General features: G+C 34.0%; 2 protein-coding genes across 33 annotated transcripts; both read right to left on the bottom strand.

Moving 5' to 3' along the window:
- Positions 1-60,939: 60,939 nt before the first annotated feature.
- ZBTB14 (zinc finger and BTB domain containing 14) lies at positions 60,940-72,628 on the bottom strand. 2 transcript variants are annotated; one of them, XM_074275676.1, is made up of 3 exons: positions 72,372-72,628; positions 65,968-66,052; positions 60,940-64,219 (listed from the first exon to the last, which is right to left on the bottom strand). In XM_074275676.1, exons 2-3 carry the CDS (start codon positions 65,968-65,970, stop codon positions 62,876-62,878), a joined length of 1,347 nt encoding a protein of 448 aa, XP_074131777.1. In that variant the 5' UTR covers positions 65,971-66,052; positions 72,372-72,628; the 3' UTR covers positions 60,940-62,875. The 2 variants fall into 2 exon arrangements, with proteins under 2 accessions (XP_074131777.1, XP_074131786.1); XM_074275685.1 differs by lacking the exon at positions 72,372-72,628 and adding an exon at positions 71,137-71,655.
- Positions 72,629-100,609: 27,981 nt separating this feature from the next.
- Positions 100,610-449,737, bottom strand: EPB41L3 (erythrocyte membrane protein band 4.1 like 3). 31 transcript variants are annotated; one of them, XM_074275428.1, is made up of 25 exons: positions 341,557-341,684; positions 276,632-276,834; positions 264,357-264,554; positions 212,588-212,692; positions 211,304-211,346; positions 206,822-206,897; positions 204,105-204,323; positions 203,640-203,727; positions 194,557-194,709; positions 190,709-190,806; positions 189,823-189,998; positions 186,773-186,993; positions 177,221-177,274; positions 174,618-174,653; positions 174,392-174,457; positions 173,713-173,904; positions 168,189-168,263; positions 165,419-165,538; positions 164,312-164,704; positions 163,180-163,311; positions 161,632-161,730; positions 160,968-161,048; positions 132,637-132,744; positions 117,515-117,573; positions 100,610-100,926 (listed from the first exon to the last, which is right to left on the bottom strand). In XM_074275428.1, exons 1-25 carry the CDS (start codon positions 341,582-341,584, stop codon positions 100,881-100,883), a joined length of 3,069 nt encoding a protein of 1,022 aa, XP_074131529.1. In that variant the 5' UTR covers positions 341,585-341,684; the 3' UTR covers positions 100,610-100,880. The 31 variants fall into 31 exon arrangements, with proteins under 31 accessions (XP_074131529.1, XP_074131682.1, XP_074131670.1 ...); XM_074275499.1 differs by lacking the exons at positions 100,610-100,926; positions 117,515-117,573; positions 132,637-132,744 and adding exons at positions 158,197-159,277; positions 160,562-160,678 and having other exon boundaries at positions 164,312-164,404; positions 164,627-164,704; positions 341,557-341,683; XM_074275433.1 differs by lacking the exons at positions 100,610-100,926; positions 117,515-117,573 and adding an exon at positions 129,483-129,779.
- Positions 449,738-527,300: the final 77,563 nt, after the last annotated feature.

Genomic DNA, 527,300 nt, shown 5'->3' with positions numbered 1-527,300 from the left:
GTCCCCAAAGTTCCTGCAATTTACCGAACTAACCATATCACCTCTCTCACAATCCAATTCCATCTACCAGGAATAAAAAAAAAAAAAAAAAAAAAAAAAAAAAAAAAAAAAAAAAGAAGGGATAAGATGGATAACTTTCAGAGCAAGGAAGGAAAGAATTCATAGTATGTAACAAAAGTGCAAATCTAACCCCAGAGAAAATTCCATTTCTCAAGACAAAAATCATATTACATTAATATGACACTTTGTTCACAGCAACTTTCTCAAGTAGGTAGTACACTCATTGAAAATCAACTACATGAGCCATCAAAGTGGTCCAAGGTCATGTTCTGATCATTCAAAACCAAGTCTGCTACTGTCAAGACAAGTCATGTTTATATTACCTGCCTGTAGATTATCATCCCAGAATACAAAGGACTTTTTTCCTTGTCTTTCTTTCTCAGAATATATTTAAAATGAATGGATTAAAAGCTTCATATTCCTGTCTGAGATATATAGTTACTTTCTCTTGATCTTGATAAGTATACTTTGAGGTTATTTAAATTGTCTGACTTTAGAGACACTTATTTAAATCTACCTATTGATCATCAAATAGCCATTTTAAGGAGTCCATATAGTTCTATCTTGAGTAGTGTGTGTATATATATGTATGTATATGTGTGTGTATATATATATATATATATATACATATGTGCATATATATATATATCCCAAAAATAAACTATCATAATATTGAATCATTCAATTCTTCACATAGTTCAACAGTCACACAACAGAGAGCAAAAATATCAAAGTACAGAGACACGGTTCACATTAAAGGTATCTATCCAGTGCAGACCCGAATAATATTATCTCTCCATTTATGTGATTGCATATAATTTTTATTTATAGCTTTTGTTTTTGCATACTTAAATTTCCCCTGAAATCCTCACTTCAAAACGACTATAATTTCAATTATAATGTTTCTTAGGTGCTTCTTATGTGAATGGCCTGATCATAGGTTATAGAGGTACAAAGATAATGGGGAAAAGCTTTGTCCTCAAAGAGCTTGAAATCCTGACAGATTTTATTTTATTATATTTGATGGAAGCAAACACAGACTGGTGTTTTGAGAATTGGATCTGTAGTTAGGAAAGAGCTTGGTTTGAATCATATCTCTGACACTAGACTATGACATTAAACAGAATTCTTAATCTTTTTGAATTTTGGTTTCTTCTTTTATACACTCACAGGAAAAAAATAATACTCATCGTATCTATCTCATAGAGTTGTTGTGAAATTAAACTGAGATGATATATAGAAAGCATTTTGGTAACTTTCAAGTGCCATATAAATGTCTCTAAATAATTTTATTTTCTTCTAATTCTCTTGAAAGGCTTATAGCCCTAAAGTTGGAAAAGTTCTCAAAAGTAATCTAGTCTGATCTACTCATACGATAAGGAAATTTAGGTTCAGGAAAGTTGTGACTTGCCCAAGCTCATACAAGAAGCCCACTTAGAAATTATAAATTTCTCAATGATTCATATGTTGAAAGAGATGCTATTCCATTTAGAAAATATGAAATTTATAAAATTTTGTAGAACTCAAATATACGTTGGGGGTCTTTTGGCCCAATTTAGTTATTTTGCAGACAGAAAATGTGAAAGAGGTCACCCACACATGTAGGTCCTATTGTAGTGGACTGACAAAAGTTTCTTGAGAACACAGTAGTGCTGATCTCATTTATTTGGACTGAAGCAAGCAATGATTTTAATACCTCAATCTTTACCTTCATCACTTGGAGAAAAGCCAAGTTATTTTTTTAAAGATCTTTGAGTTATTTTAAAAATTTCTTCATTAAATCTAACACATTCTGTGAAGAAATATACACTGAGAAACTTAAGAAGTTTTGAAAATCAAGCCCCAAAGTCCCTTCTCCAAATTATTTTTTTACTCTCCCTCACTGCCACCACCTAAGCTATGAGGAAATGTGAATATTCCCCCTGTGTCTCAGAGTTGGTGTTACAAACTCTACTTTCCCCAATTCAACTAAGACTAGGCTAGTATTTTTTAAATTTTCAATGAGATATTAAGGGGAAAAATAAATGGAAGCAAAATGAGATAAAGAAATTTGGAATTTTAAATTTTCAATCTTTCATTGATAATTTTCCATTTATTTTTTGTCTGAAAAGTTCTGTTGTCTACCTTGACCCACCTCTATGACCAAACCAGTACATAAGATATAAGAATGATATATAAGAATGATTTTCCCATTAAAATTAAGCAAGGTTCCTTCACCTCTAATTTATATCAGTGTTTACTTACTCTGGTTTCTACCTAAGGTTAAAAAATGGTTATTTTTAAAATTTATTTTTATTTATTTTGTTAAATATTTCCCAATTATATGTACAAAGTTTTGATAATATTTTAATAATAGCAATATATTTTTAAAATGCATACAAAGATAGTTTTCAACATTCACTCTTGCAAAATTTTGTGTTTCAATTTTTTTCTCCTTCCTTTCCCCTCACCTCTTCACTAAACAGCAAGTAATCCAATATATTTAATCATCTTTTTTAAAATTTTGAGTTCCAAATCTTTCCCATTCCTCCTCCTTGAGAAGGCAAGAAACTTTATATTAATTATTCATGTAAGTCATGTAAAATAAATTTCCATATCAGCCACATCGTGAAAGAAAACATAAGCAAAATAAAACAACAAAAAAAGTCTACATACTTTTGTATGTTTCAATCTGCATTCAAAGTTCATCAGTTCCCTTTCTAGAGATATATAGAATTTTTTCATTATGAGTTCTTCGTTATAAAAGTCATCTCTAATAATTGGAGCTACCTTGCCCTTCTCTTTTAAGCACTCAAAACAAAGTGATTTTCTTTATATTCTTCAAGTCCCTACTTCCTGCTGTACTTATAATAATGTTCTGATTCTAAATCTGATGATGCTTCCACTCTATATTAGTTATCAAAAGATTTGCAGACAATTCCAATAGATTTGTGAGGGAAAGAGCCATCTGCATCCAGAAAGAGGACTGTGTGATTTGAATGTGTATCAATATAGTATTTTAATCTTTGTGTTGTTGTTTGCCTGATTTTTTTCTCATTTTTTTTCTTTTTGATCTGAGTTTTTGTGCGGTATGATAAATGTGGAAATATGTATAAAGTAATTACACATGTTTGATATATATTGATTATTTGCTGTCTAAGTGAAAGGGGTGAGAGGGAAGAAGGGAGAAAAAAATAGAACACAAAGTTCTGCAAGGGTAAATGTTGAAAACTATCGTTGCATCTATTTTGAAGATAAAAAGCTATTATTTAAAAAGATTAAATAAAAATTTACAACATCAAAAAAAAAAAAAGATTTGCAGAGCTAGGAATGCTGACATTTACTCATAACAAATATCATTTCCTACCTTTCTTTGCCTAGTTAATTGGCTTCATGCAATTTTCTATTATTTAGAACAATGATTCTCAAACTTTGGTATGAGGATCTTTGAAGGTGCTCAGAAACTTTCAGAAGGTTGTCAAGATCAAAATCATTTTCATAGTAATATTAAGATGTGATTTAACTATGAAAATATTCCTTCCTTTTCCAACTATGTAGCTGTATAAAATCAGATTTTTTTTCATATACTTAAACCAAAACAACAGATTGCCACAGATTGAATGTGGAAGCAGATATGAGAATACAACTGTCTTCTATTATGCCATATAATAAAGAGATTGTTAAAAATGTGAAACAATGTCAGTCTTCTCACAAATTTTTTTGCTTTGGAAAATAGTTATTTTCATAAAAATGTATTATTTATATTAGCATGTAATAAGGTTGTTATTCTAAATGAATTAATAAATATTTAAATTGTTCTGCTTTAATTTCTAATAAGGTAAATATCATCACATATAACCCACATAAATTAAAGATTTTTGGCATCCTCAAAAGCTTTTAGGAGTTTTTAGGGGTTTCTGAGACCAAAAAGATTGAGAATTGCTGATCAAGAAAATAATTCATAGCCTTTTCATTCATAATAAAACTTCAGAAACTTTTCATTTATAATAAAGGGAACACTTTATCCTAAATTCTATTGCATTATCCTTCTATTTTAGTGAATATATTTGCATGGTATTAATCAGTCTGCAGTAATTCTGTAAAGGTAATAATTATAAGGTACACATATTAGGCCCCAGAGCTGCAAGCTGTTAATTGTAAGTTCACTTGCTTAATCATAGAAAGAAAGCTAAGTAGTGTCCCTCCACCCTTGTTTTTCATTGCCTTGGTGACCAAGCCCAGCATGACAGAGATGATTCAATTACATGGGAAATCCCCCAATTAATTTTTGTACCTCTGGACTACTTTGTCTTTTCCAACATGAGCAGGTGACCACTTCTGATACCTCTACATGGCTCACTTTTGGATGATGTCTAAGAAAATGGACTAAAAGTAGAGCTTGTAATGGGTGGGGAGGAATCATTGCTATTCCCAGGCCTTTGAGCTTACCTGAACATACAAGTCTTCTGAAGGGGTTATTTACATATGCGATGGATATAAGACCCAGCTGGAAAGAGAACAGGTAGCCTACGGATTCCTGTTATTCCCAGGGCTGTTGACTTCAAAACTCTGGGATCCCCCATCGGAGTCTGAAGGGTGATAGTAATCATAGTGGTAATAGTTGTTCAATCCCTGAAGTAGATTTCTTTCTCTTACTGAATCCCTTCTCTTATTATTTTCATCACACCTTTGTATCTAGTCATAAAATTCTTTCTTCTTCCTTCTTTTACTCTACAAGGTAGATAATTTAGGATTATCCTTATGCCACTGGCTATATTTAGATTTTTTTCTTTGCATTCGAATGGATATTTTTAATGTATTAAAGATTAGTATTTTTATCTCATAAGTGCTAAATAAACATTAGCTATTATTATTGTCATCATGATGTATCAGAACATAATGATTCCAAGTTGCATTGTTTCATTTTATAGATTTTTGAAAATTATAATGAAGATTAAAATGGAAAGATAATTTTTTCTCATTTAAGGGCTGTATAAAAACTAAAATTGAGACAAAAGAACAATGTCAGAGTCTATAAAATATAATGGAAAATAAGGGAAATGTAGAAAGAAAAATTAAAAAGTAAAATTAAAAGAAGCAAAGATTACATTATATATGTGTGTATATATGCAAACACATATACATATGTACATATATAAAATCCATGTGTGTGTAGGTGTATAAAAGAAAATGAGGAGAGAGCAAATGAAAGTAGTACAGATGGGAAAGAATGAAAAAATAAGTATATTAAAAGGCAAAGGACCACAGTAACAACTTTGCATGAAAGAAGAAAAGAGGAAATTTAAAAAGAATTTCAAGAACTTAAAGACAATATCCTAAGAATTCTGCCAGGTTTGATAGTTGATAAACTGCATTGCTGAATTTGTAAGAACCCTGAAGGAAATTAGAAAAGAGATGATGAAATATTAATATTTTCAAAAGGAGAAATAACTAAAATTTTACCAACAAAAATGCATTTTCTTTTTTAAAAAAACCTAACTAGGAAAATGTCAAAGTGAAAATTATATTCTAAAAGAACATATAGCTCTCTTTAACACAAAAATAAAGAACTTTTTTCAGACTATTGACTCAAAGGGAAATCAAATTCAAATTCAAATATCGTACACAAGCCAAATAGCATTTTTGTGTTTTCAAGAGAAAATAAAAAGCATAAAATTCATATGATTTTAAATTTTTGAAAAGGCAATATAAAATGCTGTTTTAAAAATACTAAAAAAATATATCTCTTCCATGTGGGCCAGTTAAGATACCAAGATAGAAATGGAAAAAAGACAAGTTAAAAGAAATGTTTTTAAATTGCAGGAAGAGAGAAGGGCATACAGGAAAGAAAGTTTTTACTTTTTAAAAAACTTGAACTTTTAAAAAGTGAAGGGAGTAGAAAGAAAAACAAAATAAGCAATGAACCCAAACATGGAGGAAATAATCATGTGAAGAGAGACAAAGAGAAAAACTGCATTTAAAGGAGTGCATTAAGTGAATTGAAGAGGGAGTTTCTGATAGAGAAAAGATTTACTGGGTTCTCAGGTTAGTGCCCCTTTTATAGCATATTTCCTACTGGAGCCAAAAACACCAAAATATTTTTTATTACTACTCTGAAATACTGATCAATTAATCAACTAATTTTCAGAAGTCTTAATGGCTCTTTACTCATATATCTAGAAGTTCTGTTCCTCAGGGAAAATCTCCAATTCTGGTCTTCATCAAATGATCCCAATACCCTGATAGATGGGGATTTAGTGTCCAGACTTTTATCACAGCTACACCAAAGCAGCAGCCTCTGTTTGAATATTTGTAGAGTCAATAAAATTAATCTGAGAATCAGCCCTGTTTTAAATAACAAACATTTTCTTTATATAATTATATCAAATTTTCATAAAACTATTGAGTACACATATCCTAAATAAAATTTTGTTTGGACCAAAGTGAACTACAGAGCTTTGGTATCTTACCAGATTTAAGGAATCAGGGGTGGGTGAGGAGATTTTTTTTTAATTTTTGGAGATATAAAATAATTGCATTTTTCTTAATACTTGTATTGTCATTTTAACTGGAAAAAGATTCAGGCTTTAAATCTTTACTATATCCAAAAGTCTGGGTTTTTGCTGATTTGGGTATACTCTGTCACTACAATCAAACCCCTTCATGGTTTCATGACTTGTTCCATTCTACTAATCACACCTTGTAGTGGCTAACTGACTTGTTATTAGTCACACCCTGACAGCTAACATGCCTGAGTCCCCTCCAAACTGAGATGAGAATCCATAAAATGATTATCAGTCTCCTAAAATTAACTTGAAATAGGGGTGTGTTGGAGTCAACTTTTACTGGCAGAGAGCCAACTGATAAATTTTCTGTGTGGATTTTAAACTTTAGAATTCTTTAATCAGTATAAATCAGGGATTTGTTTATTGCTTTCAGGACTTTAATTAACCTTATAAATGTGTCCAGAGTACATTTCCACCACCACTACTCAGATCCTGTTGTTAAATATTTACCAGCACAGCCCTAACTTTTTTAACCTTGCTTTTTTAATTCTTTATAGTCTGACCACAGCTTCCCCTCTGCTGAAATCAGATTTCAAGAACACACAGACCTTCATGACATTAGGAAACATCAAAGTATAATCTAAGTGTAGGATATTATCTTTATAATGATCTTAGAAAAAATCTAAGAATTTCATCAATCTAAAATCCTGCATTTTAAGGAATCAAAACTCTTGTTAATGTGAAGAATTACAAGCAGTTCTTCTAAATGCTAACCACAGAATCCTCCTGGGAGGCAGAGTCTAGCAATAGTAAACACTCAGAAAATCTGGATCCAAAAGGGAAATGCTTCCAAGTGTACGTCATTATGAATTGCAAGGCAGTATGCCACTTGCTTTTCATGAAAGTCAGGAGCATGCTAAGTCTCGGAATACCCTCATTCCGCACCCATATCCTGATTTGTATTAGAAGAAACCAAAGAATGGATACATGTAGCTTGTACTTAACCCAAGAGTAAGATACTATTTTACCTGGTAAATTTATTCTGACATTACCTAGATAAAATTATACTTGTTCAGTTGTTTCAGTCATATCTTATTCTTCATGACCACATTTAGGGTTTTTCTTGGCAAAGATATTGGAGTAGTTTGCCATTTCCTTCTCCAGCTTATTTTACAGATGAGGAAATTGAGGCAAACAGGGTTAGTGACTTGCCCACACAGATAGAAATATCTGAGGCCACATTTGAATTCACAAATATGAGCCTTCCAGACTCTATACCCAATAATCTAGTATCTCCTAGATGCCTCTCTCATGAAGGCCCAAAATCTAATCCTTTAAATTTCTACTTACTTGATTGAGAAAACCACTAAACATTACTTTACCAAATATTTTCAAGTTTGTACGTTGACACAAATTATGCTATTTTCAGCTATTTCTGGGTAGCATACCACTAACCAAACAAAAATTATAATTTGCTTAAGTCCAAACCTGGCTAATATGCTTTAATACTTTAATGACTTCAAAGCAAACTTTATGTGGTTATCGTACACTTAAGATTTGTCCTCACAAGTACACATAGAGAAAGTAAGCTGTATCTTTTATAGCAGGATTGATGAGAAAAATAGTGCAATAGTTCTGAGCCTTAGATCTCACTAATTTTATAAACTCCTGGGGGCATTAGCTCTTGTAAAAGGAACAAACTATCTTAATTTCAAGACAAGCTTTTGCCTTTTACTACTTCACGGAGCCTCTTAGATCTTTTAGGGCTTTGAACACATATAGTTTCCTAAACTCAAATGACATCATATGCTAAAAACCACACCCAGATGATTGATTCTATCATTCTCTTCCTAGTTTCCTTTTATCCCTGTCTGCCACACACTTCAAATTCCAAAACCTTCATATTCTTCATATTATTTACAAGGAAAGATAAGATATATGACCAGAAATAATGCAAAGAATAACAATAATTCAAAAAGTATGTGAGAGAAAACTATCCAATTCCAGTCTAGGTGGTAGTTAACCTCTAAGCTAGGTGTTGGGGTGATACAAAAAAATGCAATTTTTGCCTCAAAGATTATTAAAATCTATATGAGGTACCAGGACACTGATCTGATACAATTAAAGAATTTTGTTTCCAAAATGATACATAAATAAGTAAAATATAGTTCAAATGGAAAATCAATACCAAAGAATGATCAAAGTAGGTCAATCATGAAAGATTTTCTAGTCAAAAGTGACTTTAAGTTATGCTTTGAAGAAGTAGAGGGATGAGATTGATGAAGAATAAGAGAAAGGAACTACTAGAAAACAAGACTGAAATGTCAAAATGAAGAGAGGACGAGAGAGTAAAAGGGTGAGCATAAATTTATCTCAATTGGTCAGAATAGGATGTAACAAGAAAGAGATGGATCTTAAACAATGAAAACTTTAAATGTTATGCTGAAGATTTTGAAGTTGATATTATTAATGTTAGGTTATTTTATTCAAAAATTCAAGTATTTATACCAGTTAGATTGTTGTCAAACAATTGGCTATTCTTCTATTCATCCCTGTCAAGTGGATCTGAATTATGTAGAAGATGAGAAACTAAAGCTCATGCAGTTTTTGCACTTACCATAATCATAAATATTATCAATAAGACACAATTAAAATTAAATTAGCTTCTAAGCTAAAATGGAGTTTGTTGAATGCCTCCACTAATTCCCTAGACAACTCACATGAGATCTTACATAGAACCTCACATTTAACTGGCTCTCTTTTCCCTAGAAAGCAGTTGCTTTCTATATATTTCTTTACTGAACAAAATCAATAAACATCCATTAAATGCTAGGTGCTTCTGGGGAGACAAGCTTTAGCTAAAACAATGTCCTTGTCATCATTCTTCTATGCTATTTATGACAGCAACTGCTATAACTCTGAGTGGTGATGTTCAGGATTCCCCATACTTATCTCCATCTCTTTTTGACATGAAGAATTATAGGCAAAGGAAGCATAAATATCATATTGATTTGTAAATGCCTCATATAGCTCATTATATCTAGGCTGGCTCCAGCTGTGCTTTACTTTACTCCCTAGCCATATTCTCAATAGCCCCCTTGCTGCCTAAACCAGAGACCATGTCCTGGAGGATTTAACTATTTCAGCTCCGAAATTTATACTTAGCAGTGAAAGGATCCAATATTAATTAGTGAGTGCCTGATGTGACCCACTCTAAGTAGATAGCTTCATTTTTGCTTTGCCTCATACTCCAGCCTTCTTTTTTTAAATCTTACATCCCAGCCACCTTCTTGATCCTCTACCTTTGCTGGAACCATTTATGATGCAGCTACCTCTACTAGGTGTGTTATGATTGGTGAGTCACTGCTTGGTGCTTCAGTTTCCTCACCTGAAATTAGGGTGAATAGTAGAACCTATCTCCCAGAATTATGAGAATAAAATGAGATGATATCTGTAAAGTGCTTTATAAACAATAAATATCATTACTAGCTATTATCATTATCAGCATTGTTCAGTGGTTGTTGTTAATAATCTGCTCTGCTCTTATTCTATTCATTATCCCTTGTAATCTTCCAAATCAAAATATAAATAAAGTTACCAGAATATAAGTTCCTTGATGAGAAATATTATCTTCATTTTTGAGGAATATTTGTAAAAATTGGTGCTCTGCATATACTCAATGCATGATACTTGATTGTTTTTTGTCATTATTTCATTTATTCATTCATAAATGAGCTGGGAAAATTAAGACAAAATTTCAGTAAAATAATATTGCTTGGATCAAATGCTTCTTGCTATTATCCTTTTTTTGGATATTTTGCTCTTATATCTGAGAAAGCTGGTATAGTGTAGGAAGCATATAGTTTGAAATCAAAAGGCCAGTATTTAGATTTATATTCTACCTTTTTCAATTGTCCAATATTATGTCTTAGAACCTCAAGTTGAATTATCTTTCCACTATACCATGTTGTCTCACCATGCCATGGAATTGCAAGTCTATTTGGATTTCTGTATCTCCCTGCTTATCCCCCACATGAATGCAGGCCATAGATTCAGAACCCATAGATTCTGACTATTGTTGTTCAGTCATTTTTCAATCATGTCTGATTTTGTGACATTTGGGGTTTCCTTGGCAAAAATACTGAAGTGGTTTGCCATTTCCTTCTCCATTTTATAGATGAAAAATCGAGGCAAAAAGGATTGAGTAACTTACCCAGAAACACACGGCTAGCAAGTGTCTAAGGCCAGATTTGAAATCAAGAAGATCCTGACTCCAGACCTAGCATTCTAACCTTTATGGCCCTACCTAGCTTCCTCTCTATTTGTCCATCTGGATTTATAATGCCTTCGTACTTGTTCCTATACCAATTGAACTGGTGAGGATTTTTAGCTAAAATGATAGGATAGGATAGGATAGGATAGGATAGGATAGGATAGGATAGGATAGGATAGGATAGGATAGGATAGGATAGGATAGGATAGGATAGGATAGGATAGGATAGGATAGGATAGGATAGGATAGGATAGGATAGGATAGGATAAAAATCCCATCCAGGTATTTATGAAAGAAATTAATTTAGAAAATCTAAGTTTGAATCCCAACTCCATTATTTGTCATTTATATTGCTTTGGACAAGTCACTTTAATTCCCTGAGCCTCAGTTTTCTATAAAATAAGTGGGTAGGATTAAATAATTTTTAAGGTTTCTTCTAGCATCTATGATGCTAGGATCACAAGACTTCAGGCTAGTTTTTAAATTTTTCAACCTCATAATTTCAAAGTGAAATTAATACAAATGCTATCAAGATAATAGAATTGCTGTAAAGATATTGGTTAATGTATTTATAATTTTAATGCACTATATAAATGGGAATTGCTATTATGATGAAAAGAAAAATGTTAGGGTCTTGAAAACCAAATTATATTTGTTTGCATAATAATGATGGTGATGATGATGAAATTGTTGGTGGTCATTTTTTCCATCTATAAGGATTAACATGGCTAATTTCCAGTGAAATACAATGATTTTCCCACATCATATTATCATTAATTTCATTGAGAAACTTGAGAAACTGGATAGATTTTGTTTGGACTAACTTCTAAGCAAACACAATGCTGCTTTGCAGCTATTTCTGCAGAAAAGAGAAAAAAGGAAATAAATGCCTGAGCAATGAATGCATCATTTATCCAAATGGCACTGAAAAGCTCCCACATTTCTAAAAGTGGTTATTTAAATAAATCAAAGTCAGCTAGAGCATTAGAGAGACTACTTGATCATGATGCAGAATTTTAAGAGATGAAAAGGAGTCTAATAATAATGATAACGGATGCTATATAGAGTTTTAAGGTTTTCAAAGCACTTTAGAAACATTTTAACCTTTACCAAGAAAGATTTTTAGGGAAATCTGCATTCCCAAAAATTTTAATGGCATTAGTGATTCTAAATTAGCATATTGTAGATTTGATTTCCAAATATAGATAAATAAATCACAAAAACCCAGGAAAATTCAAGGTGAGGAAGGCCAAGTCAAATAGCCAAGATCGTATAAATGATAATTTATCATATCAAGATATCATATCATATCAAGATCATAAGAAATCATAGAGTTAAAAATTTACATTCAGATTTCTTTATCCCCAGTCCAATCTAGTTTCAGTACTAAATGCTATATAAAGTTATAGGATCTCTATAACATATATAGTGAATAGGATGCTAGAACTAGGGTCAGGAAGAACTGGATTAAAATCCTGCCTCAGTTACTAGCTGTGGGCCCTAGGCAAGTCTTTTTAAGGTCAAATTTCACAGTGCTAAGCACTTTACATATATCACTTTATTTGATCCTCACAACAACACTATTAAGTAGGTGCTCTCATGATTCCCATTTTACAGATGAAAAAACTAAGGCAGACATAGTTTAAGTGATTTGTCTAGGGCCACATGATGCTAAGATGCTAAGTATCTGAGGACAGTTTTCAACTCAGATCTTTAGGCAAGGGAAAGTAGATAAAAGTGAGCCAGTACATCAATCAAAATGCATGTATTAGGTCCCTACTATGCATCAGGTACTGTTTTGGGCACTGAAAATACAAAAGACAAAAAGGTTTATCTTTACAAAAATAAAACAAGTGCCTGTCCTCAATTATGACACCTCAAACTAAGAGGTGTTTATGGATGTGAAAAATTGAATTCAGCAGGAACAGTGAATTCTAAAACTATCTCTTCTTTATTTCTGGAAGTTTAATGTAGTCTAAGATCTCATTAGCTCATGCTTTTAATGGTTTTTATGAATGAGAGACATGTGATTAGAGAGAAAATATATCCCTGGAATCCAATCCAATTCCTGACAACATTTAGTAAATGCTTATTAATTGTTCATTACAAGAATGAATGAATGTATGGAAGAATGAATGGAAAAAGTTTTAAGTATTCAGAGTGTACAAAATGCTGGGGATACAAATAAAAATGCAAAACAATCTCTGTTTTCAAAAAGTTCACATTCTTATATAGAGAGGATGGGGTTGCAAAGGAGCAACATGTTTAAGAAGTTTCAGCTGCAAATCAGAAGGCCCTGTTGTTCCTAGGGCACAATGACAGCAAATGGTAATCTATCTTTTTAAATGTCATTTTTACCAATAATATCATATCTATTGCTATTGCTGAACTCTTTGAAGATGACAAGGATAATTAAAATTTTCCTGGCCCCTAGACTTTAGCAGCTGAAGAAGAAAGTTTGTAGAACCTATAGAAAGAGATGAAAAACAACTTAATAATAATAATGACAATAATAACAACTGATATTTTCCAGAGCTTTGGTGTTTTCCAAGCACTTTGGGGATATTTTGATAGATACAAATAATGTTTTTTAAGAAATTCATATTCCAAAAAAATATTTCTGAGAGGGAAGGGAAAGTAAGAATACCTATTCAATCCTGGAGGATGGCTGAGGAAATCAGGACTGCAGGTCTGTGGAGGATTTGGAATCATTAGGGTAGTGGAGAAAGTGATGAATTCACTCTCAACAGAGGTTTTTGCTTTGGGAGACAGGTTAGAACTAGGAATGATGATCTGGGGCTAGGATTCACAAGGGGATACTGCTATTCTTAGGACACAGAGGTGAAAGTAAAGATATCCTTACATTATAACAAATAGAAAAGATTACATTAGGCCCTACTAGTTTCATAGAGAACTATAGATATGATCTAGAGATGGAAGGACCCTTTAAGATATTTAGTCTAATGTATACATATATTGTATTTAATTTATACTTTAACATATGTAATATGTGTTGGTCAACCTGCCACCTAGGGAAGGGAGTGGAGGAAAGGAGGGGAAAAATTGGAACAAAAGGCTTGGCAGTGGTCAATGCTGTAAAATTACCCATGCATATATCTTTTTTTTTAATTTAATTTTTATTTTATTTTATAATTATAACTGTTTTTGACAGTACATATGCATGGGTAATTTTTTACAACATTATCCCTTGCACTTACTTCTATTCAGATTTTTTTCCCTTCCTCCCCCAACCCCCTCCCCCAGATGGCAGGCAGTCTTATACATGTTAAATATATTACAGTATATTCAAGATACAATATATGTGTGTAGAACCGAATTTTTTTGTTGCACAGGAAGAATTGGATTCAGAAGGTAAAAATAACAGTTTACATTCATTTCCCAGTGTTCCTTTTCTGGATGTAGCTGGTTCTGTCCATCATTAATCAATTGGAATTGGATTAGCTCTTCTCTATTTTGAAGATATCCACTTCCATCAGCATACATCCTCGTACAGTATCATTGTTGAAGTGTATAATGATCTTCTGGTTCTGCTCATTTCACTCAGCATCAGTTGATGTAAGTCTCTCCAAGTCTCTCTGTATTTCTCCTGTTGGTCATTTCTTATAGAACAATAATATTTCATAACCTTCATATACCATAGTTTACCCAACCATTCTCCAATTGATGGACATCCATTCATCTTCCAGCTTCTAGCCACTATGAAAAGGGCTGCCACAAACATTTTGGCACATACAGGTCCCTTTCCCTTCTTTAGTATTTCCTTGGGATATAAGCCCAGTATTACTATGGCTGGGTCAAAGGGTATGCACATTTTGATAACTTTTTGGGCATAATTCCAGATTACTCTCGAGAATGGTTTGATTCTTTCTTTTTTTTATATTTTTTAATTCATTTTTCCAAATTATCCCCTCCTTCCCTCCACTCCCTCCCCCCGATGGCAGGTAATCCCATACATTTTACATGTGTTACAATATAACCTAGATACAATATATGTATGTAAATACCATTTTCTTGTTGCACATTAAGTATTAGCTTCCGAAGGTATAAGTAACCTGGGTAGATAGACAGTAGTGCTAACAATTTACATTCACTTCCCAGTGTTCCTTCTCTGGGTATAGTTATTTCTGTCCATCATTGATCAACTGGAAGTGAGTTGGATCTTCTTTATGTTGAAGATTTCCACTTCCATCAGAATACATCCTCATACAGTATTGTTGTTGAAGTGTACAGTGATCTTCTGGTTCTGCTCATTTCACTCAGCAACAGTTGATGTAAGTCTCTCCAAGCCTCTCTGTATTCCTCCTGCTGGTCATTTCTTACAGAGCAATAATATTCCATAACCTTCATATACCACAATTTACCCAACCATTCTCCAATTGATGGACATCCATTCAACTTCCAGTTTCTAGCTACAACAAAAAGAGCTGCCACAAACATTTTGGCACATAGAGGTCCCTTTCTGCTCTTTAGTATTTCTTTGGGATATAATCCCAATAGCAGCAATGCTGTGTCAAAGGGTATGCACAGTTTGACAACTTTTTGGGCATAGTTCCAAATTGCTCTCCAGAATGGCTGGATTCTTTCACAACTCCACCAACAATGCATCAGTGTCCCAGTTTTTCCACAGCCCCTCCAACATTCATCGTTATTTGTTCCTGTCATCTTAGCCAATCTGACAGGTATGTAGTGGTATCTCAGAGTGGTCTTAATTTGCATTTCTCTGATCAATAGTGATTTGGAACACTCTTTCATATGAGTGGATATAGTTTCAATTTCATCATATGAAAATTGTCTGTTCATATCCTTTGACCATTTATCAATTGGAGAATGGCTTGATTTCTTATAAATTAAAGTCAATTCTCTGTATATTTTGGAGATGAGGCCTTTATCAGAACCTTTAATTGTAAAAATGTTTTCCCAATTTGTTACTTCCCTTCTAATCTTGTTTGCATTAGTTTTGTTTGTGCAGAAACTTTTTAATTTGGTGTAATCAAAATGTTCTATTTTGTGATCAATAATGGTCTCTAGTTCTCCCTTGGACACAAACTCCTTCCTCCTCCACAAGTCTGAGAGGTAAACCATCCCATGTTCCTCCAATTTATTTATGATTTCGTTCTTTGTGCCTAAATATTAGACCCATTTTGATCTAATCTTAGTATGTGGCATTAAATGTGGGTCCATGCCTAGTTTCTGCCATACTAATTTCCAGTTTTCCCAGCAGTTTTTGTCAAATAATGAATTCTTATCCCAAAATTTGGGATCTTTGGGTTTGTCAAACACTAGATTGCTATTTTTATTCACTATCTTGCCCTGTGACCCTAACCTATGCCACTGATCAACTAGTCTATTTCTTAGCCAATACCAAATGGTTTTGGTGACTGTTGCTTTATAATATAGCTTTAAATCAGGTACACTTAGACCACCTTCCTCTGACTTTTTTTTCATTAGTTCCCTTGCAATTCTCGACCTTTTATTCTTCTATATGAATTTTGTTGTTATTTTTTCTAGGTCATTAAAATAGTTTCTTGGGAGTCTGATTGGTATAGCACTAAATAAATAGATTAGTTTGGGGAGTATTGTCATCTCAATTATATTCGCTCGGCCTATCCAAGAGCACTCAATGTCTTTCCAATTATTTAAATCTGACTTTATTTTTGTAGCAAGTGTTTTGTAATTTTTCTCATATAATTCCTGACTCTCCTTTGGTAGATATATTCCCAAATATTTTATACTATCGACTGTTATTTTGAATGTAATTTCTCTTTGTATCTCTTGCTGTTGGATTGTGTTGGTAATGTATAAAAATGCTGAGGATTTATGTGGATTTATTTTGTACCCTGCAACTTTGCTAAAATTCTGAATTATTTCTAATAGCTTTTTAGCAGAGTCTTTGGGGTTCTCTAAGTATACCATCATGTCATCTGCGAAAAGTGATAATTCGATTTCCTCATTTCCTACTCTAATTCCTTGAATCTCTTTCTCAGCTCTTATTGCCGAGGCTAGAGTTTCTAGTACTATATTGAATAGTAATGGTGATAGTGGGCAACCTTGTTTCACTCCTGATCTTACAGGGAAAGGTTCTAGTTTATCACCATTACATATGATGTTTACTGAAGGTTTTAAATATATGCTCCTTATTATTTTAAGGAATAGTCCATTTATTCCTATACTCTCAAGCGTTTTTAGTAGGAATGGATGTTGGATTTTATCAAATGCTTTTTCTGCATCTATTGAGATGATCATATGGTTTTTATTAATTTGATTATTAATATGGTCAATTATACTAATAGTTTTCCTAATATTAAACCAGCCCTGCATTCCTGGTATAAATCCCACTTGGTCATAGTGTATTATCCTGGGGATGATTTTCTGAAGTCTATTTGCTAATATCTTATTTAAGATTTTAGCATCAATATTCATTAAGGAAATTGGTCTACAGTTTTCTTTCTCAGTTTTCGATCTACCTGGTTTAGGTATCAGTACCATGTCTGTGTCATAGAAGGAATTTGGTAGGACTCCTTCAATCCCTATTTTTTCAAATAGTTTACGTAGCATTGGAGTTAGTTGTTCTTTAAATGTTTGGTAGAATTCACCTGTAAATCCATTTGGTCCTGGGGGCTTTTTCTTAGGAAGTTGGTTAATAGCTTGGTCTATTTCTTTTTCTGAGATGGGACTATTTAGACTACTTACTTCTTCCTCTGTTAATCTGGGCAAGCTATATTTTTGAAGGTATTCTTCCATTTCATTTAAGTTATCTAATTTATCGGCATAAAGTTGAGCGAAGTAGCTCCTAACTATTGTTCTAATTTCCTCTTCATTAGTGGTGAGTTCACCCTTTTCATTTTCAAGACTAACAATTTGCTTTTTCTCTTTCCTTTTTTTAATCAGGTTTACTAAGGGTTTGTCTATTTTGTTGTTTTTTCATAAAACCAACTCTTAGTTTTATTAATTAATTCAATAGTTTTTTTATTTTCAATTTTATTAATCTCACCTTTTATTTTTTGAATTTCAAGTTTTGTGTTTGTCTGGGGGTTTTTAATTTGCTCCTTTTCTAGCAATTTTAGTTGTAAGCCCAATTCGTTGGCCCTCTCTTTCTCTATTTTATGGAAGTAGGCCTGTAGAGATATAAAACTTCCCCTTATTACTGCTTTGGCTGTATCCCACACATTTTGGTATGATGTCTCATGATTGTCATTTTCTTGGGTGAAGTTATTAATTATGTCTATGATTTGCTGTTTTACCCAATCATTCTTTAGTATAAGATTATTTAGTTTCCAATTATTTTTTGGTCTATTTTCCCCTGTCTTTTTATTAAATGTTATTTTGATTGCATTATGGTCTGAAAAGGATGTATTTACTATTTCTGCCTTACTGCATTTGATTTTGAGGTTTTTAATGCCCTAGTATATGATCAATTTTTGTATAAGTTCCATGAACTGCTGAGAAGAAAGTATATTCCTTTCTGTCTCCATTTAGCTTTCGCCAAAGATCTATCATATCAAACTTTTCTAGTATTCTATTTATTTCTTTGACTTCTTTCTTATTTATTTTGTGGTTTGATTTATCTAATTCTGAGAGTGCAAGGTTGAGATTTCCCACTATTATAGTTTTGCTATCTATTTCCTCTTGCAGCTCTCTTAATTTCTCTTTTAAGAATTTAGATGCTGCACCACTTGGTGCATATATGTTTAATATTGATACTGCTTCATTATTGATGCTGCCCTTTAGCAGGATATAATGCCCTTCCTTATCTCTTTTAATTAGATCAATTTTTGTTTTTGCTTGATCTGAGATGAGGATGGCTACTCCTGCTTTTTTGGTTTTGCCTGAAGCATAATAGATTCTGCTCCACCCTTTTATTTTTAGTTTGAATGTCTCACCCTGTTTCCAACAGGGTGTGTTTCCTGTAAACAACATATAGTAGGATTCTGACTTTTAATCCAGTCTGCTAACTGCTTCCTCTTTATGAGGCAGTTTGCCCCATTCACATTTATGGTTAGAAGGACTAATTCTATATTGCTTGCCATCCTATTAACCCCTGCTTATGCTTTCCCCTTTCCTTCCCTCTTACCCCCCTACCCAGTGTTAAGCTTGTGAACACCACTTGCTTTTCACAGCCCTCCCTTTTTAGGATCCCTCCCCCACCTTAAAGATCCTCCCCTTATTTTACCCCTTTTCCTCGAAATTTCTGTATTCCCTTCCCCTTAGCTTACTCCTTCCCTTTCACTTTTCAATGAAGTGGAAGAAGTTTCACCATAAATCGAATGTGTCTATTGATACACACTATGTTTATGAATTCCCTCCTTTCTTTCTCTCAGATATAATAGGTTACCTTTGCCTCTTCATGAGATGTAGTACCACCACTTTACACTTTTTTATGATATAATTTCCTTTCCACCTCTAGTTTCTAAGACAAATTGTACATATGTTCTTTACATATTTTTTTGGCAGAAGTATAGTTCTCAAGGTAAAGAGAAACCTTTTTAGAAATCTCTTGAGTTCTGTATTTGAAGATCAAACCTTTTATGTAGGTCTGGCTTTTTCATCAAAAATAGATGGAATTCATTTATTTCGTTAAATGTCCATCTTCTTCCCTGGAAAATGATGCTCATTCTTGCTGGGTACATTATTCTTGGCTGCATACCAAGTTGCTTAGCCTTTCGGAATATCATGTTCCAAGCCCTGCATTCTTTTAATGTGGATGCTGCTAGATCCTGGGTTATCCTTATTGTGGATCCTCCAAATCTGAATTGCTTTTTTCTAGCAGCTTCCAATATCTTTTCCTTTGTCTGATGGTTCTTGAACTTGGCCACTATATTTCTTGGTGTTTTGATTTTAGGGTCCCTTTCAGTAGGTGATCGATGAATTTTTTCAATGTCTATTTTACCCTCTGTTTCCAGAATGTCTGGGCAGTTCTCTTTGATAATTTCCTCGAAAATGGTGTCCACGCTCTTTTTTTCCTCACATTTTTCAGGGAGTCTAATTATTCTCAAATTGTCTCTCCTAGATCTGTTTTCCAGGTCTGTTGTCTTTCTAGTAAGGTACTTGACATTCTTTTCAATTGTTTCATTTCTCTGGTTTTGCTTGACTCCCTCTTGGTTTCTCCTTGAGTCATTCATTTCTACTTGTTCCAGTCTAATTTTCAATGATGTATTTTCTTCACTCACTTTTTTTATATCTCTTTGTAATTGTCCAATTGAGTTTTTATCTTCTATGGAATTTTTTTCCATTTTATCCATTTTATTTTTTAGAGAGCTGATTTCTTTTTCCAGCTCTCTAATCCTGTTTTCCTTGGAGTTGTTTACCTTTTCCAGCTCACTAATCCTGTTTTCCTTGGAGTTGTTTACCTTTTCCAGCTCACTAATCTTGTTTCTCAATGATTTGATTTCTTTATCCACTCTGTCTTTGAATGCATGGGATGACTTCTCCAGGCTCTCTTGCCAAGCTTCCCTTTCCTTTTCCCATTTCTCTTCCAGCTCTCTTGTGAGAGCCTTTTTGATTTCCTCTATGAGGTTCTTTTGTGTTGAGGAGCAGCTTATATCCCTCCCAGGGGATACATCTGGGGACAGTCTGTTCCTAGTCTCCTCAGCATTTGAAGTCTGCTCCCTCTCCACACAGAAGCTGTCAATGGTTAGAGCCCTTTTGAATTTTTTGTTCATTTTGTCAGAGTAGGAATCAAAGAAAACAAACTGACACGAGAAACAATTGGTCTCTTTTGGGGGGGATTGGGCTGGATGGTATTTATGGGCTTCCTCTACAGACTGGGGGTAGGGCAGCAGAGAGCCACTAACAGAACAGCAATGACTGTACTGAGTCTGGGCTCTGAGGCTCCAAGAACACACGGAGTCAGTCCAGGTGGGGGTTGGGGGTGGCCGGGTTCTGAGAGAAGCTGGCTTTCTGGGGTTTTAATCTTCACCTCCGGTGTTTACACCCTCTCCGCTGCTCCAGGCTTGCTGCCAAGATGGAGTATCCACACTGGGGTAAAAGCCCTTTCACAGAAACGGCAGAGATCGTACCCCTCCCCCTCCGGTCTGAGCTGGGTGAGCTGCCTGTCTCGCTCTGGCTTGCCTGCCCTCAGTCTGCGCCCAGTCTGATTGACCCTCCCCCGAGCAAACACAGACCTTTTCTGGCGACTTTCAAGGATGTCTTCTCTTGGTGAGTATTTGTGGTTTTCTTTCTGGGTCAAAGCATTAAGTCTGAGGCTTGTCATGAAGTAAGTTCTGAGAGAAAATGAGGAGCTCAAGCAGCTGTCTGCCTCCACGCTGCCATCTTGGCCAGAAGCCCCCCATGCATATATCTTGTAAATAAAAAGCTATAATAAAAAAATGTTTTTAAAAGATATTTAGTCTACCTCCTTATCTTACAGATGAAGAAACTAAGCTCCAAAGAAGATAAATGTCTCTTCAAGGTCTCACAGATAAGAAGTAACAGATCTGCCATAATTTGAATCCAAGTCTCCTGACTTCAAGTTTTGTAACATTTTCCCTCTATCATACTACCTTATCCTTAGTCATAACCAACCCCTTTGTTTCTCTACTTCAGTATTTCATGATAATCTTAACCATATTTCTTTTGGATAAATGTGTCATGTCACTCAATGGATAGAGGATGTCCCTATATATCATTGTGAATGTCTTTGACTAATTGACATTATGGAAGGTCATGGTACCCATTTAAGGACATGAAAAAGTAGAGAAAAAAGTGGAAGTAAAAAGGGTTATGGGGAGAGGTTTAAAAAAAAAAAGGAAAACTTTTATATTCTGGAAATGCTTGAGGAATTGTTATATTCTAGAAATATGCTCTTTCTTCTATATATAATCCTTTCCTTTTTTGAGATAACATTTATTATCATTAGCATTTTTATGCATCACTAACAAAATCCAACAGCAAGAAGTACAAAGAGAAATTCTATTTAAAATAACTATTGATAGTATAAAGTAATTGGGAATCTATCTGCCAAGGGAAAGTCAGGAATTATATGAACAAAACTACAAAACACTTTCCACACAAATAAAGTCAGATCTAAACTACTGGGAAAATATCAATTGCTCTTGGATAGGTCGAGCAAATATAATAAAAATGACAATACTTCCGAAACTAATCTACTTATTTAGTGCTATGCCCAAGAAACCATTTTACTTACTTAGAAATAATAACAACAAAATTCATCTGGAAGAACAAAAGTTCAAGAATTTCAAGAGAGTTAATGAAAAAAAAAAGCAAATGAAGGTGGCCTAATTGTACCCAATCTATATAAAGTAGTGGTCATCAAAACCATTTGGTACTGACTAAGAAACAGAGAAGTTGATCAGTAGAATAGGTTAGGTTCACAGAACAAAACAGTCAATGACTATAGCAATCTAGTATTTGACAACCCAAATACCCCAACTTTTGGGATAAGAATTCACAATTTGACAAAAACTTCTGGGAAAATTGGAAACTAGTATAGCAGAAACTAGGCATGGACCCACACATAACACAGTATACTAAGATAAGGTCAAACTGGGTTCATGATCTAGACATGAAGAATGATACTATAAACAGACTAGAAGAACATAGGATAGTTGACCTCTCAGATCTATGGAGGAGGAAGAGATTTGTGACCAAAGAAGATTGATATTGACCACAAAATAGACAATTTTGATTATATTAAGTTAAAAAGTTTTTGTACAAACAAAACTAATGCAAACAAAATTAGAAGGGAAGCAATAAACTGGGAAAACCTTTTTTTCAAAGGTTATGATAAGGGCCTCATTTCTAAAATATATAGAGAATTGACTCAACTTTATAAGAATTCAAGCCATTATCCAATTGATAAATGGTCAAAAGATATGAACAGACAATTTTCAGATGAAGAAATTGAAACTATTAGTAGCTACATGAAAAGGTGCTCCAAATCACTACTGATCACAGAAATGCAAATTAAGACAACTCTGGGATACCACTACACATCTCCCAGATTGGCTAAAATGACAGGAAAAAATAATGATGAATGTTAGGGGGAATGTGGGAAAACACTGACACATTGCTGGTGGAGTTGTGAACGGATCCAACCATTCTGGAAAGCAATCTGGAATTATGCCCAAAAAGCTATCAATCTGTGACCAACAGTGCTTCTACTGGGCCTATATCCCAAAGAGATCTTAAAGGAGGGAAAGCAACCCACATGTGTCCTTTATATAGTGGCAAGAAACTGGAAATTGAATGGATGCCCATCAGTTGGAGAATGGCAGAATAAATTATGATAAATGAATGTTATGGAATATTATTGTTCTGTAAGAAATGACCAGTAGGATGAATACAGAGAGGCCTGGAGAGACTGACATAAACTGATGCTGAGTGAAATGAGCAGAACCAGGAGATCATTATACATGGCAATAACAAGACTATATGATGACCAATTCTGATGGACATGGTTCTCTTCAACAATGAGATGATTCAAACTAATTCCAATTGTTCAGTGATGAAGAGAGCCATCTCTAACCAAAGAGAGGACCATGGGAGCTAAGTGTGGACCACAACATAGCATTCTCACTCTTTCTGTTGTTGTTTGCTTGAATTTTGTTTTCTTTCCCAGTTTTTTTTCCTTATTGATCTGATTATTCTTGTGCAGCAAGATAGCTGTATATATATATATATTGGATTTAACATATATTTTAACACATTTAACATGCATTGGATTACCTGCCATCCAGGGGAGGGGGTAGGGGAAGGAGGGGATAATTTGGAACAGAAGACTTTGCAAGGATCAATGTTGAAAAATTACCCATGTATAGGTTTTGTAAATAAAAAGCTTTAATAAAAAAATTTAAAAAGAAAGGACCTCGGAAAAAGAGATAGCACTTATTATTTTGTTAGCCTATTTTACTATGTTTTAGACTCACTTAACTCCATATCTTTCATTGAAAGAAAAAAGATATATTAAGTAAAATAATATCTGAAGTGTTTCTGGAACTATAAAATAAACTTGTGGCCTTCGATACTTTTGTATTAAAAGTTCTTGAAAGATATTAGAATGATAGTTTTGACTTCTTAGGTTCATTTACTTTACAAAGATAACTGGCTACTTCTGAAAGTCACAATTTATATCTGCATTTATAGTATAAATCTAGATAGTTAATATTCATTTTTGTCATGTTGAAAAGTAAGCACCGACAACTCTGAAAGAACAAAAATTCTCTTGTCATCCATGATACCAAGAAATTTATACAAATGTATCATATATTTATCCAAATGTAATCATACATTATCTAAATGTAAGACATATCCTCCAAGTTGTGAGGAAAGTGGTTTGCAATCTTTATATCTTTATATGCATTTGAGTTGTTTTTCTTGTTTTGTACAAAATGAGTTTTCCATCAAGATAAGGAATCATATCTCCTTGATGAAGTGAGAACAGATTGACAAATTAATTTGGAAAAGTTAAAAGATGAAATCTTTGAGTTTTCTTTGAAGACATTTCTCCATAGAATGTGTAGAAAGAGGGAGAAATTATAGAGTGATTTTTAATCATTGTTTAATCCTGCCACATGACTATTGTCTGTGTCAAATGCATAAATTGATCTTCCTCATAGAGAAAAAGATGCAAGAACTTGAAGTATACCTCTCGCCATTTTGTATTGACATAGAGAAAAGAGTGTTTCTAATGGAAGCAGAGTGAGACAACTAGAAGACTCAATGGATAGAGTACAGGACCTAGAATCAAAAAGACCTGAATTCAAATGTGACCTCAGGCTCTTACTAGCTGTGTGATCCTGGGCAACCTTTGCCTCAAGCCTTCCCATGCATGTGGTCCACAGAGTCATGAAGAATCAGACATGACTGAATAATTGAACAACACAAAGAGCAGAAATAAGATTTCAATTGAAAAGTGTCAGGGCAGGGGCAGGGAGAGTAAGGGGGAAAGAAAGATATCTGCAACAGAGCTAGGGGAGATTGGTCCCTAGGAGAGAGGATTGAAGATTTACGAGTGTTACACAGAGGAAAAAGATAAGAAAAGGATGAATTGGTACAACTTGAATCTAAAAACAGATTTGAAATTTGCCCCAATGTGGAGGGAGATGGGTGCTCCAAAAAAACACAAAAGCTTCCTATTCTCCACAGAATGATATTCAAAGAATATCAAAAGTTAGAGATCATTCAGTAAAGGTCATCAGAAAAAAATAAAAAACTGCTTTCTTGCTAATGAGTACTGAGACAGTTTTGGGAGAATACATAATAATGTCTGTTGTCTTCCTTGAGTTTATACCCAATAAATAACATAGAAATTCCAAAGACTTATCAAAACAAATGAAAACTACCTACTTCTGGGGATCTACATATTACTAACCTGGCAAAAACATGAGAAAGAGTAGTGATCAGAAATTTGAATCATCCAAGCATTTGATGTAGCTCTCTGCCAAAAACAAAGAAGCTACTAATGTCTTGACTTGCCTTAGTGATAATTTCATCCTTCAAAATGTAGTAGAAATAAAAGGGGGAAATCTATTCCATGTTTGATTCTAACTGAGAAAAATAAACTAGCTCCTGGTTTGGAAATGCTAAAAACACCAATAAAAAGCAACTATTCCCTCCTAGAGTTGAAGAAATAGATTTCATCCAAGCATGTGTGACATGCACCCTAGATTAAAAAAAAACAGATTAGTAAGGTTTCAGAAGAGAGACATATTCTAGGTACTAAAATGCTACAGAGGAAGGCATCCCGAGAATGAATGGAGATGCTCAAGAATGAAATTTTAAGAGAAACAGTTCCAAAGAGGAAAACATTGGGTTTTGTCTAAAGATAATGATGTGGAAACATAAAGAACTCTTTAAGTAACTTAACTATTTAAAAGAGATGTGCACAAGATAGAAGACCAGCAATCAGAATAGCTAAGAGTATGGTATGTAAACATTTTGTCAGAAACACAGAATGGACTGAGGCTTATAAGAGAAGCTAATGACAACAAACATGAGAACTTTAAGTGGTACTGGGGAAAGGGTAGGAACAAAGAAGGAAGAGGACCTTTGCTTGGGCAAATGGGACAATGATAATAACAAAGAGGAGGCCAAACTTCTCAATTCTTATTTTCTTTGCCAAAGACAATGACCTTGACATTGGAAATAAGAAACAAAAAAATAATTAGTGGAGTTAATATTCCTGGTAAGAAAGGAAATAGTAGCCCTTAGTGATTTCAAGTCAGCTGGACCAGATAAATTATATTCTTGAGGGACTGAGAGAACTAGCAGATTCAATCCCTAAGGAACAATGAGTAATATTTGAAATATCAGGGGAAATTAGAGAAGTACCATGTGACTGGGAAAATGTAAATGTCTTGAATTTCAAAAAAGGAAAAGAACAGAGTCTACAAACTATACAACAGTGAGTTATATTTTCATTCCTGGGAAAAATTCCAGAACTATTCATTAAAAAGAATGATTGGCAAACATCTAGAAAGGGAAGTGTGACTACAAAGAGCCAGTCTGATATCCTCATGAACAGTACATACTAGACTAATTCATGTCCCATTTAAATGAGATTGCTAAATCAGTATTTATGGATATAATTTACTTAGATTTTAGCAGGTTTGATAATGAATCTTATGCTATTTTATGGAGAAGGTATAGATATATAGATTAGATAATAATATAATTCAATGGATTTAGAACTGATTGGCTGGCTGGATTCAAAGAATATTTGTTAATATTAATAAGAAATCTCCATGGGAGAACTCCAGATCTATGCTTTAGCCCTCTACGTTTAATATTTTCACTGATGGCTTGAATAAAAACATAGATAGCATGCTCATCAAATTGTCAGGAAAAACATTTGGAGGGCTGAATGACATAGTCAGGATGCAAGAGGATCTCAACAGATTAAAGGCATTGAGCTGAATTGAAGAAAATTAAATTCAAAGAGGATAAAGGAAGTCTTATACTTGTCTAAAAAAATCGGCTTTACAAATACAAGATAGTGAAGGCATGTCAACATGAGGGATGATTTTCTGGTTTATGATAACTTCTTGAACTCAGTCTTTTGGGGAAAAAAAAAAGAAGAGCAATACTACAGCAACAAAGTTATATAAACAATGAGCAACTGGTTTGGAAAAACAAAGATGAACCTTGCCTTATAGTGTGATGGGAGTTATATGATTTGTGAACATCTAATGGGATAGGAAGTAGACCCTTTACCAATCCCCTGAAAAATTACCTCTTTCAGGAAGTCTCCAAACCTTAGTGTAGAAGTATAAATCTTTATATGTATAGGTCACTCTTATAAAGAGAAAGACTCATTAGAAGTGCAAATTTTTCTTTTGAAAAATCTCGAAATAAAGGAGAGCACTATGTCTGCAAGACTTTACAGATATATTATGGTGTGATATCTTTATCTTTATCATCAAAAGATGAAGGAGTGTATTTCTAAGACCCAGGGAGTCTCAAAGAATGGTACTACATATTTAGAGAACATTGTGACACCCTTGGGGAAAAATGAATTCACTTAAAAAGAAAGAAAAGTTGTCTTCACTATTTTTGTTCCTATGAGTATTTTTGGTGATTTGCATTTTCTGTCTTAAGGAAAATAAAGACTATTCTGTAGCTCATATATATTATCTTGAGTACTTTAATAGAAACTGAGAACATTTTTATCTACAGAGACCTGTAGAGACCTAAATATGATATATGTCTTGAGTGTATCTTTGTACATTACCAAGATTTTTTAATTATGTTGAATGGGGATTTCATTTTTTCTATTATTTTCCTAATTGTGTTATTACTATATAAAATTTAGGATGATTTTTGTAGATTTGTTTCACAAATTATTATTGTACTAATGTCCCAAATATTTTTTCTAATTCTTCAGGATTATTTTTAAGCAAATCTTCATGTAAGCAAAAAAGAGGTATCTTTTTTTCTCATTTTTTACTCTCTTTATGCCTTTAATTTCTCTCATCTCATGGGACCACTACCATTTCTACAACTATGTTACTATGGGGAAGAGAACATCCTTAACCATATATTTATTGAAAAATCTTTTAGTGTTTCCCATTGAAATAATGCTAGTTTGTGGTTTATGATAAAATATAAGGTTTGTCATATTAAAATGACCACTTCAAGCTTATAATTTTTAAAAATTTTAGCATAAATGTGAATTGCACTTTGTCAAAGCCTTTTTTGTTATATGTTGCTAACGTTACATAATTTGGAGGCATTTTTATTTTTAATGCATTAAATTCTATAAATTGCTCTACTGATGCTGAACTGTCTTTCTATATCTAATATAAATCCAACTTAACCATATGCAGTGTCAAAAAGTCTTAGTGTGTGTTTAAGGTTTTAATAGTGGAATAAGCTTTTGATAGTGTAAACCTATGACATTCAGATTGCTGTTTGTATATGTACAGAGTATTCTTGCTTCAATTTTATTTAAATTTTTACAATAATATCCCTTAGTGAATATTGTTTTATTCTTTGCATTATCCTCCTCAGCTTAGATAACAATATTATATTTGATATGTATGTATTTAAATTTGATTCGTTGGTTTTTCTTATATATTCTGCCACTGTTGGATTTTTTTTAAAGATCATCTAATGCATTTACATTTAAATTTCTTTCATTTTTATTTTGTATTGAATTTTCCCTCCTTCCTTCTTTATGTAAATAATTTGTTCTGCAATTAGTTTTACTTGAACTATTTTAAATAAATATTCTCCTCACTCCTCAGTCCATTCCCAATTACCTTTCCTATTCCAAGATTTTTATTTAAATTCTTAATTTCTCTTTTTAGTTGTTTATCTCTTTCCTCCTCATTTTGTCCCTTTTTTGTTCATTCATTTAAATTAATGGTTTGGAATGTTCATTCTCTGCCTCCCTTCCAACCTTATATTTTATATCTTTCTCCAAGAAGTACGCCTTCACTTTATTTTCTTCTTATTTCTTTTCTGTTCTATTTTCTGATCCATTCCTTTTTATTTTTATTTCATTTTATTATTATTATTTTTCTGTGTATCTATTGAGGCTAAAGCATTAACCAAAGAACATGAGAAATTTTCCAAGAGTTAATCCTTTCTGCATAAGGCCAGAGTTTGGGGTCCTGGACCATGGGTTATAATTATTATTTCAAAGAACCTATTATGATATCAAACAGCTTCTCCTGAGGGGAGACCAAACTGAGCAGATTAATTTTCCCTAATCCAGAGAGTTGCTATTTCTAGAGAAGAGTGGTGGTTGGATGTAGGGAAAATGATAAAATGATGGTAATTAGGTCCTGGTGTCCTGGTCAATAAGTGATTTGAATGAGGGATGAATGGTCTGGGAAATGGACCTCAACTGTTTATTCTCACGTTCATTTGTCCCCCAGAAATGCACCTGACAGATGATTTGTAGCAAATCAGCACACTTACTCAGGTTATTCATGGCACCAGCTGCATTAATGTACAATGTCTTACATCAAACTCAAATATATTTCAGGAAGCAGGAAAACAATCCCACAGGAACATCTGCAACAACATCGAAAATTATGGCTGATAAAAGACTGCTATTTTAGTCCCACGGGTTTCTCCATTTATCATGTTTCTATCACAGTGGATTCTCATAGGTCTTTGTAATGTGACATCAAAAAACAGTTTGTATCCTGATTTACTACCTAAGTCACTAAAAAAAAAATTATCCCAGAATCACAAGTGAGAATGTAAGAGACAAAGAATGCAAAAACATCCATTTGAAAAAGTATGTCTCTTACTTTGTCAGAATTCTTGCTATATGGTTCAGACAAATTATTTAATTCCCTGATTTCTCACTGGTATTCTTATCAGTTTCAGTATTCACATCCCCAAGAACATTGCCTGCCTGATATTCATGACCTCTCTATTTTTAAACTGTGTGTATGGTCTTGAAAGATAACCTTTAGACAGAGTCCCAAAGTGGCTCCTTTGTGACTGTTTCAGTGCAGCTCTTTTGATAGCTCTTTAAAAGAACTTCCTCTCTGGGCCTTTGCTTATACTTAGAACACTCGTCGCCACTCGATTCCCCAGTTATGCCTTTCTTTCATTGAAGTCTTGGTCCACATAACCAGGAATGATCTCTCACTCCTCTTGAAATCACTCATAATATACTGTCCCTTATGTATTTCTCCCATTCTAATGTACATTAGAGTGATATAGCTCATGTACATTGAAAGTAGGTCATTCTATGTGCCATGTGCTCAAACTCCATAAAGTATTCTGGGAAAGAAAGTGTCAAATCCATATCTGGAACAAGGCACTATCAGAGTATATAATGGCCATTAGCTATCGGGGGTAAGGGTGGAGCACACAAAAATATCCATATATCCTATCCCCAAAAGAGTGAGGCACAAAGAAAAAAGTTGAGTAGGGAAAGTGATGAAAAAGAAAAGTTCAGAAAACAAAACAGAGGACTTTATAGAGAAGGAGGTTTTCTATACTGAAGGAAGGTCCAGTAAGAAAAGAATTCAGAGAAGAGCTTCCCAAAGCAATAGAAAAGCAGTTACTTAAGTTGTAGTCAAATTGGTAACAACAGTTTAAGGAGAGTGATTGGAGATTACACCCTTTGAAGGATAGGAGCTATCAGTGGGAAGCCTTCATGGAATCTAACTAGATTAAGACTTGAGAAAGAAGTAGTGTGTTATGTAAGAAATTATTAAATAGAACCACACCACCAGCACTGAGATTGGGATTCTTTGAAGTTTCTATTTAAAGCATCTATTATCTTTGAGAGTTTTTCTTATTTGATTTTCTGTGTTGTTTATTTAACTACTTTTCATATGTATACCTAATATGTTTATAAATGTGAAGCAGGTTGTCGAATACAGAAATTTTCCCAGATTTTTCAGGAAGCTCTGAGCTAATAATTAAACAAATAATTCTTCTCTTCCTGTTTTATAGAGATTTCAGTTTAAAAGTTAGAAGTATATGTAAAACTGTCTTGTCAACTCCTTGAGAACAGGGAACAAGTCTTATTCAACTTTGCAGTATCTACCCTTTTATTATGTAATTGGAAAAATGAGTTTCACTATAAAAAATCTGTGAAAGTCATTCTGTTCCTTTCTATTGTTTTCATCAAGGATACTTTCATATGTATGTGTGTGTGTATATATATATATATATTTTTTTTTTTATTTATTTATGTGTGTGTGTATATATATGTATGTGTGTGTATTTCACACATGTATATGTATAATATATATGTACATATATTTAATTCTTATGAAGAAGTTATAGAAATGAGAAATTAGATATAGATGTCAATAAATGCCAATATCTTTCTTATCAACTACAGTTTTTTGCTTCCATTCTTTGGGAACATTCCAATCTGAGGTATCTTGACAAATGATCCCTGAGGAAAGGTAGTGGATTCAGGATGGAGATTGAGATATATAATTTTGAACTTGACCTATTTGAGAATTTGTTTTATTTGGTTATGTATATTTGCTATAAGTATTTTAGTTTTTCTTTTTCTTACAATTGGAGGAGAGGAGATGAGAGTCAGAGAAACAGAATTTTGTTATTTAAAAAAATTAAATTAACAATTTTAAAATAATCACTGAGAATATAGGGTCATCACTATGGTATAATAAGCATGAGGAGAGGAATCCAGCTCTAACCCTTCTACCTGAATGATGCTGGGAAAGTTATTTTCTCTCTCTAAGTCTCAGTTTTCTTATCTTTAAATGAAGTGGTTAGAATAGACAATTTCAAGGTCTCTTTAAGATCTAAATTTATGATCCTGTGACTTTTGCAGAGAAATTAATTTTGCATTTCCATAATTTCTCATTATAATTTGACTAAAGCAACTTGGATTGTCATGTATCTCTGAGGGATATAGAAAAGGAAGAGCTTTAGCCAGATGTTACTTAAGAGCCACAGACACCTACACAGTAACTTGAAAGTGTCTATTAAGAGACTTCTATGATTTACCTGGCAGTTTGCATTTTTGGGCACATATATACATGAGTACATACAAAGAGAAACTCACAGCTATGAGGCAGACAAAAGACTCAAAGGATTCTACTAAATTTCAAGCAACAAACAAGCTTAACGGCTAGAGTAGAATTAAACAAGAATCAAAGTTTGATACCATAGATAAAATGAACTATTTCACCCTAAGCCTGTGTCTTATACATGACAAATGAGCTTAACATGTGTCAGAGTCTCATCTCCTCTGACACAGATATCAAGAGAAGACAGTTCAGAAATTACTATGAAGGGCAGAGCCTTCATTGAATTATGGTTCATCACAGCTGTATTTCTGTTATTTTAATATGCTCAAGTCAAGTCAATAAGCGTTTATGTACCAGACACTGTACTAAGCACTGAGGATACAAAGAAAGGCAAAGACAGTCCCTGCTCTCAAGAAACTCTGGGTCTAATGGGTGAGATGATAAAGAACTATATACAGATATATTTAGGATAAATTTGGAGATAATCAACAAAGAAATAGCACTAGAACTAAGAGGAATTAGAAAAGACTTCTCTAAACCTCAGAAAGTTCAGTTCATAGTCTAGTACTCACGGTAAATCCTAATTTTACCCAAACAACACTAACAATACAGGATAAATACTCAGATGCAAAGGGAAAGATACCCAGGAATACCTGGCTTGGCTGCTCCATCATTCTATCACTGGTCTTACCATTTGTGTCTGAACTATTTTCTTTTCTCTCCCACTTATATGCACTGTAGAATTTTGTTGTATTGTATTATTAGGACCATCTTTTGAACACCAAAGGAACAAATTATGCTTCTATCTGATAAATACAAGAAATTTCAGAATGGGATAGAGGAAGACACATTCCTCAGATAAGAAGGCCTTCCCCCAGAACTTACATTTTTGTTACTGTGCCAATATTATTTTTAAAAAAAACTAGACTATTTATTTTAGCCTTTCACAGTCAATATTCATCAAAACATTTAAATCAATAATTTGGCAATTTTACTTTGTCAGATAGATGAATGAATAAATAGGACAGATAGATAAGGTAGACAGAGCACTTATTAAGTACTTATAATGCATCAGGCACTATAGACCAGGATGATTTTGAGGGCAGAGTAGAATTCCTGTGAGGAGTTAGGTATGGTGACTAACATGGAATCAGCATGCTGTGGCAATGAGTGAAAATAGGGAGAGATGATATGAACTAGTGAAAGAACATTTTTGAGGAGTAAGATATAAGAAGGCTTGCAAGGTGGAAGGGACTAGGTAATGAAGAGTTTTGAATGCCAAACAGAACATTTTGTATTTGTTCTTAAAAAAAATAGGGAACTACTGGGGTTTACTGAGTAGGGATGAAGAGTGACATAATAAAATTGTAATTTTTATTGTAAGAAAATCACTCTAGTGGTTGAATGGAGAATGGACTGGATTGGGGAAAAGACTAGAGAAAGGATATTGCTATTGCAGGGTATTGTAAATAATGAATTGTGAAGAAATAATGCCTACACTAGAGTATGGCAGTATCACAGGAAAGAATAGAGTATCTGACAGATCTTGCAAAGGTAATATTAGCAGGCCTTGGTAACAACTTGGATATGGAAGAAATGGAGTAAGAGGAGTGAGAGATAATGAGAAATATAGGATCACTTGTAGGTTGTAAGTCTGAGAGACTAGGAGAATGGTTTGGATTTGGTGACTAAGATCACGAGTAGCTTTGGAGAAAGTGGAATGATAAGATCAGATGTTGGATAATCAATGTGTTCATTTTTTGTTTCTGTTATACTTACTGATTCTGTCAATGAAGAGAAAAGATGACCGCTACTCAGTTCTCAATGTTCAAAGGTAAATCAGCCATGTCTGAGTCAGCTAGTTCAGTTGATTGGAAAATAGTCATAGGTTTTCTTTCTAGTTATGCCATATGTATAAAGATATTTATACATAATTCGATGAAAATCCAGAAATAACTACTAGATTAGAAATATATAGATAAGGCAAATTTGGTCCACTATTCCCAGATTTATTCCAGGGAAGAATGAGGGACAGGACCTGAAATAAGCTAGAGCTTGAACTTGTTCATCACACAAACCAAAGGTTCTCAGGCTAGGCATCAAGACAGGCCAGTGTCTAACAAAAGAGTCAAGGTGATGATGTGAAGGTTGAAATTTTGCATTAAAAACATGCAGAAAGTGAATTGAGGGACCTGGAAGTAATACCCAGAAGAGGGTGGCAATTGAGTGGCAATTGCAAAGAGGGCAAAGAAAAAAAAAAAACCTTGGGCAATAAAAAGATGTGGCCCAGGTCTTAGATTAAGAGATTCAATGACAGTTTGCAAAGAAAGATCTGCATTCTACAATTTACATTATTGTCCATTCTCAGTTTCTTATAGATATATGCATATTTTTACACTCGACTGAATAATACAAAGACTATTTTCAAGATTCTTCTAAATAATAACAGCTGGCATTTGTATATTGACAATTCCTGCCAAAAACAATACTATTATCTTCTAAAAAAATCTTTAAGTGGCAAGGGTCAAAATATGTTATAGAGATGCCAAAAAAATTAGTGGATTCCATATGGGTCATTTAGGTTTGCAAAGAGATAAATCCTGATGTAGGCTAAAAACTGAACTTCTGCCTCTAACCAGCTTTCTCACAAATGTATGCCTTTGATCACAGAGAAACCTAGGCATCCAGCACAATTTCCTATGGGAAAAAAATCATAGCAAAGTTCTGATTATGTTCAGTAACATCTCTATATACAAAATTACTATTGTATATTGCTATCAGATAAATACCAAAGAATCTTTGGTTTTATTACAGTGGGAAAGACAAGTGTGCAACTTCCCCCTATACATACATACTACCAAAGCAGCTTCTATTCTTGGAGTATCATTTTTATGTTAAATAAAAGGCTTAGAAGAAAAGATTTATAAAGTCCAACTTCAAAACTCCAAGATTATTTAATTCTATTACATTGACATTATAGAATTATAGATTTTGGAATGTTTCTAGTTGAAATGACCTAGGCAAAAACAGCTATTCTGGGTGGAAAGAAGAGAAATACACTCTATTCAATTCTTGAAAATATCCAGGGGTGAAAACAGTTCTTCTCTGAGTAACCCATTCTGGTATTTTATCATCCTGAAGTATGAAAATTTCTTCCTACATCCAAATTAAATCTTTCCTGTTTGAAGCCCATTTCTCTTATTTATCCTTTACAGATATAAAGAACATTCTGCTTAGACTTTCCCTCAGAAAAAATTGCACTTCATGTAAAGGAAGCAGTAGGATTATAGACCCAGAGTTGAGTATGCTGAAGGCAGGATTTATTAACTTTTGAAGCTTATTATTAAATTTTCAAGTGTGTGTATTTATGACAAAGCTTCAAAGTGGAGCTTGATTTATTGTCTTGTTGATTTTCCAGACCAAATAAAGTGATGGAGAAAAATGTTAATAATGCAGGTTATACTTAAAAGTGTGATCTCTCTACATTTTTTCAACGATCCATGGAAGTATTTACAGTACATTCTTAGTTGAAAGGGACCTTGGAAGTCATCTAATTCAAGCCCTTCACATTTTAAAAATGAGAAAACCCAGAAAAATTAAGTAACTTGCCAAACTGCTAAGAAACATACTTGGAATTTTTAATTTAGATTTTAGGACTAAAACTTCACCACTGTACTATTCTGTCCCCAGTCACTGCTTAGTCTTCTTTCACTGATTAAACTCCAATTCCTTTCTTCATTGCTCAGAATGCTCTTAATAGAGTCTTTTCAGGTAAATCATCTTTCTTACAATAAGGTGGGAACTTAGGGGCTGTGCTTGTTCTGATATACTAGGATGATTAAACCCTTTCTGTTTTGGAAGAACAAAAAGCTTAGCCTGGGGTAAAGGCCATTGTAGAAATTTCCCGAGCTCTTACAGGCTTCTTGACTGTATGTTGATGACTGTATATTGTGTTAATTTCTGAAGGGGAAGAAGAATATTTTATTTTTGTATTTTTTTCATCTCCAATTAGGCAAAGTTTTTAACTATATATATTATGATAGAGAGTACCATATTTTATTTTAAATCTTGAACCTGAACTGTTAGACTAGTGTAATATTCTTCTCTAAAAGGTAATGTTCTCTTGTTGGGGTTTCCTTTGGGGTCTCTGGAGCAGCCTTCCTTTCAGTTCAGTAATCATCCCAAATGCAGCCAGGGGTTAAAGTCCAAATCCTTTATTGTTTCCTTCAAAGTCTTGTCTCCTTCACTTGGGGCTCTGCTAGTTTTTCTGGAGGACAATCTACCACCACTTCTCTGGTCTTCCCTTGTTCTCCCCGAATCCAAAGGTTTGTGCTTCAGCCTCCAACCATAACAAAAATAGAAGATGGAATGAATCTGTCTCAGCCTCCGAGAGCTTCTAGTGGGCTTGTTCTTTCTGGCCCTGAGAGCTCCTCCTTATATGCTCCACACTGTGTATACCCTAATCATTATATCACTAGGAAACCATTATTTGTTGTAGGATTAAATCAATGCTAACTAAACTAGATTTAACCACTGTCTCCTCAATTCCACTTACTTAGCGCCTTGTTTCAAGTTCTGGCCCATAAGAGAGTGGCCTAATTTAGTCTGGCCCACAATGTTTTCTTTTCAATTTAATACCCCTGTTACCTAGGAGCTTATTGGTATGGTTACTCATTTTTGCCATAGATCATAACTGCTTGATAGCTTGGGGCCTTCTTTTCCATTAATTCAGTAGATTTATTTAAAAAAAACTGGAATAATAAAGGTTTTCATCTAGTTTGTTTAATATTTTATAAATACCAATACTCAAATTATTATCCCTCTGTCTTGTTACATGAATGGGCTAATTCCTATTCTTGTAAAAGTCTTTGAAGGTAATGTACTGCAATTTACTTACATCCATTTGTCTTTCATTGACTTTTGAGCTATCTGATTCTTTTGATATTATAGTATCCTATTATTTACTGTGATATAGCATCATCAGGAAAATATTAGTATTTACAATAACCACAAAGATGGACTTTTACAGCAATGATCAGATGGAAATCATGAACAATATAAGAAGTACTTTTTCTCGATTATCCTATGATTTGCTGTCATATAGTATTACTGGGAAAATAATAGCACTGAAAAAATAAATATGGACTATCACAGCAATGAGTAATTTTGGATTATTAATCATGTAAAATATATTTCTATTTCCCCAAAAAAGGTTTGGCCATAAGACATAATACCTTAGATGAATTCCAAAATCTTTGAGTAGCTTGACCCAAAAAGTCATTAATTATTTGACATCAGTTTGAAATGAGGTCATGATTGGAACATACTAATGATCTACTGTGGACCCTCGACTGTTCTACATTTTTCTCAAGATTTTGAAAAAGGCAGAGATAATATACTTATAAAGTTTGCTGCTGGCACAAATCTATCTCTGAGAGGCAGACAACATTTTGGATGATGTCAAGGTCTAGAAAGTTCTTCACAGGTTAATTTGACAAAAATTTAGCAAGATGAAATTTAATGGAGATAAATATGAAGTCTTACATTTAGAGGTCCAAACCTCTAAATCAACCTCATAAGGACTGGTTGGGAGAGGTTTCGATATGCGTCCCAATGTGGTGTATTAGTCAAAAGAGCTAATATTTGCTATTGTTTTGAGAAATAGAGTGTCCATCACTACTAGGATAGGATAATTGCACTGTTTTTATATCTAGATTATGCTGTTCCATATTTTAGAAGGCACATCATAGATATCCAAAGAAGGGACATCAGGGAGGTGAAGAGTCTTGAGCCTGTTCTGTGAACATCAGTGGAAGGAATTAGTAATATCCAGCTTGGCTGAAAGAAGACCTAATGGATCATAATAGCTGTTTTGTTTTCAAGGATATAAAGGACTATCACATGAAAGAAAGTTAGAATTGTTCTACTTGCTCCTAGAGGAAAGAATTAAAATTGAAGTATGTAAGTTTGCAAAGAAACAAATTTAGATTTGATATCAGAGCTTTAAAAGCAATAAATGTGTTGCCTTCAGTAGTCCAGATCACTGTAGGTCTTCAAGCAAATATTTAAAAATCCACTTGTTGGGTATATTGGAAAGGATTGGAAAAGATTGTCTCTAATGTCTATTCTAACTCTGAGACTGATTTGGTGACCAAAAAATGTATTTAAGAATATAAGAAATCTTTTTAAAATCCCATGTCTTAAAAAATCAGCAGACATTAAAACATTTTTGTGTAGTAGACAGAGGTTTGTATGTTGAATTAGGAAAGACTAAATATGAAGCTTCACATTTTTTGATTCTGTGACAGCAGGTAAAGTCATTTAATGATACCCGGTTTGCTCCTCTATAAAATTCACTGTAATATACCTATTGGACCCAATTGCCCAAGGATTATTGTGAGAGTCAAATACGTGTTTTTGAGATGTTTTACAACTTTTAAGGCTCTATATAAATATCACTTATTAGTTATTATAATTCAATTTTATAGCATTTGATAATCACCTAGAATATGTGGCAGGTGTGATACTAGACATGAGGAATAAAGTGACAAAATTTAAATAGTCTCTACTATCAAGGAATTTACAAACTAACATGATGTGTTGTGATTATTATTATTATTATTCCTCTTTTTATTTATTGATCTCTCTCCAAAAAAGACTCCATAACAATCAATAAACATTTATTAAGCACCTACTATGCATTAGTCCTGAGGATACAAAAAGTGGTAAAGATAGTCTCTGCTTTAAAGGAGTTAATCAAATGAGGAAGATAATATACAACCAAATATTTAAAAAGCAAGAAATATAGGGGATAAATAGGAAATAATTAACAAAGGAAAGGTATGAAATTATAAAATTATGAAAATTATAGGAGACAACTAGGTTACTCAGTGCTGGACCTGGAGTCAAGAAGATCTGAGTTCAAATTTTGCCTCAGACACTTACTAGCTATGTGATGGTAGACACATCCTAACTTCTGTTTGCCTTAATTCATAAAAGAAGGAAATAGTAAACTACGACAGTATCTTTGCCAAGAAAACCCCATGGACAGTATGGCCCACAGGATCACAAATTATGATGTAATTAAACACTAACTAAACAAATAAAATTATTACTTACAGTCTTTTCTAACTCCCTTTCTAGTCTTATTTAACATTATCTTCTGCATATACTCATTCACATATACTTTTTATCCCAACAAAAGTGGAACATGAAAAGCTCCACATTCCATCTTGATGGAATTCACTCCTTCCTCATCTTGACCTTTCTACATTTGTTTTTCCTTTATGACGGAGGTGAGATTTCATAAAGCTTCCCTAATGTCCCATTTGGTAAATTGTTCTTTTTTTTTCAAATTGTTTTCAGGGAAGCTAGATGATGTAGTGGACCCTGAAATCAGGAGAACCTGAGTTCAAATTTGACCTCAGACATTTAACCCTCACATAGCTGTATGACATTAGGCAAGTCATTTAACTCCAATTGCCTTACAAAATCAGACAGTCAATCAAATTACTTTCCTTGTAGTTAGGTGATGTAGAAAGTGTGCTAGACTTAGAATCAGGAAGACCTAAGTTTGAATCCTGACTCATACACTTAATATCTGAGTGACTGACCATGGGAAAATCGCCTTTTCAGCCCCAGTTTCCTCATCAATAAATTGAGGATAATAATTTCAGGTGATTGTTGTGAGGAACACGTAACACTTTGCAAACCTGAAAGTATTAAATAGAATGCTATTATTATAATTGATATATCTGTGTTCATACGGTCCTACTTCTCACTCCTGGGAGAATAAATTCTTAGAGCTGGGCTGGTATAAAAAAGCCAACAATGCACATTGGGGTATTGTAGCAGTCTTGTTACAAGCAAGAAGGAAAAAAAACTTCATTTTTAAGAATAATTCAGATCTGAAAAGCAAAAAAAGCAGTTACAAATAAACAAAAATCACACTAAGGAGAGGCTGTCAGAAAGAAGAAAATGTTCATTATTGCTCTGAATAAAAGTTCTAAATACTGAATGAAAGCCTCTGGTTGATTGCAGTAGTGAAATTTAACTCCTCTAGAACAGATCTAAAAAGAGCTCAATTCTGATTTTCTCCAATAGAAAATCTGAGTAGGAGGTACAAGCTAAAAAGATAGAGAATATTTTTAATAGTTAATAAGCCTCTGAGATTGAACCTGGGTCCATGTCACTGCAAAGCTCTGGCTTTGTATAATAATTCATGTTTTCTTAAATGAAATTAAATGGAAATGTCTACATGGCACACTTGAAATTCTAGTATATGTTAACAGATATTCAGATAAACAAATACACACACGCGCAGGCATACACACGTCATTTACAGCTCAATAAGAAAAGAATATCCAGAAATAAAAACAGATAAAATTAGAGAATCAAGACCCAGGCAAGAAAGTTCACTTTAATAACTAGGCCTTTAGGAAAGAAAAAAATAATAATCATGCAAACAAAATGAAAACTAGTTGTGAGTATTTCAAATGTGGAAACTTAATCACTTACTGTAAAGTTAAAGCTATAGATATAATTCACTGACTGTGATAAAATGGATTTGTTCATATTGAAATTATCCTATTTGAGCATGGCTTGTAATCATGTTGGCTTTTTCACATAGAAAAAAAATTATTTTGGACTGGCATAATTTGCTCTTCATAACCCTTTATTAGTTGGTTGTTATATAGTATTTATATTCATCTACGGAATTGCAAATTATGGATTGATGTTCCAATCCATATATATATATTTTAAGATCACTTTCATAGCCTCTTGTAATTATCTCCTAAAGAATATCTGAGCCAGATGGGCAGCACAGTAGAAAGAAGGATTCAGGTAACTGTTTTGTATAAACTCTATAATGTAAGCAAGCAAGAGCTGAATAGGAAGCCAAAGGAGGAATTGGAGAAAATGTCTAATATTTTCTTTTTTTTTTAATTTTGTTTGGGTTGGATTGAAATATGAGGTCATTATTTGTTTGCATATTTTGTCAGGGAATGTTACATATTAGCTAGAAGAGATCTTATTGATTATTTAGTTCAATCCCCTCATTTTTACAGAGGAGGAAACTGAGGCTCAAAGAGATCAATTGATTTGACCAAGGTTGCACACTCAGTATTTAACAGGGTTGGGGACAGGAGTTTCAAATCTGACATTTTTCCATTTCACCTTGCCTGAATATCAGGCTCACAAATATTGAGATGTGTAAATGCTGCATGCTGTCTTCCCAGCTCCCCCCCTCTACACACACACACACACACACACACACACACACACACACACACACACACACACACACACACATTCTATCATGAAGCCAAAGATTAATTTTACTTTCAGATTAGATTACCTATGCTTTTGCTACAGTAGATAAAAATAAAATCTAGAGATTAACTGTGGATTTGATTTATTGTTCTAAATTTTGCCAGTTAACTAGCCATTTCAAATTCAGTTCTTTGTAAAAGCCCCATAGATGTTATAGTATATGAAATTCTGTGCTTGCAGAACACAATTCCCAACACTCCATCAAATTGAAGAGCAAATTTTTAATTTTTAACATAAGGGGACTAGACTTAGTGGTCCCTAAAGTTTCTTTAGACTCTAAATCTGTGATTGTATGGAGTTAGTGGGTATTAAGATCATCCCTATAAAGAAGCAAAGCATGCTATTTCAAGTTCACCTGCAAATTGTTAATAATTATATTATAAAATTGGAAGGGATCTTAGAATGGTCTAAAGTCCTATGAAAAGTAGGACATCAGTTCTGTAATATCAGAACCTTTAAATTCTAAGACTGCTAATGTTCATCATGCTTTGCTCGACTCCCTCTAGTAATGGAAAGTTTATCTGAGTATCAATTTCCAAAAATAAAAGAAAAAATAATATTTGTACTATGTACCTCATGGTTGCTGAAAGGAAAGCATTTTGTCAACTTTTTAACATACTGTAGAAATTGTAGTAGTAGTAGTAGAAGAACAAGAACAAGAAGAACAAAAAGAACAAGAACAAGAAAAAAGAAAAAAAAGAGTAAAGAAGATGATATTTACCATGATCATTATCCTTGTTACCATCAAATTTTTGTGAAAATGGTCATTCCATTTTTTATAATAATAATTGTCAGAAAGTGCATTGTTTTCAAATTTACTGACTACAAAACTGTTTCCTTCTAACTTTAACACATTGGTGTTAATTCTGTCACTGGGAAATAAAAAAATAATTCTAGCCCATCTTCCAGATGGCAGTCCTTCAAAAATTTGAAGAAATTTATCATACCCATCAAAGTATTTGTATATATAAATATGTATGTGTGCATATATATGCATATATATGTATATATACACACTACAGATACATGCATACATGGATGTGTATTGTGCATTTGTCTCCCTTGTTATTATGGAAGATTTTTATGGATAGGAATTATAACATTTTTTCCTTTATATTCTCAGTGCCTAAGCTCATTCCTTGACACACAGTAAGCACTTAATACTTGTTGAATGATTTAATCTTACATTAATACAATAATACATACCCTTAACAACACTTTGACAAACTATTTCATTTACCTCTGTAAAAGGATCATGGATTTAAAAGTAGAAGGAAACTTATTAGTCATCCATCTCAACCCCTTTACAAATGAGGAAACTGAAATTAATTAACTGAGATTGTCCAGATTAACACAGCTAACAAATATCCAAGAGAAGATCTGAACCCAAATTTTCTTTTTTCTAAGTCCAGTACTGTATCATCTGTTGTAACAAATGCTACTTCCTGTTTGTTACCGAATGGTGTTATTACTACTTAAAGGATGACTGAGAATGAATTGGAAATAATTTGAAAGATTTTTTTTTTTAATTACAGTTAAAGTAGCAGCATTCCTGATCAATTCTTCACATACAATCCCTTGATAGCAGATATGGGAGTTTTTGTTACATCTTCTAGGACTTCTTAACTTCATTATGGCTATCTTCCCCAACAACCTGATTAGTTCATGTCAAAATTCTAGGCCCTTTTCTCACTATCTGCAGAGAGACACAGAGTTGTAGGAACCTTGTACTGGGTTCACCCCACTCTCAGGAACATCAAAAGATCTGTATCCTTTGTACCTACTTAAGGACAAAAACATGAAAGAACACTAAAGGAAGGGATCCTTGGCATTTTACAATTCCCCGGTAGACATGATCCTGGCTATGGGATCAAACAGGGTTTGTCCTCTTTTCCTCTCTAATTGGGTCAATCAGATCATCTGTGATTCTGCTAAATACAACTCCTGGGCTAACTGCCTCAGCAAGGTAGAGGAAAGGGAAGAGAGGAGTGCTATTGATGAGAATACATTTACAATTGTACCATTGGTGGGGGTTTGATCTCTTTGTGCTGTAAGCCCTGTTCTCTCTATGGTTCTCGGCTGGGATGGCTAACTTCATTAACTGTTTGATAGGAATGATGCTGGCCACGCACCTGAGAATTTGTTTGAGTTTGCTTACTTGCACTGGATGCCGGCATTCTGGATCCCAAGGGCATTTCACCATTGCCTTCTGCTGACATAGCCAGTTCTCAACTGAGCTTTGGGGGTTGCAAAAAGTTAGTCTTTATGCATTTGACAGACTAAAAGCAATTCTACCTGTCCTGTTACATAATTTCTAATTATCATTTTTAAACTATACTATTGACATTATGTAGGAGCACATCATGTTCTGAGTGTATCAAAAGATAAAGAGGAGCAAGCTTCCATATAAGATGCTCAACAGTCAAATTGCCCTATTTTTTATCCTCATGTTAGTATATAATCTATAAGTGTTGGTCAACTCAATCAAAAAACAAATTTCTTTCCCTGCCTTTTTTTTTCAAAATAGGTAACCCTTTATCAAGTTGTCTCATTATTGAAGACCATTAAGAATATCAAGATAGCTGGGATGAATTCATGGATAGAAGAAAAAGAACTTAATAAATGATTACTGGGTGTCAAGCACTGAAGATATAAATTGAAAAGCAAGGTAGTTATTATTCTTACATAATTGGCTTTTTAATAGGGGAAGACAACAAATATATGAAGTACAAACTACAAGTATAAACTACAAGTCAGGAAATTTCAGTGATATTAAAAACTAGAAAAGAACAGGCCAATAAAAAACACATTTTTGTTCCTCTTCTTTAAAGAGCTATTTAAAAGAAAAGCCAAGGGAAAATCTCATTAAAAGTAATGAAAAATACATTGCCTATCCTTTGTAGTTGTAGCAATTTCAAAATGATCAGAGTAATTAAAGAAGACAAGAGAAAAGTGCAAGAAAAAAAGTCCAACTAATGAGCACATTTCAATAAATTATTTATTTCCATGAGTTATTGATGACTTTATAATTCTTGAATGTTGAAAGAATCAGAGTAGGAGTGAGTTATGAAAAGTCATCAATAGCAAATAGAAATAAATTATGTAGTATGTACAATCAGTTAACTGAGTATATTGGACTACATAAGAATAATCATGATGAAGAAGAAAAACAGAGAAGAGGGCAAAAGAATAAATAACAATCACATGTTTAACTATCATTTAGAAAAGTGTTGAAATAAAAAGAAGGCTTCCAATATTTACATTTCTAAATTACATACAGTAACAACCTGTGTATTTACAGGATTATTGAAGGCCATACCCACTTCAAAATGAATCACTACTCTGGAATTTAAATTGTAATTCAGATCAAAATTATTGACTGAACATTTACTCTGTGTTCAACACTATTTCTGATATTGTGGATGAGATACAAAATTATGTATCATACCAACTCTCCCAAAAATCTTGTTGGAAAGTCAAAAATAAGTCTGAAACAAATGAGAAAATATAAAAAAAATTCATAATAAAGTATTAAATCGAATATAATCAAGTCTAGGATAATTTTATATTTAAAAAAATCTGTGATCTCATAAATATGGATATTTCCTCATCAGTATAAATCACAATCTATCCATAACTGCCCAGCCTGTATGATTCTCATTTAAGTTTTTCCAAAGATTCACCCAGAGGATCTGATTTCAATGAAGCTATATTGAATCATTGTAAATGTGACTTTCTTTTCTGGGTGTTTTTCTACTACTTCTTTAAGGCTCCCTTCTAGAGTCTTCCCAAGATTGAAAGTAAAGCCCCCTGGTTTATAGTTTGCAATCTCTGTTCTCTTCAGTTTTGTTTTGTTTTTACTTTTTTTCCTCAATAGAATTTTATGTTTTCAATTATATGCAAAGATGGTTTTCAGTATTCATTTTGTTAATTTTGAGTTTCAAATTTTTTCCCTGTCTCTTACTTTCTCCTTCCCTAAGACAGCAAGCAATTCAATGTAGCTTATAAATTTACAATCATTTTAAACATGTTTCTAAGTAAGTCATGTTGGAAAAGAAATCAGAACAAAAGGGGAAAACCACAAGAAAGAGAAAGCCAAAAAAAGTGTAAATAGTATGTTTGATCAGCATTCAGTCTCCATATTTCATTTTATGATTACAAATGCCATTTTCCATCCCAAATCTATTGGAATTCTTTTAGGTCATCTGAGTCAACTAAGTCCATCATTGTTCATCAAATAATCTTGTTACTGTGTACAATGTTCTCCTGGTTCTGCTCAATAGAACCTACTCAGCATTAGTTCATGTAAATTGTTCCAGGTGTTTCTAAAATCAGCCTGCTCATTATTTCTTCTAAAACAATAATACATTGCATTCAAATACTATAACTTATTCAGCCATTCTCCATTCGATTTCAACTACTTGCCACAGGAAAAAAAAAAAAAGAGAGAGAGAGAGATGCTAGTTTTGCTTTGTTTGAGGCCCTAGATTTTACTTTGGACTTTTTAAATGGATTTGATTTGATTTTCCTGTGAATTTTCAGTTGCTCTTATTCCTTTCTTATTGCTACTTTCTATTGTTTTGACCTTGGAGAGTGATATAGTCTTTCCCACCCACCCCCAAACTTTTTTTTTTAATTTAAAGCTCTTTTGGTTTGATTTTCATTGAACTTTTAGGAGAAAAATTTGGAACAGAAGGTTTTGCAAGGTTGCAAAATATATCTGGATATATTTTGAAGATAAAAAGCTACCAAAAATATAAGTATTGTCAAGAATTTCTCACTTTTTTCTTCTCTACTAATCATGAGCTCTGCTCTTTTATAACGCTGGTTGGATGAACTCTTGAGAAAAAATAAAAAGAAACATAACTGATATACTTCTAGCTATTTGCTTGTATGCCTCCCCACCCCCACCCCCAAACAGGTCTTGCTCTTCTCTGTTAATCAAAGGGCATTATTAACTAAAATTATCTCTAAAGAAGTAGAATGTTGAAAAGTTAGGATTCAGCTGGTCAGTGAAGGATGACTGGAATAGATGAAGATGAAAGGACACAGTATTTCTAATGTGAAAAACAATAAAGTAAACAACTGGCAGGTGGAGCTACTTGGGAGCTGACTTTGCAAGGGCGCAGGAGGATTAATTTTTCTCTCCTTCATTTCTTTCTCAGTGTATACTTGTTTCACTTAGTTCTTCTATACACAGATGTTGTTTCTTTAATTTTTAAGAGCCTAGTAGAATATTGTAGTAAAGTCAGCATGTGCTGACAGTTTTGGAAATATATTAGAAAAATGTCTTGTTATGCAGTACTTCTATGTGTTGTTGTTTTTTTTTTTTTAATTTTTGATCTAAGAGGATCTTTGGGGATCTGAGGGAGTGAGTCTGAAGAAGAGATGATGTTCCTGTTTTGGCTTGAAAGAAGCTAGAGAAAACAGAAGGAAAAAAGGTTGAGTTATTTTTTGATGAAGTGATCTCCACCTTTATGTTGCAAAGAGAATTTTTGAGAAAAGAGTTTATTTATTTTTAAAGAAACTAAATAGTTTGGGGACTACTTTTAGTAGTACTGCTGTTATAGAGTTAATCTTACTGTCTTGACTTTTTTCATACTCCCTTAAACATTATAAATATTTGTTATAACTGATTTCCTTAGTTAATAAATTGTATATATTCAATAATTAGGATATTTTATAAGCGATTAAGAGACAAAATATAAAGCTACATTAACAGTTTATTTTGAAGAATCAATCAGCTAATATTTGTTAAGGCAAAACCCCAAATAGACAGTATTCTGAAAGAGCTCCCAATCTGACAGAGGTTTCTCTAGGCTATTAAATAAATAATGTTTAATGAATGGAATGAAAGAGACAACTAGAAGGTTACAATTGTGTTATTTAATGTGGAAAATATCCAACCACATCTTCTATTATCCTAGAACTCAGGATGATAAGATCAAATATATAAAGAATCAAGTTGCAGGTGACCTACAAATGAATAGTCAACTCATTTGTTTCTTTCATCTGAGTCATTTTTGGTACCTACCAATGTAACTGAGATGCGGTAAAATTTCATACAAATATCACGCCCTGACAGAAAATAATGAACTTCAATTGAAGAATAAGATATATTTCTGGACAGGGCCAATGTGGGAATTAGTTTTGCTTGACAATATATATATATATATATATATATATATATATATATATATATATATATATATATATATATACACAATACAACATGGCAACTTGCCAGAATAATTTGGCGTCCTTACTCTTCCATTCAACATGTTCTTCAACCCTCCAAGATTTACATAGTCTCTAATTTTAATAAGCATACTATCTCTGCCCCACTCTAAGTCACAAATAAAAACATGAAATAACACAAGCCAACCTTAGATTCTGGGAGCCCTTCTCTACAGGTCTTCTTCCAAGTCCATAGGTAATTAATAATGACTATTCTTGAGGTCTGATTGGAGCTAAATCAAGCTAATGGGAGTAGAAATTAGCCTGGCTCTTTGGAGCAGAAGGAGAGTATGAGATACTTTTTCACATGATTTCCCAAAAATTTATATCAAAGAAGTTTATGAAATATTTCAAAATGAATGATCAAGTGGAAAATTTTTAAAATGCTTAATATATAATAAAAATGAAAATGAAATGAGATCTTTTGTTGGACCTGTGATTTCACTACTATAGAAAACTTCCAATGAAAAGTATCTCTGCACCAATTCAGACCAGTACTTGCTCTTCCATGCTTATAAGTAAGGGTAATCATTATCATCATCATCAAAGATGATAAATTAATTTTTGTCATTTATCAATTAGCATATTAATATTGTTCATTTTGAAATACCAAAAAATTAAGAAGATCGTTGTATTTATGTGGGAAATATCCAACCTCAATATTCTATTATCCTAGAACTCAGGATATAAGATCAAATATTTACAGAATCAAGAACATGCATTGGCTTGTAATTTTTTTTTAACATTTTTGTGTATGAGGCAATTAGAGTTAAGTGACTTGCCCAGAGTCACACAGTTAGTAAGTGTTGTGTTTGAGGCCAGATTTGAACTCAATTCTCCTGATTGCAAGACTACTACTCTATCCACTTTGCCATCTAGCTCCCCCTTGATTTGTAATTTGAAATAAACTACTAATAATGAAATTGGGTAAGTGAAAGTGGTGATCGTATTTGTTAATTGGGAAAAAAAATCATTAATTGGAAAAAAATATATTCTTGTCTTTCCTTGAAGAGGACCAATGACATCATGAGGATGAGGTTTTAAGTTGTGGATGAATTGGATTTTTTTCTTCACTTTTCTCATCTTTCTTTTTTATTTTTCTTTTTTGTGAATTGGATTTAACTGAAGCAGAGGTATGCCAAAAAATGTGCCTTACTCTCTTCTCAAGAGTCATCAAAGTCCAGTGCTGAGACAAAGTCAAAACAAAGCCCAGGAAGCAGTGGGTGATGTTGGCCTTTCTAAACTGAGAAGTTAAGTGACCAAACATAATCAGTATATAATAGGGATAAAGGCTGATTGAGGCTAACTTTCTATTCATTATGTCATGCTATATCCAAACATATAACTTTGAAGTTATGTTTTCAAAAATTAAAAATGAAAATCACTAAGCAACATTAAGATATTTTATTTCTAAGATTCTGATAAATAGGAACTATTCATTTGTGTTAAATTCATCACTTTTCCAATTAATAAATACTATCATCACTCTCACTTAACCAGTTTCATTATGGTCAAGTTATTTCAAATTACAAGCCAATATATGTACAACTGTCAACTCAAATAATATTTGTTGTATTTCAAATTGAAGCCTATTAATATGCTAATTCATAAATGACAAAAACTTGTTTATTAGCTTTGATGAATCTTTGAATAATTACCCTTAATTACACTTTTATTTCATTATAATTAAACACATCTAAACTCAGCTGCACAACCAGGCAGTCAGTGAATAAATATTTATTAAGTGCTTACTGGGTCCTACGCACTGTGCTAAGTGCTGGGGATACAAAGAAGGCAAAAGACAATCCATGTTTTAATGAGCTCATAGGAACTACTTCACGTTTAAAAGTTCATACATCTTAAAGATATTGAAATTATTCTTCAGTATATAAGCAAGTATTTTGCATCAAAAAGTAGTCATTTATTGACGATTTTCAAACTGTGCTCTAATAATTGACCTAGAAGTTTTAATATAGCTTTCAAAGTTTCCCAACTAATTTCTAGAATGAAGTTTCTACATTGAAGAATCATTTGACTACTTATTATACTTATGAGATCCAGTTGACAGGAATCTCGTATGAGTTTCTAACTTCTTTCTTCTTGAGAAGAGGAACTGTTTCAGTTTTACATCATAGCCCTTATACAATATCTTTCACATAAAATGCACCTAATAATTGTTCATTTGGCTTGAAATGGATGTATGAAGACCCTATTTAGCTAAGCAAGGCAAAGTGGATTAAGAACAGAATTTGGAAGTCTCTGTTTCTTTATAAAATGAGAGTAACAAATAATATATATTTACCTGCTTTGTAGGTTGCTTCAAAGTTCAAGGGAGATAAAATCTATAAAACTACTCAACAAACTTTAAAGCACTGTATAAATATCAGTTCTTCTTCTTTTATCCCAGTACTTTAGCATAGCTTCTGGCACATGTAGGCACTGAATGCTTATTGACTGGCTGACTGGCTTCTTCATCATTGTTTAATATCTCTGAGAAAGAACCCTTTTAAAGCTGATCATAATTGTTCAGAGTTAGAGTGGTATAGTAGTTGGGGGAAAATTCATTATTAAGGACTTGGAATCCCAGAAAATCATTTAGTAATATGTCATTAATCAATCAGCATTTATTAGATTAAAAATTTTGCTGGATGCTAAGGACGTGAAGACAATAATTCAGGCTTTATCCTCAATGAGCTTAGAAAGATAAAATTATAATGCAATTTATTAAAATGTTGAGATCCTCAAGTATAGGAATTGTCATTTACCTTTCTTTCAATCTCCAGAGCTTAACACTATGCCTGACATATAGTAGGTGCTTAATCAGTGTTTGTTGTCTGAATCACTAATGTAATAATAAAGTTAAGATCTGACTCCTACAAGATTTCCATAAATGTATTATTTGCATTCATTCTACAGGAAATCTCAATAATATAATGAATTTTGCATACTCACAACTTCAAAAGTACACTCATCTCCACAATGTGGATAATTCACTCCAATGATACAAATTCCAACCTAACCAGTTTCTCATCCTCTGAGATTTTTGCCCTTGTCCACCTACAAACTCAACAAAGAGAGTTCACCCAATGAGTTGAGGGACTTCCTTTCATATTATTGACATTGTATGGATATCAGTGCTGCTGATTTAAAATACATTTTGAAATATATAACTATTTCAACAATATATCTTTATAAGGAAGTCACACCACCTATAAATACTCGGTTCTGCTCCACTCTACAAACACAACCCTTATTCAATTCTCTCATGACAACACTGTCTCAAGAACTCTCTCTATAGGATACATCCCTATATATAATCACCCCAGTTATAAGGACTTTTTCCATTAGTTCTTAAATCTGATTAATTAAAGGATTGAAACTAAAAATATAAGGTTGGAACTTGTTTTTATCTCACTAAAGACTTCGAACATCTTATCATTTAGGTGACATTTTATTTACTCAATCCATTACAGTCTTACACAAATAAACTTTGTTGGGGAAAATGGCCATTTTCAAAAATGTATATCTCTGTACCTTGAATGTTTTAATGCACTATTAAAAGGTAGATAAAATGCTGCATAAAATTCTTTTAAAGATATTAGTCATTGAATTGATCAAAAATCTAGCTTTCAAAGTTGTTTTTCCCTCCAATGTTTCCCTTACATAAATTATTTTCCTGCTTCTCTATATTTCACTCTGTATCATCTTATCCTACTCAATCAAATCATCTAAAAGTACCTTCTTAAATTCTAGTTCTTTTTTTTTTCTCATACCAATAAAGGAAGGAGGAAAGAGTGAAGAAAGGAAGGAAAGATAAAAGTGAAAATAATATGCTTTAACTGCATGCAGGTGCCATCAGTTCTTTCTCTGGAGATAGACAGCATATTTCTTCATGAGATTATGGGATTATTTTGGATCATTGTATTGCTGAGAAAAGCCAAGTCAATCACAATTTTTTTCATCATACAATATTACTGCTACGGTATATAATGTTCTGCTTCTTCTCACTTCATTCTAAATCAGTTCATATAAATCTTTCCATGGTTCGCTGAAACCATCGTGCTTGTCATTTTTTTAATAGCACAATCATATTCCATTACAATCATATTATATTTGATGGACATTCCCTCAATTTTCAACTCTTAGTTACCACAAAAAGCATTACTATAAATACATTTAAATAATTTCTGTATATGTTTGAAAAATGAGGCCTTTATCAGAAGTTTTTACTGTAAATTCCAATCTCTCCCCCCAATTTTCTGCTTTCCTTCTAATTTTGGTTGCATTGGTTTTGTTTGTGTAAAATCTTTTTTAATTTAATATGATCAAAATTATCCAATTTACATTTAATAATTCTCTCTATTTCTTGTTTGGTTCTAATTGTTCCTTTATTCATGGGATGGACAGGTAACTCATTTCATGTTCTCCCGATTTGCTTATGATATCACCTTTTATGTCTAAATCATATACTCATTTTTAACCTTATTTTTATATTTGGTATGAGAAGATAATTTATATAGTTTCTCCCATACTGTTTTCCAGTTTTCCCAGCAGAAATAGTGAGTTTTTTGTTTCAAAAGCTCGGATCTTTGGGGTTATCAAACACTAAATTACTATGATCATTTGCTCTAATATATTGTGTATGTAATCTATTCCACTGATCTACCACTGTTTCTTAACCAGTATCAGATTGTCTTGATACAGTTTAAGATCTAGTATGACTAGGACACATTCTTTCACATTTTTTTTCATTGATTCCCTTGATATTCATGTTTTTGTTCTTCTAGATGAATTTTGTTATTATTTTTTTTCTAGTTCTATAAAATATTTGATATTTTGATTAGTATAGCACTTGAATAAGCAGATTAATTTAGGTAGAATTGTCCTTTTATTATAGTGACAGCCTACCCATGAACCATTCATATTTTTCCAATTGTTTAGAGATTTTATTAGTATGAAAGTTTTTTGTAATTATATTCATTTATGTCTTGGCTTTGCCTTGGCAAATAGACTCCCAAGTATTTTTTTAATCTACTCTGAGACTCTCTCTCTACCTCTCCCCTGATTTTGTCCTTCAAATATTCTCTCCAACTTTTTCCTGATATTGTCCTTATCTTTCAAGAATTTTCTCCAACTCCTCCCTGGTTTTATCCTTCAAGCATCTCCCCAACTCCTTTCAGGTTTTGACATCACATGATAAGATTTAGGAGAGCAATTGCTGGTTCCAAATGATGTGCTTGGGGTTTAATACCAAATATTGGGGTTCAGTCATGTGAAAAATTCACAACGACCATTCTCTTTGACAAAAGATAGGTTTATTTAGGAGAAGAGGTTTTACAGACAAGATGAAAAAATGTAATAGAGACCAGGATTAATAAATATGAAGTAGATCTTGGAGAGCATAGAGTTAGCAAGGAAAGGAGTTTTAACAATTAATGATGGAAAGGATAAGTTCTCTAGTGGAAGTCACCAGGAAAAAGCGAACATCCCATAAGGTTGAAATATGCCCTTAGCTAGCAGAATAAATAGCAAAAGAGATTTAGTACCCCAAAAGAATTAGTTAACTATAAGAAGGAGAAAGAACAGAGGCATAGTGGGCCTGGGAGGGGGAGAAGAGATACCATAAGGCATGGGGGATGGGTAAGGGGAAAGATACCCCAAGTCAGAGTATTGAGGTGAGATATAATCCAAAAAAAGGTTCAGCAAAGATTCCATGAGTCTTGGACAAATAAGGGAAATTCAACTACAGGGGGTTTGATATAACTTAGATTTCTGACAAGACCTAGCAAGATGGGGCTGCCCATGATCACCACAGAGATTGGGATTATGAGGCAAAACTGATATAAAAGTATTGCCCAAAGTAGAGCCCAACTGAGATTATGTAACAAATTTGTAGTAATTCCAGCCATCACAGCTTTGTGTTTTTTCTCTGGTTTTCTTCATAATTATGTGTAAAGGAGAGAAGGCCTCAAATATTGGGAGTGATTTAGAGCTGAGGTTTAGCAGAGCAAACTTAATAGGAGAAGGAGGCAAGGGACTTGAGAGGAGAAAACAGAGGAGAATAACTAGTTTACCAAAAGTTAATGAGTAGAAAGGGAGAAGGTTGAAGTCAGTGCAGAGGTAATAAGCTTGGGAAAGAGGTGAGGAATGGAGGGACTGGAGGTCACAACGAGAAGTTTCATTACATCTCTAATCTTGGTTCAGGATTATTTCTTTGACCCCTGAACTGTGTTTTAACATATAAACTGTGTTTTAACTTGGAATCTCTGCATTATAATAGTTATTTGGCAGTAGTTCCTTTTCACATAAACTCTTTGGGACTCTTTTTCCTGTAAAACTTTAACTAATCAGTATAGCCAACACATAATATTGCTATCATATAATCTCCAAAACTCATACTTTGGCTGATGCTGTACCTGAATCTTGGCATTCCTATCACATCTTTAAATCTTACAACTCCTACTAAATCATTTCCCTACTATACAAAATGTTCTCTCTCTCTCTCTCTTGATTTAATTATCTGTACAGTTCATTTGATTATGAATTCTACATTCTATTGACATGTTCTATTCTTAACTCTGAATGTTAATATCTTATCTACCCAAATAGATCCTGAGAACTTAAAAGGCAAGAACTGTGTCTTGTACTTCTTCATAAACTTCCTAGTGTCTTAACCGAATGAAACATTTTAGAACTGGAAGGAGTCCTAGATCCTCTAAGATCCCCATTTTGCAGATATAGAGAGCTAATTAAGCAACTTGTCCAACTCCTAGACCCTGATTTCTATCCACTAATTCTTCAGAACAGTTAGATGGCATAGTGGAAAGGCTTTTGGATCTAGAGTCAAAAAGACTCATCTTCATGACTTCAAATCTGGCCTCAGACAATTAACTAGCTGTGTGATGCTGAGCACCTCACTGAGCCCTGTTTGCCTCAGTTCATCTTTAAAATGAAACGGAAAAGGTAATGGCAAACCATTCCAGTATCTTTGTCAAGAAAATCCCAAACAGTCATGAAGTTAGGCAATATTGAAACAACAGAACAACAATAATTCATATATATTTGGTGATTTCACTTTTAAATTTAAATTAATGTAAGCCCTATCCATATTGTAATAATAGGCTTGAGAATCTTCTGTACTACAATATGGGTCCTATCAAAATAAATTTATGGATTATTTCTCAAAGGCAGCAAAGATTATACCGAAGAAACTAAAGCAACTACATAAATGTGCATAGTTAAATTCTACGCACAAGGGGCAGGGTTAAGTTTAAAAACAGATTTAGGGTTAAGGTTACAAACTTTAAATACAAGTAGAAAAAATAGTCCTTGACTTCAAGGAGTTTAGAGGAAAACAAAATATAAAAGAGAAGTTGGGAGGAACTAGTGATGAAGGTACTTGTCTGGGTATGATAGAGAAAGTTTAGTGAGTCGGGAGTGAAGCCTGAATGACACAGACTTAACTGCCCTGGACTTTCTCCTTAAAAGGGAAGTCTGGGAGGAACCAGCCAATCAAAGGGAGAATCTGAAGAACAAAGGGTATTTCCAATGTGAACAGTTGAGATGTCTTGCCATTTTTCCATGATGTTGGAGAATAAATTAATGTTCATCCTGCTCTCTATTTCATAAGATGAAACTGTCAATAAATTCACCAGTGTTGCTCAGTGGAAACTGGGAACAATGTCCCACTACCAGACCCTTTTTCCTGCCCAACAAATGAATCAGCCTAAATTCATTTTTTTTTTATCCTTAATTCATCCTTGTATGTTTTTTTTCTTTTTTCTTCAACAGAAATTCTGCTTTCCTGACTTCATCCTATCATGATCATCACACCAATGAGGGAGAGAACAATTTGTATAATAGGAGAACTAGTATGAATAATAAGATTTAAAGATGGAATAAAGAAGCCAAGATTCAAGTACAACTACCCTGCCTCTGGATCATTATGATCTTTACCACCATTTCAAGAGCTAACTGTGTACTCCCTGCATTAATGGTAGAAAGAGGATGGAGTAAGAGATGAAGGGACTTGGGAAGATGGACATTTTTATTTATCTAAGAAATTTAACATTAAACCAAAGGCAAAGAGATGACAACTGAGGATTCATAGAATATGCATAAGGGGAACACACCTATAGAGATTGAAAAGTGACATACTGAGGTCATTTCAACAGGATATCTAAGGAGTAAGAGGAGAAAAGAAAAATCCAAAAGAACAGTTGAAAGGGAAGAAAAGATGAGGTGATGTGCATAAAGACAAGCCTTCATTGGGTTGTTTCCATTTTTAAAAATTCTTCCCAAATTATAAAACCCAAGTCGCTACAAGAAGGCCAACCGTTTATTTGCATTAACAGGCAGGAAATGGAAGTAAAGACTTCTTTCCATTAACCCTCTGACATTTATGAATAGAAAAGTCATTAGCAAGGGTGGGGGATACTTTAAAGTAACTTCACACCTTAATATGGAAACAGATTTAGGCCAATGTTCCAGCCAGTCAATTAATTAATAAAGCTCCTATTTTACTTCTATCAGAGAAGAAATATGAATATTGAATTCTGCAGTTTAGGGACAAGTCTGCCAGAATCAATTTTATTTTTCATTATTTTATGTTCATTTCTACTAGAGAGAAATAGCTAAATTGGCAAAGTCTCTTCTTGCCCTCTGCCCCAAGATGATTTGCAGTATAGATTTATAGTAATGGAACAAGGAAATGACCATAACATACAGAAGTCATCATTTAATACCTTCTCTGACCATTCCCATCAAAGATGGAAAAGGGCTTTTTTCCTAGAATCAATATCTTAATCCTTGAATGATAGAGGACTCTGCCCTCAGCTGGGTCATGGAAGCAATTATGGAGAGGCAGGGATCTAATCTTATCTAGAGATGAGTTAAGTTGGATCATCTTTGATCAATTTCCTGGGACTTTAGCCTTTGGTCTTTACTTTTATACATAATCAGACAGAACAGTGTGAAAAGGTCTTTTAGATCAGAAAAATATTATTTCTTAATACTTCCAATTAAATAAAAAAGCTTATTTCCATTTGTGTTACCTTGGGTAAGTTATTGATTGGCAGTTTCCCTGGCACATAATAGGCACTTAAAGAATGTTTATTGACTGATATCTGCAAAACAAGGGTGGTATTCTTAATCTCTGGAGTTTTTTCAACTTAAAAAAAAAAAAATAGATGTCTTGCATTACTACATTCCGAGCAAGATTAGATACTTAGAGAAAATCTAAGTTGCTCACAGCATATTTTATAGGGATCTACCATTGTCTCAAGGATTTCAAAATTTAATAAAAGCAAAACCAAATGATGTTTTCTTTTGCTTTTCCCGTACATCACTAAGAGGAAAATCATTCTTAAACTGAAGCAAAAGATGCACTTTAAAGAAAAGTTTTTGTGATCTGTCCTGAGACTAATACTGATTCTGCAAATTTCTTGTATTTTCTATATGATACAATCATAACTGACTTCAGAATTACCAAAGGCATTAACAAATTTCTCACTTAAAAAAAAAAAAAAGAAAAAGAAAAAAAAAGCTTTAAAAAACCTTGTTATTGGATATGTTCCCCAAAATAGGAAGGGGCACAACATTTCAGAAATTCAAAAACAAAAGCAGAAAAAGGATTTTCTCCTTAACCTTCAGTTAGTCAGAAAATTAAATTAATCAATAGATTTAATCCCCTTTTCCTGGAACATTTTAATTAATTAAAAGGTTTCATTATTTTACACTAAGAGCTCAGCCACTAAAATAAAATTGAATGACAGTATTCCATTTACTTTAAGAAAATGTTCAAAAAGGAAGCAATTCACTTATCTTTGTCTTGTGGCATATTTCTATTTATTCTGAATTATTTTAAATGGTTCAATATTAAACCTCTAAGGATGCTTCTGGCTCTATATCAATAATTGTATGATCCTAAGACTGTTCTTATTTACAGATCTAATATTTACCAAATAAAATCCCTAACATAGTGGAGTTGTATTTATTTACAGCACCAGATTTTTTTTTTCAAATTAAGATCAAGAATTCAAAACGATGGCATTAAATGCTGTCAATGGTAAGCTACTGGGAAGGAAAAGTTCTAAAACTCTTTAATTCAGTATGAGGCAGAATATAAATTGATTCTGGGAAGAAAAATCAATACTTTCACCTGGATTTTTTATCTATAGTTGTTGGTTAAACATAAACGATACAACAGGAGAAATTTTTCAAAAGAATCTAAAGAAAAAAATTTATGATATCAGATATAAAACGATAGGGCCTTTTCATGTCAACTATTTTTAGAACTTATTCATATTCCAAATACAAAAATAACATTGGATGTTATTCTGACCAACACTGGATAAATCATAAGCAATCTATACATAAAAACAAGCTTCCTTTCCTCTATAATGTGAGCCATCACTATAGGCTGCATAGTGTAGTGGAAGTATCGGACTGGAATCCAGAAAAATTCTTGTTTTTAGTTGTAACAAATCTTTCTAATGTTTCCTCACTTATGAAATAGTGATAATTATTGTATTTCTACTATTTACATCATAGTTACCAAGATCAAATGAGATATCTACAAAGCACTTTATGAATTATAAATGTTTTTCTCTAATGGACTCATAACAAGAAAATGCTATAAAAACAGGAATTTAGAGGAAACCTAATCTTGGGGCAGACTTTTGGAAAGAACCAGACTATATCCACCCCTAAACCCAGTCTGACAGAACATTTCATTTCCTCTCATTGTCTGAAAATTCCATAGATAAAGAGATTCATATGAATCTCATTTTTAAATATATAACTTTGGGTACATGAGGGAGTTATCAGACATTCACACATTGGTGTTAAATGGTCTAATAAGATTAGACTGTTTTCCTTCTAACACTCAACTGAAATTAGCTTCACTTAACTAATGGAAATTTTTTTCAGAAAAAGGCAAGTGATTTTATAACAAATAATGGTGGCAAAAAACAAACAAAAAAAAAAACTGGAAATTGAGGGGATGCCCATCAACTGAGGAACTTGATTAAATAAGTTGCGGTACATGATTGTGATGGAATATTGTGCTATTAAAAATGATGAGCTGGTTGATTGTAGAAAAACATGGAAAGACTTCCATGAAATAAAAATTAAGTGAGTTGAACTATATAGAGTATCAGCAACATAGTTCAAAGAATAATTGTGAACAACCAAGTTATTCTGAGTACTAGAAATATTCAAATCAACTATAAGGGATTCATTGGCAGAAGATGCAATCCACCTCCAAAGAAAGAATGGATAAACAGTATTCATATCATGGTTTTACATCTATTTGTGTATCTGCATCAAATGGTGTGGCTTTTAAGGCAGGAAAGGGAGGGAAGGAGCCAGTTTGGAACTTAGCAAGGCAGAATGTGGTATTAGAGGTCTGAAGTTTAGTGTATCAGGAGAGCAATAGTACTATAGGGAGATCAGAAAGTAAGGATGTCCTAGAAAAATTTTGTCAAGATCAAATTGCTAACTTTTAGGATCCATAGCTTGGGCTTATTGCCATTCTTAATAATAAACTAGATTTTTACGTAGGTCTTTTGACTTCAAAAACTAGACTTTTGTGGACTAAAATTTCTATGAAAATTCTTTATTCAATGATCCAAACTGACTTACACATGGATACATAGTAATACATTTAAAAACGGAGCTACCTGAATTTGTACAATTAGAAAGGCATTATGAGAATGTAGAAAAAGCACTGAATTCAGTCAGATTTGGGCTTAAACTACTACCTAATATCCAAAGTCTAGAGCACAAGGAACCTCTAAGACCATTCAGGCCAAACTCAGTATTTTAGTAGATAAGAAAAGTAAGGCCCTGTAAGGCTGACTTGCCCATAGTTAGGTATGTAGTAATTGTCAACAAAGTTGGGATATGAACCCAGGTCCTCTGCTAGATTCAATGCCCTTTCCGCTGAACTGAACAGGTCTGGAACTCTTGGAGATTTTCTTCATATGCAAGATAAATGAGTAAGGATCTATTTCTACATATTCCAACTCCAAATCTTATTAAATCTATCTTCAACTCCTACTTTTTCCTTTAATATTTTAACTTTAAAACAAGTTGAGAAATTTTATTTAAGCATTAGCATCTGTGAAGCTGAGAAACCTTTACTAATATTGTTAGATATTCTCACCCCTACTTACTGGGACAAATTTAATCAGAAGCTAAGTAGAGATTTTGAACTCAAAAACACAGCAACTCAGTCTTCACTACACAGATGAAGTTACTAAGATTATGAGTACACCATGTGCCCAAGGCTGCACATCTAAGGGTCTACATCTAAATATCCTCTGCTCAGAAACTCCTAGTTTTGGAAGAATGGTGCTTGAAACAAAACATTTTTGGGGGAGGGGGAGAGAAGGAAATGGGAGATAATGAAGCAATATAAAGGTAATGCCCTACATTTAGAATGTCTAACTTCAGCCTGAAGGTTAAGCAACCTGGATTCAAATCCTATCCAACTACTTATGTGACTTTGTACATGTTATTTGTTTCTTCTACTTGAAGATTGGATTAGATCTCTGAGATTCCTTCTAACTCTAAATTCCATAAATTTCAGGCATTGCTGTGTAACTCCAACTCATTACTCATAAACTCAGGTCAATGCAATTGAAACAATCTAACAATAGCCTGAAAGAATTAAGACAGTTTATTTAGGGAAGGAACTTGAGACTAGCTGATTTTCTCCCTCCTAATCTCTCACCTAAGAGTACCCAAGCAACAACTGTTCTTTAAATAAAAAGAACATATATTTTATCTGATTTTTCACACAACCTTGTAAGATAGGCAGGGAAGATATGATTCTTATTTTAAAATTTAGGAAACCAGTTTAAAAGCATTAATTGTGTAGTGTATAGTAGTACAGCTAAGGGGAATGCTGGCATTTTCATGTGGGTCTTTTGACTCTAAAAATGATGTTCCATTTGTTGCTTAATTCATTTTCTTCAGTTACTCAAATTCTATCATAAAGCCAAGGGGAAAAACAAAACAGTGTAATAGGTAGTGAAATAGCATGTAGGAAAATAAATGTATTTTCTTCCCAAAGTATGTGGATACACAAAATACATCACAATGGTAACAGAATCCCAAACTATTTTTCTAAAAAATTGAGACTAAAATGACAAGCATCTTTTGTTTAAATGAAAGTGTCCTCAAATTGCTTCATATAAAAATTATAGTTGAGAAGTTATTTTATTTTTGCTTTGGTGAAAAAAATCTTAGATTAGTGGTTTGTTACCCAATTACAAGAGATTCAGATAGATTAAGAGAACAGCACCATGTCATGGACACAACATTGAGTATAGAGTCAAAAAGAACTGGGTTCAAATGCTGCCTCAGACACTGTCCCTGAGCAAATCACTTAATCTCTGGGCAGGCTTATGTCTTCTGATCTGTAAAATGAAGGATTGAACTCAACAGGCTTCAGCATTTTCCCAGTTCTACCTATATGTTCAGTCTGTTTCCATATCTCTAAAATGGGGATAATAGCACCTATCTCACTGGATGGTTGTGAGACTTAAATGAGATAATGTAGGTAAAGTGCTTTACAAACCTTAAAGTGCCATATAAATGTTAGATTTTATTATTACAAGAAAATTTAGAAAATCTTATAGGGCTGTTTTAGTAGAATAAATATTTGTGTGTAAACAAATTCAACTACTTTAAAAACAAAATTAAATGCTTTGCCAATAAATATATAAACAATTTCCCCAGTGTTAGCTCAATTTAAGTTCTATGAACTGAATTTTTTTTTAGTTTATTCTATGACTGATGCTATTATAAGCTAAGAAAGGAAATTATTTTAACTTTGTTTTTTAAAAAACAGCAACACAAAATTAAGAATAGAAATTATAGTAATTTCCTAAATTTTTAAATATTCTAAAATAATTAATATTTTATTATAGAAGATATTCCAAGCTACGGATGAAATTTTAAAGAATTGTTTAAAGGTGGTCAAATAAATCAGAAACACTGAAAGTGAAACAAAGTTCATCATCAGAATCTGTTTAACAGCTACAAAAAGGCATTCTTAATTTGTGAGTAGAAATGCAAGCAATAATGAAGCAAACATAGAAACACTTAGTCTGGCAGCTTTTGTATTGGTCATAAATGTTTGTTGCAGACTTAAGATGTATTCTAATCAAATGTGCAAAAAAAGTGCAGCTCTGTCCATATTTACTTGAAATATGTAACATTAAAAATTCTATACTATGCATTTAAAATTTTAAAAGGTTTTTTTAAATTATTAATTTATATATGCTGCAATTTGGTGGCTTCTTGACTAGGTAAATCATGTTCTGTAAAGAGTAAAGATTCATGTAACTTTGATGAGCTATGCAAATATATATGAAGAAGTGCATTTAGTCTTCTTTCAAATATCATCAATTGTATATTAAAGTCTTGTTTTTGAGGTTTTTTCAATCCAATTTTGAAAATCAATTGCAATTATTGAATCTGATAAAATTTGGGAGGCAATTAAGTATGCATGCAAAAACTTTTCTTAGAGTCACATTCCTATCTTGTAGCTGCCATTATTATAACATTTCCTTACTTTGAAAATGACTTCAAAACAAGAAAGCTATTTCACATAGCAAGATACCTCAAAACAGGAAGGCTATAAGAAGTTGGTCTCTAGATGACAAGTACTTACTATCTGGTCATACCATTAAACCAAGTGGACAGTACAGCCTGCTGTACAATTTAATTCAAAGTTATAATAGGGAGGAGAATTTAAGTAGGTGGGGAGCAACAAAGTGACAAAGAACCTTTGCCAAAAGGCAACAAACATTTGAATTTCACACAATACAGGAGAAAAAAAAACTTACAAAATGAATAAACCAAATGTTAAGATCAATTTGTACTTTGATGACTTCCACTGATGGTTTGATTGCTCAGCTCATGGTCAATCATTCATCAAGCATTTTCTGCTCCTAGATGTTTTGTACTTGGGACCATGTCTCATGTAAACTGTGTATCTCTAACAGGTAAAATGGCACTCTGAATAGGGAAGGTGCTTAAGTGTTCTTTCTCATTGTTGCTTTTCTAAGAAATAAAAATTTGCTTTAACCAGCAATCACAAAAAGTAATTAAGAAATCAATGTACCCAATTTATCATTCTGTATAATACACTCCAAGTGCAATAGGAATACAAGAATTAAAAAGGAAGTGGTTTGTTTTTTTTTACTTCTATGACAAACGAGTTCTCAAATTAAAAACCATTTTAAAAATGAACAGCAAACTGGCAATACTACTATGATTTACTACGTGAGACAGTAAAACCATTTGGTCAGAATTCTGAGGAAATACTTCCTTGAAAAGTTTTTAAAGCATCTAACCAAGCACCGTCTTCAGTTCTATGACAACTCTTCACAAGTTTCCACAAAAATACAGTGACCAGTCTTAAGAAATTCATTTTTGACAGGTTTAATCTCAAAATCCATGTAGTAAATGCATTTTGGGTATAAAGAGTTCCACTTTCTTTTGATTTCTGATTGTAACTAACTACAGGCTATGGTCTCAAGCTGTTGCTCTGCCTCTGCAGCCATAGCAGCTGCCTGCAACTGTTCAGTCTCACTCTGGATGGCACTAGTAGGAACCTGTTTCCTTTCACTGTGCATATTGTTTTCATGGCGTTTGAGATCAGATGCCTTGGCAAATGCTTTTGTACAGGAGCTACAAACAAAAGGCTTTTCCCCTCTGTGTCTTCTTTCATGATCTTTCAGATGAGACTTGTGTTTGAAGGCTTTGTCACACATGTGACATGCAAAAGGTCTCTCATTACTATGAACTCTCTCATGTTTTTTTAAGTCTGGAGCACGGATAAATGATTTTCCACACACTTCACAACTATAAGGTTTATATCCAGTGTGGATTTTCAGGTGTTCTTTCAGGTGGGCCTGTGTGGTAAAGCCTTTGGTACACATTTCACAAACAAATGGCCTGTCTGCCGTATGGAGTTTTTCATGCTTTCTCAAGCGGGCTTCATCTGAAAATGTCTTTCCACATGCCTGACAAGCAATCTGTTCCCGGTGACCATAGAGTAAGTACTCAAATTTCATGTCACTGGTTGCTGTTGTCCAGCCTGGGGTCTGTTCATCTTTCACTTCACTTATGCCATCATTAAATGTTAAACCTTGAGGAGTCTGGGACCCTAAGTCTTTTGATTCTGAAGTGTCCATAGATTCTACTTCCTGGCCATAGCAATTTACTTTTCGAACTTCTTCACTCCCCAACTCCTTCAAGATTGCTTCTTGGACCCTAAGTGTGGTAGTGGGTGACTTACCATCCTCCTGACTTGGGGGAGTTCCTTCCACTGTGTCATCAGAAGGACTGTCATCCTGATCTCCAATTTCTTCTACTTCATCATCCTGATTGTCAGTGGAATCTCCAATGGGGCGATTTATTTTCAAGCAATACTTGTTTTTAGCTTGAGTGTTGTTTTCTTCAGGACTGGATACATCTCGCTTCTGAGAGCAAAGTTTATCCAAAAATCGTATACCAAGAATCTGACCTGATGACATCATCAAGTTGACATCTTCTTTTTTCACAGAAATCTTTGCAGTATACATGTAGTTCAAAACTTCCTCAAATATGTCAGAACGAAGAAAATCTATCTCTATTACAGATGAACTATCCACCTCCAGCTTCTTGAAAAGCTTTTTGAAGTAGGTACTGCATGCAGCAAGCACACATCTATGTGCCCTGAACTTCACGTCTTCCACCACAATAGCAATATCACAAAATTCCCCTTCCAGACGTTGTTCATTTAATGTTTTCAGAAACAGAGTTTTATGATCATCATCATTATATTTAATGGTTTCAGACATGCTGATGAAAAACTCCTATAGGGAAAAAAAAAAAAAAAAGCAAAATTTAAATATTACCAATGAATGAAATAATCCAGGACATGATAAAATGAGATAAACTTTAACTAGATATTTATCTTTTTTTCAAAGTCTAAAAGACCTGTTAAATCAATACAAGAGATTGTTTTGGGAAAGGATAACTCATTATAATTCAAGTTTCCTACTTATTTAGAATTTAACTATAAAGTTTATTATAAAAACAAAATTAGATGAAGATTTCTAAACTAGATCTAAACACAGATTCTTCTTTGAAGAATTTATGGGAGAATAAAATTAAAAGAGAAAAATCATTAACTACACTGGTAGCAGTACCTATATCATAACTGGATCTTCCTGAATGCATGTCCATAGGCCAACGTGAAGTTAATCCACTATCTTTGGAGTGACCAACCCAATGACTTGTCAATTGAGTAGCCAATTTCCTCTATTTGACTACCATAGGCAGTAGACCAATTCCCTCAGGTCATTTCACCATCTACTCTGTTCAAACCCAGCTTCACTTCTACTTTCCTCAACCTCAGAACAAAATTCCTTTCCCAAGTGACCTTTACCCTTTGTATATTTCTCTTATTTTATTAGAATGTAAGAGGTAGCTAGGTGGTTCTGTGGATAAAGCACTGGGCTTGCAGTCAGGAAGATCTGAGTTCAAATATGACCTCAGACTATGTGACCCTAAGCAAATCATTTAACCATGTTTGCTTCAGTATCCTCATCTGTAAAATGATGAAAGAAATTACAAAATACTTCAATATCTTTACCAAGAAAATCCCAAATTGGATCATAAGAGTCAGACACAACTGAATAACAAAAGCTTAGAATAAGTTCCCTGAAATCAGAGACTATCTCCTTTTAAAAAATATTTGTAAAGCCATGGAGCAGCAGAATGCCTAGCACCTAATAGTCATTTAGTAAATATTTAATTCAATAATTCATTCACACATTCATTAATAAAGGTAGGATTCTGGCACCTAGGTATACAGAATATTAAAATAATAGATTCAAGGAGTAAGGATGCGATTTCTGGCTTAATGGAAAAATCTCTCTTGTTTGTATCCATAAATAGGACCATAGAAAGAGTAGCTGAGCAACTAATACTTATTGATTTTAATTGGATGTTACCTAGGCATTAACTTCATAATAAAAAGAGAAATTTAACATTAAAATACCCCAAAGAGGGCAATCATTATTTGATTCAGGCTTCCAAAAATTAAACTCTAGGATACTGCTAAAAATCCAGGAAAGGATATCCAAAGTATTCTGAGGTAGATTAACCATCTCCAGGGACAAGATGAAGGCTGGGAAGATAGATGGTGCTTCTAATGTATGCTGAAACAACAAACATCTAGATAAAAAGACAAATATATGTTGGAAAGAAGTGAAGAATAAGTAATAAATATTTGTCTTGTGCTTTGTAATTACTACAATACTTCTTTTCAGTATCCCTAAAAGCTTAAAGCTAGAATTAAAAATACTCAGAATTTTTAACAGAGAATTTCTTATTAAGCCTCATGATTTTTATATTTTCCTCTTGAATATATTTTCTTCAAAACCATTATGATTTCCTTTTAATTCCCTCAGAATTAGTATGAGGCAATTAAACTTTCTTTAAATCAAGCCATAAGTATATCAATGCATGATCTATAACTGAAGCATACTTTTAAAAAAGCAAATCACAAATTAATTTACTGAAAATTTCACTGGAAATCATTAAATGTCATATTTACCATGAACAATTTAGGCAATTATCTTAATGATTTAAAACACCAAATTCTTCAGATCAGAATAACTCTGATCAGTGACACTCTAAACCTGAAAGAAAAAAAAAAAGAGTATAAAATCATCATGCTCTCAAATTCTAAACAAAAAATACTGTGATTTTATATATATATATATATATATATATATATATATATATATACACACACACATATATATATATATATACACACACACACACACACACACACACACACACACACACACACACACACACACACTTTTAAAATAACTTTTTATTGACAGGCCATGTGCCTGGGTAATTTTTAATTTTACAACATTATCCCTTGAACTCACTTCTGGACTTTTCCCTTCTCTCCCTCCACTCCCTCCCCTAGATGGCAAGCAGTCTTATACATGTTAAATATGTTATAATATATCCTAGATATAATATATGTGTGCAAAACCATACAGTTCTCTTGTTGCACAGGAAGAATTGGATTCAGAAGATAAAAAAAACCTGGGAAGTTTACACTCATTTCCCAGTATTACTTTTCTGGGTGTAGTTGATTCTGTCCATAGTTGATCAATTAGAACTGAATTAGATCTTCTGTCGAAAATGCCCACTTCCATCAGAATACACGTGATTATATTTCTTAAGGGGAAAATACATATATTCATAAATTTGATGAGGTTAACCTAAAAGAAATTGCTGGAGGAAGGAACCCATGTTGAGGACAGTTTCAAAGGAAGAGTAACAAGGAGCAAAGAGTATGGAATAGCATCTGAGTCTAAATGGAAAAGGATATAGCATTAGAAGCAACAATAAGAATCTCAAGGACGGTGGTAAGAAGTTCAAACCCCAAATTTAAGCAGGAAGGTGTGGTATTAGATGTTTTATCAAGATAGATAATTCCAGATTTTAAAAAATTTGCATTTTTAAAGATTAAAAAAGTATATATATCATAAGCTAAATTATTTAACTCTCAAGCTAGGGCTTTATAAATTTTAATATAACATATTCCAAACTTTTCCTTCAGAAACTTGTGTCTAAGGAATAGATTTCTAGCTTATTAAATTTTTTTTGTTCTATCTAATAGAGCACAAACCAGGAAGGGTTCAATTTCAGGCAACAAACCTTCACTAGAAAATTTGCTATTTATTATTCAAGTATCCTCTCTTTCATGCTCTCACAATCAAAATAATGTTTTTCCCTTGGCTCTTATTACCAACTTTGGATCTTCCTTCAGTTTTTGGTGTTTTTTTTTTTTTTTTTTTTTTTTTTTGTTTGTTTTCAGGGGTGGATGAGAGTGGTAGTGGTTATCTGTTATTTCAAATATTAGTAACAGAAATAAACCTGATCTACACTGGCCATTATTTTGTAGAAACAAGATTGGTCTGTCTCCTTCCTGAATGGCAGATTCAAAGGTAGCTTGTTTGGCTCACAGAAATGCAGTCAAAAATACTCCTGCTGACCAGAGCAGTAAAATCCATTCCCAAAATCCTCAATATTGAAAAAATCCTCACTTGATCCTTCCTATTTTCCTCTCTTTCTGCCCTTTGTGGTTAAACTTTAAAAGGCCACTTCCAACTAATACCTCATCTTTCTCTCCTCTCTCTTCTTTAATACCTTGCTTCTAACCTGATTATTCCACCAAAATTTCTCTCTCCAAAATTACTAAGTATCTCTTAATCCCCATTTTCTAATCAACTTTCCAGGACTTCCATGAAATCTTTGACCCTGCAAATCACTCATACTCTTCTCTCTAGGTTTTCATGACACTTTCTTCCTAATCTTACTGGCTCCTCAGTTTCCTTGTTGAATTCTCATCCAGATCATACCCTCTAAACTTATGGGTTTCCCAGAAGGTTCAGTCCTGGGCCCTCCTCTTTTCTCTCTCTAAACTACTTCACTTGGTCACCTCATCTATGGATTTATTGACCCTCTCCAGCCTAATGATTCTCAAATCTACCTATGCTGCTCAAATCTCTCTGCTGACCTCCAATCTCACATTTCTTACTGCCTTTCAGATATCTCAAACTCAAAATTGAACCCACTTTTGGTCCAAATCCTGCCCCTCTCCTACCATTCCTATAATTGTAGGAAGCAACCCCAACGTCCCAATCCCTCATGCTCAAAAACTAGGTGTTATCCTTAACTTCTTACTATCTCTCACCTCCTATCAAATTTGTTTGAAAGGCCCACCAATTCATTTCCCCCTGCCCCCTTCCCTGTAGATACTGCCACCAGTCTGAGGAAGGACTTTGCTACCTCCCACCTATACTACAATAGTACATTCAACCACCAAAGTGATTTTCTAAAACACTGATTTAACCAAGTCATAGGTACCCTTCTATCCCCAACTCAATAAATTTCAGTGACTCCCAAATATCTTCAGGATAAAATACAAATTTGTTATTCAAAAACCTTTCATAACCTAGCCTCCTTCTACCTTTACAATTTTCTCAAGCCTTATTTCCTAACAAGATGGATACAGAGAAATTGCCCTCCTAGCTGTCTTAGCTCCAGCCACTTTTTTCCAGCTATCCCCCAAGTCTTGAATGCTTTTCTTCTTCATTTCCACTTCAGCATTCCCTGGTTTCCTTCAAGTCCCAACTAAAATACCATCTTCTACAGGAAGCCTTTCCTAACCCCTTTTAATTAGTGCTTTCCCATGTGAGTTATTTCCTATTTATCCTATATGTAGCTTGTTTGTACATGTTTGCTTAACATGATCTCCCCCATTATAAGCTAGCAAAGGGCCGGGACTGCCTTTTGCCTCTTTTTGTATCCCCAGACTTCGCATAGTGCCATAAATGTTGGCCACAAAAAATAAAACTGACTATAAAAGTTTTGATTCCATGAATCCTCTTCTCACAAAAAAGATTATAATCCTCATCTTACAGCGGGAATAAGCTTCCTGCATTGTAACTATAGTGGCCTTTCCTGGAGCTGGAGCTTTCAGTTGGGGCATAGTAAAAATGACAGACTTGGCTTTATTTGCCATAGCAAGGAAATAATAGTAATTTTTCCAAGTTAAGGGTGCTTCCCCCATATTCTAGATGATATTAAAAACAAACAAACAGTTGAATGTAATCCTCTTAAAAGAGGTGGTGTTGAATGTTTGGGTGGAATTGAGTCACAAACCATATAATTCAGGAAAATGGAAATATTCCTACAAACAGAACCTTTACTATTAACCAGTAGAAAAAAGCACTAACCTCTTGGAGGTAAAAACATTTGTCTCACTCATTTGAATTTGAATATCCTCTTCCCTAAAGTAAAGATAGGATCTAGTCACCTATACCTCCCGTCATTCCCAGCTTAGAATAGCCAAAGATCCCAAAAGCAATGGAAATAGCATTTTCAGTCTCTTTTCCAAAGGAAAAAGTTCTTTTAAAGTATGAGTTCTTAACCTGGAGCCTATGAACTTGAATTAAACAAAACAAAAAAACCTGAAATCCGAATTTCAAAATAATTGGTTTCCTTTGTAATTCTCCCTAATTGAAAATGTTCTACAAAAAGGTTCTAAGGCTTAAAATGAAGCCCCAAAAAACTGCCCCAAAAAAGGGGGAGGCAGGCAGAGGAAATGTTAAATATCATCTTTTCCAAAGCTCCTCAGCTTACAACCCTTTAACTAGTCTGCATACCCTGGAATAATTGTCCCTTTTCAAAGCCCTGGCAGTCAGTGCCTTACAAACAAGATGGCAGATGCACTTCCCAGAAATATGAAAGTACAAATAATGTCTGTTACAGTGAAGCAGAAACAAGGAGGGCCAGAACAACCTGGCTCTGACACAAACCAAGAGAACATGGTTGAGTTTGTTCTCTCCTCATTCACCTAAGTTTTGCACTGTGGGCACTGAGGGGGACACTTCTTCTAATGTAAGCTCTGCCACTGAGTTGCTGCATAATTTTATTCCACCCCTCTATAACTTTTCTAACTTGTCAGAAGAGAGCATAGATTGGATAGCCTCTAAGGTCCCTTCCAATTCTGAGACTGAAGTCTGACAAATTACTCTCTAGCTTGCTTTCCAGCTATACCTTGTAAGGTTGTCAAATTCTGAGAAATCCATAAAGACCATGTAACTAACTCCTCAGTATTACAGAGAGGCGCATTGGCTCTGGAATCAGAGAACTTGGTTCCATGCCATATCAACTGGGGCAAATAATCTTCTTGAGTTTATTTGACTCTATCAGCACTTGGACTAGACACAAGATGGCCTCTAAGGCCTCTTCCAGCTCCGGCCCTCATTGGATACCTGGATCTATGACTTTGGACATTTAACCATTTTGAGACTAAATTTGTAAAATGAGAAGATTGGCCTGGATAATCTCTGAAATCCCTTCTAAATCTAAATCTATCATCCCATGAACCAATATCCTCTAATTTTTTAAGATATGGCTGGCTATAAGTGAGAGGTGATATTGTCTCATACATAGAGTAGCTTGGGAGTCGAGTTCAAATGTCACTTGTAACATAAACTGGATTTGAGCAATCAAGAACTAGACCTCTACCCCAGGTAGTTCTAGCTCTGTAAGACAGAAAGTGCAGATATTTATGAATAAAGAAAGTTCTTCATCTAGATCTCTACACAGATGAAATTACAAGTGTGATTTTAGAAAATGACTATAAGATACTAAATTGTTTTTATTGATAACATTTGCAAATTACTCATTCATGTTCTAATAAAGACTGAATGAATCCAAGGCGAAGGTAATGAGAGGTGTTGGAAGGAAAGAGCACTGGACAACCCGATTTGGAATTCCATCTCTGACACTACTCCTGTGAGCTGTAGCACTTAATCTCTTTTTCATCTATAAAATGAGACTTAAGATAGGCATCCCATAAGATCTCTTTCAATAGACCAGATGCTCTCTGAGCCCCTTCGCTACAATTTCGTGCGTTTCTAGTTGCACTGATGTGTTAACTGCAGCTGGTGGCATTGATCATTTATTGATCAGGACTGGACAGAAGCCTGGGCAGCTGCTGCAGACGGGAGGAGGGGGAGAGGGGAAATGTCTGGTGGTTCCAATGCTTACTTCCTTATTAAATAATGAGAACTAGCAAGTTCAGACCTCTCACTACAGTGCATGGCTGAACTCATTCTGAATTTCTTAACTGCAGTTAGTTACCCACTGACGGAAGGGAAACTGGGGCAGTATCTCAACTTACAGAAAGAAAGCGGTTCCAGCAGCGTCCTCGGCCCCAGGAACGAGGTTCTGTTTCGCTGACCAAAGGCTTCCCCACCACTCCCCACCCAGTCATCCAACAGCAGGAAGGTTTGAAAGTAGGGGACCCGCGAAGGATGTTCGAGGCTCAAGCAACCTCCAAAACTAAGCCAGTTTGAGTCTAACTATTCCCCCCTCCATACAGTAACAGAGAAAGGGCAGAGCTGAATAAGGCCGTTTGCATTCGTTTTGAAACAGAAGCTTTTCCGGCTCACGGAAAAACGTATATGGAGTTCATAACTTCCGCTTAAAAATGTGGCAGAAAGAATTTTTTTTTTTTTTTTTTTTTTGGAGTGGGGTGTCTTTTCACACCGCCTCGACCATTGCACAAGAGCAAAAGACGGATGCACCGTGCACCGCGAGGCGGAGAGCAAGGCTGGGGGTGGGGGTGGGGGGCGGCGGCGGCGGCGGCAGCAGCAGCACATACAGCCCGACTGAGGTGCGTGCAGAGCAGACGCGGCGGCGTCAGGCAGTGGTGCGCGGGGCCGCCTGCCCGCGAGCCCAGCCGAGAGCTCGCGCCCCGCGCACTCCCCGTCCGGCTCGCGCCGGGTCCCCCCTCCCCCCCTTCGCGGCCGGGAGGGGGGGGAGGGTCGAGGAGCGGGGAGCGGCCTCGCGCGCGGCTGGGGAAACAGGCACCCGCCCGCCCGGTTCCGAGCACAGTTCCCTCCGCCGCGGGGGAGGGGCGATCCGCCTGGCTCAGCCATCCTGCTCCCAACTCAGCCTCCCCCGACTCGGGCGCTGCAGAGCCTCAAACCAAATGAGAGCGGGGACAGTAAGACTGGGATGGGGACGGGATCGGGGCGCCGGCCCCCAAGGTACAGGCCCGGACGCCCGCCCGTGCTTCCTGTCCCGATACACTGCGGCGGTGCGAGCGGCAGCGGCGGCCATGAACTCTCCCCGAGCGGGGACTGGAGCGAGAACGCGCGCCGCCGCCGTCGCCGCCGCCGCCGCCCGCTCGTCCGCCCCGCTGCAGCCCCGCGAGAGCCGCGCCCGGCCCTGCCCGGGCCCGGGCCCGGAGCCGCGAGCAGCTTGCACATCCCGGGGCGGGCACGCGCTTCAGCCGGGCCGCCCCCGCCGCGGCACTGCACCCGCCCGCCCGCCGCCCGGCCCCCCATCCGCGTCCCCGCTGCTCTCCCCGCACCCCTCATCCCCAGGCCCAGCCGCCCAGCCCGCGCTTACCTGCAGCCCAGCACTGCCACGGACCCTTGCCCGTACTCCCTACACACACAGGCCTGGGCGCGGAGAGGTGGGCTTGGGGCTATTGGGGTGTCTGGATGGACAGTGTTTTTTTTGGGGGGGGAATAGCGTGTTTTTTTGGAGTTGGGGAAGGGTACGGGGTAGGGGGGAGGGGGAAACTGTGCACGTCCGTGGCGATAGCTGCCCTCCTATTCCTGCACGAGCACAGAATGCCGAGCTGGCCGTGAACACCCCCACCACCATCCCCCCGTTCACCTCCCCCCCCACCTCCCGTGCATGCGCGGTGCGGGTTGGGAGAGGGCGCGCCGCCGCCTTGCGCAGGCACGTAAACCTAAGTAGCTGTTAACTCGGCCGCCAAAGGGTTAAAACCAGGAACTCTCCAGTGTCTATTAGACCCCTTCCACTTCCTAGAGCATCGCCTGCGCACGCGCACGCACGCGCGCCACTAGGTTAGCGGCGCGCCGCGCGCGGGAGGAGGTGGGTGGGAATAAGCCGGAAAAGCTGGTGGGGCGGGGCCCGAGAATGAGGAAGGCGCGCGGGTATAGGGAGAGTGGACTGATGTTTCTCTTTTCCAGCTAACTCCGCTGGAGGCTATGCGCTCTCGGGTCTTGTGCTGTGAACCATCGGTCTGCTCGGGTCGCGAATTCGCGCGCCCGGGCCCCAGCGAAGCGCTGGCGACGCGAGAGAGCGGGCAGCCCCGTGCGTGTGCGTGTGCGTGTGCGTGGAACCCGCTCCCCGTGCACGCGGGAGGGAGTTCGAGCCCCAGGGGCGCGCGCGCGGTCTGAGGCGCGGGTCTGCGGCTTTAGCCTTTCAGTACTCGAAGCTCGCGTTTCTCCGCGCCAAGAAGGAAGAGTTTTCGCGCCTGTGTCTTCTTCCTTCTTTGGAGGAGAGGGCGCTTCTAGTAACCTTAAACCAGTTAGCATTGTTATCTTTTAATCTACTCTGCCATTCTTTTAAATGATATAAGTTTCTGAAAGCTGACCTTGTTTAATTAACGCTGCGTGGGGACGGGAAAGCCGAGTCAGGTATGAGCGTTTCCGGGGCCAGCCTTGATTGAGCCTCACAAGAGTTGAAGTGGGGGAAGAGGAGGCTGTGTCGTTTTCAGTAAAGTAAAAAAAAAAAAGCTTTCGAGTTGTAGCATGGAGGTTGAATATTGCAGATGTCTATAATGTACACGCTTCTCCACTGCATCCTCCACCCCGTTCTCGGGGCCACCATTAATTTTCTAGAAAATTGCCAATGCAAGAAAAACTCTTTAGTTTCCACTCAAATGTAAGCAATAGAAGTTTTTCCCTAAAAAGTTGCTGCTACAGTATTTACCCATGAGTGTTACAGAGTCAAACCTCTTTAGGAGCTGTCCTGTCACGGAAATACTTTCCATCTCAAGAATTTGAATTGAGAAAGGCTTCAGAAATCATCCTAGTCCGATCCATATTTAATATGAAATATTTATGCAGCACTTACTTTATGCCAGATACTTTCCAATTTTCTCATTTCACCCTCACAGCTGCTCTGGGAGACAGGTGGGAGACAGTCCAGGGAGACTGAGGAAAATTGGAATTAAGTGACTGACCAGAATGTCACAGCCAGTGTCAGGCAGGATTTAAATTCCAGTCTTCCTGCTTCCAGGACCAGACATGGGCTAAGTTGGCCATTTAGTTACTTCTAAAAGGGAATCACCTTCGGAGACTTTGGGAATTAGTTTATAAAGCCTTCACTTGGACTCTAGCTACAAGAAACTACAAAAAAACTACAGATCGCACTTCTTGAGTAAAAAGTAGTTCCTTTTGTTTAGGAATATTCCTACAATTAATTTAATTCTTAATTTCCAGCATTTTGCCTTAGTTCTGCACTTGGGCTTTGCAGAAGTGTAATCCTGTTTCTTTATGATCTAACAATACATCAATCTTACTCTGCCCCTTTTTCTTTTCCAGTCTAAACATCCCCTGTTCTTAAGAGCAGTTGAGTTGAATTGTCTGAACACTTTCTCAAGACAAAAAAAAAAACTTATCAGTATCTCTCAACTCAACACAAAATCCCTCATGTTGCCTCACTAGGGCAGAGCTGTGACACTGTAACCATTATATTCTGGAACCCAAAATAAAAGGCCTAGGCAAAACTAAATTGTCTTTCCTTATACAAGAAATGGGTGGGAAACATTCCTGGAACATTTTTTGTAAAAAAAACAATTGCTATGGATTGTGTAACTAATCTAAATTATAGGAAGTGTATATGAACATTAAAAGGGTGAATTCTTATCTTCTTAGAAATGATGTACATTTGGGGAGAGGGAAGGAAGGATTTGTTTTTTTCCTTAATATGCTTTGTGGCATATAATATCCTTTTATGTTTGTGAATCACGTATGATTCTAATATTATTAGAGTCATTAATTCAAAAAGGAAAATCCCTTTGAATGCAATTAAATTGGGCAGAGGAAATCTTTTCATTGACTTTTTATATGTCTAGAGAGTTCTCTAGACATAAAATACCTAGAAATAAAACTAAAAAAGATACAATTATGAATGATGATAAACCTTGAACATTTTGGTGAGTGAGTTGATGTCTCTTTACTACTCCTTCCCTACCTTCATACATAATAAATTCATAGGATCATAGAATGAAAGCTAGAAAAAGACATTCAAGGCTATCCATTCCCCTTATTATACAGATGAGCAGACTGAATACCTGAGAAGTTAACTGACTTTCCAAAAGTCACGCTGATAGTCTGTGCCTAAGGTTCAACTTGGTTCACTTGACTCCAGTCTTTCTATCAGACCATGCTTCTTCTTCTATTCATTCAATAAATAAGTACCTACCATGTTTAATCTAATTTCTAATAGATGACTATGTAATGGAAGTCATCCTATGAAATATAGTAAGCTAGTGAGGAATTAGGTGCAGGGGTTGAACTTCTGATTTTGGTATTAAAAATCCCTAAATAATGAAACTCATTAATCTAGAAATTAAAAATGTTGTCTAGTATACAGAGGCTATATCAGAGGCTGAACAATAAGCTCATGTCTTCCTGGCTTTGAGACCAACTCTATTTAGTATACCAATGCTACTTTATAAAGCTAGGCTTGAAGCTAGGTTTGATTCAGCTTAGTATTTGTTAAACCTCATCTTACCTATCATATCTTCCCACAGAGTTTAATGTGCTTTGGGAAAAAAAATCTAGAGGGCCCATTGTCTTCTCTGTTTTAACATCTCAGCTGTAGTAGAATCAAGTATATCATTTGGTTCTCATCCCTGATCCTTAAAATTATATTTTTTCTTCTTTATTCCATGAAAACACACACACACACACACACACACACACACACACACACACACACATTCTTAACTGTTACTAAATAGATCTTTAATAATTTTATTTTGTCAACTTTTAATAACTTCTCATTTTATAGATAGGGAAAGTGGGAATTTTTCTTCCTTTTTTTTTTTAATCATCTCTAGCATAAGAGAATTTTTGTTTTTGTTTTTGTTTTTAAAGATTTTTAGAGAATATTTAACACTGATTTATTTTTCCTTCCTTCTACTGATTTTGTAATAGATTTTTTTTTCTCAAAAACAATAGCTCCTTTATCCCTTTTAAATTTTTTTTCTTCCTGAACAGATATTTGTACTGGTGTGTTTTTTTTCTGCATAAAACTATTCGAAATTTTGAGATATTATTACCACTTTCTCTGTTATGAGGTTTAATTACTTGAGAACAAGCCAAATTCTATCAAGAAGCTCTTTTTAGAAGTAGATTTAATTTTTTTCAGCCACTAATATCCTTTTTAAAATAAATAATGCAGAATACTTCTCAAGAGTTTGTAGACAGAAACTAATTTTGAAGAGTCCCTAGCCTTTGCCTTTTTTAGCGTATGAAATAATTCCCTAATTAACTTTGTTGATGGATGTGTAGTTTTCAAGTTCTATCCAGTCTTTGAGTTAGTTAGCTTTGTTCTTTTCTGTAATTACAATATATATATTCCCTCACTTGTCTTTTGGAAATGTATGACTGGAAGTTTCACCTTACCTTCTGCAAACTGACTCAGGTGTTAAATAAATGGCAGGCACAGTAATGCACTATTGGCAGAAATGTGATATGGTCCAAATGATATCAATTTTTACTTATGCAAGAAAAAAATTACTGAAATTGTTCATACTCTGATTTATCAATCCCTCTTTAAACAGATGGTCCAAAAAAATGAAATACAAAAACAAAAAAAACCTATATATCAAAATATGTTCACACTAATATTCTTTGTAGCAGAAAAGAACTGGAAACAATAGGTGATCATCACATAGGGGAATAGTTGAAAAATGTGATATATAAATGTAATGGAATATTATCACATAGCATAAATTTGAATATGTGGAAATCAAAGAAACGTTGGATGGATTATAAAAGCTAATATGGAGAAAAAGAAATAGATGAAAAAGAAAAATATGCATACTGACCATAATCTATACATAATGACTATAATAAAAGACCATAATAGATCACCAAAAAGGAATCTAAGTAAGTGAACAGATAATTAAGGTACCAAGCTGTTATGGGCCAGAACTTGAAACAAGGTGCTAAGTCAGTGGAATTGATAAAGACAATGATTACTTAGCATGGTATGGTTCTTTAGTTCAGTACTTAGTACTTACTAGAGTTCTACAAGATTTATACCTTTAAGTAAGCATATATCAGCTAGGAGCCTCAACCAGGACTCAGTGGGGAGATTCAGAAGCCAGAGCTCAAGCTCTCGGAACCAATACTACAGAGGGCCTCTAAAAAAGCTAACCAGGCCGCAGGAAAGGAGACAAGACTTGGAAAGAGATGATAAAGGATTTGGACTTTAATACCTGGCTGCATTTGGGATGATTACTAAACTGAAACTAAGGCTGCCTCCAGAGACCTCTAAGGAAACCTCAACAGAGAACATTTTAGAGAAGAATATTACGCCAAGCAAAAGAAATGAAATATTCCTTCTTCCCTATAGTTAAGAGGTATGAAACTATGAGGGCAGATTACTGTTTACATTATCAGAAATTTTCATATTATTGGGCATTTTTGCTGAATTTTTCTTTATCCTAATGGAGGATTAAATGGCTTTTGTATGAGAATGACTATGATGTCAAAACCAAAGTTACTGATAAAACATTTTAAAGAAAAAACACACATTCATTCATTCCATGCCCAAGTTATAACTAGTAATTTTTGCTCCTGGAATAGGAGGACTCACCTCAGGTTCAATTATTAATGGCAAGGAAGTCTACCTCACCTGATATTTCTATAATACCAGAGGCCAGTGAGGAGAACAGATGGAAGAAAAAGAAGAGGATAGGGGTGAAGAGGGAACAAAAGTACAGCAACTAGGGAAGAAATCATTTCTGAAACATATATCAAAAGGTTTTTGAATGTTTAAGTTCCCCTCTAAGAACAACAGAGGAAGAACATCATTTTTAATATGATATTGTCATCCTTTAAATTTCTTGTTGAAGGACAAAGTGTTAGAGGTCATACCCTCAAGGATCTATACTTGCTATTTATATGCTATTAATTTTATGAGTCTTTGTGAAAGAAAATGGGTGAATCAGCATAAATCTATGAATAAGGAAGCTAATCAGAGTACTAGTCCTGCTGATAGTGCATGAGTAATATCTTCATTACAGTCAAGAGTTTTATTTTATTTATTTTCTTACATAAGAGCACCTTTCTGCCCTAAACAAATACCTATAGTTCATTCTCATCAGTCTCACAGCAACTCAGATGTACTATGTTTTCAATAACTGCTAAAATTTTTTTTAAATATTCTACATTTATTTGTTAGCACTACTGTTTATCTACCCAGGTTACTTATACCTTTGGAATCTAATACTTAATGTGCAACAAGAAAATGGTATTTACACACATATATTGTATCTAGGTTATATTGTAACACATGTAAAATGTATGGGATTACCTGTCATCGGGGGGGAGGGAGTTGAGGGAGGGGGGGATAATTTGGAAAAATGAATACAAGGGATAATATTATAAATTTTTAAAAATATTCTACATTTATTCAACTCATTACTCAATTTATCAGAAAGATATGACAGTTCATAAAGTACTGAAACTCGTGTTTGAATCCAGTCTCACACACTTTCTAGTTCTGTAAATCAAGTCATTTAATTTCTAAAATGGAGTTGCTCCTTCAATAAAATGTAGATAATAGGACCTGCTACTCAGAGCTGTTGTGAGGATCAAATGAGATAATGTCCTTCATAAACTTCAAAGAACTATATAAATGTAAGCTATCATTATTAATCACTACTAATAACTATTTAAATCAGATTCAAAATGCTACCCCTAAGTCTCCCATCCTTCAAGATAAGCAAGCCTGTTGCCTACATGAAAGCTTTCCTTGATAATTGTGTACCACATTTCTTTCTCCTCAAATTCCTTTGTACATTTCTGTGCTGTTATCAATCTGAGCCTTATTACATTCTATTCTAGTCTCAAATTATCTACTTTGATGTCTGTTCTACATTCCATTTATCTTCTTCCTCAAATAAATTTCAATAAAGGCCAAAATCTATACTTACATAAGGAAGTACTCCATGATACTACTCAGCATGACATACCTGCATCAAAGAAGGCACTCTGCTTTATGAGCAAAGCAGAATCACAGTAGTACAAAAGAAATGTGAATTGTACAAAGCTAGAGACATCTCCATCCCAAATGAACAAATGGCTATTTGTGCCTGACCTGTGGTAGAGTCTTTCTAGCTCATATTGGACTCATAAAGAATACAATATACCTTGATCCCAGCATCATGTACCTTTTTCAGTACAGATGATAAACAACTTCCATGACACCTATATAAAGCTAGGTAGAAAGTACTCAACAAATACTTGATTGATTATAAATCTATGATATTCTGGATAGTAATGGTACCCATTTCTTTCCCCAAGCTCATACTTTCCACTCTCGGGCCTGAAGACTTGGATTTTATTATACATAAGTCTTGGTCATCTCACATATTTCCTCTTCCCAGAATGTCCCTTTACCTGCCCTTTTTCTTCAAAGCCACCTTCTGTGAAGCCTTCCTAGATAATGTTGAGTCAATTCCATGTCTATTACTTGATATGTATTTGGGGGGGGTGTATATGCAGTTCATAATTTCTCTCTCTCTCTCACACACACACACACACACACACACACACACACACACACACACACACACACACTCTTAGTCTCTCTCTGTCTCTACTTTTGCCTTTCCCTTTCTCTTCCTCCCTCCCTTTCTATTGAAATACACACACACACACACACACACACACACACACACAAACATAAGAATTCCTTCTAAGAGATGGTCTGCATCACCAAGACCCTTAAATATTTCAAACTGAACATGTTTAAAACAATTCATCTGTCTTCCCAGGCCTATCTCTATCCTAAAGTTCCCAATTTCTACTACAATCAGTCCAGTTACTAAAGTTAAAAACCTCAAACTCACCCTCAAATTCCCATTTTCCTTTAATCCCTACATTTGATCAGATGTTAAATATTGTGGATTTTTTATTTTTAGTTAGTCAAGATGCATTTAATATTTGCTGTACATTATACAAAGCATTGGTGATATAACAAAAGCTACCCTCAGGGAGACTAAATTATGAGAAAGACTGTGTAAAAAGCCAGTTATACTCTAGTAGATGTAAATTAATATCAATTGTGAAGTTAGTAGTAGTTGGGAGAAGCTAGGAAAGATTTCTGCAGAAGGAAGAATTTGAGCTAAATGTAGAAATGGAAATCTTAAGGGCAACTAAGAGGCTGAGCACTCCAGGCTTGGGGGTTAGTAAAAACAAAAACACAGAAATGGGAGATTAGTGCCTACTTTGAGGAATAGTAAAGTAATTCAATGTAGTTAGATCATAAAATTGTGCAAGAAACTATAAGACGACAGAAAAGATGTAGAGAGGCTAGGATTCCATTTTATCTCATATGCAACCAATCTCTATTTCTCTTCCCAATCCTATTCTATTTATGTGTTAGAGTCTTCTTGATCCCTAGTCTAGCTCTTTTCTCACTGGTATCCTGAATCAGGCCTTCATATCTTCTCACCTGTATTATTTGAATAACCTAATTGGGTTTGCCTCAAGTCTTTCCCCTTATTTTCCCATGGAAAAAAAAAAAACAAAACATTATTTTTGCTGAGGGGTGAGATACCCTAACAGTGAGGGGGGTCCCCAGGCCGGTGTTGCAGGTTTTGTGAGAATTCACAGTCCTAATTTCCAAGCAAGGCTTTGCAAAATGTGTTTATTTTCACTGAGAAACTCTCTCAGTGGGCTGCTTTCTGATTAGGAAGATAGCAAAGTTTGAGATACAGTCTTGATTTTTATTTAGCCTTCTATGGCTTTGGGCTAGGGAAATTTTGAGGGGCAATTTTTTCCCCCTGAGGCAATTGGGGTTAAGTGACTTGCCAAGGGTCACACAGCTAGGAAGTGTTAAGTGTCTGAGATTAGATTTGAATTCAGGTCCTTTGGACTTCTGCACCCCTAGGTGCTTGAGGGCTAATTTTCAAATCAATAAGGGTGGTGTTTATTTCCCTGACCAAAGTAATTTCCAGATCAATTGGAGGTGGGAGTTTCTCATGGGAACAAGGTAGTTTTCCCAGAGCCTGAAGGGGTTGAGATATAGGGTCTTTCCAACCCAGGCCCAAAGAGAATGTATACTTAAGGAAGATCCGGGGACACAGAGTTCTAATTACATCATTGGTAACTTTTATTTTTATATCATATACATTTCTCATAGTATGCTTCTCCCTTTCCCTTTCTCTAGAGCTATCCAGTATAACAATTTTTTTTTTCTTAATATAGGAAGAAGAGGGGGGGAAAATCAGCAAATCAGTTATTACATTTTTTTAAAAGTCTGAAAACACAAGCAGTATTCTATACCCAACAGATCTTCTACCTATGCAAAGGCATAGTGAAGTAGGAGAAATATTATTTGGTTCATACTTTGTCATTCTGTGACATTTACTTTTCATTGTTTGTGGTTCTTTTTTATTTCTATTTATATAGCCATTGTGTATGTTGCTTTCAGGTTAAGCTTGCTTCACTCTGCATTAATTTATCCCCATCAGTTATTCAGGCAGTTGCCTAGATGATTTTCCTAGAGCATAGATCTGACCAGGACTTTTAATAAATTGTGACTCCACATTATCTTTACAATCAAAAACATTTCTGTTTGATATTTTAAATTCTTTACAATCTGATTCCAATTGACTTTGTAGTCTTTCTGTGATTATTGCCTTTCATACATTCTACAGTCTAGCCAAATTATCTTTCTATTCCTCATCCATCTTTATGGTGGTATTCCCCATTCATGAAATATAGTAGCTTCTCTTAGCCCTCCACAAGGTTTTTGGTGCTTTCAGCTACAATATCCTTCCTGCCCCCTTTCTAACTCCAGGAATTATTTTTCATATGTATTAAAATACATATATGTATCTATACACATATATATGTGTATATACATATATATTCAGTATGAACTTTTGTTCTTATCTTTTTCCCATAGAAATCAAATCAATGTTTTTAAAGTGCTTATTATGTACTTGATACTTTTGAAGTACTAAGGATACAAAGATCAGCAAAACTTCACCTGTCCTCAAAGAGCTTACAATTTAAGCATACATACTCTCTGAGGGCAGACTTTCATTTTTGGGTTTTTTACCCTCTCATTACAGAGAGAGAAGGGAGAGAGAGAAAGGGGTAAAGGAACAAAGAAAAAACAAACACATACACAAGACCCTTCTCTCTTCTCCTCCCTCTTGACTCCTCTGCCCCTCTCCAAATCCCCCAATTCTTACTCTGCTCCCTGCTCTGAAAAATCATAATAGCAGAGACTTCTGGCTGGGGAAATCAAGAATATTTTTATGAATGAGCTCATACTGGACCTAAGATTTCTAGAATAAGTAGAATTTTAATAGGTATGGAAATGGGCATGGAATAAGTCAAACTGTGTATTTCTGATACAGAAACATGGACAAATCACCCAAGTATGTAAGGAAGAGAAAATTTAAGGAATAGTGAGTAGACTTGCTTGAGATACAGAAACTATAAACAAAACAGGAAGTTATGGTACATCTTGAAAAGTCACATTGTAGAAAACTTGCTGACCAGGCTAAAAAGTTTGAACATTACAAACAGTGGGATCCCACTGAAAGCCTCTGATCAGGAAAATCTCCAAATAGAGCTGTATGCTATGAAGGTTACTTGAATATAATAACTGTCCATATTGTCTCAGAGGTGCCCTAGGAAACCAGGTTGCCCAATGAATCATTTTTTCATTGACAGACTCAGATGATTAACATGCATCTTTGAAGAATGCCCCCAAAATAGTATAATCTTCATTTCTCTATCACCTTGTTTTCACCATTTTTAAAGATATCTTGTAAGCTCTTACATTAGAAGTTAAATGGTCCCATACATCACTTAACTTCCCTCAGCTTCAATTTCCTCACTTGTGAAATGAGAATAATAATAGCCCCTACCTCTGTTGGTTGTTGTGAGGTTCAAGTGAAATAATACTTGTGAAGTGCTTTGCAATTTTAAAGCAACTACACTCTAGATATTAAAAGGTTTAATAGAATCTATCATTCAGAGCAGCAATAAATCTTAATATCTTTATCTATACTAAATGAGTTACTTTGTTACTTCGGGCCTGATAGCAAGTCAAAATTTGTAAAACACAACTTCTTGCCAAACAGACCCAGAGAATTCTGGATAACTAAAAGCATGATGAAATTTTAGAAAGCACCAAAGGTATAGAAAGATAAAGGCATATTTTTATATACCTTTCAACATCAATAATTTAGGCTTTAGGCAACTCAGGGGATTTCTTTATATGTAAACAAGGAAATATGTGTAATTAATGCCTATCAAAGTAGTTAAATGATTATCATATACATTAAGTTCTTTTAAAACTTTAGAGTGTGGGGGCAGCAGGTGGCGCAGTGGATAGAGCACCAGCCTTGAATTCAGGAGAACTCGAGTTCAAATGTGGTCTCAGACACTTAACACTTCCTAGCTGTGTGACCCTGGGCAAGTCACTTAACCCCAGGCCGGGGGGTGGGGGGTGGGGGGTGGGGGGAACCTTTAGAATGCTATATAACCATTTATTATTATTTCTAAAATGTGGCAGAGATAGAATGTTCTAGATGTGAGATAACCAGAGCAATATACAATACCTTAACTACAAATAAGCTCTAATCCAATTGGCTATATTACCAATAAGAGTCTTTCTAACTGAAAGATTCAATCATTCATTGAATTTTGGAATTGTGAGATTTCATAGAGTTTATCTCTCATCTCTTTTAACCCCTTCATTTCACATATAAGGAACCTCAAGGTATGTGGTTTATTTTCTTAGAGAAAAGATGTCCTCTGGGTCCAAAATTTCATTATTTTACTAATTTTAACTTACACAGTTTAGTTTGTGTCATGACACAAAAGTTGAGATTGATTCCTTCAGTTGTTTTTGTTTGTTTGTTTGTTTTATTTTCCTTATTTAAGTATTTTTACCATAGAGGGCAGCATTTTACCTGTATTGCTCAAAGGTATGATTATTTTTTTTCCTACCATGGGCCATCAAAGTCAATTTAGTTACTTTCATTTATTGTTCTTTATTTTTCAGTCATGTCCAACTCTTTGTGACCCATTTGAGGTTTTCTTGGCAGAGATACTGAGGTAGTTTGCCATTACCTTCTCCTGTTCATTTTGCAGATGAGGAAACTGAAGCAAACAGGATTAAGTGATTTACCCAGGGTCACAGAGTTAGTATCTGAGGTCAACTTTGAACTCAGGAAGACAAGTCTTCCTGATTCCAAGCCTAGGGCCCTATCTGCCCTACCTAGCTGCTACTATAGATTACTTATAAAATTCCAGGCTAGATAGACCAGCATGCGTCTAAGCAGTGACAGATTTCTGATTTTGGAAATTATATTCCAAATTCAATCTTCTGTTTTAACTTCTTTAGAAATACACATAAAAATCCCACTAAAGTAAAATTCTCTTTTCTATGACTCAATCTGCTTATGCATCATTCTCCTGCTGGCTCCCTGAAGCTGTCACCAGAATTGTAATAATTAGTCTATAATGTTTATTTTCTTTGAAGTTTGATGGTGCTTGGTTCATAGTTCACAGCCAGATATATATCTCATGCAGAATCTTGTCATCTGTTTGCTTCAGAAATTTAATGCTAATTTACCAAAAGTGTTAGAAAGGCATGGCAACATCTGTTTTTCATTTTTCAAAGTAAAACTGGTATACAAATTTGAGATTTACCTTTCTAAGGCTTTAATAAGCTGAAATGTCTTTTTCACCTTTTTCCTCCAATATAAGACTACAGTTTTGTGATTTCCATTTCTGCCATATTTAAATTTAACCACTAAAATAGGATTTAAATTTCTCATCAGAAGCTCTGACTTCAACTAAATGAGAATGACAGTTGATCATAGCCATTTAAAGCAGCTTGTCAGATCAGTCAAACCAGTTTAACTTGTCCTGCTTTATACTTAGTATCCAAATCCTAGTTTCAGTTTTCGTTTCCATGGACAAATGGACAAACACTGTTTTTCAAAGGAGCCTTTTCCTTCCTTGAGTTCTGGTGGCCTTACCTAAAGATGAAATTAATTCCATTTCTCCTTAAGAGGCAAATGAAATTATTGTTGTTGTTAAGGCATGCTGTTTGTTTGTTTGTTTGTTTTTCCAGTAGTGTCTGATTCTTCATTTTGGTTTTTTTTATATTCTTTTTTTTTTCCCATTTCCTTTTCCAACTCATTTTCCAGATGAGGAAACCCAGGCAAACAGGCTTAAATGATTCACACAAGATCATATAAACAATAAGTGTCTGAGGCCAACTTTAAACTCATGAAGATGAATGTTCCTGATTCCCAACCCAATGCTCTATAATAGAGAGAAGTTTTCTCAGGAGGAAGTTATTGGTTTTATCCAAGTTTGGTGTAACCAATTTTATAAGGGATGGTATAGAAAATGAATTTGGGATATATAGTAGATATAGGTAAAAGTATGTTTGTCTTAGATCTCATAAGGTATGGTCAATTCCTATAAAGCCAATATGATGATAGAAGTAACTTGCATAAAAGAGATAAATTTCATTCATTACTCTTTGTATCTTTATGACTATGGATTGGCCCTACGGATAAGCTATATCATCAGCTTCATACTTTTTCTCAAAAATGTTTTTATAACAATTTCTCAAATTTCTAGGCCCACCAATAATCACTAAGTTTCCAATGATATAAATTTGATTTTCAGTTCCAATCCCTTATAGTTCCTTTTTCCTTAAATTTTACTAGGCTCTAATCATATTTCCATACCCCCAAAAATACTATAGTTAAATTCAAAAACCAGTTTTAAAAAATTCAACAAGAAACCTAAAGTCAGAGTTAGCTGTCTGGAATATGTCTGGAATGATGGAAAATGTTCGTTTGATATGATAGACAAAAAAGGTCAAGAATGAGAATAAGAATCAACATTTCTTCCCAGCTTTAGGATTCTGTAAGTGTGTGAAAAAAAATAGGGAGATAGAAAAGAGGGGGAAACATGAAGGGAAAAGAGAATGGAAAAATAAAATCAATAATAGTACTGAAGAATAGATAACACACTTTTCCGGGAAAAGAAGTAGGGAACAATTGACACAGAATGATATAGGGTATGCATTATTGAATACAATCACAACACTAGGGTTTTTGCTCATTTGCTTTTCTTTGTCTCAGGGAAGGATTCATTCTGGATCTAGGGGAAGGCAAATATTTTTATTTCAAGAAATGACTGAAGCGAAAACAAGAGACATCAATAAAATATGTTAATAGAATGGGGAAATGATATGAAGAGAAAAAAAAAAAAAGAATCCACTTGCCAGATGGCAAAGTAACTTTTTAAATACTAATCTTTTATAAACCTTAAAGTAGTAATCAAATGTTGGTCATTATTTATATTCATCCAAGTTTCTTTTAGACCTTAAGTGCATGAAATTTATAAGATTGTTTCAGCTTTTGGCACACCAAGAGTTTTTCAAATCAAAATGCTACTGAAATGGCATGGGAGTAGGAGGAAGATAAAGAAACATACATTATTATCCTGAGGAGATAACACTTTTAGTGCTTGCTTAAGGGTAAACTGATGCCTTAAGTTTTCATCTTCAGTTTTATCTACAAGTAAGAAAGTTTAGTCATTTGATTCCAGGGATATTAAAGCTTTTTTAATGTGAATATTAAAGCTTTTTATTTTCAAAACATATGCAAAGATAATTTTCAACATTCATCCTTGCAAAACCTTGTGTTCCAAATTTTTTTCTTCCCTTCCCCTCATCTCCTCCCCTAGACAGCAAGTAATCCTATATGTTAAACCTGTGCAATTCTTCTATACGTATTTCCACAATCATCATGCTACGCACGAAAAATCAGATGAAAAAGAAAAGAAAGAGAAAGGAAATAATATTCAAACAACAAGAAAAAAAGTGAAAATACTATGTTGTAATCCACATGTAGTTCCCACAGTCCTCTCTCAGGATGCAGATAGCTTTCTTCATCAAAAATTCATTGAGACTGGCCTGAGTCATCTCATTGTTGAAAAGAATCTCCCTATCTGTTCCAGAAAGCTTACATTCTGGGATATATATGTACAAATATATGTACAAACATATGTATGTATATATGTATGTATGTGTCCCCCCCATACTCTAGCACAGAAAAGAGAAGAGATACATATACATCTCCACTGACAATTTATAGCTTGTTCATGTTGCATTGTGCAACTTCATTGCAGTCTTAGTTCTGAACACATAACATGGGCACTTTATGCTGGGCATTCACAAATACTGCAAGCACAGCCAGAAACACCTCAGTGTCATTACACATTTGACATTGAATTAATTTTTGGTAATTATATTCAGAAACTTTTTATTGTTGCCAAGTTTTTTGCGACTCTCAATTCAGTTATATGATGCCCATATGGGGGTCATGACCCACAGTTCAAGCTGCTTTACCCCTTGCCACTAAAGAGTGGTAATTTTATGGGTGCCCAGAGTAGAAAAAGCAGCAATGTTCCTACTTGCTTGGGGCCTTGTTTCTTTTTGGAAAGGGGAGTGGCAGGTGTCTTGCTAAAGATATTTCTTGAAAGACAGTAGCTAAGTCACATTAAATAACTATCCTGAGTTAATTTAAATACAAATAAAAGTATCACGGTAGGTAAGATCTCTTGATCAAGCTACTTTTCAGCAGAAGGAGCTGAAGACTTTTAACTCATCTTCTCATTAAAAATATCCACACCAACATTAATTTTTCATTAGTCAAAATTGACTTTCACCTGTCAGAGGCACTTCCTTTTCCAGGGATATTTAAACATTCAGGAATCTCCATGGTTTTATTTTTTGTTACTGAGACACATCACTGACTATAAATATTGATCATTTGCTGCCTAATTAATAGATTGTTAATTGCCCGGAAACTCTGTCTTGGCTTTTCATTCCTCATAGAACTGAGTTTAAAGGCTACCTCAGACACTTCTAGTGACATTAAACAAGTTCCAATCTCCCTCAGGCTCATTTTCATCATCTGTAAAATGGGGATAATAATTGTACTTACCCCATAGTATTATGTGAAAAGAAAATGAGATAATGTATGTGAAGTGCTTTGCCAACTTTAAAGCCTTATATAAATGTTAGCTATTATTATTATGCACAATATGTTTTGAAACATAAGAGATGCTGATATCAGTTCTTTCACTGTACTCTTGGCAAAAATTTGAGCAACAACAATTGTTTGTTTTTCTGATAATTTTTTTTCATATTCTACAAGGGGAAAAAGATTTCCCAGAGTTACTTTAACTTTAAGGTAGCTGGTAATGAGAAAAAGCAAACAATAGAAGAAAATTTTAAATGAAATAAACACTCTACAGGAACTGATAAATTCAAAATAAATTTAAATTTAAATAAGATGTCTAAAGAAATATACTTAAAATGCTCTAGTATTTTCCAGAAAATAATTTTTCAGAATGTGGGAGGTAAAGTGATCATATATCTCACATTTGCCTGAGATGAGTCCTAAGAATTAGCCTATCTCTAGTATAGAATAGTTTTCTTCAATCTACAAAGATTATTGAATGAAAGTTTCATCATATTTTGATCCTTGAAATATGTAAAACTGCTTATTAATAAATATGAGATCTTTTTCATATAAACCAATGTGATTACTTAACGAATTTGATATAATTTCACAAGCATGGTAAACAGAAATAATTCATTACTTCCCTCCTAAGCCTATTTGTTTATGGTAATTTTTAAATTACATGCAACAGTCTACATGCAACAGTCACATGAAGACAACTCTTTCCTTAGTATTCTAAAGGGGAATACTTGTTGCACAGCAGTATTATAATTCCATAACCACAATGTCCAGGCACCGTTTTTGTTGGTGGCTTACCAAAATCTCAATTGGGCAACTCTACAACTGTACTTTAATGAGCTGGCCCTATTGCTAAGTTTTTGATTTTTAAAAAAAGTTTCTGTCCCATATAAATTGGTTCCAAATAGTTTCTCATAGTAGCATGGTGACTGTAAATGGAAATGTATTTTTGAGTGCTTGAGTGATGCATATTTTTTATTTTCATAAATAGGCTTTAGTTGCTATGGTTTCAGGTACTTACATATGACCCAGTACTTTAAGATGGAAGCCTTCAGTTTTGGCATCATGGTGGAGATAGAATATACAGAACACAATTCACTTCCCCATCAAATGCAAGTTACCAGAACATGCTAATCAAATAATAACAGCAACCAACTAATGATATTGTAATAACATTAAAACTGATCCTTCACAGGGCCTCAGCCTGAGGGCACAGTTGACAATCAATCATGCATGTAGTAACAATCCCACTTTAGCCAGCTCAGCTCTCAAATGGTGGGTTACTAACTTAATTCAGATAATCATTCCCAAATTTATAACTCAAAAACAGTATCAGTTATAATCCCAAGAGATTTCATCTCAATAGCAAGTTTCACTAATCAGAGGTTTTAGCTCCTAATCCCATGTACTTGTAGAGCAGCACAGCCAAAACTAAATGCTTGGACTTTCAGGTTGAAATCCTGCTTTAGGTACTTCAAGAAAGCACATTTGATATATTAATTAAACAATGAGACCATGATATTCTTAATAAATTAGATAATTTGCTGAATGGTTTTTTGAAATAACCATATTCAGAGAATTTGCAGTTAACCAAAACTCTAATAAACTTCTCTCTTCTTGTCCTTAAAACAACTACAGACTTGAAAAATCGAAACAAACATTCAGTTATTAACACTGTAAATGTAAACTATTCTTTTAAACAATAGAAACAATATTAAAGTAATTTCATTTAATTAGGGGTGGGTTTGGCAGAAGTTGGGGGTGAGCTCCAGTGAGAGAGTTTGTTTTTCACTTCTAAGGAGCAGTCATATCCATTGAGGGAAGGGTGGACTAAGCCTTCACCTTCCCAAATCAATAGATCATGCAAATAACTAGTATATAATTTTCAATCCTAAATTTTAGATTAATGACCAAAAATCCCAATCAAAAACTTTCAGAAACCTTAAAGATGAAGAAACTGGAACTCTATACCCAGAACCAAAAATTTTCTAAACCAAGCAAGGGAAATGGACCCCAGAGCAGGGGCTAAAGTCTACCTCTCCTTCCTGTCCAACTCCATCTTAGAGTCCCAGAGGTAGGCAGAAAGAAGGCACAGATAAGAGTTCAGCTCCATGGTCCCACCCTTTGGGGAGGTGGCCTAATCTGATATCCAAGTTATGTCAAACTCCTGAGACCCACCCTCTGTAGAGATCTTGAGCAGTTTCACCTTGCCATGCCCTGTCAGGAATCCCAATCATATCTCTGAGGTCCCTACAAAATCTACTTATGGTCCATCCCATGGCTACTGCCTTCCTTTGGGTCAGTCCACCAAGGCACTCTGCCCCATGATGTCTTTCCCCTTCCCCTTCCCCCATACCATGTGGTATATCTTCCAACTCTACTATATTTTCCGACTCTACTTCTCCTTATAGCTATCTCTTTTGGGGTGCAAAGTCCCTTTCAGGATTTAGCCTGCCAGCTAAGGGCATGCATCATTCTCTTGGGGTGTTTCCTTTCTCCTGGTAAATGGCAAGTTCCATTAAGGAACTTGTTCTTTCCATCATTAATTATTAAAATCCCTTTCTATGCTCTCCCACTCTATTTCATATTTACCATTTCTGGTGCCTAGTGTATCCCTCCATTTTGTCTGTAACCTCTTCCCTAAATAAATCTGTCTTTTTCCAAAGAGAATGGCCATTGTGAATTCTTCACATGATTGAACCCTAACTTTTGGGTCTATCATCATCTGGTGTCTACATAACACACATAATACTTAATTTAACAATTGTAGGTTTCAATATTATGACAATAATCTCAAATAACTTAAGTAGCATCTTGCAATTCTATTAAGTGAGTCAAATAGATATAACATAGCCTATACACAAAATGGATAGGAATCTCACTAGTTTACAGTTAAGTTTCCAATTTTAACATATACATCAATTTTCAAAAAAAGATTATTTTGAAAATTAATACTTTAGCTTGTAAGATTCTGGATGTTCCATTCAAACTATCAATTGTTTTTGCAAATCAATCCTTCTTGTCCCTCTTTTTAAAACCATCTTTTTTAAACTTTAAGATTCACAATATAAGTAATATTTAAATAACTTTGGATCATATTTTATAAAATGTACATATATGGCCAGCAGAACTGACTAAATTTAAAGCATTGCTCATAATTTTTACAAATTACCCAATATACAATTTAGAAAGCACAACACATTTCATCTAATTAAGAGAACCAAACATAGTTACCTCTTTAGGTAAGTTACCAGAGAACTTTGTTTTAATTATGTTTTACAAAAAATCAAATCAAATACAGATTTAAACTCCTAGTAGCAATATATTAATATGAATGCATATTTCTAAAATCTTATTCCCCAAAGCATAAATTTTAAGAAATTCTATTATATACTATTTAAAATTTAACCACACAGTAATTTAGGTCATATTTTTGGGAGAAAACAACTCTTCCCCCTCAAAAACTCTTTTCTCCTAGACTAGCCGAAATCTTTGAAATGGCAGTAAACTATTTGAGATCTGAGACGGAGACACAAGTTCCTGGGAACAAAATGGCAATGGCTCTTATCTCTCTTCCTAAATTTTGTACTCTTCCTTATGGGAAGGGGGAAAGATTTTAAAGTGTAAAATGGATTTCCCTAGATTTCCCCAAGCCATGTGGAGGTAGACCACATCTTTTTACAGAATTCAGAGTTCCCTGAAAAGAGTTTTGGGACTCTGGGGGATGGGGCACCCATCTAGAGAGAAACTGAAGCTGACTCCAGAGCATAGAATTTCGGGGGAGCCTACCATTTTTTGGAGAGGATGGACTGGGCATAAGTCCACATGCAGTGACCCTAGTCATTCCCAGTCCCTTCTAAGGAGAAAAGCTTGAAAGCTTAAGAAAAATTCAATATAGTTTAAATCAAGATGCCTTACTAGCACTTTTAAATCCTAAAATGACCACATTTTTTCCCTTTGTAACTCAGTAACTGAGATGTCTTTATGGATTTCAGTTTTCTAACTTGTTTCATTTCTCCAATTTTCATAAATGTGGATACCAAAATGCCCATTCATTTCTCACCTCCACTTCACAGTAATAAAGTCTACATATTATTTTGAAAACTGTCCTCTGTGCTTCTTTGTTCCTACACATCTTTAAAACATATTATAATGGTCTCTTTTGGTGGGATGAGGGCCATCACTATTGATAGCATCCTTCTCAGAAGACTCCCACACAGCCCACTAATGAAGAACAATAAAAGGGAAAAATCCTTATAACAAACCAGTATAGTCAAGCAAATTGAATCCATATATTAAAAGTTTCCAGAAATGTTCCTCTGCATATTGTGTTCATCACCTGTCTTTCATTAGTAATATGTTCCATCACAGATTCTCTGAATGTTCAGTGTTTTAATCAGTTTCAAGTATTTCAAAGTTGTTTTTCTTTACAATATTGTTATACTCGTATGAATTTATCAACTAGTTCTACTCATTTCACCTTCAATTCATATTCCAGATTCTCTGCAATAGTCTCCTTTATCCTTTTTTCTAGTAAGTATATCCCATTTTATCAGATTCTCTGAAATAGTCTCTTTTGTCCTTTTTTCTAATGGAAATATATCCCATTATATTCATATACATTGTGTTCAGTTGTTCCTCAAGTGATGGTCATCCTTTTAGATTCTAGATTTTTTTTGTTTGTTTGTTTTGTTTTGATTTGATTTCTTTTCCTTTTATTACCTTTTTCACAATTTACTAGTTTTTACTTTTAGTTATCCCCTCCTTTTGATTTAATAAAACTTCCTGGGGAGATAGCAATTATTTTAATGTCTCCTGACTTAGGGGGTTACTGTTATAACAATAAGTCAGTGACTCTTAAGTTCTCTGGCTTTGGAATCGGTGACGGAGGCCCCTCACACCCAGCCTGAGAATTCTAAAGTCTTCTAGCCACAGGATAGTCCCACAAATCAAACTTCTGAGACAACAGTGAATAGATCACTCCTCAGTTTATTGTTGACTGTCAGATGGATAATCTGTTTTGTCAGTGCCAGCCAAAATTCCCAGAGACCCACTCCTTGGTCCTATCTGTGGGTCCCATAAAAATTAGCATATCTATAACATGAAAAACTAAATATTTCTCTTTGCTTTGTTCCTTTGTTAAATTTTTTTTGGAATTTAGACCGCTTCCAATTGGCATTACAATTACAATAAAAATTTTGCCCCTTGATTTTGGAAATGGGTTTCAAATTCTTTTTGACACCTTAGGGAACATCAGTCTATGACTCCAAGCTTTTTGAGATCTTCTTCCCAATCTCAAACACTTTGTTTCATCCTCATTCAATGCCCCCCGCTCATTTTCCTGTTGAGTTTGATGTGTTACTACAATTTTATGTGTATGTGTTTTCAAATTTTCCTTTGTCCTATTTCAATTAAGTTTCTTTAGATGCACACTCTCAAACCACTTTTCTGTGTTTTTTATATTCTCATATATATATCTCAGTTTTTGAAAAACAAAACAAGTTTCTACTTTCCTCATTTCATTCTTCCCTAGTGTATCCATTCTTTTTAAGCTCTTTTCCCTTTCCCCTCTTAAAAAAATTCCAGAACAGAAAATCAACCCTTCCACTTTTTTTTTTTCATTTCACTCAATACTCAAGACATTAAAGTGTTGAAGGAGTACTTGTTTCTTCTTCCCTATTTGAATATTGGCATTTGATAGTAATACAGCACCTTATAATTGTGCAAAATAAATTTTACCATTCTAGAAATTAATCTAGACCCCTTATATTTTCAGAATCCCCCAGTTAGCTTAGGTCTTTTTCATCAGAAAATACATGAAAAGTCCCACTATTCCCATTAAAGTTTCATTTTTCCTTTTGCTTCTTGAAAATTATACATTTCCAGTATCTCTGGTTTTTTAGAAGTACCTAGCTCTTGTAAAATCTTGATTATAATTCCTTGATACTTGATTTCCTTTCTGAATACTTGGCAGATTTTTTTTCTCTCTGTTGTGGGAGTTCTGCTTTTTGTCTATGACATTGCTGAGACTTTTTCTTTTAGGATTTTCTTTCTTGAGATGATTTAGCAGAAACCTTTTCTTTGCTATCTATTTTCTAATTAATCTAGACTATTTTTCATTTATCATTTTCTTAAGGTATAAAAATTCAGATTTTTCTTTGTAATCATGGTTTTTCAGAGAATTCAGTGATTTCTTGTATTATATCTTTCTTGACCTTTTTATCTAGGTCTGTTTGTTTTCTGATAGCAGATATATGTTTTTCTGCTTTTTTATTTTTTTCCAGTATCTAATATTTCTGGATTTCTTGTGAATTCACTGATTTCTGTGTGGTCTTTTCTAATTTTCATGGATTCCCATTTCTTAAATAAGGTTTATCACTTTTTTCCCCCTCTAAGTTGCTTATTCTTATTCAGATTTTTCCTCATGAGTTTTTCTTTTTTCATGCTTTGCTTCATTTCTATTAGGTAATCATGTGATGCTCATGGAAAATTCATTTTTTCTTTTGATTCTTACTTGCATTTGTTATGGAGTTCTTTCTATATATATATATATATATATATATATATATATATATAAATGCTGGATCATTGGTATAATCATCTCACTTTAGTTTCTAAAATGGGGCTCTTTTTTCCCTAGGGAGAAGTTGTTCCCTTAGTACATGTATTTAGTTCTATGCCATTGAATCTGTGAAGTTGAAAGTTTTGAATCTTGTACCTCATGATAGACTTAGAACCCTGAGCCTGGGCTGCAGTATCATCTTGGTCTGGTCAACTCTCTCCTGGTTCTTACCCAGTACTACTTCCAATGGCTTCCAAGGTCTCCATCCTGAGTACTTAGGCCCTCCTAGGATTTTCTTAGAGTCCTCCTCTATTCTTGTTATCTCCAGAAAAGAGAGATGCAGGTAATACCTATCCCTGACCATCTCTTTTAGGCTACCTGGTACTGGTGTTGGTTTTGCTGGTGGGGATCCCGGCTGAGTTTTTGCACAATTCTAGCATGGAAGATATTACTTACTATAGTTCCTCATTGAACATCCTGATAATTATTCCGTCTGCTATGAATGTCAAGAGTTTTCTGGAAGCTAGATTGCCAGCCTCCTATTCAGGCAGCCATCTTGGCTGGAAATCTTGCTATGTTTTTGTCTTTTTCTTATGTAACAGTATTCTAGTATTTGATATTTTTTTGTCTTTTGTTACAATATTCCAGCAAATATACAGATCCAATTAGCTTTCTTAGCCAATACAAACTCTCCATGGAGAAGATGCTAGAGAGCTTGTATTTGAAAAAATCATAATAATGTGGAAAATAAGAATTTTGGAAAGAGTGTGGAGCATGAGTAGATGGCTTTAAGTATGGGATGGAGAGGCCTACAAAGCATTCACAAAGGCCAGTCAGCTGCAGCTATCTCTTTTGCCTTAGCAGCTTTTAGACATTTCAGTAATTCTGGTTCAAAGCATTTGGAAGGAAATGGAGTCTCTGACCTTGGGAATTCTGAAGCTCAGGAGACTGCGCCATTAACTTATAATTGCTAATTGTTAGCAATTAACAATCCTGAGCCCAGTTACTAACATCATTGCCCTAAGAAGTAAGAAGCGCATTTGGGGAGATCTTTAGGACACCAGATAAGAATTATCTAAGAATTGGGAAAAGGGAACAAGCATTTATTAAGTGCCCATTATGTGCTATGCACTTTATAAATATGATCTCATTTGATCCTCACAACTCTGAAACAGGCCCTATTATCAATCCATTTTTGATAGTTGAGGGAACTAACGAAGATCCCAAGTTAAATGACTTGCCCAGGGTTACTCACTGATCTGAGTTCAAATTTGAACTCAGGTCTTCCAGATTCCAAGCCAAGTGAGCCACCTAGTTATTTGGTGAGATATGAATTTATTTGGCAGAGATGTTGCCTTTGGACACAGACTTGAACTCAGTTTTTGAGACTTCTTCCCCAGAGACAAGGGGCCAGGATATCTCTGAGGTACTGGGCGGAAGTATTTATATATTTTTCTTGCTCTATATTCAAAGTAAATATGTTCTTTTTAAAAAAAGTTAATCATTTTCATGTAGTTAAATGGAATTTTGATTCTGGTAACTGATGTTTTTACATGGAAAAAACACAGCATATGGGGAGATCAGGCCTTTGACTGTAGAAGAGATATACTTCAACCCCTCAGAGTTACGTGTTAGAACTTTGAGCAGCCTAAATCTTTAAGAGAGGGTCAGATGTATGAATTACCTTCTTTAGTCTTCTTATAAACTAGTGGGCATATAGCAAGCCACTAAGTAGTATTCTGGATAGAGTTCCGGACCTAGAGTCATGAAGTCTGGAGGTAATCCTGATGTCAGTGCTGGCTATGTGACCTTGGGCAGTCAACTACTTGTGTGACTTTGAAAAAAAAACATTTAATTTCTATTTTGCCTCAATTTTCTCAACTGTATATGGAGATTAAAATTGTATTTACCTTCCAGAGTTGTTTTGAGGAACAAATGAGATCTTATTTGTTAAGCACTTATAAGGTGCAATGCCTGGCACATAGAAGGTACTATATAGATGCTAGTCATTATTAACATTATTAGTTATGTCTTCTTTTGTGATGTCCTCTTTTGGTACCTCAGTTGACTACTCTTGCAATTTTGTTTTCTTCATCACCATAAATGAATAACTGAACAAAAAAAATTTATCAAATGCTTGTATTTCAGATACTGTACTAAGTGCTGCAAATACATATAAAAGCAACTAAGAGCTGCTACCCTCATGTAGCTTACTTATTAAAAGACGAAGACATTACATGGAGCAAAAATAGCATTGGAAATAGAGAGTGAGGGATGGGGTCTTGGTGCAGCAGCATAATTTGGAGATGACTTGAAGATGATCAGGAATAGCATAATTGATATATTAAAATAAATGACCAAAAGAAAAAAAAACCCTGAAAAAAGAGCAACACTAACTTTTGGGAAATGTAGGTTTTCTGATGTTCCCATTCATATGTTGCTTTCTTTTTCTCAGATTCTGGTTTCCTTAAAGAGACACAATCTTGTGTTTGAGGGGAATAGCTACTCAAGAAAAATGCGACACTTGGGAGCTTTCCCATTAAAAATCTCACTCTGGTCTATAATAAGCATTTTTGATACCTCCTAAATTTTATTTTCAAAAGCTAAACCACATAAAATAATCACCAATAATTTGCCTAGAAACTTATGCAAAGATTCTGAGGAATCCAAGTTCCTTAGTTTCTCCAAGTTTCTTTTACTCTGACATGTACATTAGTGAGGAAAAGATACCTAAATCAAACCATGCCCCAGGTTTAGGTCCTGGTCTTTATTACCTACCTAGTTACATTCCAACCCTTTCACATGTATGTATAGTCTACCAATGCCTGAAGAAGCTTTGAGTCACTCCACTAAAATACTATTTGAATTTAGTATATATTAATAGAATCTGAAAATTGGAATCATAAATTAAGTGAATCTTAGAGCTGGCTATAACCAGTGAAGCAACTGAACAATTGTAAAAAGCAAAAAAAACTGTAATGTGAATTGTGAGGCTGAGGGGTATACTTGATCCAAATCCACCACCCTTAGAGTGACTCAGGGAATGATTAAATCAATATACCCTTCCATTATTAGACTCTATTAATCAGGAATGAGCCCAATAATCCAAACAATTACAGAACTATCCTTGAATATAAGTGTTGCTTAGCAAAAACGGGCTTTTGCTATGCCCTGTGATACTCAAACCAGGAGTCACAAAGCCCCTGTTAATCAATTTGGATGCCATACTTAAAAAGTTAAAAGATGATTTTTATAGACCCTGGAAAATTACATTATACTCATGTGTGCGTGTATGTGTGTGTGTGTGTGTGTGTGTGTGTGTGTGTGTGTGTGTGTGTGATTTGTATTTTAGAATTGGTCTCTGTGGACAACTAGATGGGGCAATAGATATAGCACTAGCTTTAGAGTCAAGGTAATTTGAGTTTAAATGTGACCTTCGATACTTAACACTTATTAGCATGTGATTTGGACAAGTCATTTAACCACAATTGTCTCATCAAAAAAAAGTAAAAAAAAATAGAATTGGTCTCTGCTAGTCCAACATCCTTTTACAGAAGAGAAAACTGAGGCACACAGAAAAGTGTTTTACATTTCCACAACCAATTACTAAAAGAGCCAGAATAGAGGTTAGACATGATTCAGCAGGTGATATCATTTATCATTTCTTATCATTTCATAAGTATCAAAGTGACATAAAGAGAGAGGTATTTAAAAAGTATTATCGCTGACTTTAAAAGATAGCATTTTGCTGCTTAACCTGATTTCTCCTTGCTGAAAGATGTTAGTACAAAGCTGATTTCAAGATGAAACAAATAATGACTGAAGAGTAGTTGCTGAATGATTATAAGAAATCTTCATTTTATGTAGAATTTTAAAATATCTGTGATTGCCATGGACTAGTTAGTGATAGTCATTATAACACATAAAAACAAGATCATAAAACCATATTAGAAATTCATAACATTCTTTTCTCTTTATGACAATATTATGTGATTGGAGTTATAGCATGATTAATATAATGCTAAATACCATGGCTGGATGCATTTCTATACTTCTGTTTATTAATGACATCCATAAGGAAACTATTATATTTAATGAGAATTTTACAAGCTTATAAATTACATGAACATAATATCTGTAAATTCCACACAGTAATAGACAATACTTCATTCACCAACCCCCCCCAAAAAAAAAAACAATGATAAACAATTAGATTTTCTTTACTCCTATGGGATACTAGTGGTTATCATAGCTCAAGGATGATTATAATAGGGATAGACAGAATCATTTCCCCATATATAGAGAGTTATAGTCCCACAACAATATAGTCCCTTTATAGTCCCACAACATCCATATGTACCTCTGACTATACATAGTAGCTATCCCAAGTAGAAAGATCTGCTTAAGGAAGTAGTTGAGTTCCTTTTAAGTGGGACTTCTCACTAAAACTCTAAATGACCAATTATGGAGTAATGATTATAGAAGGCATTTTTCTAATTTAGGAATGAATTGGCATAGATAGTTTTTAAAATTTATGAGATTCTAAGAAATTATTATATGACTGAGAATAACATGGGAATGTGATTTCTTTACGATGTTTCTGGTGCTTTTTAACATTACCTACCTAAAATAGTTTTTAAAAAATTAACTGCTCATACATATTTGAATTATGAATTAAGGTTTTTAAATGATGCATTAAAATGCTAGAAGTTATAAAATGGAGGGGAAAGCTTTTCTGAACTAAAATGTCTCTGTTACAACTGGTTTACCAATAAATAAAATGCTTCCCATTATACCTATCATTAATTTCTTTAGTTTAAGGCATATCTTCAAATGTCCTATTAAGCAACATATAGTAACATACAGATACTAGAGACAGAAGGAAGAAAGTAAAGTTCTATGGACCCCATTAATAATTGCCATTAGTGTGTCATATTCACTAGAAAGATCTTAAGGGAATAATACATAAAACAAATGAATTTCAATAGAAAGGATGAAAAGATCAGAGCTGTTCCTCAGAATAGGCAGACTTGAGTAAAAGGCTAGAGTGAGAGGCCTTGACCATTTAAGTGAAAATGTCTGAGTGAAAATATCTGAGAGGAATAGTAAATGAGAGCAACCAAAAACACTCTTATAATCTTTTCAATTATTATTTTAACAGTCTTCCAGACTGTGCTTATGGGAATGAGATAGTTCTAGATTTCTTTTAACATAAAAACAAACAGTGTTTAAGTAATTTTCCTATGCTGGACATAAACTAAAATGGATTACAGAATTCTGTGGGGAAGCCTTTTAAGGGCTTTTACTTTTCATGGCTTGAAGAGCCAGTGCTCACTAAGCAGTGATGTTCAGTGGGAAGAGAAGTAGATTTGAAATCAGTGATGTGGATTCAACTCACAGTTGAACATTTCAGTTCTGCTAGTTATTACTTGTGAGACTTTGGATAACCTTAGCTTCCTCATCTGTAAAATAAGGACATTGGGATCAGATGATCTCTTTCAACACTATGTCCTGTGATTCTAATCTTAGAAAACCCACAGATCCTACAGTGAAGTATCTGCAATGATGGAATCCAAATTTTCTGTAACTTCCTTAGATAATGAATAAGGATTGTGATGTTAAAAAAGTGAAAGGTTATTCTAATTAAGAACATAAGTTTTGTTTAGGAACTGTCTGAAAATCTTCCTTTATCTTTCCCTTTCTAATTTATTATAGAAGGATAGTAGCAACTGACATGATACTCATCTTGTAAAAGCAAGAAGAAAAATACTAGTGGTCTTTGCAACTACTGAAAGTAGAATGGGCTGTGTCGGAAGGAAAGCAGCTTCTCTCCTAATACAAAACTTCAAGCAAAGGTGAGTAACCTAGTGTTATGTGTGTATTGACTAGAGATTGTTGGTTAATTGTTGAGTTGGACAAGATGATCTCTGTGGTTTCTTCAAACTCAGAGATTCAGAGATTCTGTAACTAAAGATTCAGAGGTTTTTCTTTTTTTCCATTCTTTCAATAAAATAATAATGTAAATGGTGTGCTTGCATTTGTAAAGTTGGCCTCAGTATGCCATGTGCTAGGTAACATATAGAGAATGTTCACAAGATTCTTGGTAGTAGCTACAAGTTGAAGGAAATGAAGAAACTTCATACAATATTCCCAGGCCCTTTATGCTGGAAGAGCCAAGGTTGTAACATAAGAGTCAGTTGGTTTTAGATGAAGTAGACTGAGTTTTGACACTTATATTCTTACTGCAAAAGATTCAGAAATAGAGGGATTCTATTATCTTCAACAAGATTCTTGATTGCCTGAAATAGAAAGAATATCAAGTTAATTGAGTTCATATTTAAATTAAGCTTAAACTTTTAAAATATTCATATTCAAGAAGTAAGAAAGAATACTTTTTCTTAGTTCTTTCATTATGATCGAGATGAAGCCAAGATGGCAGAAAGGAAATAACTTTTTCTGAGCTTTCCCTATGTCCCTCAAATTAACAGAAAATCAAGGCTCTGAATAGGTTTTGTACTGACAATATCCACAAATATTTTGAGTGTAACCAATTTCCAGCAGAAGATAATTTGGAAAATCTTCTGAAAAGGTCTGTTTCAATCAGGTGGGAGAGAGGCAGACCTAATGGAAACCAAGAACAGGCAGGCTAAGTGAAGGCAGTACAGACCCAGGGTGGTGTGGGCTCCATACTGGGGAATCTACCAGGAAGAATCCACAGCAATGTTGGCTACTCTGTCCTGGTAGTAAGCCAGTAGATTAGCCGATTAGCTATAAGACATACAATACAAATACAAAAGGCAAATAGTGAGTCCCCAAACTCCAGAGTAACATGGGACCTGGCCACACCCACATACCACTGAAGTTAGTCAACACTGACCCAGGGAAGCCTCTGTTGCCTGTAGAGGAAATTTGGATAATCTCCCTTTTGCCCTAAAAGGAGACTTCAATCTTTTTTTTTTTTTTTTTTATGAGCAAAAAAGCAAAAAGAACTTTGACCATAGATAGTTTTTTGGGTTTTTTGTTTTTGTTTTTTGTTTTTTTTATAGACAAAGGGAAGAACAGATCTTAAACCTTGAGGACACTAAAAGCAGATTATCTCCAAATAAAGTTTCAAAGGGTTTCTCACAAGGCTCTCTTGGAAGAATTCAAAAAGGATCTTAAAAGAGAGTTAGAGGGGGGCGGAGCAAAGATGGCGGAGAAGATACACGCAACTGTGTAAGCTCCTTTCTTCCCTCACAACCAACTAGATTTAATCAGCCTCAGAAATAGCGCTGGACTGATAGATACCACAAGGACTGGAAGCACGACTTACCAGCTGAAGAGAATCTGGAGTTTCAACAGGAAAGGTCAGTTCCCAGGGGAGGAAGAAGAGAGGCCAGCGCAGAAAGTTGGGTGCTGGCACACTGCGCCAATCGCGCTGTGGAGGGCTCTGGGATCAGAGAAGCCACTGAGATAGAAGAATCTGGCACAGGCTGTTAGCTCTTCTCTGCTTATAATACAGCAGTTCTGAAGAGAAATCTAAGCCACTTTAAAAAAAAAAAAATTAAAGCCAGAGACTGGATCTTCCCGATCCTGGAGGTGACTCAGCAGATCTCGGCACTGTGGGTGCGGCCAACATAGGCGGTCCTAGCTCTCACCTGTGAGTAGCTAAGAGATTGAGAAGGGGGCAGATACGGCCCAAGGCAACACATATTGCCTGGCTCAGCTGGAGGCTGTGGAACTCAGCCACGGAAGTCCCAGAGAAGCGGAACCTTTGAACTAGGGACTGCGGTTTCTGGCAGACACTTCCAGTTTGAGCGCAGGGGCTTTTCATGTCACCTGCTGCTGACATCCAGGCCTGACCAGGACGCATAGGCTGGGCTTTGTGTCGTCTTTACTGTTCGGTCTCAAACTTCAGGGAAGCCGCTAGAACACAGCGCCCTCTAAGCACAGCAGTGCTGATCACCTGTGAGGCACTTCCAGGGAGGGAGTGGGGAACTCTCTCCCAGAGCTCTCTCTTAGCTCAGGCACAGGAGCTGCTGCATCCATCCGGTCTGGGAGGAAGCTGGTAAAGAAATAAATAAATAATTTCCTACCCCAGGGACAGACCCCAAAAGATTTTTTAAGTATGAGCAAAAAGCCAAGAAAAACTATAGATTCCTTCTACACAGAGAAAGAGCTGGTATCCAACCCCGAGGAAGTTAACAGCAGAGAGTCAGCAGATAACAACATAAAGGGGAACGATTCCTGCCTCCCATCACATAGCTTTCTCCTTGAAGAGACTATTAAAAAATTAAGAGAGTTTGAAGAAAAATGAGGAAAGGAAAGAGAAGCTATGAAATTGGAGTTGGAAAAAATAAAGAATTCACAGGAGATCCAGGGAAACAAAATTAGTGAATTAGAAAAGGTAAAAAAATCACAGGAAAGTAGGATTTCTGAATTGGAGAAGATAAAAAAGTCTCAAGAAAATAGGATTTCTGAATTGGAGAAGATAAAAAAGTCTCAAGAAAATAGAATTTCTGAATTGGAAAAAGAAAATAATTCTCAAAAAAAATTAGGTAAATGGAAAAAAATTCAATAGAGCAAAACAACTCATTTAAAAACGAAATTGGGCATTTACAAAAAGAACTAAAAACTGTGAATGAAGAAAATAACTCCTTAAAATTCAGGATGGAACAAATAGAAATGAATGATTCATTGAGAACCCAAGAAGCAGTCAAACAAAACAAAAAAAATGAGAAGCTGGAGAACAACGTCAAATACTTACTGGGAAAATCTATAGACCTGGAAAATACATCTAGGAGAGATAATCTGCGGATCATTGGACTTCCAGAAAACTATGACCAAAAAAAGAGCCTAGATTCTATTTTACAGGAAATTATCAAAGAGAACTGTCCAGAGATAATAGAAACAGAGGGGAAAGTAGATGTTGAAAGAATTCATCGAACTCCTTCTGAAATAGACCCTAAAAAAAGAACACCACGGAATATTGTGGCTAAGCTGCAGAATTACCACACAAAGGAGAAAATCCTGCAAGCAGCTAGAAAAAAAAACAATTTAAATACCAAGGTGCCACAATAAGAGTCACACAAGATCTGGCTGCCTCCACATTAAAAGATAGAAGGGCCTGGAACCTGATATTCCGAAAGGCAAAAGATCAAGGACTGCAACCAAGAATAAACTACCCAGCTAAGTTTAGTATCTTTTTCTATGGAAGAAGATGGTCATTCAATGAAATAGAGGAATTCCATATGTTTCTAAGAAAAAAACCAGACTTAAACAAAAAATTTGATCTACATCCACAAGACTGAAGAGAAACAGAAAAAGGTACAAAGAACCCTTGAGAACTATATCTCTGTTGTGGGTATATAGAAAGTACGCATGGATAATTTGATTTTACTGATATAAAAGAAAAAAAAGGAGGGGGTGTAGTAAAGAGAAGGGGGTAGTATTAGAAAAAGGGGAGGGAGTGATAAAAAGAGGGAAACTACATCCCAGGAAGAGGCATAGAAAATACACCATATCTGAGGGAATTTAGAGAGGGGGAGAATCATTGTGTAAATCTTACTCTCATCAGAAGAGGCTCAAAGAGTAAATAATTGTCATATTTGTTTTTCAGAGAATTCTCTATCACCTCATTAAAAGGGGGGAGAAGAAAAGGGAAAAGGAAAAGGAGAATAAGGGAAGGGACGTGGAGGGAGGGGGGAGGGATACTAAAAACAAAAAAAAAGGGAGGGCTGCGTGTCACAAGGGGGGTCTATAAATTAAATATTGGGGAAGGGGTTCAGGGGGGTCAAGGGAAAAAGCATAATCTGGGGATAATATGATGGCAGGAAATACAGAATTAGTAATTTTAACTGTAAATGTGAATGGGATGAACGCTCCCATCAAATGGAGACGGATAGCAGACTGGATCAAAAATCAGAACCCTACAATATGTTGTTTACAGGAAATACACTTAAAGCAGGGAGATACATATAGAGTAAAGGTAAAAGGTTGGAGCAGAATCTATTATGCTTCAGGTAAAGCCAAAAAAGCAGGGGTAGCTATCCTTATCTCAGATCAAGCAAAAGCAGAAGTTGATCTAGTTAAAAGAGATAAGGAAGGAAACTATATCCTGCAGAAAGGTAGCATAAATAAGGAAGCCATATCAATACTAAACATATATGCACCAAGTGGTATAGCATCTAACTTTCTAAAGGAAAAGTTAAGAGAGTTGCAAGAAGAAATAGACAGTAAAACTATAATAGTGGGAGATCTCAACCTTGCACTCTCAGATTTAGACAAATCAAACCACAAAACAAATAAGAAATAAATTAAAAAAGTAAATAGAACATTAGAAAAACTAGGTATGATAGACCTTTGGAGAAAACTGAATGGCAATAGAAAGGAATATACTTTTTTCTCAGCAGTTCACGGATCCTATACAAAAATTGACCATATATTAGGACATAAAGATCTCAAAATTAAATGTAGGAGGGCAGAAATAATAAATGCCTTCTTCTCAGGCCACAATGCAATAAAAGCTACATTCAGTAAAAAGTTAGGGGTAAATAGCCCAAAAAGTAATTGGAAACTGAATAATCTCATCTTAAAGAATGACTGGGTAAAACAGCAAATTATAGAAACAATTAATAATTTCACCCAAGATAATGACAATGATGAGACATCATACCAAAATCTGTGGGATGCAGCTAAAGCAGTAATAAGGGGAAATTTTATATCTTTAGAGGCTTATTTGAAGAAAATAGAGAAAGAGAAGATTAACGAATTGGGCTTGCAACTTAAAAGGCTAGAAAAAGACCAAATTAAAAACCCCCAACCAAAAATTAAACTTGAAATACAAAAATTAAAAGGAGAAATCAATAATATTGAAAGTAAAAAAACTATTGAATTAATAAATAAAACCAAGAGTTAGTTTTATGAAAAAGCCAATAAAATAGATAAACCTTTGGTAAATCTGATCAGAAAAAAGAAAGGAAAATCAAATTGTTAGTCTTACAAATGAAAAGGGGGATCTTTCCACCAATGAAGAGGAAATTAGAGAAATAATAAGGAGTTACTTTGCCCAACTTTATGCCAATAAATTTGATAACTTAAGTGAAATGGATGACTTCCTCCAAAAATATAGGCTTCCTAGGTTAACAGAGGAGGAGATAAATTGCTTAAATAGTCCCATTTCAGAAAAAGAAATAGAACAAGCTATTAATCAACTCCCCAGGAAAAAATCCCCTGGACCAGATGGATTTACATGTGAATTCTACCAAACATTTAAAGAACAATTAGCCCCAATGTTATATAAACCATTTGAAAAAACAGGAAATGAAGGAGTCCTACCAAATTCCTTTTATGACACAGACATGGTACTGATACCTAAACCAGGTTGATCGAAAACTGAGAAAGAAAATTATAGACCAATTTCCTTAATGAATATTGATGCTAAAATCTTAAATAAGATATTAGCAAAAAGACTTCAGAAAATCATCCCCAGGATAATACACTATGATCAATAGGATTTATACCAGGAATGCAGGGCTGGTTTAATATTAGGAAAACTATTAGTATAATTGACCATATTAATAATCAAATTAATAAAAACCATATGATCATTTCAATAGATGCAGAAAAAGCATTTGACAAAATCCAACATCCATTCCTACTAAAAACTCTTGAGAGTATAGGAATAAATGGATTATTCCATAGAATAATCAGGAGTATATATTTAAGACCGTCAGTAAGCATAATATGCAATAGAAATAAACTGCAACCTTTCCCAGGAAGATTAGGAGTGAAACAAGGTTGCCCACTATCACCATTACTATTCAATATAGTACTAGAAACGCTAGCCTCGGCAATAAGAGCCGAGAAAGAGATTCAAGGAATTAGAGTAGGAAATGAGGAAATCAAACTATCACTTTTTGCAGATGACATGATGGTATACTTAGAGAACCCCAAAGACTCTGCTAAAAAGCTATTAGAAATAATTCAGAATTTTAGCAAAGTGGCAGGATACAAAATAAATCCACATAAATCCTCAGCATTCTTATATATCACCAACAAAACGCAACAGCAAGAGATACAAAGAGAAATTCCATTCCAAACAAATGTTGAGAGTATAAAATATTTGGGAATCCATCTACCAAAGAATAGTCAGGAATTATATGAGAAAAATTACAAAACACTTGCCAAAAAAATAAAGTCAGATTTAAATAATTGGAAAGACATTTAGTGCTCTTGGATAGGCCGAGCGAATATAATAAAGATGACAATACTCCCCAAACTAATCTATTTATTTAGTGCTATACCAATCAGACTCCCAAGAAACTATTTTAATGACCTAGAAAAAATAACAACAAAATTCATATGGAAGAATAAAAGGTCGAGAATTGCAAGGGAACTTATGAAAAAAAAGTCAGAGGAAGGTGGTCTAAGTGTACCTGATCTAAAGCTATATTATATAGCAGCAGTCACCAAAACCATTTGGTACTGGTTAAGAAATAGAACGGTAGATCAGTGGAACAGATTAGATACAAAGGACAAAAAAGGGTACATCTATAGCAATCTAATCTTTGACAAACCCAAAGATTCCAACATTAGGGATAAAAATTCATTATTCGGAAAAAACTGTTGGGAAAACTGGAAATTAATATGGCAGAAATTAGATATGGATCCACACTTAACACCATATACCAAGATAAGATCAAAATGGGTCCATGATTTAGGCATAAAGAATGAGATCATAAATAGATTAGAGGAACAGAGAATAGTCTACCTCTCAGACCTGTAGAGGAGGAAGGAATTTATGACCAGAGGAGAACTAGAGATGATTATTGATCACAAAATAGAAGATTTTGATTACATCAAACTAAAAAGTTTCTTTACAAACAATACTAATGCAAACAAGATTAGAAGGGAAGTAACAAATTGGGAAAATATTTTTTAAAGTAAAGGTTCTGACAAAGGTCTCATTTCCAAAATATATAGAGAACTGACCCTGATTTATAGGAAACCAAACCATTCTCCAATTGATAAATGGTCAAGGTATATGAACAGACAATTCTCAGATGATGAAATTGAAAGTATTTCCACTCATATGAAAGAGTGTTCCAAATCACTACTGATCAGAGAAATGCAAATTAAGACAACTCTGAGATACCACTACACACCTGTCAGATTGGCTAAGATGACAGGAACAAATAATGATGAATGTTGGAGGGGATGTGGGGAAACTGGGACACTGATACATTGTTGGTGGAGTTGTGAAAGAATCTAGCCATTCTGGAGAGCAATTTGGAGCTATGCCCAAAAAGTTATCGGGCTGTGCATACCCTTTGACCCAGCATTGCTGCTATTGGGATTATATCCCAAAGAAATACTAAAGAGCAGAAAGGGACCTCTATGTGCCAAAATGTTTGTGGCAGCTCTTTTTGTTGTAGCTAGAAACTGGAAGTTGAATGGATGTCCATCAATTCGAGAATGGTTGGGTAAATTATGGTATATGAAGGTTATGGAATATTATTGCTCTGTAAGAAATGACCAGCAGGAGGAATACAGAGAGGCTTTGAGAGACTTACATCAACTGATGCTGAGTGAAATGAGCAGAACCAGAAGTTCACTATACACTTCAACAACAATACTGTATGAGGATGTATTCTGATGGAAGTGGAAATCTTCAACATAAAGAAGATCCAAGTCACTTCCAGTTGATCAATGATGGACAGAAATAACTATACCCAGAGAAGGAACACTGGGAAGTGAATGTAAATTGTTAGCACTACTGTCTATCTACCCAGGTTACTTATACCTTCGGAAGCTAATAATTAATGTGCAACAAGAAAATGGTATTTACACACATATATTGTATCTAGGTTATATTGTAACACATGTAAAATGTATGAGATTACCTGTCATCGGGGGGAGGGAGTGGAGAGAAGGAGGGGATAATTTGGAAAAATGAATACAAAAAATAAAAATAAAAAATAAATTAAAAAAAAAGAGTTAGAGGAAAAATGGAGAAAAGAAATGAGAATGTTGCAAGAGGTTTTGGAAAAGGAAACACAGAAATTATCTGAAGAAAATTCCTTACAAAATAGATTCAGTGAAATGGAAAAAGCAAATAACCCCTTGCCAAATAGATTTGATGAAATGGAAAAAGCATATGACTCCTTACAAAATAGATTTGCCAAAATAGAAGAAGAAAACAAGTCCTTGAAAAAAAGAATTTGTGAAATGGAAAAAAAATCCATTGAACAAAACAACTCATTTAAAAATTCAATTGACCAAATACCAATGGAACTAAAAAAGGTAACTGAAGAAAATAGTTCACTAAAAATTAGAATTGAACAAATGGAAATGAATGACTCAATGAAACATCAAAAATCAGTTAAACGAAACAAAAAAAAAATTAAAAAAATATAAAATACCTCTCTAAGAAAATCTAAGGATTTTTGGACTTCCTGAAAACCATGATGAAAAAAAGAGCCTACACATTATCTTTTAGGAAATCATCAAAGAAAACTGCCGTGATGTCCTAGAATCAGAAAATAAAATAGCCATTGAAAGAATTCACTGATCATCTCTTGAAAGAGACCCCAAAAATGAAAACTCCAAGGAATACTGTAGATAAATTTCAGAATTATTGGACCAAGTAAAAATATTGCAAAGAACCAGAAAGAAACAATTCAAATATCAAGAATCCACAATCAGGATTACATAGGACCTAGCAGCTTATACCTTAAAGGATTGAAGGGCCTGGAATCTGATATTCTGAAAGGCAAAGGAACTTGGATTACAGCCAACTGTCAACTATCCAGCTAAACTGAGCGTTATCTTTCAGGGAAGAAGATGAACATTTAATATGATCTAGTTATTTTGTTTTTAAGCAATGAAAATTCTTTTTTTTTTTAATTGAAAAGTCTTTGGTCAAAACTATTTGGATAACTTTGAGCATGAATTCAACCCTTTGCCAATATCCTAAAGATTTTCATAACTCCACCCACAATGACCGTTTGTCCAGGAGAAAGTGATATCAAGGGAAATCTATTAAAAACTAAGAAAACAAATTATCATTAAATAAAAATTATAAGGATGTACTTAGTTACAAAATGTCTGAGAAAGTCCTCCCCCACAAAAGTAAGGAATACTTTTTAATTGTCAATATTGTTTATGCTAGTCAGTTTGGAGAGATTTTTTCCCCTTTGCTTAGCAATCTAGGCTGGGGGAAGAGACATAAAGATTGTATTGTAAGCATTACACATAGAGGGGTACCCAAAAGTAGCCTTAGACAACCATGGAGGAATTCTCTTGAACTTGGAGGCATATCAATCAGAAAACTCCCAATGGATATAGAGCAAAGATAGGAAGCCAAACTGAAAGAAAAGAGATATATTCATATCCTAAGGAATCTGTTCTTGCATATGGCAAATTTAGGTTCCTGGAGTACTGATTTAGTTTTTCCTACAACTATTCAAACCCACTTAAAAATATACATTCAATTAATAGCATTTTTGGCAACTTATTATAGAAAAGTAAAGCATTTCACAGGAGGGAGTATGGAAATAGAAAGATTTGTCAGGGGAGAAAAGGAGAGTATTTGTATTTTAAGTGGAAGGATTTACTATCAGAATAAGAAAAGAGAGAAGGACACAAGTACAAAAAATCCAATACTTTCACAGGTTATGAAAACAGCCCCTTTAAACAAAACTACAGGATCTCTTATCCAAAAACAGCCAAGTAAAAGTAGATGAGACATCAACTTTACCATATCCTTTCATAGAGAGTTTATAATAGTTCACTATGTGGTAGGAGAATTTCTACATTTTTAGTCTATCAAAATGTAATTAAATATTTGTGGTTAATATTTTTTTTCTCACAACTGGAAATGGAAAAAATATATAAACCGTAAAATCCTGGGTCTACTATGACTAATTTCCACAGAGTAACTTGAGAGAGTTGTGCTATTGTAAACTGTGGCAGGATGTTCTTGCCCAAACTTGTCAGTATCTTGGGGTTTAAAGATTCATTACCTCATATTATGAGCTCCCCCTTGTGGTTAGCTATATAAACCTCTTGTCAATAAACTTCTTAAATGTATAAAGACAAAAGAATAAAAAAATAGAGAATTATAGAGGAGGAAACTCTATAATGAATGAGACTCATTTAGGTTAATTAAACAAGTACTTGGTAATGTCCAATTTATTTTACTTTCATTAATCACCTACAACTATGAAATACACTATTGTAGGATCTAGAAAGAAAAAGATTAAAAATAACAATCCCTTCCCTGCCTACTATCTAATAAAGAGGTAAAATATCAGAAATAGAGCTGGAATAGGCCTTAGAGATTATTTAGTCCAAACCTCTCATTTTACAGAACCATTTATGAATATGCAATATTCCCTCTGAGTCCTTCTTTCAACTTGTATTCAAACCCTCAGGTTGGATTTCCTGCAAGGATGATTACTCCTTTATCCCAAGGACAATTCCTTGGGTTCCTAGCTACTCCTAATACTACCATAGCTCACAAATCATCATCGGTGTGCTGCCTGTTAATAGATAAATTGCACTTAGTACTTAGTAAAGACATTTACTGAGATAATGTAGCAAGAAGAATAGTTACAAAATATTTCCCATTAGGGAAACTTGTGATGCACTTGACAAATACATATTTGTCCATGGGAAGAGAGAGCTCACAGTTAAAAGTACAATGGTAGTGAAATGTGTGAGGGATAATGCTGGTGAGAGGGTGTGGCCAAACAGTCCAGTATGGAAGCCCAAAGAATCCAGGGTTCCTGGGACTCAAATGTAGGGGTGCTTGACTTGGAACTGGGACTATACTTAAAGAGAACCAAACTAAGGTATAAATCTAATTCCCTTTCCCTCCCTAGAGGCAGAGGTGGGTAATGGCAGCAGGTAGGAGGCAGAGTAAATATACTTCCCATATGTTGAGAAAATGAGTTTTTATATTTGTGGTTATACCTTTTGAAGTGAATATTTCCTTGAAAAAAGCTAATATACCTGTTACTGGGTAAAAATAATTGGGGTACAGGGGACTTTACCTCCTATACTTGGGGAAAACAACATTAGTGAAAACTGTAGATATTTGAGAAGAACTTAAATTCCACCCAACTCCTCTTTAAGGGTACCAAAGAACCTTGGAGGGGAAATAGTGAAGTTTAACTTAATTGACCTTTGGGTGGATGAGGGGCTTGCAGGATTGTCAGTGTTACACAGGGAATATATACAAATTAGAATATAACAGGACAGACAGACAGACCCATATACACACACACATACAGAGGCAGTCATAGAGAAACCCAGAGATAGACAGAAAAAGACACTGATTTCACCAAAGGAGAAATCTATTCTCTTAAGTTTCTAGTGTGGCAAGCAAGGAACACATTTGAACACATTTGAGATGCCAGCTCTTCACCTATTAGCTTCTTCCCAGAGTCTTTCTTTCCCTCCAGTTACCTCTCCCTGAAGAAATTCTGGAACTATATGTATCCTTTCTCAAAGCTGAAAGCCAGAAAAGACCATGATCTTTCCTCTTCCAAGCTCTCACTAACTCTGCCCTTAAGGAAGCATAGAACATAAAAGTAATTCTCTGCCATGTTTGTGCTCTGAAATAGAGAAATTATATGCCATACTAAGAACAAAATTACAAATAGAAGGTATGTTCCTAGGGATGAAGGGATGGGGAAATGACCTGGATGCAGCATCTGTGATAGCCTTATGGGGAATAAAAAAGAGGGTAGTTGGGAGTCTATGGCTAAATTCAGAAAGGCCACGTGTTAGAGCTCTAAGTTTTTTACTTTTCTAATGATTGGAATAATTGTATATTTGCACAAGGATTCCATAACTTTAAAGTATGTGTGGGAGGAACTAGGGAAATGGGAATAATACTGTAATACAGATTTCTTGTGAAATGTTGGTAAAACTGTATATGGAATAAAATTATACCATGTGGAGGTAGCCTGTAAGTTCACTTTGAATACTATACTCCAAATAGTTATCTATGCAACTAGAGATTAGAGACATCACAAAAACTATTTACTATAAATATTTTGAGAATTTATACTTTTAAAAAAATCTGTGATCTCCTTTCCCACATTTTTTTTTTACTAAAACAGTACTTCCCACTTACCATGTTTTCTTTCCTATATTGAACTCAGAGGTCTCATCTTTCTCAGTTCAATTAGATGTAGAAATGTTACTATGGATTCATATCTTTTTATCCTAACAGATCCCAAACCATATGGCACACTATAAAATGCAGTCACTTCTAGCAAGAAATTGAAGTAATCTGATAGCTCTACATAATAACTCAAGAAAGACAATGAAAATTATCCTTTTGGTTATAATTGTGGTGGAAATCCATGGTAGAAAATTGGATAATCATGATGGGCTTAATTTTTTTCAAAATTAGAATTTAGGCAATTCCTCTGGAAAAAATGTTAGTAGACCTCTTAAAAGAGTATGTATAATTAACAGTTTAGATTGGAAACATATTTGGTTACTAGGAAAGTGAAGACAATATTGTCAGAGTAATACTTGTCTACCTCATACTGTCCCTCTCTGGTCTAAGAATATGGGTGTGGCTTAAGCCTGAAATTCATATTGAACTTCCAAAAGAACACTAGAAGGTCTAGTCCAAGCAGAAAACTTTGAAGATACCAGATTTGGGGTTTCTCTGAGGTCAAACTAAATAGTAAATTAGAACTCTTCATCTGTTCTAGGAAGGAAATCAAACCTAGAGTTGATATCTGGATCATTGATGATCTAATACTGAGGCCTATATAAGACTGGACAAAAACTAGACTAGCAAGACTAACATTATATAACAACTTCTTGGGGTGACTATTTTGGGGACTACTTTCTTTTTTCTTGTTCAACCAAAATCATTCAGTATCCCATCTTTACTTTGGGGATGTAAAAGCTCAGATTAAAGTATTATTTTCTCAGCTAGTCACAAAAGTTCATCTAGGACAGAGGTTCCTGAGTGATTTTTGCTATCATCCTTCGTCCTGGTTTGGGGACCTGCTTCTCAAATTGTTTATGTACCCATTTTGATCTTTACTATGGGATGAGATGCTGGTCTATACCTTTTTTTTGCCATAGTTTTCCAGTTTTCCCAGCACATTTTATCAAAAGTTTGGCTCTTCAGGTTCATTTATTATGATCATTTACTACAATATACTGTGTACCTAATCTATTACATTCTATTTCTTAGTTAGTATCAGATAATTTTGATGACTACCATTTTATAGTTTGAAATCTGGTATAACTAGGTAACCTTTCTTTCTCATTTTTTCCCCTTGATTTCCTTGGTATTCTTCATCTTTTATTCTTCCAAATGAATTTTGTTTTGATTTTTCTAGCTTATAAAAATAATGTTTTGATAGTTTGATTGGTATGACCAGAATAAACTAGATTAATTTAGGTAGAAATATTGTTTTTATTATATTGGCCTAGCCTATCTGTTAAGGACCACACCTAAGTATAAAATCCAGAAAGCCTGTAAAGGGTTAAAGGGACTGCACCATTAAGGGGCAGATCAATTCTCCGAAAGCCCCACAGCTATGAATCATAACACACTTGAAGTAATTGCAAATCAGCCTTTACTGACTCAGATGTTGCTTGTGAATTAGGAATGAAATAAATAGGAGGCAAGAAGGAAGAGGAGAGAGGTCAGAGAATGCAAATGCCTCTCAGTCTCTTTGTACTATCATCCTCTCACCTGAAGGAATCTATTCTCTTGGTCAGAATTAGATCCCCAGCAGCCACTAGCAGGTGGCTCCTATAATACATATCCATGAGCAATTAATATTGTTTCAATTGGTTATATCTGACTTTATTTTGGGAAAAGTGTTTTGTAATTATGTTCACATAGTTCCTGGACTTATATTATCTACACTTCTTTTAAGTGAAATTTCCCTTTTTTACTTCTTGCTGCTGGACTTTGTAGATAACATAGAAATACTGACGATTTATGTGGGTTTATTTTGTATTCTGAAATTTTGCTAAAGTTGGTAATTTCAACTAGTTTTTTAGTTGATAATATATCATCTAATAATACAATCTTCAAAGAATAATAATTTTGTTTCCTCATTTCCTATTCTAATATCTTTTGCTTCTCTTATTGCTACAGTTAACATTACTGGTATAATATTTTATAATATTGTGGTAATAAGGGGCAGCCTTGTTTCACTCCTGTAATGTTACTGGGAAGGCTTCTAGCTTATTCCCATTAAAGATAATGCTAGCTGATAGTTTTAGATATTCACTAGTTATTTTTCAAAAAGCTCTATTGTTATGTTTTCTCGTGTTTTTAATAGGAATGAGTGTTTTTTTTTGTCAAAGGCTTTTTCTACATCTATTGAGATAATCATATGATTTCTGTAGATTTTGTTATTGATATGATTAATTATACTTATTCTTTTTCTAATATTGAATCTGCCCTGCATTCCTGGTATAAATCTCACTTGTCATTATTTACTATAATCTCCTTTTTAATATTTTATTTAAAATTTTCACATCAATATTCATTAGATGTGGAAATATGTTTAGAGGAATTGTACGTGTTTAACCTATATTTAACCTATATATTATTCCCTATATATAGGGAATAAGGGATGGGGGAGAGGGAGGAAGAAAAATTTGGAACACAAGGTTTTGCAAGGATGAATGTTGAAAACTATCTTTGCATGTATTTTAAAAATAAAAAGTTATTATTAAAAATTTTTAAAATATTCATTAGGGAAATCTCCAAGTTATAAAGGAAGTTGTGGTTTCTTAAATTGTTTTTCAATCTCTGGAAGAGTAAAAGGCTGTTCTAAGATGTCTTCTTTATTCTGGGCACATGAAACCCAAATCATGAAAACTTCAGCTTTGTCTAGGAATATAAAAATAATGTTTGGGGATTACTCCTCTAAGAGGTTTTTTTTTTTTTTTGTGGTTATTTTTACTTCTGGAGACTTCTTATTCACATATTTAGATTCACAACTTGTGTGATTTGAGGAGAACTAAAATCATGTAAAGAAAGTGGGACTGTCATCTTGGAAAATCTAGTAAATCATCCATAGAGACAGTATAGCTCAGTCTCAAAATGTCACAAGACTAATTGTATAATACTATTATATTGAATCATCAACTTAATTACATTAACTGTCCCCAGAGGTTATTCTTCAAAGGAAAAAAAATGAGTGGTACAACATTTAGAGACAACCTGAAATTGATAGAGCCTCAACTTAAAATCAGGGAGATCTAGTTACAAATTCTGCTGTAGCTATTTACCTAGCTTTATGACCACTTAACCTTTCTTCTCTCTGATTTCCTCTTCTTTGAGATAGGAATAATAATAGCACCTATCTCACAGGGTTGTTGATCCCAAGAGATATATAAAGTCTTGAAAATCTTAGGCCAGTGTACAGAAGTGAGCTCTGTTTATTTTATATAATGGTGTTAAAGCTAAAAAGACATTCAGTGTTTTTCTAATGCCATAATGTCTTATACTGGAAAATACCATACCTTCTCTCATCTTTATTTTTACATCTTTAACTGACTGACCTCTCTTTACTTAATCACAGGAAACTCCTACATCTATTCAGCCACTAAACTGGCTCTGGCTGACACAAAGGCTCAGATTTTTTTTTTTTTTAATTTATTGTAGTGGGGATAATGACAGCCTGTAATTTCTATAACCTACTTCAATGAAAGTTATCATGCCATTTTCTATTTTTACATAGGACTCTTTTTAGAATGGCATAGGCCCAAAAAGAACTGACACAGGAAATGAAATAACTTACTTGAGCCCTGACCTCTGAAACAATTATCATTAAAAGCTCATTTGAATCCTGCTAAATGATTTGTCACTTACTGGATCAGGAAGCTAGGAAATGGGCTTTTACCTCTTTGCCCTCTTTTCTTTCATTATTCTAAAATAGAAACCCTGTACATGAGGGAAGGGAAAGCTGTGAATTACAAGTGATTTGTATTATAAGGTGCCTTCATGTTACAGACAGATTAATGATTTAAAAAAAAATCAGACTTGTGATTTCATCAGCACCTTCTCTGAAGCTCAGAAAGTCTTAAAGAACTGACTAAGCCTCTGAAAGGTTGTGACTTGACCAGTACACCCCAAAGAGTATGACAGAGGTAAGATTTTTAGTGAGGTCTTCCTGACATTGAAACCAGTAAATCAGTTTTCAAACATTTTATCTTTCTTATAAAAGTTAAATTCCAGAATAGGAACTTGTTGGTATTTCAACCAAAGTAAAAAGGAAACATTTATTGCAGGAAATATTCTTTAAATGAATCTATTTGGAACTCTTCTGGTGAGGTTGATTGAGGTTTAGTTTATTACACAGTACGTATATAGAACCCCCACCCCATTCCTCCACCTATTTATTTGGTTGGTTGGTTGTTCATATCATAAAGAAACCTTTTCATTGAAACTACCATCCCCTTAACATATTTAAAATCATTAAGATATAAACAGAAAGGAATAAAATAGGCTAAATTTATAAAAATATGTTTTCAATTCAAAAGTTTTTCACAGAGTCATCTGCTCATACTTCTATGATTGATCTTTTAATCATGACATGAAGAAATAAGCAATTACAATATCAGAATCACAATTTGAAGATATCTCTAATTAGCAAGTGTTCCAGAATAATTGCTGCTCACAAAGAGCAATACTTGATCAAATAAGGAGAGGCAATGGTTTTATTTCCAGTTAATACTGAAATCATCCTTTCAATATGTAGAGACATGAGTTCTAAGCAGGAAGAAGACAACATTCAGGGACAAAAACGAGAAAAAACTTTACTCTTATATTTAATATAGGCTTTCAGCCTAGAGCTGGTTGGAGCAGCAACTCTTTATCTATAGCTCTCACTACACACTGACCTCTTCGGTGTCCTGTGGTTCCCTGTTGATTCTTCAGGTGTTGACTCCTGAGAGAAAGGCTGCATTTTTAACATAGGATTTCATTAGCACCTAATGGAAATAAGTCAATTTCTGGAGTTTAAAATTAATGAGTTATAAATATGGGAAGTTTTATTTTAGGATATCCAGAACACCATCCTAAAACTAAGTGTTTTCCTTAACGATCATCTAAACTTAGAATGACCATATGGGCAGTTACCATGCTTTCTTCCTTATTTTCCAAACCTGAACTCAGGTCATCATTCTTCTCTACCTCCTATCAGATCCTGGGATCTTAGGCTTTGATAAGTGAGCTTTCACCTAATCTTGTCAGAACTAGATCTTTATTTTCTAGCCATTTCCAAACCAAGTATGTATGTGTATTTCTTTCCCTTCCCCAGTTTTTTCTAGCTTCTATTATGTACTGTCTCTTATCACTGGATTATAAATTTCCTGAAAACAGAGACTATCTTGTTTACATTTATACCACCAACATTTGTGAAGTGTTGAGTTCCCAGTAAACATAAAATAGATGCTTTTTCATTCATTCATGTACTCATAAAAGAGATGTTGCTTGCCTATTCCTGTGAACATCTAAAACTAATTATTCTTTCTTTTCATCTTGAAAAATTCAAAAAAATTTTGCCTCCTAATAAATACAGGCTTTAGTAATAAGTTATTATAGATAAGGAATAAATTGCTTCTAGGCAATTTCAAACCCATAATTAAACTTTTTCTACCTTTTTCCAGCATAGCAGTCATCTATATTTATTATAATTTGATGCATTTGTCAACAGGGAAGCACTCACCCAAAGACATAGGCATGCAAAGTAAGTGTGCTGGCACACTATTAGATAAGTATTGACACTGACCTTCTCTCAATGGAAGGAAATTATTATACCCTTGTACTTTTTTTTTTTTATTAAAGCTATTTATTTTCAAAACACATGCATAGATAATTTTCAACATTAACCTTTGCAAGACCTTGTGTTCCAAATTTTCCCTTCCCTTCCCCCACCCTGTCCCCTAGAAAACAAATAATTCAATATGTTAAACATGTTCAATTCTTTTATACATATTTCCTCACTTATCATGATATAGAAGAAAAATCAGATCAAAAAGGAAAAAAAATGAGAAATAAAACAAAATGCAAACAAACAACAATAAAAATGGTGAAAATACTATGTGGTGGTCCACACTCAGTTCCCATACTCCTCTCTCTGTGTGTAGTTGGCTCTCTTCATCACAAGACCATTGGAACTGGCCTGTATCCTCTCATTGTTGGAAAGAGTCACGTCCATCAGAATAGATCATCACATCATCTTGTTGCCGTATACAATGATCTCCTGGTTCTGCTCACTTCACTTTGCATCAATTCATGTAAGTCTCTTCAGGCCTCTCTGAAATCAACTTGCTGGTCATTTCTTATAGAACAATAATATTCCATAACATTCATATACCATAAGATTAAATAGATGAGGCATTGATTTCAAGACCAGGAAATCTTAGATTCAGTCCTCTCTCTGACATATATTAACTGTGTAACCCTGGGTATGTCCCTTAAATTTTCAATATTCAGGTCAAAGTGGCAACCTTCAAAGGAGGCATTTCCTCTTCTGAGAGTATCCTATACCAAAAAACCCCAAAAAACAAAAAAAAAAAACCCAAAAAACCCAAAAGGCAAAACCCAGCATCAGTACAGGTCTAGCCCTTATTTCTATTCTATTTATAAATTCAACATGTTGCAATGTATCATATAATTTTTACCCACCTATAAAATGGCAGGTTCATTTCACTACATATTATTGTTTCCCTGAGATACATAAAGCCGGTAAATGTTATAGTGGATAGAATGCAGGACTTGGAGTGAAGAAAACCTAGTTTAAATCCAGCCTCAGATACTAACTATATGACTGTGGGCAAGTTATGTCACTTTTATTTGCCTCACTTTCTTTCAATGTAAAATGGGCATTATAATATCACCTACTTTGCAGGGATTGCTATCAGGCTCTAATGAGATAGTATTTATTAAAGCACTTATCCCAGTACCTGGCACATAGTAGACACTATGTAAATGCTTATTCCTTTTCCTTTCCCCTTTTATACTTAAATGCTTTTTCTTGAACTAGTGAATGTTTTCATTTGGGTGACTGAGAAAAATGCACACACACACACACACACACACACACACACACACACATATATATATATATACACATATATTTGTGTGATGGATATATGTATGTGCATGTTGACAGTAAAAACAAATTTTCATTTTATGTATCACATAAATCATGTTTCTGTCTTTAACAGCAATAAGCATGATACTTAGCATATTTGGCTTGTTTGGTCATTTTTCAGTTATGTGTGACTCTTCATGACTCCATTTGTGGTTTTTCTTGGCAAAGATACTGAAGTGGCTTACTCCAGCTAATTTTACCAATAAGAAATTGAGGCAAACAGAGTTAAGTGACTTACTCTAGCTCATAAAACTAGTAAATGTCTCAAGCCAGATTTGAACTTATCAAGCTGAGTCTTCCTGACTTTAGGCCTAGTGTTCTATCCACTGAACACTTAGCTGCCCTTACCTTATACATAATAGTGAATAATTGTTCATTGATTTGGTTTTATTTTCACAAAATAGTTATATAAGTGTATTCTTAACACAGAATGTCATACAATTTGTTTTTCAATGGCACCTTGAGAAATATTTATCCTTAAATTTTCTTTTGAATTTCAAACAAAGTTCATGAATTTCTTCAGTGCATATGTGATGTTTCATTGTACCAGAGACTAATTCATTCATGCTGCCTTTTTACCCTGGGCAATTGTTGCTCATGATCTTCTATATATCTTCTATTGAGGATTTGTCTAGTACATATGAAGTCTTTCTATAAGCATTTCCACATTTGATGGATGCTATTACCATGCTTGGGTTCTCCGTTTCTTAGGCTTAAGTCTCACTGTATAACCTTTACTTTCTTTGCTGGTCATGAGTTGATATTTTTTTTTTTTTACTATTTTTTACACACGTCATCCTTAGTAATATGCTTAGTAATATGTTACAGTAGTAAATTCATTCATTAGTTTATAATGTAACCATATAATATCATCAGGTGAATATAAATATAAATGTTAAAAGAAGGAATTCTGGGATAAACAGTTTAAAAAAATGAAAGATAATTTTCTTTATTTGAAGATGATATAATGGTCAGTTAGAAAAATACAGAGAATTATGAGCAATCTAATTGACATAATTCTCATTTTGAACATATAGAAGGATTGAATCAAATTTAAAAGAAAAAGAGATATTCCCAATATTCAGAGGATATGTATAATTTTCAAAGGAAGAATTCTAAGCTATCAACGACCATATGGGAGAAATAGTACCCTAAAACACTAATAGAAAAATGTAAATTAGAACTCTGAGGTACCAGCTCACATCCATCAGATGGGCAAAGATGGCAAAAAAGCAAAATGACAAGAGCTGGAAAGATTGTGGGAAAGTAGGTACATTCATGAACTGCAGGTAGAAAAGTCAAATGGTCCATCTGGAAAGCATTTTGAAGCTATGATAAATGCTACTAAACTATGTGTAGTACCCAGCAGTATAATTCACATAAATCTCTCCAGATTTTTCTGAAATCATCCTGTTGATCATTTCTTATATAATAATATACCATAACATTTCTATACCATAACGTATTCTGCCATTCCCCATCTGATAGGCATCCACTCAGTTTTTAGTTTCTTGTCACTACAAAAAAGGTTGCTACAAACATTTTTGTACTTGTGGGTCCCTTTCTCTTTTTAAAGATTTCTTTGGGATATAGGCCCAGTAGAGACACTACTGGATCAAAGGGTATGCGCAGTTTAGCCCTTTGGGCATAGTTCCAAATTGCTCTCCAAAATGGTTGGATCAGTTCACAACTACACCAACAATGTATTAATGTCCCAGTTTTCCCATATGCTTTCTAACATTCATTATCTGTTCCTGTTATCTTAGCCAATCTGAGAAGTGTGTAGTAGTACCTCACAGTTATCTTAATTGGTATTTCTCTATGCCAATTAAGTTTATTAATTTCTTCAGTGGATATGTTATGTTATCATTGTGCCAGAGACTAATTCATCCATGATGAATATGGTTTCATATTCAGTGATTTAGAGCATTTTTATATGACTAGAAATATTTTTAATTTCTTATTCTGAAAATTGTTTTGTGTATATCCTTTGACCATTTATCAGTTGGAAAATGGCTTGTATTCTTATAAATTTGAGTCGAGTTTATAAAACATGTTCTCTATAAAACATGTACAATTTTTAAGATATATAGGAAATTACACTAATACATAAGACCAAATGCAATTATCCAATCAATAAAGGATCAGAATATCTGCAGGCCATTTCCATTAGCTATGTGATCTTAGGTTCCTGATCATTAATAGCAACACAACTCTTTTTGTTTTACCTCACGTTGAACAAGTTGGCAAAAATGGTAGAGAGAGAGAAAGAGAGAAGGGGGGAGGGAAGGAGGGAGGGAGGAAAAAAGGGAGAAGGAGAGGAAGAGACAGAGACAGAGATATGCAGAGACAGAAGCACACAGAGAGAGACAGAGAGAGGGAGAGAGAGACAGAAACAAAGAGAGACAGAAAGAGAGGGAGGGAGGAGGGAGAGAGGGGGAGGACTGAGAAGATACATCAACCATTCTGGGAACTGATTTGGCATTCTGTGAATCAAGTCACTAAATAATTCATAAATTACTCATATTCTTTAACTTAGTGATCCCATTACTAGGCACACATCCAAAAGCTAACATTTATATAGTATTTTTAGGCTTACAAAGTATTTCATGTATATTATCTCATTTGACACCCAGGAAGTCAATGACAGAAACAAATGTTATATATACATACATATATATATATATATATATATAACAAAATTATTCAAAGCAGCACTTGATGCTATCCAACAAAATAAAATCAAATTGGAAAATGGTTGCCTATAAATTCAATAATAGCTAAAAAGATTATGACATATGCATGAATTATTTTTGCTCATAATGAAGTCCAACATGATAAGCAACTAATAGAACTAATGCCTACAATAATATAAGTGATGAGAAATGGGCCAATTATGATAAATTCTAATCAACAATGTTATCTTGAAGAACTGGTAAAGAAACATATCTCAATTCTCTAATTAGAGAAGTGGGAAGAATGGATGTCAAATGTTATGGTTCTATGTTGGGTAACTTTGCTTAAAATTTTGTTATTATGGTGGTATAAAAACAAAGAGCAACAAACTACTAAAAATAGACTTTTACAGGAGAGATCAACTTTGAATTGGTAAAAATTTACATCACTTCTCAAATACAATCCAACTGAATTCTTCCTCTTCTACAGTTCTATACCAAGCTCACTGTTCTTTTGCAGAGTCTCCAAGATCCAATGGACTAGCTTAATGGACTGCCTATTCAATAGTATGTCAAAATGTGGGCAACATATGTATACTTTCTCCAATTGTTTTTTTTTCCTATATAGGGTACTAGACTAATCTCTTTTGAATTCTGAATCTGAGGAAGCCATGTAATCTTTCCAGGTTCAATACAAAGAATATGCAAACATAAGTATTTATGTGGAAAATCTCACAACTATAACAATTCTATCTATTTTGACTTTGCACAGGACTCCCTGTTTATGAATGGTTTTGGAAAGTATACATCTCTCTGTTTATTTTTGTTTGCTTGATATTCAGAGGACCATTAAACAAAATTATTTCCATAGTTCCATCTATAAAGGAATTTTGTATGATCTTAACTTATATATGCAGTTTATTGGAGTAGAACTTTAAAGACTATGTTTTGTTCCAACAAATAAAACATTTTTTGATGGCCAACAACAACAAAAATGAATAGATTCTCTACTGTATTTCATTAAACACTATGATTGTAAAGATGTAGCATTTATGAAAGCCTATCTTCTTTCCTTCTTCTTTCCTTCATCAATAATGTTCCTTCCTCATATTTTAATCAAGTATGTATTTCATTCACATTTATATTATTCTCAAAAGGAACTTCAATAGACAATAAAGTAGTCATATGGCTCAGTTTATTATCATTATCTTCTTGAAAGGTAATTTGCCTTAACAACTTCTTTTTTTTTCTCCAGTGGTATATCTTTCTCATCTTTCAGATTTTTTGAAAATCATTCTCTCAATGTCTTCAACTCCATTTTGCCTCAATCATATATCTCCTTTGTGTGTGATAGGTACAGTCCAAGAATTTATTCCAACCTTATTTTCTTTGTAGTAACTTTTTTTTTCTATACATCACATTATGGATCATAATGTTCAAAGTCCAGAAGTGATGATCCCACCATTGTCACTGATGAAGCAAAAGAGTTTGTAATGGAAATATTGACATTTCCCATTTTTGTCTATTGTCTTTTCAATTTCATCTTTAAATGTACTTAGGATGATCTAGCTTAATTGGATCTCTTGTCAGGCTTTCAGGAAACTCATTTTCTCCTCTGTTGCTTTTCATTTGCAATGATTAGATAATGCTATAATGTTGCACTATTTTCTTCTCATAAGATTTTTAAAAATCAGTTTATATCCTACACTGGTTTTGTCTTTGGCTGTCATATTTCCACTTGACCAAGACAGCAAATGTTTGCTGATATAGTTTGTGAAGTTTTTGGCTTCCTCATTGTTAGAAATGCTTTATTCTAATTATATTTCCAAAAGAAATATAGGATCATGGAGGATAATTAGATTTAGAAAAGATGATAATTGTTTTGCATATGTTGAGCTTAAGATGTTGATCAGACATTGAAAAGATTGCTGGCAGCAAGTAAAAATGCAGGACTAAGATTTTGTTCAGCAAGATGGTTAAACAGTTATTTTCCTTACACCTTTCTAACCCTCTCCCCCCCAACGTAAATTATCTACTAGATATAGAACAATTCAAGCTGAATATACAAGACAACAAAAACACTTTACAAAGGTTATGTATATATGTGTATGTATGCTTATGTATATGTGTATATCTGTATCTATATACAGAGATATTTTGTGAAGTTTTACATATATATATATATATATATATATATATATATGTGTGTGTGTATGTGTATAAATATGCAAATTTATATACAAATATGTACAATTATCACAAGGCTAATTAAATATTAATTGCTCCACTCAGTGTCCTCCATTCTACTTTCCAAACTAGGCACAATGAGTACAAATGGCCTTGTAACTTGGGTGAAAAGTTTGACTGGAGAGTTGGTCCCTCTACAATAGCGACTTAGGTTTAACCCTTCCTCCAAACCCATAAAAGGTAGCAGGATACTGATTCCACCTATACACCTAAAGGAATAAGAAATTAATTGGTGGACATCAGGGAGGAAAGATGCAGGTAGGTAGTTCAGAGTATCTGTCCCTGAGGAAACATTACCATCCAAGCAAGTTGAATCTAGTCTTCTCGTTCCCCTCCCCTGAGGGTCTAGGGAAAACATCCCTATATCTTCACTTAAGAAGGCTAAAGACAAACCTTCAGGAACTTTGTAATGTGGGAAAGGGTGAAGCCAAAGAGTGAGGAGAGAAACCAATAGCAAAATACTGGGAATACAAAAAAATACAATGGAAATACAAGAGAAAAACTAACTTTTTTTTTTATTTTAAGGGAAAAACTCTTCGTAAAATGTAGCTCACAAGTAAAAAGGCAAACAGAAAGGTTTATAAAGAGAGGTGACCACCAAGAAACATCTAAAATGAATTCAGAACATTGATTAAGTATTACACATACTAAGAAGGAAAATGGCCAGAAACTTCCTTATCCAAAGAGAATTCTGCATAAAAGAGAGATCATAGAGCAACATCAAGAAACTCCAGAAGAGTTTTTATAAAACAGTCAAATTTTTGAAGGAAAAAGTTAGGAATGCAAGTAACTCAGAAATCAAAACTCTTGATAAACAATTTAAAAAAAATGAACATTAGTATAAGATACAATAGACATTTACTCTAAGGGAAATGAAAGCTCCAAGAGAGATTACAAACTGGGAACAGAAAAATATGGAGAGTGAAGAAAATTTGACAGAAGAGATGCAAAGGCATCAATTTAAAAAAAACATGTATATAAGCCAAAGTGTATGACTTAATAAGGTCATAATAATAATAATAATTAATTAGAAAGATAATATAAGAAGAAGAAAAATAATAATAGTTAATATTTACATAGTATATTCTGTCAGTCAGGCATTGTACCAAGCACTTCACAATTATTCTTCCATTTGATCTTCGTAATGACTTTGGTATGTTCATGCTTTTATTATCCCCATTTTTATAGATGAAGGACTTGAAGCAAATAGATGTTAAGTAATTTACCCAAGGTCACATAGCTAGTAAGTGTCTTGAGTTCACATTTGAACCCAGGTCTCCCTACTATTTTGCCATTATATTTAGAATTCTCACAAGTCTTTAAGACCATAAAATTTTTTTCTAGGAGTCTCTCAGTAAAATGCATATTATGGTTTGTGTTGGGAAAAGACTGGATGGAAAAGCAAATTTCAGCTTTCATTGGTTTATCAGATTAGTCAACTGACATCTCACAAGAAAACTGGGCTCTAACTTAATATAGGGTCAGAACAGGCATGGTGAGAGTTTCAGTGTTGGCAAAGTTCTGGAATACATGGAATTATGTGAGCAAGACACTTGTAAAAACTAGAACTCCAGTAAACCCCAAGAAAACTACTATACATTTTAAGTATTTTTTCTATTAATATGTTTATTTTCACCAGTCAGTCAAATGATTCACCTATTCAAAGTAAAGGCTTTTAATGTGATGTAATAATAATAATAATAATAATAATAGAACTTATACCCATCATGCATAAACATTGAGCTTATTTCCCCACAAATTAAATATACTTTCATTGGGAATAATGAACCATTTGGATCATCAATGGATTTTAGACATGTAGGGAATACATATAGCCAGGGGTGTAAATTTAGGGAACATACATCTAGGACACATATATAAAGTGTCTTGGACACTGAGGAACTGCTGATATCTTCCAATGATGTCATTCTTTCTGATGGACCTTCTTGTCTCCTTCCTACTGAATGTTGTTTCTACTCCTTCCTACTGTTACATCTCTATTCCATGCAGTCTTTAGTCATCCAGCTAAGAGTGGTGGAATAGCAGAACTTCCTTAGTTTAACTATGCCTTCTATCACTGGGTGCCATGGTTAATGTCTGCTTAAGAGGTTTGAGCAGTGGAGTAGGGAGAATAATAATTCTTTTTTGTCAGCTTTCTCAATCAATGATGATGAAGCATTGCACATAATAGATACTATAGAAATGTTTATCTCTTTCCCTTCCCCATCTCCTCCATCATGCAGCCTGTGCAGTTGAAAATCTTGTCTGATAATATTGGGAGAAGAATTTTAAAAGCACCAATTTCTGTACGATTTCTTCCCAGAAACAACTTAAATCTTTCTCTCTCTTAACACCCACACACACACACCCACACCCACACACACACGCACACACACCCCTTTATACAAGCAAAGATAAAGGGAAGATGCTGTAGCCAAGAGAAGCCTTGGAACTGGGCTTCTTATAGTTCACTGGAAAAGAACTAGTTCTTAATGTTAGAGTGATTTGAAGAAGTTTGTTTTCTTTTAAATATAAAGCTGATGATGGAGTAATGATTATAATCCAATGACAGTTTATAATTTATGATAATAAGGATGATTTTTGAGGCATTGAAAAAAAAGAATTCTGTACATTTGCCCAAACATTCCTTTTTTGTGCCCAGCATGCTTATAGCGGTGTAACTGAACAAGAACCAAAGTACTTTTAAGATTGATGTATTCAGTGAATTAATTCTCTGTGTGCTTTCTGTATATACAAATGTATTCCCCTAACTCTTTCAAAAGTCCCACAATTGCAGAGAAAATATAAACTGAAAAACTCTATAGTTCCAACTAGTATTACAGGACAGTTAAAAAAGATGAGAACAACAGAATGATCACCACAATGAGGTCATTATCGTCTTCATAAGCATCAAATATCTATCTAAAATATACCATCTTGAATTTGAAGCTGGTTTGAAATCTAAAGCAATAGGTATATCAAATAAGGATTTATAAAGCAAGTAAAAAGTATAATTTGAGAAGTGAAATCTTAAAGTAACTTACTAGAAGAACTCTGTCAAAGAAAATCCCACAGTAATAAAAGGTAATCATATCTACCAATATGAGATGGTCATTTTTAATTCTGCAGAGACTCTTGTATTAAATGCCTCATAATCATGTGTGAAACACTAATAGAATAAATTATGGATATGGATCTGTGATCTCATTGATTTTGTGGCTTTCTTCAGTACTGTAGATCAACCTATCAATCCCTACCCATTCTATGTAACTCTTCTCCATAACCTTTAATAAGCAGAGAGCCCATGCAAAATAATAAAGATCTTCTTTGCTTCCTTCTAGTGCCACAAAGACCACTTGTTTACCTGCTATCTCTCACCTTTGTAGGGCACCAATCTACCTTCTTTTTCTATTATATATTTTCCTCGTGAAATCATTTGATCCTGTTCTTCTGTGAAGTTCCTTTATTACGTGTTGCAGCCTACTTGTACCTACCACATACCTTTCTATTTCCTTCCATATGAGACTTATTTTTCTGTTCTTCAAATATTGTTTTGTCCCATGTCATATAGTCATTTTGGCCATTGGTACTTTGAAATATGTGCTCCTTGTCCAATAATCAATAAGAATGCATACTATTGAGAAACTAAATCATATCTAAACATTTTCACTTTCAGCAAAACCAAAAGAAAGAAATTGTAGCTAAATGGGAGACTGGATAAAAGGTACTCTTTGAAGTGCTAAAGAAATGATTTAGTTATCATACTTGAATATAAATAGTAAAAAGATGGGCTTTTGTTTCTGGGAACAATTTGGTGTAATAAAAGTTCTGCAGTTGTCTGAAGGCAATCCAGGCTGCTCCACCTCTCTTATTGGATCCCATGTACAATTTGTCCATTTTTTTCACTGAAGGATACTGTACACATAATTGTGAAAATATTGGATATGAAATTTTAAAATGTATATTAATCTTAAATTTCCAATGAGGCACAAAGATTTTTATGGCTATTCTCATGCTTTAACCTCAATAAATATTTCTTTACTGTACTTATTCTCTATAACTATGTCTTCTATATCACATTTTCTTAAAATCTGAGGGATTAAAAGGTCCTTAGTGATTCTATTGTCCAAATCCTCATTTTTTGGCTAAAGAACCCTAATCTCCCAGGGAGGATAAGTCTGAGGTTATGCAAATAGATCATGGCAGAGTCAAGACTTGAATTGTTCTTTCTATTATACTATTATACTACATTTCTTTTTATTTATTCCAAAATCACATGATGAATCAATCTCCTCTAGAGTCAATGAAGAAAATTGTTAAATCAATTTGTGGGTACAGAATATAGCACATGAATAAAGCATATTAAAGAGGAAACTCAGAATAGAGTCAATTAGTAATTTCTAAAAGGAATTATCATTAAAATGTAATTGCACCTTTAAGTCTCAATTTCTGGAGATTAAACAGTGTTCTATTTATAAACCATGTGAATAGTAACAGAATTCATACATTATATAAATATATAAATCAAATTATCATTCTTATTATCACTGCAATCATCCCAAGAAGGAAGATAAACTACGATATTTATTTCTTTTCTTTTCATTTTTTAGATTAAAAATCCCACTAATGAACCCTAGTAAAAATTATTCTCAAACAATGATGCAAAAAGCAATTATAATGCCAAGAGTAGCTAATCCCACAAACATTTTCAAATTAAGCTCTCTATTTTGATGATTTATATTAATAGACCAAGTCATAATCATTCAAAGAGATCAGTCATTCAACATCGAGGTATGCAGTAATCTACAATATATTCAGGAGGTACGATAAAAGATACCATAAAATGGGCAAAGAGAATATAGGGGCCAGGGAAAGTGATGTACAAGGAGGAGACCTGCTAGAAGAGAGTAGCTTCTTGTGTTCCAAGGAAACGATGATGTGTCATCAGGAGAAAGATCAAAGAGTGAACTTCCTTCTTTCAGTGAGGGCCCAGATTAGATTGTATAACACTGAATTTTCTTCCAACTTTGTTCAGAAGAAAAAGGGTGGAGGAGTTAGATGGTAGGAGTAGTCCAGGGTTGAAGTCTGACAAGAGAAGAGTAATAAAAAGACAAGAGAATATGATATTCTGATGGAGAGAATAAAAAGTAAAGTCAGAGCAGGAGCCTAGAGAGAAATGATTATTTTTCTATTTTTAATAACCAATTATTAATATTGGGATATAGGGTTTGTTTGTTTGTTTTTTTTTTTCTTTTCTTTCCTCATTCAGGGACAGCCCTTGTGGGTCACTCAGTCTCTGAAGGACAGGGCTGATGATGACATTGGTTTAATTCTCCAGGAACATTCTATTCTCCTCAATCTTGGGCAGGACCCCATCCAACTAGAAATTGAAACTAATATAGGTGAATTCTAGTCCTAAAGCATTGGGCTTATGCTCTGAAACAAAGCTTCTTAAACTGTGGATCTCCATCCCATATGGGGTCATGTAACTGAAAGTGGAAGATTATGGAAAAATTTTGCAACAGTACCAAGTATCAAATATTCCATCAAGATCTAACTATTTATGTAAAAGTAAATAAGCAATCCATCTCAGTATGCAAATTTACTTTAATTTTTAAGAAATGGTAAATTTGCATGTATACCAAAGAATTGTTTTTAAAGCAAATTTCTTTATGATCATCAGTAAATGTTTGATTTGTATATTTATTTTACATACTTATGTGCCCGGGGTCCTGTAAAAATTTCTTGGGTAAAAGAGATCACAAATGGAAAAGGCCTAGAAGCCTTTAACCCCATCCCACACAACCATTATTCAACTTGAGTGGAGTTTCATTCTTTGGTCCAGATAGCTGGCTCAACTAAGCCTAATAAAGCCAAGTTCTCAGCAGAAGGAACAGAAAGCTTTCAACCCAGCCTTCATTTGAAAGTGTGCTCCTCTCCTTGATTTTTTACCAATCAGGGTTTACTTCCACTTATCTGAGGCACCAATTTTTCCAAGGGCATTTAAGCATTTGATAATCTCCATGGTTATGTCTTTGGTTACCTAAAAAAAAACGATTGAGCATGAGCTTATTAATTATTTGCTAGCCTAATTAATGATCATTAATTACCCAGAAGCTCTCAGGCTTTTTCTTAATCTCAAGTTAAGAAAATGCTGAGAGGTGGAGGGAGTGAAAAGCTTGATGAGGGAAAAGAATAGATTATATGGATGAACTATATGGAGATGTGGAATAATAAGAGGTTATGTCCACATTAGAGAATGCCCAAGTTTCTAATAAGGTAAATGGAACATTTATTCATAATGGCAAGCTCCAGTATGTAACCATCCTTATGTGTAACTGAAGTAGAGTAAAGAAGCAACTAAAAGAATTTAAGAGAGTGAAGGATTGAGATGATATGGAGATTGAGGGAACATCTAATATGAGTATTAGATAATTCCAGTATAAGACCAGGAGTTGGAAAGATGGAGAAGATAATCAGGTGGTGAATACTTAGAGAATGATATGTACATAGATGTACTTATAGCTACTATAATTAAGGTTGGATGAAAAATTTTTATTGAATGTACTTCAGAGAAGGAAAGGTCACTGAGTAAAGAAGTTAAACAGAGAATATTATAGAAAGAGTAAGAGAGAAAGAAGAACAAGATGAAGGAAAGTTTATTAAAACAGGAATTCTAAGGGACACAATGAAGGGAATGAGTAGGGTTGGATTAAAACATGGGTGAAGTAGGGTAGAAGTGAATGAAGAAGACAGAACACGAAGAGGGGGCTGGAGACTTTCTCCCACTAAACAGCTGGTAATTTCTTATTAGAGAGATGGGGAAAGAAACCGAAAAAGCAACAATAATGACAAATGAGCACTGAAGCTCAAAGTTTCTAAAAAGTATTATAGAGGGAGCTTTACTTTGTTTATATATCCAAATATGAAAAGAATCACAAAGTTCAGAAGAAAAGCATGGAAATTTTTTTTCTTTCTAAAAATAAAGTGGTATAAAGAATATGTAGATGCCATATCAAAATATATTCCAACCTTCTGCATCTATATAGAAGGTTTCTCCCAGCTCTACAATTATTTAACATTTACTTACTCATGCTCAAGACCTACTACATCAGCCAACCCTACATTGGATAACTAACACATCTGCAAAAAGTTTGGGCATTTATAAGGTCACAGTATTTTGTAGCTAAAAGGCAATTTACAATTTCATCAACTCCTCTTGCCCTGAATTCATGTAATTCTGTCTTAAACTATTTTGTTCATAAAGACACTTAGAAAGTGAGATTATACAACTCATTCAGGAAGGCTTTTCTAAAAAGGAATAAGCAGATGAATGCCAAATATTTATTAGAAACCATTTAATTTTTATAAAAAAACTAAAACTAAAAATGAAGGATTAAAAAAACCCAAAGTCAAAATTATATGGAAAAATATTGGAAATGACTTAAGTACAATTAAATAACGAGAACAGAAATGGATCACAGATTACATTCTTGATAACAATACATGAATGCTTGAGTGACTTTTTCTCATTTAGAAAACATGTAGACTTTTTAGTAGTGGACTGAATAATTATTTCATCACTGCTAGAAAAATGTTTCCAGAATGAATCATTTGCCATAAATATTTCTAAGCTACTTATTGCTCAAGATGTTTATTTTTAAAAAGTGAAATCCCTGTCATTTCATGAGCATGTGAAATAAAACAACATGTTCAATGATTTGACAGGCCTGTTGAGTATAAAATCAGACACAACAGTCCAAACACACTAAAAATAACTGCACAAATAATGCCAGCCTCTAGCTTTATGAGCTATAAAAAAATCCCCAGTCATATCTAGACTAGAAAATATTTTGCAATAATTTGGAATTTCAACAGTCTTTTAATGCAAATCATTAATAACAAAAAAAGCATAATGCTCTTGAAGCAGTTTCATCCATACCTTTATATAAGATGCAGATAGCAAATTTCCAAACGTTGGTTGATAAGTAAATGGGAAAAGTGCATCTATTTCACTTGCTTGGAATGCAAGTAAACTGTCCTTTTGTACCTAAAAACAAACACAATGCAAAGTGGAATATAGATGACTTTCAGTAATTTTGTGATTCTTTTTTTGTTCATTGTAAAGGACGTGTTCAATACAGGTCAAAATCCATTCCTTCATTAAGAGCTGTATTATCCAGCAAATTAAACTTGAATCTTAGCTAATAGGATGATATCAATGGTTTACAGTTAAGTATTAAAAATGATTAGTTTCTAAATATAAGATAATCATGGCCTCAACTATTATTTTATTTTCAAAAAAATACAAAGCCCTATACTCAGTCACTGTGAAGTTCTTCTCTGTTTTCTCTGTGGAATTTTCACTGGCTTTGGGATAGAATGTGAATACATTTTAAGGGTCAGTGGTTTTGTCAGTATGGGTACTTCCTCCACCAAATACAGCTCACAATCTCTTTATTACTAGTTGGATTTTTTTTGACATTGCTGTGGTCAAAACACTGTGTAATCCCATATTCATACTGGCGATGAACTTTTTCAGGCTAAACCTAAGCTGTTTCTCATATACAGATATACAATTCATTTCCAGGCCCAAATCTGAAGTAGAATTTTCATTGAAATGCTACAGTGATATAAAAAAGTAAGTACTTTTCCCTCAAAGACTTTATTATACTACATTATCTCAGTAATATTCACAAAGCTTCAAGCAAAAGTCACAAGGAGCTACCTAGCTTGTGAACTCCATTTGGCAGAACATTCTGAGTCACAATAAAAAAATAAATTAGAATATGTTTACCTAGTACCCATGTATCATACACTGTATTAATAGGAGATATAGAAGTATGGACATGGTCTCCATTTTCACAGTACTTATAATCAATAGTGGGAGATAGCACTAGAACTAGCATAATATGAAATTATGAGAGAGTAAGTATCTTCTAAGCTTCACAGGACTAACGGTAGAAATTGGGGGAGGGAGGGAAAGGACATTCTGAATTAAAATAGTTCTAGTTGGCTTCATGTAGGAGATGGGACTTGAGTTAGATCTTGAAGGATAGTTAAGCAAAAGATAAATGAATCACTGGACAACTTTCTAGGTGCCTGGATCAGCACATGAAAATATAAAAAAGTGGGAGTGAACAGAAAATATGATCAAAACAGCAAGGGAATTAATTAAGTAGGAACTTCATGGTAGGAAATAAGATGTCAAGATGAAGGCAGATTCTATAATTCTTCCACAGAATTCAACAATATTGGGAAAGGAACCATCTTCTTTGGAACTAAGAGTGATCTTAGACTTCATATAATCTGATCTCTTTATTTTATGAGAAAAGATTACAGCAATAGCTAATGATCGCAACACCAGCAAACATTGGCATTTATATACTGCTTTAAAGTTTTACTATTAGAGAGGTTGAATGACTTATTCAAAATCAGACAGTAAATGTCAAAAATTGGGATTTGAGCCCTTGTTTCTACGGACTTCAAAGAATACCAATTTTCTCCTACATAAAGCATACCCGTTTATCTCATCCAGAGATATCCCCCTTTTAATGAAGAACAAGATTACATTCCTGGAATGTGTAATGGACATTAGAAAAAACTGGAGACAAAATATAGCATTATATATATGGATGTATGATTGGGCTACACTTAATCATCAGTACATAAGTATATCAGTACTTAATCATCAGTACCTATGCCTCTGCATTTGTTTGCTTCTTCTATTCATGAGTATTTATATTTATATAAATTATACAAAACACTATGGGAACATTAAAGGGTGTGGTTAGGACTAGTTTCCCTAAAGCAAAGCTGAATAATGATCCTATTTAGCACTTAATTAATTTTTAAATGAGAAAATTATTTGAGATAAGAGAATAATAATGGGAAACATGTTGTTTATAACATTTCAGGACATTAAGAATTACTGGGTTATAATATTAGTGATTGGGGCTGGGGCAAAAAAAGGATAAACTCAGAATGATCTAAGGTAGAAGATGAGTGCTTAGGTTAAAGGGTTGGGGGGAGGGCAGCTTTACAGAAAATCAAAGAAAAACTGGGTGTATAGGACAATTATAATGAACATGAAAATGGAACTTCTCAACTTAATATTTTGCCTGTATTTTATGTGACTGAGAGAATGAGTTTTGGAACAGTTAAGATATAACATAAGTGGATAATGGGGCTAAGCTAAGTGAGAAGATAGCAAGAGAGTACTCATTAACCCTCAATAAGATCAAGCTTACCTGACTCAGATAAAATAGAATATTGAAAGCACTGAACAACATTTTTGATAATCTTGGAGAGAACAGAGAAAACAGTAGATGTAGATGGGCTTAATTTGAACTACATATAAAATTGTAGAATTAATTATTAAAAGGATGGTGTGTGAGTTTTTAAAAATGGAAACAGTAATGACAAGGAGCAGCATGATTTTATTAGGAATATGTCAAGCAGACTAATTTCACTTACTTCTTGGAAGGATTATTAGACTGATAAGGAGTTCTGTAAGCATAGTTTATTTCACACAAGTATTTGCTATCCTTGTGCACAATATGGAAATATGTGCTAGATTATAGGGCAATTACATACATTTGGAATTTGCTAAATAATTGCATCTAAGAGTCCCATTAGTGACTCACAGCCAACTAGGAAGGCATTTTCCAGTGGAATGGCTCAGGGATCTATTCCTGGTTCTCTATTACTTACCATTTTTTATCAGCAATCTTAAGTAAGGATTTTATGGCATGCTTCTTAAATTTGTGAATGACTCCAGTTGAACAAGAAAGATTACAGAGTAACTAGCCAAATGGATCAATAGTACAGAATGATGGGCGGGATCAATGAAATTTAATAAGTTTTTGGAAGAACTGAGTTCAAATTTGGCCCCAAACACTTACCAGCTGTATTATTAATTCTGGGAAAGTCATTTACACCTGCTTAAGTTTCCTAATCTGTAAAATAAGCTGGAGAAGGAAATGGCAAACCACTCCAAGATCTTTGTCAAGAAAACCCCAAATGGGGTCAGGAAGAGTTGGACATGAGTAAAAAATGATTCAACAACAATGACGAATGAATGACTTCTAAAGAAGTCTGAGTTTTAGTTTATTGAAAGCTCAATAATTGTCATCATACTGATACAGTAAATAAAATACAATAAAAATTTAAGCTATATAGAGAGACATTATCTTCAAAACAAAAGACTCTGCCCTGTTAATATTATATGTGGAGTACTGAAGTTAATTCTGGGTTACATATTTTAGGGAGGATATTGATAAATTGGAAGATAACCAGAAGACAGTAAACAGAATGTTAAAAGATATCAAGACCATTTCACATATAGATAATTAAAGAACCCTAGATGTTTAGCCTGTAGAAAAGATATTTTGAAAAGGGTTGGGATTCTTTAGTATGTTATGTTTTCTAGTATTTCAAAGGCTATGGAAGAGGAAATATGTTCATTATTCTTGGCACTAGAAGAGTGAATGAAGAGAAGTTGAAGAGAAACAAATTTCAACTTGAGATAAGCAGACATTTCCAAAGAATTATAGATATCCAAAAGATAATGAAAATGTTTGAGGAAAATATTAGTCTTAAAAGCCTATCTGAGCAAGAATTAACTTCTAGTAATGGAGAATATTACACAAAGGATTTCTGTTTGGTTACAAATTTGATTAATTGATCCTCTGAGATCCCTTTCCATGCTGAGATTCTGATACACCCCGACCTTTAATTAGAAAAGGAAGAACATTTAAGTAAGGTGAACACATCAACCAATAATGGTGTATGAATGGCAAACTAGTCAAAAATATGTAATATGTGAGATTATAAGAAAACATATTACTAGGTAAGGCTGCAGGGAATGGTGCATGACTAGAACAGTGTCTGGCACATATCAAGTGCTTAATGAGTGCCTAGGGATTGAGTAATTAATTGGCTGTAAGTTTTCTTTTGCAATTCTCTCTCATTTGTTCGTCAGAATTCTAAAAATTGACCATCTGGGAGAGGCTGTCAAAAATTCAAGTTACCTTGGGTATCTGAATATGCATCCATAATCATAGGATCTTTAGTATAGATAGATGTCACAAGGACATTCGAATGGGCTCACAAGTACTTGTCCACCTATAATTTATTACTCACATTTGATCTCTGGGTTTATTGGGTTCTCCCTAAATATTCTTCTTTCCCAAATAGATTCTATTGGGGACCCAAAAGTATGCCATTCAGATCTGTAACATCTGTAAGAGCTTATTAATCACAGTTCCTAAAATATTGGTATTTCTTAATTTTTTCATTTTAAAAATTTTATAAATAGTATCTTATTTTTCCAAATATGTGCAAAGATAGTTTTCAACATTCACTTTTGCAAAACATTGTGTTACAAATATTTTACCTTCTCTTTCCTCTTCCCTAAGACAGCAAGCAATTTGAATATCAATATTTCTGAGCACAGTAAGACATAGAGTTTCACATAGTACCAGAGAATGAAGAATTATTCAGCTTCCAAATATTCCAAAGATACTCTTTCAAAGATACAAATATTCCAAATATACTCTTTCAAGGGTCTCATTCAAGACCCATATGAGGGGTGAACATAATCTCCTGGGGATTGCTACCTGAACAAATCACCCCTTGAACAACCTACAAAATTCATAACTTAGCATAGAATCATAGATTTAGAATTCCAAGGGATCTTAGAGGTTTGTTTAGTCTTGTATTTCTCAGTGTTGTCCAGGAATACATTGTCAGTGAGGTCATCAGATCAACACTAAGATATATTTCTAATAGAGAAAATATTGAAAGATATGTAAATAAAAGCTGGGAGGAGAGGGAAAGGAAGATCCTAAATCAATTTTTTTAATATAAGGGGTCCTGAGACCAAAAAGTTTAAGAAGTTCTGAATTCTAGTCCACTATATACATTGACTACATTATACATATGAAAAAACTGATGGCCAACTAAGTTAAGTGGCATGGCCATGATGACACAGCTTCTCAGAGGCAGGAAGATAATTTTAACTCAGGTTCTCCAGTTCAAATCCAGAAATCTCCTTTCCCAAGACCCACCCATGCACTTCAATGCAAAGTCTTCCTCTATCATAGTATAGAATTATGATTTATTTTCTCAATTCTCAAGAAAAAGGAACTCAACAACTTTTCCACACTTGATCACATGAATCTATGAGCTAAACTTCACACTGTTAAGATAAATAACTATCATGAATCAAAAATGTCTTGATCTTCGTTTGTAACCTACAAGTTGTTTTTACAATTTTAGACACTTGTTCCCATGCAGGCAAATTCCCCTGGGATTCTTAGCCTAATGAGAGTGAGACTGAGCAATGATGCTGCCTTAAGAGATTTCATGGATAATTTTGTAGCTGCTACTATATGATTGAATGAAGTCTCCTATACTAGTTAAGGGGCATTCAGCAGCAGACACTGAGATCTGATACCAAACTTGTGAGGGCTTACAACTTCTAATCCTGTTGTACAGTGTCATACTCTAGTATGTAGAATTGTAGAATTGTAGAATTGTAGAATTGTAGAATTGTAGAATTGTAGAATTGAATTGAATTGAGTTCAATTAAGGCTTTCCCACAGGATTCTGGCTGTTTTGTTGCATTTTTATTTTGTTTTTAACAGGAGTGGCTAATTTCTAGAGCCCAATTTCTTAAACTGTGGGTTTGCAACCCCATCTGGGGTCTTATAATTAAATGTGGGAATTATGAAATTATGATTTATTATTTGTAACTGATTTGTATACCTATATACCTGGGGTCATCTAAAAATTTCTTGGGTGAAAAGGGGTTGTGAATGGAAAAAGGAGTCTTAGCTTAGAAGAGCAAGGTCAGTGGTAGGAAAAAAAACACTATAAGACTTAAATGAAAGAAATCTATTTGTGCATATAGCATTATCTTCACTTACTGGCGATCTTATTAAATAAAGGGAGTTTGAAAATCAACACTACCCTTGACCTTGTAAGGATCTTTTTCTTCTCAGACAAAAATGAATGAAATCACTCATTTTTCTTAACACTTAGAGACATCCCAAATATGAGCACACTATAAGATAGTGCTGGGCACAAGGCCAGCATTTTCTGCATTACATTTCCTCTATTTCTAGTGTGATCAAAGAATAAATAAATGTTGTTCAGTGGGTTTTTTCCATTTCATTTATAGTCAAACTTTGATTAAAAGGAACCCAAATAACCTGAACTATCAGATAACTAGATTTGTTATTTTTATTCTCTTGCAATTTAAGATGAAAATGCACACACAAGGTGATGTAAGAATAATTTAAAATAAAATTTCAAAACCACTTCCAAGGTGAATGTACATAATTCAGCCCAAACCCCTACAGCTTCACTTAAAATGGCATACAGTGAAAATCTATTCTTGAAATGACCAGTAGGCATCAAGATTCTCAATCACTAAGGAATAAGATGAGGTTTACTATGTTCATGTTTCTAAGGCAGAAAAGTGAACTGGGTCTAGCAGATTTTTTAAAAAAGCAATGGTTGGAAAAAATGCTTTCTGCTATTATTTGTTTCATCAGATTTTAATTCATCAGTGCAAATTATCATTAAGTCCTGAGTTCTATATTAGAATTGGAAGGGACTTAATATTATGTACATGAACTCCCTTACATTATGAAAAAGAAAACCTGAACCTTCTGGTCATTATTTAAAAATTAGAGTGTTCAATCGTGAACATTCTATTAAAAATGTCCTGTATATTTAATCTAAAAATTGAATCATAATTAGATCATATATGAATGGGAGTTGATGGAATCATTTGTCAATAAATCCAAATTAAAGCAACTACCTTAAAGTCTCTTAATAAACTTGAAAGGAAAAATGAAAGTCATTGGATTAAATAATATGGTGCTACACATGAAGTATGTTGGGAGTAACTGAAGACACTTAGCCATGCTTTGTAGGATGGATAAAAAGCAAGCCGTTTTAAAACCTATCATTCAAGTTGTAAGACAACCTAAAGGAGAGAACAGTCTAGCAAACTTCCTGAGAGGAAATTGCTTGGCATTGGTGAAAAGGAGAATTTCTGTTTTCCCTACTCTTTCCCTACTACTTTCATCATATACTGACCCTGTGAAATTATAAAGGTTCATATATAACACCCAGAATTCCCAGAACAGATATTGCAGCGATCACTAGAATTGTCTGAATCACATTTATGGAGTTGTAAACTTGACCAACAATTATGGAGAACAATGGGAATCAATGCTCAAAGGGAACATATTCTGAGCATATTCTTTGACCCAGCAAAACCACTACGAGATCTATATTCCAAAAAGATAAAAGGGGAAGGACCTACATGTACAAAAATTAGCAGCTCTTTTGTGGTGGCAAAGAAATTGAGGGGATGTCCATTAGTTGGTATTAGGATTATTATTAGGTGCTAAGTCAGTTGTCTGGTATTTAACAATTCTCTAGCTCAGAGTTCACAGCTTTAAAGGAGTTCAAACCTTTAAAGGAGTTTGCTCATTGGTTCTGTAAGGAGTTCCCACAAACCCATGGAGTAACCACAAGCCTATTCCTTGGGAGGATATAAGGAGCCAACATTGAGTGGGGGAGGCAGTCTGGAATGAGTCAAGGAGAGAACTTTGGGGAAGTTTAAGGAGATTCAGAGCTAGGATTCAGTGGATTCGAAAGTCCAGCAGATTCACAAGTCTAAAGGAAAAATGGACTTACGGGAGATTCACATCTAGGATTGAATTCTGGGAAACCCACAAGCCCACCCTCTAGGAGGAGGAGTCTGATTCATTCCCATGTCTACCTTCATGCTGGCTGGAGGCTTTGGATTCAGAGGGAGCTAGAGACTGAATCTGGCTGGAGACATTCTGACAGGAAAATATTCAAGACTTTGAAGGACACAATATAGAATCTGGACTTTAACTCCTGGGTGGATTGGGATTATTGAACTGAAACTAAAACTAAGGCTGGCTCCAGAAGCTCTCCAAAATATCTGCCCCCAGAGAATGATCACAATCTGGAGAAAAAAGAACATTACATTTTGGCGCCCAACGTGGGGCCACGACTTTTGCTTATCCTGACTCTGGCTGATTCTGAGCCCTTCAGGGAGCTAGCCCGGACTAGTGTACTACTAGTGTAGTATTTGATTGTTTTTTTAAAAATTAATTATTTTTTAATACACATTGCTTTATGAATCATGTTGAGAGAGAAAAATCAGAGCAAAAGGTAAAAACCATGGGAGAGATTAAAAAAAAAAAGAAAGAAAGAAAGAATTGAACATAGCATGTGTTGATTTACATTTATTCTCCTTAGTTCTTTTTTTCTGGATGCAGATGGCATTTTGTGTCCAAAATCTATTGGAATTCCTTGGATCACTGAGCTACTGAGAAGAACCAAGACTTTCATAGTTGATCATCTCACATTCTTGCTGTTATTGTGTACAATGTATTCTTGGTTCAGCTTGTTTCTCTCAGCATCAGTTTGTGTAAATCTTTCCAGGCCTTTCTAAAATCAGTTTGTTCATAATTTTAATAGAACAATAATATTCCAATATCCTCATATATCACAACTTCTTCAGCTATTCCCTAATTGATGTGCATCTACTCATTTTCCAATTCTTTGCTACCACAAAATGAGCTGCTACAAACATTTTTACACATGTGGGTCTTTCCCCCTCCTTTATGAATTCCTTGGGACATAGACCTAGTAATGACATTGTTAGGTCAAATGGTATGCACAGTTTTATAGCCCTTTGGGCATAGTTCTAAATTGTTCTCTAGAATAACTGGATCATTTTACAACTCCACCACCAATGCATTAATATTCCAGTTTTCCCATATCTCCTTCAACATTTATCCTTATCTTTTCCTGTTATTTTAGCCAATCTGAGAGATGTGACGTGGTACCTCAGAATTGTTTTAATTTGCATTTCTTTAATCAAGAGTGGCAAAGAGCATTTTTTTCATATAACTAGAGATGGCTTTAATTTCGTCACCTAAAATTGTCTGTTTATATCCTTTCACCATTTGTCAATTTGGGAATGTCTTGTATTCTTATAAATTTGACATAGTCCTTTTTATATTTTAGAAATGAGACCTTTATCAGAAACACTGGCTGTAAAGATTTTTCCCTAGCTTTATATTTCCCTTTTAATCTTGTTTCTGGGGTGTGTGTGTGTGTGTGTGTGTGTGTGTGTGTGTGTGCAAAAATCTTTTTTAATATAATCAAAGTTGTCCATTTTATATTTTATAATGTTCTCTAGTTTTTCTTTGGTCATAAATTCCTCCCTTCTCCAAACATCTTATAGGTAAATTATGCCTTGCTCTCCTAATTTGTTTATGGTATCATCCTTTATGCTCAAATCATGTATCCATTTTGACTTTGTTTTGGTATAGGACATGAGATGTAGATCTATACCAAACTTCTGACATATTATTTTCCAGTTTTCCCAGCAATTTTTGTGAAATAATGAATTCTTATTCCAGAAGCTAAAGTTAGGAATTTATCACAACTATACTAGTAATCTATAGGCCTTGATTATTGTGTCATGTGTGCCTAATCTATTCCACTAATCCATTGCTCTATTTATTTTTCAATTGTTTAAGATGCATCTGACTTTTCATGGCCCTATTTGGAGTTTTCTTGAGAGAAATACGGGAATGCTTTGCCATTTCCTTTTCCAACTCATTTTCCAGATGAGGAAACTGAGGCAAACAGGGCTAAATGGCTTGCCCAGGATTTCACAGCTAGTAAATGTTTGAGGCCAGATTTGAGCTCAGGAAAAATAGTCTTCCTAACTCCCAACACTGATCTACTGGGCCACCTCACTGCCCCTCACTAATTAACACAAGACAATGAAATCAACAATATAGGAGTAATCACATACATTTATATTCCATTTTTATATGTGTAGAAAAACAAAAGCTTTAAATACTAGAACCATTCTAGAGAATATTTAATTTTTTGGAACCAGATCTTTGATTTCATTGTTATAGGAAATTCTTATAATATATTTATATAGTGCTTATTATGTGCTAAGCACTATGCTAAGGGCTTTAGAAATATTTCATTTTGTCCTCACAACAATCTTGGGAGGAAGGATTGAAGATGAGGAAACTGAGGTAAGTAGGGGTTAAGTGACTTGAGCAGGGTCACATAGCCAGTGAGTATGTGAAGTTGGATTTGAAATTAGGCCTTCTTGATTCCAGGCCCATCACTCTATGAGCTACTTCAATTCCTAGTGAATAGGCTTGCTCTATCAATGCAAATCCTTTTCCTTTCCAAAGTTTCCTACTACTGTTGAGGGTACTTCCATTCTCCCAGATTCCTTGGGTCATAATCTAGGTTTCATAGCTCAATTTTCACTCAATTTTCACTATTATTTAATTACCCTATTTCCAATCCATTGTCAATGGCTGTCAATTTTACCTTTGTAACATTTTCCAAATATCTCACTTTTCTTCTTTGGTACTGCCCTCTCCAGTCTCTCATCACCTCAAACCTGGACAACTGAAATAGCCTTTCTCCAGTTCAGGCCATCTAGCATTCAAGTGCCAAACTGATTTCCCCAAATAAAGGTCGAAACTGTCACATCCCTACTGAATAAACTCCAATGGCTCCTTATTATCTTTTGGATCAGATATAAAATCTTTTGGCATTTAAAGCCTTTTATAATCTGCTTTCTCCCCCTTTTATTTATCAATCTTCTTACATTTTATCCCCCACATATTTGATCCAGAAATACTGACCTCCTTAGGATTCCTCCAATGAGACACTTCAACTGTGGATATTTTCTGTCCTGGAATAATCCCTTCTTTATCTCTACCTTCCAATTTTCCTTGCATTTTGAACTTTATAATCTTACCTCCTCAATCCCTCTTAAATCTACTGCCAGCTTGTTAATACATATTTGTTTGCGCGTTGTTTTCCCCTCACATTGTGAGCTCCTCAAGGACAAGGAGTCTTCTGCCTTTCTTTGTATTCCTAACTGTGCTGGCACATAGTAGGTACTAAATAAACTGACTGATTGGCATCGATTCTGCAACTTATAGTCTTAGAGAGTTACCTAGAGTGCTGAAAAATCAGGTGACTGCTAAAGATCCCACAGTCAGTAAATGTGAAGGAGCAGACCTTGAACTCAGGTTTTCTGACTCTAGGGCCAACTCTTTATTCCCTGTGTCACAGACATATATACATATGTGTGCATGTATACATGTATGTATATTCCCTATGCCATAGACATATACACAGATGTATTTATTTTGTATGCATATATATTTTTCCATACATACATATAACTTACACATATATTCCTATGTAACATACACAAACATCTTGTATGTATGTGTATACACATGCTCATTGTTAGTAGTAATAATGGTTTCTTTTTCTGAGGACCTCATATTATAAAAGACTTTTCTCACAATGGCATGTGTGGCTAACTCATTTATTACAAGTAGAGGGAAAGGTCTTGCCACCATTTGTGTCCCTATCTGTACTCTGAAAAGTTGCACATTTAAGCTTGAACTGCCCAACCAACAGAAACTAATCGTTACTGAACTATATCTTCTGCTGGTATTAACACAATAAAACAAATGCTTTATACTATTGAGCAAAGCAGATGTCAAAAAATGGAATAAGACTTGGAAATTATAGAAGACCCAGGCATATAAGAAAATTATACTTGAGGCATAAACTAAAATTTTTGGAAGCATATTATCTTTAAGATAAAATAGCAACATTTAAAAGTTATATTTAAATCTTACTTAAATGATATCCTTGAATACCAAATGTAACTCCTGAACTTTTAATATACATCCAATGAACGGCTTATTCATCCACTGGGATCAATCATAAAGAGTTACTAAAAATACCTTTTTATCTGTACTATCTATCACCAATGCTAATTACTGAGTGACTTAAAAACCTACAGGAGTTTGCAGATCTCTATAGTTAAAGATGATAAAGATCAAACGATGCTTATTAAGTAAACTAGGACCCATTTACCCCAAATTCTCATTTCCTCAACATGTAATCTCCATCCTCAAAATTTTACACGTTTATTATCACTACTAAACTCTGGGAACTTGATTAACATAATGAAGAATATGCAATCCATTAATTCTCTAGAGTATTTTGACTCCTGCTCCTTTACTTTCAGTGTTTTAGAAATCCTTTATGTTTTTGTACTCAAACTTCATTTAGCATTTTGAGAAAGAGCAAAACCTAGTTGTCGTCAGAAAAAAAAACAATATTCTAAAGGAAAAAAGAAATTGGCCAATAATTTTATTTGCTTTGTTTTCCACTTATATTCAGGTGATTTCCAGGATCCTAAATCAAAATGTACTTATATTTCTGTACTTTGATCAGTAAAAGGGTATGTGAAAACTCACTGTCACTGTAATGCCAGACTTTTTTAAATCCAAGATTTACTGTTATCCGCTGATGATACTGCTTGTGAGCAAAAATTCTGCTTTCTTCCTTATATCCTTAAAGATACTTATTGTCTGTACTAACTAGGTTTCCATAATATATTGACTTCTTGTCCCTTCTAAAATTTTCTCATAAACAGTATGGCTCCTATCTATACTAAATGATTTCTCTAAAATCAGTCAATTAATTTAGTAAAAAGTACATTCTTAAGTCATTTAAGGGGAAAAGAACATACCCTTTCCCCCCAAAAAAGTTACAATCCTTGTGTTCTAGGCTTCAATATATATTTAGTATGTCTTAGGAACATCTTCTGGAATATTAATGCACTGAATTTGTCTTTGAGTGATTTGGGGCAAAAATATCCAAATAAAAGTTAAAAATAAAGAATATTCCATAATATAAAACAGAAGCACCTTGCTTGACAAAACATTAGCTGAGCAGATCAAGTACTGGTAAATAGACTGATAACTCTAATTGGGGTTTGGGGTATCCCTGAAATTCTATTAAAAATAAAAGTAGGTGAAATGAATGCCAAAAGCAATCATTTATCAGAAAACACATATAAAAAAAATTCTTAACAAGCATATTTGGAATTGGGGAGGGGAAGTCCTATTCACTGGTAAATTAATTTATGGTATACAAACCTTTAAAAAGTAGGCCCAGTTGGCAGACCACATGCTCTTTCTTTGGGTTTACCCTCCCCCTATCCGATTTTCCTGAGATTCTGTTTAGCATATGATCTGAAGAGTTTGTAAATTATGGGTTCCAAGGTAATCATCTCCTTTCCCTCTTTCAATAGCTCTAGTATATACCATATTCAAGACTTTATGAAGGATAGAAATAAGCATAACAATCCAGATTGTCCTCAAATGTGCAATCTTACCAAGAGATTAATATACATACATGTATGTTTATGTGTATTATTTTTCTGTCTACCATTTACTTATCTATCTTACAATTTTTGACAGAACAAGAGTCAAATGAAAGTATGCAATAAAAATGCTACAATAATTTGGGTAAAAGAGAAATATTATTCCCTAGAGTGGTCAGAGTGGATAAAATTGAATTAAGCCTTGAAGGATGGGTAGGGTTTGAATAGCTGGGAAGGATAGGCGACATTTAAAAACAAATATAATTCATAAAGTATTCAGAGGATAGTGTGGAAAAGTTACCATGGATTATGCAGAAAATTTTTGTGGGAATGATTGAAAATAAGATTGGGAAGAGCAATACTGTGGTAGGCTTTGAATGCCTTGCCAAGAAGTCTTGCTTTTATCCTGTAGGAAAGGAGAGGTCACTTAATTTTTTAAACTAGGGAAGTCATCAAGAAAATTTGTTAGGGGAATATAAATCTTGCATTGGTGGGCACAATTGGTCATAGAAAAAATTGAAGGCAAGAAAAAGAGTCTTTCATAATAAATCAACATGGGAGATCAACAGAGTTTAATGAGGTCACTACAAAAGAAAATGAATTAAAAGATTACTTCATGTTTTACTTGAGTGTGATCTTTTTGAACAGATCCCTTCATGGACTTAAAAAGCAACACACTGAAAAATCCTCTCAAGAGACATGTAATCCTTTTAAGAAGTAAATCAACCATTGACAACATAAGTAGACTCCCAACACCTACACCCTAACTACACCAGGATAGTATGTCATTAGTTGGAGATCCATTTATAATCACTTGAAGTCATAACTGGAAACTGCCACAGGTTCCTTAACTCCTGTGAGAGGAAGAACATCAATAGACATCATATAAAGAAGCAGTTCAGTGATTGTGGACACATCTAAACATCAGCATAATGAAAAAGAAAAATTCATGTGGTTAGAATTTAAACCCCTGCCATCACCCCAAACCAGGAAATTCTAAAACATTCACAGGCTTCTTTAATTTTGAACCAACCAGTCATCTCTTTATTCCAACTTCTGAGATTTACATGCAAAGAATTTTATTAATCATTTCTCTTCAACTTAAAAAAGTATCTTTTAACCCAATTCAAATAAAGAACCATTTATTAAGCACCTCCTATGTGCCAGACACTGTCCCAAGAACTGAGGATACAAAGGATGACTGAGCCCCCCCCCAAAAAAAATTAGTCCCTGCTCTCAAGGAGTTCCCAGTCTAATGGGGAAGACAACATGCAGAGAACCACGTTGAAAAGAAATATACATAGAATAAAATGGAAGTAAGTTTAGAGGGAGTAAATTATTAATAAAGGGGATCAAAAAAAGATCCAGAAAAAGATGGAATTTTATATTTTTATCTTGTGGGATTTTATTTTCTCAGGGGAAATTAAACCAAGAAAGTGTTCTAGGTAAATGGTCTGTATCCTAGCCAATGGCTAAATTTGTATTACTTGATTGACTTGAGGTCTCCAGATTTTAAGCACTGATCACCTTGAAGGTGATAGGTGATAATACTAAGTGACAAAGAATGTCTGTACCTAAAGATCTATGTCCTTTTTTGCATGATGTCTTTTCCCCCTCAAAAGGGTAAGCCATGCCCTTCAGAATCACTTATGGTTTGCTATCTAAAATATTGACACACTTAAAAATCAGAATGTCCTTTCCTAGATTGACTTTTAGTGGAGGTTGTTTAAGGATGTCTGCAGTGGTTGTTTTACATTTTGCTGCTGACAAGAGGGCAAAAATCAATTCATTGAGTTCAATGTTAGCTTTTGGGAAGACTACTTGCTGAAGAGGAACTCTTTAAATAGCAACTTTACAGGGCTGAGAATGTTAAGAAAGGATTCTAAAAAAATTCTGCCATTTTAAGGCTCATGCTCCCTACATTGCTTTCCAAGTATCTTACATCATATCATCCTGTAAGTGAGGAAGACTATCTAATAATAGTCTTTTGAAAGACCTATTATTAAGTTTCCAAAACAATTTCAACAAAAATACCATTTTCCTTGAAGAAAACTGATCTTCATAAAAATGTATTTAATGTGATATTTTTACACAAGGTTTGCAAAGGACTAAGAACGTGGTGAGGTTTGATCTTACTCAATATTATGCCAGATGTTCCTTGCAGTCCTATGGTGTTCTACTGGGCAAGGTGAATATACTTTTTTAGGAAATTTGCTTAAGTTATTAAGGACAGTTGGAGTCTTGGGAGAATCTGATTTAACATAGTGAGAAAAATACCATAGAAAATACTATAGATTTGGAGAAACAGAGTTGAAGGGAACTATATGCTTGAGGTGCTGCTGTAAGTCCAATCAAACCTAAAAAAGGGACCATTCCAAAGGCATTCACTTTATATGTCACTCTTATAAAGTAGCAAAAACAAAACTACTATCATGGTGAAATGCTCCTTAATAAGAAGTCATTTTTCAAGTCTTTTTAGGAACTCAATCAGGAATTCAATATCTTGGTGATTCTTCTCTCATTTAATTTTTATTTTTAGAAGTCTAATCCAGCTTAATTGCATTTATACTCCCTCGTCAAGTTGAATCTCATCTTCATTTTTGTGCAATTTTATAACACAAGTTCCAGACCTCAATGAAGTCACTACCAGGAATATATATACACAAAGCAAACTTTCAGATTAGAATTAATTTGAGATCTATGCTTTAAGTAGGGGTTCTCAACCTGGGATCTATGAATATGGCTAGAAAAATGTATTTCAATGTAATTGGTTACTTTTGTAATTCTATGTATTTTATTTTATGGATTTAAAGAACATTATTCTGAGGAGTCTGTAGACTTCACCAGACTGGGCAAAGAGGTCCATGATACAAAAAAATTAGGTTAAAAAATCCCTGAATTCTAAGGTATATAAAAGGAAAGAGGCACTGATATTGATTCACTGAATAAAGGGTAGGAGCAATGCATAGGCTATATAAAATTATAAATAAAGTTAATGACTGAGATTCTCCAAACCTCTTAAAGATCATTTTTCATTGTGATTTATTATCATACTGGAAGGCCACAGTTTGACGATTTGAAAAAATATGGAAAGGGTTTTAAAGTAACAGTTCAAGGATAACAAAACCACACAAAACCCCAAGTTATTTAAACTAACTTTATTCCTCTTGCCATCACAGTATAATCTTCTCAATCTCACTGTACCTTGACACATTAATCCCATTTATATAGGAAGATCATTATAAAACAATTAGCTCAGGTCATTAACAGGCACTGTTTGAGATCTAAATTAATACCACTGAACATGAAAAAGTGATGACAGCTTTTTATCTAAGTTACAGGTGAAGGCAATCTTTTCCCCCAATAAGCACTTTTTGAAATCTTGCTACAAATTCTTTCTAAGAACACTATTATTAGCAGCATATACCTCAAAAACCCACACGGTAAAAGTGCACTTGAAATAAGGATGTAGGGGAAGGGCAAGCACTTGTGGGGAAATGGAAAATATATGTGCTACAATGTGACCATCAGTATTTTCAATTTATAGTTAAAGACACAGGGAGAAGAAGCTTATAATAGTTTAGAATAGAAGCCTTATTTTTTCTTACATACACATTTATTTACAAAACATTGATTTAAGATGGCAGATGCAGGGCAGCAGGTTCCTGAGATGCCATGACTTTAATGGGTCATTATTTGTAATTGGTCTAGGAAAACTGAAAGAATTACAAATCGCTTCTTTAGAAAGTCTCACATCATTCCTTTGTGATCCCAGTAATGAATATTAGAGAGACAGGTATAAGCTTTTTCTTCTTGATATGGTAAAAGATGTACTGTGTTTTCCTTCTTTGCTATTTTTATTCAAGCAATCGATGCTGTGGAGTGCTTTCTAATATTATAATGCATTTTCCCCATTGAAAAACATTGGGTAGAGGCAGAAGTTATAAATACAGCTGGATATAACAATTTCCTCTTTAACAATTGTGGAAAAGGGTTATTGCAATTAATGTATTTGCCATTTTCTATCAAATAGTGCTTTATAATCTTAAAATTTATTATCATTATTCTTGTCTCCTATGTAGTTAGGACATTCTTTCAGAGTGAACAAATGGGATGTAAGACAGTTATATTAATAACCCTGAAGAATATGGAAAATAGTGCTTGAGATTTTTAAGAGGTTAAAGATTGAATCCTTAATGATAGTCCTTAATCAATGAGCCAGTCAGTCAACACGCATTTATTAAATGTCTACTATATACCAAGTACTATGTTTAGCCTTAATGATACAAAAGCAAAACTTGGTCCCTTCTCTCAAGCAGCTCATCATTCATTGATGAAGATAACATGTAAACAACTATGTACAGATAAGATATAAAGACAAATTAGAGATAATTAACATAAGCCAGGTAAAAGCTTTAAAGGTAATCAAGGAAGGTTACTTGCAGAAAGTGGGATTTCCTCCAGTCTTAAGGAAACCAAGAAAAGTAGAAGGCAAAATGGAGGAGGAAAATAGGTCTAGTCATGGAAGACAGTAAATTAAAATTGTCTGAAGTCAGGGGATGAAGGGTCTTGTTTAAGAAACAGCAAGGAAGTTAGTATCATAGGCTTGCATAGGATGTGCTTAGATGTAAGAAGAAGACTGACAAAGGTGGGAGGGTACAGATTATGGAGAGCTTTAAAAGCCAAAAGGAGCAATTTTATGTTTGATCCTGGGGCTAACATGAAGGCACTTGAGTTGATTCAATGGTAGGGGTTGGGTGTGGGACAGTGACATGGACAAATAGGTACTTAGGAAAATCGATTTGACAGCTGGGTGGAGAATATACTGGAGAGTAGGTAGACCAACCAGCAGGCTACTCCAACAGTCTAGGTATGAGATGATGAGGGTCTGCACCAGAATGGTGGAAATATCAAAGGAAAAAAGGGTTATGTACAAGATGCTATGAATATAGAAACCACAGGACTTTGCAATTGATTGAATATAAGGTGGGGGAGAGGGGAAAAGGCACAGTGAGAGTAAGGTATTGAATATGCCATTTAGGTTGTGAACTGGAAGGGTATCCTCAATAGTAGTAGGGAAACCAGGAAGAGGGAAAGGTTTTATTAATTTTGAACATGTTGAGCATACTATGAGACAATTATTCCAAAATGTCCAATAAGGAGTTGGAGATGTGAGATTGGTGGTTAAGAGAGATAGAGCTGGAGAAAATAAATCAGAATCATCATCTTTGAGATGATAGTTGAAATCGTGGGAGTTGATAAGAAGTAAAATAATGTAGAGGGAGAAAAGGACCCAGGACAGAACCTCAGGTGATACCCATGGTTAGGAGGCATGACCTCAATGAAAATCCACCAAAAGAGGATGGCACAAAAGGACCAAGAAGCAATCAAATAGGTAGTATGGAATTAGGAGAGCACCATGACATGAAAACCAAAAGAAGAAAGAGTGATCAACACTGTCAAAGGATGAAGTAAGGACCAAGAAGGATGAGAAGAAAAAAAAAATCAATGGATTTAGCAATGAAGAGGTCACTCAAGGATAATTTTGGAGATTAAGTTCAGGTTTGTGGCTGAGGTCAAATCTATACTGTAGAGTTAAGAATGGAGTAAAACAAACAAGAAGTAGAGCATTGATGTAGACCGCCTTCTATAGTTTGGATGGCTATCAGGAATGAATGGATCAAATGAAGGATTTGAGACAGAGAGATCATGGCCATCTTTGTAGGCATTAGGGAAGAGCTAAGACAGAGAGAGTGAAGATGAGTGAAAGTAGGGATGAAAGAGGGAGGGGAAGTGTGCTGGTGAAGATTGAATTGAATGAGATTACTTGTGCATGTAGAGATCCTTGGAAAGAAGGGGCACCTCTACATGGGAAACAGGAATGAAGGAGGAAGAAGTAAACTATGGATATAATCCACGGCTGAGGCTTGATAAAATGGTACTATAAGATGTAAGATGGAAAATAGGAGCAAAGAGTAAGGGAGAAAAGAAAAGATGAAGTAGAAGCAAACTGGTTCACCAAAGGGCCAAGATGGGGAAATAAGGAGGTTTGGGAGAGAGTTAGGGGAATAGAAGGATTAAAGATCATGATATGCACAAAGAACATGTGTTGTGACTGCAAGGGGAATGGAGAGGTAGAAAGACAACAGATGGGAATTTCAGATTGATGAACATGAAATGGAGCATATGAAACTAATATTTGAAGAATGATTATCTTTGTGTGCAACTAAGGGGAGGAAGAGAAGGTCATGGGAAATGAATAAACTGAGGAATTGGGTGATTGGGGTATTTGAGGAACTATCAATATGTGAGTTTCAGTACTCTATTATGATAGAAGATGGATAGGAGAAAGAGACTGTAAGTTAGGTATAGAAGAAGACAAGACAAAATCCTCAAAATCTGTAGACAACAACTTATAGTTAGCAATATATACTAGACACTAGAACATTTCCTCTATTAGAAGAAATATTTATTTTGTTTTTCTGCTCCTCTCCCTCTAAATAAAATCACAGGATTCATCCTTATACCTAACCCTACACCTAAAATGATAACTCACATTTTTGCAGTTTTTTAGCATATCCCCTAAATAATTCAGATGAATACTATTATCTTTAGTTTATAGAGAAGGAAATAGTTTAGAAGCTCAAGGAGATTGCTCACAGTCACACAGTAGTTAGCAGGCATCAAGGGATCAAGGTGGGAACTAAACACACCTAGAAATGGGATTTCTCTCTTCCAGTCATTGTAATGATTAAGGTTAATTTTAAAAGCCAATTGTCAAGAAGCATTTGCTAGAATAGAGAATGATATAAAGGTGAGAGTGTGAAAGAATAAAGAGAGGGAGGAAGGAAGGATTCTGGGAAAATGGTGCAGTAAGTAAATTTCAGTCTCTCCTTATTTCCCCCACAAATAGAACAAATTTGCACCTCAGGGAGAATCATAGGCTGGGGAAAAATAAAAAAAAACAAGATGGGGCAGAATAGGAGTTCTCCAGATACATCCTGAGAAGATCTGAAAAAATCTCCCTGGATTGGGGATTAATTTGTCTGATGTGAAAACACCTTTAGCCTTAGAGAAGCCCCTCGGGCTAGCTGATGTGGATAGAGTCTTAGGGGGAACCACAGAGACTTTCACCTTCAGACTGTAGAAGTGGGGCTTGACAGAACCAGCTGATCTGGTTCTGACAGGAAGAACCTCGGCTGACAGGAACCAGCACCTGATGAGTGCAGAGGCAGTGGGGCAGAGATACTGCTGGCTGTGGGTACTTGCAGGAAAATTGAACTCTTGGTTTGGGGTTACTGTCAGGATAGATAACTGAAGAGAAGTTTGAGGCACATTTCCCCACCCCACATGATTAAAAGTGCTTACAATAATATCTCTTATTTTAAAAAATGAATTGGCAAAGAATAAATAACTCCATGACTGAAACATATTATGGGAACAGGGAAGAACAGGGTTCATTTTCAGAGAACATTTTAGTGTATAAATTTTTTTTAAAAAGCTTCTACCCTAAAGAGTAATGTGAAATGGTTCCCTGCCCAGAAAAATTTTATTGAAGAACTCAAAAAAAGAATTTAAAAATCAAGTGAGAAACACTGAGGCAAAGCTAAAAACTAAAAACCACCAAAGAAAAACAAAACAAAACAAAAAAACTTATGAAAAAATGTTAACCAACTAAGAAAAGGAGGTACAGTCTCAAAGATGAAAATAATTCTTTAAAATTAGAATTGGGGGACAGTTAGGTGGCACAGTAGATAGAGCCCTGAAGTCAGAAGGACTTGAGTTCAAATCTGGTCTCAGACACTTAACACTTCCTAGCTGTGTGATCGTTGATAAGTCACTTAACCCCAATTGCTTCAGAAAAAAAAAAAATTAGAATTGGGCAAGGAGAAGCCAGTGAAGGTATGAGAGACCAAGAAATAACAAAACAGATTATAAAGAATGAGAAAATAGAACAGAATGTAAAACATTCTGTAAGAAAAATGACAGATCGGGAGAACAGATCAAGAAGAGAAAACATAAGAATAATTGGACTGCTAGAAAGTTGTGACCAAAAAGAGAACTTTGACACAATAATGAGAGAAATAATCCAAGAAAATTTTTCTGGAGTGACAGAATATAAGGGGAATGTAGAAATAGAAAAAAATCCACCCTTTACCACCTCAGAGAGATCCTTTGTGGAAAACACATAAGAATATTTTTGCCAAATTTTGAAATCCCCACATCAAAGAGAAAATTTTGCAAGAAACACGAAAAAACAATTCAAATATGCTAGAGCTACAATTAGAATTGTATAAAACTTATCAGCAGCTATAATAAACGACCTCAGGACTTGAAATCTACCAACAGTCAAAAGAATTAGACCTGTGGCCAAAAGTATCATATCCAGAAAAATAACATAATTTTGAATGAAAAAAAATGGACATTTAATGAACAGATTTTCAGGGCTTTCTATCAACCAAATCCAAACCTGACAGAAAATTTAACATGAGTCAATATGAAAGATCAATTTTAAGACATTTAACATAGACAAATTGCTTAAAAATATATAAATTGCTTGTTTTTTTTAACATGTGAAAATGTATATACTAGATGTTTAAGATTCACTTCAACAATAGGGCAGTTCAAAAGAAAGATTGGCAGAGTCAAGGTAACAATAATGATTAGGTTATACAAATGAAGTGCAGAGGAAGAATAGACAGAGGCATTGGGTAGGGAGGAGGGCTCATAGTTTTGAAAATTTACTCATGATGGGAATGGGTTCAATAGGCAGTACTACATAGATACCATGAAGGGTATAGCACCCTCCAAAATCTATAAAGAAATAAGGGGGAGGGATGAATGGATGGGGAAGTAAAGGGTGAGGGAAGAAGATAGAGAGGGATCTTTGGGAGGCAGGAGGCTAAGTAATAGCTAGGCAAGTTATGGAGCAGAATTTAAAAAAGGTAACAGGGGCAGGAAAGAGATATGTGTGTGTGTATATTTGTATATATATATATATATATATATATATATATATATATATTTGTATATATATATGTGTGTGTGTGTATATATATATATATGTATATATATATATACACACATGTATGTATACAAAAATATATCTTTTCTAAACTGTAGCTTACTTGAGAATAGTGGGGAAGCTGAAAAAAAAGAATAAAGTAAATAAAGTATGCAGGAGAGAACCAAAGAACAATTTACAAGGAAGTAAAGAAAAAATGGACATTCACAAATATAATTTCTTCTACTAATATATATGCTTTCTTGATCTGATAATTTGTTGTTATATATTTTGAATCCCCCCTGATGTTCTGCCGGGCACATGACAATGTTCTCTTCTGATTTAATTTTGTTTTGTATTTCTTTTCTGTTCTTTTCTGTTTTTTTCCTTATTGTTTTTTTTCAAATAAAATAAATTTCTTAAAAAAGAAATAAAGGGAGTAAGTGATTAGAAAGATCATATCAATCTCAAAGTGGCAAAAAAGAATTCTCTAAGCTATTCCGTGGTATTTTTTTCTTTCCTGATAAATTTATTTAAAATCCATAGTAATTTCCTTGACCAAATTTTACTTACAAATTTTTTAAAGTCTGAGTGAAAAAGGAAGATCCATGTATCCTATTATGTTTTCTCTTAATTCCTGCCTATTCTCTTGTACCTAAATCAAATTTAATGCAAGTTTTAAGAAATATTATGAAATTCCCACAAAATAGTATTCTTAAAACTCAAAGAAATTGCTGTCAAGCAACTAAAACAGACAATCAGAGTCTTTTCATCTTTGTAATCTGAATTCTACATCTATGAGACAGAATAAAGAGGATGATCAACGTGGCAGCCTAACGTGTTCACATCCCTCAGCACTTACCAGTTAAAATGCATTATAAAGCACTGTGCCAAACTTTAGAAACTTCAGCTTCTTATAAAGCTTGATTTCAGTTGTAAGTAAGGATTAGCCTAAAAGCAATGTGGAAGGTTTCTAGAGAGTTTTAAAATGAAGAAAGAACTCAACAGCTTAGGAGGAAGCCATGACTATGGGGAACAGAGAAGTAATTCTACTTAGAACATGATAAATAATAGCATTTTAAAAGGTAGTAATCATCACTTGAGGGGAAAAGATGTTTTCCAGGTCTTTAATATTACTGGTATCTGGACATAATGCTGCTGTATGCTTCTTTCTGCCAAGCAACTCTCTATCTAATAATATAATGACCAAATATGTTTTCTCTTTGAAAGATCCTTTTCTTAAACTGCAGACTCATATTTCAGACATTGTTAACATAACCACTTTTCTACTAAAAAGCTAAAGAAGTTACTTGGATGAAAGGAACAATGAATCATACCATTAAAGTGCCATCAGAGTATTAGAACAGACCTTGAAGATCTTCTAAGTCTTAATATCTCACCCATCCTTCAGAAACAGAGAAATTTCCTTTACATCAGTCTTTACAAATGTCAGTATCATTTGACTGATCTTGCCATCATTCTGTGACAAGATTACACATAAAAAATCCGGTTGTTAGTGGGTGATTCAAGTAATCTTTTTTTTTTTCAATTAGTCTCTGTGCCTTGCAGAAGGAGAAACTAGAAATATTTTTCTTCCTGAGACATTGTCCAAATTTCACACCAGAAATAGCTTCCAATCTCTCTGTGAAGATATAAAACTGACAGGAAGTATCATTCATGACAGAAAAAAAAATAAAATTGGAAAGAATTAGTATAATGATTTCTATGTTCTTCTAATTTTTCCAACCAAAATATGAGAATTAATCTGGATGAAAGCTTTTAGAAGAAGAAAAATAAAAATAGGCAACCTTCACCTTGCTAACTTTACATTGAAGAAACATCACAAAGATATTGTTATTTGAAAATACTATTTAAACATGCCTTTTATCTTATACACAGAAGTCCAAGATTATAATCACAAAAGTCATATAAATAGTTACAGGTTTTGGTTCTTTGAACTCAAGTTCAGTCAGGAGATCTTGAATAATAGTCCAGCATTAATGAATTCCATTTTAGATAGTAGAATTTGTATTATTTGGAGTTTTCCAATTTAATTAATTTTCATGAAGGATGAACTAATTCAGAAACCAAGTAGTTTGAGGAAGTGAGCCAGAGAAAAAGGGAAGATGTTTGGTTAAATGATTTCATGATAATAAAAGACATTACACCTATCACTAAATACAGAGACAAAATGAAGACAAAAATGCCACAATGGGATTTTTAAATGGTGACATCTTTATGAGCACAGATGGGACAGATCTCCATGCAGATAGTCCTTGGGAGGAAATGTGATGTTTCCCACAGGTCCAGTGCTGATTTACCAGACTAGAATCTTCTATTGATCACAACTGTACATTTATGATGACTCAATTCCTCAATGGCATTCATAAAAAGATTGGAAGTTCACATGAACTGGGAGCCAATCAGTTCCTGATAGTATATGGTCTCTGGAAGAGGGTGATAGAAATCCTATCTCTCCATATAATAAACATATGTGGCTTAATGAAACTTTTCTTCAAAAGGTGTCTTGATCTTTTAGAAGGATAATTTAAAATTTCTAAACACTGGGCAAAGTAGAAAGTGAAGACATAAGGCTAGTACTAATTTAAATAGCCACTGAAAAAGGAGTAAATGCACTAAGGAAGGGCTCACACTTTAATCACATAATAGTTAAGAATCTGTGGAAGCATGTTGAATGTATGCATTGTTTGCAAAGTATAACTACACTTCCATTTTGTTTAGTTAGGAAGCTGGGAAAAAAGTGAGAGCAGTCCCCTTTCTTTCCAAGGGTCTCCTCATTCCTTCCCCCCCAAAAAATGATTCTAGAGTTGCTGCAACTTTCTTCACTCAGCATTGGAAAGTGAGATTCCAAAGTGTTTTTTTTTTCCCTTTCTTTTTATTTTTTTAAATTTTTACTAAGAGAGTACACAGAGAACAAAATGAGTGAGCATGCTTTTGCAGATCACCTTTAACAAACCTTGCAATGAGAAGTGTATTTTCATGCTTTCCATTCCATTTTTACTCTTTCCCCTTTCCCCCACCACAATACCTCAAATGGTCTGAGTGCTGCAGTGTGGTCTGTTGAAAGACAAGACACTTATATCATGTAGATGAATGAGGCCTTTGATGTCATGCAATTCCTGCGCCCTCGTATTGAACATACACAGTATTAAGATTCTTAGACATAGAACGATACGTTTTGAATGCATTTACCACTTTTATTTCACTATGCAGAAACATACATTCACCATGTGTTGTGATGCAGTTGACAGTGTGATGGAGAATAGAACTCTTCAATGGATATTTATAACTGAACACTCAATAGTTTACAGTGGAAGTTCTGTACAATTTAAGGCTTCGCTCTGAACTAGATTATAAATGTTGACCAGGTTTTGAAATGAAACACTTTTTTTTTCAAATAACATAAAGGAAAAAATCAATAAAAAACAATAGGGTTATTACAGAGTAATAATATTGTAATATAAGGAAAGTACAAGTTTCCCCAAAATAATGACAGTTTATAGATTTAGGACTTATGAAGGGCAAATGGAAGCTTTCTGGATTTAATGAAGAACAAGGCAGACAACAGAAAGAAAATCAAGTTGAAATACTAAAATCATGACTACCTCAGAAGGTATTAAATCAGATATACAAAGCACATTTTGTAAGCATTAAATATTTCCATAGGATTAGGGGTTCATCATTTTATAAGGGAATAATAATAATAATAATAAAACCAGATAAACAAGAACAAGATTCAAGTTTACTGAATAAACTGTGTTATTGGCACATCTAACGTGTGATAAAACATTATACACCGTACCTATACAGCTTCTAGCATTTGAGGGTAATCTTCATTTAATTTGTAAACAAAAAAGGTTTTGCCACCTAACAAATTATCATTTTGTTTAGACTTTAATAATAAACTGTGAAAGGCATGAATTGTTTATGTGTTACATGAGATCACTGTTTATATTGTTGGTTATGAACGTGCAGGTATAGCTGAAAACTTAGACATTTTGTAAAAATTAAAAATGCTGCTCTTTTGCAATTTTATCGTTGCTTCATGCAATATCGGTTTACTGATGCTGAATCGGATTGCTCTATTATGGGAAGATCTCTCTGCCAGTGTCTTAACAGTCAAGATCAATTCTTCTGGACTGAAATTTTCCATGGACAGATACAAGTCAGTCAGTCGGGTTAGAACGGGGACTCCATATAGGCTCTGGTGTTCCTAATGGTGTGCATGACTGGATTCAAATGCAAGCTAAATTATTCCTGCAGGAAAGAGATTTGATGAGTTAATTATTTATTTGAAGTCATTGGAGTGATTCACTCCAATGGGGATTGCAAGAGAAATGTCTCTCAAGTTAAATGCTTCCTCAGACAACAGATAATTCATATCATTCCAGTACACGTAACTGCTGATGATATGCTTTCTTTTAAAGAATTAATGCAATGCCACTGAAGTGGCTGTACTCACTCCAGAAGGCCTGTTTCCATCGTCCAAAATAAATTAGTAGTTTGAATATAGTGATCTTTAGATTCTTTTTTTTTTCCGAAGCAGGAAAACATTTTTTAAAAAAAGAGATGTCACTCATCATACTATGTTTCTTATACCAATGCTAGAGAACATAAATATACACTTATGTTTGTCAGATGTTCTTCCAAAGTCCAGAGGCCATTATCCAAAACAAACTTTACAAGCAGTTCAACTGTTGCATTAGGCATTCAAAGCAAGGCATTGAGGGCTCTTGCATAGCAGGTTAGTATGCATGATAAATTTGTGCACTTACAAAAGATACAGTCTAGTTATGATGCTCACACCAAAGAACAGATAGATAGACATGCCATTTTGAAGGGTCATTGCAAAAAGGCTGCATTACTGCCTCATTCTGAGGCAGAATGCTATACTAGAACACACACACACACACACACACACACACACACACACACACACACACACACACACACACACCCCTGTAAAATACAAGAGACAGAAGACATCCAAACTGCAAAAAAAACTCTCAGGCTTTCAGATATAAATTAAGATACAGCCTGGGCCAGAACCAAAACAAGTTTGGAGGGGAAGTCTACCATCAGGTAATTTTGTCATCAAACAGAAATGGGACCATTTTGTTTCCATAATATTTACAACATACAAATTTTGCCCTTCAGGACAAAATGGTCTTTGTTCTGCTTAGATAATAGAAAACCGACTTTGAGAGTTCAAATTTTGGCAATGAACAGAGCGCATCAAAGCATGGATAACATGGGATGGCCAGCGAGATCACCCAAGCCAAAGCTATTCTCTTCTTCGTTCTTTAACTGGCAACAAAGGCAAGGCTTCAGACTGAAGAAGCAAATCAAGACTGTAGAGACAGATCTGAAGTAAACCATAACCCTCTGAATACTAAGTCCTTCATATTTTGGGAATCCATCATTGGAAATGCCAGTGAGAGAATAAGAAAAGAAAGGTGGGTTAAGGTGAAAAATGAAAGGGAAGTGCCCTGAGCCACATGCTAGCCTGGCAGAGCCGAGGACAGTCACTACGCCTCTTACCTGGGGTCAGTCCTCTCCATCTTCAGGTGTGATCTCTGTCTCTTTATGTACCACTACTTTGGTCACTGACATGTCAGGGTGCTGCTCTTTGGCCTCTTTAATTGCCTGAGCCAGCGCCTATCCCCAGGAAACCACAGAAGGGCAAAAACAAAAAGGAGGTGGAACATGCATGATCAGTAGCCAGGTGAAGATTCATGAGATTTTTACACAATTTACAAATGAGGAAAATGACTTAGATATGAATTATGTCATCATTCTTTGAAAAGTTTACCCAATTATCTCTCTCTCTTTCTCTCTCTCTCTATATGTAATATTTCAGAGAACATGCCAGAAGAAATCATATCATAACTAGTATGCCTATCTTTTTGGTCCTCTGCCCAGGTATTTTCTAGCATATGCACACTACCTGGTCATGATCAATGTCTGCATCTCCCGTGATGACTATTCGCTTTTCAATTCTTGTCTCTGAAATGCCTCCTTTCACAGTCTAAAAGAAACAAAGACACACTCTATAAATGTAGTCATAAAAAGAATACTTGTTTGTTTGTTTGTTTTTTTGCAGGAGGGAAAAAATAATATCTGAAAATGCTGAGAAAACACTATAACATTTGAAAAATGAAAGAGTACTTCTGAAAAGATTTCAAAATGTTAGGATTAGAATTGAGGATAAGATAGGGGCTGGAGAAAGATTTACAAATAGCAAATATTTAATGAACCTCTATAACATATGAGGAATGGAATGAAGTGCTAAATTCCATGAGGGTATTATCTGCTTTATGTCTTCTAACATAAAAGACACAATAAATATTCAAGAAATGGTGATATATCTTGTTATTAATACAGTAGTATAAAACTGCCCACTGTTTTCATTCCCACATTGTATTTGTTAACATTCATGTGGGAAGGCTTTCCACATTGGAGGGACTTTTAAAATTCACTGAACTTATTAAGTTCCATCTTCAAAAAAAGTAGGGGGTTTTGTTTGATTAGTTGTGCAGGATAAGGATAGTGAAAATGGTAAACTTTCTCTTTACCATGCCAAGAAATGAAACCTTTGTTTTTTCACTTACTTTGGTGATATGTGTGGTGGTTGTAGTACTGGTTGTTTCTGATGTGATTGTTTGTGCACTCATCAATACACCTGGCTCAGTATCAGCACTGGAATCAACCTACCCCACAAAGGAGAGGGGAATAAAAACATTCCCCAAGTTAATGAAAAATATTTTTAATAATTTTATCTGCACTGCTGAAATAAACGCTTCTGTAAATATTCAGAAATCACCAGAGAAGGAGAGAGCTAAGGAGTGGAAATTTTATATCTCTTCCTCCATCTTCATAATATATGAAAGATGTACTTTTTAGTCTCAAAATATATTGAGGAAAGGACATACTATCCTATGATCAAAGAGCTTAGTACTAAGATTCTTAACCTTTTTTCTGTGACAAACCCTTTTGACAGTTTGGCAAAGCCTACAGACCCCTTCACAAAATAATATTCTTAAGCAGATAAAATATACAAAATTTCAAATGAAACAATAGCTAGTTATCAAATTTTAAAAAAAAATTATTAAGTATTTATTTAAAACTAAATAGAAAATCAGAAAATAAAATAGAAAAAGGCTGAAAAAGAAAATAAAAATGTTTTAAAGAAAGTTCACAGACTCTAGACCAAAATCTAGTCCAATATCCCAACTTTATGGATGATGAAAATGATTTGATTCAGGTCATATGATGGCAAATGGCACAGCAGTGATCTGAATGCCAACTCTCTGGTATAACAGAAACACAGTGGCTCTGGAATAAGATCTGGTTTTAAATCTTGGCTTTATTACTTATGAATTATGTGACTTGGATAAGTCATTTGGAATCTTTAAGCTGCCAATTTTCTGAAAGGGAAGGATGATGGTGAACAGTAAGATGAGGGTCAATGAAGGGAGTGGGCATTTTTGTCTGCAGAATAGAAAACAGAGGACATGATAACTAAATTTCAAGCATTTCAAAAGCTGCCATATGGAAGAATTGTTCTATTTGGCTTCAAATGTCAGAACCAGCAGCAGTGGTTAAAAGCTGATTTCAGGGGGGAAAGATTCCTAATAATTACAGCTGTCTAAAAGTGGCATATCCTCAATAGAGGCTGGATGACCACAGTCTTATATGTTGGAGTGGGAATTTTTTTCACCTCTGGCTTCCTTTTCATACCAGTTGCATCATCCATAAAACAATGTAGTTGTACCAGATAATTTCTATAATCCCATTTCCTTTCTAACTTTATAATACTATGATTTCAAGATCAGTATTCAATGCATCTATTTTTGTATCTTGATTATGAGCACTATGCTATAGTTTGTCAAGCTCAAAGGTCTACCTGAGTTATAGAAGAACAGACATCTAGCTGTTATAGCCATGGGCTCTAAGTTCTGCAGTAATTACATTTAATAATAATTTTTAAAAGTTTATATCTATTGATTATCTCTAGATAACAGAATAAGATTGGAGCTTTTCAGCTGTCATTAACAGAAAAACACATTTATAGAAACAATTCATCTCAAATTTAGGTTAAAACTAAAAAATAAATTAGATAAAAGTAGTAAAGCCTTCACCTCTACCATAAGTCTTACCTGTGATGATTCATATGTTATGGTTTTTGTCTCTGTATGAACTACTGGCACTTCCTTAGTCGAAATTTCCAACTTAATTCCTCCTGGGGAGACACTACCAAAACTGATGGTCTCTGTCTTCACAGATGGTGACTGTGTCAATGGGAAGCGAGGAGAGTGATTATTATAGTTTAGTACAATTTTTTTCTGCCTTTTTTTTTAATGACATAAGCATCAGATTAGTGTAGTATATATGTATGCTGCATTATAAGGGGAGCAAGGAAAAATGAGGTACATATATATATATATATAGGGACAATAGAATCTCCTGAAATTGCAAGGCATTGTTTATATTTATTAAAAATATTCCAGGTGAAGGAATTTTTTTTGAAAAATTTCTAGCAGTTTTTTCTTCTCTTTCCCATCCAATACTCCCACTATATCCTGTTAATCTGTTAAGTTTTTTTGGTTGGAAGTGGGGTAAGAAATGAACAGCTAAAGTTCATTAAAACTAAAAGAGATTCTTCTCTAGGATGACAAAACTGAAGGAATAATTATTTACTGCAATTTTTGGTATCAACCCTATGATAACTTACATTTCTTGATTCTTCCAAATAATATATAAAAAAGAAAAAACTTATCTAATCAACTAATTTTATTTTTGATGGATCACAACTTCTATCCTCCATTGTTAATTTCATGAATTACAAAAGACTGAGATGCTATTGATCCTGAAACTTTCTAGTTGACTACTAGGAACATCTGACTCTTCCAGAGCACTTTACAAAGGGCTTCCTCACAACAATTTTGTTGTTATAACCTTAAGCAGGACAATTATCCACTTTACAGATGTGGAAGTATCTCAGAATGGTTACGGGACTACTCCCTAGCTACAGAGCTAGCCAAGTCTCCCAATTCTGAGTCTACAGTTCTTTTCACATCATCATATTATGTGTTGCCAAAGATGGAAATCAGCAACAAGCTCCATAACTGCCATGCAGGAAGGAATAAGAGGAGAAACAAACTGCATTTTGAAAAGATAGAGAACCAAACTGAACTCCATGTCTTATTTAAACTCTCTTGAGGTAACAATTTCAGGACAGAATCGATCAGTTTGCCTTTAGCATAGAAAGGACTGTCAACCACTAGTTACCTCAAAATGAGGTTTTGATTCCAATGATTCCAATATGAGGGATCTTGCAGTCTGCTCCTCCTCTTGCTCATGAGAAGCAACGGCAATCTCTTCCTGTTTGATCACAGATTTATCAGATGCCTCCTCCTCCTCCCTTTTCTCCTCTTTAGCCCCCTCAGTCAGAGCAGAACCCGCCTTCCCGGTAATATTAGAAGCCACAGCAGATGCTGCCTGAGCTGCAGCATCCAAATGAGTTCCAGCCAGGTTAGAACCATCCCCACTTGCATGCACATTCATCACACGTCTCTCCTCCACCACCACTGTTTGCTGAACAACCTTCTCTGCACTAAGCTGCTTGTGCTGCTCGCTTGATTCTTTCTGTATTTCACTGGGCTCCGTCTTGGTTTCTGCTTTCTGTGGGGAGAAAAATTATCAAGATGCTTCTTCAGAATCAATAAAATAAAACAGAAGCCATTTACTCAGTTCAGTTGCCTAATGTTTATGTTAAAGGCTAAAAACTAGAAACAGGTTTAAAAAACAAGTTATCTCCATCTGTTTTAGCCTTCAACAGAAACCTAGGCTATTACTTTAGAATATGGGCAACAGAAGAAAAAATGCAATATAAAAAATCACAAACATTAAAATAAAAATGTTACAGCATATCAACATTGATGTCAACAGTCTATGGGCCAGGTACTAAGCCAAATAAAACAAAATAAAAATAAATATTGCAGTGTGAAAGCTTTATGAACTTTTTTCTATTTTACTGGAAATGAATGAAAGGTATATTATAGGCACAATAATAATAGAATGATAAACATAATAATTGCTTGTTAGAATAATAACTTAAGACATTCTGGAAATATTTTAAGGGCAAAATAGCTTGCAAACACACACACACGCACACATGCGCAGACATATATCTGAAAGCCACATATGTATCTACACAACACAAACATGCGGGTACCTCTATGTACATACATGCATACAATATCATATATTCATGTATGTGTGCATGTATACCCATAAAAGCTGTATGTATGTACATACATAGATATACACACACAGCAAAGAAAGAAGCACATATGTGGAGAGTCAGAAAAGCCAAAAAGGAAAGCAAATGGCCACCTGAACCCAGTGCTGTGAAGAAGTAGTAACCCCTCCTATGAACTCTGTGGGTTTTCTTGCAGAATCTATTAAAGTGAAGATATCTGAGCCATCCAAAATCTTTTCACCAGTAGACTTAGTCTGAGTAAACAAAGAAATGTAGAGTCAAACACAGGACAGAACATTCACCCACAAACACATTCATACACATTATTTTAACAAAGCCATAGGCGAGAGGGAAAGGGAGGAAGGAAAGGAAGAGTCTGAGAGACTGAGGTCAGGAACAGAAAAGAATGGGAAATAAAATAGCACAAATCTGTAGTGATTTTAAGCATTTTTTTCTTTTAAAAAGCAGAGTTATTAGGATTGGGATGGTGCTGGTTTAAGCAGACCTTTCTCTCCCCATTTTCTTTGCAAGCCACAGAAGCAATATTACACTTCGGTTACAGGGAATTTGAAATTAAAGTGCAAGGCTGAATGTCTAATTCATAATTGGACTGCCGTCCTTATTTAACGATGAAAAAATAAACAAGCTGGGTTGCCCGTTGTCAACATAAAGCCAAGTAGCAAGAGAAACTGAAAGGTTCAGGGTAGAAGGGTATGGCTCCAAAAAAAGCCATGCTTTAATCTTTAAATTACAGGACATATAAGAGTCACTGGTTACCACCACTCGAGATGCAGCTGACTCATTGACATAATGAGCAGTGGCAATGGTGAATCCTGGTTCCCGGGAATATCTCCATTCAGATGGGCTTTTTTCTTTGCGAGCAAAAAATTCTGCTTTTAAAGTTTCACTGTCTGATACATGTTCTACCCCAGCAGACTGTATACTTCTTAAGCCAGTACGTAATTCAAAATCCTTTTCCAGCTTCTGGGCTTTCTTCAGACTTTCTTCATCTGGACTTGGCAGTCGGGATTCAGCTTCCTTTATGGGGGCCAGAGATTCTGATAATTTCCTTTTCACGATCTGCACCTCAGATCCTCTCCTGGCTCTGTCATCTGAGATGGCTTCTAAGACCTCATATTCTGTCATTACAGGGATGATTTTCACAGATTCTGTCATCCCTCTCTCAAATTTCTGAAGGGCTTCAAGTGTGGAGGGCTCTCCTGTCTTTTCACCCTCCTTAGCTTTCCCTGTCATGGTCACAATTTTTCCAGAGACAGTATCATAAGATTTTCCTAAAGTATATGTTTTCTGTTTGCTTTCTTCTTTCCATTGCATTTCCCGTGTTAAGTCATCAAAACTCTGCATTTCAATGGTGCTGGATTTTAACACATCAGCAGGGATGTCACCAGTTTTGCTGCTCACAGTCACCACTTTGTAAGTGACAATTTTTTTTGAATCGCCATCAACTACCTCAGTGGGTATTTTGTCTACAATAACCCAATCCTCTGTGCCCTATATTTGAAATATAAAAGCTAAATTAGAATGTCTGGTTCTCCGGTTTTTCAAATAAGAATCCTTTAAGAAAACTAGAAGGGCTATTTGAAGACTTAACTATGCTCAATTCTGGGTTACCACAAAATGGCAGGTGGCAACAATGGCGTCTGACAATTTGGATTAAGAGCTCCTTCCAGATGAAAATTATTAGCTGTAAATGACATATCACTTTTTGATTTTCCAACCTTTAAACATCTAATGCTAAGTATGACTAAAGGCAGATATGCTTTTTGTGCTAAGCAGTCGGGCATTCTATGGTACATGAACTGCTGTATTATTTACATCTTTTTATGTGCTTCCTAGAGTAAAATGAGAAAATCAAAGAATGCCTTTTCAGTTAAAAAATGTTTCAATTCTTTCTTCCCTTTTAAGTAATTGGCAAAATCCCCAAATTTGAGAAAAGGATATCATACCCTTAGCTACATCTTTCTGCTTTTGTGGGATTAAGTTGGAATCTCAAAGATGTTCAATAATTAAATATTTTCCATTTTGTAAATGGTTGAAATCTCCTATAAATACTGACCACTTTTTCCTACTTTGGGGGACATCATCTTGTGCTTATTTTTTACCTATTCTCCTAAACTTTGTGAAGAAGTCAAACCTCTCTACAATAAACCTCTCTATGAAAGCAGAGGACCATCAGGATGTAATGATGCAGCTAAAGAACTTTACAGGCAGTATGTGATTAATATGGCATCTAATTTTACATTTATCATACATCAAAGCCTGAACCTAAATATTTGATTAAATATAAATGTATGCATATATGTATGTATGTGTATATATGCATATGGATCATATTTATGTGTTAGTAATAGTTTAAGGAACTGAAAAATAACCTCTAAGGTTGATGGGACAGTTTTCTGCAAAATGATTTGATGAGAAGAAACCATAGTGCCAGAAGAATCTCTTTCCTTCAGTCTCTTTAAATCTTTTGGCTAATGGAAAGATCAATAAAAATTCAGAACTATCATCATCAATCAAGATCATCTGAGTTAATGGAAACCCATAAAGAAAATATACATTAGAAATAAGAAAAGGTAAACATTTTCTAAGAGCAAACAAAAATGTTTGAAAAAAATACATGCTTGGTACATCAAAAACACAGATAATACACTCACCTAAAGGCAGAAGGCATCAAGCAAGAAAACATTAGCATCTGCTAATCACAATATTTAGAGATTACCCTAACTCCCCTCCCCCAAGATCCAAACAGAAAACAGCATACCTACCTTTATTTTAAAATACAGTAACTGTTGCAAGAAAATGAAAACTAAGGACTAATTCTAATGAAACTTAAGTGTGCCAAAGCAATTCCACCTTGAAAATTCCTGTATGTTTGTTTTTTACCTGAGACTCAAGGAATGAAGAACTTCCCTGCTGCAAAAATATAATTTTTTCAGATATTTCTCTTTCTTCTTTGGTCTGTTTGAATAAAGGGGGTTGGGTTGGAGAGGGGGAAGTAGACAGTTTCCAAAAAAGGAAAGTTAGGAAGAGAGTTCTTAGATTTTGCAATATAAATGCTTATCTAGTACTCATGCATATCTCCAGCAGAAGCAGATTTTTACTGTCCTAACTGAACTGAAGAGAATCAAAAAGGAAATAAACAGAAATTTGAGGATAATATTCAAGTAAATTTTTTTTGTTCATGTTCCTTTCATGGAACAATAAACTCATATACTTTTTTAAACCTTCAAGCCTTTCCACCACCCTCAACCCCCCCCAGAACATTTCCTCTTTTGTGAATATGCAACTATGTTCTCTGCCGTTTTAAATAGCCTTTGGATATTAATTTTACAAAAGAAGTTACCAGAAGAGTCACTAAGATAGCATAGAAAGAAAAATGTCTAAAGTAGAGCAATGTTTTCTAAAAAATTAATGAACATTAATTTTCTCAATTCTACATATTAAGTAAGTTTACTTGTTATTGGACAGAATAGTGTCCTGAGAGGCAGTTTTATGTCAGTAATTTTTAACAAATTATACCTCTCTTCCTATCATACTATTCCATAAAAAAATTTAAACCACATATTTGTAAATGACCAGGCTTAATTTGATCTTTTAATGATCTAGTGAAAATTGTGTTTTATGCTGATTCAAAGACATCTTGGATAAAGATTAGCAGACAGTTAATTGCTCAAACACTGTAATCTTTAAAAAGGAATAAGATAGCTTATGGGGACTTAGCTTATCATTATATTTTCTAAAAAGACTTCTAGTATTTCTATTTGGGGATTATTTTATGTTGAAAAGAATGAAATGCAACCACATTCAACATGGATTTTGTTGTCTTTTCAATCAGTGTTTATCTAACACAAATTATAAAACTGTGTGAAGAGGTCAAAATTAAATATATATTTTCAGAATTATGCTAGTAGGCACTGAGAGGAAGTTTTAAAAGCATCATTTCCCATTCACTGACGTGACTATAATGATTAAAAATGAAAGATAAACAGGGTCCTCAGGAAATTCTGGTGTTTACCATCACATAATGTCAGCATAGACTATGCATAAATTTAAATGTGTTTTTAATGTGTAATTTATGTGTTTTGTGTATGTGTGTGTATGTATGTATAAAAGTAGTAAGTAGGAAGGTAAAAGTTTTGATTTTAAAGTGTGAACTCTAAATAGAATCAAATTAATTATGCAAGATAATGGGAGAAGAAGACATGCAGATAGTTTTTTCTTTCTTTTTTTTTTAATAAAGCATATGAGTTCAAATATTTATTTTAGATTTTGAGTATGATGAATTTCATTTAACAAACATTTACTAAACACTTGTGTGCAAAGTATTTTGCTAGGTAGTTGGGGAGTTACAAAGTTTAGGAATTTATAATGCCTACCCTTATAAAAAGTTATGGGTATTGACAATTTATGATACACACACACACACACATAATCATAGTGTCCAAATAGCCAAAAATGTGCAAAGAAAGCTCTCGGTGAGCTAAAAAAGATTTTCAAAATTTATTATAAATGGGTGGTTTGTGTGATCACGAGAGGATTCAGTGAGGATGACATTTGAGTTTATCAGGCACATATTTCAATCAGCAATTTCATAAGTCACTCATATGTGTATCCCTATTCAATGAGGAAATCCAGTCTCTTTGTACCTTTAGCCTTATTTTTCAGTGATTTGGGAACTGTTTCAGTAACTTGGGAGTCATGATTTGTGGTTGTAACAGATAATAAATTAATCAATAATCTATTCATGTGTTATTAATAGAAAAAATGAAATTTAAGAATTCTTCTAAGGATCAAGTTGCTTTATGAATGGACATACTTGCTCCTTCTGATTAAAAGTTGTCTGTAGAAGACTAGGTTCTCATTTATAATTAGATAGAAATTTTAACACTATTCTCTTTATTCTGACCTTCTTCCTAAATCTGGTATCTATTTTGAATTTTGTTCCAAGGGGCTTGGTTTCTTGGCTAGACTTCAAGTTTGAAAGTATTCCCCATGTAAAGTTTAATCCAATAATACGCTAAGGGATTTTGCTTTCTAAAGGGACTTGCCATTTTAAGAAGTCTAAAAAGAATAAATATTTAATGGAATTTTGGACATTGTGAAATGTGGTAGAAGACTATTTTGGGGTTAAAGTTCCTGTGGTGAGAATCTCTTCAAATCATGCCATATACAGATGGTAGGTATCACTCTACCTATTCAGATAGGCTAGCCCTCTTTGTGTATGTATATTTAACTTTATTCTAAAACATTTTCTGCATTACTGATTGTCTTATATTATCCATGCTGCCATTCTGCTTTCAGTAAAGAGGATGCACAATTTGACTACACAATACACTGTGACAAAATGAAACTAGGCTTTATAAAATTTAAATGAATGAAATTAGCAAGTAAATGCAAATGTTAAATGTTAGCAAAATAGAATGAAACCTATTAGTTCATTTATTTAAACAAATATTTATTTCAATTTCTTTTCTCCTTTTTAATTGTTTATAAATCAGTAGTGGTTAGTAAAACAATTGGAATTCATTAAGATTCAGTTCAAACAGATAAACTTAAAAAATAAAAAGAATGGCACACTATAAATCAGCAGTCTTTCTTCAATTTTGCCATCTTATCACAGATTTTAACAAAAGGAGCAGCTAAAGGGACATAATCAGTCCTTAAACTCAAGTGCACTAGGCATTCTGACAAGATTGAGGTTATTATTTTTGAGAATGGGGTCAAGGAGGAAAGAAATCCCATCATTTATGAATAGGGGATTTTGTTTTTTTTTAAATTTAGAAGTAAGCAAAATGAATCAGTGTATTTGAGATTTAATACTCCTAATTTCTTATTTGAACCTGCTTAGTCATAAAATGAACTGATTAGATTGTAGACTCATATAGATTGTAGACATTTGTAGATCAACGAGCTTGAAAGTATTTCAAAGTATAAAATTATTTCATGCTTTTTTAGCAGGCTATATGAAAAGCAGTTTTATGTTGAAAATGAGTAATTTTTAACATGTGAACTTTTCATTTGTTTATGATGGTATATCAGGTCATATCTTCATATTAAGTCTAGATTTGATTGTGACACTGAAGAACCCTAAGGAGTTTATACTGATCTCATCATTGGAGAAAATCAAACCTTGACATGATTCCCTTGAAAACCTGTTCATGTACTGTGGAATTAGTAGTTTAGAAATTCTTCTTTAGAATATCCAATCATCTACCAAAATTTAAACCCATTTTTCTCTCTCATTTTCTTCCTTGTAGGGATGGAGACATTCTGTCTATCATAACCCTTCACATTTTTTAAAACAGGAGATAATAAATCAGAAAAGGAATAGAAGAGACTTTTAAACTATCTTCATTCACTCTCCTAATTGTAGCCTAAGCTCTCTCAGACAAGACATATACCTTAAGCTTATAAAATAATAAGCATGGAACCTCCTATCATTGCTCTTGATAATTTAATATGTTTTCCAAGATATTTATGGCTTTCAGGCTACACTGAACAAAAATATGTTAAAGAACAACAGCTGAGGGTCAGTGTTAAGACTGTGGGAGTCTGATAGCTTTGATTATGTTTGACATATATATGAAGACCTCAGTAATGCAATTACAATTGTATTAAAGTACATTAACTCAAAAGAATGTTAATTTTTCAAATTCTTATTTGAAACTCAAATGATTTTTTTAATAGAATGAGTAGGACAGGTGCTTTGATTATATATACACATATATATGTATATATATATATATATATATATATATATATATATATATATATATATATATATATATATATATGTGTGTGTGTGTGTGTGTGTGTGTGTGTGTGTTTGTGTGTGCATAATTAACCTTATATTAAGATAATAGTGACATAGTTCTGACTTTTCAAAAAGGATGAAAACTTTTAAATATAGGGATATTATATACTAGAGTATATATTTATTTAACCAAGACTACATATTAAAAACTTGAGAATCTGAATTGTAATTCAATCATGTCTCCCATTTGGGGTTTTCTTGGCAGAGAAACTAGAGTGGTTTGCCATTTCCTTCACTTTACAGATAGGGAAAGAAATTGAGGCAAACATGGTTAAGTGACTTGCCCAAGATCATATGGCTAATAAGTGTTTAAATGGGGATTTGAACTCTTGAATATGTATCTTCCTGATTCCAAGCCTAGTGTTTTATCTACTGAACCAACTAGCTGCCTCAAATAAGAATCTACTGAACTAAAGTATATTTTTCAATATACATGTTTAAAAATTCTTTAAAAGATGATTTTAAACAGCTTAAGAGTGTTCCTGATCTTTTATGCTCGTTGTAGCTGAGCACTGCCTTCATAGCAAAGCAGTCATTATCAGAAACATATTAAATCAATATAAAATCTTTTCTTTAGAGATACAGTATTAAGAAAAAAAAGACACTAAATAGGCACAGGAATTGTTCCATCTTAAATGTCTTTGTAGAAGAAAAAGTTATTACTCATTGATGGATTCCAAAATCTTTCCTATGTACTTTAAGGGGTCTATGAGATAGAAGATTAATTTTTTGCAAACAAAATATATGTTTTTTTCCCTTCAAAAATAGGTTTTGTACTCATTTCCCAGTACAAGCCTAAAATATATGTGTGCAATAGAAAACTGGTTGGAGAACAATTACCTACAGATCACTAAAATTACATAACATTTTCAGTATCCCAGGTCAAGGTTCTAGGGAAGGAAGAGCAGTCCAGGAGAAAGAACACTGTCTCTAGGGTCAAAGGGCCCTGGTTCAAATGCTGCTTTTGATGCTTAATATTTATGTGACTTTGAACCTCAGTTTCCTCATCTTTAAAATGAGGTGGCTGGACTAGATGGTCTCTGAGATCTACTTCAACTCTAGGACTATTATCTAATGATCTCATAATCATTAGATCCTTCTATTGGTTTTCTTTTATAATAGGCTCATGTAGCCTATTTCTGAAAAAAGCTGAGGACAAAGACTCAGTTGAGTTTCAGAGAAGTCCTTAGTTATGAGAAGCAAGAAATCATCTGAAGGAAAACCAGGATCTCATATCATACTGTTAAAATTTTCTGTATTCCTTCTTTTAATTAAGGGATTTCATTAAGTCCTTCTTCTTTGGTAGTTTATAGTCCATCCAGTTTACATTTGATCTAATTTTTATATATATACTATCTTTTATTTTGTTATTTTCCCTCTACATAATATCTGGTCCAAAAGCAAAATGTGAATTAATAAGATAGCCTTCTGTGAGGCTGTTTTCAATTCATGCAACAGATAGCAGGTGAAATCAGCTCAATCAGCCTGCTCAGACGCAACTTAAATCTCTTTCCACATTGCAAAAGAACAAGTAAGTGGAAGCAAAGGCGGCATGAAAGGATGATACTTCCAATATGAAGATGAATCACTGACCTCTTCAGGCACAAGTGGTTCAATCATTGGGGCATCCTCCTGTCTCATAGCGAGCCGCACTGGAGATGTGGAAAGTCTCTTTTCCCATTCATTAGTCACAGCAGTTTCTGTGGAGGTCTCTAAAAAGGTTCTTTTCAGCTCACTAATGTTGGTCTGATGTTTCATCAGTTCTTCCTGATTTTTATCTAACTCCTATATGCAAAAGGCAAAGAAAGAGAGACCAAAACCCAATGCATTACACCCGATTCTTTCCATACTCCCTGCCTGCTAATAAAAATAAGCATTCAAAAATGATAATCTGATTAGTATAGAATAATTTTTGAGTAGCACTCTTAGGCATCAGGTTTCATGACACTGCCACACACACTGTGAAGATGTGGTATTTTTAAAGGCAATGACAGAAAATATCAACTTCAGATGAAATAAAAATAAAAATATCTAAAATTGTGAAAAGCTAAATCACAAGTAATCAAAGAGAATTCAAACATATGCACACACATATTAAAAAAAAAGGAGGCATCTATCTCTAATACAGGCTAAAGGTCACAGGAAGCTGGAGAGATATACCCAATTTATTAGCAGGTGGGAGAACACATTTCATGCACCATAGTGAGAGTCCACAGGTTAACCACTGAGAATCACCACACACATACATGCACTGGTATATACCAATACCAACCTCTAACATTAGATTACTATGTTTGATATACACATTTTCACCCTTTATTCGCTTAATCAGACTATTCTGAAAAAAGTGAAGAAGAAAGGGAAAGGTAAGGGACATGGTAGTCGAAGGGAACAAATGCCATCATCCTACATACTACATCGATAACAGTCTAACTATATGGCATGCTGAGAGATTAGACCACCACACCTTAAGAGTACATTCACTTTTTCATTTCTACCTGTGCCTTGAGGTCTGCATCTTCCTCCTGATCCGACTGTCAGCATCAAGAAAAAGTGGAAAATAAAGTCTTACCAAGACAAATCATTCCAAGCCTGAAACAGATGAGCCGCACATTCCTGCTCCGTAGCTCTACTGTGGACTTCACATTATAAAAAAGTCACACACATACACACACATGTAAAGAGTGTGACTAGGAAAGGGAGGATGGTGGCTTCCATCTCAGTATAAGCATGCCTTTGAAAAATCAATATCGTAATTTCCAAGTGTGATAAACAGCTACACGTACAGTTAAGGCTAAGAGCAAAGACCTGAAAGGTTGTGTTCCACAAGAGTTCAGGATGAATCTTTGAAGCACACTGAATGACTGCTGTGGGTGCTGGTTCATTATTATTTGACAGATCACTAATGAAATGACAAGAGCTAAACCAGATTTATGTTCAAGGTTCACATCATCCTAGGACGTTTAGGAAGGACCACATCACCCCAGAAAATCAGCACTGTAGAGAATCTGTTTAAAATTCGAGGTGACCAAGTACATCAATTTATAAGCGAAATTTTGGTATAAATTACATAAAAAAGTAAGATGAGCAGTGAAAATTACCAATATGATTACACGCATTAATATAACAATGAGAGAATATTGAGATCACAAGTTGAAAGTGGATCAGAAAAAGGACAGCATTCATTTGTATATCCTTAGAAACATTATTTAGCATCTCTGCAAATCCATACTACCTGACCCATGTGATTCAAAAGTTTATGCAAATCTAAGAAGAAGATAATAATATCCATAGTATCTACACCATCTAGGGATTTAGGGAAGATAAAATAAGATGATCTATATAAAGCAGTTTGTAAACCTTAAAGAGTCACTTAAAATGTTGATATTTATGAAATAAATCAATTGATAAACATTTATTAAGCACTTACTATATGCCAGACTCTTGAGACATAAGGACAGAAATGTAGTCTTAACCTCAAAGTGACTATGATGCAGATTAAGTTAAAGCTAAAAGCATCATGTATATAGACTATATATATACACATGACCAAAAATGATGAACAAAGGACAACAACCAACTACCAATATATGTATACAGATGTGTATATAAAATTTGGAATATAATACTATTATAGCATTTCTATTACATTGGCAATTTTTCAAAAAAAATTCTAAAAATCATATAGAAACATTTCTCCCAATGTGCCAGGTTTCATTATATTATTTCTCATTTTATTCTTAACTCAATAATTTTCAAATATTCCAATTTCATCTCTGGATGTTTCTTTGTTTCTTAACACATACTCATATTTGTATGGTGCTTCAAGATTTAAAGATTTCTTTCCTCATAACCGTTCCTTGTGGTAGGTAGTACACTAATATACTCTTTTTTTCCCTTTTCTTTTTCCTTTTTTGCAATCGGTGTTAAGTGACTTGCTCCGGGTCACACAGCTGGGAAGTATTAAGTGTCTGAGGCCAGTTTTGAACTCAGGTCCTCCTGACTTCAGGGCTGGTACTCTATCCACTGTGCCACCTAGCTGCCCCTACTAATAATCTTTTAACAGATAAGGAAATGAGACTGTGAGTGATTAAATGATTTTTTTTTTCATGGTCATGACGAGTAAATCTCTTCCTTTACTCTCCAGAATTGCCTTTCTATAATATGCATTATTTCCACAGGAAACAACTAAAATCCCATTTCAAGCTGGCTCATCACATTATCAGTAATGACTTTTAGGTATTATTTATCTGCCAGACAGATTCCTCTAAAAATCAATAAATTATACAAATATACCAGTGAAAATTTTTTAAAAAGATAAATCAATTAACTTATATAGAAACTTATAATTATGTCTTGACAAAACATGAATGAATAAAAACAAATATTTCACATTGTAAGAAAGTTTCAATAGATTACTAGAAAAGGAACCCTTTAATTATTTGAGTAAAATACCCAATTAGTGGAAAATATTAATTTTGGAAATGAAATATTCTAGTAAAGAAAATATGAATGATGGATATGGACTGTTAGGTCTTTTTTCTAAAGATCTTTATTCAAAACTATATGAGTGATTAATAAGGGCGAAAAAAGGATGAACTACTGTCATTATTTTCAAAGCAGTAAAATTCTTAGCATATATTGTCAATTTCCATATGCTTCTGGAATAAACTCCTCCCCCCACTCCCTCTTATAGGCAAATGACTGTGGTATGGGCTCATTTTCTTAAAAATTAGATTTTATGCATTTGGAAAAGGAAAAAAAGGAATCAATGTTCTCATACACACATTATACACACACAATTCTTTAAGGACAAAAATTGGGTGAGGGTTTTAGAAAAGATAATATAAAGAAACTACCATAATTGTTTTTTAAAATTAGCTGTCATATATAAACTTTTTATGATTTTTATACTTGATTAATGATTACATTCAAATCTTATTTAATCCCCTAATTCAGGTGGAAATTCATTAAATTTACAGGCAAAGCACTATAAAATAAGCATGATGTCCAAAGTATTCATTACAGGCAGAGTTATATTATATTACTCTTTTTTGGCTGACAACTGTACACCATATGTGCTTGTAGTTACTATACCAACCTCAGTGGCAGTGGTTTCACCATCAGCTGCAGTATCCGTCTGTTCACTGTCAGTCTATTGATTACACAAGTAATCAAGATCCAGAAGGTAGGCAGGAATAGAAAATAAAAACACAGTCTGTCAAATAGGGCAGGTCATAGCTCAGATAGGTCCACCTCTATGTTTGTGACCTGCAACACGCTACACCTTCCCAATAGTTTGCAGCTTTAAGCAAGAATAAAAGAAAAACCATAACTAGGTTTGCTCAATAGAACAGACTCAGAGGAAGACATAGCATGATACTTTATTGAAGACTATTTTAGCCAATCTGAACTGTCTGGAAAGACTCTAATGGTTTATATCTTGAGGAAAGTAGATCTGTTGCCTTCTCCCTCCCATATTTTCTTTAACTAAATCCCTGAAAAAGCTATTAAATATTTCTGTTAAATGTATTAAAAGTTGCTTGTCATATTAAGCTTACTTGGAGTTGAGAGGTTAAATTTATTATAAAACATTTTTAAAAGCTACTATAACAGTCACCTGACTTTCAGCCCCTCATTTATACAGATTTGATTATTTATACTTGTTTATGAACCATTAGGCTGTCTGCATTACCAATTAGTTTGCTTAGGCAGATATAAATAATTCAATAGAATACATAGCATTTGTGCAAAAATGTCATTCATTTGACAAAGTTACTATTGAATGTTTTTTAGATTAAATGTTTTTGCTTCTGCTTTTTGCAAAATATAAAGTATGTTGAACTATATACTTAAATATATCATCCTGATAAATATTATACAAATAAAGCAAAAAAAAATAACACCTGGTAGATATAGTAAAAACAAAGCACAGCATTCTATAGTCTAGACTGGACCTAGAATGACCTAGATGCACTCTTAGACTTATTGGCAAATTCTAGACTGGTTTAAATCAGTTTTGGTTCCAATATTTTAAACAGTACAATTTAAATCCACTACTTCTTTATGAAGATGACAAGCCATAGGCATTACTGTATTATACTGAATTCTACAGTCTTTTAAAGTAATTTTTGTTTTTACAATTATAAACCCAAATTTTTTTTTTGGGGGGGTAAGGCAATCAGGGATAAGTAACTTGCTCAGGGTCACACAAATAGTGTCAAGTGTTTAAGATCATTTTGAACTTTTGTTCCTCCTGAGTCCAGGTCCAGGGCTCTATCCATTGTACCACATACCTGCCCCAATCTACCCAAATACTAATAAGAGAATTGTTGATCAAAAGAAAATCCCACCTATGATACAGAATAACTGAAAAGCTGGGGCAATCTAAACTTTTGGACAATATGAAGTTGAAGAGTTTTCCTCCATTTTTAATCTTTCAGATTGTACCAAAGTACTAAGTACCAAAAAAGAAATAAATCTTATATCCTGACTTTCTTTTCTTAGGTAAGTTGTTTTCTAATTGGTGTTATTTGAATTTACCTTTGGATAGGTCTATTTCTTACAGCCAAGTTATTAAAAAGTAGCTCTCTACTAATTCTAAATTTCTATGACTTGAGAAGTATGAAAGGAAAGCTTAAAAATAGTTACTTTCTTAGAATAATGGTATTAGGTCAATGGGATTTAATGCCAATGTATATTTGTCAACCTAAGAACAATTAGAGTTACATATGAGTAAATCAGTACGGTCTCCTTTTTATACTTCCAAGGACCATGGTGAAACATCACTGAAAAGCAGTAATTAGTAGAAAAGGTAGCCCAAATTAGTAAACCGTCTAGTAGAAAATGACACATTTTGAAAAGAACTCAAGCTTTCATGTATAAGTAAAACTGATCCAAAATTAATATAGAAACTACTTCAAGTGTTTACTACTAAATTTCAAGAAAAAGAGTTTTGTTTTTTAAGGTAAAGGTAATTACCTTAAAAATCTGCTCACATAATGAATTTTTGGCAAATTCTTTTTTCATACATAGTAAACAGATTAAAGTCTAAGATATTCACACTTTCGCAAATTCCAAATCAAAGGAACCCAAATTAATGAAATTTTGTTCCATTTGTAGGTTTTATTTATATGTCAGTTGGGATAAGATAAAGTGTCATATGATCTTTTATGGTAAAACATGATGCCTGTGCATCTTAAATATAATTTATTAAATTAAACAATTGATTTCTTAGCATCATGTGTACTCGGTATCTTGTAGCAATACAAATTACAATGAAGAATCTCAAGGGGCCAAATTCCATAGAGTAACAAGACAAATTACTCTTCCTTATAGACTGAGATCTGATCTAAACTTAATGCCTTCCACGATTAACTCAATTCTCCATAATAGAAATATGTACCTTTCCTCCTGTCCTGAGCTTTCTGAAACTACCAAAGTGAAACTCATCAGTTAATAATTATTTTTAATGCATCTGGGCATATGGGAAGATATGGATCAGGATAAAAAGAAATCCGAGTTTCAGTATAGATAAATGACCAAATACAAACTTGGTGCCACTGAAGAACAATGGAATGTGTGAAGAATTCCTCATACAGACAGAATTTTAGCAAAAGTAGAGGGTAAAGTAAATTCTTTAGTTACTAGTTTTAATTCATACATTTTGAATATTTTAATACAATGATAACTATAAGCTATATAGCTCATTTCCAATAATTAACTGCTGTGATTTGTTTTGCCAATGTAATGCAGACATGCCCAAATTTAACATTAATTTTCATGCACTGTTTACAACAAAATGCATACCCTGGATTAGGCACAAAAGCTGTGTACTTTCCTACATAAAAGGACAATATTTTGCATAAAACTGCAAAACTTACACCAATGCTAATGTTAAAATACTATGAGTCATCAATTCTAGTCTTCATTCCTCTATGTTCAAGGGTGAAATCTAAATCAATGTATTTTAAATAAAACTGTTAAGACATTTTTTCCTCTTTCTGTATTGCCTTGATTTTGTGATTTATCTTAAAGATTATATACACACACATATAGACATATCTGTTATGTGTGTATGTGTGTATATATGCACATATACATACACATACCTTCAAAAGAATATACACTATTATGATAATAATAATTTTAAATATTCTCAGGAATATTTGTGCTATCTGTTGCAATAAAATGTTTCATGTTTATGTGAAGCTGGTGCCTGGCAAGAAATTTAGGCAGGAATAAAAAAAGAGAGAACCTGATATCTATGCTTATTGTTTGCTGGAATGAAATTTATGGGGGTGCTTATGTTTCTATGGAAGTAAGAAAGAATGATGGCCAAAGGGCAGTATAGATCATTCAGGTCAGCTTCCACCTCACCCACCAGTATGCTCACATTATAGCAAAGTATTTAGAAATAAAATCTTGGAAAAGCTGTTCAAGAAATTCATTTCCAGAAGTTCCAGAACACACCTACCAGGGTTCTACTGGTTGACTACTGGACTTCCCTGACATTTTTGGGGTGGGTGTGTGTGTGTGTGTGTGTGTGTGTGTGTGTGTGTGTGTGTGTGTGTGTGTTTGGATTTATGGATTCTGTCTCCATCATCACTTGGAAAAACTTGACTGTTCTACCTCACTGACACAAAATACAGGGAGCTTGTCTTCCAAATCCTCAGGCATATGACTTGAAGATTTTTAGCTGCAAGTGGTCCATCACATGTCTGCTTAAGAAATACGACTAGAAATGACCACACAGAGTTCTCTTTACTTACTGGTCCTGATGTTATTCAAGGATAGTATGACTGAGACCCTAACTACCTTAGAGTCATGACTTTCTGAAACAACAAATCAGAATATTTTTCATCATATCAACATAAATGCCTTCATTCTTATTGTTCATTTTATACTTATTTTACATATAATGTACTTCTTTGGTAGACCCTTCCTGAATTAAATAAGGACTTTAAAGGGAATTTGAGATTTCAGTCAGTATTTATGTTGCCAGGTGCATTAATGCGTTGGAGAATGGAGAAATCTCCCAAGTTGGATCCAGACTACGACCAAACACAAAGTATTGTGCCTAACCCCAGGGGACCATGTTACTCTCAAACACACAAAACCTTTTAGCATACTGGCACAGACAATAAATGAGGCTCTGAAAGTAGGACCACTATTGAAGCAGCCGTCTAACATTATTTCGGACTGAAGAACCGAACACAAAAAGGAAGTGTGTTCTATGCTGAGGTACACACCTCTTCCTCTGAACTGTCACTCGGGTCATTGTCTAGTGAGGCGCTCAAGGAGGCTGCCTTGGGCTCCAGGTAGCAGAGGCACATAGCCAGAGGGAAGGAAAGAGTGAGGGCATACGGCACTGAGAAAGAAGCGGACAGCAGAAAGAAAAAGATGAAGAGGAAGCAGGGCACAAGCGATGGAGAGCGAATCGGAAGGTAATGTTGCAAGTTCGCAGGGAGCAAGTTGGTTTCAGAAAGGTTGGGGAAGGAGAGGTACCCATCATCGTCTAGAAGAGAAGGAAATGACTCCGGGAGTTGCAAGGAGAAGGAAAACAGCGTTGCACCTTTGCAAGTTTGTTGTTTGTAGCTAAAGGCCAGGTCTTGATCCCCTGCGTAAGCTTTCCCTTTCCCATTAGAATCCAAGTCAGGCTCACCACGAGTCTGCCCAGTGTCTTTGGCTGGCTCACAACCTAACGCTTTTTGAACATTCTCCTTACATCTCCTACGGAGGGTTGCTGGAGATGCACTGGGACCATTATATGAGGATGGTGAGGAGGAAAATGAACTGTTGCCAAGCCAAGGTGACTGATGAGAGAGAGGAAAGAGAGAAAGAAAGAGAAAGCAGCAAAAAAGGTGCAAAAAGGACAAAAAGAAAATAGTAATTAGTTCATTTTCTTCTAGTAATAAGTATAAAATTATAAAACAAGAATTTTTAGCACTAGGGTTGTTCAAGAATTAAAAAAAATATTCAAGCTGCATGCTAAAATTATCATGAATGGTTAATGGCTACAAATTAAAAAAAAACATATAAACAATATTTTTTGTTAGCCTACCTATGAAGTTACACATAAGTATATACATATATTAATATACATTTAGAAAAGCCACAACATGGGAGTTTTTTCATGTTCAACTTGATGAAATTGAAACAGCTGTAAAATTTCTGCCAAAAAAGATTTTAAAAGTACTTTCACTATGACAAAGACAACAAAATATTTGGAAATGTTTTGGGGTCTGACAACAGAAATAAATGAGCTTGACAACTTGAGATACCAAGACTCTCCATAACCTTTCCCTGACCTCTGGCTGAAAGAAACATTATTGATATTTAAGCTGGTTGAAAAATTAACAATAAATCTTGACCTGGTACAATATTTTTACCACTATTTGAGCTATTAAAATTTGAATTTTTCCTCTCATTCCTTTTCTTTCTTTTTGCAAGGCAACTGGGGTTAAGTGACTTGCGTAGGGTCGCACAGTTAGTATTTATCAAGTGTCTGAAGCTGTATTTGAACTCAGATTTTATTGACTTCAGGGTTGGTGCTCCATCCACTGTGCCCATCTGTTTCACGAAATATTCCCTGCCCCCCTTATTGCCTTTCAAAAGACTAGTATAATTGGGATACTATATTAATGAGTAATCTGAAACAGATATAAATGAATTTTTATCCAACTAGTTAATAATAAACTAAATTAGACTTTTTTAAACCACTCACAAAAAACTCAGGATTTCTTTAAAAAATTTTGGTCCCTATAAATATCCTTTAAAATGAAAACAGCAACTGGTATTAAGAAATTAATAAGAAAAATTATGATATAAAGAGATAGTAAAATTAATATATATATTTTAGTTTGTTTCATTGCCGTAGTGTTTAGCTCATAAAGAGAACATTTTTAACCTAATCTTCAATTATTTTTAATAGAATAAGAACAGGTATTTCCATGGATGATCTCTTGTCTTAGATTAGTCCAGGATGTCCAAAGAAAGGTAAGATTTAACCTCACTGCAATGTGTCAGGCAGTCTCATTACATTTCATTATGATATTGGCTATTTGAATTGTTCAATACAAAGATACAGCCATCATTTAATTTATCTAAATCTCATAATATCTAGTGGAATAAACAATGCTCTGCTCAGAGGCAACCTATGACTCAGGGATAGAGGACTGGAGAGGGAGTCAGGAAAATCTGAGTTCAAGTCTGGCCTTAGATACTTATTAGCTGTATGATACTGAATAAATCACAGAACCTTTGTTTGCCTCACTTTTCTTAAATGTAACATAGAAATGATAATAACACTGTTATCTCACAGGATTTTTGTGAGGAACAAAAGAGGGAATATTTGTAAAATAAGCACGTAGCCCAATGCATGCCATACATTAATCTCTTTAAAAATTTTATTCCTTTTCCTTTTGGGAATAATGAAAATCTGGGTTCTAGCTTTAGGTCTACCATGGTGGGAACCTGCACAAAATATAATAAAGTATAATCTCTCTGTACCTCAGTTTTACCACTTGTAAAACACTATCTACTCTGTCTCAAAACATTTAGAACATGAAGAAATTAGTTGTAATGTTTTTTATTTTAAAAATTAATAATATGATATACTATCATTATTAGTATTCTTAATTCAAAGACTCCCATTAGGAAGTATGGTCCCCTTTATGCTAATACTTTAGTGAATCTTGTTCTTAATAAATAAAGAAAAAAAATTACAGATAAAACTTGTCACATCTGAAGTAGCTCAAAGGAAATTTAACTTTGAAAACAAATTAGAAATTTTACAAAGAATTTTCAATGCAAAAGGGACTTCATGTATGCTAAATAGCTTGTGTAATTATCATTTTTTAAAGCATATCACTTGTGCTCAAATCCGTGATAGAAAGCAGTATTCCATATTAAGCACCCTGACATTTTACACAACTATGCATTGGCATCTAAAACAGGTGTCGTCCAATAATGGATGAGAAAACCATGTTGACTCAAGTGGCCTCTCAATAAAATCTGGGTCAGGACAGTGGCAGGCTATTTCAGGTATTTGAGTCTTTATCCCAAATGACTTCCAGAGTAGACTATATACAAAGCATCTTCCCTTTCCTTTGGCTACCTGAAAGGAACACATCTTTGACGCAGGGTTTATGTATGTACCATGTTAATAAATCAGTATTTATTTTCAAGCCTAACCCTATGAATAGTAATAATTGTGAGGCCCTACTTAGGAACAGTGCATATCCTGGATTAGTAAGACCCATTTACAGCATTGTCCCCCAGGCTTGTTCTGTCAAATTCAAGGAAATATGGAGAGATGGGAAAGCAAGAAGCCTGGAAACTGGGTCAGTCAGGCAGAGAAGCATTTTCTAGCAACTGTGAGGTAATCTGAACTTTTATTTTTTCTATCATAGGCAGTTAGAATAATGTCTCAACTAATACCTCCAAAAACTAACTAATAGTCTGGCTTCAAGGAAGTATTCTCGGCATACATTATGCAATATTTTACAAAACTTCTCCATTAGAACAACTCACTGAAATTTGGGATGAAATGATTTCTAAAGACAAAACTCTGCAGCAGTATTTTAGAAGTAATAACTAAGATAAAAGATCAAGGGATATAAGGGACAAGTAAAATTCAATTAGTCTATGTTTTGGGGCCTTGGTGTTTAGTAAAGTGCTTTCTGAAAAATGTTCAGGAATGAAGGATTATAAAAAAGAGTTAATAGATTTCAGTCACTGGGTCCATGTCAAAGTCTTGGAAGGTAAAAATGTTGCATCCACCCCAGTGAATGGGCTTTTAGGATACACGGCTTTGCCAAGTTTATGATGGATATTATTATTTCCCTTGGGTACATTTCAGCCACAATTCTAATCAGTTCTCATCCAAATAAAACATTTCAAAAACACTAGATTTTGTGGATGAGTTTATATAAAAAAATGAATATACCCTACTGCCACATGTTTTAGTTAATACAATTAGTATTTGCTTTAAAAACCATTCCCACTAAGTGATTATTTTAAAGCCATCCAAAAAGAATGCTGTTAAGTGTATTCAAATTGTAAAGCTGCTATAAACAGCATGAAGCTAGTAAAACATTTAGCATATAACTATCATTCAGCTAGATTAACTCAATTTCTTAAAAAAAACAACACCTAAATCATTGGCTTATTTACAGATAAGTTCAAATGAAGTAATACAATATTAAATAAACTTGAAGTTTATAAAGTTTAAGTTCTTAAAAGTTATAATGAATATCTTTAAGGAAGACTACAAATAATCTGAAAATTCATGTTTTATTTTCTACATTTTCGCTACATTTTAATATCTAGTTAATTTATTCACTCAATCCGAGAAAACATGCCATCTAGGAAAATCACCTTTTACTAGTTTGTAGAAAAGTAACAGAACAGATCAACATTTAATTTAACTTAGTATACTTGGACATTATAGGCCCTTATTTGGAGGCATTCTATTAAAAGATGCCACTGGGAAAAAAAATCATCAGAATTACATTTCACTATAGAATCTTATGTTATTATCCACTATATTAATCATTTATATTTGAAGAGTACCTATCCGGAAGACTATAATTCTATGTAATCTTGGGGAGTTCTTCTGAAGTTCAAAATATCTCCACTAATTAATGGACAAAATCAGATGCTATTTGATCCTAAAAGTAATGATTTTAATTTCAGTGTATATCAGCAACCAGTACTCATTTCATAGCTCTATTCATTTAAGAAGTACCACTCTCCTACTCCTTTCTCTTACTTATTTACCAAATTTTCCATAAGATTTATAATGTTTGAGTTAATTTATTGGAAGGTTGTCTTAATAGTGCCTGAAACACAGATCGTCATAAAAAAATAAGACTTAGAGTAAATAAGCAGCAAGCACTAATCAATAGAATAATAAAAATAACTATAATAATGAGGAAGATGTTTGCCTCTAGGTTCAAACTAGCTTTTTATGTAACTTTTATTTGTTTTGATTTCCCTAATTAATTCACAGTCATTAATTGCTATGATGACTGCATGCTTGCTAGGTGGCTGTGGCCAAACTGTGCACCACTAATAGTCATTTTTGGCTTAAGATATTTTCTATAGATTTTGCTTGGTCCTCAAATAGAGGTCTGCCACTAGCATCATACTATTTTGCATTTATAAGATCCATGGAAAGAGATGGCAGATAAATATACAAACTGTAGTTACTAAATACATATAAAAAGAGGAATGATAATTTTGTATCTTTCTTAGCAGAAAAAAACAATAAACTAAGGAGTGGAATAAGAAAATGGGGCCAGAAAAATGCAGGAAAACATCTATTTGAGTCTAAATTAGGAATCAAAGTCACATATTATTATCCCCCATATATTATATAGCTAACATAAAATCAAATTTTAGAGATGCTATCAAGTTAGCTGTTCAAAGTCTTACATAGAATCTCATTTGTTTAAAAATATTTCAGAAGTAAACAAGAGTTTTAAAAATAAGTGAATGGATGAAGTTGACAACATTTATATGGCTAATGTTAAAATAAATGTGAATCATCCCATGACTTAACACATTATTTGCTTACTTCCTCTAATAATGCCTTGATAGTCCCCAGAACAGTGTTGTAAAACTGCAGAAGAAGCCTAGAAAAATCTACCTTTGCCTCATGCCGTATTGCTGAGACTGGAGTGACTTCTTCAGCCTTTTTCCTCCTGTCCTCTTCCTCATCACGCTCTTCTTCTGCCTTTTTCTCCGGCGTCACAGTTGTTATCAAGTTGGTCTGAGAGATGCCCTTTGTCGTGGCGTACTGGCCAGTACCAACCTCTGCAGCAGACATAGAATCCTTCATGTATATTTCATGGTTTTCATTCACTGATGCTAAAGACAAATATAAAAAAATCTGAAATAGTTAATTCTGTATGATATTAAAAGGCAAGTTAAAAAATATCTCCATTATTATCAAAATTTCCCCACATATCAGAAAGCTTGGAAAATTGGCTGATGAAGTTTGCTACTTAGGGCACACATAGCTTTTCTATATTTTGTATACTCAGGTTTGCAAATTCTTTCAGTGCTTAATACACACAATGATCAGAATGATTTTAGCCAATCCCCATGCTCACTGGTAAGTAATATTCTGAAAGAAAGAGCTCTAAAGATTTAAGCAACTGGAAAATACAGGAGGAAAAGCCTGAGTTGACCCCTCCTCTAATAGACAATCAGATACCAAGCTGCAACTCCTATAATTCAGCCCATTCAATGCCAGTTCTTTTTAGCAGATATATTTGCTTCAATATCCAAGGCTAGGAAATGGTGTTAGGTTGAAAAAAAAATTACTAGAATTTTTGGAAATACCTTCCATTAACAGGTATTATATTAGTAATGGTCTTTATTAAAAAATGTCCCCAGGATACCTGGAAACATAATCCCCATATATTAAAGTCATCATGATAATTAAACACCACTGTCTAGCCAGAGATGAATAGAACAGGTGGTAACTGATCAAATAAGATGAGAAACACTGAAAACTCCACTGCAGTGTAACCTAGCGGCAATGAAAGGAAACAGGCATTTGTATTACATTCGGGAAGCATCACAAACAGATGCTAAATGGAAGCCATGCAAATGCAATGCATGCAGAGCATCTAAGATTTAAGAAACGTCCTTTTATATTGTGAAAAAAATTTAATAAAAATACCCAAATTGCAAAAAATCTAGTGTTAATCATTTTAGGACTTGAACGTCATAAAACTTAACAAAATTTGTCTCTAAATACACAATAATTAAACAAACAAAAATAATGAACTGTAATCAGTGTTTGATTTAAAGCCCTTTGTATATTCAAACAAAATGGCAGAAAAGGATTCTTAAAATCCTTGTAGTAGAAAAATCATTTCACTAAACACTTTTCTTCAGAGTACATTCCTAAATCTTAAAAGTTCCTTTAAAAGGTTTCAAAAAAATTTTAACTCATGATATTTCTCTGGACTTGCTCTCTTAAATACAATACAGCTAGGTAAAAAAGCAATTTATGCCTCAACATGCATTTCCCAGCTTGCAATTAGCACAATCCCAATCCATGAGAGACAAGACATACTAACATCATTTTTGTGCAGGGAGAGGAAGAGATAGGATGTTATTAGCACATATACTGACAATGTTTTTCCCTTTCATAGCAACAAACATCATACCAAAATAATTACTACAACCACATTCAAACCAAATATGTTCTCTTAAGAAAACATAACAAAAACACCAGTGAAATAAAAATTTAAAAGACATGATTTCAATAACCTAGATTTCTTAGATGTTTAATATAAAAGACCTAAATCAGACTCTTTGATTAAGAAAGTCAAGTGAGAATATCAGTGTGAGCAGAGAGAAATGAATATTACTAAGCTAGAAAAAGTAATCGGGATATTCTAATCTATATCCAACTTTTGGCAATCCCAAACTGAGGACAGGGAATAGGGATGTGTTCTAAAGTACAGATTTAAATTAATTATTTCTAATATAGAATAAATTTCCCCAAACAATGCTACCAATGGTGACAATATATTTTGGAGCATAACATAAATGTTAATTTCATCAATGTCCACATCTGAATAGTATTGAATTATCTATCATGGACAACAGTATTTCTAGGTGGAAATAAATTCTGAGTTTTCCCTTAGACATGCATCTAATAAACATTTCCCTTCCATGACAATTGAGTATAAGTGGAAGGGGAAGAGAAGGGTTGAGAGGTAGAAAAAGTACCTATAATACAGATAACATTATTCTGAAACAATCATATATCAACAAAATTTCATCATACATTCATTCGACTTAATCATCAATAGTGAGTAATGCCGTTAGGTTTGTTTGATTATTAAGGAGTTCTTTTTGTTTGTTTTTTGTTTTTTGTTTACAACAAATGACATTAGTTTCAAACCCTTAACAGTTTCTATAATAGTCAATTTATACCAGTAGTATGATCATTTCTATCCACCATTATTAGTCAATTATAAAAACTAATTATATTAATTAATTGAAAGCAAGAGCACATATATCACACTTTCTGGAACTTTCTGGAATTGTCAACAATCTTGCTTTGAAGATTTATTTAGGGTTGACTTGAAAACAGACATATAGTTCTATGACTGGCATTTTTTGGTATTACAACACATCTGTCTCGTGAATCAAAAATTTCCTTAATTTCTTTTTTTTTAATATTTAAAAAAATAATTTCCTTAATTTCAATAAATTCTGAGTAGTTAAAAAACTAGCATTGGAGTTAGGAAGACCTGGAGTTAAATCTCTACTATATACCTAATGTATAGCACCGGACTAACCACTTAACCTTTCTCAGGTAATTCCCAGATATCAATATACATTGGCAGAGGGAATTTTCCCTATACCAATGAAATCACAGTTTCAATCCCATCCCTATCAAAACAGGGTACTCTACCATGAAGAAGCTGAGTTCTTCATTTCCTACCCCCCTTGTCTACATTTTGATCTATATGAAACTGGAAAATATATAAATTAAGGCTTTAGGTAGACTTACTATTTTAAAAATTATCATCCTGTCATACATAACAGTTTTTCCTTTGACATATGATGAGGAAATGCGATTTTATAAAAAAAAAAAAAAGTTTTGACTTTTCTTGAGCCTAATCTTGATCCTAAGTAGCGATAATTCTGAAGTTAGTCAATAACTCTTACCCCCATCCAGGCTGCGGGACATTGTGTACCGTTTGCTAGAAGAACGTTCAAAATAAGGTGCCGGCCGGTCTATCAGTGCACTAGCTCTTCTAGTTTGGGCTTGCGTTCTGCCACTATAGCGGAATTTGGAACCCAAGGTAAGGAATTTCTTTGGCGGTGCTTCTGGTAACAAGAGCCTAAGAAGTATCGGGGTGAAAATCATCATTAATAATTCTCTTTCTCCCTCTCCTCCTCACCCCCAACACAGTCTTATGGAAAATGAAATACTATAGATTCTTCTGTCGTTTCAACAAACTTTTATTTAAATATCAAGCTAAGAAAATTGATTTAACAAAAGGAGTACAATTCAGTTCCAATGCCATTTCTCTGAAGAACAAAAAGCAATTAGGTAATGTTAATGATCTAAAGCAGTTACTTCCCAAACCAAAACATCTCAGGCTTCATATATTGGTTTTTATGGGCAGAGTTTTATTATTTATTACACACATAAGAAAGAGTAGTAATGAATAAATTTCAAAGAAATAAAGACTGTAAGAAATAGTCTGAGGGGAGAAAAAAAGATTATATTATAAAAGAGAATAGGAAAAAATATTATATTATAAAAGAGAATAGGATTCTAGAAACAGTGCCAAGGAAAAGGTTACAGTAGAAATTAAGAAAAGTTGGAAAAGTGATGAAAACTTCATTATAAAAATGTACATGAGCCCCAAACTAATTGTTTGCAAATCACTAATTCTTTAGTTGGTAAATAAATACTTACTTCTGAATTTTAAATTATTTCTTCCTCTAAGAAATCTTCCTTAGCACAATTAATTGCTTACAATTTGCTTCATTAGCTGAATTATTCTACAGCTGTAAAAAATAGAAACAAAAGGTCTCTACTTACCTGAAAAATGTGTGGTGTTCAACGCATACTTTCCATAAACGCTTTGCAGCTCGATGGTTTGGCAACTTAAACCCAATGGTGCTTTCAAATTGTTCGAACTAGATGAGAGAAAGGGGAGAAAAAACTTTAACTGAAAATTGATTTTTTTTATTAAAAAATTATATATAATGCTTTCTATGATAAATATAATAGGCTTGAAAAGTTTGCAAAGATCATTAGAATTCTCACATAATTATATTTAACACATCAAATTTATGGTGGTTTTTATATATTTTTAAGCTTTTAAGTAAATTTAGTTTTCACAGGAATGTCTCTTCCTTGTAATAATCTTCTATACCTCAAACTTAAGAGAACCTACAATCCTTCTTTAGCAAACAGTCAACTTTGCTACATACAAATCATATATGCATAAAAGGTTAGTGAATAAAATTTCTGAGGATTCTATGAAATTCTTCAATTTTATTATTCACCCAACAATATATACCCTATTTATTTGGTGGCTAAATTTGATCTAACATGAATTATCTTGACAAATGTAAGATATTTTGGTCTCCACTGTATAAGTTCAGTGTTCTTTTTTAAAAAGTCTAAAAGTTTGTGTAGTTTTCAGAATGATTTCATATTCTTTGGGCACTTCACTAAAATTAAAAAAGACTTCATTGTGTCTAGATTTTATTTTGATGTTTGCTCAATTGAATTGATAACACTACCCTATAGACCACCAGAGGGCAGTAATCATAAACCTTAAAAGTTCATCACTACCTTTGTACCATAAATTTGTTGAATGTCCTCATTCATCAATATCTTTTTTTTCACTCAATTCTCCACTTGTTTCCTATAAAAATGAGTCATAAGCAAAGTGGTTCATATGGCCATCAATGAAAGTAACAGATAAGGGAGAAGACATACAAATTCAGCCTGGTTTGAACTGCTCTTCATTCTCTTTGAGCTATTAAGATTAGGTTAGTGCTTCTGGGAATGGCTGAGATAGAAAAGCTTGAAGTTGCAGATAATTGTGTTCTGTATTCTCATTTATCATGTAAGGAATAATGCACAGGTGACAGCATAAACCATTCTCCAATAGGCAATGATACTATTCAGTGCATTTATGTCTATATGTATATTAGCATTCATTTCTATGATGTTGCCTCTAGGCTATATTTATTAAATAAAATTAATGTAATATCAAGTTAAATATATAGGAAAAAACCTTTTTTAAAAAATCTACAAACTTTGTAGTTTAAAAATTATTTCTTTATTTCTCTTGCTTTTTAAAAAAGTAGTGGTATATTTTCTCCATAATGAAATTGCCATTAGAAATAAATAGTTTGAAGAACAGTTTTCAAGATTCATTCCATATTAGACATATTCATTGATCAATATTTGGGATTCCATCAGTCTATAAATCTTTCCTTTAAAAACTATGATATTGGGGCAGCTAGATGGTACAGTAGATAGAAGACCAGCCCTGAAGTCAGGAGGACCTGAGTTCAAATCTGATCTTTGACACTTAACTTCCTATTTATGTGACTCTGGGCAAGTCACTTAACCTGAATTGCCTCAGCAAAAAAAACACAAAAAAAACACAGAAACAAAAAAACCCTACCATATTAAGTATTAAAGCACTCAAAATTAAAAATGTGTGTATGTGTATGTATAATATTTTATTCAGGGAAGCAATGATCATAAGCCACTACTAATGTATACTTGTATTATAGGAAGATAAAGCTATGTCAGACCACATATTTCCTTTATACATGTAGTTAGTTAATTTGTTAGAATAGAGGAATTCCAAGGTCATATTATATTTTGGTTTTAGCATATGTATAGGATGATTATCTGATTCGATGGATTTAGAATAATTGATTGATGGAATCCCAAATACTGATCAATGAATATGTCTCAATATGGAATGAAGTTTGTAGTGAATGTCATAAGATTTTTGTCCTTTGCCCAATTCTATTCAATTAAAAAATAAATTACTAGCTTTAAAGAATAAATTAAATGCTTGCAGATTAGCAGATGACATAAAGTTGTAAGGTATCACCAACATGATATGTGACAAGCTCTTGATAAGTTAGAAGATGGGCAATTCTAATAAGATCAAATGTAATAGTAACATTAATAGCTAGTATTTATATAACACAAAAAAGGTCAGAAAAGTGCTTTATATATGTTATCTCATTTCAGTGTAAAATCTTATATCTAAAATAAAAAATAAAAACAAAGAGTGGATGAAGGAGATATCCCTAGACAACAGTTCCTATTAAGCTGTTAGTGGACTATAAGCACTATGAGAGTCAATGGTACAGCAGATTTTTGGCTTCCTGATCAAAATTATGATGTTCAAAATGAAGACAAACATGATCCTACTGCACTGGATCCTAGCACCATCATATCTACTGTATTTGTTCACTTCGATGAAAAACAATTTAGAAAAGAAGCTGCAATATGTCTGAGAAACTGGTTACAATGGTGAAGAGATTCAAAATCATGTCATACAAGAACTGTTGAGGGATACAAGCAGTTTTACCCTAAATACAACACAATTCAGGAATTGTCTATTAAGCAAAAACCATTTGCAATGCAGTATGCCATGTAATGAAGATTCTAAAACAAAAAAGGCATTGGTTCCATTCCCTTAAGGAGGTTACATTATTTTTGCTGGGAGTGGAGAATAGGGTACAATACATACATGTATAAATAAACATAAAGTAATTTTATGACCCAGTGAGTAGTAACAACTAGGGATGGCTTTTGGGAAAGGATAGGAAACTCTTTGTATTGCATATGGCTTCTGAAGTGAATTTTGAAGTAAGTTAATAATTGTTCAAGAATATATCTATATCTATATAGATATCTAAAGATATTTTAGAATATAGTGTAGAAAGAATATTGTTGTAGGAATCAAGATGTGTTCAAATTCTACCTCTGGAGATGATGATTTCTCTAATGAAGTGTCTAGATGAAGATATCTAACCAACTACTGTTGGTGTGAAGCTAGAATTTAGGAATGAGAGATAAGAGCTGAATAAATATCTGGTATTCAACTGAGAAAAATATGTTGAACATAACTGAGTAGCTGAGATCAAGAAAAGATAGAAACTATGAAAGGAGAAAAGAGGACAAAGGATGAAGATATATGTGGTTAAAGAAAAGATGAACAATGGTTCAGTAAAAGATAATGAGAAATGATTGAATAGATGAGAAGAGAACTAGGAGAGAACAATGTCCTAGAAGTCAAGGGAAAAGAAAATAAAGAGAAGAAAGAAGTGCTAATGGTATAAAAACCTTTATAGAGGTCAATGAGAATGACTGAAAAAAATTCAGTTAGTAAAGAGACTGTTAGAAAGAAAAATTAGATATTTTCAGAAGTTTCAGAGATGACATCAGAATCACAAGATAGTTGTCTTTAACTATATTTGCTTGGTTTTAGATGACAGAAATAAGAGAAATGCTTATATTTTACATTTAAATAACAGAGTTGTGTTGATGTATAATGAATTGCCTCAGGTTATAATAGGCCTCCCAGCATCACATGTCTTCAAATGAAGAATGGATGATCCCTGTCAGATAAGTTTGTAAAAGAAATCTTTGTTTTATAGATTTCAGAAGTCCTTTTGAACTGAAATTCTATGATTCTATGACAATTCTTGGAAACAAACTATAAGATTGAAAAAATAGGACACGAGAAAATACAAATGAAAGAAATATTTTAACATATTTCTGATTATCAGAAAAGTTACAACAAATTCTTCCAGGTATTTGGAAATGATTATAAATGTATTAGTGATGAAGATATTCAATTTGCCCAATAATAACTTAAATGTTAACATATATTTGCTTACCTCTCCTGGTCTGATTTTTATGTAAAAATTGTTCCTTTTGTAAGAAATTTTCAGAACCTTTGGCCAGGCAAATCTATTTATTCGGAGTCTGTCTCGATATATCAAAAGACCACTTGCACAAACTCCTAACATAATTTCTACTCCTTCGGAGTCCTGGGGGGGGGGAGAAGGGATAGAAAACAGCAGAAATTTAAAAAATTATGTCAGTTCTTTTCTTTTCATTCATCTAGTATCATCACCACAATTTATACACCTGTTGAGTGTCATTATTTACCAAGTGCTATCACCCCATAAAAGCATCATATTTAAAATTCACACCAATCCTGTTACATAATAGTATTTATATTTGTAAAGTACTTTATAAATATTACCTCATTTGATCCTCACACAAACCCTGGGAAGTAGGTACATTATCATTCCCATTTTATAATTGAAGAAATCAAGGCAGGAGTAAACATTTCTTCAAATAGCTAGTATATATACAAGGCTGGATTTGAATTCAGCTATTTCTGGCTCCAGATCCAGTACTCTGTTCACATAGCTGCATAGTAGTTAAATGAATTACTATTTTATCCATTTTATAGATGAGGAAATTGATATTTATAGAAATTAACTGATCCGCCCAGTGTTAATTAAAAGGGCACTTGACTTGGTATCTAGATCTTTGGACTTCAAGTTCAGCACCATTTCTTCTATACTTCATCCTTTTAAAGAATCCTTTTTAAATCCTTTTAAAGAATCTGTAATTTAGCATACCACGATTAAGTTTCCATTATTCATGTATGTTACTTGAGGACATTTTCATTAGAGAAATCCTACAGATTTCTGCATAGCAAACTTCATAGGCAAATAGTCACAAACATTTACTAAACATACTGATCACTCAACAGAAATGTTGGCCATAAGGACAGGTTTTTTTTTTAAGAGATTATATTGAGTTTTAGTCCCCCTCTCCCCCAAAATATAAAAGGCCAGGATTAGATTCCAGGGAAAATTTCATCAGTTATAGACCCCTGTAGACCCCTACTCAAACTTAAAACTTTTTAAAATGTAAATAAAATAAAAATAATAAACAAAAATAACTCTGAAGAAGAAACTAGCTTTTAAAAAAGTGAACCTGAGAAGTATGTTTGGAAGACAACTATACTATTTATTAATATGGTGATGGATAGGAATACTCATGGGCTAATAGTATATAAATTAGTCTTGGATCATTTTTATCAACAGCTGGCAGAGCTACCTCCTCCTATGCTCTCATATTCTTCTAAAGTCACTGGTAAAAAAGGAAGAACCAAATCATGGTGATCACCCAAATTTGCCATGCCTTGGGGAAAACTATTCTATCATGTTCCAGAGTTCTGCCAATAACATGGAATTATTATAAGGAGTAAACTTTAGCCCTAAGATCATAGCCTAAATCCATTTAAATTACTTTTTTGCAATGAGTGCCTTTATATGCAATCCTATTAAGCTAGAGTTAATAGAAGAGGATTCTTTTCTTTTCTTTTTTTTTTTGGGGGGGGGTTGCTCAGGCAATTGGGGTTAAGTAACTTGCCCAGGATCATATAGCTAGGATGTGTTAAGTATCTGAGACCAGATTTAAACTCAGGTCCTCCTGACTTCAGGGATAGTGCTCTATCTACTTAGAAGATGATTCTTTAGTGTTCCCAGTATATCATTAAATATCATCCAAATGAGAAACTAGAACAAAATTTTGAAACTATTTTGAGTTCTACTTTTTGATTCAAATGAGAGCTATATTGTAATGATGTCAGGAAGTAAATAAAGGTTTCATAGTGGTGATGTAATTATTTTCCAAGCAGAAATCATTAAAAATATTACAGGCTGAGATATACTTTCAAAGAAAACTGAGAAACTAAAAGAAAATGATGTATGCATTAGTAAACTTAATGCTTTTACATATGCATATGTGTACATGTATGCGCGTGTGTGTGTGCACACACACACACACACACACACACACTCAGCCTAAGCTCACAATAATGGTTTTTATTATCTCATTTTCCATTTAAGGAAACTGAAGTTCAGAGAGTTTAAATGACTTCCCCAAGATTCCTAAACTTAATAGATATTAGCAACATGACTAGGAATCCAATGATCCATTAGACTATGAAGTATATATACATATATATACATATATGTATATATATAAAAGGATTCTTTCCATCAAATTATCATGCTTAAACATGTTTCTTTAAAAAGTAGCAAAAGGAACTGAAGTATTTAACATAACTAATTAGTGCCTATGAATGCAGGATCAATTCTAAGGACAATGTACTCTTCATTTTATATCACAACTACATCAAGGGTAATGATAACTATTCCAATGGCTTAATTTTTGTCCAACTGTCCAGAAAAAAAGAAATCTAAAAAATCCTAACATGCTATAATTTGTTAAAACTATAAAGGTAGAAGGTTTAAATAATGGCATCAATAAAGCAACATAAACATCCATTTCCCCAGTCACTGCAAAAGTCATGAAATCATAGCCACCTTGAGTTAGACATTTTATCTCTCACTAAAATCCTTTAAATTTTATTAAATAAACAAAGGTTCATAGAGTAGGAAGAATCAAGTAATATAACTAAAGAAGGTAGCTGGGTAATATAGTTGTTAGAGCATTGGACTTAGAATCAGAAAGACTCGTCTTCCTAAGTTCAAATCTGATGTCAGATACTTATTAACTGTGTGTGATCCTGGGCAAATCTCAACTCTGATTGCCTCAGTTTCCTCACCTATGAAATGAGCTAGACAAGAAAATTGCAAATCACTTCATTATCTTTGCTAAGAAAAACACAAAATGGGGTCACAGAGAGTCAGACACTATTGAAATGATTGAACAATGAAAAATGTGTTTAAAGCTATGTATATTTTTTTAAAATTCTAAACAAATATAAGCTCATTTATTTTCATTTATTGGAGGTCTTCAGGAAAAGCTTAATAGCTTAAATTTTAAAAAGAGTTCATTTTTGGGAATACTTGTTGGACTACATAATGGACTATAAAGTACATGAATTTATTTTTAAAAATATTTGGATAATACATTTTAATATAATTGGTTCTCCTTACAACTCTATGTACTGTATTTAATGTATGTATTTTATTAATCCATAAATTTCACTAGTGACAAAGGATCCATGACAAAGTGACAACTTTTACAAAATATGAAAATTGTGTGATTCTATGCCCTTTTATTTTCAATTTTCAATTCTTGTTTAAGTATCATTTCAGTCAACAAGCATTTATTAAAGCCTACTATGTGACAGGCACTAGGCGTCTTCTATCCGCTTCAATCTTGATAGCCACTGAAATGACATTACTTACAATTGATTCCTTCTAAATCATGAAAACTTAGTTACATGTAATATATTTACTGACCTTGAATTATAAACTTTTATAATTACATTTTTGTTGTTGTTCAGTCATTTTCAGTCATGTCCAACTCTTAGTGACGCCATTTGAGGTATTCTTGGCAAAGATACTGGAGTGGTTTGTCATTTCCTTCTCCAGTTTATTTTCCATATGAGGAAACTGAGGCAAATAGAATGATTTGCCCAGTTAGTAATTGTCTGAGGCCAGATTTGAATTCAGGAAGAAAGGTTTTACAGAGACTCCATGTCTGACATTCTATTCACTGTATCTCCTAGCTACCATAATTATATAATTCATCATATAAAAAGATGTAGTTTCCACCCAAGAGACAACAGAATGAAAAATCAAAATGATCCTAGATAGCTGGTTACTATATAAAAGCACAATAATCCATAAGATAGCTTTCTTAATTAGCTGTTAAAAGACAAAAGCAAAGTTAGAGGTGCAAAAGTGCAGAGAGATCATTTAGTCTAGGATTCTCCTTTTGCAAGAAAGAAACAGTCCCAGAACCTGAAAAGAAGAAATTGAGCCCTGGGAAGAAAATGTAATTATCCCTATGTCCACATCATTTAACTGATGTGAGACTGGGGCTCAGGAGATGCAAAGATGTAGAACCTAGGCTTCATGGTGGCTGACCCAGTGCTTTTTCTATTAGACAAAACTCTACTGCATTATTTCTTTATTTTATCTTTGAATGACTTTAGAAGAACTTAAATATTCAGTATTGGATAAGATATGTATATATAGGTATAGATATATAGACATAGATAAGGATGTGTGTGTGATGGTAATGAAATACTTTAAAATGAAAAAGCATATCAAGAAAAGAAAACCTATCTGAAAAAAATTCAATTAATTGGAAAACAAATTAAGTTGTCCACTTCAAAATTTTATTACTGAGTCTTATGTAACTAGAAATTCTCTACATTATAGTACTGAAAGATTTTGTTCATTTTTAAAGCCAATTTGCAAATTTGAACATCACTGTAAGCCTAAATTATATTTCTATTGTTTAAAAGCCGAATTTCTTTTTTTTGTTTTTTTAAACCACATAATGAAAAAATGCTAAATTGAATTTCTATATTTTGTTCTATTTGTGTACTCATTTATTTTTGTTCAAGTTTTTTTTTATTTTCAAAACACATGGAAAGATAATTTTTTCAAAATTGATGCTTGAAAAACCTTGTGTTCCCATTTCCCCCCCTTTCCTCCACCTCTTCCCCTAGATGGCATGTAATCCAATATATGTTAAACATGGTAAAAATATATGCTAAATACAATATAGGCATACATATTTATACAATTATCTTGCTGCACAAGAAAAATCAGATAAGAAAGGAAGGAAGGAAGGAAGGAAGGAAGGAAGGAAGGAAGGAAGGAAGGAAGGAAGGAAGGAAGGAAGGAAGGAAGGAAGGAAGGAAGGAAGGAAGGAAGGAAGGAAGGAAGGAAGGAAGGGAGGGAGGGAGGGAGGGAGGGAGGGGAGGGAGGGGAGGGAGGGAGGGAGGGAGGGAAGGGAGGGAAGGGAGGGAAGGGAGGGAGGGAAGGGAGGGAAGGGAGGAAAGGGAGGGAGGGAAGGAAGGAAGGGAAGGGAGGGAAGGAAGGAAGGAAGGAAGAAAGAAAATTCATTCAAACCACAATAAAAAGAGTGAAAATGCTATGTTGCGATCCACCCTCAATTCTACTCTCTGGATGTAGATAGTTCTCTCCATCATAGTAAGATCACAGTAAAAACCAAAAATTCTTAAAGAGGCAGAAGTCTAAGATTCAGAAACCCACATAAAATAATGATGATGATGATGATGATAACTACCGGAAGCACCTTATATGGGCATGAGTCATTCAAAATTTACAAAGTTCTTTTGTAAATATGACTATTTCATTCTTACAAGAACCTTTAGAGAGCATAGTCATTTTATTTTATTTTTATGAGGAGGAGGCTATGGCTGAGAGAGACAGATTTTCCCATAGGTCAATTGATATAACCAGGTCACAGGAGTAGCAAAGTCAAAGCTAACACTTAGATCTGCTGATTTCTTTTCAAAAGCAGATGTGAAACAATTAAGTATAAATGCAAGTTAATAATCACACAACATCAAGTATTGCTGGCAAGAGACATATCACAAGTCAAAAGAGCAAATATACCCAAAACATGGATATCATGTTAACAAAATACACTTTGTGAGATGCATGCATGAATAATATACAATATATGCTGAAATGATAATCTGGATTTTTATTTCAAATGATTCTGAAATACAAGAGGTGATCTACAAATCTGTATTTGTATTGTCTTTAATTATGGGAACAAATTAAACTTCCTTTATTGACAACATTTCAAACCATATTGTCAATGCTGTTTTCAACCATTAGCTACTATTATGTGTGTTTTATTTACATGAATTCTTGTGAAGATATATACATCCTGGATCAAAACTTGTTTGAAATTTTGCTCTAATCTTTTCTACTTTTAATAGGCTTCTGGCTAATTGTTATATAATTAACAGAACCATTTTTAAAATGTGTGAAGTCCTCCAGCTATCTTTGTTTCTCTTTTTTTTTCACCATCCAAATTTTAAAATAATAAACAATATGGAAAATTTAGAAACTGATAAAAATGAGCCTGGGGTAATTATTTTAATTTTGCATTTCTGATCCTGTGCCACAATTAGATCCTGGGCATTAAAAAAAAACTTAGAATTTCCTTGTAATTTTCCTGGGTATAGAGACAAAAGAAAAAAATTAATTGTCATTGTAATAACATTTGTATCTGCAGTTTAAATCACAATTAATCTAAATTCCAGATATTTGGGTTGCTTACCCAATAGCATATCATAACTTGCACAAAAGATATTTTACATCTATTTTGTTTTTCCTAGATATATAACTAGATTCAAGTGATTTCAGGTGATTATGGAACTAATTCAGGAGATACGTCAATATTCCCGAGCTTTATTCATTCATAAAAATCTCAAATAAAAAGCTTCTGAAGAACCGCACCATGCTGGATATGCTTCATAATGGTGGCAAAGATTTTAAGAAAAACTTCAAAATATCATGTTTATTTAAAGTAGGATACTGCTCATACCACCCGAACTTTGAGGTTTAAAGTCATTCAATCTAACAAATATATTTTGAATGGCTACTATAGGGACCAAACTACATTAGGCAGCTAAATGGAATGGAAAAGGTGATGAGCTTTAAGTTAATATGACATAAATGTTAACCTAATTCTGCCACTGACAAATTGTATAAACTTAAGTCTCTTAACTATTTGGGATCTTCATTTCCTTATCTATAAAATGAAGCAGCTGAACTAAATAACTTCCAATTTCCCTTCTAGCTGTGGGTTTCTGATGCTATGAATTATATAAAAACTGTAGTTACAACAGAGAAGAAACAAAACAAGATTTTTGGTATGTATTCAGACTCTGTTGAGAGAAAGATTTACATAAAATAAAAAACAAAACAAAATAATTAAATGCCAAAACATGACTAAAGTCAAACTCTGACTGAACTGGTGAGTTAGTTGTGACCTAGAGGCACCAAGGAGAAGAGACCGGATTAAAACTGGGTCATTCCTCCTTGTTTGAAGAACACACAAATAAGATAAAGCTATATATTTCAGCAATGTTGAATAAAATAGAGAACAAAGCCCTACAGGAGAGTGTTCATGGAATGCTATATAGGGCAAAGGAAAGAGACTACAATAGACTGAGAAAGAAAAACATATATAAGTAAAAAATATGAGATATAATTGAACAAATAAGTTAGAATTAGGTTATGGAAAATTTTTGGATAAAGATTATAAAATTGAAGTTGAAAGAGATTTTACTGTACCATAAATCTCATATTTTACATATCAGGAAATTAAGGCCAATAAAAATTAAATGTTTTGCCATATATAGGTAAATAAATAGCTGAGCTTGGATCCACACCAAGGGCCTCTAACGCCAATAATTAATTGATTACATTAGCTTGCATCAAGTTTGAATTTATTCAACAGTCAATGGAGAGTTGAGGGGAAAGAAAAGAAATGAGGCACAGAGAAATTAATTTGGAAACTATTACAAAAATCCAAGTTTGTGGTGATGATGGTATTGACAGATATAGTGACAGCCAAGAAGAAGGATTAAACAATACTTCCAAGGAGGAATTAACAATATAGAGACTGAATAAAGAATGATGAATAATTTCCAAATGACTAAGAGTTTGAGATATGACTAGGGGAGAAAAGGATGTTAGGATTGGAGATGTGCAAAAAAGTGTAGGTTGGGGATGTGAGAATGAGAATAGAAGTTCCCTTTTGGTTTTGAACTTGAGTGAAAATATTCAAAGAGAAGCATCTAGCTGTTAAAAATACAGATATAAAACATAGTTAAAGGGTCAAAATGGGTGATATAGTAAGAGGAAAGTCAAACTTTAGAGCTTAAATAGACATTAGGTTATTATTTAACCCAAATCATTTATTTTATACTTAAGAAAATTAAGGCATGGTGTATGACTGACCAAAGATCACACAACTTATTATTATAAATTGACATTTAAATCCAAACAAGTGTTTCATCTGGTCTATACCACAAGATTCTCTTCATCAGCTTAACTCACAATTGCTAACTAGAACTTTGCATGAAGACCACAGAAGGACAATGTACCACATTGAAATATTTCCTTTAGCTTATGGATAATTCTCACCAGAATTACTTATATCAGACTTACTTTCCATTTTTTGCTACAATGACTCACTTTCTTTTCCGTTCTTTAGGACCAACTTATTGTTATTATTGTTGTTGTTCAATCATTTCTGACTGTGACCCCATTTGGAGTATTCTTGGCAAAGATACTAAAGTGGTTTTTCATCTCCATCTCCAGCTCATTTTACAGATAAGGAAAAAATGTTAAGTGCCATGCCCAAGGCCACCTAGCTGGTAATTGTCTGAAACTAAATTTTAACTCAGGAAAATGAATCATCCTGACTTCAGAGCTTACACTATATCCACCTAGCTGCCCCTATGATAAAAGTTGTATAAGTTATCACCTCTTCTACTAATAGCCTTTAAAATACTGACTGACAATTACCATATATACATTAAACCTTTTCTTCTTCAGGTCAAACCCTCCAAAGTCTTTGAACCAAACCTTCTATAGCACAAACTTAAGATCCTTTCCCTCAAAATATTCTCTAACTTAGTAAAGCCTTTTCTAAAATATGGAGCTCATAACTCAACAGAATCAATCAAACATTTGTTAAGTGTCTAATACATGCAAGGCAATGTGCAAAGCACAAAGGATTAGGGCAGATGAGAAGAATGGCAATTCTTCTCCCAAAAATGAACAGGAATAAAGTTCCAAGGAATTGTCCTTTGCAAATATCCTTTAGGAAAGAAAGAATGGAAAACGTTAAGAAAGGCCACACAAAGTGATCAATGAGTAAATCTGTGACCATAAAGTTTTTCCATATTTTAAAGTATAGTTTGATTTTTTTTTTTGTAATTCTCCAAAAGTAAAACTTATTGTTTCTCTAAGAATAGCTATTTTTTTCCACATACATTATTTAGCCCGTAAAATTGATTCAACTGAATGGATGAAGGGGATAATAACCCATTTTATGAGCCCAATACTTAAGAATTGGTTGGGGGAGTGGGAGGAGTCCTAGGAAGCAGAAAGAAATATAAATAAATATGTCCCTCTACCTTAGCATGATGTAGATCGACTCCATACATAGATAATTTTTTGGCATTTTCTAAGAAATGCATCTCTGCTTCTGCTGGTGTCATTCCCCTAAAGAAGAAAAATAAATTAAAAGTTTACACATGGTCAAGAAATAAGAAGTCATTTTGATAGAATTAGTTATGTGGTTAGATATGTGATAGAATTAGTTATCTGATAAACAAGCCCTTATCTAAGGAATTTCTTCTAAAATAATAAATTACATACTTCTATGCTGATAGATGCTCTGAATAATAAGAAAACAATTTAACATAAAAATTCAATTAAGTATTTTAATATTTTGAGCCAGACAGAGTTAATTCAGCCAAAGATGATTAATTTCCTGAAGACACTAGAACTAGATTTGTGGGAGAAATTAAGAGTTTATCTAGATAATATTTCCATTCCCAAAGTAAATATAAACTACTGTAAGTATTTCTACTATTCACCTGTGGCTCTTGTGTAGTTCAATCACTTTATCTTCCAATTCTTTTGTGTGGTTTGGTGCAAAACGGAATTCACTGACATAATCACTTCCACATTCATCTGGGTCATAGTCTCCAAGTTCAGACTGAACAGTATAGGATCCCAAAAGGGCGAGTGTAACGAAAGAACATGGCAGTCTTCCTGATACTATATCATCTCTCAGCTGTAAACAGAGGTAGTACCTTCCAAAGACAAAGAATAGTGCTTAGACAGTTTGTCACATTGTTTTCAGCATACACTGGTAAGTGGTATTTACCATTGCCCACTACAATTATTTTTACATACATGTTTACACAATACCCTGGAACTAAAAGAAAAATCTATGTTATCTTACAACAAAACAAAACAACAACAAAAACGCAGATACAGTGACTTTCTAGCTTCTAAAATATACAATATATAATATACAATATACAAACTATCCTACTAAGAATATTTTATTATGAAGATGAAGACATCTGTTTCTATTGGAAGTAAGTCAAAGTCATGCTTTAGCTTCATGTTTGAATCCAATAAATTTAAGAGAATTATTCTTTGCCACTGAGCAACTAAGAATCCAAGTCACTGATAACACTGGATGATTTACAGTATTTGAAGAATGATACAATCATGGACTAGGTTGAAAGAACAAACTATGAGTAGTGATATATGGGCTGATTTTTACTGCAAGGTAAAATCAGAGGACTTAAATCAACTTTAAAGAGGAAATTAGTTAAGTTTTATTAATAAAGTACTTATGTGTATATGTATGTATGTAACTATACATTTCCACTAGTATCTCCTAAAAACATACTTTACAAAAGTATGTGGTATTAAGTTTCACAATGTAATTTTCCAATAAATAACTGTTGGTTTATTTTTTGCAAAACAAAGTTTTTTTTAAAGGATGTCAGAAATTTTACTTGTGATATCCCAGCAATATTTGTTTGATATGTGTGTGTGTCTGTGTGTACATGTGTATACATATATATATATATATGTATGTATGTATGCTCCAAAAAGCATAAATTACCATTTTTGCTCTCAATTTATAGCATTTCTATTTGACTATAATTTACTTTCATATTATGGACTTCAATAGGGGCTTTAAATTAGCTTTCTAAATTCTAAACAGAGATGTATTGTCATAATGACTAATTCTAATGCATAATGTACCTTAAGTTAGAAAATCCTTTGTTTTAAATGTGGGTATTGCAAATGCTATTCCAAGTGATTTTAACAAAGTAGCTTTTAAATAAGTTTTCTTAAAAATATTTCTAAGTAAATATTATTATTGCTAATATCATTAATGTTCAGGAATAACAATGTGAGCCTGGATATATTCTATCTTCATGAATTGTAGAGATGTTAGGATATATGTTTATCAAATCATCTCTCTTAGATAGTTTAAGCATTAATTTTCTTAGAAATAGATGATTAGATAAAATTCTAAGATGCTTTATAGATTTATGATTATGATAACTTATGTCTAAATATCTAGAAGCTGACCAATTTGTTGTTACTAGTATTTTTCATATATACTATATTTTAGAAAAATTTTTGAATATCTATATAGGTTATAAAAATATTTCCCAAAAGATGAAGTGGAATTATGGATTATTTTTTCAAATACAAATTTAACAATGCCACTAGAGATAAATCAAATGATGTTAAATCTAGACTTTGAGAAAGAGAAATTGTATAGCTTCTCCAACTTTAAACCTAGCTTTTGTCTACATTCTACTTTGTCACATGAAGTGAACTGAAACTTTTCATCTTAATACTATATACTGTGTATTCCAAAGTATTTGACTCTGTCTGAAAATTCTATGCTAGAGATTTACCCATTGGAAAGAGGCAATCAAAACATACTGTGTTAGCATATAATTATTTAGACCACACTAAGTTGCTATCAGAAAATACTAGGAAGTGTTGCTGTCAGAGAATACTAGAAACATGGTGGTCCAAAGTTATACAATTTTAATTATTTTAAATTAAATTTTCTTTTATCAATATAACTTATATTGCCAAGAACAGAAGGAATACAGAAAATGGGGGGGCTTTAAAAGACAATTTCTCAGATAGGATGAAATTGGGTTGGAATATTGCTGGGGTGAAAGAAATGATAAGCTGGCTGGTGACATGGAATGACTTAGACTTAAGGAAGATGCTATTCACCTTCAGAGGAAGAGATAATAGGAGGAAATAAGCAAAGTACAGTCTTGCATGCATATGCATATGTGTGTGTGTGTCTATACTTAATTGTAGCCTTCTTTAGGCTGGTGGTGAGAAGGCAGTAGAAAAAAACAAAAAAAAAGCCAACAGGGAAACAAAAAAAAAAGCTGGGGAAACAATGTGTATTATTCATTATAAGGTTTTCTGAAATGGAAATTATTTTTTATATTGAATCCTCTCTTATGATCTGCTGTATACATGATTATGCTCTTTTTATTTTCTCATTTTGTATTTAACACCAGAAAAATTATCAAAAAATATGCAGAAGTATCAACCCAACACCAAAAATTCAACCATGAATATTCTTCATTTATGACATAATTTCTTTTATTATTATTATCTAGCTATCAAATGAAAATGGCTATTTAAAGCCTATCTGAAATAAGCAAAGTTATTCTCAAGGGAACTTAGGAAAGAGATACATCCTCACACTGTGTTTGAGACTTTCAAATTTCTTTTCAAATACCTGGTGATGTCTTCAGATAGCTGGGCAGGGTCTGGCGGGTAGAATTTCACATTAAATGAAAACTGCCAAGCACCACCTGCAGAAAAACGTAAGTTCACAGAATGTCTTTCCATTTCTAGTTCCAATTTGTTGCCAAATTAGCATCTATTCATAACCACCACATTTAGAAACCTATAGATTATCCATGACAAAATAGAGATAGGATATTTAACTCTTTAAATCTCAAGGATTTTTTTTTAACCATTCCAATTTTATTCTTAAAAAATTTTTTTTTACTGGCAAATTTAACAAGCAGTGAGATTACTTCATTGAATTCTACCCTTTCTTTTGTTTTCTCTATCTCAGGAATTCTTAAACTTCTATATATGATAGCCCCCTTTAGCACTCTGTGGAAGACTATAGATAGAATGCTTTTCAGAATAATGTTTTTAAATGAATAAAATAAAATATATAAGATTACGAAGTAAATCAATGGTACTGAAATAGTAATATGTGATATGGTCTTTAGACCCCTTAAACTACAGGTAAAGAATGTGTGCTCTATTTGATTATAAAGACAAAGGAAATCAGTAATGACATTATCCAAAGGTATGGCAAATTCTTAAATTAGACTGTTCTTACAAGATATTCAGTTCTTCATTTAAAGATAAAAAAATAAATAAAAATTTAAAGATAAAAATAAAAAAGATAAAATTTCTGCCTTCCAGAAGATTGTATTAGGCAGGGCTTCTTAAACTTTTTCCATTTGAAACTACTTTCAGCCAGAGAAATTTTTTTTCACAACCTCAAGTTATAGGTGTATAAAAGAGGTAATATGAATCAATATTGACTGATAATAAAACCTAATGGCACAACTCCCATATTAAGTTACATACTCCATATGGAGTTGCAATTCATAGTTTAAGAAGCTTTGTTGGATAGCAGTGGTATCAAACTCAAATAAAAATGGGGGCCAATAATGCAGAATAAGGATTCCACTGGGCCACATATTGATTTAGTTTTAAAGTGTAATATTATTTATGTTTTATTATATTTTTTATTTGTTAAATAATTCCAAGTTCGGTTTTAATCTGGTTCAGGCTGCACTTAGGAGTGTTGTGGACCACATGTGGCTTATAGACCTTTGATCTAGGGACACAGATATTGTGTTACAGTTATATGCTTTTATAATTTTAAAAATAATTTAATAATTTTTGCTGGAGAGGAAGGATTGGTGATAGTCATGTTGAGAGGAGCTTATAATTTTTGCTTGAGCAGAAGTATAACCTAATATAAATTTCAGTTAAAGGAATAAAATAATTTGGCAGGTGGAGAAGAAAAGAATCAGGAATATAAAAAAGTGGGTAGAGACAAGTAAAAACAGGGAAATAATGAGAAAATAGAGTGGTTTGGAATCAATAAATTGAGGAAGATCATGGAATGGTGCCATCACCATTAAATACTTTTTGTCGGGGGGGGGGGAAATGATGGTTACATATATACACATATATGTATGTATATTTAGACACATACACATATATTCATACACCGGATGTTACTCCAAAGAAACATGAAAAATGCATAAATGTGTATAGAATAATTTTATATTCATACACATGTACACACAGACACACAGCTGTGTCTAATGGTAGCCATGTCTAGGGTGGGTTGGGGAGTGGGTAAGAACAGAAAAAATACATGATAGTTTTATTGTATATTTGAAAAGAATAGCAAGTTGTGCATAGTAGATTTGAAGTTTCTTGTGTAATTATTTTTTTATTGTAGTATGTTATGAAAATGCTTATTTTATTCCATAAATTAAAAATAAAATTTAATAATAATAAAAATGTTTTAAGAATTTTTTTTTTTATTTTTGTTGGTCTTGGAAGTCTTGTACTCATGGAAGGAATAATGTATTTTGATCAAGTATACTGATATGTTGAGAAACAAAACTGTTCCAGAGTCAAAGAAATTCCTAAATGGAGATGGAAAATTGCAATATGACCTTTCACCATGACATAGAATATGTCTAAGAGATGGAGCTAACTATGTTTAAATGATCTGGGAACCATTCCGAATTTAAAAGCCCCTGAAAACCTATAAAATATATCTTTCTCTATATATATTCTCTAAATATGTCTAAGATGTATTTGGCATACACCATAAGCAAAGCATGGATGCATTATTAAGAATATGTCTCCAAATCTTGTGAGCTCAATGCCATATGCTAATATATTGGCTATTTATTGAATATTTAAAGTTTTCCATGAATTTTAAAAATCATATGTCCAAAAATTTTACATGTTTTTACTTTGATTCAAATAGTTCATGTATGATTATATACATGCATGCACATGTCCACAAAGAGAACTATAGAATTGTCTGACAATTTTAAAATGGGAGAAGTTCTAGTCAGACATAAGTAATATGTATAAATAAGAACTTGTTTATACAGATACATAATTTTACATGCCCTTTAAAATCTATTTTTATCCAAAAATTTTTCCTGCCTTATTAATGGACTCTTAGTGATGATCATTTAATTTTCTTCAAAATGAGTGATATACATATAATGTAATCTTTATAATGGAAAACATACAAAGTCTGATAACTCAATTCTTTTCTTTGGTTTTCTACTCTTAGAAAGGGCAATTAGAAGACAGAATATAAAATTACTACAAGAAAATTCTAGCAATAAGTTCCATCCAATTTAAACTATTCTATTCAAACAGACTTTTTGTTAATAATACCATAGTTTCTTATTTGTCATATATTACATTTTCAAAGTATTTTGCAACAATTAGAAGACTAATAATTATTATGCATTAATTATGAACAACATAGGCCTTTATGCATATATTATTCCATGATCTTTTTGCTGCATAGTGCTTTCTGCAGAAAAAATTCCCGAGAAAATTTCATCTTAAATTTTTTAATACTCTCTAAAGCAAAAAATAATGATATTTTCAACTATTTCTCACAATGGCAGGCACTCCTGACTTCAATCTCACTTAATCTATTGCTGTCACACAACTTCTCTGACAAGCTGCTGGATAGGAAAAATATTAAGTCACATTTTAAATGTGTGTTAAAGGAGGTTTAATTGCATAAATTATCAGGAGGACTACCAATATTAAAAGATTAGTCTTTGGGATGTTTTGTTTTCTTTTTTTTTTTTTTTCCTAGAAGAAACTTCCATGATTTTGCTAAAGTGGAGTTTTAAGTTAACTATCAGTTGGTCTACTGATTTACTTATCTCTTTTTGGTACTTTAGGCATTTTTATCTTAATGAAACTTATTCCCTACAGAGGTGGAAGAAGTTATTTGTTCCTTCCATTCATAGTAACTGTTGAAAAGAAGACATGTGGTACTTTTAATTTGAATGCATTCATTTACTGGATGCAAAGAGAGATAGGCTGGACTCTATGAATAATGATAAAGAAAATCTTTTACAGGATTTTAAAGACCAGTGAAAGAACAGAACAGCTGATAAAAAAAATTGCTTTTTCATGATGACATGTAATTACATTAGCATTGTCAAATGGTAATTTCCATTTTTATGATTGCCAACAATCTATGTGACTGACTATATATGGAGCAGGGATTTGTAAACTATTTTGTGTCATGGATCCTTTTGGTGATCTGAAGAAGCCAATGGACTTTCCCCCCCCAAAAAAAAAGTCTTACTTTATTTTTTTCCAGTTACATATACAATTTTTAACATTTGTTTTTCACATAAAATTTTGAGTTTCAAATTTTCTCCCTCCTTAAGAATGGGCAAGCAATTTGATATAGGTTATATATGTATAATTATGTTAAATACATATCCATTTTAATCATGTTATGAAAGAAACAGAAAAAGAAAAAACATGGGGGGAAGTAGAAATAATATAGTTTGATCTATATAAAATAATGTTTTTAAATGTGCAAAGTATAGCAATATAGGATTTCAAAGAAAAAGACCCCAAGTTATGATTCTTTAGGCTATATCAATCCCAACTTTAATATCAATCCCAACTTTTCAAATAAGAAAACATGTAAAGTTTTTAATAAACTTTAAAATGCTATATAAACATTAATTGTTGGAGAAATGTGGGGGCATAAATATATGTATTAAATTCATATTTTAATTCACTAACTTTATTTCCTAAAAATAAATCTTCTTCGATTTAAAAGCTTCTCTTGAATTACAACAGCTTAGGTAGTAAAAATGAAAAGAGCTGTTACTGTTAATAGAATGATAGAAGTTCAATTCATTCAAGACTTATTAAGCATCTAAATACATAAAATGTGCTGTTCACCATTATATTCCATGCTAATAGTAAAAAAGAGAAGGTATAAGAAAGGACCTGTTGTTTTAATCTTTCTTATATAATACTGTAGTAACCTTGTCTGCATGGAGCATTTCTCCTATCCATTAGTCATCAATTTAGAGTTGCATTTCTCTAAAAGTTTTACCACATTCTTTCCAATAGTCCAAATAAAGATTCCAACAAAACTTACTTCGAATTTGTTTTTTTATTTCCTTAGCAGGATCCAGCCAGTTCTGAAAAAGAAATAACATTTTGGAATTGAATCAGAAGATTAAAAATAATTTGAGATTTATTAGTATAGATATTTACTAATCTTGCCCAATGTAAAACTCCTTTCTGCTGGTGGTACTACCCAAGTCTCTCATACCACTAATCCCAATCTGATGCTCCTTTTCCTCCTTTCAGACCTTTTATCATCCTAGACACTCTTCTAAGTCACTGATTGTAGACAGAACTGTAAGTGGTTCGTTTTTAAGGCACTTTTCAAGAAATTAGTTTACAATCATTAGTTTTAAGGGGTCAATGTAGCACAGAAATAGAAAAGCAATTAAAAGAGTGTCAGCTTGATTAAATAAATAACTTGATGAAATTAGATACATGTAATTTAACACATAATTGATCTTTGATCCATTCTTCTCTGAAGAAAAGCACCTCTATATTAGTAACTTTGTTAGGTTTCTGTTAAATCTGTTGAAACCTTCCTCTAAAATCTTTCCACCCACATTCTGTATATTTTGTATATTCCTATTTACTTACAAACTGTCTTCTCCATTAGAATGTAAGTTCCTTTAAACAAAATCTGCTTGTTGCCTTTCTCTGTTTCCTTATCACTTAGTACAATATCCAATACATCACAACCTCTTTTTAAATAACTGACCTAAATGATGTTGTTCAGTCATTTTAATAGTGTCTATCATGATCACATTTGGAGTTTTCTTGGGTAAATTACTTGGAATGGTTTTCCATTTCTTTTTCCAGTTCATTTTACAGATGAGAAAACTGAGGCAAACAGAGCTAAATGACTTGCCATGATCAAACAGCTAATATGATGAGGCCAGATTTGAACTCAGGAAGCTAAGTCTCCCCCAGTACAGGCCCTGCACTCTACCCACTGTGCCACCTAGCTCCCTTTCATCTTGTTTAACTCACTCATTTTATAGATCAGGAAAGTTGAATTCAGAAAGGTTGGTGACTTGCTCCAGATATGTTAGTACTGTTAAAACTGGGTCCAGAGTCAAGGAATTTTCAGAACAATAAAGTGACTTTGAAATTAAGTTATTTCTGATAGAATTAATTATGGGAAATGTGGATGAAATTAGGAGTTCGAGGGACTCAAAAGATAGGAAGCAAAGGGGAATGTAACTCATAAAATATGTGAAGTTAGTGGATAATTTAATTTATTGAATAAAAACATAGATTAGTTCCAAGATATTTTCATTGTCATAATACAAGGTAAGCCTAATGGATATTTTACCTTTTGATTTTCGGTGTCCCGATATGTTAAACCAAAGTAATCTTTTTCTAATAGGTTCAGATGTTCACACACTTTGTCAAATAGCACTTGGCCTCTGGAACGTTTCTGTGAATAGAAGAAAAAAAAAGAAAGCTTAGTTCTTTCTTAAATATTATGAGTCACAATTTAACATATTTTATGCTACATTTAAAAAAATGGAGAGAAAGATTGCTAAAGCAGACAAAAACACTTTCATCTCACTCTTTTTCAGAAGGACTCATCTGCAATGGGGTAAAATTGATGGAGCTAAAGAAAGACTCTTAGAATTATTCAAAAGGCAAAGTTAAAGATGTAAATTATAACACTGCTTTCTAAATCTTTATTCACAGATATGATCACAAGTCTTGTGTTGGGCAAGTAAAAAAGTCCTAAGGAGGTAAAATAGAAATGACTAAAGGATGAGCATCCCAAAACTGCAAATCAGGCACAGTATAAAAAAAGCCTTCACATTTAGAGTCTCCCTGCTGTGGCTTAAATCCCATCTAGTCAAAGTAAAAACAGCTCTAAGGACATTTCTGCTGATGGGACATTTGATTATCAATAAACTGCTCCCCTGACATGAATGTATACAAATCCCAGGACCATGACCCGCACAGCAATCCAAGCTATCTTTCGACTATCTTGTCCTGCTTGACTCAACCCAATAAAAACATTGGGCAAGGGGGTATGTTTCATTGGAGTACCCCCTGGAGTACTTGTTGTATTATATTTCCCTTCAATGAAGCTTGCCTGCTTTCCCTTCTCTCTTCTGGTTCCTTTCTCATGTTGTGTTCTGTCTTGTGGTACACCACCCCCCATCCTCGTACTGTACCCTCCAACCCCAAACATCAATCGAAGTACATTAAGAAAGTGTGGTAAAAGAGGTTTTGGTAAATGGAGAGCAGGTTCTATCTTGAGGAGTCACTTAAGGCAACTTATTCACTTGCTAGGCAGGACTTCACCTGATTTGTCTACTCCAAAGAGGAGTTTAAATTATTGACCATTTTCAAGCTAATAAACTGTGTGTAATGCTATGGTTATAATCTAAAAATATATCATTTAAAAGATATTATCTTACCACAAGCCCCAAACTGCAATATCTATACGCTACCAGTAAACTCTAAACAAAGGGTGGGGAATGTCCGGCCTGCAGGCCACATAAGTCCCATAAAATCATTTGCTAAGGCAATTGCAGGCAATGATGAGCAGAAAGCTGGCATAACAGACTTTTCACTGCTTGAGTTCTATAAGTTGGTGATTTTATATTGCTTGCAAATGATGTTACAAATATCCAAACAGTCTCTGGCAGGAAAAAAGTTCCCTATCTCTGCTTTAAACCCAAACTACAATAGCAATATGTACATACACCAAATATACAAGTCCATATATGTTCATGATGTCCAAATATAATGTTTTAAAGAGGTAAGGAATATTTTAAATGGTCTTCTTTAAACTACGTTATTCTTTTAAAAGCATATGATGAAATATCAAATTCAGTGGCAAAATAGTTAAACTTTCTCCAGGAAGCTGAAATAATTCTTAGTTCGTGTCACTGAATCGCTATGCTGAGTATAAGCTAAATTCCACTTATCACAGCAGGTCCTAGACACTTTGGGAGTACTTTATAGCCAGGGAACTTGAATAGAGAGGGAGAAAAATCCTTGACTTGTTTGGTTTATAGGGCAGATCCCCAGCTGGACGGCACTGGTAAAAACATATGTGCTTTGTTACTGTTGTTCAGTTTCAGCTGTGCTTAACTTTTCAATGAGCCCATTTGGGGTTTTCTTGGCAAAGACACTGGTTTTCCATTTCCTTCTCCACGTCACTTTACAGATGAGAACACTGAGGCAAAGTGACTTGCCCAGAGTCCCACAGCTAATGAGTGTCTTGAGGCCAGATTTAAACTAAACACAAGTCTTTCTGACGCCAGGCTTGGTGCTCTATATACCGCACCATCTACTGGCCTCAACATAGGAGCAAAATTAAGTTTTATCTGCAGGGAAAACAAATGGAGTATATTTTTTGCCCTAGTTCAATCCAGGACAAAACTTTTAAGTCATAGAGACTTTTTGAAGGTAAGATGACTTAACTGGAAAAATACTGAACTTAATTCAAATGAAGTGTTTTTTGCATTTATATTTCAAATTTTTAAAAACGTAAGGCATGTTCTTTATAAAATCTACTGTTTTTTTTCTACCTCCCCTGATATCACCCAGATGCCTTCTGCTACCATCTCCTACTTCACCCCATCTCACATTAAGAGGTGATCCTTCTTGCCAAAGCTAACTATTCTCCATTAGTGTCTAGGTGGTTTAGTGGATAATTATTCTGAAGTCAGTAAGGTGTGAATTCAAATTTAATCTCAGATATTTCCAAACTATGTGACCTTGGACAAGTCCCTTAATTTCATTTTGCCTTAGTTTCCTAATTTGTAAAGAGGGAATAATAAATATTATTTATTTGTAAATAATGTAATGTAAATTTGTAAAGAGGGAATTAAAATAGCATGAAATGAGTGTTTTCTAAAGCATTTAACACAGTTGGGTTAGATTATTTTTGTTGTTGAGTCATTTCAGCTATGTCTGTGTCTCTATGACCACATTTTTTGTAGTTCCTTTGACAGAGACACTGGAGTAGTTTGACACTTCTCTATTAATCATTTTACAGAGGAGGAACTGAGACAAACATTCTTAAGTGACTTACCAGGGTCTCTTAGCTAGTAAGTGTCTGAGGTCAGATTTGAAATCAAGTCCTGCTGATTTCCAGGGCCAGAAGTCTATCCATTGTGCCATGTAGCTTCTCATATAAATGTTTCATATCATAGTATTATTAGTAGTATTATTCAATATGTACAAATAATCTCATTCCATTCTATCTTCAAGAGATTGCCACCCCTATCATCCCCCCTCTTCCATTTCTCTTCAATCTCTGTGCCATCTAGCTTCTCCGTTGGTATACAATAGGTAATACATAAATGTTTAATTTTATACTATTATCATTATTATCATCATCATCATCATCATTATTATTCTACATGCACAAGGGTTCTCATTCCATCCTATCTTCTCCATGAGATTGCCACCCATATCATCCCCACTCTATTTCTTTTCAATCTCTATCTATGGGCTATTTCCTTATTTTTTTAAATGCCACAAATCCTCCATCCACAAACAATTTTTACTAGATCCCCCCCCAATCAAGGCTATCATCCCATATCTTTCCCCTCTTCTGTGACTAAACCTCTTGAAGTCTTCTATCTCTTAAACTCTCTACAATATGGTTTCCAACTTTACTTTTTAATATAACTTTTTCTCTTCAAAGCTACCAATGATTTCTCAACTGCCAAATCTCACAGCCTTTTTTTCAATCTTCACATCTCTGCAGCCTTTGACACTATCATTCCCTTTGAGTCTCCTATGTTTTCCTTTCTGTTTTTGTGACACTGATCTTTCCTGGTTCTCTTCTTACTATCTGATCACTCCTCAACCTCCTTTGCTGAATCTTCATCCAAGTTATACCTGTTAACCAGGAGTGTGCTACAGGAGTGTCCTGCAGGGCCTATCTTGTCCCTCTTCTCATCTCACTATACTACTTCACTTGATTTCATCATTCTCAGGTTTGCCCCTATATTGGTGGCTCTCAAATCTATTTATCCATACTTAACCCTATTTCTAGGCTCTCATCCCCAGTTTCCTAAAAAAGACGCCTCAAACATGATGTCCTATAGACATCTTAAACACAACATGTTGAGGACTGAACTCATTTCTCTTTCTTCTAAATTCTCTACCCTTTCAAATTTCTCTAAGGCACCAGCATCTTCTCAGCCCCCCATGACTACCACCTAGATATCGTCCTTGACCACTCTCTCTTACTCCATATAAAATTCATAATATGAATTTATTCTCATATTATATCTCACACATACCTCCTTTTCTTCCCCTTCATTGGCTAATGCAGGCTTTCATTACTTCACATTTGGACTTTTGGAACAGCATGAAAGTAACTATGCTACTATATGCTTCTCCTCAACCCAGTTCATCTTCCACTCAGCTGCCATTGTAATCTTTTTAAAGTGTAGGCCTAAGCATGTCATCCTCCTAATAAATCAAATCCATTGCCACCCTCCAGCATAAACTATAAAATGCTCAGGAATTACAAGTCCTTTATGACCTTCCCCCCAAATTCATCCTTCTAGTCTTCTTCTATTTTACATTCCACACCTACTTTTCTATACAGTGAGACTGGCTCCCTTGCTATTTCTCAAATGAGACCTCTTCCCATTTCATATTCAGATTCTGGACTCTCTCCTTCTATTTCTGGCTAGCTCCCTTCAAGTTCCTGCTAAAATTTTATCTTGTGCATGAATCCTTTTCTGATTTCCCTTAATTCTAGTGTTTTCCCTCTGTTGATTATCTCTAGTTTACAATGCATATATCTTTTTTGTACATAGATGTATGCACATTGTCTCCCCAGAAGAATGAGTTCCTTGAAAATCAAGCACTGTCTTTTGTCTTTACCAGTGCTTAGCACACTTCCTGTAGGTACTTAATAGGTGTGTATACATACATACATACATATATATATATATATATATATATATATATATATATATATATATATATATAAAACTGAGTGATTGATGAACTGTTTGACAGCATAAATTCCACATGAAGCTGAAATAGAAGCATTAATCTTGTATTTGAATGAGTGATATGAAAATTAAACAATGCTAGTTTGAACTTCATGAATAAGTGACATAATAAAAATGGTAAGTATGTAAAAGATATCCTATAATGGGTAATTATGCTAAAGATTAAAATAAAGTTTGTATTTCTCCCAAACCCCAGCCATTAAGTAAAAATAAATTTATGATAGGTAGATTAAAACCTAATTGAAGAGAATTCTGTCTTCCATAATACATTTGAAGAAACAGTGGTGATAAAAAATGTATATTAACAGAAATGCATCATAAACTGAAATAAAAGCATTATTACTCATTGGATTTGAATGAGTGACATGAAAATTAAACACTGTGAGTTTGAACTTCATCAATATTAAAAAATTCAATTATTCCTACTATTTGACAGCCACATATAATTTATACTGAAGGAAAGCTAGGAGACAAGCTTCTTTTATTTAATCTTTTCTATATAATCAAAACTAAATGAGCACACAAAGAAATAATCACTAGATAATTTAAGTATTGTGACCTCTACAGCCATTATCACATACAGACTTTCTCTATCAACTATAAACAGTCCAGTAAAGTTAATTTTACTTAAATAACCTGATTCAGTTGTAGATTGCCCTCACCCCAAGTTTCCCACTGGTTTATTGCTTTCCTGTTTCAGATAGATAAGAAAGAGAAGCTTAACTGCCTGAATCAAGATTTTCTCATATTCTAGAAATGAAAGGTATTTGCAAGTGAGCAAATGGAACTATTTTTACTTTTTCCTGGAGGCTCAGCAATAAGTTGGATGCCCGCTGCAGCAAGCAAGGAACATCTGTCTTAATAATATATTGTGTTTTTACATTCAAGTTGTTTGCCAAGGTTTCATTATGGTGTGCAGAATCCCAGGATTTCCAAGAGCTATGCTAATATAAAGTATAGGCTCTGGTAGGTCTATCCAAGCTGGAATGCTTCTGGAAAAAATCAGCCTGCAACCTACAGCTGATTAAGAACTAAACTAGCTTATCTTAGGCTGGGATTGAACATGAGATATTGATAAAGGGTTAGATACAAGGTGCTGAACTCAATGGCCATAGCCACTCATAAAATCACCTTAACAGTGAGGAGAGACTGCAGTTTCTAACAAACCAAGCCAATAAACAATTTTCAATTGCTATGAAATGTAAGCTGAAAAGGAAATAGAAATAGGTGCAACACAAATACTGTTAACCATCCTTCCCTGTCTCCATTCCTTCCATACTATGAGGCATCCTTCTAAACTCCCTGTAATACACCAGCATGATTTCCTAGAAAACACAATACATTTAAAAAACTTTATATGTCGGCCACACTAGAAGAATAACTTGTCCAGGGAGCTAAAGGAGGCTTTAAAGGAACTGATTTATTACTTTCATTTGTCACACTTAGGAGAAGCTGATTTGTCACTAATCTGCTTTTGTTATCAATGTCATCATAAGTTTAGTACTTGAAGAATGAGAAAAAGAAATTTAATACGGTAACTCAGCATATAAGATTAAATAAATCTTTCATCTACTTCCTCTAATTTTTCCAGCTGGTATAATTTTCCTCTTCCAATACATTCCAATAGTCCAAAACTAAATACATCACCTTTCCTTTAAATCCCCCCTCCTTACAAGCTTCCCAATTTCTGGAAAGGGCTCTGCTCTCCTCCCAGTAACCCAAGATCTCACCCTAGATGTCTTTGACATCTCCTTACTATCTCTCATCCTATTCATATCTAATCTGTTGCCAAGACCTTCCATTTCACCTTTGCAGCATCTCTCGACTACTGCTCCCTTTTCTCCTCTGACAGTACAACCACTCTCATGCAGACTTTTATTACCTGACACCCAGACTACTGGAATAGCCCTCTGATTGCTCTGCCTGCCACTAATCTCTCATCACTCCAATATATCCTCTGCCAAAGTAATTTTCCTAAAGCATAGGTCTATGTCACCCCTTACTTAGTAAACTCCAGTGACTCCCTATCACCTCGAAGACTAAATCAACATCATCACTAACATTTATATAGCACTTTATATGTGCCAAATCCTGTAAAGCTAAGGGCTTTACAATTATTCTATTACTTTCACACAACAATCCTGAGAGGTATCTCCATTATGCAGATGAATAACTAAGACAAACAGATATAGAGTGATTTCCTCAGGATCATACAACTATCTTGAAAAACTAAACAGCAAAAGAACCCACAAAACAACAATAATAATCACAACCAAAATCACTTTCTCCCATATGCTGTTTTGTTTAAAAAGCTGAAATAAACATGCAGTTACTCTTATTTGTGCTTGGACAGTGGTAGCACATGGATAAAGTAAAGTACTGACTAGCTTTCTATTCAGTGGCAAGCACTAAATAAAGGCTATATATGAAATTAAGTAGGACCATAAGGTTACAGATTTAAAGATAGAAAAGACCTTAAATAACATCATCCAGGGGAGTAGCTAAGTAGTACAGTGGATGGAGCACTGGTCCGGGAATCAGGAGGTCTTGAGTTCAAATCTGAGCCCAGCCATTTAATAGCTGTGCAACCCTGGGCAAATAATTTAACCTCTGTTTTTGTCTCCTTAAAAAAATCTAGTTCAACCCTTTCCTTTTTTCCCCTTTAATACTTGAGGAAACTGATACCCAGAATGTTTAAGGCCCAACATAACATACATAGTGGAAGAGGAAAAATGTAAACCAGATTCTCTGATTTCAAGTCCAGAGCTCTGTCCATGGTACTAACTGATTAGGAAGCTTCAGGTGAGCAGACAGATATAATGAGGGAGAGGGAAGACTACATAAATGAAAGCAACAACCATGAAGAACAAATTAGGCATAGGCATGTCAGAAATTTCTGAAATTATACATAGTCACACAAATACACACCATTGTAACCACGCCCCCTGATGTTTTCCATCAATGTTTTATTTTACCATTTTATCAACAGGCATCATAGAGTGATACATTATACCAGCAGCTCATCATTTTAGAAGAATATAAATTTCACATAGCAAGTGTAGATAACATTTTCTCATTTCCACTTAGTAACTTATTTACCCACGCACTGGGGTAGCAGTTTGTTTGTGACAAAATAATTGCAAAGGGATACCAAAGAGTCACAGAAAATCTGCAACGATAGAGTCAGGAAAACATGTATTTTAAATAACCTTTGATGTCAAGGCCAGTCAGGATAAAGCTCCAGGGAGAAATATCTAACTACAGAAATTAAAGTTAGAAATTAAAAGACAGATGTGAAAGGGGACGGGGGAGAGAGAACCTGGAGAAGTTAAAAAAAGAAATTACAAGCATTTCAAAAATTAAGTTTGACTGGGAAAATCTATGTTAATGCTAAATTATTGTTTCAGGGGTCCCTGAAGAAAAATATAATTTTGCAAAGAGCTCTATGAGGGCTAACAGGCTATGAAGCAGGATGTATTGCAGTGCTTGATTAAATTTAGCAAAGCAGCGTTTGCATGTTTAAAAATTGACATTTGTTTTGTTTTATTTTTACTTAATATTTTTTTAAATTTAATTACATGAAAAGACAGTTTTCAACATCCATTTTTGTAAGATTTTGAATTCCAGATTTTTTTCTTCTTCCCTTCCTTCCCTTTTCCTAAAACAGTAAAAACATTTCCACATTAGTCGAAAAAATGACATTTCTATAAAGCTTTAAGGGTTATTTTATAAAGTATAAATGTAATTATGGGAGAAGGAAAAGAACAAGAAGTTGGGAAATAAAAGAGAATGAGGAGGAAAATAAAGAGGAAACAAGTCTCATTGAATCTAAGCATATGACTCCTAAACATACATTTTCAGATCTGGTCTTTATACATTGAAATAGTAAAGAGATGGAAAATGTCTTTTTTTTGCTTAGTTGTTGAATCTTTGTGACTCCATTTGAGGTTTTCTTGGCAAAGATACTACATTGGTTTGCCACTTCCTTCTCTAGTTTATTTTACAGATGAGGAAACTGAGGCAAATAGGATTAAGTGACTTGCTTAGGGTCACACAGCTAGATTTGAACTCAGGAAGATGAGAGTCTTCCAGACTTGAAGCCACGTACTTATCCACTGCTCCAAAACAGAACCTAAGAAAAAGTTTTAATTTATTATGAAGAACCTTGAGCTTGTTTATAGACAAAATTCAAGAATAACAGTAGTTAGCATTTATACAGTACTGATAATGTGCCAGGCACTATGCTAAATACTTTACAATTATCATCTCATTTGAACCTCACAATTGCTCTGGGACATCAATGCTATTATTATCCCCATTTTACAAATGAGAAACCTAAGGCAAACAAAGCTTAAGTGATTTATCCAGGATTGTACAGCTATTAAGTATCTGAGGTCATATTTGAACTCAGCTCTTCCTGACTCTAGGTCCACAATTATTCTACCCATTATACCATCTAGCTATCCCAATAGAGAAAAGCATGAGAGAGATAAGAAAGGAAATCACCACAGAGATGAGAGAAGGTCAAAGAAAGGATTGTATTTAAAAGGAAAAAAATTTTGAGATAGAAATGTAAGACAGTATTTTTTAATGAGTTGATTTATTAGTGCTGATTTTTAAAAGAGTAGGAATTTTTTTTAAATTAAAAATAAAAACCTGAAGTCTAAGTAATTAAATTGCACATGGGATAATGAATTCTCAAATGAAAATATTTTAATAATGCTTCCTATGGAAAAGCATTGGTATAATGATCTTTGAAACATTTTATAATAAGGTTTCTGATATATTTTCCCTACAAAACAGATCCTTTTGAATTTTTATTTCACCTGCAATGAAATATAGCATCAGGATAGGGATTTGCTTTTTTCAGGACCAACAGAGAGAGATTTGAAGACATTGAGGATAGAATAAGATTTTCAGAAGAAAATAATAAAACATCTCAAGAAGGCCTTCTGCTGGTGTCAGCCCAAATCATCCCCTTCCCACCTCAAACCCCCAAACTCCAGGCACTTTTAAGTACTGTATTAAGAAGTGATCCATTCATCCTTTTCTTCGCTGCCATAGGCCCCAGGGATTGCTGCAATAGCTCCTTCACAGCTATTACCACTAATTCTTCCCTTACCTTTTAAAAATGGTTTATTGGTTCTATTTTCTTCTCTCTCTCTCTCTCTCTCTCTCTCTCTCTCTCTCTCTCTCTCTCTCTCTCTCTCTCTCTCTCTCTCTCTCAATCAGTGATTTGTGATTTCTCAAGTATGTACAGTCAAACAAAACAAACGTAAAAAAACATATTGGCCATGTCTTGCCAACACATGTTTAATTCTTTCCCTAGACAGCACTTCTTCCTCTCTGCTAAGTGATGGGAGGCATGCTTCACCATCATTCCTCAAAGTCACAACAGAGTTCAGAAGTTTTTCAGTGTTGTATCCCTATATACAACAGCCACCACCTATTCTTCTTTGGCTCTCTCCTCCTGGGGCCACTGCCGGAATGGTTACAGCAAACACACAAAGTTTTGAAAGACTCTAAGAATTTCCACTAAGTACCAAAAAGAACACACACGGCACTATCAGGATGGCACTATTGAAAGTATATGCCCATAGACAAATTGCAGTTCACAAATAAAATGGAAGTATTACTATGCTGAAAGAAACTGTGATTTAAAAAATACAGAAAAAACATAGGAATAAATACTAATTATACAAAGTAAAATAAGCAGAAGCAGGAATTCAACAAAATAATAATATTGAAAATGAAAATTACCTAATTATAATTACCAGGCTTAGCACCAAAAAAAACATGGGAATGCAACCACCAACCATCCTCACTTTCTTTGATGAATTCAGGTACTATGAGTCTTCCAGAAAATGACTACATTGAGAGAATTAGTCAATTCTTTTTACTTACACAGAATTAACTATGTGTGACAAACTTAAAATCTACAAAGTGACTTTTAGTGATTATTTTTTCAAGTGGAATATGATCCTAATTACAAACACAATACAGGGAAATATTCCCTCCCAGGTTTATGTACAGGAAAGAGCACTGATGAAACATTTGGTAGTTGGGAGGAAGTTTTTTGGAACCAATCAGAAATAGAATGAATAAAGTCATACTTTTCTCCCCTTATATATAGAATAGTTGAAAGATTATAACTTATAAAGATTATATCTTATAAAAGATTATAAAGAAAATGATAATTCTTATTAAAAGTATTGTGGGACAGGCATTAACATTTTTGCCCTCTTAGCACTAGACATCACATCTCATTTTCTAGTTTTTATGCTTCTGTCTTTGCTGGCATTCTGCCTGTACTTAAAAGTTTCTTTAAGGATCCAGACTTTTCAACTCTAGTTATAATATTGCTCTCCTTTTATGTTTATTCTTTTCTTCCTTCATAGAATCACAAACTCAGAGTTAGAAGTTAGTGGTGACTCAAACCTGAACAAGAATCTCTTCTACAAAGTATTCACCAAGTAGTCATCCAGCCTTTACCAGAATACCTCAAACAAGGGGGAAAGCAATACCATGCAAAGCAATGGATTTAACTTTTGGATAGCTCAAATTATCAGATATTTTTTTCTTTTCAAAGAATCTAAATCTCTCCAGAGCTAAGAAATAGTATAATCCTTCTCTAAAAATTTCCTCATTATTATGAACTTATTAATCATCAAATACAAACATCTCAATAAGCAAAGAATAAAAAGGATAGTATAAAAACTTTTAACTGTTATGTATATGTATGTTTTATATATAAATATGCATATATTAATGTGTATGTGTGCATATGTGTCTATACAAACATATACATATGTACCCACATATAGGTACATAAAAGAAAATATATACAGTGTATCTTAAAATTCTTAGTTCAGTTTTAAGCTTTAATACATTGAGAAGTGTAAATGCTACAAATTTTATTTAATGAGCTTTATTTTTACATTTAACTTTAGGAATAATATATTATTAGAATTCCTCTTTTGGGACCACATCAAGATTGTCATATATGTAGCAATACCCTTTTGTTTAGATGATCTTAAGGACAAGATTATAAATATAAGCTTTTCAGACACTGAGCAGCAACTAGTGAATGGCTTTTATTTTTCTCAATATTCAAAACATTAATTAAATTGATGTACAATACTATATACTAGTTATGTTAAATTTTAATAATATTTAATATTTTAATATTTTAAAATTTTAAATAATTAACTTTTCAAATTTTTGTATATCTTTGTAGCATTTATACTTGTGAAATTATCAACATTTAAAATGGTATTAAGACTTTCAGGACACTATGTTAAAAATAACCATAATCATAATCATAATCATAACAACATGAAAGTCTTAAGTACTTCATCAGCTGCCATGAACTTGTTAAGTTTTCTCTCCAGATAAAATATTCTTAGTCTGTTCAATAAATCTTCATTGCCCATCTTGGGTTGATATCATGCTTGATAGTGGTCAGCCTAAAATTAGGCACACAGAACTTTACATAATATTTCAAATCACAAACTGGGTCAAATTATATCTTTCCTATTAGTGGGCATTTTGAATTAATAAACCATTTCATTCTACATCATGCTCCAGATAGGTGCAAAAAACTTTAAGCTGAAAGGTAACATAGAGGTCCTTTCATACGATTTCTTGCTTTTGCAAATAAGGAAAATATATTCTAGAAAAAGGAAGTGATGGTCTAAGAAAATAAGAATCAGAGCTGGGATTTGAACAAAGATCAGCTTAATCCAAGACCAGGGTACTTTAGTCAATAAACAGTTCAGGTTCTATTTCATGTTATAAGCAATGACCCCTTATTAAGGACCACAGCTAAGTGCAAAACCCAGGAAGCCTGCAAAGGGTTAAAGGGGACTATACTATTATGGGGCCAGTCAGTTCTCTGAAAGCTCCCACAGCTGTGAATCATAACACACTTCAAGGAATTGCAAATAGCCTTTACTGGTGCAGATGTTGTTTGAGAATTAGGAATGAAATAAATCGTAGGCAAGAGGGAAGAGGAGAGAGGTCAGAGAATGCACCTGCCTCTCAGTCTTCTCATATTGTTATCATCCTCTCACATGAAGGGATCCCACAACAATCCCTGGCCAGGAGAAAAACATCTTCTGATGCACCAGAAAAATAAAATCTCAGAATCCCTGAGCCAAAGAATAAGGCTAGTGATTATGGAGATACCCCTAAAGGAACAAGCCAGGATTTTTTCCAGCAGAATGGCTGTCGTAGAATGAATGTTTTCCCATTATAACTTTGTATATAGAGAGCATATACAAGGTCCTCAGAGTCTCCCCATAGACAAGCATTTATTAAGCACCTATTATGTTACTTTGCTGAGGAAAAAACAGAAATTAAGCAGTCCTTCCCCCCAAGGAATTACATGATCCTGGAAGGGAATAAATCCTCATAGACCAGATACCAAAAAATAAAAAAAAATAAATAAACAATGTATATATGTTAAGGTTCAAAGTAATTTCAAGGGGAAGCACTGACATCTGACACTGACAAGATCAGGAGTGGTCTCAGATGAGCACTTGAGCTGAGTTTTGAAATGGACTGGGGACTGATACCAAGAGGAATGGTGCTGATGAAGAAACAGCATTTTAGACATGAAATAAAGTTTATATAAAGACAGTGGGGTGGGAAATGGAATGGTATGCATAGAAAAGGTCAAGTAGTCTAGTTTGGCTGCTAGATGGCACATTAGATTGTATACTGGGCATGGAATACTCAATGTCCTGAATTTAAATCCCATTTCAAACTCTTACTAGGTGTGTGATCCTAGACAAATCAATTAACCCTGTTTCTCTCAGTTTCTTCAAATGTAAAATAAGGTGGAGAAGGAAATGGAAAACCAGTCCAATATTATTGCCAAGAAAACTCCAGAAAGAGAAAACAATTAACAAAACCAAATGCTACTTAAGTTTGAAAAAAACAAACAAACATTTCTTTCTTAAAAAAATAAAATAAAATAAAATAAAGGGAAAAAATTCTTTCTATTTAGTAATCAAATAAAATTTAGTATCTTTCAAGAGAATATTTCCAGTAAAGCTGTAAGGTCACAGTCAGATTACTAAAAGCCAATGGAAAGTTAAAGAAGCAGAGGTGAATGTGGATGGCTTGATCTTTTGTTGTTTGATTTTTTGAAATTTAAAGCCATTTTCAGTCATTCTTCAGCCCATCTTTTGAGGCTTATTACATATTGCTACCATTCATACTCTCTCTGTTCTAGGTCCATGTACCAAGACTTAAATCCACATCACTCTGACACAGATTGATCAACAATAGATTTCAGGATAAGTCCTAATTGGTCAGTTTTGGTCCTGCTAGGCCTAAAATGTAATTAGCAATTGTTAGGGAGTGGCTAAAAAAGTTATGGTATATGAACGTAATGGAATATTATTGTTCTATAAAAAAAATAATGAACAAGATGATTTTTAAAAGGCCTGGGAAGATTTATGCATACTGATACTGAGTGAAACAAACAGAACCAGGAATACACTGTAAATAGTAACAGTAAAACTGTATGATGATAAACTATGAAAGACTTAATTTTTCTCAGTGGTTCAGTGATCCAAAATAATGCCAAATAACTTTGGGTAGAAAACACCATCTGCATCCAGGGAGAGAACTATGTAAAATGAGTGTAAATCAACATATCCTATGCTCAAATTTTTCCTTTTTCTCTCTCTCTCTCAGGTTTTTCCCTTTTGTTCTGATTTTTCTCTCCCAGCATGATTCATAAATATTTATTCTAAAAAATTAATGTACATATATAACCAGGAAAAAACCCAAAATAAATAAATAGCAATTGTTTCTGTTTTGGCAAGCTAACCTTGAGGCATTCCCTCACTCAAACTGAGACCTAGGAAAGACCTTAGCTTTAGCATTGCATCTGGGATCATCTCCAGTGATCCTGATCTATATCTTGCCACTGGACCCAGAAAGCTCTGGAGAAGAACAGGAAGCAGATGGCTCTGCACAGCCCTTCCTTTGCATGTCACAGCATTATCTCTGCAATGTCATGATCCTCTTCAAGAACACAGTACAAATGACAATCACCAACTTAGTTTCCATCCTTAATGCAAAGCATTCTATCACATGCTTTTACAAAGGTCTGTTTGTGACCTTCCTGATCCGATTCATAATGTACCTATGTGACACTGGGTTATATAGTTAGTTGGTCTCAGCTTCTTCTTTATTGCTAATAACTCATATACAAAGTCTCTTTTCTAGCCTAAAATTCTACGATCTTTTCAAACAAATGAAAATAAAAGACCCTTTACACCTTGGGCTCTTAATAGTGTTTTATTTCTTTGACAATCTGCTTCTTTCATTTACTTTAGCATTAGTAGTGTCTGTTTCACAGAAACTTAGTGCTCACCACAGAGAATCACTTTATGGTAAATAATAGCTTTACATTTAAGAATGCTTCTTCTCAACCAGCAACACATTCTGGACATCATTTCATAGAGTTTCTCAAGATACATGAGATTCTGGCAAAGAATGGTCTACTAACAGACTTAACAACATAAAACTAAAGTTGTAAGAGTAAAATATATGTTGTCCATGTAAAATGGATAGCAGAAGAAAAAGAAGAATGTTTACATGGAAATTACAACTTTAAACTAAATTACTTTGGTTACTTTTGAATAGAATGGGATAACAATATTCATAAAATCTAATTTTTAAAAGGGCCTTAATATGTCTATTTAAAAAACTCTACAATATGTACTCAAACCATTGTAGGTTGTTGATTCATGACAGTTTCCCAGAAGGGAGCATAGTTATAAAAATAAAAGAATATAACATAATAACAACAAACTGTCACTTTTATAATACAAACAATAATCTGAGGCTGTTGAACTAGATCATCTTCACATACTACAAACCTATGATTTCTCACAAACATGTACAGCACTGTCAGCTGACATGTCAGTGTGCAAAATATACGGTTTTGGGGTTTTTTTTTTTGCTTCAAAAGCAAAATGTGCAAGTTATATTTATTTTCAAACCCAATATTATTTTTAGCTGCTATTTTAAATTGGAACTTGCATAGAAGAAAAAAAGTTATCAAATGGACTCCCAAGAACTATTATAATTCAGAAATATTTTTAAAACTAAATTTTAAACTAAATATTCAGGTAAATATTAAATAAAATATTTAGCTTTGACTTGACAAAATATATAATAAATATAATTGTTTTAACAGCAAAAAAATTTTAACAAGTGACATCAGAGCACACTTCCCCCTTGCACACACATATACTCTCTCTCTCTCTCTCTCTCTCTCTCTCTCTCTCTCTCTCTCTCTCTCTCTCTCTCTCTCTCTCTCTCTCTCTCTCCCCCAAATGCAAATGAATGTCTCATAAGACAAGTAACTATACATCAAGTAATGTTTTCAGGACATTTCCCTCATTTAATTGAGCATATAATAGTCTGGATTAGCCTTTCAAATTCAGGCAACATTTCTGAAAGAAAAAAAAAAATCTTTTCTGGCATTTAAATATTTTGGTCTTTATTCTTACTCCTAGATTAGTTTTATGTTTAGTATGACAAAATAATATCTAACATACAATATAAACAATGCCTAACACTATCATCAACATCAATTATCTAACACTATCAGGACCAAAGTTAAATTCATATGTCAAATGTGAGTGACATTTTATAATACCATTTCCTCTATCAGGGACAACCTGCATTAATACTGTTTGAGCCCACAATCCTAAAAAGCCAGTACTAATCTGGTTTGGGGGAGGAGGGGAAGAGATGATTGCTAAATACTGCTAAGAAGATTGATGGGTTAGTTCTAATTCTGGAACTGGAACAAAAAGGAATGTGTCTTTTTTGTCAGAAGCCAAGGTTTAGCTAGGGACAACACAGACATCAAACTGCTGGGTCCTAAATATTTAGTATCCTATAGGGAAAAAAAAATATAACCCTATCAGAATATTACTTCTTATAAACAAGTTGCACACATATACAATGCAAATACAAATACAAAAGCTAGTTTTGGGGAAAAAAACCTCCATGGTATTAGCAATGGATATTAAATATCAAGCACAGAGACTGTCCAAATAAAGAAATTATGTATTTTTCATTAAAATAATATTGACAAGACAATTTGAATACAAAAGGCATAAATCAACTTTTTAAAATTGCACTAGCAAGAATTTGCATTTGTTTATTTAGAGGAGAATTTAAAATTAATTCAATTCATCTAAAGAAATGAAATACTTAAAAACCATTCTGACTAAATCCCTTAGGCTGAGATGATAGTTGCTGTGACATGTATTATACTCAGTAAATATGTTGTGAAGACCCCAAACAATAATAAAATGTCTTCTTACAGTACTGCATTAAACTGCCAATTTAGGTAACATCCTAATATCTAGTATTTTGAATTCTCCTTGATCTATATAATACTAAGAAGAAATCCAGCAGACATAGTCTACTAAAATTTAAAAAAACCGAATCAACTCTAAACTTCGCTGGATTATTTTACTTCAGAGTCATCATTAAAATTGTTCATGCACCATATAAGATCAGTCTATTAAAAGCACCAGGATCAAAAAAAAATGGGTTTATATACTGTAGAATTAATATTCCATAAGACCTATAAGCTTTTTTTTAATAGTTTCTATTTATCAAAATCCATGGTTGGAGTTGGCAATGCATCAACTCTTTGTCACTCATATCTGAAAAAGGCATCAAGGAAGAATAGGCTGATTCCAAGGTCTAAGTGTGACTTTTTACTACATCCACTTAGGAAACAAATAGGCTATTGGAATAAAGCACATATATAGCCATTCAACAAGGTTATTTCATTTGTTGTTAAGGAATCTCTACTGTTCAGAACAGTTCATGCTCTAATGTCTAATCTGGATATTTTAATTCACCAGTTCAAAGCCATCCCTGACCTAGATTGTAGGAAACAATCACGAGGCAACTCTAGCAAAGTAGGACACTTCTGACAAATGAAGCAGCACAAAGTCATAGTTCACGTTTACCAGACATAATTATCTATATGCTACTGATAGTCATGTCATTCAATATAACTGAGAAAATGAAAAAAAGAAATCCTTTAGTGACTGACACTTTCTTTTTGGCAAACAAAAGTTTCATGGATTAAGCCTTATGATAAATTAGAATAACCTATTCAAGGATAAACAACAAAAATTCCATCGTTTATCTAACAATATTTAATCCTGCTTTGGGAGGGGAAGACCAGGTGGATGTCCACTCTTATTTGATGGCAAAGAAAAACAAAATTTGGAAGGGAATTCTACATATTTCGGTGGTATTCTCTTGGAGCGACCAAGAGGTAAGAGAAAAGATGAAAAGGATAGAACGAGGAGATACTTTTATAAAGGGGAATGAGGCAGGTTGTTAACACTCTCTCCATTTCAAAACTATGACTCTAGTATTATTCTTAATGGATTTGTGTAGTGCTGGTATATCACATAATTATCTGAATTCTGTTTTTTAAAATTGAAAACAATTCTCTGGAGAGAGTTGCTCATTGAGACTTCATTTTATAGTAATATATTTATACATTAATATTATTAACATAATATATTATGTATAATATAACTACATATATATACATATTATATGTACTATGTATATATGTTACTATATATTTGACTTTATATATGACATATTAATGCAAAACTCTTCACAACATTGGCCTTGAGCTTCCCAAGAGTGGAAGGTGTACACCACAGATTAGTTATACTAATTGTATAAACTGATTGTTAACATTTCTTGGATTTTATGTTATTCAGATAATGAGTTCTATTACCTAATCAAGTACAGAATATTTAAGTGATGATGCAAAATGAGAGAACAAGCAAAGAACTTAAATGGGCAGGAATAATAATCAAAGTAATTAGAGAAAATGAATTCTGAATTTTGTCCCCATCTATATATATTTTGAGCAGGGCATTATGATCTATCCTAGGGGCATCTTAGTTTCTACTTTTGTTCCTAATGCCTTGAACTCTTCAAGTATGTGTGGGCATATGTGCTTGTATATACAGAGGCACTCACCTGATGATGTATCTGTGATAACAGCCATAGCATATAATAGCTATAGTTTGTACCTTTTAAGAATACTGCTGAGTAGTTCTTAGTGTGAGAATTGAAGATTTCATTTCCACAGAGTTATATTAAAAAATAAATGAAATCTAAAAAAATTAAATTAGGCTGGCATGAAACAAAGGAAACAAAACTGATAGAAAAAAGCCATAAATTAAACTAAGAAACTTACTTTTTTATACTATTGGTATACAGGAGTGTATATATACTCAAATAAGATTAAAAGAAAATAAGAGGGTCATAAATGAGGGGAATGGGAGCTGTAATAAGGGGAGGGAGTGCTAATATAATCACAGGGAACTATTACCAAATAAGGTGAAAATCAATGGGAGATGTAGTTAGGGGTGAGGATTCATGCTTACATAGGAGAATTAGATATTCCAGATAGGCTGTAGCCTCTGTAGTATCCAGCCAATAAGGAATCAGGGAAGGATTTTGCCTTTTAGAGATAAGATACAAAAAGTTATGCCTTAGCATAATTTTTGGAAGTGTGTGCCAACTTTCAATCAAGAGATTTTCAATCAAGGTTCTCTATAAAAGTAAAAAGTAACATCGCTAATGGAGAAAGGAAGAAGAAAAAAGAGATCCTACCAACTAAGTACTGCCAAATTATTTTAGGTGGGATGGGAGGAAAGATCCATATAATAAGAGAAAATGTGTAATTCAGTGAATTTCTATTTATTCCTTTCTTCTGTTTCTATTTTCTTATAAGCAATTTTACTGAGCATTCATAAACTGTCGAATCTTCTATTTAGTAATAGAAGAAAATATTCTATATGGAGTGGCTAGGTATTACAGGGTAAAAAGCATTGAGTCTAAAATCAGAAACACTCATTTTCCTGAACTGAAATTTGGCCTCAGACACTCATTAGCTGTGAACCCTGAGTAAGACACTTAACCCTGCTTGTCTCAGATTCTTATCTGTAAAATGAGTTAAAGAAGGAAATGGCAAACCTCTACCATATCTTTGCCAAGAAAATTCCAAATGGGATGATTGTGAGAAGATGGCAGAGTAAATCAGAAAGTCCCAAGTTCTCCAGATTTCCCCCCTAAACACAACAAATTTGTGCCTAAGGATAAGCATAGACCAGTGAAAAACAATTAAGACTTGGGGCAGAACTGGGACCCTCATTGGACTACCTGCAAAGACCTAAAGAGAGACTCTAGGATCAGGGTTTTTCACATGAAGTATAAACTCCTCCGGACTAGTTTCCCAGGAACAGAAAGTGAGGATCCCTGGGGTTAACTGTGTTGGGAGAGAGTCAGGGGTCTGAGTCTGGGAAGACTAAGTGAATCTCTGCTGAGTAGGAAATCCAGGCCCATCTGCACTGCTGAGACTCAATTCTGGGTTAGAAGGAATCAGCACACCTGGTGAGTTCAAAAGCAGTGGGACACGGATTCTGTTGGCTGTGTACCTTTGCAGGTGGGAAGAGCTTTTGGTTTAGTGTTTCAGGTTAGAGGGGAAAGATGAAGAAAAGTTAAAGGCACCCTCCTCACCCCAGAATTAGAAGTGCTTATACTAATGGTTCTTATTTAAAAAAAAAGGCAAAGGAGAACAAATTCAACCATGGAAATTTAAAATGGGAATAGGGAAGACTGGATTCATCTTCAGAAGATGACAGTGAAATTAAAAAAAAAAAAAAAGCCTCTTCTACTCCAAAAAGTAATGTTAAATGATTACCTGCCCAGCAAGAATTTATAGAACACGAAAAAAAAAAGGCTTCAAAAATCAAGTGAGAGGGATTGGGGGGGGGGGGTTTCAAAAAGAAGAATGAAAAATAGAACAAAATGGGAAAACTTTTATAAGAAAAACAACAGATCTGGAAAACAGATCAAGGAGAGAAAATATAAGAATAAGTGGATTACAGGAAAGCTGTAACAACAACAAAAACAACACCTTGAGACAATAACACAAGAAATAAAGAGCAAAGTAGAAATGGAAAAAAAATCCACTGAACACCACCTCAAAGAGATCCTACATGAAAAACACACAGGAATATTATTGCTAAATTTTGAAAACCCCAAATCAAAGAAAAAATTCTCGAACAAACACACACATACACACACACACACACACACACACACACACACACACACACACAATCAAAAGAACTAGGCCTGCAGTCAAAAATATATCAAGCACTAAGACTAACTATAAAAGAATAAAAGGACATTCAATGAATTTGCAGATTTTCAGGAGTCTCAACGAAACCTGAACTTAATAGAAAATTTAACATATAAGAGCCAAAATTGTTTTTATTTGCTACATGGAAATACATACCAAATGTTTAAGATTGACATCAATAATTGTGTAACTCAAAAGAAAGATTGGGGCAGCTAAGTATAATCTGACTACAAAAAACAAAACTGTCTAAAATTAAGGTAAAAATAGTAATTATGTTATACAAATGAGGTGCATAGCAAGAACTGATACAGAGGCATTAGAGGGGTGAGGAAGACTGATAGTTCTGAAAACCTACTCACATCTGGAATGGGTTAATAGGATATATATGTGTGTGTTTGTGTGTGTGTGTGTGTATGTATGTTTGTATGTGTGTATGCATATACACTATGAAGGTATAGCATCCTCCAAATTTAATAAAGGAGGAGAAAGGGAAAATGATAAGGTGGAATATAAAAGGCTGTTTACATTGAGGGAAGTGGAATTAGGTGTACAGATTAATGGGAAAAAGGATAAAGAAGGAAATTGTGACATAGGATAAGATGGGATAGATTAAGGGCAGTGGGACTATATGTGTAGACTAAAAAGAGTGGAATAAAGTGGGGGATAGGGTAGGTAAAGAGGATAAAGGAGGGATTCATGGGTGGGGGAAGTTAAATAATAGCAAGGCAAGTTAAGGAGTATAATTAAAGTAGGAGAGTAAGTAAGGATAAAAAATAAGAGATAAATACAAACACAATAATAAGGACTGAGAGCAGAATTCATTAGGAAAAAAAAAGTAGGGCTAATACAAAGTCAGACAAAGTCAAACTTAAAGAGAAATTACATTATATGTCAACCATTAATATTGTTTTAGATGCATGCTTACATATACATATATATGTATATATAAATATGTATGTACACACATATATACACACACATGTATAAATATAGCCTAGTTGGATGAAGAAAGAAGGATGAAAGGGGAAAAAAAGAATAAAGTAGAAAGTGCCCACAGAGAACAAAGTGGTAACTTACAAAGAAGCAAAGAAAAGATGGACAATCATAATTATATAATCTTAACCACTGAATACACTTTCTTGAAATGGAAATTTATAGTTATATATGCTGGGTACATTGCAATTTTTTAAAAAATTTCCTTTTCTGTCTCTGCTTTTATTTTGTTTGGTTTTTTTTCTGGTTTTATATTTAGTTTTGTTTTTTTTAATAAATAAAAGAAAACCCCAAATGGGGATATGAAGAGTTAGATATGATTTAACAACTAAACAGTTCTACACCTGAAAAAATATATTTATCTACTATCTTATAAGATTTAACATAGACCTGTTACTATTTTTAAGCTATTAAAAAACAAATTGTTATGCTGGACTTTACAAATAAATGTGCCTCTTTGTATATAGCACATAAATAAGAACATAGAAGAAATAGCAGTCATTAAAATTAAAGGGAACTCATCCCTGAGCCATTTTGCAATATTCTGTAACACATAAAAGGGTGAGTTGAGTTTTGTAACAAAATACTACTTCCCTATTCACCATACCCCTGAGTTACTCACATTTTATTTGACAAGCACTAGAAAGTCAGAAATGGCATGTATATAATTATTTTCAGAACATATTTAGGATTGTAAAAACCTCCACTGATTTCTGACAAAATAGCAATAGTGCCTTTGCTGAATCTTCTGTCTCACCTCAATTTTTCTTTTGTCAGAAAAAGTTTATGAGCTGTCTTTTTATTCTGGTAATATAGACAATTGATTTATAACTACCCATGAAATTTATAACTACCCATCTTTTGCTTATGGCAAGGATTGATTCTGAGCCCTTCAGAGAAGCTAGTCTGGATCTTCACAATTTGGCACCTCAACAGGGACTGACACGATCCTGATTCGAATGGAAAAGCCTCCAATCCAGATCTCAGTGGAAAAGTCTCTCTGACCCAGAAGCATAAGTAACAAGGAAACTTTGTTAAAGAGCTAAAGTAGAATTTCAGTGAAATGGGCAAATGCCTTTTGTTCAAGGAAAATGTTTAGAGAGCATTATCAAGGTTATGAAAAGCCAAAGATTGATTATAATTTTGGAGGAGATTACTGAACTTTTAAAAACTGTGCAAGTCATATGTCCTTGTTTTTCTCTGGAAAAAGAATTGGGAGACTTCCGGCCAAGATGGCGGCGTGGAGGCAGACAGCTGCTTGAGCTCCTCGTTTTCTCTCAGAACTTACTTCATGACAAGCCTCTGACTTAATGCTTGACCCAGAAAGAAATCCACAAATTATCACCAAGAGAAGACATCCTTGAAAGTCGCCAGAAAAGGTCTGTGTTTGCTCGGGGGAGGGTCAATCAGACTGGGCGCAGACTGAGGGCAGACAGCCAGAGCAAGACAGGCAGCTCACACAGCTCAGACCGGAGGGGGAGGAGTATGATCTCTGCCATTTCTGCGAAAGGGCTTTTGCCCCAGTGTGGATGCTCCGTCTTGGCAGCAAGCCAGGAGCAGCAGAGAGGGTGTAAACACCAGAGGTGAAGATTAAAACCCCGGAAAGCCAGCATCTCTCAGAGCCCGGCCACCCCCAACCCCCACCTGGACTGACTCGGTGCGTTCTCGGAGCCTCAGAGCGCAGACTCAGTACAGTCATTGCTGTTCTGTTAGTGGCTCTCTGCTGCCCTACCCCCAGTCTGTAGAGGAAGCCCATTAATACCATCCAGCCCTATCCCCCGCAATACAGACCAATTGTTTCTCTTGTCAGTTTGTTTTCTTTGATTCCTACTCTGACAAAATGAACAAAAAATTCAAAAGGGCTCTAACCATTGACAGCTTCTGTGTGGAGAGGGAGCAGACTTCAAATGCTGAGGAGACTAGGAACAGAATGTCCCCAGATGTATCCCCTGGGAGGGATATAAGCTGCTCCTCAATACAAAAGAACCTCATAGAGGAAATCAAAAAGGCTCTCACAAGAGAGCTGGAAGAGAAATGGGAAAAGGAAAGGGAAGCTTGGCAAGAGAGCCTGGAGAAGTCATCCCATGCATTCAAAGACAGAGTGGATAAAGAAATCAAATCATTGAGAAACAAGATTAGTGAGCTGGAAAAGGTAAACAACTCCAAGGAAAACAGGATTAGTGAGCTGGAAAAGGTAAACAACTCCAAGGAAAACAGGATTAGTGAGCTGGAAAAAGAAATCAGCTCTCTAAAAAATAAAATGGATAAAATGGAAAAAAATTCAATAGAAGATAAAAACTCAATTGGACAATTACAAAGAGATATAAAAAAAGTGAGTGAAGAAAATACATCATTGAAAATTAGACTGGAACAAGTAGAAATGAATGACTCAAGGAGAAACCAAGAGGGAGTCAAGCAAAACCAGAGAAATGAAACAATTGAAAAGACTGTCAAGTACCTTACCAGAAAGACAACAGACCTGGAAAACAGATCCAGGAGAGACAATTTGAGAATAATCGGACTCCCTGAAAAATGGGAGGAAAAAAAGAGCTTGGACACCATTTTCGAGGAAATTATCAAAGAGAACTGCCCAGACGTTTTGGAAACAGAGGGTAAAATAGACATTGAGAAAATTCATCGATCACCTACTGAAAGGGACCCTAAAATCAAAACGCCAAGAAATATAGTGGCCAAGTTCAAGAACCATCAGACAAAGGAAAAGATATTGGAAGCTGCTAGAAAAAAACAATTCAGATATGGAGGATCCACAATAAGGATAACACAGGATCTAGCAGCATCCACATTAAAAGAACGCAGGGCCTGGAACATGATATTCCGAAAGGCTAAGGAACTTGGTATGCAGCCAAGAATAACTTACCCAGCAAGAATGAGCATCGTTTTCCAGGGAAGAAGATGGACATTCAACGAAATAAATGAATTCCATCTATTTTTGATGAAAAAACCAGACCTACATAAGAGGTTTGATCTTCAAATACAGAACTCAAGAGACTTCTAAAAAAGGTAAAAAGAAATCTTGAGAACTATACTTCTGTCAAAAAAATATGTAAAGAACATATGTACAATTTGTCTTAGAAACTAGAGGTGGAAAGGAGATTATATCATAAAAAAGTGTAAAGTGGTGGTACTACATCTCATGAAGAGGCAAAGGTAACCTATTATATCTGAGAGAAAGAAAGGAGGGAGATGAACATAGCGTGTATCAATAGACATATTCAATTTATGGTGAAAGTTCTTCCACTTCATTGAAAAGTGAAAGGGAAGGAGTAAGCTAAGGGGAAGGGAATACAGTAATTTCGAGGAAAAGGGGTAAAATAAGGGGAGGATCTTTAAGGTGGGGGAGGATCCTAAAAAGGGAGGGCTGTGAAAAGCAAGTGGTGTTTACCAGTTTAATACTGGATAGGAGGGTAAAAGGAAGGAAAGGGGAAAAGCATAAGCAGGGGTTAATAGGATGGCAAGCAATATAGAATTAGTCCTTCTAACCATAAATGTGAATGGGGCAAACTGCCTCATAAAGAGGAAGCAGTTAGCAGACTGGATTAAGAGTCAGAATCCTACTATATGTTGTTTACAGGAAACACACCTGAAACAGGATGAGACATTCAAACTAAAAGTAAAAGGGTGGAGCAGAATCTATTATGCTTCAGGCAAAACCAAAAAAGCAGGAGTAGCCATCCTCATCTCAGATCAAGCAAAAACAAAAATTGATCTAATTAAAAGAGATAAGGAAGGGCATTATATCCTGCTAAAGGGAAGCATCAATAGTGAAGCAGTATCAATATTAAACATGTATGCACCAAGTGGTGCAGCATCTAAATTCTTAAAGAGAAATTAAGAGAGCTGCAAGAGGAAATAGATAGCAAAACTATAATAGCGGGAGATCTCAACCTTGCACTCTCAGAATTAGATAAATCAAACCACAAAATAAATAAGAAAGAAGTCAAAGAGGTAAATAGAATACTAGAAAAGTTTGATATGATAGATCTTTGGCGAAAGCTAAATGGAGACAGAAAGGAATATACTTTCTTCTCAGCAGTTCATGGAACCTATACAAAAATTGATCATATACTAGGGCATAAAAACCTCAAAATCAAATGCAGTAAGGCAGAAATAGTAAATGCATCCTTTTCAGACCATAATGCAATCAAAATAACATTTAATAAAAAGCCAGGGGAAAATAGACCAAAAAATAATTGGAAACTAAATAATCTTATACTAAAGAATGATTGGGTAAAACAGCAAATCATAGACATAATTAATAACTTCACCCAAGAAAATGACAATAATGAGACATCATACCAAAATGTGTGGGATACAGCCAAAGCAGTAATTAGGGGAAGGTTTATATCTCTACAGGCCTACCTGCATAAAATAGAGAAAGAGAGGGCCAACGAATTGGGTTTACAACTAAAATTGCTAGAAAAGGAACAAATTAAAAACCCCCAGACAAACACAAAACTTGAAATTCAAAAAATAAAAGGTGAGATTAATAAAATTGAAAGTAAAAAAATTATTGAATTAATTAATAAAACTAAGAGTTGGTTTTATGAAAAAACCAACAAAATAGACAAACCCTTAGTAAACCTGATTAAAAAAAGGAAAGAGAAAAAGCAAATTGATAGTCTTGAAAATGAAAAGGGTGAACTCACCACTAATGAAGAGGAAATTAGAACAATAGTTAGGAGCTACTTTGCTCAACTTTATGCCGATAAATTCGATAACTTAAATGAAATGGAAGAATACCTTCAAAAATATAGCTTGCCCAGATTAACAGAGGAAGAAGTAAGTAGTCTAAATAGTCCCATCTCAGAAAAAGAAATAGACCAAGCTATTAACCAACTTCCTAAGAAAAAGTCCCCAGGACCAGATGGATTTACAGGTGAATTCTACCAAACATTTAAAGAACAACTAACTCCAATGCTATATAAACTATTTGAAAAAATAGGGATTGAAGGAGTCCTACCAAATTCCTTCTATGACACAGACATGGTACTGATACCTAAACCAGGTAGATCGAAAACTGAGAAAGAAAACTATAGACCAATTTCCTTAATGAATATTGATGCTAAAATCTTAAATAAGATATTAGCAAATAGACTTCAGAAAATCATCCCCAGGATAATACACTATGACCAAGTGGGATTTATACCAGGAATGCAGGGATGGTTTAATATTAGGAAAACTATTAGTATAATTGACCATATTAATAATCAAATGAATAAAAACCATATGATCATCTCAATAGATGCAGAAAAGGCATTTGATAAAATCCAACATCCATTCCTACTAAAAACGCTTGAGAGTATAGGAATAAATGGACTATTCCTTAAAATAATAAGGAGCATATATTTAAAACCTTCAGTAAACATCATATGTAATGGTGATAAACTAGAACCTTTCCCTGTAAGATCAGGAGTGAAACAAGGTTGCCCACTATCACCATTACTATTCAATATAGTACTAGAAACTCTAGCCTTGGCAATAAGAGCCGAGAAAGAGATCCAAGGAATTAGAGTAGGAAATGAAGAAATCAAATTGTCACTTTTCGCAGATGACATGATGGTATACTTAGAGAACCCCAAAGACTCTGCTAAAAAGCTATTAGAAATAATTCAGAATTTTAGCAAAGTCGCAGGATACAAAATAAATCCACATAAATCCTCAGGATTTTTATACATTACCAACACAATCCAACAGCAAGAGATACAAAGAGAAATTCCATTCAAAATAACAGTCGATAGTATCAAATATTTGGGACTATATCTACCAAAGGAGAGTCAGGAATTATATGAGCAAAATTACAAAACACTTGCCACAAAAATAAAGTCAGATTTAAATAATTGGAAAGACATTCAATGTTCTTGGATAGGCCGAGCGAATATAATAAAGATGACAATACTCCCCAAACTAATCTATTTATTTAGTGCTATACCAATCAGACTCCCAAGAAACTATTTTAATGACCTAGAAAAAATAACAACAAAATTCATATGGAAGAATAAAAGGTCGAGAATTGCAAGGGAACTAATGAAAAAAAAGTCAGAGGAAGGTGGTCTAAGTGTACCTGATTTAAAGCTATATTATAAAGCAACAGTCACCAAAACCATTTGGTATTGGCTAAGAAATAGACTAGTTGATCAGTGGCATAGGTTAGGTTCACAGGACAAGATAGTGAATAAAAATAGCAATCTAATCTTTGACAAACCCAAAGATCCCAAATTTTGGGATAAGAATTCATTATTTGACAAAAACTGCTGGGAAAACTGGAAATTAGTATGGCAGAAACTAGGCATGGACCCACATTTAACACCACATACTAAGATAAGATCAAAATGGGTCCAAGATTTAGGCATAAAGAACGAAATCATAAATAAATTGGAGGAACATGGGATGGTTTACCTCTCAGACTTGTGGAGGAGGAAGGAGTTTGTGTCCAAGGGAGAACTAGAGACCATTATTGATCACAAAATAGAACATTTTGATTACACCAAATTAAAAAGTTTCTGCACAAACAAAACTAATGCAAACAAGATTAGAAGGGAAGTAACAAATTGGGAAAAAATTTTTACAGTTAAAGGTTCTGATAAAGGCCTCATCTCCAAAATATACAGAGAATTGACTTTAATTTATAAGAAATCAAGCCATTCTCCAATTGATAAATGGTCAAAGGATATGAACAGACAATTTTCAGATGATGAAATTAAAACTATTTCCACTCATATGAAAGAGTGTTCCAAATCACTATTGATCAGAGAAATGCAAATTAAGACAACTCTGAGGTATCATTACACACCTGTCAGATTGGCTAAGATGACAGGAACAAATAACGATGAATGTTGGAGGGGCTGTGGGAAAACTGGGACACTGATGCATTGTTGGTGGAGTTGTGAAAGAATCCAACCATTCTGGAGAGCAATCTGGAATTATGCCCAAAAAGTTATCAAAATGTGCATACCCTTTGACCCAGCCATACTACTACTGGGCTTATACCCCAAGGAACTACTAGAGAAGGGAAAGGGTCCTGTATGTGCCAAAATGTTTGTGGCAGCCCTTTTCATAGTGGCTAGAAGCTGGAAGATGAATGGATGTCCATCAATTGGAGAATGGTTGGGTAAACTATGGTATATGAATGTTATGGAATATTATTGTTCTATAAGAAATGACCAACAGGAGAAATACAGAGAGGCTTGGAGAGACTTACATCAACTGATGCTGAGTGAAACGAGCAGAACCAGAAGATCATTATACACTTCAACAATGATACTGTACGAGGATGTATGCTGATGGAAGTGGATATCTTCAACATAGAGAAGAGCTAATCCAATTCCAATTGATTAAAGATGGACAGAACCAGCTACATCCAAAAAAGGAACACTGGGAAATGAATGTAAACTGTTATTTTTACCTTCTGAATCCAATTCTTCCTGTGCAACAAAAAATTCGGTTCTACACACATATATTGTATCTAAATTATACTGTAATATATTTAACATATATAAGACTGCTTGCCATCTGGGGGAGGGGGTTGGGGGAGGAAGGGAAAAAATCTGAATAGAAGTAAGTGCAAGGGATAATGTTGTAAAAAATTACCCATGCATATGTACTGTCAAAAAATGTTATAATTATAAAATAAAATAAAAAATTAAAAAATTAAAAAAATAAATAAATAAATAAATAAATAAATTAAAAAAAAAAAAAAAAAAAAAAAAAAAAAAAAAAAAGAAAAAGAATTGGATCCAGATGAGTGGAAATTAGTAGGAGAGCAATTAGTTGAATATTACAATTCAAAACCAAACTTAATTTCCAAAGATACACTTCATATCTACAATTTAATGCAAGTGGCTTTAAAAATTGTTAGACTAAAGGAGCCAGAGGGGGAGGATCCAACTAAACTAGGTGAAGAGAATGAAACAGATAACAATGGAGTTAAGCATAATTCTGAGCAACAGGAGCATTTCCCATCTCCTCCCTCAATTAACCCTTTAGGGGTGGAGCAAGGAGGAGGAGGGGACGAGGCAGAAACACAAACAGAATCTCCTGTGAAGCAGCCTATGACAAGATTAGAAAAAAGCATTGGTTAAAGCTAAGAGAGAAGGACAGAATATAAGTGATTTTATACATGCATATCTTGTGATTGAAGATATTGACTCTGTAGGTCAAAAAAGGAGAAGATATACCCCTTTAGATTTGAATAAAATTAAAGATTTGAAAAAAGGTTGTACCCTTTATAGGGCTACATCAACTTATGTTAAAATGTTACTAGATGGTTTGTCTTATGAAGTCCTAACCCTGAATGTTTGGAAATCCATAGCAAGGACATGTTTAGAACCTGGACAAAATCTGTTGTGGCTTGCGGAGTTTCATGAATTATGTAAGATCCAAGTCAGATGCAATTTGGAAATAGGAGTTAACACACAATTCACTTTTGAGCAATTAGCTGGTGAAGGTCAGTATGTAGAGAATTCAGAACAGATTAATTACCCCATGACAGTGTATGAGCAAATTGCTAAGGCTGCAATAAAAGCTTCCTTCCCCGGACAGAAAGATGGGGGGGGGGGAGGCTTTCACTAAAATAGAGCAAGGTCCCAATGAACCTTTTGTGGATTTTGTGGGACGTTTGCAAACTGCTGTCAAAGGAACTATTGGAGAAAATGCAGCTACAGAAAATATGACCAGACATCTGGCTACGGAAAATGCCAATGAGATTTGCAAAAGAATTATATGGGGATTAGACAAAGATGCTCCTTTAGAGGAGATCATAAGACGCTGTGCTACAGTGAGAACAAATGCTTTTTACACCCGGACTATGATGAACATGGAAAGACAGGGTCCCTCCTGGCAAGGGACTTCTAAAGAAATTCGTAGATGTTTCCATTGTGGAAAACTTGGATATCTAAGAGCTCAGTGTTAATATGGAGATAGAGTCAGAAGACAGGGTGAGAGAAGACCTAAAATGCCATGTCCAAAATGCCACAAGGGTCTCCACTGGGCCTCCGAATGTAGATTGACCCAGGGAAATGAGAGGTGGGGCCCAGCTTCAGCCCCCAAGTGGGGCATGATGGCAGTAGAGATTACATCCAGAGAAATTTAAGAGATGATCAATCAGCTAAAAGGCACTCAGATGGAAGAATGGGATTGCCATTAGGAAAAATAAAGTTGTATGCAGTAGAGACTACTGAGATATTCCCTGGAGAAGTGAAATCTGTTCCTGTTCAGCCTATGGATCCTTTGCCTCCAGGCACAGTAGACTTGACCATTTCACCTTCTGAGAGTGCCTACAAAACAGTGTCCATCCATACACTGATGTGGGAGACTGGAGAACGTGTAGCTAATATCCCAGTCACTAACACAGGTAGACAACGTGTGATTTATCAACCAGGAGAAGTAGTAGCATCAGGCTTATTGTTACATACCCCTAATAAGCAAACTGGTGACAGTCGCCCAGATTCTGACTCCATTGAACAAAATCCAGGAATATATTGGACAACAGCTGTGACAGCTGACCGACCTATGCTTACTATTTATATAACTAGAATACCATTTGAAGGATTGGTAGACACGGGTTCAGGTCATACAGTTATTAGAGGTGCCAATTGGCCCAGTCACTGGCCAAAGATTAAAGCAGACACCTACATGTCTGGGGTAGGAGGATCAATAGCAGCAGAAGTTAGTGCTAGGCCTTTGAGATGGATATTTGAAGGTGAAACAGGATTTTTTTTTACACCTTTTGTGGTTGAAAAAATCCCCATCAATCTGTGGGGAAGAGACATTTTACAGAAGATAGGATTACAAATAACACTTCGGCTTTTTAGTCAGGGCTGCTGTTGAAGGCCTACCTGCACTTTCACCGGTTCCTATTCAGTGGAAGACTGATTCACCAGTGTGGGTAGAACAGTGGCCCTTAAGAAGTGATAAAATTCAGGCTTTATTAGACACAGTGCAAGAACAACTTGACCAAGGACACTTGCAGCCTTCTCTAAGTCCTTGGAATTCCCCAGTATTTGTGGTGAAAAAGAAATCTGGGAAATGGAGGATGTTAACTGATCTAAAAAGAGTAAATGAACAGATGGAAACTATGGGAACTCTTCAACCTGGACTTCCATCTCCTACTCAGTTGCTAAGAGAATGACCTCTTTGGGTTATAGACATTAAGGATTGTTTCTATTCTATCCCTCTAGATAAGGAGGATATGAAAAGATTTGCTTTTTCAGTGCCTAGTGTTAATTTGGCTGAGCCTTATAAAAGATATAAATGGACAGGTTTGCAAAGGGAATGAAAAAACAGCCCTACTATGTGCCAAATGTATGTTGCTACTGCTCTTGCTCCAGTGAGAAAAGCATTTCCAAAAGTAATATTGTTACATTATATGGATGATATTTTGGGATGTGCACCTGAGGAACAAATGTTAGAAGAATGTCTACAAAAGACCACGGAAACACTAAAGTACTACAAACTGCACATAGCTACAGAAAAAATTCAAAGACATGCTCCTTTTCAATATTTAGGATATGAAGTATATCCTAAGACACTCACAGTACAAAAGCTTTCTTTAAGAACAGAGAAGTTGGACACCTTAAATGATTTCCAAAAATTAATAGGAGATATCCAATCGATGCGTCCAGTGTTAGGCTTAACTACCAATCAACTGCAACCTCTATATGACATTTTAAGGGGAAACAGTGCTTTAAATTCACCACGCCAGCTTACAAAAGAAGACCAAGAGACTTGAGAGAAGCTGAACTGGCTTTATCCAATGTGGTTGGAAGAGTCACTCAAAAACCCTTGGAAATATCAGTTTTTGCTACATAAGAGGCACCCACAGCAGTCTTTCATCAAGGAGACAGTATGATAAAGTGGGAGAACCTCCCAGCACAACCAGAACAAAGCCTTACTCCTTACCCAGTGCTTGTGGCTAGAATTTTATTAAAAGCCATTAAGTGAGCTCTCTGGGAGGAGATCTGCTGTCTCAATTCAATCTCCTGGCAAGACTCTTCTTCCTATAGACTGATTCAGCCTATTCAGTAGGTGTAGTACAAAGAATTGCCACAGCCCAAATAAAATTTGCAGCCTCTAATATTTATCAGCTCTTTAAGGAACTTCAAGAGCAAGTGAGAAAGCATCCAGGCAAGATTTATATCTTGCATGTCCACTCACATAGTGGACTTCCAGGTCCTATTTTTGATGGAAATTCAAAGGCAGATAGCCTTTGAACTATGTTAGCCAGTACTCCTTTATTTTAGGAAGCACAAGAATATCTCTCATTCTAAATATCATCAGGCTGCTTGAGCTTTACAATTTGGAATAACAAGAGAGGAAGCTAGGAGCATAGTAAAAATCTGTATAGCTTGCCTTCCTTTCCACGCTCCTACACTCCCTCCATGGAAGAATCCTCATAGTTTGAGACCCAATGAAATTTGGCAAATGGATGTGACCCATTATAAATCTTTTGGTCGTCTGTCTTTTCAGGATTCACTTTTGCAGTGCCAACGTCAAAAGAGGCAGCCCAAGTGGTCACTGAATTCCTTATCCAAGCATTTGCAATTATAGGTGTGCCACAATAAATAAAAACAGATAATGGACCTGCATATTCTTCTAAACATTTTGCGCACTTTTGTGCCCAGTATAACCTTTTAATCCACAAGGTTAGGTAATAGTAGAGAGAAGAAACAGAGACATTAAGATACTCCTCCAAAAACAAAAGAAAGGGGGAACCACAGGTAACCCTAGATAACTTCTAAATTTAGTTCTCTATACCATTAATTTTCTAATTTTTGACAAAGATGCACTGGCTCCGGCAGACAGGTTTTATAACCCACCAGAAGGGCAGTGTCCAGTGCAAGCAGCTCCACTGTCTTTAGATAATTACCAGATGATGTAGAGAGGCCCAGAAAATGGTGAATGGAAGGGACCAGATAGGTTAACTGCATGGAGGAGAGGATTTGCTTGTATTTCTTCAGATGGAGAAGGAATCGATGAGTGCCAACAAGTTGTATTTGCCTTGTCCATCAGAGAGAGACAGAAAAAGAGAAAGACCTCAAAACAAAGGAGAAAATCTAAGAAATACCTGACACTGAAAGAACATGGCTAATAAGAAGACTGTTAAAGAACTTTAAAAGCAGCAGGTATCATTGGATTTTCTAACACAAGATGAGACTAATGGACAATGGACATTTATAAATTCTCAATTTATGTTATTTGTTACATCACTTCTATATGTTTATGTAATTTATGTAATTATGTGTAATACTTCCCATATTGATGGATTTATGTTTCAAGGTCATGACCACCCTATGTTCTAAATCAAAAGAAAGGGGGAGATGTTAGGATAGCAAGGTGAGAACTCAGGTTGTCTCTGGCTCAGAATTCATACCTTTGGTTCAGGCCTCTAAAGGGAGTTTACACTTGTGGAATTCTGAGGGAGCAAGTTCATTGGTTGAAGTGTTTCTCACAAGCCTCGTTGAATTCTCACTACAATCTCCGCGAGGATAAAAGAAGACAACATTGGGCCCGGAGAAGTAGTCTACTCTGGGACAGTGTTGGGACGCCACTCTGGAGGAAGAAGAGTCAAGTCTGGGATTGAGTTGAGACGGCAGTCCCCAAGGATAACTTAGAGATGACTGGACCTTTACAATTCAAGAACTTGACAATAACCATATAAATAAAATTGATGATCAAGAACTCACAGGTATTTTGTTTTGTTTTAACATTCAAAATAAATAACTTCCTTTCCCCTTTAACAAAACTGTCCACTCTTCTAAATGAGTACCTCATATAAATTACCAATATGAAAAGTTTGAAAAAAAAAACCTCAATTTCAAGGCAAAAACATCCAAATGGATAGTTAAGGGAAGTACTGTATTAAAGTTAATTTTTAAATGATATACATACCAGAAAAATAATCACAAACGTTTGGTACATAGAAAGACTCATTACTACCTTTTCCCAAAAATTTAACAAAATTTAACAAAATGTCCCAAACACTTTGAATACACTCCCTACTCACACCATTAACAGGCCAATGGGCTTACAGTAAATAGGATACTATATGTGGTTTTTGAGGAAAATTACCGGAACATAACTAGTAGATGGTTCATTTATCACAAATGTTTTATAAGCCAAAATTAGAGCACAATAATAATAGCAATTTGGAGTTACTTCATCATAATATAATAGGATTTAATGGATGGTATAATGGAATGATAATTTATTAAATGGGAACTCAGGGTGGGGGGCTCAAAGATCTTCCAAATTACCTAATTTACACAATGAGATATATTTTTCTTAATATTAGACCTTTTAACCTCACAGTTTCAAATGTCAGAAATGTCTTTCTAATTTTTATAAATATATCTTGAACTACACAACCATGAAATAAATAAATAACAGCACAATGTCCAAAAGTACCAAAATTGTGTTGATGCCTTTAAGGTTTCTAGGAAAGAACACTATTGTAAAAGATGATTTACTTCATAGTTTCTTTAAATGGGGCATCATTTAGTAATTCATCCTATAAAATCACAAACGATTTTATTTTGTGGAATCCAGTAGAATCTGTTTACGATCTATTTTAAAAATAAACTTTTTTTAAAAGACATCACAAAATGTACATTGGGAAAGAAGTTCAAGCTCTATGTGGAATCTTTATATAAAAACAAGAGTCACAGTATTCTACAAAGGCTTGGGAAATTTATGAGGCCACTTAGCCAATTTAAGTATGGTTTATGTTTGAACCAAATCTTTTATCTATTGCTACCAGCAGGCACATTTGCTATAACCTATTTTATGTTCCTATACATTCCTCAGTCATAAACTATGTAAAGTCTAACACACAACCATGACATAAAATCTTCCTGAGTATAACCTTCATTTTAAAATAAAATATTTTTTTGAAAAATGGCATTTTACTTAAGTAGTATCAATGGAAGAATGGCTTTAACCAAGAAATAGTATTATGCTATTATTCAATAAATCTGTTATAAATAATATAGTATAATATATAACATAATAACATAATAGTAAAGTTAATATGCTATTATAAAATAAATCTAGTATATGACATAATAATATAATATAGTATAATATAATATAATGCAATAAATTAGTATAAATAACAGTATGGGAGTATAATGTAAAATATAGTAGCATAATATGGCATAAATAATATAAAATATAGAATAAATATAAATATAGCATAACACACCATAATAAACTTATATAAATAATAGCCAAAATCATCTCTTGTTTCATAAAGGAAAGGATAATATATAGAGAGAGATTAATTTTTTAAATTTGGAGGTGATACATATTGCTAAATGAGAGAGCACACATGCATGTGTGCATGTGTGTGTGTGTGTGTGTGTGTGTGTGTGTGTGTGTGTGTAAAACAAATCAACAGCTTTGTCTTTCTGAATGAACATCATCTCCATGTAATAAAGAGTACATTTCAGTTCATTTTCCATGGCAGGGTATTCAAATTAAATGAAGGAACTAGACAAATCAAAGAATGAAAAAAAAATCTTGACTGCTTCAGATATAGCTTAGGAGACTTTGAGAGAACTAAAATTACAACCATGTAAGGTCTTAGTTAAGGAGTTTGGTTGGGGAGTGAAGTAGTGAGGATAGAGCCCAGAGCCTAGACTAAGGAAGACCTAAACCCAAACTCAGTCTCAGACTCTTAATTATTTCTTTCACCTTAGACAAGTCACGTAATCTCTTTTTTGCTTTGGTTTTCCTCAACTGTAAAATACCTTCCAGTTTTGTTGTTGTTAAGGATGAAATGAGATATTTGTAAGCATTTAATACAGTGCCTGTTAATGGTTCAAAAATGATTATTTATTATCCTACAAGTATAAAGGGAAAGATTCTAAAGCTTTAATATAAACAAAATGAGATTTAGCTTTTTTCTGATTTTGAAAGCAAATATAAAACATTTGATTTCTAATGGCAAAAGACAAGTAACAATCTGATGTTCTAGCAAAGTGTAATTGTGTATAATTCACAAAAGTTTTGTGTTCTTTAACTGTGACTTCAAGCATCGAATCACACAACATGCATTCTTTTTACTTTTTTCATATTTATTCATGTACTTTGAAGTATTGTAATGTGATTCCCAAGATTGGGTCTATTCATCATTATCAGAGAAAAATAAAGATACAGCTTGTCAGAATATCTGCAGAAAATATACAACAACAAAAATGTATATATGATTCTCTCTCCTCCTCCCACCCCCATCTCTAATCAAATTCTACCCACACTACAACTTTATTCTCTAGTTCCCAAGTTGGGTGAATCTAGAAGCAGGAAAATTAACAAATAGAAGAATCCAAGGGACACTACTGAAGGGTAGCAGGACAAATGTCATCCATAGCTAAAGGTCATTAATGACTTGAAACATAAATTAAACCTAATGTTTTAACAATTTGAGATATATTTTTTGTGCTTCAGTTATTTTGCAGTCATATTAAACTCTTTGGTTTGCTATGTTCTTCTCCAGCTCATTTTGCAGATAAGGACTTGCCCACGGTTATACAATTAGTGTTTAAGGCCAGATTTGAATTCACTTCTTCCTAACTCTAGGCCCACCCTTCTATCCAGCATTCTATCCATCTACCTAGCAGCTTTTGAGATATATTTAGTTAACAAAAATTCCTAACATGTATTTGCTTTTGGAACAAATGAGTTAACAAAGAAAAATTCAATAACTTAAGAGAAATGACAAGCATCCTTTCTCCTAAACATCCTATCAGTCAAATAATAATTTTAAATCTCTGGCAGATTTTATAAATACAAGTTTTCCTCTAGCTACCTGTATTACCTCCAAATTTAGAAAATTAATCTATATTATTTCAGTCCACACCATTTTAAACATAGAAATACTTCATTATAATATATGTAAGTGATTTTTCCTCTTTCCATATTTTATTTTTATATCCAAACTATATAAACAAGGGATGTACTGAAATTACTGAGATATTTCCCCCTTCTTTTCCTGTGAAATAGCAACCTAACCTAAATGGTAATAAGCAATTAAAAACCTTCAGATCTAAAGAATTCCAAATCATAAATATCTGAAATTTCCTGATATGAGATAGAAGCAAAAAAAATTCAAACTAAAAGACATAAAAGAATACTTATTCCATTCAAGGAAAAAAAATAAAATGTCTGCTCTACTGAGTAGAGAACTAGGTCATAACAACTTTGGGAGAAAAACCAATTTTATAGCTACTTCATATGGATGTCCTTTTAAGTTAATCTAGGACAGTAACCTGGTCCTCTTTCATTCTATGTTTCCATGAGGAATGCCATGCTCCCCTAAACAAAGCAGCAGCTTAGTAAATGTTAGATAGATACAAGATAAATTAATAAGAAATTGAACTGGTCAAAATGCTAGTTATAGCAAAATCAAGATGATTTTCATAATCCTCTAGAAATACTTTGATATAATTATTTTTGAAAGTTTTAAACACTACACTGTTTGTCAAATTCCCCTGCAACTATATAAACACCCATATCTCAATACAACAAGTTTTCCAATACTACTGCCTTTTGACTTTTATTTTTAATTCAAATTAATACAACATAAAAAGAAATAGTCAAAAAGAGTGGATCAAGTAGCTTCCTGTTCATAGGCACTTTCCACAGATGCATGTATCCTGTTTTCATTTTTATGTCAACTGCACAAAGATCAACTTGATCCCTAGTGCTCAATTTCATATGATATTTAAATTAGTGTTATCTGACTGACTTATGTGAGAGACCTGTCCATTTAACTGAAGTCTCTACTAACTACGTAATATGAATTTTTAGAAACCATTCCATCCAATCAAAAACCCTTCTTTAATAATGAAGTTGTCTCTATCCTAGTCAGAGCTTATGGCTGTATCAAGCCTAGTAATATTAAGAAACAGTATGATAGAAGAAAATGGAGAATCATTGATATGGGCCACAAATATGGGAGAAAAATATCTCCAGCAAAAATTTCCTTGATGTGCCTTTGACAAAGGGAATCATTTCATCTTTAATAGCATATTAAAAATTGAAGCATTAGGGCCGAAATGAAGAAAAATATTCTATTGTCCATCTCTTAGCCTCCTGCAAATTTCATCCATGAATGCTCTCAAAACTGATACAGTTCAAGTAGGTACTATTCCAAGCTTTCTAAAGACTTATTTTTATTTCCACTGCTTTTCATTGTTTTGAAGGTGGATATTGCTTGTTAATCTTCCACCATCTTCCTTTATAAAAGCTTTATACATGTGTCTATATTTTAATCTAGCCACACTTTTGTAGACAAGAAGATCAAGTGAAATAGGTTTGTGGCTTCTTTTTAATCTTTTCAGCTGTGCATTATAAAAGGTCAATTTGAAACTACAATAATTTTTCATATATTTCATATATGAAAAATTCCTCTCATTATTTATTCTTGTTACTAATCTAAAATCAATTTTGACCTTTGTTTCGACTGGTTGGTAATCTGACTGGACAGTGATCAATCATTTCTGATTAGCATAAATCATTTTCTTCTTTTTTTTTTTTCTTTTGTAATGTAATTGAATGTTCATCACAGCTACCATGCTTTAACTTTCTTTTGGAAAAAGTATTTAAGATATATAATCATCTGTGTTTTCTGAAAATATAAAAAAGTTATATTTTCCAACATTTTTTAAACATCTTTTCCCCTGCCCTTCTTCACAATGAAGTCACCATTGTCAGATTAAATGAGCTAGGTCCAAGGGACTATATTTGAGGCAGAGCATTGATAAGTTAGATATTTAATTTTATAGTAAAAATAACAATAATAAAAACCAAAGTTAGCATTCTGCATTTGTATTATCATTATGCATGAACATAAATTAAGGGGGCAACTAGATGGCACAGTGGATAGAGCACCATGAAGCACCGGCTCTGGAGTCAGGAGGACATAAGTTCTTAATTTTTTCTTTTCTAGGATAAAATTTCCAAGTCTATCAGTCAAGAATCATATGAAATCTCATAATAGTCTTCATGCTCATTTGAAAATGTTCCAGTTTAGAGAGGAAAAGCATTGACAAATAAAAACTTTAATTTTATAATAACATAAATAATAATATTTAGAGGTACCCTTTTGTACTTAGGATGTCAAGAGAAATAATGAAAATGATGAGAATGGAAGATAAATATCTTGAGACCTAAAATTATACTATAAGTTTGATTAAAAAAAAAAAAAAACAAATTAGTATTAGTGGCTAGGTGGCTCAGTGGGTTGAGTATCAGTCCTGGAGTTGAGAAGACCTAAGTTCAAATCCAGCCTCATACATTCATTTATCTATAGGAACTTAATCAGTTCACTTAACCTCTATTTGCCATAATTTGCTCTTCTACAAGAGAGGGATCTATCTCTTAAGAGTTGTAAGGACCAAATGAGATAATAATTTTAAAGAGCATACAGAGTTCCTAACATAGTATTCAATAATATAGTTCTCCTGATCTCACAATCTATCTTAATTGGAAAAGGATATCTATTACAAAAAAATTAGATGAGAAATAGATAGGGTGACTTCCACATCTATGGCCGAGGAGAGTATTCTTTACTAAGAGATATGAAGACACAAAAGATTTTTTAAAATTATATGAACTGAAAAATTTGAATTGAAATTGAAATTCAATTTTTTCAATTTAAAAAACTTACATAAAAATCAATGCAACTAAAATTAAAAGGGAAGTACTCGAGTAGAAAATATTATTTGAATCAAATTCTCAGTATTCAGTCTCTTATTGAACATCTCCAGAAATATGTAAATCTATTCACAATTTAACTTATATATTGGAGTTTTCTGTGTCGTATCCTTCTTAAAACTTGCAATTAACAAAACAGATATTATATTTGATTATTGGAGGATTCCAAATAAAGTCTGGTTGCCAAGTCTTCAGGAATATTACAGAAAATTCTAATTCTATTATAGACTATAGTAAATTGACCTCTGATGTACAGAATATTTTAATTTTTATGTTTCATACTTCTAATAACTGAATTAAAATTGCTCACTATAAATGAACAATCAAAATCTTCTTCCAAAATATTAATAGTATGATGACTGAATTAAAATAATTTTAGATATAATTTAGGCAAGCCATTTAACTTCCCTGGACTCTAAATTTCCTTGTTTATAAAATTACCTCTGAAATCCCTTTCAACTGTGGGCATATGTCTCTATGTATATGTATATATATATATAGATAGATAGATAGATAGATAGATAGATAGATATAGATATAGATATAGATATACACACACACACACACACACACACACAAACTTTCACATCATGAAAATTGGCAATATTTTAAGGGAAAGACTGTGGAAAAACAGGAGGCTGGGAATGATCTATTAAATTGTATATATTGTTCAATGAATATAAACCACAAAAAACCTGATCATTTGTTTTGATTTCTTACCCTAGCCCTTTAACAGATTTACCCTTCCTAGAATCCTTAGGTTTCTTCAAAGTCCATTAGCTATATATTTCATGCATTCCTTATGTCCTTGAAAAAAAGGTATTGTTTCATTCTTTTTATTTGCATTTCCAGGGCCTATTAGAGCATCTATTAGCTTTCTAATGTATACATATTGATTATTTTGTATTTGCTGTATACAGTCCTTGTATTTACTTGCATATGTGCACCTTATTTCCTTGGAAAGACTAAATTCCTAAAGGGTAGATGTTGTTGCATTTTTCTCTTGATACCCCTAACCCCTCCTATAATACCTATGATGCCTTCCCCAATACTTCTTAATTCTAATATCAATACTCTTACTTCCCATTATTCTGACACATAGCTTATTTGTACATATGTATTAGCTTGCTATCTCTCCCATAGATTGTGAGCCCCTTAGGGTAGCAACTATTTTCTGCCTCTTTTTTATCCTTAGTGCTTAGCACATGTGCCTAAGCATATAAATGCTTATTGGAGTAACTTAAAAGAACAGTATTAATGTTTTTTGATTAATGGCTTCTAGGAAAGTAGTGTGTAACTAAAATCCAGGTATATATGTATATGCATATTATTTAACTTTGTGGTTATGTATAAAGCACTGTACTCATTAAAGATAAAGATGATACTTATTAGATGATACTTATTACAGTTTATATCATTAATGACCTAATAATGTTACAGGTAAATATATACAAATACAGATGACTTAGAATGTGTGTTTGCATTCATACAAGTACACAATGCATAAAACACTGTTAATTGAAGATATACGATGTGTGATTTAAAACATATCATGTGATCAGTTTCTGATGGACAAGATTCTCTTCAACAAAGAGATGAACCAAATCAGTTCCATTTATTCAATAATGAAGAGAACCAACTACATCCAGCAAAAGAACTCTGGAAAATGAGTATGAACCACAATATAGCATTTCCACTCCCTCTGTTTTTGTCTGCTTGCATTTTTAATTTCCTTCTCAGATTATTTTTACCTTATTTCTAAGTCTGATTTTTCTTGTGCAGCAAAATAACTGTATGGATATGTATACATATATTGTATTTAACATATACTTTAACATATTTAACATGTATTGGTCTACCTGCCTTCTAGGGGAGGGGATGGAGGGAAGAAGGGGAAAAGTTGGAACAGAAAGCTTTCCAAGGGTCAATGCTGAAAAATTACCCAAAAATTACCAATTATACCATCTTGTAAATAAAAAGCTATACTAAAAATAAATAAAATATATCATGAATAATCTAACAATATAATAAGAGACAAAAGACACACATATATACAAGTACAGAAAGACAAAGATAGAGACAGACAGAAACAGAGAGACAGTGAATATGTAATTTTATTGTTAAACAGAACTCCTGAAGAAGAAATTTCACCTACAAATACAGATTGATGCCTTCTCTGACTTAAAAGAGTTGATAGGTCATTGAGAAGCCTGTCTATTTTATCATACAGCTTGTTGGGAACTCAAATTCAGACTTTCCTGATACTCTCCACTCTATTAGATCTGACATGCTCTATTGATTCTGCCTATTACACCAAGCTACTTCTCTGAGAGTGATTTGCTTATAAAAAACCTTCCAGATTAAACTCTTATCAGGAAAACACTGCTGTCATTCCAAATAATGTAACATAAATGTTAGTTAAAAACAAATTGCTCCTATGGAGTACCAATTAAATGCTAAGTATTAATAACCAAATCTTTTGAACTCACAGTTTTACAAATTAAACTTTTAATTCTGAACTTCAGGCCAAGCCACCTGAAAAAAATTTTGGTAAATTAAAAAAAAAAAAAAAGAAATCCAATTTATTTATACATTGATGCAGCGCTTGACAAAACACCTGGCACTTAAGATCAAAAGTCACTCAAGCTTTGAAAATTAAAGCCCAGAACATTTAAATTAGCATTTTAATGTACTTCAGAGTCTTAGTCATTTGTGTTTCCTCACATATATGCTTTAATTCTCAACTTTGTTATGAGTTTAAAGTATTTAATACGCTATATATACACACTAATTGCAAAATATTAAAGTTAATTACTTTTTAAAAATGAAAATCTGTACACTCTAGCAATCATTTTCATCAAAATGGTCTGTGTTTGTTAGTCAAAACCGTAATGAATACAGATCAAGATGATTCCTACACCCCTGGGCAACAGATTTAATATTGGAGATGTTAAGGAAATGAGAATATATTTTAAAAGGCTTAACATGTAAGGCATTCCAATTGTTATTCCTAAGCGTCATCATACACAGAAATAAAGTTAATTACAATTTTCCAATTTTCTTCAACCTAGCAAATTCTCTACTGCTCTGATTTTTTCTAGATAAAGACTTAGCAATACAGTTATATATATATACATAGATAGATAGATAGATAGATAGATAGATAGATAGATAGATAGATAGATGAAAGATATCTTCCTTTAGCTGATAAAGCATTTCACCTATGAAAAGATGAAAGATTTGAAATGGTAAAATGTTTCTGGAAAAAAATTCAGATAATTTCACAGAATCAAAACACAATGCTTGCACATAAGAGGGGTTCAATAAATATCTACTATATGAATTAATTAATTCACTGGATTTGGACAGAAACAGCCATTTTTGCTGGCCATGATTCTGGCTTATGGCTGCCCTATTAGTTTCTGAACCAAAACCTTCAAAAGGAATTGATAAGAGTTTTAATTAAGCTGCTACAAGAGATGTAAAATTTGTAAATGGGATTGTTTCCCCATTCATTCTATTAAAAGAGACAGACAAAATTGAAACATATTTTTTGCACAAATAATTAAATCACCTACAAGACAAAGCACAAGGTAATTGCCTTTATAATCCTTTACTGCATATTTTAAAACAAATCACAAAGTTAAATGCACCATGGGCATCCAATCCTACTTGGTTTCTAAAGATTGACAGCTATTGGTGTCAAGAAATATAGTCCACATAAGTTTTAGAAATTCCTCTCAAGAGACCCAGTCCTGGATGTCTAGATCTATAACAGACTGAATTTAAAATGTACCTAAATTTGAGTCATTCTTAGTACTAATTTAGCCTAAGAATTATCAAATAGAAGTGCTTCAGTCTACTCAAATTCTGATTCACTCTGAAATTTTTAGTTCTGATATTTACTAATGATACATTAGTATCATCTGGCACAAGACTAGTTTTTTTAAAACTATTTTTGGAATGACTTGTCCATATACCATAGTATTTCCTACTCTTCTTGGAAGAGAAAAACAAAATATTAAGCAAATTAAGTGCAAACATCCAATGTGAACTGTGTCCAGCAATGTACACCATTTTCTGTTGTAGGAGTTCCCCAAACCTCTGTCATGAAAAAACATGTTTTCTAGGATTTTATTTTTGCTTCTGTAAGATTCAACTACAATTGTAGTTATTTTGCATGTTACTCTTTTAATTTTGCCTAAATGATTCCATGCTTCTGAATTCCTCACAATCATCATTTCTTACTGTACAATAATATTTCACTACATTAATGTCATAGTTTTCTATACCATTCGGCTATGAATTTTATAATCAGTTATTTGCTACAACAAAAAGTATTGCTATAAATACTTTGCTATATTCTGAACTTATTTCTGACTTCCACAGAGTGAAAAGCTTATTTACCTATCTTGAATAATTTCAAATTAAAATCCAGAATGTCTGGATTATTTCACTGCTCCACTAACAATGCATCTGTGCTTCTGTTTCCACAGTCTGTCAAGCCCTGATTGTTGAAATTTACTTGAAATTACCAATTTGTTTTCTGTGCCACGAAACCTCAGAATTATTATATAATCATTTATAGTTTGCAATTCTTTTGATGCTTCTTTTCCTAATCATTGACTACTTATCAATGGGGCATGGCACCAAGAATCATATATCTGCATTAATTTCTCATGATTTTATTTTTTTCATTTAACATGTATTTTGTCTTCCTCTCAAATTCTCCTCCTTTGAAAGAAAAAGAAAACCATTTTAAACAAATATTTATAGTTAAACAAAAGTTATTTCCCACATAAGTTACCCCAAAACTGCATGTCTCAGATTGTATATACATAGCCTTTTTGTCTTTCAGGAGATGGGTAAGATGGTTTAACATTAATGATCTAGAATCACAAATTCTGTTATTCAAAATAAAGTCTTTAAAATTATTCATTTTTGTAATATAATAATATTATTGAACTATAAGAAATGATCGGCAGACTAATTTCAGAAAGGCTTGCAGAAATTTACATGAACTAATGTAATGCTAAGTGAGTAGAACCAAGAGAATATTATACAAGCAACAAACAAGATTATGTGATCAACTTTGATGGACTTGGTTCTTTCCAACAATGAGGTGATTCAGGCCAATTCCAATGGAATTATGATGTAAAGCCATCTCCATCCAGAAAAAGATCTGTGGGGACTGAATGAATGTACATCACAACACAGTATTTGCATTTTTTCATTGTTGTTGTTTGCTTGCTTTCCTTTCTCATTTGCTTTCCTTTTTGATTTAATTTTTCTTGTGCAGAATGATAAATGTCAAAATATGTTTTGAAGAACTGTACATATTTAACCAATTCTGGATTACTTGCTGTCTAGGGGAAAGGAAGGAGGGAGAAAAATTTGGAACACAGAGTTTTGCAAGGGTGAATATTGGAAATTATCTTTGCATATATTTAAAAAATAAAAAGTTATTATAACACATGAATAGGAAAAAAGTTACTCATTTTTATAATGTTGGGTTTTTAAAGTTTTTACAAAGCATTATTATGGGTAATTTTTCCAATATTGACCCTTGCATAATCTTTTGTTCCAAATTTTCACCTCCTTACCCCCACACCCTCTCCCCTAGCTGGCAGGTACTCCAATAAATATAAAATATGTTACAATACATGTTGGATCCCATATATGTATACATATTTGTACAGTTATCTTGTTGCACAAAAAAAATCAGATGAAGAAGGAAAAAAAAAGAAAAACTGAGAAAGAAAACAATGTAAGCAAATAACAACAGAGAGAGTAAGAATGTTATGTTGTGTTCCACACTTTTTCCCCATGGTTCTCTAAGTGTAGATGGCTCTCTTCGTCACTGCACAAGTGAACTAGTTTGAATCATCTCATTGTTGAAGAGAGCCACATCCATCAGAATTGATCACTGTATAGTCATTTTGTTGCGGTGTATAATGATCTCCTGGTTCTGCTCATTTCACTCAGCATCAATTTATGTAAGTCTCTCCAAGCCTCTCTGTATTCATTCTGCTGGTCATTTCTTAATAGAATAATAATATTCCATAGCATTCATATACCACAAATTATTCAGCCATTCTCCAATTAATGGGCATCCATACAAATTCCAGTTTCCTGCCACTACAAAGAGGATTCCACAAACATTCTTGCACATATAGGTCCCTTTTCCTTCTTTAATATCTCTTTGAAATATAAGCCCAGCAGAAAAACTGATGGATCAAAGGGTATGCACAGTTTGATAATTTTTGGTCATAGTTTCAAACTGCTCTCTAGAATGGTTGGATCTGTTCACAACTCCACCAACAATGTATTAGTGTCCCAGTTTTCCCACATCCCTTCCGACATTCATCATTATCTTTTCCTGTCATCTTAGCCAAGTTGAGAGGTATATAATAGTATCTCAGAATTGTCTTAATTTGCATTTCTCTGATCAATAGTGATTTGGACCACCTTTTCATGTGGCTACAAATAGTTTCAATTTCTTCACCTGAATATTGTCTGTTCATATCCGTTGAACATTTATCAATTGGAGAATGACTTGAATTATTATAAATTTTAGTCTATTCTCTATATATTTTAGAAATGTGGCATTTTGGATGTAAAAATGTTTTGCCAGTTTACTGCTTCTCTTCTAATCTTGTCTGTTTTGTTTTTATAAAAACTTTTTAACTTAATGTAGTCAAAACAATCCATTTTATGATCAATAATGATCTCTAGTTCTTCTTTGGTCACAAATTCTTTTCTCCTCCACAACTCTGAGAGGTAAACTCTCTTCTGTTCTTCTAATTTCTTTATAGTATCATTCTTTATGTCTAGATCATGAACCCATTTTGACCTCATTTTGATATACAGTGTTATATATGGGTCTATGCCTACTTTCTGCCATACAAGTTTCCAATTTTCCCAGCAGTTTTTGGTCAAATAGTGAATTCTTATCCCAAAAGGTGGAGCCTTTAGGTTTGTCAAATACTAGATTGTTATAGCCATTGACCATTTTGTTCTATGAATTTAAACTATTCCACTGATCAACTTCTCAATTTCTTAGCCAGTACCAAATGGTTTGGATGACTGCTACTTTATAATATAGTTTTAGATCTGCTATAGCTAGGTCACCTTCATTTTCTTTTCTCTTCATTAATTCTTTTGAAATTTTTGACCTTCTGTTCTTTCAGATGAATTTTGTTGTTATGTTTTTTCTAGTTTAGTAAAATATTTTCTTCGGAGTTTGATTAGTATAGCACTAAATAAATAGATTAATTTAAGTTAGTCATCTTTATTATATTCGTTCTACCTATCCAAGAGCACTTAATATTTTTTCCAGTTGCTTAGATCTGACTTTATTTGTATGGAAAGTGTTTTGTAGTTTTGCTTATATAGTTCCTGACTTTCCCTTGGTAGATAGATTCCCAAATATTTTATATTATCAACAGTTATTTTAAGCGGAATTTCTCTTTGTATCTCTTGCTGTTGGGTTTTGTTAATGATGTAAAAGAATGCTGATGATTTATGTGGATTTATTTTGTATTCTGCAATTATGTTAAATTTCTGAATTCTTTTTAATAAGTTTTTGGTTGATATTCTGGGGTTCTCTAAGTATACCATCATATCATCTGCAAAGAGGGATAATTCCTTTAATCTCTTTTTCTTCTCTTATTGCCAAGGCTAGCATTTCTAATACAATATTGAATAGCAATGGTGATAGTGGGCAACCTTTTTTCACCCCTGATCTTATGGGGAATAGTTCTAGTTTATCCCCATTATATATAATATTTACTAATGGTTTTAAATAGATGCTACTATTTTAAGAAAAAGTCCATTTATTCCTATATTCTCTAGTGTTTTTAATAGGAGTAGGTGTTGGATTTTATCAGATGCTTTTTCTGCATCTATTGGAAAAATCAAAATTTTTTGTTAATTTGGTTATTGATATAATCAATTATGCTAATGGTTTTTTCTAATATTGAGCCAGCTCTGTATTCCTTTTATAAATCCTATTTAGTTGTGGTGTATTATTCTGAGGATAATTATCTATAATCTCTTTGCTAAGATTTTACTTAAGATTTTTGCATCAATATTCATTAGGAAGATTGGTCTACAATTTTCTTTCTCTGTTTTCATCCTATCTGGTTTAGGTATCAGTACTATGTCTGTGTCATGAAAGGGAATTGGTAGGAGTCCTTCCTTCCCTAATTTTTTCACATAGTTTATGCAGTATTAGAGTTAATTGTTCTTTAAATGTTTTGATAGAATTCACATGTAAATCATCTGGTCCTGGGGAATTTTTCTTAGGGAGTTGATTAATAGCTTGCTCTATTTTTTTTTTTTATGGGACCATTTAAGTAATTTATTTCCTCTTGTGTTAATCTGGGCAATCTATATTTTTGTAGGTAATCCTCCATTTCATTTAGGTTATCAAATTTACTGGCATAAATCTGGACAAAGTAACTTCTGATAATTGCTCTAGTTTCCTCTTCACTGGTGGATAGTTCCCTCTTTTCGTTTTTAAGACTAACAATTTGATTTTCCTCCTTCCTTTTTCTAATCAAATTAACTAAAGGTTTATCTATTTTATTGGTTTTTTCATAAAACCAACTCTTAGTTTATTTATTAATTTAATAGTTTTTTTAGTTTCAGTTTTATTGATCTCAAATTTTATTTTTAGAATTTCAAGTTCAGTATTTGATTAGGGGTTTTAATTTGTTCTTCTTCTAGATTTTTTAGTTGCAAGCCCAATTTATTGATCTTCTCTTTCTCTATTTTCTGCAAGTAAGCATCTAGAGATATAAAATTTATACATTTTCATTTTAGACAGTATTCTTTTTTCCACTCATTTTCCTTGAGATCTTTGTGTTCCCAAATGAGTTTTTATTTCAAATAATTCTTTATTTTCAATGTATTAGCATAGTGCAAACATTAGAGGTATCTATCCAATTTCTTAAGTCCCTATTCATTTCTGTAGAGAGTGTTTATAATTAGAGCTATATAAATATTATATAGTGCCAACTAGCTGGTGCAGTGGGTACAGCATAATGCCTGATGTCAGAAAAAAACTCATCTTCCTAAGTTCAAATCTGGCCTCAGTTACTATTTACTAATGGTGTAACTCTAGCAAATTTACATAACCCTGTTTGCTTTTCCTGCCTATTCTTTTAAGTTATTTTTACATAAATATTCATTTATCAAAGGTTCTTCTTGTCCAACTGTTGCTACTGATTGTGTGACCTATGATGTGGTCATTTAATCCTGGCCTTTTATGAAAATTAAGTACAAGCTTTGAACCAATTATACTCTATGTGAATGAGAAGAGATCTCTCAGATTATTTATCCAAGTTTTTTCATTTCATAGAAAAGGAAAATGAGACTCAGAAAACATTACTGACTTTGTCAAGATCCCACAGTTAATTAGTGACAGACAGGGCTAAAATCCATAGATACCAATTGCCAGTCTGGAGCTATTTATAAGATACTACTTATTTGTGTAGATCCTTATGAATTTATGATTCTCTAACATAAGAAGTTCAAATCAAGTATAATGATATAAAAATCTTTTATAATTTCCATTCCTGAAATTTGATAGTTATTTCTAACTCAAAGGGGAAATAATTCTACATTATTCTCAATTTTTTTCTTTGCAAAAAAATTCATCTTGTCCTCACCAATGAGTAAATTAATAAAATTATATAGTCAATTTTCTTTTTGCCATAATATTGAATATCTAATATAGGAGTACAGAAAACTTAATTTAGCCAGACAAGGACCTCAGAGGATACAATTTAATTCCATAGCCAGACTACTCATTCAACTGTAGTGGAAAAGTATAATAAATATTACATATTATATGCTATATTACCTCAAAGTACACAGTATTTAATAAAGTAGAATGTACAAAGAAAGAATTTATCTCTGTAACACGTGATTATCAGCAAAAAAAGCTTATTTCATAAATTGGACAAAGTTTTAGGAAAGTCTTAATTTAATTTTAATTCATTTAATTCATTTTAAGTATTACTCTCTGTCTATGGATCAAGAAGAATAAACACAATCAGTCATAAAAGGATGTTCTACCACAAGGACATCCCGAGCCCTGTGACATTTATAACTTTGGTAATAATATCAATTTATCTTGGCATCAACAGTTGCAAAGCCATTAACATTTATCAAAGATTACTAATTCATACATATAAACAAGTTCTGTTATAATTAGGATACTGCCCACTGACCATTTGACCTAAAAGCTTTTCAATAGACCAAAAAATATTCCCTACTTGAAGATTCTTGAAGTTTTTAAACATTTAACCTTAGGGGATTTTAGTTCTAAGCAGTTTTCCCCAACCCCTGTTTCATTCCAAATAATTTTATTGACCAAAAAAAAATATTTTTCCTTCTCAAAGAAAAACACCAAATATATTGCAAGTAAATTCAAGATGAAAAATAAGACAAAATGCCAGAATCCACCAAAACATCAATCTCCTTGCCTATGATTATGAATGCCCCTGTTAATTTGGGACTACAAATGTTTTTATATTCACTTGAATTCCAAGTTATTTACCTGGAAGTAACTTCTCCTTGCTTGTATCTCTGGCAAAAACTACAGATAGGCCCTTCATTGAAATGATATTGTTTTTCTTTGCAAACATTTAAAAGTACCTCAACATTTAAGAAAAGTACATTTGTAGGTCAAGGCATAAGAAAACTTCCATGTGCAAAATATGGCAGAATCCTACTAATTTGATGGTTATTTATGATCAAAAATATTCACAGAGCAACATGTTCTTTAAATAAAATGCTTATAATGAAGATATGAAAATAAGTTGATTTTCAAAATCTAGCAAAAAACTTTACTACCCAGTTTAAAATGAAGAAAAGATGAAAATTCAGGCTTCTTTCATTTAATCTATTAACTCAAATCATTTTGTAGGATGCTATTTTGTAGGTATGTTTCTGAGCAAGAACTAAATGCCCTAGTACAAGTAAAGCAAATAAAATTATTTGCCTGAATTTAAATAAACTATACTTATACTCAGTAGGCTTTATATGAATACTACCCTTCATTCAAGAATCTTGGACCAAAATCTTCCTTACCCAATCCTTTTGGTTCCCCAAAACAAACCATTACAACTTACTTCAACATCACAGAGATATTCTGTTCCATCTAAAAGTATCACTTTGCACTGCATGTTTTTAGGCTTTTTAACAATCTTCAAAGGAGATCGAGAGAGTTTGCTAGAAGATGATTTCTGGGAAAGTTTATCGTCTTCAAACTGCTGATACTCAAGCTGTCTTGAAGCTGCTGCAGCAAACTCCTGATCCTTGTCAGTGACCTGTGAAGAACAAATAAGGAAAGTTTAATTGCAAGAAAAGAAAAAAATATAATACTGCATAACTATGGCAACAACATGTTTTTCCCTCTCACAGAAAAGTAAGAATATTGAAAATATATTAAAAACCCACATACAGGTGAATTTAATTATACACGTAATTTTGCCCAAAGTACATGCAATGGCACAATGTAGTAATAATCATTTTATTTCAAGCATAAATCCTGAAATATTCAATAAGAAAAGGATGAAATATCAATAGTTGTCTTTTTTAAGACATTATATAGTAACTATATACTACAGGACCTTAAAATAAATCCTATTCATTTATAACTACTGTATATATCAATGTGTATATTTAGGCATACATATATACTACAGATATGCAAATGTTTATACATATATGTATATATTTATATGCAAGACTGTTATATGGTACAATAAATAGAATTCTGGATTTGGAGTCAGGAAGATTCATTTTCATGAGTTCAAATCTGGCTTCAGATACTAAATAGCAGTGTAATATGGGACAAGTTACTTAATCCCGTCTACCTTAGTTTTCACATCTTCTAGAAAAGAAAATGGCAAATTACTCAGTATCTTCGCTAAGAAAACTCACATGAGGACATAAAAAGTAAGATATGATTGAAAACATCTAAATAAAATTTGTATGCATGTAAAGAAACATATTTATAAGTGTATGTGAAGGGAATACATATACACATTTAAATTCCTTCAAAGCCAGGATTATTTTCTTTTCTCTCTCCAGTGCATGGAACATAGTAGGTACTTAATAAAATCTTGCTGACTGACCACATCTGTTCCCATATAAACAAATTATGCTTACAAGTATTTCTTGTAAAAAAAAAAAAAAAAAAAAAAGGAAAATAAAACTGTAAAACCTAATCTTTTCTGTAATTTTACCAGCATAAAAAATATCTGACTCAAAATTAATTCAATATACTAAGCATCACTGAAATTCATCACAAATTAATCCCCCAAGTCTGCTTCCCTTCAGTATAATAAGCCAGCATGAGAATGGATCCTATCTGTTCCAAAGCTTTAATCTGCTTTCAAATAGAAACAGACCAGTCCAGACTAGATTCAACAGAGCACAGGAAGTCCTATGGCAACAATATTCTCCTTTAAATCCCCTAGAAATCCTTTAAGTCCCTAATAGAGTCAATGCATCTCTCTCAAAAATGCCTTCTTTCTATTCCTTGTATTTCAAAACATCACCCCACCAAGCCACCATAATAGAGGCCAATAATTCATGCCAGTTCTTCTAGTATACATGCCAAATGATACAGCAAAGAAAAAAAAGGGATATCTCAAATTCTGTATGATTCTCTTTGGTATTAAGGTAACTTTTTCAATGGTTTTCCAACATTCTATTAAATTAAAATGTCTTTAAATTCAAGTTACTTGAATAGCCATTTATTGCTGCTATACTTAAATTTCTCTTAGGATCTAACATAACAACAAAAAAGATTTATGTCTCAGTGTCAACACTTAGCCTTTCTCTCTCTCTCTCTCCTGTTCAAAAGCATCTTCGGTCTTGTACTACTCCAATTGAATAGACTATTAACATCATCATTTCATCTGTTATTTTGTCCAAGTAGAAATCCTCAGGGGTTTTTAAGAAAAATAAAGAAGCAATTTTTTGAGCTGGTGAGGAGAAAAGAAAATGGCACATCATTTACCTCACAAGAATGTTTAGCTAGAGGGTTATCCCCACCTAAAGAATCTGTGTCTCTCTGTTCTGTCCAAATGCCTCGCTATAAATATTCTGGCTCCTGAACATTAAAATAGAAACTCCAAAAGATCATAAAAATGTGAGTTTTATTTTGGCCTTGAGGTAGTTTAAGAAGTCTGGGAAACTTGGAATTTTTTCTACAATTATATCTATAAGAATACACATGGCAAGTCAGTCACAAATAATAAGCTGGTTTAAATTCTCCCTTTAGACTTTCTCCCTTCATGAAAACAATCTGAAGTTTTATATTTCTACTGCCTAAATAAATGTATTTCCATGAGAATATTCTTTTTAAGACACCTTTAAGTTCCAAGACTGAGTCACCCTATATGGAATACAGCAAGCTTCTAGGGTTATCTGAGGCACAAATGTCAATTGATACTTTGGGCGGGAAGTAATAAGAATAGAAATTAAAATGAATGACATTTTTGTTTCTTTCGTAATGGGGCAAATGTTGAAATATGTTTTTAAAAATATGTTTAACATATATTGGATTACTTGTGGTCTAGGGAAAGGGAGGGAGAAAAATTTGGAATGCAAGGTTTTACAAGGGAGAATGTTGAAAATGATCCTGGCATGTATTTTGAAAATAAAAATCTATTATTTAAAAATTGTATCTGTCTTAAGTGGATTATAATATTCCATTCCATTCCATTTTTAATGCACTTTGATTTACTTGATGATTTCTCTGTTGGACAGTTAAGTTTTTACATTTTTTGTCTCTCTCTTTGTGATTACATATAATGCTTGTATAATGCTTACAAGAGGAGAATTCTGAGAAGAAAGCAGAAGACAACAGATAATTCCAGGTTCTCCAGATTTTCCCCACAAACAAGACAAAATTGTGTCTTAGGGCAATCATGGACCCATGAAAAACAAACAAAAAAAAAAATGGAATAAAACAGAGGTCCTCCAGGAACAAGAGAAAAACAACAAAAGACTAATCTAGGACAGAAGTTCAAAACTGCTGTGAAGTGTTTACACTCTAGGCTAGTTTCACTGAAATAGCAAGTGAAGAGTCAAGAGGCTATTGGGTTCAAAAAAAGTCTCAGCCCAAACCATAGGAACATTTATCTTCCAGATAGCATGGGGAGTCATGGGTCTGGGTCCAAGAAGATTGAGGAGACCTGTGCTGATAACGCCAACCAATTGTGCTGGTGAATTGAGTCTGGCAAGAACCAGCACAGACAGTGAATGCAGAAGTAGCGGGGCAGGGATGCTACTGGCTGTGGGCACTTAAAGGGTGAAGTTCTTGGGTTTGGGGTTCAAGGCCAAAGGGAAGAATTGAAGTGAAACCAGAGGTACCATTCTTCTCTCACCGTGGGACAAGAGATTACTACACTAACAATTTTTTTTTTTTTAAATGAGAAGACAAAGGAGAAAGAATTCAACCAAAGTTACTATGGGAATAGGGGAGACTAGAGTTCATCTTCAGAGGAGGATACTTAAGTTAAAAAAAAGCCTCTGCTATCCTAGTAAGTACCATTAAAAAGTTATCTGCCCCAAAAGAATTCAAAGAAGAATTCAAAAAGTCTTTTAAAATCAAATGAGAGACAGAAGCAGGGAAAAAAAAATCTTTGAAAATTAGAATTGGGCAAAGATGAGCCAGTAAAGTTTTGACACTGAAAAATAATATAAAAAATGAAAAAAAATATGAGAAAGACAATAACAGATCTGGAGAACTAATCAAGAAGAGAAACTTCTTATGAATAATTAGACTAACTGAAAGCTATGACCAAAAAAAGAACCATGAAACAATAATACAAGAATTCAAGAAAATTGTCTTGAAGTGATAGAACAAGAAAGAAAAGTAGAAATAGGAAAAATCCACCAATTACCACCTCAAAAAGACTCTACAAGGAAAACATAAAAACACCATTACTAAATTTCAAAACTTCCAGATCAAAGAGGAAATTTACAAACAACAATAACAACAAAGCACAAAAAGGAATTCCAATATTCTGGAACTATAATTAGACTTGTACAGGATTTATCATTGGCTATAATTAAAGACCACAGGTGCTAGAATAATATATAGATCAAGAATGAAAAGAACTAGGGTTGCAGCCGAAAATATTATATCTAGCAAAATTCAGTGTAATAGTGAATGGGGGAAAAAAGGACATTCAATGAATTGTGGGATTTTCAGTATTTCTTCTCAAAAAAAAGCTGAAGCCAAGGAATATGGGGAACAGATTAAACAGGCAACAATACACACACATGCACAACATAAAGAATCTATCACCCTCCAAAATGTATATAGAAATAAGGAGGGAGGAAATAAGATAAGGTGGAGTGTAGAAGGATATGTAAATTAATGGGAATGGAATATAGGAGGGAAAGGGTGAGCGAAGAAGATAAGGGAGGGAGTGGCAAGGAGGCTAATAAAGTGAACAGATAGAAGTAAAGCAGGGACAGAAAATAAGAGATACACACAAACAACAATGAACAGGAGTAGAATGTATTAGGGGAAAAAATTGAGGTAATAATCATTGATCTCAAAGTCAAACTTTAAAAAGATTCATTTAATAGAGAAATCTATACTATATGTCACCCATATTAATATTATTTTAGATGTATTATATCCATGCATATATATGTATATTGTGGGGATGTGTGTGTGTGTGTGTGTGTGTGTGTGTGTGTGTGTGTGTGTGTGTACACACATATACATACTTGTACTTAACTGTAGCCTCTTTGGAGAGAAGGGGGAAAAAAAGAATAAAGAACAAAGTACACAGCAGAGAACAAAAGAAAATATTTTTACAAGCAAGCAAAAATGGACAATTCTGAATATAATATCCTCTACTATTTTATACACTTTCTGGAAATGGAAACTTATTGTTTCATATTTTGAATTCTCCCTGATGTTCGGCTGGGCACATGACAATTTTTTCTTGTTTCTTTTTCTGTCTACCATTTTCTATTTTGTTTCATTTTGAATTTAATTTAAAAATAAATACATACTTTTTAAAAAAGGATCTTTGAATAGAAAGTTCTTTTTTTGTTGTTTTTACACTTTAGGATCTATTCTAAACAGTGCTATTAATGAATCAAGGGGTATGATTATTTTTTAACTTATTATGTATTGCTCTCCAAAAAGACTGCCTAAGTTTGTAACTCAACCAGTAATGAATGAGAATACCTGTTCTTCCACACTTTATAGTTAGCATTAATATTGAGTTGTTTCCCTTTTTACAGGAATGGCACCTACTTCTTGTTACAACAGCTTCAACAAGGAACAGCCAATGCAAGAATCTATAGGGATAGCTTCTATGACTTGCGAATGAAAAAGTTTTACAGTTATCTTTTCTAAGGCACATAACTGGTTTTCTATAAATGTTTGGTTTTATTTTTCATTTCAAAGTTGATTACAAGAAATTGAAGGGAGGTTTTATTTAGTTTTCTCATTTCTCCAAACCCACGCATAAACCTTTATCCTCTTCATACCTAACAATTCAACTGAATGCCAAAAAGAAGTTATTACATTTCAATTAGAAAACTATTAAATCCTTGTTATGTGCAAAAGCATATGAACTGACTTTGTGTGGAAGATTGTACAACCCTTTTAGAGAGTAGAACACAATAAGTAATAAAAATATCCTGCTTTTTAATTCATAAATTTAATTTTTAGGAATATACCTTAAAAGCTATTGTCAAAACAAATACTGGTTTGCCATTCAAAGACTTTTATAACAACCTAAGATATAATCACAAAGAAACTAGCAAAAAATATTAACAACTTAAGGGTTCAACAATAGAGGAATGAGCAAATGAATGAAATGAACATTAAAATCCATTTAATATCAGTAAGATTACTTTTAGATAAGATAGTTCTGTCTTCAGAGAATTTAAAATCTCCTTAATGAAGAGGAAATCAAATACGTAAATATAGTATTATAACCCTTGTTACAATAATTCAACGGAAAATTGCATTTGGAGGCTGATCTAGGGTCTATTTTTTGTTGTTGTTATTTAAAACTCGGACTTTCATATTAGCAGGTACTGAGACCTAGCAGTCTTGTAACTCTTGTAAGTACCAGGGCATGTGAAAAGGATATGGGACATCATATAAATGGCATGTTGTATATTGGAGATAAGGAACCACAATGTTTGCTCAGTTATTCTTGACTGATTCTCCTCCACTGAAATACTGAGCCTACAATTGGCAAATGATCAGGACCCACAATGGTAGTTTTATGCAGAGAGGAAGAGTCAAATGACAATTGGATATGACATAAATCTGTTGGAAATAGATGGCAGTAACAAGAGCGCATATAAAAAAGGTTGATGTGTCAAGGGGTCAAAGTAATCACAAGAACAAGAGACTGCCAAAAAAGCAACATCAAATCAGTAAAGACCTCTGTTAAAATGTCACTACTGATATGGATGAGTCACTTAGCCTCTCAGAGACTCAATTTCTTCATGTGTAAAACAGAAATAACTGTTTGTAGAACCTTTCACACAGTTATCATAAAGATAAAAATTAGATAATATTTATGAAATTCTTTGTGAATCTTAAAATGCTATATAAATGTCAGCTGTTATTGAGTCTGGTGTAGCAGACAAAGAATTGGCTGCGTGGGAGCTTAGGTAAGGTCTTAACCTTCACTAGTACTACTAAAATATCACAGAGAAGTTTCTGATCTCTGTAGAAAAGTTTCTTACCAGCAGTTTCCACTACCTATGAAATCACAGGTATAGGGGGAAAACCTAACAACATAAAATTAGCATTAAATCAGATCAGGTGCCACATGCTACAGCAGGATTTTCCTAATTATTTTAGCTATCTCGGATCCCTCTTCCAAAACTTGGTGCAAAATATTTTGTATTGACATATCTGTGTACAGGCTGTTTCCCTCCTAATGCAAGGTAAATTCTCTGAGGGAAGGAATTTTTCATTTTTCTTTGTGTATTCCTATTGCTTAGTTCTGTGTCAAATACATAGTATGCCTTCAATAAATCCTTAGTGAAGCAAATAAAGTTGGTTTCACGCTGCCCAAGGCAGGTTTAAGGCTGAACAAAAAAGTCTTGGGGAAAAAATGGTAGTAATAAGCTTTTTACATCTAAGATCAAATCACTGGGAATATGCAACCAAAAGGTGGTAGATATAGTGAAAAGGCATGTTGGCAACAAAGGACAACCCTGCTCTATTTAAATGAAAGAACAACATGATGATTTAATCCAATCCTAAGAATTAAAAGGAATGTAGGATACTGACATTTTCTAAAATCTATGGTAAACATCTACACTAACTGCTCTTTAATCCTCAATGTATTCAAGTCATGATGGGGATTCTCTAAAAACATTTTACCAATTCCAAACACTGCAAGAAGATGGTTGCACAGTTCCTCCCAGATGTGTTGCTGTTAATATTAGACAGAATATGATTTCTCACAGTTGGCTTCTCATATTTATTTTTAGCTCAGCTTAATCTTACCCTCTTGTGCTGTGACTTTGCGAGCGTCTCACTGATACAATCTCTTCATTCTGAAGTAATACATACATGAACTTTTGTACAAGCTTAGTAACAATTGTATTAAGTTTCTTGCCAAAGTTCTTTCCAAACTTACAACACCATCACCATCATGTGATTGATTCAGTCACCCATAGCATTCCATTATGAAGGCTTTAAGTCAAAACTGTTTTAAGAACTCATTTGGCAAGTAAAACAATATTTAAACATATTCAAAACATTGGTATAACTCATCATCTTCTCTGCCCTCTCCTCATGAATATTCTGATTCTTATGACATTGATTTCTTTTGATTCTCTTCCTATCTGTATCCCTGCTTCTTCTGTCTTGGTTACTAGAACATCCATACCCTATCTCCTAACCCCCAATGGTCTGTCTGGGACTCTTCCTTCTCTCTTCATACTCTTCTCCCATGGTTATCTCATCAACTCCTATGGATACCATTATTATTCCTATATAAATTACTCCCAGATCCATATATCCAACACTCACATCTTTCCTGTGTCCTAGTCTCACATTCCCAGCTGTCTAATGGACATTTTAGACTGCCATAAATATCTCAAACTCAACAAGTCTAAAAACAAGTCTTATTATCTCCTCCCACCTTCTCCCGACAAACCACTTGTCCTCAATTCCATATTTCTGGAAGTGTCACCATCATCCTTCTAATCACTCAAGCTCACAGTCTTCTTATTGATCAACAACTCTTCCCTCTCCTTTGACTTTATCAAACCAGTAGTCAAAGCTTGTCAGTTCTATCTTTACAATATCTCTCACATTCATCCCTTTCTTTCCACTTGTGGCCCCCATCCTTATGTCAGAGCTTATCTATCACCCACCACACAACCTGTGTTATTGCAATAGATCTTCATTACTCTCTGCTTCTACTCCTCATCTCTCCCATTCATCTGCAAAAGTATAGGCCTGACTGTCATTCTCTTATTCCAAAATTCCAATGGCTACCAACTATTGGATAAAAAGCCAGCTTATCTTTTTAGCTTTTAAAGCTCTTCCCTATGATTCCAGCTGACCTGTCCAAGGTTATTAAGTATCTTCTTCATGTACTTTATACTGTAGTCAAACTGCCCTACTTGTGTTTCCTTCCACTCAGCATTTCATTTGCCACCTCTGCCATCGCACAGGCTGCCTCTCATGTCTGGAAAGTACTCCTTCACTTTTGTTTCTTAGATTGCCCAGTTCCCTTCAAAGATCAGTCCAAATGTTCGTTACTCCTTACATAAGGCACTTCCTTATTCTGTGCACTCCCCTTCCCCAGTTATTGTTCCAATGAAACAACTATACATAGAAAGTTTTTTCCCCTAATTAATAAAAAATCAGTTTCTAGAGAACAAGATTTTATATTCTTCAAATCCTATTGTACGGTATATATAGGTGCTTAATAAAGGCTTGCTGAATAACTGGTTAAAATTGCATTACAGTTGCCCAAATACAAATTTCCAGAGGGATTATGCCCTCACTGTAATGTTTTATTATTTAAAAGGAAAGGAAATGAAACTATGATAGGATCATAGAACTAGAGCTACTAAATCCATACTTCAATACATATTGAAATAGGCCTTTCCACATAACATATAAATGAAAAAATTAACTGTTCTGCTCTCACTTATGAAAGAGTAAGGATATAAAATAGAAAATTTCTAGGCCTACACACACACACACATACATGAAATATATGTGTACATAGATGTAGATGGATATATACACATATATAATTCTCACTTATCATAAATTCACATTACTCACATTTGTTATATTAAAAAATTCTGAAAGAAATTTACATTCCATAAAAATGAGAATGATGTGGAAAAGCTAAATGAGTCTTGTGGAGAATTAATGAGGATGCACTTGAGATGCTAGCTACAAAGATTGCAGAAGAAAAAAGGAAAGCTTTAGAACCTAAGGTTTTTAGAATCAAAAAGGTTCACAACTAAATAGTTGCTAGAAGCATTTCATTGTGTGAGTGAATTTTTTTTTCTTGTACTGAAATGATGGATACAAATACCTCAAGATTTTAAAAGATCAAAGACTGATTGAGGATAATATTGCTTGCTATTGTCAGATAAAAAGAAAGTCATGGTCCAAACATCTCGTGATAGCTTCATTTAAAAAAGTTGCATAACCAAGCACTAGTGATAAAGGCTAAGTGCAGTGGATAGAAAGGGGGCAACATACTACCACCAGTGCTAACTTACTATACAGTGTTCTGCATAATTTATCATTAACTTTACATTTTATTTCATAGTTCTGTTTATTATCATGATACAATATTTAATGTATCTTCATTTTAGATATTTTATGATTTTCATTAAAGATATTATTTTGTATATGTTTTTATTATATAGGCCAAATAAAGTAGGTAGGTAGGAGCTAATTCACATTATATAAAAATTGCTCTATGTAGAGGTCTGTTGAATGGTCCACTTATATAAAATGGGAACTCTCTTTCTATGTGTGCATGTATGTATATGAATTTATGTATGTGTACATATATGCATATATCAAATAACATAACTTATGTATTCGTGGAGAAGGAAGAGCTCAAAAGAACTATCCACTAGATCAGGGGTTCTCAAACTACGGCCTGAAGGCCAGATGTGGGCTGAAGTGGGCAGAACCACTGGGTTATGGCAAATGGGCTGAGGGGCGGAGACAGAGTGTGAGCTTTTGTTTTTACTATAGTCCGGCCCTCCAACAGTCTGACGGACAGTAAACTGGCCCCCTATTTTAAAAGTTTGAGGACCACTGCACTAGATATCTTCTTGCCAATTTGGCCATACCAAATACTATGTCCTAAAAGACTCAAACGTTTTATGCCCAGAACTTCTGTACTGAATCTCCATTGTCACCTGGTCCAATATATGAAACTATGCTTCACTTTAATCTACCTTATCCTGCCCAAACTTCTCTGCTGACATACAATTTCATATGTTCACCTGCCTTTCAGATATCTCAAACTAGATGTCAAGTAGACCTTTTAAATATGTCATGTCCAAAATGGAACTCCTACCTTTACTCTAAATCCCACCTCTCTCCTACCTTCACTATAAATGTTAGAGGATGAAATCATTCTTCCAGTGCCTCATGTATCATCCTCAACTCCTCAATATCTTATACACACACACAAGCGCACACACGCACACACACACACACACAAAAAAAAATTTGTCATCAAAATCTCTATAACATCTCTCAAATATGCTCCCTTCTTGCATCTGACACCATCCTAATCACCTTACTCCTGGACTACTGCAATAGCTCGCTGCTGGATCTACCTACCTCTCAAGTCTCTCCCCACTATAAATCACGCTCTATTCAGACACTAAAATTATTTTCCTAAAGTGTAGGGCCAACCATGTCCCTCATACACCTCTACTCAATAAAGTGATTCTGTGTGTGTGTATATCCAGGATCAAATCAAAATCCTCTATTTGGTATTGAGAGCTCCTTATAACTTAGTCCCACCCTATCTTTCCAGTCTTCTTACAGCTTATTCTCTGCCACATAGTCTACAATCCAGTGTCACTGGCCTGACTGTCCCATACAATACTCCATCTTTTACTTCATACCTTATTCTGATAGTCCCTCATGCCTGAAAGGTTCTCCATCATCTCTGGATACTGTCTTCCCTGGCTTCCTGTAATTGTCCCATCTTCAGGAAACAGTCCCCAATCTCCCTTAATACTAGAACTTTCCCTATTTCCTACCTATCCTTTATTCAGTTTATTTATACATATTAAATTTGCTAGTCTCCTCCATAAGAGGATAAGATAACTATTTCCCTGAATATAGAAGCTGTCTTTTGCAAACTCTTTTTGTATATGCAGTGCTTAGCCCAGTACCTGGCACACAGTAGGTATTTAAATGTTTACCAACTAAGTGACACTATTTTGTAGCCATCTTTTTACTTATCCTTCCATCCAATCCTTCTCCCCACCAAGTTTTCCATTTCTAGAAACATTATCAAATCAATACTGCCACTGCTCCTGGAAATGATATATCAATCTACTCTCCCTTATGGTTCTGTTCCCCATTCATATAATCCTCTATTTGTGTTATTCCTTCCTATAAAAATTTAAGTTCCTTGATATCAAGCTCTTTGCTTTTGTTTTTGAATATCCTATGCTTAGCTCAATTCTTGGCATCCATAAATATTTGCTCATTCACTTATCTCTTATAATTTATTATGTTCAAATAATGATCACCAAAAAAGCACTCAAATGTAAGAACAATAATATGATATACAAAAGAGAAACTCTTAAATGGTAAACCTGGCAGAGGAAAAGAAAAAATCTTAATCCCATTGTTGTAGTATTTGGTATAACCTGATAACTTATACAAATAAGGGGGTTTCTATCAAAAGATACACATACAAGAATCACCAGTTCAGGTTTTTTGGTGCAGGTTCTTGTTAAATGATAGAAAAAATAAAGAAGAAAGTTTGCAAAGTCAAATTTTTAAAGGCTTTTTAAAATAAGATAGTTTTGTTTTGTTTTGTTTTGTTTTTTGCCTGCTAGGGATATGAAGAGAATGGACTTTGGTCTCTCATAGTTTCTTTCTAATTTTTATCAAGTATTTTATGAAATACTGAATATAAGCGCAATATATATATATATGTATATATATATATATATATATATATATATATATATATATATATATATATATATATATATATTCTTAATTGATTTTTTTAATGGGGCAGAGATGACCAATCCAACTGCAACCTCTCTATAATTTGTCGACTAGCTAAAAGGTGCAGTATAGAGATATAGCTGACAAAAAATAAGAAACTTTTATGGAACTGATGCTTAGTGACCTGAGACTGACCTCTTTTTTCACTGGAGTGCTATGTGCTGCTGCTGCAGAGAACTGCTCCAATGCCTGCTGATGTTCCTCCCTGAGTGGCTGCTCCGGTGGCTGCTGTTGAGCCCCAGCTTGTCCCTGCTGTCCAGAGGCTTCTTGATGCTCTGGCTCTTGGTCCTGTTTTGATTCAGAATCAGATCCAGATTCCGTAGTCATGATTGATTGTTCTGCAAGAAAGGGAAAAGGACCCAACTATTCAGTAAAATTTTTTCTTCACTACAATAGAAAAAGCATGAAGATAGGATGCTATATTAGATAGGAAAAAAAGAAATAATCAAAGAAAAAATGAAGAAATACTTAATATTTATTATACAGTTCTGTTTACATAGCCTAACAATAGACTGATCACATTTATTAAATGTATTACACTCATTTACAGCCTGAGGATTGTGAGTCATAGAAATTTTTAAGATTAAAATGAACCTTCAGGGAAAAACTACAGACTTAAGAAGATGATTATGAGTTTTATTCTTTACTAACTTTTTTGCCATAAAATAGCAAAAGTTTAATATTAAAATAACTAGCCATCATAATTAAACAATTAAAGTATAGCCTCAACTTCCTTTAAACATATTTGACACATCAGCCAAATCAGTCATTGCCTATGAAGTACCAATATGCTATTCCCTCTCTCCCTTCCCTGACCTTGTACTTCATGGAAGGAATGAAGAGAACAGAAAAATAGGAAAGTCCTGTTAATGTCTCCAAATTTCTTTTTGATTGATCAATTTTGACTTATCCTTCTTGAAGTATACCAAGGGTTAACAGCTGACTCATTTTCTCTTGGATGAAAGCTAGTTTGGCATAGCTTCCTATTCTTGTTCAATTGCTCTCAAACTACTTATTGTACATCTGCCTCCTTCATACCTCCAATGGGAATGGTGCATAGTTATAGTTGTTAAATTCTTTAACTTACGTCTGTCTCCCCATTTGGGGTTTTCTTGGTAGAGATACTAGAGTAGTTTGTCATTTCCTTTTCCAACTCATTTTGCAGATGATGAACTGAGGCAGACAGGGATGAGTGATGTGCCCAATACCACATAGCTAGTATCTGAGGCCGGATTTGAACTCAGGAAAATGGGTCTTTCTGACCCAGACAGGTGCCACCTAGCCAACCACAGAATTATTGGATCTATTCCAAAGTATTTTCTATGTCATAAGACAGGGATAGCTAACCTGGGTCCTTAACTTTTAGAAAATATTTTGATAATTATATTTCCACATAAGTAGTTTATTTTGAAATCTTGTATATTTTATTTAATGGATTTTAAAATATTGTTTAAAGACAGAATCCATGGGCTATGCCATTTTGTCAAATGAAACCATGACACAAAAAGTTTATAATATATGCCAAAAATAGATCAAGCAGTGAATTAAGCTATAGACCAATGAATGGATTTCTGAATTGAAATAATTATACATAATTATAGTCTAGCTCAGGGGTTCTCAAACTATTGCCCATGGGCCCACTGTGAACGTTTATGCTGCCCGCTGGATTATGGCAAATGGGCTGAGGGGTGGAGACAGAGTGTGAGTTTTTGTTTTTACTATAGTCCGGCCCTCCCACAGTCTGTGGGACAGTGAACTAGCCCCCTATTTAAAAAGTTTGAGGACCACTGTGCTAGCTTACACCCAAAAGGAATCCCCATTATGATATTCCCAACAAGTGGGTATCCAGAATATACTTGAAGACCTCCAATGAGAGGGAAATCTACTTTTCTAAGTGGTTCATTCTATTTTAGAACTGATCTAAATATACCCAAAAATCCTTTCTTATATCAAACAAATTTGTCTTTTTAGGAACAGACACACACACAACAAATCTAATTCATTTTTCAGGCAAAATTCCTTTTAAATCCTTGATGGCAGCAATCATGTTTTCTTAAGTCTTCTCTTATTTAAGTAAAATGTTCCCATTTCCTCCTTCTGACCTCACAGAACATGGACTAAAAGTCGCTCACTATCAAGATGGCCCACTTCTAGACTAGCCTATTTTATATATTTTCCCTGTAATGTGGCACCCAGAACTATATCTGCTCTTCCAGATGTGTTCTGACTAGAGTAGTAGATATCAGAAAAATAAGACTTTAATTTCCTTGTTCCATCATTTTTTTAGACATGTTTAACTACTCATGATCTCATTTAGGTTTTCTTGGCAAAAATACCAGAGTGGTTTACTATTTCCTTCTGCAGTTCATTTTTACAGATAAGGAAACTTAGGCAAACAGTATTAAGTGATTTTCCCCCCAGGGTCATACAGTTGGTAAGTATGCAGATTTGAACACACAAAGAAGAAACTTCCTGATTTCAGACCCCATACTCTATCCACTGCACCACTTAGCCACAGTCTTATTTCTATCTGCTGCTAACCCTTTTAATGAAGTTCAAGTTTGCATTCAATTAGCTCTTTTGCCAGCAACACACAGTTCTGATTAAAATCCTCACATCTTATGCAAAATAACCCTGCCTCCTCCCCTGTCTTGAGGGAATAATTTTATATAATTTATTCTGAGCTAGTAGCATTACCATATTTACTTGCATACACCAAAAGTTCCATGATATGATTAATGTGAATACCCATTTCTCTGACACAGTACTTTTTAACACATGGGACATTAAAGTCAATATGGCCTTGCTACAGAATCTGCTTTTTCTAGATAAATATGCCCAACTAACTAAACGTGTTTAGCCATAAAAGGTACAAAGTTAAAGCTCAGAAAGGACAATGATTACAAAAATATAATAAATCCTGCTTTAACATTTCATTCTCTGGATAAAGTTTTGTTCCTTACCAAATTTATAGTTGGGAGTAAAACCTGAGTGCATTTTGGGGCAGAAAAAGTTTTTTTTCTCTTAAACAGAAATGAATATTCTGGCACTTTGAAATTTTTGGCCCATGCACTTAATCTCAACCAAATTTATGCATTTTGTCAAAATTTGCACATTTTTTATATCTTTAACCAACATTATACACTAAATCTACTGCTTTAAATGTAAGAGAAACATTCATAAAGTTATTTATGTAAAATATATCTCCTGAGAACTTTGTATTTTTCTCTAGTCTTCCCAAATCTTATAAAACTCTTTGCAGAAAACAAGGATATATTCAGTAAATTCATTTTGATTCAATTCGAATGCCACTTATGTGCCTGCTATGAGCTAGACACTATGCTATAAAGAACTGGGGAGGGGATGTACAACTACTCCCACATCAATTACCATTATACTCTGTACCCTGATACTTTTATCAGATGAGAATGCTTCTGAATGACAAGATATGTAAACCAGGTATAAACAATTCCTAGACTTTGAACCAATAAATAAGAAATATAAATTGAATATTAGATTGAAGTGCTTCTAGTCCTTGAATGACACAGACAATAACAGACTTCCAAGTGCTGCCTATATCAGGCATTAGTAATAATCTCCTAATTACATATTTTTAAAAGGGGAGGTGAGGAGAAGAGGCTGGCCAAAAATAGGAAATTACAAAGATCTCCTAAGGGGTTCCTTCGTTCTAACAAGCTGGACCACATCAAGGAGAGGATCTGTTTCAGCAGGTATAGAAGAGGGGAAGAATGCCTTAGAGAGATCACCCTGTGTGTGTTTGTGCATGTGAGTAGATATGAGTGTATGTGTGTTTTATTTAATGTCTTCTAACTTCTTTTTTTTTAATGTTGTATTATATTTTTATTCATTTTATTATACACTTCCCAATTATATTTTAATCTGGCTTAACTACAGAGAATTTTTTTTATTAATTTTATAATTATAACATTTTTTGACAGTACATATGCATGGGTAATTTTTTACAACATTATCCCTTGTACTCCCTTCTGTTCCGAATTTTCCCCTCCTTCCCTCCACCCCCCTCCCCTAGATGGCAGGCATTCCCATACATATTAAATATCTTATAGTATATCCTAGGTACAATATATATGTGCAGAACCGAATTTTGTTGTTGTTGTTGCAAAGGAAGAATTGGATTTGGAAGGTAAAAATAACCTGGGGAGAAAAACAAAAAATGCTAACAGTTTACACTCATTTCCCAGTGTTACTTTTCTGGGTGTAGCTGATTCTGTCCATCATTGATCAATTGGAATTGGATTAGCTCTTCTCTATGTTGAAGATATCCACTTCCATCAGAATACATCCTCATACAGTATGATTGTTGAAGTGTATAATGATCCCCTAGTTCTGCTCATTTCATTCAGCATCAGATGATGTAAATCTCTCCAAACCTCTCTGTATTCATCCTGTTGGTCATTTCTTTTTTTTTTTTTTTTTTTTTTTTTTTTTTTTTTTACTTTTATTAAAAAAAATAAGCTTTTATTTGTGTCTTTTCTTACATTACTGTGATTTCCCCTGAGTATCTCTCCCCCTCCCAGAGAGTTGTTCAATATATCAAATTGTATTGGGAAAGTGAGGGTAATGAGGCAATTGAAGTTAAGTGACTTGCCTAAGATCATACAGCTAGCGTCAAATGTCTGAGGCTGGATTTGAACTCAGCTTCTCCTGACTTCAGTACTGTTGCTCCATTCTCGTGCTACCTAGATGCCCCTCAAATTGTTTTTTTTTTTTTTCAAAGTGATTTTTTTTTATTTTTTTATTTATTTTATATATATATATATATATATATATATTTTATAATATTATCCCTTGTATTCATTTTTCCAAATTACCCCCCCTCCCTCTATTCCCTCCCCCCGACGACAGGCAATACCATACATTTTACATGTGTTACAATATAGTCTAGGTACAATACATGTGTGTGAATATCATTTTCTTGTTGCACAATAAACATTAGAATCCGAAGGTACATGCAACCTGGGCAGACAGATATTAGTGCTAACAATTTACATTCCCCTCCCAGTGTTTCTTCTCTGGGTGTAGCTACCTCTGTCCATCATTGATCAACTGGAAGTGAGTTGGATCTTCTTTATGTTGAAGATTTCCACTTCCATCAGAATACATCCTCATACAGTATTGTTGTTGAAGTGTACAGTGATCTTCTGGTTCTGCTCATTTCACTCAGCATCAGTTGATTTAAGTCTCTCCAGGCCTCTCTGTATTCCTCCTGCTGGTCATTTCTTACCAAGCAATAATATTCCATAACCTTCATATACCACAATTTACCCAACCATTCTCCAACTGATGGACATCCATTCATCCTCCAGTTTCTAGCTACAACAAAAAGAGCTGCCACGAACATTTTGGCACATATATGTCTCTTTCCGCTCTTTAGTATTTCTTTGGGATATAATCCCAGTAGTAGCGCTGCTGGGTCAAATGGTATGCACAGTTTGATAACTTTTTGGGCATAGTTCCAAATTGCTCTCCAGAATGGCTGGATTCTTTCACAACTCCACCAGCAATGTATTAGTGTCCCAATTTCCCCACATCCCCTCCAACATTTGTCATTATTTGTTCCTGTCATCTTAGCCAATCTGACAGGTGTGTAGTGGTATCTCAGAGTGGTCTTAATTTGCATTTCTCTGATCAGTAGTGATTTGGAACACTCTTTCATGTGAGTGGATATAGTTTCAATTTCTTCCTCTGAGAATTGTCTGTTCATATCCTTTGCTGTTGGTCATTTCTTACAGGCTAACTTCTTCTGATATGAAATGTTTTGGAAACAGGATCATAAAAAGATTTCTGATGATTTTTATCCTCTAAATAAATGAGGGGTTTGCTTGTCACATAGTTTAAAGATATGGTGAGAATATTTTTTTTTAATTCAACATGTAATTACTTTTCAAATATAAAGTGCCATAATACAAATTTCTTTATTAACGTAAAATGCTTCTGATTTTAATGTTTTTTGTAAACTAGTTCTAAAAATAAAACCCCAAACCAAAAATTAAGAACTAAGAATTTTTATAAGAATTTCTCTAGTAATTTAATCTTAGTGCCAAGAGATTTCTCCAATGCTAGTGTTTCCCTTAATACTTCATTTTGATTTGATTCTGCCTTCAGAATAACTTCACAGTTACCGCCCAAAATTATACTGCCTATTACACATAATTTGGATGAAAAATCTCTAATTAAATATGGCCCAACACTTGATGATCAATCTTACAAAAAGCAATCTCCCAAATACTTGCTGTAATCAGACACTTATAAATAATACTTCCAATCTATCTAAATTATTGATGTTTTTAACAGTATATGCATTATTTAATACATAGTAACTATGTTTTCCTACTGAACTGTTTTGATAAGATAAAAATGACTGCTTTTGATGTACTGATTGTCCCAAAATGCGAACCTTTAGGGTTTAGCAGATACTTACTGGAATTAAGCCTCCAATGATAGAAGTTAGGAAAAGTAAGAGTAACTTACAGTGCTTATAATAAAGTAATACTAATTTATCCGATTTATACACACATATGTATATATGTATATGTACTTTAATGTTAAATTTTATCTTCATAGGTAGAAGTTCATTTTTTAAAGTTCTTTTTTAATGGGTCAGTCATCATTCTGAATTAGGCTTCCATAACACTGCACAATTATGATCCTCCTTTCTCTGATTATTCTCTCTCCTTTTATTCATTATTTTTTCATAATTTTTTTCATTTTTAACATTTTTCATCATTAGTTTTTCTTCTTCCTTTTGAATGGTTAATTAAGGCTATTTTCTAACGTCTCGATTCTATCTTCTTTTTCTCCCTTTATACTCCACTCCTTTGAAGGAGATTGTTCATTCATATGATGGTAACTATCACATGTGAGGTAAATATCTTTCAAAGTAATTTGCCCAATCTTGACCTCTGAAGTTCAATATTTCCAGTTGTCTACAGGACCTCTTTACCTGAAGATTCTGCCAACATTAGAAACAATTCAAAACTGAGCTTTCACAATCATTTCTTTTTACAATTTGTATCATGTCAATTCCCTAAATGACCAAAATTGCTCAACTCCTCTTACTTGACTTGGCTTTCAGGACCCTTTAACTAAATTATGCTCATGCAACCTTTCTTTTTATTGAAATTAAGAATCAATCTGAATGACTTAACATGCTATGTTCATTTGCTTTACTTCTTGTATCTGCACAATGAATTAATTCTTCCACTTGACATGACTTCCTTGTCTCTTCCAATAAGCAAAATAGCTCTCTTCCATTATATTACTTCCTTCCTTCAAAACACAGTGTGCAAGCTCTACATCCTTCAAGAAACCTTCTTTGATTACTACTAACTATGGTGACTCCTTACCTAAGTAACTCATCAATATTTACATTCTCAGTTTGTGCTAAAGTCAACTCTCAATTTTTTGAGCTAAGATAAGAAATCGTATTATAAGTGATTCCAAACAGCAGATAACCAAAAGTCCTTGGTGTATGGCTTTTTAAGTGCACTGTGGAGTAAAAGTTGATCTTATTCCCGAGGCACATTTAACTTTATAAATATCTTTAATACAGATGAAATAGCACAGGATATGATCAGGCAGTTTTAGGAAGAAGAAATTAAAGTTATCCATATACAATAGTCTATCTGTAATCACATAGAATGTTCTAAATCACTATTAGTTAGAGAAATGCAAATTAAAACAATTCTGAGATATCCACCTCATTGACATATCACAGGAGAAGGAAAAAATGACATATGGTAGAGGTGATATGGAAAAATTGGGATGTTAATGCACTATTGGTGGAGTCTCGAAGTAATCCAACCATTCTGAGAAAATTGGAACTATGCCAAAAGGAAAAATTGTGCATACTCTTTGACCCAACAATACTATTAATATAATCTATATACCAAAAAGAAAAGAAGAAAAGGAAAAGATCTCATATTAGTTTCCAAAGTAATATCCCTGAAGGTCAAAGTCTTATTATGTCACACTCCCCAACACTCAAAATTCCCCTGGCTCTAAGTTATCTCTAGGCCCAGATACCATTTATCTTCATGTCATCCTTTTAAAACATGTTTTTAATCTGTTTGATAATATTTAAATGATTAACACAGTAGTATATGTATATAACTTATACGTGAGGAAATATGCAATTGATGCATTCTTTTAAAAAATTAACTACATAAGCAATTAAAATTATGTACAAAAATTAGAGATGAGTCAGAGGTGAGAATACTTTATACTGCTCTATTCAGACTGATACAGTGTTAACTGCAGAATTTCCTTATGTCTTTGCAAACTGACAGTTTTAATTTTCTCTGCCTAATTTTTACTTACTTTCCCTCCCTCTTACTTCTCACTCCTTCTGTCTTGATGGTTATTAAAGAGAGGTAAGATTTTATCCATTTCAGAACCAAGAGTTCTCTGAAGGACCTCAAATATCAATGAACTAGGATTGGTGACAGCAAGACAGTAAGCATTTAAATAATACCCTCTCACTAGATAGGGGCTTGGAATTCAGAGGAAATTATTCTTATCTTTCTATAGACTGAGAATAAAGAGATAAAGAATGAAGGTTCCAAAAGTAGCATTTGCAAGTGTAAGTGGAACCATGGCAGAATTCTTGGCCCAATTTAACTAAAAGATAGTCATCAGCATGCATTTGAGCCTTGCTCACTTACAGACATAGATTGTGAAAGCTGGAAAAAAAAATCAACCTTTGTGATTCCCACTTAAAAAAAGGTCATCTCAATCTCCCAATAAGTAATTGCTTTACTAAAACAGTTTCTATGTTTAAAATCAAACTTTCCTACACTGACAGAAAATACTCTAAAAATGCTATAAAAAATTGCAAAATTTAAATCAGTACCATTTATGTACAAAAAAAAAAGAAGTCAAAAGAAAGCAATGTAACTTTTCAATATTGGCACAAATGGATTTTATTTATATTGTCTTCTTTCCAAGGAAAGTAGAAATAAAATGACGGAAAGGGGAAAAAAAAACATTGATTTATTTCACTTATTTCCCACATAACTAACTTTATGAGAGAGATAAGACTCAAAAATTCCATCAATGTTATGTGGGCCTTTGAGTCTTTTGTGATTTATTTTTTAACACCAACAGATGAGCTAATATGTATCAATGATGAAGAAAGAAAGAGGTACACCATTCTTGCTTCTAGAAACATGCCTTTCCTTTAGAAATCCCAAGGGTTAGATTTAAAAGAGAAAGCAATAGTGGTATTTGGTCATTTGCAAAGATGGAATACAGAGAAACAAAGAGAGAGAGAGAGAGAGAGAGAGAGAGAGAGAGAGAGAGAGAGAGAGAGAGAGAGAGAGAGAGAGAGAGAGAGAGAGAGTCTAAAGACTTTTGAACCTGAATAAGTTCAATGTAAATGACAATGCCAAAATCCCTTTTGACAAAAAACTCTAATCAACTTCACTGGAACTGTTATGGCTAATTATGTCTCCAAGGAAAAAGAAGCATCTATTTACCTTGGGCTTTATATCATGTCAATATTATCAAGTAATTATTGAATGTTCATAGGTAGAAAGGTCACATATCTATGATTATGGGAGTGATATGATATAGTTTAAATTATAAACTTGCATTTTAAGGTAAAAGTAAAACAGCCATAAATTAATAATCAACCAAAAATGTTTACTAGACAATTACTGTGTTCTTAACACTATGAAAGATAGAAAAGTGATATAAATTATTGTACTCAAGGAGTATATAATCTTATTCAGTAACGATAAACTCACAGATTATTCAAAATGTGTATCTTTTGATATATACATAAAATAATATTAATATATGTAAACAACTGGGAAAGCCTTTGAGATATGTTGGTGCTTCTCACTGAAGGCAAGGAATCTCAAGATCCAAGGATCCTAAAGTGTCACAAAGGAAGTTTTAAGTTGCTCCCGTGATGATGTAAGAAAACAGAGGGAAGAGATAGAGACTTGTTAGAAAGTGCCAAATAAGTTTCCTCACCTACAAAATAGAATGGATAACAGTAATATGGCAGGTGACCCAAAGGCTAGGGAGTATAAGAACAGGTGAAGGCATATATAGACGACCATTAGCATTTTACAAAATTCTTTCAATGAATAAATTTACAAGAACCATTAATTTTAATATCTGATGTTTGGATAAATTTTTTCAAATCCTTGTAATTCATTCAAAAGCATTTTCTAAGTACCACATTGGTTGGCACTGTGATTGGCACTGTGATAGATGCTGGCAATAAAAAAAAAGACAGAATAGCTCCTGCCCTCAACAGACTGATTTTCCACACGCAGTAACATGTACATACAAAAAACTCAAAAAAATATATTCAGAATAAATACAAAGTAAATGAGGAGAATGCAACTGGAGAAAATTGGGGGAAAAACATAAGAATGAGATGGCACTTACTTGTTTAAAAAAAAAAAAGAAGCTAGACACAAAATCAGAAGTAAGAATGGAAACCCTTCTAGGAAAGCAGGAGTCCTCATGTAAAGGCATGGGGAGAAGGAGATGAAATGCTGTAAATAAAGAACAGATAATAAATAAATTTGCCTGGATAGTAAAGTCCATGAAAAAGATAAGTATGAAATCATTTGGAAAATTTTAAAAGCTTTAAAGGTCAAAATGGAATTTTTATTTTTTTCTGGAGGCAAATGGAAGTCAATGGAGCTTCCTGAGTAGGAGAATGACATGAGTAGCTCTGGTTTTAGACATATAAATCTAGAAGCTATATGAAAGATGAATTGGAAAATGGGGGTAGTCCACAGACCAATTAGAAGATTTTAAAATAATTCAGACAAGAGGTGATGACATCTAGGGTGGCTATGTTTTGATTGTAGAAGAGATAGAAGAGAAAGATATTTTGATTGAATACAAATTGAATTTGATAAGGAAGAACAAAGAATTGAAAGTAACTTTATGGTTGTAATTTTAATTAGGAACATGGTAGTACCTTCAACAGGAAAAGAAAAATCAAAAAGAAGGGTGGGTTTTAGAGAAAAAAAATGATAAATACTGACTAAGGCAGTTTTTTGGGTTTTGTTTTTTAAAAGAATAAAGTTCTTTAATGCAAGGCAAATTATATCAAAAATATGTTTGTCCCTCCCCTCCAACTCTTCTGTCTTTATATTTTATTTTTTCCAGATAGTTTGGGACTGGTGAAGAAATCAGTGAGATCAGAGGCAAGAGGAAATAGGAGAATGACATTTATAAAATTGAGATAAGCATGCTGTGCTCCAAGTCCATTTCCTTTGCTTATTTTATCAACTATATTCTCTTGGAATCTATAAAGTGAAAGATATGTAAAGAATTAGAGGAAAAAATAGGTGAAAATAAAAACATTTTTGGAGGCAGAAGAAAATAGTAATTGCCATCATAGAAAAAGAAGAACAGATCAGTTACAAGATATGAAAAGAGTAAAGGAAACAGAAAAACTGGAAGAATATTAGTCCAAGGACAAAAAGGTAAAGATTACAATAGAGAATAGAGGAACAGAAAAGTTGGAAGACATGGTAAATCATGTAGAAATTATTCACAGACTCTTACATTGATCAACACAAAAATGACTTTAAAGACCTGTTCTTAATAGAGTCTAATTTCCATTCCCATTGCTAGAATAAAGCAGGGTATACCAGAGAGAGCTCATCAATAAATCAAGGAAGTTGTCAGGAAAAGTGTCAAGTTATATATGTCAAGCTAGATACTACTACATATAAGAAGAAAAAAAAACCAAGGAAAACATCAAGAAATTCACAGGAGATAAAATCAAAGAAAAGATGTACCATGGGAATCTCTCAAGAACAACTTTGGAAAGACACAAAGAACAATGGGGCTGAAGGTTGGTTAGGGAAGGTAAGTTCTCTAAAGAGAACAATGTGAATACACAAGGAATTCATCAATGAAGCTAATTTTAAAATCAAGATAGAAGATTGAAGCAAGGGCAGGCAACAGAGGATGTACACAAAGATGGGGCACTGTGCTGTAAAAATAGTGTCAGAAGCAATGAAGCTGAGAATGAACTGAGGCATGGCAAAGAATGCTAATGGCAACAAGATTTTTTTTTAGTTAGACTGAGGAAAAGTACATTTAAAATGGATAGCAGCACTGGTCAGGGTGAATGAGAAGAGGAAAAGAAGGCAGGACTGCTCAAACATACTTTTGTTTTTGCTTTCTCCACCAAAGGAAATGTCCATTGGAGTAGAAAAGACAAAGTACAGAGAAACATGTATAAACCATTACCATTCAGTCAGTTTGAATTCTACTTCTGCCAAAATTTCTATTTACTATGTTCTATTATAAATTATTAGAGGGACAATTAGTGAACATGTAGAAAAGCAATTATGTTCACAAAAATCAGCATGATTCAATAAAATCAGGTTAGACTAGTCTTATTTCCCTTAAAAAAAACAGGATTTCTAGGTCAATAAGATCAAAAAAATTTTATACCTACATATTTAAGCAAAGTATTTGACCAAAACATATCATTATTTTTTGTGTGTGTAGCAAACACATAGATATGTGGATGAGACAAGAATCTGAAAGAGGCTGGAATTGCACATTCAATGAGTAGTCACTCAAGGGATCAATGATCAACTTGCAAATATTTCTCCAATAAAGCACCTCAGAATTCTGTCCTTGATCTTATACTCGTTAATATTTTTTTTTGCCACCAACATGGACCAAGAAATAAATGACATGCTTATCAAATTAGCACAAAACTGGGAGGAAGCTAACATAGTAGAGACAGCTAGAGGGTGTAGTAAAGTGGGAGAAAAATGTAATTTCAAATTTGTTATATAATAACATTCACTTGTTATATAATAGCTTGCCAACTGTCACAGAGATATTCAAACTCTCTCAATCTCAGTTTATTTATCTGCAAAATGTAAATAATAATAGTACCTCCCTCCTTGGTTTGTTGCTAGGATGAAATAATATTTGTAAAGTACTTTGCACTATATAAATGCTAACTATTGTTATTATTATGACAAATGATAGAGTTGGTACACAAAAATATCAACAGTCTAGAAAAGCAGACTGACAATATAAATATAAATTCTTACACTTGGGTCTAAAAAATAAATATCAAATATGTATCATGAGGAAGGGAGTTACATTTGTCTAAAAAAGATTTGGGATATCTAAAAGCTAGACAGTCATTCATCTACATAAAACACTGAACTTTCTCAGATTTATCAGCAGGGATAAAAAAGAGATCAAATTTCATAGAAAGTTCAATTGAAAGAAATCTAAAAAATAATCTCCACAGAATTAATACAAAAGGAAACTATTATGACTAGAAGGAGAACATTATCATTTTTGTAATCCAAGAAAAATCTTTTGTTTGGTGCAATTTTATTCACTATGATGAGAAGAAGCTGTGACATGTCCCATAAGAAGTAAAAGTGGTTTGAAGAACCAAGAAGCTCTAGATTCAAGTTCTGGCTCTATCATTTAATAACTATTTTCCTCTATATAAATCTCCTTTGCCTTTAATTGCTCTAGACAATTCTCTATTTAGAAATTGCAGAAAACATCCTGACCTGAAGTTTGTGTCCATTTCTCATTCAAGAGTTTCTTATACCACTGAATACCCAAATCTAGCCCCCATCCCTATTACAAGAAAGAGGGTAAGATATGAATTCAATGTTACTGGGGCCTCAGTTAAGTTATAGTTAACTTCCTAATACAGAAAACATTAACAAAAACCCTTCCTTATCAGAAGAGGAGGCTAGCTTAAAATTATTTTCAGGAATAGAAATTTAATTGTGATTCCACTTAATGAAGTGAAAACAGACAATTTTTATTATTTCCTCTCACTAAAATCAAATTTACATATGTTAAAAAAAATGCCTCATTTTTGCACAGACCTTTTTTACAAAAGCAAAAAAAAAGTCGATTTATTTTTAAGTGCAAAACACAATGATCCATTTTTCATGGCAAGTAGTAAATAATTTACAAAATAAATAAAATAGTATTATAATAAGTCAGTCTACAATTACTCTTTGAAATTTCACTGATACCAAATGTCAGAGTAAAGAAGTTTCCAATATTCCTGTGACAATCACAAATGCTTGGTTTCATCATACTAGGATGTTTCAAAAAAACAATAGTCAGCAGGTTCTTTGGGGAAACGGAAGCTTAGAAAGCTTTCAAAGGAGCAAGAAGAAGATCATTTAGAGAGGCTGGATATAAGTGAAGACCACTATTAAAACAGGAAGGTCTATCTCAGCCAAGTTGGGAGAAATTGACTAAATTCTGTCCTATAGATATCAGTATTGCTCTGGAGAGAGCCTTCCATTGTGAAAATTAAGTAGATTTATGTCTGTGGATCCTGAAGCAGGGTGGATCATGAACACAAAAAAAGGTCCAGGTTTTTGTTACTAAGAACAGCATGGATTTCAAAAAGATTTTAAATTTCTAATTAGTAAATCACATATTATCTACAATGTTAAAAATCTGATACATATACAGAGATTCATATGGAAAGCAATATTTGATTTCATTCAGGAAAAATTTAATTTTGTGTTAAGTAAGCACTAGCTCCAATATTCTCAAAATACAAAATACAAATCTAAAACAGATATTATTAACATATCATCAATAAAATAGATTTTTTAAGGTTTTATGTCTCTAAAATTAAAAACAATCATATTTACAAAATATAAATCACATTCCAGTATTATATGAATATATTATTGGTGAAGGTGGTCATTTTTTCAATTGTGCCCAATTCTTTATGATACTATCTGGAGTTTTTCTTGGCAAAGAGACTAGAATGGTTTGCTATTTTCTTCTCCACTTCATTTTACAGATAAGTAAGTTGCGGCAAATAAGGTTATGTGTTTCACACAGATATTGTGTCTAAAACTAGATTTGAACTCAGAAAAACGAGTCTTCTTGACTCCAGGCCCAACCACCACTTAGCTACCCATATGTATATGAGAATGTAATCAATAATGGATTACATAAATTAAATAGTAATAATAAATTAAATTATCTTCCAAAAATAAGCTAAACTCAACAGTAAGGTTATATAACTTTATTATTGTTTTATATTTATACTAACTCTTTGGGGGATTTCTTGGCAGAGATACTAGAATAGTTTGCCATTTCCTTCTCCAGCACATTTTACAGAGAAGGAAACTGAGGCAACTAGGATTAGATGACTGGCCCAGGGCCACAAAGCCAGATTTGACCTCAGGGAAATGACTATCCAAGCTGTCCTAAAACTATCATACAAAAGTTTTATCTCCTTAAGGAAATTGTAATAGATGACCTATAAAGTTGTTGTATTTTCCCCCCTAATGCCAGGATTAAATCATGAAGTTCTAGAATTTCTGGAAGAGTCAATTTCTACTTCACCTATGTATATGAATTTCTTTTATGTGTCAAAAACAAAACTAGAAATAAACTTCTAGGGTTATTTCTTTAGAGATAATATAATAGCATATTAACAGGACAATAAAAAGTTGAATCTTCACCACCCCTTTGATAAATGAGCCCTAAAACCATCCATATAAGTAAGATATAGGGGAAAAAACCCATGAGTCACTATATTTTTTCATTCTTCAGTAGTGTTTCATTTAATAGAACTTTATAGGAACTTTAATAGAAAACAACAGCAATAGTATAAAGAAATTAAATTTTAAGTTTCTGGCAGAAAAACAGCCAAAAATATTTTTAGCGGGTAACACTTTCAATCCTAAAATTCATCTTCTCACAACTATAATAATTTGTGAGTTTTTCTAACAGTGAGTATAATTTAATGACTTAATTTTATTTTTTTAATCACTTAATTTTCTTTAGCAAAAAATATATGTCAGTCCCAAAATACCCAAGATTAAAGTTTAAGGAAAAATTAAATCAAAAGGAGGGGGGGGAAATATGTAAAGTACCAACAAACTGCAAAAGAAACAACAGTATGCCCAGTACTCTTGCCAAATATAATAATGGATGAAGTATAATTGAATGAACTATACATAATAACTACTTCATAATAACTACTTTCCTCCAACTCATAAAATGCACATAGAATGACTAGAATATTATTCAAAAATGATGTAAAACTACACTTTTCAACTAAAATAGAAATATTCACTGACTTTCAGATTTTTAAACATTTGATGTTTAAAATAATAGTTTATAAAAAATGTTACATAATGCTCATTAGTGATAGTTTAGGAGTTATTTTCTCATTAGAAGCAATCTTTTGTTTTCTTAAATGGGAGGCAAAATATGGGGAGCATTTAGACTTTAGAACTGAAAAGTCAGATCATGTATACATTTTATTAATCTACATGTAACAATATAACTGACTTTTGACATATGGTCTCTATTTTGAAGACATCAGATCTAGTTTAGTTGCTTTTCTATATGATAAGCAGCTCCGTCTAATGGGTGCTGGAGCCAGGAAACCAAAGCCAGGCTCTGACATGCTGACACTTCCAGGGAAAATCATTTAACTTTTTGGTACTTTAGGCCAGGGCTTCTTAAACTTTTTCCACTCATGAATGTTTTTCACAAAAAATTTTATGTGACTACAGGAATATAGATATATAAAATAGGTATGCAAACAAATCATTTACTGATAATAAAACATAAAGAGTTTATTTTGACAATTATTTTGTATATATATAACATTTTCTATTTATTAAAAATGAAAGCAAATTTGCATACTAATGAGATGGATGTGACTTTATTTTTATATAAAGAATTAAATTTTGGTGGAATATTTGATACCTTCTAATGTTGCCTATTTTTAAGATGTCCATATTCAATGCAACCCAAAGTTTAAGAATCTTTGCTTTAGGCCATCTGCTTTAATGTGTTCCATCACCATCTTTCCTCAGAACTCTGATGGAGATAGCCAAAAACGCTGAACACAAGAGCCTTGGGGATAGCAATGTTTTCAGCCTAATATGTGCAAACTCTTGTGGGGAGACAGTCTGGTAAATGCTACTGCTTTTACTTTAAGGAAAGAAAGTTCTTGTTACCAAAGTCCTTGGCACTATTAATGGCTCAACATCAGAAATTGATATGATTTTACAGTGAAAATAACACTAAAGGAAAGGCATTGTCTTCTGCTTTGCTACTGTCTTATAAAGACTATGGGACCTTTCAATCTGACTTGCAGCTAACACTTTCCATATGTGTTGTCTCTCCTACTAAAATGGAATTTTTGAGAAGACTATTTTTATTTTTTCTATTTGTATCAACCAACGTTTAGCACAGAACAAATCCTTGATAAGTTCCTTATTCTTTCAGCCTGTCATATATTTACTCTAAACCAAAAAAAATAACAAGTCCAGTCCCCAATTTTCAATGAACAACTGCAATTCCACTTCATTTGAAACTCCCAATATTTGCTTCAACCACAATTCTACTTACTGCCCCAAAGTCTAAGTTTATATAGTTTAAAATATTAAAGTGTATCCCTTTATTTTAATTGTCGGTGTTTTACCCATACCTGTGATTTTATTCATGCTTGGAGCACTCAAAGAGGAAAATCCTCCACAAAGGCAAATCTACACCTTCTCGCAAACTTAGAATCAGAAAGAGTTGCCAGGGAATGTAGAGGCTAAGCAATTTGACCATATAGTGTTACATATGGCAGCAGTAGGCCTTTAAACTAGATCTTCCTTTTCTCCAGAGCTGGATCTCTCTTCATTAGGAATACATCTCACTTTATTTAAAAATAAAATATTGTTTAAAGGTACTTTATAAGGACAATAGTTTTAAATAAGTGGAAGGTTATGTGGCATAGTGAATGGAGTGCTGGCCCAGGAGTCAGGAGGACCTAAGTTCAAATCTGGCCTCAGGTACTTATTAGACCTGGGCCAGTCACTTAACTCCATTGCTTCAGTTTCCTTTTATGTAACATGTGCTGAAGAAGAAACTGGCAAACTACTCCAGTACTTTTGCCAAGAAAATCCTAAGTGGGGTCATGAAGCCAAACACAACTGAAATAACTCAATAACAACATAATTATACAATCAAATGTTTGTCATTTTACTCCTGAGAGGTAAAGTAAAGATCACAGATGCTTCTGGGCACAAGGCAATTTCACCTGTTAATGGATTTTACCTGTTTAGATATTAATGATATAAATGTCTCCTCTCACAGATTCTCACAGTTAAAACAGCTTTTGGAAGTCCTCTTATATAATCTGTCCCCAAATGGGAGTCCTCATCTACAATATCCCCAATAACTAATAATAGTTTGAAGTTGAAGATATCAGAAGAGGGCAGCTAGGTGGCACAGTGGATAGAGTACCAGTCCTGAAGTCAGGTGGACCTGAGTCACACCTCAGACACTTAACATTTCCTAGCTGTGTGATATTGGGCAAGTCACTTAACCCCCAATTGCCTCAAGAAAAAAAAAAATCATATATATATATTATATGCGTGTGTGTGTGTGTGTGTGTGTATATATATGTATATATATATATATGTATATATATATACATATATATATATATCAGGAGATAGGAAAATTACCTCCTGAAATAATCCATTCCATTTCTGGAGAGCTCTAATTGTTATGAAGTTTGTTTTTGTTTTTTCATTTTTTTATTAATTTTTATAATTATAACATTTTCTTTGACAGTACATATGCATAGGTAAATTTTTTTTTACAACATTATCCCTTGTACTCCCCTTCTGTTCCGAGTTTTCCCCTCCTTCCCTCTGCCCCCTCCCCTAGATGGCAGGCATTCCCATACATATTAAATATCTTATAGTATATCCATATATCCTAGGTAAAATATATATGTGTGTGTGTGTGTGTGTGTGTGTGTGTGTGTGTGTGTGTGTGTGTGCGCAGAACCGAATTTTGTTGTTGTTGTTGTTGCAAAGGAAGGATTGTATTCGGATTTTTTTTTTAACCAACAAGTCAAAAATCAACATCTTTGCAACTTCCTCGCTCTTGCTTCTAGAGCCATATGAAACAAAAATAATCCTTCTTCCACATGACAACCTTTTAAATACTTAAAAACAATGAAGTTCCTAGTGAATAGTTTTAAAAAATGATTGAAAAAAATTCCCCTGGCAACATTTGATATAACTTGCCATTATGGCAAGGCAAGAGAATGACTCTGTCAGTTCCAAGGGAGTCACTGGAAAAAAAGCATAAAGAAAAGGTGAGGAAGAAGGTACTACTTTCCAGTCTTATGCTGTTGTCACCTTCTCCATATGCAGCCAAAACAAAGCACAAGGACATTATTACCTCTTCACAATCCCTAGCACACAGACAATTTTCAATTATCAGTCAAATATAAAATATTACACTTGCCAGAAACAAGCAATAGAAGTTAGACAAAATTCACTGAAAAGCTTTAACCCAAAGCAAAATCAGGACAACAGGTAAGCTATATGGGGTTTATATTCAGTTGTCAAAACACCGAAGTTGGAGCCAGAAGGCCTGAGTTCCAATATTAGATTTGTTACACACTACCTCTATGACCTTGGGCAATTCATTTGTACTTCGATTTAATTTTGTCATCTATAAAATGAGGGATTGGCCTAATTTGTCTCCAAATAAATTCTAGTTCTAACATTAGACCCTATCTCAAATAAAGCAGCAAACTGGTGCTGAATCTCTTGTTTCTTCTGAATGCATCCAGGACATTTTTATTGAGAGAGGGGGTATTGTGAGAGGATCTCAATCTATAATTTTATTATTGTGAGGATCTCCCAAAATGGAAAACCTCACTCACCCATATTAAAATACACAATTTTTTTAAACGTTTGTTTAATCATGGAAGAGATGAGTCCTGTTCTGCTCTTTGTTCTACTAAACCATAATAGCATAATGCTGTTTGCTTTCATAGGAGAATAATAGACATGTAGCTGGGCATAGCTATTTCAGATGGCAATATTAAACAAATCTGAATTAGGTTATTTACTACTATGGTTGTGATGCTGTTAGGGAACCAAATGATGTGGTTAGTGGCAGTGCAGAGAGTTGTGGGAACTCCTCTTTGGTCAGCAGAGGTACAATGTGAAAGAATTCACAAACCCTAAATATTAGACTGGCAAAAGGAAGTTTATTGGCATTGAGAAGTCAGCTTTTGCTAGAAGATTGACTTCTTTAGTAGCAAGAGATAAAGGTCCCTAGCAGAGAAATCCTGGCAGAGAGATAAAAGAGGGGTTAACGCTGAGAAGAAAATGTCAGGATAGTTTCAGGGTTCCCTCTATCAATGCCATAATAAAATGAACTACATTTTTTAAAGAAATAATTTTAAAAGCCCATTCTAAGATATTGCAAGAATAGATTGTGAATTGACTTAAAAAGGCAAACATACAAGAATATGAGCAAATTCTATATACTTATTAAAGAAAAATGAAAAAGGTTATTAATTGCTAAAATCATGAATTTAATTGAAAAGCTGTCAGTTCTCTTCAGGTGACTGACTGGCTTAAATATGGAACAGAGCTAAGAATGTGCTGATATCAGACTAGGAAGTAAAAAACCACATCTGCATTTCAAAGAAAAGTGATTCTCAGAGTCTCTCCACAACCTCCCAACCCCCCCTTCCCCCCCCCCCCGCCCCAGTTACTTCAATGCCATGCCTCTTCCCTTTTAACTACAAATTAAAAAAAAAAAAAATACAATTATTATATAGAAGTTCAAAAATGATACTTGTTTAATATGAGGGGTACTTGTATTTATATGGCACTTTTGGAAAGTCTGGTAAGCTTTTTCCATACATTAACTCATTTGAATTGGATGATTAAAAAAAAAACAAAAAACTATAAAGTTAATACTATCTATGAGAATCCTCACTCTACAAAGAAGGAAATTAGGGCCCAGACAAGATAAGGTGATTTGCCTAAGATGACACACAAGATAAAAAATGTTGGAAGCAAGGTTTGAACCAAAGTTTTCCTGACTCCAAATGTATCATTATGTTATATTCTTTCTCTGTAGATCAGTAACTATTAATAGGCATAACTACTAGGTGGTACAGTAGAGTGCTAGATCTGAACCTAAGAAAACTCTCACCTTCATGAGTTCAAATCAGGCCTCAGACACTTCATTAACAATGTGACCCTGAAGGAGTCACTTAACCCTATTTGCCTCAATTTTCTCATCAGTAAAATAAGCTGGACAAGAAAATAGCAAATCATTCCAGTATCTTTTTCAAGAAAAGCCCAAATAGGGTCACGATTCATCAGACACAACTGAAAAACAATTGAACAATAATTATTATTAACAGCTTATTCTCTCGAATTTGGGAATCTTTCCAAACAAACAAATTTGTTTTACTTTCACCATCAATTAGCAACTTTTACTAATAACTGATGAAATCTGTCATTGATGCCTTAACAGCACATAGATGAATTGCCCAGGAAATGTTTAAACAAGTGCTTCTATAGAATCACAGTATACAATTCTCTCCTTTTACAGAAAATTTGTGATGCACCTAAGATTACATGGCTAGTAAACTGAGCAAGAATTCAGTCAATTTCTCTCTCTCTCTATCCAGCAACTTTCTTTAAAGGTCAAAAGAAAAACATTTGCAAATCTTTATCAGTGACCACCACAGCATAACTTCCCTAAAAGTGCATGTCACTTACACCTGACATTTTAAACGTTCTGTAATTATTGCTGGAAGAGACCATCTTTGCCAACAGAGCCTCTTAGCTAAAAACCAACTCAGTAGTTATAAATAACAAGATCACTGGTGGAGATACATTCTAACCATGCAAGGTGAGGTTTTTTAAACAATGTTCTTAAAATAACTTTTTATGTGTGGTGTGTGTAGTAAGAAGATCACTCACTACATTTGGAACAATAAAATTACAGATTTAATGCTTTAAAGACTTTAGAGTATCTAGGTCAACCTTCTCACTTTATACATAAAGAAACTAAGGAACAGAGGTTCTAGTGTCTCATCTATTCTCATACAGATATAAATGCTCTGGCATTTTTAATACAAAATTCAGTCATCTTTCCATTACAAAGACTCATGCTCAAAGACAATTTTCTTTTGCTGTGATTGACTTACTATTTATATCTGTATTCATGGCACTTAGCACAATGACTGGCCCATAGTAAGGACTAACTGTAGCCATATTGGCCCTTCTGTGGATCTCTTACCTCACATTAACCACTTACATACTCTAATAACCAGTATTGACCAATCTAAAGAGATTCACCCATCACCTTGTCACTACATAGCTCCCTGGGTTCTCTAGAATATATGCCTCAGGAACAAGTCTGACCCTGAACAAGTCACTTAAATTCACTTAAGTTCTGCTTCAAATTGTTTCCTCATATGTAAAATGGAGATAATAAAAATTTATTTCCTAGGCTGTTAGAAGAATAAAATGATATTTCACATATGAAATACTTTGCAAGCTTTAGTATTATGTTAATGTTAGCTGGTATTAACTAAGCTGTACTATACCATCTTGCCTTCTTACACTCTAGGTCCCAATTCTCCCTCATCTCCTGACAATTAAGATAATATTAATCAATTTGGTAAATTCTGAGCCAAGGTCATCTCCTCATTGTTCCATGCATCTGAACAGATGCCAGGCTACTTTCATGCATTTATATGCTCAAATGTTAGCAAATTTTCTTGAATTTTGAAATTATAACCTTAATATGATTTCCCTAATATTTGTTACCTGTTAAAATCTTTTATAACACTAAATTTTTTCTCAATAGCATTTCATTTTTCCAAAGGCATGTAAAAATAACTATTTTTCCAAGATTGTGTTCCAAATTTTTCTTTCTCCCTTTTTTTACCCCTCTCCTCCCCAAGATAATAACATTTACGTTAAATATGTGCAATCCTTTTAGACATATTTCCATATTTCTCATGTTGTGCAAAAAAAAAAATCACACCAAAAAGAAAAAAAAAAACAATTAGAAAGGGAAAAAAACCCAAAGATGAAAATACTATGCTTCCATCCATATTCAGTTTCCATAGTTCTGTCTCTGGATGTGGATGACATTTTTCATCCCAAGTCTATTCAAATTTTCTTGAATCACCATATAATTGAAAAGAACCAAGTCCATGAAATCATCACAAAATATTTTTGTTACTTTGCACAATTTTCTCTTAATTCTGCTCACTTTACTCAGCATCAGTTCATGTAAATCTTTCCAGGCTTTTCTAAAATCAGCCTGCTCATCATTTCTTATATTCCATTGCATTCATATATCATAACTTATTGAGCATTCCCCAACTGATGGATATTCACAGTTTCCAATTCCTTGCTACTTCAAAAAGAGCTGGTACAAACATTTTTGCACATAATACTTCAACTTTTATAATGTATACTAATGAAACTGTTTTTCAGTTAAATTGTATCTGATCCCATTCTCTAGGGGGGGGGGGGAGGGAAGAAAGGGAGAGGGGGGGAATTAGTTGCTATCACTATCTACATACTTACTTAAGAATGTTTTCACTGTAACTAAGTCCTCCCAAGGCAAATTAGAAAACCAAAACATTGCAACTGTTACTTTATTCTTAGGACAAGAGGAAAGCAATATAGGTCTACTTAACGTTAACTATGCCTATCTTAAGAGAAGGATTTCCTGATCCAAATACTAAATAAGCTTTTTGGGGGAGAAATTAATGATCAAATGGGGAACAATTGAGTTCCTCTTTTCTATAAAAAAACTTGTCCATTAAGTTAGAACTAAACTGATACCAGAAACGAGATAATTTGAGGAAGCTGTTGCCATAGCAACTTACCAGCTTATAACACTCTAGTCCTTTAGTCATCATGTTGCATAGGCTCAAAGGAGACTTCATGACCTAAAGTTCTATCAAAACACATGTTGTAATCATTCCAACTGCTGACTCTGCTCTACTGGAATGTACAATGCTAGCTGGGGTTGGGCTGGGGAAGAACAAGGTCTTCCCAATGTCCATTCTTTGTAAATGCTGTTCTTTATTCAAAGACTAAAACCAGATGTCTAATAGTGACTCTCTCCACAACCTTACAATATGTGAAATAATTATTTTCTCCCTCACAAGACTTGTAATATAAAATATGGACTGCAAAAGACTAGCTATAATTTTTAATAAAAAAAAACTTTTCAATTCTAACATACTGTATATGTTAGCATTGAATGTAAAACAGTCTTTAAGAAAAACAACAAGACAATATTTTAACAATTCTCATCTTTGTCATTACTTAACTTTTGACTTAATACTCATCAGATACATAGATCTACTGAGTTCCTGTCATTCTTAGAGTTGGGGAAGAGGAGATACTATATAATTCTTTGGAATTTCCTTTGATTGTAATAATTTCCTAGAATGGATAAAAATAGGTCCATTCCTAAATATTACAAAAGTATCCAACTTTCACATAGTTTCTTAATAGCTTGATCATGTAACAGTTGAACCCAGTTCAAAGCCAGTAAGTACCTACAATGAGCCAGGCACAATATTAAGTGCTGTGGGTATAAAAAAGAGTAAGCAGTCTCTGCTCCCTAGGTGGTCACTGTATGGCAGCAGACTTAATTATGAAAACAGGAGATAGATATATACACACACACACACACACATACATTCAGGATAAATTGGAGAAAATCAACAGAGGAAACCTATTAACAGAAAACAAAGTTTGTCTGGAATGATTCTATTGAATAGGCCTAAGTCTGACCACCAGTCAAGCACTAATAAACTTAATTCTCCAAAAAGTAACTGCCATTCTGTTAGAGGCTAGAAAAGATTGCTTATTCTAGGATATACTATAAAATATTTCATATGTATGGGAATGCCTGCCATCTAAGTGAGGGGGTAGAGGGAAGGAGGGGAAAATTTTGGAACAGAGGGGAATACAACGGATAATGTTGTTAAAAAAAATTACCTATGAATATGTACTATCAAAGAAAATATTATAATTATAAAAATTAATAAAAAAGAAAAAAAGAAAAGATTGCTTATTTTATGTCTACTTTGATCCATTTTAAGACACTTTTCCTGTACATTCTGACTACTGAAATTTATTTTTAGCATTTGTCTGGGTTGCGACTGGACTAGGTTCTATAGCAGATCTAAATGGTATGAAATCAAATTTGAAAAGGATCGCTTCAATTTTTAGGTAACAAACCAAAATATTCCCCCCAATTTTAAAACTACCTAACTGAAATTTTTATGTCTCATTCATGAAATATGAAGAATGTTCTATTCCCTTTTTCCTCATCTCAATATCCAAAACATTGTTCATCAAACTAAATCTAAATTTCACAGGCAAAAAACAAAAGGAAGCATCAAAATTCAGTCAATGTTGACTTATAAAGTATGTTCTACACTGTAAGGCATAAATGTATTGTTGCAGTTATAATACACAAATCATAGAATCATGAGATGATAGTTAAAGGAAATTAGAAATCACAGTACATAAGAAATAGAGAAGTTGATCAGTGGAATAGGTTAGATTCACAGAACAAAATAGCCAATGACTATAACAATCTAGTATTTGACAAACCCAAAGGCTCCACCTTTTAGAATAAGAATTCATTATTTGACAAAAACTGCTGGGAAAACTGGAAACTTGCATGGCAGAAAGTAGGCATAGACCCACACCTAACACCATATTCCAAGATAAGTTCAAAACGGGTTCATGATCAAGACATAAAGAATGATACTATAAACAAACTAGAAAAATATAGGATAATTTACCTCTCAGATTTGTGAAGGAAGAAGAAATTTGTGACCAAAGAAGAACTATCACAAAATAGGTCATTATGATTATTAAGTTTAAAAGTTTTTGTACAAACAAAACTAATGCAGACAAAACTAGAAGGGAAGCAATAAACTGGGAAAACATTTTTACATGACAGGAAAAGATAATGATGAATGTTGGAGGGGATGTGGGAAAACTGGGACACTGATACATTGTTAATAGAACTATGAACAGATCCAACCATTCTGGAGAGCAGTTTGGAACTATGCTCAAAAAGTTATTAAACCCTTTGATCCAGCAGTCTTTCTACTGGGATTATATCCCAAAGATATCTTAAAAGAGGGAAAGGGACCCACTTGTACAAAAATGTTTGTGGCAGCCCTTTTTGTAGTGGCAAGAAACTGGAAACTGAGGGATGCCCATCAATTGAAGAATGGCTGAATAAATTATGGTATATGAATTCTATGGAATACTGTTATTGTATAAGAAATGACTAGTAGGATGATTTCAGAGTGTCTTGGAGAGACCTTCATGAACTGATGCTAAGTGAAATGAGCAGAACCAGGAGATCATTATACACAGCGACAACAAAACTATACAACCATCAATTCTGACAAATGTGGTTTTCTTCAACAATGAGATGATTCAAACCAGTTCCACTTGTGCAGTGATGAAGAGAGCCATCTACACTCAGAAAAGAGAACCACGGAAACAAGAGTATAGAACACAACATAGCATTCTCCCTCTTTCTCTTGTTATTTGCTTGCATTTTGTTTTCTTTCTCAATTTTTTTCTTGTGCAACAAGATAACTGTATAAATATGTATACATATATTGGATATAATATGTATTTCAACATATTTAACATGTATTGCACTACTTGATAGCTAGGGGGTGGAGTGGGAGGAAGGAGAGGAAAATTTGGAACAAAAGGTTATGCAAAGGTTAATTAAGGAAAAATTACCCATGTATATACTTTGTAAATAAAAAGGCTTTAATTTAAAAAAGGAAAAAGAAAATAAAAGAAAAAGAAATAACAGCACAGCTCCCTTATTTTATAAATGAGGAAACTGGCTCAGAAAAATAAAATTATATTTACACAGGTAGTAAATGGCAGAACATTCCCATTTCATGAAAGAGTGGTATTCCAAAAGTTTGTTAAGTAGATTGTTGTTGTTACTCAGTTTTGATTTTTGGAACTCAAAACTCATCTCAAAAACAATTAATGCTATTAAGTTAAAACCATAAACAGAATCCCAATCTGATCCCAAAGAGCCTACTTAATAAAAAAAATGTTTTTAATTAGTACATTCCTTACCTTACGATCAGGTTTTTTCCTCTACTTATGAAGTTTTTCTAAAAAGGTCAATCATTCTTTTCTCAGAGCTCATCCTCATGGACCTCTCTTCAACATGTGACATTGATAATTATTCCTACTTTGACTCCTGGTATCACTGCCCCAAAGTTTTTCTCTAAGTTTCATCACTGCCAGGTATTTCTCCTCTTTCCCCTTAGATCATGGGATCAGTGAGCTAGAATGACCCTAGAGACCCTTAAGACTCCCTCTCCTATACATACACACACACACACACACTTGTAGTAGTGCAGTTTAGGCTGGGACAGCCAGACAAATCAGAAACTAACGTTCTGGGAGCAGAGTCAGGAAGACCTGTGTTCAAATGTGACCTCAATTGCTTACTACCTGTGTGAACTTGGCCAAGTTATTCAATTTCTGTTTGCCTTAATACACTGAAAAATAAAATAGGAAGCCAATCTAATATTTTCACCAAGAAAATCCCACAGCATCATGAAAAGCTGGACATGACTGAACAACAACAAAATGGTTTGGGGAATGAATCCCCATTTTGCAGCCACTAAATTGACCTTCAGATTGTATTCCAAAAGTTTGTGGGCTGGAGGTGTTCAGCCAGGTTATGAACTAATGACCTATAATCCTAACTACTACTTAAAAGATTGGGAAGCTTAAAAAATAGTGGTTTGGAGCTGCAACTTGAAAGCAGGACATGATGGAGGGAGAAATCATAGGGTCTTTTGGAGGGGAAATCAGGTATTTTATAGATAAAGAAATTGAGGATCCAAGGACATAACTGACTAGCCAAGCATCAAAACTCTTGAGTTTCCAAGATCAGTGGCTCTTTATATTACAAACCAAGCTCCCTCCTATAAAGGTATCCTTTTAGGAAACTTCTGCCCTTACCTTACTTTCTACCCTCGCACATTATCCATTGGACAGCTTCAACTAGCAATTCTTTATTAATGAAGGAATCAACAAGCATTTAATAAGTGCCACTTATATTACAAGCAAAGAGGATACAAAGACAACAAATGCTCCTATCTCCCAAAGAACTAAAAATCTAGAAGATATGTGCATAAAAAGGGAATTTTGAGAAAGAATGCATTAGTAGCTTGAGGGGGGAGAGAGAGAGAGCGAGAGAGCGAGAGACAGATAGAGAGCGAGAGAGTGAGAGAGAGAGAGAGAGAGAGAGAGAGAGAGAGAGAGAGAGAGAGAGAGAGAGAGACTGCTATGGATGCAAGGAGAAACTCAGAAAAAGCTTCATGTAAAAGATGATACTTGAGCAAAGGTTTGTGTAGTTTTCTATACAGATCAACACATCTCTGAGTACCAAGAAACTTGGGCTATGGGTGACACAGGATAGCTAGGTGGTACAGTGGGTTAGAGTGACAGGTCTGGAGTCAGGAAGACATCTTCCTGAGCTCAAATTTAGTGACCCTAGGAAAGTCACTTAATCCTGTTTGCCTCTGTTTTCTCATCTATAAAATAAGCTGGAGATGGAAATGTCAAATTGCTCCAGTATTTCTGCCAAGAAAACCCCAAATGAGGTCACAGTCAGACATGACTGAAAATGACTGAACAATAATGAATAAGAAATGATGCTTTCAAATGAGATAAATGTTTTACTGAATGATATACTTAAGTAACATTTTATATGTTACTGGGAGACATTTTTTAAAGTTTAAATAAAACTTTATCCTCCTCCTAATGTCTAGTATGGGCAAAACACTAAAACAAATAGCACAATATAGAATATTACAAATATTACATCTCCAATACTTTAGATTTTTTTTCTTTAAGTATTCTATGAGATCTGAGGAGAGAGAGTATTATTGTTCAGAGAAGAAAGCTGGTATCTAAGTTAGACCTAAAGAAAGATGGCTACAAATTCAACAGTCATAAAGGGATAGAACAAACATTCTAAGAATAAGAGGGAAAAAAAAACACTAATGCTGGATCATGTTTTTTAAAGTATAGTTCTGCTCAGATACAATCCACCACATTTTTAAAAGAAAACCTGCTTTTTTTTTTAAACTGTTTTTCTCCCTTGTCAGTTGAGGATGATAATGACTACATTATCTTCCTTCCCAGTTGTTTCCAGTCACATTTCAAGTTTTCTTTTCTACTTCAGACTTCTGCTCCAAAAGATGCTGATTTTTCCCTCCATAGTGCCTAACTTTCAAGTTGGAACTCTAAACCAAAATTCTTTAGCTTCTCAACCTATTAAATAGTAGTTAAGTTTGCACGCCAGACCACAAAAACCATTTAACACTTAACATGGCTGAATATCTCCAACCCACAAATTAACAAAGGAGTTTCTGAACACAACCCAAAGGTCAATTGGTGGCTGCCTGGATTCCCCAAACCACACATACCTTAAATGCTACAGATATAGTACTTTAATGAGGTAATGCCCACAGAGAACTTAATAATACAATTTCCTTTTAAATGCAGCAGTCCAAATAAGAAAGTTGATCATGAAACAGAATAAAGGGTATAAAATCTTGCCCCCCAATAATCAATGGTCAATGATAACATACAAAAACAGTTATTGGGTAATATGCAAATTCTCTAAGGATGGTTTAAGAGTATGCAAAATATCTGGTTGCTCTCTGGATATCTAAAAACTGAAGAAGGGGAAAAAGCATATAACAATAACATATTACTCAACTCAAGTATCACTTCCTTCAATGGTCCTTTTCTTATTTCGATGTCTAGCAGTTGGCATTCCTATTATCCAGAACTCTATTAGTTTTATTGTTTATTGTGTGGTGAGGAGGGGATGGATATGTATATAGTTATATCTTATGTGTCTATATACTTATCTGTCAACACAGTATCTAGAATTAATTATTCCAGATGCAGAATAAACAGGAAAGAATATAAACTATTATATCCCTGATTCCAACAAGTATACTGACATTCATGGAGATTAAGGCAATTTGTTTACTACATCAAATTAAACATGCCATTCACCAAAAATATCAAATATTGTGTCAATACTGTTACAGGTTCCTAAGGCTTAGAGCTAGAAAGGGTGTATTTTTATGTGACCTGTAGTATATACCTCCCCCAAACTGTATTTTTGAGGTTAATTTTTTTTAATTCCAAGTGAAAGATTTTGTATTTACTACTTGTTAATATGTCATCTTATTAGATTCATATCATTCTAGCTTGTTATAGTTCTTTAAAAATGCCAGTTCTATTGTGAGATGTATTATCTTTTCAAGATTCATCTCATCCATGGTCTTGATACAAATGTCATTATGCATTTTTTAAAAATGTTGAACAGAATATGGTCAAGAAAGGCTGATCTCTTGTGGGCAGCAGTTAAAATGTAATGGCCACTTTTAAGACGAAGTATAATTTTCCATCATACTCGGGGCTTTGTATATATTTAAACATAATCTTATATCAGTAACATTTTATGTCAATCAAATTATCTGCTGTGAGAATAGAGCCAATTTAACAAATGTATGCCAAACAATTTCCCAGAGAAGAGAGCTCTTGATATCACTATGCATATGTTTTATCAAAAGCAATTTCATCACCCAGCACACTAACCTTTTTGAAAACAAATGTTCTTCTTCTCTAATAAGTGTCACAGTTATTTGACTATGGAAAATACTGTTTAATTTGAACACTTGCCAACTTCTAATATGGGAGGAAGAGAGTGTCTCATTTCTGAACTGTCTATGCACTACCTATTTCCCACTGTCAGTCTTTTGGTGATTTTACTGTTCACTGGTGCTTGTATTTTAAAAAAAGGCAAGCATGGAAAATACAATTCTATTAACTGATTCTCGTTATAAGTTCCCTAGAAAAACTAAGTGGAAAAGAGTTTGTAATTGAATGTTAAAGTATATGTCTGATTAACTCATTTATATATGCTATACTTTACTCTCATTAGCAAAGCTAATAAAATTATCAGGAATTACTATTCTTTTTATCTTTATCTTGCTTTGGTTGCATCTCATTTTTGCTGGTTTGTACACACTTCAAAAATTCTTATTTTTAGATTGTTATCTACAAGAAGGGCTTTGCTAAATCTTTTAAAAATATACTTTAAGGAAAGCCATGAGTAACATGTATTGAGGGAAAAGTGATTAATATCATTAAAAGCTGCAGTAAGGTTAAAGAAAATCAAGATTGAGAAAGGGCCACTGGATTAGGCAACAAGATCATCACTAGTAACTTTAGTGAAAGCAATTTGATTGAACCATAAAATCAAAAACCAGACTATAAGGGCTTAAGAGAAGAAAGAAAATGGAGGCACCTTTTGTAGACTGCTTTTTTTCAGAACATTAGCTACAAAGGACAGAAGAGTTTTAGAATGACAATGGGGATGAAAAGATGAAATGAGGATTTTTTTTTTCAATATGAGGTAAACATGGGCATGTTTGTAGGCAATAGGAAATGAGTTAGAAGTAGACAAGGAAAAACTGAAATAATAAGTGTAAATGAAAGAACAGACAATCCATTGGAGGACATGAAATGGAGTGGCAACACTTGAATAAGTAGAGGGATTAACCTTGGTAAGGAGTAAAACTATTCATCATGTGAGATAAGAGTAAAGAAGAACACAGTGACAAAAGACATCTGAGTAATAGCTAGGGAAGAGGAGATAAGAGGGAGATCATGGTGAATGGCCTCTATTTTCAACATTCACTCTTGCAAAACTTTATGTTCCAAATTTTTTTGTTCCTCCCTTAGATGGCAAATAATATATGTTAAACATGTGCAATTCTTGCATATATATATATATATATATATATATATATATATATATATATATATATTTCTACAATGATCATGCTGCACAACAAAAATCAGATCAAAATAGGGAAAAATGAGAAAGAAAATAAAAAGTAAGCAACAACAACAACAACAAAAAGTGAAAATACTACGGTTGTGATCCATACTGTCCCCACAGTCCTCTCTCTGGGTGCAAATAGCTGGGTGGGTCCACATAAGTCCATTGGAACTGGCCTGAAACACCTCCTTGTTGAAAAGAGTCCTGTCCTTCAGAATTGATCATTATATGATCTTGTACAATGTTATCTTGGTTGTACTCACTTCATTTAGCATTGATTCTTGTAAATCTCTCAAGCCTTTCTAAAATCATTCTGTTAATCCTTTCTTACAGAACAATAATATTCCATAACATTTATATGTCATAACTTATTCAGCCATTCCCTAACTGATGAGCATCCACTCAGTTTCCAATCTCCTACCACTACAAAAAAGGGATGCTACAAACATTTTTGTATACATGAGTCCTTTTCCCTTTTTTATGATCTCTTCAGGATACCGGCCCAGTAGAAAAACTGATGGATCAAAGGTATGCAAAAACTGTCTTTTGCATTTTTGTAGTCCCAATACTAACTTAGCACAGTACCTGACACATAGTGGGCATTCTGTAAATGTTTCTGGATTCATGGATTGAGTGTATTAGTTATTTATATTTAATTACCCTGAAAATTTCCAAATATATCTAGAGATAACAGCAATAGCTAATAATAGCTAACAATAACACAACACTATATAAAACACTAGGTATATAGATATATAGATATATTTTATGTAAATATGTGTGTATGCATAAATAAATTATCTCATTTTATCCTCCTATAGGCAGCCAGATGGCAGAATGGTAGAATTGGCATTAATTCAATTAATTTCTCCTCAATTTCTAGGGATGAGTGCCACATATCCCATAAGTTTGTTTTGGGAATTAAATACAATTTATATAAATGAGATAATTTACATAAAATATATAAGATGGGCTAACCTTAAAATAGTACAATGCTGGCTACCAACAATCTTGTGAAGAATATGTAATTATCCCCATAGAGGAGGAAGCTAAGGATGATCTTGCTGAGGGTTTCACAACTACTAAGAATATAATTCATTAACTTAGGTCTTCCTGACTCCAAATCCTGACTGTACTACACATCATTTAGCTGCCTCCTCTGGTAGACTACTCAGAAGTTTGAAATTAGAGAAATTGATAGTCATTGGACTCTATTAAAGATGGGTGTTTAAAACAGTGGAGAATCTAATTCATCTAGTTTTAAATGATATCATATGTAATTTAAACATTGAGGTCTTTAAAATGAAAGGATGGTTACTGGAGCATTGTAAGTAGAGGATTATGTAGCATAAAGCAAAAAGTTCTGATTATAAAGGAAGAAAATTTTCCTGAAAAGAATTTAGAATTTACACTGACAAAAGTAAAAATTAAAGGCAAGTTGGAAAGATGATAATGATGTCAAGCAAAGATACTGACAATATGCCTTCAATCCTGAGGAAAAGGAACAAAGCTATAGTTTGGTAGGGTTGCTACAGTATCTATTAACTAGTGCCCTTCCCTCCAGAAATTGCTTGGTCTTGCATATATTGTATACTTAATTACACATGTATACAATGTTTTCCACAATAAAATGTAAGCTGCTTAGGGATAGTTTATTATAATTCATTCTTGTGCCCTCAGAACCTAGTTCCAAGCAAATTGTAGATGCTTTTAAAATGCTTATTTTTAATAGATTTCCTGCTGTAAGCAGAGGATCCTTGATTAGAAATTCATATATCTCCATTAAAGTAAAGTAAATCCTAACTCTCCTAGTTTTTCAAAGTGACACAGAAGAAATAAACATACAAATAAAAATAATGTATTTAATTTTTGAAGGTGACAGGCAGAAGTTCTTCTATCATACACGCACAGACACATATATAAACATGCATGTGTATGTATAATAAACATTTTATATATGTATGTGTTTAAATATATCAATCCCATTACTTGTGTGTGTGTGTGTAGTGTGTCTGTGCGTGCACGCACACGCATGTGTGTTTGTAGGGAAAACAAGAGGAAAAAGAGAAAGAAAAGAGGGGGAGGAAAAGGAAGGAATAGAGGTAGGAAGAGACAGATAGAAAATCACCTTAAAGTGACCAGCTTAACTCCACAAACATATGATTTTTGTTACATACACAAACCAGCTTGAATTGTGTAATGATTCTGTCTCTGCAGAACTATTTGCCATTGGGAAAAAAAAAGTTAACAAGTAATCAAGGACATAGATATCTCTTTAGCAGCAGAAAAGGAAGAGGAAAGAAGGGGGGAAGTATTTAGAGTTTGGTTAACTGAAAAAGGAGAAACTATGATGAGGTACAAAATAGACTAGTCTTTTCTCACACAAGATCATGAGCCACAGTGATAAGAATAGTATAGGGACTATACATATCTGGTGAACTGGAGAACCTCCTCCCATTGCCCAAAATCTTTAAGTGAAAGTGATAATTAATTCATATTAGGCCAAATTCATACAGTAAGGAAACAACAACATTGTCACATATGTGTGTAAAACAGAATACATATATATATATATATATATATGTATATATATATATATAATATTATATATATATAATATTATATATGCTTTTCAGAATTCACAGACACAGCCTTCATATTGAATAACTACTCACTAACTGTCTAAAGCAATGGCTTTTGGGGACAAAGGTTACAATTTTATGTTAGACTATTTAATATTTACATATAAGACTAGAGAACATTAACTCTGGAAAAACTCTCAGATCATTATGGTCTAACTCCTTAGTCTAACAGATGATGAAACACTACCAGAGAAGATAAATGGCTTGTCCAAGGTCATTGCACTAAGTTTAAAAAAAAAAAGGGAGGGAAGAACTCAATCTGTACTGGCTTTGAAGACAAAAGATTTGGGCTTGAATCTCTACAATGTCACTTACTATCTGCATATCGATGAGGAAACAACTTTTGAGTCTCAGTTTGTCCCTCCGTAAAGTAAAGGGATTGGAGTAGGATACCTCAAAGTTCTTGACACAATGTGTACTCAATTGCATCCACTAGAATTTAATGAAATTTTATGATAGGTTTTTATTTCTGCTCTGTGAACATTATATTTCTCCTTCTTTTAAGCTATGTGTTCATTAGGCCCCAGAACTATGAATAGCCTATAATCAGAAACTGAGAGGGGGGAGAAATGCAATGATCATTATTGCTAAAATACTTGAAAAAGCTGTGAAGATAGTAAACTTAAAATAATCTGAACCCAAAAATATCAAAACACAATGCAATGGGAATTATAATTTCTATTTACATAGAAAACAGAAAAACTTACATAGAAAATAAACCTTATAACCATTTCTAGAGATATTTCCTTCCTAATTTTATGCATGCTCCTAGACTTAATAAAGATAAAACAAGAGTGCAAAATTTTCAATTATACTCAAGGTCAAGCATCTGACATAGTGACACAAAATCTTTTAAATATGAATTTTATTCTTAGCCTCTATGTCAATATAAACTATAAATAATTATTACTGTAGAAAGCAAACCAAAATTTCAAACTTACAAAACTGAAAGAAGACTCTAGTATTTTCTCAGCATGTCTTGCATATTAAATTACAACTCTTTAACAGTAGTATGGTGATACAACACATATGTAATGATTATTTCTGTATGAAACACTTGTTATTTCTTCCTCTCACAACTTAGCAAAAACAGAATGCCAGAACAGCTGTTAAGGAAGTACATGCTTCAAAATTTGTCACAGAGAGTTTTTTATTCTTTCCTTTCTGCCAGAAAGAACAATAAAAAATGGAATATGATATTTTCAAATAAGAAGCCATAATTCAAAAATTCATTTTAAAATATGCTCATTGCTTTTTTAAAAAGCATTTCTCTGAATCTACTCTTACTAGAATATTACCTAACTACTATATATAGTTTCAGCTAAACACAATAGTTTTTACTCCATACATGTGTAAAAAATTTCAGATTCCTTTTTTAGGTTCCTGAAGGAATATCTCCCCAAGACATTCTCTCTCTCTCTCTCTCTCTCTCTCTCTCTCTCTCTCTCTCTCTCTCTCTCTCTCTCTCTCTCTCTCTCTCTCTCTCTCTCTCTCTCTCTCACACACACACACACACACACACTCTAACACATACATTGACCTATAAGCACTGACAATTGTGTACTACATGTCAGTTTTTAAAATCATCATTAATTTCTTTATTATTAAGAAAATTTATACAGAAAAGGCTAAATAAAACAACAATCTAACTCAAATATTTTATGGAAATTTTTAAAAACCTGAGAAATCACATTCAGTTGAGAAAAGAACTAGTATGCTCAATTTTTGTTTTACTTCTGTACTAAGTTTTAGTTTGGTTTCATTTGTAAAACAGCAGGCAAATTACCCAAATGACATGATTTTGAGAAGAATTTGAGATGTCCTTGTTCCTGGAACTAAGAATGCATACAGAGCACAGCTGTACCTACAGTTAATGTTTTGATACTCAAAATTCCAGGTGTAAAATGTTTACTTTCTATGCCATCTTTAAAGCCATGATACACAAGTGCTGATATTCAATATCTTATAGTGAGACTAAAGATATTATTCTTAGCCAGAGAAGGAATATACATGTTTATTTCCTTACCCATGCCTCTGTACCCAAGATTTTAAATAATGGCATGCTGTAAATCTTTCACAAAAGCACTCAAAAGGTTGACTTTTCTAAGTGTCAAAAATCAACATATGTTGGCCAGTATATTTTACTTTTATTCTATATATGCTGGGCCTTCATGGTGCCTAAAGCAAACAGCTGCCATTTATATTCTCCCCTTCTGCTAACACTTTCCTTAATTCCTAAGGGGCTTCCCAACCTATAATTAAACTTTCCAGCTGCCACAGCATCTTTTCCTGGAAAGCTCTCTACCCATCCCTTGCTTTAGAATATTCTCTAAAAATGCCTCTTTCAAAGTTGTATTACTGGAATCAAGATATACACCAGGCAGTTTTGATATGAAATACTTAGTTTTCAATCAAAGAAACATTTTTACACACTTGCACAATGACCAAGTTTTCCTTTATAATACAAAGTCACATGTTAAAAGTAAAAGTTAAATATGGGATAGTAAATATATTGAAATCTTCCCTATGTTTTGCAAAAAACAAAACAAAACAAAAAACAAAAACATTAACAACGATATAACCCTAAATGTACTAGTGTTCTGAGACATCCTTCTCCTAGATATTTCTGACAGAATAGATGAACCAGGAAGAAAGTTGTGAATAATTAACCAAACAATAGATGCTCTACTCTAGTATGCTCTGCTCTAGAATGTGTATGGCTAGTACTATACCTCTTCTCAATGTAGCTTTTAAATTAGAGCAAGCTCTTCATATGCAATGACATGAAAAGACTTCTTCCTCATAGAAAAACAAACATTTCAAAACATAAACACTCAGCAGTGAGTTCTTTAATTCAAAGTGATGACATTTGCAGTACATGCAGAATGCATAGCAGCTGATTTGAGAAATCCAGAAATAAATGCATGTATATATGCATGTACACACACACACACACACACACACACACACACACACAAAGGGACAAGACAGTTGCAAAATCTAAATAAGGTGAACAAAGGCATAAATCAACACAAATTTATTAAAGAATTTATTACATCCCAAATACTTCTTAGGCACTCGAGAGACAAAAGTCAATCAGTGCCTACCCTCAAGGTACACATAATCTGTAATGAGAAAGCACATACATGTATATAGGTACATGCAAAATAGACAAAAGTTCATGTTTTGAGAGGGTAGGGGAGTAGTTATAAGAATCAAAAAAAGATCCATGTAGCAGATTTTGCTTGAACTGAGTGTTTAATTTTTTTTATTTTTAATTTATAATATTAAAAAAGCATTTCCATAACAGCATAATAAAAAAGATAGATAATTACACATAAAACATTATGTATAATTTGCTATTCCTTTTAAATATGGACTGAGTCTTGAAGAAAAGGAGGGATTCTAAGAGATTAGGTAGGATGAAGAGTGACTACATTCTAAGCATGGTGTACAGCCTAGGCAAAAGAGCATTGGCAGAAAAAGGAGTTCTGCATACAAAGGATAGTAGGAAATCATTCCTCTAGCTACACTGTAGGGAATACTAATGGGAATAATATGAAATAGGTAGGCAGCTAGATGACAAAGTAGAAAGGCTGGGCCTGGGGTTAGAAAGGGATGAATTTAAATCTGACCTCAGACATGTACTAGCTATGTAACCCTTCGAAAGTCACCTAACCATGTCAGTTTTCTCATCTATAAAATGAGTTGGAGAAGAAAATGACAAAAACCTCTCCAATATCTTTGCCAAGAAAACTCCAAATGGGTTAAGTCAGATATGACTAAACAATTGAACACCAACTGATAGATTTGAGCCAGTTTTAAACAAAAAAAGTTTGTACTTGATCCCAAAGGTAACAGAGTCACTGAAGTTAGTTGACATGGTCAAATGTATTCTTTAGGAATATGATTTTTACAAGTTTGTAAAAGATAAGTTGGACTATGGTGATGATGCAGGGGGTATTGAAAGGGAAACCAAATGATGGGGGCCAGCCATCAAAATTAAGGTTACTCACCAATTACTGTGGTATAATATATTGGGGTTTTAAGACTCCCTATATGGGCCATCAAAATGGTGAAGTTATGCCACTAAATGTTAGGAAGAAAAAGTTTTGGACCCCAAGAAGAATACTGGAGTTACAGGCTAGTATCTCTCAAAAAAGTATGTAGCTATAGGCTTTCTCCAAGTCAAGGGGCAAACATTTTATTATGCTGCTATGAGTGGGCTAAATCCAAAGGGAATAGCAGAGAAAAGAGTTTTAGTAATTAACAGTTAATTCCCTAAAGAAACTCACAAATAACCAAGGGAAAGAAGCCATCAAGGGTGGCAAGTTCCTAATGAATCCTGGACTCCATCAGAAGAATTAACCCTAAAAAGGAGTTAGCAAGTTAATGAAGTACAGGTAGATTCTTACAGGAAAAATATGGGGAGTGGGGGAGACGAGAAGGAATTGGCATCATATCTTGACTTTCTGACTGAATACAGTAATTGTAGAGTTACAATATTTTTATCAATATATGGTATTCAACAAGGAACAAAAAGCCTACTTAAAACAAAAGATCCACCTTTCAGTGGTCTTCCCTGCTTGATAAACATAAGCTTGCCAAAAAGGCTGTTTTTATGGAGAATTCACAGAGGACAAACGTTCACAAGGTGGTCAAAAAAAAAGCCATACAAGGACACCCTCAAGATCTCTCAAGAACTTTACAAATGATTATATGACATGGGAAACACTAGCACAGAACTGCCCAGCACGGCTCTCCCTCTTCAGAGAAGGCTATAGGAGCAGAGCAGAAATGAATTGGCTCAGAAGAAACATGAGATGGGCAAAATTTAGAGAAGCCACCCCAAATGTTCATAGGGACTATTTGAATCCAATCTGTAGCAGAGCATTCTGAGCTCATATTGGTCTGATCAGCCATAGGCGGACACATTGTAACTCAACTCTAACATAGTGATATTATTTTGGTTCTCTTCAAGAATGAAAGACCAACAACCAACCAACCAACCCTGCTGCCTCAGGGAGTAGCTAGGCTTTTGTTTTTACTGTAATTTGTCAGTGCCCACCAGATTACCCTCAACACTGACACTAAAAGCAGGGAGACTACTACAAAAGCAGTACTTACTTATACTAACTTGCAAAAAGGCTAATTTGGTAAATGCTTTTATCACATCAAGAAGCTGCAGAGAATTTATAACTTTAAATAAAGATGAAATTACCAATATTTCTCACAGTGAAATTGCCATAAACAAAAAGAAAAATCCTGCATAAGAATATGAAACCTATTATTCAAACCAATGTATGCAAACTCCATTCAACTGAGAGAATAAACAAAATGGATATCCTAAATCAATATTAGATACACTCATAATTAATGCTTTGCTATTTGACCTTATAAAGCTATAGCAGAAATGCACAAGTGAATATTCTGGGAAAAAGTAATTAGCTTTATCAGAATCAAATCTTTCACAATTTTTATTCTATCCAAGATATACTACATACTTTTTTGCCTTCTTATATTACAACCTAAGTAAGTAATAATTTAATATTTGCAGAATTTCTTTACCAATTCTTTTCTCTCTGAAAAAAATATTCTGAAATGATATGTCAGATGAAACTTGTACCTAATCTAGTAAAATAGATTTAATCTAGTAAATTTGTACTTAATCTAGTAAATTAGATTTAATCCAGTAAAATAGATAAGAGTGGAAGCTAGGGGACAGGCTTTCTACTGATACAGAAAAGAAACATACATTAGTCTTATGGAACCAACCATGAATTAAGGATGGAAAAGGAAAGGGCTTAGAGACTGTAAAACTAGACTGAGAAATCCAGAGCCTACATGAGATAAACACAAAAAACAAACTTTTCATCCATGACAAAAGTAGCTGAAAAATCCATTTTGTAACAGTCTCCAAGAGAGCAGGAAAATTATGGCAAGAGTAGGAAAAATCAGTGTAGCAAAAGTAGCTATAACTCTCTCCTTCTATATTAAATGATAACTACTATCAAATGCTAATCATCATTATTATTATTATGAACTCCAACAAATAGGATTGCCATATCAATCTGATGAACTCAGACAAATGCCTTAATTCAAGAGAAAGTGATTAACTTCTTTAAACTAAAATTTCTGATTTTCTTTATGGTATTTCCTACTATTCTTCGGGGTGGAGTGAAGGAGTTCAAATTAAAAGAAAATTAATCTAGTAGATTCCCAAGATACAGTGTCAAGGTTAGACAGAACTCTATAAGCTCGTAAATTAAAACCAAAATTAAGTTCAACAAAATCAAACTGAAAACTGGGGCATAAAAAGAGTTTGTTTCACCATTTTTTCTTATCCGCAAACTATAAAATCATCCAAACAACAACAGCTTGATATACTCAACTTTTCAGGAAGAAAAATGGAAACTAAAAAAGGTTTTAATTCTTTTATACAAAAACAAATCATGCCACTTGGAAACATAGTGTACTTGTTAAATGTCAGAGTAGAAACACTCCAGCAAAAACAGAAATGGAAAATAAAGGTCAATAATAATATATTTGAGCACTCAAATAAACCATTCACACACAACAGGCAAACATACAGGAAATCTCAACTAATGGATGGAGTTCTTTCTACGCAGTATCAACCAATAACAACGATGCAAAAGTAACTTACATGGTGTCCACTAAACTCATTATGATAGATTATGTATATTAAAAGTCTTTTTCTTCAAAAAGTTAAAACTTTAGATAATAATAGTGAAAACATGCATGGTATACTGTTGAAGATGTCAATATATGAAATTAAGCTGAACTAATTCCCACAAGGTTTTACATCTATATTTTCCAAACAGAAATACTGTTATGCACTTGTGTCTGAAATTCATATTACTACATCTTGAGTTTTCTTTTGACAGAGGAAAAAAGTTCACAGCAAAGTTTATCACATTAATAATGGAGTGCTGATGAATGATCCTATAGATTTTTTGGCATCTTTATGTACATATCTGCCTTTATATGATATTCATTTCCAAATATATAATTCAGTTTAGTCATTTTTCAGTAGTGTCTGACTCTTCATGACCCCATGCGGAGTTTTCTTAGTAGAGCAATGTAGTGGTTTGGCATTTCCTTCTCCAAATCATTTTACAGATGAAGAAACTGAAGCCAAGAGAGTCAATTGACCAGGCCAGGGTCGCACAGATTTAAAGTCAAGAAGATGAATCTTCCTGACTCCAGGCCTAGCACTCTATCTTTTGCAACAACTAGCTGCCCACCAAATATATATAGTTGCTGCTTAATAACTGCTTGGCCAACAAACATATCTCCCTTCCCCCCAACCCTTACATCAAGCAAATGTCTTAACAAACATTTAAAAAGAATAAAAATGAGCAATTCATAAAATTAATCAACAATAACAATGTCTGATAAATTATATATCCAATATCCCATATATCAATCCAATATATCAATTGTATATCCCATGCATGTACTTCTGCAATAAAGGAAGGGAGGAATATTTTTACTCTTTTCCAAGACTAAATTTGGTTATAATTATATAGTGTTCCCTTTCTTTTTTTTTCTTTTGGTTCTTTCCATTTATAGTATTATGGTCTGTGTGTGTGTGTGTGTGTGTGTGTATGTTTGTGTGTCTGTGTGCATCTACATATATGTACAGATATACATAGATAAAGTATTAGTTTTCTTTGTTCTACTTCCTTTTTCACTTACACATTATCAGAAGATGAGCAAGAAGAATAACAATCCTGAGTTAAATTCCTATTTCTCAATGTGTTTAGCTAGACACTACATGTTGTTGTTAAAGAATCACTGAAACTGATAAGGAGAAAGGATCCCACAGACATCTAGTTTAGCCCATAGTTGTATGCAAGTTCCCCCAACAAGGAAGTGATCTAACTTTTCCTTAAGGATCTCAAAAGAACTGTTTAAGGTTAACTCATTCTATTAAAGTTTTTTTCCTCTTATATCAAATCCAAATATATTTCTATGTAGCTTAAAGCTTTTGCAGCTAGTTATGTTGTCTAGGGGAAAGAAGAGCAAGTATAATCCTTCTTCAATAAAATAGGCCTTCAAATGTTTAAAAGACATCTGTCATGTCCTCCCCTTACTCCCCTTTTTTCCAAGCTAAACATTCACAGTGCTTTCAGGCAATCCTCATATGGCACACCATCAGGGATATGCTGGAAAATGTTTAACAACGAGTTCTCCTGGGAAAAAATGCATGGCACATTTAAATTTAATCTGTATTAATATTTTCTCCATTGTCAGACCTTCCAATTTCCTCATCTTTAGAATGAGAGGATTACATCAGATCTATATGATTCTATGAACTGACAGTTTTGTTTGGAGAATTAGCAACTATTTTGTTTGCAAGGCAAAGACAATCCCTTCATGTGTTGAGTGACATCACCATTCTCACCTTCCCTCATCTTTAAAATCAAATTTTATGGTGGTAAAGAGAGAAAATGGCATAGAAGGGGAATCATTGTCAGCCACTAAAATCTGAAATGAGACAAACAAAATAGTATGTACATCATTTCAAACCAAAAGTACTAAATTATTATGGAAACATGAATATTAGTATGATATATACATATTTAAGAAAAGTGAAATCCTTATAACTTTAAAATTTAAAAAGTAGAGAGATTATAACAAGTAGTATTTTCCATTCTCACTTCAACCCCTTCAATATTTAAATTATATCCTTTTTTATCACCTGTTTCCCAGCTTTACCTAAGAAAAAAAAAAATCAGAGATTCTGCAAGCCTAATAACTTCCGTACTTACACATAAATCAAAAGTCAGAAAGTATCCAGACATTAGTTATTAAAATGTATGATAGAGAATACTCATAAATGCAGAAAAAGCATTTGATAAAATCCAACATCCATTCCTACTAAAAACGCTTGAGAGTATAGGAATAAATGGACTATTCCTTAAAATAATAAGGAGCATATATTTAAAACCTTCAGTAAACATCATATGTAATGGTGATAAACTAGAACCTTTCCCTGTAAGATCAGGAGTGAAACAAGGTTGCCCACTATCACCATTACTATTCAATATAGTACTAGAAACTCTAGCCTTGGCAATAAGAGGCGAGAAAGAGATTCAAGGAATTAGAGTAGGAAATGAAGAAATCAAATTGTCACTTTTTGCAGATGACATGATATTATACTTAGAGAACCCCAAAGACTCTGCTAAAAAGCTATTAGAAATAATTCAGAATTTTAGCAAAGTCGCAGGATACAAAATAAATCCACATAAATCCTCAGGATTTTTATACATTACCAACACAATCTAACAGCAAGAGATACAAAGAGAAATTCCATTCAAAATACAGTCGATAGTATAAAATATTTGGGAATATATCTACCAAAGGAGAGTCAGGAATTATATGAGCAAAATTACAAAACACTTGCCACAAAAATAAAGTCAGATTTAAATAATTGGAAAGACATTCAGTGTTCTTGGATAGGCCGAGCGAATATAATAAAGATGACAATACTCCCCAAACTAATCTATTTATTTAGTGCTATACCAATCAGACTCCCAAGAAACTATTTTAATGACCTAGAAAAAATAACAACAAAATTCATATGGAAGAATAAAAGGTCGAGAATTGCAAGGGAACTAATGAAAAAAAAGTCAGAGGAAGGTGGTCTAAGTGTACCTGATTTATTATATTATAAAGCAACAGTCACCAAAACCATTTGGTATTGGCTAAGAAACAGACTAGTTGATCAGTGGCATAGGTTAGGTTCACAGGGCAAGATAGTGAATAAAAATAGCAATCTAATCTTTGACAAACCCAAAGATCCCAAATTTTGGGATAAGAATTCATTATTTGACAAAAACTGCTGGGAAAACTGGAAATTAGTATGGCAGAAACTAGGCATGGACCCACATTTAACACCACATACTAAAATTAGATCAAAATGGGTCCAAGATTTAGGCATAAAGAACGAAATCATAAATAAATTGGAGGAACATGGGATGGTTTACCTCTCAGACTTGTGGAGGAGGAAGGAGTTTGTGTCCAAGGGAGAACTAGAGACCATTATTGATCACAAAATAGAACATTTTGATTACACCAAATTAAAAAGTTTCTGCACAAACAAAACTAATGCAAACAAGATTAGAAGGGAAGTAACAAATTGGGAAAAAATTTTTACAGTTAAAGGTTCTGATAAAGGCCTCATCTCCAAAATATACAGAGAATTGACTTTAATTTATAAGAAATCAAGCCATTCTCCAATTGATAAATGGTCAAAAGATATGAACAGACAATTTTCAGATGATGAAATTAAAACTATTTCCACTCATATGAAAGTGTTCCAAATCACTATTGATCAGAGAAATGCAAATTAAGGCAACTCTGAGATATCATTACACACCTGTCAGATTGGCTAAGATGACAGGAACAAATAACGATGAATGTTGGAGGGGCTGTGGGAAAACTGGGACACTGATGCATTGTTGGTGGAGTTGTGAAAGAATCCAACCATTCTGGAGAGCAATCTGGAATTATGCCCAAAAAGTTATCAAAATGTGCATACCCTTTGACCCAGCCATACTACTACTGGGCTTATACCCCAAGGAACTACTAAAGAAAAGAAAGGGACCTGTATGTGCCAAAATGTTTGTGGCAGCCCTTTTCATAGTGGCTAGAAGCTGGAAGATGAATGGATGTCCATCAATTGGAGAATGGTTGGGTAAACTATGGTATATGAATGTTATGGAATATTATTGTTCTATAAGAAATGACCAACAGGAGAAATACAGAGAGGCTTGGAGAGACTTACATCAACTGATGCTAAATGAAACGAGCAGAACCAGAAGATCATTATACACTTCAACAATGATACTGTACGAGGATGTATGCTGATGGAAGTGGATTTCTTCAACATAGAGAAGAGCTAATCCAATTCCAATTGATTAATGATGGACAGAACCAGCTACATCCAGAAAAGGAACACTGGGAAATGAATGTAAACTGTTATTTTTACCTTCTGAATCCAATTCTTCCTGTGCAACAAAAAATTCGGTTCTACACACATATATTGTATCTAGAATATACTGTAATATATTTAACATATATAAGACTGCTTGCCATCTGGGGGAGGGGGTTAGGGGAGGAAGGGAAAAAATCTGAATAGAAGTAAGTGCAAGGGATAATGTTGTAAAAAATTACGCATGCATATGTACTGTCAAAAAATGTTATAATTATAAAATAAAATAAAAATTAAAAAAAAGAGAATACCCATGAAAAGAAGATGAGTTAAATAAGGGATATTATTCAAAATAAAACAGCACAATGAGGCAAATAGAGAACTGGCCTCTGACAGGGTTTAAGTCTTGCCTCAAACACCTACAGGTTTTCTGATGCTAGTCAATTCATTTGAATTATGAATGTTCCAAGCAATTCTCCAAAACTGTAATTTAGAGAAAAAAGGGCTAATATGTCCTGGTACAAAAGATTTTCCTCATTTATGTGTTCTTACCTATGAAATCACACACCTGTGCCTTATCTCTGTTCATCACTTTAGATATGAGAAAAGTGAAATCCAGAGAGGTCAAGGCTTTTTCCATAGTAACAGGCTGTAGGAACTATAATTTGTCTTCAAGTGAACAATACTTTAAAAATTATAAAGCTGCATATGTAGTTCTTTAATGACCAACATGCAGGAGAAAGATAGTAAAACTCCCACCAGTGATAATTTCTATTAAAGTAGCCTTATTCATCCATTATGCTGAAGTGGTAAATCAATTGGTTTTAGAGGATCTGTACACAAGTTCTGGATCTGCTACTTGCTACTTGGATGAATTTTGCAAATTCTTTTATTCTTCAGTCCTCAGTTATCATTAAAATCAGATAGCTTCACAAGTGCTATGAAACAATAATTTTCTGATATGTGTAAGTGTGTGTATATGTATGCATATATACACACACATAAAATGTCAGACATTCCACTTCAAATAATTTAAGTAAAATAGGACATCATTGTTGTTGATATAGAAATACAATTTACAACCCCATTTGTAGATAATATAGCTACTCCTCAAAGAAAATGAACATTCCAAGGGGAAGAGGAAGGAAATAAGCATTTACATAGTGTGTACAATGTGCTAGGCACTATTTTATGCCCTGTTATGAAGATCATTTTTTTCTCTCTTACAACAACTCTTCCAGCTAAAGTATTATTATTATTATTATTATTATTATAATTACTCCATTTTATAGTTGAGGAAACTGGGGTAAACATCTGAAGTGACTTGCCCAGAGTCACATCTAGTAAGTGTCTAAGGCTGAATTTGAATTTAGGTCTTTTAGATATCAGGCCCAACACTCTCTCCATAGTGCAAGAATTGAGTACACATACCGATGAATGAGGCAACACATTACAATTTGGGAAATAGGAACTAGGAGACTCAGCTATTGTCTCAGTTATGCTATGATCATATCATTTAAGTATATCACTTCATTTCTCTAATATAAAAGAAAAAATGCTGAACTCAAATTCTACAAATCTATAATGGCAAGTGTTCAACTAACAAGATGTTTAGAGAGAAAGTAAAGTGAAATTTTAAAGTTTGAAATTACTAGGCTAAGAAAAAAATGCAGGAAGACAATTACAAAGAAGAGAGTTAAATGTAGGTAACAAGAGAGAATAATGAATAAAGGTTATTAAAAATAGTATGAAGCTGTTATCCAACTCCCACAATCCCTTTTAAAAGATTGGTGAAAATACAAAGCCACAATTAATTATAAATATTAACATAATCTTGGTCCCTGTTCAAATAAAGAAAAAGAGGATTTCAGAAAGCAGCAGAAACATCTTAAAAACATATACTTCTAAGAACATCTGTAAATATTGATGTTTTTTCCCCTTTTTATCTCCAAAAAACGTTTTTGTTGTAGTTGATTCACTTGTTTTTGAATCATGCCAAACTCTTCACCTCAGTTTGAGGTTTTTCTTGGCAAAGATAGTGTAGTGCATCTCATTTTACAGATAAGAAATCTGAGGTGAAGTTAAGTGACTTGCTCAAGATAACATAACTAGGAACAAGAGTGTGAAGCCAGATTTAAATTCAAGAAAGATGAGTCTTCCTAACTCAATACTCTTATTCACTGAATGACCAATGACAAACTTATTAGCATTCATTAATTTAACTGGTATGAAACACACAAAAACACATACATATAAAGTAATTGCTTTTGTGGTAATTCTGCCAAAATTATAACTATGTTTACCAATTACAAAATGAATTCCAATGGCATCCAAATCAATAAGAAATATTTGTCATCTTGATTCCATTTGAATTGTTTCTTGGGCCAATGTGAAGGTTGTGAGGAAAGAGAGAAAAATATAAGTCTAAGGATGAAGACTCTAATTGATTTCTTTTCAGAAACTGGCTAAGGACTGAAACATTATTTCTACAAGGGGAAACCTCAAAAAATTTGCTGGTAATACTTAGGGAGTACAGAAAGAACATATGAAGGAAAAACCTTTTGTTCCTATCATGAACTGAAACATTTAGACTTTTCCTATAATTGCACATCTGCAGAAAGTATGACCAAAAAAAGAGCCAACAAAAATGATACTATTTATAATATGTGCATTACAAGAGAGAACAAATTCAATTTCTAAAAAGAATGTTTGCTACTAGTTCAAGAAATACTAAAACCTAATGCGATCACATGTACCTAGATGATGACAGAAAAAAAGGATAACCTTTGCTTACTAGAAGTATCTGTTCTTTCTGATGTAAATCTCAACACTTCCACAAAATCCTATACAATATTTTTAAAGATTCCATGATGTAAAATGATGAATGTGATTAATATACTAACTTGTTATCATGTTATATATGTGACCACTGACCCTGATAAAGGGGAATATTTATTAAGAAATATTTGTTTTAGAAAATTTTCTGTTCTAATGAGTGACGCTCAATCTATTATCTTTTTAGTAATAGTCAAAAATTTCACTTCTACAAACAAGCCAGATGTAAAGAGAAAACAATTTTTGCCTAAAAATATCACTACTTTGATTGAAATTTTCTTACATTTCAGAGCCTTCTAAAGAGTGCTCTTATATAAACTTTAAAAAACAAAAACAAACAAACAAACACACAAAAGCATCCACACTGAGCCCATCTGACAAATCAAAAAAATTTATACACAACTTAGGGAAATACTTTAGTGAACTAATGAAGAAAAAAATTTAAGATACTGTAGCTATTGAATATCAAACATATGTGGAACTGACTTGTTGCAAAGCATTCTTAAAAGTTGCATTATAAATTGTATCCATATTTTCCCAGCATGTGTATATACATGGCAGCTAGGTGGCGCAGTGGATAGAGTGTTGGGTCTGAAGTTAGGAAGACTCACCTTCCTAAGTTCACGTAAGGTCTCAGACATTTACTAGTAGTGTGATCCTGGGCAAATCACTTAACCCAGTATGCTTCAGTTCCTCATTTGAAAAGTGAGCTGCAGAAGGAAAGAGCAAAGCATTTCACCCAAGAAAAACCCAAATGGGGCCACAAGAATCAGACACGGCTGAAACAATGGAATAATATTGCTTTCTCTCCCTTCCCCTCCCATATACATAGGTATATGTTACATTATGTCTATATACATACATCTTATATATGTGTGTGGTGAAACTTAAGATTGGATTCCTGAGTAATTCAGTTTTTTAGCAAAAATATGTACCAATTGCAAACTCATATAAATATCTAAAAACTACAATTATATTTCCTTTTTTAAAAAATTAGTTTATAAATTAATGTTACATGCAAGAACTCCCCAGTGTAGATATTTTCCACACTTTAAAAACATATAGTATATTCAGACTTGTGGAGGAGGAAGGAATTTGTGACCAAAGGAGAACTAGAGATCATTATTGATCACAAAATAGAATATTTTGATTACATCAAATTAAAAAGCTTTTGTACAAACAAAACTAATGCAAACAAGATTAGAAGGGAAGTACAAATTGGGAAAACATTTTTACAGTTAAAGGTTCTGATAAAGGCCTCATCTCCAAAATATACAGAGATTGACTTTAATTTATAAGAAATCAAGCCATTCTCCAATTGGTAAATGGTCAAAGGATATAAACAGACAATTTTCAGATGATGAAATTGAAACTATTTCCACTTATATGAAAGAGTGTTCCAAATCACTATTGATCAGAGAAATGCAAATTAAGGCAACTCTGAGATATCATTACACACCTCTCAGATTGGCTAAGATGACGGGAATAAATAATGATGAATGTTGGAGGGGATGTGGGAAAACTGGGACCCTGATGCATTGTTGGTGAAGTTGTGAAAGAATCCAACCATTTTGGAGAGCAATCTGGAACTATGCCCAAAAAGTTATCAAACTGTGCATACCCTTTGATCCAGTAGTGCTACTACTGAGCTTATATCCCAAAGAAATACTAAAGAAGGGAAAGGGACCTGTATGTGCCAAAATGTTTGTGGCAGCACTTTTTGTAGTAGCTAGAAACTGGAAAATGAATGGATGCCCATCAATTGGAGAATGGTTGGGTAAATTATGGTATATGAATGTTATGCAATATTATTGTTTTGTAAGAAATTACCAACAGGATGAATACAGAGAGGCTTGGAGAGATTTACATCAACTGATGCTGAGTAAAACGAGCAAAACTAGGAGATCATTATACACTTCAACAATGATACTGTATGAGGATGTATTCTGATAGAAGTGGATATCTTCAATATAGAGAAGAGCTAATCCAATTCCAATTGATCAATGATGGACAGAATCAGCTACACCCAGAAAAGTAACACTGGGAAATGAGTGTAAACTGTTAACATTTTTTCTTTTAATCCCCAGATTATTTTTACCTTCCTAATCCAATTCTTCCTTTGCAACAACAACAACAACAAAATTCGGTTCTGCACATATATATTGTACCTAGGATATACTATAAGATATTTAATATGTATGGGAATGCCTGCCATCTAGGGGAAGGGGTGGAGGGAAGGAGGGGAAAAAACTGGAACAGAAGGGAGTACAAGGGATAATATTGCAAAAAAAAAATTACCTATGCATATGCACTGTCAAAAAATGTTATAATTATAAAATTAATTTAAAAAACATATAGTATTAAAAACAGAAGAATATCTGCAAGTATTAGAATTATTTTTCCTTTTTCTCCCTAAAATACTGATTAATATTCATTGATTTGGCTTGTATGAAACACACTCATTTCAGTCACTTTTCTAGGACACTGAGAAGTTAAAGGTGATCCTATGTTACCATAAACCTCTTTAAAAATAAAATTCTGGCTAAATCATCACTTTGGCCTAAATGTGCTCTTTATAAGAGATATAAAAACACATACTTAATTAACAATCATTCTGTTGACTTTCAATGAAAATCTCTAAAAGTGGTGTGTTGGGGGGAGGGAGGGAAGGAAATAGTGATTAATTTGAATAACCTGAGGCATTTCTTTGAGTTTTTTTGTCCCTCAAAACTGGAAGAGAAGTAGGGAAAGGGAACTGCTAGATAGTGCAGTAAGTAAGTAGAACACGGCCCTGGAGTCAGAAAGACTCCTTTTCTAACATTTTCTGTGTGATTTTGGGCAAGTCACCTAAATCCAATTGCCTCACTAAAATAAAACCAAAAACCAAAAACAAAACAAAACAAAACAAAAAAAAAAAAGGAAAAAACCCAAACTGATTTGCATCAAAATAATGTAGTAGAAAGGAAACTAGATTGGGAATTAGTTGACTAAGGATTCTAAGATCCAGTTTGGCTCCCAATTGTGTGACTCCAGGCAAGTCGTTTCATTTCTCTAAGCTGTCATTTTCTCTCCCATGAGAGGAGATCATTGACTAGATAGCTTATATCTGAGGTATCAATTTCCTGGCCCAAGCTACCTGCAAAACTCTAAACCAAACCCAAACTAGATTAAAATGTTATTGTGAAATAGTTTAACAAAAGAAACACAAATACAATGCAACATAAAGTTAATTTGTGATTTTCTAAGTTAAAATGTGGCCTACAGAGATCTGTTTCTATTTGAATACCTCTGATCTAATCTACCTTCCTGATGGAACTTTCTCAATCTGTAAAATTTTCAACAAGAAGGATCCATAGCATTGATAGCAGAGCAGTCTTTTTTTTTTTTTTTTTAATTCATTTTTCCCAATTATCCCCTCCCTCCCTCCACTCCCTCCCCCCATGGCAGGTAATCCCATACATTTTACATGTGTTACAATATAACCTAGATACAATATATGTGTGTAAATACCATTTTCTTGTTGCACATTAATTATTAGCTTCCGAAGGTATAAGTAACCTGGGTAGATAGACAGTAGTGATAGCAGAGCAGTCTTAACCTATTATAACTCAGGCAATTAATAACCATTTATTAAGCACTAACTGTGTCAAGCACTGTACTAGCAGTGCCAGCAGAATATAGGGAACACAAAAAACAGATAATTGTTATGTATTTGGTTTGGATGCTAATTAATGCTGATAAAGTTTCCTCAGTATAAGAAACAAAATATCTTACCAAGAACTCCACAGACTCATGGATGAATGCTGGAAAGATTTCTTTTACTTTCTTGCAAGAATGGGTGCCTGGGTGAAAAGATATACCTTTGGGACTCCAAAGGCAGCATTTCATTTCCTATTCTGAAGAACAAGTCCCTCACTTGATTACCCATTAATTGGATATTACATCAGTTTTGTCATGAATCTTCACCTTTCATTACATTGGCAGTCCCTGCTTCCTAGGAGCTTCCATTCTAAAAGGAGAGAAGTAACAAAAGATTTTTTTCAAATCTCAAACCACCACCCCAGGTTACAAAAGTCAGTCTCTGCCCCCAAGGAGTTTACATTCTTTGGGGGAAAGACAAACCCCACCTTTGATTATTACACCCAAGTCTCTGTGGGTTTCTGTCTTCTAATTTGTTTCATTTCTACAATTTTATTTTCATAACTGTTGAAAACAAAAGTCCATCCATTTCTCACACTCAGTAAGAAATACTGTCTTTGAATAAGGCAGATATAACTTCCCTCCACTTTTATCCTTTCTTACTATATCACTTTATTAAAAAATGTGTGTAGTATGAAGATCAGATAAAGGCCACCAGGAAAAAGATACTTGCCCTTCACTGGAAAGCCATAAAAATAACTATCAGACTTCTAGAGAATTTTTCTTCCTAAACTTCACTGAACAACAACCTGTCAAGTAATGCTAACTCAGTCAACTGAAAAATGTTTATGAAAAGTTGTGGATTATTTACTTATTTGTGAAGAGCACATTCAAATTACAAATAAATGTTAAGTTTAGATTGAAAAAAAAAACAAGTAGAAAGTCATTCTACTAAAAATAAAAAATTCATTCAATCAAAACTAAATTTCAAATTATTTTGCTGATGGAAAAGCTTAATTTATGCAAATAGCAATCTTTATATTCTAGAATAATTTCCTGCAGCAATACAAATGCAAAACCATCATTCCTTTTTTGTGTAATGAGTCCCTATCTAATCAGTCTCCCTGTTATTTACTTAGTTTCTAGCTAAAGAGCTCAAACTTAACCACCAATTGCACTTTGATTTTTCTACAAATATAAATAAGGACAAGAGCAAAAGAATTAAATATAAGAGCTATGTTTTTCAGTTTCAAATTTTACTGAAAGATAAAGCAGTCGGTGTTCAACCAATACTGGAATGGAAATGCTGGGAAAGATAAGATTATATCTAAAAAAAGTATTAAGAAAGCTATTTCTCAGAGATAAGAAAAGAAAATCCTCATGCTCTAATGGTTATAAGGAATTACGATTCAAAAGCAAACTGGGACTACTTATTTAAAAACAAAACAAAACAAAACCACACAAAAAAAAAACCCACTGTTGATTCCATTTAATTGTTTTCCTCATTGGAGTGATTAATCAGTATAGTGAGGTATCAATTTAAGCAGCCCCAGAATCTCCTTCTGTTTTTCAGTAGTGAAAGCCATACTAAATAAATTTGTTATTAGGAGTCCATATTGTTTAAAAGTTCAAGTCTGAAATTATATTCTGACCTGACAAAATTTTTTAAAAATATTTTTCTATGAATTTTTATAGTTCATTTATTGGTTTCTCTCCGTGTGTGTATGATACGTTATTAGTTCTTGGAAGGAAAAAAAAAAAAAAACCTTCAATTTCCCAAAGAACTACCTATTTAAGAATATTCCAGAGTGATTCCTATTCTCATCTACCTAATTTTTCCTTTCTTCTGCAGTCTCCACTTTTGAGCCATTGTGAAACTGATCTTTATTAATATTGTATTAGTTGATTTTAGCTGTCTCTGGCCCAAGAACCTATTAACATCAATGTAATCATACTTCTATGAACTCCTAGCAAAAGGACAGGACATAAAATAAAAGATGATGCCAAATTTTTAAGCTAGCAAATACTATCCAAAAAATGAGAAAATTGGGAAAGAGCTGATGCTTGGGATGGTGATTTTAGAATTACTGTGGGCCAATTGCATTTGCCTGATTATCAGGTCTGTGCAAATAGAAGTTTCATGGGACATGGTTAAAGATATATAAATACATTCTTATTATATAAAGCATCTACATTATACTATAGCTAAATTCAAGCAACCATAATAACAAGCTCTAACTTTGGTTTTCTCATTTTTTCTAACCTTTCCTCACAGTGATGCTTGGTGGCATTTTGAGGTTTTTCTGCATCTTTTTATGTGCATCTTTTTCAACAGGAGCCAAGAATTTTAGATAAAATGTTACAGAAAATAATATATAAACAAATGTGCAAAATAAATGAACAGATTCCCCTACCACTTACCTTTATTAATTTTTAAAATAAAAAAAAAGACAACAACATGTCAACAGAGCAACAAAGCTTAATCTTCTCTATGCCTTCAACTAACACATGGAGCTTTTCAATATTTTGAGAACTCTTAAGAGATGTAAATATTTCACAGTGATCTATGTCAACAACATCACTCTCTTAGTCCTGTAAAAATTTTACCTTCCTATTCTAGCTATTTGTCTAATACCAATAACAAACACTGTTCACAAATGTTATCTGTGGAGTCTTGATGTTTATCTGACAACATAATAGTTCAAATTAAAACACCTCCCTGGGGCTCAACAAAACAAACATTTGAGAAGCTTAAAAGACCAGGGAGTAAACTAAGAATTCTTAACTTGAAATCTGTGAATCTTTTTAAAATATTTTGATAACTATTTCAATAAAATTGGTTTTCTTTTTAATTCTATGCATTTTATTTCATGCATTAAAAAATATCCCAAGAAGGGGCTCACTTTCTCAGACTTCGAAAGAAATCCAAAGCTTGAAAGAAGATTAAGAACTCCTTGTATACACCAAAAGATGACACTCCCCACCTTAGGAAAATCTACTGGCATCTGAAATTCAAAACTAAAAATTGTACTTTATCTATATTTGCTATCTCTTCATCTAAACCATGAGGTCAACCAGTACTTTTATATTTATTATATAACAAATTAAGATAAGAAACTTTCCCTTCATCATATAACACATAATGAGAGGCAAGGGTCAGATCATAGGTATCTAATTTCCCAATTTGCTTGCTTACTAATAAAAATACTCCTTCCAAATTAAAGTTAATGAATTTGGCATTCTAAAGTTTTTCTGATTTTGGAGTTGAAGACTGGCTTTGTTGTTGTCATCACTTAAATAAATATTGAAGGTCAAGAGCTAGAAGAAATTTCAAAGGTCAACTGGTTCAACTTATATAAGAATCTCCTTCAAAATAAAAATTAGTTTTCAGGTTCCATTTGAGTGATACAATGACTACCTGAAGAAAGCAATCTATTTTGCTTGTGAACAACACAAACTAATTAGAAATGTTTCTTCATATCAAACTTCAATCTGTATCCTTGCAACTTCCAGTCATTGTTCTTATTCTTTCCTTTAGGGCCAAGCAAAACAAGTCTACATACAAGTTCATCAATGCAGCTCATTATCATATTAGGTAGGTTTTTTTTTTTTTTTTTAATGCCATCTAACACTGTTGACTCATATTACACTTTCATGCATCTAAACCTAACAAGTGTCTTAAATATGTATTACTGTCTAATCATGTCTCCTATCTTGAATTTATGATCCAAAAAGTAGGACTTGATATATATCTCTTATTAAGCTAAGCCTTCGGATTTATTTTTGGTTTTGTGTAATTACCATCTATTTGCATTGTACATAATAGGTGCTTAAGAGATGTCTCAATTGAATTGGATCTGATCCATTCTTGATTGATTAGTCAAAACCTTTATGGGAATCTGATTCTGTCATCCTATATAGGAATTCATCTTCCAAGCTGGGTAACATCCACAAATTAAAGCATTCATTAAAACACGGATTCTTAAATTGTGGGTTGCAATCCTATATGGGTTCTTGGTGCCATGAAATCATGATTTGTTATCAGTAAATGTTTGATTTGTATACCTATTTAATATACCTATATATTCAGGTCATGCAAAAATGGCTCAGACAAAAAGTGGTCCCAAGGAAAAAAAATTAAAGAAAGCCAGCATTAAAATCATCAATAAAAATATTGAAAAGAACCACATCAAGCCATTAATCATCTTTGGGTCCAGTCATTCAACTACATTAAAATTCAACAAACTAGACATTATCAAGGCTACTAGATTGAGAGTCTGCTAAATTCCTTGCTCGAATTCAGACTTGCTACTAAAAATTTAGAGCATTCCTTTTATCTAAATTTAGTTATCTTACCCCTGAGGCTGGGGTTAAGTGACTTGCCCAGGGTCACACAGCTAGGCAGTGTTAAGTGTCTGAGACCAGATTTGAATTCGGGTCCTCCTGAATTCAAGGCTGGTGCTCTATCCACTGCGCCACCTCGCTGCCCCCCTTTTACCTAAATTAGTCTAGAAACCTTGTTTAAAAAGGAAATGAGGTTAATTTGGCAAGACTAGCTCCAAATAAAAAAAACAGCCTATCAATCTGTCAATTCTTTCCAGATTTTAGCTGGAGAAAATTTCTTATGCTCTTAATGACCAGTTCCATCCTTTCTAAGAGCTAAAAAGCCATTTCTTTTAAATTTGAGCTGAAAAAGATCTTGGAAATCTAACTCAAGTCCCTAATTTTAACAGATGAAGAAGCTGAGGCCCAGAAAGTTTAAATGATTTACCTGACCACGATCGTATAGTTAGTGCCCAAGCCAAAGCTATACTCCAGTTTTCTTAAATCCCAATAAAAGAGCATGTTAATAATATAACCAGTCCTTTAGATTACAACATTTATATTTGGTAAGAATGTTCAGAGTACAAACTAAACAGTAAATTTCAAGTATATAATTCATAATCAATTTTACCAACATCTGGCTATTCCTTACCAATCTACTTCACCTTCAATCTATTCTCCCAGTACTTGACTTAAATTTAGGTACAACCTAAAGACTGGGGTTAAAAATATTCTCTTTTCAGCTGTCTAATACTGTGCTGTTCCAAGCTTAATACTGACATTCCTAAACTCCCACAACAAGAACTTCCTGAATCATCTTTTAACTTTAGTTCACTGACAAAGGAGGATAATAAGCTTAAGTGACTTATTGAAAAATTTATTTAACTTTCCGACAATTCTTTTTCTTTGCCATCCTTCCCTCCTAAGCCCACCTTAGGAAACCCTATTGGCATCTGAAATTCAAAACTAAAAATTATACTCTATCCATATTTGCTATCTCTTCATCTAAGCCATGAGGTCAACCAGTACTTTTATATTATATATTATATAGTTACATTATATAACAAATTAAGATAAGTAACACACATACATCCCACTTTCTAATTTTCCAATAGCAGTGATAATTCCTGCCCCACAGGCATTTGTCTGTCCCTAAAATCCCAATCCCTGACTTGAAAAGAACCATAGAGTTCATCGCATCTAAACACCAACTCCCATTTTACAAATGAAGAAACTAAGTTTCATAGGAGTTAAAGATTACCCAAATAGCAAAGTTCACAAAAGGTAGAAGAATTTGGATTATCAGCCTTCCCATGTAATTTATTTCCGACACTTAGCTACTGGCTCTTTAAAATTTCCAATGCCAGGTGGATAGTGGAAAAAATCACCATCTGGGTCTCAATTTACTCATTTTCAAAATGAGAATATTAAACCAGATGATATGCCAAGTACACTTGAAGTCTGCCACTTTATGATAAATCTAATAATAATGATATTGTTATCATATATTCAAGTACTTGAAGACCTTCCTTAATGTGAAAGAAGGCTCAGTGAAGGAGAGGAAGAAGGGTCACAGAAGTAGGAACAAATAGGACTAGTTAGAAGGATGCCATCTAGACTTCAAGAAAAAAAATTCTTAACACTTACAATTTTCCAAAACTAGATTGCTTTATGGAGTATGAGTTGTCCCTTCAATCAAAGGCCAAAGTTTATAATGAGAATTTTCATATCAAATCACATATTCTACACTCAACTGAAACTCAATGCCCCAAACATGTTAAAATCTTTTTCCTCCAAATTTTCCCTTCTTACCAATTTCCCTATTACTGTTGAAGGCACCACTATCTTCCAGGTCCCTTACATTCACAGAGTTAATGCTCACTATCACTGATCACACATATCCAAATTTGTTGCCAAATCTTGTTGTTTCTAACTTTTCGATATCTCATATTATATACTTGTTCTACTTATAGTCACCACACTAGTTCAGACCTAACTTCACCTGTTGACTAGACTGCAATTGATCTTTCCATCTATATTTCCCCACCATCTTTCCATCTTCCATATACCTGCCAAAGTGATTTTTCCTAGGACTGGCAAGGTCAAACCATGCTCACTAAACCACAGTGACCCCCTATTACCTTTTACATAGAAAATCCTTTCATATTTCAAGCTCTTAATAAGCTAGCTCCTTTCTTCTACCTATCATGTCTTATCACATTTTACTCTTTCCTTCATATACTCTGCAATTCAGTGATACCAGCCTAATTGCTATTCTCTCAGCAATAAACTCCATCTCCCTTTTCTGTATCTTTTTGCTGGCAGTCTTGCACACCTAGAATTTTCTCCTATCTTACCTCTAATCTCTCGACATCATTCACTTCTTTCAAGTCTCAGCTCAAAGACTACCTTCTTCTATAGCAAGCTTTCCTGGTAGGAAAAGGCACCTGAGCTTTCATCTCTCCGTTTCCAATCCTTCTACTCTAAGCATCTTATACATACCTTTTTATTTACATGTTGTCCCCCTCAATTAGTATGTAGGCTCCTTGAAAGCAGAAACTGGTTTTTTATGTCTTTATTTTTCTTTTGTGTCACCAATGTATCAAACATAACTGTTTAATAAATGTTTGTTAGAGTTGAGTTTAAGACTCTTAAGGGATAGGTCAGTTGAGAGCCTCCACAGCTGTGGATCATAACATCTAAAGGAGTTGCAAGGCACCCAAATGTTCTCTAAGGTAAGGGTAATTATTAGTCTTTTTGTGTCATGGAACTTTTTAGAATTCTGGTAAAGCCTACAGACTCCTCAGGATCATGTTTTAAAATGCATAAAATAAAATATATAAGATTTACATAGAAAATCAATTATAATGAAATACAGTTATGAAAAAATATAATCAGGTAGGGAATCATTACAACAAGATCTTCTTCCCTGTTCTCCCTTGTCATAGAAAGGAATCTGCTTTGTAAGGATACATATATCCATTGAAGCACCACATCTCCCTTATCTTTAAATTCTGTCAGCATCAGTCCTAGTCACCTAACAAAGTAGTCTTTCACCATACCCAATCCTAAAGGGGAGACCTCTATTATGACCATTCCCTGAGAGCGTATACAACTAAAAGAGTGTACAACAAATGTTATCCCCATAAAAGAGAACCAACTCCCATATTCACAACTGTTCCTTATTAACTTTTCTTTCACCTTAATTGGCTATTTCTCTCTCTAGTCCTATCTCCTTCTCTCTCCACTCCCATAGTCTTCTCCTCTCTTTGCTCCCATTTTTATTTCACAAGGGCTCTCTTCTCAACTCCTTTCCAAATACAGAGACACCCATGTTATCTACAGGAAAGGGGATTTCAATTTGGGAAGCTTCTTTATTACACTAACCCTCCCTATAAATGCAAGTCCATGCATTTTCTTGAAAATTTGCATGGAGGTTAAATGTCTTGCCAATGATTATATGGGGAATTGTGTGTGTCAAAGAAGAGATTCAACCAAGATTTTCTTACACCAAGATAGCTACTCTATTCACTAAACCAACCTAAAACCTTGATAAAGAGAGTGACAAATCTTTTCTTTGATAGAAGTGTTAATAAGGGGGAAAAATATCAAAAGCATAGTGTATTAAGGGGAAGTCAGAAGCTTGGATGAAAGCCCTTTTTTACTCAAAAATCTTCAAAGAATCCCCAATGTCTACTCAATAAATTCTAAACTTCTTAGCCTGGCATTCCAAGTCCTCTACAACTAGACTAACCTACCATTCCAGTCTTTTTTCACTATCCCCTACTTATTCTCACAATGAGTTTTATGTTTCTTCCAATTCCTCAACTCATATCCACAACTTTCCTAATGCCATTTCCAATATGATATAAGGGAGACAAGAATTCTTTCAGGGTCTACTGCTTGCCAATGCCCATACAATTAAGAAAATACATTCCCTTTAGAGCTGTTTCCTCATCTCTAAAATAGGAATATCTCTATTTAGTCTTCTTTTCTCAAAGATTATTTGGAAATATACAATAAAAACAGGTATAAAATACTTTGCAAAATGAGAAATTTTGTATGTGTGTGTGTGAGAGAGACACTTTCTATCATTCCACCCTTTTCTCTCCAAATCTTTGTCTACTAAAATCCCTCACATTTTTCAAGCCTAATGCAAAAGAAATAATCTCTTTGATCTCCTAGTCAAATTTCTCTCTTCTGAACTTTTTTGGTACTTTATTTTTACCCATCACATGGTACATGAAGGTTACTTGTTCTGGTACTATTTTTCTTCACATATTTTTCTTATTTCCCCATTAATTTGTGAATCTCTTGAGAACAGAGATTATTTACTGTATAATGTTATATCCTATACAACACTTGTCATATAGAATTTATTCAGCAATTATTTATTTTGTATCATCTTGGCTGGACTGACTGAAAATTCTTTTGGAAAAGATATAAATTTAAGTTTATTTTCTGGAAAAGGTATAAATGGGGTAATTAATCCATAGAAGATGTTGTAATAATAGACATGGAATATAAAAATATACATTTAACAGTAACATAGTAAGAAAAGTCAGTTCAAAAAAAGCCACAAGTACAAAGAAACTAACCATTTACAATATATTAAATTCCAGAAATATAAAAGAAAAATAAATTTGCAGATTTTCTATAACAGAGAAATATTTCCTCTGGTGACATTATTGATATTATCAATAGCACTGATTCTTTTCTGCTTCTTCCAGTTTCTTTTATATCATCATACCATTTATCCCTTTCTTCTAGGCTTTCTTTGCTGATACCAACTAAAACACCAATTAGGGCTAGAAAGAAAAGGATCTCTCAGTGAAGCAATTCTTTTTTTCTCTCCTGATACCTGCACTGTACTTTTATCCATATGGCAAAAAAGCTCTAGCACTTGCCTAATTTACAGCTGAGAATATAAGTAATTAGGTCATTACAAAGAGTATTAGGCCATTAAAACACAACCAAAAAAAGGCAGCATAGATGAGTTCAGTAATAGAAATTTCAAAATGAAACATGTGTAAAAATAAATGAACCTTTTTAAACACCCTCCTTGTGGGAAAGTACATTCATAAAGAGCTTCAATTTCTAACCAGTTCAATAAATGTGTACCTAATATGTGCTTCTGTTCAAGCTAAGCATCAATGCTTTGCCCTCATAGAGTACATAATTTATCTGGAGGGGGAAAAGGGAGGGGGAAGCATCCTCAAAGCCATTTGGCTTATTTCCTTTGTTTTTAAATGAAACACTGATCTTTTTCCCCTTAAGTGAAGACTGTAGGAACAATGTATCAAAATGCCAGCATTCTAGAAATTAAGTTGTCAGCTTTTTCTCTAGACTATGACTACAAAAGAATTACAGGGTTAGAGTTAATGAAACCTTATACTTTAGCACTGTGCAATTTCCCTAATCATTCTAAGGTCTAAAAATGTACCAAAGAAAACCCAACCATTAGATTTGTAATTTTCTCTATTCAATTTCACTTTCTCTCACTCTTGCCAGTTTTCCTATTTACACTTTTGCTTTTGCATTCTGAGTCCAGGTGTAGTTGTACAGTTACACAGAGAATAAAAAATTAAATCTTACTTTGAGAAATTCCTAGGCTTTTTTTTCCCTTTGTCATCCGAAGTTTCAAAACTTTAATAAGAGAATAAAATGAAACCTCAACCACCATAAGAAGACTCTCCCCTGTTCAAAATGACATATTATTTATCGTGTGGCTTAACATATCTTCTAAATCAGGAACTTTTTAATAAAAACTAATTATATTGCACTTGAAGAAAACTAGGAAATGTGTTTGATCACCTTATCAAATATAAACAACTGATATTTTATGCCTATTAATTTGTTTTCTCCCCATATTTTAGAATAGTGATTCCCACCATCCCATAAAATCCCTTTCTGTTTTATCTGTGAAATACACCCTCACATGCAGGTTTTAATTTATTTCTTTCAATTCTTTGAAAATACCTTATGGTGCAGTTCAACTTGAAGTAAGGACAGTCTCATTCATTTAGCAGGCAAAGTTGAATCCAAGAAGATGGTTCAGACAGTCTGGTTTTCCCTGCCCCACCCTTGTTTCCTTTGAGCCATAGTGATGTCACAACACAGGGCAGTGCAATGACTTCACTGCTACAGTTCTCCTGGCTTCTGATCACACAATTCTTTGCAGCCAAGGCAAATCAAATGACAGCAAAGGAAAGCTGTACTTCTCTCAGAGGAACACTGAATATCTGACACATTTCCAACAGATTAATGGCTAGTATTTAAAAGAAACGTATGTGAAATTGCACCACTAAGAGCCTCTCTTAATGAAGTGGGGCTAAAGATGAATGTTTAAAGGTTTTGAAGACTAAGTCGATATTCTATATTATATAACACAAAAGCTAGAGATTGAAGTGTTGAATGACAGAGATAAGATGATGAGGACAGACTCCACACACAAACCAACCTGCTTTTTTCATGAAGTCAACTTCTCACAGAAAATATACTTGTTATATACTCTTCAGGCCACTAAGAGTTTTCTTTTCACCATCAGGAATGTGGTTACTGATATGCAAATTTTAATTCTTCTCTGAAACTTCAATTCAAAAGGGTAAGAGTATGATCTTAATATGGCTAAGAAAAAGATTACCTTGTACAGCAAATGCCCTGCATACTTAATCTATCATGTGGTAAGTATATAAGACGATGACGCGAAAAAGCCATCTTGTTTCTTTCAAAACATGAAAAGCCTTTCAGTACATAAATAGTTTTTTCATATATCAGGGCAGAGATCTCTTTGATACATGGTTTTATAAGTGAACTTAGTCAAATGTATCTAAAAAAAAAGTATCTATCATTACATCATCTAACATCCAAGTTTTAGTATTTCAACACTTGAAATGATCTGTAGTCAGTGAAAATCCTATGTATCATACAAGAATAAAAACAAGAAATGCTTTCAAATCAATCATTTTTATGGGAAAAAGCCAATACTAAGAAAATCATTAAATTAAAACATTTTGTACTAACCTGAGACAACTCAGTCATTTTTTTGCCAAATAGAACTGTATTTCAAAGTTGGCACTTTTTGCTTGTTCCTACTGAGTAACAATGCATAAAATAGCAGTATTACTTTTATGAAATGTTGTGTACAAAGTACAGGATTAGAGTTTATCCTAGACAAACTATATGCAGAAACACGTGTCCACTTTTTACTTTTCATAGTTTTTTTTTGAAGTCATGCAAAAAACGTGGCTTTAGACACGACCTAGAATTTTATTTCCATAACTGTCCTTGAAGATATTTTTACTTTTCTGTCCAATTAAGGGAATTAACAGAAATTAGTTTGGAAACTATCTCAAAATACAACACCAGAAGTTTTAGAATTCAAGAAAAGTCCATTTTAAAAACTCAATTCTAAATCCTAGCAAATGGCTGATTATACTTGATGACAAAAAAAAAAAAAAAACTGTTATAATTTAAGGTTCACTTGAAACTATGACCAACATATAATGAGTTTACCAGAGATAGCAAAACCAATATGCCCACATTACCCATATGTCCAGTGCATGTTATTATTTTTGTTTCCCTAACACATTTAAATCAATATCAAGTTCTATGGGGAATTTTTCATCATGTGCCATCAGGATATTGTAACTAAGGAAGTAGTTTCTGCAACTAAGTATAACTTCAGTACACCCGGCTATCTCAAATAAAGTAAAAACTTGAAAAGAAAGGTAAAACCTTTTCAAAGGCAATTCAACAAGATGAATGTAATGCAGCAAAAATTCTAAATAGCATATAATGAAAGCTGCGGATTAACAGAGCTGAGCTTGCCGAACTCCTCTACCCCCCTCCCCCCTCCGCACTATCTCTATTCAGGACCCCTGTCTGATTAATGCCATCTGTTTTCCCTGTATCATCTCGTTCTGTCTATAAAGAAGGTTGCCCCAAGTTAACTCCGGGCATCAGCTGAGCAAAACCTTAGGTTTGAAACCTTTGATTTAAAAATGCCAAAAGCAAAAGAAACACAACGCTGCCACTGCAGAGGACCAGTTACAATTTACTATGTAACCACACCCACCGCATTGCAGAAGCCAAGGACTTGGTGGGGAGGTAGCAAGTGGAGAAGGGTGCGAGGGATGTGAGTGGGGAGTTATCAAAAGGGAAATCCGAGGCAGCAAAACAACTACTCCAATCACGAGAAAACACTCCCCTCCCCAGCTTCACAGAAATGGCTACGGACAAAGTAAAGTAAAATGGCCAGCGAGCTTCCCCCAACCCCCACTCGAACCCTACTGCACTGCCTCCTTTGCAGCTAGTCTAGCCTGAATGCAGATAGCAGCCCAGCAGTCTGTCAGGTAACCAATGCAGCATACAGACACCCCCCCAAGATGCTTAGGGGTGCAACTCTGCTCTTATCAAGTTAAATAGGGAGCAGAGGGGACAAGAGAAATCAGAAGTGGAAGGGAGGAGTAACTAAAAGGGGCAGGGGTTTACCCAGGTGTCCAAGCCAAGAACAACATCCATTTAGACGTTCGCTCCTCCTCCCCCCACCGCCCCCGCCGGGAATGCAGCATTTGCCGTTAGTCTCTGGGAATCATGCCCTAGTTAAAAGGAAGGAGGGAAGTTACATAAAAGCCAGAAGGTTGTGCTTGGGAAGGGGGGATGCTTTGTGCGCTACATACCTTATCCTGACCTCAAATCCAAGCTAACCCCCCTTTGGTGTCCCCTCTGCACAGCCTACATAGGGCGCGTCTCTGGTGCCGCGTTAGCAGGGGGCAAGACGCAGCAAGCAGAACACGCAAGCAGAGATTCCGCCCCCCCCCCCTTCCTCTCGCCTGACAAACCTCTGCAAGGAAGCGGGGCATCTGGCATGGAGGCCCCCAGGAGAGCTGCAGAAGCAGCTGCGCCGCATCGCTGTCCTTCCTCTATGCGGGCCAAGGGCTTGTCTAAGAGGAAGGGCCGGCATGTAGGAGGGGACAGAGGAAACCCGGTCTCGTACATGCAGGATTCCCCCTCCCCAGCTCGTCCCCCAATCCCTAATCTCCACCCACCACCAAGTGTTAACTTTAAAAATGGCGCCTCGAAACAGTAATTTAAAAAATAATAACAGTAATTCAAATAAAGAAATGCAAAAGAAGACTGAATTTTAAAAATTCCCTCGCTCAATTGGGGCCTCCAAAGAAACCGAGGCTGGCAGCCAGCTACCCTGCTCAACGGGGCTCCCTCCCCCCACCTCCCAAACCATCGCTGCAAAAAAGCAAAAGCAAAACGAGGAATGTACCTCGGAGAACCCGCACAAGAGCAGCCCACAGTTACCGGCGCCAGAGGAGGAATCGGGGTCTGGGGCCCCGGAGGCTTCCTGAGAATCAGAGCCGGACTTACGGAGGCGACCGTGGTGGTGGGGGCAGCAGCAGCGGCAGCAGCAGTCCCAGCCACGCGTCAGCCGCCCCGCGCAGCCCAGCTCGGCTCCGGACTAGCCTCGGAAATGTGTCCAGGAAGGTGGAGACTCCCTTTGGATGTGTCCCCCTCCCCCCACAATCACAGCACAGAGAGAAAAGTTACCTTTCGGATCAATAGTGTGTCCGGGACTTGCCAGGGTTTGAGGCAAGCGGCTTGTCACTTTCCTCTCCTTTGGGCCAGTTTCATCTGACAGACTAAGCAATCCCGAGTGTAATGGGAATTCAGCAAAGAGAGGAGGGTGGGTTTTCTTGCGCCCGGTGCCCTCCCCTCCTTGTCCGCCCCCTCCTTTTGCTCGAGATGCAGAGGCACCCGGGCACACGCACCGAGATGTCTAGCAGAAAACCGACGTCGGTCGTGATCCACCCTCCTCGAAGTGGAGGAGTGGTTAAGCTTACAGTACTTCAGAGGAGTTACAATGTAACAGTTTTCTCCACCGTAGGAGGCTATTTGAAGATAACCCCCCCACACACACCGAACAAGGACTATAATTTTGATTTCTGCTTTAATTATTTGTTTTGCAAAAAGACAGCCTCTGCCTTTGACTTGGAATGAGTTTGAGTATCAAGTCTGAAGGAGCCTAGAGAGAACTGTTTTCCCTAATATTCAAAAATAAGAAAATTCAAATTACCTTAGCAGTAAAGCAGAATGTTGCTGTTCTCTGGGACTCTATATACAATCCCCTTCTTTAAAAGTGTGTCTTCTTGAATCCCAATCTCTTTGGAAACACTAAACCAATTATCTAATGAAGTTTTCTGTTCAGTGACTAGCTTTTGAATTCTGATTCCAAGGGAAAGGAAAGAATTTGTTTGACTCAGCACAGCCAACCTTTTCCATCTTTAAACTACCAAATATTTATTGAACATCTAATAAACTTTGAGGTGTTTTGTGGAAGGTGCAGAGTATGAGAAAGTATAGTCCTTGAGATAGAGGTTAACGTATAGTTGGGCAGATAAGACACTCTATGAAACCAGATATACACACGTAATACCACAGAGACAACTTCCTTTTGTAACCATGGGCAAGTCGCAACCTTTCAGTTTCTCACTCCCAAAACTTCTCTAAGACTGTAAATTACAGGTGACTTTTTCATCTGCATCTGTGGAGAATGTTTGGAATTTCCCAAATCTGTCCTATATCCTAAAAATATTCTTAACCCCTTGTGGTTCCTATAAGGCTCAAATGAGAATTATGTGAAGCATTTTGCAAAATTTAAAAACTATTCATTATTAAGGACAAATAATAAATACTATAGGAACACAAAAGGAGGAAGACAAAGACTGGCCAAGGAAAATTAAAGAGGAGTTTCATACAGGACTTAGGGCCTAAAGAACTGAACAGGAACACATGGGGTATTCAAGATAGGGAGCAAAAGTGCACAAAAGAGAATATGCAAGGCATGAGAATTATTGGATCAAACTGGTTGGAATAGAAAGAAGGCTGATTGAAAAAGTAATGAGATATACAATTGAAAAGATAAATAGGAAGCAATTTGTGGCAAATCCTAAATGTTAGATTAAAAGTTTCTAAGATAATCAATAGGTAGAACATAAGCTTTAAGTCATCCAAAGGTAAGAAGAGACATCATTCACATCTATTTTTTTCACAACTAAGGTCACTGATTGCTTTCATCAAAAATTTTGGACTGTATTATTTTTAATATGTTGCATAGGAAGAGGGAAAAAAACTCACAGAAAGATTTAAAGTGCTGCTACTTTTATTGATAGCTCCACCTCTTGGACAGTTCTGGGCTTGAAGTCTGGAAGACCCAAGCTCAAATGTTATTTCAAATATTTACTAGTTTTGTGGTTCTAGGCAAGTCACCTACTCTCTTTTTACTCAGACTCCTCATGTGTAAAAGAGGAAAATAATAGTGATTATTTCCTAAGGCTATGATGGAATAAAATGACAGAAAATTTGTAAAGTGCTTTGCAAACTTAAAAATGTTTCACAATGCAGTTGCTATTTCTATAAAGTGGTGATACACCACTTTCTTAATAAGACATTTTATATATATATATATATATATATATGTATGTATATGTATGTATATGTATATATATATATGTATGTATGTATATGTATGTATATATATATATATATATATATATATATATATATATATATATATAATTTAATGTGGGACAAAGTCAACTACCCATCCTTTATCATTCATTTCCACTTTAGGGAAAGAAGGCAATAAAGTAATGAAATTTAGACCAATTATTTATTTATTTCTTTGTGGCTGGCAAGAAATATTTTGATGCAAAGGAAGACATTAAATAGAGCTTAGGAATCTTTCTGGATTTCCTTCTCTAGTTATATAGAATGTCTGTTATCCAGAATACCTATATGAATGTGAGGTGGAGAATCCAAAATAAGTTAATTTCTTTTTAAGAAGTGGACTTGAGCAAATTACAGTATTTACAGTAAATACTAACTTGGCATTGCTATTCTAGACAGACAGATGGTTTCACATTTTCATTCATTTCTTTGCCATATTTATGCTAGTTTTTTATTCAAAACAAACTGTTCTTCCCATGACTCATATATCTTGGCCTTAGTGAATATATCATATTAACTAGTTATGAAATATATTCAGTAACTACAATCTGAATTACTAGATTTCTGAAAAAAAATGTCAAAGCACTAGATATTATTACTATTTTAAAATTAAATACATCCAAATTATTGCCTCAATATTCTAGAAAACTCAAAATAATCACCAAAAAAAATTGAGTTAACATATATTGTCTCATTTTTGCATGGTAGAAGTTAGCAGCTACCATTTTACAAAATGCTTTACTGTAGAGGGCCAGAACTTTGGAGAAGTACACTTGAAACAAGTATACTTGAAATAAGGTGTTAACTCAGTGGAATTGATGAGATGATGGTTCTCTAGTTCACATATATACTTCGTACTTAGCATGATGATGTAATGGTTCTCTAGTTCACACATAAAGTGTGCTGTAATGATGTAATCATACAAAGGTATTTAAGGGCTGAGAAGGATTGGAAATGAGATATTCCATTTTTGACCATCCCCCTAGTGGCTCTCCTGCCTCTTGCACTTGTCCACTAAGATCAAGACTGGGGCAGAATAAAGATCCTAGACTCCATTCCTGACCATTCTCATAGTCTCTATCCGGCTGAGACCAAGGCCCTTCCGAAGGACCTTCAGAAAACTAGCCTGAACATTACACTTTACAATTTACTAAACACTTTTATATACTAATAATGATTGTTAACACTTATATGCCACTTTACATATATTATCTCATTGAATTCTCACAACAACACTGTGAGATAGCTCCTATGATTACTCCTATTTTGCAAGTGAGGAAACTGACACTCAAATAAGGAGCAGCTAGATTATACACTCCACAAAACCCAGACTTGTAAACAGAAAAACTCAAGTTCAAATCCCAACACATTTACTAATTGTGTAACTTAGGCCAAATTACTTCTGTTTGCCTCAGTCTTTATCTGTAAAATGGGGATAATAATAGCAGCTACATCCCAGAATTGTTAGAGAGAATCAAATAAGATAATACTTGTGCTTACCATAGTGTCTGGGACAGCATAAGAACTATATAAATATTAATGATGATGATGGTGGTGGTGTGGTAATTAGATTTGCCCATCTTCATACAGGTATGAATTGTTTGAAGCAGAATTTGAACTTGTCTTCCTGACTCAAAGTCTTATGCTCTGTCCACTGTTATATAACTCCTCTGTACATTGTATGCATACACAGCCATGCGTATATAGAAATGCTTTAGAAAATACTTTGTATCATAACAATCCTAGGAGGTTATATTCTATTATAATCCCTGTTTTACAAATGAAGAAATTGAAGCAAAAAGTTTAAATGAGTTTCCCAGGGTCACATCACTAATAAATATCTGAGATAAGATTTGAGCTTAGGTCTTCTTATCCAAGTTCAGAATTTTATGCATTATTGTGCCATTTACCTACTAATATTATACATATTGTTGTTGTTCAGTCATTACCTACTCTTCATGACCTTATTTGGAGTTTTCTGGGCAAGGAGAACAGAGTGGTTTGCTATTTTCTCCTGCAGCTCATTTTATAGATGTGAAAACTGAGTCAAACGGGGTTAAGTAACTTGTCTAAGGCCACACAGTTTATAAGTGTCAGAGGCTGCATTTGAATTCTAATATTACTGATTCCAAGTCTGGCCTTCTATCCACTGTGCCACATACATTATAAACAAATTACTCTATAATTGAAAAGTTTCCCTACTATCACTCCCTTTCAGGGTAATCAATAGGCTTTCAGTAATTCCTAGTTCTCTTTCTTATTTTATTGAATTGTTTTTGAAGAGAAAATTTAGTCAGAATTCTCAGTAAGAAGTATTAATTTCAATTATACCACATCCCATCCTTTTATTTTACCTTTTTTGCTAATTTTCTCTTTGTTGTTATTAAAAAAAAAACTCTTCACAGTAGGACTAGATGAGGATTCAGTAATTGACTTTATTGCTGCATTTGTCAAATTGTTTCCAGAATACCATAGAAAAACAGAAGTTTATTTTAAGCCAGCCAAGATATTATTGATCCTACGTTGTTTTCTGACTTAAATTTCTTTATGTAACCCCATGGTAACCAATTTAATTCAACCATTAAATTAAAAGAGCAGTACCTTAGATCCAATGCCAAGGGATGGTAGAGAGACATAAACTAAATTTAGGGACAGAAAAACTTGCTTCAAATTTCAGCCCTGCCATTTCCTAGTAGGCAGACCTTGAGTTAACCTCTCTGAGTTTCGGTTTCAAAATCTGTAGAATGGGGCTAGTGATGATGACTGATACTTGGTTCCTTCTTTCAGTTTTACAAAATACTTTACATACATTATCTCATTTGATTCCCATGACCACTCTGGGAGGGAAGGGCTAACTGCCCTTCATTTTTTTTTTGTGCTTGTAGAAATTTAGAAATAAGATGTGATGTCCTTAAAGTTACAGATTCAGAAGGGTCTCAGTAAGAGTCAGAAATAGGTTTCAAACCTATGGCAGTCTGATTCCAATTTTAGCATTTGTTGACTATGAGACTTTCATTTTTCTAATGATATTTGCACTATCATCCAGGGCTATTGTGGGTTCAAATACACACACACACACACACACACACACACACACACACACACTTTGTCTTTGCCTAGCTCACAGAGGTAACTTAATTTTTACTCTCATTGTACAAACCAGGAACTCTCAACCTTTAATGTGTTATGGACCCCTTTTGTCAGCCTAGTGACACATGTGAGTCTCTTTTAAGAAGTTTTTTTAAATAATGAAAGGAAATGCTAAATTTTTGTCCAAAGTTAATATATAATAATGTATAATGTTAATATATTACTCATTTCTATTAATATATAATAATAATCTAAGGTATATTTTTCCCATTCCATACTTCCAACCATGAGTTAGATAGCAGAAAATGGGGAGAATGAGATAATATCACAAAGGCATAGAATAAAAGCATAGAAAAGGAATAGAAAAGCAAGTCAAACTTGATACTTTATCCTCATAAGGGACCCAAAAAGAAGAAAGAAGTTTAACCCATGACTCAGAAAATATGTTGCAGGAGAAGAAAAACACATAGAAAGTTAAGCAAAGCAAATTTCTTAGAAAAGCCTACAGCTAAAGAATATTATTTAAAATAAAAAGCTTGAGGAGAACTGGAGGGAACATTTTTTTAGGCAATGAAAGAGACAAATCAAGAGGTTTGAGAAATAGATAAATAAATTAAAAGAAAGAAGGGGAAGTTTACAAATTTGAAGAACTTAGAGAAGATTCAGTGGGAATAAACTAGCATCAAAGAAATATAAGCAAAATTCATTACAAGGACAAAATACTGAATTCATTCCATAAGTACACAGATACACACACACACTCTTCACCACTACTATACAAACATATAAGGAAGGTCAAAGGATGAAAGTCAAAGGGACATAGATTTTGGTTTAATGCAAACAAAAATTAAACATTAGGGCTGTACAAAATAGGAATGGCTATCTGGAGATTTAGTTCTCGTGTTTAAAGATGTTTAAGCAGAGACTGACTTGACTGAGGTTTTGTAAAGAGCATTGATGCTCAAAGTAGAGGTTGGATAAGTGGCTTTTCATATTCCTTGCAATTCTGAGATTCTATTTAAAAGATCAAATGGGATGATGGTTGAATGGTTCTAATATACAATATAAGAAATAATTATATGTACTACAATTTAGATTCAATCCACCATCAAGCTAAAGATGAGTCTACATCATCCTAATAAAATAATGTAGATACTTGGTAAATACACTCATTTGATAAAATATGTGCCTACTAATTAGGAATGATTGAACCAGCAATGGTATGTGCATATAATAAAATATTACTATGTCATAAAGATGAATGTGAAAAATTTAAAGAAACATGGGAAGATATAGTTATCAATAATTTGTTATATTTTATCTGAGACTTTTAAACTTTTAGCGTTGCATTTGTGCTTTTAAAATTTTTTTTGATATCTTTTTTGTTTTATAACTTATCTTATTTACTCTCACAACAGCCATATGATGTTCCCATTTTGTTGTTGAGGAAACTATATCAAATAGAGATACAGTGGTTTCTCCAAAATTATACAGCTAGTAAATTTATGAGGTCATATTTGAACTCAGAACTTCTTAACTACAGGCCCAGTGCTTTTATCCACTCTATCACTAATCAGAACACCCCTACAGAAATATAAATAATATAAGTATTTCTCTGGCTAAGGGAAATTAATTTTATGTGGAAATTAAGGAGACACAAAAGCAAACTATATCAATAAGATACCTTTAAAGACAACAACAAATAAAAGCTAAAAAATAAAAATCAGTCAATAAAAAAGCATTTTTTTTGGTGTTTATTATTTGCTTAGCACCATGATAAGTCCAGAGGATACAAGGAAAGGTAAAAATAATCTTTGTTATCAAGGACCTCACATTCTAAAGGGGGAGATAACATGTAAATAAATAACTAGTTACAGACAAGCTATACACAAACTAGACAGAATATAAGGTTAGAGGTTTGCCCTCTAGCATTAGCAGCTAGAGGGGTCTGGGAAGGGATTCCTGGAGAAAGTAGAAGTAGAGCTGAGACTTAAAGAAAGCCAGGGAAGCTAAGAAACAAAGGTGAGGAAGTAGAATATTCCAAGAGTGAGAGTCACTCAGTGCAAAGGTATGGAGGAAGACCAGAGAGAGAATATAATGTTTAAGAAACATCTTGTAAGGCTGTGTAGCCAACTCAGAGTGTGTGAAGAGAAAGAAAATATATTTTCTAGACTAGAAGGATAGAAAGGGGCCAGGGCATGACAAGTAATAACATTATTATTAAACGTAATATTATTTCAATAAAGTTTGAAAACTTGCAAATTGCTCTGTAAATTATATATGCATGTATAATATGCATATATATATATAATATAAGAATGAAAAGAGATAATATTTTATTCCACCCTGGGGAATAGATGCTATTATTATCCACATTTTGTAGATGGGGAAATTGAGGCAAATAACAGTAGAAAATTCCAAACATCAGACTTTATTACCGTGTTTCCCCGATAATAAGACACTGTCTTATTTTTTTTTTTGGACAGAAAAACACCAGAGGGCTTATTTTCAGGGGAGGGCTTATTTTAATGAACATTGACAGCAATTTTAATAAACAGGTAAATGTGAATAAAAAAATGTACCTTTATTCAATAATGATCGTATCATCTTCTTCAACAACATCATCATAAGTGTCCGTACCCTGAATTCAGTCCTGGATGTCTTGCGCCTCCATTTCCTTCAGAAGAAGTGGACCCAATCTGTCATGTCCAGCAATATCACTGCTGCAGCTCTGATTGGATGCAGCTCAGAGCGCGGCATGTGCTTCATGTGGAGGGGGGGGAGGAACGGGGACGACGGTGCATACAGAGGGTACCATAATGTAGTGTGTAGCGCAGGGGATCACCTTCACTACAGTAGCAATCTCAATAGGGCTTATTTTCGGGGGAGGGCTTATTTTAGAGGAATCTTACACAGTAAGGGGAGGGCTTATTTTCGGGATAGGTCTTATTATCGGGGAAACACGGTATATTTGATCCTGGAGGTGATAGTCACTTTTCTTAAGTGGGAAGAGAGAATGACAAGATTAGACTGGTAATTTGGGAAAATCACTTTGGCAGCTAAGTAGAGGATGGATTGGAACAGAGGATATTATAATAGCTAGGTTAACAGTAATAAGGATGATGACTATATAAGTAAAGCAAAGGAAACATATTGAGGAGACATTGTGAAGATAGAAATAATAAGAAATAGCAACAGACTGGATGTAAGATGAGTTAGAATAAGAAATTATAGATAACACTGAGGTTATTAACTTGGGTGACTAGGTGACTGAAAGTATCTCCGACAGGAACTGAGAAGTTCAAAAGAAGGGAAGATTTTGGGGGAAAGGTAGTAAAATCTGCTTGGACAGATTAATTTTAAGATTACTATGAAACATCCAAGTCACAATGTCCAAAAGGCTGTAGATAAATAAAGGTCAAAAGAGAGAATAGAGCTAGATATCTTTATCTAGAACAATATCAATTTAAATCATGGGTGGGAAAATTTCTTTTCTGTCAAAGGCCATTGGATAATTGTATTTGCATACAACATCATTTATGGGCCACACAGAATTATAAAATGATTTTGTAGCCTGGACATTCCTAATTTAAATCTATGTGGATATATCTATGCATAGTTATACTCATATATGTACATATATATATGTTATACACACACATATGAATAGAGAGGCTGATAAACATGGAAGTGGATAAACACTTGTGGCTGATGATAATCTCAAGGATAATATCAATCATTTCTTTGTATAGCTGAGGTGGAATGAAGGTCATATAAATTTAGTTGGTTAAGGAACCAGGAAATTAGGATATTTAAGAGAGCTTCAAGATATGTGTTAAAATCTCAGTATTTGAGGGAAGTAATTGGAGAAGAGAGATAGGACAAAGTCTATAACTCAAGCTTGTTGTTGTTTGTCTTTCATTCTTAAAGAGCAACATGATACTGGATGTGGTGACATGCAAGGGAGTTGGATTTAAGTGAGAGAGAGCTGTGCAAAGACACTACCCTTACTCTCTCCTCCAGAAACATCTGGATCCTATTGCAAATTAATGGGAGACCTTAGTCTTTTTAAGTTTAGAGGTTTAACTGGTCTTAGTTTGAGGCAACACCCATTCAGTGATTAAGACTTGAGTTCATAGAGAAAGAAAAAAATGACCTGAGGGTCAAGATAAGGGTCTTCAGGATCTGGATTAGGTAAAAACTTTGGATAGCATGAAATAAAGAGACCCGAGAAGCTGCTGAATAATAGTCGTATAGAAGTGTCAACAAACAGCAAGAGCTATTCCAATTCCTATACTATGATCAATAGGAAGGTATGAGTAAATATGCTACTTACCAATATGAGAGAAAGGGTAACAAGGAAAGCACTGACATCTGGAAGGAGTTAGATCAGGTCGGGTGTAATATAATAGACTATGCTGGTAATAAAGTATTAAAATCAAAAGGCATGCCCTTGCTTTATGTTAACAAGTGAACTATAAAAATGTTCTCAATAGAAATTATACAGTGATCTAATTTATCTTGGGAGAAATTAATTTTTTGGAGAGGATTCATTAGATATGTCAAAATAATGTAAAATAATAAAATAAATTAAATTATTGTGAGTTTATGACTTCTAAAGCCAACTTAAGGATAAACTTATGCTAGCCAACAGTGTCTAGTTTTTTCTTAGTCCAAAGAGAAGGAAGATGTACAGAAATTTGTTCTCAAAAAATTCTAAAATGTTTGAGGTGGAAGGGACTTTTAAGGATCCCTTAGTTCAACCCTCTCATTTTCCAATAAAGAAACACACCCATAGAGAAGACATACCTAACTGGAACTCAAGCAATCTGATTGGGGTATAGCCAGGTAGGTCTACTGACTCCCAGATTCATTCAATGTTCTTCCTACTATCACCAAAATCACTTCATTTGATCAAAGTAAGAATCATAACTTACTTCATCAAAATTTGAAAAGCTCTAATACAATGGTTCTCAATCTTTTTTGGTTTAGCATCCCTTTACATTATTAGAAATTAGTAAAGAATCCCAAAGAGCTTTGATTGATATGGGCTTTATCCATTGGTATTAACTATATTCATAATCAAACATCTTAATATTTTAATTTTGAAGATCTGTTGAAAGTGTCTTGGGATCTCTCCTGGGAGTAACTGGATCACATATAGAAAACTTTCTTTTTTTTTTTAATTTTGAATTTTTTTCCACAGTACATATGCATGAGTAAATTTTTTTATAATATTATCCCTTGTATTCATTTTTCCAAATTATGCCCCTCTCCCTCCACTCCCTCCCCCCCCCATGGCAGGCAATCCCATACATTTTACATATGTTACAATATAACCCAGATACAATATATGTGTGTAAATACCATTTTCTTGTTGCATATTAAGTATTAGAATAGAAAACTTTCTAGTACAATATAGCTATGTGGTACAGTGGATACAATGTTGGCCCTAGAATCAGGAGTTCAAAAAGAGCTTCAGATATTTACTAGCTGTGTGACTTGGCAAGAAACTTAATTCTATTTGCCTCAGTTTTCTCATCTATAAAATGAACCAGAGAAGGAAATAGCAAATCATTCCAATATCTTTACCAATAAAAAGTCAAACATGACTGAATAATAACAAAGTATAATGTCCCTTTGCATGAATCTGTGTACCTTGTACCCAAAGTATAGAGCTTTACATTTTCACCCTGAGCTGTCCTTAACTTCCACCTCCATCTCCATGTCAGCATATTAAAGCATGGAAAATTAGTCCACTTTAGCAGCTTAATTTAAATGATAATCATATCTTTTTTAGTTGAATCATAAATCAGAATTATATTTGTAAAAATTTTCATGAACCAAGGCCAACTCGACCTCAGTAGTTGAGGTCATTTTTATGTTCAAGATAATGTGCGTCTGAATTAGTTATAACAATCTGGAAATAAGGGCATAAAGACCTCAACTACATTATTATATTTGGGGAGTATAAATAAAGAGAAAATCTATGTAAAAATGCATGATCACAAACTGCTTGTTATTCTTCCAAAATTTAAAAACATACCCACAAACATTCAACAGCTCTTCGTTTCCTAGTCAAATGTTACATTTACTGGCCATCAAGCTTTCCAAATGTTCTCTTCAAGTTAGTGGTGTCATATATTTGGAGCATAACCAAAAGAAAAAAAGTTCTGATGGAAATAGAGTATAATGTTAAGCTCAGAAATGAACCATGGGATTTTGAGAGTTAAATCAGCCTAATTTAAACATGGACAGATGGGTAAGTGCAGCAGATAGTGGATAGTGCCAGGCCTTGAGTGAGGAAAAACTGTCTTACTCATCAAATCTGGCCAAAGATATTTCCTATCTTGTTATCCTGAGCAAGTCACAATTCTGATTGCCTCAGTTTCCTCATCTGTAAAATGAGCTGAAGAAGGAAATGGTAGACTACTCCAGTATCTTTGCCAAGAAAATCCCTAATGAGATCATTAAAAGTCAGACAAAGCTCAACAACAACCACAAAAATTTAAACATAATAAAGGAAGAAATTAAGGAAAGAAAGGATAAACTAACTTGCTTCCAACCTTAAATATGTATCTTCTTATTGATAATTTCTCAATGGTTCTAGAGTCCCTCTCTCTAGTTTTTTGTACTTAAAGTAGCATGTGGCTTAGTAGGGAGAGCACTAGGCCTGGAATCAGGAGGATCTGAATTCAGAGTTAGCCGAAGACACTTATCAATTGTGCGACCCTGGACAAATTACTCTATCTCTCTCTGCCTCAGTTTCTTCCTCTGTAAACTTAGGAATAATAATAAAACCTACCACTACAAATTGCTATGAGAATCAAATGAGAGAATACTTGTAAGATACTTTGCAAACCTTAAAGTGCTATGGAAACTAGGCTAGCTAATGTGCCTAAAGTATCATAATCTCATAATAGATTATGTTATTGATTGGTTAATTACATTCTTATGCAAATAATTTGTTATCAAAGTTTACAACTGCACTAAGACTTTGGGGACATGTTTTATTTTTCAAATAGTTGGGGTTATCTGATAGCACATAAAGTCTTCATGAATTTGTTCTTTCTCTGCTTCTACAATACTTATGTTAACATTTTAATAAAAACAAAGGTCTAGATCAAGAGTTAGGCAACTAATAAGATAATTGCATTTTAATAGAATTTTTAAGGTAGAATTTATAAGAGCAGTTATCCTTATTTATATAAGTTAAATGTTTGATCTATTTATCCTTACAGTCTTTGCTTAAGAGAAAATAAAAATCCATTTACATAGAACATGATTATTTCCTGCTCTTGAAACAATTCTCCTAAAGCCTAGAATGAGTTACAAAATCCAAGGAATAAAAGTGCAAGAGTAAATTACTCTTTCAAACTAGAAAAAAATTAAATGTATTCATTTATAAAGAATTTAACAATAAAAATATACTTTAAACAATTTGTTGGGGCAGCTAGATAGCACAGTGGATAAAGTGACAGCTTTCAAGTCAAGAGGACCCGAGTTCAAATTCAAATTCAACCTCAAACACTTAATACTTCCTAGCTGAGTGATCCTAGGCAAATCACTTAACCCCAACTGCCTTAGCAAAAAAAAAAAAAAAAAAAAAAAAAAAAAGATAGAAAAAAAATTGTTCTGCAAATCAAAACTGAAATGTTGGATTAAGTCAGATTTACAATACTTCAGAATTCAACTATGTTAGCCCAATGGATATAATAGATCTTTGATTTTTCCTTAAAACTATAAATAATCTGTAAAGAATTTTTAAATGGCATATACAGAACAATGAGAAAAAGACAATTAGAAGTAATTAAGAACTTTTTGTTCTTATAGTAAAGAAGTGGAAACAAGATAGATACCCATCTACTGTGGAATAAATGAAGTATGTGAACCTAATGGAAAATGGCTGTGTTGTAAAAGCAAGGTATCAAGTCTAAAGAAACTGGACTTGGATTTGGGAAGACCTAACTTAAAATCCTATATTGTAAATATAGGTTAAAAAACAACAAAACAATCAAACTTGAATGATATGAAATCATGACAACGTTTGGATTGAAAGAAGAGATACAAACTTAAATCCTCTTGTTTCTTTATTTGACACAGATGATTGGGGGAGGCTACAATAACATCATAGTTGATATATTGATTAGATTTGCTCCCTCTTTATTTTTTGTTGTATGTGTGGCTCTCTGGGAGAAAGAGAGAAACATAATAAGAAATGTTGGTGATACAGAATGAGATATAAATAAAAATAAAAATTTAAGTCATTGAATTTTATACATACTTCCTTTAAGAATTATTTAAAGAACAGAAATGTAAGCATTTCCAATAAATTAAATATTCATTTTTAAACCGTTTTTTCTAAGGGCAGTTAGTTGTCTAGTTTGTTTACTTATTAATTCTTCTTCCAGGTTTACATAGTACTTTAAATGTAAATACATGTTGATTTAAAAAGGGGAAAAAAGACCAAATCTGCATTAGTAAGAAATCCAAGAAAAATTCAATTAGTTTTCACACTTTCTATGGAAATTTTTCTTTTTTACATCATTTCCACTACCTGTATATGTGATTAGATTGCTATACATACAACTTAATATTGAGCTCTATGGCATAAGGCCAAATGGGAGTATTTTCTTGACAAAACACTTCAAAATATTTAACAAAAAAATTTAGCAAAATTCTAGCAAAATGGGTTGTCAATAATTATCAATTTCCAATATTTCACTTTCTGTTTTTCCACCTTCTTCTCAGCTTCCTTCTCAAGTTGTAGATGCCTCCACTCCTGAAGCTTCTATACCAAATGTGTATTCCTGCCTAGAATCTCCATCTGGAGGAAGTACCTAAGCCAACCACAGCTCACTTTTAAACAGGTTCCACTCTTCCTACTCTTACTTTTTATAACAACACCCTTTACCTTTTCAGTTCCTTTCTATGTATTGTTTTCCTCTATTAGAACATAATCTCCTTGAAGGTAAGCACTATTTTTTTTCTTTTTTTCTTGCTTAGATCTGCTAGCACAATTCTTGGCATAGAGATTAATTGTATATTAATTGTGTGTATATATATATATATATATATATATATATATATATATATATATATATATATATATATATATATATATATATATATACACACATATATATGTATATATATACATATACATATGTATATATACACATATATATACTTATATACTACATACTTAGCAAATACTTTAGCTATCAATACATTTAAAATATATTGCAAAAAATAGCACCCTGAGCCATTCCTAATTGTCTTGACTTTTGTCTTGCCCCTTCCCTCTAATGACTCTGGAGGGGAGAGAGTGAGGCTGATAATTTTTCACAGCTCTGCCACACTTAAATTCATGCACATGCATAACAGCTTTGTGATATCATTGGCCTTCTTTGAGATGAAGAGCAAACAACATGAACATATTTTAAAACATCATAGACAATGCATTAGGATTTTAACAAGCCATTTAATAAATTTCTTATCCCACTAGTTATATCAGAGAAAGATGGGCTTAGGTTCAGTCAAATGAATTACTAGTGAAACAATGAAATCTAAAAGGAGTGGATTAAAATTAAAAAAAAAGTTTTGTGAGGATAAAGTGAGATATTTGTAAACACTTTGCAAATTTTGGGTGCTATATTAAATGGGAACTATTATTGTTATTTTTAATATTTATTTGAAGAAGATCCCAACTCTCTGGGAGATTATAATGCAAATTGAAATTAGATCTAAAGGAGTGCTTTCTCAACATAATCACATCTGATCAATGAATCAAAAAGCATTCACTAAATGGATACTATGTGCCAGGCACTATCCTAGCTGATAGGGATATAAGGATTAAAAATAATGATTTGTTAACCTCCTCTTAAATATCTGGAAAACCCTACAATCTGCTTGTCTTATCCTCCCTCACCACATTGTCTTTTGTTCAACTATAACTTAAGTGAGATGTTCAAAACCAGCAACAGCTATTAGAATCATAGAATATGCTTTGGGGCTAATTCACTCTATTCTATGACATAGCCAGTATATCACCCTAAGGGTCCCTATCTCAGCTTTTCCATCATCCAGAAGAAGAATACTAGTATTCTTTTAATATATTTATAATATGTATATGAGTATATAATATTTTGTTTTGTTTTGCTTTGTGTTTTGCTGAGGTAATTGGGGTTAAGTGACTTGCCCAGGATCACAGAGGTAGGAAGTTTTAAGTGTCTGAGACCATATTTGAACTCGGGTCCTCCTGACTTCAGGGCTGGTGTTCTATCCACTGCGCCACCTAGCTGCCCCAATATGTTCTTCTAGAAGTCAACACAGCTTGGAAAAGTTTTAGGGTCATGATTAAATTTCAGCTTCTATCATGTCTCATATATGCATAACATCTATTTCTAATTACATCTTCCCAAGGTCTAAAAGTTTTTGAATTTCATCCTATTTCAAAAAGTTCCATATGACAAAACAACTAATTACCATAACTATCAGGTTATTTGAATCATAGTTTAAAAAATAATTGAGGACCTTAAAAGATGCCACTGATTTATACCTAAGAACCAATATATTCTCATCTAAGTTAGTTCTCATTAGCATCTATTTCATTATAATTGCTCTTTGGTATTGCCTGCTATCATATCTACACATCTTCAAACTTGCTTGGATGAAACACTAGCATGTAAAAAGTTCCTGAATCCATAGGAACATGCCAATAAAATGCTGACATATATAATAACTGGAACAAAAAAAATGACACTTCATATATCAAGACTAGAATTTCAACAATTTCTCCAATGCCAAAAAAGAAAAAAAAATTCCATCTTTGATGTTTTTCCTCCAAAACTTCTCCTATGTGTATTTACTGTCATATGGAAACTGGACATAGACACTACTACTATACTTAGATGTGAAACAAAATAAGTCTGAAAATGAAAGTCACATTACCACTCTTAAAGCATTTTGTTTTTTTGGAAAAGGGAAACAAATGCAAACATTTGGGATAGTGTGATGTATAGAGAAAATGTTTTATAATTATCTACTGTGGGAAAAACAAACAAACAAAGAAAAACAAAAACAAAACAAAACAAAACAAAAAAACCTGTGACTCTTACTGTAGCTTTCACAAGAAATCTTCAAAACCTCAACAGAGCTTTTAAAACCCATACTGGATATACTTGTGCATCCAAGTGAAACCATGCAATTATGTATTCTAAGTTGAGAATTGATCTCATTTAAATGTGAACTCAGAGAGAACTGGATAGAGGCAGAAGGGAATAATCTTTCTGCTACTTTTTGTATGTGTTTTAGAGAAGTCCTTGACACTTGTCTCTGGAGGAGTGATTGTGGGTTGTGGTTGGCAGGGGATTGAAGTCTCAGACAAAATGTCCTCCTTGCTATTTCCCTGAACTTGGCATTTCTGCTCCTACTTTTGCATCTTCCCAGATATTCCATGCCTCAAGAGCCCTCTGTGCTCTCAGAGCCTCCCCCTTCTCAGGATGCCTAACTTCTTTCTTGATTCAGCTCATAAGACATCTCCTATCAAAAGCCTTCACTGACCATCTAGATGTTAATTCTCATTTTTCACCTCCTCCCAAAATCACTATACTACTGGTATACTACCAGTGAGCTTTTTAACATACTTTTCCAACACTCTAATCCAAAATATCACAAAGAATTCTACTACTTTCATCTAGATCTAATCTGCCACCATGTTTAGGTGGACCATGCATCAAGTCACCAAACTAATTTGGGGTCTTGGCAAAATCACTTGTTTTCAAACTCTGTACCTTGTTATTGGGAAATGATTGACTTAATGATTATGCTTAATCTGTTTATATGCAGCTAGGTGGAACTGTGGAGAGAGGTAGGCCTGAAATCAGGAAGATCTGAGTTCAAATCTTGCAACAGACATTAGAAGTTGTGTGACACTGAATCTCTGTCTGCCTCAGTGTCCTCAACCATAAAATGGGAATAATAATGCCTCAAAACTATTGTGAGGAGCAAATGAGATGATATCTATAAAGCACTTAGCATAGTGTTTGGCACATAGTAGGCCTTTGATTAATGCTTGTTGCTTCCTTACATACTCCTATCATGTTATATCCCTCGGTTCGCTTCTCTCCCACCAGGAAACCATAAGCTTCATGAATACAAGGATTGCTTATTATGCTGAATTTGAATGGTACCAGGACCTACTACCTTTTCTTGCATTTAGTAGATTGTTAAATAAATGCATGTTGGATAGTATGGAATTGGAGAACTGATCAAAGTACTTCAGGGCTTGTTGGTTTCCATAATAATAATTTTCACTATTATGACAAGGAACTATAAATGTTTGAAAATGCACCATGGGAAAGGACAATGTTATATACCAAAGAATTATCAGGCTAACTCTATCCCCTTCAGAGTCATTATAGGGAAGGGGCAAGACAAAAGTCAAACATGGGAAAGGACAATGTTATATACCAAAGAGTGAAGTCACCTAGTTTTCTGAAATTTCCTTTAAGAGAAATAAAATTTAAGATTTACAAACTCAAATTAGAAATGAAACCATGTGTTTTATTCAGAAAGACAGCAAAGCATCCTATTATCAGGTAAGCATGTATAATTCATTGTACCATCTTGAAACATTCCTAGGCATCTATAGGTATTATCTGGTTAATTATAAAGGAAGCACCCAAATGAGTCCACGCCTTATTTTATACTGCTTTCAAAAATTCCAAATTTCAGTGAAAGTAGAATACTAGTTGTTCCCCAGTCTTTCACTGAATACTCTTGTATTTATACATTTATACAAGCTAGCTCCTATACACTAGGAAGGCACTCCTTCCTCATTTCTGCCTTTTGAAATTTCTCCTCCTTTTTGGCACAGCTCATGAAGTCTTCTTAAACTTCAAAGTTGAAAGTGTTCTTGCTCGGCTCAATAGTCCTTAGGACATTTTGTCTGTAATTCCCTTTTGTCTCTTTCACATTCTCCTTTTGGTTATTCTTGTCTGGTCCACATAACATATGTCCAAGCAAAACAATAAGTTGGAGAGAAAGAACTGTGCCATTTTCAACTTTCTGTCCTCAAAGTCTAGTATAGAACTTGCATTATAAGAAATATTAAAGTAATCATTGAATTTCATTGCTTAGTTTTTAAGTCAAATAAGCTATAGAAAGAGTTCAAGTGCAAAAAACACCACCAAGGTCCAGCAGCTCTCTGAAAACATATTTAAGCAATGTTTATTATGCTGTTCAGATGTTTCTTGATCCTCATTCATTACTAACAAACATTTACTAACTTTTTTTTTGGCTGAGGCAATTGGGGTTAAGTGATTTGCCCAGGATCACACAACTAGGAAGTGTTAAGTGTCTGAAACCAAATTTGAACTCAGGTCCTCCTGACTTCAGGGACGATGCTCTATCCACTGTTCCACCTACCTGCCCCATTTACTAACTATTTTGCTCTAAAAATGATTAGAAGAATGGCTTCATAAAAATGTGGGAAGATTTGTGTGAGCCAGTGCAGAATGAAATGAACAGAACCAACCAAGAGTTCATTGTACACAGTAATAGTAATATTGTCATGATGGACTCAGCTACTCTGATCAATATAACAGTCCATAACATAATAATTCCAAAGGATTTATGATTAAAAAATTTATCCATCTCCTTGAGAAAGAAATGAAGTATGAGTGAATATTGAAGCATATTTTTCATTTTCTTCATATTTCTTGCTTTTTTTTCTTAGCATGACTAATATGGAAATGTTTTGCATGGTTTCACATGTATAATGGATAGGGAAGGAGTTGGAAGGGCAGACTTTGGAATTGAAATATTTTTAAATGAAGTAAAAAAATTGTTTTTGAGTTCCTATTAGGTACAAACTACTGTGAAAAAACTTAACGATGATAGCAGTAGCTGTCTCTCCTAGGAAATTCAACTATTCATTTATCCTGAGGAGACCAAAGTATGAAATACATAGTTTGATGTTACATTGGTCACAACATTTGACTTCAGAGGTGCAGCCCGCTACAGGTGAGGGAACAATAGCTATTCTACCATGGTGTGTAGTTCAGAGCCACAGCCTTTGAACTTCATTATTTATTGATTCAAAAAGACTCACATTATTAAAGCTTTTCAGTCTTTTCTTTTTTTAAACAACGTTGTTGACTCTTTAAATGTGCCTGTGATTATGTCCAGGAACTGAAATGAAAGGATACTAGAATTAAAAAAAAATCTATAGCATAAAATAGGATGGACAGTAGGGAAATCAAAAGATTTTATACTATAAAAAATCTTATGCCCTTACATTATGAAGAGCTTTTTAAAGCAGAAACTAGAAGGTCCTAAAAGAGGCAATATTAAGCAGTGAGGGTTTTTTTTTTAATTTGTTTTATTTTTAAAACAATTGATATTATCTTCACAGAAAAGTAAGCAACTGGTTATAGTCAATAGTTAACCAACTTCATCGATTTGTGAGTAAAGACAAGTCATTTAACCTCTAAAATGAGGATAATAATGCTTATGTTGATATTCAGTCATTTTTCAACCATACACAAACTCCTCTGGAGTTTTATTCATAAAGATATTGAAATGGTTTGCAATTTCCTTCTCCAGCTCATTTTCCAGATGAGGAAACTGCAGTAAAGAGAATTAAATGACTTGCCCAGGGTTACATAACCAGTAAGAGTCTGAGGTGACATTTGAACTCAGAAAGAGTCTTCCTGATTCCAGGTTCCACATTCCATCCACTGTGCCACCTAGCTGTCCAACAATACCTATAGTCTGTACTTAATAGAGTTATTGAAAAGCTCAAGTGAGATGTTGTCCATAAAGTGATTTGGAAATATTTAGAAACATTATAAAACATTAAGCATTATGTTATCATTTCAGAATCAGATATTACTAGGGCAACTAGATGGTGCACTGGATAGAGCATCAGCCCTGGAGGCAGGAGAAAATGAGTTCAAATGTGATCTCAGATACTTAACACCTACTAGCTTCATAACTCTGGACAAGTCACCTAACCCCAACTGCCTTCAGGGATGCAAAGAGAAGCAAAGCATAGTCCAATGGAGGAGGCAATATGGAAACAGCTGTCATAAACACACGGGATAAATTGGAGATAATCTACCAAGGGAAAACCCTAGTACTAAGGTATCATCATCTGATTCCACCTCCCTACCATTGGTGAGATTTTAAGTGAGGCTCAAAGGAAACTAGGGAAGTTAGAAGGTAAAGTTGAATAGGAAGAATACTGCAAATATTGGGGCATCTAGGGAAAATATTGCCCAGAGATTGGACATGCAGTACCTCCTTTAAGAAACAAAGAACAAAGAGACCAGTATCACTGAATAACAGAGTATATGGAAAAAATAAAGGATAAGAAGACCGGAAAGAAATAAAGGAGTTCTACCACCTTACTCCCCAGTGTGCTGTATAAGAAAGTGGAAGTAAAGTAACACTTATGAAGATTAAATAAGGGAGAACAATTGGTTTGACCAAATATTTATAGAAACAATCTACTCTGAAGGAAACACAATTTTAAAATTCTCAGGGGTCAATTTTTAAGATATCATAAAGGGTCAAGTTTCCAAAAAAAATGGAAAAAAATCACTGAAGGTGTCTCTATATAGAAATTGGTTCTATACATCTTCCCATTGACCTCTTTAATTCAATGTTGAATCCTTTCACCATCTTTGAAAACAGCATCTTGGTGTCTGAATCTTTGCTAAGTCCATGAAGATAAAGGAGAGAGGATGAGCAACCTTACCCATCCCTAGCCCCTACTATCCCATGGCTCCTGAAACAGCAAATTCATTTTTTCCAACAATCCTAACAGGTGTCCTTTTTGCACTGAATAGAACTCTACATAAGTGTAATTTTCTTCCTGTGCCTATGAGACTAATTCTTTCTTTTAGATATTATATGAAATATGGAATATTGTATTATATTATGTTATGTTGTGTTGTGTTGTGTTATATAGAAATAGTACCTGTAATAGGTACCATTTCTATGGCATTAAGGCCTGATCTGACCTATGAACCTAGCATGTAAGAAATGAAAAATCTTCTCTTCCTAACTCCATTCGGAGAACATTTCTGATTCCAATGGGAAGAATAACCTTTAATGAAAACTTGAAATCAATTAATTAAACAAAAAGCACTTATTCAACAGCTACTTTGATATGGTAGATGGATAACTGTAGAAGTTAGTGAGGAGTGAGTAAATGGAATATAGATCTAGTTTTTACTAAATTGTAGACAGATTAAATCTATAGATAAGCATTTTAAAAATTCAATAACCTACATGACATCCTAAAAGTCAACATGTAACTAATTCATATTCTACTTACAAACTTAATGTCTGAGAGAGACAGTTAAATTTATTAATTCTCTAACAAATAATAGCTTTCTGAACATTAAAAGTATTTTTCTTGCCAACATTAAACAGTTTGTACAATTAATTAAATGATAGTTGCAAAAGTGAATATTTTCCCAGACAAATGCTCTATAAAAGCTGCTGTATAAGATATTACTTTTTGGCATGGACTCTCTAGCAATATGAGTACACATTTTCTTTAGAGGACTTTGTGATCTCCAAAATGGATGACTACAATTTTTTCCCAACATTAGAGAGAGTGTTTTCCCACTTGTTGCAATTAATATGTCAGATAATATTTTCTTAGTTGGACATTTCTATTACTTATTCTTTACAAGTAAAATCTTAGATTTTAGTCAGTCCCTGATGTAAGAACATCTAATTTAAAAGAATAAGATTAGGGTAAATTATTGTTTCCCCCCTAAAAGAAAGAAGTAAGTGGTGAATAAGTGATCTAAAAAGTCAATTAACTTTCTATGCAACTATGAAGATGCAGGGCAGGTTGGTGGCACAGTGGACAGAGTGCTGGGATTAATATCAGGAAGATTCTTCTTCATGAGTTCAAATCTGGCCTTAGTCACTTACTGGTTATGTGACTCTTGGCAAGTCATGTACTCCTGTTTGCCTCAATGTCCTCATCTGGAAAATTAGCCAGAGAAGGAAATGGCAAACCACTCTAATATTTTTGCCAAGAAAACCCCAAATTGATTCATGAAAAGGAAGACATGACTGAAAAAAACAAACATGCCAATGTATCCCTGCAGAAGACTACGTCTTGCTAGTACATAGTATATCCTTAACAAATATACATTGAATGCTTAATATAAATGCAAATATTGTGAAAAACATGATATAATGTACAAGACTGCCTGCCATCTAGGGGAGGGAGTGGAAGGAGGAAAGGAAAAGTTGGACAGAAGTGAGTGCAAGGGACAATGTTGTAAAAAACTACCCATGCATATGTTCTGTCAATAAAAAGCTATAATTTAAAAAAATGATGTAAGAGGAAGAATGGTATGATATATGAGACAAATTCTATGATTTCAAGAAGCCATAAAATTATAAGATAATAATTCTAGGTCTTTATAAGGGATTTAGGAGGTTATTTAGTCCAACCTTTTAAAGATGAGGAAACTAAAATCCAAAGATTAAGTGATTTACCCAAGATCACAAAAGCTGTAAGTGGCAAAGGTAGGACTTGAATCTGAGTTCTCTAATTCCAAATTCAATGCTCTTTCCATTATTTCATGATACTTCCTAAGTTTAAATTCTCTTTCAGATACATACTAACCATGAGCAAGACAAAACCTATTAGTGACCCTAGTCCATAAGTTAAACAAGAGTTGTTAAGGTTAATTGTTTAAAAAAATGTTTATATAAGGATGTTTTTATACATATTCAATAACATATATATCCTAATCACCCTTTCCTCAAAAAAAAAGATGAATAAAAAGATAATATTGCATTTGGCCTAGCTTTGATCTTACCTGAAGGAATATTTCTTCATCACTCCATATTTGGTTCAATTTAAACTGGACTTTGAAGTCTTAGTCAAGTAACATATATCATTTTGTCTGTCAACAAAATTATTTCCCTTTACAATACTAACAAAAATGTGATTTTCCATTTCTACCATTATTTCCCACATCTATTTTCTAAGGTAAGCCTCTTTCAACTTTGTTTTTTATTAGTGCTAGAGACAGTATTAGTATAAAAGTGTGGTGTACAAATGGAAAGAATAAAGAAATTCATTAAAGCCCAACCGAAAATAAGATTGGTAGGCTTGATTAATTGCATAGCAACAAACTGATGAGTGATGGAGTGGAACATCTAAACTGTCTACTCTAATCAAGATTCTCAATTCTCTAGACTGGAAAACCTTTCTCTAGCTAAGATTAAACTAAAAGAAAAATAACCTCAGGAGATGAACTCAGAAAATCTAAATTCTGTTAATATATCCCCTTGTGAGGAATAAACTTCTGATAACTTTTTTGAAAATTTTAACTGCTTCAAACTTATCTCACTCTGTAATAAGAGACTACTGAGCTAATTAAAAGTTTCAGGTAAAGCATGTGTTCATCTAATTAAAGGGAATAAGCAAGCTGACTCTAAAATTTAAGAGCTCTCGGCAGGACGCCCCTCCACATCATTCCAAACATCCACAATATTTGTTTAGGAGCATTAGTAAGAATGGAAACATTTGCCCATTTATTGAAAGGAAATTAAATTGCAGGTGTTTGCTATGTGACTTGACTATTGTATACCATGCTTTACATAATATTTCGTAAGGGATCAGGAAGAAGAAACATATAGTATGGTTGCATATGTTGTTTTATAAAGATTTTACTAATAATATGAGACTTTTTTATGAATAATGATATTTTCAATAAAGGGAAATTATTGACTATTGTGTGTTGTGAACAAGAAATATGATTAGTGACAAACTTTTATTTTTATATTTTAAATATAGAAATTACTTTTTTTTAAATCACAAAGCAATTTGTTTTGGCACTCTAATACGATGCTGCTCATCTTACAAACACCTAACTTAGGAGCAACCTTTATAACAGATACTAGATTTGTCAAGCCTGTTACAGTTGATTGACTAATATTCATGATTGAAAATTTTTCATTAGAAAAGCTGAGCAAATTCCCATGATGAGCATTTCTGTAAAAATCCCCAATGAGAAATGCTAACACTATAGATATTTGTTTCTTTTTCTCTGACATGAGAGTATAGGGAAATTGGGGGTCATCCTTTGCACCCTACCATACCATCTCATACTGTAATTATGACACAGGTAGAACAACACATGTCTTTTACCAGACTCTTCACTAGCCAAAACACTAAACAGCTGATAAATATATAGTGCTTTGAGGTTAGCTAAACACATTATATTCAGTATTCCCCTGATTAATAGCCTTGCCACATACTACCTGTTTGATCTTGAGCAAGTGCCTTCATCTCTGTGGCTTCACTTTATGAAATGAGAAAAATTGACTAGGTGACCTCTGAGGTAAGTCTTCTCCAGATTTAAATAGATGGTTTGTAGAGCAATTTGACTCCAGCCCACCTTTCCAAGATTATCAGCCATTTTATCCTTTTCTCAGGCTAAATTCCAGCCAAATCAACCTAATCATTGTTCTTCACACACACTAACACACATATGCAAAAACTTTGCATAGGATATCTGTTTCCTATGCCTGGAATTCCTTCCCACCTCACCTTCACTAAATGCCACATCCTACATAAAAACTTTACTGATCTTCTCAGTTACAAAACCCCCCCTACTGGAAATTATTTTGTTATTATACAGATGCACATGCATTTGTTTTCCCCAATAGAATATAAGTCTGCTGAGGGTAAGAAACGTTTTATTTCTGTCCTTCTACTCCACATTTTAGTATAATGCATAATATGTTGCAGGCATAAATTAAATTAATTGTGGCAACCATTTGGCACAGTGGATAGAGCAGCAGACCCTGGAATCAGGAAGACCTGAGTGTGACCGTGAGCAAATCACTTCACTCTGCTTACCTAAGTTTTCTCACCAAAAAAAAAAAGAAGAAGAAGAAGAAGAAGAAGAAGAAGAAGAAGAAGAAGAAGAAGAAGAAGAAGAAGAAGAAGAAGAAGAAGAAGAAGAAGAAGAAGAAGAAGAAGAAGAAGAAGAAGAAGAAGAAGAAGAAGAAGAAGAAGAAGAAGAAGAAGAAGAAGAAGAAGAAGAAGAAGAAGAAGAAGAAGAAGAAGAAGAAGAAGAAGAAGAAGAAGAAGAAGAAGAAGAAGAAGAAGAAGAAGAAGAAGAAGAAGAAGAAGAAGAAGAAGAAGAAGAAGAAGAAGAAGAAGAAGAAGAAGAAGAAGAAGAAGAAGAAGAAGAAGAAGAAGAAGAAGAAGAAGAAGAAGAAGAGAAGGAACATGGCAAACCATTCCATTATCTTAATCCACCAAAAAGGGAGTCGTAAAGAGTTGGATACAAGTGAAAACTAAACAACAGAAGCACCAAATTAATTAATTCTTGATGATTAATTTCATAATTTTCTCCTGAGGGATAAGTACTTTGAACTACCCACAAATTCTTCTAAGAAGTTTATCACTAATTTGCCACTAAAGTAGTTTTTAGGTAGAGGTTCTTAATTCTTATTTAAGTTTTTATTATGTAAACCACTTCCCAGAATATTGCATGATGAGTTTATAACATGTTTTACATTTGTTTATTCTTCCCTTTTAAACTCTTATTCAAATAAAACTTTAAGGTTTTCAAAGAGCTTTCTTCCAAACAAGCCGCCTAATGTAAGTGTTGTTGTTGCTATTTTGCACATGAGAAAACTGAAGCTAGGAAAACTTAATTAACTTGCCCTAGGTTGCACAGCTAGCAAATATCAGATGTCAAAATTTGAATTTAGATCTGACTCTGAAAACTGTATAGTAGAAACACAACCATTGTTTTTAATATAAAACATTTTTATATTAGTCATTTTGTACAAAAAGACTTGAATTTTAGAAAGTGAAAGAAAGAAAAAAAAAAGAGAAAAATAGCTGCAATTTTTTCTCTTGAGGTAGATAGTATAATTCATCATTAGTCCTTTGGGATTGTCTTGGGTCACTGTAAGGATACTTAAGTCATTCACACTACTTCATAGAACAATGTTGTTGTTACTGTGTACAACTTTCTCCTAGTTCTGTTCACTTCACTATGCATCAGTTCATCTAAGTCTTTCCAGGTCTTTCTGAAATCATGTTTTGGCATTTCTTATAGAATAATAATATTCCATTATAATCATATACCCACAGCTTGTTTAATCATTCCCTGATTGATGGGAATTCTTATTTTCTAATTCTTAGCTACCACAAAAAGCTGCTATAAATATTGTTCTACAAATAGATTCTTTTCACTTTTTTGAGATGCCTTTGGGACACAGACCGAGCAGTGGTATTGCTGGATCAAAGAATATATACAGTTTGATAGCCCTTTGAGAAGTTTCAAATTGCATTATATCAGGTAACAATTCCAAAAACAATGTATTAGTATCCCAATTTTCCCATTTGCCAACAATTAACATTTTCCTTTTGTCATATTAGCCACTCTAATAGGTGTGAGATGACACTTCAGAGTTGTTTTAGTTTGCATTTCTCTGATCAGTAGTGATTTAGAACATTTTTTAATAGGACTAAAAATAACTTTTAATTTCTTTGTCTGAAAACTGCCTATTCATCTCCTTTGGTCATTCATCAACTGGGAATGATTTGCATTTTTATAAATTTGACTCAGTTTTCAATACATTTGAGAAATAAGGCCTTTGTCAGAGATACTTGTTGCAAAAAATGTCCCCTGTGCTTTCTTTCCTTATAATTTTGTTTGCATTGGTTTTGTTTGTGCAAAACATTTTCAATTTTATATAATCAAAATTATTTTATATTTTGTAATACTTTGATTACCAAATTCTTCCTTTATTCATAAATCTGTCATATAAACTATTCCATACTCTTTTAATTTGCTTTTGGTATCATCCTTTATGTCTAAATTACATATCCATTTTGATATTATTTTGATATACGGTATGAGATATTGGTCTATACCTATCTAGTTTCTGCCATACTATTTTCTAGTTTTTCTCAGCAGTTTTTATCAAATAACTAGTTTTTGTTCTAAAATCTTGGATCTTTGGGTTTGTCATATACTAAATTACTGTGATAATTTACTATAATTTATTTTGAACCTAATCTATTCTACTGATCCATACTCTATTTCTAAGCCAATACCAAATTGTTTTGGTAATTACTGCTTTATTTTGAGAATAAAATCAGACCACCTTTTTTCACTTCTTTTTCATTGATTCCATTCATATCTTTGAGTTTGATTGTTCCAGGTGTGTTTTATTTTTTTTAGCTGTATAAAATATTTTTTAATATTTTGATTGGTACAGTACTAAAAAATACATTAGGTATACTTGTCATATTTATTATATTGGCTAAATTAGCAATTAATAATTTCCCAGTTGTTTAGCTCTGACTTTATTTGTGTGAAAAGGATTTTACAGTTGTATTCATGGCCTGGATTTGTCTTGACAGGTAAATTCCCAAGTATTGTCTACATTGTCTACATTATTTTAAATGGAATTTCTCTTTCTATCTCTTGCTGCTTGATAAAATATAGGAATGCTGATAATTTATGTGAGTTTGTCTTGTATCCTGCAACTTTGCCAAAACTGTTAATTGTTTTTTAGTTGATTTTCTTAGAATTTTTAAATATAATATATCATCTGCAAAGAGTGATAGTTTTGTTTTCTCATTGTTCTAATCTCTTTAATTTTTTTCTTTTATTGCTATAGCTAATATTTCTAGCCTCATATTTAATAACAGAGGTGATAAAGAGCATTTGTTTCACTTCTGTATTGGGAAGGCTTCTTCTAATTTATCCTCATTACAAATAATATTTGTTGATAGTTTTAAATAAATATTACTTATCATTTTAAGATAAGCTCCATTTCTTCCTATGCTATCTAATGTTTTTAATAGGAATGGGCACTGTATTTTATCAAAGATCTTTTCTGAATCTATTGAAACAAGATAGTTTCTGTGGTTTTGTTATTGGTACAGTCAATTATGCTGATAGTTTTCCTAATATTGAATCAGTCTTGCATTCCTCAACACTACTACTCTTTAGGGAAATCTAAAACTTTTAATATTGAAAATTGGAGAACTTCTTAAAAGTGGAGACAACTGCTTATGTAGTCTTCTAAAGAACATTTTTACACATACAATCTTACAAAATACACTTTGATTATAACTTTTAGACTTGATTGAATCAACATTTGCCTCAACGGGCCTGCAAAACATTTTAGAATAATTTTTGGTAAACTGGAATAGGAAAATTCAAAATTAGTCCTTCAGATAAAAAAGGCAATCTAGAGAAAGAAATAATAATTTTAAAAATCAGCAGACTATTTTGTAAACAGAATATTTGAATTAGATTACTGATTGTTTTCTGTTAAATCTATTTAGAAATTATTGGCACTTATAATGTTATTTCAACTTTTTGTATTTATCATTCTCTTTTCCATTTGGAATGAAAAAGAAAGAGGTTTCTTCATATGTACATGTTCATATTTGATGAAAAACATCAAACATCAGGGACACAAAATGTCCATAAAGATGAATGACCATCAGGGAATCTGAGTGTAGTACAACCTGATGAAACTGCCTTCTGTGTAACTTGGTACCTTGCTCCTAGATTCCTGTTCCTACTATGTAAATCTTTTTTTTATCAAATATGAACATGTAAAGATGAAGAAACCTCTCCTTTTCATTCTAAATTTTTCATTGTAGCAAAACCTCCTGATCTTCTATAGACAAAGATAAGAATACTAATAACTTTTCTGACTCCACATTTATCCCCCTTTCTACCATACTGTGGTTTTTGTTTTCCCAGTGGGAATCCAAAACTCCTTTCCCAAAGAAATGTTACAAATGATGACCAGATGTAGACAAAATAATGTTTTAGTACAATAGGATTTCATAGAAACTTTAAAAAAATAACATTCTAAATGGAAGTCTTTTTGAAGTTTCTATGTTCCTATTTTCTTAAATAGAATATATATCTCAGCTTCCTCACTTTAAAAAAATTTTTTTGAGATTGGGTCTCCCTATCTTCCCCATGCTATAAGGACAGTGGTCACTCATGGGACCAATTTCACTACTGATCTGCTCCGATTTTTAATTTGGCCTGGTTTGTCCCTCCTTTGTCAGTCAGGTGTCAATCTGCTCCCAGGAACTCACAAATTGGTACCACACATAGTATAAATATACAATGGCATATCCCTAATGGCAGTAGAGAACTCCTAAGCTCAAGTACATCAATCTCAGTGTGTTCCAATGGCAAGTATTATAGGCAAAATCCATGGTGCTTAGATTCTTGTTAACTGGATAAAACATTTATACTAAGATGATTCAGTCCTGTTCCAATGATCTTAAGATGATGAGAGCCATCTACACCCAGAGAGAGGACAGTGGGAATTGAGTGTGGATCATATGACATTTTCTCTTCTTTTGTTATTTGACTAAATGTTATTTTCTTTCTCATTTTTCTTTCCTTTTTGATCTGATTTTTTTGTGTAGCAAAATAATTGTAATATATATATATATATATATATATATATATATATATATATATATATATATTGGATTTACATATATTTTTACCATGTTTAATATAGATTACTTGCCATCTGGGCGGGGGGAATGGGGGATTGGAGCACAAGGTCAATGTTGAAAAATGATCCTTGCATGGTTTGAAAATAAAAAAAAACTTCAATAAAAAAATTAAAATAAAAAAACTTATACTATCCAACACAGTGAGGGATTTTTATAAAGCTTAAAGCTTTATAAATATATAAAAGCTTTATAAATATAAATTCATTATTTATGTGAGTATTGTTCTTTCTTACAATTAATTTGCTTGATGCTTCAACATCAATCATTATCCTGTTTTTAAATAAAATAATCTTGGGGTATAGGAGTCTGTCCCTATACATAAACTGTGAGTTTATGCCCAAGTGCTTCTATTACCTCACCATGACATAGAAGAAGTGCAAAGTTCCAAAAGGCTTTGTAACCAGAATATAAGTTTGAGGATGGTCTCAGGATCACAATGAGTCAATTTTCCAAAGAGGGTCAAGCTAAGTAGATAAAAGCCCATCACCAATAGTCTGGCCTTTGTTTATTCTGTGTACTGACCATGGCAGATGATAATGGATGCCCAAAATGATTTTGTCATAAATAAAGGTATACTTAGTGCAGTGTACAAATGAAAAGATGATACTTTAGATATGATGAGGTCCTCTTGCTTGCTGATGTTCCTGTTTCCTAGTAATAATACATATATGTATATATCCATATACACTACCTACCATCTTAACAAAATTTAGGAAAACAGCTCAAAGGATTGGTCTAATAATTGACACAGAAAAAAACAAGAGACAAGGAAAACCTATTGTCCAAACTCTGGTATACAGTTGGATGAATTAGTTGATACAGATGTGTGTGTATGTGTGAGTGTATGTATAGATACATACACACATATATGTATATTCATATGTATCTATATAGAGAGATCTCTATATCAATTTCTATGTCTACTGATATTGAAATATATTTAAAGATATGGGGGTATCTATAGATATATCTTTCAACAGACTGCAGAAATTAAATTTGCTGGACCCGGATCTGAAAGGAGTGAAAATTGTGGGATAGATTTGGGAAATTACAAAGTATTTTCAAATATTCCAAGTTGTTCCCTGAAATAAAAACCCATCTTTTAAAATTCCACTATTCTTTCCTTAATAGCTACAAATTATGGAGTGCTACAAATTTCTAAAGAATAAAAATTGCATGTCATCTAAAGGGCAATGGAGAGGTATAAAGTAGTCGTAATTAGACTTCAGCATATTCTCAATGATGCAGCTAAGAAGTGACATGTGATATATGCACGAACCAGGAGATTTATGTCTAAAAAAGGAGATGGACCAGTTACATGGTGAAAGTAAGGAATAATAGGTGAATAAAGGGCCAAACAAAAGAATTTTAAACGACCTAGAGGGAAAGTTATGCTTGGTGGACAGATCTTTTATTGAGAACATGAACAAAATAGGTGAGAGTTGTGTTCTGAGGTGCTTATCTCCATCGTTAGAGATAGCATCTACATGGATGATGAAACAGATCCATTATAGTGAAGAGGGAGGAGAAGGAAGAAAGGCCACATTGATTCCAACTCCCTCCTTTTTAAAATGAAGAAACCAAAGCTTGGAGAGAGGAAATTTATTGGTTGAGGTCACAAAGGTAGGAAGTGGATGGTTCAGGAAAGAGAGCTAGATTTGGAATGATAGAACCTGGGTTCAAATTCTCACTATTCTGAAATCTTGTACTGTGGGTGTGTCACATAACTTTGGAAAATTTCTTGACATCTCTGTTAAACAGCAAAAACATCTCTGAGATGTTTTCCTCAACTGTAAAATGAGAGAGCTAGATGATCCATCTTTAAGTTTCCTTTTAATTCTGAATTTATCAACAAAGGATTTTACTTCAAATCCATTGATTTTCCACTGAACCGTGTTTCATTTTAATGTGTAAACTCAAGGGCATCTTGTTTTGGTTGCTCTGAGGCCATCTTGTTTGCTTCCTGGTTCCTTGTTGTGTTATAGATATATGACATCAAATAGCTGAGGTTCACAAAAGTAAAGCATTATAAAACTGTTTTAATTCTATTATGGGTTAAACAAGGAGAATGGGGGAGGTTAATTCAAATTCCAAAAAACCTACTTCCAAATGTATTTTTGGAAAAAAACCTATCCATTAGTTGGAGACTGCTATACTCTTGCTTTTTTGCTTACCCATGCTATTACTAAAAAGTCTAGAAAGTACTATGGATATCAAAGGTCAAGGTGCAAACTCAAGTCATTAGAGAAAGCATTTTCTCGTCAGCATTTTCCACCTGACCTTATAATCTTGGTGCATTTTTTTTAATATTGAATGGATGCTTTACTATATTTTTCTCATATGTCATTTATTCAAATTCCATATCTCTCTCTCTCTCTCTCTCTCTCTCTCTCTCTCTCTGTCTCTCTCTCTCTCTCTCTGTCTCTCTCTCTCTCTCTGTCTCTCTCTCTCTCTCTCTCTCTCTCTTCTCTCTCTCTCTCTCTCTGTCTCTCTCTCTCTGTCTCTTTCTCTCTCTCTCTTTCTCTCTCTCTCTCTCTGTCTCTCTCTCTCTCTCTCTCTCTCTCTCTCTCTCTCTCTTCTCTCTCTTTCTCTCTCTCTGTCTCTCTCTCTCTCTCTCTCTATCTTTATCTGTGTGTGTGTGTGTGTGTGTGTGTGTGTGTGTGTGTGTGTGTGTGTGTTTCTGTCTCAGTCTTTCTGGGTGTGTATATTTCTCTTTTTCTGAGTACAATTCAGAAGGATCACATGGTAAAAAAAATAAACTTGTCCATGGTTTTTAAATATATTTCTATATTCTACCTGCATGTCTTTAAGGTAAAAGTGACAAACCATTTGCAGTCTGCAATCACATTCTTTTGTTAAGCATAAATATAGGGAAAATTGAATTTCTTCTCAAAAAGTATCACTAAAAGTAATTTGAAATTTTGATCTACAACAACTTTGTTTTGAACTGTGGCTATTAATGGTGAATGCAAATACATTTTTCTGCTGATAGGCTTATCAAAAAGATTTCTTATTGAACAGAGCATTCATTCTCCAAAAGCAAAAAAAAAAAAAAAAAAAAAAAAAAAAAAAAAAAGGCAGAAAGTTCTTTAAATCTGGTTAGCTGTATTCTGAAATCAGAATACGTCTGCTTCAGGCATTTAAATATCATTTTTAAATTTTCTGTCCTCTATAATTTTTGTCATTACCAAATGTAGAACTCTTGCAGTGAGCATTACTAGACAGCTAATTAGAGTCCTAATATATGCTTTGAGGGAGACTTGTCTGTTAAACCTAGTTGCATTTCCTTTACTTTCATCTTATTTCTAGTCACTGGACCTAAACTTGCTCAAAAATAAAAATTTGCTGAGGCAGCTAGATACTGAAGTGGACAGGAGGACCTGAGGTCATAATCCAACCTCAGACACTTAATACTTATTAGCTGTGTGACTCTAGGGAAGTCATGTAACCCAAAATTAAATTACATACAAAAAAAAGTAAAATAAAAATTTGACTTAATTCTTCTTTTATACATATGCCTATCCTCACATGGATTTGGTGGTCTCCTAAGAAACAACTCTACACAGATAAATCTGACTTCTGATTGGCTGAGAGACTTTTCAGGGGGAAAGGGAGAGGGAAAAAAGGAAGGAAGCACCTCAATATGGCCCTTAATTTGCAGTATCTACATTGCAGTCTCAATAAACTGACAAAAATGGACTTATTGATGAGATTTTTTTCCTCTAATTATTTCATCTCCTATCTCTTGTTTACTTTATCATCTAAACTAATCTGTAAGGCTTTGCTGATTGTGGTCTTAGTTGGTTATACTGGTAAATATGTTTGCTTACTATTTATGATTGTCTTTTGTTTGAGGATCATAATGGGGCAGGAGAAGAAAAGCTAAATAGATAATTATTTTTATTATATTATAAATATATTCTCTATAAATATAAATATAACCGATGACAGAGTGGCTTTGATGATTTGCCCATAGTCACAAAGCTAGTAAGTCTAAGAGGTTGGATTTGATAAGCCAATCTGTAAGATTCTAAATTGCAAAGGGCAAAAGCTATACTGTTCATCCAAAAGAGTTCCCTGTTCTAAAGAAATCACTGGTCGAAACCCTACTCCCTTTTATATCTTGGATACATGTTTATGAAGGATTTATGTAAAAATATGTGTTAATCCTATATTCATATACTTCAAATATTGCTCTTGAAATTCTTATTATATTTTCTATTTACAAAGAGCAATTGCCAGTATGAGAGAGAGGAGCAGGAGGAACATTGATAGAGAGAAGTGTAATAAGATCACAGATTTTGAGATAAGGAAAGATCATAGAGGCCATGGAATTCAACTCCAGAATTTTATAGATGGAGAAACTGAAGGGCCAAAAGCTTAAGTGATTGATCTGATATCATCTACATACTAAATGGCATTCCCTGAATTTGAATGGTGGGCCTGTGATTCAAACTTCAGTGCTCCTGCCAAATGAGGGAATCAGAGAGAAATATAATACAATTCCCATTCTTAATTGCATTATTATAAGCCCTTCACTCAGAAAAACACATGCTTAAATATAAACCTACAAAAATGTCTAAATAATGTAAGACTTAAAAAAGTTTCACAGAACTGCTTGCAATATCAGGGGCAGTTAGGGTTTTCAGATATAGCATGACTATATTTTCACAAATGGAGGGAGGAAAAAAACCCATTATAAAAAAGACAAAACAAAAACCCAAACCTTGGTCACATGTAATCTTATTCTCTCCCTCAAAAGTGTCAAACTCTCAGACCAGGCCAAAATTGAACCAGATTAAAATGCAATTTGAAAATGTTTAACAAAATAAATAAAAATATAATAATACAGCATAGGTAATTTTTTAATTTGTGGTTTTCTACTTGAGTTTGATGCCACTTCTCTTGTAAATCACGTATCTTGAACAGCAAAATCTTCATACATGAGGATTTTTATGTTCCCTATCTAACAGAGTGATTAGGACAGTGCTGAGAACACATAGCAGGCACTTAATAAATGCATGCTGGCTCAATTTGAGTTTTATTAATTCTTTCAATAAGAGTAATCTGTACATTGAAATATTTTGACTATCTTTTTCAGTGGCAGTAAGGAAAACCATTTGTGATTCCCAGAGGCTTTCCTTTTCAACATAGTATTCTCACTCCCCACCCCCAAGTTGCTCTTTAGATTCACAAGAGGAAATTTGTGAGGTGCTATTGGGAAGTCTGGAGCATAATTGAAGTCTATACCACAACCATCTTGAACTAACATGTTAATAGCAGCAGATGGGCCACACTCTGTGCAAGAAGCTATATTCAAGCAGTCTGAGCTAGAGTTCAATTAACTGACTTCAGTTCATCGTTATCCTAACAGCAGAAGCAGTGATGAGCCCTGTAGGTTGGAGTTTATTGTGAAAAAGACTTAAGTATATCCATGATCTCTGTTAAATAGGTACAGAAAGAGTATGTGGATTACAGTAGTAGGAGCTAAAAGGGATCTTTATCTATCAAATAGTCTTAGTCTCTCATTTTACATATGGGAAAACTGAGAATGAAAGAAATTGTCATTTCTCAGATCTCCAGGTAGCAAATGACAAAGCCAAGATTTGACTGTAAGTGTTCTGACTCTTTCCCTTATACTAATAACTAATCAGGTAAAATATACAAAACACAAAATATTTTTAATGAGATAATGTAAACTACTTTGCAAACTTTAAAATCCTACATGAATGGAAGTATTATTACTATCATTCCGGTATTGGTGAAACATGTATTAAAAAACTACTATTCAAGTCACTATCATTTCAGAAGGTTATCTCTTGAGAGCTTGCAATGATTTATACTATTATTTTAAGAATGGCAAAGTACGTTACAAATATTATTCCAATGTTTACTCACAGCAACCTTGGGAGATAAGTAATGTTTTTATTCACATTTTACAGATCTGGGGACTGACACAGATAGCTACTAAGTGACTTGACCAAGATCATACAGCAAATACATTTTTGGAGCCAAATCTGAACTCAATTGTGACTCCAAGTCCAGTGTTCTACCCATTGTACCACCCAGATATTTAAGGAAGATTACTGGCTCCTACTCTGTTTATAAAGCACATTTCTATTCCATTTCTACCTCTCAGCTTAGAATTTTAGTCCTCTTCCAACTCATTTTTTTTCATTTTACCTACTCTACTTGGGCAATATTAATAATTCCTGCCTATCTTCTCTATTCTGCACCCCCTCTAGTATGTTTACACACCCCTATTTTGTTCTCCATCAGCAAACAAATCCAAGAATGGCATAAAGAATAAATAATCAACCAGAAGAATAATTCCATTAAACAATCTGACTACAGCAATTCCTCATACATGCCTGTCAGAAAGCAGTTTTCATTGAATATAATTTGTTGAGATCAATAAAGCTCCATTACCTTAGGCCGCCCACAGGGGAATGAAGTTAGCTTTGTTATGGAGAATTTGTATTAAAATAGAAATCATAAAAATGGGACATTACATATAGTCAGAATTTGCCCTTCCTCTTATAACTCACCCTCCAATGAAGGGATTTAAGGATAAATTGTCCCCAAAACGGAAAAAATGACTAAAGAGGACGAAAAACCAAGGGGTCTGGAAAATACCAAACAAATTTTAAGGTGATTAAATGTACAAAGAAGGTGATCCCTGGCAAAGAAGTTATTTGACCTTTCTCTGCCAAATGTGCATACAATGGAGGCATCCCTGGAGCTGACATCTTTGAAATAGGAAGGCTAAAATAAAAATGTTTAGTTTCAGTTTGCAGGGACTGGCTTATCATTAATTATATCACACAACTTAGGTAGATTCATTACTATCTTCACTCTTATAAATGGGCACCCAGTAGCACTTCCCTCCCCATCTAGCAAACAAGCAACAACAGATTTTCACGATTTGTTTTATTTCAATTCTTCAACACTATTATGTTTGCCAACAAGAGAAAATTAGCTGCATGTGTTTAAAAAAAAAACACACACACAAAAAAAAACAAGACCAGGTTAATCAAATTTAGATGAGAGACTGCTAAGATCCAATGAGCTAGAAAGCACAGAGCTGAGTAGATTCAAAATACTGCAAAGTCCATCTATTAAGCATAAATATCCATAATACAGGGTGTCTCTAAAATCTTAATAGTTTTAAGCTTTTGTTAACAAAAGACTCTACTAAGATTTTTGAGACACTTTGCATTTTCACTTTGAAATTGTGACTACAAGTCTATTGTCCACATCTAATATTGCAGATAGGTATCAAAGACACACACCCCTTGCCAATGGCTGCCAACCTTGTGGGCTTCAGATCCCTGTGGGGAGCCATGGAATTATTTCAAGATAGTCCACAAATCCATAGGTGTGCCAGCTCTCTTAGTAAATGCTTCAGTAAAAAAGAAAAAAAAAATACACACATACATCAATACATGGAGAACTTGGGATTTTGTTACCATGGTAACCCCCTAGACAAATATAGAGCCATCTATAATTGATAGTCCTTAGAGAGTTGTGTGAAGTTCTGAAAGGTTATATGACTGGCCCATGGTCAGACAGCTAAGTGTCAGAGGTTCCAACCAGATACTGAAGCCCACAGAGCTCTCTGTTCCTGAGGGATGTTGGTGAGGTCAGGCAAGAACTCTAAATGGGATGTCTGAGATGGGGGATGGAAAGGAGGAAAGATAGGATGGAAACAGCACTTTGACCTCAAATGCTCTAGAGGGCTCTTTAGAACAAAGTGCTTTAATGTAGGGTGGCTCAAGGGGCTTTGAAATTTGCCAGTGCTGGAAATGCCCTCTCCAGGAGAGGTAGAATAAGTAAGTCACTGAGCATGTGTTAAATACCCACTACCTTCTAAAGGCTACTAGATGCTCATCACTAAGGATACAAAGGGGAAAACATGACCCCTACTGTCAAGTAGCTCAAATTAGAATGATACAAACAACACTACATGTTAAAAAAAAAAAACAGATAGATAGATAGATAGATAGATAGATAGATAGATAGATATAGATATAGATATAGATATAGATAGTAAAAGGAAGTAATCTCAGGGTGAAGATAATTGGGGGGAGGGGATGGAATGATGAGGAATTATGGAATGGAATGAAAAGGTCAGAAGCTGTATTGTTGGGGTTAAGAGGAGAGTGAGAGGAAACGAAGCAGTAAACAGTCTTCTTAAATAATTTTGCCACAGAAGGCAAAAGAGATATACAATAGTTAGCAGGGATAGAAGGATCAAGTAAGTGGGGGTTTTTTTACTTATTTCAAAGACAGATGAAATATGAGCATGTCTTTGGGCAGTAATGATGCAGCCAGTAGACAGAGAAAGATGAACGTTTAGTGAGACAATGGAGGTGACAAAGGTAGCATTCTGCTGGAGAAGATAGAATGGAAAAGAACAAAGAGTTTGCTTTGCCAAGGAGAAGAATCATATCTTCATGTGATAGAAGTGGGAAGGACATCTTTCTTTCCTTAAGAATGAAGAATGACATATTTCTTCTTCTTCTTCTTCTTCTTCTTCTTCTTCTTCTTCTTCTTCTTCTTCTTCTTCTTCTTCTTCTTCTTCTTCTTCTTCTTCTTCTTCTTCTTCTTCTTCTCCTTCTCCTTCTCCTTCTCCTTCTCCTTCTCCTTCTCCTTCTCCTTCTCCTTCTCCTTCTTCTCCTTCTCCTTCTCCTTCTCCTTCTCCTTCTCCTTCTCCTTCTTCTTCTCCTTCTTCTTCTCCTTCTTCTCCTTCTTTTTCTTTTCTTCTTTTTTTTCTGAGGCAATTGTAGTTCAGTGACTTGCCCATGGTCACACAGCTAGGAAATGTTGAGACCAAATTTGAACTAAAGTCCTCCTGACTTCAGGGCTGGTGCTCCACTGCACTACCTAGCTGCCCCAGAATGACATATTTCAAACCATATATCCAATATGCCATTTGGCTACTATTATAGTAAGACTGTTAAAAAAAAGATTATTCTTTTTTGCTGTTATTAATGAAGTTATGCTGGATCTTTGTAATCGACACTTCCCTTTCTAGGTATTCAACCATCTCTTCAATGACATTTTTTAAAAAATTTCACGTATGAAAGTCAAATCCATTGGCATGTAGTTTGTAGACTCTTTTCTTTCCCTTGTTGATAATCAACACAACAGTTGCCTTTCTCCAATCCTGCATTCCCTCTACCATTTTCCATAATTTTTACAATATCATTCACTAGTTTAGCAATCCCATCTGCCAGGTCTTTCAGGGGTCAAGGATGTCATTCAATTGGGTTAAGTGATTTTCATTCAATTCATCAAGGGCAGCTAGCTAAGTGTTCTCTTGCTATCTCTTTACTTATCTTGGGTATCAACTCCTTGTTAGTCATTTATCTTCTGTCATTTCCAGTGTAAAGGTCATTCTCCTTTGAGTATAGTTAATAGAATTCAACAATATGTTGTTTACAAGAAACAGACTTGAAACAAAAATTCATACAGAATTAAAATAAGAGGTTGAGGAAGATTTTTTAATGCTTAAAGGATATTGTTAAAAATAGGAATAATGATTATGAAATACAAGGCAACAGTAAAATTGGAATCTTCCCAAACAATACATGTTAAAGTCTCTTCCTTCAGGGTCTAACTAAGTAACCTCTTCCTTTCCCATGAAACCTTCTCGACCCTTGCTAAAAGTCATGATCAAATCCTCCTCAAATTTCTCTGAATATATAATTTGTATTCCTCCTTTAAATTTACCACATTATGAACTGCCCCCCCATAAATTTTTTTAAACACACACACATTCTTAGATTGCAAACTACTTGTGTGCACAGAGTATTTGTGTTTCCCATTTATATATACAATTACCAAACAGAGAGCTGGACACAATTAGGATTTAATCTCTTCTTTTTAAAATGTATTCTACAAACTGCTATAAGAATACATTTTCTAATGTACTGCTCTACTGCCTCACTCACCAACTCAGAGACATTCATTTGCCTTCTGGAGCTGGGATATTCAAATTTAGGAAAGGAGACAGAAAATAGAGCTCATGATGAGATCAGAAAAGAAAAAAAAAAGGACTTGATATTGAACTCAGCAAGGAAGTAAAGACAAAGTTTGCATGGGTCAACAAGGTCGCATCAGATTTTCTTCAGTACTACTAACATAATCTCAATTTTATAATTATAGGGCAAGAAGAAAAGTGGGAGGAATGATACTTCATTACTTTATTTTAATTGTATTATGTATTTGGAAGTTATAAATCTTTTAATATATATTTTAATATTATCTCTAATTCAGACTTCATTCATTAATAAAAGCTTTATTTCAAATTATTAAAATGAGTGAAATTTTGAATGATATAAATATGCTCAACCCTAGTGTCAATCAAGGTATATTTATATTTTTTTCCTTTTAGAATTCATTTGAAGTGATTCCAATGAATATATTAGAAATAGAAGAGGTTTAAAAATATTAATTTGTTTCATTACAGGGTACCCAAATAAATTCTAACAATTTTTTCATCTCAGTCACAACCTACGCATTTTCCAAATCAGAAAAAAAAGATAATTCATAACGTTCTCATTAATTTCAGTAATTAGGAATAAAACTTATCTGAATTAGTTAAATATGAATTATAGAACATTTTAAAATAATATCATTTTGTTATTTCCAAAGAAATACAAATCTTCTTTTGCTTCATGTCAGTAAAGAGCTGACTGGTTTTTCTAAGGCAAAGTCAGCAGCACAGTTCCTATCTAACTAAACCAAGCTAGAAAATCCCCAATAAAGGGATCAGTTAGGCTATTTTAAAAGATAATCATCAAAAAATTGGCCAATCACTGATTAGACTAGGCGACTCATGAAATATGGAAGGGTACTAGCTGTCCAGTAAAATATAATCTCAGATCTTTCTAATTAAATTATTAATATTATCAGATCTTTCAAATTAAAATTATTTAAATGAGTACATGGAATTAATATAAATATACCAAGTGTTGCCTAGGAAAGGCTTTATTTTAATGAATTAAGCATAATAGTCTAATAATAGCTGCTGACATTTATACACTACCAACTACTTTACACATCTTATTTGAGCCTCAAAATAAGTTGTTTTGAAGTTCCTTAGCTCAACAGAGAGATAGAATGCTACAATTGGATTCACTAAGATCAAACCTGAACTCAGATACTTTCTAGATATATAGGCCTGGCCAAGTTACTTAACCTCCTACTTAATCAGTTTCAGTTTCCTCATCTGTAAAATGGAGATAATAATAGTACCTATCCTCTAGGGTTATTGTGATCATAAAATAAGATGGTATTTATAAAGCTATAAACCTCAAAGCATTTCATAAATTCTAATTATCTTTATTAAGTACTACAAATATTATAATTATCACCATTTTGTGGGTAAGAAAACAGAGGTTCAGAGAATTTAAGTAACTTATCCATCATTCTACACTTAGGAAATACCAGAGAATTTAAGCCTACTTCTTTCCCTAGGCAAACTCCAGAGCTCTTTTAGCTGACACTGAAGAACTCATGAAATAATTTGTAATAACAAAAGTGCAGAAGTGTTGGCATCTGTTTATAGTGCAATTAACTTTGTATGCAAATTAAGTTCTATAGTTCTTGAAAATAGTTTGTTCTTTTAAGTGGGTAAATATTCCTTTAACAATCTTGTTTACATGATACACAAGTCTAGTAAGTTGTTTAACTTGCCTTTTAGTAAGTGTTGTTTGAAAATAATTACATATTTTCAATTCAAATCAATTCAGTTCTGCAAGCATTTTAACACCTACTATGGGCAAGGTACTATGCTAGGGCAAATTTTATTTAACACCTACTTTGTGTAAGGTACTGTGCTAGACACTGGTAAGTGAATTCCAAAAAAAAAAAAAAAAAAAAGTAGTTCCTGCCCTAAAAAAAAGCTTATATTTATTGGTATGTGCTCTTTATCCTTACCTTCTCCACTTAAATCTCCCTAGCTTCCTTCAAAACCCAGTAAGAGTTTCCCTCTTTTCCCCTCTTCCTCATCAAGGATCAGATTTTTCCCACCACTCTCCCCACTTCTGTCCTGTCTCATGTGAAGAGGTAGCTCTTCTCCTGGTCCCATCAAACTGTTCCATATGTACAAGCAACCTTGACAGGGGTAAACCCTGAAACTATTCCCCCTTTGGGGAGAAGCAATGGGGGTGAACTCTGAAACTGTGTCTCCTTTGATCTGTAAAAGAAAGGAAATTTGGAGTCTCAGACTCAGAAAAGTCTGAGAAAGTATATATTCCCAGACAAGTTAATTGGAGAGCTTGGTCTAATCACCTTTCATCGATCTTTTGGGGGTAGCTCGATCCTCTTCAGGAAATCCCAAGTTCTGGAAAAGAGCCTTCAAAATGATTTTATTCAGTTGGATATCTGGGCTAGTTGAGTGGCTTGAAACTCGAAGATAAGTATCTATGTCCCGGGGGCATTGACTGTCTTTTCAACTGAAACCAAGTCTTGGACTTCTTATTTTAAACTTCAAATCTTTGCAGAAATCCAAAGTAGGATTATGCTTTGCCAAGGGACTTCTTCTCTTGGCACAGCTGCCTACCAGGACTCTTGCCCACTGTGAAGACATTCTCTTCTCAGTGATAACCTTTGTTATTTCCCTGGCAGGACTTCTTGCCACTGAGGAGTCTGTCTTCCTAGCAAATCTGGCTTCTCAGTGCAATAAAAATCCCTTTTTCCATTAAGACTTTTCTGGTTCCTGAATTCTTTCACGTAGGACCTGAGCACCGACCAGAAGGGATTCTCACATCAATTCTCTACCACTAGACCCAATCAATCTTATTCCACCATGGTTTCTTCAGCCTCTTCTCTCATCTTCAATTTCCCCCAACCTACTGGCCTGCTTCACTAAATCCTACAGATATACCCATGTCTCCCCAATCTTCCAAAAGCCTAAGTTTGATCTATCCATTCATCCTAGCCATTCTTCTTTATCTCTCCTCATTTTAGTGGCAAATCCTTACAAAGCTCATCCACAATTGGTTCTTCTACTTTCTTATTTTCACTCTCTTCATGACTCTCCACAGTCTCATCTTTCTCATCCAATCTCATCAATCAACTGAAACCATTTTCAATCACTAAATGTTACTAAAAATGATCTCTTAATTGGCAAATCTAGGGACCTTTTCTCAATCTTCTTTATTTTTGATTTCTTTGAAGCTTCTGATTGTCAGTCCACCATTTTCTTAATAAACTCTTCTCTCTAGATTTTCATGGCATTCTTCTCTCTTGGTCCTCTTACCTATATAGCTGGTCTTTCTCATTTTCCTTTGTGAAACCTTCAATGGGGCTGCTTAATCCTGAGTGTCCCAAAAGGTTCTGCTCTTGGCCATCTTCTTTTCTCTATATATGCTATTTCACTTGGTAATCCCCTCAGCTCTCACAGATTCAACTATCATCTTGATACAAAAGACTCTCAGATCTATTTATGCATCACTAATATCTCTCCCAATTTCCAGTCTAGCCATCAACAGTTACCCTTTGGACATATCTAAGGAGATGTCTCATATTAATCTTAAACTCAAAGTATCCAAGATTAAACTAATCATTTTCCCTCTAGATCTTATCTTTTCCCAAATTTTCCCAAATTCTACTATTGCTAAAGGCATCTCTATCATTCTGGTCATTTACACTTAGAACCTAATGATCTAATCAATATGTGTCTTCTAATACTGTTACCACTTTAGTGCAAGCTTTCATCACTTTACAACATATAACAATAGCAATCTGATAGATATCTCTGCTTTAAGTCTCTCCCCATTCCAATCCATCATTCATTCAGCCATAGATATGAATCTCTAAAAGAACAGGACTGATTACTCTACTATTCAATAGATTCCAGTGATTCCCTCTGGATAAAATATAAATTCCTACACTTAGCTTTGAAAGTCTTTCAAAACATAACTTTTTCTTTGTTTTTCAGTCTTCTTACTTTCCTTCAGACACTCTAGAATTTTGTGACACTATCTCTTTGCTATTCTTCACACAATATACTCTTGTCTCTGGAATATAGATTTTCATTTGCTGTCTCCTCTGCCTGTAGCTTCCTCCCTCCTCATCTCCACTTCCTGCGTCCCTTCAAGTCTCAACTAAAATTCCACTTTGTAAAAGGAATGTTCCTCAAATACCCCTTTGTCGTAGGGTATAAAGTATTGGATCTGGAGACAAGAAGATTCATCTTCCAATCAGGCTTCAAGTATCTGAGTGACCCTGGGCAAGTCACTTAATCTTGTTTGCCTCAGTCTCCTCATCTGTAAAATGAGCTAGAGAAGAAAATGGCAAACCACTCCAGTATCTTTGCCAAGAAAACTCCTTGAGCTCCCTGAAAATAGTTGCTGTTTTGCCTTTTATTGTATTCCCAGCAAGCAGTATTTTCACCTTATTTATTGTTGCTTGCTTGCATTTTCTTTTCTTTCTATTAAGTATTTCCTATTGGTTTAAAAGGGGCAGCTAGGAAACACAGGAGATAGGGTATTCAGCCCAGAGTCAGGAAGACTTATATTTCTGATTTCAAATCTGCCCTCAGACACTTACTAGTTGTGTGACTTATTTATATAAAAATATTTATAGCAGCTCTTTTTATGGTGGCAAAGATTGGGAAATTGAAGAGATGGGAATGGTTGAAAAATTGCATGATATGATTAGGAGGGAATATTATTGTCCAATAAGAAATGAGAAGCAGGATGATTTCAGAAAATCCTGGAAAAATTTATATGAACTGATCCTCAGTAATAGTGAACAGAACCAGGAGAACATTGCACAGTCTTAACAATATTGTTCATTGAAGAACTGTGAGTAACTTAGCTATTTTTGGCAATACAATGATCTAAGAAAATCCCAAAGGACTAATGATGAAATATACTAAATGCCTACAAAGAAAAAACTGATATTGTCTGAATACAAACTGAAGTGTGCTATTTTTCACTTTCTTTCATTTTTCTCTTATTCAAATCTTCTTATGCAAAATGACTAATATGGAAATGTTTTATATGACTGAACATGTATAACCTATATCTATTTACCTACCATCTCAGAGAAAAGGGAGAGGAGGGATGGAATCTGGAATTCAAAATTTTAAGTAATAATGTAAAATAAATAAATCAAGACTGCCCTCACCCCTCTCTGCAAGGGAATGTCAAAGAAAAAAACTGAAAAGGAAGTCAAGGTTACAATTCTATTAGAATTACATAGGTCTGAATCCTATCAGCACTGAAAGTTGGTGTATTTTCCCACTGAGTTTTTCCATAAAATTCCAGAGGCATTAGGCATAGAGCATACAAAAGGCTAGGTAATAGGTAAGTACTATATTGTTGGTAAAGGGTTCCCATTCTTTTCTTATTGTTCTATATGTTATCTCTGTCATATAGCTCATTGAGCAGAGAACCCTAATACATAGAATTGTCATAGGTACAGAGACAGAAGAGAATAAGACTTGGCAAGTGAAATTAATAAAGTTTAAATGTAACACAATATGTGAAGGAGAATAATATTAAAAGAAATAGGAATTTGTTTGGGATAAATCTTGGATGTCACAGTGAGAAAGCATTATGTAACTTAACAATACCATCAACAACTGGATTTGGAGGCAAAAGGAATAGGAGAGGGCATAGAGCCATTACAGCTAACACAGCATTTGGGGCATGAGACTGATAAAAGAAATCTGGCTAAACCAAAAGCAGAATAGCAATGCTGACTAAATATATATTATGGACACCCTCATCACACACAAAAAAGTCTGCTCTCAAAAGGAAACATTTCTGTGCACTAGCTACCACTTCTATTTACATAACTTGCCAATTAGCAGTTCTTCCTGTCAATATTTACTGAAATTCTTTCTAAGATACTCAAAGGACCACAGGCCAAATCAAGGAGCTATTCATAAATATCTCTTGTCTAAAACATAATAGCTTCACATTTGACTTACTGATACATCTTGCTCCTCTGAAGGTTGAAATAACATCTGTATTTCAAAAAAAAAAGGAGTTGGGTTAAAAATTGTTTTTGAAAGTCTTTATCAACCAAATATGGCTGATGTTTCACTAGTTTTTTATGGCGATTGTTGGAGCCAGTAAAATTAATTGCAGCTTGTGAATTACAGTGACCAAACGTTATTACATGACATGCCTTTCCTCTGGAGAGTAGGCAAACTTTGTTTTAAAGCCACTTCCTAAATTGTAGTTGCCATCACAACTGAAAGCTTCTTTCAAACTCTCTTAATATATGTCCCCTGTGCAAAGAAATCAAATAAGAATGGGCATTCTGCTGGACTCATATAGAAAAAGAGGGACAAATGGAAAGGTGGAATATCATTACAGTAAAACTCCATCTGTTTTCATTTCCAAGCTTTCCTTTTGAAAGTTGAAAGTCAGAGTTTTCAACCAGAAGGGAGGAAAATGAAAGTGAAAATAAGAATAAGAAAATAAGAAAGTCATGAATAAGTAAATATTGCTAAAAGAGTTTTAGGTGTCCTTCATAGAAAGATTAAAGTTCACAAAAGCTCCAAACAAGATAATTCTATTTAAATATTCATTTAATGCACAAGTATACATTTACTTAAAAACAACACAACAAAAAACAAACTGCACAATATAACTCTGTTTTCTGCATTTAGGACTAAGAACTAAGAGGAACTTCAAGGGAAGAAAATGATAGATAAAAAGATAACATTCTGGAGTGCAGTACTTTCAATTTTACTCTAGGATCTTCTAGTACTTAATGAGTGTGGATAAAGGAAAATCCATTGATAAATGGGATCATTTTAACAATCCGTTCTATATGCTGCTCTCCCGTACATGCTACCACTACAGAGTTCCATATTTGCTATTCAAATATATCTTAATAATCAAGGATAACAAATAATATTCAGACCTTACTGAATTGGGCTTCCTAATCCTTCTGCCCATTTTTACTGCATCTTCTCTGAGTGAGTATTATATAATTCTCCCTTATACAATTATCATAATTTTCTCCATCAATATTATTGTTCTATAACAAATGACCAGCAGAATGATTTCAGAAAGCCTTGGAGAGACTTATATGAACTGATGTTGAGTGAAATGAGCAGAGCCAGGAGATCATTAGACACAGCAGCAGCAAAATTGTATGATGATCAATTCTGATGGACAAGGCTCTTTTCAACAATGAGATGATTGATGCTAGTTTCAAAGATCTTTTGATGAAGAGAGCCATCTATACCCAGCTGAATCACAAAATAGCATTTTCACTTTTTTTGTTGTTTGCTTGCATTTTGTTTTCTTTCTCATTTTTTCCCTTTTTGATTTGATTTTTTTTGTGCAGCAAGATAATTATATAAATTATATAAATACATATACAAATATGTATACATATATTGGGTTTAACATGTATTTTAAACATATTTAACATATATTGGATTGCTTGCCATCTAGGGAGGGGGTGGGAGGAAGGGAGGGAAATTTGGAACACTAGATTTTGCAAGAGTCAATGTTGAAAAATTATTCATGCATAGGTTTTGAAAATAAAAAGCTTTAATTAAAAAAAACCCCACAAACAATTTTCCCCATCTTGGTTTCGATATATTGCATAAGAAATTAAAATGGGAATTTGGAGGTAGTTTCGTAAATGACATGTGAAAGTCAGCAGATAGCAGAAATGCATAAAATATGTGTACGATATTTTATAACATCAACATATTTTAATTCTTAATACCATAATAATTCAGACTTCTCTGATATGAAGGAAGGGCTAAATTTTTTACATAGATTTTTCATATCACAGATATGCCAAGCCCCAAACCTCCAAGTTGTGGGAGGGATAATTGTATATTAGGTCAAGTGCAATCAAACAGTATTTCTATATCAAAGAGCCAGAAATAACCAAAAAGCTTAAATAAACCAAATGGCTTCTTCTTTCACAGTTTTCCGGGGTCTATTAGTTGGTTGGAGATAATTTTCCAGAATACTTCTCTATAACAGCTTCCTATTTTCCTATTACAGCTTGGCTAATTCGAAAACCCATTGATACTGGTGTGGGAATTAGTTAACCTGGTTGTTATTGGGAACCAATCTTCCTGAGCAGAAAGGTAATTTTTTTTAACAAAAGCATCACTAAATCTTCTCCCTCTAGATCCCTTAATACTCCTATGACTCCCTAAATTATGATAACATCAACTGATCTTTGTTGTTCACTTACTTTTAGGAAAGATGGGGCTATCACCACAAAGCAAATGAGGGGAAATTCCCATAAAGCCAGGTTTCTAGTTAGTTTTTCCAAGGACAATGGACCACTGGTATTTTTTCCATCAGATAAGACCATTAAAAAGTAGAAAGTTAGAACAAGGAGTACCTCAGAGATCATTTAGCTCAATTTATTCCTTTACAAATAAGGAAACTGAGGTCCAGAGATGTAAAATCTATAAATCTTAAAGCTATCTCAGTCACTAGGCCTTGCACATAAGTTATTGAGGAAGTATAATGAAGGAACTTCAAAGTGATTCCCCCCTATACTCCTAAGCAGCTAGGAAAGCTGCCAGAAACTGGGGGAGGATGGGGAAGGAAACAAAGCTGGAAATAATTCACAAAATCCTCATCACACTAAAAATAAAAAACAAGTTGAAGAAAGGTAGTAGATAGGTGATTCATAGATGATCAAGATTCACTGGGTTAAAATAAAATTTTACAGGGCATTAGACAATATCTAAAACCTATATTAACATCTTCCAACATTAAACAGATCTTTACATTGATTGTTAAAGAAAATGACTGAGTTGAAATACATTCTGAAGGTGGTGTTTTCAAGCTTAAAATAATGACAAGTGCAACAGAAAAAACCTAATATAGTATCCTAGAATTTTAGTGCTAGAAGTGATTCATTTCCTACCAGATTGTTCTCCTCTGGACTTCCCCCTGATCATTTCACTCCCTCTCCCCCACCAACCTCTTCATTTTACAAGATCACTTCAGCCCTGAAATTCATTCCTCAGAAGTACCCTTATGTTTGAATCTCTGATCTTCTACTTATTAGCTGGAAAAGAAGGAGAGAAGAAAGAAGGGAGAAAGAGAGAAAGGGAGGGAGGCAGGGAAGTAAGGACACTGTATTAAGTAAATGTTTTATAAATATTATCACTTTTGATCCTTATCAATTTATTACCTATTTCTATAATTGAGGCAAATAGATCAAATGACTTGCCCAGGTTACACGGATAAAATAACTAAGATCCTTAAACTAAAGTCCTTTTGCCTTCATGACTGGCACTCTATTCACTGTATCACCAACCTGATTAATGATTAATAGCATTATATATATATACACACACATATGTACTTTTTAGTCTTCAAAATATCACTGATATAACAATTAAAACGTGTATAAATGTATATGTATGTATGTGTGTGTATATACACAGATACATATGGATTAATTGCAAAAAAAAAAAAAAAAAGTATTGTTACTATTAATTCCTTTCTGGAAATGCTTCATAAGTGACAGAAATTATATTGGAAAGCACCTATAATTTAAACCAATGATGGATAATTTTGAAATTTTTATTTTAAAGATTGTAAAGTCGAATTTCAGAAGTCACTGTTTGACAAATTATTGACCTATGTATGTTCCTTCTCAGTGAGAGAGAGGGGAAGAAGTACAAATAGAAATTTTCTAATGGTTTGGACCTTAGCAACCTTAAGATTCCTTTTCTTCCTATGTGACTCACTATACAAAGGACCCATCTGCTGGCAGTTCCGACATTCCTCTGGAGACACTGAAGCAGAATATTTGCTGCAGAGAGCTCCTATTTGTGAAATTACTTATTCTCCCTCAATAGCCTCCTTCTCTTTCCCCATTATAGAAGGACAATCTGCTGACTTTGGGGGCACAGTATATGATATATCTTCTCTAAGTTATAATTTTATTGGCCTTAACATCTGCTAATCCCTCCTGGTACTCTTTCAAATGTTTGGATGTTGTTTTTGCACTCATTCCCTGGGGTCATTGTATCATGAAGGGAACAATTTTACAATTCTAACCAATAAACAAACAACACATAATTTGCAACTGTCAGTGAAGAAACCATATCCAAGGTATCGAATTATTTGCTTCTATTCTAATGTGAAAATATGGCAATTAAAAATTTAAAGGACATATGGCACCAAATAGAAATTTGACTTGAATAGAGAAATGAATATGATCTCAGCATAGCATGGGGAAGTGATTTAGGAATGGAGACCATGTGAGTTATTCTGCATTAGTCAATGACTGACTTTTCTTAGGATACTGTGGTCTCCAAAAATTCAATATAATGATTTCTACACTATTCTGTAACACAATTAAAAGAAATAATAGCTTCAGTCTCTGAAGTTTAAAAAAAAAGAGCAGGAAAAACTTTAGATAAATATTTGTCTTTCTTTTGAAACCTCAGGCACATTGAGTCACTTCCAAAAAGTGACTTCCAACTCAAAATTCTGTAAAAGTGATTGTTTTAAACTAACACATACTAAGCATGTTCGATGATTTATTAATGGTGTTAAAGCAAAATTATTTATAGCTTTATCATATATCAATAAATGACCATCCAAATGGCAAAAGATGGGCAAAACAATACACTTAGGAAAAGATAACATGAAAAATGCCAACTATCCAGCTTTTTGTGGGGGGCATCTAGGTGGTACAGTGGATAGATCATTAGGTCTGGAGTCTAGAACACTTTAGTTCAAATTCAGGCTCATATGCTTACTAGTTGTGTGACCCCAGGCAAATCACAATCTTCTATTTACCTCAGTTCCTCATCTATAAAATGAGGACACACTGGATAAGGAAATAGCAACTACTCCAGTATCTTTGTCAAGAAAACCCCATGGTTAAATCCATGGCATCACAAAGAGTTGACACGACTTGAACAACAATTCCAGACCTTTCAGAAAAGGAGGCAGGCTAGTACAATGGAATAGCTTTGGATATGGAGTTTGGAGAATTGGATTCAAGCCTTAACTTTTCCTCTTATTGTATAATTTTAGGGAGGGAGGGAGGCAGAGAAGGAAGGAGATAGATAGGGAGGGAAAAAAGGAAGGAAGGAAGGAAAAATAGGAAGGAAGGAAAAAATAGAAAGGAAGGAAGGAATAGGAAGGAAGGAAGGAAGGAAGGAAGGAAGGAAGGAAGGAAGGAAGGAAGGAAGGAAGGAAGGAAGGAAGGAAGGAAGGAAGGAAGGAAGGAAGGAAGGAAGGAAGGAAGGAAGGAAAAAATAGAAAGGAAGGAAGGGATATAAAGGAAGGAAGGAAGGAAGGAAGGAAGGAAGGAAGGAAGGAAGGAAGGAAGGAAGGAAGGAAGGAAGGAAGGAAGGAAGGAAGGAAGGAAGGAAGGAAGGAAAAAATAGAAAGGAAGGAAGGAATATAAAGGAAGGAAGGAAGGAAGGAAGGAAGGAAGGAAGGAAGGAAGGAAGGAAGGAAGGAAGGAAGGAAGGAAGGAAGGAAGGAAGGAAGGAAGGAAGGAAAGAAGGAAGGAAAGAAGGAATAGGAAGGAAGGGAGAGAGGGAAGAAGGACTTGTTAAGTAGTTACCATATGACTGACACTATGGCAAAGTACTACAGATACAAATTTCAGCCAAAAAAGAAAGATAATTCCTTTCCTCAAGGAACTTATGTTCTAATGGGGGAAGGCAACATCCAGGAGGGAGCTGAAAAGAAGGAAGGGGAGAGAAATAAAGGTGCCAGATCCTTGAGGACAGAGTTTTGAAATCCAGGCAAAACTGAGTTAAAAAAAGAAGGAGGAGGCCAATTTGGGTTTCTCCCCAAAATGGAGGCCCCACTAGGAACTTATTGTGGTTCTATTAGCTAATAAACTTCTCCCTGAAATTGTCATAACTAGTCAAATATTAAGAATTTCCAAACAATAAAGAAAAATCCATTTTAAAATATTATTTCTTTTAAAAAGTAGGATTCATTGGGAAATGAGTGTAAACTGTGAGCATTGGTTTTTTTGTTTTGATTTGTTTCTCTTCCCAGATTATTTTTACCTTCCGAATACACTCTTCCCTTTGCTGCAACAACAACAACAAAATTCGGTTCTGCACATATATATTGTACCTAGGATATACTATAAGATATTAAATAGATATGGGAATGCCTGCCATCCAGGGGAGGGGGATGGAGGGAAGTAGGGGAAAAACTCGGAACAGAAGGGAGTACAAGGGATAATGTTGTAAAAAAAAAATTACCTATGCATATGTACTGTCAAAGAAAATGTTATAGTTATACAAATTAATTTTTAAAATTATGAAAAAAATGTATTTCAAACATGATATATTGTGACAACATGGCACATTTCAAAAAGCACACAGAATGTGAGCCCAAGTCTCATATTATTTGTTATCAAGATTCTTTACTATACTTTAGTTCTATACTTGTTCAAGAATGGTTAGCAAGTCTTTGTTTTTAACTTCATTGATGATTTTAAATAGATTACTTAATATATCGATTTGAAAACTACATTCTGCACCCATTCAGCTCCTTGCCCATCTGCAACTTGGATTTCGTTCTGGAGTCCCTATGGAATTCTGAGTATTCAGTGCAATTAGTACACTGACATTTGTAAGGAGAAACATCTGGAGAACCTCCCTCTTTATAAAGAATCTTTCTTCTATTTGGACTTTATACAGCACATCTTTTATATTTCATTCGATAATGACGGTGAATAACTGAAATTATCTCTCTGTGTCCACCAAGAAATCTTTTGTGACCTTCACAGACTTAAACAGAAGAGTGAGCTAAATCACATTTGGGAAATAATGATTGGTCCCTGCCATAAAAGTCCATTAACAAGGGGGGAAGGGGACAAGAATAATCTCTGGCTGATTTTACAATGGTTGTGAATCATGAAACATTATGATTTCAGAAGAATCAATATTTCAGGTCATCAAAGGGCAATGGAAAGTCCTATAAAATGTTTGAATCTGTCTATAATATTGTATCAACAAAAACCTACACTAGAGCCTAATAGGAAAGATTTCATCAATAATACTGGTGATAATAAGCAATTATAGAACTTGAAGGTTTACAAATTTTTTTTAACTACTCCATTTGACCATGACAACATCCTTTTCAGTTGAAGTACACAGATACTGTTATCCCTATTTCAGAGATGAGAAAACTTGAGCAAAGCTCATTGAACTTGCTAGCCCAGTGGAAAGTGGATGGAATTTAGAATCATAAGATCTATTAGTGACTAGACTCCTAAGCTCAGAGAAGGAAAACCTAAATTCAAATTCTGCCTCATATTTTTAATAGATGTGGGCAAATCTACTTCAGTTTCCTCAACTGTAAAATTAGGGTATTAATAGTATCTATTTCACAGGGTTGTTTTGAGGATCAAATGAGATTTTGGAAAGCACTTAGCCCAGGACCTAGTACATACCAAGTGCTTAGTAAATGCTTGTCCCCGCTTATTCCCTTTCTGATTCTATGATAGATTCGCTGTGTAATCTGGGAAAAGTCAGTTCTCTCTGGGCCTCAATTTTGTCTGAGGCTCAGCTAAGCCTCACTCAGCTAAGTGTCACAAGGCAGGATTCAAACTTAGATCTCATCTCTTTCCAAGTCTAGAATATTTTCCATTATACCATACTGCCTTCCTAAGGATATATATGATCAGAAAAGCCAATAGACCACTTATGTTACCAGAACTGAGTTAGCAGATTATCTCAATGCCAAATTAATATCCATGAAATATTAAAAGACTCAAAAGAAAGGATTTATAGAAAAACAGACACATGCTTGCAATGAAAAAACTTGAATAGACTATGAACAACACTGTTGTAGTTTAATATTAATGATATCTCTGATCAAAAGATGTATATATCAGTGCTCTGTTCTGTTCCATATATTGATACATAAGCATATCTATAGATGTATATATGTTTATGTGTATGTATATTTGTGTTTTATATATATATGTGTGTGTGTGTGTGTGTGTGTATGTCTCTATATATTTTTAAAAATTGGTTTTGGACCAAACATGTAATTTCATTGCTGCAAAGAATTTCCATTTAGGAAACTCCCTTAACCAATAGGAATCCACAACTATTCTGCAACTTAGAAATGAGTTAAACTGAGGAATTAAGTGATTTACCCAAGGTCACACAGTCAGTGTATATCAGAGAGAAGTCCTGAACCCAGATCTTCCTGGCTCCTGAATCAGCTCTCTATCCACTATGCCATAAAGACTCTTTATTTTAGAAGGTTATTTTTTTTATGGCGTTTGGACCTTTCTAGTATGGCTATTCTAGTCAGATGCCAAGTTGAAAAAACAAAATTATAAATAGGGGTCTTGTAAGAAGTTAGCTAGGAGAGCAATTGTAAAGCATAGCAGGTTGTGTGTGTGTGTGTGTGTGTGTGTGTGTGTGTGTGTGTGTGTGTGTATCTCAGAACAATGACAAGGCAGTACAAAGGCCATGGGGAACAACTTTTTAATTAGAGCTAGATATCCACAGGAAAATCACTCTGTCAAATATAGACAGATATATAGATAGCCATACATAGAAGAACCATTTAGAATTTGTCCTAATTATTGATTTCAAGCGCAGTTCTCTATCACCCTTCAATGAATGCCGATTTCTTCTTGTGTTTTCTAAATTTGATTTAAAGAGGAACCTTTAACTTTCTCAGGTATCATATGCATAGCTACTTCATATGTCAGGTCCAACTAATCTATAGTTTGAGAAAGGCCTTTGTTACTAGCTTATAGATCTCCTCATTGCTAGCATTTGTCACCTTCATAAAAGGATCTTAAATGTGACTATATTCTAATTTCATAAAAAGTCTCTGTCTACATCCAAGATTCTATTTTTTTGCTCTTCCAAATAATCAAAGAAAAAAAAAGAGAGAGGACTTCCGGCCAAGATGGCGGCGTGGAGGCAGACAGCTGCTTGAGCTCCTCGTTTTCTCTCAGAACTTACTTCATGACAAGCCTCTGACTTAATGCTTGACCCAGAAAGAAATCCACAAATTATCACCAAGAGAAGACATCCTTGAAAGTCGCCAGAAAAGGTCTGTGTTTGTTCGGGGGAGGGTCAATCAGACTGGGCGCAGACTGAGGGCAGGCAGCCAGAGCAAGACAGGCAGCTCACACAGCTCAGACCAGAGGGGGAGGGGTGTGATCTCTGCCGTTTCTGCGAAAGGGCTTTTGCCCCAGTGTGGATGCTCCATCTTGGCAGCAAGCCAGGAGCAGCAGAGAGGGTGTAAACACCAGAGGTGCAGATTAAAACCCCAGAAAGCCAGCGTCTCTCAGAGCCCGGCCACCCCCAACCCCCACCTGGACTGACTCAGTGCGTTCTCAGAGCCTCAGAGCGCAGACTCAGTACAGTCATTGCTGTTCTGTTAGTGGCTCTCTGCTGCCCTACCCCCAGTCTGTAGAGGAAGCCCATTAATAACATCCAGCCCTATCCCCCCGCAAAACAGACCAATTGTTTCTCTTGTCAGTTTGTTTTCTTTGATTCCTACTCTGACAAAATGAACAAAAAATTCAAAAGGGCTCTAACCATTGACAGCTTCTATGTGGAGAGGGAGCAGACTTCAAATGCTGAGGAGACTAGGAACAGAATGTCCCCAGATGTATCCCCTGGGAGGGATATAAGCTGCTCCTCAATACAAAAGAACCTCATAGAGGAAATCAAAAAGGCTCTCACAAGAGAGCTGGAAGAGAAATGGGAAAAGGAAAGGGAAGCTTGGCAAGAGAGCCTGGAGAAGTCATCCCATGCATTCAAAGACAGAATGGATAAAGAAATCAAATCATTGAGAAACAAGATTAGTGAGCTGGAAAAGGTAAACAACTCCAAGGAAAACAGGATTAGAGATCTGGAAAAAGAAATCAGCTCTCTAAAAAATAAAATGGATACAATGGAAAAAAATTCCATAGAAGATAAAAACTCAATTGGACAATTACAAAGAGATATAAAAAAAGTGAGTGAAGAAAATACATCATTAAAAATTAGACTGGAACAAGTAGAAATGAATGACTCAAGGAGAAACCAAGAGGGAGTCAAGCAAAACCAGAGAAATGAAACAATTGAAAAGACTGTCAAGTACCTTACCAGAAAGACAACAGACCTGGAAAACAGATCCAGGAGAGACAATTTGAGAATAATCGGACTCCCTGAAAAATGGGAGGAAAAAAAGAGCTTGGACACCATTTTCGAGGAAATTATCAAAGAGAACTGCCCAGACGTTTTGGAAACAGAGGGTAAAATAGGCATTGAGAAAATTCATCGATCACCTACTGAAAGGGACCCTAAAATCAAAACGCCAAGAAATATAGTGGCCAAGTTCAAGAACCATCAGACAAAGGAAAAGATATTGGAAGCTGCTAGAAAAAAACAATTCAGATATGGAGGATCCACAATAAGGATAACACAGGATCTAACAGCATCCACATTAAAAGAACGCAGGGCCTGGAACATGATATTCCGAAAGGCTAAGGAACTTGGTATGCAGCCAAGAATAACTTACCCAGCAAGAATGAGCATCGTTTTCCAGGGAAGAAGATGGACATTTAACGAAATAAATGAATTCCATCTATTTTTGATGAAAAAACCAGACCTACATAAGAGGTTTGATCTTCAAATACAGAACTCAAGAGACTTCTAAAAAAGGTAAAAAGAAATCTTGAGAACTATACTTCTGTCAAAAAAATATGTAAAAAACATATGTACAATTTGTCTTAGAAACAAGAGGTGGAAAGGAGATTATATCATAAAAAAGTATAAAGTGGTGGTACTACATCTCATGAAGAGGCAAAGGTAACCTATTATATCTGAGAGAAAGAAAGGAGGTAGATGAACATAGCGTGTATCAATAGACATATTCGATTTATGGTGAAACTTCTTCCACTTCATTGAAAAGTGAAAGGGAAGGAGTAAGCTAAGGGGAAGGGAATACAGTAATTTTGAGGAAAAGGGGTAAAATAAGGGGAGGATCTTTAAGGTGGGGGAGGGATCCTAAAAAGGGAGGGCTGTGAAAAGCAAGTGGTGTTTACCAGTTTAATACTGGATAGGAGGGTAAAAGGGAAGGAAAGGGGAAAAGCATAAGCAGGGGTTAATAGGATGGCAAGCAATATAGAATTAGTCCTTCTAACCATAAATGTGAATGGGGCAAACTGCCTCATAAAGAGGAAGCAGTTAGCAGACTGGATTAAAAGTCAGAATCCTACTATATGTTGTTTACAGGAAACACACCTGAAACAGGATGAGACATTCAAACTAAAAGTAAAAGGGTGGAGCAGAATCTATTATGCTTCAGGCAAAACCAAAAAAGCAGGAGTAGCCATCCTCATCTCAGATCAAGCAAAAACAAAAATTGATCTAATTAAAAGAGATAAGGAAGGGCATTATATCCTGCTAAAGGGAAGCATCAATAGTGAAGCAGTATCAATATTAAACATGTATGCACCAAGTGGTGCAGCATCTAAATTCTTAAAAGAGAAATTAAGAGAGCTGCAAGAGGAAATAGATAGCAAAACTATAATAGCGGGAGATCTCAACCTTGCACTCTCAGAATTAGATAAATCAAACCACAAAATAAATAAGAAAGAAGTCAAAGAGGTAAATAGAATACTAGAAAAGTTTGATATGATAGATCTTTGGCGAAAGCTAAATGGAGACAGAAAGGAATATACTTTCTTCTCAGCAGTTCATGGAACCTATACAAAAATTGATCATATACTAGGGCATAAAAACCTCAAAATCAAATGCAGTAAGGCAGAAATAGTAAATGCATCCTTTTCAGACCATAATGCAATCAAAATAACATTTAATAAAAAGCCAGGGGAAAATAGACCAAAAAATAATTGGAAACTAAATAATCTTATACTAAAGAATGATTGGGTAAAACAACAAATCATAGACATAATTAATAACTTCACCCAAGAAAATGACAATAATGAGACATCATACCAAAATGTGTGGGATACAGCCAAAGCAGTAATTAGGGGAAGTTTTATATCTCTACAGGCCTACCTGCATAAAATAGAGAAAGAGAGGGCCAACGAATTGGGTTTACAACTAAAATTGCTAGAAAAGGAACAAATTAAAAACCCCCAGACAAACACAAAACTTGAAATTCAAAAAATAAAAGGTGAGATTAATAAAATTGAAAGTAAAAAAACTATTGAATTAATTAATAAAACTAAGAGTTGGTTTTATGAAAAAACCAACAAAATAGACAAACCCTTAGTAAACCTGATTAAAAAAAGGAAAGAGAAAAAACAAATTGATAGTCTTGAAAATGAAAAGGGTGAACTCACCACTAATGAAGAGGAAATTAGAACAATAGTTAGGAGCTACTTTGCTCAACTTTATGCCGATAAATTCGATAACTTAAATGAAATGGAAGAATACCTTCAAAAATATAGCTTGCCCAGATTAACAGAAGAAGAAGTAAGTAGTCTAAATAGTCCCATCTCAGAAAAAGAAATAGACCAAGCTATTAACCAACTTCCTAAGAAAAAGTCCCCAGGACCAGATGGATTTACAGGCGAATTCTACCAAACATTTAAAGAACAACTAACTCCAATGCTATGTAAACTATTTGAAAAAATAGGGATTGAAGGAGTCCTACCAAATTCCTTCTATGACACAGACATGGTACTGATACCTAAACCAGGTAGATCGAAAACTGAGAAAGAAAACTATAGACCAATTTCCTTAATGAATATTGATGCTAAAATCTTAAATAAGATATTAGCAAATAGACTTCAGAAAATCATGCCCAGGATAATACACTATGACCAAGTGGGATTTATACCAGGAATGCAGGGATGGTTTAATATTAGGAAAACTATTAGTATAATTGACCATATTAATAATCAAATTAATAAAAACCATATGATCATCTCAATAGATGCAGAAAAGGCATTTGATAAAATCCAACATCCATTCCTACTAAAAACGCTTGAGAGTATAGGAATAAATGGACTATTCCTTAAAATAATAAGGAGCATATATTTAAAACCTTCAGTAAACATCATATGTAATGGTGATAAACTAGAACCTTTCCCTGTAAGATCAGGAGTGAAACAAGGTTGCCCACTATCACCATTACTATTCAATATAGTACTAGAAACTCTAGCCTTGGCAATAAGAGCCGAGAAAGAGATCCAAGGAATTAGAGTAGGAAATGAAGAAATCAAATTGTCACTTTTCGCAGATGACATGATGGTATACTTAGAGAACCCCAAAGACTCTGCTAAAAAGCTATTAGAAATAATTCAGAATTTTAGTAAAGTCGCAGGATACAAAATAAATCCACATAAATCCTCAGGATTTTTATACATTACCAACACAATCCAACAGCAAGAGATACAAAGAGAAATTCCATTCAAAATAACAGTCGATAGTATCAAATATTTGGGAATATATCTACCAAAGGAGAGTCAGGAATTATATGAGCAAAATTACAAAACACTTGCCACAAAAATAAAGTCAGATTTAAATCATTGGAAAGACATTCAATGTTCTTGGATAGGCCGAGCGAATATAATAAAGATGACAATACTCCCCAAACTAATCTATTTATTTAGTGCTATACCAATCAGACTCCCAAGAAACTATCTTAATGACCTAGAAAAAATAACAACAAAATTCATATGGAAGAATAAAAGGTCGAGAATTGCAAGGGAACTAATGAAAAAAAAGTCAGAGGAAGGTGGTCTAAGTGTACCTGATTTAAAGCTATATTATAAAGCAACAGTCACCAAAACCATTTGGTACTGGCTAAGAAATAGAATAGTTGATCAGTGGCATAGGTTAGGTGCACAGGGCAAGATAGTGAATAAAAATAGCAATCTAATCTTTGACAAACCCAAAGATCCCAAATTTTGGGATAAGAATTCATTATTTGACAAAAACTGCTGGGAAAACTGGAAATCAGTATGGCAAAAACTAGGCATGGACCCACATTTAACACCACATACTAAGATTAGATCAAAATGGGTCCAAGATTTAGGCATAAAGAACGAAATCATAAATAAATTGGAGGAACATGGGATGGTTTACCTCTCAGACTTGTGGAGGAGGAAGGAGTTTGTGTCCAAGGGAGAACTAGAGACCATTATTGATCACAAAATAGAACATTTTGATTACACCAAATTAAAAAGTTTCTGCACAAACAAAACTAATGCAAACAAGATTAGAAGGGAAGTAACAAATTGGGAAAAAATTTTTACAGTTAAAGGTTCTGATAAAGGCCTCATCTCCAAAATATACAGAGAATTGACTTTAATTTATAAGAAATCAAGCCATTCTCCAATTGATAAATGGTCAAAGGATATGAACAGACAATTTTCAGATGATGAAATTAAAACTATTTCCACTCATATGAAAGAGTGTTCCAAATCACTATTGATCAGAGAAATGCAAATTAAGACAACTCTGAGGTATCATTACACACCTGTCAGATTGGCTAAGATGACAGGAACAAATAACGATGAATGTTGGAGGGGCTGTGGGAAAACTGGGACACTGATGCATTGTTGGTGGAGTTGTGAAAGAATCCAACCATTCTGGAGAGCAATCTGGAATTATGCCCAAAAAGTTATCAAAATGTGCATACCCTTTGACCCAGCCATACTACTACTGGGCTTATACCCCAAGGAACTACTAGAGAAGGGAAAGGGTCCTGTATGTGCCAAAATGTTTGTGGCAGCCCTTTTCATAGTGGCTAGAAGCTGGAAGATGAATGGATGTCCATCAATTGGAGAATGGTTGGGTAAACTATGGTATATGAATGTTATGGAATATTATTGTTCTATAAGAAATGACCAACAGGAGAAATACAGAGAGGCTTGGAGAGACTTACATCAACTGATGCTGAGTGAAACGAGCAGAACCAGAAGATCATTATACACTTCAACAATGATACTGTACGAGGATGTATGCTGATGGAAGTGGATTTCTTCAACATAGAGAAGAGCTAATCCAATTCCAATTGATTAATGATGGACAGAACCAGCTACATCCAGAAAAGGAACACTGGGAAATGAATGGAAACTGTTATTTTTACCTTCTGAATCCAATTCTTCCTGTGCAACAAAAAAATTCGGTTCTACACACATATATTGTATCTAAATTATACTGTAATATATTTAACATATATAAGACTGCTTGCCATCTGGGGGAGGGGGTTGGGGGAGGAAGGGAAAAAATCTGAATAGAAGTAAGTGCAAGGGATAATGTGGTAAAAAATTACTCATGCATATGTACTGTTAAAAATGTTATAATTATAAAATAAAATAAAATTTAAAAAAAATTAATAAATAATAAAAAAAAAAAAAAGAGAGAGAGAGAGACAGAGAGAGACACAGAGAGAGAACAATAAGTCTCTAGGTCTACATAAAATGTCATAATGCCATGACCACTTTTTTGAAATGAAAAAAGAGTTTCTTTGGCAAACATAATAAAAATCAAGTTAAAACAAGTTGATGTGATTTAGCACCCATCATGTTCAAGATCCTATGCTAAATACTAACAATACAAAGAAATGCTTAAAAAATACACAGCTTCTGAACTCAAGAAGATCACAGTCTAAAAAGGAAGACAAATATGTATATGGATAGAGACAGGATAAATAATGATAATAGCTAATATTTTTATACCATTGTAAGTTTTACAAAATATTTTTCTTATACCAAAATGGCTAGTTAGATAGGTATTAAATGGATGAATGAAAGAGGAAAAAAGAAAAGCACTGATTAAGGGCTTATTATGTTCTTAACATTGCTCAATCAAGACGGAAAAAAAAGGTAGTCCCTGTTCTCAATGTGCAACCATTCTAATAAAGACAACCCATGTAACCCAGGTAGAGGAGAACAAATAGAAATTTCAAGTAGTTGAGTAATTCACCAAGAATCATGCCCCTATAGTCACAAATGTGGATGTTCTGTCCCTCAAGATCTGACTCTTAACCCTATACCACAGCTTCCTCTTCTCTACCATCTCCTACCTACTTCATAAACACCTAATTTTCACTGAAAGGGCTGATTGCAGAGACCCATCTTTTAAGAGTTACTTATTTTTTTCTTTTTTGTTGTTGCCATTATGAAACACACAAACTGAAAAATTCTATGACAGTGTTGAGTAATGAGTGAAAGAAATCCTATAATCTCTTAGCATTTGGATTTTTAAAATACAATTTCCAAAGTAGATTTACTAATTATGCTATCTTTATGATATGATAATATTAAAATTAGCTCATACTCCGTAAGGACTCACTAACTGGCAGCAGCTAAGATGGCCTAGAGGCTTGTTGAGTTGTTAAATGGATAATGAAGAGATAACTACTATATCCTGGAAATAGATTTAATTATTTATTATATGTGCCCAAAAGTTCTAAAATTGAAATATTTGGAACATATCTCAATATTCAAAAAATGTCTATGATTCATCAGTGTGGGTCCCAGGCCTCCACTGACTCAGCTCCAATTCTTCCATTACTTAATTGATGGAGTGATGGATTGCTCTAGCCAAAAATAATCAATCATCAAAATTCTAGAACTAGATGCTTTTTGGATGATAGTTCATTACCGGACTTTTCCAAATTAAAAGAACGTTCCAATGCTTGTATTCTACTCCTCTAGTATGGTCAAAAAGAAATCAGGCTTATTCAAAGCTACTTCTACAATAACCTCTAACATTCATTGTTTAGTCCCTCACCACCTCTTGGCTGGTCTATTTGCTCTCCCTGCTTATGTCTATCCCTACTTTACTCAACTACCTAAATGAATTTCCTAACACATAAATTTGGCCACGCTGCTATTCCTTCACTCAGTCAACTCCAATGGCTTCCTATTACCTCTCTTTGGCATTTAAGACTATTTACAACCATCCTACTTCTCAAGTCACTTTCTCTATCTCAATCCATGCTCTATACAAACCAGTCTGATTGCCTTACTTGCTGTTCTTCATACACTAAACTCCATCTCCCTTCTATCTACTCCTTCATGTCAGTTTTTTCGGATGCATGGGAAACTTACCCTTTTCACCTCAGCCTCCTCAAGTCCCTGACTTCTTTTAAGCACCATATTCTGCAGGAAGCCTATACTGGTACCCTCAGCAGCCATAGTCTTCCCCTCCAAGTTACCTTGTGTCTCCTTTGTTTGTGTGCATACTGTTTCTCAAAGAGAATGAATTTTAAGCTCCCTAAAAGCAAGAATTTTTAAATTTCTGTCTTTGTATCTCTATCATCTCCCACAGTACCTGGTATATAACAGGCACCTGTTGATTGACTGGATTTGTGACATTCCCTTGTAAGCCAGTTTTCATGGCATGTATAGTTATACATTATTGTGTAACTAAATAAAAAATTTGGTAAGAATTATACTAAGTAGAAGTAGATCCAACAAGGTTGTAAAGAAAAATAATGAGAACATGTTTGCTTCATTATTATTCCTTCTCTTTATTCCCTCACCTAGATTATTAGGGGCAGGTAAAGATCATATGAGAAGATAAAGATTTTTAGAAGTAAGTTTCAAAATCTCTAGCTGTGTGTATTTTTTAATATTGTTTTTAAATTTCAGATATAGTACATACCCTTGCACATAAATTTGCTGATTTGACTGGCAGGTTGAAACAGCAGTTGTCCAAAATCAATTATCAAATGACTGATAGAGCTAAAAGTCAACTAACAAAATAATAATTATGAACACTTACATGTAGAATGAGTGGAAGAAGAGATTCCTATTCATTAAAAAATACTAAATTATATTTAAGAAGAAACTCTTATCACATGCTATGCTTTTATTGTTGTTGAGTCATTTTTAATAGTGTCTGATTCTTCATGACCCCTCATTTGGGGTTTTCTTGGCAAAGAATGGAGTATTTTGCCATTTTCTTCTGCAGCTAATTTTGCAGATAAGGAAACTGAGGCAAATAGAGTTAAATGACTTGCCCAGGGTCACACAGATAGAAAATGTCTGAGGCCAGATCTGAATTTAGGAAGATGAGTTTTCCTAACTCCAGGCCTAGCTGTCTATCCCTTATATCACCTACTTAAGTTCTATGAAAGGTTCAAAAGAAATGTGACACAGATCTCACTTACTATGTGCTTGAATAGACAAAATTAATATATGTGAAACTATATGCAAATGATAAATGATAGCATAAAATAAAATGTTGAAATGAATAGTAAATGCTTTGAATATGCCATAACTCAGAGAAAAAGACAAAACAGTTTTTTAAGGAAACCCTTGAAGAAAAAGAATAAAAGAGTGACAAGTTAGATTATAGTTATTTTCTGCATTTCTGAGTTTTTCTGTTATCTGCTAGCCTTCACGTGTTGTATGCAGTTTCCATAAAACTCCCTCCAAATTCCAATTTAATTTCTTATGCCACTTTGCAATATTTTGAAACCATGATGAGAAAAGTTACAATGTAGAAGGGATAACTGTATATATAAACAAGTGTTAATTGGAAATAATTACCAGAAAGCAAGTACCAGAATTAAGGAAAATTGGAAAAGACTTCTTGCAGAAGGTAGGACTTTAGCTGCGACTTGAAGGAAGCCAAGGAAGTCAAGGAAGCCAAAAGGTGATAAGACGGAGAGAATTCTAGGTAAGATGAAAAGCAAGGGAAAATGATTGACATAGGAAGACAGGTTTGTCTACTGTGAGAAGGCTGGTCAGCATTGGATCACAGAGTACCAGGGTGCTGTGAAATAGAGGCCAGGTTATATAGGGCTTTGAAAGCTATAAATAAATAAAGGATTTATAATTGATCTTAGAGGCAACAAGAAGGAAACACTAAATTTTATTACATATGGGGATGATATAGTCAGGCTTACATATTGGGAAATTCACTTTGAGAGCTGAGTGAAGAATGGATCAGAATGGAGAGAAATCTGAGGCAAGAAGAACAATCAGAAGACTACTAAAATAGTTCATGAACAAACAGTTCTTCTAAAACACCAAATCCAAAAAAAAAAAAAAAGGTAGGATGCAGAGATTGCCAACTCAGGAAGAGGTCCCTGACTGCCCAAAGGATTCAATTACATCTGGACCACACCCCTTCCTGAGCCAAACTTAATCTTTATTTGCACAGTCAGCAGGCTTCCCTAATAAACCTGGACTAGAGGGCTGCAGAGCAAATTACATAATCAGGAGAGACATAATACACAAAATCATAAAAAAAACTATCTTAACTTTGTATCAGATCATGGTATTTCTACACATGGAACGCCATATTTCATACTAGTCAATGCTGCTTAAGATACAATGAGACTAGTGATGGTTTAGGAAAAGGTAACAAAATAAATAAAGATGTTGTGGAGTTGTACAAAGAGAAAGGAAATGCTACAGTAGGATAGATAAAACAAAAATATTTCTTGTATCTAGGAAAGATGCTGTGAGAATAAAGAAATGAAGGGTATAAATAGTGTTGACATTGACTTTTTCATTCAACTTGGAATACCAAAAGCTGACATAAGAGGTAGAAAACAAATCAAGAAGGAGGGAGAGGTCTAGTTCCAGTAAACTATAAACATTGACCAGTTGTTACTCCAAAGTGTAACATTAGCAAAACAAATTATAAATATATTTTGAAGAGTGGGATAAATTCATAAAATGAAACATAAAAAGGTAGAGAAACAAGATCAAGAACCAAATTTGTTGTTCAGTCGTGTCTGGCTCTTCATGACCTCATTTGGGATTTTCTTGGCAAAGATTTACTAGAATAATTTGTCATTGCCTTCTCCAGCTCATTTATAGATGAGGAAACTAAGGCAAACTGGATTAAGTGATTTACCTAGTAAATGTCACAGACGCCTAGCAGTCCATTCAGTTTAACAGAAATCGAGCTAATTACCTGTAACCAAAGCATTTTGATGTTCATCCTCACCACCTTTGTTCAGTCACCTGGTCCGTTCCATTCATTCAACATTCCTTCTTTAAGTACTTATCAAGTGCCTAGTCCTAACCACAAGTAGCTTGTATTTTATTGGGGGAAATAAATGGCACACATATAAGCAAATACAAAATGATGATGGTGATAATGAGGAAGAAGAAGGAACAACAATAATTAGCATTGATAGAATACTTTAAATATTTCAGAGCACTTTACAACTTTGTCATCAATCTTCACAACAACCCTGGGTTAGGTTATTATTACCATTTTACAGTTGAGAAAACTAAGGCTAACTGATTTGCCTGAGGTCACAGAGCTAGGAAGACTAAGGCCAGATTTAAATTCAGATCTTTCTGACGCCAGGTCCTGTGTTCAATCTACTAAACTACCTAAATTGCCTAAAAATATATTGGGAACTAGGAGAGTGGAATCTAGCAACTGGATGTGGATCATCAGGAAATGTATGTATTTGCAAGGATTTGAAGGGCTGTTTATTTGGAAAAGGAATTCTCCTGGCTCCCAATGAGTAGAACTCAGAACAATAGACAGATAGTTGTAAAGATACGGATTTGGCTCTGATGTGAGGAGGAAAAATCCCTTCCAAACAGTGAGAATTATCCAAATAGCAAAAGGACTGTTTTGGAAGGCAATGTATTTTTCCTCACTGATATTCTTCAAGCAAAAGTTAGAAAACAACCTGCTGACAATGTTATAGATAAGACTCCGGCCTAAGCAAAGGTTGTACTAGATGTCTGCTGAGATCTCCCAGGGAGCCTAGAATTTTTGATACAAATCTAAATGTTCACACATTGAGTTTATTTAAATTTTTTAAAACATAGAAATGGTAAATTTAATTTTTAAAACTCCATTCATCTAGAACATAACAAATTTTCAGTTTTAAAGCTTTTCATTTTATAATCCTATTTCCTTTAATGGAAGCTTGGTTTGTAGCACATGATGTAGCTAATTTCTGGCTCTAATTTCTATTTCTAAAACATTTTTTCTGGTCTCCTTAGTGATGCCTCATGACATTAAATAGTAATTGTCTTGTTCATTGTTGATTCAGGAGCTATTATAAGGGACATCTACCAACAGTAGTTAAGTAGTATTTATTCTTGGAACAAAATTCCTTTTTGAATGTTAGATTTTTTTTTATTTAGACCACTGGAGAAGTCTATATAAACTAGATGTTACAACAGAATTTAGAAAATACACGAAAAGATAAATGAAAGCAGTCTTAAAATTCACAGGTATTCATTGACCCAGAATTAAATTTACCATGAGATTTAGTTAATCTCACTGGACCTGATATTTACAGAGATAGGGACAAAGAGTAAAAGTCAAAAAGGCACAGGAAAAAAAAAGTCAAAGCATAAAATTGCATTTTCTTTATATCACTTTCACAATATAAAAATAGGTAAATGACCAGAAATTAAGAGAATTTTTTAAAAAAAGAAAAATAGACAAGCTAACAAGTTTCTATAAAATCGGTGGTAAATTGCATAGAACTGCATTAAGTGAGCTAGGGGAATAGGGAAATAATACAATAGGGTCCTATTATGTTGTCCTCAATTACCAGAGAAAAGATATGAGTAAGTTTCAATTCTTTCTTGCCCATATCCTGTGCTCTTTATAGCTATATTTCTTTGCAATTAATAGGGAAAGGAATAAGCATTTATGTAGAACCTATTCTGTTTCAGGTGAGGGTAGCTAATTGGCATAATGAATAAAATACAAGGCCTAGAGTCAGGAAGACTCATCTTTGTGAGTTCAAATCTGGCTTCAGACATTTACTAACTATGGGACCCTGGCCAAGTCATTTAATCCTGTCTGCCTCAGTTTCCTCATCTGTAAAATGAGCTAGAAAAGAAAATGGCAAACCACTCTAGAATCTGGGGTCATGAAGAGTTGGATACAACTAAATTCACAAAGAATGACTAAAGATGAAGATGTTCCAGTGTACTATGCTACTTAAACACATTTTTTTAAAAAATAAATTTTATCTCAATTGATCCTCATAACAATCCTCAGATGTAGATGAAATTAATTTTTTTTTTGTTGAAGAAATTGAGACAAATAAAAATAAAGTATCTTGTTCAAGATCACACAGCCTGGTAAATCTCAAAGACCAGAACTCAGGTCTTTTCTGACTCCAGGTTCAGCACTCTATCTACTGTGTTACCAGCTGCCTCTAAAAGGACATTTATGTAGATAGGGGACAGGAAGTGCTGTGGAGCCATCATCACCAATTTCACAATTTATGAAAATATTCAAATTTAAGAAGCCTCTTAATTTACCAAACATAATACACAGGATAAAGTCCTAGCAAAGTGGACTTCAATCCCAGGTGTAGCAAACCTATTGCTTGAAGAAAATGGAGGGTGGGGCAGTTTGCTTCAAGAGACACTTCCTGGCAATAGAATTTTTATAGCTTCTCAGTGCTCTGTAATCATTGATTGCCAAGTGGCCTCCCTCAATGAGAAAGTGAACCTAATCTATTCTGAGAGACAGAAATATAACTGCTTGTGCCATATTGCACTTAGAAAGATGTGGGCACACTATGTTCCCATAAATAATTCAGAAAGTAGGCAGCTATTACTAAGAATTTATTAAAGCTAAAATGTAACAGGAGACAATGATAATTTACTCCTGCCTTGGAAGGGAACACAAAGCTAATCTGTTTTATGGAAAAGGCAGTGGGCTCATTACAGAGTGTACTACAATATATGCTAATGTTTATAGGAAACTATTAAAACATTTAACAATCTATATCAAATGTCCTTCTCTGTCAAATTGACAAAAAGAAGAAATGAGGTATGGTCTACAGACCATCTAGTCATTATCTGGCCTTTCTTTCTCTGCTACAAAAGACAGCAATAATAGAGATTTTCACAGTAAATCACTTATTTATTGTTTGATTACATGAGGTAATGGCCAATTTTTGCCAAACCATCTTATCTTAAACATCATCATTTTAATTTTGTGTCTACAAAGCATAGGCAAACACTGTGTGATTAATCTTAATTCACTCACTTCATTAGACATATTAATTTCAGGTTAGCATTCTATGGAGAGACAATGTGACAGTGAAGAAAGCTGGTGAGGAAGGCATGGCTTCAATTCCTATGTTTAATGGAGATGGAACAGCAGCAGCATTAACATTTATATAGCACTTTAAATTTCTCATAATGCTTTACAAATATCATCAAATATGCTCTTCACAACAATTTGTGAGCTCAGTGTTATTTTTATCTCCATTCTGCACATTATAAAACCTAGATGAGATAAGTTAAGTGACTTGCCCAGGGTCACACAGTGAGTAGCTAAAATCACATTTCTAACACTGGCTGGATGATTTTATTTCTCAGGGTCCTGGGCAACTCTTTAAGAAAGGGGTCATCAGTATTGGTAGGGGAATTTTCCTCCTCTGAGGGTTCCCAACATAAATGAAATCACAAGACTACTCCCTATCTCTATATCCTGCTATTTTGTAATCTGTTCAATCCATCTGACAGGATTGTGGATTGTGGAAAATAATATGTTATCTGTAACGTGCTTTGTTAGTTACCATTATCACTTGCATTTTCCATAAAATAGAAAATATATGAAAGGAAACACTTTTAAAATTGTTTTTACTCCCATACTCCGATTGGTCACCCTAAGTCATTTGCCCCCATATATATATAATGTGTTTATTTCCCTTACAATTTCAAAAAGAAAAATCAAGAAAGCTATTTACCACACAATCTCTCTCTCTCTCTCTCTCTCTCTCTCTCTCTCTCTCTCTCTCTCTCTCTCTCTCTCTCTCTCTCTCTCTCTCTCTCTCTCTCTCTCTCTTCCCTCTCTCTCCTTCCCGCCCTCTCTCACATTTCTGTTCTGTAACCATAAACACTACAATGAACATTTCTCTTATACTATCAATCAACTTCATGGTTGGTGGCAGAGAGGTCTAGATAAGAGCAAAGTAATCCTATGATTGAAAACAACTTCTTTTTGCTATTACTGACTTATTTCACCAGGGAAGGCTAACTTTCCAAAAGAAATAAAATGTACTTTTATCTTTTTTAGGGCAGTTACAGGTTAAATGAAAGGACCAGCAAATAAAACCCAATACTTTGCCACTGGGGATGAGACAAGGCAGGGATCAAGACTACTTACTTCCCCTTCTTTTTGGTTCTTTTCCCTACACTGAACTAATTTAACCTGTTGTGCCCTTGAGCAGGAGAAATGGGTGACAAGGTGAGGTCTGATAATTCTTGGATATTTATTTGAAGTTCCAAGGGAAACAGTCACTATGGGTTTGGACTAAATGGTTTCAAAGGTCCCTGCTAGCTCTAAAATCCAATGATCATATTATCATTTCTCTTGTAATGATTTCACAAATAAGCCTGCACATAAGCATGCACCCCTTCTCCATTGTAATCTTTCATTTATCAGACATAATTTAATTCAATTTTCAATTCCATAAACATTTACTAAGTACCTACTCTGTCAGGCTCTAAGTATTGGGGATACAAAAGAAAAAGAAAGGCAAGAATAATAGATCAAACGTTCCAAGTAATTTGCTGTGTATATTACTCTACATGTCACTATTCTTTGTTAGTGTTATACGTGGAGTCAGGAAACTGAGTTCAAATCCAGTCTCAAATACTTCCTAACTTTGTGATCCTGAAGAAAGTGACCTAACCTCTTCTAACCTCTGTAAAATGTGAATAGCAATATTAGGATAATATATGTATCTTGGCAATCCTTACATAAATATTAGCTATTTTATAATTTATTAAACAGAGTAAGCACCTCACAGGTTGCTACTAAGGGATATAGTAGACAAAGTCCTTGGTGTTTCAAAATTTGATCCCACTTCTTCCTATCCTAGAGAGCCTCATGACATAGGGGATAAATTACTAGATTTGAAGTCAAGATTATCTTGGTTCAAAAGCCACTATACACACTTGCTAGCCATGTGAATCTGAATCAATCAAAACAGTTCTATAGACTTCAGTATCTCATCTGAAAAATGAGAAGTTTGCATCAGATGGTTTCAGCAATACCTCTCAAAATTTTTGTGAGGAAAAAATAGGATAATATTTGTAAAGTGCTTTGCAAATCTTCACAGACTATATAAATTCAAGGAAGAGGAGGAGGAGGAAGAAGAGAAGAGAGAGTCCTCAAAGATTCTTTTTAGCTCTTAAATCCATGATTCCTCCCTTCCTTCCCATTTCAGAGTATAAATAATCAGGAGGGAGGGAAAGACAAGCAGTAAATAAGTCATTTTGTCACACTTTATGATGACATAAAACTTTTAAAAGTCAGAAACATGTAAAGGGAACTATTAAAAATGGCAACTAAATGAATAAACTTGAGTTTTCTTTATGACTTGGATGAAATGAGGATCTTGGTGTTATAGTTTGACAACCATCTTTACTATTCTTTAATGCTTTTTAGTCTTTAGATTTCCCTAAATTAAAAAATAGTTTGTTAAATGTATTCAGATTTATATAGCTAGTTTTTAAGAATGCTATTTTCAAAAATTGAGCAATTCTCCATTACCCCTACTCTTGAATAAAAGAATTGAAACCAATATTGATATTCTATGTATTCCTTAGTAAACCCTCTTTTGTACTAAAAACAAATAAAACCAAACAAAAAAACAGATAAGCAATCCAAAGATTCAGGGGCATAATTTCATCTATTTCTTCTTGTATTTGTTCTTCTATTAAACCTAAAATATATATGTGTGTATTTATATATATATATATATATATACATTTACATTATACAATATGCAATAGCATGTATATGTGAATATATATATATATATATACACACACACATACATATATATATATATATGCAGGCTATGAGACATCCTAAATATATACATATTTATATATTTATATATATAAATATTGAGTATTTGAATATCATATATATATATATAATTCATATATTAAATGTGTGTATATATTTACATATACACATATATAGGATGGCTGAATGCCTGGGAGACATTTTGGCCACTCATATATATATATGTATGTATGTATGTATAATAAAGGCAGGAATATGAACCAAGAGGAAAATAATAGCTATGTCTTCAAAGCTTATTCTGATATATTTACTTGGAAGGTTCAAATGATCCTGGAAGTTGTAGCACTTAGAAAAATTGCAGAGCTTCAGATCTAGACAAGTCTTAATTGTTTATTGAAAGATATTTCCTGAAATGATTGGAAGAGGATGTAGAATAGCAATCATAAATTGATGGGACTTAAGCAGGCCCTCTTTAATACTAAATCAGACAGACTTTGAATATAGATAATTATATACCTAATAAAAATAAGAAGTTCAAAGAAGGATTAAGCTCCCAAAGGTTGTTTGACTATTTTAGATTGCAGAAGGACTTCAGTTTTGAAACAAGGCGGGAACACAAAGATCTCTCTCTTCATTGAGAGAAAACTATTAGAGTTTTCTGTCCTAGACTAATCATTGGGAGTCTAATGGGCATTTATTGCCCATCTGAGATGCCTGTGAACAGACACCCTAAAGAGCCTGTTCAACAGTATATCTATACAAAATACATAATACAGATGACAATGACCTAGGTTCAGAGCACAAAAGGAAGAGAAGTGGCTGCCTTTTTTTCAGGAAATTGTAAAGCATTTTTATTGGCCCCCTAATAGCAAAGGCTCATCTTTTTGAAACATATTTTTCTGGTATTGCTATATAGGAAGAGACAGAATATGATTGCCTCTGAAAAACTAAAGATGAGCATCATCTAGAGAACAATAAAAAGTTGCATGATAGGCTTGAATAGGCTGTAACATATAACCAAAGAGGAATTAAAAAACAGAAGAAAAAGCTATTATCAGTTATGTGAGAAAAGCACTGGTCAAACTATGGAAAGGAGAGGTACCAGACAAAGAGTCAGAGTTCTCCATTAGTGTCCTGAGGTATTAGGAGAAAGTGAGGAAGACTTTCAATATGTTGGAGACCCCCCATGCTGAACTTTGGAGAAGAAAAAGATGACATAACATCTATAACATGATATAAGAGGGTAGGTACTTTTGCATTTTTGGAAGGAATGTACAGATCAGTTTCATCACAAATCTATTTTAGTATTTGAATACCATATAAACATTGAATTTCCTGAAACAAAGCTAGGGTTCTGTTATGTGGTATATATTTATATGACAAAACAATTTTAAAATGTTCAAAAGAATTAAATTATTTTTGAAAGAATCAAAAATTAATTTAATTCAAAAGAAAAAGTTCAGTATCAGCTACCTTGGCTTATAGGACCACAGATCTGAGCCTAGAAGGAACCTCAGAATCCATCTAGTTCAACTTTCTCATTTTACAAATAAGAAAATGAAGGCCCACTGAGATGAAGTAATATTTTGGTACCATAAACACACACACAAACACACACACACAAACTAATTGGCTTAATTTTAATATATAAGCTTTAAGAAATATTTTGTATCATTTCATTCTTCCAATTTCTCCAAACTTATCCTGTCTTGCTCCTGTGTTTTCATTTGAAAAGGATTATTAACTTCATATGCATATAAAATATTATTTTAGGGCTAGAGGCCTGCTTATATGACATTATTATACTTTGCACTCTGCTTGACCTACATAATTTGTGCCTGACAGGACATAGTTCCTTCTCATTGGCTGGCAAATTGTTATTCCACTACAAGTCAAGGAGATATAATTCTTGTTTTTTCCCCAAAAGATTTAATTAAGGTGTGATTTTAACATCAGTAATTTTACTTTTAATTATGTTATTCTGATATTAGGCTGTACATCTTAGGTCTTCAGACTAGGTAATTTCATTATTTTCATTATGGCCCCATCTACCTCTTTAGAAAGTAGCCTTAAATAACCTTTAAATTGGTCCTTTTTTCTCCCCACCTCTCAACTGAATAAATGAATTTAAGTAGCTCTCTGTTCAGCACCAAAGGGCTAGACACAACTCCACAGCAAACACAGATTGCAGATTGAATCAAGTAAAAAAACATTTCAAAACAACTTTTTCTTATTTTTATCTCTGAATTTTTTCTAAAAGGAAAAATATTGATACTCAACAATGACTCCACTCTGAGATCATTAAGACAAAATTATTGTAATTATAATTGAAGAAACTCTGTGAAATAATTTCAAAATTATCTTTCTCTCAAGAATTAATTAAAATCTTATTTGAAAGCTACAATGCAAATGTCTAATGAGGACCTTTTAAATATGATATTAACCTATAATTATTCTCAAATTTACATGTAGGCATATTGAGAGTAAGAAATTTATTTATTATTAGTTCTTAACATGACCTATCTTTTTGGCCTCCATCAAGTAAAACTAAAAATACACCCCAGAATTCTGTGAAACTTGTTAAATGCAATAGTTGTACCTTCTCTGAAAAGAAGTAGCCTAATTCACAGAGACCCACTTTCTTCACTTGGAAGAAATTAGTCCCATTCTCCAGAGAATCCTTGAAATCAAAGAATCTGCTCTACACAGCTACAGAACATGTGTGAAAGAGGAAAGGACTTTATATCTTTATCCACTTCTTTTCTTTTAGTTCTCTTTTAGTGTCCTCTGTGGAAAGTTCAAAAATCCTCAATGACTGTATAGCCAACAGAACAGAGTTGAAATTTGTTAATCTGGCATTCAAAATCCTCCATAATCTGGGTTTTCCTTTACTAAGCTTATTTTTTTTTACAACTTTCCCATATGAACCTTCTGGCCAATTCAAATCAATCTATTCATCATCCCATGAATATATTTTGTGTTTTCCCCACTTCTATGCCTTTGCTTTTATTTTTTACTCTGACTGGGATGTTGATCTGTATCTACTGAGATATTGTTACTCCTTCTGAGTCTAGGACATCCTATTTTCTTGACCACTCTAATGGGGCACACATATGAAACCCATTCCATACACAGGAAACCCAATGGTATTTATTGTTTGTATTCTTCATATATTCCATATCAATTAGTTCTTGATTGCATAATTATTTTATAAACTTCTTAGGGTAGGGCTATATCATTCACCTCTGTACTCTTACGATATCACATACAGAAGAAGAAACTCATAAACATTTGATTAAGACTAAACTAAAGCTAAATGGTTTGCCAAAATGTTCATACATCCTAGAAACTCAACATGTCTAGCTGTTTTAAGGGTAGTTAGTTCTCTAAAAGTATCTTTACACATGCAAAGAAATAAACTCCATGGATAATAGACTATAGTTATGGATTATTTTAGGGGATTGTACAATATCTCACTGAGATCTTCAGAAAACCAGTAGCTAAACCTGTCCTGGTGGTATACTCAGTCAATTAATAAGAATTTTTACTATGTACCAGGCCCTATGTTAAGTGATAGGGATTAAAATCTTCACTCTTCCTCCCCCACAAAAAAACAGGTAAAAACATCACCCTTACCCTAAGAGCTCACACTCTGAGCTACAGTTATATTTTCTACATCACAGGGCTAAGGGAACAGCAATGCCCATGATCTAGAAAATCTGTATAAATTTATTTGACCCTTACTTCATACTAGAGAAGAAGTCTGAACTATTATTGTATTAAAGGATAAAATATGTTGATATTATGTAATGTTATACATATATTTTATGCATTTTTTGAGTTTCTAAACTTTTTCTGTATCATCTGAGACTGCTGTAAAACTCCAAAAAAAATTCCCATTTAATTTCTTGTTTTGACCCACCATATATTGAAACTATGATAAGAAAAGTTGTAATGTGGAAGGGATAAGTGTATATACATTCAAGATAGATACAGAATAAAGGGAAGGTCTTCTCAGAGAGAAGACAGGAGTTTGGATGAAAGGGTGAAGAGACGGATGAGGAGTATATTGGAGAGAAATGCAGAAAAAAGGGTTTGAGCTGATTCTTGAACCAAAGCAGCTAAAAGACAGAGATTAGGAAAGAAAAAAAAGCATTGCAGGTACGAAAGGCCACAACATAGATCAGAGATATAGTGTCAGATACAAAGGAACAACAAGTAAGCCAATAGAGCTATATCATAAAGTGCATGGGGGGATGGGAGATGGAAGGGGGAGAGGAAATAGTGTTAAAAGATTGGAATAATAAGAAGAAACCAGACTTTGAAAGGTTTTAAATGCCAACTGAGCATTTTTTTTACTAGAGCATGAAAACAATGAGAAACAAGTGAAGTTTATTAAGTAAAGGGGACTGACAGATAAAAACATTTTGGCAATTGAATATTTGTAGATTGGAATAGGGAGGTAGTTGAGGCAGAAAACAAATTACAAGGCTCTTGAAATAGTATAAATAAGAAGTGAAGGTCTATACTATGATGTTAGCTGTGTGAGAAAATGTCATATATGAGTAATGGTGTGATGGTAAAAAGGATGAGATTTGACAGTAGATTGGATATGGGATGTGTGAGGATGAAGAGTCAAGGATGATACTGAGGTTATATGACTGGATGATAGATGATGTCCTCATACATCAATGTTCCAATAGGAACATTGGAATAGAGGAAATTTGGGGTCAAATAACACTAAGTTCTGTTTTGGAAACATTGAGGCAGTTGGTGATGCAAAACTGGAGCTCAAGAGAAAGACTTAGGACTAGATATAAAGATCTGAGCATCATCTGTATAGCAATGATAACTGGATCCATGGAAGCTGATGAGTTCACTAATAGACAGAAAAGAAGGCTTTGAAGGACTTTGGTGAATACTCATACTTTGTAAATATGACTTTGATAAATATCCAGCAAAAGAGCCTGAGAAGAATGGAGGAGAATCAGAATAATATCATAAAAAACTAGAGGGAACAGAGTATCCAGGAAGATTTCTCCAGGCAGGAATAGTTCTGTAAGGTGAGGAGACCTATGGATTAATCACTGTTAACCAAAAATAAGACTTGAATCTTCATCTGTTGTTGTTGTTCAGACCTAGTAGCAGGAAAATCTTTGCAGACAGTGAGTCTGCTTCACCCTTCTGTATTTTTATTGATCTCTGGCTCTCTGTTTCTTTGTCTGTCCATCTCTGACTGTTTCTGTGTCTCTCTTTATTTCTCTGTGTCTGTGCTTTTCCTTAAGTAGCCTTGTGGTGTTCTGTTCACAGGAACTCATCATATTGATGCTAGACTTAGTGTGGTCACCTAATCACTTTTTAGACCCATAGCAGCTTTGAACTAATCTACTGGCCTCAGCCTCCCTAGTAATAAGTTTATACACGCATGATTATACCCACCTTTATCTTATAGCAATCTGTTTTTTAGCATTTTGTTGAGTGGTTCTCCCTCCTCAATCAAGCTATTTGAGGACAGAGCTTATTTTCAGTGCCTTGTATCTACTAAGTGCTTAACAAATATTTGCTAGATTTGACCTGATTATAAAGGATAAGGGTAAGATGAGTAAATGTCCTTTTAATCCTTGTCACTCCTTTTCCCCTATCTATAGGAACTTCCAGCTTTGTGTGTGATTTACTTTTTTTATAAGAATGACAGATATCCAGGGCATATGGAAAGTTGTCTGGTGCTGTGCTGAGGCTAAAACATGAAACATGAAACAGTATTTGTTGAATTGGCTTGAAAATTTGAAGTTGTTCAAGATTTTCCTGAAAAGTGAGGGGAAAAGAAACCTAGGGATGAGGAGAGACTCTTTCCTCTGAAATCAAGGAATGAATTTGATGGGACTGTAAAGAATATCCTTACATATGACATCCCTGATAAATTATATTTGAACTCCATTAGTGACACTTTTAACTAAAAAGACAACATACTTATGTATGTCTTCTCTCTTCCAAGCTACATTGTAGTTTGAGAGGAAGAACAGAAAATTTTGGCTTTGATCTCCACAATCCCTGGCATAGAACAGGCCTTAAATACAAATGTGTTTATTAAATTGAAAGATGATTATTATTATGCAGACAACAATTCATGAAAATAATCAATATACATTTTTAAGCATCTCCTATATGATATGGACCATGGTAGGTACTTTAGTACAATTTAAAAAAAATTGGAGAATATCTCTTCTCAGGGTATCCAACATACCACAGAGAAATTGAATTTCTATTTGTTAAGCTAAATAAGCATATAAACTCACTGATCTCCAGTGCTGTAAAGGATTATTGATCAATGATATGAGACAAATATATACACATGCACATTGCATAACATGTAATATATAGTATACAAATTATATACATGCACATATACAGACTATATATATATATACATACACATATACAGACACACACACACACACACACACACACACACACACACACACACACACATATATATATATATATATATATATATATATATATATATATAATTTTAGTATTCAATAAATCCTTACAAGCAGTTATGATATCATGATCCTGGGGGCCAAGAAGACTAGCCCCATCTTTTCAAACTCCATCTCTAAAATAGTCTGGCTGCAGTTTTTCAATTCTCTAAATAATAATCTAAGACTATAAGGTGAGGAGAAGGTATCTGCCTCTATAGTAGAGGAAGCTCTTCACAAAGTATTCCCCATATCAGTGAAACCATAGGTTTGGTCCTAGTTTTGTATTTAATGGGTCTGTATTTCTACTACATGAATGAGTGATTAAAGTGAAAATTTAGTTGAGGAAACAGACTGTCCAAAGATCACTCAGCTAGTTGAAAGACCTAGGTCTTTTGGTTCCAATTCCCAGTTCTTTTTTGTCCAGATCTCTGATTTCATCAGCATAGGGAGCTTTCAATGGGAAATGTATTCCCTTCACCAATAAAGATCAACAATCTACAATTTACTTTGTTAGACAGTTATAGGTTACTGAGAGGTTAAATGTCTTGTCTAGAGCCACATAGCCAGTCTGCCAGTGGCAAGACCTGACTCCTTTTTTGTGTGTGTGATGAGATAAGTTTTTAAATGGAGACATGAACATCTACATATTGAGAAGATATGCAAAAATATAATTTATAATAATAGTTGACATTTATATCATGATCTATCCTTTACATACGTGGTCTCATTTAATTTTCACAATAATTCTGTTAAGTAGACACTATTACCATCCAGTTTTAGAGATGAGAAACCTGAAACTAAGATCATTGAATGATTTGATGAAGGACATAAAAATAATCAATATCTAAGGCAAAACCCAAGCTCAGATTTTTCTAACCTATAGTCAAACACTTTATCCATGAGCACATCTTCCAGTCATTTAAGTCTTTTTTCCCCCCACTTTTTTTCAATTACACATAAAGATAGTTTTCATATTCACTTTTTATAAGAATTTGAGTTCTAAGTTTGTTCTCCTTCCTCTCTTCTCTCCTCTAATTGGCAAACATTCTGATATAGGTTACATATTTATAATCATATTAAATATATTTCCATATTATTGACCAGATGTTCTTGACTATAAGGTTGGCCCTCTAACCACATTGCCTCTCTCTTTCTAATACCCTATGAAATCACAGAAATAAAAGACAACCAAGAAAGCACAGCAACTTTTGACCCATATTTCTACTTTCCCATCTTTGTATGATTTTAATGAAAATAACATTTATAGCTCCCTATGCCAATGAAATCACAGATACAGACTGTTCATATTTATGTTGATATAAGTGTTGATATAGAAATATCCATAACTACATATTATTCTTTATGAAGGTATTAATAACAATCAGGCTTTTGCAAGAGATATTCCAAAGTAACTACGCAATGGAAGGAAGATGGGAGTCAAGTTCAAATCTCACCTCTGATACTACCTATGGAATGCCTCCCATACCTATAATTCCATGTCCATTGCTTTATTTACAATTTCCCTGAGTCTCAGTTTCCTGAACTGTAAAATGAAGGGGGTGGACTAGAGGGTTTTTGAGATCCCTTGCAACTCTAAATCTTGAATCCTTTGTAATTTTCTATGTCTCATAAAACAGAGAAAGCTATATTTTGTATTTTTTCCATGTGATACTTAAAGTAAAATTATTAAGTGTAATACAACTCCACTTAGTGGCTGCAAAGCACATTTAACTTAGATGAATTTTGTGACAAACCCTATATACAAAAAAGAAGCTATTAAAATGTAGCTGCTATGGAAATTGTTTTATTTGAGAAAAACCCAAGACAATTTATAACTTTAAAACACATTTTCATTGTTGTCATTATTAAGTCCTGCATTACTTGAAGGAACTATAGTTTAAATGCTTTGGCTTTTAGAAAATTTAAAACAGTATTCATGGGAAACTCCTATTTATCATATTACACAATTAGAGATCAGATTTTCCTCAGAGCAATATAGAACCAACAATGTGAGAAAATAACTGCAGCCTAAAACTGTATAAGTTCAAAATTTCCAAAAACCTGTTGCATCATGGATGTGAATACTTTCTACATTAATATTGCAAGAAACTTTAATTCCTGAGTAGACAGTTTCACAAGTCACTGTGCTAAAAAAACAAACAAACAAAAAAAACCAAAAGCAAAAACAAAAAACTCAATAATCTTCAGTCTTACATCCTGGATGTATAAGTTTTGTATTAAAATATTTTACCAATTTGGTTTTGCTACAATTTTTATAATTTATCAAAATAAAAGTTAAAGGAATCATAGGAAAGACAAAAGATTGTGTTTCTGAATAGAAACGAGATTGTGTAAATGATTTGAAATACAACTTCTTTAAACAAACGAAACAAAAATCTCTCCTAAGCATTCAAATATTATTGTTTGTTCTTTGTTTCTGAGGAATGCCTATAGGATCACTGGTGATATCTTAAATTGGATTTAAGTGAGGCAGAGTTACACAAAGTGGTCACCCTCATTGTCTTCCAAAATTATCAAAATCCAGTGGCAAGTGGACAGCTACAAAAAGTCTAGATAGTTGGTGATGGATGCAGGGAGATGACCTTGATGTCTTCAATAAGTATCAGTAGGATAAGGTTACACAATAATTTTAGGCTCCTTTAGCATTTAACTTTATTGAAAGACACTCAATATTTTTAAGGCCTAAAATTTAAACACTAGATGGAGCCCCTTTCCCAAAATCTAGAATGGGGAATAATAAAAGGGTGTATAAATAATACAGCCTCTGCTCTTAAGATACACATGCATGTCTGTTGCAGTACTTTTTTTAAAAATGGGTATTTCTAAGAATTAACTCTCTAGTTTTATCCATGAGGCCCTCTCCATCCACACAAGCTGCAGGCCTCTATTTTCATTCACTACAAAAAACACACTTGCCCTAAATCTAGTACAATAGAATATAAAATAATTTTCTAAGTAATCTTAAGAGGTAGCTTGGTATAGTAGGCATCATGAATAGAGATTTAGGCTGAATCAGGATTTCCTAGGTTCAAGTCCATCTGACACATACTGGCTGTGTGCCCATGATCATATCATATATCTAGACATTGACCTTAGGTCACCATCAACAATTTTAAGATACAAATCAGTTAAGTTGTATTAGAAAAGAACCCATGTTCATACTTTTCAAAGTATCCTGGAACACTGATTGAGAAAGGAATTGACACTTAAAGAAGAGGACTGGATTTAAATTCCACTCGTGATGCTTACCATATTTGTGAATCTGAACATATTAATTAATCTTTTTGGATTCCATTTCCTTCTCTCTAATATGAGGTTTTGAAGGATCTTTGAGGTCCCTTCTAGCTCAAGAATCATAATCCTATGATTTCCTCACCTGAATTTCCCCCAAAATGAAATCACAAGTCTAAAGGTTAAAAAAAAATTATGTTTCCTTATGAACCTTCTTCCATTTATTTTGTGACCAAATCAGCTATTTGGAGCCTATAAAAATCTAGTAACAATTATATGTTCTGTGACTTAAACATGGAGTAACAAATACTAAAGTGTGTAGGAAATATTTATTGTAGGCAAATTTATGTTCCCAAAAACCACTATCACCACTAACAAATTCTATATTCTTTTGAATATAAGAAGATTTGTAAAATATTCAAAGTATGCTTAAGAACCTGGTGTAGCATAAAGAATATAAACATTCCTGTTTCTTTTACTAGAAACTATTTCTGCTAGAGATGAGCCTAACTTGAAAAGGGTATCTCCTTCTGTGGAGCTGGAATCAATAAAATTAAAGCATCCCCTCCCTCTTATCATTCCATTATACAATAGCCTCTAAATTTTCACAAGAGAAAAATGGCTAATACATATTCCAAATATTTTAAATTTCATACTTCAGAACTGGGTGCTGTGGATAGAGTTTTGGACCTGCAGTTAGGAAAAACACGAATTCAAAACTAGTCTTAGACACTTACTAGCTGATCCTGTTTGCCTCAGGTTCCTCATCTGTCAAATGAACTGGAGAAGGCAATGACAAACCACTGTTATTTTGCCAAGAAAACCTCCAATGGAATCACAAAAGAGTGACTGAATAATAACCATGAATTTTTGCTAGTCATGAGGGTAGAATTTGGATTCAGAAACCAGATCCTCAATTGCAATGTCCACAAAATAAGATTCCTCCATTCGATGATTTCTAAAATGCTTTTCAGCTCTAAAACTTAGGATACTAAAATCCTAACAAAAAATAGGAGCATATTTCAAGTCTCTGTCCTTTACCTGACTCAAAGTAGGTGAAAGAACAATGAATTTGGAGTCAGAAGCTACTTACATATTACCTTTGTGACCTTGACAAGGTACCTGACCTCTACAGATTTCAATTTCCTCATTATTAAAATGAGAAAGGGCATGATCTCTGAGGTCCCTTCCACATTTAATTTCTTGCTTTTACATAGTCAACAACAAAAGCAAGTTACAAATAGTTAATACAGATACTTGCAGGTGCCCAATTAAAAGGAAACTCATTGAACTAAATAAACTATGTCATTAGTTATGGATAATGTAACTTGCAGTTAAAAATAGGCTGCAACTGCAAGTTAGGGGACTCTAGCTAAAGAAGGAGATAAGACTTGTGAGATAATACCACTCAACTTGGTTATCATTCACTCTGGCCAGATAAAACCACACATTATCTCCCAAAGCCTTATGAAGTCTGTTCCCTCAGCAGTATCTCAGCTTGTTTTCAAATCCAACATGCTCAAAATGCAAAGCGTAGCCAAATAACAGAAATAACCCTTGCCCAGTTCTTAAACGCTTTTGCTGACATATCCTATAGTGAAGTATCAACTCAGTGCACAATAAAGTTGGAGGCGTGTATGTGTTTTCAAGTTTTATACAAAATTTTAGACAAGTCAAGAGTAAGGTTCTGCTGACAACCCAACTGTGTGGCAGATTAGTTAGTAACCTTTGAACAGGTACAAATCACTGACCTCACCTAACTACTCTCCCAGAAAGTCCAACAAACTTCTTTACTCAAGGTTCAGATAAGCACAGACAATTTCCTCTAAGAACTTAAATCCATATGTAGTCAGTAATCTAGCTCTGCTTAAGTCAATTATGAAAAACAGCATTTCATGTATTTGCCTACTTTACAGATATAATCTGAGTTTTCTCCTGTCCTCTCTCCTAACATCATTTTTCCAAGTTGTACCTTTTCTCAATTGTAGAAACAAATAACACAAGTGAATAAATGCAGGATCTAGGAGATTAAGATGGTCTCCACATGTTATTTCATCCATTTTCTATTCAATTATTTTTCAATTATGTCTTATTCTTCATGATCCCATTTGAGATTTTCTTGGCAAAGATAATGGAATGGTTTGCTATTTCCTTTCCCAGTTCATTTTACAGATGAGGAAACTAAGGCAAAAAGGATCAAACAACTTGCCCAGGATCACATTAGTTAATATCAGTGCTGATTCTAATTCTAATGTCTAGTGCTGATTCGGAACTCAGTACTCTATCCACTGTACCACCTAGCTACCCTTCATCCATTTAGGGAAATTCCAGAGTGAAAACTCTACCCACCAATGCAGATCAGCAACCTTAAGATTTGCAACCTTAGAAAATTGTCTGAGGCCATGAGAGATTAACTCACTTGCTTCCCATTCACACAGGGAGTTAGAGGTAATACTTGTACTTAGGTAAATTCCTGGTCAGCCTTCTATTCTGTATATTTCCCAGCCACTCAAGAATCGAGATTTTAAATTATGACACAATTCATTAAAATATAAGTAATAAAAAGGACCACCCTCTGGTTTAAGTTTTCAAGTCATTTATCAGTTAAAAGAAATATTTTATGCATTCTTGGCTATTTTTGGCCTACAGCTTCTTCATTGGAGGGATGGGGAAGATTCTTTTACTGTTTTCTATAAACAGAACAACAACAACAACAAAAAAAAACCTTGTCCTTCACTAGCTTCCAAGGTAGAACTCAAATTGCTAGAAAAGTTTTTTGATCTTTCACTGAGTGTCAATTCATTTTACAAATTAAAAAAAAAAAAAAAAAGACAAAACTCTCCCAAACCTTGACAATTAACAGGCCAATATGGTTGTGTTTTTTCTTCCCACCAAACACTATACTCACATTTCCATATCCAATATGAAATATAATAATATAAGCACTAGAATCTGGGGAAAGGGGGAAAAAGCTTTATAGAGAACTATTTGAATATAAAAAAATGATAATTTAAAAAATCACATTAAAGTGCCAATAATTCCAGTTAGAAATGTCACTATATGTAAAAAAAAAAAAAATTAAAGCATCCCCTCCCTCTTATCCTTCCATTATGCAATAGACTAATACATATTCCAAATATTTTAAATTTCATACTTCATAACTGGGGTTCTGAAGGGTTGCCATCCACTTGAGAGAGGGGTAAAAAATTGTGGCACTCAAGTAATTTTGAATTTTTATTTAGCTAACAATCTCATGCTCCGTCTGCCAGGAAGCCCAAGATTTGATGAATCAATTGTTTTTCATTTTGCTGACTCTAAGTATTGGTCCTGAGAGCAATTCCTTCCTAAACAAAGTAATATTTAACTACTTCCTTATCATCCACACTGACTCATAAGCATAATTTCAAACGCTGATTGTGATTTTTATATGCTTTAAATTTTTCTTATTGCTAAATCTGTGAAAGAATAAAAATGTCATATTCTCCAAAAGTCTTTTTGTCTCAGTAGTTAAAGATAGGATAATGATAACAAAAGAATTACAAAAACAATTCTAAGAATGCAAAACAGCAAAAGTGTTTGAAGATGGGGGTATAAATAGAAAAATTTAAAAGGTAATACTACTTTATTTTAGGCCTGATCTCCTCTAAAGATTATCATGGGAAGTAATTTGGGACATTAGGTCTAGCTCCTCCAGGACAATTCTACACCTGGCTGGTGTGGTGATAATTCTAGCTTAATCAAGGCAGCAGAACCAGGACTTAAAACTACCAGATCAAACTACCTTTCCTAACCAAAGTATATATAACCTTTAACTGCTCCTACACCAAGCTGAAAATGTTTTTGTAGTCTGTTGATAGAATGTCACCTGAAAACTAGGCTGGGAGAGAAGCAACATCTAGCTGAATTCTTTTTGGTAGTAACAATTCAAAAAGCACCACCCACCTAAGTATAGGAAAAGTTATTAGCTACATCAATGTAAGAAATACCCACAATGTTGAAATCACACATCTTATTAATTCTTGCGGGAAAGTACAGTTTCTATCTAAGCAGCTCCTGCATTATTTGATAGATCACAAGATGAGGAGGCAATATCCTATATGCATAAGGACTATGATTCATGGAGTTGTGAACTGAAAAACATTTTTGCAAAATTCAATTCAGAGATCCCAAACATAAATGCCTTATTTTGGGGGAACTTCCAATTTCTGTAGAAGTCAAAACTAGAAGGGGAGAAATAGGGATGACTTCTTTAGGATTCACATGAGCTCATTACAGAAAGGGATTCCCTTCAGAGACTGAAAAGTTAGTGACACTGTGGATCTGAATAGAAAGATTTGATTGAACTGAATAGAGAGGCTAGTCAAAACAGGAAATTAGAAGGAAACAGCAGTTGGAAAGAAGGTGAATGACAGACAGATTTGGGAATTCTATTTGGAACAGCTTTCAAGTCGTGCAAGAACTGCTCTTTGGAAGTTGATAAATACATGGACCTGTTGAGACTTATAGAGTTGAAAGGGATTTACCAACTCAGGGGGAAATAATAAATAAACTTGGACTTAGAGACCTCTTGCTATTTTCATTTCCTCTTGTTACCCCACAATGCTTAACTTGGTAATTATTTTGTCCACCTCTTTCAAAGCAACGAATTTTACTATAACTTAGTCCCATTCACTCCTATATTTAGCATCACTGGAAGATTATCTTATTCTTTCCTTTGCTGGGTTTTAGAAGAAAGGCAACAAAATGACCAAAGAGTTTTTTGTCCTTCTGAATCCAAGGCAGAGTTTGATATGGGTCATATTGACATGCTTTAGGAAAGAAAAAAGCAGCATTAAGTGAAGCAGGTATGATAATTTATTCAACAACCATGGATAAAGTTCTTCCTGCATGCAAAACATTGTGTACAGAGAGATGGAAACATAAAAATAAAATCTTTGACCCCATGGAGCTTGTGATCTAGTAAGGTAAGACGGGATCCATACATAAATATTCAGTGACTATAGTGCAGAATAGACTATAATAGGAGTTACAATGTGTTATGGTCAAGCAAAGAAAGTCAATTTTTTACATGGGGCTTAGGGAAGAATAAATGAGAGTAAGAAACAGGAGAGGAAAATCAGCAGAGAAAGCAATATTTGAGCAGGGCCTTGAGATATGGGCAGGATTTGAAAAGGCAGAGGTAGAATACAAATCTAGGAAGCAACATAAACAAATCACAGAAGTGAGGATAGTGAATTGCATTACATGTATAAGTGTATATCATGAAATAAAGCTGTAGAAATAGGAAGGTCCTGCGTTATACAAGGCCTTGAATGTCAGGCAAAGAAATATAGACTTTATTCAGTGGACAAAGGAGAATTAAAGGGCTTCATTATATGTGAGTTTTAGGAAAATGATTGCAGTGACAAGAATGGATTAGAATAGGAGTTTGCAGATGGGAGAATGGTTGATCAGAATGAAAAGAATGTTTTAGTTTCATTTTCCTCCTAAAAGGCAACATTTAGAATCCACCGTATATCAAATACAATATATTGACAAAACATATTTAGCAATTATATTAATATTCTCTGATGACCAGAGTGATGTGATTCAGGATCCCTAAGGAAGTCAGTGACATATGTAAGCCCATATACCATTTACTTTTGACTTCTGAAAGATTCTCTTTCAGTGTAGGACAACAGTAATAACTACAGCATAGAGATTAAATTAAAACACAGAGGACCAATGAACTTAAATTATTAACAGGTATAAAAAAATTCTGGGCAATTCACTGAGAAAATGGAAATTAAATAAAGCTATCTTCAAAGGAACAAACCAGAAATAGAACACAAAATGGCTGAGTCTAAGATTTTGTGGGTATCAGACACAGAGGTTAGGCAGCATTCATTGTTCATCTACCATAACTATCTAGTTTAGTTTGTTAGCAGAAAAGTAACCTGAAGTTTTAGAATCATTGCAGAATGCACCTGTGTGGAGTTGGGGAAGAGAGGAGAGACAGTAAGGGGAGATGGGAAGAGGAGGAGAAGAGATAAAGAACAGAACTAAAAGTGTATCCAGAGAAAAAGAAACTTCTAAAATAGAAACTGAAAAACTGTAAAAATAATCTGATGTACAGAACTAGGTAGAATGGTAATTATGTTGATTCAACTTAAAAGCAACACAATGGATTAAAATGGTATATGCATCTAAACAATTTATAGGAAATAAAATCATCTGAAAATAAATATTTCCAAGTTGCTTGGTACTAGAGTAGAAAATCTTACAAATACCACTACCTAATTTCAAAATAGCATTCAATATAATTTTTTTTTAGAATCTTTAGAAGCCGATTGCAACAGTCAATGTATATATTATCAGCACATGAAATTGTGTCACTTCAACTTGCTAAGGATAGAAGAGTATGAAATATATAAGTAGGATCAAATTAAAATAATAATTCCTAAGAATTAATACATTCTATCTTACAGAGGGAATTTCACTTAAAAGAAGTTCAGAAAAATCCAAATCTCCCTCTCCAATCTAACCTTTTCAACCCAAGATATGCATCTTCCTTCCCCACCCAGAAAAACAAAAGAGTCAAAGAAATGGATTTAAAACAGAAGAAACCAGATGACTAGTCTATATTTAGCATAGCAAGAAATTCATCTACAAAAGTTATTTCTTAACCTCTTCAGTAAAGAACAATCTAAGCTCCAAGGATAGTAGGCCTTAATGGTTCAGAAAGGACAATGATGGGACATCTTCAAGGTTCATGGTTCAGTATTTAAGATAACCAAGCCAACAACAGAACATGTCCAGGGGTTCATATTATAATCACATCAGCATCACAAAAATTGAATAAATTTGTGACTGTCACAGATGATGAATGGGAAGATTTGATCAGTATTATAGGACAATTGAACAAGCCTTGAAGAATTAGAGCACAATCATTTCTTTTGAAGCTCCATGGAATAGCTGGAAATTGTTTTCTTATAAAGAACTATGATAAAGGATAAAAAATATAAATAAGAACTTTTGTCATTCAAAATGATTCATCTTTGTTTCAGTTTCCTTTGTTTCTACTAATAGTGCAACTCAAGATTTCTTCTCTCTCTGGCATGGGAAGATTAGCATTAATAAAAGAAACAGGCAGATTCTGTACAGACACAAAGATGCTGAATACACTTGCCTATCCAACACAAGTCCAAAAGGGCAATTTCCTTTTATCTGCAAAGGTAAAGTTAAGAACTTAAAATCCATTTCCATACTCACCCCCAGAAGTCACACCCCAGCACCACATGTTGATGGTATTCCAATGGACGGAGGCATTCCATGTCAAGAGGTCCATGGGAAGAATCCCAAAAGTCAAGAGGTACAAGAGGGAAAGAGGGAGGGAGAAAAAAGAATAACAAATTAGGAATTATTTTTGTTTTCTGACATCCATTTACTGAGTAGCTATGTCATGACAATTCTCACCTTTTTAGAAACTAACCCCCTCCTCAACAAACCACTTACTCAGTATTTAAGTGAGTGATTCTAAAAATCAGAGTAATTGCTTTCATGATGAAAGATCCCCCAAAATACTTTTTTTTGTTCTTTTGATAGTAATAAACAACAACAAAAAAATAATTTCCAAAAGGAATGTTACCACATAGATAAGGTTTAGCTAGCATATGGGAACCATATTTATCTCTCAAACTGCTCATGATTCTCCTATGAAATGATCTGTTGCGCACATGCACATACACACACACACACACACATTATCTTAATAGAATGTAAACCTCTCAAGAATAAGAGCTGTTTTATTTTTGTCTTGTATGTATGTAACATATATACAAAACAGTGTCTAATAGCAGCTTACCCATCGTAGGTAATTGATAAATGTTGATCAGTTGCTAAAAAGCAAGCAAGATAGTTTTGATTGTGAAATTTTTAAAATGTTAAAAAGCCAACAACATGGACCAGCTATAAAACCACTTACTCAAAACTCAAGTACAATTTTTACATTTCCAAAAGCCAACCAAAAGAATTTCAAAGTAGTTGAAATCAAACTTTTTTCAAAGAACAGTTACAAAAGGAGAATATTAAGTCCAAGACAATTCAGGCATTTTACAGTTCTTTACAGGAAGATTGGTATTGCTATTTATTGGATTTTCGTTGAGCGTGTTTGGGATTTTATTCTGGCCTTACCTATTTTTTCAGATAACAATTCAAGCAAAGTTTTGAAGAACTTGGGAATTTCCCAAACACAGTTTGTTCCGAGCTTTCAAGCTACAAGAAGTTCTACATGGGGTGAGCTTTCACAACATAAAAATCACATAAGACAAGCCTTCAAGTAGGCTGCAGCTCTCCAAAAAGCCCATATTGGAAGTTTTCTGCTAGAGCAATCAATTTGGAAAAGACATTCTGTATCAAAGTCACTCAAGAAGAAATAGCCAATTTTAAAATCTATTTAGGCCTCGTGGATCTCTGTCTTGTAGATGGACCATACTGATTAACCTGACTGAAAGTTGTACTCAAAATGTTTTTTTGTAGCCCCTTTACTGTCATGAATGGATACAAACTACATCAAGGAAAAGCATGAATAAAAGTATGCAGACATTAAGCCAGGTAAGGAAACTTTGTGCAATGTAACAAATAGGAGAATCCTATTGTATAAAGTTTGGCCCTATTAGCATTGGTGGCAAATTTCTTTAAGTTGCTAAAAAGCACATTGGAGGAAGATACGACCGCAATCCCTGTGAGAAGAGAAAACATACCAGCTTCTTTTCCTTAGAACCCAGGATTTCTAAACTCATCTTCCACTGTGCCAAGCAACTCAATTGCATCAAAAACAGAGATGATGCAGAAAAGCCTGGAAAGGTTTATATGAACTAATGCTGAGTGAAGTGAGCAAAAGTAGAACATTGTACACAGTAACAAGATTATGTGATGATCAACTGTGTTGGACTTGGCTTTTCTAGACAATGCAGCGATTCAAGACAATTCCAATAGACCCAAGCTGCAAAGACAGAGAACTATGGAGACCAAATGTTAATTAAAGCACAATTATTTTCACCCTTTTTTTTGTTGTTGTTTGTTTTGTTTTTTCTTATTGTTTTTTTTTTTCATTTTGGTCTGGTTTTTCCTTGTACAACATGACAAATATAGAAATGTGTTTTAAAAAGAATGCATATATTGCTTACTATCAGGGAGAGACAAGTAAGGGAGGGAAGGAGAAAAATTTGGTACATAAAGTCTGACAAAAATAAATGTTGAAAACAATCTTAACATGTATTTGAGGGAAAAATATTATTGAGAAAACAAAAAAATGATATAGATTGATTTCAGTATATAGATGATATAGAAAATATAAATGCATGAATATGCTATTATCCCTTCCACATCACTGGAATTAGGAGTACAGTGCCCTGTGAGCTGGAAATTACTTAGGCTCTGTTTATAATAAAAATAATTTATTATTTTCCTTTAATTAATAGTTAATATTCTTTTTATAGGTGATATGGATATAGGTTTTATTAGACAAAGAAAACAGTTTACCTTCTCATCTTCCCAAGCCATTTTTAGCTTGTGAGAGAAGCTAAATAATAAATTAGGTGCAATTATGTAAGATTAATATCACAAGTTTTAAAAACAATTGTTTCTAACATTGACAGATACTTTTTTGTTGATATAAAAAAAAAACATAAAAATGCATATTCAAACCCCATAGATAACCTGTCTTTTATACTTAAGATACATATGAGGACATTGGTCCATTAGGAGGTAGGAAACTACAGAAATAGGAAACTGGGAGCCCTACTATGCTCCTTTACTATGACAAGAAAATGACATTGGGTTCTTAAAGGCTATTCCCAAAGAACACAAATTTTGTCATATCCTACCAAGCTGGAAAGTCTTTGAATAGGGATCTTTGGCCAGAATATTGATTTGTTTTTTTTGAGAAACAACATTCAGAGAGGATCATTTCAGGATAGGGCATGGATTGATGGATTTTTTCAGCCACAGCAACTCTTAGAAAGTATCTACTAAAACAGAGAGGGGTTGTGATCTGTGTCATTAGGAGTAACCACATTGAAGAAATCAATGAATTCTTGATATAGATGGAAAATAGAATAGATTTCATTGGGATTGTTGGCTCTAAGTTTGGTTAAGCAAAATAAATGAACTAATTCTTCTAACTCAAAAACAAATTTTCACAAATAAGTTTTTAAATTCAAAATTTCACAAATAAGTTTTAATGGGTTTCATTGGTTTGTTTTGTTTGTTTGTTTGTTTGTTTGTTTGTTTTTTAAATTGTGCTTATCACAAGTTGTAGAAACTCTACACTGGCGTCATTAGCAGATCTATTTCAAAGTATGTAGATAAAGTATGAAGAGATATAAAACAAAGAACATTGAACTAGGAATCAGGAAAAGTGGGTTTCAATTTTACCTTTGTCATTGACAATGTTTATGATCTTGGAGAATTCATATAAGCTTTATTTCCTTATCTTTAAAAATAGAAAAGCTACCATATCTAATTTATCTTACAGATCACCCCTTTTTAAAATGTTATATACATGCCTTTTATTTTAATCAGTCATTTCCAAATGCACCTTTCTCAAGTCACATTTTCATTCCTGCAACTGTCTCCTCACTTAATTTCTATAATATATTTTCATGATTTCCTTCTTTCTGACAACCCTTCCTTTACTTCTTCATCCTTTTTGCTTTAACCTAGACAGCCCCAAGATTCTGTTCTTGACTCTCTTTTCTTGACTCTATTTCTTTCTCAGATTCCAAAGTCAACTGGTTATATTATAGTCACTGAGCTCCTAAAAAAATTCAATTGGATACAACTCATTTTGTGTTATATCATACTCTATTTTGATATATAGTATGGTTATGCAACTGTTAAAAGAAATTTAGTTTCATTGTATGAAGTTGATTTTCATTCAATATAATGTTACAGTTTCATTATAGTCTTAAAACTAATAACAAGATTTTTTTACAGTCATTGATTAGATAAATATGGATTCATGATAGCCCCATGATTGTTCTCATTTATGAAATTAAGGGATTGGATTAGATGATATCTAAGAGCCTTTACAAATTTAAATTTATGATCCAAAGACCTATTTCATAATTAGGATGCTACACAGTTATGTTCCTTTTCCATGTAAACAGTAATAAAAGATTAACATTTAGATTACTTGTTTTGAAGCACAGAACCTACCACCTTTAGCAAAAAGTTTAAAGTTTTTTTTAAATCAAACTTCCATACTCTTCTAAAATCAAAATAACCAAAAAATTATGTTAAGTGGTTTTTATTATTATTTTTAAAGGTCAACTTAATTGATTTGGAGGTAGAAAATGCTGATAAGTGAATTTAATGCTACAGCATGATACTTCCAACATTTAAGTATGGGAATTAGTGAAAAAAGATTCTTATATAATGACGAATGTTGGAGGAGATGTGGGAAAACTGGGACACTAATACCTTATTGGTGGAACTGTGAACAGATCCAACCATTCTGGAGAGTAGTTTGGAACTACTCAGTCATTTCTCAAAAGTTATCAAACTGTGCATACCCTTTGATCCAGCAGTGTTTCTTATTGGGATTATATCCCAAAGAGATCTTAAAGGAGGGAGAGGGACCCTCTTGTGCCAAAATGTTTGTGGCAGCCCTCTTTGGGCTGGAAACTGAGTGGATGCTCATCAATTGGAGAATGGCTGAATAAGTTATGGTATATGGATACAATGGAATATTATTGTTCTGTAAGAAACAACCAATAGGATGATTTCAGAGAGGCCTGGAGAGACTTACATAAACTGATGCTGAGTAAAATGAGCAGGACATCATTATACAAGGCAACAACAAGACTATACGATAATCAGTTCTGATAGACGTGGCTCTCTTCAACATTGAGATGATTCAAACTGGTTCCACTTGTGCAGTGATGAAGAGAGCCATCTACACCCAGAGAGAGAACCATGGGAACAGAGTGGGAAACACAACATAGCATTTTCACTCTCTCTATTGTTATTGCTTACATTGTTTTCTTTCTCAGTTTTTCTTTTGTTCCTTTTTCATCTGATTTTTCTTGTACAACAAGATAACTGTATAAATATGTATACTTATATTAGATTTAACATGTATTTCAACATATTTAACATGTATTGGATTACCTACCAGCTAGGAAAGGAGATGGGGGGAAGGAGGAGAAATTTTGGAACAAAAGGTTTTGCAAGGGTCAGTGCTAGAAAAATTACCCATGGATATGCTTTGTAAATAAAAACTTTTAATTAAAAAAATAATAATTTTTTAAAGTTCAAGTTACAAATAAAAAAAAAAGAAAAGAAAAAAAGATTCTTATAAGTGTTTTTTTGAAAGCTATCATGACCCAGCAAAAGCAAACAAATTTTAGGAATGGTGACATTGGTAAGCTTACTTACAATGCATTTATATGTATAGATGGGTAAAACTATCCCTAAATCACCTCCATCATTAGAGATCCATTATTGTCATTTTTTAAAAGTTATAGAATATGTGGATTCAAAAAACAGAAGAAATATATGGATGTAAGGACAGCTAACACACATAATACTGTCTTGTTTACAAGATTGCTCATCTAACTATTAAGCCCTAAATATCTTATCACAACCTCATTGACTTCAATAACTTTTTACATTGTCATCTTACTTATAATTCTAATATGTTGGAGATTCCTTTGAATTGGTACAGGCTCAAATATCTTTTAACTAAATGCCTAGTAACATAGAAGGTCTTCCAGAAAAGCTATGAAACTATTTATCATTTGAATCTTAATGATGGCATATTCAGACAAATGGTTTTCCTTCTAAAGCCTATTTGAAATCAATACTGGCAAAATATGAATTTTGATAGTGCAATGGAGGGTCAGCTATATAATTCTGCGGCATAGGATATTTTGGCAAGTAAGAACAAGCTAATGAAACAGAATGGCATGTGAGGATGAGAAAATTCATAAAAGGAAGGAGGGTGCTGATGATAAAATTTCCCAATTTCAAAATTTTGCCTACAATTGGCCTTTCACCCAACTTCCCCCTCCCAAAACAGGAAGAAACTCTTTTCCTCCTACTGCTTTGTGTACATAAGGCCTTCTTCTTCTGGCACTCTGATTTAAGTCTTTTTCTTTTTTTAACTAAAAGAAAAAAAGGTTAAAAAGTCTGAGGAAAAAGAAAATGTTCAATATGTTATTTCTTTTTAGTACAACTTGACACATATTTTACATTTTATATTATATCCAAAAAAGCAAAGCCCAACTCTCACAATATGATACATGCAAATATTTTTTCTTGGGGGGTATATGAAATCTAAAAATTAAAAAACAAAAGTTCAGAAGCTATTAAAAAAGGGAAGAATGCATCAGCAACATTGCTCAATCTGTGTCCAAGACTCATAATTGAAACCAAGTTGAATGCAGTTGATAAAATTCAATCCTTCTAAAATACACAGGGGCCATGGCATGATCTTCATTGGTTTTTGGATGAAGTGCAAACTGAGGGGCAGCCTTGTACAATGAATTGAATGAAATGAGCATTCAACCAGACACTCTAGGGATCAGGAAACTGAAATTCACCTGTCAATTCTACCCCCAGTGTAGAAGAAAACTTGGGAACCTGTCTGGAACAATATCTTCATTTTTCTAAAATGTGAAGTTAAAACTTTTTGCTAAAATTGGGGGAGGGCCCTTGGGGAGGGGAAAGAAAGAAAACCTGAGTTCTATCTTTAAAACATGCATTTCTTCTGAGAGTTAGATACTATTCTTCCAGTCTTAAAATCTATTTATTTATTTATTTTTGGGTGTTCAGGATATGTCAGATTTCCAAAATAAACTGGAAAGAAAATAAATTAGTTTCATATATCACTGAAACTCAGGGCTAGCTAACAACATCATCAACAAGATTGCTAATATTGTATTATAAATTGTATCATTGTGTTATTAATTTGGAGAAGGCAGCCCATTTAGAGATGAATTCTACCTACTTCATTGTTGTTGTTTAGTCATTTCTGACTCTTCATGAGCCCATTTGGGGTTTCTTGGGAAAGATACTGGAGTGCCTTGCCATTTCCTTCCCCAATTCACTTTACAGAATAAGAGGAGGCAAATAAGATTAAGTGACTTACTCACATCTGAACTCAAGAAGATGAATTTTTCTGACTTTAGGTCACTGTTCTACAAGAACAATATTATTCAACTTTGGAGGGAGAGATGATTTTGAGAACAGAAATCAATTTTTCTAGCTCTGGCAGAAGTTACAATTTTTGAGATCCCCAACTGATAAACGACCAGTTTGCTACATGTTAATTAAAACTAAGTTTACAGATAAACCAAATAATCACTTCTATTAACACAGCCATTTAGTTCCTTGTATTTTTTTTAACTTCAAAATATGTCTTTTTCTCTAATTTGAATTCTAGGGAGACTGTAAAATAGAATGGTAAAAAATTATTTTGTTATATAGCTATTGAGATGATATTTATAAAGTAAACAGCACAGCCTCTGATACATAGTAGATGTTTAAAAAATGCTTGCTTATTCCTTTCCATTCTCTACTTAAACCCCCTGCCGTCATATCACCCTAAAAAAGAAAATCTACTGGCTGCTCTCTAGTTTAGAAAACACTTTTCTAAGCAGTAGTTAGGGCAGAAGTTTTAATGGGCTGGGCAGCAGCAAGAAGAATACAACTTTTATTTCGCTGATGCATTTTCTTAAATAGGACAAGGGTTGGTTAAATGGATGATAAACAATACTGTTATACAAGTAGAAAAAAATTAAGATTATTTTTTAAATTACAATTATCTCTCTCTCTCTCTCTCTCTCTCTCTCTCTCTCTCTCTCTCTCTCTCTCTCTCTCTCTCTCTCATACATAAACACATTTTAGTAATGCAAAGAGCAATGGAATTAGAGTCAAAAATCTGAGTTTTCTTTTCCAGATCTCCCAGTCATTTGCTATATAATCATAGATAAATCAATTTTAAATTTGTTTCCTTATCTGTAAAATGAGAACAAAAACAGTGTAGTCTCAATTTCACACAATGAATGGCTTTTAAGGCTCAAATAAGATAACAAATGTAAGGAACTTTGCCAAATTTAAGGAATTATATTAATATTATTATTATCTGAAAATTCGAGATAACATTTTAGTCTGCCTTACTGAGTTGTTTGAGGATCTATTGAAATTATTTCAATTACATACTTTATAATTAATTTTTAAACTACACTATTAATTATTGTTATTGACTTTGCTAAAACTCAGCTTTTGATCAGGCATTAATTTTAAAGGTTAAAATAGATTCATTTTCATATAACAATTATTTTGGAGAAGCCTATTATTTGCAACTGTTTTCAAAACTCTTCCTGCCACCTGTATCAGATGGGTCTGAGTTGCCACATTCAAACTTGCCCTATTGGACTTTTATCCCTTTTTTGAAGCTAGTCAGATGTAACTAACACAGCCCTCCCATATGTCAAATGTAGGCTAGTAGAAGGTATTTTAAGAGATAGGCTCTGGTTTAGCCATGTAATTCCAATTGATTTTAATGGGAGCCACATAGCTAAATCCTCTCACAATGCTTTGAAAAGATTACCCAGAACCTCTCTGAATCCATCCAAATCCATGGAGAAAGAGAAGAGAGAAGAGCAATATTTGAGCCTTGGTGCCGTATAACACTGCTAAGCAGTAAAAGTGCTAAGCTAGCAGAGTGATGCTGAGTATTTACCAAGTACTATCAGTTCAGTCAATCTGGTCAGTTGTCTACAGGAAAATAAAAATTATACTACTTTTAATGATGTTTACAGTAAAATGTAAACACTAAAGATAGAAATTTCAAATTTTGTCAAAGTCTATAATAATAAAAGATTTAAAAAGAAAATACAGTAATTTTCTTTTTTAAAAACTCATAGTGTCCTCACCATATATGAATTGAAGACACCGTACTGGGGTCCTGAAGAATTGTGTCTTCAAAGGCCATCCAGCCTTTCACTTTACAAATGAGATACAGACTGCCCAGTATGTCTTACTTAAATTGAGGATGGATCATATTTTTTAAGCAACTAGAAGAAAGTTGAGTATTTTTTAAATTTAGAGAAATTTATTCTAGAAAGCAATCCTGGTTTAAAACATTTTTAGTAGGGGACAGCATAGCACAATGGATAGATAATTGAAGTTCTATAGATCCCAAAGACCTATATTTAAACCCAACCTCTTAAATCCAATAAATTGTGTTGTTAGGATTACTAGGTGAAAACTCAGGTTGTCTGGACAGTGACAAGGTGAGAATTCAGGTTGTCTGGACAATTACAAGGTGAGAACTCAGGTTGACTTGATAGAAGGAGCAAGCTCATTGGCTGAAGTGGTTCTTCCCAGAAGCCCTTGCATTATCTCACGCCCATTCTCTGGGAGGATAAAGAGGACAGCACTCCAGGAAGAGGAGAAGACTGCATTACATCAGCCCTGACGGGGCTCTCTGCAGGAAGGGAAGTCACTTCTAAGGACAAGAGTTAACAGCAACTGTCTGGAGACAACGGTTCACTACAGGAAGAAGAATCTGTCCGAGAGATTTGAGTAGACACAGCAGATCTCTTCCAAGAGAGCGATCCAGCAGCTTCTGGAGACGACAGCTCGCTACATTGTGTGTTTATACACGTGAACCTATATTCCCTTATCTGCAAAATGAGGCCAGGAAGGAAAATAGCATCTATCACACAGAGATATAAATGAGATAATCTGTGTAAAGTGCTTTGCAAAAATTTAAAATACTATATAAATGCTAGCTGTTATGAATTTTAATAATAATAACAAAAGCAAAATTAGACATTTTCTAAGTATATTCTGAGAAGACCAAGCTAGAAGGCCAGAAGGATGCAAAGTGAGATACTTTAAGATAAGGGTAGATATCCTATTTTTTTTTTTTGATTTGGTGAAAATTTGATATATAGGTCATATGTGCATTTAACAGCATAACTTATTGTTGCATTATCTAAGTCACTTTAGGTTCAGTGACAGTGTAAACTTAACACTGAATCAGAAGGATCTAGATTCCAATTCTGCCCCCAGACACTTATTAGCTGTGGAACTCTGAGCAAATCATTTAACTTCATCTGTAAAGTTGGGATAATAATAGCACCTGCTTCTCAGATGAGTTACTTATAAAGTACTTTGCAACCTTGTAGCACTCTAAAAATACAAACTATTATAAATATTTCTAATATTTTGTTAATAGTAGCAATAGTCCAAGAATAATACAAATTGCTAGTCATATAAGATCAGTGGTGTTAAGGTATCACAAAATGGAACAAGATTCACTAATTTTGGGACAGAAAGGTCAAACCTAAATCTGAAACTTTCCCTAAATGAGCTTCATACCTTTAATTCAAACAATATATTGTTAAAGGGTAGACTCTAAAAACCACATCTTTCTAGTCTTCTTTTTCTGTTCTTTACCCTGATTCAGCCCCTAAATCCATCTCTATTAACCCAGTCAATTTCCTGAACTCTGTTTTCATTGGCTTCCCTACTCTACCCTGATCTTTCAACCCACTAATTTTCCACAAACCATTACCATAGATAGATTCCCTAAACTCTTTGATTTTCTAATGTTTTCAATCTTCAAATCAGCCCAGGTAACTTACATCATCTTATTTCTCTAACTGATTTCTAGGATGTTGAGTGTTGATGATGAGTCACAAAATCAAGCTGATTTTACCTATTTTGAATTTTAAGTGCCTAACCTCGACTAGGTCCTCAAAACTGCTTGACATACCTTTTATCTGACTTATATAGGTATCTTCTGACATTCCCCCTAGCAACTGTTCTAATTTTTTTAATTCTTTTTCTATATTATCTACCTAATACTTCCTATTTCCATCTTTATCTCACATGTAAACTTGAAGAAAACAACTTAGTTTCTCACTTTACTGAATGTACAGAAGCCATCTAAAGAATTTTCTACAATCCTTTTTTTTCCAATTACATAAAACTTCACATTGTCATTTAGTATTGGTTCTTTCCTTTAGGGTATGGGAAAAAATACCTCTTCTCACTAAAATCAATCAGTCCACTGGAACTCTTGATTTCATTCCTTCTCTTCTCTACAATTTTGCTGAAACAGTTTTTCCCTCCCTCAGGTGCATTTTCAGTTTCTTCAACCCAATGGCTCCCTCTGATTTACCTACAAACACGTTCAGATTTCCCATTTTAAAACAAGTAAAAATACTTCCCCCAAAAAATATTTTTCTTTCTATTCCCTTACTATCCTACCATTAGCTTTTTCCTTGTCATTACTGTCAAACATCTTGGCAAAGATACTGGTTTACCATTTCTTTCTCCAGCTCATTTTACAAAGATAAGGAAGCTGAAGCAAACAGGGTTAAATGGCTTGCCTCATGCATCTAATATGTGTCTGAGGCTGGATCTAAACTTAGGTCTTCTGCATTTGGGCCCAACACTCTATCCACTGCAACACCAATCATGCTATTTCTTTGCTCAAAAAAATCATTAGTAGTTCTCTATAGCCTTATCAACCAAAGATTGAACTCTTTTGATTAGCATTCAAGGACTTCCATAAAATGTCAACACTGCAACTTTCTAATCTTATCTCCCTTTTTTGTACTCTAAGCAAATTGGATTGCCTCTATCACCAAACATGAGCTGGCTTTCCCATCTCCATTCTTTTGCATACTGTTTCTTATGCTGTCCTCCTTATTCCTATTCATCTGTTGGATTCCTGTTTATTGTATAAATCCCAACTAAAATGCCACTTCCTCCAAAAAGCTTTCCCTACTTGTTCTTTGATCATAACAACCTTTCTGCTTGGTTGCCATTTTGTTTTTAGGTTCTGTAATCCTCATAGCATGTAACAGTGTGTGTTATAACTAATGTGTTTTTGTTATATTCCCCTAACTAGATGGCAAATTCTATAATGGTGGGGATTACACCTCAACTAAAAAAAGATAATATAGTATGGTAGAAAGAATAACTTGATTTCAAATCGAAGGATCTAGTTTCAGATCCGGGCTTTGCTATTTTTACTATCTTGATGACTGGGGCAAATTACTTCATGTCAGTAAGCTTCAGTTTCTTTGTAAAAAGGTCTGGATAAGATGACCTTCAGTCTCTTCTAGCTCTGAATGTCTGATTCTCTGATTTCATCTTTCCCAGAACTTATCATATTACTCAGAATACAGTAAGCACTTAATAAATGTTTGTTTTATTGAATTACATTTTCAAAACATGATACCTGGCCAGTATCATGGTCATTTCTTCCATTTGTTCTTTCCTGAGCACTGTTCCATGTTTAATGATTTGATGTGGGCTATGAAGTGAATTAGTTCTCTAAATTATGAAAGCATACATGCTTATGCTAATTGGATTCATTTCTATATCAGAACTGTTGAAGCCAGTGCCATTTTAAGTGATAATTTGTTTCTCCATCTGAATGATACTTTATTGTAGATGTGAGGAATGGATTGGATTTTACATTGTTAATAAAAAGTAATTGATTCATTGTAATAGAACCAATTTGAAATCCTTCAGGAAATCATTTCCCAAGGATTTAGACACCAAAATTTTGTAAAGACAAGAACTATGTAGATGATCCAGAAGTATCCTTTACATAAGTGAATTCTTCACCCATACATAGCTTAAATTCTAAATCAAGGAGCTTTTAAAGTGGTCAGGATGACAAGCTTACTAATGAGTATTCTAGAGCAACCAACCCCATGAACACTGAAAAGTTTATCTCATGTAATATTTCTGAAGGGAATGAACATGCTACAGGCTTTTTAACCTTCAGGTATTATTGTTTCTATGGTAAGCAATTCTATTCATACTCAAGTTAACTTCACCACTTAATTGTGCTATTAAAAATCCTGCTTTCCCCTTTCTATCAGAAATACATACATTTCCACTAAGGAAAAAAGTCAAGAATTATTCAAGTAATTCCATTCAAAAAAATTTGTCAGAAAAAAGTAAAAAAAGAAGCAGTTTATGAATTATCAAAAAGGAAAGCAATAAACTTGAATCCCTATTTTTATTTAAAGCTCACTCAGCCTTCCTTTGAGTTTATGTTGATAGCCATAGTTACTAACATTTTCTCTTCAAGAAATTGCTTTTAATTAACTTTGTACACACATATACATGCACAGAAATATACCTACACATATGTATTATTGTGTTTGCTTATCTATGTAAATGAGATTTCCCCACCCACCCCAAAATATAATGTAAGCTTCATAAGAGAAAAGACTGATTTTTTGTTGTTGTTATAGCCTTAACACCCTGCATATGTGTTTAATAAATAGTGAATGAATGAATGAATTGAATTAATGAATAAATGACTGAATGAATGAAATTGAATGTAACCATTCTCAAATTTGTCAGGGGAATTTTATCAATCCAATATGGTCTATTTTCCCACCAAATTCCAAATTAACATGAATTTGAAATTACATCATTCTTTCTACCAATATGACCATCTCTACTATTATTAATATCATTATCTGGAAAAAATTTTTTAGTGAGAACCTATTGTGTGAAAATTCTATTAAGGACTAGATGACTCAATTAATTAAATGTGGGGCCTGGAGTCAGGAAGACCTGAGTTGAAAACCAGTCTCAGACAGATAGCTGTGTGAGCCTGGGCAAGTCCCTTAATCTCTATTTGCCTTAATCCACTGGAAATGGAAAAGGGAAACCACTCCAACATCTTTGCCATGGACAATATGGTCCATGAGTATTGAATTAGATACAACAAAAATCACCCTATTATGTGCAAAACATTGTGCTGGTAGCATATGAAAAAATAAATAAAACCTATGCCCTCATCTTAGAGATCTTACAATGTAAGAGATTATATATGCAAACAAGTAATTATACAACACAAATAACTATAAAACATCCAAATATGATTTATTTGTCATATGAGATGGACAAAGAATTACAGGAATTCAAAGGAAGGAAAGATCACTTATGGCTAGAAGGATCAAAGAAGGCATCAGGTCATAGGTGGTATTGATCTGGGCCTTGAAGATGTATAGAGAAGTGAGATGCTACTCCAGAAGGAACTGCATAAACAAAGACAGAATAATATAGGTTTTGTTCAGGAAAACCTGAATAGTACAGACTGGCTGGAATGTTGGATAAGTATATATCATGGGATAATGAGTGATAAGGTTAGAAAGATATATTGAAGTGAAATTGTAGAGGACTTTAGCTTCAATGATAATGAGTCTAGATTTTAAGAATTTTTATCTAGTAGCCATGTAAAGGATAGAGTGGATTAGGTGAGAGAAATGAGGAAAAAGACAATAGGTTAGAAAGTGACTTTAATCCTGATTGGAAGTAATAATATCTAAAGTGGGAATGGAAAAGAAGAGCAAGATGCTTGAATGTAAAGGAGTTGAGATGACTTATATTTCAAACCTGAATGACTAGGAGAATGACAACACCCCCAATAGCAATGGAGAAATATGAAAGATCTCATTTGGGGCTTTGAAGAAGATGTTTTGTTTTAGACATGTAGATCATGAAGTAGATATGAGATGTGCAAATGTTAATGTATAGCCAACAATTAGAAATGCAGAATTCAGTCTCAGACTCAGACTCAGAAGAAAGGTGAAGATTAGAGGTATAGATATAGAAGTTATCTATTTTTCATCACTACTACTTCTAAGTTTAGAAGATTTTTAAATGATCTCTTTATTTATCTCAATATTCTCAAGATAAGTACCATTAACAAACTTCAGCTATGAATTCATTTTGTCTTCTGTGCTTTTCACCAGACTGAAATCCCTCCATACCAACATTCACTATGTTAAAGCCAGTTTAATGATACCTACACTCCTATATCTGCAACCTTCTTGAGACTTCCAAGCTATTCTCCTGTTATATCAAATTTCTTTTACATTTCCAGAAACTCCATCAGGATACTGTCCTTCAAATTACCTTTGGATTACACAATACCAGTTTTACAATATACATGTCAGGTTTATTATTTATATTCCTTTAAAGGCATCTCATCATGGTCATGTCAACATGAGCTAAGTACTCTCAGATAAATATCTTTTCCTTCTATTTATTACCATCAAAACCAAAGTGAGCCTATATTCTCACCCTTGAAATTTGGTGATCATCTCTGATTTCTATCTTGCTTTGCTTCCCTACTTCATCACACAATAACAAATCATTTCACTTTGTTTTTGAGATCTACCCATAATTCTCCATCTTTACTGCCAAGACTTCAGTTAAATACTTTTTTCAGCTCTAGCCTTTTTATAAGGTCTCCATTGGAAAACCATTTTCTCACTAATCTATTTTTTTCCTCTTATCTGTGAACAATTTCTTTATCAGAGCAGGGTTCTTTGGGGTATATTATGTGTGTACGTGTATGTATCACTTTCTTTTGAATATCAGGTAATGGTGTAAGCATTATTTTTCACATTAGCACTGTTGGAGTTTTTCTTTTTTTAATTATTGTTTTTCCAGATAAGAGAATCCATTGATTGAATTCTATGTCTATAATTCAGTTAGACACTTACTGCCTTGTCTCTTTTCACCCCACTACTCACTTCTTAACCACTAACTACCTTTAAATACCCCATTACTTTACTGTGTTTTGGCTTTGTACTGCTACTCTCCCTTACTTTCAGAAAAATAATCACAACTATAATTCATAAAATTATCTGTGTTGTCCAAATCCCAAGCCTGGACCCCCCCCACACACACACACACATACACACACAGAAGACAGCATCCTGGAGTGGAGATGTGGAAGGAAAAGAAATGATTTCTGAAATCCGAAAACCTGAGTCTCAGACATATTTCCTATGCTTATTAGTATCCAACTTTATTAGTATCAGATTCTTCAGTTGTAAAATGGGGGTAAGTTGACCTGGATGATCTCTTAAAATGTCTTTCAGCTCAAATACTCTAGGAAACATTGTCTCCCAACTGGAAAAAAATTCTTATTAACTTCAAAACTCTTAATTTATATAGCAATGTCAGTAATAAGCATTTGTGTACTATTGTAATTAAAAGGGACTATTAATTGTTGGTTTAACATTATTTTTTATAATCTTTTCCCACAGGCATTATCAAATATTCCCAATCCTAGATATAAGGAACAATTGCTTTTCCCATTGAAAAAATCACATCTGTCAGAATGAAAAATAAAAATTCCCAAGTAGTACTTATTTTAAGAGATCCATCTGAATATGTTGTGTGGAAACCTCTGCACTTGGTTTTACTCTGCCTAAAAAAATTGATTCAGATTGGAGAGCGAGGACTATGGTCACATCAATTCAAGCCTAAAGTTTTCTGGGTTTCATGTTTGTGCTTTATGAAAAATGCAATCCCCATTCCTTCTCCTCTCCCCATTCTCAGATTTGGGTCTCCTAAGAGACCTGAATGGAATTCTTACAATGCCTATCAAGAAAAATTTAATAATCATTATCCCCCTCTCCACACACACATACACATGCATACATATACATACACATATTCATTAACTGTTCTCCCTGACTGCTTTCTTTTGATCAAATAGAATTTAGATTTAAAGTAAAATTAAATTTGGAATTAGAGCTGTTTCCACTTGTATTCTTTATGTAGATTCTTTCCTCCTCCGGCAGCAATAAGATTTGGTTCATTCCTAATCCAATGCACTTCAAAGTGTATTACAAGTGAGCTGTCAACCAGCTCTACTCAATGTTAATCCATTACTCAAACACCTGGTTTCATAAAAAGAAAGTGACAAATAGAAAGCCTGGAAGCATAGAAGGATCACATCTCGAAGATTATTGAGCTTTGCCATGTTACACAAAAACCATCGGTATTCATTACAAATCACAATTTCTCACCCTCCAACCTAATCTAGAAAATCCTCCAGGTCCAATTTTTAGCTGCTTGGAATGTTCACTCCAAAATCACCGCCTTATCACCACCAGCCGGAGCAGAGCGGCCACCAGTCTGAAAGTAGCTTTGGCAAGCTTAAAAAACATTTCCAGTTCTCCAAAATTAAAAGATGAGACTGGTACTGCTGTCCTCTGAGCTAGGGGAATTTCAGAAGGGGCTGCTGGCAGCTGATTGCTGCTGCTGCGGTGGCTGGCTGTGACTGCAGCTTCTAAGGGCTTTGGCTCATAGAACCAATCAGTCCGCTCACGCTCACCCTACACCCTCCCTAGACCGTAGATTTGCAGATCCACTCCCTAACTTTAAACAAAACTCAAATCTTTTCTCGTTAATTGACTTGTGCCTCCCCCCAAAGGCAGAATTTCTACTCGGACTAAGGTAAGATATGGGTGAAAGCAACTAGACCAACCCCATTGCACCCTTGAGGGTTTCCTTTTTACTACTGCTCCCCTCTGCCTACTCATTTCTGTTAGAATTGCTTATGGTTAAGTGCCCAGGCGAGGGAATAGGTATGGCTCAGCAGCATATTCCTTCCATCAAGGAATCCATTAACTTAGGCAACATAGCTACTACCCTAGTCTCTTAGTTCATTGGGTTCAGCTTCGGGAAAAAGCAAGCCCAAAGGTTTGTTTGCAGGGAGAGATCTTAATATTGGAAAAGAAACAGCGCCCCCCTCCCCGGCCCCTTTTGGGATTCTTAAATGTGTATAGCTGTTCGTTTGCGGGTTGGGGGCAGGGAGATGATGTATTTCACTAACCTTCACTGGCCATTTCAATGCTAAGTGCAGGGAAGTTAAACCTTATCTTAAAGAATATGATTTTATCTTAAAAAAAAAAAATCCCTTGGTTTTCCTCTCCCACAACCCTTCCCCTCCTCCCCCCCGCCAATTTATTTTTAACCAGGATAAATCTTTTGCTTAAGGACCATAGAGGAGAAAAAAAAAAAGATAAAGACTTGGGGTTGAAGCTTCTAAGGAATGACAAGATGATGGCCCCACGCTGCGATGAGTGGCAGAGTCCTAAAGATCCCAGCAGAGAGAACGAAAGAGCTCCTTGTGCCTTCATTTTCCCAAGAAAATACACACACACACACACACACACACACACACACACACACACGCACGCACTCACGGGAGCGCAACTCTCCCACACACCCTGAGCTCGGATTCTCACAGTGGAAGGCTAGTACTACCTTTAAGCAAGAACTGAATGGTTAAAGGGGGGAGAACGGTTCAGACGTAGGTCTAGAATCCCTCCTCTTCCTAAACCTCACACCAAGCTTTAAAAATTCTCAAAAATGCAGCAAGGTTCCCACTCGTGGCCCCTCTCCCAAACCCGCGCCATACTTCCACCCCAATCCAGCCGAGCTCCCAGCCCCACAAGGTCTGGAATCTGAGATTCCGTTCCATTGACATCCAATTTAGGCTGCAAAGGGCGCTCGCCTACATTCCCATCACACCCCTCCCTGCAGCGCAGCTCCAAGGCGGCCAAGAAGTATGGTACCTTTCCCCAAACATACAAACTACATGACGGCTGTATGATAGCCGACTCCCTAGAGCCCAGCTGAACTCCAGAGGAAGGCAATGAAACTGCAGCAAGGCAAGGGATAAGGGAGAGAAGAGCTAGCTAAGTCACTTTAACAGTTTGCAATCAACATAACTCTTACTTTAAATTAAAAACAAAACAAAATTCCGAAGCAGCTGGAAGGGAGGGTGGGAAATACCGAGGGGAGGAGAAGTTGCAGAGAGCCAAGAGCCGAAAGACGGCCCTTTCAAGGGCTTCTTTAGGGAGATTAAATATTTCTACCCTTGCAGCTCACAGGAGCATATCTCTTGGCTGTGGAAGATCCAGCCATGCTGGGGTTACATGCTGCGGCTGTCTTTAAAGGCTTGCAAAGCGAGAAGCCCGTCCACCTTAAAAAAAAAAAAAAAATCCCCCGGCCACCTTAAACAGCACCTCTATTTCTGTCCCTTGCCTCCACATGGACGCCCGAGAGTCTCGAGCATTCAGCTTCGGGAGCGGGATAAGTGGCAGCCGGATTTGGCACCTATAGCCCTGGTCCATCACCCTTTCCCCATTGACCTCAAGCCAAGGACAGGCATGGGAGCGGGGGTCCCTCCAGCTCAGTTCATGTCCCAATCTAGTCAGCCCTGAGCTAGAACTAGGAAGCAGGAGGACAGAATGCGGGGCAGAAGTGCCTCACCTGAGCTCTTTTCTCCTTTGCTTCCAGGAGCCTATTTGCTCTCCTTAAATTCAACCTTCCTCTGGAAAAGTAGCGCAGGTTAGAGGTGGATCTGCTCACAGGTCCTTAGGAAAAAGATCTCTTTCCCTTTTTGTACTTTCCCGGTCTTGATCTCCGAGTATTCTGCTAGATAGACTTGCGGCAGGCTCGAGGAGGGAGCGGAGGAGACCAGGAGCTTCCGCAGCAGCGGCGGCGGCGGCAGCGGCACCTCTCAGTGCCCACCTGCAGCGCGCACAGTCCTGGGAGAGTCTGACAGCCCGCGCGGCTCAGCCTTGGCTGCGGTGGCTCCGCCTCCGGCTCACCCACAGTGCTTCTCAGTTGGCTGCCCCAATCATTCCGGGCGTTCCCTCATTTGGGGGCCTCCCCTTGCCTCTTTTCTGTTTCTCCCTACCTCTGTGCTGCGTACAGCAGAAGTGCTGTTCTCTCTCACTGCCTCGCCAGGGTTTAAATCAGGCGGGATCTCAGAGCTGGCACAATTGAGGGGAAAGAGAGAATCCAGCTCCCGCTGTATTTTTTTTTTTCCAGAGGTGAAGCTAGATTGTAGGTTGGGTGCGGGTGCCCGAAGAGGCGGAGTGCGAAAATGCACAGAAAATATACCCTTGACATTTTTTAGCTAAGCCCCTTTTAAGAGTGTGACAGTAGCCAAGAATTGGGTGCCATGCACGCAATTTTTAATTTTCATTTTAAAAGACGGAAGGAGAGAGATGATTGTGGGAGGAAAGAGAAAGGAGAAGAGATAGCACAGCTGCTTCCTCAAATTTACAAGTCATACCTTTGCGGGTCTAAAATGCATATCTAAAGGAGTGTCTTAGGAGGGTGGCTCGGAGAGAGGGAAGAACCTCAAAGTGAGATTTGTGGAACGGCTTCGTACGTGGAATAGAGAACTGGATTCGAATCCTGAATGGGCTTTTTATTTAGCTGTGACCTTGGGCTAACCATTTAATCTTTCTTCGCCTAAATTTCCTTAGATCATAGGAGTTAAAGTTGAAAGGATTCTATTGTTCAACTCATTTTATAGACGAGGAAACTGAGGCCTTTTCGTAATGCAACTCTAATTCTTTTAAGTCTGCATGAAGTTAGAATTTCCCAAGGAAAGGAAGGCAAATTCCAGTATTCACTCTCTCATTCAAGGTCATAAATGTAGGGAGTGGAAGAACAGGAATTCAGGGAATAGGAGACCTTCTGAGACCAGACTTTCCACTATCCCCCGCTGCCAATTCTCTTCCTGCACACAGGAGGAAGTCACACAAAATCATTGCCAAGAGCCCTTTCAATTCTCAATTCTATGATCTCTTTATCTTTTCCTGGAGCAGCATTATTGCTTTGGAGAAGCATCAGGTATCAGCACTCAGTTAAAAGGTGCTTAGCATTGCACTTAAAATCGCTACTTTTGGACTGGGAATAGGTCGAAGAGCTGACCCCTCATTTATAATTAGCTTCAAAGCTAAAGATCTGAAGTAAGGGCAAAACAAGTACTCCAGCCTACCTGGAACTTTTTAAATAGCACCCATAACACCTCGGTGCACAGTTGATATACACATGCATGTCTTAGTACAGACCCTTGTACCAAATCTTTGTGCCAAAAACTCAGTACAAGGAAATATGAGGCTCCTCCCAAGACTGGAAAGCAAGCCAAATTAACTGACAAAAGATGCTTGCAAAATGAAGGAGTCATCAGACACAATGGACAGAGGGTAGATCTCTAGGGGGTCTCAGATGGAATGGGGCATCATCTTCCAGTAACTTGTTTTTGGTTTTGGCTTGCTTGTTTTTTATAGAGAGCTTTCATTCTGATCTAGTAGGGCCAGACACTGAAAGAAGAGAGCAAGAAACCTGGCCTTGGGGACTGATGCTGATTCATGCTGCTGGGGGAAGGGAAAACTCCTGAAGAATCGGGGGCTAGTTGATATTCAAACTTCCTACTGAAGGGAAAAGGGGGTTTCCACAGTTAATTGCTGGTCTTACTCTAGCAGGATGATTCAGCTTCCCTGTCAGAAGATTCTGAGCATCCCAGGGGCTTTTACAGAGTGGCTACTGAGTTCATTTTAATATATACATATTTATGCATGAATGTATGTATGTATTTTTATTATATAGATATATCTGATCCTTTTCAGCTTAAACAAACCAAGCGACATTTCCTAGTGACATTCCAAACATCCCCATTCAATCTCCCCAATTAAAATATTTGGGAAGAAACTTTATGGATTTCCTATTCCACTGATTTAAAACATCCAATATCCCTTTTTCTGTGGTAATTCTGATGAGCTCCTTTGTTGAGTATTTCTGGTAAATTGAAGAAAAAAATAAAAGTAAATGCTTTGGAAAGTCACCTAATTCCTAGAAAATTCCTAGTTTCAGGTGCTCTGAAGTGAAATATGAGCCATTTCTAGGCATCTCCTAGTTTATTAACATTATAAAAATCAACTGTGCAACCAAGCACGTTTTATAGGCCATTATAGAAGTGCCCACAATTTGAGCCTGCAGGTATAGCATATGTGAGTGAGTTAGAAACATCATTAACATCCCTAAGAATGACTAGACAGTATGTTAAGCAAGCTGAAGCTAAACTCCATGTCCCAGCATCCTTCTAGCTTTCACATAGAGAAGGCAAGAAACAGGCAGTTTCTAACAGCCTGGCACAGAAGTTAAAAAGGCTATAGGCTTAAAAGGCAACCAGTTGTGTACATTTCATATATAAATCAGGTGCAGGTGGCATATGGCACACCTTTGTAGCTGTTAAGTAGCTTGGAACATTGCTTTATAGTCACAGTTCATAGTATTTTTAGGCAATTGGGAAGATTGGGTGTGGTCTGGCCTCCATTGACAAAGGATACTTACTTTTTCACTAGGAATTCCCTATATCTATGAAATCACAGGCTTTGTCTACTCCCCTCCTCTTCTTCCTACTGCTTTAGTTTGCATTGATTTTTTTATTCCTTTTATGAAATAGTTGCCACTCCTGTTCTGTGACCAACAGTTTTCTTCTCCTTTCTGCCAATGGATCCTTCTTCATCTTTCTTCTTGAAACTTTAAGGAAAACTAATACCCTTTAAGCACCCTACATTCCATTCAAACTGATATACTCAATATTCCCCATAAACATCATTCCATCTCTTACTGTCTTTGTATAAGATGCGCTTCATGCCTGAATTTCTCTCCTTCTTCATCCTTGCTTCAGAGCATTCCTAGACACCTTCCAATCTCAGTTTAATTGGTAAGTACTACAGAAATTCATCCCCATATCCACCCACCTCAACCCCAATTGCTGGTCTTTTTGGAATGGAAATTATTTTGTATTAATCAGTGAGCCTTGGGGGTGCTACATATACAGATCTGTTCATTAGTTCACCCTTTCAGAGTTAAAATAACACTTAATTGATTGAATAAGCATTTGGCCAATGAGACCCAAGCATTTTCTCCTTAAACCTCTTGAATTGGATTGTTATGTTGCATAATTTTTGTTTCCTTGTTTCATTTAGTGAACAAGCATTTATTGAATACAAGTTATGTTCTAGACTCCATTCTAGGTTCCAGGGATATAGAGACAAAAATGAGATTGCCTCTGACCGTCATTAAGTTACATTCTATTTGGGAAAACAATGTGTGCAAAAAATTTAATACAAAATAGTTAGCAAGTCTTTCTGATGATAGTTCAGGCTTTTATTGCCTCTCATCAAAGGTTTGTAACTGCCTTCCAAATGAGTCTCTGTCTTGTCTCTTCCTACTTCAATTCATTCTCCACACAACGACAAAGTAATTATTTGCCCTGAGGTTTGCAAAATATAGGTCTAAGGTGCAGACCAACCAGAGTTCACTGTAACTACAAATAATGAGTGAGGAGTAGATAGAAATAAATCCATAATTTATAGTGAATAACAGCATTAATAAGGAAACTGCTGTTATTATAAGAAGAGTTGTTGGCATGTTCATTGACAAGTGAGGGGACAAACAAGGGAAGGCAAGGCAACCAGCATTTATTTAGCATTTGTCAGTGCCAGGTTTTGTGTTTTAGCAGAATAATAGAAAATACTGTGGGAAAGGAGGAGAGTGTTGAAAAAGAAAATTCACTAAGAGTGCAACTGGGAGTTAAAGAAGCCAGTTAATAATATAACATAAATATGCTCAATACACTGTGTAGTACTAAAAATAATATATTAAAGATGTAGAAATATATTAAATATTAAAATATTAAAGAGGTAGAAAGAGTTAGATGGTACAGTAGATAAAGCACTGTACTTGGAATCAGTAAAACTCATCTTCATGAGTTCAAAGCTAGGATCACATACTTATTAACTGTTTCCTTGGGCAACTCACTTAACCCTGTTTGCCTCAGTTTTCTTATCTGTAAAATGAGCTGGAGAGGGAAATGGCAAACCTCTCCAGTATCTTTGCCAATAGAGCTCCAAAGTTACTGAACAACGAAAAAGATGTTACATTCTAGTAGAGGAATACAGGATTAATGTAAAAACACATATAGGATTATGTTACAGAAACATAACTGTTACAAGACTAACCACACCCATAAGTATATAATGAGTAACATTTTGCTGGAGATAGTAAAACTAAAAGGGGTTAGGGTGAAAGGTTGGCAAGGTGATAAGAATCCTACCTTTGCACCAAAATGTTATACAGTTTAGGAAAGTAGTAGAACACTAAAGGATAAAATCAGAAAAAAAAAAAAAAAACCCAAAAACAAAAACCTTTTGGGTTGGGCAAATTTGAAGCAATGTAAGTAAGCTGGAAATGAAAACTTGCTTCAGACTGACAATTTATTATGCTAAATGACTGAATCACATGTCATGTTGACTAGGTCACTAACAACGCATCCATAAGGCATTAAAATCAGCAACTATAAAAAGATTCTAAACATATTCTTTCCAATCAGGTATTCTGCCAGGAGGAGCTGAGACATTTCCTGCCATTGAAATAGGAACCCCTGAAGTTAAGAAAAACCAGGATCTCTTAAGATTTTGACTTTGCTACATTGTGGCCACTCAAGTAAAAAAGGAAACCATTCCCCCCCTTTTATTTCTGAACCTCTACTTATGATAGAAATTAGTCCTTTTTATAGCATCTTAAATATTTGAAATGCATTTGTCCTAAGGAAAAATTGTATGTGTATATATATATATGTATGTGCATACATGCATTGATATACATGTGTATACATATATAAAGCCCTTTCAAGAGATACCACTTGATGATCTAGCCATAGCAGATTTTAAATTACATTATAAAGTAGCAATCATTAAAATTAATCAGTACTGCCTAAGAAATAGAGTAGTGAATCATAGTGAATCAGGGGAATAGGTTATATATACAAGACCCAGTAATTAATGACTATAGTAATTTGATAAACCCAAAGACTCCAGCTTCTGAAAAAAATAACTCACTATTTGACAAAAATTTCTGGGAACACTGGATAATAGTAAGACAGAAATTAGGCATAGATCAACATTTCACACTATATACTGAGATAAGATCAAAATGGGTACATGATTTAAATATAAAATGTGATACTGTAAGCAAATTATGAGAGCATCTATGGAAAAGAGAAGATTTTAAGACCAAACAAGAGATGAAGAACATTATAAAATGCAAAAAGGATAATTTTGATTACATTAAATTAAAAACATTCTGCACAAACAAAACCAACTCAACTATTGATTATTTGATAATCACTGTTGATTAGAGAAATACAGATTAAAACAATTCATAGGACCCATCTCACACTTATCAGATTGGCTAATATGAAAGAAAAAGAAACCAAGAAATGTTAGAGAGGATGTGGGAAAACTTAGACATTAATGCACGGTTGATAAGGCTGATCCATTCTGGAGAGCAAATTGGAACCGTGCACAAAAGGTAATCATATCCTTTGATATAGCAGTGCCACTGTGTGTCATGTATGGGGGAAAGACCCACATGTACAAAATTATTTATAGCAGCTCTTTTTTTTGTGATGGTTAAAAAATGTGTATCTATCAATCATGGAATGGCTGAAGAAGTTGTAGTATATTAATATAATGAAATACTACTGTTCTATAAGAAATGATAAGCAACAAAGAGGGAATATCATTCATACTTAGTTTGGTATTGAAACTTGTCTCACTCTATAGGGAAATAGGAGAGGAAAAGGGAAAGGAAAGGTAGAAGAAGAGCAGAAATAGAAAGGGAAAGGGATAAAAAAAGGAGGGCTGAAAAGGGAGGACAGATTGGGGAAGATGGTGATCAGAAGCAAAACACTGGAGAGAAGAGAAAAGGGGGAAGAAAAGAGAAAAATATAAAACTCAGGAAAAATAGGATGGTGGGAAATACAGAGTTAGTTATTTTAAACGTTAATGAGATAAATTATCACATAAAACAGAAGTAGTTAACATATTGTATTAAAAGCCAGAATCTCATAATATATTGGTTACAAGAAACATACTTGAAGCAGAGAGATACATAGAGAAAAAAGGTAAAAGGCTGGAGCAAAATCTATTATACTTCATCTGAAGTAAAAAAAAAAAAAAAAAAAAAAGAAAAAAGCAGGAGTAGCAATCCTGATATCAGATCAAACAAAAGCAAAAATATATCTAATTAAAATAGAGAAGGAAGGAAACTAATCTTGTTAAGGAGTAGCATAGATAATGAAGTAATATCAATACTAAATATAGATGTACCGAATGGTATAGCATTCAGATTACTAGAGGAGAAGTTAAGAGAGTTACAAGATGAAATAGACAGCAAAATTGTATTGGTGGCAGGGTCTCAACTTCCCTCTATCAGAAATAGACAAATAAAATCACAAAGCAAAAAGGAAAGCAATTAAGAAGGTAAATAGAATTTTAGAAAAGTTAGATATGATAGATCTTTGGAGAAAATTGAATGGGGATAGGAAGGAATATACTTTTTTCACAGTGGTACATAAAACTTATACAAAAATTGATCATCTATTATAGCATAAAAACTCAAAATCAAATGCAGAAAGACAGAAATAGTAAATGCATCCTTTTTCAAATCATGATGCAATAAAACTTATATGAAATAAAAGGCCATAGGAAAGTGAATTGGAAACTAAATACTCTAATCCTAAAAGATGTTAGTGAATCAACAAACCATACAAACAGTTGATAATTTCATCCAAGAGATTGACAATAATGAGACAATATACCAAAATGTATGAGATGCAATCAAAGCAGTTCTTATATGATGCTTATATGAATAAAAGTGAGAAAGACATCAATGAATTGAGCATGCAACCAAAAAAAGCTAGAAAACGAACAAATTAAAAATCCCCAATTAAATACTAAATTTGAAATTCTGAAAATAAAAGGAGAGAAATGATGAGCAAGTAGATTTCAGAAAAACTTGGAAATACTTACATGAACTGATGCTGAATGAAATGAGCAGAACCTGGATAATATTGTACACAGTAGCAATAACATTGTTTGATGATCAACTCTGATTAACTTAGATCTATTCAACAATACTATGATAAAAGACAATTCCAAAAGATCCATGATGGAAAATGCTATCCTCATCCAAAGAAAGAACTACAGAGTCTGAATGAAGATAAAAACATATTATTTTCACTTTTTTTCTTTCATTTTTTTCTCCTTTTATTCTGATACTTCTTTTATAGCATGACTAATATGGAAATATGCTTAATATGCTTGTATATGTATAACCTATATCAAATTACTTGTCATCTTGGGAGGTGGTAGGGGAAGGAGGGAAGGAAAAAATATGGAACTCAAAGTCTTACAAAAGTGAATGTTGAAAACTATCTTTATATGTAATTTAAAAAACAAAACACTGTTTTTAAAAAGAGATAACCACTTGAGAAGAGAGATTGTGTGTGTGTGTGTGTGTGTGTGTGTGTGTGTGTGTGTGTTTTCTTTATGCTAGACTTTCTGGCTTCTACTTTTGCCTTTAGCTCCTGTTGCATCCAGATGATGAAGATCTTAATTCACTCACAGTGTGAGTGTCATGAACTGAAATAAAGAGAAAAGACCCCACTTCCCTTGCTCCTTCTTTTGTCCCAGCTAAGAAATGGGCCAGGGGTCTTTGTATTTGCTTCAGTACTGTATTTCTGGTCCTTCTCAGTTTCAGGACAATTTTATAGTGATCTTGGAGCCTAGAGTGAGGTAGGATGGGTACAGACAGCTCAGTGAACTGTGATGTTATATAAGCATACCTTGGAGATATTGTAGGTTTGGTTCCAAATGATTACAATAAAGCAAGTATCACAATAAAATGAGCCACAGGAATTTTTTGGTTTCCCGATGCATATAAAAGTTATTTTTATACTATACTGCAGTCTAATTAGGTGTACAATATTATTATGCCTAAAAAAGTGCATACCTTAATTAAAATATTTTATTGCTAAAAAGTAAAACTGTTAATAACCATTTAAGTCTTTAGCAAATTGTCATTTTTTTGCTGATGGAGGGTCTTGCCTTCATATTGATGGTTGCTAACTGATCAGGGTGGTGGTAATTGAACACTGGAGTGGCTTTGTTTTCTAAGGTGAACTCACTCTTTCCATGAAGCTTGTGTGTGCAAAAAGAGAGGATACTTATGTTAGGAAGAAGAGGGTGTGGATGGGGAAAGTATTGTATCAACTGTTCTTACTATGCCTGCCACATTAGTAAATCCTTTTCTAAAAGCTAGATTAGGGTGACTGATAATTAAAGGAGAACATAATGGATGGGAGCTATGGAGTGACAATATTAGAAACCTAAGACACTCAAAGTTACTTTAGAACCCTAAAGGGAGAATTAGTCAGCCACCCTATGGGGATACAGCCTTCAAACATAAATGAAAGTTGGGGAATTAGTCTTGGAAGGGATACTAAATATGCATAATCATATGCAGAGTAAATGAATTCACAATAAATACAAAATAATTATGAAGTAGTTAAAATTAAGGTGGTAAGAAAGAGTACTTATCATTTGGGGGATCAAGAAAAGTATAATATAGGATGTGGTACTTGGACTACATCTTGAAAGAAGTGAAGTATTCAATGAGGTGGGACAGTGAGTGCAAAGGCACCAACGTGGGAGCTGGAGTATCAAGTATAGTTTGGCTAGACCATAATGCAGTGAGGGAAGTAGTATCTAATGGAAATGGAAAGATAGGTTGGGGCCAAGTTTTGAAAGATTTTAAAGGACTAACCAAAAAATTTATATTTTATTCTAGAGTCAATAAGGAATCATTGGATTTTATTGATAAGAGACTGATACAATCAGATTTATGCTTAAGGAAAATCACTATGGCACTATGTAAAAGGTGGATTAAAGAAGCGGGAAACTTGAGGAAGAGAGACCAAGGAAGAGATTACTATAATAAACTAGGTGGAAAGTAATAAGGAGCTGAACTAAGATAGTGACTATGTGGGTAGAGAGGCGAGGCTAGATGCACAGATGTTATGAACAAAGATATAGCAAGATTTGGCATCTGATTTGGTATGCTTGAGCATACATAACACATAAATTCATCTTAGCAATTACAAAAATGAGTGACTTTTAATTGCCATAAACTTACAAATGGTACCTATTTCAAGAAAGATTCTGAACACAGAGATATGAATAAAAGATGGAGATGTAGTTGAATTTTAGGTCTCCTAGCTTTTAGAGGTGTTTAACATGATTGAGGAAGGCATTTTTAAAAATTATCTTATTGGTAGTTAACTTTTAAAATGAAATTAAGATTCTGCAAAAGTTGTGATGTAAATTATGGACAAAGTTCTTTTAAAAAGAAATCCCTTTTGCATTGTCTCTGAGGAACCATCATTACTAACACAATAGCTGGCAAAATTCCTCACTAGCATCATATGCCCATTGATGCACAACATGGAGACTTGCTACTAAAGCATAAATCCCTTCTTCATGACATTGGAATTCCTGTGCTGGAAATGCAAAAAGTCAAATAAAATTTTGATTCTTGAAATGGCTTCTTGGCTAAATACTTTAACATACGGACATGAGTTAAAAAGCAGTCTTTACTATTAAAAACTACATAAAATTTGGGGTTACTTTTTAAAAATTCTCATTAATATGTCCCTAAATTTGATTTTCTTCTTGGACTGAGGTCCAGAATTAACTTTTGCAGATGCCAAATCCATGTGATAATTCTCCATGATATTAAGGGACTTTTTCATTCATTCTAAATTAACTTCTCTCTTGCATGAATGATCAAAAATGATCAAAAATGACCCTGAAAATAATAAATGAGAAGCATTTATTCATATTGAAGATAGTGCAAAGTTTCATTTGGGAAGGAAAAAATAAATAGAAAAATGTGTAATCAATAGATCAGAAATATAACTGCACTCCACAATCCACTGGAAAGATTTGGGGGCACCAAGACTTGATCTTATTTGCTTGGCCTGTCTAAACCATTAGGTAGAAAAACAGATAAAAATTATTTTTCATTCCATTAGTTGCAAAATATTTGATTCCAGGTAAGTTGAATTTTATTATCTGAAATTAGTTTCTGTGCCAATCTATATAGAGCAAAAAGAGTTCATAATACAATATTTTGCTATTTTGAACACAGTTGCTTTTGACATCTATATTACTTTAGCCCAAAGATCACTAGTATGAATGCTAAAATCTAATTTTTACTTTTTCCCATGAAAGTGTACTAGTTTCTCACTGGGAAGCAAATGTAAATTGTTAGCACTACTGTCTATCTACCCAGGTTACTTATACCTTCGGAAGCTAATAATTAATGTGCAACAAGAAAATGGTATTTACACACATATATTGTATCTAGGTTATATTGTAACACATGTAAAATGTATGGGATTACCTGCCATGGGGGGGAGGGAGTGGAGGAAAGGAGGGGATAATTTGGAAAAATGAATAAAAAAAAAAAAAAAGAAAGTGTACTAGTTTCTTACCAAGCACAACCACATTATATACAGGGGAAAAAATTAAGCAGCTACAAGCAAAGAGCAATTATTTTCACTAATATAATGTTAGTTAATTTTAGTTTTCAATATAAGAAAGCCCATCTAGCTGTTGTCATAATGGTTCATAGAACTCAATAAAATTTTGAAAATATAGGATAGCAGGTACTAATTTAAAAAGTAGGCAATTACTGTTTTTGTTCACCCTGAGATTTTTTTTAATCATTTGTATTTATGACTTGTTTGTTAAAATGTGATGAGGTAATCCAACAGTAATGATGATCATAGAATTGACAGTATTCCTATAGAATCTTCTTCAAAGATAAACTTCTTATTCTTAAAAGATATAATCTTGTTACCTTATTACACAAAAACAAATCTTTCACATTGGAAGCAACTTAGAGAAAGTCAAGTCCAGAAAATCTTCCATTTTATAGATGAAATTGAGACTTAGAGAAAACTGACCTGCTCAGAATAATATATTGATAAGCTATATATAGTCAGATCTTTTTATGCATAGATCTTCTGATTCCAAGGCCAGTGGTCATCCCACTATGCCAGCTGTGCAATAACAAAATAAAATACTTTAGAACCTAGTGGGAAACAAGCATAAATTTAGGATAAACTTACTATTACTTGTTAAGTTTTTCTCTCCCTTCTAAAATATGAACTCTTTGAAATCAGAGATTATTTTTACTTTTTTATTTGTATCCTCAGAGTGCCTAGTGCTTGGCATATGGTAAGTGTTTAATTATATTTTTTCATTCATTTATTCACATGTTCTACTTGTTTATTTTTACTAGATGTATAGCTTGATAGAGAAGTGCTAATTATATTTGTTGCAGGATACAGTTGAATTCCCTTAGATTAATGTTATGGAGAATTATGAAAAACATAAAGGGGAAGAGAAGGAAGAAATGGCATTGGTAAAAATACATGTAAGTGGGAATGGATTTTTCTTCCCTTTGATCACAAAATCTCAGAATTTGAAAGGGAATTCTTAGGCCTTCCAGTCCAACTTACTGCTAAGAATATCCATTACAACTCTTATTTGTCTAATAAATTTAAACCAGTTTATGTTGGAAGAGCTCTAAAAATGGGAAACCCACTTCCTGCTAAGGTACTCTATTTCAATTTTTTGTTGTAGTTGAGTCATTTCAAGTGTGTCTAACTCCTCATGACTCCATTGAGTATTTTCATGGCAAAAATACTGGAGCAATTTGCCATTTTCTTCTCCACCTTATTTGACATTTGGGGAACTGAGGCAAATGAAATGACGTGTTCAGGGTCACATAAATAGTGAGTATCTAAAACCAGATTTAAACTCATGATGAGTTTCCTGATTTCAATCTCTCTGCTCTATCCACTGCACTATCTAGCTGCTTGTTTCAATTTTGGACAACTGATTATAAGAATGCTTTTTCTTATATCAAGCCTTAAACTGCTTCTCTACGAGTCCCTCCCATTGTTTCAGTTTTACATTCTTACACAGTGAATCCTAGTAAGACAGATCATCCTGAGAACACTTATTGAAGAAATTATAAGGACAACTTATAAAATAAAACTGCTCTATCAGCATTTCTATAGAAATTTATTCTCATCATTAGTAACAATAAAACCATTACATCTGGATTCTGACATCTCAGTACCAATGAGATATGTATATGAGAAAGGGAAAATGGAAATTAAGGTGAACCCAGAAGTGTTTCTGGGAATTATTAAATATTTCTATTATGTAAATAACCAATTATTAAATTAGGATTGAGGTTTTTCCTTTTCCGTTTCCTCATTTAGGAACCAATCTCTGTAGATCAGTCAATCACTCTCTAAGGGACATTGCTGATAAATGAAATTGCCCAAATGTTCTGGGTACATGCTTTTTAATATTAGGCAGGATGCCCATCCAACTAGAAGACCATACACACAGAATCTAATCTAGATGAATCCTTACCCATAGGAATTTCTATGAATTGATGCAAAGTGAAGTGAGCAGAATCAAGAGAACATAGTACATAATAACAGCACCACTATGTGAAGATCAACTATGATTGACTTAACTCTTCTAGGCAATATACAATCCAATCCAATTCTAAAAGATTCATGAAAATGTTGTCCACATCTGGAGAAAGAAATGGTAGGTGTTTGAATGCAAATTAAAGCATACTATTTTCATTTTCTTTAGGTTTTCATAGTTTTTTTCCCTTTTGTTTTGTTTCTTCCTTAACAACATAACTAATATGGAAATATTTTGCATAATTGCACATAAATAACCTATATTAATTGTTACCATCTTAAGAAAAAGGGATGGGAGAGAGAAAAAATTTGGAAATCAAATTTTATTTAAAAAATGAATGTTGAAAATCATCTTTAAAGGTAAATGGAAAAAATAAGATACTATTAAAAAAAGTCTTCTAATCAATTGACCTTCATTTACTGACAAGGATTAAAATGAGATTTTCATCAAAAAGCAGCTGATTCAATAGGGCAAATCATAATGGGCTTAGAATGATATCACAAGAGATTCCTTGAGAGATACAACCACAGGGATACTTTTTATGATCTACTCATTTTCTAGATGAAATTAGGTGTAAAACAGAGACATATACTTACAAAAGGGGTTCTCATAATTTTCTTCTTGGGGTACCTTCTTGCTGACATATTTTCCAGTTTCTTTTATGTATTATAGTCTCATAAGACAATGAACTCCTTGAAGGTAGGTTTAAAAAGTAAGTTTAGTAGCAAGGAACACCTCAGAATTACTGAAAGGTACATTCAATTTTCTTAATGTCATTCAATCCACATGAAGTTTTTAGTCCAGATAATTGCCCATTAACAATATTCATCCTAGATATCAATATTTAAGCTCTATGACCTAAAGGTCCAATAATTCTATAATCTGTAAAAGAGGAATGAAAGAATATGCTGGGAATCTCATACTATGAGAAAGTATAGATGGTTTATAATTCATTGCATTGAAGGCAATACACACATTGAAGTCACAGATCCATTAGAATATTGAATTTAATAATCAGAAATAATCAAGAAAGCTTCCTGATTGGGGGTTTTAGTTGGCATGTAAACCAGCTTATGCTGGACATTTAATAAATATGAACGAATGTACAAATGAACAAATTAATAAATAAATGAATTTGTCAGTGGATGAAAGATTTCTTGGATGAAAGATGTCATTGTCTTTTGAAGATCATGAGAAATAAGTACTCCCACGAATACTATAACAAAATTCCAGAGCATCCACATCAAAGAGAAAATAGTTCAAGCAGCAAGAAAACAACTATTGAAATACCACATGGAACAACAGTCTAGATTACACAAGAAGTGGAGTGTTTGGAGCATGATATTCTAGAAGGCAAAAAATCTGGTAGTACAACCAAAATAACCTACCCAGCAAAACTGAATATAATCCTCAAGGATAAAAAAATAGATTATTTAATGAAATAGATTCATTTTAGACATTTCTGATTAAAAAGACCAGATTTGAATAGAAAATATGGCTTTCAAATACAAAACAAAAGAAAAGTATATAAAAGGATAAACATGAAAGAGAAACCATAAGGGATCCAATATAGTTAAACTATTTATACTTTTTATATAGAAAGATGATATACCTATCTTCTAATAATTTTATCATTATGAGGACAATTAGAAAGATTCCACATAAAAAGAGGGTGTGAGGATGATTTGATTATGTTGAGATGATGTAAAAAAAATTGATAGGTGAGAAAATAGATGACCCAGGAATAGGGGGAAGAGAGAAGAAAATTAGAAAAAAATTATTTCATATAAAAAAGGTAAGCAAGGAAGAATTTTGCACTGAAGAGGAAAAAATGTGAAGAGAGAAATAGGCAATGTCTGAACTTTAATCACATCTTATTTGGTTAAAATAAGTAAATAAAACACACATATATATACTTATATACTCAATCTGTGATAGAAATCTGTCTTACCCAACAGAGAAGTAAGAGGGGAAATGGGTAAGAGAAAGAGAGGATGATAAAAGGAAAAGCAGATAAAAGAAGAAAGTGGTCAGAAGCAAAACAAACTTTAGAGTAGGAATAGGATAAAAAGAGAGAAAGAAAAATAAACAGAAGATAATAGGATGGAGAAATATAATTCTAATAATAATTATTATATAATAATATATTTATAATTATAGTAATTATAATTATTAATGTGATTGGGATGAGCTCACCCATAAAAATGAAAGAAGATACAAGAATGAATTATAAACTAAAATACAGCAATATATTATTTATAAGAAAAACACTTGAAGTAAAGTGACATACACAGAGTTAAAATAAGGAGTTGAGGGGGCAGCTAGGTGGCGCAGTGGATAGAACACCAGCCCTGAATTCAGGAGGAGCAGAGTTCAAATCTGGTCTCAGACACTTAACACTTCCTAGTTGTGTGACCCTGGGCAAGTCACTTAACCCCAGCCTCAGGAAAATTAAAAAAAAATAATAATAATAATAATAAGGAGTTGAAGCAAAATCAATTATTCTTCAGCTGAAGTAAAAAGGGCAGAGTTAGCAAATATAATCTGAGACAACAAAAAAAAAAGCAAAAATAAACTTAATTAAAAGAACTAAGCATGGAAACAACATGTTGCTAAAAGCAACATAGATCCTAAAATAATATCAATAGTAAACATATATGCACCAAATGGCATGACATCCAAATTTTTTTTTGCATTTACTTACTTTTATTCATTTTGAAGTTAAATATAAAGAGACAAAACCCCATACATTTCCATGTACACAGCACAACATAAGAAGGAGTCAATATAAAATCATGAATTTCCATTCCACATTGATTTTTTGGGGACAAACTATGTAATTAAAAACTATACATCATATTAAAAACTCTGCCTTTCTGTGCTTTCTTCCAAGTTTTCTTTTGTTCTGTGTTGTGCACTTTTTTTCCCTCCGTCTCTGCTTACTTCTGTGTCCTAAAGAAAGTTATTATTAGACACATAAAATTTTATGTGTATGTGTATTTATAATACTCAAAATTACTTATCAGAGTTTTCTAGAATAATATTGCTATTGCTGTGCACCATTGTTGTCTTGGTTCTGCTTATTTAATTATTTATTGTTTCATGCAAGTTTTTGATTGTTTTTTTTTAAATCAACCAGTTTTTCATTTCTTATAGTGTAGTATTATCCCAAGTATTCAAATTATTAAAGAAAAAGTTAAATGAATAATAGAAAGAAATAAACAGTAAAACCATAGTAGTAAGGTTCTTCAGCTTTCCCCAAGAAGAGTTAGATAATTCTAACCATAAGATAAATAAGAAAGAAATCAAGATGGTAAATAGAATTTTAGAAAATTAAATATGATAAATCTCTGGAGAAAACCAAATGGGAACAAAGAAAAGTATGCTCTTTTCTAAAGCAGTACATGGCACTTTAAGAAAAATTGACTCTTAAGGGGGAAAAAAAATCTCACTTTTTTAAAAAGTGAAAATATTAAACAAACCTCTTTCAGAGTTATTGCATAATGAACCAAATTTTTCATTTAATAAATTGATGTAAAAGTATAGATATAGTATAGTTGGAAACGAAATAAGTGAGCTATAAAACAGATTATAGAAACAATAATTTCTGAGAGAACAGCAATGAGACAACATTCCAAAATTTTGGGAATGAATACAAAGCAGTATTTAGAGAAAACTGTGTACCTCTAAATTTCTACAACAATAAAAGAGAGAAAAAATAAATTGATAAATTAAACTAATGCAACTAAAACCAAAACTAGATAAAGAACAAATTAAAATTCTCAATTAAATGCCAAAATGAAAATCCTGAAAATCAAAAGAGAGATTGACAATAAAAACCAAATTGAACTAATAAATAAAATTTGGAGCTGGTTTTATGGGGTAGGGGGAAAACAACAAAATAGAAAAAAACATTAATTAATTTGGTTTAAAAAAAAAGAAATAAGAAATAGAAAAATGTACCAAAATAAAAGGAGTGAATGTACCACCAGTGAAGATAAGATTAAAGTAATTATTTTTTCAATTTTTTTGGCCAGTTTTCCCCAATTATGTCAGTAAAACTGACTATCCAAGTGAAATGGATGAATATGTACAAAAATCTGTCTAGAATAATAAAAGAGAAAATAGAATGCATAAATAACCATAGCTTAGAAAAATAAATTAAACTAGTGGCAGCCCTCTTGGTAGTGGCCAGAAACTGGAAACAACATGGATGCCCATCAATAGGAGAATGGCTGAATAAATTGTGGTATATTAATATTATGGAATATTATTGTTCTGTAAGAAATGACCAACAGGATAATTTCAGAAATGCCTGGAGAGACTTACATGAACTGATGCTGAGTGAAATGAGTAGGACCAAGAGATCATTATATACTTCAACAACAGTATTATATGAAGATCAATTCTGATGGACATGGCCATCTTCAACAATGAGATGAACCACATCAGTTCCAATAGAGCAGTAATGAACTGAACCAGCTACACCCAGCAAAAAAAACTCTGGGAGAGGACTTTGAACCACTACATAGAATTCCCAATCCATATATTTTTGTCCACCTGAATTTTTTATTTCCTTCACAGGCTAATTTTACACTATCTCAAAGTCCTATTCTTTTTGTACAGCAAAACAACTGTTTGGATAAATATACATATATTGTACTTATTTATACTTTAACATATTTAACATGTATTGGTCAACCTGTCATCAGGGAGGCAGGGGCAGGAAGGAGGGAAAAAAATTGGAACAAAAGGTTTGGCAATTGTCAATGTTGTAAAATTACCCATGCATATATCTAGTAAATTAATTTAATATAATTAATTAATAATAATTAATAAATTAATTTAAAAAAAAGAAATTGAACTAGTCATTAATGAACTGCTCAAGAAAAATTTTTATCTTTTTGGAAAATTCTTTCCTGCTTTTAATTAGATTCTATAATATATACACAGTAGCATTCTCATGGTTAGCTTACAATTTATGCAAGATCACAGCCTCCAAATCAAGGAAAAATTCATTACAAGCCAGCCAACTACCCAGGTATATGCCAATTGATTAGCTGTTGCAAATACTTTTTGACTCTTCTTCCTTTGCCTTGTTCTTCATTCCTTGGGATTGAATTAGGTAAACTCAGAGGATTTGAATGGTACATTTCCTTTTTGGAAAAGGAAAGTATTTATAAACTACCCCTGATTATCAAGGGGAAAGAGAGATGTGGAATCCTTCTTTCACTACAAAAGAAGTCACCATCAAAAATTTATTTGTCAGATCCCTCTCTGTGTGTCTATGTCTGTGTCTCTGTTGGTTTCTCTCTCTTTCCCTTTTACTTCCATCCATTCTTGTGATTTCTTTGGTCTAGAGATTTACAATGACAAAGCCCCTTCAATTCAAATCAGTAATTATTGTACAACTATAATTTAGAGAGTTTGCTAACCACTGAGATATTAAAAGATTTACCCAGGTTTACATAGCAAGTACAAATCAGTGTATGGATTTGAACTCCAGCTTTCCTGGCTGAGATTAATCTTCTTTCTAGTGAGTGCACTACTAAGTTTTGTAAGAAAATTATTCTGAAAAAATAGAAAAGTCATATTAAAAAATGAGTAGATGGTCAGACATAGAGTCGTGAAAACTTGTATTCAAGAATCACCTTTGATACAGGAGCAAGATGACTGCATTTTCATGAAGCTTCCAATCTAGGAAAAATATACTAATCATTGTATTTTGAATTTGTTATTTCTCTTATAGATTTTAAAATAGGAATAGATTGTTACTTTATTATCAGTTTATTACACTGTGGGGTAATATTGTTGCCTTTTCCTTAAGATTTAGATTTTCATTGAACAATGAAAAAAATAACTTCTACTTTATAGTCATCAGAGTTCTTTATTCACAACTTCCTTCTAGCTAATATAGTTGTGTGCTTTTTTGAATCTTAAAGACTTTTGGACATTAAATTAAACCTTAATTTAATGAAACAAACAGCCCAATTTTTAGTCAGAGACTTACTATATAATTACTTTCCTGGGTCAATGACTGAATTAACTTTCAATAGTTTAAATTTAGTCTTTTAATTTTATTTTATATCAAAGGCCATAACATTTGCTTCTTGATGTTACAGTTTCTGATTTTAAGTATATCAGTATCAACTAAAAACAATCCCATTATATTATAAACTTGTGGGGTTTTTTGTTTGTTTGTTTTTTTGTTGTTTTGTTTTGTTTTGTTTTGTTTTGTTTTGTTTTGTTTTGTTTTTTTCAATTCCTATGGTCTGAAGAATAGACCCTAATTTATTTTCTTTTAATTTTAATGGGACCTCATAGTATGTTAATTTCTTGATGTAAGGTTTGAGAATCAAATTTTAGACTACCTTCTATTTAACTTCTCGTTAATCCAACTTAAACTTAGTATTAGAGTCAAAAGCTCTAGTTTCAAGTCTTTGCTTTAGCATTTTATGAGTTATGTTCAAGAGGCATAGGGATAGTCGCTTAAATGTTTCATTTTGGATTATAGAGCTGGAAAGAAGATTAGAGATTAGATAATCTAAAATCTTATTTTACAAATAGGGAAACTGGGGTTTAGCATTTCCTGCCTTGAAGGGCTATTTTGAGGGAAGCGCTTGATTTTTAAATGGCCAGTATCATTTTTATAATAGAACTGGTATTACAGACTAGAGATCAGAGATTGATTCACCATGTAGACAACTCAACTTGAGTTTTCACTCTTTACTGAAAGTAAATTAGGTCATCAGCAATATAATGACCCAAAGGAAGGTATTTCTTTTCTTTGTGAACATCCTTTCTTTGAAACAATTGAGGAGTCTAAGAAGGCAGATCTTGCAGAGATGTGACCTAACAACTCTCATTGCAGGTCATACAGTTTCTGCTTCCCCGGAAAAGAAAGCTCTTTGCCACCAAAATCTTTAGCACTGTCAAATGTTCAACATCAGAAATAGAAATGGTTTTGTCAATGGAAATAACATCAAGAAAGATGCATTACTATCTGCTTTGCCACTGAAACTTAAGGATCTTGGAGCTTCTCTAACTGATTTCCAGGTAGTTTCTTACCTATGTAATTCTCTCTTCCCCTACTCCACTCCCATCCCCTATAGCTCTTCACAAAGTGAACTCCCCAAGAACAGAGATTATCTTCCTTTTTCTACTTGTATTCCTAATACTTAACACTACTAAGTAAATGATAAACTTTTTTTCATTCATTCATTTATTTGTTTTTTTGATTTGGTAAGGTTAGTTAAGAGAGCCTGAAACTGCTAAAGAATCTCAATTTTTTTCATTTCGAGCATGGTGCTTTTGAATGATCATCTATATTCATTCTCCAAATTTAGTTTTCATTTTACATAGATTATACTTAGAAGCATAGAGCTAATTAGAAGGCTGATTTTATTAATATTAGATTTCTTCTGAATCCCAATGCTACAATGATTCTCTAACCTAACTGATGCTACTTTTCCTTCCAATACTGCTGATAGCATTATATCCATGCTTCTTACATGTCAAAAAGACTTTTTTTTCCCATGTCTTATTGGGCTATACTGGTGACCCTGACCTCTCAAAAATAATGTCAGCAGATATCACACTGACAGAAAAGCTCCAAATATAGCCTCAGTAATACACTGTCTCTCTTGAGTGAAATAGTAAATACACATTTATTAAATATCTACTGTGATATGGCACTGTGCCCTGGCACCAGGGATGATACAAAAAGAGACAAAAAATAGTACTTGCCTCTAAGGAGTTACTGATCTAATGAGGGAGGCAATACATAAAAAGACCCTGAAAGGGGGAAGTTGAATGATGAAGTTCAGAGGAGGGCAGCCAAGTGGGAAGTGATAAGATGGAAGCCCTGGTGCCATAGGTTGTTTTTCAAGTGCATCAATTGCATCTTCATGACCCCAAGCTCATGGAGTTTTCTAGGAAAAAAATACTAGAGCATTTTGCTATTTCCTTCTCAAATGTGTCTTTATTTTACAGGAGAGGAACTTAAGTAAATAGAGATTAAATAGGGGTTGCCCAGGATTACACAGCCATTAAGTATCTGAGACCAAATTTCAATTCAGATCTTCCTGACTCCATTCCCTGTGCAGATACTCTATGTCCTGGGCCATCTAACTGTCTCTGGGTGCTTCTTAAGTGGAAGAATCTAGTAGGTGTTCTCTGTTGTCTACCCTCAATCTCTCAACCAGAGGGAAGGAGGAGCTCAGGGGCAGAGGGAGCTTGAAGAGATGTGAGTTTCAGAGCTAATGTGATCATGCAGGTGGATGGCATTCCTATGAAGTCCATGCATACACTCAGATGAGAAATTATGAGATGGTTGTGCTGAATTCCTTCCTTAAATGGTAGATGCTATTATTATCCCCATTTGACAGTTGGGGAAACTGAGGCAGAGGGGCCTATAGATAATAAATATCAGATACTGAATTTGAATTTAGATATTCCTGACTTTAGTTGTAGTCCTCTACCTATTATATCACTGAGCTGCTTGATGATTTGCCACAGCCAAAATAATAGTCACTTGACAGCCAATCTTCTCATAATGAGCTGTTTGATCTAAGATCGATCCTTAGATGACAGTCAAAGACTGGAAGTCATAGTTGGGTAATCTATATCATGAGGTAGCATTGAACGATGACTATAGTGGAGAAGTCATAATGTTACTAGTGAAATAATATAGATGTCTTTGAATTCTAATATTAAAAGAGTGATATTTCTGATCTCCCCCTCTCCAAAATTCCTCATAGCTTGGAAGGATTGAGTAAGAACCATTTTCCTTATTTTGTCCTGTAATTATAGTTCCAGGTGCCAACCCTCTGCCCCTCACCCAACCACTACAACAACAAAAAAATCCTACAAAAACTACAGCCTGGTTGATTTCTTTTTTTTTTTTTTTTTCTTTTTCTGAGGCTGGGGTTAAGTGACTTGCCCAGGGTCACACAGCTAGGAAGTGTTAAGTGTCTGAGACCACATTTGAACTCGGCTCCTCCTGAATTCAAGGCTGGTGCTCTATCCACTGCGCCACCTAGCTGCCCCAGCCTGGTTGATTTCAACTAGATCTTTTTTTTTTTTTTTTTTTAAATCCAGACCATTTTTTACTGCAAGCAATTAAGTACCTTCCATTTTTGAGAACAAGCTCAATCACCTGTTTCAGTAATATCATCCTCCAACTAGATCGAGCAGGTGAGCCTTTTTTGAATCCAGCAACTTTCTTCATCTGTCACTTGAATGCAAAGAGGAGCCAGTGCCAGGCAAACCCTACATTTGTCTCTGATTTTCTCTTTGTACACTTCAAAGAGCTCAGACAGATAGTGCAGATTAGACTGATGCTCCTTAGATTGCTCTCCAGGTAAGCGTTCATGGATGAATGAACCAGAGCATGAAAACAAATGTTAGTGGAGGCCAGTTTCTCATTTGAATTCCACATTTCAGTCTACTCATTTTTTTGGTTGAGTCCTGGGGGTCCTGGATTTGAACCAGAGCTCAAGTCTCAGGCAAGGACATTGTAAGCTTGTTGCCAAAGCTTGTGTTTCCTCCTTTATGTTTACACAGCAAAGACTTTACCAGATGTTTGTCACAGCTTGATTTTCTTGGGGTAATCCACAGATGGCAGTGACTGAGATTTTCCTTCCTCATTTTACCCCATTCCCCCTCTCAATGACATGGTAACCTCCTTCAGGATATTATAGATGATACTGGTTACAATAGAAAGTAACTTCCCATAATAAAGTCTTTTCTCCCCTTGGAAAAAATGAAGACCTTCATATGCATTCAGAATAAATGAGTGGCTCACAAAGTCCAAAAGGTATTTTGGGGGTGTGATGGGGAGCGCATTCTGCTTATGAGTGTAGGTGGAAAAGGTTCTTGGCACAAGAAATTTCTTTTTGTCTTAAGATTATTTTTTACATTCAGATGAAGACTATTTTTCTCACCTCCTACTTTTCATGAAGCTATTCCTCAGTCAAAACCAGCATCTTTAGGTTTTCTTAAAGAAATTTAATATAGAAATAGTGAGATAACATTTGAGATTTTGCTTTGATTATACTTTTGATATTCAGGTACCAGACTTTAGTATACATTAACCCCATACATTGGCATACAGGAAAAAAAGGATATCTTCTTTGGGAACTGGTGTTCCATTTGCCTGTGTTGGTGAGAAAAACAATCAAAAGGCCTAATACAAAGTTGTCATCAGACATTTTTCGGTTTTTTCTTCTTCTTCTTCCTTTTTCTTCTTTTTCTTCTTTCTTCTTTCTTCTTCATCCTTTTTCTTTCTTCTTTTTTTCTTCTTCTTCCTTCTTTTTCTTCCTCTTCCTCTTCTTTTTATTCTTCTTTTCCTCCTCCTCCTCCTTCTTCTTTTCTTTCTCCTCTTGCACCTTCTCTTCCTCTTCTCCTTTTTTCTCTATTCTTCTTCCTCTCCTCCTCCTCCACTCCTTTCTTCTTTCTCTTTCTCCTTAATCATTATCATAATTTTTATTTCTAGATATATTTTGTTTTAAAATTACATTTATAGATTACCTTCACTTTATGATAGATCTCCTGTAACAAAATAAAACATAATTAAAACTAGTAATAAAGTCATCTTACCTGAAAGTACATATAACATTCCATATCTGCATTTTTCTGCCTCTCTACTACTAAAAGTAAATAAACACACATATAAATATGTGTGTATGCTTCTGCATCCAAAATCCATCATTTTTCTGTCATAGAAAATATATTCCATCATCCTCTCAAGTCATGAATGGTCATTGTGTTGATCATATTTCCTAAGACTTTCAAAATTATTTGTTATTACAGTGTTGTTATGATATAAATTGTTTTGTTTATACTTATTTCATTCTTCAGTTTATAAATGTCCTCAAAATTGTTCAAAATTGTGCTTACTTCATTCTACCTCAGTTTATACAAATCTTTATCTTTTGAAATTATCTATTTCCTCATTATCTCACCATATTGGTATGCTGCAACTATTTCTCAATTGATAGGACATTCCCTAAGTTTCCTATTAAAGAGAGAAAAGGTGAGAAGAGATTCAAGGATAAAGAAAAGCTTAAGAAGGATGGTTCTAAGTCATGTCAGATTTTAAATTCATGTGGATGGAACAAGAGGAAAGGTAATCAATAAGCATTTGTATGAAGTACCAGAAGCATTAAGAGAAATCAAGGTTATGCACGAAATATACCTGTCCAGGGATTCAAACTGCATTAGGTAATATCTGCTGTAAGATCCATGCTAGTTATACGATTTTATGGCTCAGATAGGTATAGTGAAAAACAGTAGGAATATCACTAGTTTGGTAAAAAGATCATAATATTTGTCAGAAGGCATTAATTCATTCTTAGATTACTATGTATTATTTGTGTAACCTTGGCATCTCTATTAACCTTACTGAGTTTCATTTAATTCACTTCTATAATGAGGAAGCTGGACTAGGTGGTTCCTTCCTATTGTTATTCTTAAGATATTTTTTTTTCTGATCTATTACATTGTGGGTGTTTGCTGTCCAACTGCTTTCATGCTTTGATGGAGCCATCACTCATGGCTAGACCCATGATCTATCTATCTATCTATCTATCTATCTATCTATCTATCTGTCTGTCTGTCTGTCTGTCTGTCTGTCTATCTATCTATCTATCTATCTATCTATCTATCTATCTATCTATCTACACACATCTGTGTGTGCATATGTAGCTTGCAAATCTCTTTATATCTTTCATTATGTGGTTTTTGTTCAAATTCTTAGAGGCAATATAGTATAAAACAGTGGATCTCAAAGTGTGGTCCAGACAATTTTCAGGGTCTCTGAAACCCTTTTAGAGGTCTACAAATTCAAAACAAGTTCTTATTCCTAACATGGTAAATATCAATAAATATAACCCTCATAAACAAAAACTCTTTGGACAGATCCTCAATTAGTTTTAATAATATAAAGATACTGGGAATAAAAGTTTGAGAATCACTGGTAGAGAAGATAAAGTATAAGTTTTGAAATTAAGAATAACTTATTCAAATCCTGCTTCAGAGAATTTTAAAGGGTATACCTCTGAAACATACATCCCAGGATTATCGTGAGAATAAAATGAGATGATAGTTGTTTGGGTTTTTTTTAAGCATTCAGATTAAGTGACTTGCCCAGATCACACAACTAGGAAGTGTTAAATGTCTGAGGCCAGATTTGAACTTAGCTCCTCCTTATTTCATGCCAGACACCATTGTATCATCTAACTGCCTGGAGATAATATTTGTAAAGCACTTTCAAACCTTAAACAGCTTTATAAATGCTAGATTAAGCACCAAATATATGCCAGGCACTGTGCTAAGTATCAGGCTATCTTTTGTCTCCTACCTAATTTAAAAAATCATATACATCCTTAATGATGCCCTTTTCTATTACTTTTGATGCATGTCATCACTAATTCAGTCTACTTGAATCTACCATGGAGCCCTTCATTGTGTTTAGATAATCACAAGTGCCTAAAGTTTTGAAGATTGTGCTTCTCCACTGTTTAAGTCATGTAGCATCACTGGGGAAATGATGGCATTGAAAAAATTGATTTTTGTGTCTATAGGTAGCTTCTGATTATTAAAAATGTTGCATGGTTTCCCCAAAGCAATCAAGCTCTTCCATATTTCTATAAGACAAGAGACTGGAGGTTTAATGTCCACTACATAACACTACTAAGGCTGAGAGAGGACTAAGATTTCCTATGGTCTGAACTGAGTCTTGAATTTCTGATTCATCTTCTTGGGTATGTGAATAGTAGGGATTGTAGTGAAATACAAAAGGAAAGGATAGTGATCTTTCATTACTTACTGCCGTACAGTAATAATGTAAAGAATTAACCATTTTTAATATTCTTTTTTTTTTAAAGGCAAAGGATATTTATTGTTCTGAGTGCTATGTAGTTGTTAGGACAACTCAATATCTACTCAAACAGTCATTTCAGATGGATGATAATGAACAGAACTGAGGCAGAGGAATAGACAACTGGATTGCTTTTGAGAAATTGTTCAAAACCTAAAATATCTTTCTTAAACAAAGAGTCATCTTTTACGTTGAAATATTCTTTCAGTGATGCTCATTCCTACAAATAACTATTTCTGAAGAACCAAAATTGTGGACCACAAAAAGACATAGAACTTTTAAAAGCAAAGTAAATGTGAGGCCTAAGGAGGCTGTATTTAGCACGATACTGCTCCTCTAAGAGGACATATATTTATGCATGTACATATATGTGATGACTGATATTTATGTAACACTTATTTCTAATATTCTTTATACAAAATTATAATTACCACATTACTGAAAACCTTGTTTAGTCTTATACACACTGTCTCAGATGATAGTTGATTTGTTCATGGCTAGATGGTACAGATAGTCAACTTGGAAGTCAGAAAGATCCAAATTTGAATTCTGCCTCAGATACTGTGTGACTTTGGACAAGTCACTTAAACATTTCAGCCTCAGTTTCCTCATCTATAAAACAAGCATAAAAATAATAGCTATCTCAGAGAGTTGTTGAGAAGATCAGATAAGATGACATATTTAAAAAACACTTTGCAAACCTTAAAAGGTTTATAAATTCTGACTATTGTATGTCTATTGGGTATGTCTAGTTGACTGAGCCCTAGTGTATAGTGTTAACTTCATGTTAAAAACTCACAGCTATGGTTAGTCATTTTATCATACATCCTAAGTCTACTGAGACTTCTTATTTCCTGCCCAGATCCCCAGCCTCTCCATGCATTGTTTCTTCTCTCATTACAACTATCTGATTTGTCAGCACAAGAAAATTTCACTTACTGAGCTACTTTCCTTATCTCCCAGATAATTAGCACAGGTGTTAAACATGAGGGGGAGGACAGAAAAAATGAGAAATGTTTCAGGAGTTTTTAATAATATAAGCCTACATTTTAAAGGTGTGAAAAGTGACATTTACAAGAAGAAAAAAACACATTTCTCACCAGGATCCTCAACACTTACCAACCCGCATCATTATACTTAGAGCTTATCTGAATGTTGTGATGGAGAAAAAATAGACTTGGAAACATGACATTGTTGATTACATACTGGTCAATAGACAGTAGGTTTGCAAAGGATGCTAGATTGAGATCTACAATAGACTTTAGAGATGATCACTTTCTGGTACCTGTGCTTTTATTCTCATTTCCTCTGCCTGGAATGCCTTGTACCAATTCGTGCCTCTTTAAATGGAATCATCACTTCAACAAACATTTAATAAAATCCTGTTTGTGGCAGCTAGGTGGCAGATGGATAGCATACTGGGCTTAGAATCAGGAAGGCTTACCTTCATGAGTTCAAATCTGACCTCAGACACTTAGTAGCTATATGACTGGGCAAATCACTTAGACCTGCTTGCCTTAGTTTCCTTGTCTGTAAAATGAGCTGGAGAATGAAATAGCAAATTACTCTAGTACTTTTTCCAAGAAAAACTCAAGAGTTATGAAGTCAGACATGACTTAAGAACAAAGGCACATGGCACTAGGGGGCTGTTTTTTGTTAGTTTTTTAGTAGGGGCATTTGGACCTGGTGCTAAGTACACATATGGCACAACAAATTTGGAAACTTCCCACTGATGCAGACTGGAAAGTCTGTAATTTATGGATTTAGAATTTCCTATGGGCACTGAGAAGTTAAGAAATTTACCCAGTCTTAAGACCAGAATGTATGAGAGGCAAAAATTGAACCTAGATCTTTTAGACTCTAAGACTAATCCTTTATTTATTATTAGGCTGTTTCTTGCTAAGATGAAAAATTGCATGGTCTCTGTTTCAAGGAACTTTTTATCTAGAGTATATGGGAGCAGGGGGAGGGAATGAGATAGATATACAAATAGCAATATTACAAGTTACAGCATGATTAAGTACATTAAAACTAGTCAGACGGAGAGGCCTGAGAAGTTTGAGAGAGAGATCATAAGCTCAAATGGCCTTTTACCAATGAAACCTTCTCCTCCTTCCACTGGAAAGCAATTTTCTTCTTCATCTAAATTTCACTTGTCTATGCCATTCATGTGTCACTTATTATTTATTGTCTTATAGTCATTCTGGACATGCTTGCTTCCTCATCTAGGGTAGACAATATTCTTGTGGGCAGAGATTCTATTCCATCATCTGTCTTTGACATTTAATATATCCTTTTATTCCACATAGTTCCTTGCCTGCTTTCTTCCATAGTGCTTAGAACAGTGCTTTACTGTTCTAAAGCAAGTGAATTAGTACATGAATGTTTTTCTTTTTGATTTTATTTTGCTTATGCAGCATAATAAATATGGAAATATGTTTAGAATAATTGTACACATTTAATATATATTGGATTATTTGCTGTGTAGAGGAGGGAGAAAACTATAGAACAGAAGATTTTGCAAGGGTGAATGTTGAAAACTATCTTTGCATGTATTTTGAAAAATAAAAAACTATTATAAAAAAAATAAAAAATTTTTAAAATGAGTGAATGAATGAATGATTTATCTTCCCTGCATTGGTTAACTTTGCCCCTGGTTTCCTAGTTTTAGATTGTATTCTTCATCCTAGCTTACATCAAGCTCTGTTTTCTTTTGTGAAAAAATTGAAACAGTGAGTGCAGATAACAGAGCACTTAGGTATCCTCGAGTTTCTTAAGACACTTATAGAGTGAATAAGCCAAAAATATGTATTATGTCTAGAGTTCTGTGCTGAACATCATAAACATATTTGCTGACTTTGATTACCCTCTTTCTCATATGTATTACTAACTAGAGGAATACTTCATTTGTCCAGAGATCAGTTAATAAAAATAAAACAAAATAATGTTTATATATGTCAGACACTGCCCTAAGTGCTTTACATATATTGTCTCATTTGACCTTCACAACCCTGGGAAGTAGGTGCTGTTATTTCCATTTTACAGTTGAGGAAACTGAGCAGAGAGAGACTAAGACACAGCTAGTAAGCTTTAAAGATCAGATTTGAATTCAGGTTTTTGTTGAATAAGTGAAGTCACTGAAGCAGCAAGGTGGTACAATGGAGAAATTATGCAACCTGGAATCAGGAAGACTCAATTTCCTGAGTTCAAATCAGCTGTTGATTAGCTGGGCAAGTCATTTAACCCTGTTTGTCACAGTTTTCTCAATTGTAAAATGAGCTGGAAAAGGAAATAGCAAACTACTTTAGCATCCCTGCCAAGAAAAACTCTCAAAAGGGTCATGAAGACTTGGACACAATGGAACTAAACAGCAACAACTTCTTGACTCTAGGTCCCCAAAGTCTCTAAGATACAGCTGAGGATAGGTACATGATAAAGACTGCTAGCTCCTCTCATGCTGGCTTCTTCCCAGCCTTTTTCCTTTATGTCTGTGGAATTTCAAGCATCTTTTCTCTTAATGCAGGAGGTCAAAAAGAGATTGAAGCATCCAAGAGACTATAGAGATAAAAAGACTGAAGAGAATAGATCTCTTCTCTCTAGCTGTACAACTCCACCTACCCTTCATATAGCTGTGGGGCATTTGATCTCCACCAAAGAGGAGAGAGCTCCATACTGATGGAAGCTTTGGGGTTCAGGTTACATTCCTCCTTGGGGGGAAATTCCTTGCAGTCCTTTGAAAAAGGCAAGTGAAAAAGCTATAACTTTAAAATATTAAAAACAACAACAACTTATAACTTTGTATTGCTTTAAAATAATAGAGATAATTTTCCTGGAATCTCAGGTAACCAAATTTTAGTACTATTAATACTGAAATAAAACAAATGAACACTAACAGGACATGTAGTAGACATGGCAAGGTCTCACCTGGGAAGCTACTGCAGTGGCAGCATGTCTAACTATGTACAGAATATTACACATGCACCTTTCAAAAGTACATTCATGTCCATGGTATGTAACTATCATCAAAAACAATAAGCAATAGCAAAGAAAGCTAGCAAATCACAATAACACTAAGTCCGTTTTTAAATTACAATTTAATTATAAGCTGTAGCATATTCACAGAAAAGATTAACAAGCAAATATTGTGGTAGCATGTTACACATGTATCTAGGCAACAAAACTGGAGACTGTCCATAGGAAATGCACCTTCTATATTTACTTCTGCACAGGTGAATTGCTGAATATTTGAGTAGATTTGATTTTTATTTTGCAATTATATTCATTTGACTTTTTTGTGTTATATTCATGCCCCAGATCTTTTTCAAATAAACTATACTTTACTCACGACTCTCTCATTTTGACTTTATAAGCCCCTATAAAAATTTTACATGTCTTTATTAAAATTAATCAGCCTAATCTGCTCTCTCTCTCTCTCTCTCTCTCTCTCTCTCTCTCTCTCTCTCTCTCTCTCTCTCTCTCTCTCTCTCTCCTCTGTTTCTCTCTGTGTGTCTCTCTGTCTCTGTCTCTCTCTTTCTGTCTCTGTGTTTCTCTCTTTTTCTCTTTCTTTGTATGTGTCTCACTCTTCCCTTCTCTTTCTCTTCCTCTGTATATGTATGCATGTATGTTTGTGTGTGTATATATATATATATATATATATATACATATTTATGCACACATGCACAGACATATGTATATATACGTTTGTTATTATTGTTTAATTATTTTAGTTATAGCCAACTCTTCATGACCTCATTTGGAGTTTTCTTGGCAAAAATATTGGAGTAGTTTACCAGTTCCTTCTCCAGAATAATTTTACAGATGAGGAAACTGAAGCAAATAGGTTTAAGTGACTTGCTCAGGGTCAAATAGCTAGTAAAGTGTCTGAAGTAATTGTCATCAGGAAGATGAATCTTTTTAAATGTTCTATCCAGTGTGGCATCTAGTTTGCTTTGTGTGTGTGTGTGTGTAATCAAAACTATTATACAGCATGTTAGCTATCCCTTGTAGTTCTGTGTTTTCTCCAAATTTGATCAATCAATTTTTTTGTCAACAAGAATTTAAGTGCTTCCTATGAATTCAGTTTGCAGGAGATGCAAAGATAAAAGTGATATTGTCCTTGCTTTAAAGTCCAGCTTCTTAAACTAGGATCCACTATCCCAAATGGGATCTTATAACCGAATAAGGGAGTTGTAGAATTATTATGAGTAAATGTTTGATTTCTAAACCTATTTTACATACCTACATGCCTGGGTCACATAAAAATTTTCTTGGATGAAGAGGGATCACAAGTATTAAAAGTTTAAGAAGTCCATCTCTAGATTTATGATGAAAAATTATATCCTTATCCAGAGAAAAAACTGATTGTATCTGAATGTAGATTGAAGCATGCTTTTTTAACTTTATTTTTCTTGAGTGTTCCTTTTTTGGGGGGGAAAGATCTATGATTTCTTTCTCGACGTGACTTCTATGGAATTATTTTGCATAACTTCACATGTGCTGCCTCAATGAGGGGAAAGCAGGGGAGGAAAGGAGAGAATCTGGAACTCAAACTTTTCAAAACAAATGTCAAAAATTGTTTTACATGTAGCCGGGGAAAATAAAAATGTTAAATAGAAAAAAAAGGAAGCCCTTTTCTAAAGGAGACAATTGAAAAGACAACTTGTATATATATTGTATATACACATTAACTACATGGTTAATAAATACAAAGTGATTTGGGGGTAGTCCCATAATCAGACCAATGCTTTAGGGAAATCATCCTTGCAGCTATGTAGGAATAGTTTTGAAGTAGCAAAACGGACCAATTGGAAGATCACTGCAACAGTCCAAGCAAGAAGTAGTTGTATGAACATGGAGGATGGATGAGCTAATTTACTAGTGCTGAGACAACCATATCAGTCTGTCACTTTCACACCGTGAGTTTTGGCCAGCAAGCAGAGATCATGCTGTCTACAATAGCATTACATTTCTGACTTCATGTGATTCAAAATGCATCTCTAAAGACAAAAAGGTATCTTCAAGGTTTCTATTACCCTTAGAATCATATGGAAGGTATTTTTAATCTTGGCAAAATTTAGAATTTATAAAACCTGGAATTGAAGAAAACCTATTCTGGCTTAAAGATGGCATTAAATATCTTAAAGATATTTGTTGGAATTAGTTTTATAGAACATCCTTCTTTTTTACTGACCCTCTTCTCTACAACACAGGAAGACAACATATGACCACACTGGGCAGACATAGATTTCAAGTTTTCTCACTTGTCTCCATTATGCTATGTAAATAGATGAAGTTAGTTTTCCACACATCCATTATATTCTTCTGGATTTTAAAGTGTAACATACTGAGCTTCATAAAAGAATCTATTTTGTGTATGTGGGAGGGAGTCTATGAGTCTGTGATGGAATTGGTGGGGAAGGATGAGGGATAAAAGAGGGGAGAGGCTCTGTAATACACCAGTGATTCTTCACTAAGATTCAGCCTTCCCTGCAGTCAATTTGGGAGTGCTGATTTGGCTTCTGTGCCTGGGTGTTCACAGTCCACAAAGCTGTGTCTGTGTTCAAGGAAGTATGCAATCCCACCGCGATAAAGAAGCACAGGTCTCCTGTGAATGTTATTCCCCCAGACTCCAGAGCATCTTAGAAACAGTAGCTAAGCAATCTTCATTCACATGCACCCAAGACAGGTGAGGTAACAGATGAAAAGCTTGATATTTAAAGCTATAATATCAATGTAATTTTTAAAAACAAACTTGCATTTTATAGAGCTAGTAAGCTTTTGCAACAATTCTCCAGAATTTGGAAATGGAATCCTTGATGGATTTTAGGAATGTATTATATATTAAAACTGCAAGCAGAATCATCAAAGGGAAAACATACATTTGGGACATAGATACAAAAAAGGCTGTCAGCCAATTTAAAACAATAACAACAATAGTACTGTACCTGAAGTAAAGAGAAAGCAGAATCATGGAATCTCAAAGTCTGAAATGATATTAGAGGCTATCTTGTATAACTCACACTTGAGTAAAAACCCCTTCGATATTATCTGTCATAAATGGTCATCCAGTTTTTCCTTAAAGACATACAGTAAAGGGAAAACCATTGTCTCTGAAGTCAATCCATTATACTTTTGAATAACTATCAGGAAGCTTCCTTGTCTTACTACTCCCATGTCATTGTTGAAAAGCAGTCTAAATCTTCCTTCTTGTAACTTATACTCATTGCTCCTAGCAGAAGTTTTAATCAAAATGGAAAAATCTAAGTCATTTTCCTGGATAATCCTTAAAATAATTGAAGATAGTTATTGGACCTTTCACTCACCCCTTTCTCCATCTTTAGGTCTACTCTTTAAATATACCACATGGTTTGAGTAACAGGGAAGGAGATGCTAGCAAAAAGAAGTTATATTGAGATTCTTGTATTTTTTTTAAAAAAGAAAGATCTTAATAGAGTAGCTATTTATTAAATGGAATCTGAATCTAAGTAGGGAAAGGCTCACCAAATGTAAAGCAATAATATGGAGTGGCAGACAAGGAAAAAAGAGAATTATCACTGAAGTCAATCTGGTGTTACATCAGAAAAGATAATAGACTTGTAATAATGCTAAATACCTATATGTGAATGAAATTGAGCAAATCAAAGAACATGAATTATACTGCCTGTGCTTGGCATTGTCCTATAAAAAAAAGTACATAATGTGCATTAAAATAGTCCTCTGGTGATGGATAAAATACTCAAAAATCCAAAGAGTCATTTTATTCTCTATTAGACGCAGTTAACAGAGAACTTATTTTAGCTGTATGCAGAATTTAATATGCATAGAGGTACCATCATCCCTAGGGGTAAATTTAGTCTTGAGCGGCTGTTGTGTTAACAGTTGTGACTGCTTGTGTGAGGAGAGCTGCCGATGGAAGAAGCTCTCACCATGGCTGGCGATGTTAAGATAGACTTCCTGAAAACTGAATCATAGTTAGAAAAAGATAGTAGCAAGAAGAGGCAGCCAAAGAAAGACTGTGGGACACCAACTTGACCTACTTAACACCTACTAGATTTTTTAATTTGAAATTTATTTTTTGCTTCTAGAGATAGCAGTTGTGTTCTAAGCTCAATCGTTTGGAGAATATAATCCTCATCAAAATGTTATTATCTCATCAAAATGAACACAGTGACTGGCCCTTTGATTTGGGAGTGCCCTTTAAAAATCACAAAGGACTGTGTGAATATAGAAAGATGGCAATTTCCCTAAGCAATAAGTCAGGTATACTAATCAAATGTCTAGCTGTGAGCAGGTGGTACAGTGGATATAGCAGTAGATGTGGAGTTAGGGAAACCTGAATTCAATCTTGACCCCAGACACTTACTAGCTGTGGGATGGGAATATCATTTAACCTCTTTGCCTCAGTTTTTCATCTGTAAAATAGCAATAATAATAGCACCTGCTCCATGAAGAAGTTAAGGCTCAAATGAGATGCTATCTCTAAAGCATTTTGCAAATAAAACGTGTTACATAACTATTATTATTATTATTATTGGTACTTATTGCTATCTTTGTATAGTTACAGAGAAAAATCAAGACAAAACATCACAAGTGAGTATGCTCACTTCCAAAGGCATGGGCAATTTATCAGATCTTTTCATCATAATTAATTATATGGTGTGGTGATTAATAATTTGGTGGCTTGGTGGTCAGTGAAGCTAGGTGATGCAATGAATAGAATACCAGGTCTGGAGTTAGGCAGACCCATTTTCCTGTGTTTAAATCTGACCTCAGACACTTACTAGTTATATGACCCCAGACAAGTCACTTACCCCGTTTGTCTCAGTTTCTTCATTCGTAAAATGAGTTGGACAAGGAATAGCAAACCATTTCAGTATCTTTGCCAATAAAATCCCAAATAAGATTACAAAAAAATTGTACATGACTGAAATAATTCAACAATTACAAAGAAAAATGGGAAAAACTATCTAAAACTAGAGTGAGAAACTCGGCAGATCCATATGAAGGTTCACTAAATGCCAGCTAGCATCACAAATGATCTCTAAATATTTTTATTTACATGTAACATTAAAGTTAAGTATTTTAATATGTCATAAATAATTAACTTTAACATTTTTCTTAATCTTATGCCTTTTATAAACTTGTGATCTTGTGCCTACTAATGTTATGCTAATGATGAAATGAATATCAATATCAAACTATTATACTGATGGTGGAGTGAATAAGGCACTAACAGAAAGACCCCAACAAAAACCAGGTCTGGTAGTTAGGTAGGTCATAAGGAGGGATATTAACAAGAGAGGACCTGAATTACTATATACAATCTGGAAGCCAAACCCTTCCCAAAGGCAAGCAGAGAGAACTGATAGGGTTACTTGCAAAGCCAAAATCATGATGACCCCACAGTTTACTGTATCTTATCTGAAGTCCAACATTATATGTCTTCTATAAAAGACCTATTGTAATTCTCCTATTAAATTTCTTTAGGAATTTAACCCATCTTATGGAGTCTAGAGTTCATTAGGAACTTACCAATCTTTAATAGCATTTTTCCCCTAATAAATTATGAGTTCTGCTGGGAAACTTAGCTCTTGTCTTTCCCATTGTTAATTGCTAAAACTCCTTTTCTTTGCTAAAACAAAAACAAAAATAAAAAAACCAACACATATGGATTTAACCTGCTGTTAGCAGTGTAATAAAATCTTTTCCTCTTGATTTGGAGATGGTCTAGGTCTACAAATTCTTTGGAAACAGCCAGCAACATTTGCTGAGACCTCAATATACTTTTGGAGTTCAAAACCCCTCTTTCCAACATTTGGTGGTAAACATTCATCATTTTGGTAGCCCTGTAGAAGGAGAAACAACTCCAAAACCTCATCACTAATATTATGATCATTATGAACTTTATTTCATATCTTTCCATGATCTTTTTATCTTAAACAAATTTTAGTCCTTGTTCCTAATGCTAATTAATAGCAATAATTATTTGTCTGTACAGCATGATAGCATTATTCCACACAAGTAGAGTCCACACTAGAAATGGCAAAACAATTTGATTCAAGGCATTCCCTGAATTAGGTCAATCAGATAGCACCCAATCATGTTAAGTGGCCATGGAGCCCTGGAGAAAAAAAACAAAACTGGGTTTTTGCTAAGAACTTGCACTATCTAGAGGAATGGGACTAAAAATGTGGGAGCCTCTTATCTTTTGACAAGAAGAATGTCAGTGGATTTTGGACACCAAATTATGTGTTTGAGATTTGCTGAGTTACTGTTTGCAACTTGTCTCATTTGAGTAAGAAAAAATATTAGGTTACATATTTCTTGTCAAGGAGAAGGCCAGAGGATTTCAAGCACCAAATGAGTACTTGAGGTACAGCACCAATGCTGGGATTCAGTCATGTGAAGAATTCACAGTAGCCATTCTCTTTGGCAAAAGGAAGGTTTATTTAGGAGAAGAGGTTACAGATGAAATGAAAAGATACAATAGACACTAGGAATGGTAAATATGAAGTAGATATGCTAAGTGGACAAGAGGGTTGCCAATGAAAGTAGTTTGGAAGAATCCACTAAAGAAATAAGCCATGAGTGAGAGTACTCCATTGATTGACAAACTATAAGGGGCTGTAAGGTTAGCTTGAACCCCATCAGTGTTCCTCCCTGCTTGCCTCAGGGAGTAATCTTATCAGTACTTCAGTCTTTATCTGATAACCCTATCTAGTTACTTAGGACCTCATTTTATATATATATATATATATATATATATATACATATATATATATATATACACACACATATATATATACATATATATACACATATATATACATATATATAATGTAGTAATTTCTTTCAATAGTAAAAATGATTTAATTCAATAATTATATATCAAATTCCTATTATATATAAAGTACTTTGGGGTTGGAACTACCAAACCAAATGCTAATATGTCCATACCCTAAAGAATCTTACATATTCTATCAAAATGATATCATTTATTATTTCAAATGTTATTTTTATATGTTATTTCAAACGTTGAAGTAAAAGATATATGACTTGTTGACAACACTATTCAAAATATTTAATATGATGGTACTAGGCAATTTTTCTAAATTATGTGTGCCACATTTTAATGTTTAATTTAATTCTTTATTATTTATTTATTATTATATTTATTATGATATATATTATTATGTTTATTATATATTATATTTATTTATTATTATTTATTATTCTTTATTATCATTTATGTTAGATTCATACCTTTAATGTTCGTTTTAAGTCACCATAGACGCCATAGAGAGGAGTAAAAGCAATTTCTTTGGATTGCTGGAAATTGTTCATTAAAGATAATTCAATTTGAGAATAATAAATCCTTTACTTATATTTTAACCATTACTAGAGGAGTAAGCAAAGGAAAATAGGAAAATAAGTTGTTTATACCTTTCACATGATACTTGTTATTTCAACCATTTTCATCCTTAATCCTTTTATTTGGCTTCATATACTAAATCTTATTCCTCATGAAATGGAATGAGCCAAAATTCCAGATATAAGGAATCTTCTTTTAATAGAGACCCAATGGATATGATAAAAAAAATTTAAGAAAAAATGATTCCAGCTCAAAATCTAATGGATAATATCCTGATTCAAGCTCTGAAGTAAACTGGATAAATAGAGATTGAAAACTGGGCAATTTGTAAATAAAATGAGATTAAGAGTAACCAGACTCAAGGCATTCTTCATATTTGAAAGAAAAAAGTTAAAAGTGGGGAGAAGGGGTAATTATAAATTAAAATTTTTAAATTTTGAAACCAAAGAAAAAACATTTCTAAACATTAATCTGGTACAGGTGTCTTTGACACAGAGCTTGCTTTAAACAACAACAACAACAACAACAACAACAACAACAACAACAACAACAACAACAACAAAATTAAATGCATACAATATATTCAAAGCAGTCCTGTTTGTCTCTTAGCTTTGGAATTTCCTTCTATTCTCTTCTGTACATTAAAAAAAGTGTTTCAACCTGGAAGATGAATGGATGTCCATCAATTGGAGAATGGTTGGGTAAATTATGGTATATGAAGGTTATGGAATATTATTGCTCTGTAAGAAATGACCAGCAGGAGGAATACAGAGAGGCTTGGAGAGACTTACATCAACTGATCCTGAGTGAAATGAACAGAACCAGAAGATCGCTGTACACTTCAGTGTTGTATGAGGATGTATTCTGATGGAAGTGGATATCTTCAACATAAAGAAGATCCAACTCACTTCCAGTTGATCAATGATGGACAGAAACAACTACACTCAGAGAAGGAACACTGGGAAGTGAATGTAAATTGTTAGCACTACTGTCTATCTACCCAGGTTACTTACACCTTCGGAATCTAATACTTAATGTGCAACAAGAAAATGGGATTTACACACATATATTGTATCTAGGTTATATTGTAACACATGTAAAATATATGGGATTGCCTATCATCAAGGGGAGGGAGTAGAGGGAGGGAGGGGATAATTTGGAAAAATGAATACAAGGGATAATGTTATAAAAAAATTACTCATGCATATATAATGTCAAAAAATTATAAATAAAATTTAAAAAAGTGTTTCAAGGACTTTGCTTTATTTTCTTTTTATGTTACACTATCATAAGATCTTTTCCCAAAATAAAGAAAAACACATTCTTTGTAGCAAATAAGCATAGTCAAGCAAAAACAAATCTATACATTTGCCATATCTAAAAATAACATTCATATTACTAACTTCCCCTATTCTCTCCCAGTAAAAAAACAAGAAGAAAGAAAAAAAATCTCATAAATTTGGTCAATCAAAATGAATCTACATCATGGTCATGTCCAGATATCTCATTCTACCCTTTGAATTCATTGATTCTCTGGCAAGTGTTATTTCACAGGAAAAAAGAAACATTATTATAATTCTTTTGGAGAAATTGTTGGTTATTGCATTGATCATAATTCTTAAGTCTTTTGAAGTTATTTTTACTTTACAGTGTTATCCTTGTATAATTTGTTCCCTTGGTTCTACTCACTTATCTGTACAAGATAGCACAAGACTTCCCAGTTTCTTCAAAATCCTCCCTTTGATAATTTCTTATTGTGCAATATTGCACTATGTTCACATATTATAACTTACTGAACCATTCTAAAAATGTGAAGAGAATAAAATTTTAAGTTTAAAAGAACGTCAAAATAAAGTAAAACATTTCTGTAGCATTCTAAGCTCTGAAAAGTTCTTTCTTTATACCAATTATAATGTCCATTTTGTTATTCAATCACATTCGATTCTTCATGACTCCATTTGAGATTTTCTTGGCAAAGATACTAAAGTGGTTTGCCATTTACTTCTCCACTTTATTTTACAAATGAGCAACTGAGGCAAACAGCATTAAGTGACATGTACAAGGTTACACAGCTAGTAATTGTCTGAGGGGACGTTTCAACTCAGATTTTCCTAACCTCAGACTCCATTCACTTAGCCACTTAGCTGCCTAGAATCTCCATTTTACAGAGAACCAAACTGAATGTATAGCTCTTTACCAAGGTGACATAAATAGTTAATTTAGGTACTGAGATCCAAACCTGTCTAACTTAAATATTATGCTAATCATTATAATTTCTCTTATACTATCTACTCCAGTTTATTATTTGATGTAATCACTGGAGACTTTTTTAGGTTATGGGCCAAACTGCTTGATATACTCAGTCAAGATTATAAGGACAACTGTGTGTGACTCTTCTATTCTATTCCTTATATAAAGCTAGCCTGTTTCTGAAATTATTTTAAAGCCCTTTGTGTGTATGTGTGTGTGTGTGTGTGTCTGTCTGAGTGTATGTGTGTACATGCACATTTGTATGGGCATGCTATAAACCTGGAAAAGAAGGAAGGAAAGAAATATTTATTAAGTGTTTAATATGTGCCAGATATCATGCTAAGCACCAGGGAGACAAATACAAACAAAAAGAAATATAGTCCCTGCCCTCAAGAAGCTTATATTCTAATGAAAGAAGACAATTTACCAAAGGGAACTGAAAAGCTGGGGAAGAGGGTGATGAAGATCCTGGGCTCTGGGTCATAATTATGAAGCTTGAACCAGAGTTAGGAGAGGTATGAATGCCAACTTGGGCTCCTTTCCTAAAAAAGAATAGTGGTCCCTGGACAAATTTATCAATGGGAGTTTGGGTGGCGTCTTACAGAAGGCTATTCCAAGTTAAGAAGCTGCAAAGGTGGCTGGATATGACAGGATGACAAAAACCACATGTCTAGGTTCATCCCCTTACATACTTAGGTACTCTTCTTTTTCCCCTTACAATCTCTACATAGTTTCATCACACTATATCAAGATCATGAAACTTATAAGTATTTAATTGGAGTAGTAAAAGGAAACATAAGTACATTTTAATCAGTGCATTAACTCTGCTTATAACAAATTGTAACTTTTCTTTAGTTCCTACCTAAAATTTTAAGCAACACAGAAGATGATAACTTGGAAATAAAGTACTCCATTGTCTATATTTCTATCTATCAGCTTTGCTGGGGAATAAGCAAGGGCAATTCACTCTTTAAGAGGTGTAGTTATCTACCTACACTGTTCAGTGAAGAAATAACAAGGTACCTTGGGTTTTCTTCAGGGTGTTGTTTTAGCTTATTCAAAAGGGAAGGCAGCCTCTATCAATTTCACTTTTCCCTCTCATTTCCCTAGCATAAAATCAGGTTCACAAATATATTTCTGGGAAAAAATCATTTAGAACAGAAGTTCTTAATTTGGGTACAATTTGACCCTTATATTTCAGAAGGTACATGAACACAGAGAGTAAGAGATAACATCTTTATCTTCAATAATTTAGTTGTTCCTTCAATTATGAATGTAGGCAACAATGTGTAGGGGTTTATAGACTTCACTAGACTAGCAATGGGTTCAGTGATACACAAAAAGATTAAGAACTTCTGTTTCAGAAGTGCTATCAATCTTATCTCTTATCTATTCAGGTCTTAAGAACTATTGGGAATGAAGCAAACAAGATGGTTTGATTGAGTAAAGAGTAACTTGCTTAAACTCCCCAAGAGAGTGGATATTGAGCTTTTATTTTTTAAATGTCATAGTAGAAAGACTTATGAAAAAACATTGCTTTGTGACACTACAAAAGAGGTACTGCTGTATTCTCTATTTCTCAGAACAGTGGAGAAATCCTTGCTCCATGAAATCTTACAGTAAAGATATGCGGTTGTAGATATGTTAACAATAGTCTCAATATTACCAATCAAGATTTTTGAATGAGTGGAGGAAACCTGCATTTGATAATGGGGGAAAACCCAGTCAAACTAAAAACAAACCACTAATCAATTGAGTCGGTAGGATAGTATTGCTAATTATTTCATGTAGACACTTTTCCTTTCTGCTTTGTTAATCTACCTGGACTCTTCTAAAAGCCTGTTACTTCCTTCAATCTAAAGCAACAAATCATTTCAATGGACTGGATTACTTAAACTATTTTTTTATCCCTACTAGCTCTTTCTTATTTCCATTTTTCTCAGTCTATTCCCCCAAGTTCTACTCAAAATGTACCCATTTCTTTCACCTTATTCTTTGGAATGCCTATTTCATAGGTAATAAACTTGCTTTCATCTCAGAACTTTTCCTTTCCCACTTCTTCCATTTTCTTCCATTCATTGAATTTGCTCCTTCCAGATGACACAACTTCCCTGGACACCCTTTCTAGTACTGTTTGCCTCTTTATTTGTTCCCCCAACTCAGTGGCTGAAGCAGGAGAGTTGGAATACTCTTTGCTTGATCTCTATCACTCAGTAACTTTCTTTCTCAATCCATATTTACTCAATCAAGATTCTGTTGGCTATCTATTGATGTCAGGATATTTACTTTTCTTTCTCAGACAATTCATAGCCTGACTCATGGACTTTCTCTCCTCTTCAACTTCCCTATACTAGGGAAACATGAACATGCAGATTGATACTCCCTCAGACACCTTAACTTCCTACTTTCTCAATTTACTCATTTCCCAAGGCCTGCTCCTCTACCCACTGCAACTACATACAGAGATAGTCATACTGTTGATCTTGCTATCACCCACAAAAGTTCCATTTCCACTTTCATAAATTTTAAAATTCCCTTATTTGCTCACAATCTGTTGTCATTTTACCTCTCCCTCTGTCTTGCAACTCTAAACTCTGTTCTTTTTTCTCAGCATGACTTCCATTGTCTTGACTTCTTAATTCTTTCCTACATAATCATCCCTACACCCATCATACTGTCCCTTTTGATCCCTTGTTAAACAAATTCAGCTATACACTATCCATTCTCCAGAGTAAATCTGTCAAATCTTTTCATTCTTCCTCAAACTATTCAGAGTTCTCCATTACTCACTCTCTCAGGTGAGAACCTACTTCACTGAAAAAAATGGAAACCATTCACTAAGAACTTCTTGTCTTTTAAATACTTGTCACTCAAAAGCTTCTCATTGATATCTCCTCCTTTAGTCCTGTCTCACATGAAGAAGTAATCCTGCTTATTGCCAAGATTAATCATTCAATATGCATAAATCATTCCATTCCATCCTATCTTCTCCAGCATAATTCCCCTTCTATCATTTCTATTCTCCACCAGTCTTCAATTTCTACCTACTGCTTCTTTCCTCATCACCTGAAAACATAGTCTTATCTTTTATTCTCAGAAAACTCTCATTTGACTGTCTATCCCTTCTAGCTATCAACCCATATGTCTCTACCCTTTTGTATCTAAACTCTTTGAGAAGACACTGATAATTAATTTTTGTGTTGCTTCTCTTTAGGCTTTTGTGACATTTTCTCTCTAGGTTCTTTTCCTTCTCAGTCTCCTTTATTTAATCTTAATCCAAGTCACATCCCCAAGCCACAGATTACTCAAGATACTATACTGGACTCTTTTTTTTTTTTTTTTTTTTTCGCCTTTATATTGTTTCAATCACTTGTCAGTTCCCCCGGACTCACTTGTCTCTAAGCTGATGATCCCACCACATCTACTTATTCAGTGCTGACTTCTCTTTTTTAATCTCTCATTTCCACCTGTTTATATTGGCTATCACCAACTAGATGTAGACATCCTAAATTTAACATGTTAAAATTTGAACTCATTATCTTCACTCCCTCTTCCTAATTTTTCTTTCTATGATTTCACTCCCCTAGGCTCTCAACCAGGTGTCACACTTGAATTTTCAATCTTTTCCCTCTTTATATGGAATCTGTTGCTAAATTATGTTATTTCTATATTCATAATATCTCTTTTATTTACTTGCTTTTCTCCTACAATCTTGTCTAGATCAGAAGTATTATACTAGCTTCCCACTAGCTGAAAGGGCCCACAAAATTCCAAAGTGCAGCTTGAATCAGATCTGTTTCTATGTAAGACTGATAACACTGGTAGACCTTTCTCACCTTTGTCTGGACCATTATGATAGCTTTCTGGTTGGTCATCCTTCCTCAAATTTCTACCTACTCATCTATTCCTCACTCAGCCACTGCAAACTGTCAAATTGATTTTCCAAAAGCATAGTTCTGACTATGTTATTCCCTTAGTCAATAAATTCCAGCAGTTCCCCATCACTTCCAGAATGAAATATAAAATGCTCTCTTTGGTGTCCAAAGACCTTCAATACTTCGGTATTTCAGGTATTGACTCAGATAAGACTTCCAGAAGAAGATCATTCTTATCTGACACTGGTCTCTTTACTGTTTCTTGACAAAATACTCCATTTCAAAATTGGATATTTTTACTGGATATTGAATTCCCTCCCTCCTTAACTAATTCTGTCTCCTTCCCCATTTGAAGTTTTCTTGGCAAAGATAGTGGAGTGTATTGTCATATCCTTCTCTAGCTCATTTTACAGATGAGGAAACTAAAGCAAACTGGATTAAGTGACTTGTCCAGGATCACACATTTAGTAAATGTCTGAAGCCCAATATTAATTCAAGAGGATCAGTATTCCTTACTCCAAGCATCTAGCTGTCCAGGATCTATTTTTTCCCCCACTTATCTCTTTGGAGCTTTCCCTGGCACACTATAGGTATTTAGTAAGTGCTTGTTGGCTAACTCCTCTCAGAATCTGAATGTTGAAAATCCTATAAAAATAAAAAGAATTAGATGACTTTCTGGTAATTCATCCCCTTTCAGAAGACTTTTAGAGCCCAGAGAAATCCTCTAATTTGTGTCATGTGGTAGTGAATCAAGAATTTTGCTCCTTCGAAGAGGAGAAAGTAAAAATATTAAAAGCTTTCTGAGTTATGTTGAAAAATAAAATTGTATCTGTCAACTCCCAGGCTAATGACTTTTCAGAAATCTTTATAACCTTATGCCCTTAGCCAAAGACTTTTCAAATTGATTTTTTGTGTGAGAAGAAAAAAAAAAGAGAGACAAAAATGGAAAATGTTTCTGTTAAAGTCACTTACACAAAATAACCCATTAGCTTGTTTTGCTATTTCATTGGGAAAGAGGACAGTGAATAAATTTCAGTGGCAGCATGGGCCTAGATTCTGTTTTAAGTGGTTCAATAAGATCTATAATGTTATAACTTACAATGCTGAGGCAAGAGCTTAAAAATCTTCATCAGACTATATACAAGCCAATCATTTTTTCATTCTTGCCACAATTTCTTTTCTGCAAAGAAATTCTTCAGATGGATTGGAGGTTATAAAGGGAATGGGGAACTTTTTGTCAGAGATTGATCAGCAGAGCTGGACAGAATGCTAGGCATTAATTCCCTCCATGATGTAGATGAGGAAACTGATGCTTAAATATGTGAAATAAATATGCCATTGTGGCAGATAATACTTCATAATCTACTCAGTAATAGCGTAATAGGAAATGGTTTGAAGTTAGCACATATCTCAGGTACAAAGAAGGACTGGAGGAAGGAATATTTTTCTCTTATTATCTACTGGATCCCCATTGGCTATTTCCCTCTATTTTTTAGAGCATCTGTGACTATCATTTCTTTCTTTTTTTAAAATTTATAATAGTACTTTATGTAGTATCAAATAAATGGAAACAAAGTAGATGCCCATCAATTGAGAAATAATTAAATACTCCAATATATGAATACATATTAGTTGTACCATAAAAATATGAAAACCCAAAACATAAATTACTTATAAAAGAACCTCCTGTTTGATAATTAACATTTCTTTTCAATTAACTTTTAAACACCAGGTACTTTTTACAAAGGAATATTTACTTCACAAATATAATGAGAACAAAGGTAAAACATTTTCTCCAATAGTTCTAGGGTCTATTCTTCCCTATAGCAGCTTAGTCTCTAGAAAAAATAAGTTTTAAACTTAGTTCCTTTTTTGCATAGCATTGGTTCCACCTTTCAAGTTTAGGTCCAAAGTATGGTCCTTATTTCAACTTTTGCTGGCATGGAATCAAATGGTTACTCCCCATAAATCCTTGCTCATCCTTACTGGGTCGGTGGAAATATTCATAGTGGATCCCAACTTTTTCATTCTTGTGGCTCAGGGTACTGACCAATTTGGAGATTTTATTCCCTGCATCTAGAATAGAAAGGAGTAACAACAAAAAGCCTAGAGGGTCCCTTGAGATGGAGGTGGGGCAGAGGGATAGGAAAATATATGGATGGGAAAGTATATTTTTTAAAGTCTTTTTCCTTAGAGTAGAAGTGTCAAACACTTGGCTAGCTGGCAATATGTCTAATTGAAGCTCAAATCAGATTAAAATCTCCTTAAATTTAAAAAGTTCCTGACTTTAATGTGTTAATATATCATTTTAAAAAAAGTAAATACCTAAACACCTGTGGTTTTCTAAGGCAATATGTGACTCACAAGGATCCTTATGTTTTAGTGGTCTCTGTATTTGAGTCAAACACCTTGCTTTACAGTTTCTAAACAGAATCAATTAGTGAGTAACCTCATTTGTCCAGGAATGAATTAACGAGATGGCCAAAGTCGATATGATCCTTTTTGAAGATGCAAAGAGATCTATATATCCTATCAGTTTATCTGTGTAGCCAACTACAACCATTTAAAGAACACCCATTCATTTTCAGTCTCTCCAAGGCACTATCATCATAATGATGCTTCCAGAATTCATCTTCTTGGCACCTTCTATGTAGAGATATGTCAAATGAGTAAGCTGATAGCATCTGCATAGTTACCAGACATCCACTCCTCATTATTTAGAAAATAAATATAAAATGTCATCAACTAAGGACAATGTTTAGAAGAGTTTATAATTTCTTTATAATAATTATATAATAATAATTTATAATAATTAGTGGGGTATATGGAATGTTCAGGGAGAATTAGTATCTCTGGTGTGAGAACCTGATGAGCTCTTTTCAGGGCTTTTCATCCAACATTGGTATCTGGCTATTACCCAACTCTCACCTGTGGCTCCTAGAAGCTATAACATAAAAATTTTCACACCTTGGTAAAATGATCTCTACAGAGAGTATTCAGCCCCAAGCTTGAAAGTGAATTAAGGGAATGTTTACTCCAAGCATGAAACTTACCCCAGCAGATTGGGCAGATGAGAAAAATTTGTCCGCAGCAGCCGTGAAGGTGGCTAAAGCAGGCACTATGGAGCTCTTAGAGTTTGGTCAGACATTGAAGACCCCAAGATCAGCCATTGCATCCTGGACCAAAAAAGTCATTTTGACTTTTGTCTTGCCCTTGACTTCAGTGATTCTGAAGAGAGAGTGAGGTTGATGGCTTTGTTTAACTCTGTCTCATTTAAACAACAAATAATATTAAATAGTACTTTAGTGCTTCTTAGATTTAAGATTAATTTACAAATGTAGATAAAAAGCTTTCTCATTCTCTGCTATTTTTGTGAGAACAAAGATTTAGGGTTGAAAGGAATTTTAGAAGTCATCTTCTCCAATCACCTCATTTTACAAAGAAACAAAAGTCCAAGCTTCACAGATAGCAAATAGTTGATTTAATATTTGAACTAAGGTCTTCTGCCAATACATCCAGTTATTTTTCTGTCCTACCATATGACTAAATGATCAACTCAAGGTATTGAGGTTGGGAAGGGGACAGCAGAAGTTTGGGGTCACAGACTGGTGTGGCAAGGTGTATCAAAAGAATTTGCAGGTTTGAACCCATTTCCTTAGCCAATGGGTAAAGTTTATTGTAATTGTAATGCTATTACAAGCTGTCTGATTTCTAAGAGAATTCAGCAGAGAAACAGAAGCAAGAAGACACATTTATCCAACTTTCTATCATTGATGTGCTAATTCTCCAGCTCAGAAGTGTTCTCCAGAACTTGGTTCTCACTGACCAGCATATTATCACTCTTACCTCAGGAATTTGATCTGTGAGACTATTCTGAGACCAGAAGTTATCTGACAGTCAACAATGAATTGAGGAGTGGTCTATTCAAAATGAGACAGATTGTTGTTCTTAAATTGGGAGTGTGGAAGGTCCCTGAGGCAGACTTCAAAGAAGATTTAGAATTACAGACTTATTGTTAGAACAGAAGCCCCCCTAAAATCAGGGGACCATAAAATCACATTAAAGGCATTAGAGCAAATCTTCTGATTTTGTTAAAATCTTAATATCAAGGTAACCTCTGAACTAACTCTCATTCTTGTTACATGATTGGCCTTCCTCCTTTTACTGAAATACATGTCCTCAGTTATATCTATTACCCCACGTCTCAAATGTGAGTTATTGTTAGTGACATGCTCCAGCTTGCTTTTGTAAGTATGTAGACAAGTGGCTTGGTTTAATGGGAAAAGTGCTATACTTGAAGTCAAGAAAACTGAGTTGTCTAGCTCACTTTATAGATAAGAAGTCAATGGGGTTCAGTGAATTGCCTAGGTTATATAACTAATAAGTGTCTGAGGTCAGATTTGACTTGTCTTCCTGACTTGTCTGGTGGCCCTTGATGTATTTTGACACCAGCTAGCTGCCAAATACCAGTATAACAGAGATAACTTCTTAGGACCTATGCTTTTGTGTTTTAAAGAATCTATCTTTTTTTCTTGTGCAGCAGGAGAATTGTATAAATATGTTTGCGCACATTGGATTTAACATATATTTTAACATGTATAACATATATTGGATTGCTTGCCATCTGGGGGAAAGGTGGTGGGAAGGAGGGGAAAATCTGAAACATAAAGCTATGTAAGGGTCAATGTTGAAAAATTATCTGTGCATATGATTTATAAATAAAAAGCTTTAAAAATAAAAAAATCATTAATTTAAAAAGCATCTTGTAAATCTTATACTGCTCTAAAGATGTGAACTATTACTTCCATTTTCCTTGGGTTATTTATAATTTCGATTCTTTAGATATTATGGCATTCCATGATTTACAGTCATATGTAATCATAGAAAGAATAACAAAATTAAAAAGATGGATTTTTCATCCATCGAGGGATAGCTAAAGTATATGGCACATCAATATTATGGGCCTTTTGAAACTGGGCTATCATTTTGAAATGATGTCTATGTATGCAAAGAAGAATGGAAATGTTTAATTGGATTGATGCAAAGTAAGCAGAACTAGAAAATAATATACACAATTATTACAAGTATATGTGAGTATATACATAGAGAAAGAACAATAATAAGAAAAATCAAAATAATAGTTTTTAATAGCTTTCAAAATTCTAATTTTGAGCATCAAATAAGAATATGCATGTGTACAAAATAAATCATATAAAGAGGATTGCACATGTATATACTTTTGTTTTTAATGTACAGAAGAGAACAAAGAATATTCAGAAGGAAGCACAGATAAGCAAGATGGTTCTATAAGTAATGTTGTGGAATTTATTATAAACAGCACAGACAAGAAGAATAGTTCTGAAAGATATATAGAGATAATTATGTGCTTAAGAAAAGAAATATCAATTTTATATCTTTTTTTAAAAGGCATATAATAAATTCCACATATTACTTTCAGAACTATCCTACTTATCTGTGCTTCTTTCTGAATTTATTCTTTGTTCTCTTCTATACATGAAATAAAAAAGTTTCAATAGTTCTCTTTAAAAAAAATTTTTTTAAAGCTGCTATTGCTTTTCTCTCCCCTTCTCACAAACCTTACTTATAATAAATAAGTACAACAAAACAAATCCATATAATGGCCATGTCCAAAAATGTATATCTCTCTGTACTTTGAATCTATCATCTCCCATGGGTAACATGGATTCATGAAGGAAGAATGATATAGATAGATAGTGCAATGGATAGGATTCTGGGTCTGGAGTTGGGAAGACTTGAATTTAAGTCCAGCCTCAGACACCAGCTCTGTGACTCCGGGTAAGTCACTGAAGCCTGTTTACCTCAGTTTCTCCATCTGTATAACACACACACACATGCACACACTCACACACACACATACACATACACACACATACACACGCATACACAAAAACACACACAAAAAAAAAAACTCTAAATGGGATCACAAAGTGTCAGACATGACTAACAATGACAACAATAGCATAAAACTTCTTGAAGTTCTGGAGACAGTGTTAGTAACTCCATCTCATCAAGGCTCTTAAGGCTTTAAAAGCTGTTTTTCTTTAGAATTTTGTGTTTTTAAATTAATTGTTTTCATGTTTCTACTCATTTCTCTCTGCATCAGTCCACACTACTGAGGATTCTCTAAAATCATCTCTTCTGTTATTTCTTACAGAATAATAATATTCTATTTCATCAATGTGTCACAATTCATTAGTTATTCCTCAATTCTCTGAGACTATCAAAAACTCCACCTTAAATTAAATTTTTTTCTACTCACCTTTTAATTCATGTTTCACAATCAAGAGGTTTACTTGGCTTATTACTATTCCCTCCCTAGAACTGTCCCACAGTCTTAATTATCCTCCTTTATTGTCCTATTTATTTTTCTGTTGAGTTTTAACTCAAAATGCTTTTATGTGTATGTTCAGCCCTCCTTTTCTCTATTTAAGATGAATGAGATTCATATATTGTCTATTTCCCTCACCCCTGCCTAAATTTTTTGTATATTCTTATTTTTATGCACTTATGTGCTCTAATTATGAGAAACTGCAACTTCTACTCCTATCTTCTTCCATTCTCTACAGTGTATTCCTTTCATCTTTACTTCTATTTTCCCTCTTAAAACCCTCAGTACAGAGCCAATTCTATTTTTTTTTTTAATTTGACTTCCTCAGTGTGCTTTGGAAACAATGTACCAAAGAAACATTGTTTCCTTTCTGCTCTTCCAATGCTAATGTTTTTGTATTTGTTCAGTCATTTTTGACTCTTCATGATTCCATGAAGATTTCTTGTCCAGAATCACACAGCTATTAAGTGTCTGGGTCCATATTTGAACTTAGGATGGAATCTTCCTGACTCCAGGTCTGGCGCTGTATCACCTAACTGTCCATGTTAGTGCTAAGTCACCTTATACTCTCCACTTGGCATCTGCTGCTCTCCCACAGAACAAGATGCCCTCTCAGGTTTATCACATCTAACCTTATCATTATACTGCTATCATAAGACTTGGAAGGCAGACAGTAATAGTACCAAACTCCTCTGAGTGCCTTCTTTTATAGAGAGCAGAAACTGGACTTTTTTTTTGGCTCATTCCACTTTGCATTTGCTGCTCTTTCTCATTTCAACTACAACTAAAATATATTTCCTCCCCGTCCCCTGCCCCCATTTTCCTGCCTCCTTTTTGTGTAGTCTCCTTGCATTAGGTTGTAAGTTCCTTAAATGTAGAGGAACTGTCTTTTTATTAATTGTATTTCTATGATACGGTGCCTGGCACATAGTAGGCACTTAAGTATTTATTGGATTGCATTGATATAAAGTCTTCCAATTGCTCAAATAAATTTATTTTTCTATAGATTCTTTTGTTTGTAGTTGAAAGTTGATACTTAGCTCTGGTCTTTTCATGAGAAATGCTTGAAAGTCCCCTATTCTATTAATAGATAAGGGTCCTTTGCAGGTGTTAGGGGTAGTGTGTGTGTTTTTGTTTTCCTCTTGTAGGATTATACATTATCCTAAGCCTATTTGTGTGTGTGTGTGTGTGTGTGAGAGAGAGAGAGAGAGAGAGAGAGAGAGAGAGAGAGAGAGAGAGAGAGAGAGAGAGAGAGAGAGAGAGAGAGAGAGAGAGAGAGAGAGAGAGAGAGAGAGAGAGAGAGAGAGAGAGAGAGAGAGAGAGAGAGAGAGAGAGAGAGAGAGAGAGAGAGAGAGAGAGAGAGAGAGAGAGAGAGAGAGAGAGAGAGAGAGAGAGAGAGAGATCTCCTTCTGGAATTTTATACTGTAAGTTCTTTCATTTTTAGTAAAAGTTTCCAGATATTGTGCTATTCTGACTGATATTCTTTTATAGTTGAACTGATTTTTTCTACATACTTGCAGTATTTTTTTCCTTTGATTTGGGACTAGGACATTCATAGGGTTTTTACCTTCTGTTTTGGTTTGTTTTTTCCTTTGGAAATGACCTTTGGATTCTTTTCTTTTTCATTTTGTCTATTGGTACTAATAGTCTGTGATTCATAATTATCTTTCTTTGACCTGTTTCCTGTTTGGATCTTACATTTTCTTCCATTTTTTTAATGTTTTGATTTTGTTCTAATATTTCTTGCTAATTTCTGAAGTCAAGACTATTTTAGTCTTGGGAGAGTATGTTACTTGGGCAAAGTTTATACTCTTTTTTTCAAAGCTCTTTATTCTTTCTATTTTTTCCTCCACAGTTTTTATTTCATGGTAAAAAATATTTTGTTTCATCTCTTCTAGATATTAATCATATTCCTGTAAAAATTCTTGTAATGTTTTATGCTTGTCCATCTTCAGTGAATTTATTTCCTAAACTGGGGCTTTTTGCCAAGGACATGCTAAAACTCCTTTCTATGCTTTTGGATGAGGTAGCTTGCCTTGCTTGTTTTCTCCTTGGGTTCTTGGCTCCTGTGCTGGCCACAATTGGGCCTTCCGGAATCTTTGAGGTTCAGAGACTTCCAAGAAACTCAGAGCTCCTGGGAGTCTGGATTGTTTTAGTTTGAGTCCTATGCTAACTCCTGGATCTTCCTAGTCCCTCCTGGGAATTTCCTAACTGCCTTGAGGATTTATTGGGGTGGAGGAGGACTCAAATTTTGCTGCTTCTGGACATATAGCACTATAAGCTATGTGTATCTCTGACCCATCTCTAGTCATAATAGGATATTTTCATTTTGTCTGCCTATACTATTACTTTCCCCTTTCCTATTGCTCTTGACTGTTATCTAACTTTTAAATGCATTTCTAAGGTGGAAGAAGTCACTTATTCTAGTTTGCCTTTGGATTCTTGACTGTTATTGGTTTGGTAAAAACTTTTGATCTAGACTAGGGTAGATATAAGAATCGATGAAGAGTTTACTTTTTACAGAGTTACAAAACTTAATTTAGAGAAATTCAGAAACTTAAACTTAAAAAATGAAATTAAAACCTAAGAAAAGGAATCTAAAGGTTAAGCTAATAAAGGGAAACAAAAACTTATGGAGAGAAGGCATAAATTAGAATAAGAAACATGTTATAAAATGTAATCAGGAATGAGGACTTAGACTAATGTGAGGGGAGATATAATCAAAGGGGAGAATCACTCATAAGGTAGGAAGATATAATGAGGTAATTAGAGGTGGAGACTCACATGGAGGAATTAGATTTTCCAGATATCCTGTAACCTTGATAGTAGCCAAGTAGGGAATCAAAGGAAGGACTGAACTATGTCTCAATAAGGTGAAAAAGCTAAGGGGAGATATGATCAAGGGTGGGGATTCATACTCAGGGGGAGGTGGGGAGGATTAGGCTTTTCAGATAGGCCCATAACCTCTGTAGTACCCAGTCAATAGGGAACCATGTCAGGGACTTGCATTTCAGATGGCAGGCTATTAAAAAAACATGTCTATTGATTCCAAGCCTGCCTATTCCATAGGACACCAGCTGCTAAGGGCGCATAATAAAATGGACTTTTAACTTCACCCCTCCCAAGTCCAGTGGAATTACTTCCCTTATGGGGCTATGGGAGCTGATGTCTGCTCCTGTCCAAACAGCCATCCTAGTAGAATAACATTGTATAATTTTTATATGACGTTTTCTTCAGAAGAAGAAAAGTTTAGAAGTTTTTCTCTCTTCTTTGTAGAGGTCATGAAAGTGGTTATGGAACATTGTATAAGCTGTCAAATATAGTTGAAATGGTAGTTGGGAAAGCTGAACTGCTGAACTGCTTCCCCAAAACTGCTTTTTGTTTTTGTTTCATGTGTGTGAAAAGAGATGACTGAATAGGAGGAAAGGAATGGATATATATTTAGAAATAAAGGTGATATTAAAAAAATATGTAAAAAATATATTTTAAAAGATTGGCTTTTATAATAACATACACTTTAAGACCATTAAATAATCTTTCTTAATCCCATTCATTTCTGAGATTAGTTCCTTTTCCCTGTACACATACACATAAACATACATAAACATAAATGTATGTATGTGTATATATATATATATATATACATATACATATAGATAAAATTTTAATCAACTTTTTTTAATAGTAAATAGGATTTTTTTCCATTGCAGATTGCGCTAGATGAACTTTCTAGTATTCATTAAATGAATTTTGTCATATTCTGGAACTTAAAGAAATGAGTATAATATCACTTGAATAGGAACATTTTTGAGAATTTTATTATCAATAAAAATTATTTTCTAGAATAAGATATCTTTCATGACACAGATAAACATGTCAAATGAACATATGGAAACATCACAAATATTATATGATAATATTTTGTTGTTGTACAGTTACTTGTTATATTTGACAGACCCTAGCAGGCCAATACTTGTCCATTAGATTTTCTTGACAGAGATACTGGAGTGATTTTCCATTTCCTTCTCCACTGGATTAAGGCAAATAAAGATTAAGTGACTTGTGAATATCTGAGCCCATATTTGAGCTCAGATCTTCTTGACCTCAGACATGCTGCTCTATCCACTGAGCCACTGAGGTGCCTTTTTCAATATTTACTATGTCAAATGGGGAAAACTGGACCTTAAGATAAGAAAAGTTTTTGGTTTATAAATAAATGGAGTAATTATAAATTTAAACATAAAATGAACAGTTTGTGATCCTTTCCCTTTACAATTTCAGAGGTGAGTGGAGGACAATTTGTGTCATAAGAAATATGTACTGGAAACTCAAACTTATTATTAATTATTATTAATAGATTTTTGTGAGACACGAACCAAGATAAAAGATAAAGATAAGAAATATCTCCCAACCCCACAATGACAAAGGGAAGATGCCAGGAACTGGCTACAGGTGCCTTCACTACACCTTACCTCCCAGCCTCAAGCAGTCTCCTTTCTATGAACGTTCCACTATATCTTGAAACAGAGCTCCGAAAAAACAGGCTTAGATAAAGTACATTATCAAATGGAGCGACTCGAATATGCCTTTAAACTTCACTATGGCTCTCACTGACGGACCAGATGCAAGTATCCTGCCAAACCTTGTTCATTGTTTGATTTTTACTAGCTCAAAGTGAGAGTAATTATTTCTAGACAGAAACTCTAAGGGTCTTCCTCTCTCAGATTATTTCTTTTGTGAAGGCAAACTAGGCCATCTTTTGCCTCAGTTCTTATTTAGCTTACTAAATGGACATTATCTCAGACAAACTGAGACTTGGGAAAAGATTTAGATTTAAAAGGCCAAGGACTTCTCCTGCATTCAGGGTCATCACCAATTGTCTTGATCCAAGGCTTTCCACTGGAGTTTTATGACTGGTGGAGACAGTGTGACTGATTATTGCACAGCTCTGTCTCAAATATAATTCATTTGCAAGTGAAGACATCATCCTGCTAATATCTTTTTTCGAGACCAAAAGGATAGACAATAACAATTCTTACAATCAAATATTGGCCATTTTCTATGTTCTATATATTCAATTTCTATATTGCAAATCAATGTACTGCAATCCCTTTTTACACTCATGATTGAGGTGAAAAATCATTCTTCATTTGATCTTGTCTTCAGTATTGGTTAGTATTCTCTTCACTGAAGATAGTCCATCTTCTCCACAAAGTCTTTCCCCAGTTATTATGACTTTTCTTTAATTTTGTTATAATTATTGCATATTATATATACATAGCAAATATATATATAATATAATACAATATATATATATATATATATATATATATATATATATATATATATGTTGTAAACCCCTTTTCCCCAAGAAATCTAAGTCCCTTAAAGGCAGAGACTTATTTTTCTTTATGTCCTCCAAATAGTGTACTTTGCACCAAGTGCTTTGAATGTAGTAGACATTTTTCAATTCAATTCAATTCAATTCAATTGAATGTCTCCATTTATTGTACTATTTAATATACTCAATATTATTGTACTATTGTTATCTAGTTATGCTTTTCTGTAAAGGCTTCAGAAGTCTATCCCACATGATTAGCATGTGGAACTCAGCACTGAGGGTTATAATCAATTCCTTTTATAAAAATGAATATTTGTAAAGCATTTGACACAGTATCTGTCATATAATAGGTACTTAACAAATTCTTGTCTTCTTCCCTTTTAAGAAAAATATATTCAAATGTTCAGGATCCAAACAGTTAAAAAGTAATTCACAGGATGATATAAATAGATAAAAGCCATGAGAAGAAATGTTAAAATAGTAATAACAATAATAATCTAGGAAGTCCCATGAACATGTTGAGAGCTCAATGACAGAATCTTAGAATTAATTTGATGTCCTTCTTTTGCTAAAAGGTCCACAATTACAACCCAAATCAGTCTACCTGAGGGCAAAATTAATTCAAACATCCCCAGATTTGCTCAAAATCTTTTTTGCTTACCAGTTGCATTGTTATTCCCCCCTAAGTAATTAATACTCTAAAAACATTTAGGTGATTGTTTTGATATCATATAGATAATACAACACTTGTTCTTGATTCATCATCAACTTACTTTTTTCCTACTCATTCATGTTCTTGATGAATGTTGTCATGATATAGAGTCTAGAATAGTGGACTCAGACTCACAAAGACGGTCCAACCCTATTTCTTGTACTTACTATATGACCATGGAAAAATCCCTTTACCTTAACTTATTAAACAAGGATAGATGTATCTGTTGCCTACCTTAAAGAATTATTGTGAAGCTCATATGAATTCACACGGGACAGCTTTTAATGAATTATATAAATGTCGATTATTTTTGCATCTCTTATAATACATGTGGTTCTCAAAAGCTTATGATATGCTATGATGCACAAGCATATATCATGGTGAGAATCTTTATGTGAAAAAAAATTGGACAGTTTGGGATGGATAAAAGATTTCATGATTTTCCAGATACTCATCAAACCCAACTTCTTTCTCTTCAGTTCTGGGTCTCAATCATTGTTCCTCAGTGGTATCTAATCAAGTTGTATAAAATTGTTTATTAAACTTGTAATTTTTTGTTATGCTGTTTTCTAGACATATTATCATGTTATTTGAAAATTTGGAGAGACACTTTGACTTTCTCATTGACAATGATTTTATTTAAATGTATACATTACTTCTATTACTAAGATTTAAAAAATTATATAAAGTAAGAACAGCAAGAGTGGACATCCCTGGGGATTTTTCTATTTTTCCTTTATTGTGTGTAATAAAAATTCATGGTTTTTGAATATTAACTTTCAATCATATTAAGAAAAGATCCTTCTGTTCTTGCATATTTAATATTTTGTCTTGTATTTATTATGAGTCATCTATTTCTTTTAGATTCTCAGGTTTATCATCATAGAAACATATACAACAATTGCTGATAATTTCCTTTTTTATTTTACCTAGTTGTGTCCTGTCCTTTATCATTTCAAATTCTGATGATTTGGAGCTTCTTTATTATGTATTTGTGTGTTAAATATTAAATATTTATTATATAAAATTTTTAGCCTTGCCAAAAAAATTAATTTGAATTTATTTGACAGGTCAATTTTTTCCCCTGTTTTCACTTGTACTGATATTTGGTCTTAACTATTTTCTTACAGAAATCGATGAAGGGACAAAAACGGGAGAATAGTTTTGGAAATAGTCCTTGTTTTTGTTTTCTGTTGGTGTATCATTTTGTTCTTGTTTCAGTGATTTTTTTAAGTGAAGAGTTAATCATTTTTTTCTCTCTTTTATTTAATTAAAACATCTAGGACTCTGCCACCCTTTAGTGTTACTTTGGTTATAACCTATAAATTTTCACATATTATGTTTTCTGGTATGATTTTTTAAAATATAAACTACTATTGTTTTTAAAATTTTCTCTTTCACTTAGTCATTATTAACCATATTTTTGTCTTGATGTGGGCCTATATCTTTTATTCAATGTGTCATTTTTTGGGAGGCAATCAGAATTAAGTGACTTATCCAGAATCACACAGCTAGTAAGTGTCTGAACTCAGGTCTTCCAGAATTCAATGCTGCTACTCTATCACTGTACCACCCAGCTACCTCTCACTGAGTCATCATTTATAATGGATATTATTTCCTCATTAGCTATAAATATAGCATATATAGAATCTATATTTCTTCCTGTCTATATCTTTGGGGCAGCTACTTGGCAGTGATAGAGCACTGGCCCTGGAGTCAGGAGGACCTATCTATCTCTTCTTTGTGGGTCAGCATGGGACTAATAATTATTGTATAAATTTCATCTACATTTGAAAAGTGTTTTTTTAAACTCCATTGAATCATTTCTATAAATTTTTTACATTAGTTTGTTCAATACTTTGTTCAGCATGTAATTTCTTTATTATCTTTGTATTAGATTTATAATATTCTGGTAGTTAGTGATATATTAAAATGTATTAACACTATTATTGATTTTAACTTTTTCTTCTTATGAAACTTCCAGTACAAATTTTAGTGCATAAATTTTCAAAGAATTTTTTCTTTGTTGTGTTTTGTTTAAGGCCTTTGATTTCATCTTTTTGGGAAAATTTCTCCTATGAAACTTGTTTGTAACTTAGAAACAGATTTAGAACTAGAAGGACCTCAAAGATTATTTACTCATTTGTAGTGTTAAAAGTTCTTGTGGCACTAAGGGGTTAAGTGACTTGCCTATAGACATACAGTTAGCCAATGATAGTTGCAAGAATCAAATGTTTTCATGATTCCAAGGCTAGTTTATCTAATCATTATGTCACACTGAATCTTAACAGAACTATGAAGATATATTTTAAACAGATATATTCTCATTCTAAATAGAAACTTTTTATATAATGTAATATTTTGTTTGTATCTTTTAATGGTTCTTGGTTTAAATTCAACTAAAAAATATCATCAGTGTTACTTTTACTTCCTCAGAATGTAGCAGCAACATGGTTCATTTTAACAACATTTTCAGTTTTGGTGTATGCAAAACTTGAATTACATGTATTTTTTAATAAAGCTTTTTATTTTCAAAACATATGCATAGTTTTCAACATTCACCCTTGTAAAACCTTGTGTTTCAATTTTTTTTCTCCCTCCCTTCCTCTCACTCCCTCCGCTAGACAACAAGTAATCCAATATATTACATGTATTTTTTGAAAGAAAAAAACACATATTGGTAGATTCGAGTTTTTAATCTTTTTTTCTTTTTTATTAGAGAGGTTCATCCATTAATATTTAGCATTAGAATTATTTGTCTTTTATTTAATAATTCTATTAGAAGGGAATTTATATATCTTAATTTTTATTTCTATTAATCCATCATACACAAAATACATGTCTATTAATAACTATGTTATTAGAATACATAACATACAATAGCATAGACTTTCCTTTATTAAAGATAAGAATTTATTTTCAGAATTATGTCCCTAATTCCCACCTCTTTCTTTTTCTGCCACTTTTTTCTTTGTTTACTCCAAATACCACTCTGAAACATTTATTGATTTAGCTGATGTAATATTTGAATGGTACTCACATTTTGTTAGCAACTGGCTTGTTCTGATTTGAGAAGTGGGAATTGTTTTAACTACTTATCTTTGGGCTTGGAGACTTGGCTGTTTTTCAAAGACTTTCCTGAAGTATATATGACTCTGCAAACTTTTCAAAGTCTAAATATTTCTCAAATGTCCATCTCTTGCTTCTTATAGAATACTAATTTTTCTGGGCTCGTGGACCAAGTTTCTTCATTTTTGAATATGTTATATAGTATTATATTTTATATAAATTGTCCTTTCTTAAAAGTTTTCCCTTTTTTGATACATTAATTCTTTTTTCTTGAAATTTTGAGTATTGTTCCATAGTTCATATGTAATTAATATTAAATATAGGGCTCTTCCTTCCAGGATCCCCTTGATTCATTTTATTTTTATACTATTGCTTGATTTTCTTAATTCTAGGAAGTTTTCTTTGATAATTTTTACCATGAACTTTCACTTTCCTCAATCAGTTATTAGTACTTTTGAGGTTGTGTTTTGAACTGTCATTTGATTCTCTGAGTTCTTCAGTAATTGAGTAACTCTGATCTTATTTTCCCATTACTTTGCATCATCTGTCATTGTTTCCTTTTGTAGTAATTCTGTTGTTAGTTATTTTTATTTTTTATTATATTTTATCCATTTAGTTATTTAAAATTTATTAACACCTGATTTTTTAGCTCCTTTTAATCTTGCCTTCAGTTCTTTGTGTATGTGTTTTGCTTTTTACAAGTTCTTATTTATTTAGCCTCTAATTTTCTTATCAACATTATTACTTAATTTCTTTGAATGTTGTTGATCTAGTGATGCTATATCTCAGAATAGTATTTCTTTCCCATCTATTCTGCTTCTGCTATTTTAACTGTTTTATTTGTTGCACATCATTTTTTAAAATTTTTTTATTTAGAATTTTTTTCCACAGTATATATGCATGAGTAATTTTTTTATAATAGTATCCCTTGTATTCATTTTTCCAAATTATCCCCCCCTCCCTCCACACCCTCTCCCTGATGACAGGCAATCCCATACATTTTACATATGTTACAGTATAACCTAGATACAATATATGTGTGTAAATCCCATTTTCTTGTTGCACAATAAGTATTAGATTCCGAAGGTGTAAGTAACCTGGGTAGATAGACAGTAGTGCTAACAATTTACATTCACTTCCCAGTGTTCCTTCTCTGGGTGTAGTTATTTCTGTCCATCATTGATTAACTGGAAGTGAGTTGGATCTTCTTTATGTTGAAGATATCCACTTCCATCAGAATACATCCTCATACAGCATTGAAGTGTACAGCGATCTTCTGGTTCTATTCATTTCACGCAGCATCAGTTGATGTAAGTCTCTCCAGGCCTCTCTGTGTTCCTCCTGCTGGTCATTTCTTACAGAGCAATAATATTCCATAACCTTCATATACCATAATTTACCCAATCATTCTCCGATTGATGGACATCCATTCATCTTCCAGTTTCTAGCTACTACAAAAAGAGTTGCCACAAACATTTTGGCACACACAGGTCCCTTTCCGCTCTTTAGTATTTCTTTGGGATATAAGCCCAATAACATCAATGCTGGGTCAAAGGGTATGCACAGTTTGATAACTTTTTGGGCATAATTCCAGATTGCTCTCCAGAATGGCTGGATTCTTTCACAACTCCACCAACAATGCATCAGTGTCCCAGTTTTCCCACATCCCCTCCAACATTCATCATTATTTGTTCCTGTCATCTTAGCCAATCTGACAGAGCACATCATTTTTTTAAAAATCATACTGGCATTTTTCTTTACTTCACTTTTTTTTATTTTGGGTTAATTTTCATTTTCTAATATAACTTTTAAGCTGCTTTTCTCCTCTTTGGTGTTAACTATTTGTTGTTTGGGGAGAGTATGTGAGCAGCCTACCTCTCAGAATGTCTCTACCTCCTTAATGGAGATGACTACATGATAGTCACCTATACATTGCAAGCACCTTTTGAGAAAAGAGCTTTTAAAGCTACATTCACTCTTATTTCCAAAGATAGCGAAGTATCAATATATACCCTTTAAAGATAGAGCTACCTGGATGTCACACTGGTACCTCAAGCTCAACATGTCCAAAATCAAGCTTTCCCTCTAGAGCTGCCCTTCCCTCTGATTTTCATCATATGGTATAAGCTTATTTATTGTCACCTATCTATTCTTCAGGACTTCTCAGCATCATCACCTTTTTTTTCTTCTTCTTATCTCTGATTATATATTCACCTAGTCTTTATTAAAACTCTTTATGTCCCATATCCTATTTTTTCCTATCTTTACCAGCAATCTGATCTATTGAATGTCTTTTTAATGACTCTTACATCTGCTTTTACACTTATTCAGGTCTCTCCAAGCTTAAAAACAACAAGAAGGAGGAAAATTTTTTTTTCTTTATTTTTCTACCCCATTTGCCTATTGGTGCAAATGTTTTTTAGTCTTTTATTCTCACTCCAGGCTATTACCAGAGAGCCCTATTGTTCCCAGTGTTTCTTATCTCCCTAGCTCCAGTCCTCATACTAGAGACTTCATCATACAGCTAAGTTCCTTGAGGGCAGGAACTATTTTTTGCCTCTTTTTATATCCTCTGAACTTAGCACAGTGCCTGGAACATAGTAGGTACTAATAAGTGTTTATTGGTTGATTGATACTGATGCTGTCTTGAATTTACCTCAATTTCCTAATTACTCTATCTACTCAATTCTCATCATATTTCAGTTTTATACAACGAAATAAAACTACTGATTACTCAAAAGAGTTCCAAATTCATGTTTATGAACTACAAAATTCCTTGTTCTAATTATCTTTCCCTCTGCCTTGTGATTCTTAACCCTCTTCTTCGTCCCCACCAAAGAATGTTCTTCTAATTATGACCCCTTGGAAAATCAGTTCTATTTTTCACAATCCTTTACTCTTAAATCTCTTGTCCCTTGACCTTTTACCAATCACAATTTACCAAACCCCAGAGTCAGGTTACTCCTACCTATTAAACTACCTTTGTTCCTATTCAAATTCTATTGAATGGAGTTGGAGAAAATCATGAAACTATGCCGACTGGGCCCACTTACTACCAACTTATATTGTATAATCTCAATTGAACCTTCTAAGCAATGAGGTAGATCCTTTATATTTCCTTAAAAATTCTTTATTCATTTTGCCAACGAGGCTATTCTAAGACTTTCCATTTGCTCAAGTCTCCAATGGCACCCCTTTTTCTCCCTTTCTCAACTGAAAAGCTCACCTCATATTTATTTCCCTGAGGAGCAAAATGAAATCATTCTGGAGATCTCCCTTTTCTTCCTTTTTCCTCATCTCAAAATTCAAGTCTCTTTCACCACTTTTTAACCCTTTTCCTCTGCCATAAAAGTGGACATTCTTCATACCAAGATAAACCCTTCTAAATGCATCCTTGATCCTATTCTCATATGATTTCCCCAATAGATTGCTTCAACTATTATAATTATTCTCTTTTCAGTCTTCATTCTCTCTACATAATGGCTCCTTTCTTGCTGCCTAAAGACATGGCCTTGTTTCCTCCCTCCTAAAATAAAACAAAATCAAACCAAAAACAAACAAAAAATAGCCCCTTCCTAGATCCTACCATTCGAGCTCATTTCTCTCCTTTACTTGGCTGATGTCCTTGAGAAAGCCATTTACACAGGGCTTTCATTTCCTTTCCTCTCACCCTCTCCTAAATTACTCTCCAAAGTTACTGATGATCTCTCAATCACCAACATTGGATCACCACCTCAACTCTCTTTCTCAGAAAACAACATTCTATCCTCTGATTCCGCTTTTTTGATGATTAGCTCCCTTTCTTATTCCTCCTCACCTTATCTCATTGATTTCTTTCAAATCTCAGCTCAAATCTCACTTTTTGCAGGATAGCTTTTCTATCTTGCTCTCCCTTTTCTGGTGCCTCTCTTTAAGATTACATTTCATTTGCTTTATCTTTTCCATATGTAGATAGTTACTTTCATATTATCTTCCCAATTAGAATATGACCTCCTCAAGACCAAAGAATGTGTTTTTTTGTCTTTTTTTTTGGCCTCATGACCTTATCCCAAGGTCAGACACATAGCAAGCATTTAATAAAATACTTGTCCACTAATGTATCTTGGACAGAAAAGATAAATTTGGGAAGAGAAAAGGGTTGGGGGGAAGTTAATCGGTTTTGGACATATTGAGTTTGAAATGTCTCTAGGGTATTAAATTTGAAATATCCAATAGGGAAGTAGTGATGTAAAAGTGAAGCTTGAGAGAAAGACTAGGACTAGCTACATAGATCTATGAGTTATTTGCATAGAGGTGGATAATTAAATCTATAGGAGTTGCTGAATTGCTCCTTCCTTAGCTATTCTCTAAATAAAATTTCAAAAGTAAACCTTCCCAGTGTTGCCTAGTGAAGACCATTGCCAGAGCATTTTTTCCTCTTTCTCAGGTCTACTGTATCCTGATGCCTTTATTGTACTGTCATTGCTACCCCTTAGAACCCATAATTTCCTGTTTTTTCATTCTTTGGGAATACAGGCCATTTAAATTTCTCTAGTTTATCTTTTGCTTCTTCCCTCAATTTTACAAATTGTTCTATAATAGTGGTTGAAAATCTATCCAAATATGTGGATTCCTTTTTAATGTCAAAAAATTACACAGATCTGTAAGCCAGGAGATGTATTATTAGTATTCACTGACTGAGAAAATTCATGATTACATCATATTAATAGGAACTCAGTAATGCTTTTCCATGAATTTACACTTTATTATTCATAATTTCAAACAAATACATTTGAAAAAGACTGTATATGTACAATATACACATATATACATATATATGACAAGCAGTGTTTGGTTATTTACTACATGGAATAGCACTAAATAGTTTGTTAGTGCTTTATGAAGATAAAAAAGGATAAGGCTTCCTGGGATGCCTTCCTCACGGACCCCAGGCTGGGAAAGCTTGGTCTAGAATGCCTTTTCCTCCATCTCCGCCTTTTCTCTCCTCTGTGCTTTTCCTTTCTTCTTCATTGAAACTCCACTCCTTTTCTTCTCTTCCATTGCTTCTCAAATTCAAATATGTGCATAATATAAGAATTATAGTCAGAAATGAAAAGCTTAATGAAAGTTTGACTTTAAGTATATGTGATGCTATCCAGAGTTCCCAATCACTTTGAGATTTCAAAACTATTTTTGTTTAGTAAAGATGTAATGTAAATTATTGGCTCAAATATAGGTGGAGATTTTTACCCAGACCTGATTTCTATAAAATCTTAGTATCTATCATCACTGGTGTTAATTTTTACTGCATATATTTATTTCAAAGAAAAAAAAATTCATGTCATTAATGGCATGACATATTTAGGGGTGGTCTATTATTAAAGGGGTACTTTATTCACCTACTAGAGAGTGTAGGGTTACGTAGCATAGGAAATTGGATATGCTTTTTACAAATACAATATAGATAAGGGCAAAATATTTTTAAATGTGAAAATAAACCTCATAGTTCATGACTTTAGCCACATTTTAATGCTGCTCCACTCCCAATTTTACCTAGGGTTGATAGTATATTTTAAGTAAACTTAAGTAAATTTGTAAACAGTTTATCATAAAATATTTTATGGGTTTGGATGGATATGAACTATTACATTTTTAAAAATATGGTCTCATGGGAATCTGTGTGGTACTCATAGAGTTGATGGTTGGAAGCAGATGACAATGCTTTAGTGATTTCATTAGCTTCAAGTCATCAACTTTGACTAAAACTTGTTGAACAATACCTTTCATAGAGTAATTGGTCTTTTAAATTGCTCACAAATATAGAGAACTTTTACTAATAATATATTGTAGCTGGCAGCCCAATAAAGCTATTATAAAGTCTTGGGGGTGTATAGGCTACATGAACTATTTGCATTTCAACCAGTTGTATTTATATCTATCACTGTGGTTATCGGTCATTAGTGGGAATGACTGCAGTGTCAAACTGATATTATCTTTTTGTCTCAGAGACAAACAGCAGTCAAGTTGTACTTTCATTAACCACCCCATTTTGTGGAGAGAATATATTAAAATACAAAGCAAACAGCTAGGAGGTCTTATTTTCATTTCCATTTGGATAGCCACCATAAAAGGTTAGGTAAATTTTGTCTGTCAGAACAAAATTATCTCTTTTTTATATGTGTCACTTCTTCATAGCAAAATTAGCTTCTAAAGAGTTTTAATTACTTTTAAAAGGTAGTCAGTCAGGAACTGTGTTCACAATAGGCAAGAAGACAACTAATGCTACAGAATGGAAATATGCTTCTGATTCCCCATCATAATTAGCATCCTTCAATACTGGTTTGCCATGGTTGACAAGAATGTGCTTGTCCTTGAAGAAGTCACAGTGCAGCCTTGGGGGTAGGGAAGTGAATGGTAGGTAAGAAACAAAGGATCACAGATGTAGAATTGATGGGGACATCAGGTGCCAACTAGCCCAACATGTAAATTATGAATCAGAAAACGAAGACCCAAAGATATTAAGTAGACTTGCCTAAAGTTATAGAGGCAGTAAATAGCAGAGTTGAGATTTGAACCTGGTTCCTTTGCTATCAAACCCACAGACCTTTCTCCTTGTTATAACTTAATTGTTGTGTCCCTTAAGCAGTAAAATGCTGGTAAATGTATGATAATCAGTTCTCAGGGAAAAATATGTTTTGAGTACATCCAAGTCCAATCTTTATTATTAACATTTTCTCCATCACTTTCTTAAGTCTAGCTGATCAACAAAACAATGAATATAATGAACAAAGTCAGTCCTAATTTGTAGTTCAATGATTTCTGAGGTGTAAATGTTCATATTAAAAATTTAACACTCCTCTCCCTAACCCAAAGGAGCAGGCTCCAGCACACCTCTCAACTTACATTTTCCTAAGGGTTGTTGTGTGATCTTTGGTGTTTATATATTTAAAGAAAGCAAATAGAAATTCATAGTATGTTTATTTCTCCTAGATGTTCTCTGAAGAAGAGACTTCATTGGCTATCTAGTCTAACTAACCCACAACTGAACATGAATCTCTCTTCAACACATCTGACAAGTGGGAATCCTTTGATTTCCTCCAAGGAAGAATCCACTATATCCTAAGGCCAGTCCATTCTATTTTTGGATAGATCTAATTCTTTAAAAGTTTTTCTTGATATTACAATTAAATTTGACTCTTTTCAACTTCTGTAATTTCTCTATAGTTCCTCTCTCTCTAGATATGTTTTGAACAAACCTCATCCTTCTTTCACATGATGGCCTTTAAACATTAGAATCCCTGTCTTTTCTTTTCCAAAATGAACTTTCCCATTTCTTTCCACTGATACTTATATAGCATGAATTCGGGACTCTTCATTATCTTTGCCTTTTCTGGATACTCTCCAACTTATCAACAATTCTCTGAAAACATGATGCACAAAAGTGAACAAGGCCTCTGAATGTAATCTGATCATGGTGGGATGCAATGAAAGCATGATCTCACAATTCAGGGATGGTAGGCTTTTTTTCATGCAGCCCAAGATCACATTAGCTTTTGGCCAGCTCTATGAGACTGTCAACTTTGATTGAGCTTCCAAGTGACAGAGATACTCAGACCATTTTCAAGTTAACTGTTTTCTAGCCACACTTGCCCCATTGTATATTTGTGGTTACTATTTTTATTATCATTCCAGATACAAGACTTAATATTTATCTTTATTAAATATCATCTTTTAAAATTTGAATGATTGTCATCCAGGGTATTTGCTATCCTAAGTTTTGTGTCATCTGAAAATTTGATGGTTATATTATTTTTTCATTTATTCAAGTTACTGATAAAAATGCTAACTAGCAAAGGATCAAAAACACAGCCTGATAGCACTCCATAGAATTCTTCCTTCAAATTGATCTTGACTCATGAATGATTCCTAGGGTCAAAACATTTAACTAGTACTGAGTCTTAACTATTTACACTGTCATCTAGCCTCATCTCTTCCTTTTCTTTTTCTTTTTATTTTTTTTTTCCTTTTTTGCAAGGGTAGCATTTTCTTGCTAAAGTCTAGATAGAATGTCTCAGACTTTCCCCTGATCTCCTTTTCCTATAATCATTTGTGATTACTTATCATATATTTGAGAATTTTCTAAGGAATCAAAGTCAAATGCACTAGTTGATAGCATACAGACTCTATTTTCCTCCTTTTTTGTTAAAGTTGGGGAAAACATTTTCTCTTCTCCGAATTTGCAATACATTTCTCATTCCTTGAGGTCTTTCAAAAATGCTTCACAATAATATTTTACAATTTTTTCAATATCTGAAGATACATGGTCAATCTGAGAGAGATAATCTGAATTTATCATGCTCCTTACTTAACTTAGTATTGACTCTCAATTAGTCTTTTTTTGTTCTGTCATTTCTAGTACAATGCCTAACACAAAGGTCCTTAATAAATATTTATTAATTATAACTATTGACTTTTTTCCTTGGCAGAAAAAAAACAGGAAACTAAATAAGAGTTGAATGGTTTTACCTTTTCTTTATCACCAATTATCATTTTCCCATATGAAGAACCTTATCCCTTCTTTGATCTTCTATTTTTTTTTCCCTCCAATATAGTTTATAAGAAAAACAGTTCTCTTTTGTTATCCTTAGCTTTTTTCACCCAACTGAGTTCACTGTGGGCTTTAGCCTTCCTGACCTTTTTCCAACAAGAAGGAAGGAAATAAACTTTTTATTAAGTACCTTCTCTGTGCCAGGCATTGTGCTAAGCTATTTATAAATATCATCTCACCTGGTCCTCACAACAACCCTGTGGAGGTGCTATCATTATCTCCATTTTAGGAAATTGTATAAGGAGACCAGAACAAATGCACAAGGATCACTTGGCTTAAATTTTTAAAAGACATATACCAAGAATGAAAGCAAGGCAGTTAACCCTAGAAAAATACAAAAGCAAGGAAATTTAATTGGGTAGCCTATCAGATAGATAATTTCCCCTTTTTTCCTTAATGGAATAACTTTCCTTTGTTATCTTCAGAATAAGTTCATTACAGAACTAGATTCTAGAGCCAGAACTACTTCGGATTACATTTTTTTAAATAGCTTTTTATTGACAGAACATATACAGGGGTAATTTTTCAACAGTGTCTCTTGCAATTACTTCTGCTCCAACTTTTCCCTTCCTCCCCTCTACTCCCTCCCCTAGATGGCAGTCAGTCTCATACATGTTAAAAATGTTAAAGTATATCTAAAATACAATATATGTGTATATATTTATACAGTTCTCTTGTTGCACAAGAAAAATCAGATTCAGAAGGTAAAAATAACCTGGGAAGAAAAACAAAAATGCAAGTAGTCCACATTCATTTCCCAGTGTTATTTCTCTGGCTATAGCTAGTTCTGTTCATCATTGATCAATTGGATCTGAATTGGAACCTCTCATTTCCAAAGAGAGCCATTTCCATCAGAATTGATCCTCATACAGTATTGTTGTTGAAGTATATAATGATCTTCTGTTTCTGCTCATTTCACTCAGCATCAGTTCTTATAACTCTCTCCAGGCCTTTCTGAAATCATCCTGTTGGTCATTCTTTACAGAAAAATAATATTCCATAACATTCATATACTATAACTTATTCAGCCATTCTCCAATTGATGGGCATCCACTTAGTTTCCAGTTTCTAGCCACTACAAAGAGGGTTGCCATGAACATTTTGGTACATATAGGTCCCTTTCCCTTCTTTAATATTTCTTTGTGATATAAGGCCAGGAGTAACACTGCTGGGTCAAACGGTATGCACAGCTTGATAAGTTTTTGAGCATAATTCCAAATTGTTCATCAGAATGGTTGGCTCCATTCACAATCCCACCAACAATGTATCAGTGTCCCAGTTTTCCCGCATCCCCTCCAACAATCATCATTATCTTTTCCTGTCATTTTAGCCATTCTGACAAGTGTGTAGTGATATCTCAGTTATCTTAATTTGAGTTTCTCTGATTTATAATAACTTGGAGCATCTTTGAATATGGCTAGCAACAGTTTCAATTTCATCATCTGAAAATTGTCTGTTCATATTCTTTGACCATTTATCAATTGCAAAATGGCTTGAACTGTTATAAATTTGAGTCAATTCTCTATATATTTTAGAAACGAGGCCTTTATCAGAACCTCTTACTGTAAAAATGTTTCCCAATTTATTGCTTCCCTACTAAATCTTGTCTGCATTAGTTTTGTTTGTACAAAAGATTTTTATCAGACTGCCGGGCCAAGATGGCAGAGAGGAGGTACACAGCTGCTTGAGCTCCTCGTTTTCTCTCAGAATTTACTTCATGACAAGCCTCGGAATTAATGTTTGACCAGAAAAAAAAAAAAAAAAACCAAAATAATCACCAACAGAAGACATCCTTGAAATTTGCCAGAAAAGGTCTGTGTTTTCGGGGGGGAGGGGACGAACAAACTGGGCGCAGGCTGAGGACAGGAGTGAGAGCAAGGCAGGCAGCTCACATAGCTCAGACCTGAGGGGAGAGGGGTGTGATCTCTTCCATTTCTGCAAAATGACCTTTACCCCAGTGTGGATATTCCATCTTGGCAGCAAGCCAGGAGCAGCAGAGAAGGTATAAACACTGGAGGTAAAGAATAAAACCCCAGAAAACTAGTCTCTCCGGGCCTGGCTAACCCCAACCCCACCCGGAGTGACTCAGCATGTTCTTAGAGCCTCAGAGCACAGATGCAGCTAGGCCATCACTGTCCTGCTAGTGCCTTGCTGCTGTCTCCTGCAGTCTATAGAGGAAGCCCAGTAACACCATCCAGCCCCATCCCCCGACCCCCAAACAGACCAATTGTTTCTCTTGTCAATTTATTTTCTTTGATTCCCGCTCTGACAAAATGAACAAAAAATTTAAAAGGTCTCTAACCATTGACAGCTTCTGTATGGATAGAGAGCAGACTTCAAACCATGAGAAGACTAAAAGCAGACTGTCTCCAGAGGGATCCCCTAAGGGGGATATGATCTGCTCCTCAATACACAAAACTCTCATAGAAGAAATCAAAAATGTTCTCACAAGAGAGATAGAAGAGAAATGGGAAAAGGAAAGGGAAGCTTGGCAAGAGAGTCTGGAGAAGTCATCCAGAGTGGATAAAGAGATCAAATCATTGAGAAATAAAATTAGTGAGTTGGAAAAAGAAAACAGCTTTCTAAAAAATAAAATTGATGAAATGGAAAAAAATTCCATAGAAGATAAAAACTCAATTAGACAAATACAAAAAGATTTTTAAAAAGTGAGTGCAGAAAATACATCATTGAAAATTAGAATCGAACAAGTAGAAATGAATGACTCAAGGAGAAACCAAGAAGTAGTCAAGCAAAACCAGAAAAACAAAACAATTGAAAAGAATGTCAAATACCTTATTGGAAAGACAACAGACCTGGAAAACAGATCCAGGAGAGACAATTTGAGAGTAATCGGACTCCCTGAAAAATGTGAGGAAAAAAAGAGCTTGGACAACATTTTCCAGGAAATTATCAAAGAGAACTGCCCAGATGTTTTGGAAACAGAGGGTAAAATAGACATTGAAAAAAATTCATCAATCACCTACTGAAAGGGACCTTAAAATCAAAACACTAAGAAATATACTGGCCAAGTTCAAGAACCATCAGATAAAAGAAAAAATACTAGAAGCTGCTAGAAAAAAAGCAATTCAGATATAGAGGAGCCACAATAAGTATAACCCAGGATCTAGCAGCGTCCACATTAAAAAAATGAAGGGCCTAGAATATGATATTCTGAAAGGCTAAGGAACTTGGTGTGCAGCCAAGAATAACTTACCCAGCAAAAATGAGCATCATTTTCCAGGGAAGAAGATGCACAGTTAATGAAATAAATGAATTCCATCTATTCTTGATGAAAAAAACAGACCTACACAAAATGTTTGATCTTCAAATACAGAACTCAAGAGATTTCTAAAAAGGTAAAAAGAAATCTTGAGAACTATATTTCTGCCACAAAGATATGTAAAGAACACATGTATAATTTGTCCTAGAAACTAGAGGTGGAAAGGAAATTATATCTTAAAAAAAGAGTAAAGTGGTGGTACTACATCTCATGAAGAGGCAAAGGTAACCTATTATATCTGAGAGAAATTAAGGAGGGGGATGAACATAGTGTGTATCAATAGACATATTCGATTTATGGTGAAACTTCTTCCACTTCATTGAAAAGTAGGAGGAAAAGAGTAAGCTAAGGGGAGGGGAATACAGAAATTGTGAGGAAAAGGGGTAAAATAGGAAGAGGAACTTTAAGGTGGGAGAGGGATACTAAAAAGGGAGGGCTGTGAAAAACAAGTGGTGCTCACAAGTTTAATACTGGGTAGGGGGTAAGAGGGAAGGAAAAGAGAAAAGCATAAGCAGGGATTAACAGGATGGCAAGCAATATAGAATTAGTCATTCTAACCATAAATGTGAATGGGGTAAACTCTCCCATAAAGAGGAGGCAGTTAGCAGACTGGATTAAAAGCCAGAATCCTACTATATTCCTGTTGTTTACAGGAAACACACCTGAAACAGGGTGATACATTCAGAATAAAAGTAAAAGGGTGGAGCAGAATCTACTATGCTTCAGGTGAAACCAAAAAACAGGGGTAGCCATCCTCATCTCAGATCAAGCAAAAACAAAAATTGATTTAATTAAAAGAGATAAGGAAGGGCATCATATCTTGCTAAAGGGTAGCATAGATAATGAAGCAGTATCAATATTAAACATATACACACCAAGTGGTGCAGCATCTAAATTCTTAAAAGAGAAATTAAGAGAGCTGCAAAAAGAAATAGCAAAACTGAAATAGTGGGAGATCTTGTACTCTCAGAATTAGATAAACCACAAAATAAATAAGAAAGAAGTGAAAGAAGTAAATAGAATACTAGAAAAGTTTGATATGATAGATCTTTGGCGAAAGCTAAATGGAGACAGAAAGGAGTACACTTTCTTCTCAGCAGTTCATGGAACCTATACAAAAATGGATCATATACTAGGACATAAAAACCTCAAAATCAAATGCAGTAAGGTGGAAATAGTAAATGCATCCTTTTCAGACCACAATGCAATGAAAATTATATTCAATAAAAAGCCAGGGTAAAATAGACCAAAAAATAATTGGAAACTAAATAATCTTATAATAATGATTGGGCAAAACAGCAAATCATAGACATAATTAATAACTTCACCCAAGAAAATGACAATAATAAGACATCATACCAAAATGTGTGGGATACAGCCAAAGCAGTAATAAAGGGAAGTTTTATATCTCTAGAGGCCTACTTTCATAAAATAGAGAAAGAAAAGGTCAACGAATTGGGCTTACAAGTAAAAATGCTAGAAAAGGAACAAATTAAAACCCCCCAGACAAACACGAAACTTGAAATTCTAAAAATAAAAGGTGAGATTAATAAAATTGAAATATAAAATAAATATTGAATTAATTAATAAAACTAAGAGTTGGTTCTATGAAAAAAACCAACAAAATATACAAACCCTTAGTAAATCTGATTAAAAAAAGGAAAGAGGGAAAGCAAATTGTTAGTCTTAAAAATGAAAAGGGAGAACTCACCACTAATGAAGAGGAAATTAGAACAATAGGAGTTACTTTGTCCAACTTTATGCCAATAAATTCGATAACTTAAATGAAATGGAAGAATACCTTCAAAAATATAGCTTGCCCAGATAAACAGAGGAAGAAGTAAATAGTCTAAATAGTCTCATTTCAGAAAAAAAAAAATAGAACAAGATATTAACCAACTCCCTAAGAAAAAATCCCCAGGACCAGATGGATTTACATGTGAATTCTACCAAACATTTAAAAAACAACTAACTCCAATGCTATATAAACTATTTGAAAAAATAGGGATTGAAGGAGTCCTACCAAATTCCTTTTATGACACAGACATGGTACTGATACCTAAACCAGGTAGGCTGAAAACAGAGAAAGAAAATTATAGATCAATCTCCCTAATGAATATTGATGCTAAAATCTTAAATAAAATATTAGCAAAAAGACTACAGAAAATCATCCCCAGGATAATACACTATGACCAAATGGGATTTATACCAGGAATGCAGGGCTGGTTCAATATTAGGAAAACTATTAACATAATCGACTATATCAATAACCAAATTAACAAAAACCATATGATCATCACAATAGATGAAGAAAAAGCATTTGATAAAATCCAACATCCATTCCTACTAAAAATATTTGAGAGTATAGGAATAAATAAACTATTCCTTAAAATAATGAGCATATATTTAAAACCGTCAGTAAACATCACATGTAATGGCGATAAAAGGAATCTTTCCCAGTAAGATCAGGAGTGAAACAAGATTGCCCAGTATCACCATTACTATTCAATATTGTACTAGAAACACTAGCCTTGGCAATAAGAGCCAAGAAAGAGATTCAAGGAATAAGAGTAGGTAATGAGGAAATCAAACTATCTCTCTTTGCAGATGACATGATGGTATACTTAGAGAACCCCAAAGACTCTGCTAAAAAGCTATTAGAAATAATTCAGAACTTTAGCAAAATTGCAGGATAAAAAATGAATCCACATAAATCCTCAGCATTTTTATACATTACCAACACAATCCAACAGCAAGAGATACAAAGAGAAATTCCATTCAAAATAATGGACGATAGCATAAAATATTTGGGAATATATCTACCAAAGGAGAATCAGGAATTATATGAGCAAAATTACAAAACACTTGCCACAAAAATAAAGTCAGATTTAAATCATTGGAAAGACATTCAGTGCTCTTGGATAGGCCTAGCGAATATAATCAAGATGACAGTACTCCCTAAACTAATCTATTTATTTAGTGCTATACCAATCAGACTCCCAAGAAACTATTTTAATGCCCTAGAAAAAATAACAACAAAATTCATGTGGAAGAACAAAAGGTCGAGAATTTCAAGGGAAGTAATGAAAAAAAAAATCAAATGAAGGTGGCCTAGCTGTACCTGATCTAGAACTATATTATAAAACAGCAGTCACCAAAACCATTTGATATTGGCTAAAAAAATAGACTAGTTGATCAGTGGAATAGGTTAGGTTCACAGGGCAAGATAGTGAATAAAAATACCAATCTAGTGTTTGACAAATCCAAAGATCCCAACTTTTGGGATAAAAATTCATTATTTGACAAAAACTGCTGGGAAAACTATAAATTAGTATGGCAGAAATTAGATATGGACCCACACCTAACACCATATAAAAAGATAAGATCAAAATAGATCCATGATTTAGGCATAAAGAGCGAGATCATAAATAAATTAGAGGAACATGGGATAGTTTACCTCTCAGACTTGTGGAAGAGGAAGGAATTTGTGACCAAAGGAGAACTAGAGATCATTATTGATCACAAAATAGAAAATTTTGATTACATCAAATTAAAAAGCTTTTGTACAAACAAAACTAATGCAAACAAGATTAGAAGGGAAGTAACAAATTGGGAAAACATTTTTGCAGTTAAAGGTTCTGATAAAGGCCTCATCTCCAAAAATATACAGAGAATTGACTCTAATTTATAAGAAATCTAGCCATTCTCCAGTTGATAAATGGTCAAAGGATATGAACAGACAATTTTCAGATGATGAAATTAAAACTATTTCCACTCATATGAAAGAGTGTTCCAAATCACTACTGATCAGAGAAATGCAAATTAAGACAACTCTGAGATACCACTACACACCTGTCAGATTGGCTAAGATAACAAGAACAAATGATGATGGATGTTGGAGGGGATGTGGGAAAACTGGGACACTGATGCATTGTTGGTGGAGTTGTGAAAGAATCCAACCATTCTGGAGAGCAATCTGGAATTATGCCCCCAAAATTATCAAACTGTGCATGCCCTTTAATCCAGCAGTGCTACCACTAGGCTTATATCCCAAGGAAATAGTAAATAAGGGAAAGGGGCCTGTATGGGCCAAAATGTTTGTGGCAGCCCTTTTTGTAGTGGCTAGAAACTGGAAAATGAATGGATGCCCATCAATTGGAGAATGACTGGGTAAATTGTGTTATATGACTGTTATGGATTATTATTGTTCTGTAAGAAATGACCAGCAGGTTGAATACAGAGAGTCTTGGAGAGACTTGCATCAACTGATGCTGAGTGAAATGAGCAGAACTAGGAGATCATTATACCCTTCAACAATGATACTGTATGAGGATGTATTCTGATGGAATCCAATTCCAATTGATCAATGATGGACAGAATCAGCTACACCCAGAAAAGGAACACTGGGAAATGAGTGTAAACTATTAGCATTTTTTGTTTTTCTCCCCAGGTTATTTTTACCTTCTAAACCCAATTCTTCCTTTGCTACAACTACAGCAACAACAAAATTCAGTTCTACACATATATATTGTACCTAGGATATACTATAACATATTTAATGTGTATGGGAATGCCTGCCATTTAGGGGAGAGGGTGGAGGGAAGGAGGGGAAAAATTTGGAACAGAAGGGACTACAAGGGATAATGTTGTAAAAAATTACCTATGCATATGTACTGTCAAAAAATGTTATAATTACAAAATTTTTAAAAAGATTTTTTATCTATTTTAATAATTAAAAGTATCTACTTTGTGATCAATAATGATCTCTAGTTCTTTTTGGTCACAAATTCCTTCCTCCTCCAACAGTCTGAGAGTTCTTCTAACTTATTTATAATCTCATTCTTTATGCCTAAATCATGAACCCATTTTGATCTTATCTTTGTGTTCAGTGTTAAGTGTAGGCCCATGCCTAGTTTCTGCCATATTAATTTCCAATTTTCCCAGCAATTTTTGTCAAATAGTAAATTCTTATCCCAAAAGTTGGGGTCTTTGGATTTGTCAAATACTAGATTGCTATAGTTATTGACTATTTTGTCCTGTGAATCTAACCTATTCCACTGATCAACTAGTCTATTTTTTAGCCAATATCAAATGGTTTTGGTGACTGCTGCTTTAAAATATAGTACAGCTAGGCCACCTTCATTTGATTTTTTTTCCCATTAGTTCCCTTGAAATTCTTGACCTTTTGTTCTTCCATATGAATTTTGTTGTTATTTTTTCTTTAAATAGTTTTCTTGGGAGTCTAATTGGTATAGAACTAAAAAAAATAGATTAGTTTAGGTAGTATTGTCACTTTTATTATATTTGCTCAGCCTATCCAAGAGCACTTAATATTTTTTCCAGTTGTTAAGATCTGACTTTATTTGTGTGGAAAGTGTTTTGTAGTTTTTTTCATATAGTTCCTGACTTTCCTTTGGCAGATAGATTCCCAAATATTTTTTACTATCAACAGTTATTTTAAATGGAATTTCTCTTTGTGTCTCTTGCTGTTGGATTTTGCTGGTGATGTATAAAAAATGCCAAGGATTTATGTGGATTTATTTTGTATCCTGCAACTTTGCTGAAGTTGTGTATTATTTCTAATAGCTTTTAGTAGAATTTCTAGGGTTCTCTAAGTATACCATCATATCATCTGCAAAGAGTCATAATTTGGTTTCCTCATTACTACTCTAATTCCTTTAATCACTTTTTCTTCTCTTATTGCCAAAACTAGTATTTCTAATACAATATTGAATAATAATGGTAATAGTGAGCAACCTTGTTTCACTCCTGATGTTATTGGGAATGATTCCAGTTTATCTCCATTATGTATGATGCTTACTGATGGTTTTAGATAGATGCTACTGACTATTTTAAGGAAAAGTCAATTTATTCCTATATTATCTAGTGTTTTTAATAGGAGTTGGTGTTGGATTGTATCAAATGCTTTTTTTCTGATTGCATATTCTTTTAATCTCCCAGTGCCTTCCTCATCTTTAATGACTTCTTTGAAGTCATTCCAAGATTAAGGAAAACTTTAAAAAAAAAAAGGCCATCTCAGGGCTCTACAATCTAGTTGACAATCACAGCTCTGCTATTTTCCAGTGTGATTTTAGGCAATTCACTCACCAGCTCTGGGTCTCAGTTTCCTCATCTAGAAAATGATTCCCACCTTTACCAGAAAGCCTTTCTTGGTACTTTTCCATCCACCACTGTTAATACCTTCCCATGACTCTCTATATTACTTGAATGTTCATTGTTATTTGCATATTATCTTTACAATTAGATCATGTGTTTCTTGAGGATAGGGAATATGTTTTTGCTTTTTTCTCCCCATCCACTGCGCTTAGATTAGTATAGTGCCTGGCACCTAGAGCACTTAGATGGCACAGTGGATTGAATGCCAAGCCTGGAGTCAGGAACTCTCCTCTTGTGATTTCAAAGTTGGCCTCAGACACTTACTAATTACCTAATTTTGAGCAAATCACTTAACTTTGTTCGCATTAATACCTCATCTGTAAAATGAGCTAGAGAATGAAATGGCAAATCATACCAATATCTTTGCCAAGAAGATCCCAAAAAGGGTTATGAAAAGTCAGGCATGACTGAAAAAATTGACTCAAGTTGACCATTCAGTGATCAGATCCCATCTTTACTTGTCATCTTTATTATTTGCCAATTATCCATTTAAAAATATTATAAAAATATAAAAAAGTAGTAGTGATTATTTGTGCAAGGGGAAATATAGGTGAGGCAGTAGATAGAGCCCTGAGTCTGGGTCAGGAAGAGCTGAGTTCAAATATGGATCTAGATCCCTCCTAGATGCATGACCATGGGTGAGTCATTTAACCCCATGTGCCTTGATTTTCTCATCTGTAAAATAGGAAATGGCGAACCATTCTAGTATCTTTACCAAGAAAAGCCCAATGGGGCCTCAAAGAGCTGGACAAAACTGAAATTACTGTAGAACAATAATAGCATATTTGTTGACTGATTAAATACGCTTGACTTAATGGCTCTCAAAGGTGTCTTCTAACATGTGTCTATGATCCCTGAACATAAGTGAAATTAATTCATTGAATTACACTGTTTTTAAATGACTACATACACATGGAGCTTAGTTTAACTGAGTCCTGTGAAGAAAGGAAACTATAGGTAGAAATGAAGAGTTAACCAGCAAAAG

Source organism: Sminthopsis crassicaudata, chromosome 1, assembly GCF_048593235.1.
Source record: "Sminthopsis crassicaudata isolate SCR6 chromosome 1, ASM4859323v1, whole genome shotgun sequence".
Lineage (NCBI taxonomy): Eukaryota > Metazoa > Chordata > Mammalia > Dasyuromorphia > Dasyuridae > Sminthopsis > Sminthopsis crassicaudata.
Note: the sequence above shows the minus strand (reverse complement) of the source record. Positions and strands in the feature narration are given on the sequence as shown.

What these genes read in the sequence shown, in the direction of transcription:
- EPB41L3 (XM_074275664.1), bottom strand. Translation starts at nt 341,584, where the DNA reads ATGCCAGATGCCCCGCTTCCTTGCAGAG. An exon ending in GAACTACACAAGAGCCACAG is followed by an intron (nt 203,728 to 204,104) that starts GTGAATAGTAGA and finishes TTTCTTCTTTAG; the next exon opens with GGGAATGACACCAGCAGAAG. An exon ending in GTCCCGCAGCCTGGATGGGG is followed by an intron (nt 186,994 to 189,822) that starts GTAAGAGTTATT and finishes ATTTGTCTTTAG; the next exon opens with CATCAGTGAATGAAAACCAT.